At 42.2% G+C, this 576,716-nt stretch overlaps 1 protein-coding gene, 1 non-coding gene and 1 pseudogene across 2 annotated transcripts; 2 read left to right on the top strand and 1 right to left on the bottom strand.

Annotated features, from left to right (window-relative positions):
• The first annotated feature begins 159,336 nt into the window (after positions 1 to 159,336).
• Hs3st4 (heparan sulfate-glucosamine 3-sulfotransferase 4) lies at positions 159,337 to 564,940 on the top strand. The gene is given in 4 exon segments (XM_032892698.1): positions 159,337 to 159,366; positions 159,369 to 159,396; positions 159,399 to 160,050; positions 563,961 to 564,940. Coding segments are annotated over 4 exon segments (1,347 nt in total). The 3' UTR covers positions 564,598 to 564,940.
• Positions 312,395 to 312,528, top strand: LOC116895029. The gene has a single exon (XR_004387215.1). It is a non-coding gene; the product is annotated as a small nucleolar RNA SNORA17 (small nucleolar RNA).
• LOC116894733 lies at positions 550,273 to 556,759 on the bottom strand (annotated as a pseudogene).
• Positions 564,941 to 576,716: the final 11,776 nt, after the last annotated feature.

The following is a 576,716-nucleotide window of genomic DNA, read 5'->3' as shown; positions in this document are numbered from 1 at the left end:
TAGGTCCACAAAGAGTAGCATTATTAGGAGGTGTGGCCTGGTTGGAAGAGGGGTGGGCTTTGAGGTCTTAGATACTCAAGCCAGGCTCAGCATCTTACTCTTCCTGCTGCCTGCTGATCCAGCCGAACTCTCAGCTACCTCTTCAATACCATGTCTGCTTGCATGCTGCCACGGTTCCCACAATGACTATAAGGGGCTAAACCTCTGAACTGTGAGCTAGTCCCAATTAAATGGTTCATTTGAAGAGTGGCCATGGTCATGGTGTTTCTTCACAGCAAAGGGGACCCTAACTAAGATACTACACAATCCCATACAAAGCACAGAATGTAAGAAAGGTTGTCCTTTGTGTTTGGGGAAGGTCACATGAGCTTGGAGACTGTCAGTTTACTAGGGTTGAAGTAAGAAAAAGCTCAAAGGCAATAGACATTTATGTCTAACAGCTCTGGGGTGGAAGACCAGGATCCAAGTGTTGCCTACAGGCTGTGAACTCACTCGGCATCCATTAGCCCCCACCCCACCCCATATTGGATTATGAGAAAAGTCATGTTGGGTTATGTCCCCTCCCCTCCTTATGACCTAAATTAACCATGGTCACCACAAATGACAGCATTTCTTACATTCTGTGCTTTTTTTGGGATTGTGTAGTATCGTAGTTAGGGTTTCTTTAAAGACTGTCTCCAAATATAGTCACACTAGGCACTGAGAACTATGTCAAGTGTCTTTCTCAACTGCGTCTCCACCAGTTTAAGATTTTTTTTTGTTTCGGGGCCATTGTTCTTTCCTGAACCTGGGATTCCTGGAGTCGGCTAATGGGACTGGTGAGCAAACGCCAGGGATCTTGGGGCTTCTGTCTCAGTCTTGCCCTCCACAGAGTCGGGATTTATTGTGTACAGCATTGTGTCTGGGTCTTTACCTAAGTGCTAGGGCTTTGCACATAGGTCTCCATGCTTGTGTGGCAAGCACTTTACTGACTGAGCCCTCTCCTATGCCCCATGAGAGCCTTTTTAGCACAGATGCACTCCAGCCTATCCCCTCTCCATGTGGAACTTCAGGCTGGTGAAAGTTTTTGTTTTCTGCAGGGACACTACCTTGTTTCTCCATCACTACTCTGTTGGTGGCTTTTATGGCACACACAGTGACTTTTAATCAGAAAGCAGATCTCAGCAATAAAATGGTGCCAAGTGCAATGCTCATAGAAACTTCAAATTGAGTGACTCTGGAATTTTAAAGCAGAAATGAGGCCACTTACCACTCCATTCTGCTCAAAACCATGCACCACATGCTAACTGTAGCCCCGGTCTTCTGAAGGACCTACCCCGTGACTTTACCTCCACCTCTTCACCTTTCTGCTCACTGACAGGACTTCAGAATATTTCTTTGGACATACAAGCACTCTCCTCTGGAAACATCTGCACATGTTATCCATCTACTTGTGTGACTTCAACATTCTTGTGAAACCTTACCCCCTTGCCTTGCTATTAAGAGGTAAGACCAATAGAAGGCTATTATGTTTTGAGGGTTCTGTCTCCAGCTTTGGGGTCAGTGCCCTTATCAAAGAGACCAGAGGTCTTGCATTTCTTTCTACTTTGTGATAAAGAAGTGAGAAACGTACAATTTTATTTGTTTTGTGCTTTTGGGATAGAGTTTTGCTATGTAGTCCAGACTGGCCTGATATCCACAATCCTGCCTCAGTCTCCCGAGTGCTGAGATCGCTGGTGCGCAGTTGCACATTGTGCAGGTGAGGTAGAGAGCTAGCTTGCAGCAGACATCAATCTGCTGGCATTTTTATCATAGATTTTTCAATCTCCAGAACTCTGAGCAATGCATTTCCCCAGTGTGCAACCCACACGAAAGTGTTTTCTTACAGCAGTCAGAACAGACCAAAGTCAGAATTCTATTCCTTCATATTGTTTTACATTTGTTCCGCCATCCAGGTTAGACCAGAATGCCACATCTGTGTGTCCTCAGAAAGGCTTTCCCTTAGGATCACGGCCATGAGAGCAACTGCACTGCATTTCTTCTGCCACATCTAGGTGGCAGGGGAGATTCTGTAGGTCAGTCTGTCAGTCGTTCATTATTGAGACCCTCACTTGGTACTGGGTGTTGGGAATTATAAGATAAACAATGTAGGCCCCTCTTTCCCAAAGGCACTTCCATTTGGTGGTGTAAAGTCTATTCATAAACCTGAAAAGAGCCACAAAGTGTAGCTTATTTGTGTTACGGAAGTGCTTGTAAGGCATCAGAACCAGGCACCCTGTGAAGTTATCAGATTGTCTCACGTGGCCCAAATATGCTTTTAGAAGTCCTACCTGAGTGTATGGCTTGACTGGTTCTCAAATAGGGATACTGGGCCCAGCACTTTCTTCTTTATCTCAGATTACAGTTCAGTTTCATTAAAATTATCTTGAGGTATCAGGCTGCCTCTTGTCCAATGTTCTTGGTGATGGAGGAGGATGGTCTATTAAATTTTTCGTTCCTTAGCCATTCTGGATCCAAGAACAAGGAAATGCCTAAAATAACAACGGAAAGCAAGGCTTTAATTAGAGGAGAAAGACAACAAAGGAAGAAAGCATCTTGCAGAGAATTCATGCAGATCCCCAGCCGAGCAGGAACCAGTATATTCATGTTGCTACACCCTCAATGTTCTGAACCATCTGTTGAATGTTCTAGAAGGCTGAAAATGTTCACCTGACTCTGCTCAGTGAGTATGCACATGCTTCTTTAGGGTTTTCTTGTCACATACATTTATTACAATACACATCTTGAGAAGGATGAGGACAAAATTTGTATGAGACAAGGAGAAGAAAGCATAGGTTTGATTAGAGTTTAATAACCTGTATGTCACCATAAGAACAATTTCTCCTGCAGAAGGAGAACGTTTTCTTTCTTAAGACTTCTCTCCAAAATGCTACTAGCTTTCAATTGAGATATGAATTTGTTATGGATTAATATACGGGCTCCCCAGATTGGTTTTTCCGAACTCCGGTATTTGGAGGTGGGGACTTGAAGGGTTAGGTCCTCATGACATGGTTGGTGTCCTTGTAAGAAGAGGTACATAGGAATGCACTCAAAGGAGCCTAAGTCTGGATACCAGGGAGACACCTGCACATGAATATTTACTCTTGCCTTGTGTTATGTATAATAGCCAAGCCATAGAAACAGCATATGTCCATCAACACATAAATGGATAAAGCTAATGTAGCATAAAAACAGAAAGGGATTTCATTCACTCATAAAGAAGAGCAAAATGACAACATTTGCAGAGAAAATGGATGGAACTAGACATCATCATATTAACCAAAATAACCCAGGTTCAGAAAGAGAAGCATAGTACATTTTCTCTAATATCTGAAGCCTCTCTCTTGATCTCTCACACACACACACACACACACACACACACACACGCACACACACACACACACCCCCCCCACACACACACACTCCCCCCGCACACACACACACACACACACACCACACACCCACACACACACACTCACACACACACCACACACTCACACCACACACACACACACAACACACACACACACACACACACACACACACACACACACACACACAGGGTAAGGCCTCTCTGGGAGAAAGAAGAGAATGAGGAACAGGTGAGGGCTGAATCTTATCAAAACACATGCTTGTACTTGGCTGGAGATGTCTTCATGAAACTGGATCTCCAACATCCAGGTAAGAAGGCAGGCATGGTGATGTACATCTGCATTCTCAGCACAGGGGAGGGAGAGACAGGCAGATCCCTGGGCTTTACTGACCAGCCAGGCTAGCCAACGGTGTACAGAGAATTTGTACCATCAGTATGTACTAATGGTTTCCTAGGGAAAAGAGTAATGAAGGAAGTTTGTCTGACGTGAGCACACTTAAGAGGATAGCCTCCTGCATGGAGTCCTCAGCAGAACTGAGGTTGGCGACCTGCTTCCAGCTTTCCAGCCTACAGAGCTATGAGAAAATGAATGTCTACTATTTAAGTCGTATCAGTTTTTGGAATTTATTTACTGTGGTCGGGGCTGAAAAGACAGACCCCAGGTGGGCAAATGCTTACACAATATTCCCTACGCAGTATATAAGTCCTGAGGACATGGGCTGAAGGATTTGGTCAGTTCCTTTAGGGAGCTCATAGTTCAGTAGAAGGGCTTGGAATGAGAAGGAGTCTTCACACAGTTGATCCGTTTTTCTGTGGAACGATACAAATGAGTCTGTTGAGCCTTCCATAACACACGCGCAAACCTCACGTGGATGTGACTTGTTTGTCCCTGGAGTATGTGTACATGTAACTAAGGAAGGAGCTCGTGGTGAGGCCTTCTCGATTTAGGGTAGGTGCTAAATCCAGTGACTGTCACCTGTAGAAGAAAGAGAGGGAGATTTGAAGGACTTAGATATGTAGGGTTGAGAGTCACAGAAGGATTAAAGGGAAGGGAGGCACGGACTAGCCAAGGGACACCAGGGACATCTAGTACAAAAGAACATATCAAAAGGCATGGAAGAGATTCTTGTTCAAAGCTTCTCACAGGTACAATGCTGTGGTCCACCATGGAAGCTGAGCCTTCCCCTAGAGCCTCAAACTCTGAACCCTTGTTCCCCAGTGGGTGGTGCTGTTTTGAGAGGCTTGTGAGACCTTGGAAGGGGGTAGCTGGGAGAAGTAGGTCACTGGGTGTGTTTTCTTAACAAGAAGATGGGATAAGGAGGTTTATGGACGGGAAAGGGGATAACATTTGAGTCATAAATAAAAACATATCCAATAAAAAAAGAATATTTTATACTCGAGCTGCCTGCCCCTTCTTTCATTAGTAGCCTGCCCTGCTGTGAACAGCCTTTGTCACACCCTCCTGCTGCCACAAAATGAGTTACCAGCCCACCTTTCCCATCTCGGTTGACTGACCCCTCTGAAACTGTGGTTAGGAACATGATTTTTTAGTTCATAAGTTGCTTCTGACGGGCATTCTGTCACAATGACGCAAAACTGACGAGTGCCACTGTCTACACTTCACATGCCAAAAGAGAGGGACTCATTTTCTGTTGATTAGGGGCACTAGCTTCGTGGGACTGTGCTATGACAATCCCATCTCAGGGTGACACTCCCTACTCTGCCTGCTGAGATCAGCCAGCTGGCCAGCCTCCTCGGAGCTGCTTTCCACAGTCTCACTGGTTGGCTGTTTTGTTTAGTGAGATCCATTGCTTTTGCTCTCAACAGCCGTCCATAATGGTTTCATTTGTAATTAAGCAATTTCATTAACATTATACAAACCAACAAAGTATACATATAAAAAGCAAGAGCTGTATCTTGAAACCCAATTGAACACCAGGATAAAGGGGAGTGACTGAAGGGATTTCTGATTCTGTGGAGGCTGGAAAGACAAACACTAGAGACTGTCATTAAATTCTTGTCCTATAATAATTTGTTCTTGGATTATTTCTCAAATGTGTCTTTAGTGACCACTGAGCACTTCTGAGCACCCGTAGGCATTGCCTTCAGGGTGTGGTTTGTAGCAGGATGTTAGAAGTGTGATTTTTCCATCTTTCATTCTGGGCATTGAACCTCATGGATGCTAAATACGTTTCCTGCCACTGAGCAAAGTCCCTAGCCTGAAAATGTAAGGTGTTTTTAGTTTGTGCGATTTTGAGATAGGGTCCTAGATGGCTTCAGACTTGCTAGTTGAGGCTTAACCTTGAACTCTGGTCCTCCTGCTTCCATTTTCCAAGTGCAAGAATGGCAGGCATGACTCGTCATGACAACATGGCTTTTTATTCTATATCAAAATATTGGTGATTGAATATTTATTTACTGCTTATGCTAACATAAAGTGAGGCAGGAATATTTTTTAATTTTAGTTGGCTTGCTTGACGAATCTACTGTTGGTTCCTCTTGTGTCAGATAGGACTATAATCTTTATAATAGTAAAGATAAACAGCAAGAAAACCACGCTGGATGTGTGTTGTGTGCCCGACATGTTTCTGTGCCCGTTTTCTGTTTTCATTCATTCGGCCTTTACTGCGGCTCTGTGATGTGAATAGGAGGATGCCAACCGTTTTGTTACCCAATGAAAGGGCAGTAAAGCAAGCCGCAGGAGGGACCTTACCTGGAAGCACCCAAGCACCTCTCTGGGAGTTGAGGCGTTTTAGACACACTGGCCGGCTTCTTGGTTTTGATGAGTTGAGGTCTTTTGTGTGAATCTGTGGGGTGACTGGAGGGGGTGACCCAGGCAGAGTGGGCACCTCATGCTCCTGAACACTGGGGTAAAGTAACGTCTACTAAGGGCTCTCATTTTAATTCTTGTAAACTTGGGGCTGACAAAAGAGCCCCTGTCCCCAGCTCTTTCAGGGACTCCAATCCACAAACATGGTCCTGGCCAAGAATGGGCAAAAAATTCATCTGCAGGGAAGCTGGGAGGCTCTGGGTGCAGACTGCCCATCTGGGGTTAAATTTTGAACCCTCATGTGTCTGACTGCAACCTGGACTACCTTCCTGCCTCTTTGTACTTCACCTTACTCATTCACAAAATGGAGATAGAAACCCAGAAAGGTGGCTTATGCCTGGGATCCTAGCACTTGGGAGGCTGAGAGAGGAGGATCATGAGTTTGAGACTCTAGCCTAGGCTACATAATGAGTTCTAGGCTAGACCTGTCTATGAAACCCTATTGAAAAAATACAAGCTCAAACAAACCACAATATATTAAAGGAAGTGAAACCAAAAGAAAGTAAACCAAAGCAAACCAGCAGCAGCAGCAGCAGCAGCAACAATTCTAAACAAAGATAGGAATGGCAAGGTACTCACCTCCTACATAAGGTGCGGTTAAATGAGTTAATATATTATTATTTTAGAGCCCTGTCAGCAGAGGGTGAGTACTGCAAAGGCTAGCTGAACTTCACTCACTCTCATTCATTCATTCATTCATTCATTCATTCATCCATTCACCAATTCATTCATTCACGCATTCATTCATTTATCTATTCATCAATTCATTCATTCATTCATTCACTCACTAATTTATTCTACAATTAGTTGCTCAGAATCATGTTAGGGTGAACCCTTTGCAGATGCCTCAGATATGTAATTGTGCATTACCTTATATAGGAACCACACTCCAAATATTTCCAAAGAGACCTTTGTCTCAAACAAACTTTTGACTTTCATAACAGCCCAAGCTGTCAGAAGGAACAGAAAGCTTAAATATCCAAAAAAGGTTCCTGCAACATTGAAGGAAAATTCCTGAAAAGTAGCAAAGAAAATTAAAAAAAAAAAAAAATCAAGCACAAATTCAGCACTCGTGCACGGTGACTATTTACATTTTAATGACTTTCCTTGAGGCTTTTTATGCATAGATTTTTGCATAATTATATCCATTTTCTCTTTGCAGTTTTTGTCTCCTTTTCTCAGTTATTATCATATCATAAGCACTTTCTACGTGGTGCAGTCCTCGGGAACATCACATCTTAGGCCTCCTTAATGTTCCACGCAAGGGTTGTGGTATGGATTATTTAACCAAACATTTAAATTTAAACTTTTTCTTCCTATCAGTTATGCTGCTGCAGTATTGATCTTGTAGCACAATAGGCTCACCCTACTGCCCCTCCCAAAGCAACTCCCAGCGCTTCGGCTGATTTCATTAGGCTGTACATGCCCGTGTGTAATTACTGCATCGAAATGTATGCCCATCGTGAAGCATTCAGTCCACGCCTCCGGTTCTCTTTGAAAGCCTCTGCCAGTATACACTGGGATCTGCAGCTCAGGAAAATACCCATTTTTGCCCCAGTTTGTTTAACATGTCTGTTACGATTTTAAAACACTAGCTAATCTGAAAGCCACTTAATGGCATTGTTTCTTTCTGCAGGGCTTTGATGAGCAGAGATATGGAAACAGTTTTTGTGTTTGTTAACAACAACGTTTCCTCTTTGTGGAAAGGTCATCTATGTCCTCTCTCCCCTCCTCTGTGGGTTTCTTTGTTTTTCTTGCGAGTCGGATTAATTTGAATATCTAAATGCAGAGTCCCTTTTCTTGTCACAGGTTCGTCAATGTGTCTACCTCTACCTGTTTCCCTTTTAAGTTTGATCAAGATTTCTGTGTTTCTAAGATGTCATTTTTTTTCTTGTAATTACATCTGCCCATTGTACCCTTATTGATGTTTTAATTTTTCCTCGATCTAGGCATTCTTTCTTTTTCCAGAACCTTGATAAATATTCATTTCTAACTGTTTATAGTTTGTTTATGCTTTGATTTAACAAAAAAACAACTCTTTGATCTGTCTGGGAATTATTTCGCTACAAGATATTGAAGGGAGCCTCCCCCTGACCAACCAATTGTCCCAGTGTAACTTTTTTTCTTTTTAAATTTGCTTTCCTTGCATTGTCATATGTAAACTGTTCATTTGTATTTTGATGTCATCCATTCTGTGTGCTGTGTCGAACTGAGCCGTGTACCACAGTGTTGAAGTCCAGGCTTTTTCAGAGACTGTCCTTGGGTGGTTTGAGGATCAAAGGGCTCTCCCCTGTGTAATAAACTCCTTGCCTTTCCTCTTCCGGTGAGACTCTGGCAAAACTGAGAAAAGACAAAGATCAGCACCAATGAGATCGGCACCAAGGCTGAGAGCCACGCCCACTCCAGCAGGCGTCACGCCCTGTACTCTGAGATTTGCTCCTGGATGGTGGGTTTGTGTTCAGCTTGTCTCCTTGCAACTCTCACTCCTGCTATTTATTCCACACTGGGAGGGGGAGCCTAGTGGGGAAGGCCCGCCCTGGGGGTGACTTCGATTTCACGGTCACTGCATGCAGTCACCCTTGGTTCTCTTGTGCAGCTGGAGAGCCTGCCCCAATATCATCTGTTTATCTCTCCTCAGTCCCCGCCTTCCTTCTCCAGTATGAGGACCACCTACATACACAGGGGTGTGTGCGGTGCTCTGTTTTCTTTTCCTTCTTTGGAGACAGGCTCTCTTGTATCTTAGTCTGGCATCAAATCCATCAAGCTGTTACTGACAACCTGGAACTTCTGAAGCCCCTGCTTCTGCCTCGTGGGTATTGGGAGTAGAGGTGTGAAATGCTATTTCTGGTTCTATCTAGTGCTGGGGATCAAACCCAGACCTTCATGCCTGCTATGCAAACACGGCCAACCAACCTCAGGACTCCTGATCTGGCATATGAGAGGATTTCCTATCTTCCCAACCAGAAGCAGATGCGCCACCCTGGGTCAAACGCTTACATTTCAATCCTTTGAATGCATTCTTATCTACTTTCTTCCAGATCTGATGATTTTTTGATGTTTTTGTTATTTCTAATCTTGTCCATGAAATTTCAGGTCCTTTGTCATACACGGACGGTAAACAGAGCTATATTGGGATGTGGCAGCTCTCCTAGGGAGGGAGGCCAAGGATTTGTCTTGGAAGGAAGCGCCTCAGACCACTGGAGTGCAGCTTCAGGTGGACAAAACATTAAAGGAGAAAAGTGAAATATAGCCAAGCTTTGAAACACACCAACAGGGCAATTAGAACATGGGAAATGACCATTGGCCAGGTCTGCAGGAGAACTCACACACTCACCCTCTCAGCTAGCTAGAGAAGATTCTAAACGGGTTAAAATCCATCAGAGCAACACAGTCCGTGTGAAATCTGCGTGGATCAGAGCTCCGTGGGTTGGTGTCACCAAAGACTCCATGTGTAATAAATATTCTGATGAGGATTTCTCCATTCATCCATCCATCATCCATCCATCCATCCATCCATCCATCCATCCATCCATCCATCCATCCATCCATCCATCCACGTGACAAATACCAGTTCTGTTGGAGTTATTAATGCTGTTCTGGGAACTTACGACAGAATGTTGAAACCAACCTAGTCCAGTGGAGGAGAAAAGTGTGACCAAGTCAATGGGAAGAGGCAGGTGACACCACACACCATTTCTCCCTTTATCCTTTGCTTGTCTCAGGTATCTGCATTAATTCTTAGAGATACAAGGTGGGACTCAATTCTGGTTGTGGTTTATGGATAATCAGTGGTGCCGCATTCCACACAAGCAATGCTGTTTGGAGCTGTGGGGGGTGATAGTGTCCTGTGGTTCTCCTATAAATATGTTTTTGCTCCTTACTGCAGCTCGAGAAAGAATGACTTCACACCCACTGGGAATCTGTATTCGTGATCTTTTGTTAATAAAACAACCAAATGACAGATAACTGTGCAGTAGTTTTCCCCACATGAGATCAGAGAAACTGGAGGCTTCCAGGGCAGCGCGGGTTCTTTGCTTTAATATGTTAGCTTGTTTGAGAGGGAAGCATCTTATTTCCTTCCTCTATGGGGATTAAAGGACAAGGAAAAAGATGCACATTTCAGAAAGGAGGTTTAAAGATTACCAGTGCTTTATGGACTTTGAGATAGGCGGGAAATTCTTAATTACCAGCCACCATCTCTTGGCTTCTTCATTTGCTTTGGTAAGTCTTTGACTGTAGCCTATTACTGGCTTCCCCTTGTGCTTTAGAGATAGTAGACCCAAAATGAGAATTTCTTTTTAATGAGGCACTCTGACAGATTCTGAAGATAGAAGAAACTAGCACCATCAGCTTTATATGAATCATAATTCAGTGGAGAAGACAGCTTGTGAATAGCTAGACCTAATGAAAAAGATGCCTAGTGTTCGTCAAGCAAATACAGTACAGGTACTGTGCTAAACACCCCTGGCACCTTACTCCATTTAATCCTCACAGCAGCCTCGCGAAATGAAAATAAAGATGCTGAGAGAGGTTCACAAAGCTATGGTGATGGTTATGAAAAAAAATTATGATGGGGAGGCGGGGGAGAAGTAAGGGGAGGAGTGGGGGTATATATGGTCAATATTCTATGCTCGTACTAAATTCTCAAAGAATCAATACAAATGTTATATTGAAAAAAAAAAGCCACAGTGAAGCCAGGTTTTTGGTGACTCGAGTCCCTTCATGTACTCAAACAGGTCTATTTTTGTTTGGCCTCTTTGGCTGGACGTACAGGCTCGTGGTTGTGAACAGTGCGTGTAGAGGGCAGAAGAGAGTAGTGAGTTGGTCTTCCCGGCAGATGGGTTTGAAAACCATTCATAAGAAAATGCTGCTTCCCTTGAAGTCTTCCAAATGGTGTAAACTGAGCGATTCCATAAGATCTAAGTTAATATAAAGATACGGGACCCTGGGCACACTGCCAATCAATTTTCTGGACTCTTCTCCATCTTGGTAACTGCAGACCATCATCATTGTCTGGGTTGCAAGGGGCACTTGCCTCCTCCTTGCAATCCTTCCTCCTTGACTACTGACTGAGAGAAACCTCATGACATCAGATGTCCCTACCCCTACAGGGTTGGCCTAAGCTATGCTTTGACCTCTAATGCTACGCTGCTGTGATTCCAAGATGGGTGATCCTAATGTGGGCTGGTATGGCCTTGCTTTTTGAGACGCTTTTACTGGAAAACATACCCCTAGTCTCCACTGTCTCCCAGTCTATAACTGACTCTCCTACATTGACGCTAGCCTGGTCATCAGTTCAGTGGCTTCACCAAGTGTCATATGCCCTTTCTATCATGTAGCCCCCCCCCCCCAGGTGCTGATAACAGTAGCATTGCTGGCAAAGGTTATTGCAATACTTTAGGGGACTGGATTGCTGCTCTCTTCCACATACAAATGGGTGAAGAGCTGCAGTATTCAAAGGCTGTGCATGTTTAGAGACAGTGTCCCGTGAGACCTCCATATTTGACATGCTCATTAGAATCCTGCAATTCCTTGTTCCAGTAGCCTCAGACTCAATTACATTGCATGCTATTTCCTCTTCCTACTTTTTTTCCAATCCAGAAGATTGGCCATGTAGATGTGTGCCTTTCTAGGTCTGCTGACTTCTAAAAGCCAACTGCTTGGTGCAGGGTATAGATAGAGCTTGCATCTACAGGCCAAGGTACCCAAGTGTTGCACATTAGTCAGCTGCATAGGACTGAGCTGGAAATAGGCCGATTGCACAGAGCTGGCTTTCCTTGTATGAGCAAGTCTGAAAACTTTTCAAGAGGACTTGGTCTTCTAGATATTCACCAGATTATATATTGGGAGGGGAACACTTCCTCTGTCCAAGTTCTTGCAAACTAATTGCTGGGTGGCAGGTTAGCAAGAAAAAAGACTAGGTGGTTTGATATGAATTTAGGAGTCCTCTACAAGCATTCATTTGAGAGGAAAAAGGTTAACATAGCAATTTAACAAGAAAGGGGTGTGGGCTTCAGGTTTTAATAGGAAATCACTTGTGCTCTCAGTTTTCACTGACTTTTCTCTCTGTGTCCTCTGTGTGTATGTTTGTGTGTGTGTGTGTGTGTGTGTGTGTGTGTGTGAGTGTGTGTGTGTGTGTGTGTGTGCATGCACACAAATGTTCATATGTGTGTAGGTTGCACATATATGCATGTATGCAGGTACACAGGGAAGCCACAGGATAACTTCAAGCTACCCTCAGGACTGCCGTCTACTTCCTTTGAGCCAGGGTCTGTCAGTTAACTGAGTAGGCTGCATGGGCTAGCCAATAAGCTCCTGTCTCTGCACTCTGTCCCCAGCACTGAGCACAGGGGTTATGAGTGTGTACCACTATGCCTAGTATTTTATGTGGGTTCTAGGGACTAAACTCAGCCCCTCATTCTTGCAAGGCAAGCACTTTACCAACAGCCATTCTCCCAGCCCTTCTCCTGGGCTTTTGATGTAAGGGGGCAGTTGTTGAGCTTCCCCCTCCCAGTGTTAAGGGACAATCTTCTTCCAAACAAGAAAGCACTCCGGAGGAGGCTTTATTTGGGAAAGGCTGTTTATAAGGTAATATTTCCATAGCTGTTTATTGTTCCAACGCTTTCAGCTTAAATTAATTTTCATGTCACCTTTGTGGGCTGTTAAACCCTTCACATATTTATTAAAAAAGGGACTGGCACATATTTTTATTTAATGGGCAATAGCTTGATTTTTCAATTTACAGCAATTTAAACGCCAGGTACATGGGTGTCCATTTTTTTTTAACGTTTGCCTCAGGCCTTGCAAATGTTAAAGATGGGCCAGATTTTCCGTTAGCGTTCATGAATGAAATGAGTCCAGACACTTTTATTTTCTATAAGGAGAAAGTGTTAGATGATGCTGGTGTGGGCATAGCCAGAGGACACCTGGTGGCACGGAGGTACCAGTTGCTAGATTTGGGTGAATTATGCCACTTAAAGCATGAGAACCCATGGATGCTTTTCTGTGGGTATCCAAGAGCTACACACAGAACAAGGGGAAGATTTACTGTTTTGTGTACACAGAAGAAACCAAATAGCAAGTGAGAAAGCCAATCTACCTCTCAAAGATCACCCCTCCCCTTATGCCACAAATCTCTAACATAAAACAGGCATTACACTAAGCTAAGCTCCATCATATATAAATCACACGAATCATGTCTAACAGAATATTATTGCGTGATCTATCACTCATCTTTCCTAACGGAGTCTCTAGGAGACAGCCTGTCCATTTGTCAGATGGCACGTACCCATCACTTGGCTTTATCTTAAGAGATATATTACAGTGGTAGCCTGTGTCTGTAGTCGGAGCACTTGGGAGGCAGAAGCAGGAGAATCTTGAGTTTAAAGCTAGTCTGGGCCTCATAGTAAGACTGTTTTTTCTCAGAAGCAAGCAAAGAGAAAGAAAGAGAAAATATTAATGACAAGCTATTAAAAAAACCAAACTCTTGTGACTTTAAACCGTAGCACTTCTCATCAGAGAAATGTCTTTGTACAGTGGAGAATAGTTAATTTGGAGACTCACAACTGGTCAAGGGGCAGAGAGTAAGCCTCTCCAGCGTGCTCTGCCACAAGTGGGGCATCTATAGCATACTCCCTCCGCAAGACTTGGGGGCTGCTTTGGAAGAGAAGGCAAAAACGTTATGAGATCCAGAGGTCAGTAAGTACCATAGGAAACAGTGTCTTCTGAGCACAAAGCCACTGAACTCGTACCATCTGTGGCTGCCTGCACAGACATGCACGAGATCAAGTCAACCAGCGCATTAGCCTTCATCCCTAACGAGGGAGCTGTGGACTGCTGATGGCTTCTAGTGGTAAGGGGCAGTCAAAGTTCTCTAAAGATATGGCTCGTGGAATGTCAGTATCACTCCAGTGGATGGCCCCACACCCAGATGTACACAGACAGTACAAACTAAAGTCAATAGGTTATTAAAAATAAAAGAGAAAAAGAACATGGAGTTGGGAAGGTAGGGAGGGAACTGGGAGATGTTAGGAGAGGAGTCAGGGGTGAGATGATCGAGTTCTCAAATAATTAATAAATACATGTAATGAAGCACTTATAATGAGAAAGCATGGCATATGCTCCCAACAGAATACTATTGAGCCTTTAAAATAATGGCAGGTGCTGTCATCTGTGACAACATGGGCGGGCCTGTAAAACATAATGTTAAATGAAACAAGCCAGAGGCAGAGGCCAGTGTTGCATCTCACTTAGGTGTGGAATCTGGAAAAGCCAATGTTTTTTCTAAAGAGAATAGGCAGGGTAGGAGCTAGCAAGACACTGAAAAAGGATACATAAACACTGCACAGGAGCACACATACATGCATGCACACACATGCATACTACACAGGAGCACACATACATGCATGCACATATGTGAGGGGATGCATGTGCTAAGTAGCTTTGTTTAGACATTTTGCAATGCACACATATCAAGTTGTATATTGTAAATAAATATATGAATAAATGAGTCAAAATTCAAAAAATTCTGCATGTTATTTAACAGATGTAAAACCACAGGACCCACCCAAACAAAATGAGCGTTTTACGAGGGCAGCTATTCTAGTAGTTTCTATGTTGTAGACTTCTGGTTGGGCTGGCCTTCTCACCAGCCTATAATTAAGGGTCATAAGGGCTGCAGATACCACAGGCTTCCCTGGAAAGTTTTCTCTGCTGAGATCACCAATGCGTTTGGACTGACTTCTTCTTGGGATGTTTCAGTCAGGGCTCTCGTGCTGGGCTGCTGGCTGGAGAAGGTCTATAGTTTCTCAACATGTGTTTCCACAGCAGAGTGACTGCTTTAGCAGAACAGGTAAGTAAGAGGTGCCAAAGAGCTCCTCTCTGGAGTAAAGCGTGAGCATACGAAGGCAAGGACTTTCACATGTCAGTCTCAGAGGTGACTGTGGCTTCTGAGACTGTACAGTGTGGACTCCAGTGGGCACGTCTTGCATGATCTCAGACCCATGCACATGATGGAATATCGTTCCCATGTTACATTATATGGCCAACACATACATTATATGTTACATTGTATTCCCTTTATATTTCCAATGTAGGAATTTTTAGGTCTTGATGGACCTAAAAATAAGGAGATTTTACAGGAGTAAGTGATGTTATGGCATCAACTTTTTAGAGGTTTAAGTACTACATACATATTTATTGAATCTGTGTGCTGAGGCCAAAGAATACAGACATTAGAGATTCAATGCATGAGGAGTATGTGATGTACCATGATTGACAAGCCAAGGATGGCATCACAAGTCAAGGGATGGAGGTAGCTTCCAGCTGCTGAGGGTATCTTTTAGAAATCTCCAGTAAATAGAGAGAAATTCCAACCCTCCAGCAAAAGGAGCTAAATCTTGCTGACAATAACAACAAACTTGGATGCGTGTTTCCATCTCCTCTTCTCCTTAGGGTCTGTGGGTGAAACCCAGAATGGCCAACACTTGGATTTGAGATACTTGAAGCATTGAGCAGAGTCTCCAGTCTACTGAGGACCCTGGCCCATGAAACGTCAAGATAACACAGGGTGTTGTTTTAAGCTATGCAGTGGGCTGAGATGCATCTCAGTGTGTTGAAGACCTAACTATACTGCATGACAGTGTTAGGAGCTAGGACCTCAATGGACTTGATTAATAACAATCAATTTATAGGGGGTGGAGTGGGATTGGCTTACCAAGTTAGCACTTGTATTAGAAGAGGCACCAGAGAGCTTTCTCCCTCACTGCACGTGTGTCAGGGAAAATAAAAATAATAATAGGAAAAGACAGCCCTGACCAATCATGAAATGTACCAGAACCTTGGTCCTGGAATTTAGGCTTCTTAAAATGTGGGAAAATAAATTCCCGTCTTCTACCATACCTAGTCTGTGGTATTTTGTTACAATAGCCCAAGAAAACAAACACATGTAGCAATAGCAAACTATTAGAGGGACAGCCCGTTGCTTCCACTGTGTTCTATTCATTAAAAGTACGCTGTGCTGTGCTAAGGGAGGTGGTGCACTCATTCTGTAACCCCACCCCTTGTGAGTTTTAGGTTAGCCTGGGCTACTTAGGAAGTTTGAGACCAGCCTGAGACACTAGATTTTCAGACCAGTTTTGGCAAGAGAGCTCAAAACACTCCAAACAGTAAGTAGAATTATCATTTCCCAAAGCATAGAGATGCAAGGCCATGGCACTAGGATGGTTGGGCCGTCTTAGATGTCTGCCCACCACTAGAAAATATTTAACAACAGCAAAGTCATTTTCATTGATGTCAAACATCAAGTAGCTTACCTGTTTATGAGTACTAAGAATTCGGGGGTAACAAAGACTATACATGAACTGACCCCGGGCTCCAACCTCATAGGTAGCAATGAATTCCCTAGTAAGAGCACCAGTGGAAGGGGAAGCCCTTGGTCCTGCCAAGACTGAACCCCCAGTGAATGTGATTGTTGGGGGGAGGGCGGTAATGGGGGGAGGATGGGGAGAGGAACAGCCATCGAGAAAGTGAGGGGGAGGGGTTAGGGGGATGTTGGCTTGGAAACCGGGAAAGGGAATAACAATTGAAATGTAAATAAGAAATACCCAATTTAATAAAGATGGAGAAAAGAAAACAGAAAAAAAAAAGAATTTGGGGGTAATTAGAATCTGAGAAACCATCTATTTAATGTGACTCCATGGGATTGTTTCCAGGTAAGCTGGGAAGTCTTGGGGTGACTTGCTACTGTGTTCATCTGGAGAGCAACCAGCTACCTGGAAAAATCAGAGGGCTATGGGCCACTCCTAGCAGGTATATTGCTTTAAGTAAATGACTTCTATACTATGAACACCACATACAAAGCGGGCATAAGGAGAATATTTTACATAGTCTTGTTGAAGTGATTAAATGTATTCACGAGAGCAAACCCCGAAGGAACTGCTCAGCACACCAAGGCTTTGGCACAGTTGTCATTATCAGGAAGGTCTTCTGAATTACTTGGAATGCCCGGGATGTGTGTTGCTTGTTGCATTTCTTCTAGCCTCCGCCCCACAGTTACCTGGCAACAGCCAGGTGTGCCTGACATAGTATAAAAGGGGCTGCTTGCTCTTCTCTTGCACTTACTCTAGTCCCCTCTTCCCTCTCTGTCCCTTCTTTCCCTATTCCCCTCACCCCCCCCCCGTGTTCACAGCAGGCCCCTACTCCTCTACTCCCCCTCCCCCTCTCTGTCCCTTTTTCTGTCTATACCATCCTGTGGCTGGTACCTCAGGGGGAAGGGATGCCTCAGCACGGGCCTGCAGAGGCACCCCCTTCCCCCACACCATACCAGTGCCTCTACCAAGCATATCCCCGGCTTCTTTTTCTTTTTTATAAAATACAACATTGCTATCTAGTCTCCATTAAAATAAACAGCTTGCATCATCTATTTGTATTATCTTAATCTGTATCTCTTCCTAGACAGGCAGATTCATATTACCCCTCATTTATAAACAACAGAAGGAGACAAACTGAACCCACTGAGGCTTATGGAGTTCCATTTACCACGTTGGGTTTCAACAGCCAAATTAAGGTCCAGGCCTGCTTCCCTCTCCACTGAACTGCCTTCAGTGATGTGGTGGGTCTGAATTGTCCTGGAGGTTTTCATCTCAGGCCTGATATCTTATTGCGCTCCGGAGAAGATGTTTTTCTTCCCACTGGCAGCACGTTTGGCCTCGCTGGCAGTTGTCTTTTGTCTACGGTTCCCTGGACACCAGGAACCCCGAGCGCGATTTAATTTTCACCAGATTCCTTTTTCCCTTTTTAATCCTATACTTTTAGAGCAGAGAGGCCAGGCAGATTCCTGCATACCTGGGAAAGCATGGGGGAGGAGAGAAGGGAGGGTTTGAAGCTCCCCAGCTCTCTTACAGCAGAGGCCCAGCCTTGGGTCTGTAAGCCTGAATCTGCATCACTCTTGGGAGTGGTGAGGCTTGGGTGTAAATTTCTCCCTGCCTGCAGTGACCCGCCCCTCTCCCTCTCCAACTCTCAGAGCTGTAGTGTATTAAAGGAGCTTCCTCTTGCTAATGCCCTGCTGATACTGGGAAGGGCTATTCTGCTGGGGCCTCCTGAGTGGTAGCTCAAAGCGTTTCATTTCTATTCATTCTAGTCTCTGGGTTCCTCAGTTTAATGAGGTCTTTACTATTGTCTTTAAAGAGTGCTCTCCCTCCTGCGGAGTCAAGCTGTTAGGTGGAGTTTGAGCACTGAAGGGAACAGGGACAGCAGGGCAGACAGAGAAAACTAACCTACACCAGCACTCTGGAGCTGGCTTTCTCCGGCATCCCTGCCTTTCCCCATACCCACTTAACTAGTTGAACTTGCCCCAGTTCCAGAGCAGACTCCCTGAGGGATGCAGAGTTTATTAATAGTCTCTATCCCCTGGGACCAGCAGGGATGAGAATATATGCACATCCTCAGAGAACAGAGCTAGCACGATGGATAGATGAAGCCCTGGCTGCTTTCTCTATCCCTCTTCTCAAGCACCATTGCTGAAATCAGATGCAAACGACTGGACTCAGAGTTCCTGGAATCCTCTGGACGCCCATGCGGTCTCAACGGCAGCTGCTCCTGGAATACGGGCTTGTTGCGGCCTGTTTTCTGTTACTACACGAAAATACTGGAGACTTGGATATAAAGGATAGAGATTTTTTTGGTACCTAGTTCTGAAGCCTGGGATGTCTGAGGGTTTGGTGGTGGCCTATGCTTAGCATCTGGCTAGGGCCTTGTGGTACCTCAGAAAACACTAGCCAACTCAGGTTTCTCCTCTGGTTCTTATAAAGTCCCTAATACCGTCAAGGGGTCTCAATGTAACCCTAATTACTACCCCACCCCTCGAAGACAACCCCTTTACTGTTTACTTAAGAATCCTGGGATTAAACTTACAACTAGCGAGCTTTCTGAAGACACATTCAATCGACAGTAAGGCTGCATCCAATGTTCATTCAGACTTGCAGCTTGATTAGACATACCAGTGACTGATAAATGACCTAAACTCAGCCACATGTTCACCTTTAGGCTGCCAAGAACCCTAAACTGGGTCAAGAGCGGAGAGAGGGAAGCTAGGGTAGTCACTGCAGAACACTCGAACATTGCTGGGGCAACAGCCTGATCTCTGTCCATCCACAAGAGGGGGATGAACTGAAACTTAGATGTGAGCCAACATATCAGGAGCCAATTAGGAACTAACGTGCCAAGTCCTGCAGGTGTTGGCAACGAAGTAGCAGAGAAAATTTAACCATACTCACCGTATCCCTCTGGTTCCACTGAGGCCTTTGAAGGGTATATCTTGTCCCTGGATCCTTTCTCTCTGTCTCTGACTCTGTCTCGGTGAAATGTTTTCCTTCTCCAAGACCCACAGTGCCTGTAAGCTGGTTTTTCAGGATTTTCATTAAAGTGACGAAAGTCGCCTAACACACCCATTATTTCTCAGGGCTGAGTACTGGCATAAAAAGAACCAGCTGTCTGAAGAGGAGAGGATTTCGGACCATCAAAGTTGAAGACTGTGATACGGAGGGTACAGTGAAGAAGGAAAACTCTCATCCAATGGTGGAGAGCAGGGTGTTCTATGTAAAGGAGGCACTGTCCTCTAGAGCAGGGGATTGTAATCTGTTTCTGTGGTCCTTGCCTACTTAGCAAGGTAGGGGGTAGCATCCTTTCCAGAAGAGGGCACTAGTGAGTCTTCAGGAAGGGACAGGTCTAAAGGTCCCTGCGGCAGAACCTAGATAGCTCTGGGGAAGACAGTTCGGTTACCCCACTGTTCCTGGCAAAATTACATTTTTAATATTATTTTTGGACATTAAAAACTGTTTGGGATTCTCTTTAAATTGGCGTAATAACACAGACCTGGAGTTCAGGGAAGATGAAATGAACCACTTGAGGGCCTCTTTTTTTTTTTTTAAATCTATTTAGATGAAACAGACCAAGTACATTCTTTTCACGAAGTTAATCAGGAGAGAAAAAGTGTGTGAAAATAGACCCTGTGAATAATGGCGACGCGCAGGAAGGGGCTGCGCCTGGAATGTGGTGAAGGAGGTAAGCAGTGCTAATGGCCAAACAGTGATCAATTAGCTTGCAGAGCTGAGCAGCCATTGGGTTTGCAGCCGATCACATCTGAGTGAGGGCTCTTCAGGGACACACAATGGCTGTCAGTCCTTGGAATAAAGCTGTATGAAGCCGCTGGTGCCTTTGGCTGGTTTCAGTGAGCAGATGTCGCCTGACTGTGGTTCAGCTGTATATTCACACAAGCGGCCCATGCTATGCCCTGCCTGGGGCAGCTTCTGAGCTGTTTCTGAGTTCTGTTTCCCTGGAATCCACACAGCCTGGGTTCCAGATGAGAGTGAATGGGAGATGCTTTTCAAAATGCTTTTGGGGGTTGAAGTAAATCAGCTCCTAATCTTACAGTATCATCCTCATCGTTAACGTGTCTGAAACATTCCTGCTTTCTGCTAGGACAATATAAGGAATCACACACTCATACATATACAATGTTCACCAAAGGCCTCCTTTGGGTGAAAGGCTTTTGGGAGCACCAGAGATGTACCAGGGACACCAGCATCCAAGCCTTCTGTCTTCAGAGCACTTATAGTTTAGTAGGGAACAAGAACTAAGCAAGCATATTAATACTGTCAGTACAGGCAAATCTGAGCCAGGAACTCAGCAGAAGCAACAAAAAGGGAAAAGGCATTAATTGGATTTTATCAAAGGTGATTCTTTTTCATGTTGTTATAGAAATAATATAAAGAAAGAAGACAAGTCAAAAGTTCAAGAGCCTAAGATTTAAATACGTATTTCTCCAAAGAAATTATATAAATGATGTTTGAGTGCATGAAGAACATATAACTAGCCATAAATCCAGTGCAAATCGAAACCTCAAAACGGCACTCTGTACTCACTGGAAGACTAGGCCGAGAGAGGCTGATGTGGGGCAGGACGCGGAGACATCAGAACAGGCATACAACGCAGCGTAAGCTGTCAAATGATACGGCAACTGAACAAAGGGTAGCACCAGAACTTAAAGAGAGGGTGACCACGTAATTCAGCATGTCTGCCTCTAGTTGTAATCCCACCAGAAATGAAAAGTATGTCCTCATAAGGACATTGTATGTGAAGGCTTTATCAGAATTATCCATAGTGGTTAAGAAGTAGGTGCAACCCAGATGCCTGACAACTGATAAATAAAAGGTGGTACAGGCATACAGTAGGATATTATTGGACAACGAAAACCAATGGAGTGTTGACACAAAGTTGATGAATCCTGAAAGCGTTACAGCAAGTGAAAGAAGCCACCTTTAAAAGATCACATGCCGTATGATACTCTTTATTTGAAATGCCTAGAAGAGACAAATCTATAGAGAGGAAGTAAGTGAGCAGCTGCCCAAGGGAGAAGGCTGGTTGCTAATGGGTATGGATTTGGGGGTGTGGCATGCCAAACAATCTAAGGTTGGCCGCGGTGATCTTTGTGACTAAACACTGTGCTTTTGGGACAGGCTCATCCCATCTAGACCTGGATTTCACCCTCCCATATCTGCCTTCCACATAGGGATTACAGGTGTGCACCACACCTAGCTGAACTGTAACTCTTAAGAGATTAATTACCTATAAATTATAGCTCAGTAGAGATGGGATGAGGAGGAGAACGCGAGAAGGAAGAATGACCAGTCTTAGAAGAATTAGGATTGAAGGAAACAGAGGACAGGTGAGGCAGCATCTCTCTTTAATGCTGTATGGGAAAAATGAGAGGACCATGTGTATGGGACAGATGCATCTGAGACAGAATACCTACAAGAAACAGTTTTATTGGAAACTCTTTGGCTCTTTGGCCTTCCCCCACCTCTCCTCCTCTTCCTCCTCTTCCTCCTCCTCCTCCTCCTCCTCCTCCTCCTCCTCCTTCCCCCCTCATCTGTCTTTCTCCCCCTCCTCCCTTCTTCTCTCCCTCTCTTTTACACCCCACCCCCCTTGATAGCTTCCTATGTACCAGACCTTCTGCCAACAGCTTTCGCTGCATGGAGGTGTCATCAGTGCAAACATCTCAGGAAGAGACGGCATTGCCTTCCCTTACCAGGATGTTGGTACCCAAAGACCCTCAGGCACCATGCTGTGATGAAGGTGTGGTCTGGGAATAGCACAGTACTTCTTTTGGTTTTATGTTAACTCATTTTCCAAAATCTAATGTTTTTGCAGACTAAGAATTCGTGTTTTTTAATTTTTTATATGGTTATTTCACATTAATATCATATTTCCACATTAGATTGTGAGATTTTTTTTGTCAAATGTCAATAATTTATATATTCTTTCAAGTTTTATTTATTTATTTATTTATTTATTTATTTATTTATTTATTTATTTGGCATACAAAGCTATCCTTGGTACTTACAGTCAGTTGAATCACGATCTCTTTAAAGACACCCAAGTCCTAAAGCCGAGACCCAGTGAATTCTGTTTATTTGGAAAAGGGCCCTGCATATGTGTACTGTAAGACCTTGAACTATTTCATGCTAGGTTTCCTCACATGGGACTAAAATACAGAGCCAAGAGTCTTCATTCAAAAGAGAGGATGGCAAGCGCACCACTGAAGAGCAAGGCACGTGAAAATAGACCCACAGGTCAGAGCTACCGTCGAGGTTAGACTCCGTCATCAGTTTCCGTTTCAGAGCCAGCCGCCATGCTTGTGACTTGTGATGGTCGCCCGGGACACTATACTGAGATATTGTATCCATTAATTCATTGTGAACAAGTTTTCCTTGTCCACATTGTGCATAGTTGTAACTGATGTAGAGTCTGCCCGACAGTCTCAACATCTGGGTTGTCTCAGGGTTCGTCCCTCTTGACGGCATTCTCTTCTACAAAATGAACACATTTTCTTACTTGGATACTCTGAGATTATAGTCTTGGTCTTTTTTAATGGTAACTTGTGATTTTGGTTGTATCTCTCTATTGGATGCTTACATTGCTTCATTAACTTGGCTAGTCAGGTTGGTGGCAGCTTCAGTCTCTCTCTCGATGTGCTATGTTTGGCTGGGCAGCTTCTGATTCTCCTGATTTTCCAGTACACATAGTATGGTACCTGTTAGATACATTGGTAGGATTTATACACAGGATTTAAATTTTTTCTCTTTTGAATCTCTTTAATATTCCTAGCTGCTCCACAGTCTCTTCTTGCTCCGTATGCCAGAAACTATGTGGGTTTTCTGTAGTGTCCCTGCATCATGACTGAAGTCTGCTGTCAGGACAATGCCCCATATGAAGCATCTCATGAAGGTATCTCCTTCCGTGTCTTGACTCTTCTCCCAAATATCTTGCTTGGCTTCAAAACTCCAGAGATCTCCAGTGGTGGTTTTAGGGCATTTTATCCAAATTTTATAGCTGTTATCTGTGTTATCAACACATTGAAGCCTTTCTCCTGTGTCCTGGAAATGGAATCTGGCATTTAACTACAGGTGGAAAACACAAAGCAATTAGATAAGATCTAGCCCGATTTAGTTTGCAACAACAATCACTATCGATTATCCTTATCATGGCTTTGCGTGAGATACATTGCATTACCTCATTGTTCAGATAAACTGTGGTGCCGTGAGAAGGTAAGTCCTGTGCCCAGCACCTTACAGCTCCTAACTGGGACTTTCTCCAGCGGGCTGAGATTTGAGATTGCACATCTGGCCAGGCAGTTCCATTCCTCTGGGATTTTGAAAACCCAGGATGAGCTTCAGTCCACCTGCTCTACTGATTTCCACCCCAAAATGGGAAATCATGGCTGTGCTTCTGTGTGTCTGTGGCTTCCTTCATTAGGAAAAATGGACTTGAAGCTGTTACTGAAGGGGATGTGGCCCGGGTTCATCTTGGGGGTGAGGACAGCATGTAATTAGGGGTACTACAGTGTCCAGGAGAATTCCAGTCCTCAGACAGGATACAATGACATCAGCTCCTCCATTATTATGGCTTTAATCGTGATTTTTCCCTTTGCATCTCAGGTTTTCCAACTCCAAACTGGATATAATAATTCCTAATCCAAAATGGAGCAGAATTGAACAAGAAAGCTGACTCTTTATTAAAAGCATCCTTACCATTTTACTTCATGGGTGCACCTGAATGCATGCACGCTTGTAGGAGCCTTCAGAGGTAAGAAGAAAGATCAGAACCATCGGCGCCAGGCTTGTGAATGGCTATCTCTGGGAACTCTGGTCCCCTGTAAGAGCACTTAGTACTTTTAAACACTGAGCTATCTCTCCAGCCTGGATAATTTATTTAAAAAGTGTTCGTGTGCGCGCGTGTGTGGGCCTGCACGTCTGAGTGTAGAAGTAAGAGGAACGCCTTACCTTCCACCTTGTCCGAGGCAAGGTATCTTGTTGCTTGCTCACTGCTATTCATCCCAGGCTTGAGAGCCCATGAGCTTCCAGGGAGTCTCCTGTCTCTGCTTCCCATTTTCCACAAGGGTCCTGGGATTACAGACAAATCGCTACATCTTGCCTTACATGGGTTCTGAGAATCCAATTCCCAGTCTTCATACTGGCATGGTGTACTGGTTAGCTTTTGTCAACCATCCAAACTGGAGTCTTCTGGGAAGGGGGACCCCGACTGAGAAAGCGGCTCCATCAGACTGGTCTGCGGCATGTTTGAAGGGCATATTCTTGATTAATGTTGGTGTGGAAGAGCCTAGCCCACCGTGGGTGGGGCTACCCCTTGGACTTGGGTCTAGATTGTATAAGGAAGCTGCTGAGCAAGCCAAGGGGAGCAAGTCAGTGACGCATTCCTCCTAAATACTGTTTTAGTTCTTGCCTCCAGGGCTCTGCCTTGGCTTCCCTCAACGATTGGCTTTGACCCGTAAGCTAAATAAGCACTTTCCTCAGTTTCCAACCAAGCTGGTTTGGGTCAATGTTTTATCTCAGCAACAGAAAAGCAAACTGGCACACGGCAAGTGCTTTGTTCACAGAGCCATCTCCCAGCCTGAAATCTGACTTTTACACGACCCACTTTATACTTCACAGATGGCAGGAAGTGTTTTTATAAAATCCACATGAATGGTGGTCTCCAGATGCACGCAGGAGGAGCCAGGGGGACACGCTTTAGTGAACAGAGACCCACACTTTCCCTTTCTGCTTGGATTGAGGTTCTACCAGGCTAGGAGGCCAGTCCCCATGCCACAGACCATGTGCTGTGCAGTACCTCCTCCTCGCTATCACCCACCACCACTTTCTCTCTCTGTGGCTGGGCCCATGGCAAATAGTCAGGCAGCTAAGAAGGCCATGCACTCCTGCTGGAGCAGTGGCTCTGTCGTTATTTGCTCTTCTTTTTTAATTTTAAGTTTCTGATCCCTGTCCTCTTCCAGGGATGGAAAAGTCTCACCCCAACCCCACATACTATGGTACTAGATACTAAGCTATTATAATGGAACAAACCACTTAAGGTTATGGTTTCCTAGTCTCTGTGATGATGGACTTGAAGAGAAGAGAGCTATTGTTAGAATCCTTTAGATTTACATTTGGTTGTATATACTGTTTTAATGCATGTTTTTCCCCTTCAAATAATCCTGTAGGCGGCAGTGTTGGGAATTGAGGCCTAACAAAAGATGTCTGGGCTTGGAGGTTGGTGTCGAACCTCATGGTGGGTCAGTGTCAATCACACAAGAGCTTGCAGCTATGAGTTTGATTGCCCTCACCCCTGTTATGACACAGGCTGACACAATAAAACATCTTGATCTTCCAAGAAGTCACAACTCATAGGAATCAAATTCCTTGTCTTTGTAAACCCAGTCTTTGGTACTGTGATATTGCAGTCCAGAGTGGACTAAACAAGAGAGGAGTATTGACTCAGAGATTCTTGCCTTGGGGCAGTTTGCATGGGGACTTGGAAGGTTAAGGCCAAACATGTACACACATCTATTTTTAAGTGTGTTTTGGGGGCTACATGAGAATAGGCTTCTACGGTGAGCTCCACCGTCAAACTCTGGCACACATCAGTGCTTTCTGACATATCTGCACTGTCTCCTTCCTAGCACAACTTTCTCCCTGTATCCTGTTTGTCCAAGGACAATTTCAATAATCGAAGAAGACTCAGAGGCACATGGACTCAGTGCTTCATGACCTCTCTCCAGTTGACAAATCCCAGTTCCCCAAGACAAAGCCACCTTCTACCCTATAGTGCACAGCGGAAAATGCATTTGTCTGGGAAGGTTTCTGAGTCCATGTCTGCTTGGTGACAGCTGTCCAAATAGAAGAGGTGTTATGCATTTGGAAAATGAAGTTATTTGGCCGGGTTGATGGTGTGTGACTGCTGGTGGCAGATGTCTGTTTCTGTGCTGGTCACCACGCTCTCTCTTCTCCTGGTGTCCAAAGAAGACACATTGGAGAGATGGATTTGACGCCAAGAGTGGGTTTTTTTTTTGGTAGGGCAGGATAACATTACTGCAAGCGTGGTATGTCCTGCCACAGAAGTTCTCCCCACCTCATGTTGGTCCTTACTTTCTTTATTTTTGAAACTCTTTTCCTACCTCCTTTGCCCTTTCATCTGTGATCGTCTATGGGAGCTACAGGCACTGAGGGATCCTATTAAAAGGCATATCTTTGGGCTTTCATGCCAACTCTGCCCAAAGTTGCCACTTCCCTTTGAAGTTGCAGAACTTGCTACTACCCTTGTTTCATCTAGGCAAAGGGACCTTTTTATTGGATTACTGTCAGTGTTTGCATATAGAAAGAGCAATGTCCAATGGAAATTAATTATTAATTCCACTTCATTCTCAGTCCTGGGTTTGTGGGCTTGTGTCCCACCCAGCATAAACCTCTCCAACAAGCTAGGCTACTATATATGGCCAATCTGCCTAAGGGATCTCTCTCTCTCTCTCTCTCTCTCTCTCTCTCTGTGTGTGTGTGTGTGTGTGTGTGTGTGTCTGTGTGTCTCTGTCTCTGTATCTCTCTGTGTGTGTGTGCGTGTGTATGTGTCTGTGTGTCTGTGTCTCTCTGTCTCTCTTTCTGTGTGTACTTGTATCTCATCCTTTATTCCTCCCTCCTTTCCTCATCCTCCTTCTTGTAAAGTCCCAAACTCACATTTTGAAACATGCTTTCTGAACAATACATGTACGTGAGAAAACGCACACCTTTGGGTAGAACAGTGCATGCCACAGTACATCTAAGATGCTCAGAGGGTGCCATTTCAGTGTCATAGAAATAAAGGTAAGTGGGACATATTTACATGTATGTGCTTCATCCCACACTGACTTGGTTTATGTCAAAAGATGATCAGTCAGCATCCTTGTTGGTGATCTCACATGGGTAGTGTTTCTCTCTTCTAAGGAAGAATGAGGTTGGAGGTTTTGGAATGGGCACCTACTTTTACTTCATTACCTGAAAAGCTATTCTCAGGCCCTCACCTAGGGAATCAAAGGCATACAAAAAGAGGAGAGAAATCCACTCTAGGAGAATAACTAGGTGAAAGTGTCAGGGCCAGTGGGAGAGATAGAGTCCAAAAGGACTGAGACATTAAGCTGCTCAGGCTTTCTCCCACCAATCACATTAGAAGATAAGGAGAATGGACTTTGCCAGAGCTCCAATATCATCAGTGGGTTAGAGAGAGAGCAATGCTGGAGACTGTGAGACATCTGAGAAACACCATGTCCAGGGTTGCTTTCCAATGCTGCTGAAGTTTGCAGAGCTGGGTAACCCTGGTGGGTCTACAAATACAGCACTAGGAAGGGGATAAGCTATTATATGCCTGAAAAGAGGTCCGGTCAAGCAGGAGATGCCAGGTGCTATCTGATTCCTATGCTGGGAAATTTTAAAGGCTAGCAGCGTGATCAGTGAGTGATTGGTCTACGGAGTTGTTGGCGTCTCTTCTATTTTCAAATATATTTTCTGGGATAACAGGGTAATTTTAATTGTTTTTATTAATTAATTTATTTATACACTTTACATCCCAATGGTAGCCCCTCCCTCCATGTCAGAGTGGGTTGGTACCCAGGGGGCATCACTTCTTTTTTTATTGGATATTTTTTTTATTTACATTTCAAATGTTATTTCCTTTCCTGGTTTCCCATCCATAATCCCCCTATCCCCTCCCCCTTCCCCTTCTTCTATGAACTTGTTCCCCCTCCCCAACCACTCCCTTCCCTTGGGGGTCCAACCTTGGTAGGACCAAGGGCTTCTCCTCCCGTTGGTGCCCAACAAGGCCATCCTCTGCTACATATGCAGCTGGAGCCATGGGTTTGTCCATGTGTACTATTTAGATGGTGGTTTAGTCTCTGGGAGCTCTGGTTGCTTGGTATTGTTGTTCTTATGGGGCTGCAAACCCCTTCAGCTCCTTCCAACCTTTCTCTAACTCCTCCAATGGGGACCCCATTCTCAGATCAATGGTTGGCTATAAGCATCTGCCTCTGTGTTTGTCATGCTCTGGATGAGCCTCTCAGGAGACAACTATATCAGGCTCCTGTCAGCAAGCACTTCTTGACTTCATCAATATTGTCTAGGTTTGTTTGGCGGCTGTATATATATGGGCTAGATCCCCAGGTGAATGGCCATTCCTTCAGTTTCTGCTCCAAACTTTGTCTCTATATCTCCTCCTATGAATATTTTCCCCCCTTTAAAGACAGACTGCAGTATCCACACTTTGGTCATCCTTCTTCTTGAGCTTCATGTGGTCTATGGCTTGTATCTTGTGTAATTTGAGCTTTTGGGCTAATATCCACTCATCAGTAAGTGCATACCATGTGTGTGTGTGTGTGTGTGTGTGTGTGTGTGTGTGTGTGTGTGTGTTTGGGATTGGGTTGCTTCATTCAGGATGACATTTTCTCGTTCCATCCATTTGCCTATGAATTTCATGAAGTCATTTGTTTTGATAGCTGAGTTGTGCTCCGTTGTGCAGATGTACCACATTTTCTGTATCCATTCTTCTGTTGAGGGGCATCTGGGTTCTTTCCAGCTTCTGGCTATTACAAATAAAGCTGCTATGAACATAGGGGAGGATGTGTCCTTGCTGTATGTTAGAGCATCATTTGGGTATATGCCCAGGAGTGCTATAGCTGGGCCCTCAGGTAGAACTATGTCCAATTTTTTGAGGAATCTGCAGACTGATTTCCAGAGTGGCTGTACCAGCTTGCAATCCCACCAACAATGGAAGAGTGTTCCTCTTTCTTCACATCCTCACCAGCATCTGTTGTAACCCGAGTTTTTGATCTTAGCCATTCTGACTGGTGTGAGGTAGAATCTCAGGGTTGTTTTGATTTGCATTTCCCTGATGACTAAGGATGTCGAACATTTCTTTAGGTACTTCTCAGACACTTGATATTCCTCAACTGAGAATTCTTTGTTCACCTCTGTACCCCATTTTTAATAGAGTTTTTTTGGCTCACTGGAGTCAGACTTCTTGAGTTCTTTGTATATTTTGGGTATTATTCCTCTATCAGATGTAGAATTGGTAAAGATCTTTTCCCAATCTATTCATTGCCATTTTGTCTTAATGACAGTGTCCTTTACCTTACAGAAGCTTTGCAGTTTTATGAGGTCCCATTTATGATTCTTGATCTTAGCATAGGCCATTCCTGCTCTGTTCAGGATATTTTCCAGAGTGCCCATGTGTTTGAGATGCTTCCCCACTTTCTCTTCTATTAGTTTCATCATATCTGGTTTTATGTGGAGGTCCTTGATTCACTTGGACTTAAGCTTTGTACAGGGTGATAAGAACGGGTTGATTTGCATTCTTTTACATGCTGACCTCCAGTTGAACCAGCACCATTTGTTAAAAATGCTATCTTTTCCCCACTGAATGGTTTTAGCTCTTTTGTCAAAGATCAACTGACCATAGGTGTGTGGGTTCACTTCTGGGTCTTCAATTCTATTCCACTGGTCTATCTGTCTGTCTCTGTACCAATACTATACAGTTTTTATCACTATTGCTCTGTAATACTGCTTGAGTTCAGGGATAGTGATTCCCCCAGACATTCTTTTATTGTTGAGGATAGTTTTCACTATCCTGGGTTATTCCAGATGAATTTGCAAATTGCTCTTTCTAAGTCTATGAAGAATTGAGTTGGAATTTTGATGGGGATTGAGTTGAATCTGTAGATTGCTATTGGTAAAATGGCCATTTTTACGATATTAATCCTGCCAATCCATGAGCATGGGAGATCTTTCCACCTTCTGAGGTCTTCTTCAATTTCTTTCTTCAGTGTCTTGAAGTTCTTATTGTACAGATCTTTTACTTGCTTGGTTAGAGTCACACCGAGGTATTTTACGTTATTTGTGACTATTGTGAAAGATATCATTTCCCTAATTTCTTTCTCAGCCTGTTTATCTTTTGAGTAGAAGAAGGCTACTGATTTGTTTGAGTTAATTTTATATCCAGCCACTTTGCTGAAGTTTTTTTAATGAGGCTTAATAGTTTTCTGGTGGAACTTTTGGGGTCACTTAAGTATACTATCATATCATCTGCAAATAGTGATATTTTGACTTCTTCCTTTCCAATTTGTATCCTTTTGACCCTTTTTTGTCTGATTGCTCTGGCTAGGACTTCAAGTACTATATATATCTTCTATGAGTTAAACTTAAGTTAAATCAAATCCTACAGTCTACTACTCTGTACACTTTGGTCAGCTGCTCTGGGAACGGTGAATGGAACACTCCTGTAGAATGCTGTCAGAGAGACTGCGGGGTGGGGCTAGTTCCACCTATTGCTTGGACCTAGATATTGCATACAAGTCAATGCAAAGACGCGGAGCAGATTGCCATGATTTAAAGGAACTCAGAGTGAGGCAGAGAAGAACGAGGCATATCAAGGGCTTGATGTAATTAAATGCTACAATAGACCACACCTTCAAGTGTTTGGGACTGTAGATGAGGGCAGCTAATCTACTGGAAGGAAAGCTTCAGAGAGGAAATGATTTTTTTAACTGGGCCTTGGTATACACTCACGGTATTAACTCATCAAACGTTCTCAAAAAAAAAAAAAAAAACAGTCAAGTATCTAGTGTGATGGAAATGTACGGAGTAGAGGGAAGGTGAGTCATCAGACTGGAAAGGCTGGATAAAGTTATTCACTAAGAATCTCTGCTGTGTCCTGTAGGAATCAAGAAGCTGGAAAGTCTGCTCTGAATGACAGTCAGATGTTACGGACTGAAGGCTTTTGACTGAGGAGGTGGGGTGGATATTTGCAAACATCTCAACTCTCCGAGAGATGTATTACAAATATGCAAATATTAGAGTTATTAGACATACACAAAAGAACCCGTCCTCCCTACTCCCTCTGGGACATGATGCAAAGGGCAGGGGAAGCCTACCAGGTTAAGTAGGGGACATTTCACCAATCCAGGAAGAGGTAGGGACACAGCTTGTGTCGGGGATGAAGACTGAATGTCGACTGACACAATAGGGCATGGGGATTATGCTGCCAGAGGCCAGATTGGTGTCTGCCAGCCAGGGCAAAGTTCTCTAAGACATGGGATAACAATGGGCTTTGTGGGTGGGCGTCTTGGTGCTTCCAGTGAAGTGATCTTAGGCAAGTTAACAAGCCTCTAAGTGACTTCATTTTCCTATCTTTAAAGTGGGGATTCTGACAGTATTTTCTTTGAAATTCTGTTACAGTGATCAAATGAATTAAATATGTAAGACACTTAATATTACTGAATACAGTGAGATCGGGTAAGTTTGTGTGTCATCACTGGGGGAAAATCTAGGGGCTATTCTGATGCCTAGTGTAGTTCCCACCAGAGATATTAAAGAACAGCAGCAGCAGCAGTAACAACAACAGTAACAACAACAGCAACAGCAACAACAACAACAACAACAACAACAACAACAGCAGCAGCAGCAGCAACAACAACAACAACAACAGCAACAACCCATTCAAAACCAGTAAGAACAATACAATTGACCGTCCTCTATTCCTTGCAGATCTAGTGGAGATGGTTGGTGTTCCTGTGGGCTGTGGTGAGGGTTGTGGTGAGGTGCTTGCCAGCAACACTTCCAGTACTGGCTCTGTGGTGTTTGCTGAAACCTGCAGGCTCTGCCTCAAAGCAACCTTCTTCAATGCACAGAATAAAATGCAGAAAGCAAACTGTATCAAGTCCAGTTATCAAAATATACATCTGCAATACGGTAATATATGTTTTTTTAATTAACACACTAAATTTTAAAGCTCTATCAGTGAGTTTCACAGCTAGTGTAATTTTAAAACAAGGAGGGGTGTGAACAAGGTCTGTGAGTTGATCTGCAACCACAGTAAGAGAGAAACGATTTGCGATTTTTATTAGTGATAAATCATGGATGCAAGTAAGAGGGATTTCCAAAGTTTAGATTTATCTCTGAGCTTAAGAATTCAGTCTTATGGGGCAATGGGGTATTGGGAGCAGAAATGTGGGGCCTATGGGGAAGAAGAACAATAACAACAAGAGGAGTGGAAGAAGGATAGAGGGAGGTGGGCAGGGGACAAGTCTGAAAAAAGAATTATGTAATCTCCATAAAACCCTTTCCAGTGCTGATTGTATGGATCCTGTGCACACAGAAATGGTAGGGCAGGTGTCCAGTGACTGGGCATGTATGTGACATAGGGAGGCTCTCCATAATAATTTACCAGTAAATGAGTGACTAAAAACAGTATTGATTAACCCAACAATTGGCCCTTGCTCCTGCCCTCTGTCTCCACTTCCCCTTATTTTTTTGCACTGCAAGTGTATGGATGCTTTGCTGCGCTAATATTTATTGAACAGATGCCACATGAAAAACCCGAGGCTTTATGAGTGGAACCAAGGTGAGGGAGTCAGCTGTGAATCTGGCACCAAGGGAAGACTTAGCCTGAGAGGACTGGATGGGAACTCAGAAAAAGCAGTGTTCTGCACATGGCTGTCCTTACCAACCACCTATTTTTTTTCTGTATGAGTTCCTATAAAGGCCTGAAAACCAAGAAGAATTTCAAAGTTGGCAGTAATGAAATAGCAGCCAGGCCGCAGTACCTGAAAAAGAAACCTGCCTCACACAGGGCTCGTTCTCATCACATGGTTTGCAGAACCGAGCTTGGAGAAGTGGGTCAGTTTGCAGAGTGAGCTACCATAAGAGTCTGCACACAGCCGCCTTTGTGGGAACCTGTGTTTGCTAGAGGAGGAACCACAGATGGGACCCCTTTAAAATATCCTACAGGGTGGTGCTTGCTATTACATTTTTAAAAGATTGTTTTATAAGATGTTTCCCTATTGATTTATTGAGAAATAGGTCACTCTTTCACAAAGTGTAATGATTGGATGTGTAAACTGTTTGGCTGTACTCGTGGCTGCACAAGTCTAGCTAGCTGTAGTGTGACAGCTTATGGGAAAGACTGTTCTTCCTATAGTGGTCAGCTGACTTGTTAAGTGTACGTACATTTCACAGTGAAACAGGAAATCCTGCCTCCTTTCCACTATCCTGACAGAGAACTCCACTGTCTGCAAGGGTTGCCAACTTACAGCCTTCTTAGCTAACCCCACCCCCTGTTTAAATAAAGTTTTATTGAAATGCAGGCTGTGGTAGTTTGAATATGCATGGCCCAGGTAGTGGCACTATTTTGAGGCATGACCTTGTTTGAGGAAGTGTGTCACTGTGGGCATGGGCTTCCTAGCTGCCTGGAAGTCAGTTTTCTCCTAGCAACCTTCACATGAAGGTGTAGAACCCTCAGCTCTTCCTGCACCATGTCTGCCTGGATGCTGTGCTCTCACCTTGATGATAATGAACTGAACCTCTGAACCTGTAAGCCAGCCCTCAATTCAATGTTGTGGTTATGGTGTCTGTTCACAGCAGTAAAACCCTAAGTAAAACACAGGCACATAGATTTTTTTTTTTTTTTTTTACCTGGACTATTTTCATGCTTCAACAACATGTTCATGGTCCAGCACTCTGATCGCTGAAAAACTCAAAAAATTTGTTTCCTCTCTCTCTCTCTCTCTCTCTCTCTCTCTCTCTCTCTCTCTCTCTCTCTCTTCCTCTCTCTCCCTCTCTCTCTCTGACTTCTCTGCTCACTGTTTATTTATTCCAAAGGTCAGGAGACCAATCATGTCTGTTGGCTTGCGGGTAGCCTGAGCTTTTTAGGGCGTGATTAAGAATGGTGGAGAGATGGCTCAGTGGTTAAGAGCTCTGATTGCTCTTCCAGAGGTCCTGAGTTCAATTCCCAGCAACCACATGGTGACTCACAACCATTTGTAATGAGATCTGATGCCCTCTTCTGGTATGTCTGAGGATAGCTTCAGTGTAATCATATATAATAAATAAATAAAACAAAGAAAATGGTGGAAGTGAACAGCATGGTCTTGAGATTTCAAATATGTTTTCTCCTTAGGACTTAATTTTAAGACCTATAAAGATGCTGAACAGTATTAAGACTACTTAATAAAAGAAGAAGTAGGGGTTGGGGATTTAGCTCAGTGGTAGCGCTTGCCTGCAAGTGCAAGGCCCTGGGTTCAGTCCCCAGCTCGAAAAAAAAAAAAAAAAAAAAAAAAAAAAAAAAAAAAAAAAGAAGAAGAAGTAACTTTAAAATTCTAATTAAAAATATGACATCATTCCCCCCTCCTCCCTCCCACCCCTCTTTCCCCCTCTCACTCTTTCACGGTGTGAGATTTTTGCTTATCATTGTTACAGATACGTGTATGAATATATAAACACAAACTATTGAATCTGCTTGGTATTGCTTGCATGTATATGGTTTCAGGGCTGACCACTTAGAATTGAGTAAACAACTAGGGAGCTCATGCCTGGGGAAGACTGACCTACCCTCTCTTAGCCCTCTATTCAGTTATAAAAATCACCATCCAAACATCAAGAACAGTGGTCCTGCTCTTCTCCCCCTCGTCCCTCTGTGTCTAAAGTAGTTTTTTAAATGGCCCAATGCATATCCAAAGAGCTCTGCAGGGAGCAGTAGAGGAGGTGGTTAGCATCTGCTTCTCATTGTAAGGAACTTCCAGAGTTAGGGAAGATGGGGCTAGATCAAAGGAAGGTACCCAGGGCACGACAGGAAGCACAGAGATGATGTCCAGAAAGAAGACAGTATTATGGTACCTGTAGGAAATACTACATCAGAATTTCATTCAGCCCAAAAGCAGCCTCAACCACGTCCAGCAGAAAGTCATGGAAACCATCTTCATTTTTTCCTGAGTGTGTGGACAGCAAAAGTAGAAAAAGCATCAGTTACAATGTCTGTGTAACACAGAACAAGCCAATTTCCATAGACTATAAAATAAAGATAACTAGGGGCAAGCGCAATAACTCTACTAAAAATAAATTTAAATCATGACAAACACCTCAAAAGTACCTGCCTTTCTCTCCAACTGATTCACACTCTCTGTTAGGTTCCTTAATTTATAGTGAAAATAATCAAAACATGTTTGTTTATGATACATAGATAATAGTAAAGTTAAGAAGATCCATTATTCACAAGTACCAAGCAAAGACAGATATGCCTTCCATAAAGGCTGAAAAATAACCTCGATTTTGCAAGGAAAATATTTCAGCATAAAAACAAAAGAAATTGGGGTTGAGAAGCTTGCTCAGTGGTAAGAGTGCTTGTTCCAGAGGACCTGAGTTTGAATCCTAGTACTCATGTCAAAAGCCAAGCATGTAAAAGCCCATGCCTGTAACTTCAGTGTTGAGGGGCAGACTCCTGAGCACTACAGGCAAATGGTTCCTGAGATCTCACTACCTAGCTAGCCTAGCCAAATCAGCAAGCTTCCACTACTGACAGGTCAGATCTGAAGGCAAGAAGATGGAAAGTTAATAAAGAATGACATCCATTGTCCTGTGATAGACTCTGCATGAGTGACCATGGCCATGAGCACTTGCACCCTCATGCACATGCACACACACCCTGAACAATACACACACACACACACACACACACAAATAACATACATACCACACATATACACATATGCACACACTAGGCTCCACCCACACACATACATGCACTTATACACATACATATACCACATAGGCACAGCATATGATATTCAGACATGTTACATGCACATACACATCCACATTCCACAATATACATACATACTACACTGTGCACGCTTCACATACACACTATACACAACACAGCATAAAAACGTATACACACTATGCACTACACATCTCACAATACATACTACATAACACACATCATACAAACATATACACACACTATACACCACATACATATGCCACAGTACACTACATACCACACATATACACATACCACACACACCCCATATACACTATATAATACATATCACTTTACATAGAAAAATATACACTCTACATACTACATAGCTTAAAACACACACATTATACATACCACACAGTGTATAAATACAACCTCGTGTATCATACACACATGCACCACTCACATAGAACATACCACACATCACATGTATATACATACATAGACCCAAACAGCCCATGCACATACACACACTCCAGGCATACAAAACACACTCCACTTACACACCACACACACACACACACACACACACACACACACATGCACATACACACTATGCATACATATCATTCATATACACAGCACACACATAACATACCCACAAAAACACCACACATACACATCACACACATACTATACACACACCACATACACATTATGCATACATATCATGCACTTCACATACACACAACACATATACCCTACATGTACCACACAAAAGACTAGGAAGTAGAGGATTTGGCAGGCTGTAGGGAAAGATAGAAGTGTTTTTTGTACAGCACATGTGTTCTCCTCCCTGAGAAGTGAAAATGGAAAGCAGAAGAACAAAGATGGAGGGTTGTGTGCTCCAGTTTCTATCCCAGAGACAGAAGAGTGGGTGGCATGAGGTGACAGGTGAATGTTAGGCCAAACAATACAAGTGCCCAATGGCAAGCAGAGTGAGTAGCAAGGGACCAACTCTGCACTGTCTTCCTAAAAACTTTTTACCAATTTAAGCACAAAAGAAGAATTCTTTGAGCATGCGGTCTGTATGCACATTACCTACAAAAACTGCACTCGCCAGCAAAGTTTAAAATTTCATTCCTCTCCTTACCTCTTTGAAAAGAAGAAATCTTCCCAGGCTACCATGCTTCTCCCTTGAGTCTTTGCCCCCTCACTAGTTCTGCACCCCTTGCCTGCTTTCCACAGCCAGTTGTTCACGTAACAGCCTTAGGGGTTCCATTTTCATAATGTGCCAAGGAGAGGCTCTCTTTTTCACTTGATTTTGACAGTGAGTCCTTTCCTTCCCTTATTCCCTCTCCTTTCTTCCTCCCTCCCTTCTCTTTTTCCTTTCTTCCTATAAATATTTATTGAACACCTACTCCATGCAGAGTCTGCTCTCTGCATCATAAATACATCAATAAACAAAAGAAAGCATTTTTTTATTTCTAGGAACTTATCTTTTTAAAAAAATTTCCTTTTGAGACCCACAAATAAATAAAAATTATTGACAAATAACAAATAAATCAACATATAAAGACCCGATGTATTGTGTGATGAATGCCCTAGGAGAGAAGAAGAGGACAGAGAATGGGGGAGGTGGTGGGACTCCTTGCCTCACAGGCTGATAACTGCATAGAAGTTGAGCTAATTTGAGGATGACCCAGGTCAGTGTCTTGGGATAGGAGGAATTCGTAGTAGAAAATTTCTCATTGTTGTGATCAGACTTGATAGAAACAGCTTATGGGAAGAGGACTTGTTTTGTCACACGGTTTGTCGTGGCCAGGAAAGCATGATAACTGGAGTGCCATCTGCTTCACACGGGGATCAGAAAGTAGAGAGTGCAGGACAGAACCAGAAGTGGATATACTTCAAAGACCACTTCTAATGACCTACTGCCAGCCAGTAAAGGGACCTGTGTGGTGGAATAAGAGGGTACAGGCCGAAAGTACTGGGATAGGAACTCCGCCACCACAGTGGTAGAGACCGAGAACTATGACAGGGAATTTGTACTTTGTACCTGGTTGGGCACCGAGCTACATTTTAGGATGTAAAAGTGGTGATGGGGGAAGGAGCTGACTATGTAGTCCAGACTGACCTGGAACTCATTATATAAACTAGGCTAACCTTGAACTAGAGACCATCCTGTCTCAGCCTCCTGAACATTATACTTCCTGGTATTAACAGGTATGCACCACTATGGCTAGCTGATCTCACTTTCATTTTAAAGAAATTTCCAAGACCATTGTTAAGGATAGGGTATGAGATGCAGGCAAAGGGGAGAAGCAGGGATATGATATAGTAGTCATTGTCAAGATTATAAAGATGAGAGAGAGAGAGAGAGAGAGAGAGAGAGAGAGAGAGAGAGAGAGAGAGAGAAAATCAGTTGGAGTTTATAGTTCTTCTCAGTCTGTGCTCATGCATTGATTAATGATTTTGATATGAATTGTTGTGTGGTTTCATTATATGTGGATACCATAGAGTATACTTACACCACCTACAAGGGTGTAGACTACTACATACCTAGACTGTATGGTGTGTGTGTGTGTGTGTGTGTGCGTGTGTGTGTAAGAGTTTTTTCCTAAGGCCATTACGAAAGCACACATGATTAAATATATCACAAGAGAAAATGATGCAATCAAAGACACAATAAAAAATGAGATGCCTGAGGCTGCTGGTGCTTCTTCATAGCATAGCATAGCATAGCACAGCACAGCACAGCACAGCACAGCACAGCACAGCACAGCACAGCACAGCACAGCATAGCAAACACATAAACCAGGAGCATGGCTAATTATCATTATTACTGATATTATGTAATGGACATAACTGTATATGTTGCTCTTTATATGACTGGTAGTGAGAGGCTTTGCTTCCAAGAAAGCACAATGGGTACTGTGTTCTCTGGAATCACAATGGCTATACTGTCAGCATCCAATAAAAGTTTGTAATCTTCTTTTAATGTATGGTCACTCCATTGTATGCAGTTGTCAGTCAACTGGGAAGTTACATGCAGTGGCAATAGAGTTCTTGCCAATTTGTGTTTGTAGTCAGTTACTTACTCATGAATCCCTGTCTTCCAAAGACTTCATCTTCCTACCCCTATCACTGTGTTCCCCACACCTACTAAGAAGAATTCTACAAGAAAACAGAAGTTTCTATCAAGTGTTGCTGCCAGGCTCTGGCTGTCCACACCACTGTTGCCACTGTGAATTCAATTCACAGTGTTTGTTCCTCAGACTTGCTCTCTCCCTGAATGTAGAACTGTGTTGGGCAAGCCTTCAGGGATGGTTGACTAGTTGTCTTACTGCTGCAGGACCTATGTTTCTGAGTAATGGGAATTAGTGGACTTTACAAAGCGCTGCTTCACCCATTTCAGGCTTTCTTGCTTTCATGCACCAGCATAAAGGAAATCTAAGGCAATCTTATTTTATTTTATTTTTTTGTTAATACAGACCCATCCACCCTATAATCCTTTAGTCCTGTAATTGAACTCAATTCTGCCCAGTTTCAGGCATCATGAATTTTATCAATTTTATCTTTTACTGTCTTCATCTCCGTGTTTTTGTAGTTTTTAAAGAGAAGATTGGAGAGGCTAAACCTGAAGCTGTGAGCCTCACATTATTAATAAAAACAGATTATTACCACACTGCCCTTAACTATACAGAGTAAAATAGTAAAGGCTCTCTTGGCCAAGGCAGGATAAGGATGGCAAAAAATATCATTATCATAAGCATCTCCTCAGCTGAATAAGTTCTAAAAACTAGAGTTAGATATACAGGTACATTTCAGACCTCGTGTCTCACTGGAATTTCATGACGTTTTCAATATTTTATGAACTATGGAAACTACTACCCAACAGCGCTTTGTTTTGGAGATTGGCTCTATTTTATGTGCTGTATTATCATGTTTATCTTTTGTTGTTCTCCATTAATCAAAACTATGAATTCAAGGTTATGGATGATCTAAGAGCATACAATGTAGATAAATTTGGAGACTGTGAGAACAACGAAGTGTTTAGTTTTGTCTTTATCAATTTTGATTTGACAAATTTGTCAATTTTAGGTTGTGACAATAAAAATATAGACAAAGCATGATTCCTTCAAGTTTCACAGAACTTGAAAGTTCTAAAACTCTCTGGTACCATGATTACATTTTCAGTGAAATTTACATTTACAAGTCATTGCTTTAATTGATGAAACATTAAAAACACAATAAAGTTGCACACAGCAAGATCCACCACACACACCTTAGAACTTCTTGTCAAAATAATGGAAGCAAACAGTACACATTGGGACGCCTGTTAGATGGACAGAGATAATGTTATTATTTTAAATAAGAAAGTCTATAATGAAAAATTAATGAAAAGCAATGTAAACACTAATAGCATTAATGAGAAATTTCAATAATGTTGCTCCCGACAGGAGAGAGATGCAAGAAATGAATTTTTACACATGCTTAAGAGAAAGTGAAAAACTTTAATACATTTTAAATATGGTGTTTACAGAATGACTTAGTGATGGCTTCTTTTGGTAAACTTGACAGAAACCTAGACATGTCTGGAAAAAGCAAATGCCCATTCAAGAAATGTTTCATCACATGCTCCTTGGGCATGTTGACGGGGCATTTTCTTGATTGTTGATTGATGTGGGAGGGCCCAGCTTACTGTGGGCAGTGCCATTGCTGGGAAGGTTGTCCTAGGTGCTGTAGGAAAGAATGCTGAACAAGCCATGGAAAGCAACCCAGGGAGAGCACTCCTGCATGGTCCCTGCTTCAGTTCATGCTTTCAGGCTCTTGTTATAACTTCCCGCAGTGATAGTCTGTGATCAGGAAGTGGAAGCCAAACAAATCCTTTCCTGAGACTGGAGAGATGCCTTAGCAGTTAAGAGCATTGGTTGCTCTTCCAGAGACCCTGAGTTCAATTCCCCAGCAACCGCATGGTGCCTCGTGATTATATGTAATGGAATCTGATGCTCTCTTCTGGCATGCAGGTGTACAAGCAGACAGAGCACTAAATATATAAATCTTAAAAACATCTTTTCCTTCTCAAGTTGCTTTTAGTTGTTGGGTTAGTCACAGCAATAGAAAACAAACAGAACAGATCTAAAATCAGAGTGTCTATAAATGAGCTTAACAAGTGAGAGTAGAGTTTTATAAAGAAAAGTAAATATGTGACTAAGACATAGACTTAGACTAAACAGACTTCAATAGTAAAAGACAAACCAAGTTCTCAGAATGATGACATTTCACAGTTTCTAATCCCTCCACCCAAGTTACTCTGTAAGTTGAAGGCAAATCCCAGCACACAGACCAAGAATATAGTAAAGAAGATATTCTATACCAGATATTTAAACATATTATAAGGACACATATTGCTGAAACACTGGTATATACAGAAACCAGCAGATCTTTGGAACAGAGTAGACGCATAGGAACAGTTAGGTCCAAGGCTTTACAAGGTTGTGGAGTCATCATGGTGGCACTAAGGGAAGAAGGTTGGAGTTATCTGGCAGGGTAGTACTCGAAAAGAGACTCAGAGGTCGGGCATGTGTTTCCTATTTATTTATTAAATTTAATTATAGTTTTTATTATTCACTTTACATCCCAATCACTGGTCCTCTATTACTCCCTCCCACAATTCTTCCCCAATACAGCTGACCTGGGGATCATGTTGTCAACACATGACCATTCAGAAGAGACGTATGTAAGTCAGATCTAAACCATAGTAAGCTATGTGAAGCAATGGGAAAAGGGTATCATGTATAGTCGAATGCAGGGTGCCCTTTGTGAGAGTAGCATTACCTCTGTGCACTATACCTCCATCACCAAGGGAACGTCCCATATATCTGAGAGGGTTAATGACCTAGTTTGAGTAACTCCCAGAAAATTCCTTAGAAAAAGTTAGGGAATCCTCCCAGGAAGAAATTTGATCCTTGAACAAATAAATCAGGAATGATAAATTTGATGTACTATTTAACACAGTGTTTGTAGCTAAAGGGTGCTTACAGAACCACATGGGGCTATCACAAGCATTTGTCACTGTTTAGCTCTGGGAATTAGCCACAGATGTCTGGTTGAAAGAGCTGCCTGCAACAACTACAAGAGTCATTTAATCAAAACTTAGAAAATCTGGGCGTGTCTCCATCAGCCCTGTTATAATATCCATTTACAATTGCATGAAATCCAAGGGATGTGTAGGGAGAGATGGGGTTGGGTGTGAGCTCAACCAGGTAGTCCAGAGGAATCAGCCATAAGAGAGGATGCAACAGCTCAGTAAGCAGAGCCACGGATGTTTGTTTCTCACTCATATGTCCATCATTATTTGGCTTCAGTTCAGAAAACCATGTCCCCTAGAGCTGGATAAATTCAGTCTCATCTCTTGGGGTCACTATAGCTCTAGTGACAAGGAAAAAGAAACATGGAAGACACATTGCTTCTGACCACTTTCACTTGGGAAACATATTTCTGTTTCCTTCTCTGTGCTCAAAGTAACATGACATCACCTGTTATCCTCCCAATGACTTGATGTTGGTGGGATAGGCAAGAACATCTGATAGATCAGTAGTAAATCTTTAGTACTCCTCCTTTCCCCCAAACCATCTTGTTTTCCTGGAACCTCCTGTGGCCCTGGACACTCTGGGTCCTTTTGGAAAATTGCCCCAGGGTCACATACCCAGCAGGACACAGAGCTTTGCATGCACAATCTGCTAGCTCCTCCATTTCTGAGGTGATTGCTCAGCCAGTTCGGCAGATGTTGGCTGCCGATGGTGCCGGAGACCACTGTGATGGACAGCTCCTCTGCTTTGTTTACTCTTCCAGGCAGGGTGATAAATTCTCCTTCTAATCAGCGTCCGTGTTTCTCATTCTCAGATGCACCAACCCTGCTAATGAATGATTCACTGAAGTCAGCTGTGAAGACGCACCACCCTGCACCCTGTTCTGCCTTCGTTATGCCAAGTCATGCCCTCACTATCTCCCAAACACAAAATCGAGTTCCTGAGGATGGTGCGGATAGATGACAGAACGTGCAGCAGCCTCGAGTAATTTGTTCACAGCAATTCATCCCCGTCTATTCTGTCAAGTGTGCTCCTGAATACGTTTGGTGGTTGTGGAGGGACACTGGTACTTGGAGGGAGTCCTCAGAGGTTCATTACTGCAAAGTCCTGAGAGTTTCCAAGCAGTGACCTGAGACCTGGTAGGTCAGGTGTTGGTGTTCTTGACCCAGTACAGGAAAAAATCTCAGAAACTGCCAGGGAACCTCACTCCCTGTTGCTACTACAGTAGATTGAGAAAAATCAAACTGAACCCAGGAGTGTTTTTATTTTCTTTTTCAGTGAGGGCCATGCAGATGGCTATAATCCCAGTACTTGAGAAGTAGCAAAAGGAAGGAGGATCATGGGCTTAAGGCTGTCCTTGGTTATATATCAGGTGCAGGAATAGTCTATTTTTCAGCAAACACACAAAAACTGTACTAAAATCAAGGGAAAAGAAAAGAAGAGTTAAAAGAATAGTCATAAACAATAGCCCGTTGCATTAAATCTCTAGCTGAAACTGATTTAAAAGGCAGCAGGATCTTAAAAAATAGGGGGCAGGCATGGAGCAACTGGCATTTGACCACAGTCATGAAGACTGTGAATTAAGGACTGTGCTATGCTGTGGGCAGGTTTACCTAAAGTGCAAGAGGTATTATTGGGAAAGTGGTTACACCCAAGAAGACAAAAGAAACAAGTGTGAATGGTGTGGATATTCAAGCAAGAAGAGGAGGGGAAGGGAAGGAGGGAAGAAGGGAGGAGAGGGAGGAGAGAGAGAGGAGGAGGTTGAATATAAAAGTACTTGGGACACATGTGAAATATCACAATGAAGCAGTATTCTTAAAGTTAATATATGATAATTTAATTAAAATGTAAAAGGACAAGGTAGGATGAAGATCTGATGAGGATGAGAACTCACCTCATTTGGGACATGGGCTCACTGTGATTCAGCTGTTGCCTTGAGCAGTCAGGACCATGCTGAGAATTAACAGGGTCGATATGGGGTCTTTAAGGGCATCCATTGCATAGCCTAGACTGAATGCAAGACGTATCCTTGGGAGAAAATTGATCAGGTTTAGACTTGGCTTCAGGAACATAAAACACCATGAAGTTAACTAACCCACACTGGCAAGGAAATGGCAATTTTGGAACTTTGCTATAAACACCAAATGAACCAGACACAGAAGCAATAAAAGAATATTGATAAAAGCATGTTGGTCTGTGGCTAATTTACTTTCTACATGGGCTATCTTAGTCAAGGACAGTTTTTCAGAAACAGTAGCCCACTCAAACCACCTTAAGGAAAGGGACTTGTTATGAAGTGCAAACCTTAGCCTTTGAAAGGGTGAGAAACATCTGTTTAGATTTTCTAAGCAATTGAACTCTCTCCCTGAGTCTCCACGTAACCATGTCCAATTTTTCCTGCGGAGCATCCATGCTGGGGTATGGCGACCATGCTACCCTGCTTGAAGGTATCACTGGGATGGCTCTCCAGTTTCCCACTGTGGTCTTCATAGGGCACCAGGGATGCCCATCATGTCTGCCTACATGGCCCTTTGCTTTCTCTTTTTTTCAGTAATGCACCTCTGCTTTCACATATCTTTGAACACCATGGAGACATTTTTCCTCCTGAGTTCGTTCTCCTATTGATGTGGCTGGACGTAGGTCTTTCTCTTTGGGAGTCACATGTAATGCATTCATGGATTACTCCATCTCTCAAAACAAGGAAAATAATTTAAGTTCAACATCTTTTTTTGAGAGAGTACCTAAAGATACTATGAGAATTACTTTTTGAAAAAAACAAATAAATAGAAAATAACAACAATAACAACAACAACAACAACAACAACAACAACAACAACAAATCAGGCCAAGAAGTGCTAGGCTGGTGACTGGTTTTCCCTTCAGATGCCTTCCTTCATTGAGTACTAACTTCTATGAATATAAGGAAAGAGAAATATAATGTAATAACCTTTATTTCCTATATGCCTACATTTAGAAGACCTACGCCCCTTGGATATGCCTCTGAGGTTGTTTCCAGAGAGGATTAACCAAGAGAATAAGACCTATGCTGACTGCTTGCAGGTCCATTTCATAGGCTGGGGTGCGATTATATAAAACCAGGGAAAGAAAAGGTCAAAGGTCAGCAGAGTGCTGACAGTTCCCTCTCTTGCTTTCTATCTTTCATGATGTGATCTGACCTGACCTGCCATGCCTCCCCTGTCATGATAGACAAACCCTCCAAAACCATGAGTCAAAATCTTGGATTCCTTCTTTAAGATGTCTTACTCACATTATCTCTCATGTCAATGAAATAGTTGCTAATACTTAGCAATATGCATGGATCTTAATTATAAATGATAGACCAGGCACAGAAATGAGTGTGGGGAAGGGGAGGAACTCCCATGTGAATATATGCTATTGACATGAGCATATACCATGAGAGTGGCAAAGTCTCCTCCACTCAGGATAGAGTGAAGCCTTACTCTAGTCCAGGCACTGATATTGATAAAATGTGCAGAAAATTTCCACCATAGTATTCTGCCCCAGGATGCGTGCAGTCTGAAGCCTGCTTCCCTACAGAAACTGTTCTTATGGAGATTGGTTAAACCTACCTCCTTATTCAGGTGCATGTAACACTCCTGTTCCCTTGTCTGTGTGTAATTAGCCCCACCTCCTGGTCAGCTGTCTGCAACAGCCCCACCTCTCTGTTCAAATGTATATAATAAGCACACTGAGCTTCTGGGCGCTAAGATTTCTCTATCTGAGAGCCCAGCTCTCTCACCTCTGATGTCTGTGTATCTGTCCATGTTTTTCTTTTCTTTAATTCTTCGCTGGCCTGTTTAGGCCCATCCCTGGAGCTATGCTGGACACGACAAAACAGGATACCTCAGTGTCTCCCAAAGATCATGTGGAAGGCTGGATGACATTGAAGAACTAAGGCAAGGGGATTGAGGAAGTGGCTCAGAGGGTCAAGTGTTTGCAAGGTTTGAGAACCTGAGTTCAAATCCCCAGTACCCATGTAAAAGGTTGGGTATGGTGGTTTTCATCTGTAACCCAGGTATAAATTCTGAGATGAGTGAATTCTAGAGGGCTTACTGGCCAGCGGCTGTATCTGAGACAAGCTCCCCATTAGTGAAAAACTGCCTCAAAGGAAAAGAAAAGCAAGGTAGAGACTTAAAAAAGAAAAGATTCATGGCACCTAGCCCAACTGTCACCAGATAGGCCTCTGCTGGCAACTGATGGGAGGAGATATAGGGACTCACACCCAAACATTAGGTGGATAGAGAGCCCAAGTTGGAGATCTTCATTATGTTCCTCCCCTTGGAGATTGGGAATCCTATAGAAGAGGAAGAGGAAGAATTGTAGGAGTCAAAGGGGTCAACCATGAGAATACTGCCCACAGAATCCACTAATTAAGGCTCATGGAGGCTTACAGAGAATGAAGTAGCAATCAGTGACCCTGCGTGGGTCTGTGCTAGGTCCTCTGCATATGTTATGGTTGTTTAGCTTGGAGTGTATGTGGATGTCTAACAAGGGAGTGGGGGTTCCTTTGACTCTTTTGCCTGCTCTTAGGACATTTTCCTCCTACTGGGTTGCATTGCTCAGCCTTGATATGAGGGTGTGTCTCTAGGTTTATTGTAGCTTGTTATGCTATGTTTGGCTGATGTCCTTGGAAGGTCTGCTTTTTTCTGAAGGGAAATGGAGGAGTGGATGGGGTGGGGGAGTGGAGGAGGGAAAATGTGGTCTGGATGTAAAAAAAAAAATAAAGAAAGAAGAGATTCTATATCAACCTCTTCCTTCCACATGCATCATACACACACACACACACACACACACACACACACACACACACACACACACACACACAGAGAGAGGAGAGAGAGAAAGAGGAGAGAGGAGAGAGGAGAGAGGAGAGGAGATGGGAGAGAGAATGAATATGAACCAAGATAGCCACTCATTGTCTATCTCTAGTTGTCTCATGTTTGCTTTTCTACTCTTTCTGGTAATGGCAATTACCACTCATTATCATTGCTCATACACAGTCACCAATGGCTGTACCAGCATGGTAACTCAGCCCTGAGTGACTTGGTCATCTTGTGGTAAGGCTTATGGTAAGGCTACTTCCAGTATGGAGATCCAATTGTGAACTTCTTAAAAATAATCCTACTATTCCCAGTCAGCCATAGTTCAAGGTCAGTTAGGGACACCAGACAGAAACAGGGCTCTGATGACCTGGTCCTTTGGTGCAGACATGCATAGGCACAGGGATAAAATCAATCACAAGTTCTTACTGATTAACCTGCACAAGGATGCTTCCCCTTAGAACAGCAAAAATCAGGGCTCTCTCATTGGTAGTAAAAAGGGTGACTAGTTGTGAACTTATTTCATTGGGTCAATAATGTACAATCCTTTCTTATCTGCAGCCGGAGCTTCTTCATATGAAAATGGGAGTGGAATTGGGTACCACACAGGGCTATGATGAGAGACAAGTTTGTGAAATTCAAAGGCATGCAGAATTTAAAGTTCAAGGATACTGATGTCGGCCCCATCTGCCACTCAGTAGCAGCTGTGTGATTATGAAGAAATTACTAATATAGCCAAGGAAATAATAGCAAGGTCATTGTGTAATAAAGAAAGATAGAGTTTTGTGTGCAGTTGATTTGGGTTTAAGCTTTTTTCTGCCAGCCTGTGGCTCTCTGTCACAACTTTCCTGGGCAGTAGAAACTCCCCAGTTAGTCCACTATGTATTCAAGCTGACAAATCTATGCTTCAAACCTTGTTCTACAATGAATTAGTCTTGCCTGAGGCTTCTTTTCTCAAGATGTGCTATTAGATGACTGGACTAGCCAGAATATTTTAGGATGGTTTTCACAGGTTTCTAATGGAGCGTTCTGTTTCCAAACACTGTGAAAACCATTAGCTCCTAACTCTGACTTACAGCCTTCCTAGCAACATTCTCTTATGTAGAAGTCTCTAGCATTCCCTTCCTATGCTAAAGGTAAAGCAAAGTTTTGTTCATTGTTAACCACCTTCCAACCTGTTTTTACATTAGATTTCTCCACCTCTTCCTTCCCTGTTTCTATCCCTCTCTTTTTCTTCTTTCCTTCATTTCCTCCTTTCCTCTTCCTATCATCCGTCTTTTCTAGTTGCAGAATACTTAAATATATTCCTATCATCACCACTCACAGGCTTATGTGTAAATTTAGAACAAATATGTTAGCTGGGTATGGGGCTCATGCTTTTAGTCCCAGCATCCAGCAGGCAGAGGCAGCCAGACTCTCTTAGTTCAGAACCAACTTGGTCTACTGGGCCAGGAGCATCTACCTAATGAGCCCAGTTATAAGCAGATAAAATAAGAAAAAAAAAGCAGGCATAGCTCTTCTTTTATCTGACAAAATAGAATTCAACCCAAAACTTATCAGAAGAGATAGTAGATACTACATATTTATTAAAGGAAAAACTCACTAAGAAGATGTAATTCTAAACACTTATGAGCCAAGCATAAGTGTCCCCAACTTTGTTAATTAAAAATAAAAGCACTATTAGATCTAAAATCACAGATTGACCCCAGCACAGTGGTAATGGGTAACCTCAAATACTACAATCTCACCAATAAGCAGCAGATCTAGACAAAAACTAAATAGAGAAACTCTGGAGTTAAGTGTTATCATAAATCAAATGGAACAGATTTATGATATTTCTAGAACACTTCACCCAAACACTGAGGAATACATTTTCTTCTTAGCAATCCATGGACATTACTCCAAAAGCAACTATAAGGATACAAAGCAAGCATCAACAAATTTGGGAACATTTAAATAATACTCTGATTCCTACACATCACAGAACAAAGGCGAGTGTCTAAACAACAGCACCATAAGAAAGTACACAAACTCATGGATGCCAGATCACACGGCACTGAATGGAAACTCAGTCAGGAGAGAAATCATGAAGTAAGTTTTAAAATTTCCTTGAATTGGATAAAACATAGCATATCAAAATGTATTGTATCCAGTGAAGGTGCTCATAGACAGTTTATGGCACCAAGTTTCTACATGAGACAGCAGGAGAGATCTATCTCATGTTAGTAGTTTCATCTTGCACCTCCAAACCTTGGGAAAACAGGAACAAACAACCCCTCAATAGGTAGACTGGAAATGACAAGGAAAGTCAGGGTTGAAATTAGTGTAATACAAACAAACAAACAAACCAATAAACAATAAATAATCAATGAAAAAAGTTTCTTTGAAGAGATTAACAAGACTGACAAACATTTTGCCAAATTAATCAAAAGAAAAGGACACAAAATAATAAAATCCTGAGTTAAAAAGGAAAACATTACAAAATATATTGAGGAAATCAGAGAATTCCAAGGACATACTATAAATGTCTATATTCAACTAAACTGGAAAACTTAAGACATATATATTATATAACAAATATAATATATAAATAATGTATGTAATATATTCAAAAGATATACACACACACATATATATATATGATATTCAAACACAAATCAGTATGAAGAAAATAATTTAAACAAACCTGTAACAACTACTGAGGCAGAAGTAGTAATTAAAACTTCCCACTTACAAACAAAATCTCACAGGAACAGATGGCTATAATATGAAATTCTACCAGATCTTCAAAGAAGAACTAACACCAATACTCCTCAAATTACTTTGTAAAATATAAAAGGAAATAATACTTCTAACTTTTTCTATGAAACCAGTATTATTGTGATGTCAGAACCTGACAAAAACTCAACAAAAATGAAAATTATAGACCAGTTTCTATAATGAATAGAGATGAAAAAATTCTCAACAAAAACTTGCAGGCCAAATTCAAGAACACATCCTAGAGATGATGGATAGCTCAAAATATGTAAATCCACAAATGAAACACATTCAGACTCAAGGACAGAAACCACACAGTCTTCTCATTAGACTCAGAAAAGGTCTTTGACAACATTTTACATTCCTTTGTAATAAAAATCCTGGAGAGTCTAGGAATATGAAGGATATAACACAATAAAGGGAATATAGCATAACACACAACCAACTTCATGATAAATGGAGAATAACTCAAAAAATGTCCATTAAAATCAAGAATAAATCAAGAACTTGCACTGTTTTGATTCCTGTTCACCCACAGTACATGAGGTCTTAGCTAGAGAAATAAGACAAGTAATAGAGATAGAAATGGGAAAGTATAAGTCAAATTTTTACCTTTATTTGCAAATGGTGTGACTCTTTATATGAACAACCCTACAATAGGAACTCTACCAGAAAACTCCTAGAGTTGATAAATGATTCAGCAAAGTGGCAGAATATAAAATTAACACAAAAAATTAGAAGCCCTCTTATATACAAATGACAAACACATGGAGAAAAGAAGCTATGGAAATATTCCCCTTCAAAACAGACTAAAAATTATCATGAAATGAAATACATTTAGCTAAGGAAGTGAACAACTTTCATAATAAGTTTAAGAGGTTGAAGAAAGAAATTACAAATATCAGAAGATGAAAAGATCTCCCCTGCTCATGAATTAGAAGATTCATATTGTAAAAACAGCAATCCCACAAAAAAAACCCCATTGTACAGATTCAACACAATCCCAATCAAAATTGAAACGAAATTCTTTTTTTTCTCCATCTTTATTAAATTGAGTATTTCTTATTTACATTTCGATTGTTATTCCCTTTCCCGGTTTCAGGGCCAACATTCCCCTAACCACTCCCCCTCCACTTCTATATGAGTGTTCCCCTCCCCATCCTCCCCCCATTACCACCCTCTCCCCAACAATCCTGTTCACTGGGGGTTCAGTCTTGACAGGGTCAAGGACTTCCCCTTCCACTGGTGCTTTTACTAGGCTATTCATTGTTACCTATGTAGTTGGAGCCCAGGGTCAGTCCATGTATAGTCTTTGGGTAGTGGCTTAGTCCCTGGAAGCTCTGGTTGGTTGGCATTGTTGTTCATATGGGGTCTCAGGCCCCTTCAAGCTCTTTCAGTCCTTTCTCTGATTCCTTCAACGGGAGTCCTGTTCTCAGTTCAGGGGTTTGCTGCTGGCATTCGCCTATGTATTTGCTGTATTCTGGCTGTGTCTCTCAGGAGAGATCTACATCCAGTTCCTGTCAGCATGCACTTCTTTGCTTCATCCATCTTATCTAGTTTGGTGGCTGTATATGTATGGGCCACATGTGGGGCAGGCTCTGAATGTGTGTTCCTTCAGCCTCTGTTCTAAACTTTGCCTCCCTATTCCCTGCCAAGGGTATTCTTGTTCCCCTTTTAAAGAAGGAGTGAAGCATTCACATTTTGGTCATCCTTCTTGAGTTTCATGTGTTCTGTGCATCTAGGGTAATTCAAGCATTTGGGCTAATAGCCCCTTATCAATGAGTGCATACCATGTGTGTTTTTCTGTGATTGGGTCACCTCACTCAGGATGATATTTTCCAGTTCCATCCATTTGCCTATGAATTTCATAAAGTGATTGTTTTTGATAGATGAGTAATATTCTATTGTGGAGATGTACAACATTTTCTGTATCCATTCCTCTGTTGAAGGGCATCTGGGTTCTTTTCAGCTTCTGGCTATTATAAATAAGGCTGCGATGAACATAGTAGAGCATGTGTCTTTGTTATTTGTTGGAACATCTTTTGGGTATATGCCCAAGAGAGGTACAGCTGGGTCCTCAGGTAATTCAGTGTCCAATTTTCTGAGGAACCTCCAGACTGATTTCCAGAATGGTTGTACCAGTCTGCAATCCCACACACAATGGAGGAGTGTTCCTCTTTCTCCACATCCTTGTCAGCATTTGCTGTCACTTGAATTTTTGATCTTATAAATTCTGACTGGTGTGAGGTGAAATCTCAGGTTTGTTTTGATTTGCATTTCCCTTATGACTAAAGATGTTGGATATTTCTTTAGGTGCTTCTCAGCCATTCGGCGTTCCTCAGCTGTGAATTCTTCTTAGAAGTTGAAAAACATTTTATAACATGGAAACACAAAGACTCCGTGATAGTCAAAGTAATCCTGTACCTATCAACCCAGATTTCAAGTTGTACAACACAGCTATAGTAATAAAAACAGCGTGGTACTGCTATACAAATAAGCACATTAATAAAATCAGTGGACTAGAATTCGGGAGCCAGATCTATGTCCATATGCCTACAATCACCGAACTTTTCTCTTTTTTTTTCTTTTTTTCAGAGCTGGGGACCGAACCCAGGGCCTTGCACTTGCTAGGCAAGTGCTCTACCACTGAGCTAAATCCCCAATCCCCTGAACTTTTGACATAGAGGCTAAAAAGTACACACAGGAGAAAAACACAGCATCTTCAGTAAATGGTGCTGCTCAAATTGGATAGGCACAAACAACAGCTACAACAACCGCAACAACAACAACAACAACAACAACAACAACAACAACAACAAACTAGATGCTTACCTCTCACCCACTCAAAAAACAACTGCAAATAGAGCAAGAACTTAGAGCTAAGAACCTGAATCTGGTAGATTAAGAAGGGGATATGTTTGAGATTGTAAGCACATGGAAGGACTTTTCAAATAAGACCCAGGTATCATAGTAGGATCAGCAATTGACATATTGGACCTCATGAATTAAGAAGCTTCTGTAAAGCCAATGACACTGTCATTAAAGTGAAGATTCAGGCCTACTTAATGGAAAAAATCTTTACCAGTTATACATCTGACAAGAGAATTAATATCTAGAATAAACAAACAATTAAAACCAAACAAACCCCCTAACCATTAAGAAAACAAGCAATCCAATAAAAAATGGAGCATAGAACCAAAGTTAGATTAAATATGAATGTCTAGTAAATATTTTAAAAGTGTTCAATATCATGGAAAAGCTAATTGAAACTATGTTGAGATTTCATCTCACCCAGCTAGAATGGCCAAAATTAATAAAACAGATGAGAGCAGATGAATGAGTGTGAGGCATTAGGGATATTTACTTACTGTTAGTGGGGATACAATCTTAGACAGTAACTATAGAAATAGTGTGGAGGTTCCTTAAAAAGCTGGAGACAGATGGAACACATGACCCAGCTATACCATTCTTGGGCATATACCCAAAAAACCACGTCTCAAAACACACATACTTATTCCATGTTTATTGCTGATCATGATAACCAGGAAACAGAAACCACCTAGATGTCCATCAGCTGCTGAATGCATAATGAAAAATATGGCACATTTATACAATGTAATATTATTCAGTTGCTAAGAAAAATGAAATTATGAAATCCTCAGGTAAACCAATGGAATTGGAAATATCCTGAATTTGGGAACCCAGACCCAGAAATGCAAACATTGTATCATTTCTCATATGTGTATGTTAGCCTGATTCTTCAGACATGTGTATTCCATTTGGAATACCCATAGGGATGAGGAAACTAGGGAGGAACTGTGGGTGAGGAAAGGATCTTATCATTGTGAAGACATAGAATATAGTTATATAAAAAGGAGAAAGGGAATACTGGACTAGGAAGAATTAAGTGGGGTAAAAGATAGAAAAAAGAACATACGGAGGGATAATTAACACTAAAGGTTGATAAAAACATATGGAGACCTAATACTTTAGAAACTTCCATATGTATATGATGAGTTACTCTATAACTCCACATGCAAATAAAAACCCCAGTACCAAGAATGAGTTACCTCTTTATTGACCTGTTGTTCAATGGGACTTTTAAAAGAACCCCCAAACATTACAGGCTATTGCCAATACTCTTGGCTATCCACAGAACTTGTGAGTAAAGGCCTGTTGCTGATGACAACACATACCTGAGTCACAGAATATAGAAAATATTATGCTGGTACTTGTCTAGAAGCTTCAACCCTAGTACGGCTAGTTCTCACAGTCTCTAGAAGGTGCTATACATGGTAGTGGAAGAGAAAAGCCTCAACTCTCAGCCTTAAACAAAGTTTGTATATCATACCACTCACCAGGGCTCAGAGGTCTTTGTAAAAGGGGGAACAGAAAGACTCTAGGAACCAGACATGGTTGATAACTTCAGAGAAGCACTGTTTCGTGGTCGGAACAAGACAGTTGCACAAATGGACTCATAGTGATTGTAAGAACACAAACAAATTCAAACCAGACAAAATCCCAGAATTGAGGGGAGTACATGGGCATGAAATCCCACTACTAGTTGAGGAGCTCTTGGTGTTTGATAGCTAATGAGAGAGAGGGAGATCGTTTTCTTGAATGGTGTGGTTACTACAGTTGGTGATCCACACTCTAGAGCAGACGTGACTCAGAAGACTAGTTGGATAACAAAAATTGGACCTGGTGGGATAAAAATAAAGTAGAAGAAAACATAAATCTGAGTGTGTAGGGAGGTGAGGGTAGAAGAGTTGATCTCTGAGGAGTTAGGAGAGAGAGGATGGATATGATTAAAATATAGTGTACAAAATTATCAAAGAATTAATAAAATATTATGTTGCAAATCAAGTATGTGCAAAATACACAGCGAAGTTCCCTTCTGAATTTGTGTCTGCACTCATACATCCCCATCACAGATGTAACCTTGATGGGCTATATGTCATCGGTGTATCTATCTTTCCAGTTTTGGAAATCTGTAAGTTTGGTATATATCTTTCCAATTATTTGCTGTACATTAAGTGTCTGTGTCTATAGCTGCAGAGTGGTAGGCAGACCTATATTTATGCCTACACCTATGTATATGATTCTGTCTATATAGCAATATTCTGTTTATGTGTTTGTTTAAAATAAAATTTAGCATTATGTTTGCATGACGTCGTTTTGTTTTTAACAGAAATAGCATCATGCCATATGTTTTAGTTTCTTTTCTTGTTGGTGTGACAAAACGCTCTGAAAAAATTAACCTAAAAGAAAAAGGGTTAGGCTATAGTTCCAGAGAGATACAGTTTATCACGGCAGTGCTGACATGGCTGCAGGCAGGGACCACAGGGATCCTTGTTCCTAGCTATACTGTCTCAATCCAGGCTACCATACAAAGCACCACAGATGTTACCACAAAGTGATGAGCTTATGCAATAAACAATTATCTCAGGGGCTGGAGAGATGGCTTGGTGGTTAAGACCACTGACTGCTCTTCTAGAGGTCCTGAGTTCAATTTCCAAGCAACCACAATGTGGCTCACACTGATGCCTTCTTCTGGTGTGTCTGAAGACTGACAGTGTACTCAAATACATTAAATAAATACACATACATACATACATACATACATACATACATACATACATAGGGGCTGGGTGTGGACTTAGCTCAGTGGCAGACTGCTTGCCTAGCAAGCACAAGGCTCTGGGTTTGGGTCTTAGCTCCAGGAAAAAAAAAAGACAAAGTAAGAATTATTTCATGTAGTGCTTATGGAGGTTGTGATCTTGGGATGCCACCATGATTGGTTCAGCTGAGAGTCCTCTTTCTGAAGCAGGGTACGTTTTTCTTTGTTGCTTTATGTGGCTCAAATAGGTTGGACTAGGTGGAACTATTCTTAATGGCGCTACCATCCTGACTGAATTATCTCCCCAGATGCCATCTCATTAAGGAATAAATTTCAATTTGTGAATTTGAGGTGGGGCACACACATGGTGTCCATGGTATAGAGACTGTGAGGTGAGGCATACACATGCTGTCTGTGGTATATACACACCATAAGGTGGGGCACACACATGCTGTCTGTGGTATAGAGACCATAAGGTGGGGCACACACATGCTGTCCATGGTATATAGGCAACTTTCTGCATGTGTATTTTTCTAGGTATTTACCTAGACCTCTTGAAGGAAGTTTATGTAACTATCCATAAGGATAATTCAATATCTTATTGGATTGCCTTCTAGGAATCCCCCTCAGCCTCATCTTCTGGCACTGGTGCTCATCAGTACCCAGGTGATATTTTCTTTACTTTCAGCTTATGTTCACCTTCACTGTTATCCAACTGGAGAAAACCTCCAGGACATTTACAATCTCCGTATTGCTATATAGTCAAACATTTTTGATTTGTCCTGTGTGTGTGTGTGTGTGTGTGTGTGTGTGTGTGTGTGTGTGTGTGGTGTGTTATGTGTGTGCATGTGTGTTGCCATTAACACCATTTGCACAATTTCCTATCAACTTTTAGTGTTTCTGTCTCACCGTTTCATTCTTTCAGCCTCCCCTTTGAACCTCTTTAGGATATTTTAGAACATATAGGGTACCATTAAGCTTTGTGGCCAAATTTGTTAATATTCTTTAAATTTTCTGAGGGTTTTTTTCATCCTATTTATCAAGAGTCTGTAAGGCATTATTTAAAAAACTATGTTTCTAACACTTTACTCCCCCTCTCTTTCTCTGTCTCTCTGCCTCCTACTTCCAGATAAGAAGGTAAATGTTCAGCTACTGCTCCAGGGCCCTGCTGGCTGCCTGTCTGCACAATGTTCTCTGTCATGGTGGTCATGGTCTGTAACATTCTAAAATTGTGAACACCAAATCGAATGTTTTCTTTTAAAAGTTGCATGTATCCCTGCAGTTCTTTTAGACAGGAACAATTCTGGATCAGAGTTTTTGACTGTGGGATGGCAACCCCATCCCTCCACTTGATGGCAACCCATCCCTCCTTTCTACTGGAGGTGGATTCTACAAGTTCCCTCTCCCCACTGTTGGATATTTCCTCTAAGGTCTGTGGATCCCCTTTGTGTCTTGAGCTTCTTTCCTCCCAGGTCTGTGGTACAGTCTAGAGGGTTCTCCCACCTCCCACCTCCCGAGGTTGAATATTTCCATTCATTCTTCTGGCCCTCAGGGTTTCACTCGTGGTCCTTCCTCTCCCCCCACCAATACCTGATCAAGTTCCCCCCTTTCCCTACCCCTTCTTCTCCCCTCTTGCATCTAGTTCCCTCCTTTCCTCTGCCCTCTGCTTTCTTCTCCCTCCCTAGTGGGATTGAAGCATCCTCACTTGGGCCCTTTAGCTTGTTAACCTTATTGAGTTCCGTGGATTGTATTCTAGGCATTCTGTACTTTTTGGCCAATAACCACTAATCAGTCAGTACATACCATGCATATCCTTTTGGGGTCTGAGTTACTTCACTCAGGATGATATTTTCTAGTTCCATCTATTTGACTGAAAATCTCATAATGTCCTCGTTCTTAATAGCTAAATAGTATTCCATTGTGTAAATGAACCACATTTTCTGTATCCATTCTTCTGTTGTGGAATGTCTGGGTTGTTTCCAGCTTCTGGATATGACAGATAAGGCTTCTGTGAACATAGTGGAGCATGTGCTCCTGTGGTGTGGTGGGGCGTCTTTTGTGTATACGCCCAAGAGTGGTATAGCTGGGTCTTCAGGTAGACCTATTTCCAATTTTCTGAGGAATCTCCAGATTGATTACCAGAGTGGCTGTACCAGTTTGCAATCCCACCAGCAGTGGAGGAGTGTTCCTCTTTCTTCATGTCCTCACCAACATGTGCTGTCACCTGAGTTTTGGATGTTAGTCATTTTGATTGGTATAAGGTGGAATCGCAGGGTCATTTTGATTTGCATTTCTCTAAGTGCTTCTTGGCCATTCAAGATTCCTCTGTTGTGACTTCTATGTTTAGCTTTATATCCCATGTTTGATTGATTTTTTTTCTTGAGATTAGCTTCTTGAGTTCTTTATATATTTTGGAGAAGAGGCAGAGGGAAAGGCAGTCCAGTGACTGACCCAACTTGGGATCCATCTGAAGGGTAGGCTCCAAGGCCTGATACTATTACTGATGCTGTGGTGTGCTTATAGGTAGTAATTTAGCATGGCTATCCTTGGAGAGGCCCAACAAGCAATTGGCTGAAACAGAAGCAGATACTTATACCCAACCATTGGACTGAAGTTGGGGACTCCTGTGATTGAATTAGGGAAAGGCTGAAAGAATCTGAGAAGGAGGGCGACCCCATAGGAAGACCAGGAATCTGAACTAACTTGGACCCTAGTGATCTCTGAGATACTGAGCCACTAACTAGGCAGCATACAGTAGCTGGTCCACGGTCTCTGAAACATATACAGCAGAGGACTGCTTGGTCTGTTCTCAGTGGGAGAAAATGCACCTAACCCTCGAGAGACTTGAGGCCCCAGAGAGTGGGGAGGCCTAGAGGGGAAAGACAACCTCTTGGAGATGGGGCTGGAGGGAGGAGGAATGGACTGAGAAACTGTGAAAGGCAGACTAGGAGGGAACAATGACTGGACTGTAAAAAATAAAAGTAATAATAAAAAAAATCTAGGAACCATCAGAAAAAAATGTTTCGTTGATCTTGGTGCATATTTTCATGACAATATAAGCATAACTAAGACAGGCTCCAACCTATTGTTTTGAAATATGCTCTCCCACTGAACCTGGAGTTTTGCCAGGTTGCTGAACTAACTGGTCATAAAGTTAACTAGTTCCCTTGGATGTGTCCACCATAACTAGTATTGGAGTTGTAAATTTGTGTTGCTACACCCAGCTTTTACAGGGGGCGATAGGATCCTAACTTGGATCTTTATATTCTGCAATAAGCACTTTCCAAACAGAGCTATCTCCTCAACCTGTTTCTGTCTTCTTGATATATCTAGAATATACCTTTGCATATGGTAACTGGCAGTGTCTGCTCTATGTCTAAATCGTACTTAGTGAAGAAAGCATCCCATGGATGCCATCCTGAAGTCCTGCTTTTATCATACGGACCCACATCTGTGTGAGCCTTTTTCTGGGCTCTCTATCTGTCAGTTCCTCTATTTGGCTATTTTCACACCAGGTTCACATTTTGAGAAGCTGTCAGTGTTAATGATGCTGTCCTGGAGCTTTGGAAATGACAAGAGAATGCTTTCCACGAATACAACCAAAAGAATGTCTCACTTCAATGTCTCCTCAGAGTGGCCCCTGCCTCTTTCTTGATTATTGATGCTTCAGGAGGCTCCTGCTCAACACGAGAAGAGCCTCGGGCATTTCATTACTTGGTGCTTGGCCTACAAATATTTATCTATTATTAATCTCAGAGAGGAGAGAAAATTCTGCAGGTCAGTCTGGGTTTACCTCTCAAACCCTCAGGTCCTATCTTGGATTTATTTCTTCTCAGGATGACTGAGGTAGAAGGTAGGGCTGACTTTATGTTATGAGCACAAACAACTGGTAGCCTTCCCCTGTGTCCCCTCTAAGACGATCATGATTGTCTTACCTCAGTTATTTTTATAATACACAAGCTCTGGTGCTAAATTTTGCCATGTGTGGTACCAGAGCCTTGTTGATCTTAGACCAAGTAGATTTTATTAAACTAAATTACCTATTAAGAACTGGGGAGAAACAGGAGTCTTTATACCCTGAGTCATGCTGCTGTCCATTTATCCTGGCACTTTAGACTATAGCTGTCTGTTTCTGAGTTTGTTTCAAGCTATAGACTATGAGCCTCTGTGAGGCAGGAACTGCATCTTCTGTATCTTTGGAGCTCCTCCTCCTAGTATGCAGTGTTTAGCAGAATCTGACACAAAGTACACACATCAATATAATAAGATGTGCCTAAGAGAATTGAATACTTAGCACCGTCACCCCCCAAATCACTCTAATTACATAAGGCTTTTTTTTGGGTGCCCCTGTCACTCACCATCCCACCATTTCCACTTGCTCTTTTGCCTCCCTGTGTGGCTATTGTATAATTTCTTTATCTCAATATTGTCGGTGTGACCCTCACGGCTGTCTCCATTAGCGTCTTTTACATTAAATCAGATATCTGCAGCACACAAGAGGCTCTCTGCAGCTTGATCACTGAGCGATGGATCAGACAGCTGAACCGTTGATTTAATTGGCATGGAATAACTAAGCCATCTGTTCTGCAAAGTTGATTTTTTAAGTGTTACTCTCCTATCTGGTCTGAAATTTCTTGGCCACTTGGAAAAAAAAAAAACGACTGATGTCAGATGGTGGGTCACAAAGCATGACTGCTTTAAGGCAGTGAGCAGGGGCTTAAGAGAAGTTGAGAGGCTCTGTGGTCCACCCTGCTTTATCTTTCCTCATCACACTTATTAGTATTAGCCGTGTTACATTTGAAGTTGTTTATCTGTTTCTCAGAATGCACACTGATTACCGAGAGTCAGGGACTTTGTTCTTGTTGCTCCTTGCTGAATGCCAGGGCTAAGAATACCTGCAGCTTGCTTCCAAGCAGGTCTGTTCAGCTGCCCTTTGGATTTCGTTTCGTGCCTTGGTGGCATAGGCATACACTGAGAATGTCAGGTGGGTGGAAAGAAGGTACAGAAGTTGACCCACAGAACTGTCTAAAGACCAAGCTGACAAGCTAAATGCCTGTGTGAAGACTGGCTTTAATGTGAGAGACACTTGTTCCAATCTACAGGAATAGAGAGATGGTTCAACAGTTGAACATTGGTCAATGGGATGGAATGAACTTAGGAATGTTATTTAATATTTTTTTGACTTGGGTATTTTGATTTATAAAATAAGAATCATCCTTAACAGCTTCGTTTATGAAGATTAAATGAGATAATGCATCTGTTAACCAACAGCGGGTAATACATGCTGTGTAGATACTGACTCATGAGAATGATAGGTTGGGAACTATTATTATTTCCAGGTCAAGCAGATGGGGAAACTGAGGCATCAATTCTTTTAGCTATAACCAAAAAGCTCTGGGATTCAAACCAAGGCTTGCTGCAGACTCCAAAAAACACATGTACGAGGCAGGTGATGTCTGTTTTGAACTGTAAATGCTCTTTTCCCACCTTTCAAGCTGATTTGAAGATTGTTACAGTTTGGATGTATCTATCATACTCTTCATGCATTTGAGTACCTGGTCCTCAACTAGTGGCTTTAAGGTATGCTGTCTAGCTATTGCATGCAAGCCACTAAGGGTGTGCCTTTGTGAGGTATAGTCTCCCTCATTTCCTGTCCTGCTCTCTGTATCCTGATCTGCTAAGATGTGAACAAGCCATGCTGCAAGCTCCCACCATGGTGGACTCATATGTTCCAACCACTATTTCTTCTCTGCCATGATGGAGCCTGAAACTGTGAGTCAGAATGAATTCATCATCCCTTAATTTGCCTCCGTTGGGTATTTTGAAATAGCCAGGAGAAAAGTAACACAGAGGGTAAGACAGGAAATTGTGGAGTTGTTGCAAGAATGAAGACAGAGGCCTTGAGTTTAGATCAAAGCGGATACCCATTTCTAGGATGAGGAGTGGGGGTTAAAGAGAATTGATGAGGTAAGTAATCTCTCAAGGGTTGTGTTATAAGATCAATGCAGTGGTGATGAGAGAACAGGAGAGTGGTCCAGAAATCAAGGAGAGGAGCATGTCATGGGGAGAAAATAGGCCTCATCAGGGTGGCTACCAGTCACTAGTGCCATGTAGCATCCCAGGCTGGGGAAGACCCTGCCCTACCTCTCTCCTCTCAGCATGAGGTTACCCTCCCATCTTGCCCATGCCTTAGTGAGAGTCTTTCTTTGCTGTCTGGTTAGCATGATGGCCCCAAATCTCCTTTTGGGAACAGTGTCTATGAGTGGAAAGGTGTTCCTTGAGCAAGTAGGATCTGGACTGTAGAGAACATCCTGTTTCCTGCAAGAATAAAAAATGCTTCATTCTCTGTACTGGCTGGTTTTGTGTGTCAAGTTGACACAAGCTGGAGTTACCACAGAGAAAGGAGTCTCCCTTGAGGAAATGCCTCCACGAGACCCAGCTGTAAGGCATTTTCTCAACTAGTGATCAAGGAGGGAGGACCCAGCTCATGTGGGTGATGTTGTCTCTGGGCTGGTTGTCTTGGGTTCTACAAGAAAACAAGCTGAGCAAGCCAGGGGAAGCAAGACACTAAGTAACATCCCTCCATGGCCTCTGCATCAGCTCCTGTTTCCTGAACTGCTTGAGTTCCAGTCCTGACTTCCTTTGGAAATGAACAGCAATGTAGAAGTGTAAACTGAATAAATCCTTTCCTCTCCGACTTGCTTCTTGGTCATGATGTTTGTGCAGTAATAGAAACCCTGACTAAGACATTCCCATTTAACTAACATCTACTTACTGATTTTTACTAGACGCCAGACATCCAAGTTCATGATATGTTAACTCTATTAATTCCTTACCAGCTATGCACTCCCCTGCTTCCTTAGGAAATGAGAAACAAGAGGATGGGTCTGGTTAGTTCAGATGCACCACAAAGGGTGGCACCTATGTGGGAACAAGTTTGACATTTTTAGAATTTCCTTTTCTGATCTTGTAATGGAATGGTTGGAAAATGTTTCAGGTTCAATGTCCACATGATTCTGCTACATGATCTTCCTACTTCCGTTCCTCCTGCAGCAGTTTCAGGTATGCTGCCATTCCTAGCCATGCTCCTCAGGCATTGCTTTGTTTCCTGATCACTTCTAAAGTTCTAAGATAGCAGTTATTCAAATAGGAGTTATTGAACAGTTACCACATTGCTGGGCACTCTTCTAGACACCAATGACCCTGACATTCATCTTGTCACATGCGTGCAAAGACAAAGAGACAGCCCATGATCAAATGAGCCATTGTAGAGCCAGAGTCAATGAGCACCATGCTTTCTAATGTGAGAAGGAAATACCACAACCTGGGAAGGCCCCTAGAAGGAGGTCACATTTATGATTGAAAAGGAGGCTGATTCGGAATACTAAGGGTCTGTTAGCAAGGGCAAAGCACCTGGCAGGAGACGGTGCTATGTTCCAGACACAAATTGGGAAAGAGGCTGTGTTGGGGGGGATGGGAGTGTTGGAACATGATTTGGGGCAAGTCATAAACCACCTTGTAGAGGTTATTAAGGAGAGGCCAGTTGTTTGCTTCATCCTATTCCAACCCATGTGTTATTCATCTCTTCTAGAAAAAAAGACAAAGGCTGTTGTAGTCTCAATTTTCCACTGCAATTTCCAGCAGTGGAAGAGAGATCTTACTCTCTCCCTTTGTGTTTAATGTATCCAGTGTTCTATAAGGGATATTGAAGTGTTTAAGAACCCCTACTAAAGTTGGTTTTGAAAAATATATGCCTACACTTTACCAGTGAGCCTTCCCTCCATCTCCATCTCATGCAGTTGGACCAAGCTTCTCTCAACTCCAGTAGGCCTGCTATTTTTCAGTACAGTCCTTTTGGCTGATGCTTGGCTAATATTACATTTTGAAAGTACAGAGGAATGGACATCTCCAATGCTCCCTTCCTATTTTTTATTCTTGATTTTCTATGACAGTGGATTTTGGTCTTTATTTGCTCCTTCCATTGGAATCTGCCCATCATGCAGTATTATGGATCTGCTGACCAAACACCTAAGAAATAGATCCCCTACAAACTCAGTCAAGTGTGTTTTAAAGGAGATGTTGGATCTATTCTATGGTTAGTTCATTATGGAAATACATAGACTACATAGAAAGATAACATCGAGAAAATGAAAATTCATTGGTACTTTCAAAATTATTTGGAGAGTGTGCAGAGAGAAGATCCTAAATCCAGCTCAACTTCGGCAGAAGTCTATCTCTTCATTAACCAAGGACCAAGGATCTGATTCTAGGATCTGTACAGAGTATGCACTCTACATATTTACATACTAAGTGAAAGGCTTGCATGCAGTACCTTATCGGAATATCCTACTTTTCTTATTTTGTTATTTAAAAGATTTTCTCTTATTGTTTTGTAATTATGTGTGTTTGTGTATCTATATGTAGGCAAATGCACCTGAGTCTAGGTGCCTGCACAGGTATTAGACCCCCCTGCAGCTGGAGTTACACGCAGTTGTGAGCCACTTGAGTGCCAGACGTTGAGCTCATGTGTGCTGGAAGAGCAGTACATGCTCTTAACTGCTGAGCTGTCTCTTCAGTCCTGTATTTTGTTTTACTAAGGAAAGTTAGTGAGGACATCATGTGTTTAGACAGAAACGCATAGTGGTAAGGCAGTACACAATCCAAAGATAAAGGTGTAGGATACTCAATAAAGAGTCACTCTTAGGTGTATTTCTTAATTTCGAGATTGTGTTCAAGAACTTATTGTATGCTGAGCATATTATCCTTCATAATCCTCCATCTACTTTCATTGATGTTCCCCTCTCCTGTTAAACTTCTTTGTCTTTCTAGACAGTTTTAGACATATATCCACATTGTGTGTGTGTTTGTGTGTGTGTGTGTGTGTGTGTGTGTGTGTGTGTGTGAGAGAGAGAGAGAGAGAGAGAGAGAGAGAGAGAGAGAAAACTGGTAGCTATTGCAGTTATACTGATAGATACACACAGTGCAGACACGCTAACTGGGTGCTTATTTTAAGTCAACCGCTCTGCTACTCAGATACACATACAGAACACACTGCGGAGAAGTTACTGAAGCTGCCATGATGTACAGGTATGTAGAGAGCACACTGGCATGTTTGCTCCTCTTGTTAGAGATATTAACTTAGACAAACACAAAGATGATTTTGCCAAATCAAGCAAAACCCTCAGGGAAACTCAGTCTTGTCATGTGATCCTGGTTGGACCACTTACAAAAGGGGATCAGAAGGGACACAGGTCCTATAAATTCTTGGAGGGTCAGAACCTAAGCAACTGTAGGTGGACTCATCACATTGTGGGGAAATAGCTCGTTGTCACTGCCTGGCTATCTTAATGGCCCCTTCTCAGGTAAAAGTGTTCATTCAAATAAATTTCCCTTTTATTGGAGGTAGCAGGGGCATTGTTGCTAATGGTCTGAAGAATGTTCCTATCCTTACTCATCACTCACTTGCTTGCTTAAAGCTTTGATTTGTGTCTCATCTCATTTGGATAAAAACCAAGTCCCTTGTACCCCACACAGGCTTGGCAAGAGCCAGTTTTTTCTTGTTCACTAAGTTCCAGCCATATCAACCTCCTTTCTATTCTCGATCCCCAGGTCTTTGCACACTCTGTCTCCTTGTTGGGGGCAACCACAGCTTTGGTGTAATTGGCTCCTAGTCTCTCTTCAAGTTTCAACTGAACTGTTAGTTTGTCAGATAATCATCTCACATCTCTGAGAAATACATTTTCTTTAAGAAAAGTTTTCTTTTACCATGTCTTTCAGACCCAACAGGACTAACCCACATATGAACTCACAGAGGCGCACAGGTTCAAGTCAGAAGAGGGGGGATATGGACAGGAGTTTCCATCCTTAACCAATATGCTGTCTCCCATTGATTGGCACCCACTTGCAGAGGAAAAATTAGTTTTCTCCAATGGTCACACTAAATACTCTTAAGGGAAAGGAAAGTCCTTATGCCCAGCAGTAGACAGCTAACACAAAACACACTCAGTGGTATTTTTGTTGAGAGAGAGAGAGAGAGAGAGAGAGAGAGAGAGAGAGAGAGAGAGAGAGAGAGAGAGAGAGAGAGATTCCTTGTCTTCTGGACCTGTCATACCAACTGCAACCAAGAACAAACAGCAGCTACCTGCAGGTTATCCACACAAACCTGGGCCATTTAACATTCCATTCTGGATGGGGAGGAGCTCTTGAGGCCCCACCTCTCCCGGAGGAACTTGCGTTAGCTAATAGTTGCTATGAGAAGGAAGTCCTTTTCTTTAGTGCTGTATCCATTATAAGTTGCTCTTGTTCTAGTAAATAACCCCTAACCTTGTCCACAAAAGCTCTTCTAAACTCAGTTGGAGGAGAGGAAAGGAAGTAGCTAGTAGGAATGGGAGGGTGTAAGGGTTTACAACAGGGTTGAGTGTGATCAAATGCATTGCATGTATGTATAAAATTGTTAAAAAAAATAAATGCTTCCTCTTGAGTACCCTGTTCTGACACCACCTGGCATTGATTTTTGTTGCTTGTTTGCTAGTTTGGGGTCTGCCTTTCTTTAAGGCAGATATTTTCCATCAGGGAGTAGCTGCATAATGTTTTCATTTGTATGGTGTCCTTGGTATTAAACACACCATCTATGATGCCAGAGGTTCTATTCACAAATACCTCCAGAATACACGACTGGACCTTTAGACGTTCAGGTTCAAAGTATTCACTGATGAAATTGAGGAACCCCAGTCCCGCTCCACCCATTGCATAGCCCATATTAGAGGCTTAATAAATACTTGCTGACCAATTGACAGGCTCAGAAAGAGGTAATGAGAGCTGTTGTTCAAATAGGCTCGCAGCCTATCAACTCAGCCACAGGCGTCTCATGATCCACCCGTATCCCAGTGTCCTCCGGGATGCCTTCCAGAGTCTGCCTCCAAAACCTGTTTGCTGTGTTTTGTTTCCTCTCCACCGCGGATCATCTGCTTTCATTGCTATTCTTTCCCTTTGTCTGCTCAGTGGCCCTAGAAGTGCTCTTGCTCTGCTCCTTCTTGGCTAGTTCCATGCTGGAAGCAAGCCTATCTGTTTTGGGGCTTCTTATAATGGAAGCCCTGGGCCTGTTCCACCTTCTCCTGTGCTCCAGTGGTGTTTAGAGACTGCGGTCCAGACCAGAGCCTGTGGACACCAATCAGAAGTAGACGTCAGGTAGTCAGTCATCCCCACTGTGCTTATTGCTGCTATTTGGAACATCAAACTGGTCACCAATTAATTTATAAAACCAGAAAACAGAGTGCCCTGCATTTTAACTATGCAACCAGGCAAGGCACCAAAGCCAGGTCTCTATGCCTGACCAGATGGGCTGTCTGTGGATCAGTAACTTTGGCCGTTGGCCACTCCGGGCATCAGCTGCTTATCATCCTCCAAGTGGCCAAGCACGGTGCTGGCTTCATTTCCTGGCAAGCTTGGCTGTGGGAAGAATTACAAAGCATCCAAAACACAGTGATGTTGTCTTCTTGGGACCTAGATTGAGTCATGGTTCCCATTCTATGCCACCTCTTGGCATTTTCCTCCCGGACACACAGGCTGAACAAGCACATATTGACTTTGAGTGTATGCAGCCCAGCCCATAGGCTTTAGTTGAAGTCATCTTTACTGCTCAAACACCATTCTTGTTTCTCTGACTTGGGAAAAGTAGTATACATAGAGGAATCTAATGAAATCACCTCAAATCTTCAACTTTGCCCATATGTTGGGACCAGTGTTGGAAGTTTAAGAAATCCTGGTGTCTTGCTCTATCTTAGAGCTATTAAAATAGACATGAGCATATTTAAGGCTCCTGTGATAATTTCAGTGTTCTTCAAGGCAGAAAACAACTGGCCCAAGACAGAGTCCCTGAACGCCCGTGGGAATTGCCCACAGGTCAGTTAGGTATGGATTCATTAGGGTGCAGTGTTCGTCAGTGTGGCCTGAGACTATGCAACCCTAACAAACTACTCAGTGATGTTTCTGGGTGTTTACAATCACAAGCATTCATCTAGAGCCCTGCTACTTGATGTGCAGACCACAGAGACCTAGTATGGGCATCCTCCAGGAGCTTGCTGGAAATGAAAACTCTCAAGTATTACCCCAAGTTTTCAGAGGAGAATTTATCTTATAAAAAGGCTCTAAGTGGGTTGGGGATTTAGCTCAGTGGTAGATCACTTGCCTAGCAAGCGCAAGGCCCTGGGTTCGGTCCCCAGCTCCGAAAAAAAAAAGGCTCTAAGTGATTGGTCTGCCCACCGAAGTTTGAAGCAATGATACACGGGAGGTGCACACTTGCAGCGTCTGGGCCTGGTCTACCCTGCAGATGTATAGAATCTGGCTCACATAATACTGCTTGGGAATTGGGAATTGATTGACGATGTTTAAAGATTGAGACCTGTGGCTTTCTTTTGAAACTTCTTGCAGCCATTTGAACATAACAACTGTGATTTTATTCGCTAAATACAGCTCCGTTCCTGGCATTTTAGTTTGCAGCTTCTGGTTCATATGTGCACGCTCTGCCTGGTCCTCATCTGAGAACAAGCGCTGCCAGGCGCTATTACACCCCTAGCCAGTCCGTGTACCAGCTTTCTACACCACTCTATCCACCTCTGAAACAACCAACAGTATTTACTTAGGGGTTTGAGAAAGATTAAATGCAGATGCTGCTTAAATCGACATTGAGTATTTTCTGTCATCCGGCTTCCCATAATTTCATCACATCTGCTGCACTGTGCTTCCTTAGGTGATGACATCATCACTCATATGTAGCCTGAAGATGCCGCTCACTTCTAACTTTGTGTGTGAGGACGGTCTGGCTGTATCAAGAGGTCAGTTTCCGGATCCCTGCTTCTCTCCTGCTCTGTATTGTCTTAATTTCTAGAGCCCATAATGCCTATCTCCAGAGACTGCTTGAGTAATAAAACAAAGGAATTGGGGTCACATGACCCTGGGCAGAAGAAAGTGTGATATGACTGCATAATATTGTCAAGGCAAGAGAAGGTGCCGTTCAACACTAGAAATGACTCTATCTTGAGAGGGATTAGACCAGGTATTGAAACAACAGGGACAGGGACAAAACTGTCACCCTAAAGGTGGTGACAGATATGCATATGCAGGGACTAGACAGCACAGGGCTTCCCTGGGAATGCTTGCTTTGACAGGTTTTAAGAGTGACTCTCAAGAATGACTCATCCGACTGAGACTAATTAGGTTTAATACTGAGGGAAGTGGGCCAAGGTATGAGATTTTTCAGAATTGCTTCCAAGCGAAGAAATCAGTCGATAATAACGGTAATAATGATAATAGCATTGTCTTTTCAATAACAGACACTGTTCTAGATGTTTCCATACATTGTCTGTGGGGGTTGGTGCACTTCTAGCATTTTAGCTACTGGGGGACACTGTAAGTTACTTGCGATGAAGCAGTGCACCCTTGTAGCACAAGCACAAAAGGAGGCAGAGACAATGCCTAAGTGGCTGTACATGTTTCAATAAAATATTTACATAGACATGGGTGCATAGGCTTTGGCCTCCACACTTCAGATAGCTACCTCCCGCTCTCTCTCACTGAGCCTGGTAATATTGTGATGTGGTTGCTGCTGGTACACCTGCTTCACAGGGGAGGACACTGATTTTGGAGGCTTTAAGTTACTTCTGAGTGAGTCTTTGGAGGAGTCCCTCAATCCCTGTTCTTTGTGTCGAAGCTTCAGCTCTTCACAGTTATTTAAGAATTACCAGACATTCTTAAACACTGGCCATTAACCTCAGCTCATTTAAGTCTGGAATGGCTGGCTCCTGAGGTAGGTACTACTAGCCCCTTGAACAGCTGAATGCTCACAGAGGAGCGGAGAGGAAACTTAAGGTCCACATGAGCGAGAATCTGAGCTGGCATCAGACTCCAGACTCCAAGGTCAGTGATTTTCTAACTCAGTATCCTATATCGAAATTAAAAAAAAACTTTATTAACTTTGAGTTCTTAAAACAATATGTATTTATCACAGAAGAATTAAAATTATAAGATGAAGAGAACAACAGCAAGCCTATCCATCATCCAGTATTCAAAAACTATAGCTACCACTAACCTGATGCTTTTCTCCTATCTTGGTTCCTTTTTTGTGGAGGGGGGTGTCTTGTCTAAATGCTATATTTTATAGATATGTTACATATCACTTTAGAGTAGGAACCTATTCTTAATGTCTCAAACTTTTAATCCAGACATCATTTACATACATTTCTTATTGCAGACGATAACAATTCTAATTTTTAGATACAGTTCTCTTAGCATAGATACCTTGGTTCTGTTCTTTTTGATAATTGACAAATAATTATGATTTATATTAAAGGTATGTGGTGTGATCATTTGATGCATAATATAAATATAATGCAATACTTACCACAACAATGAATTAACATATCTATCACCATTCAAGGCTACTTTGGGTATAGTGACAACATGGATTAGAACAGTAGCTGTGGGAACAAGAGGCTAGGGAATGTTGAACCAAAGGGGTGGGGAGTGGTGGCATGGAGTTATAAGATAAAAGGTTCCAGGGAGCTTTTGGTCAATTTTTGAGAGAAGCAAAGTGCTCTGTGGCCTGACATTTACCTCATTCATTCCTCAAGTGTGATTTACTTGGAGAGAAGAATCATCCTTCCTGCCAGCTAAGTCTCTCATCTGGGCCCAATAAACAAGAAGCTTGCTTTTCATGTTTTAGAGCAGGGCAGGAGTTGGAGGCCTTTGACCTTGGCACTGTTACCATTATGTGACCATCATTTGGAGACTGGAATATGAGTTAATGAAGGAATGATCCAATCATTGAATCTAAATATTTGAAAATGTAGGATATGGAAAGTTACTCTATTCCACCTGGTGGTTCAGGGGACTGAATTAGTTACAGGGACAAAGATATTTGGAACAAGTCTTTGCTGTCATGGAAACAGCAAAGATGGGGTGGTCTAATTCAGAATTACTGAATATCTTTTTATGGACTATTCAGAGAACTGGATTGTTCTTGAGAAGCACACGGCAAGGACACTTATTCAGAACATGGGCAATAGAAAGTTTTAAGGTGTCCTCTACCCCTGTTCTCGGTGTACCTACATTGTAAAACACAATGCCTGGGGAGACATGAATAATATCTACTCACCTCAGAAAGGGAACCTGTGACAAAATTAAAGTAGTGGAACTACCAAGTCCAACGTAGTGAGCTCATGATCTTGTTGGAGTTGCAGGAGTCTGAATGAAGGGTTACTTACAGGAGCAAATATGACCCAATATAGGCACAGCAGCAAAACTTCAACAAAATATGTACGATGATTCATAAAACCTGCATCCAGGAGCTCTCAGTACATGTAAAGGAAATTCACTATTTCAGAGTCTCTTCTAAGCAGTTTTCCTTTATTTTTACCTTTACTGCTTTACTTTCATGAGGGAGATGTCTTATACATTTGGTAGGTTTCAAGGCTTTCTAAGACTTGTGAGTTGACTTTAATTCTAAGTCTTAAAGACCCTTCCTCTAGGATGTAATGTTTCAATTTTTAGGTAACCACCATGTCACGAATTTTTATTTAATATTTCATACACAAGCAGCATTTCTATGAAAGAACATGTTTCTTGTAAAACAGAAGGCTTAGTTTTCTAGTCAAAACATTATTACAAAAATTGTAAAATCTCAGTCTTTGCATGCTCCAGATACTTCAAAAGAAAGATACTTCAAAGAGTTTAAGGGCTTCTTACAAAGATGATCTCCATTTCTTCTAGTCTAGAGCTAAAAGACTCATCATAGCCTCTTTACCATGTGACCAAGTGTGTGTGTGTGTGTGTGTGTGTGTGTGTGTGTGTGTTGGTTGATAGTACATTCCTAAGCAATTTCCATTTCTATGCTAATTCAATGGATCTTTATTGAGACTTCTGGCCAACCTAAAGATTGTATTTTTCTAGAAACCTGAGTTTTCAGGGGGTGCTGTTCTTTTACCAATACAGGTTATTGGTCAATACAAGGCAGAAGTTGTCAAGAGCCATTTTTTTAAACCTATTTATTCATTGTGTTCATGGGTGGGCAGGAGCCAATAGGAATAATGGTGATTAGAAATTGTACATTAGCCAAACAGACTCCTTGGTAGGTGTTAGGCAGAAAGATTTTCCAGAAAGATGGCAGAACCTGACTTTAAAGTGGTTGTCATTTCACATAGTTGAAGTCATAATTAAGCAAAAGCTGCTAAAATACAGATGCTGAGTAGAGGACATTTACTAGAAACAGTGTTAACAAAGAGCAAGGAAAAAGCACCTCAGCAATGACCTGGGGCAGGGAACAATGCATTTCTGAGAGAGTGGCAAGAGAGCCTGTGTCTCCAGGACCACTGATTCCCAAGGGGTCTCATTCATGGATGCCAGTCTTTACTCTGGGACATGGCAGGCTGAGAACTGGGATTCTTGTCTGTCCTCACTTCCCAGGTGTCCCTATGTAAAGTTATAGTATTTCGCACCTCTTTGGTTTAGATACAAAAAAGGTGAATTTTTTAGGCATAGTGAAAAGGCTATACTTTAAGATTCCTTATACATAGCATTAAATTTCTCCTCAGAAATGTATGTGAATTTTCTTTCTCCTACATTTTAATTAAGATTTGCAGATGATATGATTATATACATAAGCAAGCCCAAAAATTCTGCCAGAGAAATTCTACAGCTGATAAACAACTTCAGAAAAGTGGACAGATATAAAATTAACTCAAACAAATGAGTAGCTTTCGTTTATATAAATGATTATAGGGCTGAAAAAGAAAATAGGGAAACAAGACCCTTTACAACAATCGCAAATAATATAAAATACCTTGGGGTAACTTTAACCAAACAAGTAAAAGATTTGTATGACAAGAACTTCAAATCTTTCAAGCCAGAAATCGAAGAAGAACTCAGAAAATGGAGAGATCTCCCATGCACATGAATAGGTAGGATTAACATAGTAAAAAATGGCCATCTTATCAAAAGCAATCTACAGATTCAATGCAATCCCGATCAAATTCCAACACAATTCTTCAAAGATGCAGTAAGAGCAATTCTCAATTTCATATGAAAAAAAAAAAAAAACCAAAATCCCAGGACAGCAAAAACAATTCTTAACAATAAAAGAACTTCTTGGGGAATCACCATCCCTGATCTCAAGTGATACTACAGAGCAATAGTGATAACGACCTCATGGTATTGGAATAGAGACAGACAGGTTGATCAATGGAATAGAATTGAAGACCAAGATATAAAACCACAAACTTATGGACTCTTGATCTTTGACAAAGAAGCCAATATATACAATGGATAAAAAGAAAGCATTTTCAATAAATGGAGCTGGTCTAACTGGCAGTCTGTACGTTGAAACATGAAAATAGATCCACCTATATTGTCACCTTGCACAAAGCTCAAGTCCAAGTGAATCAAAGACCTCAACATAAAACCATATACACTAAATCTAGAAAGAGAAAGTGGGAAAGAGCCTCGAACTCATGGGCACTGGGGGAAATTTCCTAAACAGAACTCCAATGACTCAGGTTCTAAGACCAAGAATCAACAAATTGGACCTCATAAAACTGCAAAGCACTTAAAGAAATGCAAATCAAAATGACCCTGAGATTCCACCTTACACCAAGCAGAATGACTAAGATCCAAAACTCAGATGATAGCACATGTTGGTGAGGACATGGAGAGAGAGAGTAACACTTCTCCATTGCTGGTGGGATTGCAAACTGATACAACTACTCTGGAAATCAATCTAGAGGTTCCTCAGAAAATTGGAAATAGGTCTACCTGAAGACCCAGCTATACAACCCTTGTGCATATACCCAAAAGATGCCCCACCGCACTACAGGAGCACATGCTCCACTATGTTCACAGCAGCTTTATCTTTTATATCCAGAAGTTGGAAACAACCCAAATGTCACACAACAGAAGAATGGCTACAGAAAATGTAGTTCATTTACCCAATGGAATATTATTTAGCTATTAAGAATGAGGACATCATGAGTTTTTCAAATAGATGGAACTAGAAAATGTTGTCCTGAGTGAAGTAACTCAGACACAAAAGGGCATGTATGATATGTACTCACTAATAAGTATATATTATCCAAAAAAGTACAGAATGCCCAGGATACAATCCATAAAACTCAAAAAGATTAACAAGCCAAAGGGCCCAAGTAAGGATGCTTCAGTGTCACTTGGGAGGGAGAAGAAAGCAGAGGAAGAGGGAAGGAGGGAACTAGGCATAAGAGGGGACGGGTAGAGGTAGGAGAAAAGGGGAACTTGACCAGGTATTGATGGGGGGGAGGAACCAGAAGAATGAGCCTGAGGGCCAGAAGAATGAATGGAAATATACAATTGGGAAGTGGGAGATGGGGGAACCCTCTAGAATGTACCACAGACCTGGGAGGAAAGAAGCTCAAGACACAAGGGGGGGCATTAGAGGAAATACTCAACAGTGGGGAGAGGGAACTTGTAGAATCCACCTCCAGTAGAAAGATAGGGCATCAAGTGGAGGGATGGGGTTGCCATCCCACAGTCAAAAACTCTGATCAAGAATTGTTCCTGTCTAAAAGAACTTCAGGGACAAAAATGGAGAAAAGTCTGCAGGAAAGGAGGTCCAATGACTGGCACAAATTGGGATCTGGCTCAAGGGAAGGCTCTAAGTCCTGACACTATTATTGATGCTGTGATGTACTTACAGACAGAAGCCTAGCATGGCTGCCCTCTGAGAGGTTCAACAAGCAGTTGACTGAGACAGAAGCAGATACTTACACCCGACCAATAATCTGAAGTTGGATACCCCTGTGGTTGAATTAGGAAAAGGCTGGAAGAATTTAAGGAGGAGGGAGACCCCATAGGATGACCAGCAGTCTCAATAAATCTGGAACTCTGTGATCTTTCAAACACTGAGCCACCAACAGGCAGTCTACACTAGCTTGTCTGAGACCCCTGACACATATAGAGCAGAGGACTGCTTGGTCTGGCCTCAGTGAGAGTAGATGTACCTATCCCTTGAGAGACTTGAGGCCCCAGAGAATGGGAAGACCTGATGGGGTGGGTGGTTTGGGGGTGTGGGTACTTCCTCTTGGATAAGGGAGAGGAAGAATGTGATAAGGAACTCTTGGAGGGCAGAATGGGAGGGGAAATAATGACTTGACTGTTAAAAATGACTAAAAATAATAATTAAAAGCAATGGAAAAGAATTGAATACCCAGAAATGAAACCACACAACTGTGGTCACTTGAACTTTGACAAAATCCAGTATGAGGGCAGGGACCAGCATTTTCAACAAATGGTACTGGCTCAACTGGCAGTCATCAGGTAGAAGAATGCAAATGAATGCATTCTTATCACCTTGTACAAAACTCAAGTTCAAGTGGATCAAGGACCTCCATATAAAACCAGATACACTGAAACTAATAGAAGAGAAAGTGGGGAAGAGCCTTGAACACATAAGCACAGGGGGAAATTTCCTGAACAGAACACCAAAGGCTTATGTTCTGAGATCATAAGACAAATGGGACCTCATAATATTGCAAAGCTTCTGTAAGGCAAAGGACACTGTCATTAGGACAAAACAGCAACCAACAGGTTGGGAAAAGATCTTTACCAATCCTATATCTGACAGAAGGCTAATATACAAAGAACTCAAGAAATTAGACTCCACAAAATTAAATAACCCTATTAAAAATTGGATACAGAGCTAAACAAAGAATTCTCAATTAAGGAATATTGAATGGCCAAGAAGCACCTAAAGAAATGTTCAACATCTTTAATCATCAGGATAATGCAAATCCAAACAACCCTGAGATTCCAAGTCATACCACTCAGAATGGCTAAGACCAAAAACTCAGATGCTGGCAAGGATATGGAGAAATAAGAATACTCCTCCATTGTTGGTGGGATTGCAAGCTGGTACAACCACTGTGGAAATCAGTCTGGAGGTTCTTCAGAAAATTGGACATAGTACTACCTGAGGATCCAGCTATAGCACTCCTGGGCATATACACAAAAGATGCTCCAACATATAACAAGACACATGTTCTATTATGTTCATAGCAGCTTTATTTATAATAGCCAGAAGTTGGAAAGAACCCAGATGTCCTTCAACAGAGGAATAGATACAGAAAATGTGGTACATTTACATAATGGAATATTACTCAGCTATTAAAAACAACGACTTCATGAAATTCTTAGGCAAATGGATGGAATTAGAAAATATCATCCTGAGTGAAGTAACACAACCACAAAAGAACACATATGGTATGCATTCACTGATAACATTCACTGATAAGTGGATATTATACCAAAAGCTCAAAATACCCAAGATACAATTTATAGACCACATGAAGCTCAAGAAGAATGAAGACCAAAGTGCAGATGCTTCAGTCCTTCTTAGAAGAGGGAACAAAAATATTCAGTGAGGAAATACAGAGACAATTTGTGGAGCAGAGACTGAAGGAAAGGCCATCCAGAGACTCCCCCACCTGGGAATTCATCCCACATATAGCCACCAAACCCAGACACTATTGTTAATGCCACAAAGTGCTTGCTGACAGAAGTGTGATATAGCTGTCTCCTGAGAAGATCTGCCAGAGCTTGACATAAACAGAGGGGGATGCTCACAGCCAACCACTGGACTGAGCACAGGGATCCCAATTGAGGAGTTAGAGAAAGGATTGAAGGAACTGAAGAGGTTTGCAATCCCATAGGAAGAACAACAATATCAACCAACCAGATCCCTCAGAGCTCCCAGAGACTAAACCACCATCCTAAGAGTACACAGGGATGGATCTATGGGTCCAGCTGCATAAGTAGCAGAGGATGGCCTTGTCAGGTATCAGTGGAAGGGGAGGCTCTTGGTCCTGTGAAGGCTAGATGCCCTAGTGCAGGGGGATGTTAGGACTGGGAGGTGGGAGGGAGTGGGTCGGTGAGTGGGGGAGCACCCTCATAGAAGCAGGGGGAGGGGGATGGGATAGTGAGTTTCTGGAGGGGAAACCGGAAAGGGGGATAACATTTGAAATGTAAATAAAAAATCCAATAAAAGAAAAAAATGAAAAAACCAACACCCAAAAGAGATAGCTATAAAATTTATTTGTAAATATACAAAGCTTGTTTTTTAAAAACATGAATAGCCTAGTAAGAGCACCAGTGGAAGGGGAAGCCCTTGGTCCTGCTAAGACTGAACCCCCAGTGAAAGGGATTGTTGGGGGGAGGGCGGTAATGGGGGAGGATGGGGAGGGGAACACCCATATAGAAGGGAGGGGAGGGGTTAGGGGGATGTTGGCCCGGAAACCGGGAAAGGGAATAACAATCGAAATGTAAATAAGAAATACTCAAGTTAATAAAGAAAAAAAAGACAAAAAAATGAATGTTTATTGGTTCTTAGAGAATTTATTACTTTTTTGGTAATTTTCACCCCTTCCTTCAATTTCTCCAATATTTCCTCCCATTCTATACAAAGTTGTATCCTCTGTCTGTCTGCCTCTCTCTCTCTCTCTCTCTCTCTCTCTCTCTCTCTCTCTCTCTCTCTCTCTCTCTCTCTCCCCTCCCTCCCTTCATCCTTTTTTTCTAGTCTAATTTGTGTTGTCTAAATATTCATGGATATGTAGCCTTCCACAGGAGTGTGCTCGACTTAACACTCTTAAGGAAAGTCAACCCTTCCATTCCCAGTTAGTTAACAATTGCCAATAGTTCGTTGGCTAGGGGTGGGGCTTCATGAAGGACTCCTTGGGATTTGGTCTGGTTTATGCTTGCACAGGTGTTGAGCATGCTGTCACAACTACTGTGACTTCCTATGTACAGCTGCCCAGGAGTGTTCAGAAGACACAGTTTCTTTGTAATCATCCACTGCCTTTGGTTCTTACACCTTTTCCACCCTGTCTTCTTCCATGATCCCTGAGCCTTGAGAGGAGGGTGAAGTACACATCTTCTATTTAGAGTTTAGCAGTCCAGTTTCTTACTCTCCACAGTTCAGCCCATTGTGCATCCTTCAATTAATCACCATCTACTGCAATTAGAAATTTTTTAATATGCACTAATCTATGGGTATAATGGTAAGTTATTGGAAGTCAATTTAATACTATGTCCATTTAGCAGATAATGGTACTAGGTTCTCCCACCTGACATGTCCAGCCACAGGATCTTAGCCCCAGTACTAGTGCCAGGTATGGATTTTATCTTTTGAAGTGGGACTTTAATCCAAGAGGAAAGTGGTTGGTTATTCCCATGTCACTTGTGCCACTATTGTACCAGTCTTCATCTGTTGCTGGGCCAGTCTTATACCACAGGGTTTATAGTTGGAGAAATATTAATGTTTACCATTCTCCTTTAGTAGTATACATGGCACCTTAAAGCACTGTGAAAGCTAGCCAGAGGGTGAAGCTTCCAGGAGAGTCATAGCTTGATTTATCCACATTCTGTGTCTCAAGTATATGGTGTCTTCAAAAGTAGTATTTTGAAATCAAGTTCTGGATGGTAACTAAGAGTGTTGTCAATAGCATGCAATGTTTGGGAGTCTGAAGGACCTAGTTGTCCAACAACTACAAAAGAAACAATCCATGACTGGTCCTGGTCTTCTTATTGCTAGTCCCTGGTGTCTAGTAGGGACATTACTACTTTGTTATAATTTAATTCTATTTTAACTCTTCTTGTGTAGTTGTATGCATATTTTAGAAAGCTTCTACAGTAGAAGGTTCCTACACAACTTGAAAAGATCTTTAGGGTTACTTATTCCTCACCATATTCCCTCCACTACCCTCCTCTCCCATCCTCCATTCCAAATTAACCACAACTCGACACCATTATTTACCCTTTATACCATGGCATTCTACTTCCCCTTAACTGAAAAAGGGTATACAGTTTTAAGAGAATCTGGAAAGTACTAGATTGCTGTCCACCAGAAAAATGACAATATAAAAGTACAGATGAATGCCTGATATGTAGAGCAAGGGGGCAGAGGAGGTTGCCTTCTCTGCAATTAGGTCATGACTCCTTGTGATGACAAGGGAAAAATCCAATTCAAGCTGGCTTAAGTGGGTAGGAATAATTCATAAGTGCATATGCCTTGGAAGTGAAGAAAGTGGTAGATTTCAAGTGCGGGTAATGGCAAACTCTTGACACCTCCCTCAGTGCTCTGATGGTCGAAGCTTTGAAGAGTCAGGTCAAGCATGTGTCATGTGTCCGCCCTTGAAACCAAATATAGAAAGAATCCCGTCTCTCAACCTGCTGTATCTTCCTGAGATGAGAAAGTTAAGTTTTAGCCTTTATGGAGTAGGCAAGTAAGTGCAAAGCATCGGAAGACTCACCTTAAAGACAGAGGGACCTTAGGACATCCTTCTCAGAGATACATGTCACTTATGAAAGGCTTCAGGAGTTTTGGCATTATATTTATAAATTTCTTTTTCTATTTCTTTTTTACAACATAATATTTTTATTGATTATTTGGGAATGTGACAACATGTACCCTCATTGCCTTCGCTTCCCAGTTCTCACAAGTCTGTTCCCTCTCCCTTGTGACCTCCCCCCAAAAGTAAAAGAAGGGAAAAAAATGAAAGAAAAAACTCAAGACCATCTTGTGTTCCCTATATACTCACTGGAGCATGGTCAAACTCCCAGTTGCCGGCCCCCTAAAGAAAGCTGAATCCTTCTCCACCTGCACTCCTACCCAAAGCCATTTACTCTGGAGAGCTACATTTCAGCAACCTTATCACTTATCTCTTTGATGGCTTCCATTTATTTATTTATTTATTTATTTATTTATTTATTTGCTTGTTTGTTTAACATCCCCCACCACACTTTCCCTTCCCTCCTCCCCTCCCAGTGCCTCCCCGCCTCCCCTCTTTCCCTTCTATTCACATCTCCATTTCTCTTCAGAAGAGATGTTAAGCAGCCTTGGCATATCAAGTTGCTGCAACTCAGTGCATCCTCTCCTATTAAGGCTAGACGAGGCAGCCCAGTAGGAGGAAATGGTTCCAAAGGCGGACAACAGAGTCAGAGACAGATGGCTTCCTTTTTAAGCTGTTCCTATTTTGGGGGATGGAGGTAGGGGTTATCACAGACGCTTTCTATGTTCCTCCTTTTCCAAAAGGTATCTGCAGTCACCAACACCACTGTAGGGGTATCTTTCTTGTCCTTTATGGTCAGCAGGAACATGGATCTAGGGCTTCTACATTATTTTTGGCAGCAGCACAGACCACAAATATCAACATAGTCTCCAGTATCAACACATGCCAAGGACCTCCGCTTGGTCTCCAGTGGCAATATGGCCATTGGACATCAACATAGTCTTTTGGCAAAGCACAGAACACAGACAAGAATGGCCTCTGGGAAAAATGAGGGCCATGGAGGTCTTCTGAAGAGGTCCAGTCCAGTAAACAGGTCACTCTTCTTTTTGAACATCCTGTCACTGTTAGGGGTGATAATGAAGCTCGCCAGCTTGTTGAGCTCCAGGGTGCTGTGCACCATCCTGCTGATCTTACCGGACACTGACCTATTCCTCAATTAACTACAGTTTCTTTCACACCCATCACAGCTGCCCACTCACTGCTCCTCTTCTTCATCTTTTCCACCTCTCCATCATTTTTTGTAGTGGCATGGGAAGCTGCAGTGTATCACACAGTATACCCCTTTGCTCAAATGGCTTTACATGCAAATGTTCACTGCAATGAGTCATTGACCTGGTTCAAGGCTTCTGGCTTCTACCACAACATTAATACTGGAGTGGTCTCAGATATACTCCTGCATCCCAGAGTCATGGAGATCCTGTGGCTATGGTTCTACAGGACCAGCCTCTTTGTATGTTTTAGCAGCTCATAGATGGAGTAGATGATGGGACGGACCAACTCAAAGGCCTAGATATGGGCCTGGGTGGTTCTGGACCCAGGAGGGGGAGGGCCAACCCTCTCTCACACCTCCACTGTAGTACCCTCATCTTTTCTATTTTATGACAGGGTCTTACTATGTAACCCTGGCTGGCCTTGAACTCTTCAGAGGTCCACCTACCTCAGTTTTGTGATTAAAGCCATGTGTCACTATACCCAGTGTAATTTATTTTTATGTATCTTCTATAATGTAGACTTTACTCTCCAATATTGCTCAGTTACAGGCTGGGCAAAAAAAAAAGAATGGATAGACCTAATGGTACAAAATATTAAGCCAACAGTCAACAAAGAAGATGACGTACACATGGAAAAAGCCTGAGAAATTCTATGGAAGCATTTTCTCAGTGAGTTACACCCTGACCTGGCCTTATCCATTTCTTTCCTTATTCTTTATTTGTATTTGCATGTGTGTGTGTGTGTGTGTGTGTGTGTGTGTGTGTGTGTGTGTATGCACACACGCCCCTGCGTGCATTCAGATATGTACATGTCATGTCATGCATGTGGAGGTCAGAGGTCAATTTTTAGGATCTAGTCCTTTCCACCATGCAAATTCTGGGACTCATACTCAGGTCATTAGGTGGTGGCAAGCACCTTTACCCACTGAACCATCTGACTGACTGACCCCCCAGGCCACCCTAAGCATTATTTTCATAATAACATTAATAATATCTGCTACCTCTGTGGGGAATGAAAGTTGTTGGTTCACTGGGACTGACATGCTGCCATTTGGAACATCCTTTATCACCACAATAAGAGCAAATGGGTTTTGTTCCCCCTCAGCATACACAGCACAGGAAAACAAAGGAAGCCATGTTTCAAGCTGTTCTTGCCAAGTAAAATAACTGCCCTTGGGAGCTCAGGAAATTTCAAGTCAACCCTCCTTTGACTTCTCCCACATAAAAGTGACTTCCAGACTCACATGCTTCTGGAAATGTACTTTAGTGTGTGAAAACTGCTAACAGTTCCCTTGAGAAACTGTCTGAACTTGGAATGAGTATCCAGGCCTCTGGTGTCAAAGCTTCAGTGGAGGGGATCCTGTCCCCAAGGTGCTTTTCACTCCAAGAACTTCCTCTAAGCCCCTGTGGGGGATCATTTAGTGTTAACTCCCTGTTTCTATGGTCAGGAAGCCATTTTCCATAAAGAATCAATCAGCTTTTCCCTCATGCTTCTACTTTGTGGTTAGAGAAAGAAAACAAATGTGGAGTTCCCTTAGGACACTTAGATTCTTAGATTAGGTCTCTCTTCCCACTCTACAGAGCAAATCTCTAACGGGACACAGACCTATCCCTCATGGGCCACACCATCTACTGGGAGAACACAGAGGTGCACATAAAGCTGAGATGCTTTAGTTTGGGAAGTGCCAGCTAAAAACAACTGAAACACTACAGAACCTGTGAAAAGAAAAGTTTGCCCAAGGAGTTTGAAAATTTAGCAAAATCCAGATTGAAAGAAGTGAAATTTGCAAATTGGATGTGACAGTGGGTAAGAAAAAATATTTGAATCTATTGAACACATAATGTCTGTTAATTGCTGTCCTAAGTGATATATAGATATTGCATATATTACTGATATGACATTTAATCTGCTTAAAACTTCCACTAGCCAAATAAAATAATGACATGGTCATTGTTTTACAGATATGGGGACTCAAAGACACTAAGTCAGTGACTCAAAGTCACACTGTAAGGTCCATTAGATTTTAGATTGTTATTTTTACATTCGACTTAAGATCACTTGTTCTTAACCTCTTTGCCTTATTACCCCTAATCTGTAGGATCAGTAGAATCAATGGTAAAGAGGTTGTTATGGTGGTTTGAGAATATGCCCCAAGAGCTCATCACTCAGACATATGGGCACTCCTGAGACTGCAGGGCAGGAGAAAACACTTCTGCCCACCTTTGCCCATATCCCTGGCCCAAGAGGAAACTATAGGGCCTCTGGGAACAGGAAGATAGGGGCACTCAAGCTGTAGGAGCCCTGCAGTCCAGACTGCACCTGGATCTGAAGGGACCTGGTCAAACAGCTCCCTGTACCCAAATCCCATGGTAGGGAGAGCTTGACCTTCAGAGGAGCAGACATGCTGGGGAAACCAGAGGAGACTACTCTCTGATCACATTTCTGACTCTAGAGGAAAACACCTGGTGCCATCAGGGCCCCCTGTGCACAGGGACCCAGAAGTAGGGGCAGACCCTTCTGGTTGCTGCCCTCACGGAGAGCTGAAACCCAGCCCTGAGGAGCGAATTCAGGCCCGAGACCAGAGGTAAGACCAAATTTTCTGCTCCAAGTGCCCTGCCTTGTGGACTCAGGCCACACACCCACAGGAACAGCTGAAAGCCAGTGGACAGGAAAGACTACACACCTGAAAGTAGAACACTTTGTTCCCATAACTGGTTGAAAGAAAACAGGAAAACAGGTCTACAGCACTCCTGACACACAGGCCTATAGGGTGGTCAAGCCACTGCCAGAAATAACAGAACAAGGTAACACCAGAGACAACCTGATGGTGAGAACCCAAGCAACAGAAATCAAGACTACATGGCATCACTGGAGCCCAATTCTCCCACCAAAGCAAACACTGAATATCCAAACACACCAGAAAAGCAAGATCTAGATTTAAAATCATATTTGATCATGATGATGGAGAACTTTAAGAAAGACATAAAGAAGTCCCTTAGAGAAATGCAGGAAAACACAAGTAAAAAGTAGAAGCCCTTAGAGAAGAAACACAAAAATACCTGAAAGAATTACAGGAAAACACAATCAAACAGGTGAAGGAACTGAAACTGGAAATAGAAACAATAAAGAAAGCACAAAGGGAGACAACCCTGGATATAGAAAACCAAAGGAAGAGACAAGGAGCTGTAGAAACAAGCATCACCAACAGAATCAAAGAGATAGAAGAGAGAATCTCAGGAGCAGAAGATTCCATAGAAATCATCAACACAGCTGTCAAAGATGATGGAAAATGGAAAAAGCTTCTGGTCCAAAACATACAGGAAATCCAACAATAAGAAGTTCAAACCTAAGAATAGTAGGTATAGAAGAGAGTGAAGACTCCTAACTCAAAGGACCAGTAAATATCTTCAACAAAATCATAGAAGAAAACTTCCCTAACCTAAAGAAAGAGATGCCCATAAACATACAAGAAGCCTACAGAACTCCAAATAGATTGGAGCAGAAAAGAAAGTCCTCCTGTCACATAATAGTGAAAACACCAAATGCACAAAACAAAGAAAGAATATTAAAAGCAGTAAGGGAAAAAGGTGAAGTAACATATAAAGGCAGACCTATTAGAATTACACCAGACTTCTCACCAGAGACTATGAAGGCCAGAAGATCCTGGACAGATGTCATACAGACCCTAAGAGAACACAAATGCTAGCCCAGGTTACTGTATCCAGAAAAACTCTCAATTAACATAGATCGAGAAAACAAGATATTCCATGACAAAACCAAATTTACACAACATCTTTCTACAAATCCAGCACTACAAAGGATAATAAATGGTAAAGCCCAACACAAGGAGTCAAGCTACACCCTAGAAAAAGCAAGAAACTGATCATTTTGCAACAAAACAAAGAGAAGAAAAGCACACAAACATAATCTCACATCCAAATACGAAAATAACAGGAAGCAAAAATCACTATTCCTTAATATCTCTCAATATCAATGGACTCAATTCCCCAATAAAAAGACACAGATTAACAAACATACATAATGAGGACCCAACATTTTGCTGCCTACAGGAAACACACCTCAGAGACACAGACAGACACTACCTCAGAGTAAAAGGCTGGAAAACAACTTTCCAAGCACATGGTCTGAAGAAGCAAGTTGGAGAATAAAATCGATTTTCAACCAAAACTCATCAAAAAAGATAAGGAAATACACTTCATATTCATCAAAGGAACAATCCACCAAGATGAACTCTTAATCCTAAATATCTCTGTTCCAAATACAAGGGCACCGACATACATAAAAGAAACCTTACTAAAGCTCAAAGCACACATTGCACCTCACACAATAACAGTAGGAGATTTCAACACTCCACTCTCATCAATGGACAGATCATGGAAACAGAAATAAAACAGAGACATAGACAGACTAAGAGAAGTCATGAACCAAATGGATTTAACAGATATTTATAGAACATTCTATCCTAAGACAAAAGGATATACCTTCTTCTCACCACCTCATTGTACTTTCCCCAAAATTGACCATAAAACCAGGCACAAAACAGGCCTCAACAGATACAGAAAGATAGAAATTATTCCATGAGTCCTATCAGACCACCACAGGCTAAAACTGATCTTCAATAACAATAAGAAAAGAATGCCCACATACACTGGAAGTTGAACAATGCTCTACTCAATGATAATCCGGTCAATGAAGAAATAAAGAAAGAAATTAAAGACGTCGTAGAATTTAATGAAAATGAAGGTACAACATACCCAAACTTATGGTACACAATGAAAGCAGTGCTAAGAGGAAAACTCATAGCTCTGAGTGCCTGCAGAAAGAAACAGGAGAGAGCATATATCAGCAGCTTGACAGCACACCTAAAAGCTCTAGAACAAAAAGAAGCAGATACACCCAGGAGGAGTAGAAGGCAGGAAATAATCAAACTCAGAGCTGAAATCAACAAAGTAGAAACAAAAAGGACCATAGAAAGAATCAACAGAACCAAAAGTTGGTTCTTTGAGAAAATCAACAAGATAGATAAACCCTTAGCCAGACTAACGAGAGGACACAGAGAGTGTATCCAAATTAACAAAATCAGAAATGAAAAGGGAGACATAACAACAGAATCAGAGGAAATTCAAAAAATCATCAGATCCTACTACAAATGCCTATATTCAACAAAACTTGAAAATCTGCAGGAAATGGACAATTTCCTAGACAGATACCAGGTACCGAAGTTAAATCAGGTACAGATAAACAATTTAAACAGCTCCATAACTCCTAAAGAAATAGAAGCAGTCATTAAAGGTCTCCCAACCAAAAAGAGCCCAGGTTCAGATGGGTTCAGTGCAGAATTCTATCAGACCTTCATAGAAGACCTCATACCAATACTATCCAAACTATTCCACAAAATTGAAACAGATGGAGCATTACCGAATTCCTTCTATGAAGCCACAATTACGATTATACATAAACGACACAAAGACCCAACAAAGAAAGAAAACTTCAGAACAATTTCCCTTATGAATATCAATGCAAAAATACTCAATAAAATTCTTGCTAACCGAATCCAAGAACACATCAAAATAATCATCCATCATGATCAAATAGGCTTCATCCCAGGTATGCAGGGATGGTTTAATATATGGAGAGCTATCAACGCAATCTACTATATAAACAAACTGAAAGATAAAAACCACATGATCATTTCATTAGATGCTGAGAAAGCATTTGACAAAATTCAACACCCCTTCATGATAAAAGTCCTGGAAAGAACAGAAATTCAAGGCTCATACGTAAACATAGTAAAAGCCATATACAGCAAACCAGTAGCTAACATTAAACTAAATGGAGAGAAATTTGAAGCAATCTCACTAAAATCAGGGACTAGACAAGGCTGCCCACTCTCTCCCTACTTATTCAATATAGTTCTCAAAGTCCTAGCCAGAACAATCAGACAACAAAAGGAGATCAAGGAGATAGAGATTGGAAAGGAAGAAGTGAAAATATCACTATTTGCAGATGATATGATAGTATTTTTAAGTGATCCCAAAAGTTTCACCAGAGAACTACTAAACATGATAAACACCTTCAGCAAAGTGGCTGGGTAGAAAATTAACTCAAACAAATCAGTAGCCTTTCTCTACACAAAAGAGAAACAAGGTGAGAAAGAAATTAGGAAGATGATACCCTTTATAATAGTCCCAAATAATGTAAAATAGCTCAGTGTGACTTTAACCAAGCAAGTGAAAGGTTTGTGTGATAAGAACTTCAGGCCTCTGAATAAAGAAATTGAAGAAGATCTCAGAAGATGGAAAGATCTCCCATGCTCATGGATTGGCAGGATTAATATAGTGAAAATGGCCATTTTACCAAAAGAGATCTACAGAATCAATGCAATCCCCATCAAAATACCAATCCAATTCTTCAAAGAGTTAGACAGAACAATTTCCAAATTCATCTGGAATAACAAAAAACCCAGGATAGCTAAAACTATTCTCAACAATAAAAGGACTTCAGGGGGAATCACTATCCCTGAACTCAAGCAATATTACAGAGCAATAGTGATAAAAACTGCATGGTATTGGTACAGAGACAGACAGATAGACCAATGGAACAGAATTGAAGACCCAGAAATGAACCCACACACCCATGGTCACTTGATTTTTGACAAAGGAGCCCAAACCATCCAATGGAAAAAAGATAGCATTTTCAGCAAATGGTGCTGGTTCAACTGGAGGTCAACATGTAGAAGAATGCAGATCGATCTATTCTTATCACCCTGTACAAAGCTTAAGTCCGAGTGGATCAAGGACCTCCACATCAAACCAGATACACTCAAACTAATAGAAGAAAAAGGGGGGAAGAACCTCGAACACATGGGCACTGGAGAAAATTACCTGAACAAAACACCAATGGCTTATGCTCTAAGATCAAGAATCGACAAATGGGATCTCATAAAACTGCAAAGCTTCTGTAAGGCAAAGGACACTGTGGTTAGGACAAAATGGCAACCAACAGATTGGGAAAAGATCTTTAGGAATCCTACAACTGATAGAAGGCTTATATCCAAAATATACAAAGAACTCAAGAAGTTAGACCGCAGGGAGACAGATAACCCTATTAAAAATGGGGTTCAGAGCTAAACAAAGAATTCACAGGTGAGGAATACCAAATGACTGAGAAGCACCTAAAGAAATGTTCAACAGCTTTAGTCATAAGGGAAATGCAAATCAAAACAACCCTGAGATTCCACTTCACACCAGTGAGAATGGCTAAGATCAAAAACTCAGGTGACAGCAGATGCTGGCAAGGATGTGGAGAAAGAGGAACACTCCTCCATTGTTGGTGGGATTGCAGACTGGTACAGCCATTCTGGAAATCAGACTGGAGGTTCCTCAGAAAATTGGACATTGCACTACCTGGGGACCCAGCTATACCTCTCTTGGGCATATACCCAAAAGATGCTCCAAGAAATAACAAAGACACGTGCTCCACTATGTTCATAGCAGCCTTATTTATAATAGCCAGAAGCTGGAAAGAACCCAGATGCCCTTCAACAGAGGAATGGATACAAAAATTTTGGTACATCTACACAATGGAATATTACTCAGCTATCAAAAACAATGCCTTAATGAAATTCATAGGCAAATGGATGGAACTGGAAAATAGCATCCTGAGTGAGGTAACCCAGTCAGAAAAACACGCATGATATACACTCATTGATAAGTGGATATTAGCCTAAATGCTTGAATTAGCCTAGATGCACAGAACCCATGAAACTCAAGAAGGATGACTAAAATGTGGATGCTTCACTCCTTCTTTAAAGGGGAACAAGAATACCCTTGGGCAGGGCTAAGGAGGCAAAGTTTAGAACTGAGGCTGAAGGAAGGCCCATTCAGAGCCTGCCCCACACGTGGCCCATACATATACAGCCACCAAACTAGATAAGGTAGATGAAGCAAAGAAGTGCAGGCTGACAGGAACCGGATGTAGCTCTCTCCTGAGAGACACAGCCAGAATACAGCAAATACATAGGCGAATGCCAGCAGCAAACCACTGAACTCAGAATAGGACCCCCGTTGAAGGAATCTTAGAAAGGACTGAAAGAGCTTGAAGGGGTTTGAGACCCCATATGTACAACAATGCCAAGCAACCAGAGCTTCCAGGGACTAAGCCACTACCTAAAGACTATACATGGACTGACCCTGGACTCTGACCTCATAGGTAGCAATGAATATCCTAGTAAGAGCACCAGTGGAAGGGGAAGCCCTTGGTCCTGCCAAGCCTGGACCCCCAGTGAACAGGATTCTTTGGAGGGGGCAGTAATGGGGGAAGAATTGGGAGTGGAACACCCATATAGAAGGTGAGGGGGAGGGGTTAGGGGGATGTTGGCATGGAAACCGGGAAAAGGAATAACATTTGAAATGTAAATAAGAAATACCCAATTTAATAAAGATGGGGGAAAAAAAGAAAATATGCCCCAAATCTTAGGTATCCTTTCTTGCTACCAGCACAGCCTAGGCTGGGCTTAGCAACTTGCTTTCAGTGACTAGAGTAAAGTTGAAGCAGCACTGTGGTTTGAAGACAAGTTACAGAAATCAACATGCATATTATACACCATGTACTTAAATACTGAACTTCTAGATGAATAGAACTGAAAGAATAGATCTATGTGTGTAGAAGGGGGGTTTACCAGTGTGAAGTACAGGTTGCAGCCCAGCTAGTCCATCATAGCTATATCCTGATGGCAAGTCCAAGAATCCAGTAGTACTTAAGTCTACAAGGCTGACTGTTATGGCTGCTCCTCAATATCCATCAGAGTTCTGGGGAAGTAGGCCCTAATGCATGTGAATGAAGGAGTGCCTCAGCAGCAGAATGTTTAGATTGCCCCTGAGAATGATGGCGAGCAGGTAAAAGGCAAAAGCTTTCTTTCATTTCCTTTATATAGGAAAAATACTCAGAATCAGTTGAACATGTAATGTATATTATGTGCCTATGTAAGAATGTGTGATCAAGATTGGGGATTTAGCTCAGTGGTAGAGCGCTTGCCTAGCAAGTGCAAGGCCCTGGGATCAGTCCCCAGCTCCAAAAAAAAAAAAAAAAAAAAAAAAAGAATGTGTGATCAAGATTTAGGGTGGGTCCTCCCAGTTGTGCTCAGATGCTTGGGTTGTTTAGTTCCAAATTGACAACCAAGTTGACAAAAAGAATATCTACCACACATCCACCCCTTTTCAACTTGACACATAACCATGCTTAATTTCCAAATGAAAACAATAATCAGGTTACAGTCTTGCCTAACATGATATAACTACCCCTTGTACAATTGCAAATGCATTGTATAGTTCAGAAGAACTGGCAATGTCCCTTAAGGGACATTCTTTTAGTTTTTCATAGCTTAAATATGAATAACAATGGATACTTTCTCAGTTGATGTTACACTACATGCTAAATAAATAGAGGAAAGGAAACACAAATATCTTCACAAACACATTTTAAGAGAATATGAGAGAAACGCTCATGTCAATTATAATCCTCGTTGTGCAGCTGTTCACATGGCTTTAGAGGGTATTTATAATTACCCTCCTCTACTACCCATTTTCTATTTCCTTCATCCTTAGCAAGCACCTCAGCAGGTCCTGGCTTTTTTCCCAGAAGAGTGACCCATACCTTCATTCTTTAAGGGTCTGTACCCTTTTCCCTCTTGCATGGATTATGTTGTTGTCGCTTCCCATTGACTTTAGTCACAGGCCATGGAAGCAGCAACTGATGTCCTAAAGCAGTGATTCTCACACTTCCTAACCTTTTGTACAGTTCCTCATGTTGTGGTGACTCCCAATCATAAAATTATTTTGTTGCTTTTGCTACTGTTATAAATCATAATGTAAATATCTGATAGGCAGGATATCTTTGAACTCCCTCACCCCCCAGAGGAGTCATGACCCACAGGTTGAGAACCACTGTCTCAAAGGCTTTCCTATACTTCAGACATAAGCTTCCTTACCTTCATTGTAGAGAAGCCATTCAATTTCCCTACAGTGATTTGGTTCAATCACCCAGCCCAACATAGTTGCTCCTTTCTTAGCCTATTGGCTTAAGGACATCAGAAGCCCAAAGTGGCCAGGGGAACATCTGAGCCTCCAGTTCATTGGAATGTTTACTGTATCTGTAGGCAGGAGTGCTTCCCCATCTAGAACTGAAATTTGTAGGCCAATGGAATTTAAGGTCATGGGAACAGGAAACAAATATTTCTTGAGGGTCACTAGGGGTGATAGTCAGTGGCACTTTTCATCTTCCTACTACAAGATTCTTGGACTCACGAGTCCAGGCTGTGGAAGAAATTGTACTACATATTAGATGCACATTCAAAGTATATTCCGCCTTCTGGAAAACTCTGTACCAGCTCTGTCTTACTGTCACCTGGTCAGTGTGGTAACTGTAGGTATTGACGAATTGCCAAGTCTGCTCCAACCATTCAACATATTCAGCCTTAAATTCTGTTCCCCTAAACCACTACTGGTACTAGTTCCTGTCTTCGTTATTGTCTATTGCTGTGAAGAGACACTATGATTAACGCAACTTATAGAATGAAACATGTAATTGAGCATGGGCTTGCTTACAGTTTCAGAGGGTTAGTCCGTGACCATCATGACATGGGGTTGGGGGTCAGGCCATGGCAGTAGGCGGTAACCGGAGAAGTAACTGAGAGTTTACATCTTGACCTGCAGGCAGGAGACAGAGAGAGAGAGACAGAGAGAGAGAGAGAGAGAGAGAGAGAGAGAGAGAGAGAGAGAGAGAGAGAGAGAGAGAGAGACTGCCCTTGGTGTGAGCTTTTGAAACTTTGAGGCCCACCCCCAATGACACAACTCCTCCAAGAAGGCCATGCCTCCTACTCCTTTCTAAACAGTTCTTACCAACTGGAACATTCAAATATATGAGCCTATGGGGGCCGTTCTCATTCAAACCACCACACCAGGTGTGTGGTGGTACACAATTGCAATTCCTAGAATTTAGGAAGCTAATGCAGGAAGTTCATTAGTTCAAGAACAGCCTGGGCTACATGACAGGACTCTGTCTCAAAGTTAAAATCCCAATTTGGTTTATTCATCCCCTCTCTTGTGGATCACTCACTGGGAAAAGTCAGCAGCTCCCATGTTGTGTGAACACTCAGGCCACCATACTGAGAGGCCTGTAAGAAGAGCGTTACTTGCTTCTGTCCAACAGCTTAAAAAGAGGTGCAGCCTCCTGCCAATATTCATGTGGTAAGTTTAGAACATCTTTCTTGGACCTGGTAAAGCCTTTGGATTATACAACCCTGAGCCAATATTTTTCCTGCAACCTTGTCAGAACTTCTCCACTAAGCTATTCTGAACTCTGACCACATACTGTGGCTGAGAAAAAGAGAGTATGCTAACTTTGGAGGTAATTTGTTTCACTGCAGTAGCAGGTAACTGACACAGACAGACCTAAGGACATCTGAAGTCTTTGATGAACATTGGCAGTCAGTGTTTTTGGAAGGAAGCTCAGAGCTTATAGGGATCTAGCAATGAGAAGTGAGGTTGTTAGTCTAAGTTATAAAGCATGATGGTTATTTTGCAACCTTGAAATCACAGGGCCAGCTTCACAAAAGCAGCACTTTGCAGCCCCTGTCCCCTCCCACATCCAGCCAGAAAACACCTCCATTTCTATAACTTCTTGCTTGGTCTGCTTATTGTATGCTTAGCACATTAATCTTCACCGTGCATCAATTTGCAGACATGCTTTTCTTCCCATTGAGGGCAAGTTCCTGGAGTGCCAGGCTTACCTTTTATCCATCTTCCTGCACACAATTCTCTGGTCACCACGGAAGCCCTGTAAATGTTTGGGAGATAAATACTGTCCACTCTGAAACCATGTGGTTGATGGATTGACTCTTATTCAATTCCAGCCAGCGTGCTGTTTTCTTGGTTTTAGTTTGGAGAATAACATCCACAAGAAGGATAGATTGGGACCCAAGAGGCAAATGAGTTTAAAGTACCCGTAGATATCCTGGACGCTTTAACATACTGCTGAGAAATGATGAATTCCTACATAGACTCCTCCATGGTTCATAAGAGAACTTTAATAGTGGGCCGATGGAGACAGAACAATAAGCCAGGGATGCGCTTGGGGGTGAGTAAGGCTGCCTGCCAAGGGTAATACACATCAATACAAGCTATATTTTCTATGTAACAGTTAAATTAATCCTCCCTTTCAGCCTTGCTGTCTGATAGTAGCCTGTGTCCTGCAGATAGAATATGTTTAATGCACATATATTAAGGGAAAGATTGTTGACGTAAATTACAATGAATATTCATGGCACAGGCTCTCAAGGCTTCAGAAAACAAGGAGTTAGGTCTTATTTAGGAAGATGCAGATTAAAAGTACTTTATGCAGCCACAGGACCAAGTAGACAAGGTGTATCAAATTTCAGGGGGTGCAGGGCATAAAACATAAAACCAAAGGAGAATGTCTTTCACGTCAGTGTGTATGAGACAGCTTTTGGACTGCTCAGTTGAATGGAGGTTAATTTTCTCCACTAGATTGTAGGAAGGACAGACACCCAGCCTTGGACAGCAGATGCTCTGTGGTGTTCTCCTGGCAAGGGAGATTGGTTATGAATTGGCTGAGTAGCTGAAGATGTTGTACAACTTTATGGATGAGAGCTCACTCTCTCCTGCTGCACATGCTGCTTTGAGCAGCTGGCTTCAGAAATGCTACCATCAATATTGCTACCAAGAGGTAGAACTCAGAATGGAGCTGACGCCTTGGAAAGTAGAACCTGATGGAGTATGGCACAGGTCTGGTGACATGATCCAAGATGCTCACTGAGGCCAAATCCTAATAGGACTTTGGACCTTTAAAAGTTTACATGTCCGATTTTCTTTGTGTGTCAACTGACCTGAGTTTACTTTTATTTTACTTGTAACTTCAAGAGTTCTACTTTTAAGGCCTGCTTTGGGTGTCCCACAAAATAACCAAGGGTCCACTCAGGGTGGAGAAAGTAATCTAGCTCAAGGCAACAAGACAGACTCAGTTTTCAGTGTTTGAAAATGAGGAGTCCAATTTTCTGCATCCAAAGAGCTTTGGAACCTTCAACTGATGTGTTGGAACAGGCAGGACAAATGCCTCCAGACACCAAGAGTGATGTCTGCTAGTGATGCTCATCACTGGTGGCCTATAAACCTGAGGTAAGAACAGCTCAGGTGTCCTGTATGTGCACCAGACACTTTATGAGGAGTTACATAGAGTTTCAGGTGCTGCCTTAGCCACAGAGGCCAGAGGTGGTATTATCATTCTGATTAAAAAAATGCTACTGGAAAGTCTGAGTCCCTCCCTCTAGTGATCTACAGAGAGGTGGCTGTGTCCTGGAAATGCTGTTTGACTGAAGGACATTCCATCTATGAGTTGAATTGAATGCACTTTGGGAGGTGGGCAACACTCTAGAAGCTGGAACCTAGGATAGGAAGAAGGTGAGTGATGGAAGGGTATGTCCTGTCCTCATCTCCTTCCTCTGCCCTGCTTCCCTCACCTAGATGATGCAACCAATGTTATTATCCACACGCTCCCTGCCTTCTCATAGCCCAAGAACAAAGAAGCCAATTGACTGTGAGCTGAAATCTCGAGAACTATGAATGAAATATGCTTTTCCTCTCTTTAAAGTGTTGCTTGTGTGTATTTTGTCATAGTGAAGAGGTCTATCACAGAGGGGAAGAATATTAATCTAGGCAGGACGAGCCAGTGGGGAGAGGCGAATGGGCTGGTGGTTGTGTTGCCAAAATGTTTAAGGCCAAGCCAAAAAAGACATCAGTCATCAGCGAGTTAGCCATGACTGTGAAAATGTGGTTGGTGATGGTCATGGTGGTGTGTGTGTGCGCGTGTGTAGTTGAAGTGATGTTGACTCTTCTTGCAGTTTTATGCAGAACTCTGGACAACCAACCCATTCCCACAGAGTGGAATGTAGGGACAGTGTCTGGCTACAGTGCTCCACCCACCAGGCACCATATGGTAATGGCAGGAGAAAATACAAGTTCTTACCAGGTCATGCCAGTGAGCAGAGACTCAGGGCACTCTAAGAACTCAAGAGTTCACTGAATCTTTTGATGTTGGGATTAAACAAGGCAATGTATTCAACATACTAGCTGTTAATTTTATTTCTTTGATCATTGACACGATTGAATATCTTTTCATTTTGACCATTTATGTATCTTTATAGGTAGCTATTTCTAGTCATATTGATACTTTTAGAAGGCATTCATCTTTTTATATTTATCTGTACATTTCCTTTACAAATTAAAGGCATTAATGTTTTATAAAATTTTGAATTGTTTTCACATTTAGATAACATATTCTTTGCAACTTATTTTTAAAGTATATTTCTTTTGCCTTGATGGATTCAGCTATTTAAGCCAAACACCATTTTTTCATCAATAGCTATGCAGTAGTCTCCAAATTATCTTTTATAGATGTAAAAGTCCATTTTTGTCATATTCTAAATTTTTGGGTGGTTTTCTTTGTTATTTTTAAACACTGTAATTGGTTCCATTGAACTGTGTATTTCTATGCCATGATTTTGCTCTCTTAAATAATTACAGCTTTTTTATCTGTAATTGTTACCTGTTGGGAAAGGGAAATTCAACCATTCTCCAGGGCAAGCCCAGTGCCTAGGACAGCTGGCTAACACATAATGGACTCCACGTCTCCTTTACAAATTAAATTAATGTTTGTGTTTAGAAAGAAAGCAAAGTGGGTGAGTAGGGGAGTGGGTAAGGGAGCACCTAGGAGGAATTGGGGAGAGATATGAATATATCAAATATATTGTATGAAAAATATTAAAATATTTGAATGTAACTCATATTCCTTTGTCTCAGCTCACAGCTCTCCCATCTCTTGCTTCTGGTCTGAGATTCTTCTACAAAATTAAAGCTTACTGCCAAGGTGCAATGGGATGTTAGGACTGAGATTAGAGACAATTAGAGGTAACATATAAAAAATTTATTGAAGAATTCTGGAGAATTTTTTTCATTTATCTAAATCTTTGATGTGTCTCAGCAAAATGCTGTGGCATTGTTCATATAGGTACAGTGAACTTTTTTGTTCAAGTGACTTTCGGTTTTACATATTATTTTCCTTAAGAACAGAAAATTTCAACCAATATGGTTTCTTACCAGTCATTTCTGGTACAATGGACCTTATCAAATAATAATTGCTCATGATGAGGAAGCTGGGCACATAAATTAGAGGGAGAAAGAGAGAGACAGTTCATTTGTGAACTTGATCATCTTACAAATAAATGAAACAAAGAAAAACAATTACTACTGTTTCCCCTTCAGCAACAATTTATCAGTTATGCTTGTCTAAATATAGAAATATAACTTGCAAGATTTATATTTATCTATTGACCCAATTTAACAACTTGGGCCACAGAATCAATATATCATTTTTATTTTCCACTTACGCATTTGGGCGTTACATGGAACAGTATGTCTTGTGATTTCTCTTATGAATACACATGGCTATGGATATGTATGTAGCTTATCCTTTGAGGATTTCATGCATGTGTATAATGTATTACGGTCATACCTGCTTCCTCTTTCCCCTCTCCAACCCCCATTTCTGGTGCCCATCACATATTCCCTTTCCAACATCATGTTATCTGTTTATTTACAGCCTGCTCCATCCAATTAGTGCTGCTTCTTTGTGATTACATGTGGGACTATCCATCAGAGTGTGAACAACCTATCAGTGGACACAACCAAAATAATCATACCTGCCCAAGCTGCCATTAACTGCCTTAGGTAAAAGGGAGGCCTTGGGAGCCCCTTGCCCATCCATGCTCGACTGTTGGTTAGCTGGAACTTATGCAGATAACCACAGCTGCTGTGAACTCATGTGTATAACAGCCATGCCCTGTTCCTTGACTCTTACGTTCTTTCTTCCTTCTCTGAGCCTTGGGAGAAGGGAGTCAAATTGATAGATGTGTGCTTTAGAGCTGAGCAGCCATAGCTACCTATTCTCACCACTTTGCTCAGTTATGGGTCTCTGCACTAATCACCACCATTGCAAAAGGAAGCTTCCCTGACCAATGCTGTAGGCAGACCAGATCTGTGAATAGAAACACATATTAAACATGTATACATTGAGAAGATAGTTGAACAATGTGATCATTTAGCAAAACAACAAAACCAAAATGGTAAGAGGCTCCTCCACTAGAGCCTAATCACTTCCAAACCATGAACTTTTGACGAGGTTGACCATACCAGACGTGGCCATGTAGAGCAGGCCTCCAATTCAATTAAAAGGTAGCTGATTACTCCTTACCAGGCAGACCACTATTCCGCCACTATGCACTTCTTGCCTAGCAGTTTATCCTTGTAGCTCACAGGGTTCAGTGCTGGGTAAGACTGTTGATGTATTTTTCTCCTCCTTCCAGCATGAGTAGAGTGAGCCAGTGTTCTGGTCAGTTCAAGATCGATTTTTGTGTGCCCTGCAGCCAAAGTGTTTGATGTCATCAGAAATAGGGTTTGAGCGTGTAGTTATAGTGACTTGTGATTTCTCTGGTGTTTATGTCTACCACCCCCTCAGTAACTTCGGTGGCTTAGTCACTTGAAAAGGAGATGTCCTGCTTCCAAACCTCACACAGCAGGTGAATTAGGAAGCATTACCAGCTCTGAACCAATTGCCCCACTGGGTTTTGTCTGTGGTTTTGAGACCTTACTTGTTGTGGCCTGCCTGGGTTTGGGGTGCAGGACTGAGCTCAGCGTTGTTTTCTGTCTCCAGTGCTAGTGCCCAGCCTCTTTATGCTGAAGTTCCCACCATCTTCAACAGGCAGTTCTCTAGACTCACGTTTCTCTGTATCAGTAGCTCTCAACCTTCCTAATGCTGTCATCCTTTAATACAGTTCTTCATGTTGTGGAGACCCCCCAACCATAACTATTACTATTTCATAACTATAATTTTGCTACTGTTATGAATCTTAATGCAAATATCTGTGTTTCCTGATAGCCTTAGATGACCCTTGTGGAAGAATCATTTGACAGCCCCCAAAGGGGTTGTGATGAACAAGTTGAGAACCACAAGTCTAACTCCTGCTCATGTCTCATATACATTTATTTTTCTAAAGGATTTACACACAGAGACACAGATACACACACACACACACACACACACACACACACAAACACACAGATGGGTGGTATTGCACTTCTGCATTATCATGCCTGGCTTACCTCAGAGACACTCAGTAGCTACCTACCCTCTTAGCAACCCCCATAGTCCACAGTTGGATTTCTGGACTTTCCCTTTGATTGTATCCACAGCTGCTGTTTTAAATCCACAAATTCCTAGAAGTGTGACAGAAGAGTCAGTGTTTCCTCTGCAGGGCTGCCTCATACACTTCACTAAGGAAGCTGTGAGGAGAACCCAGGAATGTTGGAGTTGCAGGTCTCTCAGATAAATCCTATGCTGTGAGTTGTATACCTTAAGTTCATTGTGATATTCTAGAGTCGGTAAATCTATCATAAAATCTGTCATCTATCAATCACGTACCTCCAATTTGTCTGTCTGTCTCATCTGTCTGTCTGTCTGTCATCTCTATCATCTATCTTACCTTTCTGAAGAATACTAATCGGAATGAGAAGCTTATGTGTTATAGGCATAAATTTCATGACCTCCACAAATGCTGTTCTATATCAGCCACAGATTCGTCTAAAGCATTTCACACCTTCATAGCACCTACTATCATTCTGTATTAGATCATCAGATATGCTTTGATCTTAACCCACTAGTTCCCAAGTACACTCCTTCCTTTGTACTCCTATAGAATAAAATAAATTTCCCTATAACTCATAAGGTAAGAATCTAGGTCACTGTGGTCCTGGTGGCCCCATTCTCTGGCTTCAGATCACTTCAGACACAGAGGTTGCTGAGATCTGCATCCCATCCATCCTCTCCATCCTGTGGCTGCCATCATTTAGGCTGGTCTCGTTGGCCAGGCAGACAATCTGTGCAGTGTATCTCAGCTTGTGATTCTCTTGTTGTAACAGTCTTGCCCTTGACACCATTGCAGTCATCTTTGTGGATTAAAGCAGGCTCCATCTTGTCCTTACTCTAAACTCTTTCCCTGCAGGTCTCTGATTAAAACGTGCTAAATTTCTTTAACTAGGATTGTGTAGCCTTCAGTGTGCTTGCTCGGATGCCTCCTCTTAAAGACCTCTAGTATGAGTCTCTCTCTGTGTCTCTGTCTCTCTCTGTCTTCTCTGTCTCCGTCTCCCCCCCCCCTCTCTCTCTAGGTCCATTCATCAGAAAGAAATCACACGGGTTGTTTGGGTAGAGAGAATTTAATATTACGTAGGGCTGACAGGTATTGAGACACTGAAAGGCACAAATAGCTTCAGATATCCCAAGCAGACTACTGGGAGAGAGAAAATCCTTGTAACTCGAAAGCAGGAAGGAGGAGTCTCGTGGCACGAGGCTCCAAATCTCTAAGAAGGACCCCTGCTTGGTGCACCACTGTCCATGGGAAGATGTCTCCAGTCTGGCTCAAGTTCTGGCAAATCTGGGCTGAGGAGCTGCCTTGAGGAGAAAGTGCTGCTGCCAATGTGAGAGGCCCAGCTGGGCCAGCAGCCCAGAATCAAGAGTACAGAAAGCCTGCACACTCCTTTTCTACCTCCAGCCTTGTGCTCGCGCTCCAGGCTCCCTTACTAGCAGTGTCTACTGGGAACAGCACAGCTGGGACTGGAGAAATGTCATATGAACAGTTCCAGCCCAGGCTCCATCTAGGACAAAAGCTGTGATAAAAGAGGGCAGTAATTGGAGCAGTACTGCCTCCAAGGACTTCCTTTCTAGCCACAATCCTCACATTCTGCTGTCCCTGCCCAGCCTCCCCTTGGTGATCTTTCCAGCTTGATGTCAACAATCCAGCATTTTGGTTGTTCTGATGGACCACATTGTTTTCCTCTCACAGGCAGATTGGCCCCATTAGTGAGCCACCCCACAGGATTTTTCTCTGCAGGGTCCATTTCAAAGTTCTCCATTCTCTTCCAACTTCCATCCCCCTTTACCCTCTTTCATTTTCTGCTTCAAAGATGGAAACTTCCTTCCGACTACGTGCTGCAAAAACCAACCTCTGTACCACCTTCTTACTCATGTTGCTGCTGCTGTGAGAGGCAAGGGGTGTTTCAGCCTGAGGTCAGCCTTGAACCTGTACTCCAGCAGTCAGCTCTGTTTCCTCTGGCAATCTTAGATTTCATCTGCTCATTTCCAGATTTTTGTTTTCTTTGTATCCAGCTCCCCATTTGACCAGGTACTTAAGCTTTTAATAATTTCAACTTTATTCACTACTTTTGGAAAGTACATTTAAAAATTGCATATAGCATATTAGGAAACAATTTGACAGTTTATTAAGATAAAATATAATTAGCAGAGGACCCAGAAAACTTCCTCCTAGATGTTTACTTGAGATAAAGAAAAGTGAGGTTTATATTGGAAGGAGATGTGCCTTAGTTAGGGTTTCCATTACTGGAGAGACCACCATGACCAAGGCAACTCTTGTAAAGGAAAACATTAAATTGGGGCTGGCTTAGAGCTTCAGAGATTCAGTCCATTATCATCACAATGGAAGGCATGGCAGTATCCATACCAACATGGTACTGGAGAAGGAGTTGCGAGTTCTACATCTTGATTTGAATGGAACCAGGAGAAGACTGATTCTTCTGCACTAGATGGAGCTTAAGCATAGGACCTCAAAGCTCACCTCCACAGTGACTCTCTTCCTCCAACAAAGCCATGTCTACTCCAACAAGTTCACACCTCCTAATAGTGTTGCTTCCCATGGGCCAAGCATATTCAAGCTGCCACATTCCACTCCCTAGCTCCCAGAGGCTTGTTCAAAGACATGAGTCTATGGGGGCCATTCCTAGCCATAGCATAATACGAAATACATTTAGTCAAACTTTTAAAGTTCCATAGTCTATTATAATCTCAACAATGCTAAAGTCCAAAGTTCAAAGTCTCTTATGAGATTCACCCAAATCATTTAACTGTGATCCCTTATAAAATTAAAGTCAAAAAGCAGATCACATACATCCCACATCAAAATATACATTGCCATTCCAAAATGTCATGGTAAAGAAATTCTGGATCACAGCAAGATCAAAAAACCAGCTGAGAAAATTCCAAACTCTGCAGCTCCATGTCTGATATAAGTGTTCTTCATATCTCTAACTCCTTTCATCTTTGTTGATCACAACAAACTTCTTTCTCCTAGGCTGTTTCTACTTCCTGTTAGAAGCTTTCTTCAGCAGATAACGCCTGGCTCTGGCATCTCTAACATCTTGGAGTATCCAAGACAACTTTACAGCTTCATATTCCAGTGTCTGGGATCCACACATGATCTTCTGGGCTCCTCCAAAGGGCTTGTGTCACTTCTCCAGCTCTGTCCTCTGTAGCACTCTAGTCTTAGGTTGATTCCACTCTGTCGTTGTTACTATTCTTGATGGTCATTCCATGGTACTGGCATCTCCAGTATGCTGGGCTCTTCCACTGCAACTAGAATTCACCCAATAGTCTCTGATAGGTTCCCTTCACGGTGCCGAGCCTAACTTCTTTGCATAACCCCTTCAGTCCCGAGCCTTCAACTGCAACTGAGACCGTACCTTCACCAGTTTTCTTTCCTGGCCTCTCACAGTGCCAAGCCTCAGCTGCTCTTCCCTTTATGCCATCAAAACAAGTACCATCAAGTATCATCTGGGTGGTTCTTATATATTACCAAGTCCAGCTGCAGCATGAGATACAACCTTGGCTATTGCAGAAACACAACTTCTTTGTTCTCTCAGAAAAACTTCCTGGAAGAGTTTACCTCAGTGATGTTGGTCTTTTAATCAATGCTGAGTTCTTAGCTCCTGCCAACCAGCATCAGTTGTCTGAAGTAACCACTTCTCTTGTTTCTAAAGCCAGAGCCACATGGCTGAAGCTGCCAAGTTTTGCTGCTTGCTGGGGCTTGAACATGACCTCCTCCCTTTTTCTATTAAATCATCACTGGCTTTCTTTTTCTCAATTCCTTCACTGACTAAGCTTGGCTGTCCTCGAACTTGCTCTGTAAACTGATCTTGAACTCAGAGATCTGCATGGCCCTGGGATTACAGGCTTGTACCACCTTGCCTGGGCCTAAGTTTTTCATGGCCACTATGCCTCAAGATCTAGTTCAAAACCCTGTAACTTCCAACCTCAAGATCTGGATCACAGGTGTGTCCTCTGGATTGTAGTTCATTCCAGAGATAGTCAAGTTGATAACTGAGAATATCCATCACAAGATGTCTGCCACTTGTGTTACAGTCACCAGTGAACCTGAAGCAATACAAATGCTTATCAGGAATGGGGAAATGATGGCCCCTTGATACAGTGGAGTACTGAACAACAATGAAAAGAAGTGACTTTCTGTTGTGGTTTGCCTTGGAGTTCTCTCTGAATTTGTAAAATAAAGGCAAGAGCTCGAGATTTGGGCAGAGGGAGGAGTCGGGAGCGAGAGGGGAGGAGTCAGGAGAGGGGCGGAGTCAGGAGGGGGAGGAGTCAGGGGAGGAGAAAGGAAAAAAGCGAGGAGAGAGTTGTCGTGGGAGAAGGAAAAGCTGGAGACCTGGCAAATAAAAGGTGCAAGGGATGAGGGATTTGGGAGCTAGGAATAGGACAGTGTAGGGTGGATCTGCCCAATCCAGACGCTAGATTGTTTTCATATTAATTGAGTTGTGTTTTCTTTGTACGGGCCGATTCGGGTTGGAGAGGAAACTGCAACAAACTGCAACAACTTTCTGATGCGTGTAGTAGAAGAATCTTAGTGTATTGTGCTAGCTGAACTGAGGTAAAATGTCCACGTGTCAGTGTGTGCTTCAATACAGACACAGATTTGGAGAAGGTAATGTTTTGTAGGCAGAAAAGAGTGGTTGGCATAAGACTATTGTTTAAATCTAAGTTGATAAGTTCTTTTATCTTTAAAAAAAGATGTCTTTGTTAGTATTTTACGTGTAAGGCTGTTTTTTTTTCTACATTTATGTCTATGTAAAATGTTCATGCAGCACCTGCAGAGGCCAGAAGGTGGTTTCAGAGCCACTAGAACTGGAGTTACAGTTATGAGCCTACAAGTGGGTGCTGGGAATAGAACTCAGGTCCTCTGGAAGAGCAGCCAGTGCTTATAACCACAGAGTCTCCTCTCCAGCCCAGCTTTTTCCTCTTAATAATCAAAAGCAGTTTCCACAGAGATGAATCCTGTGAGGTCCCATCTTCTCCTTCTAATTGTCCCCAGATTCACTTTTATGTTCAGAAAACATTTTATGAAAACAGTTGCCTTGCTCCTACTTTCTTTACTCCCTCTCCTTCCATTCTCTTCATAACCTCCTTCACCTCTGTTTGAGGGAGAATTGGGGTAGGCAGGAAAGAAGGAAAGAAGGAAGGAAGGAAGGAAGGAAGGAAGGAAGGAAGGAAGGAAGGAAGGAAGGGATTCCGGAAGGCAGGCAGGCAGGCAGGCAGGCAAAAGGGCTTCCTTTGCAAAAAGCCAACTGAGGGACAATGGAAGCCTTTTCAATATCGTTCTGACAGCCCTGCACTTGATCTGCCTGTTTCTTTGCCTAATCTTGGATATGCTATTTACATGCTTTGAGTTTCACCTTCCTCCTCAGTGAGGACTGGCTCTAACTCCACACTGTTGTAATAATTAAGCTTTTGCTTTTGGTTGGACCTAGCACATGTACCTACTCAGATGCACCATGCATATTCAAGGGAAGTCTTCAAGAAAGCTTCGGTCCTCCAGTGTGAGTTACTGGTTCTCCTTAATGTGTTTACGTGCATGCCTCTTCCTCGGCTATTGTCTGTGTGTCTGTGTCTGTCTGTCTGTGTCTACATTTCTCTCTCTAGATACACACAACGCACAAACCTCTATAAGCTCTTTCTCTATCATCTATCATCATCAGTGTATAGGTATAGATATATAGAAGAAATCGTTCTGAAGGCTTCAAATTCTCAGCAGCACAGAAATATTAGACTTTGTTTAAAAATTTACAGAAAATAAAACTCTTTTGTTTGTTTAGTTTTGTTGTTGTTGTTTTACCTCTGTGAGCCTAATACTGGTAGCCATCCAGGTCATCCAGAGACACTGCTTGTGAAGGGAGATATGGCCTGTGCTGTGCTGTGCAGTTCCTCAGTCTTCAGTACCTAGCACTCTGCTCCCATACTCTGACGTCAGCTCCTTATCCTCCTGTTGCCCTGGATCTTGCTCAGCAGTGCATCTAGAGAACTATCATTTCACTCCCCATGGCGCTTGGAGTCCCACCTTCCTGTCTAGCTAGTGCAAAGGTAAAACTGCCTTTGGGCTTGCTCCACCGTGAGCTCAAGAGTGGCAACATTCTTGCAATCCTGTGAAAAGGGGCTCCAGGGAGTAGTTCTGAGATATGGCTCTAGAATATCTTGCTGGGAAAGGTATGCTCCCCAGGAGGGAAAGTTGGGCTCTCCCAGGCTTACAGAGACATTCCGTGTCTCTCCTGCTTTGCGCCTTTGTGGTGCTTCAGCATGAAGATCTTCCTACTACGTAGCCCCAACTGCTGAAAAACAAGACAACAGAGGCTGGTAAGCTCAGACTCTAGCAAGTATCCTCTAAGTGCACCCCCAGAATAAGGGCGTCTGTTGTAGAACCTTAACTGTGATACTTTTTCCTCCCCGGACAGGGTTTGCATTGTGGATGTGTTGCAATCTCTGTGTATCTGCGCTGATTGATTGGTGTTGAATAGCTGAGTAACAGCATCACTAATTATCCAAAGGACAGAATGCAGTTGAAGAGTCATTAGGACTCTCTAAATTTGGAAAGCAGCCACAGTCAAACAAAGGGACTCTTTCCCCACCCAGCCTGGAGGAGAATGCACAGTCAGGTCTCTGGGGCCCTCTTTCACTCAGCTGGCGTTCATTTGTGTTATAGCAACTCCACTAAAGCAGGGCATACCCCTAATTGAGCTCAGTGATGAAGATGAAGCGGAATCCACTGAAATGCCACCACTTTATTTTTATCTTTTCTTTAATAAGAATTTGGTCAGCTTTTCTTTCACACGGAGCACAAGGACACTAAATCCTAAGTAGATGGGCTTCATTGCAAGGCAGAGTTAATGTGATTTAAGGGACCCAGATATTCTTTCCACCGGCCTCTCTGATGCCTAACTCTTTACTATAGATCACATGGTACCTCTATGGTGAAATTAGGCTTGTAACCTAATTTCAAAAACCTGAGAGGAATGAGAAATGCTTGGAACTGATGCACGAACTCAGATCATGTAGACAAAGCTGTCAAATTGGTGGCTGCAGCAAACACAGCATTCAATAAATGGGAACTCTTATTCTATTACTAATAATTGCTAGAGCATTCACTATACAAATCTTTGTTGAATATCTAGTTGGCGTCAGGATATTGTACTGGATGTTAGGGAGATACCCATGAATTGCCATAATCCCTGCTCTCATGAAGCTCAGGTGGGCAGGGCAGTTAAACACTTAGATAAGGGATTAGAATTCCACATATTAAGTGCTGTCTATAATTGAGCCCGAGAGTGGAGACGTACACAGCAAGCCTGGCTTGGGCAAGGCAGCATACTGTACAGAGAAACCTCCCAGGAACACAGGGCAATGCCAGGTGTAAGAGGCTGGGGTTTAAGGCATTCTTAAAAGATGGCAGGGCTAGGATAACAAAAATAACAGAATAACAGGAAAACAATACCCAACCTACTGTGTTTAGAGCATAAATGTCATGGAGGATTATGGGGGGGAAATGGTGGAATAATATTCTGAAGGACTAATGGCTTTGCCTAGATGAAAAGGCTTTAACTCTATAGGATACACAAGACCAGTGATGAAAGAAGAGTTGAATGGTAAAATATTTGGCGTGGAGGCATCATGTGTTGGATCCCCAGCACCCACCAAAATGCCAAGTTGTTTCCATGCAACAGGTGGTGGAAGCAGAGGGTCTCAGGAGCAAAATGCCTAACTAGACCAGCCAAATTGGTAAAGCCTGTGTTCAGTTGACTGGCACTGTCGCAATATGAAAGGTGGAGACAGACGAAGACATCCGATCTCAGTCTCCATATCTGCACACTCACACACACTCACACGCATGCAAACATACATGTGCACATCACGCACATCATACATACATGCACAGTGGAAAAAGAAAGAAAGAAACATATTCTTGCAAGGCCAGGAATGTGTTCTTAAACAAGAATACAATACAATTTGCTATCTTAAATGATACAATCACTGAGAGTAAAGGGAAGGGATTGGTCAACCTTGACCCACAGATCAAATCTGGTCCGTCTAGGCTTTCTGAAACATTTTGTGAGAGCTGACTGAAAGCTTGCTGCTCTTGGCTATAGGATACTTAGGAGTGCAGAGAGGAAACAAAGGAAAGGTGCACTAAAAGGTCTGAGGGGAAGGGAGAGATGCTGGGCCTTCTCAACTGGAGGTCATGTCGACTCCCTTACCAAACTCTGGAGCTCGAAAAACACATTATTTTATTCAAATGTTAAGGCAATCATTTACAGATTATCCTGTCCCAAATCCTGCATTCTTCTGGTTCTCACACAATTCTAAAATTAAAAAAAGTTGAAAACTAGACGTTAAGAAAATTACAATGCCCAGGCTAGTCAGGGTTACCTATGGCTGCCATTCCTAGCAACAGAAATGTCAAAGCAGGGGATTACGAGTGTGGAGCAACCCAGGAAGCCTTGTTTCAACGAAGTTGATAAGACCACTCCATTTCACATTAGCATAACCATTTTGGTGTGCTAGAATGTCTGTTTGGTACTCTAGAAACTAAGACAGGTTGCAAGTGTAAGGCACGCTTGGGCACTTAGTGGGACTGTGTCTCAAAGTAAAACAAAACGACAAAAAAGCAAAAACAAAAACAAAAAGAGGGCTGGAGCACATCTTCTATAGTGCTTGTTATCCTGGGCTCTACCCCTAGTAGAGAGGTTTAATTCCCCCAACTTCCTTTTAATACATATTTCAGTTTTTATTTATGTGCGTACTTGTATGTGTTTATGCATGCTGCATGCATTCGGGTACCCACAGAAGGCAGGCGTGTGAGATCTCCTGGAGTCAGAGCTGCAGGCAGTTGTGGCTGCCCACTGTAGGTATTGAGATCTGAATTCAGGGCTTCTCTGAGAGCAGCAAGTGTTCTTAACCTCAGAGCTATTTCTGGATCCACCTGCATCCTAACTTTCTTGAACATAGATGCTTTGCAAAGTCCATTCCCTCAGAATAGTGGCCAGCAATATTTCTATAAAGGGCCAGGCGAGATTTTCTTTTTTTTTTTTAGGTTTTGTGACCACAACTTGTCATCTCTATCATTGTAGCTAGAATGCTCCCACAAACATGTAGAGGAGCAAAGCTTCATCTCAGTAAAACTTTATTGGTAAAAACAAAATGCCAGAGTCAACCTGAAGGTGCTTGAAAATGATTTTTCTAGGTCATGAACTTCTAAACCAGGGCAGTGGACAATAGACAGATTTTTCAGTACCTTTGGACATTTACCTAATAAGCCAGGACCTTTGTAGGCAGAGGAGTCAATCCTTAAAGCTTATTGATACAATGTATTTACAAAAGAGTCAATGATCTGGAATCACTCCACAGACTATAGTTTACCAACCTTGGGTAAAATAAAATGAGCTAGCCTCTTCACATAACACTTGTACCCAAAGTATCCCATGCAAAAATGCTAATGACCCCCAAGGGGGTGAGCAGGAGAGGGTTGGGAGAGAGAATGGAAATCTCTGTGAGGGGGAGAGCATCTCTGGAACAAGCTGGAGACAAGGGACCAGGGTGGTGGGGGTGGAGGGGGAATGCTCCTAGGAGCATATAAGGGTGACTCTAGCTGAGACTCCTAGCAGCTGAGGGTATGAAGACTGAAGTAGCCACCTCCTGTAGCAAGGTGGGACTTCTAGTGGGGGGCAGTAAGACACCAATATCTATAAAACCTTTGACTCAAAATTTGTCCCACCTTCAAGATGCCCACCTAGTGATAAAGATGGAATAGACATTGAAGAAATAGCCAACCAATGGCTGGTCCAACTTGAGACTCACCCCATGGGCGAGAACCAACCCCTGACCCCACTAATGATAGTTTGCTATGCTTGTAGTCAGGAGCCTAGCATAACTGTCTCTGAGAGGTGTTATTCAGCAGTTGATGGAAACAGACGCAGAGACCAATAGCCAAACACTAGGCAGAGCTCAACAAGTCTTTTGGAGGAGTAAGGGATAATATTAAGGGAGTCTGTTGGTCAAAGACACCACAAGAAGACTACAGAGTCAACTAAGCTGGACCCATGGGGGCTCATAGAGTCTGAACCACCAATGGAAGAGCATGTAGGAACTGAACCTATGGTCCCTACACATTTGTAGCAGATGTGCAGCTTGGTCTTCATGTGGATCCTCTAACAACTGGAGCAGGGGCTGTCTCCGACTTCGACTCTGTTGCTTGCCTTTGGATCCCCTAACTGGACTGCATGTCAAGCCACATTGGGAGAAGATACACTTAGCTCTGCCCTTGACTTGTACCACGGTGGGTTGGTACCCATGGGGCTCTTGGGAGTAGAGAGTTGAAGTTAGGACTTGGAGGAGAGAAGGGCAGCTGCAATGGGGATGTAAAGTGAATAAATAAATTAATGAAAAAGAAGGGGAAAAAAGAATGTTATAATCAGCAGTCTCCCTTGCCCTGAAGTGTGGCTTCCTCTTCAGTCCTTCAACTTTAGGCGGCTTGAGGTGGCTTACAGCTTCTAAGCACAAAGGTCTTGATGGGATGTCAGCAAGCCTGGGTAGCTACAGATTTGGGGCATCAACTACCAGGTACAGATGCACACTAGCAAACTCAGCATTATGGGTGTTACGGTTCTTAAACCCCACAACATCGTGAGCAAGGAGATTTTGAGAATCCTCTTTTCAAACTGATGCCTGCCTTTTTGTCCTCATCACAAAGCATTGAAGAGCACAATTTGATTCTCTTCATGAAGACATTTTAGATGTAGTCTCCAAAGACACACACCCTACTCTTCTCTACAGCCACACACAACAGAGTTAATTTTATTACTGCTGTGTCTGCTAGGTACTTTTGTACCACTGTATAATTGAATATCTGGCATTGGATACCTAGCAGAAACAACTAATGGGGAGGGATGTTTCAGCTCTGTTTTAAGCGGGTGGACCCCAGAGTCACTTGGCCCCACGTGTTAGAAGAAATATATTGTTGTGACTGGAGAATGTGGCACAAGAGATTCTTTAACTACTGTAAGACAGGAAACAGTAACCAGACAGAAGAGGGCAGGCTAAATTTTAGCCCTTTAAGGACAGGCCTCTAGTGCCCTGCTTTCTGTAAGCACATCCTACTTCTCAAGTTTCTGCTCCCGCCTGACAAGTCCATGCTAAATTTTAACCCCCCCCCTCTGTGTGTGTGTATGTACGCATGTGTGCGTGCACATTCATTCTCTTGCACATGCTCCATAATATGCATGTGGAGTCGGAGGACAACTTGTGAAAGTTGGTTGTCTCTTATCGTGTGAGTTCTAGAAATTAACTCAGGTTGTCAGCCTTGACGGTGAGCGTCTTTACCTCCTGAGCCATCTCACTGACCCTGTCTGTGCATATTTTGAATCTGTCAGTGAATTAATCCATTCAGCAGGTCAAAGCCCTCAGCATCCAATCATCTCTGATAATTCCTTCAGACACATCAAGAAGTATGTTTCACACTGATCTGGCTGTTTTCCAATACCATCAGGTTGACAATAGTTGCCACTATAATGTTTTATCTGAAGTAAGAAAATATTTTGAGAGTGGGGGGGGTTCAGAAAATACTTTGCATAAATGGCAGACTTTGTTCAGTATAGTGTCAGGTATTGGTGTGCACATACAGGTGTGCATATGGGTACCTGTATATGTGCTTGTGGTGGGGGATGGGTTGTGGGGATAGGGGAAGGGCTTTAACTTCTCATCCTGGTGAATAGATGGGTGGTTACTTCCCAGCTAGACAGGGAAGTCTCCAGTCAGGCTTTGGCTATCGCTCCCTGAATGTTCTTGGACATACGTCCTTCTGTCACCTAGAGTCCTAGTTTATGTATAGTGTCGGTGAACTAGAATTAAAGACAAGCAGATGCCACTGATATGGACCTCACCCAAGAATAACTTGAATTCACTGCTTGCTGTATGCCAAACACAAGGTTGGGTGTTCTACATATTGCTTCCCTGGAGATAATAAGGAGAAGCCTAGTCAATTATTGTTATTTTCATCTACTTCACAGATAAGAACACTGAGATTCCCAGACCTTACTTGTCCAGTGACAAACAGCTATTACATGGCAATCTATAGATATCAACAATGACCATAAAATACAGGTAGCAGACTACAATTCCGTAATGTCTTAAATGTAGTGCTTTCATAAGAGCTCTAGGGTAGCTTCTGCAGTCATGAGGGGGTGAGTAGATTTTATGTGGAATATTAAGGAGCAAATGGGTTATTGCACACAGTTTATTTGTGGGCAACAAGCAAAGCACCCAGTTTTTTAATGTAGTGGTCTACCTTGCTAAAGATCCTGCTTTAGATTAATCTAGTCTATTTGGAGAGAAATGTAAAATGCAACCAGTCAGCCTTCCCACCTAGAGATCCCATGCTCACATTCTTGCCTCTCTCTAATCATCTCCACAGAGCTCTCTAGCCATCTTCCTTAAATTGCAGACCAAACCTTTCCCCAGAGCATGGGCTGTTTTGCTTGCCCTTCTTATTCTTTTATTGTGTAACTGCTTTCACCAGTGAATGCATGGTGCTGTACATTTATATAATTGTGTTTACTGTTCATTTAGGTATTAATTGCCATCTCCCTATAGGATATAAAATCAACTAGAGGGACCTGTGTCTGTTTTGTTAACTGATATTATCCAAATTTCTATGAAAAATACTTTGCTCACAGTATTGCTTAATGTGGACTTGTTGAATGGATGGAAGAATGGCTCTTGGAAAGCCAACTTTGGGTTGATTGATTTCAGCAGTCCATGTTGAAGCTTCCCACTCAGGTTAGGGGTGTGGGAGAGCAAGCTCTCATCTGTCTAGATGCCTGGCTGAGGTCTCCTTGAATTAAGGATACGTTGTTTAATAGGCTTTTATCTTCTCTTTCCAGGGCTCATCTTCATTCTAGTCCTCAGCTCTCATGACATGGGCAGTTAAAGAAGAGAATTTAGTGTGTACAGTGAATATTCCCCACATCTCAATAGCAGGCAGAACCAGCTCTGTGATATGAGTTGGAAATATTCCTTAAAAAATTCATGGGAGTGTCTTTGAGTTTGAATTAACATAATTATAAAATTTACAGGCAGCCAGTGTGCTTTTTATAAGGCGTCTATAACAGATGTGTCAGATGTCTGGTTCTGAAAGGACTTCATAATTCAGTTACATTTTCCTCTGAGTTAAATATTGTAGCCTGAGAGTTGGGGGCAAGAACAACACATTTCTTGACATGTCTTTTGAATTCAGGAGGGATGCCACCAGTTGCACAGGACCCTGTTTTTCTTTCTTTTTTTTTCTTTTTTTTCTCATTATATAGAGTGCTAATTCTCTACTCAGTAGATAAATATTCCTTTTTAAGGTTTGAATCTGACATCCAAATATTTTCTTGACTGTGAGTGATCACTACCCCCAGTTCCATTTGCATTCCAAGGATAAAGGGGACAGAGTGACGAGGTGTATTCCCATGTGACCAATAGTTCTCAGCTCTGGAGCTTTATTTGACAGTTGATGGCAAAAGGACAAATTCTGCGCCATTTAGATATTTATTTTTAATGCCTCCCCCACCCCACCCACCCCCAGTTTCCAAAGCCAGGAAAATCTGAGAACATTCTTGGTTAATCTTCAGGCCTTACTGCTTACTCTACCTGGCATTTAGTCATCAGTGTCTATCAATATGATATCTGTTTTTATGTTTTGACTTTTTAAAACTGACCTGATCTCCTGTAGCCCAAGTTAGCCTTGAACTTCTGATTCTCTTCTCTTGGTCTCCTAAGTGCTAGAATGTCAGGCAAATACCATAGCACCATGATGCTTAGCCTCCTCTAAATATTTCTTGAACCCATCCATTTGCCTCCATTCTTATCATCCTTGTCATGTGGAGGGTTCCATCGTGTTTTTCTCAGGTCTGTCAGTGGGATTATTTCTAAAATTTGGATATGACATGTTCCCACCAAAGACACTCATATATTGAAGACTCTGGCCCCAAATACAAGCAGGGCTCCCCAGTTGATCAATCCATAAGTGAGTTCAAAATCTAAATAGATTTGGGAGGTGGCAAAACTATGGACAATGGTGTCTGGGTAGAGGAATTAGGTCACCCTCTGAAGTTGTCCTGACCCCTTTCTGCTTGTCTCCTTCTTTGCTTCCCAGTCTCCACAAGGTGGGAAACACTGCAGATCTCCTGTTCCCCACAACCATGTTCTATCTCACCACTGGGCCAGAATCTGTGGAGCCAAGGGAACAAAGGCTCCCTTTATCAAGAGGCTAAAACCTCTGATGCCATGCTCCAGAATAATGCTCTTCTTCTTGAACTTGTTTTCTCAGACACTGGTCACTGTGATGAAAAGTCTCACCAACACTGTGACCGCACCAACAAAGTTTACCAAGAGTGTTTGAATTTTAAAATGCAAACCCAGAATTCCAGGACCCATCCTCCATGTCCTGCCCCAATAAGGACTATTGGTCACTGTGCCTGATCTCCTTCGACCTCTGCTTCCCTTGTTTGCTCCAGCCCTGCTGACCTATTAATGTGAGTCCGAGCATCCTCCTTCCTGACTCAAGGTCTTTCCACAGTTGATTTTTCTACCCAGCTGCTTTTCCAAACACCCTGCCTGGAAATGTTCTCTTCCAGGTTTTGAGCTGGGTGTCATATATTAAAAACCTTGACAATTCTGTCCCCAGCCACGCTTGTTTCTCGACCTTGCTATTACCCCTCGTTTGACTCTCCACTGTTACACCACTCTCAGTTTGAGTTGAATTTTACCGTCCAATAATATATGCAAAATAGAAATGCTTCATTAGATTTCTATTCCTTGTGGATGGAAGCCATGTTTTATACAGCTATTTATCTCCAACACATCTCCCAAACCTGGAAAGTATTGAGCATTCTGCAAAATGTATCCTCAATAAATTTCCTTTTTATGTATTTTTAGTTTTCCCTTGTAAGAGCTTAGTCTCTCTTACCTTCATTAGTTTTTACCATTCTATCTCTCTTCCATTTCATCTTTCTTTGTTGATATTTCTCTGGATAAAGAACACTTCAGATATTAGGCTAATAACAGATGCTATACTTGATATTAGTCAAAAGGCATGGGCACTGTTTTTTCTTTCGAAACTCTTGGAATTGGAATTATTTATTAATCCTCACACAGTTTTCTTTTCTTTGGTATTTTCATTTTGAGAAACAGACACTCTGTATAGCCCTGGTTGTCCTGAAACTTATATGTGGTATGTGTGTGTGTGCATATACATATGTGTAGGTGTATTTATGCATGTGGAGGTCAGAGGTCAACCTTGGGTATCTTATTCAATCAATCTCCACCATTTTCGGGCACAGGATCTCCCATTTATCTTAAAACTCACCAATTCAGCTAGGCTGGCTGTCTTGTGGACATCGGGAATCCTCTTGTCTCCATAGCCCCAGTACCAGAATTACAGATGCCAATGCATTGAAGCCCACTCGTTACGTTTTTCTGAGGATCTGAATTAGTTATTTTTCTATTGCTGTGATAAAATACCAGGACCCCAAACAACCTACTGAACCATCCCCCCAGTCCTATGTTTTATGGTTTCTAAGCCAACAATTCCTGCACTGTCAAATATTATTACTCATTGTGTGGCTTTATTCACGTCATTTTGTTTGATTTTATTTTGAGCTGCCAGCCTCATTTTCTACCTTCCTTATACTCTATTGAATCGCACTTTCCTCAAGAGTCTGAGCTGTTTTAACCCTGTTTTTCTGAATGCATAGTGTTCCCCGTTCCTGTGCCCTTCCTCCTTGCACATAGAAATACTTGACGACTACCATGCCCTCTTGTCTGCTGAAGTACAAATTCTTCATGGCTGGATTTGCTGTACCTCATGCACGTTTCCTGACTCCCTCCCCTGAGGAGTTAACCTAGCTTTTAGTCCCACAGCTGTCTCTTGAGTTAACCTCGATGATAGCACTTATGTCTCTCCTTCCTGTGAGGTCGCAACAGAGTCTGGCCCTTGTGTCTGTTTCTCAGTAGGTTTCTATTTTGGAAGAAAAGGCCATAGGTAATTAGCCTGGGTCTCTCTAAAGTCTCATCCCTGTGACAGAGAAAGAAAAGTCTCCTATTTAAAAAGTGTTGTAGGTAAATAAGAAAATGGACAAAGGATGAACTAAGAAAAACAACTGGGTCAGCCTTCTTATGTAATGCCAATGGAAATATTTTCTTTTGAAACTTAAAGAAAAAAAGGGGAGGAAACAAACGTTAGTATAAAGGTCACATAGATGAGAGGGAGCTGTTGAGGACATGTCCATCAGTTAGCCAGAGGTGCTAAGGCCTGGAAGCTTAAAAAAAAATCACACATAGCAGAACATACTTTCCAAATCATGGGTCTTTGGGTGTTAATTAGAGATAGACAAGGTCATGGGAATGGGGCACTCACAATTACAGAAACAGCTTTGAAAGAATCATGTTGTCTTGATATCCTGTATTGCCTCAGCACAAAGCTGTCACACATGCTGAACAGATGTGCTACCATGTTCTTGGACTTCCCAGCCTCCAGAATCATGTTCCAAATAAACTTCTGTTCTTTATAAAATAAATGTCTGTGGCGTTCAGGTAACAGATGGTGCAGTTGTGAATTGGGAAGGGAAAGAGTGTGTGACGGAGGAAGGATCAAGGATACTCATGAGGATCAGCAAAGGGTTTTCTGTAGTCCAGAGATGTGTGAGACAGGAGCCCCTGGGTAAGTAGCAACAGATTTTGTGGGGAAAGGGATGGTTATGGAGAAAAGAAGAAGTTACTGTCTCTAGAGGGATTTCAGCAGTTTACTATGCTGAGGTAAATATTAAAAAACTAGTAACCTTTTATCCCGTGCTAACGCTGGCACCTTGGGGCTGCATGGCACTGCTGGGTACTTTTATCTCAGTGGCTCCACACTGACCCCGAGTACTCTCTGACCCAGGTGGTCCGCTAGCATGGCACCTTGCCACTCTGGTACTTGGAGTTAGTTCTGGCACTTGTGGAGCCATATGGAACCAACCATAATTTATCTCTGGTTAGTATCTCTCCCGGCAGCTCTCTGCTAGCCATGAACTCTCTGGTTCCAGCTACCCAGTAAAATCAGGGCCCTAGAAGTCCAGTATGGGCTGGTCTACCACAGCTCCCTGCCATGGACTCTGCCCACACTCCCAACAACCCAGTGAAACTATGACTCAATAAACTGTAATTTATCAGTCAGATTTATATGTTAAATTCTCAATCCACAATACATCCTCACAATGAACTCACAAACAATTGATAAAGATATAAACCACCCACCTAGATAAGATAAAAATGACCTATAGAAATCCATCCCTTAAGAAATATTCATAAGAACCTGTACCTATGTAGAGATGCCTGGCGGATCATTTATGTCTGCCTTCATGTAGCTTCTCCTCTCTCCTGCTTCTCCCTCTCCTTCCAAAACCTCTGTTCCTGCCTCCCTCCTTCCTCCTCCAATGACAGGCCTCGTTTTATCTTGTGTCTTCCTTCACCTGCATAATGACATCCACCTACATTACCAGATCTGGGCAAGCCCAATTCCAGACCCATACCCTCTCACTAACTAGAACCATGATTTTACACCATTTGATGGAAATAAAATGAAAGAATCGGGCACTGGGGGCAAACTAGTCAAAATCAAGAGCCTTGCTCTCTATGAAACCCAATACCAAGAACCTCTCCAGTAAAATGTGCTCCGTTCCTGTCTTCCGGCTCCAGCTCAGCACCAGTCAGGGCACCCATCAGCAACTGCAGTGATGTCTTAGCCCGAGCTGCTCCCTGACGTGGCAGAGAACAATGTTTCCATTCTTTCTTCTCTTGGAATGCCATGGAAAACAAGCACAGCTAAGGAGACACCTAGAAAAAGAAATGGTGGCACAGGATATACATTATCAAGATTACTGGGCAATGCCAGTGGTGAGGCCATTCTTTTGGCAGAGAAATAAGAAGAAAAAGAGGGAGTGAAATATTCTCTAATTTGATGTACATAAGAGAAGATTTGGCAAAAGTCACACTTTAAGGGCTTGATGCCCCAAAATATAATTTCGAAGGAGTTCTATAAGAGTGTAAGAGACAAACAAGTTATATTTCTAAACACCTAGGGCTTCAGGAGACATCTGCAGACATATTTCCCTTTTCTTTTACAAGATTTAAATCCTTGGGTGGGGTTGGGGATGCAGATCAGGTATCTTTAAAGTAAGAGAAGGGAGTTGGAATACTTTCCCTCACATGCTTCGCATGACAGACAAAAATGGGCACACACTAGTGTAGAAGGAGATGCTGGGAGCAAAGCCAACAGAGAGGATTTTCCCAGAGGGTCCTTTGTGAGGGAGTATGATATACCGAGTGTGCTGTAAAGATCTAAGATATGGATGGGACCTTGAGCATGTAGAAGTTATGGCCACATCCAGTGATGGTGAGAAGTCACATCCAAGACACATGGTCCTGAGGATAACACCAGGAGAAAGGACAGAAAAATCAGAAGTATAGGGTCAAGCTTCAATAACAATGATGATGACTCCGCCACACAAACAGATCCTCAAGGTGAACTGTAGCTAGCTGGTCCAACTCAGCTGCTCTGGCTCAATCTCTCTCTCTCTCTCTCTCTCTCTCTCTCTCTCTCTCTCTCTCTCTCTCTCTCTCTCTCTCTCTTTTCTCTTTTTCGGAGCTGGGGACCGAATCCAGGGCCTTGCGCTTGCTAGGCAAGCGCTCAGTGGAGCTAAATCCCCAACCCCTCAAACTTCTCTTTAAGCTAACCGATTCAATATGGCTTTTCTCTCAGCCTCTGACTGAATTGCTAAGTTTGGCCTCATATTAACTCTAGCAACCTGTTCTAATCTTCTAGCTACTTTACATTCTCTGGCTCATCCTGTCTTCGACTGTGTCTAGCTTGGTCTCTCTCTGCAACCTCTCTTTGTAAAACTCTCTCAATGAAACTGCCACTGCCTCCTCCTCCTCCTCCTCCTCCTCCTCCTCCTCCTCCTCCTCCTCCTCCTCCTCCTCCTCTTCCTCCCTTTTTCCCTCTTCCTCTTCCCCTTCTTCCTCCCCCACCATGCACCGCCTCTCCCTTTTTTCCATTAATTAATTAATTTATGCACTTTACATCCCGATCACTGAATTCCTTTCTCAGCGCGCCCAGCCCACAGTCCCTCCCCCATCCACCCTTCCCTTCTCCGCTGAGAGGGTGGAGACCCATCTTGGTATCCCCTATCCCTGGTACATCAGGTCTCTGTAGGGCTAGGCGCATCATCCTCTCCCACTAAGAGCACACAAGACAGCACAGCTAGGGGAATAGATTCCACAGTCAGGCAACCGCTTTAGACACAGCCCTGCTCTAGTTATTGGATACCCACGTGAAGACCCAGCTCCACATCTGCTACACATGTGCGGGGGCCTAGGTCTGGTCCCTATATGCTCCTTGGTTAATGGTTCAGAGAACCCCCAATGGTCCAGGCTAGTTGACTCTTTTGGTCTTCCTGTGGAGTACCTAACTGCTCAAGGGCCCTCAATGCTTCCCCTAACTCTTCCATTAGAGTCCCCAAGCTCTGTCCAATGTTTGGATGTGGGTCTCTGCATTTGTTTCAGTTAGCTGTTGGGTGGAGCCTCTTAAAGGACAGCCATGCCAGTCTCCTGTATTCAAGCACAACAGAGTATCACTAATAGTGTCAGGTATTGGTGTTTGTCCATGAGATGGGTCTCAAGTTTGGCCAGTTATTGGTTGGCCATTTACTCAGCCTTTGCTTCACCCCCCCATCTGCATTTCTTGTAGACGAAACAAAATTTGGGTCAAAAGTCTTGTGGGTGGGTTGGTAACCTTATCCCTCCACTGAGGGTCCCATATGGCTACAGGTGGTGGACTCTTCAGGTTCTGCATCCCCACAACTATGAGCCTCAGCTATAAACTCCTGGAAGCCTCTGCTATCACGTCTGGCACATCACAGAGAAGCCCTTCATCCCTACCCATGCCAGCTGCAGATTTTCATTCATTCTTCTGGCCCTCTGGCCCTTTTACCTGTCTCTCCCCACACCTGATCCTGAACACCCCCATCCCCCTCCACATCCCCTCTCCCACCCAGTTCCCTCCTTCCATTTGCCTCCTGTGACTATTTTATTCTCCCTTTAAATGAGAACCAAGCGTTATTGCTTGGGCCTTCCTTATGGTTTGGCTTCTTTGTGTCTGTTGAGTATATCCTGGGTATCTTGTACTTTATGGCTAATATCAACTTATATAAGTAAGTACATTCCTTTTGGGTCTGGTTACCTCACTTAGGATGATATTTTCTGGTTCCATCCATTGGCCTGCAAAATTCATGATGTCCTTGTTTTAAATAGCTGAGTAGTATTCCACTGTGTGATTGAACTGCATTTTCTGTATCCATTCTTTGGTTGAGGGACATCTGGGTTGTTTTCCAGTTTCTGGCTATTACAAATAAAGCTGCTATAAGCATAGTGGACCATGTCTTCTTGTGGTATGGTGGAAATCTTTTGGGTATATGCTTAGGAGTGGTCACTATTTCTAATTTTCTGAGATACCACACATTGCTTTCCAGAGTGGTTGTACAAGTTTGCACACCCACCAGCAATGGAGGAGTGTTCCCCTTTCTTCACATCCTCGACAGCATGTGCTCTTTTCTAAGGTTTTGATCTTCGTCATTCTGATGAGCATAAGATGGAATCTCGGAGCTGTTTTGATTTACATTTCCCTGATGACTAAGGATGTTGAACATTTCTTTAAGTGCTTCTCAGCTATCTGAGAGTCCTCTGTTGAGAATCCTCTGTTTAGCTCTGTACCCCATTTTTAAATTGGGTTATTTGACTTGTTGGTGTATAATTTCCTTTTTTCTTTTCTTCTCTTTCTTTCCTTCTTTCTTTCTTTCTTTCCTTCTTTCTTTCTTTCTTCTTTCTTTCTTTCTTTCTTTCTTTCTTTCTTTCTTTCTTTCTTTCTTTCTTTTTTTGCTAGCTCTTTAAGGTTCCCATTAACCAACCAAAATATCATCACAGTGGTAACTGAGAACAAGGTCTTATGATAACCATCCAAATGTCATGACCGTATCAGTGGGTGCAAACTCAGCCACCAGCACTTTGGTGGCTTGTTAGCTGATGCTCATCAGTAAAGGAAAGGCCCACTTTCTGTGAAGAAGCAGTGAGCATTCATTTGTCTCTGTTTTCTTTTATTTTTGGATATTTTATGTATTTACATGTCAAATATTATCCCCTTTCCCAGTTTTCACTCCAGAACCCCCTATCTCATCTCCCCTCCCCCTGCTTCTATGAGGGTGCTCTCCCTTCCATCCACCAACTTCTGCCTCATCACCCTTTCATTCCACTACACTGGGGAATTGAACCTTCACAGGACCAAGAACCTCTCCTCCTATTGATTCCAGATAATGCCATTCTTTGCTACATATGCAGCTGTAGCCATGGGTCCTTCCATGTGTACTCTTTGGTTGGTGGTTTAGTCCCTGGGAGCTCTGGGGGGTCTGGCTGGTAGATGCTGTTGTTTTTCCTATGGGGTTGCAAACTCCTTCAGTCCTTTCTCTAACTTCTCCAGTGAGGTCCCTGATCTCAGTCCTACGGTTGACTGTGAGCATCCACCTGTGTATTTGTCAGGCTCTGGCAAAGCCTCTCAGGAGACAGCTATATCAGGCTCCTGTCACCACAAACTTCTTGGCATCTGCAATAGTGTCTGGGTTTCGTGACTGTATATGGGATAGATCACCAGGTGGGGCAGTCTCTGGATGGCCTTTCCTTCAGTCCCCATTCCACACTTTGTTTTCGTATTTCCTCCTAAGAGTATTTTGTTGCACCTTCTAAGAAGGACTGAAACAGCAACACTTTGGTCTTCCTTCTTGAACTTCATGTGGTCTGTGAATTGCATCTTGGGCTTTGGGCTAGTATCCACTTACCAGTGAGTGCAAATCATATGTGTCCTTGTGTGATAGGGTTACCTCACTCAGGATGATATTTTCTAGTTCCATCCATTTACCGTTGTGTAGATAGATGTACCACATTTTCTGTATCCATTCCTCTGTTGAAGGATATCTGGGTTCTTTCCAGCTTCTGGCTATTATAAATAAGGCTGCTATGAACATAGTGGAGCGTGTGTCCTTGATATATGTTGGAGCATCTTTTGTGTATATGCCCAGGAGTGGTATAGCTGGGTCCTCAGGTAGTTTTATGTCCAATTTTCTGAGGAATATCCAGATTGATTTCCACTGTGGTTGTTCCAGCTTGCAATCCCACCAACAATGGAGAAGTGTTCCTCTTTTTCCATATCCTCACCAGCATCTGATATCATCTGAGTTTTTTATCTTAGCCATTCTGACTGGTGTGAGGTGGAATCTCAGTGTTGTTTTGATTTGCAATTCCCTGATGACTAAGAATGTTGAACATTTCTTTAGGTGCTTCTAGGCCATTTCATATTCCTCAGTTGAGAATTCTTTGTTTAGCTCTGTACTCCATTTTTCATAGGGTTATTTGGTCATCTGGAGTCGAACTTCCTGAATTCTTTGTATATATTGGATATTAACCCTCTATGGGATGTAGGAATGGTAAAAATCTTTTCCCAATCTGTTGGTTGCCATTTTAACCTATTGATAGTGTCCTTTGCCTTACAGAAGGCAAATGTATAATTTTATGGGTCCCATTTACCTATTATTGATCTTAGATCATAAGCCATTTGTTCATCAAATTTTCACCTGTGTGTTCAAGGTTCTTTCCCACTTTCTCTTCTATTAATTTGAGTGTATCTGGTTTTATGTGGAGGTCCTTAATCCACTTGGACTTAAGCTTTGTACAAGGCAATAAGAATGGATCAATTTGCAATCCTCTACACGCTCATTGCCAGTTGTACCAGCACCATTTGTTGAAAATGCTGTCTTTTATCCACTAGATGGTTTTAGCTTCTTTGTCAAAGATCAAGTGATCATAAGTGTGTGGGTTCATTTCTTGGTCTTCAGTTCTATTCCACTGATCTACTTGCCTGTCTCTGTACCAATACCATACATTTTTTTCCATCTTTATTAAACTTGGGTATTTCTTATTTACATTTCGATTGCTATTCACTTTTCTGGTTTCTGGGCCAAGATCCCCCTAACCCTCCCCCTCCCCTTCTCTATGGGTGTTCCCCTCCCCATCCTCCCCCATTTTCGCCCTCCCCCAAACAATCCCATTCACTGGGGGTTCAGTCTTGGCAGGACCAAGGGCTTCACCTTCCACTGGTGCTCTTACTAGGCTATTCATTGCTACCTATGCGGTTGGAGCCCAGGGTCAGTCCATGTATAGTCTTTGGATGTTCTGTAATACAGCTTTAAGTCAGAGACGGTGATTCCCCCAGAATTTTTCTTATTGTTGAGGATAGTTTTCCGTATCCTGGGTTTTTTGTTATTCCAAATGAATTTTCAAATTGCTTTTTCTAACTCTATGAAGAATTGAGTAGGAATTTTGATGAGGATTGCATTGAATCTGTAGATTGCTTTCGGCAAGATGGCCATGTTTACTGCCAATTCATGAGCATGGGAGTTCTTTTGATCTTCTGAGATCTTATTTGATTTCTTTCTTCAAGACTTGAAGTTCTTGTCACACAGATCTTTCACTTGCCTTGTTAGAGTCACACCAAGATATTTTCTATTATTTGTGACAATTGTGAAGTGTATCGTTTCCCTAATTCCTTTCGCAGCCTGTTTATCCTTTGAGTAGAGGAAGGCTACTGATTTGTTTGAGTTAATTTTATACCCAGCCACTTTGCTGAAGTTGTTTATCAGCTGTAGGTGCTATTTGGTGCAATTTTGAGGGTCACTTAAGTATACTATATCATCTGCAAATAGTGATATTTTCAATTCTTCCTTTCCAATTTGTATCCCTTTGACCTCTTTTTGTTTTCTAATTGCTCTGGCTAGGACTTCCTGTACTATATTGAATAAGTAGGGAGAGAGTGGGCAGCCTTATCTAGTCCTGGATTTTAGTGGAATTGCTTCAAGTTTCTCTCCATTTAGCTTGATGTTGGCTACTGGTTTGCTGTATATTGCTTTTACTATGTTTAGGTATGGGCCTTAAATTCCTGACGTTTCCAAGACATTTATCATAAAGGGGTGTTGTATTTTGTCAAAGGCTTTTTCAGCATATATTGAGATGATCATGTGGTTTTTTTTCCTTGAGTTTGTTTATATAGTGGATTATGTTGATGGATTTCCATATATTGAACCATCCCTCCATCCCTAGTGATCACAAAGTGAATGATAACTTTGATGTGTTATTGGATTTGATTTACACGAATTTTATTGAGCATTTTTACATTAATATTCGTAAGGGAATTTGGTCTGAAGTTCTCTTTCTTTGTTGGTTCTTTTAGTGGTTTAGGTATAAGTGTAAGTGTGGCTTCATAGAACGAATTGGGTAGCATTCCTTCTGTTTCTATTTTGTGAAATAGTTTACAAAATATTGGTATTAAATCTTCTTTGAAAGTCTGATAGAATTCTGCACTAAAACCATCTGATCCTGGGCTTATTTATTTATTTATTTATTGGTTAGACTTTTAATGGCTGCTTCTATTTCTTTGGGGGTTATAGAACTGTTTAGATGGTTTATCTGATCTTGATTTAACTTTGGTACCTGTTATATGCCTAGAAAATTGTCCATTTCATCCAAATTTCTCAGTTTTGTTCAATATAGGCTTTTGTAGTAAGATCCAATGAGTTTTTGAATTTTCTAGGTTTCTGTTGTTATGTCTCCCTTTTCATTTCTGATTTTGTTAATTTGAATACTCTCTCTGTACTCTCTGGTTAGTCTGGTTAAGGGTTTGTCTATCTTGTTGATTTTCTCAAAGAACCAGCTCCTTTTTTTGTTGATTCTCTTTTTGTTTCTACTTGGTTGATTTCAGCCCTGAGTTTGATTATTTCCTGCTCTCTCCTCCTCTTGGGTGCATTTGCTTCATTTTATTCTAGTGCTTTCAGGTGGGCTGTCATACTGTTAGTGTATGCTCTCTCCAGTTTCTTTTTGGAGGCACTCAGCTGTGGGTTTTCCTTTTAACATTGCTTTCATTGTGTCCCGTAAGTTTGGGTATGTTGTGCCTTCATTTTCATTAAATTCTAAAAAGTCTTTAATTTCTTCTTTTATTTCTTCCTTGACTAAGATATCATTGAGCAGAGCATCGTTCAGCTTCCATGTGTATGTGGGCTTTCTGTCATTTTTGTTGTTATTGAAGACCAACCTTTGTCTGTGGTGATCTAATAGGATGCATGGGTTTATATCAGTCTTCTTGTCTCTGTTAAGGGCTGTTTTATGGCTGATTATATGTTCAATTTTGGCTAAGATACTGTAGGGTGCTGAGAAGAAGGTATATTCTTTTCTTTTAGGATAAAATGTTCTATAAATATCTGTTAAATCCATTTGATTAATAACTTCTGCTAGTTTCACTGTGTCTCTGTTTAGTTTGTTTCCATGATCTGTTCATTGATGAGGGTGGGGTGTTAAACTCTCCCACTATTATTATGTGAGGTCCAATATGTGCTTTGAGCTTTAGTAAGGTTTCTTTTATGAATGTGGATGCCCTTGCATTTGGAGCATAGATGTTCAGAATTGAGAGTTCATCTTGGTAGATTTTTCCTTTGACAAGTATAAAGTGTCCTTCCTTTTCTTTTTTGATAATTTTTTGTTGATAGTCGATTTTATTTGATATTAGAATGGCTACTACAGCTTGTTTCTCGGGACAATTTGCTCGGAAATTCTCTTCTAGCTCTGAGGAAGTGTCTGTCTTTGTCACTGAGGTGTGTTTCCTGTATGCAGCAAAATGCTGGGTCCTCTTTACATTTCCAGTCTGTTAGTCTATGTCTTTTTAGTGGGGAATTGAGTCCATTGATGTTAAGAGATATTAAGGAAAGTGACTGTTGCTTCCTGTTATTTTTGTTGTTAGAGGTGAAATTATGTTTGTGTGGCTATCTTCTTTTGGGTTTGTTGAAAGGAGATTACTTTCTTGCTTTTTCTGGGATGTAGTTTCATTCCTTGTGTTGGAGTTTTCCATTTATTATCCCGTATAGATGGATTTGTGGAAAGATATTGTGTAAATTTGCTTTTGTCATGGAATATCTTGGTTTCTCCATCTACGTTAATTGACAGTTTTGATGAGTCTAGTAGCCTGGACTGGCATTTATGTTCTCTTAGGGTTTGTATGACATCTGCACAGGATCTTCTGGCTTTCATAGTCTCTGTTGAGAAGTCTGGTGTAATTCTGATAGGTCTGCCTTTATGTATTACTTGATCTTTTCCCCTTACTCCTTTAAATATTCTTTATTTTGTGCATTTGGTGTTTTGAATATTATGTGACAGGAGGAATTTCTTTATATTTTGGATATTAATTCTTTGTCAGATATATGGTTAGTGAAGATCTTTTCCCAGTTTGGGAGCTGTCTTTTTTTTCTATTGACAGTGTCCTTTGCTCTACCATATATTTTTAGTTGCATGAGGTCCCATTTATTAATTGTTGATCTTAGATTCAGAGTCATTGGTGTTTTCTTCAGAAAATTGTCTCCTGTACCAATGCATTCAAGGTCATTTCCCACTTTCTTTTCTATTATATTTAGTGTACCAAGTTTTATGTTGAGGTCTTTGATCAACTTGTACTTGAGTTTGCAAAGTGTGATAAATAAGGATCTATTCTTCTACTATGCTTGCTGTTTGAACCAGCTCCTGGTTTTGCTTATTCTATTGTTCTCTTTGTTTCTAATTTATTGATTTCAGCCCTGCATCTGAATATTTTCTGTCATCTACTCCTCTTGGGCATTTTTGCTTCTTTTTGTTATAAAACTTTCAGGTGTGCTGTTAAGTTATTAGTATGAGATCTCTCCAATTTCTATATCAAGGTACTTAGTGCTATAAACTTTCCTCTTAGAACTGCTTTCATTGTGTCCCAGAAATTTGAGTATATTGTGCCTTCATTTTCATTGAATTATAGAATGACTTTGATTTTTTTTTATTTCTTTTTTAACCCAGTGATCATTGAGTATATAGAGGCCTTTATGGCTTTTTGAGTCTCTGTTGAGAAGTCAGGGATAAATGCTAGGTTTGACTTTATACATTATTTGGCCTTTTCCTCTTGAAGCATTAATATTCTTTCTTTGTTCTGTACATTTAGTGTACATTATGTGACAGGAGGATTTTCTTTACTGATCCAAATCTATTTAGTGTTCTGTAAATTTCTTTTACATTTATAACCATCTATTTCTTTAGTTTAGGAAAGTTTTCTTCTGTAGGTTGATGTCATTATGCATGTAAAGGCAGACCAAGTTAGGTCAAGGCCATGCTTGGACAGTAAAAAAATAGGTGGGGACAAAGCTTTTGTAAGGCAGGAGAGAAGGGGAAGAGAAGAATCAAGTTGGAGGTGGGGAAGGATGACTCATATCTGGGTGGTCTTGAATTACCAAGGTAGCTGGGATGGATTTCTGTGGCAAATTCATCTTATCTAGGTGGGCAGTCTATATACTTATCAATTGGTTGTGAGTTTATTGTGTGGATGTATTGTGGATTGAGAATTTAACATATAAATCTGATTGTTGGATTACAGTTCATTGAGTCTTGATTTTACCGGATAGTTGGGTGTTTATACTTTAACTACCAGGGGGTGATTGCTGGGAATATTGGCAGAGTCTGTGGCAGGGAGCCATGATAGGTCAGCCATTGCTGGACTTCTAGAGCCCTGATTTTACCAAGTAGCTAGAACCGCCAGGCTAGCAGAGAGCCGCCAGGAGAGATACTAATCTGAGATAAATTAGCGCTAGTTCCAATGGCCCATTGGAGTCGAACTAGCAACTGCTAGGGTACTCACAGGAACCAGTTCTGCCCTCTTTTATTTTTACCACAACATTCTTCTATAATTTTGTTGAAAATATTTTTAGGGCCTTTGAGCTGGGAATCTTCTCCCTCCTCTGTTTCTGTTATTCTTATGTTTGATCTTTTCATAATATTCCAAATTTCCTGAATGTTTTCTGTTAGAAACTTTTTAGATTTGGCATTTTCTTTGACAGATATTAATTTCTTCTATTGTATCTTCTATCCCTGGGATTCTCTATTCCATCTCTTGTATTCTGTTGGTGATGCTTGCCTCTGTAGTCCCTTTCTTTTCTAGATTTTCTCTCCGGAGTTGCCTCCCTTTGAGTTTTCTTTACTGTTTCTATTTTCACTTTCAAGTCTTGAGCAGTTTTATTCATTTCCCTCACCTGCTTGATTGTATTTTCTGTATTTCTTGATATTTATTTGTTTTCTCTTTATAGACCTCTACCTGCTTGATTATATTTTCCTGTATTTCTTTAAGGGATCTATTTATTTCCTATTTAAAAGCCAGTATTATAACTTTATTTTTTTCAAAACCTATTTTTGATGATGGTTCTTTAAGCCCACCACTTACCAGAGGTAGTGGAAAAAAAAGGATACAGGGGACGTGAACCTATTTAGAAAGGTTTTTTTGGAACAACTCCTGTCTGTGCTTTCTGGAAATTGGCAGTTCAGTTCACAGGTTAGAAGAGACCATTTGATCCACTAGAAAAGACTTGAAGCATGCACCAGCAGTCCAGTTTGGTATAATTGGGATCCGCAGCTCTGGCACTACCTAGCAGAGACAGCCAGGCCTCAGCCTCAGCACAAGTTAGCAGGAGGGACAGGAAGGGACGCCTGGAGAAGTTCTCAGCTGTGCTTCACTCAGCAAAGCTTGTTCATCCTATTTATATCCTGCAAACATCACATGGCCTCCACGGATCTTACCTCAGCATGTGCATCTGTCTCAGCTGACATCACTCTGCCAGTCAGCCCAAGTCAGCCCAACTACAGCACACCACCAGAAGTTTTGTGGCAAGTTTCTAAGGAGTCCTGACAAATGCAACTCAACTATGCAATATAAGGCAAACCAATACATACGTGTTGTTAGTAAAGAGTTTTTCATCTTGTGTCCTTTCAAGTGCTTGTTTTAGCAAAACATGCTTTCACCTGTGTCTGCTTCAGCACAATGTTCCTTCACAAGTCTGCCTTAGTCTTTGACTTATGTCTACTTTAATGAGATATTCCTTTGTGTGTTTGCCCCAGCAAAATATCATTCAATACAACTGACTTTCCAAAGAACCCTTAAAGTTTCCACTTCACTCTATCATTTTCATAAGATGAGATTTAAGGTCTTGCGCTTCAGATTTGTTTGGCTATCCAGGGTTTGCTGTAATAGGAGAGGTCAGTTTTGATGGTGCTATATTGTACTGGCTTTTGTTGATTATGTTCTTGTGCTTGCCTTTAAGATTCTGGTATTGGCCTGCCTGGGAGTCCCTGGTAATAGCAGGCCTCTGGAACTTGTTGTACTGGGTGGCAGCAGTGCTGTGGCCCTGGTAGTGAAGTTCAGATTACAGGTAAAGGTGTGGAGTGGAAGACAGAGCACAGGAAGGACAGGACAGACCTTACAACTGCTGTGCTTGCCCCAGCAGGAAGGGGATGGGTATCTTACCTGGTTGTCCTGGGTGGCAGCAGGCCTTCTGGGAGGCAGGCAGAGTTATGGTCTGGGGAATACAGTGCAGATTTGTAGTTCACACTAATCTCTTAAGTAGCTGCTGCTTCTTCTTCTTCTTCTTCTTCTTCTTCTTCTTCTTCTTCTTCTTCTTCTTCTTCTTCTTCTTCTTCTTCTTCTTCTTCTTCTTCTTCTCCTCCTCCTCCTCCTCCTCCTCCTCCTCCTCCTCCTCCTCCTTCTTCTTCTTCTTCTTCTTCTTCCTCCTCCTCCTCCCCTCCTTCCTCCTCCCCTCCCCTCCTCCTCCTCCTCCCTCCCTTCCCCATGAGAATTGGGAATGTCCTATTTTGTCAAATCTTTCTCTGATTTGTCACTTTGCCTGCCACTCAATTAGACATCACTTTCAAACGTGGATGCTTCCTTCTATGAACTAACTTTACCTTCAATGTTTGGAGTTAAAGGTATGTACTAATGGCATGTCGGTATTCCAGCCAGAGGGATTAAAGGTATGTGCTAGGAACTGAGCCACACCACAACTAAAAACAGCCTGTTCAATAAACAATACAATCTTGGAGTTCACAATGTGACCAAATATCTTGCAACAGGGCCTATTTCCTTTCTGCCTCTCATTAGAAAACAAACAGGCCTTTATGGGATAATATTAAGATTAATTAAATGACATAAGACTTTAAAGTATCCTATTGTATTGGAATTGTCAAAAACCAACAAACAACAGACAAACAAACAAATAAACAGAAGGAAAAGAGCCCAAGAAAAGACCTAAGAAACAGATATGGAAGCAGAGGGCCACTCATTTGCATACCCAGGAATCCCATAAAAACACTAAACTGGAAGCCATATTATATCCACAAAAGACCTATAGGACAAAAATAGAGAAAAATATCTATAAATAAGATGAAATTTTTAAAAATTACTTAAAAAAATTCCCTGACACAGAATCTCCGAAGATGTCATTGAATTTGTTTCCTTTGGCTATTCAGTGCTGGGCATAGAGCCTACCCTTAAGAGCAGACTGTTTCTCCAGTAAGACTCCCTTAGAGAAAATGTAACTTTCATTTACAAGTAGTTACAATTGAAGATAGCGTCTGGATTAGGGATGGGGGGCCCTGAGCTTGCTGCCTCAGTCTCCATGGGTTCATGTGTGTGTGTGGCCTATATTGACTTAGAGGGCCTGTTTTCTTAGTGTTCTCCATTCCATCTGCCTCTCACACAATTTCTACCCCTTCCACAGGGTTCCCTAAGACATGAGATGAAGATTTGATGATGGTATCTTGTATATGGTTGAGGTGTTCCAAAGTTTCTCCCTCTGTGTTAAAGTCTGGCTGTGGGTCTCTGTATTTCTTCCCATCTGCTTCAGGAAGAAGCTTCTCTGATGATGGCTGAGCAAGGCAGTGATCTGCTTTCCTGGTTTGAGTCAGAAAATCCATTTTTAAATCAGTCATGATAGTGACTGTCATGGATGGATGATAAGATCCTCGTGGTAGTTCAAGAGATTTAGTATTGAGGCATCAAACTGTTTTGTTTCTTTATAAAGAAAGGAAGTTTTTTTCTTTTAGCTAACACTTCGGGAGTTCAAGGTGACGGTGCTAGCATTGTTTGGGCTTTGGCAGAGACTTCATGGAAAAGGCAGCATGGGTCAAACACAAACAAGAAAGAGACATCACACCGCAAGACAAGAGGCCAGATACTGGAGAGGAGCTAGTCTTCTGTGAAAGTCATCTGTGTGGGTTTTATTGCTGTGGAGGGACACCATGGCCACAGCAACTCCTTTAAAGGAAAACATTTAATTAAGGATGTCTTACCGTTTCAGAGGTTCAGTCCATTGTTCATGGCAGGAAACACGACAGCGCGCAAACAGACATGGTGCTAGAAGAGCTGAGAATTCTACATCTTGATCCACGGGCATCAGAAGGAAACTGTGTGTCACTCTGTGAGTAGCTTCAGTGTATCTGACCTCGAAACGACCTCCACAGTTACATACTTCCTTCAGCAAGTCTATACCTCCTACAGTACCACTTCCTACAGCCAAGCATTCAAACACAAGAGTGTGTGGAAGCCATTTCTAGTCAAACCACCTCACCATCTCATAAGAACTTGCCAAAGTTCTATGAGCACTACATTAATTCCTTCCGAGAAGAGCATCCTCAGCAATCTCCCACTAGGCTCCATCTCCTACAAGCCCAACCACCTCTTAACACAGAACTGAAATGTTCGATTTGCAAATCCTCTGAGGACACATTCAGTCCTTGTCTTAACCACAGCAAATATCATCAATCTGTGCCTGGCACTGCTTTTTTTCAACCTCTGCACTCCCATTAACAACCCTAGCAGCCGGAAGAATGTTAAATGTCTCCACGTGAGTTACTGGACCCTTGGCAAGTGGGTGCTGAGTCTCTACTCCTTCCCTATCTAACACCTGTAACGATTCTACTGCACATGTATGAGGGGAGCTCACCCCTCCAGCTTCAAAATGGCTTCATCTCAGAATCACTTTGCAGTAGTCTGAGGGTAAGGGTTGAGGTGTGAGTAACAAAGCATTGCAGCATATTTTTGTGAGAATTCTTGCTGAACCACGCTACGAGTCACCAATCATTAGTTAAAATCTCTGTGGGCTACCCAACAAATCTCTTTATTCTATTTTATTTCTTTATTACTGTTGGATCCACTCCCCCCCTCTTGAGAGGTTACATTTAATAAGAGGTATCGAAAAAAATATATCATGGCTTTGAACTTTGCCCTTTGGAGGAGCTGCCCCTTATATACACAAAGTCCCAGCATTAGCCAAACTCCTTCTTCTAAAGGAAAAGAACAGATCTGCAATTGATTTGTTGGCTACTGAAGATTAACACAGAGTGGTGTTTGTATTGGATTTTAGATTAAATGATTTTATTAAAGCCTTTTTATCATGTCAGAGCACAGAGCTTTGCTACCAACGCTCCAGCATACCCTCCGGAGTGGAGGACTGCTCATCAATGATATTTTCTTTTTGTCTCAGTTCACCTTGGGCTCTGGCATGGACAGTTTCATGGGCACCACTTGCATCCCAGCCTGGCCATGTGGATCTTCATCCAAGTTGTAGGCTCTGGATCAGAAGGGAGATGTGTTTCCAGTTTTAAACATGTGTAGACAGTTTAGTCACAGTGCAGTCACTGGCATGAAGGTTCATGTGTCGAGGGAGGAGACAGCAGTTTTTGTCTAGAGTGCTCTGATGAAGGAAGGATCAATGGAGAGAGATGAGGAGGAAGAGAGACAGGAGAAGAAAAGCAACCAAGGTGTAGCTGGCCTTTTGCAGTAAAATTAATCCTTGGTCACTGATTTTCCACTGTGGTAGGGAGTCACTTTCTAGATCATAGCTCCACCATGACAACCATCTGACAGAACAAAGGAGACAGGTGCACAAACAGTGGAGAACCTGACAGGGCACAGCAGCATCCACCATACTAGGAAGGGAAGAGATGGTCAGAGACACAGGGCTGTCACTCTGAGTAAGCAATGCATAAGATACAGCCAATGATAAATAAGAGGGCGGATGAGAGAGACTCCTAGGAAGAGCGGGGAGTGCGGCAAAGCAGGCAAAGGGAATGGTGTAGGCAATAGCTCATGGGTAGAATAATGTATGCTACCCTCCTTTTCTTTATTCAGAATTGAGGGGAGAGGTGAGATGATGTTACCATGAAGCAACAATGAAGAGATTTGTACATTTGAGAAAGGTCCAATGGGTTTAGGAAAGAAAATATCATGAGTACATATTGGCCTGTGAGGAGTGCTGACATCTCCCCTCATGAGTTCTAGTCTCTGTACAGAAGTGCATTTTTCTAGTTTAGAGGGAATAGTGGAGATCGCATGGCTGGAAGCATTGCTAAACACAGTGTACCCTGCTGTGTTCTTCTGAGGCGCAGCCATCTCCTACCGTCAATGGTGCAGCATGGTTTGTCCTCAGAGGTCTGAGAGCTTGCGTGCTCTATCCTGATGGTGTATGCCTCTCTAAAGTCAATGACGTAAACAGAGCAGTCAGATTTTCCCTGAGGTGAGCTGTGCTGGGTGCGCTGGTTAGTCTTTTGTCATTTTGACACAAGCTAGGATCATGTGCAAAGAGCGAACCTCTACTGAGAAACTGCTGCTAAGAGATTGGACAGCAGGCTCATCTGTGGGGTATGGGAGGGGCCAGTCTACTGTGTGGGGTCTACCTCCGGGAACAAGGCCCGCTATTGTATCAGAAAGCTGGCTGACTGAGGCAGTAAGTAGCTTCCCTCCCCAGACTCTGCTTCAGTTCTTGTGTTCAAGTTTCTTCTTTAGATTTCCTTCCATAATGGCCTGTCACTGGGACCTGAAGACACTTTCCTCAAGTTATTTTGGTCATGGTGTTTAACTAGATGACAGAATGCTGACTGGAGGGAGGAGAGGGAATAAAGCAAGGTTTTTTTAATCCTAGCTCTCAGTTTTCAACATTCAGTCTCTCCAATGAGGAGATTACAGAGAGCAGCTTGCATGTGGTTGCCTGGAGGCAGAGAGAAAGTACCTCAGAGACAGCCTCTCCTCCTTTCCCTCTCTTACTTCCAGCCTCCAGGACTGTGGTGTTCGGGAAGCACTGGCCTCACTTTATCTTTTTTTTTTTTAAACTGCCCTCACAGTTACACCAGAGATATGCTTTGTTAGTCTCCTAGGAACTCTTTAATCCAATCCACTGGGACAATCAAGACTAGCCACCAAGCTGTATAAGTAATTCAACATTCAAGGACTCAGCAATGCATAATGTTGCCTGATCTCTGATAGTAAAAGAAACACATCCCAGCTATGGCAGTGAATGCCTATGGTACCTGCATCCTTGAGACTAAGACAGGAAGGTCATCACAAGTTCAAGACCAACCTAGTTTACACTACACATTCTAAGCTGTCCAGGAATACAGAGTTATAGAATAAGACAGACAGACAGACAGACACATACACACACACACACACACACACACACACACACACACAGAGTTATAGAGTAAGACTCAGATATACACAGTTAAAGAGTAAGACTTTGACACACGCACATGCACACACACTGAGTAGTAGAATAAGACACACACACACACACACACACACACACACACACACACACACACACCATAACAATGTATTAAGCACCTCCTGAAATTTAAGGTGCAGAGGTTAATTAACCCTTGTACATCCTTTGTGACACCTCATGAGGTGTTTTTTTCCATAGACATGCTCACCTCAACTGTAACAACAGTGGCAACCAAAAGAGCAAGAAGGTAGGGAAAGGGGCCTCCATTGCGGAAGGCGCTCAATAAATATTTATTGGGCAGTAAATAAATGTTCTATTGAGGCCTTACCTCTCGCTAGCCACTATAAATACAAGTTGTAAATGAGAAACCTCAAAGAGAAAAGTAAGGATAATGATGACAGGTGACACAGTAAGACGGACTTGGAGCTACAGAATTTGAAACAAGACCAGAGCATTTCAATTCAAGGCGGCGGACAGATGCACTCCACTCTGCTTCTGAGGGTGAAAGGCCAGCTTGCGCCGTTAAAACAGCATGGTGAGGACAGCAGGGCTCAGAAACCTGAAAGGCGGGTGTCTTCTTCACGGTCACTATTGCTGTCATGAAGCACCATAGCCAAAACATCTTGGGGAGGCAAGGGTTCATTTGGCTACACAAGGGTTTATTTGACTTACCCTCCCACATCACAGTCCATGATCAAAGGAAGTCAGGACAGGAACTCACACAGGGCAGGAACCTGGGGGCAGAAGCTGATGCAGAGGCTATGGAGGGATGCTGCCTACCGGCTTCCTCCCCATGATTTGCTCAGTCTGCTTTCTTATGGAATCATGGACCACAATAGGCTGGGCCCTCCCCATCAATCACTAATTTAAAATTTTTCTTATAGCTGGATTTTATGGAAACATTTTCTCAATTGAGACTCCTTCCTCCCCAATGAATCTAGCTTGTGTCAAGTTGACATAAATTAGCCAGCACAGTGGGTAACTTCGAAGGACAGTTTTGAAACCCCAGAATACAGAAACAGATGGGATCTGGTTGATTAAGAAAACTTACTATGGCAAATTTAGCCCCCAAATGCCAGCAGGAGAAGGGCTTTTCCAAGTAGATGCCTTCAAACCTACTGCTCCTACAGGAGCTGGACTTAGACCCAGACCCCCCTACACATCTGCAGCAGATATGCGGTTGGTGTTCACGTGGTTCCCCTAATAAGTGGAGCAGGAACTGTCTCAGTCTCTGTTCCCTGCCATTAGACCCCCATCCCTCCCCCTATCTGGACTGCCCGGATGGGTCTCAGTGGGAGAGGATGTGCCTGGACCTGCTGGAACTAGATGTCCCTGTGTGGGGTGGTATCCAACGGGGGGAGCTCCCCTTCTCTAAGGGGGAAGGATTTGTAAGGGTAGCACTGAGAAGAGAGGAGAGGAGGGAGGGGAGCTGTAATCAGGATATAAAGTGAATAATAATAATAATAATAATAATAATTAATAATCTCTTGTTCCACAAAGGACAGGGATGCTACCAATGTGGAGATAGCTAATATGTTGATTATAGTCTGAGTCCTTCTGCGTTCTGTGTTCTACTCATTCTCATGGTACATTCCCATTGGTCCTTTGTGTCCTTTCAGGTCATGTTCCTTCTTCAGTGACTTTACACTTACTCTTCATTCTGAAAGACTCTGTCTCTGAACCATTACTCAATCACCTCTCCATTGTCATTAAAGCCTCAGCTTCGATTTTACCCACTCACAGACATTTCCTCTGACTGCTGCTTCTAAATTGGATGCTGTCTTACCCATGACTTTCACATACAATCTCAATTCCCTTCCTTCAGAGTGTTAGCCTATACAACTGCCTTACCATGATTATCATATGCGAGTAAGGGCCTTCAATCTCATATGCCACTGCGTCCACAACTAGAACATCATTGCGTCCTAGGGCTTGCCTCCATTAGCTTCTGCAGAGAAAGCACTGCGACATGTAACAACCTCAAACTGAAGCCCTTCATTTGGTATATGATTCATACCAGCTAGGTAGCTCTTACTTGAATGAACCAGCAGGCTGGTTGCTAGATAGCCTCGCCAGTGTCATTCCCATGTCTAGTCTGGTGGCTTGAAGCAGCAGAGACAGCATGCACCACGGAACCTGTTTATACAGCAGGCAATCTTGGCCTCTTCCATGGGAATGGGTAAGCAATCTGACCTGTACTCATGAAGGAGCTGACAGCTCAGGAGTGTGAGGAAAAGAAACCAGGATCCTCAAGAATAACAAACCAGACAATTAAATTACGCTTTTATCAAATAAAGAAATATCCAGGAAACCAAACAATTAGGACAATCATGAATGACTTCAGTGAGATTTAGAAGGATGGGGCACACAGAAGATCAGGCGGTGGCTGTGAAAAGGGAGCAAGAAGAGGGTAGGAACGTGAACCTGGTAATTAAAAGTACTTTCTGCCACTGGAAATAAAACCCAGCAGACAGGACGCATAAGGGAAGGAGTGTAGCTAATGACCTCGCCAGCGATGTTGGGAGGAAGGAATCGTGCACACCCGAAGAGAGTGTGAGGGAAATACAAAGTGGCAAGGGTCTCTCTCATTATTTTACTGTGGTTCTAGATGCCGAGAATGAAGTCAACAAAAGACGGACATTTCAATAGCCTATTAGAAAAGAATTTCCTTGAGACAAAGGTATATGTGCCCAGTTTGAAATGAGCCTCAAAGAAAAATCAGAAGCATTTAAAAACCCCACACCCTGAGGAAACTCAAAACTCCAAGGAGAAAGAAACATTAAAAGCTTCCTGTGAGAAGAGAAAGTTCACTGGCAATGACAGGAGAGTCAGTCTGAATTCTCATCAGTAGTCCTGGATGCCAGGAGATGGTGACATCGTGTCTTCAAATCTTCGAGTGTATGTAATTTTGAACCTTGGATCCAGGACTCAGTCAAGACTCAGAAAGAATAATTTAAAGTCATATTCCAAAATGTGTGGTTTGCCGCTTACAGACTTCTCTAAAATACAGCACATGAGGATGTTAACACGGGGAGATTCCCCAGTTACACAGAACATGGAATGCACAAAACAGGAGGTTTGGGACCGTGCAGAAGAGGCATGTAAAATTAAACAGAGCTTGAAGGGGTACACTTAAACCATGGGATTGAGAAAACTCTCAGGCTTTCCGAATCTTTTCAGTGGATCTGTTCATATCACTCGATGAAAATGGTATGGTTACAACCATCTAAGTTACTAAAAATTCAGTAAGTGAATAAAAAAAGTAGTATCAATGCACAAGTAATATCGGGATAGTTAGATTTATAGAAAAGAATCTAGTAGTCATGAGATAGTTGGTGTGAAAGTGGAAGAGCCAGTGAAACTTGCTAAGGATGATCAGAAGGGGACAGCAGGTGTCTGAAGGTGGCGATTCAATTCTCCATCCAAGATGTCTGCATTTTAAGTGCATTCTCACTGTTCTGGGAGGTCGTCTCTCCATAGAGTAGATCTTGATGCTTGTCGTTGTGTGATATTGTCTGGATATTGGGTATTAACGCCTACCTTTATGATTTCCTTTACAGAAATTCTAAGCCGGCCAATCATTTTTGTCTGAGCCATATAATCACTTTTTTATTCAAACACTAGATGGCGCCCTAGAGACAGGCATGGTGTAAGTTGACTGTTGGTGTGCTGTCACTATTTCAGCACAAGAGGGCGATCCTAGCCCAGGCTTGCCCTAAATCCACAGTTGGTCTATTGACCTTTACCCTAGTGAGGGTAATCTGTGGTCAAAGCCTCTCCCTGGAGTAGGGTAGGACTAGACACTGTCTACACACCAGCTTGCAGCTGGACATAATCACTAACCGTGAGATCGGGACTGGCTTCCTATGCATGCTAATGGCCATCGTGCTGCATAGCTGGGTTTCACCCTGAGCCCACAGTCTACTGAGAACGACACAACAATGATGTATACAGAACCGAGACCCACAGCGCCTATCTAATTGCTGAGGAAAATGCGTGTCCCAGTGCAAATTGACGCAGCTGATGGGGACTGACAGAAGTCTGACCACGGCCCTGTGTTTATCCTCTCAACACTAAGGTTGCTCCTGAGGTTTCCTTTTCAGCAGGTTTGGGAAGGAAGCCCCGTGGGGTCTACCCAGTGCTGCTTTTACCAGCCAAGTATTGAGTTCCAAGACAAAATTCCACATTTACTGCCCTTTCCCATACTCAGCAGAGGGGTTCTTGCTCTGTTCCTGTTCTTTAACCATACCTGAGGTAAAAGTATTGGTGAAAGTAGGCTGCTGGCCATTAGGGTTGATACTAAGCTTTATTGAGTCCCCCACCACAGCTGACCAAACCATATATGTGTCCTATAAGAGTATGGGGTCCATTGCATCAGTGACCCCTAGCCCGGACAGTGGTAAAACCCAAGGCTGGGAATGGGTGGTGAAGACATTGCTTTGATTTACACTAGGCTGGATCATACCAGATTCTCATAGCCATAAGGACCTGCATAATCTTGGGACTGATGTGTCTGAGGCCCTCTCTAACACAGGTGGTGACCCAGGCAGAATCTAAAGTCTATCCTATTGGTATGTAGGTCAGTCTAGAGGCTCCGTCCATAAACTATTCCTCAGGTATATGAGTCTTTGTTCATTGCTTGGTTCTGGGTCTTACAACAGCAGGTACTGTACTGAAGATGAGAGCAAGGGGTCTGCCAGCATCTACTCTCTAATACCCTGTAGGTGGAGGACTGATTTCCTCTCTGTCATCAGTGACTGGAGGTGAAAGGCGGGTTAGTCAATCAGCTTTGGTTAGCATCAATTCCAGTATCATGTTTCCATTGGTGTTGGGTGTAGGAGTAGAGGTCTAGGTCTTGTATTTGGTTTTACCATGTGGGACCTCAGTTTCAAGTCTAAGGTGTGGCTTTAATTCCGTCTCCTTTCCCACCTGAGCTGCTTGGTTGGGAGGTGAGAAGTGGGCAGCTCCTTTCTATCTTCTTCAAGGTGGTCTTTTGCTTGTACTAAAAGCTGGTACTATGGTCCCTTACCCAGCTTCCTTAGCAGTGAGAACTTGCTGTGAGGTTCATACTGGTGAGTCTGGAGCAGACAAAAGTTAAAAGCATCTGATTCAGACCACCTTGCTTTTGGTTTGTTTGAAACAGTCTCCTTTTGTAGCCCAGGCTGACCTTAAACTTGGTTACTCTCCTACCAAGACCTCTGATACTCTTGGACAATAGTAGACTTGTATCACTACACTGTTTGCTTCTCTTGCCTTCTTTAAAGTTGATAAATTTTAAAAGAAAATATGCTCATGGAATTTAAAGTGGGATAAACATTTTTTGCTATATGCAAGTATTATTTTAATTAAAAGTTACTTAAAGAAATAGAAAATCAAAGTGATAAATTAAGCTCATACATCATAGACTTTATTAAAAGCTTAGTGAAAATGCAGTAGTTTTGGCACACTTAGAATAACAAAAGGTTAACGTTAGATGTGGTGGTCATGACTTGCAGACTGGTCTTCATTTATATAGTAAAACCATGTCCAAAACAGCAGTAGTAGCAGCAGCAACAACAACAACCACCCCCCAACCAAAAAATCTATATGAAAAATTTTTAGAGGAAAACATATAGTAGCTATAGTGATAAAAGAAAGAAATCTAAGAGTAAATATTCAAAGTAATTGTTTGAATAAACATCTCCAAGTAATTTTGTGTTCATTAATTTTAACATTAAAAGGCAAAACCCCTATGGAAAGTCTGTGATAATTGGTTGTGCAAATGTGAAGATTGGATTCATGATATGCATGGGGTGTGTCAACTTCATGCTATGGAGCTGTAGAGAGAAGCGCAGACCCACATGGGTAAGACACATCAGGATATGCTTATAATGATGCTGTGTGCACTGTTCGTGGGCCACAAAGCCATGGCACCAGTGTTGCTTGGGGCATCTTGGTTTCTCCAGAGAAGCGAAGCTTCCTCTGCTCTGCTCCCCAACCCACTGGGGCAGCTTTCCAAGCAGATGGGTCAGAAGTAGAAGAATTCAAAAGGTCACAATTACTCAGCAGCTTTGGAGAAAGATTAATAATCTGTAGTGACTTTGAGATAAGTGCCAAGAAATGAGTAGGGAGTTGACACAACAGCTTAGTCAGAGAAGACTTGCATGTTGTTCTGTTCTGAGGGGCCTGGGCCTTACATCATGGAGAACTGGGAACCCTTCCTGAACTCTGTGCAATAGCGGGGCCTTACTAGAACCTATTTCATTTGGAGTTATGCTGATAAAGAGCCAGAGACTTTCCTTGTACTTGAAGACCCCAGGGAACATGGAGACTGTTGCTTGCACTGGGGACTAGGAAGAGCTGTGAGTGAGTGAAGGCTTTGACGTCACAGTGACAGTGGTGCGGTGACCTCACTCATGCTATGTCAGTAATCTCAGTAAAAATACTCGATGGCTCGACAAGTTGGTCATTGATGCAATTGTTACTTTGGTCTCTTATGAACTTCCTTTCTGTTGGGGGGAATAGATGTGTCTGTGTCTCCCCTGAAAAAGTCTGCCACAAGACAGTTGGCACCCAAAGAGGGACCTGATAGACTCAAAGATGAAATGGGGAGGAATGATTGCATGGTCCTGGCTGTGTGTTTCAAGGAAGGGAGCCGAGGGTGGGCCACCAGGAGGGTAAAATCCGGAAATGGTGATGTGACATAAGGGACTGTGCCTTCTTCCTATGTCAATGGCTGCATGACCCCTATAGTGGGTCCTGAGGCACAGAAAGGATGTCAAGTCCTTATCCCATGGGAAGTGTGGGTAAGGGGTGTATGGGAAATCCTGGTGATGCTGCCTTCTTTACAGAGTGGTGTGCCAGTTTGATGAATACAGAGGTGCCCCGACAGGCTTAGATTTTAAATAAATCTTTCAGTCTTCGAGAGCAACATGCTAGGAATGAGAGTGTCCACAGGCTGCCCTAGAGGTTGTGGATCCACTTCTGTGTATAGTAAAGAAACAAAAAAAAATGTGTTTTAGGCTGAGTTGACTGCACAGTGGAAAAGTGCTTGTGTAAGAGAGGATGAGCGGGGGATGCTGTCTTGCTGTTTGTTAAAGCAGGATACAAGAAAAGATGTGCTTAAGAACCCTTTCTGGAGTTCAAAAATTTGGAAGCCATTAAAAATGTCAAAGAGAGGTTTTATTTGTTTGTTTCTTTGTTTGTTTTAAGTGATATAGAATGCCCAGTTCGCTGGGCCAGATGAGACTCTATTGGGTACTGGAGTTCATAAGCATACATGAAAAGCAACGTGGGTTAAGGGGTCAAGCTTCACTATAGAGTGAGGAGTTGTCTCATCTGAGTGAACTGTGGACATTTCTCTCCTGGGTCCAGAAGAGGTTGTTCAGCCAACCAAGGACGTGGGTGCAGACACAGCCAAAGAGATGGGTGCCTTGTGGACCTTAAGCTAGACGAAGCAGCTAGAACGAGCCCCAGCAAGTCTACCAGGGATGAGGAAAATGTGAGAAGGCCTGGGGTTGAGACAGCCAGATCAACATCAATGGAAAAAAAATCATTCTGTACTATACCCTCTTTATGGTAGTTTCTTCTTAGCTGTGAAATTCTGGGATCACCTGATAAAGGATTGCATTTCTGTTGGAATCAGAACCTTGTTGATGAAGAAAAGACACTCCTCACTTTGGTTGTGGACTTAAAAAGCCAGAAATAATATTGGACCTGAAGGGTTCCTTCTCTGTGAGCTAGCCTTAGTGCCAGAAGTGCCAACTTAGTGCCAGAAGTTGCTACCAAGGATGCTGGTGAGGTTGACACCCCAAAGTCTTACTGAGCTGTGGGTCCTGCCTGCTTCATGAGATGGAAGGACCAGGTGAGATGCACGGCTGCTACAGTAGTGGTACGAGTTGTTATGGATGAAACCAACTTTATGATTGGGCACTCCTGAATGTTCTCCCATCTGAGTGAAAAGAGTTAAACTGTCTTCACTGTGGGAACTGCTTCCTTGGGCAGGGGGAGCATTCCAACACAATCATTCAGTGTAGGTTACCTACAATCTCTATGCAGAAGGCGTGAACCCGGAGAGCTGGCTGGCATACAGTAGTTAGATTTGTAAAGATAAATGCAAATAAGACCTGGGGAATCTCACCAGGAAAATGACATTGACCACAAGTCTCCCTGAGTGACCTGACTTAGGCCCCCATCTTTACTACACTGGGACAAACTTCTAACTTGCAGTAATCATACCCAACCAGAGCAGGTCCCAATAGATCATCCAAAAAGTCTCCCTCTCACTAGAGGATCATGGGAGCCCTAGTTTGTTCACAGAGTGGGGTGAGAGCAGTTATCTGCTCACAAAACATCAGTTTAAACACACACACACACACACACACACACACACACACACACACACACACACACACACACACTCCATGACCTCAAAAGAGCAAAGGAAACAAAATAAACACTCACTACAGCTCTTTCTTGAGTGTTTCTGTGCCTGTTAATCTGCCCTCTACCAGTTCAGTTCACAGACACAGTGAATAGATAGGAAAAGTCTTAAATCTTTCTAACAAAAATATATTCAGCAAATAATTATAGTTATTGTGCAATCCAATTTTATTTATAATAAAAAGGGGGAGGGGATTAAATTGTTAATTAAGAACCTCTGGGGAAGAGGAGTTTACCAGTCAGAACATACTAGATTCTGAAAAGATGCTTGGAAGACCTTATGTTTTTAGGTTCCAAGTAGTTGGGATCGATTTAAACTCATGGTCACAACTGCATTTCTGCTCAACAGAATTAAATTGTGAATCCATTTCTCTGAGGTCTGAAAAAGCCGGCATATTCGTCTCCTTATGCATATATTTTCAAGCAGATTTACTTTCTCCAGGGGATGGATTCTGTCTTCTTTAGACCTGTTTGCTGGTAGTGGTGGTGCTGGTGGTGGTGGTGCTGGTGGTGGTGGTGCTGGTGGTGGTGGTGCTGGTGGTGTGCTGCTGCTGCTGCTGGTGGAGGTGGTGGTGGTGGTGGTGGTGGTGGTGGTGGTGGTGGTGGTGGTGGTGGTGGTGATCTACAGCTGAAAGACCTTTGCTAGTGTCAGACGTCATTCCACAACAGTTTGCAGCCACCCTGTGTTGGTTTGTCATCTGCATGGAGACTGGTGTTTCAGAAGTGTCTGGAACTCTGTAAACCCAAGTCCAGGCAGTTTACAGCCCCGACCATCTGTCTTTCATCCATCTGTCCTTGCACTGTCAGTTGAGCCTGACGACAGGGATCTCACTTTTGTATTAATCCTGTTGCTACTGGCTCTGTTTTTTCCTCCTTCTCACTTAGTCAAACCATGCCTCCCAACGTTGTGACGATTACAGCTTATTCCACAGCACTGTTACCATCTTCTCACATGTGACCCACTCTTCAAACCACTCCCCCTGCCAGGAGTTCCAGGGGAACAGTGCCTGGCTCTACATTCTCCCCTTTATGTCTGTGAATCTCCCTGTGGATGCCTTTCCCTCCTGTGTCAGGTGTCCTATTTAAGTGATGTTTCTAGTATTCCCACAGGTTTTGTTTACATCCTATATGATGTGTCTAAACCACTATTGACATGTCTAAACCATCCTCACAAGTGTGGTGGATCCACCACAGGCAGAAAGAAACAAGCACTTGGGTGTTGCCTTGTTAAGAGCATTGCCTCCTCATGCAGGCCCATGAGGGAGGTAAAAGTGGGGTGACATCTGTTTTCTGGGCTTTAATTTCATGTCTGGACTTTAGCTGAAGGCACAGAGAAGGTTCTTGTCCTTAGTCATGCTCTTTTTTTTTTTTTTTTAGTCATCCTTAGTTGTAGGAGGAGCAAACCTACCAGGACAGACTCCAGAATCAGATGGGACTGTAACCTCTGAGGGTAAAGATGCACCTCAGCACATATGAACTTAACAGACCAACAACCTAACAGACAGGCTTGTAGGACCAGAACTGAGACAATGGTGCTGGATGGTGGGGAGGACAGCATCCTGACCAGGACTGCCTAGTCATTCATACCTCATGCCCACTCTTTGAACCTAATATTCATGTCTGTACCTCAAAGACAGCCTTGGAGATCCTGGACCCTTCTACCATCTCTCTTCCTCATGCGGCCAAACTGAATAGATCCCCCCTCTGTTCCTCCCATTATTTGCCTCTTTAATCGAGGTATTGGAGCAGTGGCCGGATGGACCTGGCATCTTGGAGTTAAGGGCAGGGCTTTTGCCTTAAAATCCCAGGAACAGGAGCAAAGGCACACAGCCCCAGGCAAACATGGCCACTTTATGTGTCAGCAGCAGACCTGATGTAATTTTAATTTGAAGAGTAGCTTTCATTATATCTCTGAGAATTTGTAAACTCAATATTTGTTAATAGAGAAGCCTCCAATTACATCTGTAATCTTGGATTTATTTTTTGTTTAACTTAAGAATATGTATTCATATTTTATTTTGTAATTACGAAAACCAAAAAAAGTAATAATAAAGGAAGATATCTTCTAATTGTGGTATTTACTGGCAGACAGAATTACATTTCTGAGCATGTTTATTTCCTTATGAAAATGTTTCTAGTTTATTTGTTTGCCTGCTTTGATCAAATCATGGCTGGCAAATTCCTTAGGCCCAGAAAAACAATAGACTCTTGGTTTATGTAAAGACATACTATTTAATTGCAGTCCTGGAATATAGTTCATAAATTATGTCAAATTAAGATAGCTCAAGTGTAGAGGGCATAGAGGGCCTCAGTGAGCAACTGAAAGAGTTGGATTGGAGTGTGTGAGGAGTAAGTGACTGAGAGAGCTTCGAAGAGCAAGCCTGCAGCTGAAACAAAAGGATCCATTTTGAAGTTGAGGCCAGTCAGGGAAAGCCTGTCAAAAAAAAAAAAAGAAAAAAAAAAAAAAAAAAAAAAAAAAAAAAAAAACAAAAAAAAAAAGAAAAAAAAGAAAAAAAAAAGAAAGAAAAAAAAAGAAAAAAGGAGAAAAGACCAAGCAGTTGTACAAATCAATTTGGATTAAAAACTACAAATATTAAAAGATGGTTTTATTGGAGAAGAAAACACTTAATATTAAAATATTAATTAAGCAATAATAAATCTAGCATTTGAAAGAGTATACATAAGGACTGTATAAGGGGAAGACTGCACCAATGTGAGATTAAAGCTGAAGAGTTCACTCCCTGTGAGAGGTGTGATGGGTAATTTATGTATCTACTCGACTACTGGCTATGTGGTCTCCAGATACCTGGTGGAATGCTGGACAGTCTGTGAGAATGGCTGCAGGGTGAGAATGACAGGTGAGTCGGTAGATTAAGTAAGCACAAAGTGAACAGACCCCTCCAAACTATGACACCAGAGAGAGTGAAGAGGCTGGCCCTCACCCTGGGCAGTGAGATCTGGCCTTTGCTTTTAGACTGGAACTGCAGCATAAGCTCACTCTGTTCTTAAACCTTTGGATTTGGACCAGAACTACATCATAAGCACTTCTGTATCTTCACCTGAGCAGTGTAGACATCAGACCATAGCTCTCCATAGCTGCTGTGCACCTTCTTCACGGGTATCAGTTTCCCACCCTGCCTCCAACCTTGCTTCTTTTCAGGAAAGGCCTGACTGGTGGAATGATGTAGTATTATTTCTCTGTTTGAGGTTCATAGTCACAGCTCAGAGGAGAGGCTGTGTATGCAAACAGGTGTGTCTTCTGGTCCTTCGTGCATAGCTGTGCTAGGTCGTTCCAGCACCAGTGGGCAGATGGGACACCAGGCTGTTTCAGACAGTGGGGCATGACTGGAAGGGATGCAGAGACTTTTGGGTGGGAACCAGTGAATGTGCTGTCTTCTCTGGGATGCTCTTCCTCTCTGCGGTCTGGCTGCAGCAATGATAAAGTCTTAAGGTGGCAGACTCATGGGTAGAAGGTTCTGAGGAGTCGACCTCTGGAGGAGACCAAATAACGCAGAAGGTTATCAAAGATAATTTTCCTTTGCATATAGTCATGCTTTCCTGAGGATCTGCCCAGTACTTTTGTAACTAACATCCTTCTGCTTCAAATATACAAAATTCTTTGTGATCTTAGTACCCAGTGTAGGCTGCTTGCTACATTTTCTCATACTTTCTTTAGATGTTGCAAGTTTTGTAAAGGTCACCATAATAAAACACTAGACACTGGATGGGCTTAAACTACAAATTTTTATTTATTTATTTGCACCTTTGGAGGCTAAAAGTTTGAGATGAAAGTGTTAAAAAAGACTTTTAAACTACACAGTGAAATAAACTCTTCCCTTTTGAATTTCTTTCAGCCATAGTGTTTTAACCACAGTAACAGAAACCCCAACTAAGACAGAAATCAGCACCACATTGTGGAGTACTGCTGTGACAAGCTGTGTAGTTTGGGGAGTGATTATGGAACTTTGGTGAGAAAATCCATTGAGTGTTCAAAGCTCAGTGAGCTGTTGGGGAACTTGAAGGGTAATGTTGAGAGCAAAGCAAACAACAGAGGCCTGGCTTGTGAGTTTTCTGAGGGAAGTAAAAACTCTATCTAGGCCATTTATGTGATATTTAGAATTAAGAATCACTCAAGTGAAAGTTTTGCTTTGCTGGGAAAATTGATACTGGTCATCTGAGGCTAAATAATCATCTGTGATTAAGAACAGACCAGTTTATTGGGGCTAAATTTTCTGGAAAGTGTTTCCACAGAAGTTGTAGTCTAGAGGTGGCCAAGCCTGTACCTCATACTGACAGCCAAACTTGGCAATGTGTAAGAGTTCTCAGGTGGTGTTGGTTTTGAAGGCTTGAAGGGGTCTGGACAACAGATGAGGCTTTGCCAAGAACTAAGAGAGGTCAGAGGTGAAGGTGCAGCCTCAGCTGCAGTAGAAACTCCAGAATTGAAAGGGCTATGGAAAGACATTAAAACATGGCACTGTATCATGGCACTGTATCATGGCACTGTCCATGAAGAGAGCTCAGGAGAGGGTGTGGGTCAAGGTGAAACCTAGTTGCAGTGGAGACCCTAGCATTTTGAGATGTCAGGACCAGGGGATGACTGCAAAGGACAGCTGCAATCATGGAGCAGAGCCAGCCTGAGCCTAGGAGGCAGTGTGTGTGTGTGTGTGTGTGTGTGTGTGTGTGTGTGTGTGTGTGTGTTATGGATGTTAGAGTCATATTTTCTGTCCCTTTGAAGCCCAGAGGATTTTGAATGAGTCCCAGATGTGAGGATTTTAAATGAGTTGAGGATTGTGAATGAGTCCCAAATGTCAGGCAATGAACTTTTTGACCCAGTTGCTTTTTGGTTTTGCCCTTATTTGGTTGTGGTTGCCCCCTGGTTCTTCTCTTGAAACAAGAAAATCTTTAACTTATTTTTAATTTCATAGGAACCCATAGCTAAGAGACCTTGGGATTTTAGAGAGACTTTGGATATTTTCTATATGTGCATTAGTTTTTGGTTTTGGATACAGGGTTTCTCTGTGTAACCCTGGCTGTCCTGAAATTTGCTCTGTAGACCAAGCTGGCCTTGAACCCTCAGAGATCTGCCTGTCTCTTGAGTGCTGAGATTAAATTTGTGGGCCATCACAGGCTGGTGACTTTGTATATCTTAGAAAAACCTTTAACTTTTAAATACCTTAGATATTTTAAAGAGACAAAACTTTCAAAATGTTTGAATTCTTAAAAACTGTGGACTTTTATAAAGTTGAAATGCTTTAAACTATAATGTAGATATTAATATGAGATCTTAGGGATAAGGAAGACAGGAAAGGCTATAGATGAATAGTGCTGTGTTTGTATGTCATATGGATAGGGGGTCAATTGTATTGGCTAGTTTTTATGTCAACTTGACATAAGCTAGAGTAGTTTAAGAAGAGAGAACCTCAGTTGAGAAAATGCCCCCACCAGATTGGCCTATGGGAATCATGCCACTGTGGGCAGTCCTATCCCTGGGCAGGTGGTCCTGAGTTGTAAGATGAGCAAGCCATAGCAGCAATCCAGTGAGCAGCATCCACCGTGGCCTGTTTCAGATTCCAGCTTCCTGCTTTGACTTTCTTTTATAATGGACTACAGGTTATAAGCCAAAACGAACCCTTTCCTTCCCAAGTTATTTTTGGTCATGGTGTTTTAGCACAGAGATAGAAAGCCTCATTAAGACAGTAGTATTAGCTGATTTTCTGTTTTCTAATGTTCATATCCTTTATTATTTTTCCTCACTTGCTGTTCTATCTGGTAAAGCCACAGTAATGCTGAACAGAAGCAGTGGCAGGAAACACAAGGTTCCAGACTTAGAATGTCTTCTTTTTATGTTTCATCACGTTTCACCCCAGTATTTGTGTACATTTTGAGAAAATATCCTTTTTCTTTTTACAAAGCTACTTTCAATTTAAGTTGCTTAGTAAGCTTATGACAAAGTACATAACATCGAACTTACTAGGAATATCCCCTTTGACCCAGCTCAATTACATTTTTCTTTTATACAAGAACGAACTGCCTTATTGCCTTACCATCTGTGAGGCCTTCTCTCTTAGCATTCCCACTAGGTTAGGAGCATCCACAATGGGATTTCACTAAGTTAGGTTCCCCGCCCCATACATTCCTTCCTTTTTAGTCTGACTCACTTTATGAAATGTGCTTTCCTAATTGTGTCTGCCTTCAAAACAAAACAAACACGAAAAACAACATCAACAACAAAACCAAGGAGGAGGAGGAGGAGGAGGAGGAGGAGAAGGAGGAGAAGGAGGAGGAGGAGGAGGAGGAGAAGGAGAAGAAGAAGAAGAAGAAGAAGAAGAAGAAGAAGAAGAAGAAGAAGAAGAAGAAGAAGAAGAAGATCAAGAAGAACAAGAACAAGAAAAGAAAAAGTGAAAAAAGTCAAGAACAAACAACTTTTTGTCTGTTTCATTAATTTAGCCTCTAGCCTCATCTAGAGTCCAGAATGTACCAGCTTAAAAGTGACATTTGAAAGGATGAAGGAATGGCCAAAGTTCAAGAGCAGTAAGGATATTTGATAAAACTGCACGAAGCTGAACAGTCCTCACAGAAACATGGATTCAGAGAGAGGTTTGCACACATTACTTATATCCATATAATTGCATTATTGCACGTGTCCAATACAAGAAAAGATTTGCACGAGTTGGGATGCTTTCTATATTCTGGATGGGAAAATTACAATGTTGTAGCTTCCTTGTACGATGTTGGATTGTCAAGCCGTTGAGAAATAATTAGTGCTAGAAAAACAAAGGGGGAAAGTTAGACTATTGTGCAAAACTGAAAACCAATATTAATCTGTGTATATAGAGCTGTATGTAGAAACATAAAATGTAAAATGTACTAGCAACATTATAGATGAATATTGACATCTTGGGGGACTCATGACTGAGAGGCTGACCATACAGCAGTGAAGGAAGTTGGGGCATCAGAAACACTGAAAGCAGTGACGTGGAAAGCTGCTAACTCAATAACTGGAAGAAATGTGACAGAGGGACAGAACCCCGATGGCCCTAATAAATAATAGGCCTTTACAAATCAGTAAGAAACCGCACTGAGGGAATAGTAAACTTGTAAAAATGCAAACCAGCAGCTGAGCAGTGTGGTGCCCATATGCACACACCTGTGATTCCAGCCCTCGGGAGGCTGGCGTGAGGGGATTAGCCTAAAGGAGGATCGTGGGACTCTATCCTCAAAGAAGTAAATAAACAAATTAAATGCACGAAACATACAAGACATGAAAGATAAATGTCTCAGTTAGTCTGGCCTGCCTTGCAAAACTCACTATGTGAGGCTTGACAGACAGCTGGGCAGATTACACATCCGAAACCGGGGCACCAGTGGGTCTGAGTTTGGGGGAAGACTCTGCCTAGCCTGTAGACAGCCAATTTCTTGTAGTGCCTTCACATGAAAAATGTGTGTTGGGGGAGGGAGGGGGAAGGGAGGAGGAGGGAGGGAGAGAGAAACAGAAAGGGGGTTATCTTTTTGTTCTTATAAGAACCACCGTCCTATGGTGCTAGCAGCCTACCTATTTGTCCTCTGTAATGACTATCTTTTAAAGACTGCCCGTCTCTGAATAGATTCTCCTGAGGGGACAAGGGAAGGAGAGGACCACAGGGCACTTCGTAGTCACAAGTTAACAGCAAGCAAACACACAGGAGTGTTCTCATTTGCATGTAGGAAAAAGGGCAGGTGAATATTTATATCCGTTGAGATGCAAACAGGACTTACTGACTCTTCCTGTGCTGGGTAGTTCTTGTGTGGACTTGACTAGAGTCATTTTGGAAGGGGTATCTGCCATTGAGAAAATTTCCCCACCAGATTGGTTTGTGGACAGGCCTGTGGCTCGTTTTCTTGATTAATGATTGATGTTGGAGATCCCAGTCTATTGGTGGTGCCACCCTTGGGGTAGTGGTCCTGAGTGCTATAAGAAAACAGGCTGAGCAAGGCACGAGGACAAGCCAGTCAGTGGGGTTCGTCCATGACCTCTGCATCAGCTCCTGCCTTCAGGTTCCAGCCCTGAGTTCCTCCCTTGATGTCCCTGGTTGGATGGACTACAAACTATAATATGAAATAAACACTTTTCTCCCCAAGTTGCTCTTGTCACGGGTGTGTATATTGCAACAATGGAAACCCTGACCAGCACACTTTTGCCCTACCTTTCTCAGCCCAGTGTACAGACAACTTGATTTCTATGCTCATTGGGCCCTACCTTGGTGTTTCCCTTCCCCCTCGCTGAGCCTTTTAGCCTGCTATAGCAAGAAATTGTTTACACCCTTGGCAGCTGCTCTTAGCCCCTGATTTGGGGCTAGGATTTTCCATGGCACCCTTCCTCCCCACAGAGCCTTCCAGCTTGTTGTTTAAGAAGTTATTTATGCCCCTGATTGGGCCTGAAACTTTTCACCACATAGACTTTTCCTGTTTTCCTGGTTAGGGATTTTCACCTGCCTTGTTGTTTTCCAAGGCTTTTGCCTTTGGTATATAAGGAGATCTCAGTAAAGCCTTGGTGGCACTCGCTGAAAACGGGTGACCCGTGTACGTGTTTTCTTTTAATCCCGCAGATCTACGCCCGATATCACACACTGGCAGCGCAGGTGCCGACATTTCGCCACATGAGACTTTAAGCTCAAAGCAACTCCCGATTTCTCAGTTCTTTCCCAGAGCTGGGTCCCACTGTTCCTGGTCATCAGTGTAGCATTATTGATCTTCTGCTTCTTGCCTAACAGTGCCATAGCCCCTGTCCTCATTATTTTAGCTTTGCCCCAAAGTCTACCCAGTTTACCCTCAACTTTTTCCAGATGTGCATCTTCATTATCTGCTGTATTTGAGGAAAGTGTTCTTCCGTATTGTTTGGAAAATCATTGATGTAGTTTCTAATTCATTACTTAGCCAAATTGTAAAACAGAATTCTAACACTTGAGGAATGAAGTCCCTCAGGGTTTTGTCGATTTTTTTTATTTTATTCCTTTTATTTCACTATTTATTTGTTTTATTTATTTATTTTTACTTTTTTATTAATGTGTATTCATTGTGTAAATCAGTGAGCATCACTATTAAATTTCATATACATATATCTGTCCTTTGTTCATATTTAGTTTCTTTTATTCTCTTTTGTGCTCCAACTGCCCTTCCTGGTAGTTCCTTTGCTCTTCCTGAATAACACCCAAGCCCTGTCCAGCATGGCCTTGGTAGGGGTGGAATGGCATGGCTTCTGCCCCTGGAATAGGGCCAACAGGGCATGGGCCTCCACAAGTTTCCATGGCTGCTGTGGGGGTAAGCCTTGTTTGTACAATACTGTATAAATTTTTATGTTCCTCCTTCAAGAAATATCCTCCCTGTTAACGTTAATGACTCCATGATAATCAGAGACAGCAAGAGTCCAGGGGGTGTGGCTGACATCACAGCAAAATGGTAAATGTTGGGAACTTCAGGACAGCCCTTAAGGCTGTGGGAAAGAACTCTAATAACACGAGCTCCAAAATATATAATTTCTCAACTATGCAGAATATAAAGATGCAATATGAATTATAAGATGGGCTTCATGAATCTAAAAGAACAAAAGCAGCTGCATTATGAGTCAACTTGTCAGAAAGATACTAAGGAAGGAGATAAAGAAATTTAGATTTAGGGAGTGGTGATCGCAGAAGATCCCACCCAGCTAAGTTTCTTTTGCTTACAAGGGCAGACAGATTCCTGAGTTCAAAGTCAGCCTGGGACAGAGGGAATTTAGGTTTAGGCCCAGGAATGGTAGAAATGATAATTTCAGGCCTGGGTTCCACCCAGCTAGCTTATCGTCTGTGCTTAACAAAGGCAGAAAGATCTCTGGATTCTTTAGAAATGTTATACAAACAAACAAACAAACAAAAAACATGTGCTTGCTGTCTTTTAAGAATCAAGAGGGTGGGGTGAAGGAATGCTGATTAATAGAATAATCAAAAACAGAACCTGGAGTAAATGGCATGAAAATAAAAGACTTGGCATATGATCTGCAAGAGATGAGCTATCCAGAGAAGCTTTTAGAATAGCAAGAGAGCACTACTTGGAGAACTCTCTCGAGCAGAACATCTTGGGGTTGGGTGGAGAAAGCTGTCTGGAGATCTCTAGAGAAAGCAGAACAGGGAGAAAGCAGACTGAAGAGCTGTATGGGGCAGGACATAGGCCACCAACTGGCACCCACAGTTTGACTTACAGTCATTCTTTTTAGCAGCTCCCAGGCACCCCCTTTCTTAGAAGCCCTCTCCAAGCTGAGGCTGGTCCTTGGCACACCCCACCACTTTCAGGTCACGTACAGAGACACACATGCAGTTGCGCAAACACACGATAGATTCTGCAAAAGAAAGGTGTGATACCAACTTTCTGTCTTATTTTACTCACCATCATGACCGCAATTCAATATTCCTGAAAATGACATAATTTCATTCTTCAGATTTCTTTATCTCTTCATCTGGTGCTGGACATACCGGCTGGCTCTGTGTCTTGGCTATGTGGCCATAAGCACACCTGTGCAGGTATCTCTAGGTATGACAAGCTAGAGTCCTCCTGAGCTAGAGCCAGTGAAAGTCAAATCAAAATTAGCATGTGTATAGTAATCAGCCGGACAGTATAGGTTGTGCTGTGATGACGACCAAGCCCTATGTCTTTCATGTTACAACCCATGCAGGATTATTTCTCTGTCGTATGCATGTCACTGGGTCTGTGTTCTTCTTAAGGAGCTCCTCCTTCCACAGTTGCCTAGTAGGACAGTGTCTCTCTGAGCTTCTGCTCAGGTTGTGTTTCCGTAGCTGGAACATTCCATGGCTCCATGTTGTGGAAGGAATCCAGAAATCACATCCCTCCCATGTCCCCACAAGGAGGTTGGGCAGTGTCTGGAGAATATTGACTATTATTCACTCCTCTTGACTATTCTTCCTTATGTCTTTATTTTTTAAAAACAATCTCTCCAATTAAATAAATCCCCAACCCCCAAAACACTTCTGATATTTTTCTTTTTTAAAAATGTCCAGAAGAGACACCGCCGGAACCTGAAGGAAACAGACCGGATAAACAGTTCTCTGCACCCAAATCCCGTGGGAGGGAGAGCTAAACCTTTAGAGAGGCAGACACGCCTGCGAAACCAGAAGAGACTGCTCTCTGCACACATTACTGATTCCAGAGGAAAACACCGGAGGCCATCTGGAACCCTGGTGCACGGAGGCTCCCGGAAGAGGCGGCGTGAGATCTTCCTGGGCTGCCACCGCGGGGAGAGCCTGTGGCAGAACCCATGAAGCGTAACTCCTGAGCCTCGGGCCACAGGTAAGACTAACTTATCTGCTGCAAGTGACTTGCCTGGTGGAATCGGGACAAACAGAGGCAGAATTCCTCAGGATCAGGGCACGTCCTGTGTTTACGGAAGTCCCACACCGCGGATCCCGCCCGCAGCAGCTCTCTGCTCCCAGAACCCGTGGGAGAGATACCTTACCGCCTGGTTAGGTGGGCACTCCTGAGGCTGCAGAGCAGAAGAGACCACCAACACTGCCCACCCCTGCCCACATCCCTGACCCAAGAGGAAACTGTATAAGGCCTCTGGGTTCCTGTGGGGGAGGGCCCAGGAGCAGCAGGAGCCCTGCCTGAGACACCGCCGGAACCTGAAGGAAACAGACGGATAAACAGTTCTCTGCACCCAAATCCCGTGGGAGGGAGAGCTAAACCTTCAGAGAGGCAGACACGCCTGCGAAACCAGAAGAGACTGCTCTCTGCACACATTACTGATTCCAGAGGAAAACACCAGAGGCCATCTGAACCCTGGGCACGGAGGCTCCGGAAGAGGGGGCGCAGATCTTCCTGGTTGTTGCTGCCAATGGAGAGCCTGGCGGGCAGAACCCCGAGAGAACTCTGAGCCCGGGCCACAGGTAAGACCAACTTTGCTGCTGCAAGTGCCCTGCCTGGTAAACTCAAGGCACAGGTCCACAAGAACAGCTGAAGACCTGTAGAAAGGAAAAACTACACGCCCGAAAGCAGAACACTCTGTCCCCATAACTGACTGAAAGAGAGGAAAACAGGTCTACAGCACTCCTGACACACAGGCCTATAAGACAGTTTAGCCACTGTCAGAAATAGCAGAACAAAGTAACACTAGAGATAATTTGATGGCTAGAGGCAACAGGGAACCCAAGCAACAGAAACCAAGACTACATGGCACCATCGAGCCCAATTCTCCATCAAAACAAACATGGAATATCCAAACACACCAGAAAAGCAAGATCTAGATTCAAAAATCATATTTGACCATGATGCTGGAGAACTTCAAGAAAGACATGATGAACTCCCTTAGAGAACAAGTAGAAGCCTACAGAGAGGAATCAGAAAATGCATGAAAGAATTCAGGAAAACATAAATAAACAAGTAGAAGCCCATAGAGAGGAGACACAAAAATCCCTGAAAGAATTCCAGGAAAACACAATCAAACAGTTGAAGGAATTAAAAATGGAAATAGAAGCAATCAAGAAAGAACACATGGAAACAACCCTGGATATAGAAAACCAAAAGAAGAGACAAGGAGCTGTAGACACAAGCTTTAACTAACAGAATACAAGAGATGGAAGAGAGAATCTCAGGAGCAGAAGATTCCATAGAAATCATTGACTAACTGTCAAAGATAATGTAAAAGGAAAAAGCTACTGGTCCAAAACATACAGGAAATCCAGGACTCAATGAGAAGATCAAACCTAAGGATAATAGGTATAGAAGAGAGTGAAGACTCCCAGCTCAAAGGACCAGTACATATCTTCAACAAAATCATAGAAGAAAACTCCCTAACCTAAAAAAGAGATACCCATAGGCATACAAGAAGCCTACAGAACTCCAAATAGATTGGACCAGAAAAGAAACACCTCCCGTCACATAATAGTCAAAACACCAAACGCACAAAATAAAGAAAGAATATTAAAAAAGCAGTAAGGGAAAAAGGTCAAGTAACATATAAAGGCAGACCTATCAGAATCACACCAGACTTTTTTCGCCAGAAACTATGAAGGCCAGAAGATCCTGACTGATGTCATACAGACCCTAAGAGAACACAAATGCCAGCCCAGGCTACTGTATCCTGCAAAAAAATCTCAATTAACATAGATGGAGAAACCAAGATATTCCATGACAAACCAAATTTACACAATATCTTTCTACAAATCCAGCACTACAAAGGATAATAAATGGTAAAGCCCAACATAAGGAGGCAAGCTATACCCAAGAAGAGGCAAGAAACTAATCGCCTTGGCAACAAAACAAAGAGAAGAAAAGCACACAAACATAACACACCCAAGTATGAATATAACAGGAAGCAATAATCACTATTCCTTAATATCTCTCAACATCAATGGCCTCAACTCCCCAATAAAAAGACATAGATTAACAAACTGGATATGCAACGAGGACCCTGCATTCTGCTGCCTACAGGAAACACACCTCAGAGACAAAGACAGACACTACCTCAGAGTGAAAGGCTGGAAAACAACTTTCCAAGCAAATGGTCGGAAGAAGCAGGCTGGAGTAGCCATTCTAATATCAAATAAAGTCAATTTTCAACTAAAAGTCATCAAAAAAGATAAGGAAGGACACTTTATATTTATCAAAGGAAAAATCCACCAAGATGAACTCTCAATCCTAAATATCTATGCCCCAAATACAAGGGCACCTACATACGTAAAAGAAACTTTACTAAAGCTCAAAACACACATTGCACCTCACACAATAATAGTAGGAGACTTCAACACCCCACTCTCATCAATGGACAGATCATGGAAACAGAAATTAAACAGAGACGTAGACAGACTAAGAGAAGTCATGAGCCAAATGGACTTAACGGATATTTATAGAACATTCTACCCTAATGCAAAAGGATATACCTTCTTCTCAGCTCCTCATGGTACTTTCTCCAAAATTGACCATATAATTGGTCAAAAAATGGGCCTCAACAGGTACAGAAAGATAGAAATAATCCCATACGTGCTATCGGACCACCACGGCCTAAAGCTGGTCTTCAATAACAATAAGGGAAGAATGCCCACATATACGTGGAAATTGAACAATACTCTACTCAATGATAACCTGGTCAAGGAAGAAATAAAGAAAGAAATTAAAAACTTTTTAGAATTTGATGAAAATGAAGGTACAACATACCCAAACTTATGGGACACGATGAAAGCTGTGCTAAAGGAAAACTCATAGCGCTGAGTGCCTGCAGAAAGAAACAGGAAAGAGCATATGTCAGCAGCTTGACAGCACACCTAAAAGCTCTAGAACAAAAAGAAGCAAATACACCCAGGAGGAGTAGAAGGCAGGAAATAATCAAACTCAGAGCTGAAATCAACCAAGTAGAAACAAAAAGGACCATAGAAAGAATCAACAGAACCAAAAGTTGGTCTTTGAGAAAATCAACAAGATAGATAAACCTTAGCCAGACTAACGAGAGGACACAGAGAGTGTGTCCAAATTAACAAAATCAGAAATGAAAAGGAGACATAACTACAGATTCAGAGGAAATTCAAAAAAAATCATCAGATCTTACTATAAAAGCCTATACTCAACAAAACTTGAAAATCTGCAGGAAATGGACAATTTCCTAGACAGATACCAGGTACCGAAGTTAAATCAGGAACAGATAAACCAGTTAAACAACCCCATAACTCCTAAGGAAATAGAAGAAGTCATTAAAGGTCTCCCAACCAAAAAGAGCCCAGGTCCAGACGGGTTTAGTGCAGAATTCTATCAGACCTTCATAGAAGACCTCATACCAATATTATCCAAACTATTCCACAAAATTGAAACAGATGGAGCACTACCGAACTCCTTCTATGAAGCCACAATTACTCTTATACCTAAACCACACGAAGACCCAACAAAGAAAGAGAACTTCAGACCAATTTCCCTTATGAACATCGATAAAAAAATACTCAACAAAATTCTGGCAAACCAATCCAAGAGCACATCAAACAATCATCCACCATGATCAAGTAGGCTTCATCCCAGGCATGCAGGGATGGTTTAATATACGGAAAACCATCAACGGATCCATTATATAAACAAACTGAAAGAACAAAACCACATGATCATTTCATTAGATGCTGAGAAAGCATTTGACAAAATTCAACACCCCTTCATGATAAAAAGTCCTGGAAAGAATAGGAATCCAAGGCCCATACCTAAACATAGTAAAAAGTTTATATACAGCAAAAACCAGTGGCTAACATTAAACTAAATGGAGAGAAACTTGAAGCAATCCCACTAAAATCAGGGACTAGACAAGGCTGCCTCTCTCCCTACTTATTCAATATAGTTCTTAAAGTTCTAGCCAGAGCAATCAGACAACAAAAAAAAGGAGGTCAAGGATACAGATCGAAAAGAAGAAGTCAAAATATCACTATTTGCAGATGATATGATAGTATATTTAAGTGATTCAAAAAGTTCCATTAGGGAACTACTAAAGCTGAAAAACAACTTCAGCAAAGTGGCTGGGTATAAAATTAACTCAAATAAATCAGTAGCCTTCCTCTACACAAAAGAGAAACAAGCCGAGAAAGAAATTAGGGAAACGACACCCTTCATAATAGACCCAAATAATATAAAGTACCTCGGTGTGACTTGTACAAAGCAGAACACGATGGCATCACAGGGCCCGAGACCACATTCATCAGGCAGGGTGGTGGGGTGCATGAAAGGTGGGACTTCCAAAGGAGGGAGGTAGAAGTTTATTAGGTAGGGAAAGATCCAGAAAGGGCATTAGCAGAAGCAAGACGCATTCCTCAGAAGCATTGATCCACTTGCTCCTGCTGCCTAGGATGAATAGAAATGAGGTGTTTGGAGGCTGGAGATGCATTGGGAGAAAACTGTGAAAACCCAGATAGGCCTGAGTGAGCACGGGTGTTGGCAGTGGAAACAAAAAAACAATCCTACTTCCCCTCCTCAGACCCAGTGGGCATTGCAGCCTGCAGTTGGCATTCTCTCTACATAGAGAGCATCTTTTGATTGTAAGTTTTTTTTTAAGGACATGTTCTCAGGGAACTCTTTCATATATAAAAGCCTGCAACTACCTTAGTATGTAATGCGGAGTTTCTCTCTAAGAAGCAGAACAAAACCAAACACACACAGACACACACACACACACGCACACGCACACACACACACACACACACACACACAGAGAGAGAGAGAGAGAGAGAGACAGACAGACAGACAGACAGACAGACAGACAGACAGACAGACAGACTCACTCTTCCCCATCACTTCTTGGGCATAGTATTTGATCAATGAGATGTCATGCACGCGCACACACACACACACACACACACACACACACACACACACACACACACACACTCCCCCCCACCCCCTCTCTTCCCCATCACTTTGTGGGCATGGTGTTTGATCAATGAGATGTCATGCTTTTGACTGTGGCTATTTGGGTATCAGAAAGAGAAGGAATTCTGAAAAATCCGTCTCATATAAGAATCATAAATGTGCAGGCACAACCCAGACAGACAGTGAAAAAGCAGCCTGTAGGCTCTTCTAAAAGGCCTGAGTTCTAGATCTGAGTTTCGAGCCTTAGTTGTGATGGTTTGAATATGCTTGGCTCAGGGAGTAGCACTCTTAGGAGGTGTCTCCTTGTTGGAGTGGGTGTGGTCTTGTTGGAGGAAGTGTGTCACTGTGGGGGTGGGTCTTAAGACCCTCCTCTTAGCCAAGCCGGAGCCAGTCTTCTTCTGCCTGCCTTTGAATCAGGATGTAGAACTTTCTGCTCCTCTAGCCCCACATATGCCTGTCATGCTCCTGCCTTGATAAGGGACTGAACCTCTGAACCTGTAAGCCAGCCCCAATTAAATGTTGTCTTTTGTAGCATTGCCTTGGTCATGGTGTGTCTTCACAGCAGTGGAAACCCTAAGAGTTGTGTATTCAGACTCTCAGTGAGTAGACTGATCCTTCAGGAAAAGTCTGCAGTTTTCAACTGTTTGGAGCCGATTTAAACCTTTTCCCATCTTCCTGTTGCTGCATGTCAGATATCTGCTATCAGTTTGCCCTTTCTGGACTACATTTTAACACAATTTTATCAAAGAAATTTCCAAGTCTGAGAGCACACTTTTAGTAAAAACTGTTCACAGGGCAGGTTTGTTTTGACTGGTGAGAGCCTGGTGAGTCTGAGAAACGGGGGGTCAAGGGCAGGAAGGCTCTGGCTACAGCATCCTAGCTCCCTAGTTAGGAAAAGGAGTCCAACCCAATGCAGTGACGTTAGCAGACACCCAGACTTCCTGGCAGATGAGCTGAAAGCTGCACTTGGAGTGGAAGGAGGGCTGGGTGAAGTGACATTTCAGGCAGCTTCAGCTGGCCCTTCCCATTAACGTTATAGTAATACAGTTGTGTGTTGGTTGAAAAAAAGCATCCCTAGTTACAGGGAGTGATTTACAGGACACCAGGCTCCGTATTTCAGAGTCTCCTGTGTACCATAAAAAATATATTATAAAGGAATAATCTTTATCTGAACCAAAGCTGCGGTGTAGAAGACTCATGTCCAGCTGAGAGCAGCAGCGAGCTTTTGTTCACCCAGGGAAAAGTCCCTGGTCTTCGTCATATTTGATTAACATTTTTCCTCTCTTTGGCACTAGGTATCTTGTTAATATTTAGACATTATATACATTTTCTTTCAACTATTGTTCCCATTATGAGACCAAATAGAACAGGAGAAGCCAGCCTCAGCAGCAGAAGAGGGGGGAGCTGATGGTCTGGGTACCCAGCTAGCTGTGCCCAGCAGGATAGAGCACACTAGAGCCAGTCCCAGTAAGAACGAAGGGTTCCTGAGAGTGCCTCCTTAGATGGCCTCTTCCCCAATTCTAGCTTCCATTTCTCCCTTTTCCTGAGGTAAAGGCTTTAGAATCTCGCAAAGCCTTCTGACACCACCGAGTGAGAGGAGGGGTGGAAATCTCTCTGCTAAGCACAGGCACCTAAAATACTCAGTGAAGTGACACGCAGACATCCCTCTGCTTATTCAGTGTTTGAGGACACCAGTCTGTGTCGGCTCAGGGAACCCCAAAGCTCCCTTAGCCCCGCAGTGCCTCCCACAGGGCACAGGTGGGTGCACCTGTAGTTAAAGGGACCCGGTAGAGGACAGCGCCATCTCCCAGCAGAAAGTACAGTTACTAGGTGATGAGGCAGGGGCAAAAGCTTCTAGTCTGGGAAACCTTGGGGTCTGTGTCAAAGCTCCACCCACCAGGAGCCTTAAAGATACGGCTGGAGAGGTGGAAGTTGGGGTGGGGAAAGAACTGCATCAGAAAGCAAGGCCCGACGGAGGCTAGGGAAGAGACAGTCAGAAATGGGCTGAGTTTTCTCAGAGTCCCACCGGAGGAGACCTGGGGGAACTTGTCACTGCGAGGCTCGCAGCTTCCCCAGCGCACGACGGCCCTGGCCAGCTCTGGGCTACAATTCCCTCCAAGAGTCTTGAGCGAACGCTGGCGAACGCGGGCACCTCCGACTCCCGTGGGAGCGCAGCGCCAGGGCGGGGCGGGGTCCTCCGCGCGCGCTTGGCGGCGGCTGGTGGGGGCCAGGATCTCCGCTCTCCCGGGCGCCCCAGCCTTGGCGCACGCCTCCGCTCTCGCGCACCCCCTCCGCAGGCACGCGCGAGGCGCACCCCTCCTTCCCCGGGCGGCGGCGGGCGCGCGCTCGGCCCCCTCGCCTCCGCCCCTCAGCGCCCGTCCTCTCTCCCGGCAGAAAGTTAGCAGCAGGGAAGGAACTCGGGGCTGTGGGAGAGGTAGCAGCGGCAGCGCGGAGAGAGCGGGGCGCTGCGCACAGAGCAGGTGCCGCCGCGACTGGGCGCCCCCCTCGGGCTCCTGGCCTGAGGTTGAGGGGGGCGGCGGGGGTTCGCGAGGGGAGGGGCCATGCGGCCGGGCTTGTCCCCGGCGCAGCGGGACGGCAGCCAGGGCCGGGGGCGCAGCGGCATCGCTCCATGCAGCCTGGGGGCGGTTGGGCGGCGGCGGCGGCGGCGGCGGGGGCGGCGGCTGAATCATGTCCGGCAGCGCCGGGCCGCCGCCGCCGCGAGCCGGGAGCCGCGATGGCCCGGTGGCCCGCACCGCCTCCGCCTCTCCGCCGCCGCCGCCGCCGCTCGCCGCGCGCTGCCGCTGCCCGGCGCCTCCACTAAGGGGCCGCCGGCGCGCAAGCTGCTCTTCATGTGCACCCTGTCCCTGTCCGTCACCTACCTGTGCTATAGCCTGCTGGGCGGCTCGGGTTCGCTGCAGTTCCCGCTGGCGCTGCAGGAGCCCCCGGGATCCGCCGCGGAACCCCCGCCGAGCCTGCCACCTCCCTCGCTGCCGCCTCCTGGCGTGCGCCCCGGCGCCTCCTCGCCGCCGCCGGACAACGCTAGCCGCGGGCCACCGCCCGAGCCCCCGGAGCGCTTCACGACCCCCGCGGCCGACGGCTGGGGACTGGCGAGCGGTGGCGGTGCTCGGGACGCCTGGCCAAGGAGCCCGCCTGCCCCGGGAGACGCCGTCACGGAGCAGGACGCGCTGCTGGGGCGCGGGGCGCAGGAGCCGGGCGCCGCCGAGGAGCTGGAAGGCCGGAGGGCGGCCAACGGGAGTGCGGAACGGGGCCCCGCCAGCACCCCTGATTATGGGGAGAAGAAGCTGCCCCAGGCGCTGATCATCGGGGTCAAGAAAGGAGGGACGCGCGCGCTGCTGGAGGCTATCCGAGTCCACCCGGACGTAAGGGCAGTGGGCGTAGAGCCGCACTTCTTCGACAGGAACTACGAGAAGGGACTGGAGTGGTACAGGTAGGAAGGCTGCGGAGTGCGGGACGCGTGAGGGGGTCCTAAGAACCCATAGCTTGGGCATCCAGGGGAGGGCAGTGGGAGTCCTGGCCTGGTTGTGCTTAGTCTCTCGGTGCGGAGGAGAGAACAGGACTCCAGCTAAATGATCACTTTATTTCGGAGAAAGGGGAGGAGCAGGTGCCTTGGAGAACAACCAGGCTCCGAATCTGGGAATCCCCAGCTCTTCCTCCTGTCTGCGGGGTGTTTCCCAGCCCAGGCTGATGATAACAGGGCGCTGGGCTTCTAGGTTGAGAACCAGCGGAGGAATGAAACAGGAGAGCTAAATTGACGACGGGCTTTGAGATCCCCAGGAATCAATCAAAAGCTCCCTCAAAAGCGTTTGCGTGGCTGGAATCCAACTTCAGTGTTTTAAGGTCAGAGCAAAATGAACAGTTAAAAAAAAAACGGTGTAGGCGCTTTAGCTTTATAGTAAAGGAAGGTTATTTCCTACCTCTGTAACTTTCTGTCCCTCTTGGCTGAATGAACACTGGGTTGATTTAGTATCAGGAGCCTAGGTGCCTAGATGCCAGTTAGTGCTCTAAGAGTGTCTGTGCCCTGTGCAGCGATCTTTCTAATTTGAGCATCCTTGGAGACGTTCGGAGCTACTTCTGCGGGGAGCTACATACCTCTTTCTGACACCGTCAGGGGTTGGTGCAGCAAGGAAAGGAGCAGGAGAAAGTTAAGTGCAGGTCAAATAGCTATTATCTGTCTTTCTTGCCAGACCCGACATTAAAACAACATTGGTGCGTGCACATGCTCAGAATGCAAGCCCCTTTTCTCTCTTGTCCCCCTCTTTCCTCCTGCTTCATAGCTTTCTGGATAACAGATCTGGACGTGTGGCCCCATCTCGATCACATTTCAATAATTAATTGCAACCGTCAAACAGAAACAGAGCCCTTGTCAGCTGAAGCGATGCTATCAGTTCCACAGAGCCAATAGGTAAAATTGTCCTGTGACAGAGTTGTTTTCCTGTCGAAGAGACATGCTTTCCGGGTTTAGATTACAGCCTGGGAAAAGTTTTTGGCTATTACTTTGGGAATGCGTAATAAGCATGTGTGTTGTCACTGTTTTCTCCCACTTTTAAAAAAAAAATGCCTTGTGCTTCAAAAGCTGCGGAGAAGTACACTGAGCCATAAACATTCCAGCACATCACACTGAGACACGGAATGTGTCTGTTAATGTCTTGTCTGTTTCAACAGCAAGAACTAATTGGGATATTTTAGGAGGCTTCAAACAGTCCCTTCCTATCAAAACATAAAACAGCAAGTGCCTAATTTAACTGGAAAAAATCCTTATTTATAACATCACAAGCCATGGCTTCCAGTTTGTGATTATAATTAAAAAGGTGTTAGCATGATTAATGCAACAACAGCAAAATAAAGACAGGGGAAGATGTCTGGGAAGGGTTCGGCTGTTTACTGGTGAGCTACAGGAGTGTCCTGATTTCTTCTGTGGGGTAGCTTTAGCCATAGGAGGGTAACTGTGGGCATCCCCCCCTCCCAGTTCTAATTTTAAAGCTGGGCATCTTGTGGGAGGCGTCAGATGCCCTTTGAGAGGGGTATAAAGCTCGAACCTTGCAGCGTGTGTGTTTGGGTGGCTTTGCTGCAGTGGAGCTACAGAAAGAAGTGCTTTATTTGGATGACCAATGAAGTTGGTGGGAATGCTTAAACTAGGAAGTCCCTGTCCTGGCTTCTGGAGAGTTTTCTGGAGAGTTTTCTAAATGAAAAGAAAGAGATGACTGATTTCTTAGGTTCTTTTACATTGATGCCAGGATTAGGAGTTACCTCACATCAAAACATGGCGACTGAAGGTGTGTGGTGTAGTGATACTCTCAGCCTCCTGATCCCAGCCAGTACTTGTGGCTTGGTGTTTCTTAGCCCTTAGTGGGGCTGCTAAAAACAACTGGTACGTCTAGAACAAATTCCACTGGGGCCCAGGTAAGAGAACCATTTGATATCTCTCGGTCCTCAACCCCCCGCCCTCATCCTCTGGCCATATAGAAGCACACAAGGCTGAGTGATGCCAATTGGAGGTGAGGCGGAGACCCTCTTTAAGGGCAAGCCTCATGGACGTGTGTGACGATCTAACAGCCCAGGTTTCATTAGCCACTGAAACATGGCTCATGGAAAGACTCGCGGAAGCTCCTGGGGACCCCAAGAGCCCAGTAAGCTTCCCAGCCTCGTTGCTGGCAGCCACGCTTTGAAGACATTTGTGAGACGTCATTAGTCTTGTCTTTTCATGCTTGCCCTGAGACTCTCTCCCATGTAGGAAGGAGGGATGATAGATACATGTAGAATGTACATGATAGATACAATGTAGAAATGTGAATAGTGGCTTTGATTCAAACCAGGGGTAGAAACCCTTAGTCTTGGTTCCCAGAGCAACTCTTAGACTGTGGATGATGGCGTCTTAACTTGCCTGTGCCATGTCTGCTGTCTACAGCCTGGTGGTTTCACTGAAGAAGCACAGGTTAGCTAAAGGTTTTAAGTTTTCTTTCTTTATTTAACCCATTCACTCCTTTACTTATTTATAGTTTTAAATGTGCTCCCAGTTGTCCACTGGTTCTGCAAGTGGTCCTGGATTTTGTGCTTCAAGCAAGAAGAGCTGAGGCAAAACTGGAGCGGCTACAACTCGCTTGGGCTTCCCCACTAGTTGGCAGGCCAGCTTGAGCAGGTTCATTTCTGTGGCGTCACTCCAGCTGTCCCGAAATCCGGGTTTTCCTTTGCACCCATGCTGTCGATCTAATGGGATGTACAAGCACTTGGAAGACCAGAAGGTGTACATTCGATTTTCAGGGCAGCACTGGACTAGTGGATTAGGATGTGTGTGTTCAGGCTGTAGAGATGCTTAACCTCAGTGATGGACTGACCCAGTCCATGGTTACTAAGCCTAGTGGATCAAACCCTCTTCTTCTGCCTTTCTGGACCTATCTCCAAGAGCAAAACCATAAGCAGTTTCCTTAAGACTGATAAATGGTCCTGGCAGAGGCCTTGAACCCTTGTAAGGGATGGGACCTTGGGGTCAGACTCCTGGCTGCCACTACAGAACTCATCATAATGACAGAGGAATAGAAGCACTTGCCTCTCTGTTACTTGCCTGTATAGTGACCATGATATTTTGCTCCAGAAGCTGCTTAGCTCCAAGGGGATGGTCTATGGTCTTATGTTCTATTGGGAGGGCGGAGTAACCCTGGGAACTTACTGCGAGCTGCAGGATGCTCAGCTCTTATTCCCCAGTGGTTGGCAGCAGCACTCTCAGCTGGCGTCTGGAGAGAGGACTGAGGACATGAGATGCTGGTATTTGTGGAATGCCAGCCATAATGCCGGCTGGCACTCTCTAGATGTGTTATTCACTGCAGCGTTGAGATTATGCTGTGAACTAAGCAGCAGCATTTCTGTTTTCTGACCATGTTTTCTTTATTCCTGGAGGTCAGTGGCTGGCTCAAGGCCTTTGGTTTGGTTGCTGTCTGAGCTGAGATTCAAACCTGCGTCTGTCCAGTTGCAGATGGCTTTGTCTCTTTGCCTACACCACATTGCCACTCACTAAACGCCAAGGGCAGCTGTCTTTCCAGTCCTTACCTTCAGGAAATTCTTAGTGACTGCCGAGTGTGCACCCAGTGCTGTCTCAGGAATGGAGGGTACGGTGAAGCATGAGGTGGGTGGAGCCCCATCCTCCTGAAAACGTCAGTGTGGTGAGAAGGTGGACAGTCAGCAAATAGGCAAACCAAACAGTGTGAACGTTTTGCTTTGATGAAGGAAGTAAGGGAGACTCAACTAACCGCATGCAAATGACTGGTACAGCTGAAGGGACCGAATTGGAATACGCCAGAAGCGTAAAATATAGAGAATGAAAAGTTGCTCAACAGTGATTTTCTACTCATGGCATATAGAAACCCTAGCATTAATACTGAACTAAATAATGTACATTATTAAATTAATTTCGTGCTTTGTTGTTGTTGTTGTTGTTGTTGGCACTTCTAGGAGATTAAAACCACAGTCTCCTGTGTGTTTTCCCTACAGAGTTACAGCCTAACCCCCAATTTCACTTCTTTTTAACCCTTTAAAAGTGGTTATTAGAGAATGTAATGAGGTATCCTTGAGCGATTTGTAGGTCCTTAGGTGCCTCTTGTGCAGTGTCAAGCTTTTAAATGTTAAATACGCCCAGAGATCTTTGCTCGCTTGGATTGTGATGCTACAGGTCTTGTGTGCGTGTGTGCGTGTGTGTGTGTGTGTGTGTGTGTGGAGGGGTGAGGTGGGACAAGGTGCTGGGCTTCTGAGTTTCTAAGATGCCCTCAATGCCATTGTTGCTACTGAGTCTTAGAACTTATTTGAGACCACTGATGTGCGAATGTACACACGCACATTTGTGTACGTGTGTGTGTGTGTGTGTGTGTACGTGTGTGCACTCTCATAGGTGTTTTTACATACAGATGTGTTATTTTGAGGTGATCCCGTGATGGGAATTATGTAAACGGAGTGAAATGGCGAGACACAGAACCAGTTGGAGAAGTTCCCAGCAGAGGGAAGAGTGAGTGCGAAGGTCCTGAGGAGGAATCACATTTTGTGGCTCTGCAGCATTCGTTCATCACTCTAGAGGAAACTGACTTCACACAAGACATTGCAACCTCCTGGCCAACTGAGCTCCAGTGCATAGGTTATATGACGTCACTCAGGTTCAGTGTGTCTGACAGTCATTTCTTCCAACAGGCTTGTTGGGAGAAAAAGCCCAACAAGGAGGACTTTGCAACCTGCATCTCTTTCTCATTTTAAACAAACTCAGGTGACATTGGGGCCCATGTGGGTCAGATGAATGAAAGTATCGAGCTGGCAGAGGATGCTCTTGAGCTCCCTTCCCCATGGAAGGGTAGCGTCAGCCCTGCTCTGGCTACACTTCCATGCACACAGGACCCGAAGGGTTATCAGATCTTTATTCTGCAAGAAGAAATGGGAAGCCAGGTTTTGATATAAAAATCTTCTGGTTTTTAGTGCTGGCTTCAGATTTCAGTTCCTTAAAACATGCTGTGTAGGCCAACACTGTAGCACAAATGAAACCCATCTGTGGGCTGCCTGCACCCGACTTGCAACCAGTTTGTGACCTCTGGGCTAAACGCATTTAGGAAAGGAACTGGGGTGCAGTGGCCAGAATTGTGGCTTGCATGTGCTACTTGGGTTAGCATTTCTCCCTTTTCTAGCATTTTGCAAGAGCTATGGGGAAATACCTCCCTGGAATGTGACATTAAGCACCAACAGTGTCTGATGCAAACATTGAGGCAGAGAAGGAAAGTTCATAAGTAAAATATCGTTTTGTTTCCAATTAGCCTTCCCGCAGGTAGGCCCAGTTCCTCTGCCTCAGCCTCCTTTGTGCAGGGATCATAGCTGTGCACTGCCACACTCGATCTTTGCTTTCTTCTCTTTTGTTTTTCAAAGCTGAGGATGGAATTCAGGGCCTTATTCATGGCCGGCAAGTGTTCAACCATATATTCCCAGCAGGAAAATTCTTAATGATCTGAAGTGACCACACTTGAGCTGTACATAGATGACTTGGGTTTATAAGATCTATTCCTGTAGGGAGAGTGGAGACCTAAGAGGTAGGAAAAATGGGGTCTAGGTTTTGCTTTGTTATGTCAGGTACCAGCGTGCTTATATTAATAAAGCCCATTTTCTGACTGAAACATTTGATCCTTGAATGCAGAGCAGGGTCTTTTCAGGGATGGATATAGGAGTATGAAGGGATATGATGTGACACAGGCCCTTTCATCTCTGAGCCAGGATCCACCACATGCTCACTGTGTGACCTTGGGTAAGTTGATAGCTATCTTGAAGCTTCAGCTTCTCCATCTATAGAATGGGCTCACTGTCGCTTACTTCCAAAGCACGGTAAGATGATGAACCACAGTGACATTGCAAATGCCTTGTGTAGAGTTGGTGACATAAGGTACCCTACCTGGCTTCTTCAGTTTCCTTCAGTGCCTTCCTTTTTATTCTGCCCTGCAGCATGGAGGACCCTAAGGAGAAAGTCATCCTAATTTGTCATTCATTGGATACTGCCTTTTATTTCAAGATTATATCTGAAAGAGAGCTTGTGAGTCCCCAGCAGCTCTTAAGTAGTTATCCAGAGAACAATCAGAGGGTTCCAGAAGTCGGCCTCTTGGCACTGAGTGGGAGAGGAGTCTAATTTCCTGAGGTAATCTGGTCATGCTCTCCACCCAGAGGAACCCGAGGAAAAATGGCCCAGTTCTCTGGGCTGCCAATTTCTTGAGCCTCTGGCAGAAATGCAAACTGTTTGCCCTGGATCTCCCGGAAGCCTAAGCTGACGGGCAGCTGTGTCTTCATCTTCCCCACAGAACCCAGGACACCTTGTCACACTCCTGCCTGAACTCTGGCAAAACCACTCAGGTGCCCCAGCCCTCTGACCATGATTTATTTTTTATCTTTGTACGCCTTACCAGGCCCATTTTACTTTTAAATTGAGTCTGTGTAGAGGCCTCAAGATGCTGGGTGAGTTGAGGACTGCTGGCTTGGATGCTCCAGAGCTTGAAAAGGTTTGGTTTTTCGTAATGGATGCTCTCTCTGAAAGGGATGGAACCCTCACCCCCGCCCCCTCAGCCTAGTCAGCTCTGGATCCCATTGGTTTCTGTGGTTTAACAAGCTACTCAGCAACTGTCTTGGGAATTTTGGTCTGAAATTATAATTCACCACTAGAGACTTTACGCTGATCTTGTCATTAATTAAAAACAGAAGATTGATTTCTTTCCCCCCACCAAAGCACTCACTATTTAGCATTGCCTGACTCTTAAAATTATATTTATAATCTTTATTTTAAGAGTACACTAGCTACTTGTGTTGGCCTACACCTTTAGTCTCAGCATTCAGGAGGCAGAGGTTGGCAGATCCCTGTGACTGTGAGGCCAGCATGATGCACATCTGTGAGGCCAGCCTGGTCTTCATAGTGAGTGGGAGGCCAGCCTGGTCTATACAATAAGTTCTAGGCCAGCCAGGACTATGTAGTGAGACCCCTTTAAAGAAAAAATGGAAGAACCTGCAGTTTAGAAGGGAATGAAGTAATGTTTATTAGTGCATATACATGTGAACGTATTATATATATGTATATATATACGCATATACATATATACATACATACATACAGACAGACAGACAGACACACACACGCACACACACACACACATATATATATATTACTTTGCATATATGTTGGTGGTTTTAAGTTGAACTTAATTTAAAACTAGAAGATGACTATGATGTCTGATGTATATATGACTAGGATGCTTGTTGGGTCATGAGCTTTAAGAAAACTGTACCTAGAGCTCAAAGAGTGTCAGTAGGTTTCTACATTCTTTCCTCTGCTGTGTTTGTCTTGCTTCCTTCTCAGGTGGGCTGTCTCATCCCATTCTATTCCAGGCAGTAAGTAACACCCCTTCCCCCACTACCATGTTTCAAGGATGGCTTTTAAGAGTGTCTGTAGAAAGTGCCTAGAGACGCCATTGTCCAGACTGTGACACATGCCCCCCCAAAGCAGGGCTTGAGTGTGCTCTCATTAGGCCAGGGGATATGTAGATGCTTCTTTGACTTGAGAAGGTGGTAGGGGTATGGAAGCAGAGGTAGTTTTACCAAAATGACGGGAAATAATTTGCTTGAAGAGCAAGAAGGGTCTATGGAGTTGATGTTACACCCGATGCTCATCTGGGGTGGCACATTATCGGTCATCTAGCATTTTAATTGGCAAGAGGTTGAAAGGATTAGTTTGAGGTTGGGTTTAGTTGCACTTCTCATTCATTCATTCATTCATTCATTCATTCAACATGTAATATCTACTTCATGCCATTTACTGGGCTTAAACATGGCCACCAATTGGAGATATGAACATGGAAATGATTTTATGATAAAGGAACACAAGTCCTGACTGAACAGGATTCACTCTAAGAATGGAAGGGAGGTTCAATCCTGACAGTGTAATTTACTGTTAGGTTTAACAGATGTGCCAATTCTTGTGGTATATATTGTGGATAGTGGAGAGGGGGGGGGTTCTTTTCTGGGATCTGGTCACACTAGCTCCTCTGTAGGGACTTCTCAGTCTCATTCCCTTTTCCTGGAAGACTCTGTCCCCAGTCTCTAGGTTGCTGGTGTCTCCTTATCAAGTCTTCAGGTGTTGGCTCAAGCTTAGAGCCTTTTAATAGACCATTCCTATGTACATAAAGGTCTTCCTGTTCTGCCCTGCCCAGCTACTTTACTCTTCTCATAAGGTATATTATTCTTCAAAGTTACCCTGGTCACTTACCCGCTCATTGGATGGTCATCTACACAGAAACAAGGACCCTGTCCATTTCACTCCTTACCAGTGCTGCACAGTAGACAGTCACAAGGTGATGCTTTGTTAACTGACAATAAAGAATCAACAAACCCAGACAGAGGAGAGTCTGTTGTGTGTAACACTGCAGACCTCAGAGAACAAGGAGCATGTCTGTTCCTTGGGAACTTGGGTTATTGATTGTTGTAAATGCTTTCCCATGTTAATTCCACAAGACAACTTGGGGTGTAAGGGAGATAACTTAGGATGCCTGTTAGGCTCCCACCCATCTCTCCTCACAGGTATATGTATTCCTACTCTTTTACAGATAGAGGGTGAAACTGGGTGGGTAAACAGGGTTCCCAAGGACATAGAGCAGGCTGTCAGGAGCCAGCTGTCTGTCTGCTATGACAAACGACTCTTGTTTCCTGGCCTCTGTGGCTATAGTGATGCTCTAGGAGAAGAGCCTTGGTTCTTTCTCATAGACCATTTTATCCCAGGAGTTGTTGGGATTGAGCATCTCTAAATGCATCATCAAAGTATCATTATCGCTGGAACACACTCACCATCCTCGCACCCAGGCTGGGCCTAACGGTCCTAGGTTCAGGGATAAATATTTCCACATTACTTTCCGTTTAATAATCAGTTACAAAGGAGTCTTGTGTTTGATTTGTGATTTTTATTGTATAGGTGGATCTTCTTTCTTCTGATTCCATATTAAAGCTTCTGTTGAAGGTGAGAATCTGTTGCCGGAGCTGAGGAAATATTTGAGTTTAATCCTGGTACTATCTTATCCATGGGCACTTTGGATTTTAGCGTCACTTGGCATTTTGATAAAGAGTGTGAATTTGGGGCTAGGGAGATGTCTCAGTGCTTAAAGGTGCTTCCCACACAAGTTTGAAAACCTGAGTTTGAATCTCCAGATGCCAAGGGAAAGCCAGTCATACAGTGTGACTTGTCTATAAACCCAGGGCTCCCTTGAAGAAGTGGAGCTCCCTGGTGAATCCCTGGAAGCTCCCGGACCAGCTAGTGTGGTATCCACAGTGACAAAAGAAACATATTCTCAAACAAGGATGAATGACTAGGACCAAACATCACACATGTACCTTGACATATACTTGCACATGCTTACATATATGGATCTTCACACACATGTATATACACATCGTATACAAACACACACACACACACACACACACACACACACACACACACACACACGCACATTAAAAAGAGAAATAAAGAAAAAAGGAAAAAAGAGCTTTTAAAGAGGTGGACTTGAAATTAGAAGTTTCAGTTTTGAACCAGAGTTCTAAATACGTCTCCCTTACATGCAGATTAGTACTTAACTTTTGAATCTTGTATTTCACATCTTTAAAATGGGATTAGTATCCTCCTCTGAACCCATGGGAGTTTTGCAGGAGGGAACAAGGGTTCTAAGCAGGAAGCTACCTCGCCCGTCTACACATGTTAGTTGTTGTTAATCCACGCACGTTTTCTGAATTCCTCCAGGTAATTGGTTTTCTGGGATGTTGCACTCCAGGGAATGCCTGAAATACAGGACAATTCCTCTTATCATAAAGTTAGATTAAGAAGTTTAATTTACAGAAACTATTATATAGCATGGATATCAAATGTTCTGAGCGCAGACTGCAGAAGGTTCCAGAGAACTCTTGGGCAGCCTTAATCTGCATAACTCTTTCCCCTGACTTATGACCACTGGAATTTTTTTTATCCTGAAACAACATAAAGAGTAATGGGGCATGCTTGCTTTGTCAGACTACCCTGCAGTTAATCACCTCTAGACCTGACCAGAAGATTCTCTTATTTGGTTCTCAATTGGCCCATCATCTTCCCCCTCCCTGTGCACACCTTGGCTGTGATTCCCAAGCTGGTATATTTATATATAGTACCTTCTAGTTGCCCATCTATCCTGCTTTTTAATCCTTTGTGGTAGGCAGAGTAATAGTTCCTTGGAATATCTTTATCCTAATTCACAAGATACATCAGATTTCATGGCCAAGGACAATTAGATTTCTCATGGAAATAAGATTATGTGCTAACTAGCTAACGGAATGACAGATTGTCCCATATTTTTGGATGAACCCAATTAATTACAAGAAACCTCATAAATGGAAGGGGAGGTGGTGAGAGAATCAGAGACACAGAGTGTGTGAGGGATCCAGTCAAGTATGTCTGGCTTTGAAGACAGAGGGAAGGGCTATGAGCTAAGGAGTTTATTCAGAATCAGATAAAACACGAGGAAGTAGAGCTTTAGCATCTTCAGAAGGAAGGCAGCACAGGGACACTTCCGTTGAGATTCATCTTAGACGTTGGTCATGTGAACAGTAAGATAATGTATTTACATGGTGTTGAGCCCCTAACCTTTCGAATACTTGTTATAGTAGCCATAGGAGATGAGTACACTATGCTCAGGTGTGCTTTTCTCTCTTCGCTTTTTTCTTCCTTTCTGGGAAAAAGTCCTCTTCAGGGCCTTCTGGTTCTCTTCTCAAACAGATGGAATGGATCAGTGTATGAATGCACAGTATTTCCAGAATGTAAAAGTACAAGGGGCTGATAGAAGCTAGGGGTTTCTGTCTCTTTTAGGTAGTGAGCGTTGATCTTCAGAGTACGTAGCTGCACAAGCACCAGCCACTCAGAAGCCCAAGTCTGAAATGAAGCTCAAGGGGACAGGTGCACAAGTTTGAATAACAACTCATTCACACACCAGCCAGTGTAGACGGAGGCTCCAGGTGTATGTGCACCACCAGATCTTTTGGACCCACATTCCTTTCTTCTTGTTGCTCCACCATCCCCAAGGTAGTTGGAAATGCAGAATCTCTAGTCCAGCTCTACCTTCCTGATGCAGAAGTTTGCATCTCAGGAGATGTGCTGCTGCTGACAGAGTTTGAGAACTAGTGCTCTAGAACAGTGGTTCTCAATCCGTGACCCCTAAAGTCTGTCAGAAAATACAGAACATTCACAACAGTAGCAAAATTACCGTTAACTAGCAATGAAGATATTATTATGGTTGGGGGTCACCACAGCATGAGAAACTGTGTTAAAAGGACACAGCATTAGGGAGGTTGGGAACCACTGCTTTACAATGAAGTGTCTCAGCCTTGGCACTGGTGATGTTTTGGGATGGGCCCAAAGACTCTGTGGGGAAGATCAGTCTTGTGTACTTACTAGCATTTCTGGCCTCTCTCACTGTATGCCAGTAGCACCTCCCCTTCAGTCAGGGTAGAGAACAAAATGGCTTCAGATTTTGTCACATGTCACCATGCAGTCCCAAATTACATCTAGTTGAGAACGTTCTTTCCTGGGACTTCGATCCATCCACACTTCAACCTCAGAAAAAAGGGGGCCAATTTCTTTTTACGCAAAGATCACACCCATAGCTTCAAGTCTCCTCCTTGTGTCAAAAATTCAGTTCCAAGGCTTCACCTCACTACAGAAGAGCCTGGGAAGGCATTTAGAGAACTCAGTGCCTAAGGAGGGACAAATGAGTACAGGGACAGCCAGCTGTCTGCTACAGGAGCTTGCACAGACTTATGGTCACAGTCTAGCTCCCTCTCTCCCTGTCCTTCTCCCTATCTCTTGCTCCCTTGTTCTTGCTCCACTATCTCTCTTGCCATCTCTCTATGCCAGGGGTTAAATCAAAGACCTTGTGCATGACATCAGTGTGCTACACTGCAGCCTACCATGTCTCTTTTAATTCCCTTCTGCCAAAAAATGTCTCCAGTTGGAAGGTGAAATAAATTAAATGTGCACATGCATACATACATATATCTGTGTGTGTCTGTGTTTATCAGTATCCAGAGGAAATCACAGGACATTTTAGAGAACACATAACATTTATCTAATCAGTATCTTTTAATATCAAGGATCCCATGCCTTCTGAACTCCCATCATCAGCCCAGATCTTGCAGATATGTTGCCTAAGAGGTGTGTCTACCTACCGACTGAGCCTTGGCTTTCCCTCTCACATTTGTGCCTTCTCTGTGCCAACGAGGTTTCATTGGTAAATGAAAACTCAGTGGTCGTATAAACTTTCACACAATGACTTTCAGAAGAAGAAACCCAAGTTTCTTAAATATTTGTAAACATGATATGGTGAAATGCACATGTTTGGTAAGCACATTAGTATACATGTATATTTAAGTGTACATAGTCAAATATGTTGTATGTATTTAAATAAGAGACATATAAACATGTTTGTATATGTTCTCATATCTCTGTCAGCCATGTATCTATGTATCTGTGGACATACATATGTACATATGTATGTACATGTAAGTATATATGCATATACATTATGTGTATGTATGTATGCATGTATGTATGTATGTATGTATGTATGTATGTATGTCTGGCAACTTTTGCCTTGGTACAACCCTTATGCCTTGTCTACTTGCAGTTCTGTCATCTGATTCTTATGCAACAACCATGATAAGTGACTGTTTTAGAGAATAAAGCCTATAGTACCCCTTCCTTTTTCCCTTTAACTTCCAAACAAGTCCACGTAGAGGACTTCCAAGCCTGGCTGGGACCTGAAAAGCCCAACAAGACTGATGCTTCTTCTTCTCTCCTGCCACGTTCGTTCATCTCTTCTCTTTGCTCCTGTTTACTCTGCACTAGCCTGAGAGTCTGAGCACTGCCTACCCCAGGGCCTTTACCCTTGTTACCCCCTACCTGGAGTTCTTTTCATCAGTTAACTGTGTGTCTGACCTCTTTCCTTCACTTGTGTCTTTGCTAAACTATCTTATCCTCCATGTAGCCTGGTCACATAGGCTTGGGCTTAGCTAGCCTTGCTAATGCTAGGATCGTCGCCCACTGGACGGAGGGGTCACATTGCTGTTAACTGAATCACTGTACTCCGTAGCCTGATTCCTTCCCACTCCAAGTTTTTGTTGTGTTGATTTTCCCAGTTTTAATTCCCTTGCCCTGGGAATTTTTGATTCTAATATAGAATCACAAAATGACTTTATCATTGCTGGGGTATGCTTAAAACCCATTTATTTATGTCCCTCTCAAGGTATCTCTGCTAATTAAATACACTGCCGTCAGGGGGTGGCTGTAAGATGCACTGTATCCAACCTCCTGGCTGCTTTTACCCCTACATCTGTTGCCCCTAAGTTGTAAATCGAGAAGCATTGTAAAAGGTTCATGTTGAGGAAACAATTGACAGGTATTGAGACATACATAGAATCCTGTTTAGAATAAACTCACAGTTGAGTGTTTTTAACACACCCTCTGGTATCAGTATTCTCCTGATCCTCAGTGGACAGCATTAGCACCTTGTGCTAGCCTAAATATAAGTTAAGGTGATTGATATTAGAAAACATTATAGTATCTGTACCAGATATGGAATGGGTGCTATCCACTTAGACTCTCCGAAAAGTACGCAGCCATTTTAGCCAGCGAGCCCCACGATCTCACCCAGAGCCACTGAGTTCCTTATTGAGGACAACAGTGAGCTGGCTGCCATTCACTCCTGGAAGACTTCTTGCTTTCTTTGGGAGTGGACTTTCTCTCTCCATATCTCATTTATAAAATAGAGATTTCCTTAAGTCACGGTCTGTTTGAAATCCTCCAATCACTGTCTGGTAGTGTGCCTTTAAAGAAAAACCATTTCTAGTGAGTGTGAACTCACTTTAGACTCAGAACATGAGGGGCCAGGATTCATTTACTTTATAGCATTCATCATTCCAGGTAAAAATCTGAACTAAGCATAAACCCAAAGGAATTTAATAAATAGCTCACATATCTGAGATGTCCCGGGTGGGGGGGATGGGGATCTTTAAACAGTTAATATAATACTTTTATTCTTTGAGAATCTCATTTGTGCATATATTCGATATATTTTGAGCACATTCAGCCTCTTACCACCCCCAGGTCTTCCCAGAGATCTTTATTTTTCAAGGTGTGGCTTAATCTTGGCTTAATGATGCCACCAGATTTTAATTTTTAGATTCTGCTGCCGAGGCGGTTGGCTACATTCATAAAACTTTCTGCGATATGGCTATAAAGAGAGCGTTCACCTGATTCCTTTTCCTAAATTTCAGGCATTAGAGACCTCAGTCTGTCCCCCAAGCCCCCTGACTCTGAGGAGCAGAGGGTGGAGGTCAGTAGTCTTCCAGGCACACAGTACTGGGATGCAGGGATTTTTCCTAGAGCAAAACCAGGATGTAGTTCTCAGAGGGGAAAAATGTATGTGGATGCCAACACGACAGATGTCTGCTTCCAGACTTCTGTGGAAATGCAGTCTTCCACTGCAACACAACCGAGTAAATCAGAAGCACCGTGGGTTCTGCTGGCTTGTGTACAGGCAGAGGCCTGGGTCGGATTCTCCACTCTGCCTTTATCCTGAGGTGAATTCCAACAGAATCTCAAAAAACTCCCCTTCTACTGCTCTGCTAGGAAGGAAGGCAGGATGGGAAGAAGAGTGTGAGAAATAGAGAAAGGAGAGGCTGGTCCAGTCTTGGAATTTAAGGTGTTAAGTCCTGAGGGAAAGTTGAAAGAACCCACCTCTAGAAGTCACTGGATGTTTATTTAGAATATCTTCCCTTTCTGTCACTTCTGTAGCAACTTCTAGAACTGCCTGGGAAAAATTAAAGGGACTATATATCTTGCAAGAGAATTCTTCAAATAGCAAGTAAATCATTCACCACATTAAATCTTCCTGCCCAGGATCTCTTCCAGTAGAGAGGGAGAAACAAACGTCTTGGCGTTTGATCAGCCTTAATATAACAACCAGATAGCCCAGAATTTCAGAACAGCCTCGGATCTCTGCTGTTTTATCTTTTCCCGTAAGGTAAGGCCCACAATAAAGAATTAAGTGGGGTTTAGTTTTCTACGATTTTGTGAGACTTTCTAATGAAGATAAACCCCTGTTTTGAGACAAACAGAATCAACCAGGTCAGATCCAGTGTCTTGGTGTTTTGTTTAAACAGACATGTCTTGTGCGTGTCTGGCTGTCTTTATCTGGCAACAATGCTTCCTTCTTTGGTGCCGAGTGTGCTTACAGTGTCTCTAAGGACCTCTCTGAAGAGACATTAGGACACTTGAAGACCTTGGGTCTTTTAAGCCCTGGGTCATTTATCAGGCACAGTAGGTACAGGCCAATTTCCTGCATGATGCTGTGACAATTTAATCTGTCTGTCTGTCTGTCTGTCTGTCTCTCTCTCTCTCTCCTTTTCTCTTCCTCCTCCTGTTCCCCCTCATTAACTTCCTCTCTCCTTACTCGCATCCCTCTCTCTTTCCTCCCTTCCACTTCTCCCGCACCTCCTCTGCATCCTTCTTTCCAACCTTTTCCTGCTCTTCACCCTTCTCCCCACCTCTCCATCCCTCCTTTCATGGCACTGGGGATGAACTACTGGTTTCATGTGTCCTAGGCAAGCAGCCTCCTGCTGGAACATGCTCCAGCCTGTCTTTGGACTTTTGGCAGCTCCAGGCCTCATCTGCTTCTTGTCCTTGCTGTCTAATTCCTACCCTTTCCATAGGTTGAGCCCCATGACAAAGATGGGGACATGTGTGAGGCTCTTCCCCCATTTCCTTCAAGATGGACGAATTAGGGGGAGCAACAAACTATTTCTCTTGGCCCTTGCTTTCAGAAAACGTTCTGCTCCCAATTTCCTATGACTTGTTTTCAGATTCTGAAGAAGTAAAAGGTTCTTTTATTTCAAAGAAAGGTAAAATTTAAAGACAGATAAGAACTCCATTTGAGTGATTTTTTTTTCCTTTACAGCAGCTGCACATTCTTAGTAACAAGAGTTAGCTTCCATAATTTTACAGGAGACTGAAACAAAACCAAACCTACAGGGACATGTGTGTGTGTGTGTGTGTGTGTGTGTGTGTGTGTGTGTGTATTTGTGTGCATGTTTAAGATATGTGTGTATAAGATGTGTATATATATGTATGTGTTTAAAATGTGTGTATGCATATGTATCTGTGTGTTTAAGGTGTTTGTGTGTGTGTGTCTGTGTGTGAGTGTATGTGTGTGTGTCTGTGTGTGTGTATGTGTGTGTGTCTGTGTGTGTGTGTGTGTGCATGCGTGTACATGCCATTGTTTCGTTTTCAGGTCAGGACCACCTCAGATGTTGGTTATTGCCTTCGGTCTTGAGTCAAGGTTTCTTTTTTTGTTATCTCATACACTAGGCTAGGAGGCCAGGGACCTTCCAAAGATTCTTCTATCTCCGTGTCCCTTTGTCCTGAAGATGTACCGGGATTACAGATGTGAGCCACCATGTCTGGATTAATGTGGATTCTGGATATTCTAGCTCAGTTCTTCATGCTTACATGACAAACATTTCACTGAGTCCCTTAACATTGGCTAATCTTTCCAGCAACCTCTGATGATGACAGATTTTGCATCTTAAGGGGAAAGTGAGCATAGGAGGAAGGATTGGTTACCAAATATACCCTGGTTAATACTGGTGCAGCTTGGGTAGGAACAGGAGCCTGTCAGTGTTTGCAAACCTTTGTCACAGCAAGCAGCTACTCCCTGGGAAGAAGCAATGCTGAGGAAGTTCTGTTCACATTCTGGGCTTGACAGGGGCAGCATTTCCTCAGACTCACTTTCTACAGCCAAAGCCACCATATCTCTCTTTGTGAATAGACTCCAGTGCTCATGTCTGGGCTCCTGGAGAAGTCAGATTCTCCAGTCATAGATTCTCTACTGTGGAAGAATGGAGAATGTCTTCCTACTGTGATTGGTTTAAAGGTCTCAGCATTGTGCAAGACGAGAGAGAGAGAGAGAGAGAGAGAGAGAGAGAGAGAGAGAGAGAGAGAGAGAGAGAGAGAGCACAGACACACACAGAGACAGAGAGAGACAGAGATAGAGAGACAGAAAGGCACAGACACAGATACACGTATGCACGCACACATTCACACAGACCAAGAGAGAAAGCGATAGAGAGAAACAGAGAGACAGAGGGAGCACAGACACACACACACACAGAGAGACACAAGAGACAGAGAGAGAGAGAGAGAGAGAGAGAGAGAGAGAGAGAGCACAGACACACACAGAGACAGAGAGAGACAGAGATGGAGAGACAGAGAAAGGCACAGACACAGATACACGTATGCACGCACACATTCACACAGACCAAGAGAGAAAGCAATAGAGAGAAACAGAGAGACAGAGGGAGCACACACACACACACACACACACACACACACACACACACACACAGAGAGAGAGAGAGAGAGAGAGAGAGAGAGAGAGAGAGAGGGAGAGAGGGAGAGAGAGAGAGAGGGGGAGAGAGAGAGAGAGAGAGAGGACAGAGAGAGACAGGAGAGAGAGTAAGGAGAGAGAGAGAGAGAGAGGAGAGAGAGAGAGGGAGAGAGAGAGAGAGAGAGAGAGAGAGAGAGAGAGAGATTATTTTCTGAACCCGGCTGTGTACTGCTAATTTCAGAGATGTGGAGACTCAGCTGCCCCTTCTCTGTGTGGGGCAGCCGAGGGATGAGAATTCCCCAGGCTGTGTCTTCTTTAAAAGCATCATTGTTGCTCAAGCTCTTTCAAGGCAATGTGCACGGTGGAAGACAGCTCTTGGTGTCATCTCTGTGGTTATGCCTTGGCCCTGCTGCCTCTGCAGGTCTTGTGGTGGCTCTGGAGGGAGGGCCTGGTGACAGCATCATCTAGGAGTTTACTCTCGGATACAATGGCATTTCTGTTCTATTCTTAGTTCATGGAAATGTTTAGCCTTTGAGACTCTGACAGTTGTCTCTGGAAAAGTGATACGTGGGTAGGATAAGTGTGTATGTAATTGAGTGTGTGTGTGTGTGTGTGCGTGTGTGTGTGTGTGTGCGTGTGTGTGTACCTCTGAGGGGGGCATGTTGTGGGGGCTTGAGGTTACTGTTGGGTATCACCTCTGTTGTTCTCCTGAATGTTTGAGACATGCTCAGTGGATTCACCATTCTGACTAGTCAGGCTGGCCAGGGAGCCCCAGGGATGTGCCCGTCTCCACCCTACCAGCACTGGGGTTACAGCTGTGCTGCCATGTCCAGATGTTTCCCTGGATGTTGGGGATATGACCTAAGAGCCTCATGCTTGAGCAGCAGGCACTTCACCCATCAAGTCTTCTCTTCAGACCCCAAAAATGTGTTTGCATGGTATGTTGGCTGAGTTTAGTGATAAATCTCCCCATTGTTCTAAAGCTCTGTGGAAAACGAAATCAGATTTAAAAGTTAAACAACTTATTCAGTAGGATAGGGTGTAGCTGAGAGTTAGAACTCTAGGTATGGTAAAGCTTCTGTGAGTGGCATGGGTTCTCATCCCAGGACCAGGAAATACAGACACAAGTAACTCTATTGAACCCTGAATCTAGTCAGTCCAGGAATCTGCCCATGGGCTCTGTATCTCTGTATCTGAGATTGTGTTTTCGTTTCTGCCTGGTCCTGGGAGATGTGCAGTATGAAGTAAGTTCTAAATGCTTGCTGTTTAGGTCATATGTATTATGTGTTTAGTGAAGACAACTGATAGTACTGAATACAGCAGCCGTTGCCAGAACGGTAGTGGACATTCTTCCACAGATTTAGTCCTTGTGAAGTATGCGTGCACGGTCTCTTTCAAAATGGTGAATTAAAAAAAATAACTTCCCATTTTCACCTAAGAGTACAAGTGTCTTTCTCTGTCTCAAATGTGCTCCTATGATATAATTTTGACACTTTCTATGATTTATAAATGGCAGAGATATTAATCAATACCCAGTAAAGTGTGGGAAATATAGACAATGTAGATATTTATTTGGAAATCTCCATCAAAGTTGAGCCGGGGCGTATGTAGATTATAGACATAAGTTGTAGCAAAGAATGAAACAAATGAAGTGGCATAAGACAGCACCAAAGACAACAGGAGAAACTGTTAGGTAATCAGAAGGGTGTGGAACCTCTCTAGCGAGGATGGACTCAGAGAGTCTGGCAGCCACAGGGGAAAGGCAGGTAAATTAGGGGTAGATTTGCATCTAGGAAACGGAAAATACTTCAATACAAGAAAAGTCTTACCCAGAGAGCATGCTAGCTTTCTGGGAGCTGCCCTAAAGGAATACCACAGGAGCAGGGTGACTTGAACAGAGAAATTTATTTCTTACAATTCTGGAAGCTGAACATCCAGGATCAAGGTGTCCATGGGGTTACTTTCTACACCCCACAAGCTTCCTGTGCCTTTGTGTGGTTGCTTTTCTGTGCATACCTGTGTCCGGGTCTACTCTTCCTGTGTGTGTCCCTCTTGGCACATTAGAATGTTTATTGGTTAACTGACAGTAAAATGTCTCAGCGTCAGGTACCTTGGACAGTGCTAGCCTGTCTGTATCTCCTCCTCTTGGACAGGCTGCATGGGGAGCTGTGGCTGTTGGGGAGCTGAGAGTTCTTTCCCCTTTTCCTAGTTTCTCACTAATCCTCTCTCTAGCTAGCATATTCTTTTCCAGGTCATGTTCCTATATGGGATTAAGCCTCATTTTTGTGTGTGAGTAGGAATTCCTGTACCTAATCCTCTCTTCTTAGAAGCACACCAGTCATACCAGGTTAGAAGCCCCCTCCCCCCATTCGCTCTTATATTAATCCAATTGTGCCTTTAAAGACTGTTTCCATGTGCAGCCACATTCTGAGGTTTGGGGTGTTTGGATTTCAAGTGACACAGAAGCAGAAGCCAGATGAAGAGCCGGGGCTTCCAGCCTTGGTTACTCTGGAGTCTCTGCTATCCCCAGTCCTCCTGAGCTACCAGGATAAGTTGGCATAGCCCCTCCATGCTCATATGTGGCTAAAGTTCTTTAGATATAGATTTATATTACTATCTAAAATGTACGAAGAATGCAAAAGGTTAATCCCTCCCCTTAGAGGACAAATATTCTGATCAACAAATGGGCAAATGAACAGTGCTTTCCAAAGAATAGTATGAATGGCCAATAAATACATGGAAACTAGTCAACACCGTTAGCTGCGAGGCACATGAAAATAGAAGACGTCACTGAGATGTTCACCCCAGTCAGAAGGCCGTCGCTAAGAAGCAGAGAGACTGTCACCAGAAACACAAAACAAAGAGTGTACTGGGGCAGCCAGAAAAGGCCCTTTATACTCTTGGAAGGGATGACAATTAGTATAGCCACTGGGGAAACTGGTATAAAGGTCCTTCCAAAATCCAGAAGTAGAACTGTCACATGATCCATTTATACTACCACTCCCTTCCTTCTTCCCTCCCTCCCTGCTCTCTCTCTCTCTCTCTCTCTCTCTCTCTCTCTCTCTCTCTCTGTGTGTGTGTGTGTGTGTGTGTGTGCGTGCACATGGTCAAATCAAAGTCAGTAATAGATAGTTGCACGTCCATGTCGACTGCAGCACTATTAACAATATCTAACTTATAGAATCAGCCTAGCTGTCCATCAACAGGGGAGTGGATAAAAAAACATGGTATATATAAACAGTGAGTATTAGCCATAAGGAAGAATGATACTGTATCATTTTGCAGGGAAAGGTATGGAATAAGAGATCATTGACTTACACAATGATTGCACATTCTTCTTCAGATGTAAAATATATGAAAAAGAGGATATGAAAGTACATTTTAGGTGTTAGGGTGTTATTAGGGATGTGGGAAAACAGGTAGGGTAAGAAAGAGAAGTAGGGAAAGAATATAACCATGGTAGGTCTATACATGCATGGAATAATGTAAAGGAATCCATTGCTTTACATAATTCATGTAATTAGCTAATTAGCACAATGGTAAAGACATCTCTGTGGCTTACATTCTGCTTCTAGCACGGGGAGCCTCATTTCCTGGAATAGAGTCATGGCTTACTGTGACTGTGTTTTCTTACTGTTGAGTGGTTATTATAGGGAGATGTCAGTGACAGAACCAGATAACACTGGTGAGAAGCTACAGGTCTTGAACACTGCTGCTGCTGCCAGCCACTGGTACATGCCCAGGACATCTTTCTCATCGTGTCATTGACCCACTTCACAGGAGCTTGGAAACTGCAGTTTCACAGTGTTGAGGGATTCTCCCAGAGTTGCAGTGATGGGAAATACTTGAGTCGAAGCCATCACAGCAATGCCTACAGGTCTCCTTCTGGTCTGTTTAACTTTCAGTGTTCCTTGGCTTTGTTTGCCTACTTGGTGTGTACTGTTCTCCTGTCATTAGACCATGGACTGTTTCTATGCCTCTCCATGGGAGAGCTAGTTCACTGTTGGATAAACTCTAAACCAAAGGCTTCTATCATGGTTTCTTTGACCACACCTGTCTTGATGGTATCTCTATGGTCTCCATCTCTTGAAGATCCTTACAAAGAAAGCTACAGAGGTTTCTGTGTTCCCTGGAGCCCACTTGTTAGAGAAAAAAATGGAAGGAGTATGTATTTTATTTTTTTTTTGATGTGTTAAAAGTTGTCAGAGTACATGCTTACTTCTGAGTTCCTGAAAGAGATCTTCATGTTATCACCAAGAAATGATATAGATTTAGGAAAAATGGGCTTCTTTTGTGCCCCAGCACCTGCTGGCCCTTGATAAAAGCTTTTAATAATAAGAATGCTGACTCCTTGTACGATTACCATGAGATGAAAGAAAATATGTGGTTTGAGTGTGCGTCTTGCTCTTAGAAGCTCTTATTTAGAGGTTAGTTTCTATTATCAAAATAACACTAGGTGCTCCTTTCTCTTCTGCATGAAAGGAGGAAAAAGTAAATACTTCCCTTCTGCTTTGAACTGCTGCAGAATCTGTTTCTCTATGAACCTGGGAATTGGTGGGGAGGCCAAGGACTTGTTTTCTTATACGACGTCCCCCACGTGTGTTTAAGCAAAGAAACAGGATGGCTTTAGCTATAGAACAAGATTAGTTTTCTGGAGTGGTGGTTTGTGACAGATGGGAAAGCTCATGAGCCATGTCCCTGTCCACCATGTGGAGGGGCTCTGCAGCACAACACTGCCCTGCAGTTTTCTAAGAAGTCCAGCTTAGCACTTGTCAGAGAGCAGATCCCAAGTCAGGCGCGCACGCGTGTGTGTGTGTGTGTGTGTGTGTGTGTGTGTGTGTGTGTGTGCGTGTGTAGGTATGTATGTATGGTGTATGTGTGTGGTGTATGTGATATATATGTCTGTGTGTCTGTTTTGGATGTGGTGCATGTATATGATGTATGTATGCATGATGTATGTGTTTGGTGTGTTTGTGATGTATGTGTGTGTGTTCTGTATGTGGAATATGTGTATGATGTATGTATATATGTAAGTACAATGTATATGTGTTGCATGTGGTATATATGTATGTATGTATGCATACATATATGTATGTATGGTGTATGTGTGTGGTGTGTATGTGTGATATGTGTCTGTGTGTCTGTTTTGTATGTGATGTATGTATATGATATATGTATGCATGATGTATGTATGTGATATGTTTGTGATGTATGTGTGATGTGTGTATTTTGTTTGTGGAGTATGTGTATGATGTATGTATGTATGATGTATGTGTATGATGTATTTGTGGGTGTGTGTGTGTGTGTGAAAGAGAGAGAGAGACAGAGAGAGAGACAGAGAGAGAGAGAGAGAGAGAGAGAGAGAGAGAGAGAGAGAGAGAGAGAGAGAGAGAGAGAGAGAATGACAATAGACCGGACCTCTGAAGGCTATTTTTCCATCATAAGACCTGAGGACAAGGACGGCATGGGAAGACTGGAGCTGAGCAGCCGCTCAGGAGTTGCTGTGCTGTGAAACACAGGAAGCTGAGTTCTGTAGATGATGGTGGTTTGTTTGGTACAATGATTATGATAGCTTTCAAATCCAACAGACTCATTTATGTACCTGGAGGTTCAGTGAGATGAGTTACTGTGGGTGGTATCCATTGCCTGTATCTTCTGTTCTGGAGATACTCCCCGACAAGAATGCTTGTTTTCATGGAAGGATGCTCCTTTTGTGCCTTGCTGTGATAGAAGCTGCTATTTGTCTTTTCAATGTTGGCTGAACACATGAGACTATAGAATAACAACTGCATTTCCTAGTCTCCCATCTGCTTGATGTGGTTAATGAGGTTGGGTTTGGACAAATGGGATTTAACAATAGATGGTGTGTGTAATTTTTTGGCCTTAAAAGGATATGTTTCCCTTTGCTGTTGGTGGAAACGAGAATGTGATGGTTAGACCTTGAACTGTCTAGAAGCATCGTACAGAGAAAGCCACATATTGAAAACTGTGGGGCAGGAAGATAGAAAGAGCCCAGCGGGAGCCCTTTGGATAAGAGATGAAGACATTTCCGCTTTCTTTAAGCCATATTATTTTGGCTTTTCAGTTGCTCTTCGCTAAGTATAATTGGAGAAGATGCCTCTGCCTTTTATGTTCCAGCCACTGTGTGGGGGCTTTAGCAGCCTATGTTATGAAACCGTCTAGAAAACATTTGCTGTTATCTACGTTGTATGGATGAAGCAACAGGTATAGAACCAGGGGACTGTTTCCAGATTGCAAAAATAACAGTGGTAGGTTCCTCTGAGGGTCTGGGACCTCTTCCCTTCAACCATGTTTTTTTTTTTTTTTTTTTTTTTTTTTTTTACCAAGTTTAAAGTGTTAGACATGAACTTTTCCTGTGGAACTGGCCCAAATGTCAATCAGAATTTAGTTGGTTACCCCTGTAACAGGCATGCCACTATTTTACCAGCAGGCATAGCTTTCCTGGTAGGTTGGTTCATATCGTGTAAGACTGTTGATTTTGTACCCTAGGAACCTGTGTAGTACCTTTTAGGACCATGAAAGTTACCCTTGGGGAGGAAGTTTTAAGCTCCATTTCCACTAACTTTCTCAGTCAGGCAAACAAATCTTGTGATGTCCTCAACAACAGGACCTTGGTATCTGACTTTTAGTGGGCAAACAAGCCATGGCAAGAGCTTGCACGGTTTTGGGGCTTCTATTACTGTTGTTTTGCTGTGTAATATGTTATCACACTGCTTTCACAATACAAACATTCATATCATAGATCAGTGCTGCTTATAGCATGGCTCAGAGGAGCTTCTGTTTGCAGTGACTGAGAGTTAACACAGAAGCTCACAGCTCATCAAATGAATGAGAATCGGTGACTGTTCAGTCTTGTTGTCCAAGACATTACAGAAAAGGGGGTGGTGGAAAGAATGTATGGTTGGAGGGTGGGAAGGAGTGCTATGAAGAGTTCTTTTCTAGACATGGTATGGGTATCATACCATGAACCCATAGAAGCCTTGGGTACCTGTTGAATATGAGACTGAGCTCACCCCTCTCCAAGGAGTTTTAGCAACTGATTGTTGCTGGGAAAGTAGAGTTATGTTCCCCAGTCATGTAGCCGTTAGTAAGCTGTCCTTGCCCAAGTAAGTTGTCCGTGTTTATGCAGGTGTTCCTAATTAGATGCAGTGGGACACAGACAACAACAGACAACAAACAGCAAGGACAGGACCGGGGAGGTATTGAGGAGAAGGAGTTCTATGGGGAAGGGAAGGGGACAAGAGAGAATAAGAAAGAGAATGTGATCAAGGTACATAATGCATTTCTGGGAGGATACGTTTTAGACAAGAGAATTAATTACAATTAGTTTGCCCAAGATTATAAACAAAATACCCTGAAGACTATGCACCAAAAACCACCTTTTATTTAACCTGTTTGAAACCAGGTTTCGATCTTCATGTGTCCCAGGATGACTCTGACATCTGCGTGATTGTCTCCTCTTGTGCCAGGCACTGTGCTTGGTGCTGGAGAGAAAGCCTCAGTAAGCACAAGCAATGGGTGCTTGCCCTTGGAGCCTTCTAGTGAGGGGAGAAAGAATCGGTGATGTGAAATGAAGCTGAAGTGACAAGCACGCTGGGTCAGAAGGCATGGACCCAGGGCCTCGAGAGAGTGTGTCAAAGAATACAGTTGGTTCACAGGGACAGGACTTGAACATCGTTGTAGAAGCATCCCTCTGGGTGTGTCCCTGAGGGTGTTTCCAGAAAGGAAGACTCAGGAAGTCTGCTGAATAAGTAGCATTCCAAATGAGGTCTAAAGGATGAATGGGTGAGTGTGTGTGTGTGTGTGTGTGTGTGTGTGTGTGTGTGTGTGTGTGTGTGTGCGCGCGCGCGCGCGCGCGCGCGTGTACGTGCAAAGACATCAGGGTTGGGATGTACATTATATGTTGGAAAAACTAAAAGCACATTGTGCTGGATCTGTGCAGAAGAGGGAAGAATGTACTGTATGACGTGGGGAAGGAAGCCATTTGGGGATTTGTAAGACAGGTCACAGACTTGGGGAGTGTATTCTAGGAGCCATGAGTGTGTCGAGGTGTATACTCTGGAGTAACTGGTCTGCTGCTATATGTGTCATGGACTGGAGGGACAAGAGTCAGTGAACATTAGAGATTCACACAGTAGCTCACAAAAAGTTGGGGTGGCTTAAGACTAGGAAGATGGCAATTATTCTGAATGACACCAGGGGAGGGGTGTGGTGCGACCTTGGGGAAGGGGAAAGGGGGAAGTCAGCAGGAAGTTTTGGGTTTCTGGCTTGTGTACTTGTATGGAAGCATGGTAGCTTCATTCATTAATATAGGGAACATAAAGAGAGAGAAACACGGTGGGTGAGTAGAAGCCATTTGCTTAGTTAACCTGTCCAGCAATCCTCTGCCCAGCAAGAACCCAGTCATGTGACTGTGGTTTAAGATTCCTCTGCTGGGTGGGGAGGGGGAACACCCTTACAGAAGAAGGGAGAGGAGGATGAGATAGGGGGCCTATGGATGGGAAACCAGGAAAGGGAGTAACATTTGAAATGTAAATAAAAAGTAGGCAATAAAAAATAAATTAAAAAAAGACAAACTGCATAGTTACTACAGATTAATACATTTGAGTGTGCTAACCTAGCTTGCCCTAATTTAAGGGTGTAACCCATAAGAAAACCATAATACAGTTTGCTATAGACTGTGAGTAGAGGTAACATTCCTAAAAAACAAAAAAAAAAAACAAACAAACAAACAAAAAAAAAGAAAAGAAAAGAAAAGATTGGTATAGTGAGGAGTTCACAAATTCCTTTCCCCAGCTTTGTAAGCCTGAGATGAGTGAGGGGATATGCCTTTGGAGTTGAGAACTAAGAGGGTAAAGTGCTGTGGCTGTTTCTGGTCAGAAAGTCAGAAAGCTGGCTTGCTCTGGGAAAACCAGGACATATTTGAAGTAGAGATGAGAGATGGAGCGAAAACCTGTATTTGTTCTTGTGTTCCAGAATTCATGCCCGCTCAAGTCTCACTCTGTTCCTAGCTACTTGAGCTACTATATTTTGTTTGGAGCTTTAAACTAGTTTGGGGTACGTTTCCCACATCTTCCTTGGGTCCTGGATTGGTCGGGCAAAATGAAAGTTTAAGTCCAAATGCATTGAGTTTCAGATTTTTCTGGGTCATGCACGGGTAGTTGTGAAATAGGCTGCTGGAGTTATGTATCTGAGCTTGTAGAAGGCAAGATAGGAGCTGGAACATAGGGAGTTATCAGCCCAAGGACACAGTCAAAGCCACGCTGAGGCTCTTTTGCAGTAAGAGATATGGGTTTAGGATTGGGCTTTGAAAGTAATTGGAGAATGCAGAAAGTCTGACTTGTAAAGAAGCAAGACACGGGAAGCAAAGATACAGGAGGAGATAAAGGAAAAGGCAGTTTTATGGAACGAAGTTTTAAAAAGAAGGGAGTGATGAGCTGCACGAATGTTGCTAAAAGATGTTAAAAAACGAAGTCTAAAACCAGTCCCTTTGATTTAGGCTCAGCTTGAGGAAGGGTTGACTTTTTAAGATATGTCTTAGCATTCTATGAGCTGAGAGATGCCAGAGCCAACAGCAGCAACATCTCAAAGGCCAGGGAGAGCTGTGCAGATCCACACTTAGTTTAGGGCTCAGGAACTTGGGGAAATGGACCTCCCCTTTAGCTGACAGGTAAGGGGTCTTACTATGCTTTAGGTGCTGTCTTCCGTGCGGTGGGAGGGCATCGATCAGAGTACAGTGCTACCTTGTGAAACTTCCGTCTAGGTAAGATGACAGACAAGCAGATGACAAGCACAATTTGGGTTAATAAATGCAGAATGTGTCATTTTGGATACTTCTGGCTGTAAGGAAGAGAAGACGTAATGAACAGTGACTTAGGACATTTAGAATTCACTTAGCCAGAAATCTAGGTGGGTGGTCCTGGAGTAGATTTAGCGGCTTAGTGGTGTGTGACAGACAGGTTGCTTAAATCCTTCCATTCTGTCATGTCACCTGTTGGGTTTATTTCAGCACGGTATGAAGACGGCAGGTGGAGGTCTCAGCATCATGAATACAGGAGAGTGTGGAAAGGGAGAAGAGGCAGAGTAGCATCAGGGCTGCTTGTCTCCTAAGGTAGATTTTAGTATTTTGCAAAGAAAAATTCCTTCCAGAATACAACAGTTAACTTCTATGACACCTTTCTGGCCACAACTGGCTTGGTCGTATCTATTTTTTTTTTTTGTATTATCCACATATTAAACAACAACAACAACAACAACAACAACAAGAAAAAACTCTGTTGGTCAAAAGCCACTGTTCTAGGCAACATTGCAGACATAAAGTAAATGCAGTGAGTATAAGAGAACCCTTTCTAGATAATATGAAATCCAAGAGTAGTGGTACCCACCCTGTAGTTTGGCTTACTCACAAGGCTTAGGCAAGAAGGGAGCTTGAGCTTGGGAGTTCAAGGTTATCTTGGGCAACAAAGAGAGACACTGTCCAAAAACTAATGGGGACCAGAGAGATGGTTAATTTGCTGAAGTGCTTCATACACATGGGATCAATCTGAGTTTGGATTCCCAGCACTTATGTAAAAGAACTGGGGTGATGGCATATATCTGTACACACATGTGCACACATGCATACACATACATGAATTCATAAATGAAAATATCGCATACAAAATTGTTAGAATCTGACTCAGTAATGGTGCTAGGTCTCAGTGTTGCATACAGTACCATGGGAGTTATGTTTCATTAGAGCCTAAATACATTGAAGGAGTGAGATGGTCAAAGAACGATGCTGAGAGAGTTTGAGAAGCCAGTCAGATAGAAGTGGAAGGTAGTTAGAGAAGCCTTGTTGTATTGGAATGTTGCAGTGAATGAATGATTTGGGTGGAACATTTGTCCTTATTTATTTTTAAGATTGAAAAATTTTTCACCTTTTTTTTAAATGTGTGTGGGTGTATTGCCTACATGTAGGTCTGTGTACCACATATGTACCCAATGACCATGGACCAGAGTCGGGCTTCAGATCCCCTGGAATCAGAGTTACAGCTCATTGTAGTCTGCCACATGGGTGTTAGGAATAGAGCCAAGGAGTGCTGGAGGAGCAGCCAGGGCTCTTAACTGCTGAGCCACGGTTTCATTCTCTGGATAGAAATTTTAGCTCGTGGGAATAAGTTCCACTCTTGGCTGTAACTGGCAAGACTGAGCCTTTGCAAGGAGGCCCATGTGACTCACCCAAGTGACTACTTACTAGAGTAAAAGTAGGGAAGGTTAAGGTATGAGGTTATTGAGTTGCCTGGGGGCCAGATCATAGGAGACCGTTGAGTGAACGGGGAGCCACTGGTGAGTTTGATTAGGGGAGGGACATGATTTGTGGGAAAGCAGTTGAAAGCAGGGATACCAATCCGGAGGTTTCTATAGTACTCCAAGTGAGAGGTGCTGGACTGGCTTGTTGGGCACAGGCAGTCAAAATCATGTAAATCCAGGTTGTAAAGTGCAAGAGAAAATGAGAAGTCTCGGGTGAGCCCTGGGTTTGTGGTTGGACAACTAGGAGGAGGGAGAGAGCCTGCACACTGGGGAAAAGCAGGCTGGAGGTCAAGATTTCTGTGTAGGACGTGAGACACCCATCAGACTTCCAACAGGATAGTTGGATGTATGTGTTTGTCTTCTCTTGGAGCACTCAGAGGTTGCAAAGGAGAACAGACCATCAGAGCAGCCCGTGTCGCTGTTGCATGCTCAAACAAATGGCCAGCTTCATTATCTGGGGTCTGAGGGGAATACTTATTGGGTAGAAGGAACAGTGTGGCCATGGTGTCTTAAAGGAAGTAGCCTTCTGAGAAGTGAGGGACCTTAGGGACAGCCATTTCATTTAGATAAAGAATAGGTGGTGTGTTGGGAAGGGTGTCAGGCACAAAAGGAATAAGATGTACAAAAGTGTGCTACATGTGTATTCTCCATGTGAGATAAAATCATCCTTCTCTTTAAAGTACCCTCAGTGAACTTCACTTCTGAAGAGGATTTGGGGAAATACTAGATTTCCATTGCTGTAACAAATGCCTGGGATAAATCAACTTGGAAAATGGAAAGACTTGTTTTGGTCACGATTTAGGGTTTTCAAACCACCGTTGGTCTGGGTCTCAAACCACCATCATATGGGCCCATTGGTCTGGGTCTGGGGTGATGTGACAGAGAAGACACCTCACCTCAGGATAGCCCAGAGACAGAAGAGGAGAGGCTGGAGAGCCCTAGTGTCCCCTTCAGGAATATGCTTAAAAGTGACCTGACTTCCTTTCCTTAGGCTCTACTTCCCCATTAGTGCCACAGCCTGGACTCCTGGCCTTCAACCTTATGGTCTTTGGGAAACATTGACAATCCAAACCGTAAAAGGCATCGTAACCTAGGTCTTACCTTGGTGATGCTTGAGGTGTACTCTTTGTATATTCTTGTTTGAGACTAATGTTGAATCACTACTTTTAATAGGGCTAATAACCTTGGTCATTTTTTGCTTTATAAAAAGTAAATCTTTAACCCAACTTGGGATCCATCCCATGTGCTGGCATCAAACTCTGATGGGAGCCTAGCATGGCGTAGAGGCACTACCTCTGAGAGGCACTACCAGTTGCTGACTGAAACAGATGCAGATAACTTACAGCTAACCAAGTGGGTTGGCAAAATCAGGCTTTAGTGGAGAATCAACATAACTGTGTCTTAGTATCCACTGGCTACTTTGGTCACTTTAAAATGCAAATTGTTAACCTGGTGGTGGTGGCTCATTCTTTTAATCTCAGAACTCTGGAGGCATAGCTAGGACTCAGAACTATATTTTTTTTCCACAGCCAATCTGGTCTATAAAGTGAGTTCTAGGACAGCCAAGGCTGTACAGAGAAACCCTATCTCAAAAACAAAACAAAACAAAACCAAAAACCAAAAACCAAAAAAAAAACAAACAAAAAAAGAAACCCAAAACAAAACAAAGAACAAAACAAGAAACAAACAAACAACCCCCCCCAAAAACCCACTGCCTGCACCACCAAAAACAAAAAACAAAACAACCCTCCCCAAACCATAAACAAAACCAAAACAAAACAAAATGCAAATCATTCTCATTCCAAGCCCTCACACAAAGCCCAGGACTTATGGTTCTGCCATCCCCCACCCGGAGACTCCATGAAGAGGATTAACTGGCTTCCCAGAGGCACCAGGTGTCTTGATCTATGTCCTCCGAACCATTCCTTTATTAAAGCCATTTTATTTGTATATGTCCAATGCACAACCTGCCTGGAGACTCCCTTGTTCCTTCTGTTTTATTTTCCTTTGCCTTTCAGTCGGTGAGAAATGAAGCCGGCCCTGTGGGAAACTGCCTTTATCTCTTAGACAATTCAAGGCTGGGGCATATGGGAAGAGAGCGATGGGAGGAAGGTCACAGCATTTTACTATACCACCTCAGATGGCTCTGAGGAGAGAGATTGAGATTCCATCTGCTGAACAGGGATCCCTAAGAACGTGGGCCAGTCATGTGACATGGACCTTTAAGCCACCTGCTTGACTCTGAATATTTATTATGCAGCCTGCTGCCTACGTGGCCTTGGGTAGTTGTGTGTGACTCCGTTTAAGTATGTCTAATACGAAGGCATTACCAGTATATCCTTCATGAAGGGGTTACAAGGCCCCAAAGAGAGGTGCATGGAGAGCTCTGGAACATAAATTCTGACAAGGCAAAGCAGGAGATGTGGAGTTTTTTTTTTTTTAGAAAGGAGAAGCCAGCTCCCTGTAGGCATCGGGGTAGATAGGAGGCTGTTTCTGCCCAGTGTGCTCCTTAAGCGTGGAAATGTCTTTTCTTAAGGCCTCAGTGGCACTGCTAAGGAGCTATACCTTGTATAATAATGGGTGACTGCTTTAGTGATTGTCTGTGAGCAGGGCAGCAATGCATACATAAGTCATACTCAAGATAAGGCTGGGATACACAGCCTCGAATGGTCCTGGTTTAAAGACAGACTTGCTCAGCGGCACCCGGAGAGAGGGTTTGTCCATTAGAGCGAGATCTTTTCTTAACTCTCGTTGTCCCCCTGCCATACTTGTAAATACAAAGCCAGGGAGTTCTTCCTTAGCCAAGAAGCAACTTAGTTTGTCTGAGTCCTCAGATTCTTCTGCTGTCAACCAGTTTTGAACCTCTGATGGGCCTGCCTGGAGGCCGATGGTTTTCTCTCTTCCAGGCTTTCCTACCAGTGAGCATGCTCCTTGCCAGGGGCTGCTCTCTGAGTCACATACCACACGGACAGCAGGACCTGGCCTTGACTCTCTTTGCAAGGCACAAGCATTTTGATGCCTTGTTCATATTGACAGTGGAGAAAGATCTGGAAACCAAGAAACAGTGAATACAGCAAAGTTGCAGTCATGCTGTTCTTTGTTGAGCAACTTCAGCAGCCAAGCCTTCTGGGATACTGGAGGGTGTGGGGAGGGGGAGGGCCAGGCCAGGGCATTTTAAAGGAAGTGACTAGTGCTTGTTTTTCCTTATGAAAGGGGGCTGGCTCTACCAGGTTCTTTTCAAAAAGAAAACAACTCCTGGTTCTTCTGAATGTGAGGCTACCACCTGACCTTGAAGTACAGCCGGAGAGTAAAAATCCCAGTCAACTTTTAGAAGAGGTCAGACTTGGATCATCTCTTTGGCTCTTTAGGAATGAATGCAACTTAAAATTTGTGTTAAGTGTTGAAGGCTGTGGTGGCTGCAGTTCCCATCACTGCTTGGCGGCTTCAGCAGGAATTTGCTACTGTCTCTCAAAGGCAGGCTTCCCTCGGTTTACCCTGAACTTGGGGTCCAGCAGGATCTCCCCCTTCTCTGTTTCTTTCTTGCTCTGTCATCTCCCTCTGGTTTATTTTTCCCCAATAGAAGCAATCACCTGTATGTGTTATTATGTGAAGACACACACCACACTTTCAATGCCGAGCTATTTTAATTTTCTTATGCATCACCTTTTAGTCCTATGCTGTTGTAAGTGTCCTGGTCTGCAAGCATCCTCAGTCCTCAGGACACTTTGCCCAGCACGGCATCCGGGGAATGGGTAGCTCCCTAAGCATTACATTTACCTGTTCTGTCAGCAGCCATTCAGTTTTAGGGACTGTCTAAAACTGTGATTTACTTACCACAGTCATGCTTGAAAAATGGTCCCCGTTCGGCTGTTAACAATAATTACACAGGATAGGGGATTTAGAAAATAGCTAAAACACACAGACAGGAATTACGTTCTCCTACAACCTGCCTTGCATTCCCTACAACCCCAGGACCTTTCACTTCTGAGCACACACACATGTGTGTTAGCTTAAGTTTGGGATTATGTCTTAAACTTTTTAATTCCTTTGTTTTTGTTCTGGTGTTGGGGATTGAACCTAGGCCCTTGCATGTGTGAGACAGGTGCTCATATTGCCAATCCTGAGCTCCGTCCCTACCCATTTCTTCTGGTACTTTACTTTCCTCTCCTGGGCATTGAACCCAGGGCTTCATATGCGCTAAGGAAGTGGTGTTCCACTGACTATACCCTTGAGCCACCTCTGATTATTTCTAATTAAAGAAACCATTTGCATATTCTCATGAATCTGAATTTCCCATTACTACACTAGCTTTTATTTATTTATTTTACTATGCCCCAATGGTACAAAATATACTTTATATAATTACCTAGAATAAATACACATGCATTTACAAAACAGTTTCATGAAACCACTTACTCTTACTATGTACAGTGCATTCTTAAACATTTTAATGTCTGTGCTATTTAAAAAGCTGGCCATGACTCTCTGAATTGCCTTTATGACTCGCTAATGATTTGTGACCCACAGTTTGAACACTACTCCATCAGCACATGAATTTTATTGGCAGTGTCCTGTTTATTATACGATATGTGTCTGGTGTGCTGCATTTAACTGGCTTCATGCAGATGGACATTTGAATTGCTTTCTGTGTTAGGACAAATACTACAGTGAGCAAATGCATGCAGAACACACATAATTATGTATGTACACATGCACATACGTGCATTCCTTCCTTCTCTCCTCTCTCCCTTCTTTTTCTGCTGCTGTTGTTTTCACATTGCAGACTTCAGGCTGGTCTGGAACTCACATGCACATGCACACACAAACAGGTACTCTCTGGACACACATTACGTTACCGGATCAAAACTTTGACAATCAGAATGATCTAAAGGCATTTGATTTATGCTGCTGTATTTCTCTGCAGGAAGTCTATATGGATTTGTGTGCATTCTTGTTCTCTCTCTCTCTCTCTCTCTCTCTCTCTCTCTCTCTGTGTGTGTGTGTGTGTGTGTGTGTGTGTGTGTGTCCTGTTCCCTTGTGCTTACATGTAGAAACTTTTTCTAGTTTGTGTAGAATCTCAGTCACAGTGAGAATTTTGGTGTTACTCAGCAGTGATCTGGTTGATCTGTGATTAGACTAGCTATTGTGTCTAAAAACATCATGTTAATATCCCTGGCTGCAGGCCCTGCATGAGAGGATGATCTCCTAGGCTGCAGGCCCTGCAGGAGAGGATGATCTCCTAGGCTGCATGTGCTGCATGAGATACTGCTGTCTCAGGCTGCATGCTCTTCAGGAGAGGTTGGGCATTTACAGTTCCCACGGATGTCACCAAGAAGAAATGCATATTTTAAAACCTTCGTGGTGCTTTGTAGACCTTTATTTTCCATTCTCAGCGTCCAGGATTCCTGGATCCTGCTAGGTGCATGAGTTTCTGTAACTATGCGCAGAACAATTTTCAGAACGTGTTTCATTTCCCATGCATAGGCACTCGATCCCTTTGTATCTGTTTCTTACTAGATGTCCCTGCATCTGACCTGGGGAATGGTCTCGGTAAGAACAGGTGTGGACTTGGCACTGAGCATTCAGTTTGCAGCCTCCGCTGTCCAACAAAAGAGACTTGCCCAATTTACATTGTAGTTTAGCAATATTTTTATTACATCCTTATTTACCATTTTGTGTGAGTGAATGCACCCTTTGTGTGTGTGTGTGTGTGTGTGTGTGTGTGTGTGTACACTACACCATGTGTAGAGGACAGAAATCAGCCTCAGCTACTGCTTTTCAGGAGTACTCATCCACCTTGTTTCTTGAGACAGAGTATCTTATTGGGTCCTTAGGCTCTGCTAGTCTGGCTAGTCAGCAAGCCTCAGGGGTTGCCTGCCTCCCCATTGTTGTGGTTACAGACATGTACCATCATGCCTGGCTTCATGAAACACTGAGCTGAGGTCTTCATATTGGGCAGCAAACTCATATTAACTAAGCCATCTGCCTAGCTCCCCACCCACCCCACTGTTCAAAACTTGTACATTGAATCTTCCAAAATACTAGCTTTGCTGTAAATACCATGAAATAGTCTCCACACTTTGGCTTAGTAGATAGGGGAAATCTCTGGGGAAAAGCAGGTTCCACTATAGGTGTACCTGGTTCTTACCCTTTCCTGAGGTGTAAGAACTTGAATAATGTCTCCCAGGCAAGCAGGAAAGCAAGAAGGAGCACGCTCCTTTCTGGGATTTCAAACTCCACAGATTCCCAAGTACAAATTAGTGATGCCTTGTATTGTAAAGGACTTGAATCCTCTGATTTTCCACTTATTTCCTTCCTCTTCTTGTTGTCATGGGGACTTCTTTTCCCTGAGTTATTACATCTTGCTCTTCAGAAAAAAAATTTATTGCTTTGGGACCCTCAGGTCTCATGTGGGACATATTTCACTGCTCATGGTGTAATACACAGAGGTAATTTCTTTCAAATGATTTTTGCTTGAAGTGGTTTTCAATGAATTGAGAAGGGGAAGGATATGAATGAAGCATGGCACGGAGTCCCTGGCGTTGGGTCCAGGTACGGAGCATTCAATGTAGATTGTATGATTGTCTCCATGGCACATGAATAGACAGCAATCAAAAGGGAACAACAAAAGAGATAGAGATTCCATAACGCTCTCATCTGTTTAGTCTCTTCCCAAGCACTTCGGAAAAGTTTTATTGCTCATAACTTAACTTCTGAAACACGATGTTTTAATCAAGAGGGAATAGTCACTACTTTACAGTAGTGAAGATTAGTCGTAGCGCTGGGGGAGTGGTTAGACAAAGCAGTCTCCATGACAGCGTGGCACAGCTATATATTATGCCCTCACTCTTTTCCCAGCAGTCTCTGCATCTTGTCTGTCTTCAGTGTCCTTTGAGGTCCTTGTGCACATGTCATTTCATTTCCTGTTGATACTTTAACCCCCAAACTAAGGAATTCCATACTGGAACACTTTCAGGGGGCATTTTCTTCTCTGGTTATCTTCTCCTTCTTTCCATGCTTGGGCTGAAGGGTCTTCATGGCCACTTTGGGGAATCTATGATTTACCAGCCCTTACAGAAATCAGAAAAGTCTCTCATGCTCACAGGCACCATTTAGTACAGGAATGTCAGACACATTAAAATCAGCAAAGGGAAAAGACCCACAGGGAAGAATCCAGAAGGTTCTATCTTGGGACCACACATCTGACAGAGATGCCCTCTTTGAGGAGTCTAGGGATACTACCCAGCTCCAGTGATCACACATGTCCTCAGGAGAAGCTGACCCAGGGCTCAAGAGTCTCGGCAGTTTGTGAGGGCAGGGCGTGCTCTGCCAAATGACCGACCTCAGCTACTTTCCTTGACCTTTTCTCCTCAGAACAAGCCACATGGTGACCCCCCAAACTGAAGGCTAACAAAAACAGCTCTTCACTGTAGGCTACCTTGTTGGCATAGTATTACTTTCGCCTCAAGCAAGATATTCCAAGGGCTCCCAGGTAATGCTCCTACCTGTGTAGGAGGCCACAGAACAGCCTTTTCTTCAGAATGCGCAGTCTTGGGCATCCCAGGCCTGCTAAGAATCCTTTTAGCTGGGGTTGGGGATTTAGCTCAGTGGTAGGCGCTTGCCTAGCCGGAAGGCCCTGGGTTGGGTCCCAGCTCCGAAAAAAAAAAAAAAAAAAAGAATCCTTTTAGCTCAGTTCCATGCAACACACATGGGAACTCAGGCAGGGGCAGGCTGCTAGAAAACTAGACATGTTCCCTCGTGTTCTGAGCAGTCTGGAACCTTTCTTGAGACTGATGGAGGGCTTGTATTTTCTCACTGTCCTGCAGTGAGCAAACAACATTGTCAGAATATAAGATCAGCTTCTCCATAATATTTACACGGTTGCAGTTTCTTGAGATTGTGGTTTTCTGTGGACCTTGTTCATCTCAGATTAGGAGAGAAACATCTCAAACTCATAGGATGTGGCTAGCATGGTCAGATAGTTTGTTTAGGCCAGAGTAACTGGGGACGGACTCTAGCATTCCACTTTGGAAATGATTTCAGAGAGAGGGGAAGGGGGCGGGGGAGAGTAAGAGAATTGAAATTGAACACTTAATCTTCATTCTAGGCGATCTCTCTACCACCGAGCTACCAGCCCACCCCTAAAAGAAAATATTCTAGAATAAATGTGTTTTTCTTTTCCTTTCACCCCTTTGTTTCACCCCAAATCTTGATTTCCAGATGAACGTGAGGAAAAAAAAATCCACCGAGCGTGTGGAATTCTTAGGAGGCAGTCTACACTGAAGTCTGCTGCTGTGGCTTAGCACAGATAGATTGCTGTTTCCGTTTCCGTCCCTGGCTCATTTGGTGAGCCCTGTGCGTGCCCAGCTCTCAGGCTGACCCCTGTGGCTCTGCTGTGGAACAATAGGAAGTGCATGATTATTTTCATGCTAACAAGCACTGTAGAACATGGAGCTCTTCCTCTCCCCGTGATTCACAGTGACACCAGTGACCTCCAGCAGGCATTCTGGGTACTAGCATGGATGGCCAGAGTCAGCATGACCCTGCACATCACTTCACATCCTAAAGAATCCTCAAGAAGACAGTACTCTTAAAACACAGCACTGGCAGCCATGAAGATGAGAAACATCACAGGGTTTGAAAGGGGCAATTATCCTTCTGGAAGTAGGCAGATTTTGGGATTCCCGGATTTTGGGAAGCCTGTATTTTCATTGCTCCCCTTGTCTTACTACTTCCTTGCTGTGTTATGAGAGGTGTCATAATTTATTGGTCCTTTGCCTTTTGGTGGTATGTGTCATTACTTATGATTTACCTGAATAATCTTGTCTTAAAAAAAAACAAAACCCATTCTGGGTAAATCGGACTTGGTCATTACTTTCCTCTCTTTAGCATCTGGGTAGAGGGTGGTGAGGCCAGCATCAGCCCCTAAGAATCAACATCAGAGTGTAAGAATCTTTCTAACCCCTGCAGTTGGGAAAGTCCCTCCTTGTTTCATCAATGGCAGGAGACTCAGTGCACTCAGCACAATATCTGTGATTAGTTGGTAGCTGGATATGAGAGATACGGAACTTAAACTGGAACAATGAGACTCCACCTTAGAACCAGGACTGGGGCTAATGGGAAAACGCTATTCACTTTCTTCTACATAGGTCTGCCATTTTAAAATCAGTTCTAGATCATTATCCCTCAAGTAAGAGGTCTGAGTAAGATCTGGATTCCTCCTGGTTTTCAGTCCTGGTTTTGAAACCCCAACATGATGCTAGAGTTTCCAGTTAGTTCCTCAGTGAACAGGAAAGGTCTGATACTTCCTGTTCTTTACTGCCTGCACCCTTCTGAGTCTGGTCCCCAAGCAGTGGCCCAGGGGATATTACCGTGTGACTGATGTCTGTTTTCTATGTCTTTATAAGTCTTAATTGCCTTAACAAATGTTTCCTCCCATGGTCTGAGCAAGCGTCTTAGTTACTTTCTTTTCTATGAAAAGAGCAACTTCAGGGGAGAAAGGGTTTATTGTGGCTTATAGTTCCTGGTGACAATACATCACCACAGCAGGATCTTGAGACAGCTGGTCACATGGCATCTGTAGCCAGGCATCAGAGAGAGATAAATGTTCACTTTTCTTTAAAAGTACATACATACATACATACATACATACATACATACATACATACATACACACGGCCAGGGACTATGGCCCAGGGAATGAAAGGCATGTATTCTCACCTCAGCAAGCCTAATCAAGACAAGCCTACATCAGCATGACCCAGAGGCTCATTCCCCAGATAATTCTAGATCTTATCAAATTGACAATTGATTAATTACCATAGCAGGAAAGCCAAGCTCTTGTTTTGTTTTGGAGACAGCGTCCTATTATATATTCCATGATGGCCTCGAATTGGTAGTCCTCCTGCACCAGCGTCCCAAATACTGGTACAGGAATGTGTGACAATACCTGGGTTATTAGGATGATGATACAAGCAGTGTGGTCAGAACATGTTTGAGACCGTGACATCTGCCTGTCATGGTGTCCCTGAAGAATGACCTGCTCCTTAAAAGTATTTGGTCCATTTGAAAACCAGCCATGTTCCATGAAGGTACTTCTTAATATCTCCAAGGTGGAGAGCATAGTGTTGCTATGAAGATTATGTGCCATATAACACATAGAAAGTTCCTGGCAGCCGCTGGATGCTTCGTAAATGTTCTCAGATTTCCTCGAGTCTGTAAGACGCACTCTGATGCATGTGATTACTAAGAATAAAACACTGCTAATTAAACCATGACACCACTCTTGCATTTGGAATCTTTATTCATTGGAAGAGCATTCTTTTCCTTCCATTAGTCCTATATCTTCATCTATCAGAGAAAAGAAATTGGTGCAAGAATGTCTAAAATTTCTAGAGTCTGTTTCTTTTGGTGTACTACAGTTCCTCTTCTTGGGCTCCATAGTATTACTATTCTGAAGGGCATCAAATCTGTTCTTCTGGTATTACTTCTGGAATACTCCATTATTAAGCCCAGGATATTTTCCTAAGAAGCTCTTGGTTTAGAGGCCCCTGCTCTGGCCATACTGCCTGGCCAGTGGTGATCACATGACCCACTCTGATTTCAGATAGATTGAAATGTGGAAAAACAAGAGCCATGAAACGTGTCAGTTTTATTTTGTCTATTTGTCCTAATGGTATCCCATGCTGTAGACTGTGAGTCTGATGTGTGCATGGCCAGGTTTAATGTGCTGATGTGCATGAAGTCTAGCCTTGCTGGTAGTATGGAGCCTAAGAACTCTAAAACTGTGCATCGATGTCAACAAACGCAAATCTTACTGATGATAATGTAGGCCAGATACTCGCTCTTTGTTTCCTGAGTAGCCCCAAATCACCCCTAGCTCAAAGCCCCCATGCTTGCTCTCCTCTCTATTAGTGGCTCGGACACAATAGTCGGTGCTCTTCCTTCAGGGAGGTGAGTGTGGGCCTTTTGGCTGCTACGTGACCAGTCTGTGCCCCGAGATGCTTTTAGATGAGTCCGGTCAAGTGGTGGAAAATGATCATAAAGCTGAGGACAGAACTCACCTGTCAGTGGCTCCTCCCGCAGCTTGGCCTGCCTCATTCCACCGTGTTAATCTTTCCTCACGCTTGATGCCTGTACAGATATCAGAGCAAACCTTGTCCACAGGCCACATTGTCTCTGGACTATGTTACTCAGGACACACCACTTGGGTTTGTTTTTTTGTTTGTTTGTTTGTTTTTCCTGTTTGGAGGACTTGACACTGTATAATCTTGTCTCTGATGCTCATTTTGCATCCTTGTTTTTAGTTGAGTCCTCACACCGGCTCATATCCTCCTCTAGAACAAGGACATTGGCTGTCATATTTTCTGCTGTATCTTCAGCTTCTGGGGCAGAGCTGTGTGCTGACTACTTATTCATCCCATGCATGCATAAATAAATGATGATCCAACCATGTCAACTTCTACCCACCTATGCTTCAGCATACATACATACATAAATACATATATATATAATATATCTTATATAAACACATACACACATATACATACATATACATATATATTTGGCAGGGGGATGGTGCTATTTTAAAAGAAATAGAAGCAAAATTCCAAAGACTGGCTAGTAGTTAGTCAGCTGTTACCACGACTCTGTGATTGCAGCTTCTGTTTCTAAGGAGCAGTGACACTATTCATCTGAGTCAAAGTGAATTGGATGGTTGCTGTCTTAAGCTGATTGTTTCCTGAAAGTGCCTGGCAGAGCAAGACTTCCTGCACATTACCATCACCTGTCTGTCTGGGATGGTAACTCAAGGGGGACATTATGATGTTGGTTATTGAAAGATGTCCATTCCACTTACGGTTTCTTAGAGAGGTCAGGTTTGGGTTCACAGACCTTTTGATTACATAAAGAAAAAGTCTCTTCTGACACCAGCATTTCCTTGAGTTTAAAGTGATTAAAGACAGAGTGTTCTTGAATGCTTCCTTTGGACGGGTAGACTGGAGACCCAGGGAGATAGCTCAGTCAGTGCTCACAATCCCTTCAGAGCCAGTGGCTTATTTCTGTCTGTTTATAAATACACTTTTTTTTGGTCATCTCTGAACAGACTTTAGTAGAAGATACAGTCCAAAGTCTCAGGGTCCAAGTGGCCTCCTTTTTAAGATTAACTTGGTCAGGGCAGGGCAGGGCAGGTTGCATGAGAACACTAAGTAACAGCCCTGTCTTTAGGGAGAGAGGTCCTTCCGGTCTTGCAGTGGCTTATACAAACCTTTGAAAACTTAACAGTGCCAACTCCTTTCCTTTCCCCTCACCAACTTCAACATCTTACAAGGGAGTCAGTGTAAATCTTCCTAATGCCCATGAGGAGACTGGAATGTGCCCAAGGCAAGACTGGAGTTGACATTCTCCCTGTCCTCAAACTCACACTGCTAAATGCCAGGTGAGGCGTGTTCCTTGCCTTACCATTATTTCCCGCTGAATCTGCCTGCTAAGACTCATGGGAAAACAAGGATGTGGATAATACAATTAGTGGCTAGCAAGGGACTTCTTTCTGGACTTTCATTATTATTCCAGTATAAAATCTATCATGATTACATTCTAGAACTATACTGTAAAAATTGTGTGTGTGTGTGTGTTTCTGTGTGTGTGTGTGCGTGCATGCGTGCATGTGCACACGAGCTTTTGCAAGAAGTGTTGGAGTTGGAGGGACCTTCCTTCTTGACTTACTTGTAATCTCTTCTTCCTGGATAGGACTTCAGCAAACATTGCAAAATCCATTATATGCAGACAACTTTTCTGTCCCATTTTGCATTTGAAAAATCAGTGATGGATCATAAATTGTTTTTTTTATTGCTTTAAATTATGTATTCCTCAGTCTTTTTTGGTTTTGTTTTGTTTTTGTATAAAGGAGTGCATTTACATTGCCAAGATTTGATTTTGAGTACCAGCCCTGAATTTCCTTAAAGGGTGTATACAGAGTAAAATAAAAGCTGGGCAGGGGGATGGATCCAGATTGGTAGGACCGTGCATAGCTGAACAAAGAACTTCAAAAGCACTTTTTTTTGGTCATTGAACTTGCTTAAACTTTAGATACTGTAAGTTGTAAAAATAAAGAGGGGTCATTGTAGCATTTAAGGAACAAAATGGAGACTGCTGCAGTCTAGAACATGTTCAACGATGTCTACATGGCCACATTTAATAGATTCAAGTGAATTCAGTAAAACTGGTGTCTTTGCTGCTTCACTGCTTGGTGATGCCCTGTGCTGTGCACACCTCTCTGCTCTGTATGGTGTACAGAGAGGCACCACAAGCTCAGAAATGCATGCTGCGCTAGAGGGCTCAGAAGCCTATGATAACAGATTGGCCATCACAGAACCCAACTGTAGAAGATACGTTATTGGATCGTATTACTGAAGAGTCCCCAGGGGTAGCTGTGGATGGTCAGCCAGGTGCATCTGAGTGAGCAAATGCTTCCTCCCTACACCAACTTCATCCCTCAGCTCTCAGCTCTGCTTTTCTTCATTCTGGTTTCATCTCATTTTATCCACAGGGTTGTGATAATGGGTTCCCAGCAGCCTTCTACATTCATGTGGCTAGCGTGGGTGTTGAGGATAGGGTGTCCTTCCTAATAATTTCACTCAAAGTCTCATTGTTGACTCCTGTTGGATCCACATGGATCATACATCCTCCTGAATCCCCAGCAGTGATCAGGGAATCCTTGTAGTTCTTGGTCAGGTCTGAAACCTGAGCAACCTCAGGTTCAAGGCAATGCAATTGGTCCTGTGGTAAATGTTGTTTATTCTATGAAGAGAATAGGCAATGTTCTTAGTCCCCAGGGGAGAATAGGGTGCTATTTTGTGGTGAGTAAATTATGGGCAAGCTGGAGCAATGAGGGTTCCTCATATTTCTCTCAAGTTTTTTCTAGGAAAAAAACTTAGATCTGCTTTTTAACCGATTTGTGAAAATTTGGCCTGTGTTTCTTGGTCACTGAGCCTTTGAGAGTCTCTTACACTGTTTTTTTTTTTTTTTTTCTGGAGCTAAGCTCTCTCTGTGCCCTCCTGCCTCTTGCTTTGCATTCCATGGTTTGTGAGCTAATCCTTGACATCTGCTCTGTGGCTCCCTGCCTGTGGCTGCTTTGCTAACTTGAGTTGTGACACATCCAAGGCTTGACTTCAAGTTCCTCACCTCTGACTTTGGCTGCTCTGACCAAGGTGTGCATTAGTTTCTGACATGCACCTTGAACCTCCTTCCTGTTGTGTTATATTATCATCCAAAAGCCCATTTGTAGGCTGCTTCACAAACCAGAGTCCTTTTGAGTTTCTGAAAAGCACCTCATTTGAGGCACCAGGGAAACCCAGTTGCCAGGTCAGTACTGCAAGTGGTGAATCATAGTGATCTACCTCAGTTCAGGGCACTTTTGGAGGACTTGGGTGTCTCATTGAGGCTAAGGCAACCTTATATGTCCAGGTGACCAGTACCCAGACACGATGGGCAATGTCTGGTGTCTTTCACTCTTACCTTTGGTGCAACCTTAGGTAAGCTTTTGTTCTTAATTTGCCTATACATAAAAATATGGACATAGTCTCTGTGAGAGAGAGCTATGAGAAGTGAAAGAGATCTCCAAACAACATCTCAGAACAGTGTGTTACACAGTCACTTTGGAACAGGAGAATTTCATTTTGGGAGCAAGTCTCAGTGTAAATGATGTCAGCATATGGGGCAGTGGGCATGCTCAGTGGCATCCTTGTTTAGTGTATTGGCATATCTTACACCCACTCTCAGTCCTTCATGAGAGTGTGATGCGTAGCCTTAACTTGTGAGGTCTCAGTAGCCTAAATCCTTTGCTCCATACCTTTCCAAGCTCTTGATCATGCTCTCTGGCCCTTTTGCTAGCTTCATCCTCATTCTTTTCAGATGATAAGCCCAGCAGGTTGGTGTTCCTGCAGTTGGCTAAGATGGCAGCTAGCAATCTCTCCTCCTTTGTCCTTTATGCCTTACCTTAATTAATATGCCTTGTCATCAAGATAGTTTTTCAACTTAGCTATGTCTCAAGGCTAACTAAGGTTGAGTTCTGGGATCAAGGAAGACATTGAGAGATATAACGTTTTAGGTTGTCCTGATTTAGGACATCACACACACACACACACACATTTTTTTTCTTCTTCTTTTTCTTCTTCTTTTTCTTCTTCTTCTTCTTCTTATTATTATTATTATTATTATTATTATTATTATTATGTAATTTGTTAATACACCCTTCAGAAATCCTTCATTGTCACTCACATGTATTTAGGGATTTCCCTGAAGTTTGGTTCTGCCAACTAATTTGATAGCCACACTTGCTTGATGTGGTATGTAAAATGAAGTCATGAGTTAGGATAAGACCTAGCACTGCAAAGAAGAAGTAGCTCAGATTATGGTGGCTCCAGTAAGCACTAGTTTATTTTTCTCAGTCAGATCTGGTCTAAGATGGTTCCTAGCTTCTCCTCACCATTGGATATTCTGGCTCCCTTTAATGGTTACTTATCCATGTTTAATATTTTGCCTCAGAATTTAAGATGTCTGCTGGGACTCTAGCCATTGCACTTACATTCTGAGTGGAGGAGATAGAAAAGACAAAGGAGGATGCATTTCATCTTTTTATTAAATTCATAATAACTTTTCCTGGAAGTTCTGAGAGGCTTTTGTCATTGAGCAGGACTCAACAGAATGACTAGTTGCAAGGGATTTTGGGAAAGAGTATTGTCTGGAAAATTATGTACCCAGTAAAAAGGAAGGCTTCAAATATTTGCAGCAGCAGTGGTTGCCTGCACAAGGCTTGCACAAGATGAAGCCAGTTAAAACTCCAGCATGAATAGGGGAGGAAATCCTGATGCATTTGCCATAGCTAATAAGCTGTTGGAAATTTGTGGCTGATGGTGTGTGTTGGGGGACATTTTTCCTTAGATGACAGTAGATTTCCTACGCTCCATTGGATAGTCACACAACCACTAACTCATGTTCAGCACTAATTATACTAGGTGGAATAATACTAATAATTATAATAGCAACAAAAGAGAGGACATGAAGCATGGAGGGACATGGCTTGGAGAGTCTTGGTGGTAGTTTGGGGGTAGCTAGAATAGGGTGGATAAGATAAAAATACACTATGTACATTTGTGACCTTTGAAAAGAGTAAAAACTATTTTAGGGAAGAATTTGTGGTTGTATCTTAAAAGATGCAGAATTTTGAGCCATGTTCTATATTTTATGCACATTAAATAATTTCTTACTACCCTTTAATTCAGTTTTATTAGAGCACAATTTAGATTCTATAAGATCTACAAATTCTGAGTGTCAATTTCTTGGAGTTTGATTAATGACTATAAAGATGTAACCATTACAACTATCAATGTATCATTGTATGACCCACAGACTTACACTTTGGCTCCCTGGCAGTCTTTCCCCTATGCATTATGACATTTTACTTTTACCTTGTTTGTCCCCGTGTTGCTTAATAGAACACTGACCAAAACCAACTTTTGAAGGAAAGGGTTTATTTGGCTTCCTGGTTACAGTCCTTCATGAAGGGAAGCCAAGACAGAAACTCAAGGCAGGAACCCAGAGGCAGGAACTGAAGGAGAGACCATGGAGGAAAGCTTGTCATGGGTTTACTCCTCATGGTTTGTTCAGCCAGCATTCTTATGCTACCCAGAACCACCTCCCCAGGGGTGGCGCCATCTACAGAAGATTGGGCCCTCACACATCAATTGTTAATTAAGAGAATGTACAACTGATTTTGTTATAGGTTAACTTGATAGAGGCAATTCACCAATTGATGAATTCCTCTTCTCAGGTAACTCTGGCTTTTGTCCAATTGACAAAGGCTACCCAGCATGCACAGTATGAAATTTCTTATGTGTCATTAAAATTTGAGATTTACCAATGTTCGTGTTTTAGGTAAAAATAATCGCTTACCTATTCCAAGCATCAATTCACATGCCATTAATATTCTCCTCTAATCTCTGTTGCATCACAGAAAAACAAAATTCAGATGTATCTTTGGCAAATGTTCAAATACAATATCCTCTGTGCTTAGCAATTCTCCCTCCTTTTCTCTTGATAAAGTCACCTTATGGTTCTTAAGATAGATCCTTGGAAAGTCCTCCCTGCTGTCTATCAAGGCCTTGCTGTTCATGTCCTAGATCTCTGCAAACTTACCTCTAAGCCTGCTCCTCTGCACTACGCAATGCTTAATTAAGGTAGATCTTATGTTTGACTCTCTTGGCTGCCCAGTGACTATGGCAATACCATGTTTGGCGATTGTAGAGTGAATTCACTCTGTGGTGTCACAGTTTTTTGGTGTGGTATAAAAGGTTGTGGATCAGTCAAGAAACATCACAGAAGGGACTTGAAGGCAACTACAGACTAGGATTTAAGCATCATGAGAACAGAATTTGGTGTGTACAGGTGTGTGTGTGTGTGTGTGTGTGTGTGTGTGTGTGTGTGTGTACGCACACGTGTGTGTGTGCAGATGAGAGTTTTTGGAAGAAAGGGAGAGATGAAAGTGACCAGAGTTTAAGCTGCGTGGCAGCAAGGAGAGAGTCAAACTGAGAGTGAGAAGACAACTTTAACCATCACAAAGAATCAGAAAGAAGTGATCGAGATTTGATGTTTGACATGACAAAACACCCTGGTCATTTTTCTTGAGTACCAGTTATGACTCTTCTCTGCTTAGACTTATGGTTGTTAGAGACCACGAAGACGACAGTTACTTATGTCTGTGCACTTTTGCTGAAGGCAGTGAGACAAGTTGCGTTCAGCACTGCGAGCTGTGGACAGCACCCAGCATGGGGCTTAGTTTTGCTACTGTCTTCAGGTGAAGACTTGTGGCTTGTCTCTTGGTACAGCATGTAGCAGCTGAGGGCTCCCAGCCTGAGAACCTAGAGTATTAATATGTCAGACGAAGTAGGAACAGCAACGATCACTGGGTGTTGTATAGAGCCTGGTCATCTCTTCCTCAAAAATCCCCACAACTCTTATCATGCCGACGTTATTTAACTCTTATCATGCCGATGTTATTTAACTCCTATCATGCCGATGTTATTTTTGCTCTGCCTGTAGAGGAGGGAGCTGACATTCGCAGAAGGAAATGACTGACAGATCTGGATCAAGACGGGGTCTCCCTGATACCAGTGTTTGTATAGTTAGCCATTCCTCTCGACTCCCAGAAACTGTTAGAAAGCTCTTGTGGACACTCCTAACACCCCTGCAGTGCACTTGCATGGCTGTTCCTCAGTGCAAGAACTAGCCCTGTAGAAATTTCATAGCTGGAATCTTGTTTGAGCATCTCAGTCACTCTGGGAGTAGGAGTGAAGGTTTTTGCTAGCGTGCTATTCCAGAGTCTGAAAGGGTGCTGTCAGCTTAATATGTCAGCTGGTGAGCAGGTGTGTGCATTTGAATGTTCAGACAATTGCACCTGTGAACGAGAAGCAGCAGAATTCAGGGACCCTGTCTCTCCTTCAAAGCAATAGGTGTCTTGGGAGCTCCACTCCGTGGTGATGCTCTTGGGGATACTGGATATTTTACTAATATCACTTAAAATTATACTTCCCTAATGGTTGTCTGAAGCATGGACTGTGTGTGTGTGTGTGTGTGTGTGTGTGTGTGTGTGTGTGTGTGTGTGTTTTGAAGCATGTGAGAGCTGTGCTCTGCTCTCTCCCACTGCTGATTCCTGGCTGTACTTGGGTGGCATGATCACATATGGCAGGGACATTTCTTTCTTAATGGCTGCATGCTGCTCCCCTCCCCCTTTGAAATGAGCCCATACCGTGCCCCATTAGCTGAAATTGACATGGTGGTTATTTTCAGTGCCATTTCTTTACAGAACTCTGTCTCACTGTGCAGTGCGAGCTGTTCCCCCTTTGCTAAGTGGAATGAAGGACCCCTGGGAAGGTGTAGTGGCAGCCTTTCAAAGGCTGCAAAGACCAGCTCCTGCCTTCCCACTCCCCCAACCCCCAACAGCTCTGAGAGCATCACGTGTTGCACAAACATTAAGCATTCCTCCCTCAATGCAGAATCCTCTGGAAATCTCTGAATCAAAAAGCCCCGTGATAAAAATGCATGAAGCAATATCCTTATTGGTAAACGTACATATCCAGCTGAGATACTGTACATGATAATGCAATTTCCTATGCAAAAAGAGTTTATCTCCATCCAAATATTATTCCATGCCATTATTCATTCTGGAAAGGTGATTGCTGTCCTAGGTTAACTGATTGAACCTAAGGAACCAAAGCTTTAAGCTTATCTTACTGGCTATTGCCTGACTTCTCATAAATTGCCAGTAGATTGGTAGGAATGTATAAACGTACACTCCATTAGGAAATATTAAAGTTTTTGTACTGGTTTAGAATAAAAACAGGATTAAAGGGAGCATTTCTAAGATTCAGTATAGCGTGAAATTGAAATCCCTTTTGGCATGTGAAATACACAATATGAATATTCTCCCTGTTTTCAGAGAGCCGGAGGATTATGAAGGGTGGACATATGATTGCAGAATTCACCTGTGGGTGCTGAAGCAGGAGAGGCAGGAAAACTCAATTTCTTATTTCCCAAGTCTGTGGCTGTTAATTATCAAATTCTTACAGTAGCAACGACGATAGCAACAAACGTTTCTCGACTATGTGCCAGACTGTTGTATATGCGTGTCCACCCCTGGATAGATTTTTTAAGAGTGATTAAGAAGCTGGGGCGGAAGGATCCCGGTGGTGTTACGGTTTGAATCTGAAGTGCTCCACAGGCTCCTATGTTAAAGCCTAGGTCCCTAACTGGCAGCACTGATTTTTGAAGGTGGTGGAAACTTTAGGTGGTGAGGTCTAGCTAGAGGAAGTGTGTCATTGTGAGTGGGTCCCTGGGGGAGATTTATTACCCCTGGGCACTTCCTGTATTATTGTTTGCTTCCTCGACCACACACTCCAACCATCGCGATTTTCTGCTCAGCAAGCACGGAAGCCAAGCAACTGGAGACTTCGTCACCTGTAATCACGCTTGACAATAACACATCTTCACGTTGCTATGTCAGGTGACTGGCTGCAGTCATCAGAGATACAAGAGGGACCAACACAACTGGTTTGAAATTCACATCTCGCCTCTTCTGTGTAAATCCAGACAAGACAACAGTCTCTTGTACCTCAGTTTCCCATTTGTTAAAGTGGGTTAAATGACATAGTGTATATAATAGCTTTAGAAATGTAAGCAAATACTTGTCAGTTTGTTGTAACTTTTATTATTTATTTTGTTTTCTCTTAAAAAGAACACCACGAGGTAGTCATTCATTTCATCTCATTTTTTTTAATATGTGAAAACTAAGGCTAGTGAGGTAGAAATGGTTACTCTGTTGACAAACAGAATCACACATATGCTCTAGCAGGGTATCACTGTATAGGAAAAGCCAACCACCATTTTACTGTACAACTAGGTTCTGTGGGGGCATATCATAATGGATGGCAAGGTTGGTTTGTTTTCGCTATGTAGTGCTGGGGCTGTCCGAGTTTGGGTTTTACTGCTGTGGACACACACCATGACCATGGCAACTCTTATAAAGGAAATTAGTCCATTATTGTCATGGCAGGAAACACGGGGCATGCCGGCAAACATAGTTTTGGAATTGCTGAGAGTTTTACATCTTGATCCATAGGCAGCAGAAGGGGACTTTGAGCTCTACTGGGCATAGCTTGAACATAGGAACCCTCAACGCCCTCTCCCATAGTTATACACTTCCTCCAGTAAGCCCACACCTATTCCAAGGCTACACCTCCTAATAATGTTGCTTCCTATGGGCCAAGCATTCAACCATATGAGCTTATGGGAGCCATACCTATTCAAACCACCACAGGGGCCTTAGATGGGATTGTCTGAACAGGCTGTGAGGGAATCTTCTAGAATTTTTTGTTATTGTTGTTGTCATAACTATATTTTCTTAGTTTTTGTTTGTTTTATTTTGTTTTATGACTCCACAGGGTCTGATTATGTAACCCCATCCTGTATAACTCACTGTTGATCTCAAACTCATGATCTTCCTGGCTTAGTCTCTAGAGGGCTGAAATTGCAGATGTGAGTGGCATGTCCTGCTGGGCAAGTTTCTGTTTTCTATGCAATGGGCTTGGATTGCTGAGAACCCCTACCTATGATTTATTTTCCTGTATAATGCTCCCTCATATACCTTGGGGTTCTCTAGATCTTGGTAACTGTGATGGATATTCTTGGTAGTCAACTTGACTACATCTGGAATTATCTAATATCTCAAGTCCTGGCCACAACAGTGAGGGATTTTTGTTATTTGGATTATTTGATTTAGGAAGGCCCATCTTCCATCCAGATCACTTGAGGTGGGAAAATCTACCTTAAATCCAGATCTTTTGAGCTCAGAAGACTCTAAATCTGGAGCATACCTTCTTGTGGAAGCCTATATAAAAGACATGGAAAAAGGAAGCTTTTGCTCTTTGCCTCCTTGCTCTCAAACTTGCTTCACTGTCATCAGAGACTACTTCAGAATTCCCAGGAATACTGAAGACCAGGGGAGATATCCAGCCTCATGGACTGAAAGACTACTGGATTCTCAGACTTCATTGGGAGATGTCCATTGTTGGGCTAGCTGGACTACAGCCTGTAAGACACCCTAATAAATTCCATCTCTCTCTCTCTCTCTCTCTCTCTCTCTCTCTCTCTCTCTCTGTATGTATATATATTAAGTTCCATATATACATATATATACATATACACACAGACACACAGACACACAGACACACACACACACACACACACACACACACACATATATATATAAAGTCAGCAATGACAACTAAATGAATATTCCGAAGGATTCTATCATAAGGCAGTGAGACAGTCTCGTCTAAGCCCCCAGACACTACACAGCAGAGACAAACCAACCTTACCATCCATGACACTATTTAGAATCTTGGTTATAATATAATAATGGTTGTTTTTTGATAATACACACATTATATCATATCATATGAACATATATATTCATCCTATCAATTCTCTCCCTCTAGAGAACCCAGGCTAATGTAGTAACCTCAAGTTGAACATTTCACTGTGTAGCTGAGATGATGTCATCCTCTATGACCTTTCCTTGATATCACAAACTATCATTTTGTGTTCTAGGAGTCAAAGTAGTCACCAACTTATTGGAACTTGACCCATTTTCTTTTTATCACTTATTTATTTTGTGTATGAGTACACTGTCGCTATCATCAGGCACACCAGAAGAGGACATCAGATCATATTATAGATGGTTGTGAGCCACCATGTGGTTCCTGGGAATTGAACTCAGGACCTTTGGAAGAATAGTCAGTGCTCTTAACCATTGAGCCGTCTCTCCAACTCCACCCTCCACCGCCACCCCCCATTTCCCATTGAAGAAATTACTTGGAGTTTGCAGCTGTGTTTTGTTGCCATATCAGTATTGTGGGTGCATGGTATTATCTGTGTTTGCTCTCTGTTGATGCTATCTATTGACTGTTCTTACCCCATCCAGCCTGGTGAGGCTATTGAAGACCTGCATATGCTATGGACCACTTGACTTTCTCAGTGCTTTCAAACCTGGCTGCTGACAATGTTGGAAGTTGTTTACATTCATAGTCATGCACTTTGTTTCCTATGAATATCCAGACTTCCCTTCCTTTGTGTGTATGCAAGCATGTGTGTGTGTGTGTGTGTGTGTGTGTGTGTGTGTGTGTTGTGCAGCATCAGCCTCTTCTGTCTATCTTCCTTCCCTCTTTTTGCCTTCTACTTCTTTTTCCAGTATATTCAATTAAGTTCTCTTTGGTGCCTTAGCAATAAAACAGTTCCCTCCACAGCATTAGAATGAATCTCTCTCATTATTTCATTTAGATTGTTGTTATGTTTGAAAACTTGAGGGCCAGGCAGGCAAGAGGAAAAAATTGTTAATTTGCAGGGAGTCCCCGTGGTGTGGTGGGAGTATCGCCTTGGAGAAGCCAAGAAGCTGCCACTTGATGAACTCGTGGAGACATAAAGAATTGATGAAAGATGCTGAAAGGCTCCAGTTCTCGTGTCTGTCATGCTGAGACCCATGACACCGAGGAGAGAACAGTTGTGTAGGTCTTGGTCAAGCCAGATTTAATGGCTGATTGCTACTAGTCCATTCTCCTCTCTTCATTTTAAAGGGACATTTTTTTTTTTTCTGGAAGGGACATTTTTTCTCTGGATCTCTCTCTCTCTCTCTCTCTCTCTCTCTCTCTCTCTCTCTGTGTGTGTGTGTGTGAATATATGTTGCTATGACTCCATTTAATTTCCTCTCATCCCCTCCAGTTAAGGTAATGCTCTTTGGCCGGGGTTATCATTGGGAAAATACAGTAGATGGCAGAGACCAAGCTCAAGATCCTTGTAATTTGACTCACAGAATGTCAGAGAACATTACACACGGCAAGGAATTAAGCTCTGGGAGTGCTGGAGTGACATTGATTATGTAGGAATGACATATAAATAATTACCAGGCACTCAGGGTTTTTGTTAGTAATCTGTGTTTAGAGTCCCCTTTCAGGAGTTGGAAATGTCATCAGGTGGCTGAATAGCACTCACGGATCTGCATTTCGTTCCTGCCTCACACTGTGCTAAACGGGAATCATATTTGTTACTGCACCAAGGAGCATCTTGCTGGAGAAAAAAAGGCTGGTGGGGAGTAAGCAGGACTAGATTTAAATCTAATTGCTTTTCTGTTTTATGCCACTGTTTGGCTTGTGCACAATGGTGTTATTTGTGAGGAATGAGGATTAGGCTGTTTGCTGGAAGGCAGAGTGAGAGAAGCCAATGAGGCTGAGGTCTGTGGTGATCCCAGACCACCAGGCATGAAAGGAAGTCCCTCAGAGCTTTTGCATTAGTCTGGAATAAAAGGGCGGCTTTCCCCACTGTGTTTCTGTAATGGGTGGGTTTTTAAAGTTACCTGACTGCTTCCATTTTTTTTTTCTGTTTTCATCCTATGATTAAACTTGGGTCTGTGTGAAAGCTTCCAAGCCAGAGAATGATCCAGACCAGCTTTGGAAATACAGGTAGAAATTGGAATAGGATAGAATTTCCCTGCTGCATTTATTCTATGAATAAACATGTCATAGATGAAGGAGTTTCAGGGAATACTCTGGGGCCACAGTCAGTAATTATGCCAACTAATTATCAAATCAAGGTGTTGGGCTTTCCTCCAGCATTGTTCAGCTAGCTTTTCATGCATTTACCAATTGCAAGTGGTCAGGTGAATGTGCCAAGGGGAAACAATTAATAACATATAACAAAATGGCACAGCTTGATGTGTGCGTGCATAATGCATGTGTTTGTATAAAGTGTACAATGTGTGTATCTGGAATATGTGTGTATAATGTATATATGTGTGTGTTTCTGCATAATGTATATGTATATTATGTGTGTATGCGTGTGTGCACTCAGGCGTGTAGTTAGGTGCTCTTGGACAAGAAAGGCTATTTTATTTATAAAAATGAAGCCCAAGAGTTGTGTAAGAATGAGGGGAAGGTTTAATAATTAATTAGTTGGGATATAATGAGGAGAGATGAAGTGATGAAAGGTTCCACTGAATGGATTATAGGCAACTTTAGAAGGAGGAAACAGTAAGCAACAAAGGGCACTGGGAGCCCTTGAATTGCCCTCTTTAAAATCCCTCCATCATACTAGAAGTCAATTCTGCATTTCCTCAATAGGCACGTGAAGTGTGGCTCTCTCCTCATTGTCTTAGATTAACCACTAACTGCAAACCACAGATTAAATAAAGTATTGAATATTTGTCTTCCAAAAATATACTTGAACGTTGTTTATTTCCCCAAAAGGTCTGCTGTGATGCATTTAGGTGCCATATTGCTAAATACACACCGTGCTTTAATATCGGCACCAGCTCGTCTGCAACTGCCTCACTCAGGAAGCAGCTGTGCGGGGGCCCCACAATCACAGATAGAGTTTTTCTCATAAACTGTTTAATTGTTTGCTTCTGGAAACAATTAGACTGACGGTATTATAGAGTGAGTGTCGTATTGCAGCTGGCAATCCTCTTTATGAGTTTTCTTAGCAAAATACCGTGTTGACATATGTTGGGCCCACAGAGAAGATTCAGTTATATGGTAACTTGACCTCTAAGGAAATTGTGCAAAAAAAATACAGCAGTTCAGAAGAGATCTCCTTGCAAAGTGGCACAGTTAGACGGGCGCCTGTCTATAACAAGTATGTTCTAGCACAGGGATTCTTGATGCTTGTAGCTCAGGGTTTGGATGGCACCCTTCTCACTCTGTCATGGTGTTGGAAGATCCCCAGTGCCCCCTCTAAGACTGTTGAATAGTAGAGCTTGGGGATGTATGGCTTATGACAAGTGTCTACTCCCAGATGCTTTTCTCCAACAATTTCCAAAGCCCCAGTAAGTGAAGTGCTTTGAGAAGGAGTTGTTGGTCTTTGCTTTCTCATCCAAGTCCAATATGAAGGGTGGATAAATTCAGTGACCACACAGCTCCCCACTTACTGCGGCATTCAAAAAGGCATTTAGCTTATTATCCTGCCTACTAGTAATCATCCAATTTGCTCAGTTTTTTTATTAGGCATCTACAGTATGCCCTATACAATCTCAGCACTGTCTTACAGCAATGCCTTCACGAAAGTTTCTGCTGAAAGCAGCAGGGAGGCATAATCGTGGGTAAATGGGAGCATATAAAGATGGCCTGGCCCATGAGAATCATGGATAAGCATAATTGTGTAATGGTGGTTGACTTGGTTGTGGTGTTTACGATTGGGGCAGCGTGTAAAGGCTGTGTAAGACTTTTATTAAGAAAGTTTCATCTGAGTTCAAGCCAAAATTCATAAAAAGGAATGCGTCATAGAAAGACTTGGGTGAAGAACCAATCCAAAGCACAGCTGAATGAATGAATTTCGTTTGTTTTGCAAACTTGTAGACAGAATGCCTATGCTAATCTTTGTTGGCTCTATCTAAGGCTTTGGCCAGGGACTGTACAATCATACAATACTTCAATCTATCTACCCATTTACCTATCTATCTACAAATTCACCCACACACCCATTTATTTGCTCTTCATCCATCCACGTACCCAGTCACTTATTAATATATCCATCCATCTATCCGAACACTAGTTTGTCCATCTGCCACTAATCCACCCACCCACCCATCTGTTTGTCCGTCCGTCCTTCCATCTATTTGTCCATCTGTCCGTCCTTACATCCTTAATGGTGTGCTACCCTACAGGAGTCTAGACTGATAATATAAGATATTCATTCCTTACCAAGAATGATAAGTTAATGAAGACTTGTACTGTAATGTTCAGGGGGTTAAGGAGCCAGATAAGCTCAGTGATAAATTTCCAGGAAACCAGGAAGAATCACCCAGGAGGTCACATTTGAGACACGCATTGGAGGAATCCTTCCAGGTGGGAAAGAGTGAGACCTGTCTGAGCCTAGCCAAAGTAGGAGAGACTGGTTTTCATGGATAGGGAATGAGGCTAAACAGACTAGAACAGGACAGGTTGGTAATGAAGGTCGAGGTTAGAGAACTTCTGGGTCAGAGGTCATAAATGGCTGTCCCTGGCTTGTAGATAAACTTTCACTATTTCAGCCTTGGCTGAGGTTTGACAAAATGAGTCCATCTCCCCAAATTGAACTAAGAGATTTCTTAGAAAAAAACAATCCAATTTCTACCTTCTTTTTAGAGAACAACCACACCCACATTCCTATCAGGAGGCGACGGGCTGCTGTCCAATCAGACTGCCCTCTTCTGTCCAGTCTGTCAATCTCTTGCCTTCCCCAGCCACAGCCCCTGTACCAGAGCTGAGTCTGAGTTCCCTTTTATCCATACTTCACTGTTGTTTGTCTTAAGGAGAGCAGTAACATATTTCCTTTACTTACGTCTCCCAACAAAAACACAGAAAGCAAAAACAAAAACCAGCCTGGGAGGTTTGTCTGATTTAGGAAGTGCCAGAGTGGAAACATATTTCTTTGTGGAAGTGAAGATTGTTCCTTCATCTTTACTATGCAAACAAAGTATGTCCCTGTGGGAAGGACACGCCTCTATGGCTGGTAGCTCTATAGAACATGGGAGTCCTGCCCTTAAATAAGGCTGTGTTGTAGGGTTGACTAGTTCAGCGGTTTAGAAAAACAGGGGGGAGGGCTGTGACCATGACAGGGGTTTTGCAGTGGGGGTAGAGTACCACACAATCTAGGAGTCAGAACTAGCAATAGGGCCGCTACCGTGATGCAGCTGGGAACAACATGCTTCTGAATTAAGATGATACGGTGGCAGGAAGTGTCAGGAGCAAGGGCAGGGGAGGAAATTTAAACAGGACGTGAACATGATAGATTGTGAGACAACTCTGTCCGTCCCTTCTCTTGCTTTCGCTTCACCCTGAAGCAGATCTGGGTTTTCACATTCAGTGCCAATTGCAAGCCATCCTGAGGAGGGAGAGGCATCTGCAGCCGCTTGAAACCTATACTATATCCTTGTAGTGAAACTGCCTTGTTGATAAAAATGATCCCAGTGTGAACATATGCTATTGGTGCTGGTGAAGAAAGATGAGGAAAGATAAAGAATTACAATGCATTGAAAACATGGTTTAGAAAAGCCCTCAACAGTATAACACAGCAGAGAAGCAGAACTGCCCTGAAGTCATGCATCATTGCCGTACCTGACAGGGTGCCTCGGAAACCTGGTATTTCATTGAAAGAATCAGGGCAGTATTTGTGACTAGCTGCCTTCTGTATTCATGTTCTATGTACATCTTATTTCTGTAAAACATCACGAACAACCCAAGGCATATACCTATCCACATTTTCCTGATCATTTTAATAATCTCCAATCTGTGTTTATGGGTTAATAAAATCAGTTTCCTGTACACCTTAGGGTTTCCAAGTAAGTTTGAACAGATTGTTCACTGACACAACTCTAGGAATATTGTTTTCATGGACTCCAATTTTACAGTGGCCTCTAGATTTTCGCCTCATTCATCCTACATGAGAGACCTTGGCCGTAGTGTACTAAATACCACCACTTTATTTGAATTAGCGTAGCTTTGTGGTGTATTTTGAAAAGAGAAAGTATGAATTTTCCAAATATGCTTCATGCCCCTAATGTTTATGTGTGGCTGTGTGGCTTGTGCACAAGAGCATATGTGTGTTTGCACTTGTGTGGGTGCATATCTAGTGTGCATATGTGCAAACACACATGTGCTTGTATGTGTGCAAGTCTGAGCTTCCTCCATCTCTCTCTACCTCACTGATTGAGGCGGACTCTTTCAGATAAATCTGGAGCTCAGCCATACAGCTAATCTAGCTAACGAACCTGCCTCTCTCCGCCTTCCAACTGCTGGGATTGCAGAAGCACCTCTGTGTCCACCTAACGCTCATGTGGGCTATGGGGCTCCAAACTCTAGTCTTCCCACTTTGCATGGTAAATGCTTTCAACAACTGCATGATCGCCCAGCTTTCCCTATAACTTCCACCCCTCCCCCCTTTAGTGGTTGGAGAGATGGCTCAGTGCTTCAGGATACTTTTGTTGCTCTTGCAGAGGCTCACGACCATCCTTATTTCAATTTCAGGGGATCCATTGTTTTCTTCTGGCCCCCATGGGTACCAGGCATGTACATGGTAAACATACATGCATGCAGGCAAAACATTCACACGCATAAAAATAAAATCAATTGTGTATGTATCTCAAAACTCTGACAGATACAGACCATGCAACCTTGGGTTAGTTATTTAACGATTTTGAGCCCTCACTTTCTTTGCTTTCAAAGAGAGTGATACAGAAAGGAGGTAAGTGCAGGCTGTCTGTGGATGGCAGGGTCCTCAGTAGCATGATGCGGGTTCTGAAAGGAGAAGAAAGATGTGAGGAAGGCAGGGATGGGGATGTGGGGGTGAGCAGACTTTTCCATGGGCTAAGTTTAGCTCTGAGCAGTGTGCTGCCTCTGAGAGTAAAGGAAACTCACTCTTGGGGGCGATTTTTCTAAGTGGAAAAGTTGATGATTTTCCTAGCAGTTGAAATACTGACATCAAGATAAAGATAAAAAGCAAATTTTACATAACAATCAAAACCACAAAAGAGTGAAGGAAGAGATCCTGTGTGAAAAATTGGGACAATTCTTCAAATTGAGCTGAGTGCACCAATGGCAGCAACGGAAGATGGCGCCCTTTAATCCTCCCACGAGAGGCGAGCTATTGCAAAGACATTTATAAAGTCACAAAAATGTGGTGAACAGTCTCTTGCCAATCCCATCCCATTCTTGTAGCTTGATGTGTCTGAGGGTGCAGGCTTCCCTGTACCCCAGTCTTTTCTCGGGTCATCTTCTACAGACATTTAGCAGTTGAGAGTGTGCGTCTCATTTGCCGCCTTCCCTTTCTCCCCACTGAACCTGTTCTGTCCTTGTGGCGTCCGTCAGCTGGTGGTCTCCCTCAGGATGTGCAGGCACAACATGTCCGCACTAGTGAAATAATGTGCTTCAGCTTACATTTCGGGAGTGAGGAGTAGCCAGAGCTGAGCCAAGCCTCCTTCCCCTGGGGTCTTTTTCTCTCCTGGAAAAGCTCACTCCCAGTTCTTGAGATGCGTCACTACACTGGAGTTTTCCTTTCCTTTTCTGGTCCTGTGATTGAAATCAAGGCCCTGGGAGTGTTGGATAAGAGCTCCATCACTGAAAGAGAGCTTTAATCTTTTGGTTATTTTTCTCCTGTTTATTCATGCCCGTGTTGGGTGTGTGTGTGTGTGTGTGTGTGTGTGTGTGTGTAGCTATTAATGTTTATGCATGTATCCATGTAGAGTCCATACCATAGAAAGATAAGGGGCGTCTGCCTAAATTGCTCCCCATCCTATGATGCGAGACAGGCTCTTTACACTGGCCCTCATTCAGTTAGACTGGTTGGTGAGCAAACTCTGGGGACACTCCTAGCTCTGCCTACAGATACACACTATGATGCCTAGCTTTTTATGTGGGTGCTGTGTCTTGAACTTAGGTCCTCATGCATGCATGGCAGGCACTAAATCTGAGCCATCTTCCCAACCAAACATTTTGAGACAGGGTCTTACTGTGTAGCCCTGACTGGCCTCAGAGTTAGTATGTATCCCCAGTTGAGCTTGGCTTCCAATCATGCATCAGCCTTCTGAATTCTAGGATGATAGGTATGTCCCAGCACCTCTCTCTGCCACTAGCAAATTTTCTCAGGAGTACCACAAACCAAGTGGGATCTTACTTGGAGCTCACTTTTTTCTACAGCAAGTCTGCTGAGGGCACACGGATGGACTACAAAATTCATGGTTAGCCTGGATAAGTGGAAAGTTAGCATGAGGGGCCACTTCCCTTTGTCTCAATATTCTATGTCTCATAGCCTTAAGCCTGCTTTAGCTCCTATGCCTATCTACTCTGGCTGAAGAAAAGTCACCTAAACACATTCTACCTTCCCTTTATCATCTGTAAAATGGGTGTGCATAGTAGCAAGTACCCTTGGGAGTGAGTGTTAAATGAACTGTTGTAGAGAGTGCACTTAGAGCAGATTGGTGTGGATGGACAGGAGGTATTTAGAAAAGGCCACTTCTTATTTTAAAATAATGACTCCATTGTTGCTGTTTTGTGGGATTCAGAGAGAGTCCTCACCCTAAGCTTGCTGAAACTCTGTAGATGGGCCTGGAAGTGTGTCCAGGTCCTGGCACATGGTAGGTGTTCAGTTAGTTGAAGAAGGCTGCTGCATGTCAACATCATCTGGTGGGTTTTGCAAAGGCTGGAGTTGGGAATATGGCTCATACAAGAGCATGCAAGTTTAAGTTTCTGCCTGGAGTAAAAACACACTGATATTATAATATTTCCTCAAACATTTAATTACTTCATTACCTCTTTGCACATTCTATGTTTCTAATTTATAATTTATTTATGTATTTATTTTGTTTGTTTTTAAGGTAGTGTTTTGTTATTTACTCCAGGCTGGTCTTGAACTCATGATCGTCCTGCTGATTCAGCTTTCTAAGTGCAGGGGTCACAGGTACATGCCATCACACCCAGTTATAATTTGTATTCATACTCTGCATATACCTCTACAAAATGATAAATGTATCTGACTACTATCTTCTGGTTCTATGATCTCAAATCATTATGCCTCTTCCTTCTTTTTGCTGGCAGAGGTCATGGATGGAGACAGTGCTGGGCTCTGCAGGTTTCCTTCTGATGCTGTGGTGGGTGTTATGGAGGGCGGAATCTTCAAGTGGTTTTACTCTAGAGCTCAACCCTGGGTAGTCAACAACTGTCTCTGTCTGATTGCCAGCCACTGTGATGGTGCCTAGGATGGTAAAATAGTACAATAAAGGTCTGATTCTGTTAAATAAAGTTGGGCACCCATTGCCTTATAGAGATGTTTCTGGTGCGACACTCTCTTCCTCCCCTTCACTACCTTGGGTTCCCTCTGCCCATTTCCCCCATCTTCTCGTTTCTCAGAGTGAGAGAGAAATTAGACCTTCTGAACGAAGTGGGCACTTTCTTCGTATCCATTTGAACACTTGCTGTAATCATTACATCGTTCTAGGTCAATGCTGGTGTTGATTATATCATTGGTTACAAATGTGAATCATGTCTCTGCCTAAGAGATTTTATCTGTTTTCAATTTCTGTGTTGAGGTTGTTTCTGCCTTGTAGATGTAACCCATTGTAAGGATGCTACACCATCCCTACTTGTTGCCTCATGCCATTCGCTCACAGTCTTTCTTTCCACGTTGATGTCTCTGTTGGGGGCCCTGAAAGATTTGGGCCTGCCCTGTCTTGTATCAAAACTTCAGGATGGTTAACCTATTGCCTAATTTGCATCCCCTTTCAGGATAAGACATCTGGGCTCAGCACCACAGCACCTGCGCAGTTTACTTTATGCAATGCAGAAGAGAGGGTGCTATGCTTGCCAAAGTTGTGCTATGCCATGAAACTTCCAGAAGAGCTTTGATTTCAAGTGCCATTTTGCTTTCTGATGAATGTTTCTGTGGTATGGCTCAGGCCACGGCACATGTCTCATGGCTCTCTCCTACCTCTTCCCTGGGCTGATAGCTAGATAAGAATGAGGTTTGCTGGCTTACCTCCCTTAAAGACTCAAGGATCTATGAGGCAGAAAGATTCTAAGAGTCAGACGTAGCTGAAGACTCCAAGGGGAAACATCAGCTTGCAGATACCTTACCACAGGGCTGATGCACACATGAACTCACGAACACTGAGGCAGCCTGAAAAGAGATGTACACTTGTTTAAAACAAAGTCCCAGCACTGAGAGATGTGGACATACTCCATAACCCTTGCCAAGAAGGTATTTGCTTCCATATTTGACAGGACTGGGAAAGGGAAACAATGGAAACACTGGGAATATTGACCTGTACTTTAGTGAAGGTCCATGCCCAGGAATAGTTGGCCAATACAAAATGACTTCTTTGTATGTATATGAGTGTGCTTCTATCTATCTGTCTGTCTGTCTATCTATCTACTTTTGTCCCATTGGTTTTCTGTTTTTAAAGTTTGTCTATTTTGACCCCCCCTTTTTTTCTGCCTTTTTTAAAAGTGAGGTTTGCTGAATTACAGTGGAACTACTCAGAGAAGGCATGCCTTTGCCATATCTAGGTAAACCTTTGACTTCTAAATTATTTACAGACTTACTAAATTTAGACTGAGCACCAGATATTGTAGTAGGTACTGCATTAGAAACACGGACAGGACGGATAACTAGTTAAGTTAAAAATCTGAGGATGAGAAGGATCTAGAAGAGCACATGCACACATGCATGCATGAGTGCAAAACACACACACACACACACACACACACACACACACACACACACACACACCTGAAATATGACTACATAAGGAGGTGGAGGATTGCAGGCACAGGGTTTGGTGTAGAATTATTAATAAGGATGCATTCAGGAGACAAACAGAAATGAGTTATGCTTTAAAACAGAGGGTAGGGGGAGGCCTAGACTGGTAAGGGAGCCTGGAATGCAGTCACAGCGGGAAAGAGCGTGCGTGGTGCTGAGGGCAGACTTGGTAAGCAAGGAGTCTTATTTCTATTTGAATTTTTAGAAACATTTCTCCAAATGTGGAGTTGGAGGGGCAGTTTGAATAGGCAAGAAAGGATGTCAGAAGAGTTATTACACTACTGGAGATGGTAATGTGGGATGAGTTAGGGAGGAGAAGCAGGGACAGAGAGAAGGAGATAGAGGTAAGAAATGGGAGCAGATTTGAAGGGATGATGTGATGAATCCCAGGCACTGAAATTGACTTCTGGCTCAGACAACTGGTCCATGCCAGTGATATCAGGGATGCAGAGGGCTGAGCAGGTATGTGTGGAAAAGAGGCTGGGTTCTGTTTGCAGTGTGCTGGGGCTTCCCATGAAGGCGCTCACCTTCGGATTTGGAGCTCTGGCCCTTATCCCTTAGACTGGAATGATTTTTAGAGCAGCAGGAGGGAAGGGGGGCAAGAAAGGACACATTTACAGAGACTGTAGGGCAGATATTTTCCTTTACAGTGTTTTTTTATTTAATGTGGATAATCCATCTCCGCTGTTGAGATGAGGAGGGCTAACGATTGCACATGGCCAGGAAGTATCCAAGCTGAGTCAAATCACACACCATGTCTGTGTGTGCCTATGTTCTTGTGTATGCTCTTCCCCAGTAGGCAGTGCTAACATCATTCTTCACTGTGCCAGCCAGAGCTTGAAAATATAGTCATCTTTCCAACTTGGCACATCTTACTGGCTTAATCCTACAGGACACCTAATTCTAATTGCCCATAAACTAGAGATGATACATTAATAACAGGACTCAGATCCCAAATCAGTGCCAGCTTGCTTGATGGATAGGGAAACCAAGAGAGAATGCTGGAACCACTAGTGGTGCATTCTAGATTTTGAAGGATTTTTTTTTCTTGCACTCTGCCCTGTAGAAACCTACTGTGACTTGGACCATGGATGCAGATTTCGGTGAAACTGCTCTTCTGCTTAAGGGAGAAAATTTCACTCAGGACTATGTGTGTGTGAACTTACCTCGGTATTATTGGAATAGAAATAACATGTGAAGGCTTTCCTCTGATCCCTGTCATCCTGTCTCCTTCCCCCAGAACAAAAGCTCAGACACAAAAGGAGAGAAATGGCTTAAAGGGATGAGATGTAGGGGAGAGGAGGAAATGTACACTGGGACTGGCAGCCCAGCCATGTTCTGGAGGACTCTTGACCACAGGAGCATGCTGGAATGGAATGAAGGCTGTGCGAAACATTTTGTGAAATAGCAAAGAAAAAGCTCACAGCTGCTGGGATGGGCTTCTTGAAGCCCTAACCTTATTAAAAGTTATATTTTGCTCCTTGGAAGCAAACCCTTTGTGTGTGTGTGTGTGTGTGTGTGTGTGTGTGTGTGTGTGTGTGTGTGTGTGTGTAATGAATCCTGGTATGAAATTCTGTTTTGCTGCATTTATTCTGAAAGATGCTCCTGTTCACTGGGCCAGGGCGTGACAAACGTGCAGACACCACTGAGAAGCCAATTTTCAGGGATTCTGATTGTCAAGACTCAGTCTGGAGGAGCAGGCTACAGCTTGCCTGCATTGGAGCCCGGCCAGGAATGAAGACACCCATTCACCAAATGCTCTTGAGACAAGGGGGTGGGGGGCATCTCAGACTGATATTAGGCTTTGATGAGCGTACAGGGGTCCATATTCAAAATCATAGTTAAGGACAAGAAGGCTGTCATTGCTTGAGCCAAAGAGGTGGCCAGGATTGACTGGACCATATCCTCAGCCGTAGGTGGGACAGTCTTCATGATTTAGATTCTCTAAAGATGACTTGCTTCTGTGTAACTCTCAGTGAATTGTCTTTGGCTGGTCCAGGTCTAACTCAGTAATTATGGAATAAGTACTATCACCGCCTCCATTAGAGCTCCCATAGCAAGCGTCTGTGGATGTTTCTCCTTTGAAACAGCACTCTAGCCCATGTAGTGTTCACTTCAAACAAAGCAGTGACAAGTAGACAGTATTGTCAGAAGCTCGTATATAGTTAGATCATGGATGACTGACCCTGAACGCAATGCCAGTGTTCCTCATCCCGAGAGGGAACTTGGCCCATAATTGAGGTAGCATTCTGGTTACTGGTTGCCATTAGTTCACTGCTATTGCAGTGATATCTAGAAGAGCACAATGAACTGAGTGAACATCAAAAATCCCAGAATAGTGCCCCAACACCATCCAAGGCTCAACAGGTCGATCCTATCAGGGATATAGGAACCTCTATGAACTTGTGTTCAAGGTCAAGAGTTATAAACAAGCAGTCAACCTACTAGCTATATGGCCTCAGGTGGAGGGGATAGATGGACCAGAAAGAGACTCTTCCTTCTGTGCTGTGAATTGATTCAATTGTGATCTCACCTCCAGAGATAGCAGGGATGAGGTGGAAGGTGATATGAAGTTTTCCATTCAGATTCCTGCCATCCAGGAGCCTTGAGATGATTTTAGTCCGTGTACAGTGAAATATGAGTGATCGTTCCACACAAGATGAATTCAGGAGTATGTCTGCTCAGTGATGAATGGGATATGACTTAGGTCCAGATTTAGCTACTGCCATTGCAAGAGTTTGATACTTTGTCTCACCTTCCTAGATGACCATTGGAGGTGGTGTTAGTGGTGAGCACTCTATGCCTTGTTCCTGTAATAACCTGGTGCTTTCAGTCACCTGTGTACATGTCTTCTCCTTGTCCTGTCCTGTCCTGTCCTGTCCTGTCCTGTCCTGTCCTGTCCTGTCCTGTCCTGTCCTGTCCTGTCCTGTCCTGTCCTTCCTTCCCTCCCTCCCCTCCCCTCCCATCCCTCCCCTCCCCCCTCCCCCCCCCCCTCCCTCCCTCCCCTCCCCTCCCCTCCCCTCCCCTTCCTTCCTTCCTTCCCTTCCTTCCCTTCCCTTCCTTCCCTTCCTTCCCTTCCTTTCCTTTCCTTTCCTTTCCTTTCCTTTTCCTTTCCTTTCCTTTCCTTTCCTTTTTCCTTTCCTTTCCTTTCCTGGCAGACTTTTTTTTTTTTGTTTTTCTTTTTTTCGGAGCTGGGGACCGAACCCAGGGCCTTGCGCTTCCTAGGTAAGCGCTCTACCGCTGAGCTAAATCCCCAGCCCTCCTGGCAGACTTTTGCATTGTAGCCTAAGCTAGCCTAACTAGCCTTTGTATCCTAAATGCTGGGATTATAAGTATACTCTTCTCCTAGATTAACTGGCATTATAGGTGCACACTGCCTTTCCTCGCTTATCTGGGTTATGGTTGTACACAGCTACACTCGATTTGTTTGGGATTATTGGTGTGTAAAACCACTTTCGTTTTATCAAGATTTTAAATGTACACCGTTACTTCTAAGCTTATCTGGGATAGCCATGTCTCCACCTCCCAGTCACTGTTTAAAGAAACGTTGGTGGAAATCATATCATGTGCCAGACACTGTGATAAAAGAACTGGTGATGTAATGAGATTGCCAAAAGCTCCATCTTCACAGTGGTCCAGGTACGAAAGCTGACAACGTGACTTTGCTGTAGAAAGAAGTTTGGTGAACTTTGGCACAAACCGTCCACTTTATCCTCACTGCTGTTTTGAGAAGAGAGCCATATATTCCCTTTTGAGAGAAAATGACAAGTCTGACATCACCGTAAGAAAATACCCAATAAAACAGCTTAGAGGAGGGCGGGTTTGTTCTGGCTCACGGGTCCAGGGTTTCAGTCTATTATGGCTGGATGAAGGCAAGGCAAAGCCTCACAGATTATAGCAGCAGGAATGTGTGGCAAAGGCATGATCATCATTCTGGACCACAAGGAATGAGACAAAGTGGTCAAGGATAACATAGCAGCCAGGGACCCACTTCTAGTGACCTGCTCCCTTCAAGTGGCTCCTATCTCTTAAAGTCCCAAAAGCATTCTCCTTTTCTCCATCCATCCTTCCTTCCCTCCTTCCTTTTTTACTTTGAGGAAGAGTATTGTGACAAATTCTTGGGTCCCAGGACTGCAGGGCCTTCCTCCCACCGCCCGACACCAGGCCATTGGTGTTGCATGGATTTAGGCATAGCAGGTGTGTGTGGGGCCGTGCATGTGTTTCTTTCCTCATCAAAGTTGTCCACGACTATTCAGGCCCGCTATTTCCACCGGAGCAGAGGGACAGCTTTATATTACTAACCAGTCTAGCTTGGTTTGCTTGGACAAGGTTTAAAGCAATTTAAATCAGTAACTGATGTTTTAAAATTCAGAGATTTTCTAGTAAAAGATGGAATTCTGTCTACCTTAAAGCATGGGGTCCATCTCTCACGGTCACAGTCCAGTGGTGCAGGACGATGAGCATCTTTTGTCTCCTAGATAGGTGGGTTCTCCCATTTGCCACAGTCCCCATCCCTTGCTGCTGTGACTTCCGTCCTTCCCACCCATGATGTGCTTTCCCTGGGTCTGGTAGGCATTTGCCTTTGTGAGCTAAATCCATGTCCACATTGGAGCTGAAATGGGTTTGTTCTCAGAGACATTCTTGTGAACTCGGAGTAGATGAGAATAAGGCTCTCCAAAGGGATGGATTCCCTGAGCAAAGCAGACTGCCAGTATCATGTTCACCTTCCCATCATCCCTGCTTGTGTGCGTGATTGTCTCTCTGTGTGGAAGATATATCCACACATACGTAGGTGTGGTTTTATGTGGGGATCATGCATTTGGGTATGACTTACTGCTTATATATGTGTGAAGACGTGTGTGTGTGTGTGTGTGTGTGTGTGTGTGTGTGTATCTATACACATGTGTATATGGGTCAGCATGTATATGTGTAGTGACACACATGTATTTATGTATGTGGGTCAGCGTGTATGTATGCAGATAGTGTATGCATATGGATATATGTGTATATGTATGGAAGTGTGTTTATGTGTATAGGGATGTGTATGTGGACGGGTGTGTGTGCTTGCATCTTTCAGTGTGTGCATGTCCGTACAGTGTTGTGAGCTCTGACCCTTGACCCATCCCCTCTCTCAGGTGATACCTCTGTAGGCATCAGTGAAGTAGTCATCCTAGTGGGGACCAGCTCTTTGTCACAGAGGGGGTAAGCTCTTACTCCCTTCACCAACTGAGTGACTGGTAGTCTTGGTGTCCCTCTCCAAACACAGTCTGCTTGTGACGCTCTGGACCTGCAGTAGCTCCACCTCCCAGAAAAATCCATGGTCAGTGAAGGCAGAGCTTGTAGCTTGCCCCTCAGCTGGATCCTTCTAAGGATGTGAACAGACACCTTGACTTAAGATTGATTTTAAATAAACACGTTTATTGTCTGGGGCTTGAATTGCAGGCTGGATTATTCTCTTGCAGGAAACAATCAACATTTTTAATGGGTTCCACTCACAGAGAATGAAAGCCTGGAATTCTGTGCTTGCCACTCTTGTGCGGATGCTGGGGACTAACTGATGCTTACCACTGCCATCAGGAGGAGCACAGCTGGGACACTTTCTCCTTCCTACCCTCCTGCCAGGGTCCTGTCCTGTCTCTGCCTGCTGGTTGTTCTGTCAGCAGAGTGTGGATCTTCCGAAAGGTTTTTGTTGCTGTTGTTGTTGTTGTTTGTTTTGTTTTGCTTTCCCTTTACTCCTGAGTATAAATCACAGGGCAAAAAGTGTTGTTGAGTGATTAACCTGGTACAGTATCCAGCAAAGACGAGGGGACAGTGTCTAGATCTGAACAGAGCATTGCATTGCTGAAACTGATAGCTGCCACTCATCCGAGAGTGTCCTCCTGCCTTTCGTAAGGGTGTGCAGAATCTGAAGTGCTCTTGCCAAGAGATGAATGATGCTCCCTGTCCTCCCATTGGGGCCTCCTAGAAAAGGAGAAAGAAAACACATCCCTGGTCTACACAAGGAGCAATGGCCTGGAGGGTAATAGGCGTCACAGCTAATGCGGACTGACTCCTCCACGCAGAGACAGCATAGCTCCACAAATGCCTTAGCCTTAGGAGGCTGGCTTTGCAGCTGCCCTGTTTGTATGTGGAAAGGCTAAGCAGCAGAGAGGCTCGGTAACCTCTTCTAAGCCATGCAGTGAGAAGGGGTTGGTACTTACTTTGAGCTCTGTGGCGTAGCAGTCGCGTTCTGCAGTCCAACTAGCTCTACACATCCTACTCTTTTACTTAAAGCTTCAGTGGAGGGTGAGCATTTCTGTTTCTGCAACTAATTTTATTTATTAATGTTCTGATCAGACCACACATAATGATAATGGAATTTATTCTGTCCTTAGAATGTGTTGGAGATTATGCGAATGTTTAATGTGAGTTTTTAAAATAGATTCATAATGATTACAGGAAGTGGCTGCAGACATTTGACCCATGGAGCTTGTCCCTGGAACCTACCATCTGGATCTGCGTCGCTTCGTCCTACTGTCTCCCCATCTGACACCTGCTCTGCTTCAGCCATGGGATGCTCATGCTGATGGCTGGAAGTACTGGCTAATCTCCCTATGGCCACGTACATACCCTCTGCTCTGCTCAGTGCTGCCTGTGTCCTCAGTCACTCAACAGCTCCCCATCAGTGTGATATAACACAGACACACAAGATTTAAAAGCAGGGAGGATTTATGTTGGTTCATGGTTTCAAAGGCTTATTTCATGGTCTCTTGACTTAGCTACATTTAAGCTTGTGGTGAGACAGCATATAAAGTGGGGGGCAGAGATACCCAGCTTTCATAGCTGGGAAGCAGATAAAATAATGGAGTCTGAATAAGTTAAGTCCCCGTGGTTCCAGTGACCTGATTTCTTTCTACACTGGGACTGAGAGTTTATGACACAAAGACCTTTATGGAGCCTTCCAGGTTCAGCCTACAACATCCTCCACTCCTTAAGCAAGTCACACTTCAAGACCAAGACCAGACCTTGGAAAGATCTCCTCTTCCTCTATGGGGAGAGTTGCCTCTTTCCCAAGGATCATTTTATTCTATGTAGTAGTGCTGTTCTTGAAGTAGAAGCTATAGGATGCTTTTCCCATACAGATAGACAGCTTTCATTTGTCTGTCTCCTTGGAACCTAATATGGTGAATGGTGTGTTAGAGTGTTCAGAAATCACATGTCTAAAGTATGAGTCTGCATCTCTAGTGCCCAGGAGGGAGGGGGTATTGAGTGAGCTACATCTTCATGTTCATCCTCTTCCCAGCTCTCTCCCTCCTCACCTTGCTTTCTGGCTTTGAAGATCTACTAGTAGAGGGCAGAATGATGGCCTAGCCCAAGCACGAGCTAGCAAATCTCTCTATAGGTACAGAACAATGGGGGTGGTTCTTTTTCTTCTTCCTCTTCCTCTCCTCTTCCTTCTTGATCTTGTTCTTGTTTCTCTTGTACATTTTGTTCTTTTTCTTCTTGTTCTTCTTCCTCCTCTTTCTCTTCCATCTTTTCTTCTGTATTTTTTAGGCAATGTAGCCTCTATCACAACTAGTTTACTCTGCTCTTGTACCTTGTAGCTTGAGTCTTAGTCTAGAGTCCTTTGGCCACCTTAGGACAGAAAGGAGGCACTAAGGCCTCTTTGGCAGTCAAGGTGAACTTAGTTGCCTAAGCCATGATCTTTAACTGGTTCTTGAAGAAAAGTATTATCCTTTTGGTGCCAGACACAGTGTGACCTTGAAACCATCATTGTTCATCCATCTGGATATCATCCTTGTGCACTTGTTAGAGGAAGGGACTTATGTATAGAATCAACTGTATTCGATTCCGTCCTTGCATTTGAACTACATGATTGTGGTCCTCCTGATTTTCCTCTCTTATACTTAGGTCATCATACTTACTACAGCAATACTGGGACTGAACTCAGGTCTTTGTGCGTGCTAGATAAGTGCTCTACCACGAAGCTACAATCCCAAATATTGGTTTAATGGCACAAGGTCTTACTGCATAAAGCAAGCCGACTTTGACTTTGGTTTGTAACACAGGCCTGCTCTGAACCCATGTTCTCTGACTTGTCTGTGTCTTTTGAGTTCTGGGAAGGATTGGAATTCTGGGATGCTCAAATGATTTTCATGAATGTGTCATTAGGAAACTTTTAGTATAAATCAGGCACATAATAAAAGATTCAGAAAATATTAATTTGCCTTCTTGCAAGCTTTCCTTCAAATTCTCAACCTTTCAAAGGAAACATGGAAAAAAAATAAAACAACACTGTAAAAGTCAGTGGAGCTCAGGAAGGTTCCGTGTCTTGAGAATTCTAGGAGACTTTGAAAAGTGAAAGACATTTAGAGTGCTAGGAATGTATCGTCTCTAACTGTCTTACGTTCTTTTTGAGAGAGAGTGAGAAAACTTTGACATTTCATTTTCACACCTGTAATGTTACAAGTTGAGCTGGAGCTTGGGAATCAGGGGTGGCTATGATGTAATAGGAGCAGGAGAGGCAGTGACAGGTTGAGGTCTGGGCAGGCCAGGGATGGAGATGCCTCTCAGCTCTGCAGTACAGGTGGTTCAAAACTCTAAGGTGCTACAGACCTTTTCATCAATGCCCAGGAGCAGGACCAAGTACCCCATTTTTTCTTCTATGAAAAAGAAGTTGGCTTTCACCATGATCTGCAGTTCTGTGCTACATCATACCTCCATGTGTGCACTCCACAACTGCTATGTGTGATGTAGGCAACTAAATGTCACAGAGATACTGTCTGGTCCCTCATATGCCCACACTTCCTGTGTCTTATTCCTAGATGGCACTGAAGTAGAAAGTTCTGTGAAGTCTCCTCAGCCTGGGCTGACTTCACCAGGCCTCTGGTCCAATACATATTTATATTTTCTTTGGTTTGTTTTCTGTTGTTGGTTTCTTTTTCTTTTCTTTTCATTAAAAATCATTGAGCTTTGGGTATCATTTTTATCTAGTCACTGGGAAGTGGAGCCTTCCATGATGGAGCTCTTCCCCATGAGCTGCATTCGCCATCCTGTCAAGCTCAATGGCCTGGGCTTCCTAGAAAACTGTAGGAGCACTTAAACAGCATAGTTCACCAAAACCAGAATTATAAGGAGGTTGAATGTGAGTTCAAGGCCAACCTGGACCCACGTGATAAGAGTCTGTCTTAAAACAATGAATAAATAGCTATGTAAATTAATTTGGAAAAAAATGACATAGAGTTTACTATAATTGGGAATTTGTTTCTCTGAAAGGTTAGGAGAGCCTCCCAGACAAGGGCTGTGTGTTGTGGGTCATTTCCAGCCCTAACACCTAAGCTGACAGCCACCACTTAATGAGGGCTTGACAATTGTAGTTTCTGAACAATGGTTATTATTTAGCTATTTAGAGGGTACAGATTGAAATTATCTTGAATGTCAGGGGTTGTTGGGACAAAGACTTTTCAAAGTTGCCTCACTATCCCCTCCCAATCTGATCCTGTGTAGGGATCTCAGTGCCTTGGCCACCACAGCACAGTAGCCCAAGGCATGCTGGTACTGTCTTTCTTCCTATTGTTCCTGATGGACGTTTGTGGGCTTCTCCTGTGAGTGCTTCTAGGATAGAAACATCCCCCTTTAAAGCACACTCGGTTCTGAGAGTTTTATCCTGAGAACTAGTCGATGGTTTGCAGGTAAACTTGTGGAAGGTCTGATCTGTATGTGCAGTGAGTACAGGGCAGGGCACATGGATTCAATGAAGTCCTGCACAGAAATTGTTCGGTGGTCAGTAGGGGTGACATATAACCTCACAACAAGAGTCCCAGGACAGCAACTTGAGACATAGGTAAAGATTGTTTGGCTGTCCACACCTGGCTAAACAGTCTGAGGCAAGCATCACTGCCCCTACCCTACATTTTAGAAAGCCAGGATGGGGAAATGGCTCAGTGGCTAATGTGCTTAGTTCGCAAGTGTGAGGACTTGGGTTCTGATCTGAAAATGCATAAAAATTCAGTCCACCCATAATGCCAGCACTTGGGAGGCCGAGATAGCAGAGACCAATTGATTAGTTAGAGTATCTGAATCAGCCAGGGTTGGCTTCAGACATACCCTCAGTAAATATAGAGTAGAGACTAAGGGAGATACTTGATGTCAACTTCTGACCTTCACATTCACATGTGCATGCTCCCACACAGACAGCTGCCACATGTGCCACACATGTAGACATGCATATACACATATATATCGTATTGATTTGCATCCAAAACAAATGAAAAGAAAAAGAAAGAAAAGCAAGCTTCAAATAATTCAACAACTATCCCAAATTTGTGGGAGGTTGGAGCAACCAAGATGCAAACTCAGGTCCCTTGCTGCTAACGTCACCCAGGAGCTCTCAAACCAAACTGCCCGGACTTCACTTCTTACTCGGCTGCTGATGAACAGCGTGACCTGCGACCCATTGCCTTTTAAAGGTTTAGTGTGTGAAGTTTTAGTTTCCCGAGAGCACCTTCCTAACCTCTGTCACTGCACTCTGCTCATGGTTCACCCTGGCTCCCTCTTCTACCCCTCTGCAGCTTCTCTTTCTCCCACTGAGTTACTTTTCATGAAGGGATCTTCATGTGATATATACTTGCATCTGGATCCTGAATATGAGGGTAAGCATGCTTAACTTTCTCCCTGCTCCTACTTTTTCCTCTGATTTCCTAGTTTCCTTCCTGCTTCAGTCTCCCTCCTAATTTCTCTCTCTCTCTCTCTCTCTCTCTCTCTCTCTCTCTCTCTCTCTCTCTCTTTCTCACACACACACATGTATGTATGTATGTATGTATGTATGTATGTATGTATGTATGTATGTATGTATGTATGTATATATATTTTTTCCCTGCATTTAGAGAAAGCATGATATTTGTTTTGTGGATTCTGCTTGTTTCACTTAACTCAGTGTTCTTCGGGTCCAGTACTACTTGTTCTCCTGCAGGTGACATCGTTTTATTTTTCTTTATGGGTGAACAGAGAGAGACAAAATTTTTATTTTTAATATTCATGAAATATTTATTTTTATTTTTATATGTGTGCATGTGCGTGTGCCACAGAGGCCAGAAGAGGGCATAACGGTCTTCAGGATCTGGAGGTACAGAGGGCTATGGATCACCCAATTTAGTCCGTGCTAAGACAGGAATCCCTGCAACGAGGAAGAAAAGTAACAAAACAGCCAGACATTTAGCTACAAGCTGGGCCTTACGCAGCAAAGATCTCCTTGTCCCTGGAAATTCAGGGCTGCCTTACAGAGGGACAGTGGGTGAAGGTATTCAGGACTGTTGGTCCTCTGGGAAAGTAGCAGGTGCACTTAATTGCTGAGCCCGGTCTCTAGCCCACAGGGCACATTATCTACCTACCTGTTGATGGTCCTCCAGTCTGGTTCTGTAAATGAGCTTTCATGAACTTTGATGCGTTACCTAATCTTTCCATGTCCTCAGTGTCCTCGTCTGCAAGGGGCGGGGGGGATAGTAGGCTTCTACATCCCTGTGAGGATGTCGTGATGTAGGTTGAAGGAAGTGCCTAGGCTGGTGCCCGGCAGCTAGCCAGCAGTGCAAGCATTAGTGCTGTCCCATAGAACCACATGTACTGCACACCTGCTCCCCCGTGAGCTGTCAGCTACCTGGCTCTGTATTTATCTTTTTGATGGACCTGTTGACTGATAACAGAGTCTCTTTGCATATCACAAGGTCTCTTTCCCCTACCATTCCTCTGTAAAGCTGCACTGAGTTTTCAGGGACAAGATCTTCCCTGTGTAGGGCCCAGATTGTAGCTTAATGTCTGGCAGTTTTGTTCTTTCTCTTCCTCATTGCAGGAATTTCTCTTTCAGCATGGACTAAATGGAATGTTATTTATGCAGGGCCTTGGTGGCTGAGTGGCAGTCGCACCCACTGCATTTATGTATCGTTTGTGAACTGGCAGATTGATCCATCAAGAGCCTCAGGGGCACGCACACATCTCATTCTGTTATTCTATGAAGACCTTGGATCTGCTGTCTGTTTGATGGGCTGGGGATATGAACAGCCCAGCTCCCGGGGCATCAATAGGGAGGATTCTAGAGGATGAGTCTGGACAGCGATTGCTGCTGGCATGCATCTATGAGATGGGCAGCTGCTGCCCACCTTGCGCCCCTCGATCAGAAACGCTGCCCACGACTGAAGAGCGGTCTGGATGAAGGGACTCTTTCTGTTTAAAAAATAATACTATCTGGGCTTAATTTATGGTTTGGTAGAGAAAGCTGTACCCGTGTTTCCATCTCACTTCCTACCTGCCAGCCTCCCTAGGCCACCTGCCATGCCACCCTCTGACCCCTTAGCAAGATTTAGAAGGCACTTATTATCTTATGTTCCTTATCTCTTCAGCTACCTGAAGGGTCACTGCTCCCAGCACACGTGCCTTCGGTGCAGACTCACTCAACCCACTGGTTCCGGTTGGTTTTTTTCAGGTGACACTTGCTTACGGCTGACCCTCTTGTATAAACTCTTACTTTGTCTGGAAGATACTTCCTTCTCCACTGACTACCCAAGCGGCTCTACTTGTTGATGACTGAGCTGTGCCCTTTCTGACCAAGTCATGCCTGGTCTGGGTTCACTAGACTTAATACATTCTATTGAACTAGGAAAGAGTATATCCACAGATTTTAAATATGCACATTATAATTACAGGCCATTTCCCTCCTTCTTAATCAACTCGTTTCCCAACTAGTGCTATCCTGCACCCTTCCAGTAGTCACTTCCACTCCACAAAGCAATAGGTATGGGTGATGCCGTCATGAAATGTGGGTGGAGATCCTCTAGGGATCCACACATGCTACAGTCCACACATGGTGAATAAACTCACCTCACATTCAATGCAATACTGAGCCAATATTTTATGACCCCACTGTGTCTATCTGGTCTTGGTCTAACTAGTTCTACTTGGGATCTGCCAGTTTATACATTCATAAACTCAGATTGAGTTGACAGTCATTTCTTTGGCAAGTATTTTGGAGTCTCTGTGTGTTGGGGACAGGGGTAAGGACGGGGAATAGATATTGCAGAGAACATAACAACTCTTGTGCAGGTTTGTCCATGTATAATAGATGCTTACACATGGACTACTAATTAATTTAGATACTATGACAGAAGAGCCTTGTAAAAAACAGGGACAGTTTATGACGGTGAAGCAGCAGGTGCAAAGGTCCTGAGGCAGGTGAATGCCTAATTGTGAAAGAGACAAACAATTGCAAGGATCCTAGTTTACAAACCGAGAGAGGTGGGAAGGCAGTGGGTGTCTGTGATGGGGAAAATGACCACATTATGTTTGAGCAGCACTATTCTGGCCACTGTGCCCAGATCAGGTTGTATTAGCCAAATGTAGAAATAAGAGCCAGCTAGGAAGGCTATTCTGCCTTCTCTGGGAGTAGGGTGGGGTGGACTGGGACAGACGGCTGTACAGACTTCCATTAAGGGGAGGACTGTAATGGACTGGACTAGAAGGCGTACAGCGTTCCATGCAGGGATGGCGGTATGATAGCCTGGCTATATACCTTCTATATATATACAAGGTATAAAGCTTTCCTGGAGAGAAGCATGGTGGGCTAGACTAGATGGTGTTCAGCCTCCAATTGGAATAACACTATGGTGGACTGGGATAGCAGGTCCTCCATAGGGGATCCTAGTGGGCTACACTAGAAGGTGTGCAGCCTTCCGGGGAGGGACTGTGGTGGGCTGGATCAGGCCCTAGAGCCCTGATGAGATACCTCACTTCCACTGCCAGCAGCAGCTTGTTCTCTGTACCGTCCACAGCAGAGCTTTGTACCTCGTTCTCTGAACCTCTTCCTTTGTGCCTCTTTCTAGGGTGTTGTCATTTTCCTCTCCCTGTGTTCTCATCACTTCTGTGTGAAGTTTTATAACAGCAATTATCATGTTAGAGCAAATGGTGATTTTAAGCCTTTCTTTTTAATACTTTATTAGCATATGTTAATTGTACAAAGTAAGACATCATGACATTTTCCATATATGCGATCATTCACCTCCCTCTTATTTTTTTCTTAGCCCTTCTCTTCTCCCTTTCCCTTCCACATGCCATACAGCCACCCCCTTCCTTTCTGATGTTTTTTTTTCTTGAACTTGTTTCACTTAACTTACAAATCATTTGTAGTTCGTTCCTCTGTGGATTTTAATGGACTAGTTCACTGCCCCAAGTATAATATGGATGCACATTCGCAAATCTATTTCATGAAAATTTGCACCTCCCCCATATTAGGCATATGTGACAGGCAGCTCTCATCATGGCCTCTGATGTTTAAACCTCCCTATCAGCCATGCAAGGTAAATAAACAAGAGACCACTGAGAAGGATAAGAGATACAGAGGAGGGGCTTGAGTCTGAGCTGACATTATTAGGGTGGGGACTTTCATCATGTCTCTTCAGTTCATCCCCATATAACATAACTAGGCATATATTGTCTCCATTGTACTGGTTAGAGCGCTGAGTCCCAAGGACTCAAGTTAACCAGTTGGTAAGTGGCTCCAGTGGGACATTTCCTGATGAGTCTATTTTTAGTCTCATATAGAGAGGGCAACAACCAACCAAAGCAATGAAGCCATTCAAGCCCAACTTGAATAAGCAATGACCTTATTGGGGTTATTACAGGAGTTACTCACAGAAGCCTGGGGGACTTCTGTAGCTGTAGAAGCCCAGAGCTCACTGCAGGGTGTTGATGACTCCTGGAGACTGCATCATTGGCTTCTCCAGTGCAGCTTGCAGTCAGCTTCTCCAGGCAAGACTCCTGCAGCAATTCTCTACCTGATTAAATAGCCAGGGAGGGGACTTCTGAATCTGGTTAAGTATTTTGTTAGTTTAGTGGCCCCAGTGAACAGATGGGGCATGCTTCATCCTTAGCATCCTAGCTATACAACATGGCAGAAAAGGCCTCTAACCCACTGCCATGGACATTGGACACTGAGCATTTTCCCTAGGGTGGATGGTCCACCGACCCATTAGGAAACAGTCAGTCATCCTTTCTGTTCATCTGGCTGTAATGAAACCCAATAAAGAACGCTGCCACCGTTATTCTAGGTCACAGTCCTGTCTGCCCAGGGATGCACTTCTCAAGCAATTCCACTGGCTGAGAGGAGAATTAGCTCTTTTTTTCTTTCATTTCCAAATGACCATGATTCTGAGGATGGAGAATTCTTCTGACTCGAATAGGGATCTCACAGGGTCTACAACCAACAGAGACTGGAGGAAAGCAAAACAGAAGAGCAAACACAGTGGCTCCCCAATGCTGCTGTTGTCCTCTGCCAAAGAACGAGCAGTTCGGTGAAGCTAAGTAACGTAGCTGAAGTCTCAGTGAAGCTTGGTGTTAAGCTGTATCTCAGCCCTGGTGGTCCTGATGTCAAAGCTCACACTCTTGCCTCTTCACTACTCACCTCTTTCATTTGCATCATCAACCAGCTGGTCGGCCAACCAGCACTGGCTACCAGCCTGTGATTGGCAGACAAGGATTAGGCTTAGCTCACTATATAACCTTACAAGTGTTCTTTGTAAGAGAAACTATTTTCTGGACTACAGCCCTCCTCTTGGATGTTCTGAAAAACATCTCCTTCGAGAAGGCACATCCAGTCCTGATTGGATCTTGAGAGATTCCTTTCCCACCCAACCCCCTTGTTTTCGAATCTCCCCATGAAGTCAGGCAGGGAGGCAGGAGGATAGAAGCAAGGATAACAAGCACACCCACACTTGTTTACAAGAGAGAAGCGTTTCTGATGGGCCATTGGAAGATGGACAGCACCCGTGTGCCACTGTCGGCTTGGCATCTCACTGCACTTCAGATTTATGGCTCTAGCTTCGCCAGAGGAGGAGTCCTTTAGCACCGATTTCATTCCTAGGTCCCAGGGTTGGTTATAGCTCCAACTCTTAAAGTGAGTGATGAGAGTGTCCTAGGAGGCAAGCAGACGCATGAGGGTGAACTGTTGTTTCCTGGATTTATAGTTGATTCTTTACTTGATTCACTTCCCAGGGTGCTGCTGTGAGTGAGCCCCGAGCTGCTGCTGCTGCTGCTGCCGAGGCGGTGCTCCCTTCACACCCTGTGTCTCTCCATGTCTCCCTGTGAGCTTGGGGCAGCCAAGCTCTTTTCTGCCTTTCCTATAGGGAAAGCCTGCTATCACAACCCCGATGGCCCCTGATATCTCACCAGTGAGGACCAAGCTCTTTGAAGCCAGTTCAGCATTCTGGGCTGTAGCCTTTGGCTCTACTGAGTTTCGGGGATTAGTAAAACCTGTGTCGAGTCATTTGAACAAATCTATGCAAATGACCAGGTAATCCCTACATAAATGATAATTATTTTTATTATAGTATTAAGCCATTCCCCTAAAAGAGGAGAGCAAATCATTGCAACAGTGGTTTGAAATACCAGTTCAGTGGCTAATTCCTTTACTTGGGCAAGGTGCATTTCCTGTATCTATAAAATGGGTCCAGTAGTGGAGTCCATATTATAATGCTGCTGTGAACTTTACACAGGACCTGACAGTGAAACTGTTTTGAACAGGTCAGTAAATACACATAGTTGTTGGAACTGAGACCTTAGCAAATGTAGTTACTATGTTAAGGGACAGATGTGTACAAATGGATATTTTTAAAAGCTATATGTGGGGCTGGAGAGACGGCTCAGCTGATAAGAGCACTGACTGTTCTTCCAGAGGTCCTAATTCCCAGCAACCACATGGTGGCTCACAACCATCTGTTGTGGAATCCAATGCCCTCTTCCGGTGTTTCTGAAGACAGTGAGAGAGTGTACTCATATACATAAAATAAATAAAACAATTCTTTTTAAAAAGGCTTTATGTGTATGTTTGTATGTATGTATACATGCATAATTCATGTGCATACCACAGTATGCGTATGAAGGCCTGAGGATAGCTTGTGGGAACAGGGTCTGTCTTCTACCATGTGGGTCCCAGGGATGAACTCAGGTTCTCGGGCTTGGCAGCAAGCCTCTGGGCCATCTTGACAGCCTGTAGAATGGGATCTTGAAGTCGTTTCATCTTTCTTTTTCCTCTTCTATCTTTAGATTCTTCTCAGTTGGGCTGGTTCAGTTGTTCATGTTGAATAAAACTTTTGGAAGGCTCCAGCAGCTTCCTGCTACCTCGTCATAGAAGGTTTAAAAACCTCGCTTGTGCATTAGGAACGAAAACATGGACTCATGCAGTTTCCCCTCCCACAGCTCCTCCCCCATTTCCTCTCCCTTCTATATTGTCTCCTATACCCCATCTATAGGAATATAGGATTCCATGCTGCTGGCTAGCTGGACTCCTTAAGCTTTCCTTCCTATCCTCCTTCCTCATCCTTTCCCTATTCCTTATACCAAGGCCTCATGCAAACAATAAAACATTCTGCCCCATCCATGCTCATGAACAGCCCACATTTATCTTTCTTTTGACAGTCCATCTTCATTACATGTTGCCTTGGACAGCGCCTTCTCTCATGAGCACATAGCCCCTGTATGTCTTAGGCCGAATGGATTCGTCCACAAACTTAATCGCAACCTGTTTAGTGCAGCACATTCTTTGCATATTACAGACTCATGATAGGGACATTGACCCCACATAATCTAATATGGATCACATAGGGGCCAAGGATGAAATGATACCCTTGGTACAGTGCTGTGGGTCAGATCCCCTGTCCAATTTGGTCAAGATCATGTTTAGATTTTTCTCCACTGTCAGATTTAACTGTATAATTTGGAATACATTCTATAGGAAGAGTAGACGACACCTGATCAGATGACACACATACCCCACTCCATCTGCCACCACCACCTCAGGTGTGTTCTAGGATTATTTGGGAGTGAATCTGGCTACGATGGTGTGAGCTCTGCTACTAGCTTGCAGCTGCTTTTATAGCTTATTATTCTTTAATGAGAATATTGGATAACCCAACATAGGCCACTTGAATACGAGGCTGTTTTGGTAATTATCTGCCCTCATTTAAGATGAAGTTTATTTTATCAAGTTCAGAGATTAAACGAGATTAAGATAAGATCGACTCATGGTTTTGCAGACATGCATAGTTTATGAATTCAGACAAGCAGTCTTATGACTTAATAGTTTAAAAATGGTTGTCATAGATGAGGGTTCTCTTGGTTAAAAACTTGGTAATTTCTGTAGTTCTGGGTCTCCTGTTAGATGCTTTTGAAGCAGTCAGCATTTTCTTCTTCTATTTAACGCAAAGAAACCCAGTCCACCCCTCATGTTGTTGCTTCCTTTGAAATGAAGAAGAAAGGGGTTGGGAGCTGTTTCTCCCACCTGCCTTGCTTTGTCATCTCCTTCCAAAGGAATCCTCTTCTTTATATTTGGGGACTGAAAACATGTCTGAAAATGTCCCTGTCTGTGTGGGGCGTTCATTTCTGTCTTGTACTATGTATCTTTTCACCGATGTGGGTATTTCTTTAATTCATGGCTGCTTTTATTTATGGATTGTGGCTCCTCCTCCTTTCTAATATTCTCCAGGATGGCTCAGTGTTTTAAATCTGCTGCTGATTGTCCACATTTCTAGCTTTTGCAATTAGAGCCATGGGGGGCTCACACTCTGCTCTTTGCTTTAGCAGCAGCTCCAGTGAAGCCAGTCTCACTGAAATCACTTCCTTGCCTTGACTAGAGCTTCAGTAATCAAGCCAGTCCTGGTACCCATCCCCCTATTTGTGCTGTAATGACAGCTTCCTGCATTCTAGTCACTTGAGTCATTTTGAAGCTCCAGCTACTTCTGGGAGAAATCTATCCTATTGAAGCGATAGTAAAAAAAGTACAATTAATGAAGAATTGGTGGTAATTCAGACTTGGAGGTTAATTTGCTTTTACACTTGGGATGAAGATATTTATGAACTCTTTTATTAGAGTAAAATATATAAAACATAAAAGTGGCCATCTGTATCATGTTCAGGGCTCCACTCAGTGGCCGTTGTGACTTTAACTCATAGTGTGTACCTGTCAATCTTGTCCTTTTTTGGAACTTACTCTAGAGTACAGACTTTGAACTGCTTGGGTGATCAGACTTGTCAAACACGTTAAAATATATAGAGATTCCATTCATCTCTCCCATTTGTTCTTTAAGACACAGCTAGGTCTTTCATTCATTCAGTGTACAGATAGTGAGTGTTTATGTCAAATCAGGTATAATTCATTGCTTGGTAGAAACCAGGAGGGGCCATGCATTCAAGCTTCTGGCATGACTTACACATCTACCTTACCACTATAGATGTTAAATATCATCACTACCTTCTGTAGATATTAAATATCATTAGTATCTTAGATATTTTTATTCAAGTTTGTGTCCTGGAAATTGATCCACATTGTTACATGAAGGTCTCATCAGATTCTGGTGAATTCTTACAAGGGAGGAGGTGGGGGATCATGAGTGAGGCTTCTATTCTCCCTGCCTTATTTTCCCTTCATAGAAACCCTCTATATAAGGATACTGACACCATCAGTATTGTAATGTGAGAAGACAAGCTTGTCCGAAGCCTCCCAGCTCATTGTGAAATCAGTTAGTCTAAGTATAAGACCTGTTATCTATATATCCACAAACCTTGATTGTGATTTCAAAGGATAGGCAAATGGTTCTAGGAGAGATTATTGGTCTTTATAATATTTAAGGGTAAGAGAGTCCAACAACTGGTGAAAAATGGAAGAGAATTCACAGCATAGGGGCAAAGATTGTTATGGCAGCCTACACTGCTCAAGAACTTCACATTAAAAGTGTGGGCATCCCAGAGAGCTGAAGAAGGTAGAATGGGTAAGACCAGGCTAGGATAAACTGGGTGTGCACTGGAGCAGGCGTGAAGGCTTCTGTGACCTTAGAAGAAATAGCGATGACTTGGAATGTACGGCTGCTAGGGAGGGTAGAGAGGCATGACATGACCTTAGTTATCGAGGTCTTCGAGAGAAGCTGGATCTGAGCAGCTGAGTGGAAGGCAGTGGCATTATGATATTCATTATCTGGGGAAGACTGAAGAACGATGTCATTTAGGGAGAGAGAGAGCAAGAAATGAGAATCAGGGCGAACACTTATGCCGTTCATTCTCTGAACCTGCCCTGACTTATAGAAAACACTGAGCAGCTTGAGCGGTTAGAGACATAGTCCTTGAAGTTGTTTTCACATTGGAGTCCATGTTCCAGAACCTTGGGAAGGAAGCAAGTGTCTTTCTGGACTTTCAGGGTTTTTTGGTGAAAAGAACTGTATGAAAGCCTGGCTTTGGGATTAAGGAGGTTAAGTAAAATAAATAAATAATAAATAAATAATATATATATCTCCACCTTGCTCCTGAATTGTTATAAAATAAGTTCTTGTTTAAATCACGAAGATCAATAATATTAGCACCATTGTTTAATTCTAAAATTGGGTTCTAACAAAAATCTGAGTCCCTCTGTGTGAGAGAGGAGACAATACTTTGCTTTTTCACCATGTACCACTGAAACCATCTTTTTAACAACGAACCCCTTTGAACAATGCAATTTCACTCTCCACAAAGAACCTTTTATTACAAGTAAATCAGACAAACAGTAGCCCTTGAATGCATGTTTTACAAGAGCCCCAACACATGATTTGAAAGGTCACTGATGCCAGTTTTTAAATTAAATTTTCTCTTTCTTTAATAGTTGAGATCGGATTTTTTATTATATTGAGTTATTTCAGAGAACCCTGCACACCTTGTTATTACAGAGTATGGTGTCTGTCTGGAGAGTGACAGACACGTCACAATACCTCTGTGTGGGGGTTGCTTTCAGCAGCATGAATGGGGGAAAAAGACTTCTATGAACAGCAGCTTTCTGTGGGAGGACCCTTGCTCCTGACATGCTTCATGAAGGAGCTGCCAGCTTACTCTCTATGCCTTAGTTGCTAAATTAAAAGTAATTCAGATATCATTGGTTGAGGCTGGAATTCGAGGCCATTAAAAGTGTCACACAGGAAAGCGAGCCTCTGTTGGAAAAGGGTAATTTTCCTTCTAGAGATTGCACAGGTAAAGGCATCTGATTTTCAGAATGTATGTCTCACTAAATAAATATATGCTGAAGCATCCACGCCTTATCTCTATTTGAAAGAAATGACGTTTTAAAGAAGAAAAATATGGGGTATTTGGAGAATGGATGTTAGCGATAGTGTAAGTAGTGTGTGTATTTGATGGAAAAAAGAAGGTATGTTCAAAATCAGAGGTGGGAATGTGATCATGCAAGACTCCCTTCGCCTTGTGGATGTATTGTATTTGTACTTAGTTTTTGAAATCATGCACGCGCGCGCGCGCACACACACACACACACACACACACACACACACACACTCAGTTGTGGGGGCAGCTCAGTGGCAGCTGTCCCACAAGACTGGCTTGTCTGTATTATTATCTGTGATCTCGTCTCATAACTGGTCCATCTTATAACATCTATGACTGTATTCTGTTGGGGTATCCTTTTGCAATTTCTCCTATAAGTCTGTTCTGTTTTTAATTTTTTAAGGCAGTGTCTCACTAGACAACCTTGGTTTGCCTCAAATTTGTGATCTTACCTCAGCCTCCCAAGTGCTGTATGCAACCCATGTCTGGCAAGTTCCCTTCTTTAAAAACTGTGATCTTTTACCCCGTAGGAACAATGACAATGTACAGGTGCCTTGAGGGGCTTTAGAATAATAGCGTACATTTTCTGGGCAAACCAGTGTTTTGTGACATTTTGGAAGAAAAAAATTCTTATTAAGACAGAATATTATTGATCGTATTAGAAAGTTTACCTGACTTTACATTAAAGTTAAAGTTAAGGTGTATAATTAAAAAAACAAATAAAGCCACCCGACAGAGTGCAAGACTCTAGAATATACGTCTCATTTTTCTTAGGTCACAAGGATGGATAATGCTAGGACAAACCCTGGAGATTTAAATCATAGCTCTTGAATGCAAGTACTCGATACCAAATTCATTGTTTTACCAAAGAAATAGTTAAAAAGCTGAAGACTAAACATGATTTTATTCAGGCACTCATAAACTGCCATCACCATTTAGATGTCTGTATGACTAATCCATTTATCACCCCTCTGTACTGATCTGTGTATTGTCTTTACAATAAATACTGATATGTGTGTCATCGATGTCATCGGCAGAGGTGGCAGCACTAGTGCCACCACCATCATAAACCTTACCATCATTGCTGTCGTCATCACTACCTTTGGCCTTATCATCATCTTCATCATCATCATGACAATCACCATCATAAGCATCACTATCATGACTATCATCATCATGACCATCATCGTCATGACCATCACCATCATGACCATCACCATCATGACTATCATCATCATCATGACCATCACCATCATGACCATCACCATCATGACCATCACTATCATGACCATCATCATCATGATCATCATCACCAATACTGTCATCATCGTCACCAATATAGTCATCCTGATCATCATCAATATCACCACCATTACCATTGTCATCATCATCACCATCATCATTGCCACATTGGTCATGATCATCACCATCATCATCTCCAGCACCTCTACCATCCACCACTTTTATCTTTTTTTATGGGTTTTTTTTTTCAGGAAGACTCCTTCAGGTCAGTAACAGTGATGTTTACTAGTTAATTATTAGTCTAACTGATACAATGTTCTTGTGTTGTCAGAGCATTCAGGATAAAGCTATTCTTGTAGGTCAGTGATAGAGTACTCGTCTTACATGCAATATGACCTGCATATATCCCTATCATATAGAACAATTTTAGAAACTATTCCAAAACCCCTGGGTGATGAGCCCACTGTAGGACACATGCTTGTTTCTAGGTCAACCAATGGTGTGGGGAGATGGGACATTCTCAGATCAGGCATGAGTCCCTGGGGGATGGGAATCAAGAGTGGATGTGGTTCTCATTAGAAGCAGGTGAAAATGATAAATACAAAATGGTCTCACCTAGCCTCAAGTCCTCATTACACTGAAAAACAAAAACAAAAACAAATAAAAAAACAAAACCATATCCAGAGAGATTTTCTTTGTCTCATTGAGATAGTGATGAACAGAGCTGGCTTTTCCTGAGGTTATTTTTAAAGGGAAATACGACAACATAAGCAGCAATGTGCATATACCCTAGGTATGTAGATGTGCATACCCTAGGTATGTAGATGTCAGAAAGCAACGCAAACATGTGATGCCACTCTCTGCACCACAGCACATGGCCCAGAGATCCTGTGTGTTCCTCCCAGTCACTACCTCTTCATCATTAAAACCATCTTCATTACTACTCCACAGACTGTTGCTGTCAGTTGAAACTTTACTTGTAGAGAGTTACAAAGCTTTATATCTGGCTTCCTTAGAACCACATTGTGTGTGTGTGTGTGTGTGTGTGTGTGTGTGTGTAGCCTGTGTGTGATCCTATTGCAGACCATTTTCTTTAATATTGTGTAGTAAATGAAAATGTGCTGCTGGTATTTTGGATCATTCTGGGTTTTAGTTAACCTAAAGTGCTACTGTAAAAAATACCCATCCCCAGTGGCTTTTTCTCTTTTTCTTAATAGCACCAGATATTTTTTTCTGAAATATATACATATTCTGTTAATGGGTAATTTTTAAATGAAAACATTTTCAAGTAAAATTTAAAATTTTTATTTAAAAGTCTTATATCCAACTTAGAGGAATGTGTCTAAAAGTTTTCATTTTTCATTATTATATAGTCTTATTGGGTTAGTCATTGATATATATATATATGCATATATATATATGTGTGTATAAATATATATGTGTGTATATAAATATATATGTGTATATACATAGTCTGTACACATACATACACACACACACACACACATTACAATGGAATACATTTATATTCTGCTCCCAGGAGCTTTTTGTAGGACAGATATTAATTACAGTGGAAGTATTTGGATAAAATGACTAATGACATTCTGAGAGTCTAGAGGTCTGCGTTTAGGGATTTTTAACTTAGCTGTTTGCTTCCACGTAGGAGGCTTAATAGCTGTAGCATCGGTTTGACCAATTTTCGAGTTTTGTACTCAGTATCTACAAATGTGTTATAATCAAGCTGTCCTCAGTACTTTTACACAATTATCTTTAAATGCCTGTAGGGTTTGTAACATTTGGAGATGTTTTTGTTCTTGATATTTTTACGTTGTATTTCATTTTATTGAGGATCTCTCTGGTGTTTATCAATTCTGTATGTGTTTTCAGAGTCAACAGTTGCTTCTTTTATACTTTATCTGTTTCCCTGTTTATGATGTTCTTACTTTTATTATTCCCCTTTCTACTTTGGCTCCTTTCCTGATTTTTGTTTGATAATATTTTTAGGTGTTACTCCCTAGTTAGTTCAACTTAAACCTGTACATATCCCTGTCAGTTACAACTTCTCTATGTTCTAACAATCACATCTTCATTATTTTTTAGAGAATATGTTTTCTCATTTTCATGTCATTTTTAAAACTCTTTCAATTCATGGGCCTCAATAATTCCATGACTTTGTTTCTAGAATGTTGGATATCATAGGGTTTCCTCTTTTCTCCTGGGCAACTTGCTGCTAAACATCAATATACTGAACAGCTTTCGTCTTGGATGGTAGAGTATGGAAAGCTATTACAGTGCTCAGATCAACCTGAAAACGTTGTGTCTTATGTCATTGCCAATTGCAGCAGCAAGCATGTTTCCATTAGGTAAACACTGCTCGTCATGTTACTATTCAATGCTTCTTCCTGATACTGTCTGTTTGTCTTATTCTTTGTCATGCGTTTCTAGGCCAGTTCAGTTTCTCTGATAGGTTTATACATTGCTTATTTCTTTTTGGTTATGTCATTTGGGGGAGGGAGTGGTTATATACCTCATGTCACATTTCTAGCAACAGACTGATTAAAGTGCTTGTATTTTGAGAGGACTGGACATTTTATCAGTTTGAAATGTTCTTTCTCTTCAACTGTATTTCTTATCGTAAAGGCTTTTTTCCTTCTGTCGGCCTGCTTGTATCTTCTTTTCTTAGTGTTAGCCAGCTGTGTCTTTTCCAGTCCCTTCTATAAGCCTTTGTATCACATGTGATTCTTACAGGATCAGTATCTGTGGGGTTTGGATATGCTTGGCCAGGGAGTGGCACTATTAGGAGGTGTGACCGTGTTGAAAGAAGCGTGTCACTGTGAGCATGGGCTTTGAGAGACCTTCCTCCTAACTGTCTGGCAGCCAGTCTTCTCCTGTTTGCCTTAGGAATAAGATGTAGAACTCTCAGCTCCTTCAGCACCATGCCTGCCTACACGCTGTCATGCTTTCCACCAAGATAATGGACCAAACCTCAGAGCCAGTATGGCAGCCCCAATTGAATATTGCCCTTTATAAGAGTTGCCTTGGTCTTGGTGTCTCTTTACAGCAATGGAAACCCTAAATAAGACAGCATCTAAGATCTCATTTTAATGCAGCATCATACTCTCTTTTGTTTTGAAATTAAAATGTAATTTCATCATTTGCTCCTTCTCTTCCCCCCTACAAACCTTCTCATGTCCATACTCCTTTTTGTTCTCTCTCAAATTCAGAGCTTATTTTTCTTTGTCATTTTTACACAGACATGTACATGAATAATATGACTCATGTTCATACATACATCTTGTATACGATTTCAGGGCTGACTCCTTGATACTGAATAGCCAATTAGAGGTTTATCTCTGGGGAAAACTATTTCTCCAACTCTCAGCATTCCTTATTTGCCTGTAGTAAGAAATATCTTTAAAAATGTTCATCATCCTTAGCAATTAGGGAAGTGCAGATCAAAATAACTTGCAGGTTTCAGTTTCTGCTTTATGTCTTTGAAATTTTCAAGGCTGTGGAAGTGTTACTGTCCCATGTCATACTTTCTACGGCAGAGAGCAGGAGGTCAAGAAACATAGTCCAAGAAAGAGAGCCCGTCATGGCAAAGCTGACTTAAGGTGGATGGAATTCCTTATGTGCCTCAGTTTACCTTTTGTTCAACTCCTGTCCTAGTTGTCCCCAGTTGGTTCACACCCTGGACCACCTGTCAACCAACTGTATTCACCCTTGAGGGTTGGGGATGAGGTGGCGTGGAATCAATGGCTCAGACTCTGGGAGCAAGTAAGAATGTGGCAACAAGCTGTTTATTAATTCTCTGAGCGTGCCCTTTATACCCTCCACCTGCGACTCATTGCTCCCAAGCAAGCATGTCCTCCAAGTGGCCATTGCTGATTGGCTGTCATTGTTTCACCAATCTCTATGCTCTCAAGGCAGACTTCAGTTTGGCGCTCTTGAGAAGTCATCTTTGCGGCTGCCTGTTCCCACTCACTGTGTACAGAAGTTCATGTGAAAGCAGCTACTGCTTTGTCAATGAGGCCTGTCCCTTCCTCCTATAGTCCCCATCTCAGTCCCCTGCCTTAAAGCACATGACACTCCTTAGGCTCCTCTCCTCCACAGCTTTATGATTGTGACTTTTGTCTTCAACACTATGGCTTCCTTGGTTTTTCTTTTTTTTTTTTGTGGGGTGTGTGTGTGTGTGTGTGTGTGTGTGTGTGTGTGTGTGTGTGTGTGCGCGCGCGCGCGCGCGCGCGTGCGTGCATGCGTGTGTGCGCTGAGTGTTTACTTACAGGGGTCAGAGGATAGACTGCAGAATTTGATTTTTTCCTTTCACTGTGTAGATTCTGCAAAGTGAACTCGGGTTGTCAGACTTAGTGTCAGTCAACTACCCTTGCTGAGCCATCTCCCAAGTCCTATTCCTTGTTTGAAAAATTTCTTTCTGTTTAGTTGTTCTTAAGCCTTTTTCCCTGCTCTACTTCCTGGGCAGTTGTCTCCAGAGGCAAATGTATTGACTATTGCTTTTTCTTATCTGTCTCGTCCTACCCTGTACTATTTCCTCCTTCATTTCTTGCTAATTTGGCAAGCTTGAACCCAGTTTATTGTAACTCTAACTCCATTAAGTTGTCTATACCTTCCTGGTTTAATCTTTCCTAACAAATATTCACTTCCTGTCCTTTTTGCTATTGACAAACATCTAATGGAAAATATCAATATGTGCCAATTCAGACTCACCTCAATAATTTACATTAATATTCTTTCTGGAATTTTCTTTTGAAGTCTTGGCTAGTACAGAAATACTGGTTGCTTTGATTCAAATGACCTTTAGCACATGGGTGACATTTTAGTGTATGTGGTATTGGAGATTCGCATGATGGGCAAATACTATCACTAACCTCAACACCCAGCCTTCCGTCTGTTTCTGTAAGATTTGTTTTATTTTATCTTATTTTGTGTGTGTGTCTGTGTTTGGATATGTACATGTATGTGTAGATACGAGCAGAGGGCATGTGTCAGATCCCTGAAACTAGAGTTGGAGCTATCTAACATGGGCTCTGGGAAGTGAACTTGGATCTTCTGCAAAAGCAGTATGTATGTGCTCATAACTGTTGAGCTGGATCTCAGCCCCTGCTTCTGTGATCGTTTGTACATGCTTGGGCCAGGGAATGGCACTATCAGGAGGTGTGGATTTGTTGGGGTAGGTGTGTCACTGTGGGTGTAGATTTTAATACCCTAGTCCTAGCTGCCTGGAAGTCAGTATTCTGCTAGCAGCCTTCAGACAAAGATGTAGAGCTCTCAGTTCCTCCTGCACCAGACCTGCCTGGATGCTGCCATGTTCCCAACTTGATGATAATGGACTGAACCTCTGAACCTGTAAGCCAGCCCCAATTAAATGTTGCCCTTTTAAGAGTTGCCTTGGTCATGGTGTCACAGCAGTAAATCCCTGACTAAAACATCTTAACTAACTTGCCCAGGCTAACTTTGAATTTGATCTGCCCAGGCAGATATTGGAAGCAAGTCCTGCTTCAGCCTTTCAGGTAGCTGATATTCTAGATCTTTGCATCCAGACTGCGTTTATTATTGGCTTTTATTGCTTTTGGTGGGAGTCATGGTTCTCCACAGGCTATTTCATTCTAGAGGAATAGAGGTAGCCTGTCTTCTCATATAATTGTGCTCTTCAATATTTGTTTACTAATAATGCCTGTGAGTCAATTATGGCTTTGCCAAAAGTGAATGATTATAGACAACTGTTTCTCATCTATAAGATATGGAGAATAAACTCTCAGGTTACTTAGGAGTAGCCAGAGTCATTTTGTGTGAGATCTTAGAACACCATATACTTTGTATCAAGGCAGCATAAAACAACTTCATTGATAAATTTCATTGCATCCCGGATAGTTTTATGTCAACTCGACCAGCGATAGAATCATTTGGGAAGAAGGCCTCTCAGTTGAGAATATGCCATCATAATATTGGCCTGTATGCCAGTCTATTGTACATTTTCTTAATTAGTGACCGACATGGAAGGGCTCAGCACACTGTGTGTGGTACCATCCCTGGGCTGATGGTCTTGGGTGCTATGAGAAAGCAGGCTGAGCAAGTCATGGGAAACAAAATTGTAAGTCATATTCCTCTATGATCTTTGCTGTGGTTCCTACATCCAGGTTCCTGCTCTGAGTTCTTGAATTTGGCTACTCTTGATGATAACTGTGTAAACCAAATAAGCCCTTTCTGTCCAACTCACTCAAGCTCACAGTGTTTTATCACAGTAACATCAGCTCTAATTAAGAGGCAGTGTAATGGTTGGTGCAGTGACACAGACCTTGCCTATGCTGCTCTCTTCTATTGAGAAAACACAAACTTCCTTGGAAAGTCCAACTACTGTCTCATTGATATTTAATTGCAAGAGTGATATTGGTGGCAGCAGTGGTAGCGATCTTCTTCTTTTTGTTATTGTCACACTGGTATCTATTCACCATCCCCACTGCCACTCCTTGTATTTTTTCCGGTATCTTTCAAGGTTTCCTCTGTCATAAGTTTGCAGAGATTCCAAGGAACTTCTTGTGAACTCTTTAGAAGACATATACTTAAGTTGTATTACCAGAGGCAACTCTTTAGTTACCAATGGATAGAACTATGAATGACGGTTGGAATCTGGACGTTTAGGAAATAGCACTAATCTAAATTGGTTTTTTTTTTAATTCAAGGCTCAGGATAGTGACTAGAAAAGGAAATTTCAGCCTTGGCATCTTTTGACTTCTGTCAGAAGGCTTGTGTCACTTCCTGTGGCTGAAGCTGTGTTTCGCCTGACCCATTAACACAGGAGTGGCAGAGGTAGTATGAGATGCAGAAAGAAGGGATATTTTTTGATGTAAATGTATGTAAGCATTAGGTGAAGTAGCAGTTGAGAAAATTATCCTGCCATTGTGCTGTGGAGAAAGGCCGGTGACTTGAATAGTTAAATCCAAACAGGATTAAAATGCACCTTTTGTTTCTTTCCAAAGAGGAAGATTTATTCAGGCCACTAGATTTGAGATGCACAGAGCTTCAGGGATTGCAGATGTTAGGTGGATCTCCCTTACATAAGCTGGGAATCCAGTGATGTGTCAGTTAGTTTATGCTAAGGTGTGCTGCTGTAACAAATGATTCCAAACTCTCAGGTTTACAGTCATAAAGGGGTTTATTTTTCACTCACATTACATTTCAACTTTCGGTCAGCTATAGTTGTCCTGCACTTTACTGGACCTTCCTAGAAGTTTTAATTATTTTATGGCAGGGGGAAAAAAGCATACAGCAATACACAGTGACCCTCCGGACACAATTAAACATGCTTATATGACAATTTCATTTCTACTTCATTAGCTAAAGAGAGTCCCATAGTACTGCTGTTAGCGGAATGGGGAAAAACAAGCCCCCTATTTTTTTGTGTATGTTGCATATGTATGTTTGCATGTGTTGCATGCACATACGCAGTATGCATGTACTTCTGTGCTTGTGCAGCTGGAATTTAGAGTTCGATGTCAGGTATCATCTATTTCTCTTACTTTATAATCTGAGGCAGTGTCTCCCTTATGCCTAGAGCTTACCATTTGGTGAATCTAGCTTGCCCCAGGGATCCTCTGTCTCATTCTCCAGAAGACCAGGATTATAGGTGAACATGACTGCCCAGCTTTTTACCTGAGTTTCTCAGGATCTGAACTCTGATCTTCACACCTGCACAGGAAGTATTTTATGCCCTGGACCATCTGTGCCAATGCCTGAGACAACCCTTTCCCAGGGAGATGTGGTAACCAGTTAAGCATGAAATTCATCATAACTATGGATTCCTGCAGAGAGAAGAGGAAGTGTTGCTTCGGAGTGTAATCCCCGGGAGATTCTTCATCTTCATCTGTGGCAATTGGAAATGTTCATCTTTCAAGCACCAGGGCTGTTCTTCTGCCTACACACCCCCACTCTGCATCACCCAAAGATGTTTTTGCCATCTCATTTGAAATGCCACCTGCCTACCCCAGCCATGCTGTCATCTGCTAGAGCTCTTACCAAGCCATTGCACTGTGATTGCTGATAGCGTGATACAGACCTTTCATACGTGACCCTTCTAGTTAGCAAATACAGACGTCCTTGGGGAGTCCAGGTGCTGTACAGAAAGCAGGAAGAGCCCATTTATTTGACTCCCATTCTTTAGAACATACTGGAGCCTCCCTTTCCTTCCGATAAAGCGCGCTGGAACTGGGAGCTGAGATTTCTCTGAGGTTCATATATGTTTGTGTATGATTGGGGTGTCCGCAGTCTTGAAGTGAGATGAAGGGACACTGCCTACACCCAAGAGTCCTATGTCTAAACGACATTGAAGGACCATTCTTTTGGTAGGGCTTCTGTCCTTCCACTTGACTCTTACTTTAAAAAAAAATATGGCATAAAATAAGCCTCCAGCTGTGGCTGTGTCTTATCACTCACATGGCTTAAGTAATATGTAATCTTTCAAGACAAAAGAAATTCCAAAGATAAAAAAAATTAAATTACCTTTAATCCCATGATCCAGAGATAAGCACTATTAATGCCTTAGTGTCTAGATGTCCAGAGTCTGTGGCCGTTTTAATGATGTCACATTGTATGTGCTGTGTACTGGTGCCTGTGTGTTTTGGAGTCAGGTGGTCTGGGCTCACACATTAGTTCAAGGCTCACCAACTGGGCTTTGGAATCTTCCCAAAGATCTCCCAACACGTTTTCTCATCTGTGAAATGGGAACTTTTCTCACAGGGTCATTTCGATTATGTGATTATGCAGTTCTCAGAATCTGTGTACCATGTATTAAGTGCTTGATGTCACTACAGTGTGTTTTGTAGCTTATTAAGTTTATTGAATGTATCTGAAGTGGGTATGTAGGTGTCTGTGATTGCATGTGTTTGAGTGTGTGCGTGTGCATGCCAGGACACAGGCATGGAGGCCAAAGGACAACCTCTGGTGTCTGGAGGCCTTACCTCTACCATGTTTGCGGGCAGGGTCCCTTTTCTGTTGTTCTATGTTGGGTATACCTGGTTAGCTGCCCTTGAGTGTCTGGTTTCGCCTGTCTTTGCCTCTCTTCTCCCTGTGAGAGTACAGGGATTCTCTTTAACATTGCTGCTTGGAGCTTTTGCAGAGTCTCAGGATTCAGATGCTACTATTCACACTTCTGTGGCAAGTGTTGTACTACATCTCCCCAGATGCTGGAAGTTTGCTCACTATTATGTTAGACATACTTCTCCACCAGTATACATACATAATCTATATCACAGTTTTTAATGAGATAATTATATTGCAATACTAGTGCATAACAGTATTTTTTTACCAACAGTAGAATATTTAGGATGCTGCCAATATTTTAAAACTGATTTTATAAAAATGTTGCCCATACAAAATTTTCATCCTCTTTTTTTGCTGTAGTCCCTGAGTTATAGGTGCAGAGCTATGGTCTAGAGTTATCCACTGGACGTGGACTCCCAGTGATCTGTTCATCTTTGCGTTGTGTCATGGACTCCCAGGGATCTGTTCATCTTTGCATTGTGTCCAGGTTTTAAGAGTCAGAATACCTACTAAGAACAGAGCCTTCTTTATTCTTCTGTGAAACTGTCTGTCCTAGAAATGGCGTGTAGAGATAATCTCTTGTGCACTGTGTAAAAGCATTACTGACAATGAAAATCCGATGGCCAATAAGCTGAGGCAAGATTAGAAAGTGGGAAATTGCCAGAGAGGGAGGAAGTTGGGGAACTGATCAGGCAGGGGAAGATTTGCCAATGGGACTCAGAGGAAGTCAGACACGTAAAACTGAAGAGGAGTAACCAGCCACATGGCAGACATAGAATAATAGAAATAGGTTAACTGAGTTACAAGCAAGTTGAGAGAACAGGACTAGCTTAAGGCCTAAGCATTAATTCATAAACAAAAAGGCCTCTGTGTCTTTATTCAGGAACCCAGGGAACATAAAAAGCCCAAATTGTTATGATGGCTGTGAAAACAAGACTGGAATGATGGCAGTATCAAGAGGCATGTTGACATGGAAAATTTAGTAGGGTATCACCCCTAGATAGCTACAGACAACTAATCTGATAGGAAAAGGAGAATAAGCCTCTCCCAGCTATGAGCCTCCTTATTGGTTGTTCAGTGCCGAGGGGTCAGCCCTAAAGCCATATACACACAAACAGCAAAAATGGACTTAGTGGGTTGTGTGTTTGTAATACATACATACATACATACATACATACATACATACATAACGTACGTATGTTCGTACACACACATATATGCAAATACACATCCATCCATGCATACTTACATTTGTATATTGTCTTAGTGTTTCATTGCCTTAAAAAGACATCATGGCAACTCATTAAAGAAAACATTACAGTTTCAGAAGTTTAGGCAATTATCATCATGGCAGAGAGCATGGCGGAGCTGACAACTGTGCATCCTGATCACCACACAGCAGGGAGAGAGAGACACTGGGACTGGCTTGAACTTTTGAGAGCTCCAAAGCCCATCTGCATTGACACACTTCCTCCATAAGGCCACGCCTCCTAAAGAGTCCCTCTCAAGTAGTGCCACTCCCTGACGACCAAGCATTCGAATGCAGGAGCCTATTGGGGCCATTCTGATTCAAAGCATCACATATCTATATGTAACAATAATAATCTAAGAAAAGGAGGTTATGAACTTGACAGAAGTTACAGAAGAAGGGTTAGGGTTGCATAAGAAGGGTTAACTGGTAGGGGACTGATTGGAGGACAGAGGGGGAAGTCGAGGTAATTCTATTTCAATTTAAAAAATACTGTAAAAATTTTTTTTGCATGAGTGTTAATCTGGAAAGAGCCCTATAATTCCAATTTTGCTGGAAACTTTCAATGTTTAAAATCTCCAAGGGTCTTCTGTGTCATTACTTCTGTTCTGTTTTATTCTCTTTCTTGATTTTGCTTGTTCAACAGGTAGGGAAGCTTGTCACATTGTGATATAAACTCACTGTAGACATGAAATGTTAGTCTTCTTACCCCTTTGCAGTTTTTGTGTGTACAGGGAGAGGGCCTCTCCCACTTGAATCTCTTGTCTGTTTCCTAGTACCTAATTACATAGCATGATTTCTCTCACCCTTCCATTCCCCACTTTCTCTCTGGTGGAACTTTTTTCTTGTGAATTTCCTAATTTTCAATGAGATGATAGCACCACAGTCAGAATATACAGATACATAAAGGAGAAAACTCCTTTTCTCTCTACTACATCCTAAGTCCAGTGTTGTTAACACCCTGCTTTCTGTTATTGGAACTGTAGATATGGTTCTTAACCCTTAGTGTGCCACAGAATCTCAGTCAGTGGCAAGGTCTCTCTTCTATTTTATATTTTAGGACTTGAGCTCATCATGATCACATTAAGAGATGAGGCCTTCTGAAAGTGAGGAAATTGGGAGTTACAACTATACTCATGTCTCCTCCCACCATGCACAGACAGAGCATGTCTATCCCAAGGAGCGGCAGCCTTTAGCTGTCACTGAATCTGCCAGTGCCCCAGTCTTGCTTGGTCTTCCCACCTTCAGCCCTTCACAAATAAATTCTATTGCTTGTGAATCACCCAATAATGGCACCATCCCAGATGTGCAAAGAGAATAGCTTGTTGCCCTGTGGCTTGAGCATCTGCATCCCAACACATTCCCAGGAGAAATCCATTCTGCTTGTTTGATTGGCTCCTTTGAAAACTCCATGTTATGCACACAAGGAAACTGTCCATGCTACCAGTAAAGATCTACTTTTTGCTTAGGATTATCTCATGTAGTTCCGACCCACAAGTTACACAGCAGCATGCATATTATGCCCACAGTGGATGGATCCTAACTTATATGATATGAAAGCTATTTAACTTGCTTGCTGTTAAAAACTTACTATGGCAGTCAGTCAAACACTCTTGTTGCTGTCTGTGTGCGTACAAAGGTCTCCTTAGAAGACAGTTCTTAGGTGGGAATGCCTGTAAATGGTCAGGCAGACATAAGTTTGAATTATTTCATTGTTCTCTGGAAAAGAATAGTAAAATCATATGCACTCGCTGAGTGTCAGAGTTGCTGTCCTCTGTTACCCCGGCAAGTGACAAAGCTTGATTGAGGTTTCCCAGGCCCTGAAGAACTACACTCCATTTCTCTTATTTAATTTGAATTCTTTGTTATCCCATATTTTTCTTTTTCTGGGGATGTTGTCTGTCTATTGTCCATTTAAAATTTTTTTTTTTTAATTATTTTTATATACATTTTGAGTGTTATCTTTATGGGTGATCTCCCCTTTCGCCCTCCCCCAACAATCTATATGGGGTTTAAGGATTTTCTTTTAGCTAGGGTCAGAACTTTTTCTGGGGATCTGGTTGCTTTTGTCTGGGGTCTTTGTCCATTCTTTACTGTTTCTAAACGGGGGGTCTAAAGCTCGATTTTTTAATCATAAGTATATGTACAATATGGGTTGCAAATTTTTTCAATCTATCATACAATTTCATGGGACTTCTTGATGCAGAGGGAAATTTAATTCACCTTATGTTTTAGGAATGTGTGATTTCCTGTTATTTTCCTCCTTGGTTTTATGCTTTAGACAAACTTTATTGGATCTATTATCATTTTTTGTGGTATTGGGGATTGAACCTAGGGCTTCACACATGTTAAGCAAGTACTCTCCCCCCTCAACTCTGTCTCTGTCCCCTCCTTATTTTTCTTTTGAGATAGGGTCCCCCTAAATCCATTTGACCTGAAGGCCTGAGACTCAGACACTCCTTGACCTGCGACCCTGTCACCTCTGCTGCTGAGTAGCTCGGGCTGTGATCTTGCACTCCAGTCCAGGCTCATCTCCTCTGTCAGCTTTTCAACAGATGGCTTTTTTTTCCCTCCGTTAGTACACATTAGAAATGTTTGCAGACACTGTCGATAAATACTTAAAAGGCATGTCCTTGTGAAGCTTGTTTTCAGTGTTGAGAGACAGGTAGTAAACAAAATAGTTAAGGAACCCTGGGACCTCTGGATGCTAAGGAATGTCACAACAGAGCAGGAGGGGTGGGGATATTTGCATGGATTTTTCTCCCATTGACTTAAACCTTTCTGAAATTTTTATTCATTCACAGACTATCCTGAGAAAGATCCCCTGATAGGGTTTAAATCCTTTTATTGAAAATGTTGTTTCCTCATGTACCATAAACATTAGCTTTATACCATTACATACAAATCTAGGTCTTTTTCCCTTTTTCCCTCCCTCCTTCCCCTCCTTCCTTCCCCCTCCCTCCCTCCCTCCCTCCCTCCCTCCCTCCTTCCCTCCCTTCCTTTTCTTTCCTTTCTTTTAATATGCCATCACTTCACCTCTGCCTATAGGAGGGAACGCCACGGTATTTTGTTGTACATTCCATGTGCAATACTCCATGTGTAATTTTCCATTCCTCATCACTCTGAAACTCCCATTCCTGCTAGCCCTCTTCAGTATCTTTTTAGCTATTCTGGTCAGCTTATAGTTGCAGATGAATTTTAGAGTCATGTTGTCAAGTTCCATATAAAATCACTTTTGAATTTTATTTAATAATATTAAGTTTTTAGATTAATGCTTAAGGACTTAAAATCAATTCGGTATTGAGTTGTCTCATCCAGAGACATGGCTCGGAGAGCATTGATTCTGCTTCCTTTATTTTTCTCATCAGAGTGTTGTGAATATTTTTCATCGGGATTGTGTGTCTTTCTCTCTTCAAAGTTATTTTAGGGCATTTTAATTCAAGCCTCTGGGTATGCATTCCACCTGTGCCCCACAATCTCAAGAACACTAAGTTACTATGGAGGCCTCAGTTTCCCCATTTGCAGAATTTGTATGAAATTATGTGAGTCTCACTGAGAGTCGTGGCACATTCCTCCTCTTGGAGCTCAGAAGGCTGAAGCCAGGGGATCGCTGGTTCAAGATCAGCCTGGATTCCACAGTACAACCCAGTCAAAAACAGGAAAACAAAATAAAAAAAAAAAAAAAAGAGGGTAGGTCCCTTATAGAAAAGGGACGAGAGCTGGTTGCATTGCTGACTTAGTCATGGACACATTACCATGAAGAGAGTCTTATTCTGTGGATTTTGTGTTCTTTCAAGAATTTCTGGTTTGTAATTTGCATGACCATATGTCATCTATAGAAAGCAATATAAACACAGTTTGTAATTAGTCTTATGGCTTGCTGTTTTTTCTTGCAATCAGCAAGGGCTCCTTACGTTGGCTACGCTGAGGAAGGTGATAAGGAGCCGCTGTTGTCTGTTCCTCTGCTGAGCACCTCTAATGTTTTAATCCTGCAAATCATTCTCTGTCTCTTTGAACTCATTCTTCCTCCGCTCTATCGGTTTCCTCTCTTCTCCCTCGGCAAAGCAAATTGCCTTGTGATTTCCTCTTATTTTACAGTCTGTGTTTCTTACAACTTCCTTGAGAGAGAAAGAGCAGATGGTGTCTAAAATTTCCCCAGCAAATTTCCTTGAAAATATGATTCTTGTCTGTAGTTGTGTGTGATTCTTAAGACCCGCTTCAGACGCGCAGGCTGTTTCAGCCAGCCTCGTCTAACCATGACATCATACTTGTTTCCCTCTGACCTCAGATAGACTGGAGAGATGGCTCCTGCTGTTGTTCCACAGGTGCACAGCTCCTTTATCCAGTCTTACAACTGCCTGTAATTACAGCTCCAGGGAAGCCAGCACCCTGGCTTCTGTGGACACCCTCACACACACAGCATACGTACCCTCTCACACACAAACACCCATATATGCATAAACGAAGATACAAAGAAAATCTTCAAATTTAAGCTTGAATACGAAAAGCCATAGTTATTCTTGGTAGCCGTACGAGGACATGGGTGATGACTTTCATCCTTTGATTAGTGCTTGGCACTGTGACTTAGCTGTCTCTGCTGCTAATACTGTTATTACAGTATTTCTCATGCTGGGAAGGAGATGGCGTTGTTTGATGTCAGCTGATCGAATGTGTCTGTGACCTCAAGAGTGTGTGGAGGGACCAGGACACTTCCCTCAGCTCTTCCTCCAGATGTGCTAATGATTATTATGCTCAACCTCATTTTTATCAAAATGTCTAACTAATTTGTCTTCTATTAGCTTCTATAGAGAAGAAATTGCTTTGTTACACCTCAGGGCTCACAGCTGGGTGAGGCTGATAGTTGCTTTTGTCCTCTGGTTTACATAATGCCTTCTAGCATTCTGAAAGGTAACAGGTAGGGACGAGGCTTCTGAAGCTTCCGGGTGAGTACCAGCCAGCTTGATTTTTCTATGTTCTGTGGCTCAAGAATGTGATGTCTTGTCTTCAGCAATGAAGATTTCTATCAAGTTCTAGAGGACAACCAAAAGTATGGGTGATAACTTACAATGTTTGGAAAGCATATGGAACCCCATTGGCCAATAACTGAAAACGAAGTAACCCATTCTTGTCATTTGGCCTTTTATTTATTAGCGTGTAATGTCTAATGAGGGTATTATCCCCTAGTATAGGGTAATTTCATTTAACACAGAGAGTCTGTCTCTCTGTCTCTACATACATACATACATACATGCACGCACGCACACACACACACACACACACACACACACACACACACACACACACACACACACACACACGGATGCTTCTACAGTAAGTTTCCACATGGCCATTTTGAAAAGCCTTTAGAGTTAAGTTTTCTCCACGTACTCCTCCTCCTATTCTTGTTCTGATGTCCAGTAACTACTGTGTACTCTCAGGTCCTTTTAAATATAATGTGTTGATTGTACTTTTTATTTTATGCTTTGTCACAATTCTTATTCCAGAAAATGTGAACATTTTCCTTTTATAACCAGAAACAAATAGTATACTTCCTTTGCAACACTGGCCAACTCAAGTATTGGACTCTTTAGTAGTTTCTCTGATTCCTCTTTAAGAACCGAAGTCAGTCATAACTACTTTCTGCTAAACTTATATTATTTTAGTACTAACTTTATTGAGCTGGAATTCATCTAAATCTCACCTGTTTATAGAGCAGAATTCTACGATCTATAGAACATTCAGTCTCATTTTCACAATCATAGACGGTCTTCATTAGTTCAGGGAGCATCCCAGACTTTGGCTCTCTCTTCTTAACCACCCATTCCACGCACAGGCAGTCACTGAAGTAATCCTCATTCTCCATTTGTCTGTAGTCTAGACAGTCTCCGTAAAAGGGATCACATCACACCTCACTACTTTCCACAGACTTTCTTTTTCAGAACTGAGCCTTTTAGTTAGAATGCTAAGAAATGAGTTCTATTCTGATGATCTCATCCATATATGTCATTTCACTTTGTTCTTTTCACCATGTCCCACTGTCTTCCTCCATGTCCCGCCCACCCCTTCTGCTTCCTTCCTTCCCTACAGACTGCAGTCCAGTGTTTTCACATCCCATGTTCCATCCTCCCCCCCTCCTTGTTTTCCTCTCCTTCCCCCTTCTTCTTCCTCTTTCCCTCTTCCTCTTCCTTTTCCTTCTCCTCTTCCTCTTCTCCCTCCTTCTCCTCCCCCTCTTTCCTCTCTTTAGGCTCCTTCATTTCTTTCTTATAGTTCCCTTTTCTCCTTCATGTCCTACATCTACATGGGTATAAACATTTGAAGGCAGATTTCACTTATTAGAGAAAATATGCTGTATTTGTCTTTCTGCTTGTGACTTGTTTTTTTTTTTAACACAATGATCTCTAGTTTCATCCATTTTTCTTCAGTGTCATAAGTTAATTTTTTCTTTTATCCAAATAAAATCTCAGCTTTAAAATAACTAGTTCATTCTTTTCATGTATTCAATGGACATGTGAACTGGTTCTATTTCTTGCTCTCATAATCGTTAAGCTATAAACATGGACATACATAAATCTTTGTGGGCATTGCCTTAGAATCCTTCACATAACTATCTAGGAGTGGCATATCTGGTCTTATGGGAGTTCTGTTTTCAGTTTATTTGATGATCCTCTGTACTGATGTCTATATAGTGGCTAGACAGGTTGACATTCACGTCTACAGAGTATAGTGGTCCTTCTTTCCCTCCATCCACACCAACATTTGTTCCTGTTTGTTTTCTTGCTGGTAGCCATTTTGTCCAGAGTGAACTGAATATCAATGTAGTCTTCATGTGCATATCTGTGGTGGCTGAGGTTGTTGAACACATTTTCAAGTGTTCATTGGGTATATTTCTTTCTTTCTGAACTGTCTATGCCATGTACTGTCTCATTTATTGATATTTTATTATTAAGTTCTTTGTAGATTATCAATATTCAGCCTCTGTAGTTTTTCTCCCCTTCTGAAGTCTTTCTTCATTCTCTTCATTGTTTCACTTGCTGTCTTGAACTTTTCTAAGCCCACATAGTACCATACTTCAGTTTGTGGGGTTATTTCCCGTGTGGTTGGAGTCCTTTTCAGAAGTCCTTGCCTTTTCTCTTGAAGTGTTTCACTGATATTTTCCGATAGCAGATCCTATCATCTGTTGGCTGAATTAGTTTTGAAGTAGAGGGAGATATTTAGATATGGTTTCAATCTCTTAGGTGGATGATACAGTTTTTCAAGCATGACTTGTGGAAGGGGCTGTGCTTTGCTTAGTCCAGTGTGTGTTTTGACTCTGCTTTCTTGTTTAGCTGGAGCTTTTAGATTTTACTTTTGGGTTCTTCATTATATTTCATCGGTCTACATGCTTGTTTTGTGCCCCCGCCATGCTGCTTTTGTCACTGTGGTGCTACAGTATAATTTGAGTTAACTTGGCCTAATGTCCTCCATTTCTATCAACTTTGTTGTATATTAAATAATTACGTTTTCCTTGATGACATAGGCATTTTAACTTACTACACTCACTTGGTGATTTAGCCAAGTATTTTTATGTATCAATATACATTCCCTCTTACTGCTATGGTATATTGCATATTATGTATGTAGCCCAATTTGTTTAAGTGTCCATCTGTTAGAAGACTTCTTAGGTGTTTTCAGCCTTCTTAGACATAAATCTGTGATGGATATTCATGAACATGTTTTCTTTGCTATTTTATTTTATTTTTTGATGAACATAAGCTTCTATTGCTCTTGGATAAATGCCTAAAAGTGCAATTTCTAAACCAAATTCTTCCTTCCTCCCTCCCTCCCTCCCTTTCTTCCTTCCTTCCTTGCTTTCTTTCTTTCTTTTTAGGAAGCTGTCAAAATGTTTGCCTGGATTGTGGCATCACTCACCCTCTCAGCAGTGGTGAGAGTGGTGCAGGTTCTTCGCAGACTCTCCAGCACTGGCTTTGTTGCAGGCCTTAATTTTTAGGTGTGCGTGTATCTCAGGGTGGCTTTAGCTTGCATCTTGCTAATGGCCAACCATGTTGAGTTATCTTTCTGTACTTATTTGCTTTGCTTGTCTTCTTCAGTGTGTTCATACTTTGGCCATATTTTCCATTTAGATCACTGGTTTTATGTCAGATTTTGAGAGTTCCCTATTCTAGACATTTGTTTCTTATTGAATCTGTGAGTTGTAGTTCCCAAATGTTTTCTTCTTTAGCTATACCTTATCCTTTGGTAGAATATTTTGTAGAACAAGACATTTTGATTTAATTTTATTTTTTTTGTTGTGGCACTGGGGGTCAAACTTAGAGCCTTTTACAATCTAGGTAGCGTTCTACTGCTGAGCTATCTATCCCCACTCTAAAGACTTTAGATCTGAGTAAAGTTTATGAATTTTTTATGGTCCACCACATTTTGATGTCAAATCTAAAAATTATTTACCTACTGATCCCATATTCTGCTTTAGTACTAAAATCGTTATACTTTTTTCCATGTGCCTAAGTTCTCATCCTATTTCAACACTAGCTTTCTTAAACGTTGTATGTTTAGATCTATGTTTATTTAATTCCCTATGAAAATTGTCCCATTACCCTAACATCCTTTGTTCAAAACCCTACAGTTTCTCTTTTAAATGCTTTCACATTTTTGTTCCAAATCTCTTGGCCACATTTGTGTGGGCCTACTGCTAGGCAGTGCTCTGTCGTATTGACTTATGTGTTTATCTTCTGACAACACAAGGCTATTATTGCAGTTCTCTATGAAGCCTAATGAGAATGATTGCTTTCAAGTTTATTATAAGTCCTCTAGGGCCTGTGGTGATCATACATTTTAGCACCCCCTTGTGTACCCCTATGAAATCTTTCAGTAGATTTTGATAGGAATATTGCATCTGTATATCGGTTTGTGGGACTTGAAATCTTTACTGTGTTAAGACCAGTAAGTTCAATGTGTCTTCCACTTACTTGTCTATTATTTCATCTTTACTAACATTTTGTAATGTTCAACATACAGATTTTGTTTATATTTTATATTTAAATGCATTTTCCTTAAGGCAATTATAAAAGGTATTATATTATTAATGTTGACTTCTACATGTTCATTGCTTGTGCATAGACATCATATTGAATTTTTTTTAATGTCGTTCTAGCTTGCATTCAATAAGGTCCCTATTTCTTTCTGCTTCATTTCTATAATGTTTAGTGCTTTAATTTCTTTCCTTATTTCAGTGGCAAAAGCACTAGCATTGTGTTGAACTAGAGTGGTGAGGATGGGCAGCTTTGCCTTGTTTTGTATACCAGTGAAAAGACTCATGTTCTCCCACAAGGAAGTAAGAAAATGACTATAGTTTTTTAGTAGGTCATCATTATTAGTCTGATTTGAATATCTACTGTTCTTAACTTGCCAAAAGTTACTGTCACTAATGATGCCATGTTTGTTGCACTGTTCAGCTACATTAATCTTTGTTATTTTGTTGCTATGGTATATTGCATTAATTGTTCTTTTTAAGACTGTCATTATGCAACAGGTTGTTTTCCAGAAAACGATAAACAAGGCCTCATTGCTGAAGACAACATTTACACAACTCACTGAACATGGAGAGGTAGAGTTGGTGCCTACATCGAACCTTCCCTCCCATGTTCTAGTGTCTTGGACATGGGAAAGTACTCTGCAGGCTACCAAGAGAAATGCAAACAACACAACCATAAAAACCTTTGATCTACAATCTCTCCTGCTTGCAAAATATACAATGGCAGTGGTGACACAAAGCTTGTGGGAATAACCAACCAATGTCTTATTTGACTTAAGGTGCACTTCTTGAGGTGGAGCTCATTTGACAGTGCTAAGGTGATCAGGAATCAGAGACTATATAGTCCAGAGACCTAGAATATAGCCAAATATTACTTGTCTGAAACAAAACAAAACGAAAAGCTCACAAACAATAAAATGACTCCTAATGTTATTTTGCTATATTCATAAATTGGTGTTGTTTTTTAGCCAGCATCAGAGACTTCTTCCTGCAGTTGATGTGAACAAATACAGAGACACACAGCCAGACATTGTGTAGAGTTAGAGATCTTGGCACATACAGCTCTGAACAAGATATCTCCATTAAATCCCTCTCTTCAGAGCTCAGGGAGCCCCTCAGAAGAGGAGACAGAAGGAGTTGGGGAGACAAAGAGATGGAGGATACCAAGAGAACAAGGCCCTATAAAACAACTGAGCAAAGCTCATATGAACTCACAGAGACTGAAGCAGCAATCACGGGATCCACATAGGTCTGCATGTATGTACCCTGCTTATAAACTGTTGCTCGTAATTTAGTACATGTATGGGACTTCTGAGTGTGTGAATGAGTGGGTCTCTGCATCTTGTATCTGACCTTAGGGTTTCTTATTTTTCTGTGAGCTCGTCTTGTTAAATTTTGATTTGATGGTTTTTGTTTTATATTATTAGACTTTATTTTGTTATATTTTGTTGTTATCTCTTAGAAGTCTGCTCTTTTTTAATGTATGGCAAAAAGGGGAAGTTGATCTAGATGGTGTAGGAGGTATGGAGGAATAGGGAGGAGTAGAGGAAGGTCAACCTGTATTTAGATTATATTATATTAAAAAAGAATCTATGTTTGATAAAAGGGAAAAATTAAAAACTAATAAAAATATTCAGGAATTTGAGGGAAAAAACCAGTCATTGTATAACTGTGTACCTGAAATAAATCATTTGGTCATGATATAAAATTCTTTCTTTTGCACAATATTGCATTTACTGACCTGAGTTAAGAACTTTAACGTCTGTATTCTTGTGAGATATTTCACTGTTTTCTCTCTTGTACTGATAACACCTGGCTTTTGTATGACAATAATGATTTCATAAATGATTTAAAAAATTCTCTCTGTTTCTTCTCTTGATATACCCTCCAAAGTTGTAAAAAGACATGCTATCTTATCGATGCTTATTCTGATGGAAATGTGTGCTAGAAATCTCCAGTGACACCATCTGAGTCCAGAGGTTTTTCTTTGGGGGAATGTTGAAACTCGGAGCTCAAGCTCTTTGTTGGTTTAGAACAGTCAGATTTGTTCTGCTTCTCGTGCAGGGAGTGCCTCTTCCTTCTCCACTGATCCATTCATAAGAATAGATCCCATGGCCGCATTTTATTCCAGTCTCATGACTCCAGTATTTAGACTAACATTTCTAGGCTTTTTCCATTTCTGAAACAGAACAGCAACGAGCATGAATGAGCAGGGATCCCTGTGGTTGGAGATTGAGTCCTTTAGACATAGCCTAGGGACACTGTAGTGGATGGATCCTGTGGTGGATTTGTTTTCAGATGTTTTAGGGACGTACACACTGATTTCCACTGTGGCTACGCCTATATGCCCCTCATTAGCAGGGAATGTGTGTTCTTATTCTCACACATCCTTGCCACCATTTGTTGTCACGAATTTGTCCTTGCTATCCTGACTGGTGTAGGATGGAATATCAATAATTTTAATTGTAGTTTCCTGAGAGATAGGAGGTAAACATTTAAAAAGTATTTTGTTGTTGTTGTTGTTGTTGTTGTTGAGGACACTGTAGTTTCATGACTGAATTTTCAATCGAGTTGTTTAGTTTTTCCAGTTCTTTATGTATTCTAGGCACTAATCTTCTTAAAGATTGATAGCTGGTAGAGTCTTTTGCCCCTGTTCTGCAGACTACCTCTTCATGTGAATGGTGGTCTCCCTTGCTCTGAGGAAGGTTCTTAGCTTCCCAACACCACTTTTGTCAGTTGTTGGTTTTAATTCTGTGTTACTCAAGTGCTACCCAAAAGGCCTTTTCCTTTGCTTAGAAGCTAAAGCTTCTTCCTATAACTGTTAATATTTTCTTCAAGTTCTTTCTTTAAAACTTTCATTGAACAAATTCTTCATTTTTCTTGGCTAGATTTATTTATTCCAGGATATTTTCTATTGTGAATGAATTTGTTTAACTGGTTTCTCTCTTCATATGCTTGTTTTTGGCAGAGAGGAAGGCTCTTGTCTGTTATATGTAAAGTATGTATCTTGCAACTTTGATGTGTCTACATGAGTTTTCTTGTGGAGTCCTTGGGGCCTTTCGAATATGGAATAATTTCATATGCAAACATGGGTATCCTGACTTTTTCTTCCTTTCCTTTATCTCCTTCACTTGCCTTATTTTTCTAGCTATGACTTCACACATTATATTGAATAGGAATGGAGTGAGTGGACATATTTATTTTATTCTTGATTTTAGTAGAAATGCTTTTGAGATTTTTGAGCATAATGTTGGCTCTAGGCTTGCTGTATATTGTCTTTATTAGGTTGAAATGTGTCCCCTGTATCCTTATGTTCTGCAGGGCTTTTATAAAAAGATGCTGTACCTTGTCAAAACCCTTTTCTACATCTAATGAAATGATCATGTGGTTTCTGAGCCTGAGTCTGTTTATGTGTTATATTCCATTTTTTGATTTACATGTGCTGAACTACCCTGTAGCTCTGGGATAAAGTTGACTTAATAATGGTCAATGGTTTTTAATGTGTTCTTGAGTTCAGTTTTTAAGTATTTTATTCAGAATTTTTGTATGAATGTTCATCAGGCAGAGTGGCCTCTAAGGCCTATAATTTTCTTATGCCTTTGCCTTTATTTGGTTGTGGTATCAGTGTAGTTTTAGCTTCATAGAAAGAATTTGGAACCATTATTTCCGCTTCTAGTTTGTGGAATAGTCTGAGAAGCATTTAGTTCCCTTTAAATAATCTGGTATAAATCTTCAGTAAATCCTCCTGGGCCTACTTTTTTTTTTTTTTTTTTTTTTTTTTTTTTGGTTTGGGAGTTCTTTGTTTCTAATTGATTTATCCATCTTATTGCGTATGAAGAAGTTGTTTACGGCATTAATGCCTTCTTTTTACTTTCGTAGGTGTGCTGGCTAGCTTAAGTCAACTTGACACAAGAAAGAGTTATCTGAAAAGAGGGAACCTTAAATGAGAAAATACATATAGATCTATAAGATCTATATGTAGGGCATTTTCTTAGTGATTAGTGATTGATAGGGGAGGGCCCGGAAAATTGTGGGTGGTGCCATCCCTGGGCTGGTTGTCCCAGGTTCTATAAGAAAGCAAGCTGAGCAAGCCAGAGAGAGCAATCCAGTAAGCAGCACACCGCCATGCCCTCTGCATCTGCAGCTGTCTCCAGGTTCCTGCCCTATTTAAATTCCTGCCCTGAATTTATTCAGCAATGAGCTAAGATGTGGAATGTGTAAGCCTATCCTTCCCAAAAGCCTCAGTAGGCCGGTGGCTTATATACATTAAGAAACCAATCTATTTCTTACAAATTTTCCAGCTTGGTGTAATAAATGTTTTAGAAGGATTTCTTTCAACCTTTTGGATTTCATTGGTACCTTTTGCAATGTCTTCTGTCCATTTCTAGTCTTATTAATTTTGATCTTTTCACTTTTACTTTTGGTTCATTTGGCTAAAAGTTTATCAATCTTCTGAAAGAACCAACTCCTTTCGCTTGTTCTTTCTCTTTTATTATTTGTTTTCATTTCTGTTATGTTTCTGATTTTGATGTTGTCTTCTGGTCTACTGATTTTGTGTATCATTTGTTCTTGTTTTCTGAGATCTTCATAGACATCATTAAGCTATTCATTTGAAATCTCTCAATAACTTTTGATCTAGGCACTTACTCCAAAGGCTTCCTTCATAGGATTGCTTTCATTGTGTTCTGTAGATTTTATTTTCACTCAGTTCTAGGAATTTTTAAATTTCACATTAATTTATTTATTGGTCTAATTATCATCAAACGTGTTTTCAGTCTCTGAGATTATGAACTTTCTGTAGTTTCTATTCCTGGTGGTATTTGTCTCTTAATTCCTTTACATTCAGAGAGCATGCAGGATGTTATTTCAGTTTTCCTAAATTCATTGAGATTTACTTTGTGTTCTAATATATGATGAATTTTGGAGAAAGTTCCATAGGCTGCAGAGGAGAAATGTGCAATCTGTGTTTGGACAGAAAGTTCTGTTGTTGTTTGTTAGGTTCGCCTGATTTATGATGTCATCAAACTTCAGTGTTTCTCTGTGAGAATGGAGTACTGAAGTCTCCCACTATCAATGTTTTGGGGTTAGTCCCTGGTTTTAGATCTAATATTTCTTTTATGAAATTGGATATATGTGTCTTTGATGTGTAAGTGTTTAGATTTGTAATATCCTCTTGGTGAATTGTTCCTTTAACAAGTATGGTGTGATATTCCTTATCCTTTGTTTAAAATTTTGGAAAAGCTACACAAGCTTGTTTCTTACTTCTGTTTTCCTTGGTGTGTATTGTTGAAGATAAGGTATAATTTTTAGAGATAGCAAAATGGCGTGTCTTGTTTTTTAACTTAATCTGGTAGGCTATGTATCTTTATTGGGGAATTGAGACTATTACCAGTACGAGTTTCTATGGAAAGATGCATATTAGTTCCTGTCCTGTTTTGATTTTATGGTGTTTTGTGACACTTTGATTTTTCTGCTATTGTTTTTTTCCCCTGTGATCTCTTTGTTTAGTTCTTTCCCTTTACACCAAAGTATTCGTTCCAGAATAATGTGTAGGGTTGGCTTGGAAGTCATAAATTTCTTTAGGATACAGTTGTTGAGTGAGGGGGTAGGAAGGTTGAGGATAGGGTCTCAAAGTATAACGTTGAATGGGCTTGAATTCACAGAGATCTGCCTGCCTCTTCCTTTCATGTGCCAACATGCCTGGCTCCTTTACTCTATTTTTATTATGAAAAGTTTTTGTTTCTTTTTCTATTTTAATAGATTGTTTTTGTGAGTATAATAGTTTGTCCATCTGTGATTTTTCAAAACCTAGAATACATCTTTTCAGAATACAGCTTCTCTTTTTGCAAGTCTCTGTTGAATAATCTGTTATTTTTTTCTGATGAGACTTTCTTTATAAGTGACTTGACCTTCCCTACAGCTGCCAATACCCTTTCTTTTTTTCTGTGTTTTTAAGTATTTTAATTATAAGTTGTCATGAGGAGTTCTTTTCCTTGTCTTGTTTGATGTTACTGTAGGCCTCCCAGTTTCTGGGTAGACAGCTCTTTTGTTATGTTTGGGAAATTTTCTTCTATAACTTTATTAAACTATTTTCTTTTTTTTTCTTTTTTTCGGAGCTGGGGACCGAACCCAGGGCCTTGCGCTTGCTAGGCAAGTGCTCTACCGCTGAGCTAAATCCCCAACCCCTTAAACTATTTTCTATACCTTTGCTGTGGTGTTCTCCTCTATTTTCAGAATCCGGAGGGTAAGTCTTTTTACGCTGTCCCAGAGCTCTCACAGTTTACTTTGTTTGTTTATTTATGTATTTATTTATTGTTATTATCATTAACTTTTACTGAGTAATCTAATTCTTCTGCCCTGTCTTTCAGCCCGGATACTCTGTTGATTCCATGATCTATTATTCTATTGGTGAGGATTTTATTTGCTTATTGGGTTTCCACTCCTGCAGCATTTTAGTGCAGCCTTTCTTCACCAATTCTGTCACTTCATTGAGTTTTCTTTCTTTCTAAATTTTCACATAATGATTTTGATCATTTTCACTCCACAGTCTTCTCTCTAACTACTCCCAGATCCACTCTACCTCCCTAGGCCTTAAATATGTGCCCCTTTCATTTTGATAATCCAAGTCCAATTCATAGTTTACATATATTCATTGGTGCAGCTCTATTTACTGGAGAGTGGTCATTTACCAGGGACCACACCCTTAAAGAAAACTAACTCTCTCTCCTTAAGCAGTGATCGAATGCCCAGAGCTTTTCTTCAGTTAGTATCGGAGCTCATAAACCTTTCTTCTTCTATGCTGGAATGGGGATTGGCAGGATATTGTGTTTCATGGGTACCATGAGCTCCTGTGTAGTTGCCCTGTTATGTCCAGAGACACTGATTTACTCTAGTCTTTCCTGATCTCTGGCATGCATGCTATATCATTCTCTCTCTCTCTCTATCTCTTCTCTCTCTCTCTCTCTCTCTCTTTCTCTCTCTCTGTTTTATTTTGAGGGTGAGTATTCCCCCAGACACTTGTTATCTCTACAGTTTGACCAAATGGGAGTTTATGGATTGACCACAATCTAGTGCATGAAGAACATTTCTTTGATGAGGTCTGAGAATGGCACTAATCTTTTTACTGACTTCCTCATTTCATTCATCTTTGTTTTCCTGGAAATTATTTGTGTCTTCTTTTGAGTTTTTGAACAGCCTTATAATCATTCTTTTCAGATATATTTTGATATTCTAATATAATTACATTATTTTCCATTTCTCTCATTTCTCTTCAAACCCTCCTATGTCATATTCCTTACTTCCTTTAAAAATCATGGACTCTCTCTTCTTTAATTGTTTTTTATGTGGTGTGTGTGTGTGTGTGTGTGTGTGTGTGTGTGTGTGTGCATATGTATATTCCTAAACACATAAACATAGCCTACTCAATCTGTATAATGATACTTGTATGTATGTGTTTATGATTGACTATTTGGTATTAGGTAACAAATTGGTGTGCTCTTCCCTGGACAAGACTATTTCTTTTGCCCTCAGCATTCCTTAGTTGCCTATAGTTCTTTGTTTAGGACTGAGCTTCCTGGGATCCCCACATCCATGTTAGCATGTCTGTTGGTATTGTGCTTGCTCAGGTCATGTGTAGGCAGATATATTGGTGAGACTTTGTGGATGTACCATTGGATATTTCTGGGAGACACAATTTGCTATCAATCTCCTTGTTCCATGACTCTTACATTCATTCCTCCTCTTCTTCCACAATAATCCCTTAGCCTCAGGTGTGGGAGATGCATCAGTTATGTAGATGCATCAGTTATGACTAGGCTCCACAACTCGGATTTTGATTGGTTGTGATTTTCTATAATGGTCTCCAGCTATAGCAGTGGAAAGTCTTCTTGATGAGGGGGTGAGGGTTACAATTAATTGTGGGGGTAAAAATAAATACTTAGATGTAGTTAAGGATTGTGCTGATGTAGTAAAGCGTTGGTTGTAGCTTCACCAATAAGATCCCTGACTTCACCAGCCCTAGGTAGTTGGCTAGATTTTCAGTCATTCTTATGAGTTATTTTATCTGTAATTCTGTAGGTCGTTTTCTTTGTTTGCCATTGCTATGGGATTAATGCTTTGTGAAAGAGACATCTTGTCTTGGATTTTCATGTTGTTTTGTTTCTGGCTGAGTCTTTTGCCTCTGAAGTCTTTGGTGATTGGGTACTTGTTTTCTGTCTTCCCTCCTTTCTTCCTTCACATTTTCTTTTCCTTTCAATGGAGGAATTTACCTTGTTCAGAGGACTAGTCTTAGGACAAGTGAGATGCCTCTTTCCCTCTTGGGGGATGATATAGGAAGTTCTTGGGGAAGATAGGTAGTTGGACCTAAGCAGGGAAACTGGGCCTCCATTTGCTGCAGGAGAATAAAGTGGACTAGGCTTTTAGAACAGAAACTCTTAGGTCAGAAGGTATAGGGTATAACTTAGTCCTCTTCATTTTTAAAGTAAGCACACAGTGCTGGACAAATTCCCCTTCAGCTCTATATTAACTGCATTTTATGTAGTTTGAAATGCCTTAATTTCATTATTATTTAAGTGTATTTGGGAATGTTTTAATTTTCTTAAAATATTTTTTTTCTTGGACCCATGAATCATTTAGAAATTTGATGTTTGATTCCACTGTTTAAGTTCTGTCTGTTACCGAGATTTAGTTTAAACCAGTTGTGGTCCAAGGAAATAGTTCATATGATTTCTTTTTCATTCACTTTACATCTCACTATCAGTCCTCCTCCTCCTAGAACCCCCTCAAACAGCTCCTCCTCATTCCTGTTCCCCTTCTCCTCTGAGAAGGGGGAGTCCCTCCCATATCAACTCCCCACCCCGCACATCAAATTACTGCAGGACTAGGCCCATCCTTTCCTACTGAGGTCAGACAAGGTGGCCCACTTAGGGGCATAGGATCTACAGACAGGCAACAGGTTCTGGAATAGCTCCAGCACCGGTTGTTTGGGAACCTACATAAAGACCAAGCTCCATATCTACTGCAAATGTTTGTGTGGAGGGGTCTACCCATGCTCTCTCTTTGGTTGGTAATTCATTCTCTGGGATTCCCAGAAAGGACCAGTTTAGTTGACTCTGTTGGTCTTCCTATAGAGGCCCTATCCTCTTTGGTTCCCTCAATCCTTCCTATGAGTCTTCCACCAGACTCTCAGAGCTCCACCTAATGTTTGGCTCTGGGTCTCTGAATCTCTTTCCATTGGCTGCTGGGTGGAGCCTCTCAGAATACAATTATGCTAGGCTCTTGTCTGAAAGCACAGAAGAGTATGGTTAGTATTGTCAGGGATTGATTCTTGCCCATGGCATGGGTCTCAATTTGGGCCAGTCATTGGTTGGATATTCTCTCCATCTCTGCTCTTTGTCCCTGCATATCTTGTAGACAGAACACATTTGGGGTTGATGCTTTTGTGGGTGGGTTGCCTTTCTTATCTTTCCACTGGGAATCCTGCCTGCTATAGAAAGTGGCCACTTCAGGATCCATATCCCCCACTGCCAAGAGTCTCAGCTAGAATTGCCCCATAGACACCCCGAGGCCTCCTCCTGTCCCCTTTCTGGCACATGCTAGCAATGTCTTTAAATTTGCTGAAGTTTATGCTACACTCCTGGATACAATTGGCTCGACAGTTGTTTAATGATGTGTACATTCTATGTTGGGAACAGCGTTCCACATATACCAACTATGTCCTGTGTCATGTTATCCATACCTGTTATTTGCCTGCTGATTTTGTCGAGTAGCAAGTCGTTTGCAGAATAGAGAGACTTAGGCTGACCCATAGCGCTGGGCTTGTGCACTCTCTCTTCCAGCAGTGTCAGGTTTGCCACATTCTTTTCAGTTGTCTTATTTGGGTGCAAACTTACGGCTATTCTTTGCCCATTAATTTTGTATTTCTAACACAGTGTCTCATATATAATGCAGGCTTTCAGGAGATATTCCTGAGTGCCCAAGGAAGTTAAAATCAAGCACGAACATCAATGAAAGATAGAACAGATCTCTCTTCCTCACGCTGGGCTCTCCCCCTGGTTATATAAATTATGCATCATATAGTTTTTAATTAAGTTTTCTTCATTCTTCATTTATTTTCTTTAGCATCGACTTGAACATTTTATCAGAAGGAGGAAAGCTTACTAAAAAGTGTGTGGATTTTCTACGGGAGACAGACTTTATCTTCAATATAAGCTCCATGACCAAACAGATCATTTAGTCTCTTTAATTTTCAGCTGCTTAGCTCAAAAATGAAAAGGATGTCAGTCTATTAATTAAGGAATAGTTGGTGGAGAGTCTCTGGCTTAAACAATACTAATAAATATTGTGTTATTTAACATGAAAGTTTTGAAATAATTTCAAGTATGGCTTGAGTTATGGGAGAACTTATCATCATCACTCATGAGGAAATGAATGCATCTTCCTTCCTCCCCTCTCCCTTCCCCTTCCAACCTCCACTGAATTCTTCCCTCCTTCCCTTCCTCCTTGACTCTTTTTGAGGCAGAGTATCATTGTGTAACCCAGACTGGCCAGGAATTCATCATCTTACTTCTTTTTCCGTATTAAATTGATGTTTTTCTCAACAGTACTATTGATACTTTGGACCGAATGTCTCTTCTGTACAACTTTGCTGTGCTTAGAAGGATGCTTTGCAGTATCCTTGGTTTATACCAGTTGTGCCATGAGTCATGACAACCAACAGTGTATTTGGACATTGTCAAATACCACTAAGAAATAAAATTGAGCCTTGGCAGAGAATGGCTGTTCTAGATAGTCACAATGCTAACATTACACAAAAACCGAAGTTTTAACATCATTCCAAGTGTCTACCAACAATATGTCAAAAATCTTTAGCATTTAATTTCTGTGGCATAGGTTCTTAAGAGACCCCAGGCTGTGAAATATAAGTTCTTAGCCTATGCGTATTTAAATGCGTGGTTTATTGTGTTCTGTGGGTAATACTGCTTGCCTACTGTGAACTCTCACTTTAATTTTGACTACAATGAATTGGTAAATCACCTTTATTATGTTGAAGTGTGTACCTTGTATCTCTAATCTCTCCAGATGGATTAACATCTTTTTGTCTCCCTGAGATGGGGCCTACTTGATCATAGTAAGTAGATAATCTTTTCTGGTTTTTTTTTTTGGGGGGGGGTGGAGGGCCTGGGAGGTTGTTCTTGGATTCTGCTTGCAAGTATTTTATTGAGAATTTTTGCATCTATGTTCATAATGGAATTTGGGCTGCAATTCTCTCTTTTTTTGTATAGATATTAGGGTACGTGTGACCTTGTAGGAAGAATCAGGCAATGTCCCTTCTGTTTTTATTTTGTGGAATGATTTGAGGAGTATTGGTATTAATTCTTCTTTGAAACTCTGGTAGAATTCTACATTAAAACTGTGGGACGGTGAAAGGTATCCTGGTTCCTGGTTGAGCACAGGCTTGAAACCCCAGAAATGCTGAAGGAATGGTAGGCACTTTGCCTGTACCAGGTCCATGTTACTAACCACAACCCCCCATAGATTTGTAGCTATCAGTCACATAAGGGCAATGCCCCAAGCCCCTCCACGTGTAGAGGACGTGATCTGTGGTCATGTAGGCTCAAGACAGATCTCCATTTTAATGAGGTACCTAAAGGCCTGGAGGGCTTAGCCAATAAGCCTTGCTTCCCAGACACTCTTCCCTGCAAAAAGTATTTAACCTCAGGCCCACCCTGAGAAGGGGGGAATATAGCTTTACTCATCTACTTTCTGTCATGTCAATACATGCTTAGAACCATTGACTGCCTCTTTTCATTGGGATCTGCCATGGGAAGCCATGGAGAAGGACTTAAGCCTATAGAGTCATCATCTACTCTCTGATAGAAGGCCTCTTGTGCTCTCAGTCATGACCAAGCCAAGCCCAAGACTGCCACCAAGTGAAGCCAAGGACTATACCCCCCAACCCCGTTCCCTGGAACCAGGAGGAGCTCCCCTCATCCCTTTTGCTTCTCCCCTGGGCTAGATCTAGCCTGCAGGCTCTCTTTCTCAATTCTTAGCTCTTCTCAGGCATCCAGCAGCGCCTGGGTGTCCAAGAGCCTAAGAATCAAACAGCTCTGGCCTTGTGGCAGGCCTGGGGCCCCTTGAACCAGGTCCAGTTGTCCCTCGACTCAGACTAGGCTTCCTCACCCCCAGAGCAGTGCCCCAGGGCTTCCCTAAGGCACAATGTCTGCCTAGCAACAGTGTGGGGGTAAGAGTGGTCAAAACTCCTACATCCCACTTCTCCAGCGGCTATGCCCTGTGGTGAAGCAGACGCAGGACCTCAATAACCCTACATAAAACCATCTGACCCTGGACCATTTTTGGTTGGGTGATGTTTAATTAGTGTTTCTATTTCACTAGAGGTTACAAGTCTGTTGAAATTGTTTATCTGATCATGATTTAATTTTGGTAGGTGGTATATATATCAAGAAAATTATCCATTACTTTTAGATTTTAATATGGCATAGTTTTTTTTTTAAATATGTTCTTATGATTCTCTGGATTTTCTCAGCATCTTTTGATACTGTTCCCTTTTTCATATCTAATTATGTTAATTTGAAACTTCTCCTCTACATTTTAGTTAATTTGTTTAAGGTTTTGTCAATTGTATTGATTTTTTTCAAAGAAATGACTCTTCCTTTCATTGATTCTTTGTATTGTTTTGTGTTGGTTTGTTTGTATTTTATTGATTTCATCCTTGAGTTTGATTCTTTCTTGCTCTCTATTCTTTTTGTGAATTATTTTTTCTTTATGTTCTAGAGTTTTCAGATGTGGTGTTAAGTTACTAATAATGATTGTTTTCGTGGTTCATGTAACAGCACATTGAGGATGGGTATAGTTTTGTAAATGACTCAATCCATAGACTAGAAAAACAATATCCTCTGTACATGTATGTGACAAAGAGCTTCTGTTCATAATATTTAGCAGATGCTCACATTACTACAACATGAACACACAATCACAGTAAGGTGGGCAGAAGTCTTGAACAGGCATTTTGTTAGAGAGAGGGAGGAGGGAGAGAACTATGTAGAGCTAGGAAGTGGATGAAAACAAGTTAATATAATTACTCACCATGGAAATCTGAATTAAAGCCACCAAGGAATCCTGCTCTATATCCTTTACAGTGGCAAGAGCAAAAATTCTGAAAGCAAGTGTTAGAATGTGGGGGCCACAGTTGGAACACTGCCTCACTTGTGCGATGTGTCCAACGCCACACTGTGCTAAAGAACTGTTTGTTAATTTCTTATAATTCTTTTACTTCTGTTTACCCAATGAACTAGAAAGTCCACTACCAGATACTTTGCTCAAGAGAAATGTAATCTCGAATCTACAAGATGACTTCTTTAAAAATGTGCATGACAACTTTATAAAAATCCAAAAGTGATCCACATGCTAAGATAAATGATCAAAAAAATTGTGATACATGTTCATTCAAGGGACCATTGGCAGCTACATCAGAAAGGGCAGTACTACAACATGACATCATGCGTGAAAGGAAAAAAATCATTAGCTATTTTTAAATTCTCAAAAGAATAAATTTAAAAGAGCATTATCTAGACAAAAACAATTTTTTTGGTATGATCTTGATCTTGTTTTTGTATGATTGATAGAAGCCTCAGGCAGTCAGGAGGTTGGTCTGGAGGAGCATAAAGGAATTTCTGAGGCAATGGCTTTGCTATATAACTTGTTTTTATGGAAGTAACTCATAAGTACATGCTTGTCAAAACCTATCATGCTAAATGTGTAATGGCTTTGTCTTTTATTATATGGAAACTGTACAGCAGTAAAATTCATTATAGAATAGAGTGTAAAATTAAATAAGAAAGGTAAAGACAGCAGATTACTTATGATATTTAGCCATTTCATAAAGATAAGCCTGGGTCTGGGCCTGTTTACATACCTGGGAAGTATTAAAGCATGTGTCCAGGAGCTGCACCCTGACCTTGGTGTGATCCCATTTTTCTAGTATCTACTGTTGCCACATGGTAGTAGCATAAGTAAAGTCTGTTGTTAATGCAAGGATTTCTAGTAAACAATGATGTAGTTAGACCTTACCCAGGACATAGAGCCATTAATTCACTAAATCGTGCAAAATTTAGAGGAATGTCTTTTGTTATAGTGTGTTCAAGTCTGACCTTAGTGTAACTTACCTCTAGGAGTAGTTCATTTGTTCTGTGAGTGAAATGACCTGGGAACATTTGCGCCTTGAGGACCTCCGTCATTAAACCTGATAATGAGAATTCCATGATGTCTGTGTAGTTGACAGTCCCCATCCACAGGTGGTTAAAAACAGGTCTGAACTGTGTGGAAGAGGAAAGAAGAAATCTGACCTTCTGTTGATGAAGGGGAGGAGAAGCATCTCATGATCTTTCTGATCAGGACATTCTGTTTTCTGCTTTGAAACATGTCTACACGCTCCCGTCATGAAATGTTGAATTCTGTCTTAAGAAGAGTGGGGCCAAGACATTATAGACAATTTTGGGGATCTTGTATAATCAGAATGGAAGCACCATTTAAATACAAATGAGCACCACATCACATGAACAGTGAATATGCATCATGCATCTATGGGGCTCATTAAAACTTTATCATTTTCTTGGTCAAAAAGCCTGTATGTGTGTGTGTGTGTGTGTGTGTGTGTGTGTGTGTGTGTGTGTGTGTGTGTGTGTGTGTGTGTGTGTGTGTGTGTGTGTGTGTGTGTGTGTGTGAAGACTTGACATCGTTGTAGGTTTCTTTGTCTCACCCTGCCCCTGAAGCTCTTCTCCTTGACTTCTCTCAACCTCTAAACTCATGTTCTTCCCCTCACTCTGAATTTGCCAATCTGATCTTTTGAGCTGTTTAAGCCAGTGTTCATTTTCATAACAAAATGTCTAATATCTCTTGAAATGATAAACCCAGACATAACATGTCCAATACATATGCATAATTAAAAAGTCAAATTAATGCCCTAATTATAACATATGGAAAAATAAAATGAAAGGAATTTGTTATAAAATTTTATACATATGTGCATATAGACACACCAGTATGCAATACTTGACCATGACCAGAGCAAAAAGCTAACCGTAAGCCTGTGACATACTAACTTTTTAAGCATTACATCCACCTCTACAGGACATGCCACTTCAGTGTTATGAACCACTTCGAGTACATGTTTGCCTCTAGTTAACACGCAACATGCCTTCATTCTGAACTTGCCTATCTTCTAAAATTTCCAGGTACCAAAGGACAGACAATAACTATCCTTTTACCCATCCAGAAACTCCTACTTAATCTACTTTCTCCAGACAGCTTTGACATCTTTGACCATCTGAAGTCCCTGGATTCCCCCCGACACTTGGTTTGCCCTGGCTGTATCATATCCCTTCCAGCTGATGTCTGATCTAATTAATATCACTCATTATCTGTGTCCTTGGCAGAATTACAAGATTTCAAGCTGACTTGGGAGTTGTCTTATGACTCTAAAATGTTTGAAGAAGCAGAACTGAAGCACAAAGTGCATCGGAGTCAGTGCTGTTGGAGTCTTAGTTTCTTAGTTTTCTAGGAACTTTACCTTGGGCAAGTCTTTTAAATTTATGCCTCAGTTTCCTCAAGTGCAAATATGGGTAATCACATGACTTACAGAGCTCCTGAGGGAATAAAATGAAAACAACAACAACAACAACAAAACCAGAAAAATCAAAAACACACATTGGGGTAAAAGAGCAGTTTGGAAACTGCGTGTGCCAAGTGGAACACACTAAGTGCTTTGTTTATTAAACTGTGATTTCACAATGTGAATCTCAAAATCCCTGGGACCGACTCGTACAGAACATGTCTATACTTTAAATAAAAGGTCATATGGTAAACATTTTAGCCTTTGCAGCATTGAGAAAAAGCAGCCATTGAGCTCAGGTAAATTAATGGGCATATCTTTGCATCTATAAAATTTTATTTGCGGGTTGGGAAGGTAGCTCAGCGATGCAGCTCATGCCCGGCATGTGTGAGGGCCTTGGTTCAATTCACAGCACCACAACAAATCAAAGAGGTCAGATTTGGCCTCCTCCTGAGCTAGAGGTGAAGTAGCAAGAAAAAGGGCTGTCCTGGAAAAGAGGTGATGGAACCCAGCAGCCAGAAGCTTGAGCTCTGTGCCCTCGCACTGCTCTTTCTTTTGATGGAAACAGGAATTTTTGCAAGTTTTACAACTGCTCCACCCAACCTTTTCTTTCCATCTACTGTGACATCCATTAAATAAGTGTTTTAGGCAAGCAGCTGTATTTATATGGCTTCACTTTTACTCGATGTTAGAAATTTCCCAGGTGCGGTGAATCATGGCTTAGGTAGCTGTGTTTCTAGTGCGGAGATGCAGACAGAGCCATTCTCACTCCGTAATGTCATACTTGTGGTGCTATCTGCTTATGCTCTTTTCTCATCAGGATGCATGTCGTATGATGAGGGCAGGAATCAAGTTGGAATCGTGGACCTAGAACTTAGAAGTGATAAAATTCCCATGTTCACCTTTGTGCTCACTTTGGGGTTGTCAGTGCATCTGTTGTGACGTAGCTTCCTTTACAAATAAATGTGGACCTGGGGAGGGTGTTTTGTGGCCCACCTGGTGTAACACTTCTTAAAGACTTTGAAAGATGTAAAGTTAATGCTGTATGTGGTGTGGACTGTGTAGTGGGAGATTTTCAATCTTCCTAAATTCAGACTTTAAACCTAATCCCCAGTGTGTTGGTTTATAGGAGGGTTCTCAGGAGTTTAGTGTCCTTTTAGGGATAAACAAGACCAGCATTCACCTGTGATTTGAGGATACACCTAGAAGGCATCATCTGTAAGCCCAGAAATTGTTCCTCACTAGATGGGGAATCTTGGCACCTTGATCTTGTCTTGCCCAGCTCTAATCTGCAGCAAGTTTCTGTGACTTAGAATCTCCTCTGGGAATTTTTAGCATCCTGAGTAGACTACAATGCTCTGAGTGTCTAAATGTCACTAAAGTGAGCCACACCTCTTTCTGTTCATACATCCTTTGTGTTCTTACTGGCCAAGGAGAACCAATGTTGGTTTATCACGAGTCAGGGGTAAACAGAACAGCCATGAAGATCTTTAATGAAGAATTGAGAACATTAGAAAACGCACAGCTGCTTTTTCCTTTCCAGTGCAAGAGATCATCCCAAGAGCTGCTGGGTATCATTTCAGGAATGTTGGAGCTAGGCAAACAACAGTAGAACAGGTCTATAGGAAGTATCCTCAGAGAACACCCGGAAGCCTAGAACTACAGCAGACATACCATGCATACTGTGAAAAAGACTGACTTGTCCATACATGCATGTGGTATCGTTATGCAAGTACCAATCTGTTGCATTTTGAGCCAAGTTTTCTCAACAGTTGTCCCAGGCCATAGGTGCCCAGTCCCATTGTAGCCCTGTGCAGTTTATATTGACATATATCTGGTTTGCAGAGACACAGCTTTATAGTAAGAACAGTGCATTCAGAGGCCACTTTTTTTCCCCCCTGGAAAGTATGGTCCTTCTTCCTCTTAATTCAGGAGGAGTGTTGAACCCATTTCTGCTTGCAAAAATGAATGGCCCATCAGTTTTGTGCTGGTGGCTCTAGGGCCATCAATCCACGGAATTCAGCAATCACTCACTGACTGTGGCCCTAGATGAAATTTCAACTCCACTAGACACATGCTCTGGGGATGCTCTGGAGGAAGTGATTTGTCATTCATAAGACAAAGACTCTTTAATAATGGGAGAGATGTCTTTCAGGCACACCATGGGTGGCTGTTTGTAGGCGAAACAGATCCAGCTAATAGATTCAGCATTCACTAGTGTGTCTCATCATGGCCTAGAGGCCTAAGAAAATACCCAGGAGTAGAGGGTTAAGATGCCTACCCCGTGTTTAGAGTCTCAGAAATATACTGTTCCCCTGCTACACCAGCTTCAGAGGATTTTGTGTCACAGACTGAGTAAAAACTGGGTAGATCTCTGCTGATTCCTTGCAGACCATCTGTGTTCCCTCTAAGTCACTGACTGTAGCAAAACCTGTCTAGGGAATCTGAGACGGTGAGACTGGTCTGATGCCCAGTAGCTGAGGAACTGGGCACATTAGGGGGTCTTTATGACCTTGTTTGTCTGACACAGTTTTATTTATCTGATTAACTTTTGATTGACTTGTTTGCCAAATGGTTGGACATTAGAAATGGGAACAATTCAACTGACTACAACTAATAAATAGTTAACTTCTTTCAGTGTTGTGATATGTAAATATATATTGATTATATATATGTTGGTTGTGAATATATATTTTTTTCCCAGAAAAATTTCATCACAATCAGCAAATGTTGAAGAAAAAAATTAATTTTATTCTTTCAAAACTAGAGAAGTTAGAATTATTTTTGTAGCTTTTTAAAACACAATTGTTGAAATACAGTTTTTCAAAACTGTATTTTTATTTTGTAATTAATTCGTAGGGGGCACATATGCCATGACATGTGGGTGGTGGTTAGAGCTTCTATCATGTGGGCCCAGGGGATCCAATTCTCGTTGTGAGCCTTGTCAGCAAGCACCTTTAATTACTGAGCCATCTTGCTGGCCCAGAAAAACAAATTTATTATATTTTGTGCTTCTGGATTTTTAGTTTATTTAGTGATGCTGAATATGGTCCTGAAGTTTGCATCTTTAGGGGAATTGATAGCTCTCTTTGTGTCTTTGCTGAATTTCTTTTAGATACATTTTCATTGACTTGTGAGAACTCTTTACATAGTAATGTTTCCACCTTTGTGTTCATTTGTTTGCTCTATTCCTCGATGGCCACCTGTTAAATGCTATTAAATATATTTTTTATGTGATCTGATCACCTTGTCTGCATACTTTACAGTTGCTTTGAGTGAGGCTGTAACAGCTGAGTCCCTTTGTGTCATTAAGACTGATGTCCAGGGGGTTGGGGATTTAGCTTAGTCATGGAGCGCTTGCCTAGCAAGCGCAAGGCCCTGTGTTCAGTCCTCAGCTCCGGAAAAAAAAAAAGAAAAAAAAACCAACAAATAAGACTGTTGAGTCCCTAGCTTAGTGCTTCTGACATTTCAGAGAGACCATCTTTATAGATTCGTGTTTTTGGTTTTATGCGTTCTCTACATTTCTGATACATCTATGTCCAGATGCAACATTATGCTGGGACTCACACAGTTCCAGGTCTGAGGGTATTTCATATTTTGGACAGTTGACTTAGGTTGTATTGGTGTTACCCATGGGTTCAGAAATCAGCTTTGACCTCTGGGACATCTTCCCAGTAGGTAAGTGAATGACTGTAGGCTAGCCCTTGTTTTCTCTAGGGTGGATTATGCAACCTAGTCTGTGTCATCCCAAGGAATACATTTCTAAGTCTAGAAGATTCTTTTATTCAGGACCGCCACTACAACTGTATTTTCTGCTTCTCGATTTCCCTTATGACTTTGATTTTTCAAGATAAAATAGTTTCCGTTTCTTATAGACAAAGGAAGATTTTGTGTGTATGTCACTCCATTGCTAGGATATGGCTGCTTGTCTGTCTGGAAGGGGAAGGAATATGAATGGCAGGAAATACAACAGTTTATTAAACTATTCCACCTTATTTCAATTTCCCTCTAAGCAATTACGTATTTTATTTATTGGATTAATGGCTTTAAAGAAATTTCTCCAAAGGTTACTGCTCTCTTTTACTTATTTAAAAGAGTATAAAAATTGTTAAATTCATACCAGTATATAGAACGTCAGAAAACTTGGATAAGATGACATGTAGTTCACTTGGAAAGAGACAAGAATGGGGTGAAATAGGGAAGAGCCCGTATTCTGGCGATCACGGGTTCTTGGTATGTTGCCCATATTATTTATGTTTATGTGTTTGTGATTGATCAGATACCTGACAGAATCTACTTAAGGAGAGAAAGGTACATTTTTGGCTCACAGTTCTAGGGGGTTTCAGTCCATCATGGCAGGGAAGAAACTACAGAGAAACTCATTTCATAGAAATGAGAGCATGTAGCCGAGGTTGTACACATGCTGGTAGAACAGTAATGAGAGAGCATGACAGGAAGTGGCCAAGACATACACCCAGATCCAACTTCCTGCCAACTAACTTTCTGCAGCCAAGCCTGACCTCCTACCTTAACCGCAAATTGCCAAGATAGTACCGTCTGCAAGAGAAGAGGTGCTCAAAGCATGCGTCTGTGTGGGACTCTCAGAGTCAGTGTTGGCTCTTCTCCTGGGCACCCAGGACACACGGGACACAAGGAATTGGACTCAGCTGGCTCTGTCCAATGTGCTGATGGATCTGATCACCTTGTTCATGTGAGTAACTGGAGGAGGTGTACATTCTACTGCAGCTTGACCCATCTGCCTCTTGTGATGAAGGCTAGAGATTCAGAAGCTGTTTCTCTCATGGTGGCCTCTGGCCTAAGGAGCTGGCGATTCCTTTGTAAGGTTTGCAATTGCAGGTGTGCTTGCTTACAGTCAGGCTCCAGGGCAGCTTCCTCCCTGTGTGCTGTCCTGAGACAGCACTTGGGTTTGCCTTTTCTGCATGTTCTTGTCATGTGGTGTGAAAAGGACCTGCACCTTAGCAGACAAAGCTCTTTATTTATAGTGACCATTTCTGTTTGTACAACATCGGAAGCGCTGCAAGTATCCTCACCCATCTTGTGCCATAGAACTCACCCCAGCCTCTTCATGTGACAAGGAACTTATTTTATTCTCTTGGGGTCTCATCAACACAGCCTGTACCAGAAAGCCAGAGTGTAGGGATCAAAATAAAGATTTTAAACTCCTTTACTACCTACTGGGAAAAGAATGATACCTATTTCCGATTCTTTATCTGAGCAATCTGTGACATACTCTTATCTTTATATGCATGTCAAAAAGCCCTTGTGATTGAGATTCAAGTGAGATCATGCAAGTCTGTGGTATTCCAAGCATGTGTCTGGCACTTGTAAATGGCACTCATTATGGGCAGCTCAGATAGTACCTGTTTTATAGTGATATATTGAGATAACCCAGAGGGGACTTGAGCACTTTTTAAACACTACTGGGAATAACCCGATGGAGGTGGAATGGCTTCAAGTAGAGGAGAGGTTTTAATAAGGTAGAGTTGGGGGAGGTGGGAGTGAGCATAGAGTGACGGAAAGCAAGACACACTTTTGGGATTGTAGATATTGGGTTGGCAGCTGGAGCGATGCCCTGGTAGCCTTTGCATGGTTCTGAAGTAGAGTGCATATGTCATTGAGAGGAAATAGGAAGCGGAATGTAGGTGCATCTGGAGATATGAAGGGACCATAAACTGTTAGGAATAGTCACTGGGGAGAGTGGATACGTAGGTTGTCAGGACAGTAGCAGTACCTCTCCTGGGCAGCACCATTGGTCTAGGGAGGGCTGGCAGTCTAATTTCATAGTGACGTCACCTACCCCATGCACCCTACTGTGTAGCTGCAGGGAACGTGTGCTGCAGGAACATAACAAAGAACTGCACATTGAGTGCCTTCAGCTGTGGGATGCACAGCTCTACCATTCAGGAGGCCAGAAAGCCAAGAGCCATTGTTGATTGGTTCATTTCTTCCTTGGCTTATAGAAACCCTCTTCTCGGTGTATCTCCGTGTGTGTGTGTGTGTGTGTGTGTGTGTGTGTGTGTGTGTGTGTGTGTGTGTGTCCCTGTGTCATCTTTTTAATTAGGAGAGCAGTCAGACAATATCAGGATCTTTCATTGCCTCTTAGCCTTTCTGACTCCCAGTGCGAGTACATTCTAAAGTATTTGTAAACTTCAACTCTGAATTCCAGGGGGACAGAGCAGCCTAGGACACAAAGAGAAGGGGAGGGTGTGGTCAGTTGACGGTAGGATATTTCACCTGGTGGGAGTAGCAAGGGGTGGGGTGGCAAGGATATCAAAAGCTTTGCTAAAATAAGGAACAGGGACTGAATGCATCCACAAAGGGGCACAAGCCTGCAAGAGGAGGAAGTAAAAGAAAGGAAAAAAATGTCGTGGAGCTAGTGACAAGAGGCCTTGTCCAGTAAGTGAATGGGTACACAGGTGAGATGGAGAGCAAAGCGCTGGGACTGAAGAGTGGATGGTTGTACTCAGGGTTTCTCAGGTGGTCGGAATACCTTTTGTGCTGTATAATTCCCATGAGAGGAGTTATCTCTTTATAAAGCAAGGACAAGCTTGCCCTTTTCAAACCTCCCAGGACATGCCATCTTCCTGACAGTGATGATCCCCTGGGTTGCCTCTAATGCAGGAAAAAGCCCCATTTGTTGGCATGCCTTTAAGTGCAGGGAAGAGCTCACATAGGCTGAGCTAAGGAAAGCATGACAAAACAAAACAAAACAAGCAAGAAAGCAAGCAAACAAACAAAAACACCACACATATAAACTAGGAACTAAAAAGAGATAGAACCAGAATTGCTAAGAGGTTGGAACTAGAAAATGGAAACCCAGCAGGAATAAGACACCAGATCCCAGAATCAGAAAGCCAGTGGGATCCAAGGTAGCCACAAACTTAGGCTTCTTTTCCCCATCTCCCTGTGGGACCGCATGCAAGTTACCTGTGGGGCCATATCCACAGTTCTAAGATAGAGCTTACTTCTTGCTTCAGAAATTCAGGATCAGCCCATCTTCCATGCGAGGCATGAGTCTTGGACTCTTCAAGCCCTGGGTTCAAACAATGAGCAGAGTGAGTATTATTTGCTTCCCAGCTTCTGCATTTGGGCCAGGGATAGCCGCAGCCCATATTGACAAGTTGGAACAGAGCACAGCTCTCTAAATCCCTTGAGAGATTTTTCTTTTGCTGTTAAATTCCAGAATAATTGTCATTATAATGTGATCCTTACACACACACAGAGAGAGAGAGAGAGAGAGAGAGAGAGAGAGAGAGAGAGAGAGAGAGAGAGAGAGAGAGAGACTAGCTTTTTGTTTTTGTTGTTTGACTTAGGTGTATGTCACTTTTTACTGCAGGTTTTGGGTGGACTTTAAAATGTCCAGCCAAGTCCTTATCATCCACAATGCTGCTGCCTTTAGTGCCAGGAGTCTGGCCTGCTGCACGCCAAATTTTCTCATTTCCCCCTAACTTTGCACCTGTGTAAAAGTTACTGAAATAAGGAACGTTGTTGAAAGCGTGGCACTGGCACTTAGTACCGCCATCATGTCGGCTGAGCTTCAGATTTAGAGACTTGGATTCATGGCTTTTGTCGCTAGTTAGCTTTGTGAACTGGGACTAGTAGTTACTATTATGGGGGCATCAGTTTCTCATTTTGTAGGTGGTTTGTTTTGGTAAAAAGTATCAGAGTGATGTGAAAATTAAGAGAATTTGAAAGCAGCCCTTTGAATTCCCAACATTGAGCAGGTGGGACATAAATACCACTCTTTTGGGTTTTGCTGGAGTTTTGAACAATGATCAAGGAGTGACAGATTGATGGAGGCTCACATGCCCTCTGACCAAGGGGACGAAGGTTCACCGGGAGAAAGTAGGTTATCTGATCGAATCACCTGCCTAGGTGTAGAAGACACTTGGTGGGGGTAAGCTTGTCTTCATGGGAACTTGACTGAAGGATCAGAGAAGTTCTCTATGCTGTGGACAGCTTGCTTTAAAGAGGACAAATGACATTTTCTCTAAATTTGGCAGCCAGGAAAATCACTCCATTTTCCTCGGGACATGTAAAGAAGGAGTAGACAGAGGCAGGAGCATTCACGATACTCTTAAGTGAGCTTCCCTTAGGGAAGGGGGGACTTGGTTGAGGAAATAAAGTTATTCCCTTACTGCTTAGAACACTGAGAAAAACTGTTAGCTGAAAACATAACCAAAGCCGTTGCAAATCTTCACTCAGGGCACGGCTCACAACGGCATTGCTTTTCTTTCTCACTTCACCCTCTCCTGTCTTCTCGGCTTCTGCACAAGTTGTCACCTCAGTGAAGATTCCTAGCTTGAAGTATCTCCAGTGGAGGCATCATGTGTCGCTGCTCGCCGGTGTTGTGTGCATGCAGCGGCTCTGTTCTATGGCTGGAAGAATTGCCTTTCTGTTGCTTTCTGTTGTTACGACTGAATACCACAGACTGTGTATTCTTATAAAGAGTGAAATCGTATTCAGTTCTTCATTCTAGAGATCTGGATTGGAGGGGTCTGTCTGGTGAGAAGTTTCTTGCTGGCGTGGATGCTCTGAGGAGTCCCAAGGCAGTGCAGAGCATTGTATGTTGAGACAGAGTCTGAGAGCTTGCTCTTATATAAAAAGTTTACATAAAAGCCGATGAAATCAGAGTGTAGCCCCATCTAATCCTAGTCCCCCCTCATGCCTGCACTTCCAAATCTCATAGCTTCGTGAGGTCTTTGTATATCTCCAACAGGAATTCTATTTCAGCATACCTTGAGTGAGAAAATTCAAACCATAGTTTTTTCTCTCCCTCCAGCACAGTATAAAGTTTTATGAATTAAGGACTAAAATTTTTACATTTCAGAAACAGACATAAAGTGAATTTGGACATGGTTTCTGAAATGGTTTGCACATTGAAATTGTTCATTAATAAGCAATCACAAATGATTGATATGTTCACAGGAATTGAATGTTTTAGGAACACACGTTGTTGGGTGATTCTTTAGGGGAACTTTTCGAAGTAACAGTAATACCCCAGGTACAAATTCTAATGGATCAATGCACTGATCTACACAGTTTTTCTTCTTAATGTCCCAGATTCGCACATCCAGCCCTTCAACCACTTCACTGAGTTCATCCTTAAATAGTCAATGAGAGGCTTGGCCTTGCCGTGTAGAAATGTTAGTGTCAGAAATGGCTGCCCTGATCCCTGTACGTCTGCTTTCTTAGGAATTGGAACCTGACTCACTTGCTGGCATAAGGCAATGAAACAAAATTTGTAAGTCAGACCACCTCCCTTCTACTCAATCCACCCTGACTCCTTTTGAACTCTTTATGTAGCCCAGACTGTCGAGTTTCTCAACTGAGACTCTCCTGCCTGAACTTCCTGAGTTCTAGGACTACAGGCACATGCTAGGACTACAGGCACATGTCTCGCTGTTTTCTTCTTTCTTTCCCTTTCAGCCTTCAGCCTGTCAGCAAGGTCTACCTCCCAGCTTTCAATGCTGGAATGGGGCTTCCTGGTTTTAGGTTTACTGCCTCGTGGCCAGTGAAGCCTGCCCTATCTCTTACCCAGCGTAGTGATGACCTTCCAGATGGGGTCCCACTCTACTTTCTGAAGCATTGTTCAGACAATAACATCTCCCAGGATATGTGTCTCATAATAAAAGCTATCTTCTCTCTCTGTGGCTTCTAGGACAGCAGGGCTCACATCTGTCCTCCTTCCTTCCCCTGTGTTTCTGCCACCCAAGCACCACCTTGACCATTCTTTCTTTAGCCCTTGGCTTTGCTGTGTTTTGTCCACCTTGCCTCAAACCTGTGTATGCTGAGCTGTATCTCCCCTTTAAGTTTTACTTCAAGCAAAGCACTCTCTAACTAGCCATCAAAGACAACTGTCCTGCAGTTCTCCTGTGGTAGGCACATCACTTGTCACTCTCTGACTTTCAATTTACCCCTATCTGTTTGTGTACTTAGAGTCTACTCACCTTGAGAATAAGTCCCGCAAGACCATGGGCTTTGTCTATCATGTGCATTGCTTCATCTCCATGAAGAATCAGGTCTGACACACAGTGGGTGTTCAGTGGCACTCTTGAGATGGTAACACATGAGGAGAGTTATGGTTAGAGGATTTATGACTCCGTAGTCATATACAGTTTTCCATCTTAGGATTGGTTATCAATTACTTAAAAATGATTCAGTCATACCCCTTAGTCATCAGGGTCGATTGTCACACTTTAAAAAAACCTCATGGCTAGAGGTCCTCCCTATCAAAGGACAGGAAAAGGTGGCTTTGAAAGGAGTATCAGCAAAAGCAAGATCAGAAGGCCATTGGCACAGAGGGTCCCTGGGCAGACTGACCAGCTTGGGGCCCCACTGGCTAACAGCATCCCCAAGTGTCATCCAGAAGTGTGTCATCTCATTTTGATGTAATGGAAGAGCACACAATAGCTGGGACTTTATATCTCCCTGTAATTTTGCTGACTTTGCCATTTTAGCGAGAAATAATTTATTCTAATGTGATTTGCATTGCATAAAATTATAATAAATGTTTTTAAGAACAAGGTGCTGTATATTTATGAAATCTCTGTGTTTATATGAGGAAGAGGTTTAAAATGTATTGGCATGTATTTTCCACAAATGCTTGTATGCAAGGCTATAGACTGTGCAGCTTTGGCATTAACATATATTATTTGCATAAACCATAAACAGTGGGCAATTTTTTTGCCAAACAAAAAGTACTGATTACATTAGAAAGAATATTAATATCTTTTCTTTATCCATAGTTTTAAATTTTCCAGACTGTATTTTGATGATCATTCATCTTGTCTCAGGGTACAATTTGCAGCATCGACTCTCTCTCTCTCTCTCTCTCTCTCTCTCTCTCTCTCTCTCTCTCTCTCTCTCTCTCTCTCTGTCACCATAGGTCCCCAAACAAGGAATAAGATGCAGGGAGGCAATATCTCCTGCGTGTGAGTGGCCTGTGGTGCAGTGATCCTGACTGGCTGTGGAAGGCCGCTGTTTAGTTAAAGTTCACAGCCATTAGATGCAGGCGTGCACCAAATAGACATCTGATTGACAGAGGGGAGCCAGGAAATATGTTTCCAAATTAAATTTCATGTTTATTTTCAGCCCTCCTTAACAGCCTTCCTGTTGAAGATTTGAGCCACTGAACCAAACTAGTTTCCTCTAGGAAATAAAACGTGTTGTTCAAATAATTCTCTGTATGTTTCTGCCTTCATAATGTGGGATCCTCGGGAATAATTTCAGCAGAATCAATAGAAACAATGCTGAGGTTGAATTTCCCCTGAAGTAGGAATCCTGCTGCGTGTGAAGAAAGAAAACAACAGCTATTGACTGGCTGCAGAAAGAGAGGATGGTTGGTCCTGGATGTTGGTCTAATCTGGATTTTAATGCACATGGTGTAAGTTCTGTACTTTATCTGTTGAATGATGAGAGTCACAGCCACGGCTTGGAACACAGTGACAGGTAAAGGAGTGGCTCTGTCGAGAGATCTTAGGAGAGTGCTCAAGCCACTCAAAGCTATTGCCACCACGGTTGTGACAATTAGCTGGAGAAAGTGATGCCTATGGCACAGACACTGTGCAAATGGAGCAAGACTGAATGGGTGGCTCACAGTGAAGAACATTCTGGTGGGTTTGCGGTCCTGTCATGTGAATCCATGGGGAGAGCGAGGAGAGGATGACCTCCACTTTGGATATGCAGAGGATGACTGAGGAGCATAAGAGCTTATAATGTGAGGAATTGATAAGTAGACTCACCGAGCACATCCTGTTTATAGAAGGAATTTTAGGTCTTTCCTCACAGACCCAAGCCCTTTCCATCCCCCAGGGTCAGGATGCTGCAGAGGAGTTCAGACACCCAGCCAACCATCCACCCATTCATTACAGCCTTCCCAGGAGGCTGTGCACTGGGTCTGATAAACATGAAAAAGCTTATTTCCTAGTGGGGAAGACTGAGCAGCAACTTTAAAAATGATGCTTCTACAGAGTGGGTGAGAGTTTAGAGAATGAGGCAGCTAATATTTCCAGTTTAGCTCCCTGGCAAAATGATTCCATAGGTGGTGTTTCCTAAAGCTCTGGGTATTTATTCTTTGTGAAATATACTTCCCCTCTAACATGGAACCTGAAACAATGGTCATTGCAGAGCAGCTCCTGGACCAGCCACACCAGCATCAACTGCTTCCTTGTCTCTTTTCTGTTGCTATAAACAAAATGTTCAATACTGGATAATTTACAGAGGAAAAAAAGATCCGTCTATTTGTCTGTCTATCTATCTATTTTAGATTCTTGAGAAAGGGTTTCTCCATGTAGTTCTGTGAGTCCTAGATCTTGATCTACAGACCAGGCTGGCCTTGAGATCTACCTGCCTCTGCCTTCTGAGTGTTAGGATTTAGTCATGTGCCATCATATCTCCTGGCTTGAAAAGTGATTTATTTTTTGCTCATCCTTCTCGAGCCAAAAGCACAGTCCTAGAAAGTGCCTGATAACATGGTGGAAGGCAGAAAGGGAAGTGCATGTGAATATAAAAGACAGAACCAAGCCCAGCCTTACAACAACCCAGTTAGTGGTAACTCCCTGACTGTGGAGATGAGAACCCAGTCCCTGCAAAAAGCCCTAGGCCTTCAAACACCCAGTCCTCTTGTTAAACCCCATGGAATGTTTTGGCTATGAAGCAGCCCCCACAGCCTCCCAGATTAAAGTCTTGCTTCCTGGTTGGTGGAATTTTGTTTAGCAGATACAAGGAACTTCAGAAGGTGGGGCTAGTTGGAGGAAGTTGTCCTTCAAAGGTTATACCTGGTCTCTGGTGCCTTCTTCTTAATCTATTTCCTGTCTACCTTGGGGCGAGTAGCCTTTGTCCTGTGCTGTCACTATCTTGGTGTTACCCTTGATGCCATCTCAAACCCAGAATAGATGTATCTACTGTCCTCCACTGAGACTTGTGAGTATTCGGAACAAAATGTGTCTTTTCCCCTTTTGGCCTGTTTATGTGAAGCATTCTATCACAGACAGAAGGTCTGACTGGCCACCTCATCATCTCTCAACACAAGTCAGATTTCAGGGTGAGCATTTGAGTGGGCAAATCACTGCCAAGTGTAGCAACTGGGATTTTGCTAAAAGTGCAGATTTTTGGCTCTTTGTTTCAAACTTACTGAATTATAAAGCTGTGGTGTGCATTACCTTAGAAGGTCTTCTTTATTTCAGGAGACCCCGATATACTCACAAGAACTACTAACTTAGGGAAACTCTTGATGTTGAGGCATAAAAAGATAATGAAAGTTGTTCAATGAAGCAATCTTCTGTCCATTACTGGTGACTTGTGCTGATGTGTTCATCCAATGTCATACTGTTCAGCACCAAACAAGACCTTTTCCTGCCCTGGTTACATTTCAGAAACACCATAAAAGGAATCAAAACACATCAGGTACATGAACAAACGCTGAATAAAAGGAGAATAAAGTCAAGGTCCATGCAACATACTTCCGTCTACACTATCATTTTAAAGCATATCAGTGATAGTGACTTAATTCCTTTTATTGAAATGCTAAAATAATATCAACAAAGATCAACGAAGAAAGCAGTTTAAAGGAGAAATGGTTTATCTTAACTCAGAGATCAGGGTAAAGTTCATCATGGAGGGGAAGCCAAGGGTGATGGACGCAGCAGGGCACATTGTGCCTAGAGTCAGGAAGCAGAGAGGATGCATTCAAGTGCCTGGGTAAGATTTTTGTTCAGCCCAGGATATCCCTCACTCATCTTCATCCATAAGATGGATCTTCCCACATCAATTAATATAATCATGATAATTCCATACAAACATGCCCAGGGCCCCTCTTCCAGGTCGTTCTAGATTCTGCTAAGTTGGCAATTAAGGCTAACTACCACAAACACATACTCTGTGTGTATTGTAGTATAGCGTTTGGAGATGATTACATAGGTAGAGAAACTAGGAGAGGGGAGGGACTGTGTCAGGAGAAGTGCCACAAAAGGCTTTGTCACCATCAGCAGGGATTTATTATTATTTTAAAAATAGATCTTATTTAAAATTTTCATATGATATATTTTGATCATGTTTTCCCCTTTCTCCAACTCCTTTGAGATCCTCCCTTTCGACTCCATTTTGTATGCCTTCCCTTTCTCAGCAGCTGAATGGCAGGTATATTGGATCCACTGCATTATCCTTTTATATGTGAAATGCATAATCCTACATTAATTTTTTTAACAAAGCTTTTTTTTTCCTCCAGAGCAACTTTTCTTTCCCTATCTTTGTTTGAACATCAGAACTCCGCATGCTTGCAAAGCGTCACCTGCCACAGGGACAGCTGGGCAAACATTACCTTGCAGTATGAAACGGTCCAATTCTCTGCACAAGCTAGAGGACAGCTGGGCTGTTCTAACCCACTTCTGTATTTGTGGATTCTTTATATATTTGAAGTATCGTCTCCCACATTTTATCCTGAAAATAACTCTATGAGTGAGTGTGGCATTACTGCTCCTCGGTGACTGATGGATGAAATCAAATTGTCTACCGTACATTTGAGCACTACATCCTGAGTCTCTAACAGTGAGAAGAATCTTGCACCCACATCAGTGATCCTACAGTGGTCCCATGTGACAGCTGGGGGAACTGAGGAAGAGAGACATTGAAGACCTTGCTTCTATCCATGGGGCTAATGAGTACGACAGTCAGAAGTCAAAAGAAGAAAGAGAGCTGGTGTATTGTGGTCAAGGACGGAGACTCAGAATCCCCATGAAGTCTTCAAAGAGAAAGAGAATAGCATGCCCTGACAAACAACGAGAGGATATCCCTATGAAGGGACAGTGGGCCCCATGTCTCCCAAAGTATGACCAAATGAAGATCCCTTGAGAGTTTGTTGCTTTTGGCTCCCTGCCCATGTGTTCGGTGCACTTGTAGGCCGGAATCACATAAAGATGGATTATGTGGCCAGGCAGTGAGTGTCATCACCAGGCAGGCAGGAGGGTCATATCCCTAAGCATGCAGTCGCATTGCACAAGCAAAGGAGGAAATGAATACATCTCTGCTGCCTGGCATCCCCCAATGGGTAATTAAAACGACACCGCTGCTGTCTTCACTACATTCAAAAGTGTTTTAATTTGTATTTAGCCAGGGGCTTTCTAGCAACAGGAACATTTGTACAAATCTAACAAATAATTATAAATAAATAAAGTCTCTGCCTCTGCTATTTGGGGGAACGCTTCCTTCAGGTAACATATCTATAAATCCACCTGTTTGACAATATGGAACTAAAATAACAGTAGACTTTGAACTGGCTGTTTAAATGACAGTTGAAACGGTGCGTTTGTCAGCATAGGAATGAAAAAGAGCATCACTGGGGAGGTGATCCAGGCCCAGAGGTGCCATGGACCATAAATGCTAAATGACCCTAGACCCAGAATAAAGCCATGTATAACCAAGGTAGGTGAAACTCAAGTTGAAGAAGCCTCTGCCATGTATAGCTAAGGAGACATGGAGACTCTAGGTGTTTCTAATGTCGTAGACAGCTGTGCTGGCTAGTTTTAGGTCAACTTGACCCAAACTAGAGACAATTGATAAAAAGGAACTGTAGTTGAGAAAATGCCTCTACCACATTGGACTGTGGGCAGATCTATGGGGCATTTTCTTGATAGACGTGTGAGGGCTCAGCTCACAGGGCCCCTCCTGGGAGATGGTCCTGGATGCTATAAGAAAGCAGGTTGAGTAAAGCATGAAGGGCAAGCCGGTAAGCAGAACTCCTCCATGGCCTCTGCATTAATTTCTGCCTCCAGGTGCCTCCCTCATTGAGTTCCTGTCCTGACTCACAACAGGGGTGGAGTAGGACGTGGGTCTATAAGCTAAAATGACCCCTTTGCTCCTCAGGCTAGTTTTGGTCAGGGCATTTTATTATAGCAATGGTTGCCCTCACTAGGACAACAGGTATTCTCCATCATCATCAGGGAAGAAGTGGGAGAAGAAGAGATTCATTTAGGAAGCTAACGGCTAGTGCTCACTTTCTGACCGAGGGCCCTCCTCTCCAACTCTTCTCAAGTGCTCTCCTTTGAGGCCATCATGGGGACTTCTTCAATCCGTTGCTTGGGCTGTGTTAGCCACTTAATATCTGGTTTCATTCTTAGCTGACTTCATTTAGGGAACCAGGGAAAGCAAAAATGTCTCCTTTTCACAGTATTGGTGGGTCAAAAAAAGGTCATTGGGCCCCTTTCCTCTCCCATCGTGTTCAGATGACACACTGGTGCAAACCCCGCACTGAGCCTATTGGCTGACTCTTGTTGCTCCCTTATTTAGATCAAGACACCAGGAAGGCATTCCAACTAGCCTTGGATGAAAATTATCACTTTGCTATTTAAACAAATGTTGATTTTTTCATAGAATACATTTTGATTTTATTTCCCCTCCTACAGCTCCTCATAGGTCCTCCCCTTCTCCTTAACACCCAACTTCACATTCTCTCTCTCTCTCTCTCTCTCTCTCTCTCTCTCTCTCTCTTGCTCTCTCTTTCTCTCTCTCTCTCTCACTCCTCTCTTTCTCTCTCTCTCTCTCTCTCTCTCTCTCCTCCTCCTCCTCCTCCTCCTCCTCTCTCTGTCTCGGTCTCACTCTTTCTCTCTCAAAACAACAACCCCACTCCAAACAAACAAACAAACAAACAAACAAACAAACAAACAAGAAGATTAAACAGCCAACATGGCAAAAGCTAAACACAAACTCTAATGCTCCTGCCTCCAGGCTTGGGGCCTGCCCTGCCATGTGATTGGTCATAGATTTAAACAGTTGTTGCTGATGAAGGAATATGAGAAGAGAAATAATTGGCTCCATGTATCAGAGAGTTCCCAACAATTCTTAAGTTATGATAGACTCTTGTTCTTAAAAAGACCTGGAACTATTTATCATTTCCTCTTCACATTAAAAATATTAAAGCACTTTTTATTCAGCCAGGCATGCTGACACTCATTTATATCCCAGAATTTGTAAAGCTGAGGAAGGAGGGTCATCACTTTCTGGTCAGCATGGGCTCCATAGAGAATTCGAAGTTGACCTGGATGACAAAGTAATAACCTGGCTTAAAAAGTATAATTTGTAGTAACCCATAAGAATCATGAATATTTATGGAGTATGATGTGATAGTTAAATGTATATGCACAACATTGCAAGTGTTCTTCATTTATCAAATTATTTGTATCAGATTTTTTACTGTTTTCCACAAATATTTATTATTAAAATAATTAGTAAAAATAAACTTTTTATGTTAATAGACAATAAAAATAGAGAGGAATGAGCAGAGGAAGATCTTTGTCATGTAATGTACATTAAATTTATAGAAATCCAATGTCAGGAGGTTAGGGAAGGACTTCGTGTCTTCCTGCAGCTATCTGAGATGCTATGTGACTTTTAAGGACAGGCTCCCGTGTGTAACAGAACCATTGTAGGAAGGTCCTCATTTCTCTCACTGATACAACGGAATCTTCTTGAATTTAACCTCCTTTATTACAATCTATAGCAGGGTGGGAAGGAACAAGACTAGAGCCAGGTAATCTGAGTTACCATGAATCCCTCAGCTCCTCTCTGTGTTTTGGCTTCATGCTAAATGGCGGTGCTAATGGAGGGATAACTTTGAATGGTGGTTATCAACTATGTTGCCCCCACTGTTTACTTACATCCAGTTGGCTAAAAGCTGCCTTAGCTACAGTGGAATGCATTTCTTATCTGATGTAGTCTTCCCAGAAGTACTTATCTGGCCTGATCTATATGCTCTCTCCTCTCTTCTCTCCTCTTCTCCTCTTCTTCTTATTCTTCTTCTTCTTCTTCTTCTTCTTCTTCTTCTTCTTCTTCTTCTTCTTCTTCTTCTTCTTCTTCTTCTTCTTCTTCTCTCTCTCTCTCTCTCTCTCTCTCTCTCTCTCTCTCTCTCTCTCTCCTCTCTCTCCTCCTTTCCCCTCCTTTTTCCCCTCTTTTTCAGCACTAACTATGCACCTGGCATTTGTCAGACAAATGTAGCTGACTCTAACAAAGGAAAGGATAATAGTTTTTAGCTCTCAGGATCCACAGCCTAAAGACAGAGCAGGGGGAATGTTTGATTGCGATTCATCTTCGCAGCCTATTTTCCGTCTTCGTTATTGATACAATATCCTCAGCACGCCGTTTCATCCACAGTCTTTGACAAGCCTCATGTGTCCTCAGTCGATTACTTAGAAACTGTGGTAGCCCTACTGGCTCCTACTTCTTTAGAACCCCAATACCTCTTCCTCCTTCCATATTTTCTATGGACCTTCCCATTCTTAGGCATGATTCTGGCTTTTCTTTTTCCCAGGGTATCTGGAGAAGTCTAGCTCACTGAGGCTATTCTTCAGCATGTATCATTGGGTGCCTTATTGCTTGCCTAAGAAGAGAGTTAAACCCCTTAGGGGTCTCTTTTTGTTCTAATCCCAGGGAAGTGTGGGTGTTGCCACTAAAGAGTTCTGTTTCGTGATTTGCTGTCCCAACCACTAGGTGTCACTATTCTACATAAATAAAACAGGACAAACTTGGCCTAGGCCCTGTGAAATTAGGCCTTTGGTTGGGGGAACTAGCAGGTTGAGCGACCCACTCATTTTGAAGTGTCAGGTAACCGCAAGCACTGTGCTCTCAAGACTAGCTACAGTGCGGGAACCAGCCTGCACTAAAAGGCTTTGAAATCCAAGTATCAGACATGTAAATCCAGCTTCTGTCTATATCTGCATTGGTATTGATCCTTTTAAATAGTCTTTAAAGATTAACCTCTCAGAACAGACCTAATGTACTATGGAATGCAGGGAACAGATCGCTTCATTATTAATATAGCTGTTTGGGAAGAGATATCTGATAGGATCAGGGCATCACAGAAAACCTCACGAAAGAAAAGCTCTTCCCTTTCTATAGGTGACCCTCTGCCTGACTGACAGAGAAATCATATATTGTCACCCAGAGACAAATAATAAAATTGTTACTTTACTCTCTCCATGATTTTTCTTAAAAAAGAATGTTTGAATAATTGTATCCCTTTTAGGAGAATTAGCCCTGCTATCTCAGCCAGTCATGATGACAGATCAACAGGAAAAGGCAAGCTACTATGCATCCCTCTGGTGGCCAGCATTATCAGTAAGTCAGTGAGCTCTGCCCTTCTACATCTGTTACAAAGAAAGTTCTGAAGCATGACACTGCATTCCAGTGTTTATACAGATTCAGAGGCCTGTTGGCCAGTGTATACAGCCCTTCAATGTTTACTCTGTGGTAAATTGTCAAATGGGAGTCTCATCAACTATAAGAGGGTCTGCATAGACCTTTGACATGCTCCTCCTGGGGGAACATCTAATTTATTGGCAAGGATACCCTTGCCACACAAAGGCCAGAAAGCACATACTTTAGATGACGTTGCACTGGGCTGTGGTAAGGCAGATTCAGTCCTGTAGGAGGAACAGTTCCATCATGCAGCATCTCTCTGCCATGACCATGGGTGATTTCAGATTGATCCATTGAGTAACACTATGCACACTGATCAATGAAGACCCCTACACATTATTTTCAGTTGTTTTTTTTAACAACATGACAGGGCATCTTTGACCATCTGCTCATGCCTGACAGCCCACTGGAGCATGATGGGGACTGTAAAGGTCAGGTGCCCGCCCATCTTCCTTTAAATTCCTCTGACACAAATGTCCTGAAAAAGGGTTTTGAAGAAATAGTTGTTGCACAGATCTGGGAGAAAAGCTTTGGTTATTGCTACAGAAATTTCAGTGGGCTCAAGATTCTCTCGAACCATTTCAAAAAAGAGGAGAGTTGTAATCCACAGTGTGGACCTGTGGAATCAGACTAGAATCTTGGCAATTTGTAGGGCTTTTTCCTATACTTTTTTTTTTTTCAGAGCTGGGGACTGAACCCAGGGCCTTGCGCTTGCTAGGCAAGTGCTCTACCACTGAGCTAAATCCCCAACCCCTGTAGGGCTTTTTGAAAAGAGCAATAGCAAATAGAATGTTGGTCACTATGCAGCTTCCGGGCTGCCTAGAGTTTCCATGTTATCAGATTCTATCAGATTATAATGGTAAAGATAATGTAATGCCAGGTTTTCTTAGAATAGACAAAAGTTTTTTTTTTCCATAAAGGGCATTTTTAAATGGGTCATTAACTCATTTTATGAGTACATTAATGCTTTGAGAGCTGTGAAGAAGTAATGTATCACCCTACTAGGGCCAAAACTGATTCAGTAAAGAATAGCACCCAGTGAACATACTTCTTTAAACTGCCACTCATCTTCCCAGTTTGGCTTAAATAAATAACAAAAAAAACCTTTGCGGTTGTCAGTCAGCTGCACCCAAATATTTGTACATGGCCGAATTTGTGCCAGAGTCAGCCCCTGAGCTGTTTGTGGTCAAGTAGGATTTGATTCAGGGTGGGGTGGGGAACAGCAATCATAATTGGCCAAATAAACTTTGTATTTAATCCCTGTAATGTTTAATCCTTCCGCCAAATTCAAAACTAGGGTCAATGTCACGTAGCCTCTTGTGTTCCAAGCAGGGTCTAAATCATCGTCTCGTCAATGAGTTTCCTATGTAAGTGGAATAATGTAGATTAAGACATGCAGCAGTGGGTGGCATGGGAATATTTATTCAATATGCCAGTCCTGTTCTTATAAGCAAAACTGTGGTCCTCAATTCAGAGCCGTAACGAAGGGGACAGGATTACTGGTGGGTAAGCGTCCTAAAGACATTCTGATGGAGGCTGGTAATCAGTACAAATTGTAACAGCCGTAGAAGGCGTTGCTCTGCAGATGGCTTTATTCTTGAGCACTCAGAACCATCTGGCACTTTGGGGCTGAGCCCAGCTCCACCACGGCAAGAACCCGTATTTGCTCTGCATTGGCACAGACTCCAGAGTCAATGGCTCCTTGACATTTTGGACTCTCCGTCATATGGCAAGTCCAGCTGCAGAGCCTGCTCTTTCCACCGTGCAGGGAAGTGGCTCGGATGAGGTTGCCTTTTGTTGAAGAAAAGGTCACCTCAGGGAGTCTGGAAGCCTTGGCTTAGATTTGTAAATTACACATGGCACTATGGACCATTTCTGGTAGGTTTAGTGAAGTACTTGCAGTATTGTAGAAATATAAGCATTCTACAGGCAAAGATCTGAGCTTAGGGTAAGATATGGGGCAATTACTGATACGTTCAGACAACAGAGGCTTTCTTCAACCTGCCCTTTTTAAATAAGCCTTCATCAGCACCAGAGCTGGGCAGATAGCTATCCTCTAAGCTATTAGAATCTATAACCCTGAATTATAATTCACTATGTTACATCTGGGCTGCTCTTAACTTTAATCGGTCAACCGTCATGGCCATGCTTTCCTCCCTCTCCTCATGATTCTTCTCAGACTCCAAGCCAGGGAACCTCGAGCCCTGCCTATCTCCATTCCTCCCAGCTATAGGCTGTAGGCATCTTTATTCACTAATCAGGGATAACTTAGGGGCAAGGCCACATAACATCACTGAGGCTACTTGGGTCTATGTGCAGAGTCTCTCATCCTTGGGGGGGGCAACCAGGTCTTAGGGGTCAATATTTTATAATATATAGCAAAAGACCAAACCCCAACACAGACTCATACAAGTTAAAGCTCTTGCCCCCGTGCCAAGCTTTATTAGATCCATTGCAAGTCATCACAGTCCAGAATTATTTCCAGAGCCACCAACACCACTTTTTATATCTCTTATCTTCAAACGCCTCCTTGTATATATTTAGGTATCTGAGGCATCCACTACACTGTGATCATTTTCTTTCTTCCCATAGACTTTGCTATTTCTGGAGTCGGCAAACGTGTTCATCTTTCTTTCTAGAATCCAGGACCTGGGGTATATATCTTGGGTATTCAGTAGATTAGCTGATTAATCCTGAATGCTTTCATTGGGTTTATGCTATATAATTAACATCATAAGAAAGCCAGTGGACTATGGTTTCAGTACTAGAGTTTGAGAAATCAGATCTTTATTTATTTATATTTATTAGAACCCATGGAGATTAGCATCCTGTTATGACTATTTGACCATGATGATACAGTCTTCCTGTTACTCTTTCCCAGGTGAATCAGAAACTTAAAAGTGGCTTGGCTCCAGTGTTTCCTTAGTCATGTGATTTTGAACTAGATTTTGTGATTCTCTGAAACCTCAATTTCTTCACCTCTACAATAGGGTAATAATACCCAATCTTCTCTGAGGTAGTGCATTTCATGAAATTAGCATACAAACAGAGAACACTGTGACTAATAATCTAAGCCACTTACGAGGTCTTGAGAAGGCTGGTCCTTCCCTCTAGCTCTGCAGCATAACTTTCATTAATCTCTCCCTGGAACCACTTTCTTCCTGGAAAACAGAGCATCATTCCAGTTACCCACAGCTCTACATGATCTACCCCTAGAGGGTTGAAATGACCCTTTATGATTTCCCACAATTCTACATTTTGACTCAGCAGGACAAGCCTCATTTGTGGTTTCTTAGGCAGTGACTGTGGCAGCCTCTGGAGGCTGGAGACCAACTCATGCTGCTGGGAGCAGACATTCTGGAAGCTGTTCATTGGAGACCCCCATGAGCTCTCTCCATATGCTCGTAGTCAGGTGGTCTTTGCCACATGCCATTTGCATAGGGTAGCTTATTCCAAAGGAGAACGGCTCACAGCACGTTGCACTGTTTATGAGCCAACCTCAAACTTACATCACTTCCACATCATCCTGTTGGTTAGAGCGGCATCTAGGGCCAGTTCAGAGGAGAGAGGAAGGAGCTGACTGGGTGTGAATTCCATGAGGTGTGGTTCATGACAGGGAGCAGTGTTAGAAGCTATGTTCCAAGACCTGCTACTCTACCAGCTCATCTTCTTTGGAATAGCTTGTGGGGATCTGCCTCATGATTATCTATATTTAATGACCCTAATCAGGTTCATTCTTGCAGTCATAGCTGTTAATGGATTCGGTTACTCACATGGCAGCCTGCAGCAGCGGCATGCACAAGTAACTGATTATCATGCAAGTCTTGAACTGCATTGCCATCCCAAGAAAGTGACTATTCGATGCAAGGTGATCGCCTTGACACGGCTTGAACCTCACTTTAATGGGTTTTGAATAGGCCTTCTCAAGCTGGCCCAGGCTTCTGGAGTTTATATCAGGCATTTTTGAAGCAGTCGACAGTACTTTGCTTCAGTGTGAGCGTTCCATCACTGTAGATGAGTTAAATTAACAGCTCCCAACTGTCAAACATGCAAGGCAGATTTCCATGTATTTAGTTTTAAAATCCCCTGGTGAAAGCATGTTTATCAAAAAATTTCAATGACATAGAAATGTTAAATCTAAAGGCCAGTCACATACCCATCCTAGTTCATTACCGTTCTCCTGAGGTCTCTACATTTTAACGCCTGGGTCTCCATCTTCTGATACTGTTTTCTATGCTTTTGCAAATTATGTTTATGGGCTTGCTACTTGCTACTTTTCTTCCTTCAGCTAGAAATTCATTTCTATTTACACAGAAATTATTTACTGAGAGCCAGTATGTCTAAGACCTTTTATTAAAAAAAAACCCACATCTTTTTAAAATGTTTTTTTTTAATTTTTCAGATTGTAATTAAATAATTCCCCCTCTCCTTTCCTCCCTCCAAACCCTCTTATACACCTTTCCTCCCTCTCTTTCAAATTATTGGCACATTTAAAAAATTATTGTTACATGCACATATATGTATATGTTTATAGTCTTAAACGTAAACTGCTTAGTCTGTTTAATGTTACTTTTATGGAATGCATGTTCTCAGTGCTGAGCCTCAGTATTGGATAAAAATATTCCCTGGAGGATATTTTTCCGATTTTCAGCATTCCTTAGTTGCCTGTACTTCTTTGTGTAGGATCAAGGCCATATTGACTTTACCCCCATCCATATTAGCTAATATATTCTTGATGGCCTTGTTCAATTCATATTTAGACAGCCATGTTGATGAGACTTTATGGGGATAGCTTCTGTCATTACTAGGAGACACAATCTCACAGCCAACTTTCTGATCCTCTTATAAGATTTCTATTCCCATTTAATAATTTGATAATCATACAACTATCTCTCTCTCTCCCTCTCTCTGTCTCTCTGTCTCTGTCTCTCTCTTTCTCTCTCTCTCTCTCACACACACACACACACACGCATGTGCATGCGTGCACACACACACACATACACACTAGTGAGCAGTGTGTCTTTGGGTACACACACATTTAAAAAATAAAGACAGTTTTGGATATGAAATGCCGTGCAAAAAGTTTGTGGGTTGAGGGCTTGGTCCTAAGTTGGCAGTTCTGTTAATAAGTGTTTGGGAGTTCATCTGGATGGCCCAGTGGGTAAAGGTGCTTGCCACTAGACTTGAGAACCTGAGTTTGGTCCCTAGTACCAACATGGTTGAAGTGGGGAGCAGAGTCCTAAGCGTTGCCTCTAATTGCTAATGTGTGGTGGCATGTGTGTATCCAAAGCATGTACCCCCTAATACTCAAAATTGAAGTGTAGTAAAAACTCTTACAGAGAAGTGAAGTCTTTAACTTTAACACCCATTAGTGCTTTAATGAGTTCAAAGCTACCCGGGGAATCAGGCTTCCTGTTAGAAGAAGTAGTACTGGGGTATTGGTGAGTAGTACTGGGGTATTGGTGAGTAGTACTGGGGTATTGGTGAGTAGTACTGGGGTATTGGTGAGTAGTACTGGGGTATTGGTGAGTAGTACTGGGGTATTGGTGAGTAGTACTGGGGTATTGGTGAGTAGTACTGGGGTATTGGTGAGTAGTACTGGGGTATTGGGGAAGCTTTTATCTTGTCCCCAGTCCTTTTGTCCCATCCTCCCCTCCCTCCTCCCTTCTTCTGCCTTTTTTATTTGCCATTAGGTATCCCTGCTCTGCCACACGCTACTGTTATGACTGTGCAGCATCTGAGCCCCAGAGCAGTAGAGCCTGCCTCGAACTAAAACTCTGAAGTTCAGTGTTTCCTTCCACAGCTAAGTTCTCGAGGCATGTTTACGACAGTGAGGGAAAGTGGACTCATGGAGTCCAGTAGGTGGAAACACTGGGTCAAAGGGAAGGAAGGCCAACTTCTAGCTCTGATCTATGGCTACTGAAAATTAGAGTTTTCAAACTACAGGCACTAAGGGAGAGTGTGTGGCAATTGTGGTGACTCCATTTTTCTGATGTATTTGCTCTCTTTGCAGTCCTGCCAGTCTGAAGGCTTAGGAAACACCTCTTCACTCTTTGTGTTTGCTAGGCTCGTTTGCTCCTCCTTCCAAGGGTGTATGTAGTGTATGCACATGTGTTTCTGTATGTGTGTATGTAGTGTATGCACATGTGTGTCTGTATGTGTGTATGTAGTGTATGCACATGTGTGTCTGCATGTGTGTATGTAGTGTATGCACATGTGTGTCTGTATGTGTGTATGTAGTGTATGCACATGTGTGTCTGTATGTGTGTAGGTAGTGTATGCACACGTGTGTCTGTATGTGTGTATGTAGTGTATGCACATGTGTGTCTGCATGTGTGTATGTAGTGTATGCACATGTGAGTCTGTATGTGTGTATGTAGTGTATGCACATGTGTTTCTGTATGTGTGTATGTAGTGTATGCACATGTGTTTCTGTATGTGTGTATGTAGTGTATGCACATGTGTGTCTGCATGTGTGTATGTAATGTATGCACATGTGTGTCTGCATGTGTATATGTAGTGTATGCACATGTGTGTCTGCATGTGTGTATGTAGTGTATGCACATGTGTGTCTGTGGGCCCATGTGTTCATGCAGAACTCGAAGAATGATGTCAAGTGTCACGTTTTCTCTCTCTCTACCTTGTGCCTCACTTAGGCTGGAGCTAGGCTAGCAGCCGACAAGCCTCGGCCACCCTCCTTCCTCTGCCCATCACAGTACTGGGGTTACAGGCTTCAGCAGCCATGCCTGGCTTTTCACATGTGTGACTCATGTCCTCATGCTGCCACCACAGGTGCATTTATCCACTGAGCCTCCAGCCCCTGTTAATTTTGATGTTTGCTTATGTGTTTACTTGTTTGTTTGTTTCTCTATAGCCCAAGCTGGTCTTGAATGCCTAACCTTGTTTCAGCCTCACGTGCTGGGATTATATTATGCTTTTAAAATTATTATTGCTAGAGATTGGATATGGCCCCTCTAAGGCACAGCAACAAGTTTAACAGTGACTTAGCAAATAAGGGTTTATTTATTTTTTTTACACACCAACCAGTCTAGAGCCAGGAAGGTGCTGGCATTTATTTGTTCGTGGAGTGAGGCTAGTCAGTCCTCGGTTTTCTAAGTCTCTCCGCTACTCTCTCTTGAACAGTGACTAGCAGGGCTGGTGTCATGTGTCCCGGGTGTGTTGGTTTTATTGTTTCATTTTGTGTTGTTTAGTAGAAACCGAGAGCTTTTCATAAGCCTTCAGGGAACTTTTTAATGTGTGCAGTGGGAGCAGAAACCCAAATGAGGTTGATCAGGAGTTAGCGAGGCCTGGTCACTCCTGCTTTGTCATTAAACTTGGTACGATTTGCAACCTCACTTGTATCCTTTCTGTTTGCTGTTAGTACCTCAGGGTTGTACTGTCTTTCACTCACAGATGTTTATATTTTTAGAGATATAGAAGCACACACATACACCACACACAACACATGCATGCACACACTTTAAAATGATAAAAATAAATAGTTTCAGCCCCTCTGGAGGCTGAAGTGTTGGACACTTTGGCAAGTCACCTGACATGGGTGCTGATTCCTAGACTTGGATCCTCTGCAAGAGCAGTACGTGCTCTTAACTGCTAAGATATCTTCAGTCCCCTCCAAGGTGTGCTTAGTTTTGATTTTAAACATTTTTAAAGTCCATGTATATTAAATTCTACCCCTGATTTACTGTGGGAAATGATTTTTATCCCCTCCTCTTCCTGAGTTTTCCCAGCACCATTATCCAAGTGCCAGACTCAGAAGAACTAAGCTGTTTGCAGAGCCTTACTCTTTCAATGACTGCAGCTTCTGGCATATTCTGATGCTAAAAGAAGAAGGCAGACACCCTGCTTACTCTACTACTTCAACTCCAGATTGTGTTAGTGGCCAGGCACGCAGAGCGTTTTAGATGTTTGATCAGCACAGTATTTGAATTTCTTTAAAGCACTAAGTTGAGAGTGTTACTGGGGTAAACCCGAGGCTATAGATTAACACACTTGATCACAAGTCAAGGAATGTGGTTCATTTTTCAATTGGTTATGACCTGGTTTGTTATGTTTATGGCCAGACATTGCATTTTTTTTTATTAATTTTGTCGTTGGGATTTTCTCTCATAAATTCTCAGTAGTGTCCTGAAGACATGATTTTTTCTCATATAATCAATTTAGTCTCTTACTTATTTGTTAAAACTAATTTGATTTAACAATTTTTTTCCATGTAGAATATTATCACCTGTGCAAATAACGACAATTTGTGGTTTGCTTTGCAATTTTAGTCATTTTCAGTTTTTAAAACCATACAGTGTTGAGGATGGAGAGATGGCCCAGCAGTCACGAGCATGGGCTGCTCATGCAGAGGACTCAGGTTCAGTCCCCAGCACAGACGTAGTAGAGTTTCACCACCATCTGTAAGTGTAGTCCCAGGGGATCCAATGCCCTCCCCTAGTTTCCTCAGGTACTGCACATAGGTGGTGGACAGACATTCAGACCAGCAAGACACCAATGCACATTTCAGAATAACTCTACCATGCCAAGAATAGCTAACGTGACTTGAATATTAATGATCAAATTTTATTCCAGTTTTAGCAATAATAATTTTGCTGTATAATTGTTAATGCGATATTTAGATTTTTTTATCAGAGTGAAAAAAAATTCCCTTGATTTTAAAGCTTACCAGCATCTAATAAACCTGTGGAGTTTTGTTTAAAATTTCCCTTTTGTTTAGTGAAGGTAGTGATTTTCTCAGAAATAGAAATGGACTGTTCAGACACTCCCAAGATGTCCCTCTTCCTTGTTTTTGATTTGAGGATGCTAACGTTCAATCAAACACTGCTAAACTAAACTAAACTAAACTAAACTAAACTAAACTAAACTAAACTAAACTAAAACTAAAACTAAACTAAACAACTAAAACGCTGCTGAAATAAAATCTTTGGTTTACTGTTTGTCCATGTTGGCATTTGTATTTATGTACTAAATTCATGTATTCTTTGGGGAATGTTTATCTGTGGTGAGACACAGTTTAGTTCTGTGTCAGTTTTATGTTAGTCCTTGGCATGATTTGAAGAATTTTGAACTGCTTCCCAGTGTTCTGAAATAGTTACGGTGCATTGCTCACTTGAGGCAGGAAAGCCAACAGACCTCCCTCATTATGCATGGCACCGCCCCTGGGGTGTGTGTCCACTCAGGAGCGGTACATGCCGGCTCAACCCCTCCCACTTTTGAGTTAACATTAGAATATAAACTTTTTTGTGCTTACTTATGTTTTCAGATTTATCTCAGAAATTTTCTGTGGTGTGTAAAGCTTGAATCCTTTGTAGAGATGGATCTTTATCGTTTGTAGCATTGAGATCCGGCTCCTTATCCCTTCATCTTCCGGCTCAGAAGTCTGTTGATTTTTATTGCTCTTTGACAAAGCTAACTTTTCATTTGATTGCTAGCAAGTCCCGTTTTTCTTTTGTTTTCTAGTTTACTCATTTCTGCTTTTATTTTTATTTATTTATTTTTTCTTTTCACTTTTGTTAGGCTTTTAAACAAGCATCGTTTATCCAGGCTCCCTAAGTTGAATGTTTAGCTCAGGCCATTCATCCCAATCCTCTCTGTTTTCTAATACACATTTAAAGTTACAGCATTACTTCTGAGTAGTGCTACTCTGCATAATTTAGACGTGTACTGCTCACAGTCTCCATTTCTAAAATAAGTTGTAACTTCAGGCTTAAATTTCCACGGAACCCAAGAATGGTTTAGAAAACCATTTAAAAATCTCTAAATGGGTCGTTTTGTGGTTTTAGCAGTGTCTAAATTTACCACATTGTTTTCTTTATGTACCTCTAACAATTCTGTTCTCTTAGGAGTTTATTTAGATTTTCCTTCCGACCTAATAAGTATGTTAAGGTTTTGACGTACATTGTTGCTTGGATATGGCGTCGTGGATAAGGTTCATGCCTTGAACATTGACATCCATTGTGAGACACTGAGAAGCTAGAGGCTTTTTGTGACTGCAGAGTTGGATGGTGGGACCTTGAGGTGGACCTTGAGAATTAGGCAGGTAAGGAGCTGCTATGATGAAATGTTGGCAGTCTTGTAAGGAAAGGGAGAGAACTCCCTCTCTCCTCCAATCTCTCTCCTTCTCTTCCTCGATCCATCTCTCTCTGGACACGTGATTTCCTGTGTCACCTGGGGGCTCTGCAGGTAAGGCCATCTACATACAGGTGGACTCTTGACCTTCTTCCTCCAAGACCTGAGCTGGAATAAAGGGTTCTCCTTTAAAATTCACTTACCAGGTAGCATTCTGTCATTGACAACAAAATAGGACCAATATAATACACATGCAGGTGTGGACCCACACATGTATATTTGTGTAGGATGAAGTATTTACAACAAGCCATCTGGTCATGCTGAATTCTCAATAGAAAAATTGTTCTTTCTATCAGAGTTTTGATTCTTGAATCTCTGAGTAGGTCATCTGTCACCTACTCCATAGACTTCTGAGTGATTTGAGTGACATGCACACACATGCATGCGCATATGCATATTCTGTTATTTCATGAATCACTTTCCATGATGCTTGGAGCTTCAACAAGGACCATGTGTTTTGTTAGTTCAACATCCGTCTCTTCCGGCCACTCTAAGTCGATAGTCTTCTCACCTGTGTTACTAATCCCATTTATTATTTTGTTCTTTTACTTGAATGTCATTTTGCTGTTTTATTTTTTGTGTGTTTTTGGTTTTTTCTTTTCTTTTTTTTTTCTTTTTTCTTTTTTCTTTTTTTCGGAGCTGGGGACCGAACCCAGGGCCTTACACTTGCTAGGCAAGCGCTCTACCACTGAGCTAAATCCCCAACCCCTTTTCTTTTCTTTTTTTTCGGAGCTGGGGACCGAACCCAGGGCCTTGTGCTTGCTAGGCAAGTGCTCTACCACTGAGCTAAATCCCCAACCCTCTGCTGTTTTATTTTTAATCATATTCTATAACACTCTTATGTTTCATTATAATGACTATAGAGATGCTTTCTTGTAAAAAATCATTAATTTTGGAATCAAAATTTAAAATCCTATATGGAGAAAAAAGCATGGGTCTTGAGCTCCCTGAGACATTCTACTTTACCTTCTAGATGAAGTTCGAGTATTTCCTCCTTTGTGAAACCTTTCTAGAAATAAGTAGGCTCCAGGTCAACTGACTGTCATTTCTTCATACTCCTCACATGAACTCACAGAAATGACAAGACATGTTTCCTCATTTCATACTCTCCCAGTTTTCTTCTTCATACTATCTCAATGCCATCATTCTGAATTTTCAATATGCCTGTGGGTGTGTGCATTTGTGTGCATGTGTGCATGTGTGCGTGCGTGCATGCATGTGTGTGTGTTTGTTTGTACATGTTTGAGTGTTTCCATGTCATGGCATAAGCTCGGGTGTTGGTCCTCACTGGACTTCAGGTCAGGCTAATTGGCTTGTGGGCTTCTGGGAGAGTCTTTTGTCCCTGCCTCCTATTTTGCAGAAGGGATGTAAGGGCTACAAAGGTATGCTAAAGCATTAAGATTTATGTATGTTCCTGGAACCTAAACTCTGGTCCTCACACTTGCACACGCATTGATCTGCATTGCCCCACTATTGCCATTCTTGATTCTGCAGAAGCTTGGCTCTCAGAGGTCATCCGTTTAGTACAGACATTCTCAACCTGCTGGTCATGACCCCTTTGGGAATCGAGCAACCTTTTCACAGGGGTCGCCTAAGACCACTGGAAAACACAGTTATTTATAACATGACTCTTAAAAATAGCAAAATTATAGTTGTGAAGTACAATAAAAATAATTTTATGGTTGGAGATCACCAGAACATAAGGAAGAGTAGCAGCATTAGGAAAGTTGAGAACCTGTGCTTTAGTATCTGGGGTACTTGAAAGTGGAAAAAGGGAAGAACATTGTACAAAGACACAGGGATGGCGAGAAGGCAGTGCTCCTCCCCAGACCCTTATGTGTCTGGAAAGTATTCTGCATTAAGAAAGGCAAGGCAAGTAAGGTCAGGACAGATGAACATAAACAGATTTGCACAAGTGTCAATTGTGTGCAAAGGGAGTTTCTGTGTCTATTTTCTCATTCCAAAGTCTTGGGGAATCAACTCGGGTCTTTTTTTTTTTCCTATTTTACTTCAAAAGTTTAGTAGCTGGGTAACCAAATAAAGCTTATGGAAAATGCGCTCAAGGAAAATTTTTCTATGAGAAATGAGAGACAGCTGAGAACTGAGCCATTAAACACTGCATCATATTCCTGTATGGGCGTGGACTCCACTGGGAGTTTAGACTACATGCTTGCTTTTCTATGAGATGACTGGCAGGCTGGGCACTGTGCCGAGGTTGTTTGGCTTTGTGTTTGCTGTTTGCTTTCCATCCTTGATTGCATGGGGGCGGGCATGTTGCATGGAGTCACCTCTGCTTCCCATTATTCATCTCTGCGAGCATTCATTTTTATGAGGTACTACATATCAGGCTGAATAAAGACCTTCCAGCTTTCCCATGCTCCAGGGTGCTACCTTCCCCTGTCTCTGCTGCATTTGCACTCTGTCCCCTGTTGTCACCATCTAATGGCCTCTTCTTTTCTAAATGATTCCCATTGCTATTCTCTATTCTGATTGCTCTTGAACTGCCCTGTGATCTGCCAACCCCACCTCTCTTGCCCACCCTAGTAACCAGAGGTAACTTACACATATTTGTCTTTGGAAGAAAATATTGCCAGAGCTAATAACTAACTAAGGGCAAGTGGGGCAAGGAAGATCACTTTCAGGAACAAGGAGGCATCTGGAGTTCAGATGTCTGAAGCATGCTGTGTCTTGTAAATAGCCAGGAAATGATTATGTGCCGAACACTGCTGTGCTATTGATGGTTACTTGTAATTTCTTAGTGTAAGTACAATGCACATTTTGTAACAAGTTGTTAATAGGCTTGGCCATGTGTTGGTTACAGTAGTGGGTAGTAGTGTTGAATTGAATCCTCTTCTATACACTTATCAACGGTAATATGAGTGGGTTCTGTATTATTTAATGTTATAGAAGAGAAGGTTGAGCATTGAGAATCTTAAAGGGCTCATCATATAAAACTAGTGGTGAAGCTGGCAGAGCTGGGATTTGAATCAGGCTTATTTAGTTCAGCAAGATAAGGTTAGATGCTTAGAACTAGCCAAACAGCCAGTCACCATGCCACGCTGCCCCACCAAGCTCTGTCACCACTGACCTTCATTTACTTCTTTCTGCATCCTCTTTCCCATTCGTCTCCTCTTGGACGCTCATTCCTTTGAAACTCCTGAAGCTCTTGCCCTCATTCTCCCAACTCTCTCCGAGAATGGCTTCTCTCTGATCACCTTTATACACTGAAGGTTTCACGTGATCCACAGCCTGGCTGTTTCTCCTAACTGCAGTGACTCCCATGTATACTGGAGCTCCTGTGTGTTTGACCCCCGGAGCCTCCACATTCCAGTTACTAATTTAATAAATCAAGTTGTCTATGAGTCAACATTGTGCTACATGCTCCTCAGCCTTTTACCTCCCTGACACATACAACTCAGGAAGGACAGAAAATCCCGTCCAGTGTTCCTAGCACTCCCTTGTCCCACCTTGCACAGCAAAACTAGAAAGTGTTTCCTTTTTTCTATTAAGAAGAGATCATGTCAGATTGCATTCAAACCCCAAATGGCCTGCCACTTTCCAGACGATGGCAGAGGCACTTGTAGATCTTCATTTGTTGAGTGGATACACCAAGTCTCCAAGACCATACGAAGCTACTGTTTTTCCTTCGCCATTTTGCAGAAGAGATAGTGGAGACTCAGGTCAATCATATCTCCAGAGCTCCAGAGCCAGGAAACAGTGCAGCAGAGAATCAGGCCCAAAGATTGGGTCCAGAGGCCATTGTTATCCCTTGCAGCTTAACTTACCACCTCATCTCATTTGACCCCACTCAAGATGCTCAAGACTTTCTGAGGTATGCACATTTTGTGAGTCTCTTGGCTTTCTTGACCATCATAACTTGTGCATTAGATCATGGGAGAGTGACCCTAGCCACCCACTTAAGACTAATATATAAGAATATAATTAAACTTATATTAGGAGTAGGAAATACCTGCCCCTAGAGGCATTATAGGTGTGGTTGCTGTCTCACACATGTATCAGTAGATGGCAGAGAGAAGAAAGCCCAAGTCTACACTCAGTGTTCTGATCTGTGAACATCTGAATGATTAGAGCAGCCTAATATTCCCTGGAAAAAATTTAGCCTGAGACCACTATCAGTCCAGCTGCAGGGGACGTGGGTAGGGAGCTAACCTGTGACTATTAGTCTGGCACCAGGCAGGCCAGGCAGGGATCTCAGGACAGGAACCAACCTGGAAACTAGAAGAACCTTCTTGGGAACACAGGCCTTGGGTGGGAGTGAGCCTGAGACAGATGACCCTCTCCAGGGCCCACTAGGGCAAGCTGTGTGAGGAGAGAGAACAGGACAACCACCGGACTGGCACCAGAGTGCTTAGATAGGAAGCTAGCCTGAGATCACCATTAGTCTAGCACCACACTGGCCTGGGTGGAGGCAGACCGTGCTCCAGATGACCCCTACCAGATGACACAATGCACAAGCCGGGTATAGCACTCCTGAGACCACTCCTGAGACAACCCCAGACACAGATACTCCAGGTGCCACTAAGAGGAGCAAGTGGTAGAGAATTGGAAGAGAAAGAGAAACAGAAGGATGTGCACACAAAGAAGAGAGGCATTACTGGAGACTCCAGGGTAATGAGGAAAAGCCAGTTGTGAGTAGCTGGTGATGCTACCTAGGCCTATGGTGTAGTCCTGGTCTGTGCTGCCACCAGGGGTCCCATCTGGGTCCATGGCTCTGTAGCAGCAGGGTCTGATACCATCAAAGGCCAAGCAGATGTTGATGTCTGAGGGTTGTGCAGAACTGGCCCTACCAGATATCTGGGCATCATGGGATAGCTATGGGATAGGATATCATGGCCCTAGAGACATGGGAGCAGGAGAGCTGACCCTGCCCTTCTGCTTCCAAGCTCAAGTATTGAGGTAAATGATGCACACACATTGAGGGAAAGGTGGATAAGCTGGGCTGAGGATTTGAGCACGGGAGAGCTGAACCTATCACCCATCTCCCTGCAGTGGCACGGAAGTCAGAAAGATACCCTCCTCCCCTCACTCCTCATCACTTACAGCAAGTGAGAGACCTGGCCCTGGGGTCATAAGAGCAAGAGAGATGTCCTTGTCTTTCACCAGCTGCAGCACTTGGGAGTGCAGGCCCTGCACCTTGCCTGAGCAGCACAGTTGAGCTGACCCTGGGAGCCGAGGGCATGAGCATGGGAAAGCTGACCCTGCCACTTGTCTTCTACATGATGACACATGCAAGGGAACCGATCCCGCCTCCCTGCTCCTGCTCACCCTGCCTTTGCCCCTTGCCACCTATGGCAGACAGGAGAGCTGGCCCTACCATTGTGAGAACAGGAGAGACATACCCACTACCTGCTATAGCCCTTTGGAGAGCAGGCTTTGCATCTCTCCTGGGCAGCCAGTAGAATTGGCCCTGGACATGGGGGTTGCAGGTGAGTCAACCCCAAGGACATGAGTGTGGGACAGCTGACCCTGCTGGGCTGTGGTACAGAAGAGGGAAAGACAACCTCCTCCCCTTCCTTGTCCCTCACCACCTATGGTAGACTGGAGAACTAGCCCCAGGGTCATGAGAGTGATAGAACTGGACACATGCCTCACCAGCTGCAATGCTTGGGATAGCAGTCTGTATACCTAAACTGGGCGGCAAGGTAGAGCTGGCCTTGGTTGCAGGAGTTTTGAGTAAGCTGGTTCTGAGGGCACGAGAGTGGGAGAGCTGGTGGTCTGACACCTCTCAGACCGAGATCCAGGGCTTTGATTGGCCCATCACAACATCCACCCCATAAAACTGCTGGAGTGCATGAAGGGACTGGCCCTATAGATCCAATAGTATAGGACCTCCATGACACAGGGCAACAATAGGGTTACCAAAAGGAGTCTCAGTGATATTCCAGTATTGATAGAAGAACAGAAACCAGAGGTCTTGTATCAGACCAGAGAGTCATTGGAATGAACATTTGTGAGCAAAGAAGTGTGGATAAAAGGAATACTGTGGGACATGCTGTGACACACGATAGCTTCCACAATGATATTTCTTCCTATGTTGGGAAGGAAGTTGCAATGGTGGAGGGTGGGTATGAGGGGAGGAGGAGATGAGTGAGATTCACAATAAAAACAATAAAAAGTTAAGAAAGGTAAATATAACCTGGGTAGTGTAGGTGTTTATTATCATCTTCATTATTCTTACTGGTTAGATACCAATATGCTAGCATTTTCTTAGAGCTTGGGGGAATTTTGTTAAGTAAATGACTGAAATTGTTCGGATTCCACAGCCTGAGAATCAAAAAGAGAATTGCATCAAAATTATGCATTGTCTTGGACAGAAATTTCTTCCAGAGACTGAATCAACGAGGAATGCTCATCTCCTTCATGCACTGAATGTTTTTCTACTCAAAGAGCAGAATAATGTGATCATGGGGTGATTCTAGCTGCAATAATTCTTACAGGAAACAAAGGAACAGGCTATTACAGATGTGTCTACACCAATAGGACCCACATTGGAGCGGAGTTAATTACACCATAATTGCTCATTCCCACCATTCCTCGTGTGTGTGTGTGTGTGTGTGTGTGTGTGTGTGTGTGTGTGTGTGTGTGTGTGCTTTGTTTTGTTTTTCAAGAAACTCAGTGACTTTGTAGGGCTGTCAGTATATGCGTCAGTTGTATGGTTTGGCATGTGTAAACAAGGCTGGGTTTCAGTTCTCAACAGAAGAGAAGCCAGTAAATGAAGGCAGCTCTCACAGGGTGAGAACATGCTAGTTCTGCTTGGCACTGATTTTTTTAGGGCAGAAATAAGAATGAGGTAGGAGTTTAGTCAAAATATTTGGTTGGTTTGCAAACACCAAAACCATAAAGTTTGAATGCCTAAGAACAGTAGATGTATTTAATTCTATTTCTATTACTGATAGGTAAAGCTTAGTTTTTAAAAAGTATAGATTGAAAGGGTTGGGACTGGAAATGTTGCAGAACTTAGAAATTATTTTTTGTTTCTGGAATTTTTCAAATTCATAATGAAATATGTTGGTGATGGGATCCAAGATTAAATTTGACATTTATTTTTGTTTCCTGTATGATTGTACATGAGTCCTAAATGTGATTTCACACAATATTGTTTAGTACTTTTGTGAATGAAAAAATGGCTTGTGTATGTGCACTGAACCACCTTTAACTGCTGTGTGTGTACTGAGCCATCTTTAACTCATGTGTGTGCACTATGCCACCTTTAAGCAAGGGAAATAGTAGGTCTACATATCAGAATTTCCACTTGTGTGTTACATTGTCACTTAAAAGGTTTGGGGCTTAATTTTTCTCATTGCTATTAGTTCTTTGAGAGTTTCACACCATCTATTTTGATCATATCTGCTTTCTTCTTGGGTCAGCTCTCCCTTTTTTTTCCAGAGCTGAGGACTGAACCTAGGGCCTTGTGCTTGCTAGGCAAGTGCTCTACCACTGAGCTAAATCCCCAAACCCCAGCTCTCCCTTCTCAACTGACCGAACTTTGAGTCTTCTTAAGATAAATCAAAGAAAGCAAATAGACAAAAGTACAGGTCTTGGATATGTGGCCTTCTAGTGGAGCTTGATCAACCTTCGAAAGCCCCCAATCTTAAAGAAAATGGATGTCCCCCCATCCCCAGCAGCCATCCATTGACAGTAGCTCCTCAGCTAGGGGTGGGACTTCATGCTCTACTTCCCAACTCCTTTTGTTGAGTTAGGATTTCACTGTGTAGTCTGTCCTGTCCTGGAACTCTCTCTGTAGACTCTCAAACTCACAGAAATCTGCCTACCTCTGCCTCCTACATACTGGGATCAAAAGTGTGTAGCACCACAGCCTGCCCAGCTACCTACCTTCCCTTGTGGTCCTGGAAATTTCCTGGCTTGAGTTCTCATGGGTCTTGTGCCTGGTATACCAAGTGCTATGAATTTATATGTACAATGGCCCTGCTTTGTCTAGAAAACACTGTTTCCTTGTATTCATCCACTGTCTCTAAAAGATACTTTTAGAATCTTTCTGTTAGCATCTTCTACATGATCCCTGAGCCTTGAGATGAGGGAATATGATACAGATGTGCCTTTTGGAGCTGATCATTCCAAATTCTCATTTCCTGCACTTTTACTACATAGTTAATAGCCATTTAATGTGAAAAGAAGCTTTTCTGATGAGGGATGAGAGGTGAGCTAATCTGTGGGTATGAGGGAAAGCCATGTGAGTTGGTTTAGTATATTGTCTGTTTAGTAGAGTAATAGAAATACCTTCTTCCCTAGAGCTTATGTCCTGTCTAGTCATAGGTCCATGACCCTAGTAATGGTTCCATGTGCCTTTCAACATTTGGAGCAATATCTCAATCCAATCAGAAAGAGGCTGGTTATTCCCCTGACATTCATTCCACTATGGCACTAGTGGGCATGTCTTTCCAGGATGGTCATTATTGTAGCCCATAGCATTCACAGCTGGGTAAGACTGAAGACTAAGTTCCTCCACTGGAAACTTGCATAGCTCCTTCTAACACTTTGAAAGATAACCAGTAGGGATGAAGCTTCCAAATGAGTACCAGCTTGATTTCCCCATGTTATGACTTGAGTACGTGATGTCTTCAACCATAATGACAGCATCACGTTCGGTATGGCAACCAAGGTCATAGACAGCATCCTGTAATTTGGGGTGCCAATGAGACCTCACTGGCCAACAACTCTGTGAGGTTTCCCACTCCCGGTTCTAGGATTTTTATTTGTTAGCCCCCTACTAGATACCATAGGTCAATGGATTTAGTGGTTTTGTTGAACATTCTGGCAGAGTTTTTTTTTGTTTTTTTTTTTTTTATTCTTCTGCTGAGGCCTATAATAATGAGAACTTGTCTCCAAAACATGAACTCTTCTGAGTGTTAGGGGTTAGGGGGTTCAGAGTTCCGATCTTTTGGAGCAGATGGCAAACCTATGCACAGCTATGTGAATTTAAACACATACAAAGACTCATGTAAACACTGCTGTATGAACTGAGCAATTCTGCGAGGCTGACTTCTCCCAAAATGACCTATGTTCTGTGCTCTGTTCTTATGGCACACCCCCAATAGCCCAAGACAAGTGCTACTTTCAATTATTCTGTTTGTCCATTCTTCTGAGAATGTCTTGTGAGTCTTTACAGACTACAACCTTTTGAGGTTGGTTCTTGTACTCACCATTTTTCACCCAAGTCTCTTATATGAGATGTCTCCTGGGATGGATTTACTGAGGTTCTTTTTGCTAGTATCTAAGAATATGCCTTTATCTGAAAAAAGAAGGCCCCTGTAGCTGTAATCAGCCAGGCTCATATGAGAGAAGAGCAGGAAACCTTCATGTCTGACATCTTCATAAGGACAGTTACAGAGAACAGTGCTGTGTGAAGACAAAGAACACAGGGGGAGCAGAGGCTGCCTGAAGATGGAGACAGTGATTGAGATGATGTTGCCACAAGCCAAGAATTCTTGGGCTACTGGCGCCAGGAAGAAGCGGAGAGGGATTCCAGCCCATCTCACCACAGGGAACTTGGTCCTGCTGACATCTTGATTTATACTTTTAGCCTCCAGAGCTGTGAGATAAATAAATTGTTGTCATTTGAAGCCATTCAGTTTGTGGTACTTTTAAATAGCAGCCCTAGGAACTTAATACAAACACAAAAGTAGACATTTTATGATTTTTTAATATCTAAAAATTTCTCAAAATTCATACCAACAGTTAGTAACAAAAACCTGGCCCCATAAAACAAAGAACAAATATAGTAGAGAGACATTAATAACTAAAGAACGCTGCATCAAATCATCAGAAAGATGTGTACACGTTCTGGGAACTGGATAGAAGAAGACCTAGACAGGTTATGGAACAGGGGTAAGAGACCTGCCCTCCCCCATTAGTAGTAAACTCCAGCAAATCTGTGTGTATCTGTTATTTACATTTCCAGGATTTCTTATGCATGTTTTCAAGTTTCTCAAACGCATTATTTTTTCTCCTCTTTTAAGAGCCTTTGAAGTGTCGAATAACTTCACTTACAAGGACACCTATGTTTAAATTGATCTTGGGACTGTCTTTATAGTATTTTGTCAAACAGATGTTTTAAATTATACACTGTCAAATCAGCCAATGTCGCTCTTGAAATATTTCCTCTGATTGAGATTTCATATTGTTTCATGCTTCCTATTGCCCCAACATTATAAAACTATTATCATGTATTATTCTCTAATTGCTTGGAATTTTTAATACCAATTTATCTGAAGTCTAATTTTGTGTGCAACAGGAAAAATGATGATGTAGAGGTTTCCAAATCTGTGTCTGGCTGAGCCAGTCCTAGTCTTTGTTACATTGTTGAATCAGGCTTCTTTGGCTTTCATTCCTAGTTTCCTCACAGTTGTGGCTCTGTTTCTAGATGGTTCTGTTTCATCTCACCAGCCTATTAATTTCTTCTTACTCCAACAACTCACTTGTTTCTCCAGCTTCATTATCAGGGTGTAGATATGTAAACTTCTTGGTTAAATTAATTTCCAGTGAATTTTAGAGAGTGTGTTTGCAAAAGAAGTTGTCTTCTTAATTTCATGTCTCCTAAATATAGACACGAAACTGACTTTTGTGCCTATGCTATATACCACAACTGCACTGAAGTTGCTTATTGATCTTAACATAAATTTGGTGGAATCCTGAGTGTTTTCTATATATAAGATAATATTCTCCGCAAACAGAGAAAATTCAATTTCTTCTTTTTCATTTTGGATGCAGTTGGCTTTTTTCATTTTCTTGCTTAGCTTCTCTGGAGATGATATTGAGTATTATACTGAACAGAAATGTCAATAATGAGAATCCTGGTTTTATCCCTAATCTTGAAGGGAAGTGTTTTATGTATCTCTTATGTAAGTTTGTTTCGTTAACTATGAGTTTGCCATAGTGGCTTTAGTATGTTGAGGGTATTGTCGAGTGTTTATCAGGGTTTGGGAAGGAGCCCAGAGCCCCATGCATATTAGGTAAGGGTGGTAACATTTGTATTTTTTAACCCATCCCCAAGAATGTTGAATTTTGTTGAGTGTTGCTTTCTGAGTCTTTTGAAATGCTCACATGACATCTATTATCCATCCTGCTGATGTGATATATCACATTTATTGATTTGCATATGTTGAACCATCTTTGCAAGCTAGGATTAAATTATACTTAATCATGTTGTAGGGTTTTGTTCTGTTTTTTTTTCCATAAATTAGCTTGCAAATGTTTTGTTGAGCATTTTTAGCTTGTGTTCTATAATGATTTTGACCTCTAATTTTCTTGTCATGATGGTGTTGCTTGGTTTTTGATCTCACGGACATGTTGAATTCTGAAACATTAGCTTGGGAACATCTTCAAATTTTTGGGTGTGCTTGTAAAGTATTGTAACCACTTGATCTTTAGATGTTTGGTTGGGTACTAACACTCTCTTAGTTCAGGAGGGTTTTTATCTATTTGATCCAGTCTCCTCTTTTATTATTGATTTGTTCACATTTTCTGTGTCTTCAAGATTTAGGCTTAATGAATTATATGGAAGTTTTGATTAAAATTAATTTGAGCACTCTGCATCATTTATCTAAAGAATTTAAACCATTTACATTAAATAGATTATTGTTATTAAGGATTTAACATTCCTTTTTGTTTGCTGTCTTTGATTTTTCCTTATCCTTGATAATTTGATACATACACAAATTAATATGATTCTATCTACCCCAAATTTTGCCTCCAATTCCCACCATATCCTTCCCAATACATCCTATTTTCAAGTTTATGTTTCTTTCCTTTTTTGATTTTGGCAACTCACTAAATCCAGTTAGTATTTCCCATCCACTGGAGCACTGGAGCATGGAAAGCTTACCGGTAGTCACAACCTCAAAGAGGAACGACAATCTCTCTCCCAGGAACGATCAGCTACCAATCTTCAGTTTGTTTGGTTTGATCTCATGTAGGTCTTGTGCAGGGGGAGTACAGCTGCTGTGAGTTGCGATTGAAATAGTCACGTCCAGAGGACAGCATTTCACAGTTCTCCCCTACATCTAGCTTTTGCATGCTTTCTGCCTCCTCTTCCACAGTATTCCCTAAGCTTGGCTGGAGGGTGGTGGTGGATATAGGAGTCCAGTTTAGGATCGAGCACTTGTTGAGGGTTGATGTACATGTCCATTGAGCATCTAAGTTCTTATGCTTAGCTCACTCACAAGGCTTTATTTTATAGTTACTTTCTTCTGTCGTCTTCTCTTGCTGCCTTATTTTATAAGGTCACTTGTGGCTGAATTCATCATGTCTTCTCTATCTTCAGTGTACCTGCTACTACTGTATCTTCATACTGATCACCACGAGGCTCACATGCAACACCCTACGGTCCACTTTGGATCACTAACAGGCTAAGATTAATCATACATAGAAATTCTAAACTTAACCTTCTTTTCTTTTAATATTTTAGATTCATATGCTATTCTTTTATTTTTTGTACTATATATATGTGTGTATATATAATATACATATATATCTACATATATATATCTACATATATATATATATCGACTAACAGGTTCTATCTATAGTTATTTTAAATATTTTTGATTTTTAATATTTATACTAGACTTGAAAGTAGTTGCTAACTACTATTGCAGTAGTATTATTAATCTGGCCAAGGTCTTTCCTCCATGTTCCGGAATGTTGTATGTTCAGAACTTTGTATATTCTCAACCTTCTTTCTGTTCACCCAATGTCTGCCCTCTGTCTTTCTTTGAAGATAAACCTAATGATAGATGAAGTAATTCAGTTTCTGTTTGTCTAGGAAATTGTTTATCTTTCCTTCATTCTCGAATGACAAGTTTTTCAGTCACTAGATGGCAGTTTATTTCAGTAGCTCTGGCTATAGGATATTCTGAGCTTTGGGGCTGTGCTCTCATTGTCTCTATAATATGTCTATCTGCCCCCCACCCCGTGTGTGTGTGTGTGTGTGTGTGTGTGTGTGTGTGTGTGTATGTGTTTGATGATTGATGTACATGCCCATGCTTGCATAAAGAGATGCCAGGGGTTGATGTTGGGTCTCTTCCTCTGTTGTTCACCTTGTTTTGTTCAGAGATTCTGGAGCTCAAAATTTGCTTTGACTAGTCAGTCATCAAGCTCCTGATGTCTGCTTGTTTCTCACTATAGAGATTGGGGTGCCACTTAACCTGGCTTTAATGTGACTATTGAGGATCATAACTCAAGTCTTCATACTAGCATAGTAAATGCTTTAGCCACTGAGCCATCTCACAACTTCTTTTTCTTTTGTAAATTCCAGTAATAGTCTGGTACATTTTTCTTATCCACTCACTCAGAGATGCATACTGTTGGCTTTTCTGTTTTAGTCATTTTGAAGAATGATACTTTTAATGTAGACAATCAAAGATGTCTTCAAGAGCCCATTTTAAACTATTGTAAGTGTATATTCAGTAACAACATTTCTGGACTATATGGTAGAATATTTACTTTGTATTTATTTTGGGCTTCTAGTAACTTGTTTCTTCAGTGGTAGGGGATATTTGAAGTCTAACATTTGTAAAATGCTGTTCTATAGTCTATTTGAGTAAATGAATACTTGTTTCTTAATCTGTAATTTAGTAAATGTCACTACCTCTCTAAAGGTAGTAAGTCCTCACATTCATTGCCTTGTAGCATGTCTCTTTGAACATCACACCACAAGTTATTGCGTGATATAAACAGCCCTTCCTTGTGAGAGGTGCTTATGTTAGGCTGACTCTTGGTAGGGTTGTGTTTGCCTTTACTTTTGGTGCCAGAAGCTTTGTCTATGCCCAGAGTTTTTATTTCCCTGTGCATTTTAGACTTTTGTGAATACTCCCCTTCCATGGGAGGTATAGTCATCATTACCTGAGGGAGGTTGTGGCAGCCAAGGCTATGGAAGCTTGCAGCTGTTGTGGTGCTCAGAATGTCTTCTCTTCATTTAGGCAGGAAGGGGAGTGGGGAGTGGGGAGTTGGAGTTTAGGCTGCACTTCCCCAGGTGAGTCAAAGCGACCTCTTTCCTTTGGAGAATAGTCCTCCTATTGAGGGTCCACTGGTCTTTTCTGGGTTTATTCTGTGGTGGGCAGCTCTTCTTCTCAGCACTGAGATCCACAGAGGTTTTATTCTACTCTTTGCAGAGGCACTCTGATGGGATTTCTAGAGATGAAATTTATGAAAGGGCAGAGGACCCTGCAGTATAACAGAAAATATGTATTCAGGGATGGGGTTGGAGTTCAGTGGCATTCAGCATGCACACAGCCCCAGGTTTCCTGCACAGCACTGAAAATATTTTTAAAAGAAAGAAGGGAAATAAAAATATATCTAGTCTTTGTTCTTGTCTCCTGGCACAGAGCTTTAAATGCTCTTGGAATTTACAATCTTTTGTGTGCTCCTGAGATGACCCCTGAATAGGTCATTAGCAAGACTGACCTTAGTCCAGCCACTACCTCGGCAGAGGAGAAGGGCTGGACACTAGGTCAAGTCACCAATGCAGCCAATTAGTCAATTCTGCATATGTAGAGAAACATCTGCAGGAAAGCTCTGAAGGGCCGCAGAATTTTGGGCTGGTGATCATGAAGTACCAGATAGGTGCATGCGCAGAGAAGGCATGAAACTTTCCGTCCTTTGCTCACCCTATACCTTGCCCCCACAGCTGATTCTCCCTCTTAGCTGCTGCTCAACTTTGTAGGAAAAACACTCCATACCATTGTAAGAAAAACAGTTAACCTTTGTAAGAAAAACAGCTAACACAAACTGTTCTCATGGTACTGAGACCCGTTCTAGTGAATTACTCGAATTCTTGGACCTGTGTGGCCTGTGCTGAGTGGTTGGTGTCAGAATGGAATAGAACTCTGGATACCTAATTAAGACCAAACAATCACATCCCCTTTATGACTGCAACTCCTGGGCATTCCAAGCCTACACTGGTCAGCCCCAGAGGTTCATCAGGATTATCACCTAAGTGTTCCCACAATGCCGTGGTGAGGGTGCTTCTTCAGGCATCTCTTGACTCTAACCAACCGTGACACATGCGTCTCCAGATTTCAGAGTGATGGAGTTACCTTGTGACTTTAGTTCCATGGTGGATCCAAGAAAACTCAATGACCATCACTTTGCTCAATACTTTCTTGTTTTAGGGAAGGGAGTAGGGACCCTGAAGTTTTCTACTGGTATCATTTACACCAACCCTGAATGGCTGTGGTTCAGTGATAACCTCTGGACATGATTGGCATGTGGTTTGTTTCCTGTCCATTTGTGGAGCAGGGCTATAGCTTTTGCTCTAACCGATGATATTTGCTTTTTCTACCAAGATTGATAAAGTGGTTTGAAAAGTTTTGTACTATTTTAGTTTCAGGGCATTCTGTTGTATACAGAGGACAGCCAAGGCCGTCTTTGCAAAGTGTAAGTTGGGTCCTTTTTATTTATTCATGTTTTTGTAAATCTGTAGCTGTGATCATAAAACAAATACACACACGGCATGCATATTCAGATATACACATATATGGTTCTTTCTACATAGAGGGAATCATAACATGAAAGCATTTTATCATCATTAACTTACATGTAATCTTTTGTTTCCTTTTTATTGATTAAAAATGTTATGCATGCATATAATTTATTATGATTCCATTCACTTCCCATTCCCTCCCTCCTAATTCTATCCCTCATCAACAGTTCCATTCCGTTTTTACATATTCTCATACTAGTATATTTTTAACCCACTGTATCATATCTACTTTGTGCAGTCTGTATGTGCATGGGGATACTGTCATCTACTGAAACATAAGTAGCCTTTCGGGGGCCACATCACTGAAGAAGAATTAGTCTGTTTTCTCAGTAACCGTAATTGGCAATAGCTGCTCATCTAGAGATTGACCTTCCTTACCACCCCTCACTTCAGTTTAGCTGGTTTGATCATATTTAGGTCTTGTGTATGCTGTCATAGCTGATGTCAGTTCATATTTACAGCTGACCTGTTTGTGTCTGAGAAATACTGTCTTGTTCTAGTTATCCATCCTTCTGACTCATACAGTCTTTCTTCCGCTCTTCCTTGATGATCCCTGAGCCTTGGAAGGAGGGTTGTGCTATCTAGGTACCATTGAGGGCTGAGAACTTCACAAGCTCTTATTTTCTGCAAGCTTACCAGTTGTGTATCTCTATCTTAATCACCACATATATCACAAAAAAGGATTCTCTGATGATATTTGAGAGATGCACTTAATCCATGCATATGATACATCACAGGAGTGAGTTTAGTACCTCTCTCTCTCTCTCTCTCTCTCTCTCTCTCTCTCTCTCTCTCTCTCTCTCTCTCTCTTTTTGGAGCTGAGGACCGAACAGGGCCTTACGCTTGCCAGGCAAGCACTCTACCATTGAGCTAAATTCCCAACCCCTTAGAGTTTAGTACTTCTATTTACCAGAATAATAATAGTAGGTTTTCCCCAGCAGCTTATGACCTACGTAGCCTTCAGTTTTTGGCACTGTTAACAGTGGCAGGCATTATGGAGTAGAGCTTAAATTCAAACTGAAAGTGGTTAGTTACTCCTATAACATTTGTGCCACTCTTGCACCAATGGGCATATGTTTCCAGGATGGTAGTTTGTAAGGTTCACAGATAGGTAAAGTTGATGGCTACTTTTACCCATGGTAGCATGCATAGAGCCTTCTAGCACTATGAAAACTAGGCTGTAGGGATGAAGTTTCTAGGTCACAGCCAGTTTCTTTCATTCTTTTAGCTAACTGCCTTCCTCACTTTGCATCCCAACCCATACCTAGTCCTTTTTGTATAATCTGAGCTGTGTTGTATGTATGTAATGTGTTGTAAACAGTATTGTATGTAACTTTCTGCAGCCTCTCTATGTTTAGGATACCATATAGACACAATTACATAGAGAAGGATTTTCTCTTTTTGATTGTTGTTTGCTAAACATGCCCTTTGCTCATTGGCTCCTCTTGCCTGCTTTGCTATCCACTCATTCTGGAAGCCGCTGCAGATTTGCTGGTGACAACTATCATTTGTGAGACAATACAGCTGCTATGGTTGGACATTTTTTCACTTCACTTTTCCTTCCCCAAGTAATTCTGCATTAATAACCTGAACTCATATTCTTTGGCACCAGCACTTTCATTTTTATTTGATAGACTCCCAGGAGTGGGATTTCTGAGTTGAAAGGTATATGTGTTTTTAATTTTGGTAGCTATTTCCAAAATATTCTCCCTGGTACCTTGTCTTCGGTGTACATGTATATTGACAGCATTTCTAATTTCTTCCACTCAGATTTTCTACCTCTTCTTGAGTCAGCTTCAGTAAATTATATTTTCTTAAGAACTCATTTATTTTGCATGGATTTTCCAACTTCATGTTATAAATTTTACATAAGAGTTTCCATTTTTAAAATTCTCCCTTATATTTGTAAAGCTTTGAACATCATACATGTGTCTTCTCTGAGTATGTTGGGATTCTTTGAGTATAACTCCAAATTCTTTAACTGAAAAGTGTCCACGAAACCTGTGGCATTTTGTCTTGTCTATTTTTTAAAGTAATAATGGTGGTGGTGGTGGTGGTGGTGGGGGTGGTGGTGGTGGTGGTGGTGGTGTGGTGGTGGTGGTGGTGGTGGTGGTGGTGGTGGTGGTGGTGGTGGTGGTGGTGTGTGTGTGTGTGTGTGTGTGTGTGTGTGTGTGTGTGTGTGTGTGTGTGTGTACAGGCATTGGTATGTTATTTCTTATGCCTGTTGGGATTGGAGGATAACTTTTGGGAGTGATTCTCTTCTTCTACCTTGAGCTGAGGTATTTTTGCCCCACTGTATATTCCAAGCTAGCAGGCACATGAGTTTCCAATTGATTCCCTCATTTTAGCATAGAAGTGTTGAGATTACAGATATGCACCACTGACTTTATCTGTGTTTTCTAGACCTTGCACGTCTGTCAACAGGCTTGAGCGTGTACTGTCTACTCACTCCCTTGGCCCAGTCCTCAAAATTTAGTTCTAACTGTTCTTTTGTCATTTCGGAGAGAAAAAAATCATTTGTTGTTCTAAATATCACACATCGATTCAACCTTATATGTATGCATGACTAATGAACAAGCTATTTTAAGAATAATATGTTTTACTAGATTGAACATGAACATGAAATAAACTTGTAGGAAAATCTTGGAAGGGGACAATGACAGAATGAAGGGAGAGCACACTCTTTATATGATCTTCTTTGATTCTCACAGCTGTATTGCAAGGGATCTATATAATGTTGCCTATTTTACAAGGAAGAAAACTGAGGGGAAAAAGCCAAAAAGTCACGAACTATAGGATATTTTTTCTGAAAGTGAGGTAAGTATTATCGTCTAGTTATTTGAAGAAGCCTATAGAGGGGCTGGGATGGTGCCTGGGTTGTTGACTCTTCCTGACAAGAGTATGCATACATAACTATTCATCGTTAACAACCATATTTTTGTGCATTTAAAAATTTTAATTTTAATTTAATTTATTTATATGTGTATTTGCTTGTATTTATTTCTGTACACCATGCCAGGCAGTGCCCACGAAAGCTAGAAGAGAACATCAGAGACCTTGGGACTGGAGTTACAGATGGTCCTGTGTTATCACATGGGTGTTGAGAATCTAACTATGGTCCTCTGGAAGAGAAGCTATTTGAACCATCTCTTAAGCTCCCTTTGGTGATTTTTTTTAAGTTAAAGTTTAATTTCACACATACAGAAAAAGTTTATATGAACACTACAATGTAAGCCTCAGGAAATGACAAGACCAGAGCCTTACTCCAGGCATGAGCTCAGAGCAGCAGCACAGGAGAGTGAGGCTGGGTAAGGAGGATTCGAGGCCTCAGAATCTCTATCTGCAACTCACCTACCACCAACACAAAACTCAAAATCCAAAGCCTGGACATTTCCTAATGGCTGAAGTTTTATTATATACAAATGCAGAAAGAAATTATGAAAAATATCGTATTAACAATAGTTCCAACAAACGAAAAGTGCCTAGGAATAAATCTTACCAAAGAAGTGAAAGACCTCTATAATGAAAACTCTAACACATTGAAAAAGGAAGTTGATGGGGAAGAAGGTATATTACAGGACAGAAGACCTTCCATGCTCTCAGATTGGCAGAACTATTATCAAGAAATTAATGATGTTACCCAAACTAATCTATACGTTTAATGTGAAACCCATTGAAATTTCAGTAATATATTTTATATATCTAGAAACAGACTAAGAATTCATTTGGGACCATAAAAGTCGAGAGGTAGCTAAAGAATCCTCAGAAGGAAGAGCCCAGCCGGAGGGATCACAACCCTGGACCTCACCGTGCACTTCGGAGCTATAGCGATAAAGACAGCCTGTCACTGGCATAAACCAGTTAGGCCAATGAAGCAGAAAAGAGGAAATGAGCAGGCGAAGCTATGCCCACATAATTTTTGACAGATGTAGAAAAGTCACATAGTTGAAAAAAGATAGCTATTCAACAAATGGTGCTGGCAAAGTGGATATCCAGCTGCAGACTGAAACTAGATACATATCTTTTAATTCAAACAGCAGCAGCAACAGCAACAAATCAAATACCTTAATTAAAAACCTGAAACACATAAACTACTAGAAGAAAGCCCAGGGTATACTTTTCAAGGCCTTGGGGTAGGCAAGAACTCTCTTAATGGAGCGTCACTAGCATTAGAACCCAGCCTGGAAATCCATAGATGGGTTGACATGAAAGGAAAAGGTTTCTGCACAGCAAAAGGAACGTAATCAACAGAGCAGAGAGACAGCCCACAGAAACTGCAGAGAATCTTTGTCAGCTGCACTTCAGACTTGCTGGTACCCAGATCTTACAAAGAACTTTGGGATAGGAAATGAGACTATCAGTCAAGAAATGGACTAACGAAGTAAACTGTTCTCAAAGGAAGAAGCACCGACTGTCGATAGCTATTTAAAAACAAGCAAACAAACAAACACAACATATTTACTCTCCCCAGCCATCAGAGAAATGAAATTAAAGCTACTGTGAGATCCCACCTCATGCAGGTCAGAAAGGCTATTATTAAGACATAAGACAATGGTGTTGGGGAAGCTGTGGGGGAAAGGGACTCATATTCATTGCTGATGGGGGTGTAAGTTAATGCAGCTATTATGAGAATTAGCTTGGTGAGTCCTCTGAGAACTAGAAAACAGAATTAACATTCGACTTAGCCACTCTGATCTCGAGCACATACCCTAGGAACCTTATACCCTAACCGTAATGATATTTCCTTATTCCTGCTTACTGCTGCTCTGTTTATGCAAGGAAATGGACTAGCCTAGATGTCTATCCAAAAATGAATGGATAATAAAAATGTGTCATACACACAGAATGAAGCTTTATCCAGCTATAAAGAAAAAAAGACTTGAAAGTATAATATTAAGTAAAGTGACCTAAATAAAGACAAAACCTGTATGTCCTTCCTCTCATGAGAACTCTTAACTTATAATGTATATAAGGTATAACTCAATGTATATATGATTATATCATATACATATATAATATACAGGCACATAGACATAATGTATATATGCTGTTATCTGTATAGGCATACACACATACACACATGTATAATATAAAGCTATTAGTGTAGGTATTGTCTGTATTTAGGAAGCAAACCAAGGGAGGGTAATATTATCTGAAAAAGAAGGGCTGAATGCAGGGAAATGAATGCGTAAGCAACTAAAGAAGATATAAAGCTATTTTTCTACTTTCAACTCCATTATGATGGTTTTCTCTCTTGTGGTGGTAATTGAAAATGCATGTAATTGACGGTGAAAGTATAAAGCCCTAAGCGCAGCTCCATAGCTTCAGGGTGGACATTGTGTGGGTGGAGGTTTACAGAGGTTGATAGAGTTTGGGATGGGCAAGTGTGTCTTTGAGGGCTTTCTTAACCAGCTGTGTGATGTTTTTACTTTTGACTTAATTAGAATAAGGTGATTTAATTTTTAAAAATGGATCCTTTGGCGGGTGTGGCAGCACAGGGGCATTCCTTTTGACACATAACAAAACAATGGAATGAGTAGATTCTAAGCAGAGGCCACGGGTAGCCCACCAGGAACTCTTCTGCCTGTCTACAGTGCAGCTGTGGTCACCAGGTCGTGGCTCTTTCTATACTGGTCTACACTACCAAAAATGAACGCCATTAGCTCTGCTCAAGTCAACAGGTCACACAGGATCATCTGCACAACACACAAGTTACATCACACCCTCCCAGTGAGTCAGACTGGGAATATAGGTTTTTCCTTATATTGTTTGTTTCTTTTTCCTAATTTTTAAATGCAGTTTTTGGTTCACAGAAAAAATTTAGAGGGAGGTTCAGAGAGACCCCATATACTCTCTCTCTTAGTTAGGATTTGCATTGCTGTGAAGAGACACCATGGCCAAGGCAACTCTTATGAAGGCAAACATTTCATTGGACTTGGCTTGTGGTTTCAGCTGTTTAGTTCCTTATCATCATGATGGGAAGCATGGCAGTGTGCAGGCAGACCTAGTGATGGAGGAACTGAAGGCAACAAGGAAAAGACTGGAATTCCATACCGGGCAGAGCTTGAGCATAGACCTCAAAGTTCACTCCCACGGTGACACGCTTTCTCCAAGGTCACACCTAAGGAGGCCACACCTCCTAATTGTGCACTCCCTGTGGGCCAAGCATTCAAACAGGAGTCTATGTGCACCAAACCTATTTAAGGCACCACACTCCTAGATCTGCATGTTGATGACAACATCCCCCAACATCAGTGTCACCCTCCAGGATGGTACATTGTTCACTGATGAACCTACAATGGCATATTGCAGTCACCCAAATACCCATAGTTTGTATTGTGGTTCCCTCCTGTTATGAAACATTTTGAGTTTGAGCACATAGATAAGGGCGTAGCTCTGGTACCACAGTAACATCCAGAGCCCTAAAATGTTCAAATTTCCACCCTCCCTTTTTCTTCACTTTTGACAATGGTAGGATTTTTATTGTGTATACCTCCTGTTTTCCCAGACTGCCATGCACTTGGAGTGGTTTAGCATTGTTCCTTCTCAGTTGACTTCTTTTATGTATAATAGGCATTTCATTCCTCCATGTCTTCTATGGCCTGACAGCTCATTTCTTTTACCTGGACTGGGTGAACACCCAAGAAAACTGATTTGGGGTCCTGGTTCTGCACTTGTGGAATGACTTTTTAACTTTCATCTTGGCTTTCTCAACTGAGTAATATTCCATTATCTAGGTACGGTAATGTTCCATTTCCATACCGGTTTATCTGCTCACTTAACTGGTGGGCATCCTGTTTTTTTCCACATTTTGTCATTTCAGAGTAAAAGCATTATAGTGCTGACTTTGTATGGGTGTAAGTTGTGCATGTACTTAGGTAAATATTGATAAACATGGTAGTTAGTTTATATGGATAGACAATAGTTACTATGGATGAGAGAAAGGATTTGTAAGTTGTATATCTCAGAGTGGTTAATATCCAGAATATAGAAAAGCCAATTACACTCTAAAGGACCCTACCTTCAAATGTATTTACACTCTGATATATGGGATTAGGGTTTCAATGTATAAATTTGGGGGGAGGGGACACAAAATGAACCATAAAAATGACTGATAATCAAGATATATGTATCATTTATGGATGTAAGTTCATTTTGAATTTACATACAGATCTTCCTAAAAATGCTTTATTTTTTGAGCTCTTCTGTGTTGAAAATAGCACTTATTTCTAAGGGTGGTTGATTTTTCCACATCCTTGCAGAGAGATTTTCATAGATTATGCCACCCACTTTGCATTGGCCTCCCTGTGCCTTATGCCCATGACTTTTAGGATAAGTAGACCAGTTGGAAGGCTCACCTTCACAGCCACACAAAGGAGACATGAGCTGGATCTTATCAGGCCATAGAAAATGTCTCCAACCCAGGCTGTCTTTTTCTTTATACAGTTAAATCAACAAAGTAAATCTCTTCTTAAAAAATCATCCCACTAACTGAGGTATAGAAGAGCTGTTGATCTCTGAACCTTATGACTGGTCTGAATCCTGGACTTGCCATCCAGGGCAGTGGAGGTGTCCTGAAGGAATTCTCTAAAGACTCAAAGAGAAACAGCTGAAGACAGCTTTGAGAAGAGGATAGGACAAGGAAGCTAATGATGGAATTAATATCCTGCTGGGAGATGCAAATGAAGCCAGTTCTTCTGTGTTTCCTAACTGGAAGAGGAGAAATGAGGCCAGGTAGTACTCTTGAGACTCAAGGGGAGTATCTGCTGTCTCTGGAGCGGCTGACTGTGATTTCAGGATCAAGACCAGTTTTCTTTAATGTAGTCAAACTGGTACTTTGTAAATTTGCATGTCTTTGGTCTTGACCTTCCATAAACAATCACACATGCACACATGAATGCTTTCACTCACTCAAGGCTGCTCTGTGACTATAGGGTTCCCAAGACATTTCTACCTGAACACTATTCTCAGGTGTTCATCTTATCTTGGACCAGCCATAGTGCTGCCACTTAATAAACGCTTAATAAATGTAGGTTGACTGAATGTTGACAAATCTTATAATCAAGATTAAGAATTACCGACTCACTGAGATCTTGATTAAGAGCTTTGAGAATGAAGCTCTGAGTCGGTCTTCATTCACCCAGTTTCAAGGAAGTTGTTTAACCATAGATTGATTGATTTGCAATGGGAGTTGAGGAAGTATTTGCTGTACTTCAGGATACCTACCAAAATGCAAATGTAAGTGTCTATATAGAAAGGTGGATAGATAGATGGTAGATAGATGGATGGATGGATGGATGAATGGATAGATGGATGGATGATTGGTTGGGTGAATGGACAGACATATGGATAGACAGATGATAGATAACCTGGCAGGTAGAGGCATATACACATCTGTAGATGTTTATCATCTCCAGGTGTTTTTGAGACAAAATCTCTAGCCACCTTGCTTGTCTTGTTTCCCTATCCCACCTCCCAGCTTAAGGATAAGGATGCTGCCAGCATACTGACACCTAGGGCCAAGCCTCATTCTTTGGAATCCTCTGTAGGGAATAGAACAGCCTTAGAACTTTGCAGAATGAAGTGAATTCTGTGCAGAAAAGCTGATTTCCTTGGAAACATTGAAAAGTCACTGTAGATGCTAACTGAATCCGGCCTGAGCGGCAGGCTGCTTTTCTTTGCTTCTTTTTCTTCTTTTAGAGGGAATCCAGGATGCTAACAACAAATATCTTTCTCCTTGCCTCCTGCAGCAGATTCTTGCCTGGGAATACCTTGATTACTAGTCATAGCCTGTAGAATTTAGGTCTTGTTTAAAAGGAAGGAAGGGAGGGAGGAAGGAAAGAAGGAAGGAGAAGAAGAAGAGAATGAGAAGGGGAGGAAGATGAGGAAGAATGCATGCACAGTTTAAGTTGAAGAAGAAAATGTTTTGTAAACAGAGACCACTTAGAACTCAGCTTGGAAAGGTTCAGGCTTCAAACAAAAGAAAAATCAAACCTTTCCTCTTCCAAGGCTAAACTCCCAGGGAGTCATTTCTTTAAGGAGCAAATGTTGTGATTCAGATCAGCAACTTTAAAAACTGGTTCAGAAACAAGAGAAACAGAAAAGGTTCTTGTCAGTGTAGACTGTAGACTCCCTGCCATGTTCCTTGCAGGCAAAGCAGGAGCTAGCAAACTTGAAAAACCATGAGGTCAGCCTGTAAGGAACAGCCAGATTAAAGGAGTTGTGTGCAAGCGGGTTCATGGTGGTATGATACCCCAGAGTCTCTTTTCATGTCTTAGCCTCTAAAACCCCTTTGGCATCTAAGTGTTTGCCTGGATGTGTCTGTGTGCTTGTATCTATGTTTGTGTGCGCCTATGCATATGCTTGGGTTTTTTTTCCTGCACCTTTCGAGCCTTGCTTTTGTTCAGTCTTATTTAATGTAAGAATGATAGCAGTAATTACTGAAAGTTCCTGGGGTATCAAGAAGGAGCTTGGAGAAAGATGGCCTTGCAGGCAGCCATCTGCTCTTGGGGGCGCGGGAGGGGCTGGCTGCCAAGTCACAGCCCCAGGGACCAGGCTGCTGATTGGCTCTCCATGGAGAAACAGTGCTGGTTGTGTGGGTTCACAGCCTCCCCTTGAGCAAAAGGAAGTCTGTGCAGTGAATTAACATCACTGTCTTAGGAAGTACGAAAGGGCTGTTTGTGGCTTCTTTTCCTGGGTGGGGATATGGTTGTCGTGGCCTATAGGTGGGGAGCCATGGATGCTGAAGGCATCAGTTATTTCCTGATTCAGACCTGTCTTTTCATTTGTAAAGTTGGTACCTTTGAGCAGGTAGTTGCCATCTTCCTGACTTTCAGGGTATGTGTAAAGGGGTGGCCATTTCTGTTTGGTTAGTAGTTACTGAGAGGCTCAGAATGTGTCGACTGACCAGGTCAGTTGTGGGATCCTGGGCACACATCAAATGTCTGTGAAATCATTATTCAGTGGCAGTAGAAGAGGTAATGTATATCGAGTCTATATCCATTGCAAATCTATTATCAACGCATGATCTATCTACAGAAACTCTATTACCTATGTTATTAGATAAATGAGGAAAGTAAGACCCAGTATAATTTATCCCTTCCTATTTATTAAATACTAGTCTCTGTGTTAGGCCCTTTATATGTGCTATTGGCTTACTTGCTTTTTTTTATAAAGTTTTGGGATAGGATTTCATTCTGTAGCCTAGGCTAGCGTGGAAATCACTATGTAGCCAAGGCTGGTTTTGAACTTGTGATATTTCTTCCTGGGCTTCCCAGGTACTGAGATTATAGATGTTCATCACCTGTTTGTTTACATTCTTTAATGATCAGAATTCTCTGTTGATATTATAATATGAACACCCTGATATTAGTTTCACAGTGAAAAGAGCTCAGTATGACTAGAAGTGCGTATTGTGAGTGGAGTCAGACAGAGAATACTGAAAAATGATAGCATTCAAAGTGTTTGCACCGCAAGCCAGGCGTTCGTATGCATGTGCCTCTTCTAATTAAGTCCTTACAATAACATGGCAGAGTGGTAATATTTACTCATTTCAGTTAGAATTAGAAAGAAGCTAAAGTATAGAGACATTCTTAGTTAATTAACATAAACAATAAGTCCAGGATCCAAACTCAGTGAAGCCTAGAAACTGTCTTCCCAGCCACTATCTTTTGAACTCAGAGGTTCCTCCTTCCTGGGTGCTGTCATGTAGTATGTAGGTAGATATTTTATTAAAGATCCAGGAAAAAACCAAACACTCGTTATAATGCGACTTCCTGCTTCAGGTGTCCAGCGGAGGTATCTATGCAGCATAGTATGTTAGAATGTTACGTTTTATATGCCCCATACCTTTATAAAGGGGTGGGGGATTTAAAGTGGGAGATTCTGTCTTTAGTCTTCAAGCACTCAAAGCACAACAGTAATGGAAGGTGGTGACCTGGGGTAGACCAGTTGGATCTGGCTAAGTTACAGTTTTTGATATAGTCAATTAGGTAGAATCGGGATGTATTTCTACCTAATTGTTTATTCTGATGAGCAGAGAGTGGCCACATTGGTGTTCAACTACCGTATGTGGACTGACTGTTTCAAACATGATTGTATATTCAGTTACTCAGTGTTTATTACACAAATGCGGATTGCTTCTTAAATTCTGGAGAGTGATGTGCTTATGTGCCTTTACTGATGAGAAGAAATTTTGCAAATATGATCTTCCTATCTTAAGGGCAGGGCACAGAAGACAAGGACATCACCCACAATAGAATGTTCACTTTTTAAGTCACATTTTCAGACAGAGTCTCTTGATGAACCTGGAGTTCACCTGCTCAGCTAGATTGGCTTGCCAGCAAATGATTAGGTGTGTCTTTCTGAATCTAGCTGTTTACGTGGGTGTTGGGACTCTAAACTAAAGCTCTTGTGCTTGTATAGCAAGATTTCACTGACTTAGCTGTCTCCTCAACCCAAATCTGTGGGGGTATTTTTGTGTGTGAATTTTCAGAGCATAATATATCACTTTAAAACTTTCAGCTTTAAATCTTAAGGACTTTATTATCAGAATTCAGTAGTTGATCAGATGGTTCTTCCGGTTGAGGGTACACCCAGCTGATCTCTCAAGTCAGATGGCAGCGTGGCAGGGGCTGCCATTTATAGAATGGCCCCATTTGTGCCTGGCAGTTGGTTTAGTGTCAGTGGGGGCAGTTGGCATGACTCAGCCATGTGTCTTTCATTCTCTAGCAGGCTTAGCTAGCCTGGAAGTTCAAGTAAGAGTGGGCAAAGTTTCCAAATGGCAAGAAAACAGGCCCCATAGTGCAAACACTTTTTAGCATCTACTGATTTTGCTTCTTCTAACGTGTCATTATGGGCCTATAATGGGGGCAAATCAAGTCCACAGGACTGAATAGCTCATCACATGGGTTAATGGGAACAACTTCAGAGTCAAGTGGCAAAAGGATGCCACTTTAAGAGTGGGGAACATTCATGAGTGTTTTTCAATGTTCTATAGTTGTCCTTTTGGGTCTAGGTATACAAGGAATTTTACCATTAGCATCTCTTATGGCTAAATTCTGTTTAATATCTTTATGTTGTTACATTTGAGATTGCTGGATTTGTGCAGTTCTGGCAGGATGATTTTATTTCATCCAGTTATTAAATATACAGATGCCACTTCTCAGCAAATTGGGTATGCCCCTGGATTTGGCTTTTGTGAAGAAGTCCCAACTAATTCTTTCCACAAATAAGTGGAGGGTCCCAATAGTTTTGCTGATTGATTTCCTCCTCATTCTTCCTCATTCCTGTCCTTTAAAATCTACTTTCAAAAATAATTTTTTTCTGTTCAGTTTGTGTAGACCTCACTCTAACATCTCTGCTTGATAGTGGAGACAAGTACACACGGCAGCCACCCAAGTAAAGCAGTGTGAAGCCATCAAGGGGGAAAGCGGATTCTATTCTCATCACATACCCATGGTGTCCCAGAACTCCTGTCTCTCAACACTTCTTGTTTGCTTTCTCCTTTGTTTTTCTGGCTTAACTAATACATTTTCTAACACGAAGATTCTATTTGTCTAATTTACTGTTCTGTCCTTGCTCCCAGCACAGAGTCTGAAAAGGGGCACAATTCATAAATAGTTGTTGAATTGAGTTGAGTCAAAAGATACATAAAGGAGGTGACATTTGAACTGGGCTCTAAACAATAGCAAATAATATTCAGTTCACAACTGTGCGAGTGGCTGGGGTTATTCTCATTTTACAATTGAGGAAAAAAGGTCTTGGGGGGGTTAAGTGATCTGTTCCAGATAACACAGATGGCGAAAGGATGGAGCCAGGCTTCTAGGCAGAGTCTCTACCTTCCAGCTGTGTGCTTTAACTGAAGAGCCAGGATTCTAATCATGGTGTCTGTGTGCACTCTGCTGACAAATTAGCTTTGAAACGCAAGAACAGGCTCCAGGAAGAGAGACCCATAGCCCCATCTACTGACCCAGGGGAATCTTTCTACACATTCGAGACTTTCACTGGTGTTTGCTAATCCCCCAGTTCTTCTGTCCATAGGGTGATCTGTCTATCGCTCCATCCATCTGTCTGTTTCTCAGTTTATCCATTTTTACATCTGGCCACCCACTTACCCATACATCTCCATCTCTCTGTGCATTTATCCTCTCACGTTTTTTAATATACTTCTTCTGTTACTTATAGATAAATCACCAGAACCAGGAAAGAGTGCTGCTGTGTAGTAGATATTCCATAAATTATTGTCAAATGAATGGTGTGGGTTGCTGGAAGGTCAAATACAGGCAGTGATAACAAAGGTATGAATTATGGAACCACTTAGTGTTGGGTTCAAATCCTTGCTCCATATACTATTTATGTGGACATGTGTAAGTTATTTAGCCTGCACCTCAGCTTCTCAATGTACTCATCTATACTTGGGGTTACTGGTAGTGTTCACATCATGATGTTATGGAAAAGTTTAAACACACACACACATACACACACACACACACACACACACACACACACACACACACAGGTGAGCATACAGGAGTATTATGTGACTAATAGCCATATTGTAGGGCTATTGATTTATTGCCATTAAATAAAAGGATACATTGCTGATTCAAAGTGACAAGGTTGCTGCTCTCATTGGCTCTATGTTTTAGAGAATTAGGTGGATAATTAACACCCAGACAAACAGATAACCAAGATCATCAAACTTTTCTGCAGCTTTGGCCTTATCTGAAATTGTTCCCTTGTCTCTGCTACTCGGATATGTAGCTGTGAGCCCATTCATACAGATTGTTACTCTTTAACTTGGTCTGGTTCGAAATACAAAGGGCACTGCCTGTTTTATGTGGCACTGGTCAGTTGAAAATGCTAGCTAGTTGTGCTCAATTGCCTAGTCTGGTCTTCAGATCTCATCCCCTCCACAGCACAGACAGATGTATCTCAGTGTTGATGTAGAATGGGCAAATGAGTTTCTGGCAGTCCAAGTGCAAGCTTCCTTGTGTATCTGACAATTGCTAAGTTCAGTGTGAGACTCGGTGACCATGTGCACATTGAACTGTGACTTCAGGCTTCAGTTTCTTTTTCTATTCTTATGAATGTTCTGGGTCCCAGAAACAGAGTTTTCTGGAAGCCTTGTCCATACCTAAATGTCAAGTACCAGATGATGGAGAGACATGGCCACAGGTCATCCTGCATGAAGGTTATTGACGTACATACGGTATGAAGGTTATTGACAGGCATGTGATCTGTATGACCAAGGATCATGGCTCCCAAGGCCTAGGGTGATAATTCTTATTCCTGACTTCCTTCTGTCCAGCAAACTGATAGATCCAGATAAAGTACCCAACAGCCAGGCACATTAGGATCAGAGCCCATAAGTCAGGCAGAGCTGCTACACTTGTATCTATATCTTGTGAAGATTTCTGGATACAGATTGAGAAAACCAAGGGGTTTTGGAATTGCGAGGGATATAATCTTTACCATGAAGCTCAGATTTAATTTGACCTGAGTTTCTTCTAGTGAGACCTCCACCAGCGTCTTCATTTATCCTTCACCTATCACCCACCCTGCATTGTCAGACATTCTTAGAAGGCACTCTGATCTTGGGCTCTGTGACTTCTGACCTGTCACTTGTGGAACATGGTTGCTGTTTCAGTTAAGTGTCCTATGACTACAGTTTGCAGGAAATCCAATCCATACTGGCTTAAGAAAAATAAAACTCAAAATAAAATTTAATTATTAAGTCACACAATCACAGGCCATGGGTGGTTCGGCTCTGGGTGTTTGTTCAAGACATATATTATGTCATGGGAAGCAGCCCTTGGTGAACTTCTTATGAATGGCTTCGTTCCCAGAATCTACTGTTTTTCTTGGCAGCTTCCTGGCTCCCCACTTATGGTTTCTAGCAGCTGTGCAGCCTCACACTCTTACAACACTAAGCAAGAAGAACCTGAACTTCCCTACTGACAGCCTCAGCAACCATCCCTTGCTTCTCATTGGCTCTAACTCCCCATCAGTATGGGTGAAGTCACTCCAGTCAACAGTGCCAGTAGTGGAAGAGTGCTGGACTCTGGGCTGGAGACAACAGTTTTAGTAGTTCTCTGTCTTGAAAATGTCATTCCTCACTGATTCCGATTCTCATCTCTTGTTTGTGCTTGCTGGGTGAATTCATTAGCCTGCGGGCTTCCACAGTTCTTCAGAGTCAAATAGAGTCTCCTGCCATATTCACTTGTTTCTCTGTAGTTTTGTTCCCCTAGTTCAGCTCAGAAACCCTCCACAGCTCCACCCTGCTCCTGTTGGGGAATTTCAGGTTGATGGCTAGTGCTGTGTATTCAGTTAGCATTAGTATTGATTAAATGAAAGACCTATCTTTAGTTGGATTGTCACTATGCTAAACATTGAGTCCCCTGACCACTCATCTCAGTATTCCTTGGTAGACTATGCCCTCCAACTAAGATTGACTCATTTTCTCCACTCATTCCCCCAGACTAGTGAGTTTACCTCTATGAATTCATTCTTCCCTGGACTCATGAATGTGAGTTGTTTGCAAATAGGATCTCTGCAGTAACAACCAAGTTACGATGATGTGGATATCACGAATGAGGATGACTTCTAAGTCCAGTGACTCTGACGCTGTACTCATGAGAAGAGATTCTTAAAGACAAAGGCAATTAGATATGGGGAGTGGAGGCAGAGACTTCATGGCTATGGCTATGAACCAAGCATGTCAACAACTACCTACAGCTAGAAGAACAAGGGAAGAAGTCTCTTTGCTACCTACTTGAGGACTGTGACCCGATTGACACTTGGTTTCTTACTTCTGCTGTAAAGGAAAATAAAATACCGAGCTTATGGCACACTCTACTCTATAGGAACTCAGGGAGAAAACATGGCAATGAGTCTTACTATGGAGTCAGGTACTCTGCAGCAGCTCTTTTTCCTCATTCATTCATCCTTGGGAGTTTAAGAGGTGATTCTGTGTGCCAGTCACCAGACTGTGATGACAAATGGAGCAATGTCCATGTTCTCCTGGACCCTATTCTGGTAGAAGGCATGTAAGCAAACGGACATTCTGTCTACTTGCTTTGATCTAAACTGTGGTCTCATGGGGTGAGTTTGTCTTCTCTACTGGATATAAGTTATGGGCAGGGTGTTAAATGTTCCATGAAGATGCATCTCTACATATATGTCCCAGACCTTCTACTTACCCAACTGTCTCTCTATGCCATATTTTCTTTTACTCTTTCTTTGAGACAGGATTTCTCTGTGTAGTCCTGGCTGATCTGGAACTCACTCTATACACCAGGTTAGCCTTGAATTTAGAGACCCATCACCTCTGCCTCCTGAGTGCTGGGAGGAGAGGTATGTGTTACCATGGCCAGCCATATATCTTTCAATACATGTCAATTTCGATTTCTTTATCTTAGAGACAACAATGGGCCTGTAGTAAGGACTGAGTGGGTCTATGTGTGGTAAGGGTTTAACTCATTCTCTGGTCCAAGTAAGCTATGATTTTTATAGTTTATTAAAAATTGGGAATGGAAAATGATGTCAGGTTTTATAGGCTAATGTAATTAGCATATACAGACATGTATTATGAGAAAATGAAATTTAAATTAGAATTGAATGTTGGATTTGGGAATTAAGCTAATTCACACATGTCCTCTCTCTCTCTCTCTCTCTCTCTCTCTCTCTCTCTCTCTCTCCCTCTCCCTCTCCCTTTCCCTCTCCCTCTCTGAAAAAAACACATCTTACCCCCTTTCCTCAGCAAATCTTCACCAATGTTAATCATTTTTCATTTTTTTCAACCACTAAAGGTATGGTTTCTAAATACTAATTGTTTCTTCAGTTGACTTTACTCAAGAATGCTAATATCGATCTGAACCTGAACCACAACCAAGCTCATAACAAAATACGAAGAAGAGAAATGTCACCTCTCAGGCAGCCATGGAGGCACACACCTATAATACCAGCACCTTGGAAGTTGAGGCAGGAGGTTTGTGAATTTGTAGCCAGCTGCCTGTGATCTATAGTGAAACCATATCTCAAAAAATATAAAACTATATTCTTGTTCCCCTTTTAAAGAAGGAGTGAAGTATTTGCATTTTGGTCATCCTTCTTGAGTTTCATGTGTTCTGTGCATCTAGGGTAATTCAAGCATTTGGGCTAATATCCACTTATCAATGAGTGCATACCATGTGTGTTTTTCTGTGATTGGGTTACCTCACTCAGGATGTTATTTTCCAGTTCCACCCATTTGCCTATGAACTTCATAAAGTAGTTGTTTTTGATAGCTGAGTAGTACTCCATTGTGTAGATGTACCACATTTTCTGTATCCATTCCTCTGTTGAAGGGCATCTGGGTTCTTTCAACCTTCTGGCTATTATAAATAAGGCTGCTATGAACATAGTGGAGCATGTGTCTTGGGAGGGAATAGAAAGGCAAAGTTTAGAACAGAGGCTGAAGGAACACCCATTCAGAGCCTGCCCCACATGTGGCCCATACATATACAGCCACCAAACTGGATAAGATGGATGAAGCAAAGAAATGCAGGCTGACAGGAACCGGATGTAGATCTCTCCTGAGAAACACAACCAGAATACGGCAAATACATAGGTGAATGCCATCAGCAAACCACTGAACTGAGAATGGGATCCCCGTTGAAGGAATCAGAGAAAGGACTGAAAGAACTTAAAGGGGCTTGAGACCCCATATGAACAACAATGCCAAGCAACCAGAGCTCCCAGGGACTAAGCCACTACCCAAAGACTATACATGAACTGACCCTGGGCTCCAACCTCATAGGTAGCAATGAATAGCCTAGTAAGAGCACCAGTGGAAGGGGAAGCCCTTGGTCCTGCCAAGACTGAATCCTCAGTGAACGTGACTGTTGCGGGGGAAGGGCAGTAATGGGGGGGAGGTGGGGAGGGGGGTGGGGGGGATGTTGGTCCGGAAACTGGGAAAGGAATAACAATTGAAATGTAAATAAGAAATACCCAAGTTAATAAAGATGGGGGAAAAAAGAATAGGATGACCCTGACATAAAATGCAGATATTTAGATGCCAGCAAGATGGTTCATTAAGTAAGTTCATGGCCAAGGCTGTTGACCTGAGTTCAATCCCCAAAACCCACATGGTGGAAAGAGAGACCCAACTGAAAGGGGAGGAAATGACTTTTAAGTGAAGGAGGAGATGGATGGATGGATGTATAGATGGTTGGGTATGTAATGGAACCCACATGGCATGAAAGCTGAAGGGAACTATTTGAGACGAGGCAGGAGACCAGCAAGAGGAAGCCAAGGTGCTAGGAAGGCAATGGCATAGGTCATTAGGGGAGGGGTGTGAACAGGAGCAGATTAAAATTATTTGTATGTAAGAACATGTCATATGGAACCCATTGTCTTATATGCTAATTTAAGAAAGCAAAAAATAAACATAAAATATTATTAAAAAACTATAAAATGAAGGAGGGAGGGAGGAGCAGAAAGAGAAGGGGAAGGGGGAGGAAAAAAGATAGTTTACTTCCCTTTCTCTAAACTCTATTTCAAGCAATGCAGCTGGAATGGTCTGCCCGCCTTTTACTGCCATTGAGCTTCCAGGCAACGTGATTGACTTAGGCACATTCACACCTGATTCCCCATCAAGGACTTGTCCAGATGGCTGTTGGGCCCCAAAGGCCAGGACCTTGTGTTCATCTCTGTTAAATTTCATGTTGTGTAATTCAGCCTTCCACACCAGCTGGTAAAGTCTTCTGGGATCCTGGTTCTATTACATAGCATGTTGGCTACAAGGTAAAGGTGCAGATTTCTACAGTACGCAGATTTTTTTCCAGCCTTTATCCAAGCCCTTGATGAAAATTCTCATTAGGTATCAGTTCCTGGGATGAGACTGCCTTGACTCCCTGCTAAAGTTATGGACAGTGTCTTAAGGCTACTGATGGCAAGCCCTGCGAGAAAAGCCACATCAGCTCCAAGAAGAACAAACATGACACATCTCCCAGCTCGGTGTTCTAGCTGGGGTTTTTAGGAAAACCCTGGAGATCAGAAAGAAACAAGACTGTCACTGATTCTGGGGCTTCAGCTAAATTCCTCATGCTTAAAATTCCTCTTGGCAAAAGTTCTGTGGTTCATTCAATTCTGATAATTTCAACTTCTTTCAAGATTAACTGATGTGTCTTTGGTTAAGGGCTAAGTCACAATGTAGGGCTCAGGGGGATGATTATAATTGTTACACTTAATTTTATTACAATCTCATTCTGGAATAGATATCTCAGTCCCATCACAGAAGTATTAAACATTTGTTTTGGTGTGTGTGCCCATGTTTATGTGCATGTGTAATGTGCATGCCTGTATGCATTCGTGCATGTGTGTGAGCCTGTGAATGTGTGTGGTGTGAGTGTGTGTGTCTGTGTGTGTCTGTGTGTGTGTGTGTGTGTGTGTGTGTGTGTGTGTGTATGGTGAGTGCCCACGTGTGAAGGTCAGAGGATAACTTAAGGTGATTTTCATCTTTCACCTTTTAAGGCAGAGGCTCTCCTGTTACTGTTGACTATGCTCTAGGCTCATTGGCCCATCTTCTAGCCAATTTTCTTGCTTTCCCCTCCCATCTTGCTGTAGAAGTGCTGGGATTACAGAGACATGCAGCCTGATCTGACTTTATGCATCTTCTGAGGATCAAGCTCAGATCCTCAGGGTTGCTCAGAAAGTTCTCATTGGTGAGACCTGCGTGTCCCTAGCCCTTTCACAAAAGTTTGTTGGGAAGATGTATACTAGAAGACGCTGAAGCTCTGGAAGGTTTCAAAGAACAAGTGGTGGTAAAGTAGGGTATGTAGACTTACACCCTAGCCCATCTTGTTTGAGGCTCGGCATGGTATCAGTCTCCTCTCTGGGTAACAAGCAGCATTTCTACATGTTTGTAAGCAGTTTTGTGTGGATAATAATGTCATGAAGTATGTTGGGTTATGGTTACTTCATTTCTGAAATTCTAAGCCTTACTGGGCTGTGAACTATGGTACATCATGTCTGGTTTTCTCAGAGCCCAGGCCTGTGCCTGGGATATGGTTAAATGCTTAGTAAATATTTGTTGAATGAACTAAGAGTGCCAAATGCAAATGTGTTTCCAAGCAGGACCATAATGTGTTAAGCGAATTTGACTTAGGGTATTTTTATTTTGACACGCAACCATCTCACTGCATTTGTTCACAGAATCCCAAGTGGGAGTAAATACTTTCTTTCCAGTGTGCTGAGAATTAATTTGGGTTGTGACACCTTTTAAAATTCCCTAGAATATACAGCTGCCTTCATCTGGCTAAGTGGATGGAAGCATTATGGGGCCATTACTGGGTCTGGTGTAATGGGCATTTGTCAACCCCTCTCCTCACTGCCATGCGTTGGACCTGTGTGTCCCTGGTAATTGCTAAATAACTCACCGAGTGCTGGGGTGGCTAAATTAGGAAATGAAATAATAGAGTGAAAATAGAAATAGGCATGTGAACTGAATAAAGACATCGCACAGAATGTTGCCCTGCATCTGTATCTTCTAAATACGGAGGATGGCTGAAGTCGGGGTGGAAGGGATGGGCTTCATAGACATGGGGAGCATTCAATGGTTTTATGGGAGGATGTGGTGGCTGGTTTTGGTGGGTGGTCTCCTCTACTTTTACCTAAAATCCCATGAGATGAAGGATATAAGACCTCGTACAGCGGGTTGATTACACACATGCTGCCCCATCAGAGGTGAGTGACAAGAACAAGCTGTTTCCTTGAGCAAGAGTGAATGCTCTTTCAGCAGCCATGGAGAAGCAGGTTGGAAATTCAGGACAGTGCCTGGCCTCGTGGGAAAGAAATGAATGAGCTGACACCCATTTCTATCAGGGAACCTTGTTGTGGGTATTACAGGCTATGAAAAGATGGTCTCCTGGGTTGATGTTGAACTGTACAGAGTTAATAGGCCAGGAGTCAGAGTAGAAAGGACCCATGGGACTTGCTTATATTGAGAATATGGCTTACTATGCATGCACCTTATTTTTATTAAAGAAAAAAGCATGTGTATTATTGTCTGGGTTCTAAGAGTTCCTTTTAATGGAAAGTCTTCATGGAAAACTCTAAGCATAGGCAGCCATTTAACCTTCTGCTTCTTATCACTTTACTCTTTGGGTCTTTATGTGCTAAAGACCAGCATTTTCTCTGGAAAAATGGGTGTGTTACAAATTGTATTTGTATTAGTACTTTCATGCTTCTAGGATCAAAGGACCTAATAAAAGAAAGGAAATGGAGGGAAAGCTTATTTGGATCATGGTCTCAGAGGGCTCAGTGATCATGGTGGAAGTTAGGCGGAGTTCACAGGGATGGGAGCATGAGGAAGCAGATCACCAGGCAGAAACCTGCCATGGGTATAACCTTGCAAGCTCCATCTACAGAGACCTACATCGAGCAGCTGCACTCTACCTCCTAGAGGTCCCCCGGCCTTCTTTCCGAGCATGAGCCTGTGGGGACATCACAGATTTAAACCATCAGAGTTTTGTCTGTTGATCTAAACATGAATAGAGCCATTATAAACGCAGGAAAGTGAACCGTGCATGGCAGAGTTTCTGTCTTGCAGAGAGCTCAGGGTGCGGCCCAAGACTAAAGGAACAGCGTCCACCTTTAGAAGCCGTCCTAATGCCCTCCTTCTCAAGGCTGCACTCAGCTGTGAAAGGTTTCTGCAATGTAGCATCCGGAAAGTGGACAGCACAAGCTAGCGGCTCTCAGAGCATAGTGCCCTGGTCTAGCACCATACTGATGTATATGGTCCTGAAGTTCATTTCTGGTCTAAGAGAGGGTGAGTTAGAGGATGGGGACAGCAGGACATACTGTTGTTCTCATGTCAGTCAGTTTCAACTGCATTTTCTCTGGTGTATTACGTTGTTGATAGAGGGTTGTCGTAAGAGTAAACCTATTTGTACAGTGAGTTTATAATGAGCTCAGATTCTTTTCACTTCTTTGGTCCCCACTTGAGGGGTTAGAGGAGGTTCTTTATATCTTTATCTCTATAGTTTGATTCTTAACACTTACAGTATACTGAACTTGGCTTTGTCAGAGAGCCTGATACAATCCAAGCACCACATTTCTCTGCCTCTTCTTCCTGACCTGGGGGATCTCTTCTTCTTGCAGATCAGTGAGAGTATTCTTCTAGGCCTATTATTTAGCTCAGAATTTGGGTCTTTTAAAACCCAAGAGACACAGGCCCTCATAACTCAAAATGCCTTTTTACTCAAGTTTGAAGTTCTTGTGTTGAGTATCAAAGACCTGTTTTGAACCTCAAAGGCCAAATCCTGATTCTTTTTCTCTTTGGATCCCTATTGGAAAAATAAGAGAAGCCCCAAACCCCACATTGAGGAGCAGAGATATAGAATACTCAAGCTATCGAGTGGACAACAGAAAATGCCTGGAACCAAACCTGCCTTGCTTTCACAGTAATCAATAGCAGACTTATTCCAGTAAGAGGCCACTTGGAATTCTCATTCTTTGTGACTAGGGCCAGGGATTAGATGATTTTTACTGCACATGAATGTTTCTCCTAGAATTTGTCTGAAGACAAATCAATAACAGTCTATTAACTGTTGCTCTGTGTTTCCCCAGAAAGAAACTGAGTATCTTCAATATTTACTCTCTTTATTTTCCCAGCAGCCCAATGGAATACACAGTGGTCTTGTTATCATTTTACAGCTTGAAATACCAAGAGTCAACCAGATTAGCCACTTAGTTAGCCTGTGTTGGGACTAGAAATTAAACTCAGTTCAAAGCCACACCCTTCAGCCACTGTAGAAAGGGTAGGGCCTATGCAAATGACAGCTGTGAAAGGTAGACACACAGGGTAAAATGAAGGAGCTCAGTCCCTTGGCTGTCACAGGTACTGCTCCCTTGACCAGGAATGTTCTTCCTGGCACCATAAGAGGCTGCTTCTTTCAGTATCTGTCTCTTAGATCAAAATATTTTAGGACCATCCTAGCTAATAATAAACGTATTTTGCACAAAATCCCACAGATAAATTTTGGCAAACCTTACTTTCCTTTTCAACTTTTCCCAAAGTTCTCTTTTCATTTATTCACACCCTTATGTTTCCTTTTCTGGGATCCTTAATTGTGTCATTTACAGGATCTGGTCCCTTGCTTCTATCCTAGTTTGGAAACAACACTTGGTTCCCTTGACTAGATGTGAATGGCTATGGTTTCATGAGAAGGCACAGTCAGAAAGGTCAGAGGGCAAATGCCTGCCTTACCTACCTCCAAGCACATGTCAGAACATGGCATGCTTAACCTTACTGCTTTCTAACCTTGATGTAGAAAGCTTCCTAGGGAGGTTGGGCTCATTTCCATTGGGCCTGCTTCCTTAAATGAGGATCAGAAAGCACCTTTAAAGTGGAGCTTCATTTGTTTATCAAAGGCAGAAAAGCCTTTGTCCTACATCACAGTTGAGATTCCCCAGGATGGAAACTTCCCCCATCTTAAACTTCAGAAGAGCTAAGTGCAGCTAAAATGGAGGGTTTTCAGCTCCACAGTTGTTCAGGAATGAGGGTAGTCAGTTTAGGCATGCCCAGAGGAAGGGACAAAAAGGAAAGCTCAGTTGTGCCTTGGTTGAGGACTGCCTTCCCTTCATGTTTCTGATGCTCATGGGACATCAAGAAAGGACTCATTTGTTCCCTCCTTAAAACGTTGTTTCTCTTTGTTTGACATTTCATTTATGAAGTTGGCATTTGTTCATTGTATGTGGTGACATGTTTCATAAAGACATTTTTTTTTGCATAAGTACAGTTAGTTCCTCCAGCCAGTTATTCCAGATCCCCAACACAAATTTCAGCTGTGTCACCTTCACAGTTCTTGTCATTTCCAGCACTATCAGTGCTTAGGTTACATACTTTGTGTTCACCCTGTCTCTCTGACACACACAGATGTATATCTGTATAAATGTTTATTGATGTTTTTGACTCTTGTGCTCAAGTAAAAATTTCATGTCATCTAAATAAAGGTCAGAGAAACAAACAGTGTCATTTTCTATAAATAGGGGATTTTTTCAGAAGTAAAAAAAAAGTTTGCTTTCTTTTAACATGAGAAATTAGCAAAATGTGGGTGAGAGAGAGGAGTAGCAGAAATCAGAAAACTTTGAGCAAGCGAAAAGGGTAGCAGGAATCTGCTTTTCTCGTGTATTTGTAATGAAAAACAATGGCTGGCAGTACCACACTCATTTATAATGCACCATGATCATATCCAAGCCCACTCTCCTCTCTCATCCTCCCTCTTGCTCCCCTAGACTTCCTTTCTCTTCCCAGCCTGCCCTCTTACTCCACTTGCATTCTTTCCTTTCTCCTCTTCCTCTTCCCTCTTCCTCTTCCCATCCCCTCCATTTTCCCCCTGTCCCCTTCCCTTTCCCCTCTCACTGTGCAGGCAAATAACAAAGGTGTAAGGAAAAGCTTGGAGCCAGGAGTGCCTTCCTCATCTTGTATTTTTCCTGTGCTCTGAACCTCTAAAGTCACCTTGTGAAACACTTGAAGGGATGATTACGTTTTTCCTGACCCTTGGGAATGATGTCATTATCCAGGCTTGCAATTCCATCTGCAACAGCTGGCCAGGTTATCCCCAAGGCGGGCTTGATTATCTGTTTTGAGAGGAGGCTTTATCTCCTCAAGTAACCCCTCCCAAGTGCCCCCTCCCTCTCTTTCTTGAGCACTGGAACACCAGAACCTGGACGGAGTGAGAAGGAAACTTATTTTATAAGAACCTCAGAGTGGAACAGACATCTCATGCAGATGGAAACAGCATCTAAAAAGGCAGAAGGAGGAAGGCAGCAGAGCATATTTTAGGGGACTCCAAGTGGTTCATTCAGTAAGGCTAGCTTTGCATCACATGCCATAAGGCAGGCAGAGAGGGTGAGACAAGAGGTGAGAGAGGAAGTAGGTGGGAGCCTGCTCATGCCCATGTTCTGCTTCGCTATTTATAGGTAAAATTGTATTTGGGTGGTAATGCCATACCCTTCTGGGGAAAAATCTATTTTTGCTGCCTGACTGCATTGATAAGATTTTGGGGTGGGTAGAAGGGTTGTGAGAGTTTCTAGGATTTTGTTTCACTTCATGGGATATACAGGCTGAGAGGAGATGGCTTTCTAAGGATCATGAAGGGAGATTTGCAAAAGGCTGGGTTACCTAGTGAAGAAAGGCTACGAGGTGGTGAAACGACCACTGGGGCACAGCAGAGCTGTCCAGAGGTGGAGCTGATGACCCTTCTTGTTCCTCACACAGCACCAGAAGCAGGTCAAGAGTGAGCATGTGTAGTTTACGTAGAAAGTACAAGGACACCACCAGGGAGAATGGAGGTGACACTGGAAAGGGAGACAGTGAGGAAGTTTGCATTCTTGAGCTATCCACCACAAGGACTACCTGAAACTCAACCTGTTGAAAACTACATCTTAGAATAGTTCTTAATACATGGCTGGCCAGTGGGGTATCGATCATTTCTCTTAACTAATGGCAAAAAACTGTCCATAGGGATATTTTATTCATTTTATTACCATTTCATTTACTATAATTATGCAATTCCCTCCCCTCTCCCTATCTCATGTCTGCCTCCTCTTTTTGAGTCATTGTTACATATGCATATAAATGAATCAACATACACATATAATCCACCGAGTCCTCTCTAGTTGCCTGTCCTTATGTCTAGGACTAATCACCTGGCATTGGAAAACCAATCAGAGAGCTCATTCCTGGGGAAGCCTAATTCTCTCTCAGCAGTGTTAATTGCCTATAGTTCATCTAGGTATGCAGCTCAATGAGATTCCCTCCGTCTGTGCTAGGATGTCAACTGTTGTTGGAATTGTTCCGGTCTTTCTTAGGCAGCCATATTGTTGAGATTTCATGAGCAGTGTAACTTCCAATCATAGCTAGAAGGCACAGTCTCACAATACTCCCTGGACCTTTGGTGTTTATGTATCTTTTCTATCCCCCTTAGCTGATGTTTCCTAAGTCTTGGGTAAAGGAGTTTCATGGGGATATTTTAATTCCCCGAAAGTGCTGATCTGTCAAGGAGATGGGAAGTACGATTCTACAGCTTGGGAATCCTCCCTATAAACACAGGGGCTCGGATTGTTTTCAGTCAGAATGGTGAGCATGCAAATGAATTCTGGGTGGAACATTTAGATGAAGCACCCACTGCATTAGGTATGTGAGTATGTGAGGAGCAGCCATGCCCAGCACCTGCTGCCTCAGGCATGTGAGGAGCACCTGTCCAATTATCTTCTGCATAGGTGAATGAGAGACGTCCATCCTTAACACCTGCTGCAATAGGTATCAAGGAGGACCCAGCCCTTGCACCTGCTGCATCTGGCCTTGCATCTGTACATTTGGTTTTGAATGTGTCTGCTTCCCTTTTATCATGTGAAATATACAATAGTATGACTACTTGTGTTTGTGCACTTCAATAATCGGTTTGATTGGAGAGTTTACCAATTGCCTTGAGCAACTGCAGCCTTACTTGCCTGCTATGGGCAGCTGGCATTGTGTGCTGTCCAGCTGCATCAAAATTATGATAAGGAAACATCATACCAATAAAAGAGAAATTGCTAGACCCAAGCTGAAAGGGGACTCCAGGAGAGTCATCAGGTAAAACTTGAGTGAGTCTGGAGCTGAGAAGGTGTAACTCATATTTTAGATGATCTCACTTGATGTTTTAGAACAGGTTTTTGAGATTTATTTTGATGTGTCAGAAGGTTTTTCCTTGCATGTCTGTGAATCAAATTTGTGCAGTACCCACGGAGGCCAGAAGAGGGCATTAAATCCTCTGACACTGGAGTTACAGATGGAGGCCAGAAGAGGGCATTGAATCCTCTGGCACTGGAGTTACAGATAGTTGTGAGCCATCAGCCATCTTTGGGTGCTGGGAACTAACCTGGGTCCTCTGGAGAATCAGCCAGGGCTCTTGACTTCTGAAAACCACTCTTGATCTCTTATCTGTCTTCTCCTATGGATTCCACTTTCCTTCTACTTTTAGAAGAAGGTGACAGGAGCCTTGAGCTTGCAGCCTGTCTTTCTGTCTGTCCTATTAAAGACATGTCATGTCCTATTAAAGGTACAGTACTGGGAATCTAGCTTGAGATAGAACTTATGCCTAGAATGTGTGAGACCCTAGGTTTGATTCTGAGCATTGAAGGAAAGGAAAAGAGACAATGACAATAAAACAAATGAATTAAAAAAAAAAACCCACCAAACTATAGTGCATTCAAGATTGAATTCAGTTCTCTCTGATTTCCCTTCCTGGCACATTCTTGATTTTCTTCCTTGGTCTGGAGTCTTTCTTTGCTAATTGGACAGGCTAAAGTCACAAGTGCCTACATTTAAAGACGCAGGTGGGCTAAGTTTCAGCTAAATCTCAGTGGAGACTAAAAGGTAGAAGACAAGATAAAGTGAGGATGGGTAAACCAACTATGAAGAGACCAAGCAACAGTTGGTGTCTATGTTTGAGACAGACAAAAAGACAAATGAACCAATGGATACCCAACATCATGCTCTCAGGACTGGGAACTCAAACCTACATCAGGGCCTTCTTATGAAACCAGGGTGTGACCCAGAGTCCCAGTCTTGATGATGTCTACTCCCTGCTCCCTCCTTCCTCAGGCTGACACCAGTTGACAGTTGAAGGTCTGTAGGTGTCTGTTTAAAACATGGATGGCCATTGAGTGCTGGAACCTGGAGCCACAGGCTTCATTGGCAGTATTTAACACAGAGCTGCTTTCCATCCTTGTCTGACCCCACTTCATTCTGCACCACAGCAGGAGGAATCGGATGCTGGATTGATTCCCTCAGTGGGCAGTGAGTGCTCTGAGGCAGGCAGCTGCCCTTCTGGTGATGCTTTGACTGGCTTACAGTGGGATCTTTTCGCATTTGCTCCTGTGAATTCTCTCTCTCTCTCTCTCTCTCTCTCTCTCTCTCTCTCTCTCTCTCTCTCTCTCTCTCTCTCTCTCTCCACATACATAGAACTCTCAGTATTCTGTTCCGTTTTCCTCCCCCCTTCCTTCCCTGAGCTGGTTTCTCAGTGTAGACAAAGGGTGTTGCTGCTGTGCCATCCGGCTGCTCAGTTCTAGCAGGGTCCTTCAGCTGCTGCCACTGTCCAGAGAAGGATGTAATTAAGAGATTAACATCTTAGAATTGTTGAGAATCAGTATCTTGATGTTTCTTAGCAACTTTGGAGAAATAAGTGGCTGAAGTCAAGTAAACAAACAGTTCTTTGGGAGTTTGATGGCTGGCGCTTCTGCCTCTTAGTGGAATTTTAGAGAATATTTTTAAAAGTATAGTAACAGAATATTTATACTGCAGTTTGATAGGCGGTTCTAGAATTGGTAATAACGACAGTTAAACAGTAGTATGTTTTAGATGCTGTGCCGCCTCACAGAATACAGCCTGTTTATATTCTCACTATATTAATGCGGGTGTGAAGTTCCAGGGAGGTTCTCAGTTCACCCTAAGTTACACAGCAAATCTATTGAGCAGCAGTGCCTGTGTTTATGCCTATATCTACTTCAAACAACGCCTTCCGAGCCCCATAAGGCACTACCCAGAGGACATTATAGTATGACGTTATAGTATTAGATTATTCAAGGTGAAGGTCCATGCATATCTTTTTAGCTATAGCCACCATATGTATTTCTGAGAAAAGGCCATCTGTGTTCCTTGGGTGTGTTTGATTACAAGAGGAGTATTTTCAAGGGAGAAGAAAACTGGGCCAGGGCTGCAGTCTTATTGTAACATGTGGTAGGATTCCTGCTTTAAAAGAAACCAATTGCATTTTTTTTCAATTTTGAAAACCATGATCTGTTTAAGTCTTCAACTTTCCAAGGCCTGACATGTTAGGGGACACTGTCATAACTTAACAAAATTCCATGAGCAAAACTGGTTTATTCTTTTTGAGTGTCACACTCTGCCTCTATATAATAGGATAACATGTGAGGGTTGGATAGAGTACAACATATTTGAGATGCCAGTTGGTACTGTTTTGTTTATTTTGTTAGATTTCTACAAAACTGTGTTTCACAGAGAAAGTTTAATGGGTGAGAGTGGTCAGAACCAATTTCAGAAAGAAAAACAAGTCCAGTCCAGTTGGTGACATTTGACATCAAAATGATCCAAGTAAAGATAAAGGGTTGCTAAGGTTCACTGCTGGCACTGGAGAAGGCCAGTGAAAACTGACCGGATACAGTAGGCTAGCTGACTATGACGGGCTTGTCACTGGGTCTTAGGGTCTAAGCCAAACCCTGCATAGTTAGACTTATGCACATTGTGGACAGGAACTGATATTCTGCCCACTTCTTCTGCATACCAAGGCATTTCAGGACCCAATTGCTTAAGATTTTGTGGCTCGGAAATTAGAAAAGTTTGCTTATGCTCCCTTTTATCTGAGGTGTCAGCTAGGAAGACTTGACAACTCAGGGTGGCCCACTGACTGGGAGTAGAAGCCCTCTGGAGGCATCTGTACGCTTTTGTGGAGTGGTAATGTAATGCTTACCGACATCAACTCATCTGGCAAAACCCTCGAGGTCTCTTCGTGTGACTTTTCCACATGGTCTAGTGTGGGCTTCCCACAGTATGATGTCCTTTGAGACCTAACCAGAAAAAGGTGGCTTTGATTGTTCTACAGTACCACATATTTCAGGTTCAAGGTCCACTTTTGGTAGGAGGGATGCAAAACTGGTGCCAGAGGGAGAGCTTGCAGCTAAGGAGACATTTTATCCATTTCTGAGAAATCCCGTCTCAGGGACTTAGAGTGTGAGTGTGGAACCGTTAACAACACAGGTTCCAGAATCAGACCCTTCGCTTCACATCCTGACTCTACTACTTCCTTGTTACATGGGCAGGTTATTGCCTACCTCAATTTTCTGTTCTGCAAAATGGGACTCCAGTGGTACCCCTCTTTTGGATCACTGTGAAGTTCAACTCCACTGAGAGCATGTGAAATCGGGGCTTGACCCCTGTGAACAAACCAAGACAAGTGTCTCCTATTATTGTCATCACTAGGAAGGTTCTCAAGGCAATTCTGGTAAGTGAGATAAGCCAGGGGTGTAGTGACCGCACTCAGAACATTCTAGCTAATTGAGTAGACATTATGATCTAATGCTGAAATGTAGAATTAGTTGCTACTCCTTTAGCTCAGAACTGATCTCTGGGTTGGGCCTCCATCTTACTGGTCAGCAAAGAACAGGGTGATGTGGTTCTTGCAGAAATGAAGTGGCACAGGCAGGACAGAGGCCACATGCTGTCACAGCTAACAATCCTGACCCTCCAGTCCTCCTTTCACTTCTCTCCATGTAAGGTTCTCTATGTCTCATTGGGCTTCTTATTTGTCAGATAAAAGTCTGGGGACAAACTCATGTCAAGTCGACAGTGAGTGACGGAAGAAAGAGGCTCCGCCATTGTGAGGGAAGCTTCTTTGTACATAATTAGACAACAGGAATCGAGTCAGAGCCAGGCATCGCATAGCTGCAGTCCCACACATAGCACAAACCTCCTGCAGTAAATCAGAGCTCTTTGGTTGCAGGTGATGGAAAACCAAATTAGCAGAAGTGAGAAGGAAATTTATTTCCTCACTTTAAATGGTCCAAGAGCAGATAGCCTCAGCTTTCTCCTCTGCTGTCATAGAGAGCCAGTTGCCTCTTACTTGCCTTTGTTCTCAGGATAAACCCACTCATTCATTAATTCACCTATCAAGTACTTATTGGGAGCTTGGTTTAGGCATTAGGGAAAATAGTGGGCATGAGATTCCTCCTAGATGGGAAAGATTGAATGAATGAGAAACATGAAAGAAAACACATGAATTGTCTCTCTACTAGTGTAACAGAAATGGAACACAGTGAAAATAAAGTTACAGGAGAAATACTGGAGGTTTCTGGACTGGCAGCATGTACGATAGTGTGTGTGTGTGTGTGTGTGTGTGTGTGTGTGTGTGTGTGTGTGTGTGTTGCCATGTGCTGGGAAGAGACAGGGTGTTTTAGGCAGAGGCAGCAACATCTACAGAGACTCAGAGGTGAATTTGCTGTGTTTGAATAAAACAAAGAAGGTTGGTACAGCTGGGCCCTGGTGACCAGAGAGGAAAGCCATTTGAAAATAAAGAGGCACCCTGGAGTGTGGTTCTGGGATTGTGGCCATGATATAGGGCTTTTATTTAAATTTATGCATAAACGGAAATTATTAGATTTTAAAGCATGAAACCAATATGCTTTTCTTTTCCTGCTTCAGAGATCATCTGACTTTGTGGAGAATATTGTTGCAAAGGTAGAGAGGATGGTGTCAAAGCAGCCATTCTTTCTAGTGAATTGTTTCTCTGGATCTCTTCCCAGGGAAGGGATCTCATTGGTGAGCCTTGGGGCACTTGAAGGTTCCAAACCAGTCTCTGATGTAGTATTTTGAGTGACAGAAGGAGAATCTGGGAATGTGGTCAGCCCACTCCATCTACTGATGCAAAGGTACATGTAACAAGTAGGAAATGGGTGTGGGGCAGAGAGGGGGGGGAGGGAGGGAGGGGGAGAGAGAGAGAGACAGAGAGAGACAGAGACAGAGAGACAGAGAGACAGAGAAACAGGGAGACTCAGACAGAGAAACAGGTAGACTGAGAGACAGACAGACACAGAGAGACACAGAGAGAGAAAGAGAAGAGGAAATGAGAGGGAAGAGTGGACAGTGAGTGAGATCTTCCCTGAGTACCAGCAGCATGCCTGCAGTGTGATGCTGCAACTTAGGCTTTCTCACGGCTCTTCAGCCCAGCCACTAGGGGACCGCCCCAACACTGGGGGATTTCTTGAAGATTTGATCCAGGTGGATTTTAACTATGTGGTCCTGGTCTGTGAATCCTACCAGAGGAGCCATGGATGATCCAGACAGACCCTTCGAAGAGAACAGGAGCATCTCACCTCAAGTAGTTAGTTCACTTCCCTAGATAAACTGGGCAAATTTCAGTCTCTCCCCAGAGTCCTACTATGATTCTAGTCTCTTTCCTTGGAACAATAGGGAATTCATTAGAATTTCAAATGCTTTATTGGTAAATCCTAGCTGAACAGGCATTTTTTTTTTCAAAGCTTAAACCTTATTTGGCTGAAATAAAGCAGCATGGTATGCAAATGAAGTTGTGCCTGTGCCCAAATTCGACGAAGAAGAAATCACTAGATAGTAACTCATGGTTATTGGGGGTCCGGGTGAGAAGCCGCTTACAAAGCAAAAGAGGAGGCTATGGGACAAATAATTCTGGGGCCTTTGGTCTCCTGTAGGTATGGAACCTCCAGTTTATAAACTTTATTTAAAGGGGCAGAGTTGGTAAGAAAAATCTCTTCACATGTGGAGTTAACCATGCTGTGTAGTTTCTTCTACTGGGCCAGTATTTATTTAGTACCTACTGTGTACAAAGTCTTGGACATGGAGATGTAGATGTCAGCAGGTAAGTGTGATTAAGTCTAGTACAGGGGACAGTTTGAAAGGCCAGCAATGTCAAGGGAACTAATGAGCATTATAATGAAGTGGACCTAAAGTGGGGAAGGAGTGGTGGATGGATAAGGCCCTGTGTATGTGTGCGCGCAGGTTCTGTGTGCTGATTGTGGAAAATGGGAGCAGTGCGTAGAAAGGTACTAGAGCCCAAAGGGATTGATGTTATGAGTCCGTGCTTGCCAGGAGGCAGGGCATGTGGGAGATTAACCTTGGGTAGTAGACAAAGACCAGGAAATGTTTGTCTGGGAATGGCAAGTGCTGGCTGTGAAGAATGACAGGTTTCAGCCTTCAACAATGACAGGATCAGCCCTTTGATGAATCCGAGGAGGCTGTATGGAGAATGGAGCTATCAGAGAACAGGTGGCAGGTCAGAGAGCAGCAGCAGGGCAGGGATGAGTGAAAACCAGAGCGGAGATGGTGTGGGGCATGATCTATTGCTTTCTGCCTCTCTAAGAGAACACTGTGGATCGCTCAATTGAAGACACGGGTGTTTATCTCTCATTTTCCTCAGATTGGAAAGACCAAGATCAGGATGCTGGCAGCTTTGGGGTTTGATGAGGATCTACTTCTAGTTTTCAGATGACTGCCCTCTTTCTGTGTCATCACATGGTGGCAAGCTTAGAAAGAAGCCAGTTCTCCTAGATATCTCTTCTCCTGTGGAAGGAGACTTCAGCTACCATCACAGATTCACCTCCCAAAGGCAATACCCATTGTCTAATACCATTACATGGGGAATCAGGGGCAGCACACGAGTCTCAGTGGATCCATCCACTTTGTAGTAGTAGCCAAGGAGATGGAGCATGGGAAGGGAAGAGAAAGCTAATAATAGATGGATGAGGGTGATAGTTTGTTTGAGGGGGTAAAAGGAGTAGACCAAGCATTGTACTTTGTATTCCTCAAACTCCGTTTTATAAAAGTCCTGGAGATATTTTCTTTTTTAAAAAACAAATTTAAATGACATTTGTAAAAACAAATTTAAAATGCATTTGTTATTAATTTAACTCTCATTATTTTTTATTTCTTTAACTCTCGTTACTTTTTATTTCTTTTTAAAACAGTTCCTTTTGAGAACTTCAAGATATTCAGCATATCCTCCTCTTCTTCACTCCAGCTCCTTCTAAGTTTTCTCTTTCTTCTCAAGTTTATGTCCTCGTATTCTGAAATTCTGATAATGCACCCCATTTTTTGTTTAAAAATAACATTAAAAAATTGAAAATTGATTCTTTTTTCATACACTATATCCTGATAGTAGCTTTCTTTCTCTCTACTTCACCTAGTTTTCCCCCACATCTCCTTCCCTCCAGATCCACTCTCTGTCTGTCTCTCATTAGCAAAGAAAAGGCCTCCAAAAGATAACAACAAAACATGACAAAATAAAATATAACAAACTGAAGTGAAAACTATCATTTCGAAGTTGGACATGACAGCTTCAAAGGAGAAAAAGAACACATAAGAGTCAGAGGCCTATTCTTCCTTCTATTCAGAGGTCCCCCCAAAATACTAAGCTGATATCTATAATATCTACACAAAGGACCTTGTCTGGACCCATGTAGGCTGTGCTCTTGCTGCTTCCCGCTCTGTGAGCTTATATGTGCCTTGCTTAGTTGAATCAGAGGGCCTGTTCTCCTGGTGTCCTCCATCTCCTCTGACCTTTTTAACTCTGCAGGCTTCCTCTCCCACTGGATTTCCTGAACTCTGAGGAGAGGTATTTGATGGAGACCTCCTATTTATACTCTCTCTGCACATAATATCTGACTTGGGTCTCTGCATCTGCTCCCATCTGCTGCTGGAGAAAACTTCTCTGATGATGACTGGTTAAGGCTCTGATCTAAGAGTACAGCACAGTAGTTTCAACCTTCCTTATGCTGTGACCCTTTAATGCAGCTTCTTATGTTATAGAGACCCTCAACTACAAAATTATTTTGTTGCTACTTCATAAGTATAATTTTGCTCCTATTGTGAAGTGTAATGTAAATATCTGATATGCAGGATATCTGATATGTGACTCTCAAAGGGATCATGACCTACAGGTTGAGAATTGTGGATATAGCAAACTATCATTAGGAACAATTTTAAGACTTTTCTTTTTAGACAAGTCATGTTTGGTTTTGCCCTGGGTCTCTGGGACATCTAGTCTCTGGTTTTTGATTGACCAAGCAGTGTCAGGTATGGGCTCCTTTTCGCGAAGTAGGTCTTAATTCAAATCAGACGTTGGTTGGCTAATCATGTAAGTTCGGTGTTACCATTGCCCCAGAATGTTTTGTAACTAGGGTAGATGATAGGTCAAAGGTTTTCTCGTTAAGTTGGTGTGTACATTTCTCTTTTGGTAGCCTACAGAGTACCATCCTATACCAGGGAAATTAGAACACAAGTGTGAAGGCACCGGCTGACTTCTTCATGTTCAATGAGTTGTGTGTGGATGCTGTCCTCATAAATGAGTCCCTGTTGTCAGTTTGTGCACAGAAATCCTTTGTCTTAGCATCAGCCTGTTGTTTGGGCATTTCCATGGGACCCTGTGGCCAACCACTCAATTGAGTGCAACCTAATCCTGACACTGGAAGCCTGGCCTGACTACAAGACTCATGAGAATTACCTTCATAGATTCCAGAAAGTTTTCTACTAGGTTTTCACACCATTCCCTAAGTGCCCTCTCCTCCCAATTCCATTCATCTCTTCTTGAACTCTCTCCCTCCATCCTACCCACCCCCACTTACCTCATCCTTCCTGCTCCTGTCCCCACCCATGCCCAGTTCACTTGCAAAATCTATTCTGTTTTCCCTTCCTAGGAAGATCCATGCATTCTCCCTATACCCTTCCTTCTAACCTAACCTCTCTGGGTCTATGGATTGCAGCTTGATTATCATCTACTTAACAGCTAATATCCAATTATAAGTGAACTCATACCATACTTGTCTTTCTGGATTATTTCACTTAGGGTGATTTTTTTTTTCTAGTTTCATCCATTTACCTGCGAATTTCATGTTGCCCTTTTGTAATATAGCTGAATAAACCGCCATTGTTTAAATGTACCACATTTTTTATCTATTCTTTGGTTGAGGGACACCTAGTTTTTTTCCAGTTTCTGGATATTATGAATAAAGCTGAAGCAAACATTGTTGAACACGTATCCTTGTGGTAGGATAGAACATCCTTTGGGTATATGTTCAACAGTGGTGAGGTAGATTGATTCCCAACTTTCTGAGGAACCACTGTATTGATTTCCATAGTGGCTGCACAAGTTTTCACTACCAGCAGCAATGGAGGAGTATTTCCTTTGATGAGCTCCAATCTTAACTATCTGTTTCATAGAGATTCTCTTGGAATTAAAGCCAATGTTCCAATTGGATCTGACTCCAATTTCTTGTTGCCTGTTCTGGACATGCAGACAAGGATATGGAGGGCACTGACTATGTGAGAAAGCCAGCATTGAGCTATCCAAAGTGATTAAACATGGTTAATTCAAGAGTAGTAAATAGTACAGAGTTCTAAAATCCTTAAAATCCTCATGTGATGTAGTCTTTAGTGTTCCTTAAATGTTGACCCTAAGTGTATTCTGCCATTAAATGGGGTGGATAGTTGTGTCTCAAATCCCAGTGTGAATGCCTTCTTTCTGTGTGTCAACCAGTCCTCTGGTACATCTGACCTCTTTGAAGGATCTCCATGAAGGATGGAACAGGCTGGCCCCCAGGGAGTGGGGAGCTGAGGAACTCTGTGTTAGGGCCTTCTTTTTCTTTTATCTTGCTCTACTCTGGTCATGTACTGAAAAGGACTGCATGCTTGTGAGATGATGTTCAACACAGACACACAAACACACAGACGTTCAGACACACAGATGCATAGACACAAGACACACAAAACACACACACACACACACAGAGAGAGAGAGAGAGAGAGAGAGAGAGAGAGAGAGAGAGAGAGAGAGAATATATATTTTGTTCAGGTTCCTTTTCTTTGATTTTGATCCTTTCTACCTTTTTTTCATTTGAGTAAATGAAGAATCCTGTCTGTGCTGGGTCACAGCTGGTACTCATAAAATGACAAGATGCCCCATTTGGATTAAAGTATCCTTGGTAATTTTCATCAGTGTTTGTACTTGTCTGTGAGTGAGATGCCTTGTGCGGGACACCAGGAACTTGTACAGTCGAAGCTCCCACAGGGACGAGTGATGTTGCCCCGGGCTCTATATATCAAGAGACCCACAGGCTTTCCTTTCTGTTGTTTCCCCATCTCTCTCACTGTCTGCACTTCTGAGTTTTGTTTGGTTTGTGTCAAACCATTCACCTCTTGCCTCATCTCCTGAGGCCAGCCTGGCAGATTCATCTTGTTTTGCCTCCAAACTGATAATGACTCTTGTCAGTACAAGCACCACTCAGATATTCCATATTATTTTACCAACTTTACCCTCTGGGAATGTAGGAATTCACTTGTTCTTCAAAGCAACCGCAACTCTTCATAAGGCAGAGTTGATATTTCCCCTCTGTTTCTGCACAGATACATGTGATTCCCTAGATACAGAAGCAAGGTTTTTTCATGCTTCATTCATTTGCATGTGACCCTTAAGTAGTGTAATGTCAGCTAACGGATATGATGATCTTTATGCATTCTACTATCTTGTCTAACATCAAGACAATATGACTTAAATGTTCTCTGAAAACTAGCTTCCTTTTGGAAATTTTTGTGTACACTAAAATAAATTACAACTCTCATTCAAACACACAGTGTCATTTAGCATTCTGTAAGGTAACCATACGCATCAATACAAAGAAAGCAGGAGCTAATCAAATAGTGTCATTGAATTGCATCTGGGAAGTATTATCAAGGCTCTCTGCCTGAAGTTTGCACTCTTAGTACTGAGGCGGATAGGAGTTAAAGTCAAAAGATGTTAAAGACACAACAACATCAAATCAAGTGCTCTTGATATAACCTCAAGGCTTAAGTTAGAATTTATAAGGTAATTAATACTTTTTCATATACTATGATGCTCTTTTAAAAATGTAAACATGTGGGAATGTGTGTGTAGTACACATTTACAGGTCTTTGTGGATATGAACACCCGTGCACAGGTGGGTAGGCCAGAGGAGAAACTGAGTTGCCTTTATCAGATTCTGCTCTTGAGAAAGGGTACCTCACTGAACCTGCAGCCCTAAAGGCATGCAGTCATCAACTCACAGCAATAGGACCTCCTGTCTCTAGACAGTGCTAGAGTTATAGGACCAAATAGCAATGTCTGGCTTTTATGTTTATGCTGAATATTAAAACCCAGGTTTTGATGCTTGCACAGCAACCACTCTTACTCACTGAGCCATGTACCAAGATCTTTTTCAATGCTCCTTTCCTTTGTCTCCTGATATGTTGGATTTTATAAAACCTGTCTCTTGGAAGAGTACTACCTGACAAGACAAAGGACAGTTGACCCTGACCTGGTCAAATCTTTATCTCTTTCCACTTCTTCACACAGTGTCTGTCCTCTTAGTCTTCTACATCATCTTTAATGGCTTATTCCTTGAATTTGGAGCAGATCCCAGGTGGGGTTATATGTTTGCCTTTGTGAGACAGTTTCACAGAGGACCTAGATGGTGTCATGTCTATTTTCATCATTATTATTTTACATCAATGAATGACTTATATTTATGATCCTAGATCCTGCATCCTTAATCCTGTTGTCTGATCCTTGTTATTGATCACAGTGAAATGAGTTAATAAATGAATGAATAACTCACCAGCAGCAAGATTTGCTGAAATTGATTTTTATGCAAATTCTATTTAGTAACTTTATTCGGATTTATATTAGACAAAAAGACTATATTACTTGTTCTATATTTTGCTTCATTTTGACACCAGTTATTTATTTATTATTTATTTATGTTTTGTTTACCTTAGCTAACTCTCTTAAACTCATTAAAGTAACTTAAAGTTTACACTTAAATACCTTCAAGGAAATATAAGGGGAGATAGAGTGTATTTGAAGCTCAGGCCATGCACGTTATCTATGTAAGATGAGTAGCACAGGGGTGAAGCTACTACTGTTCACATCTTTTAGAGTGATGACGTAGAAATGATAAATATAGTTAGTTAGCCTTCCATGTCTGTGTATCCCACATCCACAGAGTCAGCCAAATACAGACAGAATGTTTGAAAACAACTCAGCTGCACATGTATTAAATATGTCTAGAACCTTCCTTGCCATTATTCCCTAATGAATACAATATAAAAAATCCTTGCACAGTTCTTAGACTGCAATGGGGACCAAAGGTCACCAGAGACACTTTATATAGTATGTAGGAGAATATACATGTGTTATGTATAAATAGGATCCTACTTTGTGTGAGGGACTGAGACTCTGAAGCCTCTGGTATTCTCAAGAGGTTCCTGGAGTCAATTCCCCTAGATGCTACTTACAACTGTTTTATAATGAATTCCTATGGTGACTCTGGCTGCCATGCTCCTCTTGCTGTGTCATTAGAGTAATACCTGCCTGAGAAGCTTCATTGGTACTTCCCTTGATATTTGATGCTGTTTGGAGAAACAAGGACATGGCCCTAATCAGTGCATACTTGCAGTCAATGAGTTGAGTACCTACCTGTCTATGAGGAGTTAAGGGAGAAACTGAGTATTCCCTAAACTCATAGACATTGAATCCTCTTCAGCTAGCAGTTTCTTCAACTTTGCTCCATTCCCCATCAAGGTAACTGGAAGAAAAATCACCTTTCTCTGTTTCTGTTTTATTATTTTCCTTGTAATTGTGATTCCCTAAGGTTCCCAGAGCCAGGTAGGGATGCTGAAGTACAGAAGTTAGCATCTGTGGAATCTCATACAATAGGATGGAAGCAGGGAGTGCAGTTGCTCACCTCTACTGAATAATACAAAGTGCTCAACAGCCATTCTTGAAACGCTCCCATGTCTTTCCTTTTGGATTCTCTGTTCCCCTATAGAAGCGCTACTTCACCACTTTTACCCATAACTTCTGCACATCTACCCATAGACTGAATAACAATATTATTTAGACCTTGCTTCCCTCACGGCCCTTTTATCCTTTCAATTTTTGCAATCACAAATTCTTTCCCATGCTATCTGATAAAGCTGGACCTTTACTCACGTGTTGGGAGGTAGAAAACAATGAGTTTAACCTGTAGAAACTATAGAAAAGTGGGAAACACATGTTGATTAACATTGTTTTAACTTATAACATGCCTATGGCCACTTCTACTAGATCTGTTACTACATGTCTATGTCATCTGTAAGGTTAGCTTTATTAATCTGTGTCTCCTTGATTTGTTCTCCTTTCTCATTCACTTATCTCTCAATCTTATCGTAATTAAAGGCTCAGGATACTGTTCATTGTGTTGAGGGAAGATATCAGGAACGGAGAACCCTAATGTCAAGTCCCCAGAATTTCTTTGACTTTTGTGATCAAACGTTGATGCCTTTGATGGGGCAAGGATCTTGAATATGAAGTAACATCATGAGAATTTGTAGCATGTCCTTATAACCCTAGGGGGAGAGAGAGAGAGAGAGAGAGAGAGAGAGAGAGAGAGAGAGAGAGAGAGTTTCTTCTCCAACTCTTCCATTTTGACAATGAATAAAGAGGATTGAGGGAGAGTTCTCTGTAGAGAACAGAAGCAGTCTGAATGCAAGTCCTGGGTGAATATGTGGAAACCAGGAGAGCATAAGGAATTGTCAATGTGGTAGCTCTAGGTAAACAGTCTTGTCATCAATAATATTCATGAAGTAAGAGAAATTTTTTATAGAAGCAACAGGGAGCTGTTGAGACAGTCTGCAAAACCACAAATATATTGGCTGTATAAATCAGTGTAGTTGAATGCAACTCAAACGTACAGGACTGTGCCACTGAACCTCAAGAAGAACTCAGTCCTCCAGTTAACCTGATACTCTTGTCTGCTCAGGGGCTACATTGGGTCAGAGTTTAATTTACTTTGTAGGAAGATGAAATACATACATATGTGAATATACACATAGATTATAATAGATTCAGAAACTTGTGGATTGTATATAAGAATAGATGGTACACATACACTCCCCATAATCAACCCATCATTTCATTATTACCTATAAGGATGTGGATATAGATATGGCCATGCTTATATCAAGTCTGCTCCATGTGGTGCAAGTGAGATCCACTAATGACTAGGAGTAGAGGGTGGATGGAGGATACTTTCCCACACGTTTGTCTCCCCTTACTCTTGTTTCTTTACTCTCTAGTATCTGTTCAGCCATCCTGAACTTGTGCCAGTGCCTCAAATATGCTAGACTCTCTCTCCTGCAGACTGCACACGTGCTGTTGTTACTCATGTCTGACACTACCTTCATCCCCTCCTCCCACATCCACTATGTGACAGACAATGCAGAGAAATGCAGATCCACACACTTTTCTGCTAGGGTAATTTTTTGCATAAACTCCAAGGAAGCCTTCAAAGGTGATTTATTATGTTTTAGGGAAATTCCTTTGACCATTCTCTTCCAAACTTGACATATTTCCAGTGCTTTAATAATTCCTAGAATGTACCAAGGCTTAATGAATATTTGGTGAATGAGAGAAAACTGGAATGAATCAATGAATAAAATATGAATACATGGGTGGATAGATGAGCAAGGAAAGGATGGATGGGCACATAACTAAGGGAATGGCATTCGTCGTTTCCTTCATTTTCATCCTCATAAGTCAGAAGCACTCTTTCCGTCAGCTGCTTCAAGTCCAGTGTGCTGGTCAAACATCTTCACGTCCTTCATCTCATGTCAAGGAGACACATTTGCTTTATAAAATCAAATCTTATTTTGAGCTGCCAGAGGTCAGAACCAGTAAGGCAGCAGCATAAATCACCCCTTTTGTTTTTATAGATTAGAACTTGGTCATCTGAATAGGGTACTTTCATTGACTTGTGGGAACAGGTTGTCCAGGTCCGCAAGGACAATAGAAGTCACTCATTCATTCCTCTATCTATTCATTTATTCACATTTCAATTAATATTTTTAATCAGCCTCTCCCACAGTTTGTCAATTAAGAGAAACAATTTTGGATTTTAATAGAATTGAGTTTTAATCAGGCATATTACTTTCCACACTGAATGTCTGCAACACATGTGTCTGTTCTAAACTCCATTTCACTCCCGTAGAAGGAAAGGCTCACCATTTTAACTCTTAGGGTTGTTCTGAGAACTGAGTGGGTTAATAAATGAAAAGCATTTTGTACAGCCTCTGGTATGGAGTCGATGATAAATAAATGTTAGCTCCTATTATAAATTCCTTAAAATATGAATTCCTCCTCTCATCAAATATGGATTGAACTCCTCTTGAGTAGCAGACCCTGAGCTGAGTAAAATATGCTTCCTATCTCTTAATATCTCACAGTCAGTTGAGTTTGACAGAGACATAGGTCAATAATTAGAAAACTTTCTGACAGATTTAGTGGTGGCTATAGAAAGTGGCAAGAGCAGGGAATGACTCAACCTGTCTGTGGGGAGATAGCAAAGTGGCTGGGAATGGCAAAAGAATGTGGTCTAATTGGGCCAGGTAAAGTCTGGATTATCAAAATGTTTCAGCTGCCACAGAAGGATGAAGTGCAGACAGGTGGGACTGGGGATAGCATGGAGGGTGATAGCCAGAGTGAGAGCATGAAAGATATTAAATGGGCCAGGTATGAAAGGAGCAGGCTCTTCATGAAGGAAGGGTGTAGGTACAGAAGAGTGGGGCTTTTGAGGGGTCTGTAGTTATTTTTTCTCATGATATGGCTTAGGAGGGGCATCCGAGGAAACTTAAAAATAGATAGTGCTAAACTCCCCCTCATACTTTGATGCTTCCTGGGCCTATGCATTAGCAAGACCCTGGATGATTGTAGGGACACTGAGTCATGGGAAAAGCTAAAATCAGGTGGTAGGAGTTAGGCAGCATTTGGATATGAAGGAAGAAGCCCCTTAAATCAAACACATACTGGAGTTAGATTCTTCCATAGTGAGGAGGGTTATAGTACTTGTAAATGTTCCCCCCACCACCTTGATATCAATGTAGAGTTAACATTGTAAAAGGGGGGCAGACTTTTGATTTCTCCTTGAGCCTTTTGGGGTGACAGCTCTAGAGTGCTCTTGGCTATATCTTCAGTCATCAGAGCGGGTTTCACGGCTTTATTGCCGAAGCCATAGCTGAGTGTTTATGGCTGAGTGATAAATCCCTAGAACATGGATTTCTTACTGGAAGTGCTGACTCAATCTTAACTTTCACACTGCAAATGGTGCCACAATAAAATGTATATATCAAAGTTGTGGTGACTATAAAGGTCTTTTAAAATCGAGTTGACATTGCAGTATGTTTGCTTGAGATAAGGTTGGGATTTATGTTCATAAATAGAATTGTCGAGCCTCAGGAGCATAATTGGTGATTTGGGGTGTTGAGAGTTGGACATCTTTTGTCCTTGATCCTCAGTAAAATTTGCTTTTCTTCTGTGGGAAGCAGTCTCACTTTTCAGCTCTTGGCTTGTCTGTGTACAAATACAGATGTCATCTTAAGAGCCCTTTATAAGTTCCCTTGGGAAATGTTCTTCAAGCCAGTTTAATCCAACAAACTATTTTTTGTTTGTTTCTTTGTTTGTTTGTTTGTTTTGACTCATTTTTAGCCTCTCTCCATGTTGGACACCTTACTATGTGGCCAGAATACAAACTCAACAATAGCACTATAGTTCATTTCCAGTCTAGTTTTGGAGAGAGACTTTTTTACTCTTTCACTGTTCACAGATTCCTTACTCCATGCCAGGGCGTTCAGAGGGAGCAAAGGTCATGGGAAGTTTCTTGCTCTCAAGGGAATTCCACTGATGAAAGACAAGAAAATAAGAAAGATATTATGGAATAAATGCTGGAATTGGGGTATTCTTATATGATGGCACCAAGAAGTATTTCTTTCTTTCTAAGAAAATTAATAACAGTGAGCAGAGGGAAATTAGTAGATTTGCGTACTGGTGCCTGTGACTGCAACCTCAACTATGTTTTCTCTCCCAATGTGGTCAGCAATGGTGTGAAAATCTTAAATGGAAAATTTCAGAAATAAACAAATCATCATTTCAAATTCCACATTCCTCTAAGGGCATGATTAAAGTCTTATGTCACCTTGGTTCATCCTGCTCAGATGTGAATCATTCAGTTGCCCATAGTGTCTGTTGGGCCTATATGACTCTTTTGTTAGTCACTCAAGTTTTGGAACTGTTCACAGTATGGGGCACCAGCTGTGGAAAAGTGGGGGATTACTAATATTTACTGATAAAATCTTTGGAGATATGAAAAAAAAGGCTGATTGAGGGCCACTGTGGCTGGAATCTAGGCAATGTGTTGGAAATAGCTTCACAATTAAATAAATTACTAATGAACTATCAGACACCAAATCATAGAGAGAATATGGGAGGAGGCTTGTCTTAATAGAGGGTTATACTTAAAATAAAAGAGGTGGATATAATCAAGTCCACAGGAGTTGGATGGAAAGTTTGATAGTTGGGGCCTGGCTTTAGGAGTACTCAGAAAGGAAGCTGGTAAGGGGTAATGCAGACATGGGTTACAGAGAGTGATTTGGGACGTGATAAGAGCATTATGCGTTTTCCCCAAATAAGAATTCATATTGTTTTGGGCATTACAGATTTCCTTTGGAACTTATTACTATCTTTCTGACCTGTATTTTTACAGGTTTCATGACGGGGAGACTGTAAGTATCCCAGGGGAATCTGTAGTGACCCAGAGCCTTGACCACCTGCTGTAGCCAAGCAGCACAAAATAAACAGATATCAGCAGAGCATCCTGAAGAAGGACCCAGAGATATCCTTATCCCAACAGTCAATATTTACACTCCTCAAAGTGCTTGATTAAGATTGCTCCGTCGGCACACAGCCCCTTGAAACACACACACCGGGTACATGTTCTGCATTGCAAAGTGTGCATTTTTAATATCGATCTCTCAAAATCCAACAGGCCTCATTGATTTCCACAGGACCTGGAAGAAAGACTGTGATAAACCAAAGACTCTTACAGCTTCATCAGCCAGAGAACATGACTTATTTTCCTCTTCCTTGAACTTCTCCTGGCTTTCTGGGAAGATAACTTATTTTTATTTCTCTCTTTATTTCTTTATTTTTGAATCAGCCTGTATTAAAGTCCTATAAATAACCCCTGAGACACACGAAACAGATTCATTTAATTTTCCTTTAGTTATCCTAAGTCGGAACAGATGTGTGTCTGTGATAGAAAAGGGGAGGGGAGGATGAATCATAGGTGCGGGGAGGGGGATGAGCCGCCTGCTGCCATCTGAGGCAGAATATCTGATCTTGGGAGGTTGGCAGCCAGCGCGAGCCCGTTCTGGCAGCATCAAAGCATAGACCTAATGACATCTGCCACAGCTGAGTCCCTAAGGAAGCTAAGATCCCAACTAGCCAGCCAAGTTCATAGAATGATGTGTTCTTAAGCTTCTTCTGTCCACGGTGCTGAACAGTTGCTTGGGTCATTTAGTGATGCTTGTTTTCTTATATTACTAAAAGATATGGTGATGGAGTAGGTAGACGAGAGGTTGGAAACTTATCTGTGGGAGTCCACTGAACATCTGTTCCTTGTCCAGAATTTACTCAGAATCTGGGGTTGTGAGAGACACGCAGCAGCGTTCATGAACACGACATCTCTTTCTAGCTTGAGAGCAGGTGCTCTTTGCATTGCCGATTAGGAGTTGCTGAGCATTACATTGCAGGGTGTGGTATGATGAGGCTGTCCGGGATATCAAGAATGAGCCAGCTTAGGGACAAGTCTTCAGGTTTAGCTCAGGAAAGAAGGGGGGCCAGGATCCTCATCTGGCCTGGCATGATACAGTATGATGCTCAATGGAAAGAGCTGTGGAGCAAGCAGAATGGAACAAAATTGGTTACAGCAGACCTTTCAAGATCCTAGCAGGGGTTGCCAGAGCCCACAGGACCCAAGAAGATGTCATAGTCCAGCCACCCACTTCTGGAGATGGGATCAAGTGTCTTCTCAGAAAGGGTTAAGGAGGGCAGCCTGACAGATATCCAGATAGCTGAGGTGACAGAGGTGTGCAGAGCTTGATGGTCTGCATGGACTTCTTCCTTTTCTTCTATCCTGCCCAAAGCTGAGGCATTGCTTTGTGTGGTCAGGATTCTGTCACAATGGGGATATGAGTGGATCCTCTCAAACCTCAGTGTGCACAAAATCACTGGTAATGATTGGTGTATTTATTTTATTTTTAAAAATATTCTTTGGGAACTTCATACATGAGCACTGTGTCCACCTCTTCTTCCATCTTCTTTAATGTCCTCTCCAGAATTCATATCTTTTCTTCTTCTTACCACTTTATACACACACACACACACACACACACACACACACACACACACACACACACACACACAAACACGGCATGTGCACACACAGATGGATGCATACACACATGCAAGCACATACATACGATCATGTCATCAGCCAACTACCTGGGATTGGATGGCTTATGTAGGGACTCATTCCTGGAGGAACGAGGTCATATTTGTAACATGCAGACTTCGACTTAGTAGGTCTGAATTGAGTCTGGAAATTCTGGATTTCTAACAAGCTCCCAAGAAGTCTGAAAACAAACTTTGAGACAAGAATTAGAGGAGTCCTGTGAAAGTAGATTCCCCTGGGTCAGAGACCACTATGGACACTTTGGCCTAAGTTGCTTTTCCACTAAATAATCACTGGGAAATTTCTAATTGAGACTCAGTGTATTTATGTTCCCCACCCACCCATATCTCATCTAATTCTCTCAACACTATTTACTATCCTGCCTCCCAGACTTCTTTGAATAAAGGTGCAGAATTAGACAATGTGCCTGGCCTCCTTTGGCAGGGCCAAGTATCTTGTGAAGAGAGGGCAGTTCAGATATCAAGATTACAGATAACCACTGCTCTGGAAGCACCAGTCGGTCACAGCTGATGCAGAACTGTCTTTTAACGCTGTTATCACACAGCACTGAGATGCTAGGCCACCACTGAAGAACTCTTGAATTTTCACAGTCCTATCCATGAAAAGGGATTTCATGTTGGTAAAGATATGCAAACCATGTAAAGTATTTTGGATGAAGCTTATATTCTAGAAGTATGGGCTGTCATGTAGGTGTCAGCATGCTCTGCTCCTGGTCAGATAATAAATTCTCCAGGGTTTGCAGGTCATGAGGTCTCTGTTGCAGTTCTCAAGTTGAGCTGTTTTTATATATTGACACTGATAAGATGAGGAGAGCATGGGCGGGAGTGGGTAGTTTTCCCAGGGAAGTTCTATTTCCAAGATTGGCCTGCAGGATGTAACCTACCATGCTATTGAACACTGTTGTTCTAAGAGTCTTACCAAGAAGACTCTGCCAGAGGTCTAAAAGCCCAGGGAAGAAGACAGACACATCCTATGCTATCAATGTATCTTTATTAAATTTCCTTGCAAATGGCCAACAATGCCCAGTCTGAATGGAGAATAAAGCAAAAATAATTGCAGGGAACTAAATACCAGACAATACTGGACTCTTTGGTAATGAAGTTCTTAGGGCCAGCAAACAATAGCATGACTGCAGCTTCATATTGAGAAGTGTGAAGGTGTTCCTTGAAAGGCTCAGAAATCATAGAATGAATCTCTCTGAGGCAGAGTCCCTAAGATAAATGTTACCAGTTAAAGACAGCTGTCCATTCTCTGGTGATACCCTGCCTGATGAGACCGTAAAGAATCAGAAAAGCAGCCCTGAGTGTCTGCCTTTTCCTGTACATCAGGAGCAGCATGGAGAGGGTGGGGTGCGGAGATTTCTCTGTGGTTGATATTAAAGGAGTAGAGAGATGGAGTAAAGATCTCAGGGTGGAATCGTCATGGCTGGCACAGGGTCATCTAACCTGCTGGAGAACACTAGGGTTTTTTTTGCCTCCTTATCCTCACCTCACACTTCCCAGGCTCTGGCAGAATGCAGTGAGAGGTGGGTTTCACTTATCTTTACTTTCTCCAACACCTCCAAATTCTGATCAAGTGGGACATGAATAAATGATGTGATCTCTGACACAGCATAGCCAGGGCATGAGCAATAAAGATGAGGCCTTGGAAAAGTCTTCCAGAGAAACTGGAGAGAGCAGAGGCTCTGTGATGGCTGCCAAATGTGTATACCTCAAGGTCGTTCAGTAAAGTACCAGGTGGATAAAGGACAAAGCTCATCGTATTCCTGCTAATTCAGGAGTGTGCTGGCATGGATAGAGAGAGTCATACTTAGGGAAATGTCCATGGGCCCTTGTGGAGCCCTACCTGGTCTAATCTGTGTCAATAGCCTCGTGTCTTAACCCACTGTTCCCTTGATCTCTCATGAGTCATCAGTGGGGTTCCCTCCCTCCCTCCCTCCCTTTTCCCTCCCCCTGACCGTCCCCTTCTCCTCTCAGCCCCTTTGGATTTTTAGTGGGTTTATCCCTCATCTCCTTTTCCATGTTTCTTTGAGATCATTTCTTATTTACTTTAGTGCCGGGCTTAAAAGGAGACTTAGCTGGTCCACTGTCCCCATTCCATAAATCACACCTTCTGCTAGAGCCTCTCAAGCTCCCCTGCCCATTTACCACCTCCCTCCTTAGAATGTCAGCTCCAGAAAGGAGAGAGGCCAGGACTGCTTTTCTTTAGTGCTGTGCCCACACATCTGGTTGGGCAGCATTGGCTGATGGTGAAGATGTAATCATACACGCCTTTGCCTCTGGAGTGGTGCTGAGCCTAACTATCTAGAGAAGGGCACCACTTGTATCTGCCAGGGACTGGAGAGTATGGATGGATGACACATTTCTTTAGCCATAATACATTGGCTTCTACTAAGATGGTTCTATTTCCAGAATACAAAGAGGGATCGAAATATTGTTCTCCCCAAGGTCAGCATCACAAGGTGGAGAGAGAGACACACTAAGAGACAGTTGCTTGACAGTGAATATTCTGAGATGAGAGGTCTATTTAAGACATTCTAGGTGAAGGTGGGAATACAGTTGCTGGTAAGGTTTCAGTGAAATAAAACACTACGAATCTTCTAGAAGGGAAATTCTGACTGGGCAGGTTTAGGAGTGGCCTAAAATCCCACTGTTCTAACAAATTCCAAAGAGATGTTGCTAAGTGGTATCAATGGACCATGGTAGGGGCTCAATATTTGTGTCTACCCAAAATTCATGTCAAAATTGAGCCTCTGAAGGGATAAGCATTAAGAATATGGAGATTTGGGGATGCTTATGTCTCAAGGTGTAGTCTCATGTTGGAATTTGTACCCTGATGGCAAGGTCCCCAGGAAGCTTGTTTGTCCCCTCCACCAGTGAGAACCCACTGCTGAGGCCAAGAGCTCTCACCCAACACTAAACCCCCCAGTCCCTTGAGTGTGACCAGTGAGAAGTAAAGGCTCTTTGTTAGAGCAGCCTGGGTAGATTCCCACATCCTATAAGCCATGCTTTGAGTAATAAATCTTTTATTTTTATCATTTTTTAAATTTTAATTGGTTCAGTAATTCATAGAGTAGACTGTGATGTTGGAGTAACATGCATACAATACATACAGTACATAAGGAGAAATGACCTATTGCCTGAACATTTTTATTTCTTCATATTAGATATGTTCAAAGTACTTCCACTGGATACAGTGAAATAATGTCTCTTTTCTCTACCATCCATGTCAACCATGCTGTCAAATTCTAAGAGTTCTTCTTCCCAACCAACTGACTTCCAATGTTCTCTAACCATTCTCTTCCCATCATTCTTCCCTCACACCTCTCTCAGAATCTGCTAGACACTAGTCTCCTCTCAGATTCTTTTGATTGATTTCTGTTATTTTTATACAATTGCCTGTGGGTTTATGTGTATATGGCAGCATGTGTGTAAATATTCCTGTGTGGATATGTGTCTCTCTAATGACCAAGCCTCCAAATATATGAGCCTACGGGGGTGATTCCTATTCAAACCACCACATAAGGTATAAAGGAAAGAATAGAGTTATCAGGATGAAAGACAATAGAACATGAAAGCATGGTTTGTACATGCTATGTATATGGTATATACATATGTATCTGAACTATGAATGACTATGTGTAGGTGGGAAAGGTATATAAATGGTTATGAGGTATTTGTATAGGTAGGGTTGTGTGCAAGTATGTATGGGTTGTGTTGTATGTGTATGGGATGTATGTATGTGTGGTATGTGGTGTGTCTGAAAGTGTAGTATATACATTTGTGAGGACAGTACATATGTGGTAAGTGACTGTATACATTTGGATGTGTATTGTGTCAGGTTATATATGTATGTGTATAGTGTGTATGTTTTTGGTGTGTGCATGCATGTTGTGAAAACAGTTTCAATACAAACACATATATGTACACAATATCTTCATATGTAGACATATGTGCATTATATGTTATATATAGCCTATGTGTGCCATGTCTTTGTGAGTCTAGGAGTGTGTCTGAGAGACACGTATTGTTTGACTGCGGTCTTCTCACTGGACCCAGAGGTCTGATGTGATGGAAAGCCAGGCTTGGACCATATAGGGAACTATGCAGGCTTGTTAAGTAAACAGTCTAAAGGATTTTCTTTGAGTAAGAACATGTTATTGACTGGCCGACAGCAATTTGCTTTTAAAGGGATAAGGGTTCAAAAATAAAACCAGATATCCTCCCTCAAAAGCAGGATTTCTCAGCCAAGGCCATTGACATGTCAGCCCAGCGAGTCTGTGGTACGTACCTGTGGCTGTTCTGTGCTCCGTGGCATCTTATTGGATACTGCTGGAATTCTCCAAGACCCAGCCACTGTAACCCAGAATGACTACCGACATGGTGAACATCCTCTAGGATAAGAAATAGCCTGTGGCTGAGAACCACTATTCCTCAGCTTGAAATTCTTCACTCTCTGTATTCACCTCATGGATGCCTAGGCCCTTCAAATATTCAGTAGTCCGCAAGACTCCTGGAGTAGGTTCAGCTAGGAGCCCCATCGATCTGTTTGCTGCTTCTCTGAAGCAGCAGAGGAACAGGGTCTGTCTGTAGTTGAAACACAGGCACAGCTGCTTAGGAATTCTGTTTTAAAATTAGAAAAAGTACTTGCCTTTTCCTTCATTTCTTGGCCCCTTTCCTCCTGATGCACTTACTGAGGAAAATACAAGCTTGTGATTAAAAAAAAAAAAAAAACCTCAAAATTTCCATATCTATGAATGTGTTTGAACTGTTCGTCATCCTATCAGATCAGAGAGGCTGTGTGTTTACATGGCCTAAGCTGGTGTATCAGAGATGTTCTAGCCTGAAACATGGCTGTTGCTTTTGCAGAAGCAGAGAATGCTAGGTAGGCAACACCCCCAGGAAGAGGCAAACAATGAAACTTAAACGCTTGAGGTTATTACTGGTTCAGATTACAGTCGGAAGCATGCTGTACTAGAGTAGTGTGTGCTGGAACCTAAAAGAGTCTTGGGTCACAGCAGAGACAAGAGGATCATCAGTTCAAGACTAGCCTAGGCTAGCGACATCATGAGACTTTGTTTCTAAAACAACAGCAAAGGAAGACGATACCTATTTGAGCCCCAATGCCATTATAAGTTAGAGGAGCCTATTTAGTTTCTGTAAGCCTCAGTTGCAGGAGCTGTTGAAAGAAAGTAGGTGTAGGGAGGATGAGGTGAAGCATGGTACTAGAAGGACTCAGCTAGTTGTCTGCCACGTAGCAATTCCTTGAAAAGGGAAGTTGATCAGCCTTATCAGTGCTTTGGTCACTTTATTGTATTTATTACTTCCTTAGTCAGAAAGGAGAGAAACAGAAAACTATCATCTGTGATATGCCAGACAACCCTATACCATACGACCCACTGACAAGCACCACAGAGATACTTAGCATAAGTCTGGCACTATAGAGGCTATGAGCACAGAAAATTCAAATCGGCACTCTGATGGTTTGAATATGCTTGGCTCATGGGAAATGTCACTATTAGGAGGAGTGGTCTTGTTGGAATAGGTGTAGTCTTGTTGGAAGATGTGAGCACTGTGTAGGTAGGCTCTGAAGATTCCTAGTGCTTAAACACCACCCAGTGCAGAAAAAACCCTCCTCCTGACTGCCAACAGAGTCAGGTCTCTTGGCTGCCTTTAGATCAAGATGTAGAAATCTTGACTTCTCTGGTGCCATGACCGCCTGAATGCTGTCATGCTTCCTGCCATGATGATAATGGACTAAACCTCTAAAGCTGTAAACCAGCCTCCGATTAAATGCTATCCTTTATAAGAGTTGACTTGATTATGGTGTCTCTTCATAGCAATGGAAACCCTAAGACCTAAGACAGGTACCTACCTGCCTCTGAAGCAAACATCCATTTACTGTTATAAGTTTACAGTAAGGCAGGCCTTGAAGCTTCTAAAACAAGCTATCAGAGCTTTGCCTCGTGCCTCATAGCTGTCTGCTTTCTTTGTTGTTGTTGTTGTTGTGCTGTGTTCTAGCCTTTGAATATGTTCATGAAATGGCTGTCCCCATTTCCCTTCCACCAGGTCTTAGTCCTATGACCTGTTAGCCTCATTCCCAACATCTCTGAGAAGTGACATTACACCCATTGCTTTAAAATGGCCCTGCCCCAGTTCTGATATGTACTTGGGTCTCAATGAGAATCATCACTCTTCCTTAACAGACCAGATATGGATTGCATAGGTGAGCAGAGGTGATGCTCTGAGGCTTCTTGGATAAACTTGAGCTTCCTTCCATTGACCGACAGACCTTCTGTGTATCTCCCCATCATTGCCCACCTTCACTTTGATCTTTGCTGTAACATGAAGTCGATATGTGAAATTATTAGGCTTTGGGGGGAAGCAGACAGAGCTCTGTAATCTGCAGCTGTTCCTTTTGCTGGTCAAACCTTCAAGCAATAAACTTCACCTTTATTGACAAACTTTAGATGCTTTTCAAAAAATAAAACAAACAGGTAAGAAGTAGAAACTTGTTCAGGGTGAAAAATCTTTTGCCCTTGGCCATATATTTATTGATCCATCCGAACTACATGTATTTTAAGATCTCAGAATCTTATTAGGATCCGGTTGGAGCCTGTTTTTGTGATAGGGTGGGTGAGAGCATTGCTGAGGGGCCTGGTTGTTGACATGGACTTTTGTGTTGTCTTTCTGCAAACGTATAACAGCAATTCAACCTGACACACATTTGTTGCATGGAAATGCTATACGGGTGATATAGATATTAAATGTCCAATAAAATGCTGCCTCATAACTTTATTTGATCCACCAATAATATGTCCACAATAAAAAAGAATGTGTCCTATTATCTGTATGTTCCTAATGAGGAAACTGATCTCTGAATACAATAAAATTGATGTCATTCACTTGGCCACTAATTTCAGTTTCACCAATGCTTGATGAATATTTGATTTATGTTGGGTACCAGGCATGCAGCAGTGAACCCCATAGAAAGTGGGCATGTGGAGTTAAGGGACTATATGAGGACAAATAGTCTTACACTGTTCAACACATGTGCACACAGAACTCATAGGGAGTGAGGAGCAGTATAGGGCATGAGCAGTGTCAGTAGGAGCTGACAGTACAGCTAATGAGAAGTATCATGGGTTGGAAATCTAAAGAGGAATGGCAGCTTGGTAAAGAATGACACGTTTGTCAGGCAGAAGACTGACACACACAGAATACCTTAGGACGAGAAAGGTACAAGGGGAAGCTGGAGTAGAAGTTGCTATTTCAGATTTGTGGGTGCCAGGTATTCATTATTTATGCATGAACTAAGCCAACTGGGCAGGTAATGGCATCACCCATGGGTCTCCCTATGCAAACTATCCCCTTGTAAGAACAGAGGCTGCACAGTGGTGGAAATCACCACAGGCTTAGGCTTGCAGTTATTGGTCCCCTCTTTTGTGCCCTATTTTGAAGACTATAAAGTGTTTGTGAGGCCAAGATTGGCTGGCAAAATAGATCAATAAAGTGGGTGGGCATTCAGAGATATGAACTGCCTTGCCTTTTGTCTGTGTTCTGTCTCCAGTCCTCACCCACACCAAGTGGAAAACCAGTTCTTTATCTTTTCTGAATCACAGTCAGAGTCACTCCCATGATCAGGACTGAAATCTGCTAGAAACCTATAGGTCAAAATAAGCTGCTTCCATGGGCTATTTTGTGACCTTGGTGTGAAAAGTCATTGAAAAACATGTATAGATCTTTCTGAGTTTTCCAGGAATTTCCCTTATGGTTAAAGGTCTGCAGTGAATCTTGAAAGTTAGCATAGGAACTAAATGGAGGGAAGAGGGTAGCTTGGGGTAGAGGAAGACATCAGCATTGTTTGGTTAAATCACAAATGCTTATTAGACTTTAGTGGAGTAAATGACAAAATATGTTAGCCAAGGAGTCTCTGGCAGGAGTTGAAATTTTAAGTCATGAGATTTGATACCATCCCTTTGGAAGATACTGTATAAGGAGAAAAAGCCCGGGTCTGAGTCTTAGAAGTTTACAGAATGGCATCAGGAAGGGGAAGACCTATGTTTGAAAGATAAGACAGACTAGTAGGGTGATCTGGAGGATAGATTATGACAAAAGAATGATTGTGCTCAGGGAGACGGGGTGGGGTACATGGGGGTCATAAATGTGCCTTCTGGGTTTCAGAGAACTGAGATTGAAGAGATCCATATTTGAGAAGATGCAATAAAAGATATGGAGGAAAATCCAAACAGATATGTAAGCAAGTGATCAAGGAACTTGGGAGAATGGGAAGGTGACACAGCAAGGTGCTTTCTTTATAAGCGTGAGAGTGCAATTTTGAATACCTGACACCCACATAAAAAGCCAAGCCTGGTGGCTTATGTGTGTAATATTTGTGTGTGGTAAGGGGCAGACAGATAGGTCCCTGGAGCTCAGTGCTTTCCCATTTGACTGAACTACAGTGCTCTGGGTTCAGTGAGAGACATAGTTTCAAAAATTTGGTGGTGGTAGGGCAGGGGCTAGATAGATGCCTCATGTTTAAGAGCCCTTGCCACTCTCCTAGAAGACCACCCACCTCAGGCTGCTTACAACTGCTCATGATTCAAGCTCGAGGGAGTTTGATGCTCTGTTCTAGTCTTTGTGAGCACTGCAAAGACTCATGCAGAAACACACTTGTGTGAAAACAAATAAGATAGGCAGTGATCAAAGAAAACCGTTTTTGATGTGGACCTATGGCATCTACACCTACATGCATATGTATGTGTGCATAGAAAATGCACACAGAGAATTGAGTCAACAAGATGTGAGAGAGAAAGCTAGCTCCGCATCTCTGAGTTTCCAGTGAAGACCCAGGATTCACAACCATAAAGCCAAGGAAGAGGTCTGAGGCACGTGGGACATGTGCTTTTCTCTATTTAGGTGTCTTTGAGTTCCCATAAAGACAGTTGTTTTTAATGCCAGTGTAAGAATGGTCATCTTTCTCTCTCTCCATTTCTATAAAATCTTGTTTTGACTCCTGTCATAATCTGAGATGTGCCTCCTGCCTCTCATTTGCCTACAATAATACCAGACTTCCACTGAATAGCTACATCGACCCTTTGAGAAGAGGGCATTAGATCCCCTAGAACTGGAGTTATAGGAGGTTCTAATCCACCCACTGTGAATGCTGGGAACTGAACCAAGGTCCTCTGAAAGGGCGGCATGCACTGCTGAGCCTTCTCTCCAGCACCCAGTACTCCATAGTCTTCTTAATCACCCCTGCAGATCCAAAGCCCCCCTCTGAGGTCTGGCCTGCTTTTGCGTTATCTCATACCGAACTTGCTTTATTCATTTTTTATATATTCTGGCTTTCCTCAATTCTCTTACTCTCAGGGGACCCCTTGTAACCTTCAATTCCCTCAGCTTTGTTTTCCTTTTTTATATAGCAGTTTTTTTCTAGGCTGCTATATCAGAAATTGTTTCCTTTAATCCTTTTAACAGATTCCATCCAGGAAAGCTCTATCCAAAAGCAAAGTAAAGTGAATGAACAATTCTTATGAGTATTTATGGCCAACCATTCCCAATTCTAACAATATTGTACCCTCTACCATAATCTTTATGATTATCGTGCCACTGCTTCAATGTCAGTTTTCTGGTAGTAAAGGTCTCTATCGCTCTTGTCTGTTCACTTTGTCCAAATATTCATACCTGAAAGAACTTCTGATGCTCAGAAACAACTGTATAATTGATGAGGGAAGAATAAAAATGCTAACTGCATTTTCAAATTTCCAACATTGTCAGTTCAGTCAAGAAACTCGGAATCTGCACATATCCACTGAGCCAGTCACTGCATCTTGCAATTTTACACCTATTATTCTTGGAAAGCAGCAGTCCTGGATATATTACAGATGAAGATGCTGTGATTGAGAGGATTTTCATACTCTTTCCTGGCTGATCAAGAAATAAGTCACAAAGCCAGATTTTTAATATTCAGAACCAAGTTGAGTTGATGTTAGACCTTCCTTGACTGTGAAGACCCAGCGCTTCATCACTGGAGAAGAAGACTGAGGAGACATAGGCCACACAGGAAGGCAGGAAGCAGTTGTGTTTCCCCTTTACTGAGACTGGAAAGGTTTTCAAAAATAGAAGCTTGTACAATCTGTTTTTCTTGTCACCTCACTGGCAAGAGAGTTTTGTGATGCCTACTCTAATGCCTTGGATATATGTCAGCTCTGAATTTCAGCCTTGGCTTCCATTTTTCTGCCTGGATCCTGCTGATTACTTCTTTCCTAGGTTTTGCCTCATAGGCTAGAACAAGTCTATGACTTCTTTTGTTCTTGCCTTCTTCACCTAACTCTTCTGACTTCAAAGTCTTTAACAATCGGCATTATAGTTCAAATGCTAGTATCCCTATAAAATTCATATGTTGAATTCTAATAATTACCATGGTGGTATTTGGAATCAGGACCAAATGCAGTTGCTTGTGATTAATGTCTTTATTAAAAATAGCTCTTGGAGAGCTATATTGTTCTTTCCACCCGGTGACATCCCAGCAAGACAGTTTCATCTTGAGTTAGTAAAGAAGCTGTTATGAGATGCAGAATCTGTTGAGACCTTGATCTTGGACATCTCAGCCTCTAGAAGAGTAAAATGCATTTCTTTGGTTTATGAGCTAAACATTAAAATGGCATTTTAATATAGACTCCCAAACAAGACCAAGGCATAGGCCATCAAAATAAGAAAAGTCCTTGAGAGAGAATTGTTCATTCAACAAATGAAAAATTACTGTAGTCCAGGGTGTTGGATATCTCTATCCTTGAAGAGACAGCAGCTGCTAATGAGTGTCATTGCTGAGGAACTTCCTGGGGAAAATATACCAGCATCAGTGGGTGCTGGTTGGAAATGCAGGTTCACAAAATGCATGCCTCCCTATTTTAGTGTCAGAACATGTTTCTCAGAAAGCCATGCTTTAACAAGCATTTCAGATGCTTCTGTCCATCATCTGCCCTGGTCCTGGGGCAGTGGTGCGGACTAGGCCTAAGGCTTTGAACGCTATGCAGTTACTGCCCAAACACTCTGCTCACTAACAGGTAGGAATCACTTTCTATATCACTTACAGATGAGGAAAGTGTGATTCAGGAGATTTTAATAATCTTTCCTGGCTGATCAGCAAATAAGTCACAAAGCCAGGATTCGAATTCAAGCCCTCACTGGCTCTGATGACCCATCACCTCACTGTGTATGAAGTGTCTATGCCTGACCCTGATGGAGTCACTGGACAGTTTTCCTTTGGAAGGCCTGTAAGAGGGCCAGGCATCTGAAACCTAATGCATATTTCTGTGATAAAATTATAATTGCTTGATATAAGAAAGCATCCCTTAAAACTGGGTTTTCTGGCTTCAGCACACAACATTCAGCAACCTTGTTTTCATCCCTCTCTCTTCCTTCATTTTTAACCACTGCTACCCAAACCCATATGCTGAGGGAATTTCAAAGATGTTCTGGGAAGCCTTTTCAAATCCAAGGTTTTTCTTCATTGGAGCTTTTCTCAGGGAAATAACAGGGTTCCTGGTGGACATTTTGCTTGGGAGGAAAAGATGATGTTAATTGGAGAATATGCACAATTCTATCTACATCTTAACCAAGGTCAGTAAATGCTTTCAGCCAAGCTTGCCTGACCCTTTTCTGTTTCTTTTTGTCTGCACTGGGAAGACCAGGGCTTGACCTGTCACATTGCTTCAAGGGATGACTAAACAGAGAATGCTCAAGAGGATTCTGTAGCCTGCAACTCAAGGATTTTCTCATAGGGGAAAGAATGCTGACAGATCTAGAGTGAGCATATTTCTAAAACTGTATTAGGGTTTTGTTTGTTTTCTGGAGATGCTTCAGTGTGTTGTTTACCAGAAATTTCTGGTTTTACATTTTTCTTTTAAAAAACACCATTAAAATAGTATCAGAGCCTCAAATTCAGAGGCAAAAGTTCATTGCAGGCCATGATTCTCTCTGCGGCTGCTACAGGAGGACCAGTTATGCAGTTCTATCTTCAAATCCCATTCATGAATTGATTGATTGATTTGTTTGTTCAATAAGTAGATATTTATTGATCTGGACTTGAGGCATGGAGGACATTCTAGGTAAACTGTCACATCCATCATGACTAAGTGGATTCCATTGGCTTTTTCTGGGAATGTGACCCGAACACTCCCTTTGAAGTAGCTGATGTCTACCAGTGGCTTCAACTCAACTCTGCACAAGATAGCTTGCAGATGGTTTCTTATTAATTGTCTCCTTTGAGCTTCAAACACTAATATCCAAGAGCCCATTTGACATCTCCACTTGGATATTTTAAATCTACCTTGGTTTCACTGTACTTAAAATCTAAAGTTTTACTCTTTCCCACACCCTCTCATTTTCTCCTGGTATTCATTGTTTGTTGAGAGGAAGTGACCCCAAAACCCCAGTACCAGCCTTCTTTTTGTTGGTCTGGGCTGTACAAGAGACTCTCAAAACCTATAGGCTATTGGTTACTACCCAAGAGACGGAAAGGTAAGTTCTTATTGCAGCATGCACTTCAGAAACAGGGCCCGGAGACCACTGACCTAGAACCAACCTGAATACCTGCTCCCTAAGGACTACCTTGAATGGTATCATAAGGGACCATGTAGGATTCCCAAGGAGAGAGACAGCCAACAATCCTACCAGCTACGATGGCAGTGACTCACATCAATAACCAGTGTATCACAAAAACCCTAAGGGTACAGCAGTGGCACACATGCCTTGGTAGTCACCAACAGTTCTCCAGGTGGACTTAAGACCCTCTTAACAGGAAGGTCATGACTGGTGCTAGAACCCTGACTTACTACTCAGAGCTAGTGTACTCATGGTTATTGGAGGGAAATCTACAACTACTAATTACTAAACCAGTATAATCTCTATTAGTCTAAACCTTTGTCCTTATACCATACCCACAGATGAGTGTAGTCTTCACCCCTCATCGAAGGAAGGTTCTCTTACAACAGAGGAAACCACTACAGACACCACAACCAATCAGAATGCTAGTTACAGAGCCTAGCCGCAATGGGTACATCTAGAAAACACTCCCACACCTAATGCTCAGGGAAAATTGTAATACATGTGGCAGAAAGGTTTTTAAGGTCCACAAGATCAGAGGATTTTCTATGAGAATGTGTCTCCTAGTGATGTCAAAAGTTATGCCCATCAGATCTCATTAACATATTTGGCCATATGTGAGCTGAACATGGATAGCACCAATGAATGTACCAGGCTGGATGCAGAAAACCTCAGGAGGCCTCAACCCCACACTGAAGTACAGGAAATTGAGGAAAGCTGCAAGCAGGAGTAGGTGGCCTTCCCCAAGAAGAAGCACACCAACTGGTTGTCCAGTGCCTAATGACCAGCCTCGAGAAATACATACAAGTAATGTTATATGGACTCAACAGCTTATGTTTTGGGATATATGCATGCAACAAGGACTAGTAAAAAGGGAAGCCATGAATTTGGAAGAGAGCAAAGAACATATAGGAGATATATAGGAGTGCTTGGAAGGAGAAAAAGAAGGGAGAAATGTTGTAATTAGATAATAATCTCAAAAATAAAGGAAAAAGAGAACATGACCAAGCATACAGTTGTTCATTATAAAATCTGAGAACTAACTTTGAGCTCTCTGTTCATTTACTCCTTACAGACAACCCGTGACCATATCTTGCTTAATCTCTTGAATGTCTTTCAGATTTATTAGCTCTTCTCCATACTTACTGATGCAAATGCAGTTCAAGATATTCTCTTCTCTAGCTTTTAAGGTAGCAACAGCCTTTTATCTGTCTCTGATATTCAACAAGGCTGTTCTCCACCCCACATCCAAGGGGACTAATAGTACACCACTGTTAACATTTTTCAAGTACTTTCACTTGTCCTTGGAATAATATTAGTATTATTTACTAACTGCACCCAATACTTACTTTGCACAATATACTATTCTATGCATTTTTCCTGTTTTATCTATTCTCATATAGTGATCATTAAAGCAAAACATATCTTTACAACGTCCTTACTTCATAGAAAGCCTTGTATATCTGATTCCTACTGGTATCTACTGATCTGTCTTTGTATTTCAGGTTTCTATGCTACACACTTCCCATCTCTTACAAAAACGAGGCTCCCTTGGGCTAGTGAGATGGCTGAGTGGTTAACAGTGTCTACTACTCTTGCAAAGAATTCAGGTTCAGTTTCAAGCATCCACATGGCTGCTTATAGCTGCCTATACTACCATTCCAGGGATCCGGTTTCCTCTTCCAGCCTCTGTGGGTGCTGCATACCCATGATGTACATAAATGATGCAGGGGCATATACATACATACACATAAATAAAACGTGAATCTTTAAAAGTAAAGCCTCTTAAGTTGAAATAGGCTTAATCTTATGTTCTCCTATGCGTGTTCTGTGTGATTGTCTGGAGTGATTGCACAGTTATCATCAACCATCTTGGATGATGAACAACCTGGTTCAGTGCAAAAGCAGGGGCTAATGTCAGTTTTCCATTGTAACTTGGGAAAGCCACTCTAGGACATGATTTGGAGAACATAGAGGAACTTCTTGGAAGCATGCGGGGCCTTGAATACATCCCCGAATTAGAATAAAGTGAACCTGGCTTGAAAAAATAAGACTTGTGTGCCAAGCAGCAGTTGAGAATAGAAACTGGCAGTCAGTTTTATCACTCTGTAGAACAGATACCAGTATTTTAGAAGACATAGCTATTACTTCTGTGAGGGTTAAGGGTCCATGATCAACCAACTAATAGTAGTCTTCACTTCCAAACTTTAGAAAGCCAGTCTGATTGGCCCAGGTGGGGCGAGGACAGATTCCAGGACAAGAGTATAACACAATGTAACCTTCCTTCTTAAGTAGATGGTAGGACAGTAGGAAGGGAATTGCAACCCTGCCGTGGACTCTGAGAGGCAGAGCTCTCAGCCTTGACTTTCTGAGCACCTTGACTTCTCCCAGCTCACTCTGTTTCAAAGCTGGAACTCAGTGTCACAGATTACCTTGTGATGCTCATGAAACACAAGCTGAATGCAGCCCAAACTTTAAAGATCTGGGGATTAAGCAGAAAAACCTCTTGTGTCTGTTCAGCAAAGAAGCTGCAAATCCCCTAAGTACCAGTGAAGGGGAAGCTTCGACAAGGGAAGCATCAGAGAAATCAAACACTTCGCTCCGCTCTCATGTCCTATAAGGGGATTTGTGGTTTCAAACAGTCAGCTCAGATGTGTCTTTTGCAAAGCCAAAGCTCGCCATGGAAGTGAGCAACAGAATGCCAAGCAACTGAGACTGGGCGCTGCAGGAGATGGGCAATGTGGAGACATAGCCATCCACAGGATACCCCTGCTTCACCCCAACTTCTCACCCACCACAGCTGCCATCTTCCCCTTTACCTGCCCTGACACCGACCTCTGATCTGGTGAGTTTAGCCTTTAATCTTCTGCCAGACCCTTCTTTGGGAAATAAAATCCGGTCTCCCTTTAATGGGTAATACCCATCCTGAAGACATCACATGATGCCCATCTGCTAATTTTTGTGAGGTAGGGTTTACATGAAATAATTGCACTTAGCGCGAGCATTTTTAGAAAACCAAAAGTCGTGCAGCTACTCTCCCCAGCTGATGTAGAGCATTTTCTTCTCCCTGGCAAGCTCTTTGGTGCTATTTTCTAATCAATCTGCATTCCCACTCTCAGCCCCAGGCAACCAGTAATCCAGCTCTTGATGGAGATTTGCCTCTCTGTGAACCTGACACTCCCTTTAGCAGAGTAGTTCTGTCCTCTAAGAGCCAATACATTTTGCACATGTTTGTTAAGTGATCTGGTCACTGTTGTTTGTGTATTTTCTAAGCAGAGTTTCCATTGACTTCTCTTTTACACTGGGGCATTAGGTGAACTCCCTTGTACAGTGGGAAGTCTAGACCAGTCTATACAGGACTGGCACGGGCATCCATTAAGTTCGCCATGTGACCTGGGGCTTATGTTCACATTGTTCCTCTTTAGAATAACTTAGTTAACACTAATATCTCCTGAGCACTGTGATGCTTAAGCTTGGTGTTCTATTTGAGGGGACTGAGGTACACCTAAGTTACATGTGAAGGGTGTCTCAGGGTGGGTCTTTGAGGATCTTTCCAGGAATGATTACAACATGCAGTTTCTGACCTACATAAAGGGTTTAAGCTGTTGAATGATTCAGAATCTAAACTGACTATTCAGCAGGGATGGAACTGTGAACAGTGGAACCTGGTTAGAAGAAAGGTCACTTGGGATGTGTCTTAGCGGGCTGTGTCTCTTCTGCTCACAGTCCCTTCTTTGCTGTGACTTTGCTCTGCTTTCTGGCTGCATGAGATAGGTTATTGTATCGCTACCTCCTTTCCATGCTGAACCAAACCTCTGAATCAGTGAGAAAAGCATTCTCCTTTCCTACAGGGTTTATGTACAGCCAGTTTCTGTTGCTACTGTTTTTATTGTTGTTTGACTGTTTTTTTACAGTGGGCAACAGTAACAAATTAATTCTTCTAGCTTCTCTACTGTTGTTAGTGTTTATACCAGAATCTCCCAGTTGTTATTTAATGCTCACATGCTTTGATGAGAAGCTGACTACCATTAGAGGCAAACACAGGTGTTGACCAGGCTCAGGCTAAGAGACTGACAATGCTTGAGGAGAAAATGGCATGCCCAGACCTCAAACCCAGTCTCTGCAGCTTAGAAATCCATTATTTTAACCACAAAACGTCAGCAGTGTCCATATACTTAAGTCTGTCTTTGAGAGCTAAGTCTGGTGGCTTCCCCTGGTCAGGACAGGTCTGCCCACTTCAGGTGCCATTGTTTTCTTTCTGATCAGTGAGCACTCTGTTTGCTTTAGGGACACTTAGAAGAGTTGCCAAACACTCTAAGGTCCATGACTAATTTTGTGTGAAGTTATTTGATTTCCTTGATCAGTGAAATCAACTGATTTCTTCCCTGTTGATTGCTTCCAGACAATGACCCACTGGGATGAAATGTTATAATAAGTAACTTGTCATTTATGAATCAGTTTGTTGAATATGATCTTTTGAGAACTTCAGAGAAAAACAAGTCTAGTTTATTTTTATTGTTTAAAGTCTCATACTCAATATTTTGAGGATATTCAAAGTAAAAAGGGAAGAAAAAAGGAAGAACAAGATAACCACATGTTCTTGTGACACTCGATTTCCCCAACTCCCAGACACTTGGCCATTAAAAGACACCAGATACCTCAAGAAGACACAGTTCGAGTGACATTTCTGACTCTTTTGGGAAGAGACTAACTTTATCCTATGTCAGTCCTAGAGAAGTCTCACAATCACATAGATCTGATCAAGAAGATGAAGTGCGTACGTGATGGCCATTGCTGCATGTACATGAACTGGGCCGTGTGTAAGGTGACAGGGAGGCATGACGACTATGGCACAGTAAAGAGCTCTCCTGTTCAGCCGTGATTTCTGACCCCAGATCACTGTCGTCCTATTCTCCTAAGATTTTTTTGATATTTGAAAATAACTTGGAGGTTCATTGTAAATCCTCTGTTGCCTTCACATTCCACCCACCAATTCAGTTAGTGGGTATTGATCATCCTCATGTAAGTGCTGATGTAGCCGTGAGCAGAAAAGACCAGGCCCTTGTTCAGCATCATCAGTTAGATACACATGGAACCAATGGAGCCTAAGAGTTTACAGCCCCTGAGTTTCACACATGAAGCCCCATCAAGTGGAATCGCTGGAGCTGCCTTCATAACACTCTGTCCTGGAGAGCCTGCGGATGTGTACTTTGTTGCTCTCTGCTCTCCATACAGGGTACGAGAGCATAATTACAGACTGGGCCAGGGGCATCTACTAGTGCTGGGCATTGTGTGGTTAAGTCTGTGCCCATTGGTATTCATTCAGCTGCTCAGAGCTTATTCTGAGTCTCCAGCAGTCTGTCTCCTGAGAAATAATGTGACAGCCTTATTTCACAGCCAGTACTGTGCCACCCAGTGGCCAAAATCCACTAATCTCGTGTAAGTAGTACCCTGTAAGCCTACCTGTTACTGTATTTCACTCTTGTCTTTGCATAGATGCTGGGTACCCATTTTTGTCAAGCAGCTCTGCTCCAATGATGCAAACAGCATAACAATAGTTGTTTTGTTGTTTCTTTTAAAGAAAATAAACATCAAAGAAACCAGAGTTGATATAGAGATTGGTTATAACAATCAAAGAAAGAACAGGGAAGGAAAGAAGCCCCCCAAAACAGTGTCTGTTAAGATGTAGCCACAGGTGAGAGATCTCCCAATAGAGCAGCTAGCTCTTTATCATTCATTGGCAGGAATTCGCAGGACTCTTCTATATGCTTCCACAGTATTGACCTACATCCTTAAAAAAAAAAAAAAAACCAACTTAATATTCCTTTGTAGTGATTTCTCTTTCTTACTTCTTGAGCATCTTTCTAACCTTGGGGTTAGTAGTTGTCCCTTTCTCTGCTTTCTGAGTGTGTCTTGATCCAGTGTCCCAGGACCTGACATTTTCCCCTTTCCTGCTTCTGAGTCCTCGTAGCTACACAGACAGCTGAGTTCTGAGCACTGATCCAATCCAAGCTATTTTATCTATAGCCCTGAAGGCATCTGAGAAGGTCAAGTCAAAGATGATGTAGTGGGGGAGGGATGGTGAATGATTCTATCTGAGCAGGGCACCTTACAGGGAACGAGGAAGAACATTAAGACAGCAGTAATCCTGAAAGAGCTTGGGCAGAGGGTGCAAATCAAGGGCAAGAAACCAGTGATAAAAACTAGGAGGAGGACAGTGAAGACCACCTTGACTCTAGATGAAACTGAGGCTCACAGAGGTTAAAGGTCATCTTCAAAACCATGTGGGAGCTGTGGTAGTGTTCTAAGTTTCCTGCCTTTGTCATCTCATTCGCTGAGACATCACTTAGACAGTGTCCCTTCTTGGATACCTAGCTCCGTAAATCCAAAGGCAAGGTACTTGGGGCACTTTAGGATGAATGTGACTGAAGTGACTGGATTTTCTGAGGGCTCATGTCTCTGGAGACGTGAGTTTGATTGGATAGAGGCATTTGTAAGCTCAATGTTAATTAGTAAAATCTTAAAGCCTTGACAAATACAGGGACCAGGGACTGAGAGGAAGTGGTTGTTTTCTTCAGCTTATCCTCACAGGAAAACACAACAGTATTTATTGATGATGGGCAAAGTCAGTATCTTTCCCTAGAGAGCAGCAGTCCCAGGTCAGGCCAGTATAGAAAGGAAAGGTCTTTTCTAACAAAACTTTCCAGGTCAGAAACATACTCTGCCTTTCCTATCTTGGTCTTTTCCTACGGAAATTCTGAAGACTCCTACGCCATTGACAAGTTCTATTTGAGAAATACTGAGTGAGGGGAAGTCATTCAAGCTGACTCTGATAACAGAGAACTCAATAAATGCAAGCAAACAATACTAAGGGGCAATGAAGGTTTCAAATATGACTGGATCCAGTGTAAGTCAGTGTAAATGATAGATGGGAGAAAAATATAAACTCTTTTTCTATCTCTTGGAGAATTCGGAGCTCTAGCAAATTCTGGCTTTGCCCAGAGAAAGAAAATTCCCAGCACTGGACCTGGAGAGCCTGGGCATGGTGGGGTTTCTATAATACAAGCTTCCTGTGGATCTCAGCAACATGAGACACAAAGGTCACTCCTGTCACTTCTGTTCACATCCGGGATGGACTAGTACTCTACTCCAGGTCTTGTCACTCCAGAGTGTAAGCCAATGGGGCAGCCACAGTCTCAAACATTGGTGTTTATGATGGATCAAATAGGAAATGCCTCACAGGCTTGTGTTAATTATTTGTTCTAACTTGGAACACTGTTGTAGAGGTGTGGAACTCCATGCAGTACAGCATAGATAGAGGAAGTGGAGTGGTCCATAAGTGAAGGATACAAAGTACCATTGTCCACTTCCTGCGGTTCTCTGCTTTCAATCTGCCTCAAGCTGAATGACTCTTCTCTGCCCGGTGCTACTGGTGCCATGCTGTTCTGCTTTAAGTGCACTGGGACGAGTCACCAACGAGGAGCACTGTGAGATCACGAGCTTCCGTTGTGTATATCACATAGTCTGTCAGTGACAATAAAACCAAGAGGCTTGTATCACCTGAAAGGCTGAGTCCTGAATATTATTGTGAGTTTGAAGATTAGATACAGTGACATCTTGTCTCAAAAATAAAACAAATAATCAAACCAAATAACCACTCCCCTCCCCCCCAAAATCAAAAACAACAGAGAGATTGATCCATAGCAAGGGAGTGGGATACTGCCAGTGAAAAGAGTGACCTAGAACAGAGAGAGATGGGGATGGGGAGAGGAGGCTTGTTGGCCTGTCTGAAGGGTTGATGGTCTGTCTATTTGAGCATCATACTTACTACACGTATGAAACTGAGTGACAGGCCACATCAGGAAGCTAATTAAGAGTGTGAGCTTCTCGAGAGAACTGGATGGCGCCCCTTCTAGCAAAGATTTCAAGCGAGATCACCCTGCAAGTCTACAGTTCTTTCACTGGAAATGTTCACAGGGCTGAGGACAGCCTCAGAAAAATGCCTGTCACATGCAGGGCTGGTGCCGGAGGCAGGGACCTTCCTCCTCTGTCCTCCCACACCCCACTCATCACTGTTGCCTTCTCCTCCACCAACCGTGGGGGCCTTGCTGTGTTTGCATCTCTGCCCTCCAGAAAACAGTTCACAGAAACCCTCCCCCAGGCCCTGTCTTCGCCACATGCAGGTGATACATTTTTATTTCCTTTCAGGAACAAGGCCTAAAAATAGATAAAGTGCAGAGCGCAAACGATAACCATTCGATGTATTGACCCAGCCACGAGTTTATCTTGGTGAAATTCAGATTTGCTCTTTATTCCCGAAAGCAGAAGCACCTTGGATGGGCAGTTACGGAGGCATTACCAGGGCCATTTGGCAATAAAATGTGACTGGCTTCATTATGGAGGATGGAGACAAGAAATAGCTGATCTTAAATCACAGAGTGGCTGGCCAGGATGCATTTGGCACACAGGCTTATGCAGATAGATTCTGTTTGGTGGGAAACGGTTCTGGGAAGGGGAGTGTGTTATTAAAATGCAGAATTATTTTAGGCCCTTTTGTTAAGCTTAAGTGCCCAAAGGTAATTTATATGTAGCACGAAGCAAGCCATATGGCTCCTTCTTGGGGGTGACAACACCCCAGCTGCTGAGATGTTTCCAAGGCTTCTCAGCTCTTCCAGGTAGCATGGCAGAGGTTGTTTTTGCTTTTAAAGTTTGCATTTTGAGGAAGTGTTTCCTTTTGGAGGGATGCAAGACCCCATGGTTTCATTTCTCCACTGCGGAGGTTTTCTAAAGGAAGGGACAAACTTCTGTATTGACAGTTCATCTCCCTTATCTCTGCTCTTACATTGCCCGGTACCTGCCAGTACTTTCCCGACTTGTCATTCATCGTTGACCCCCACCTTTTGTAGACTATAGTAGCTGCCCGTTTTGGCACTGGCTTCTTGACAAGTACAGTCGAGTCCTTCCCACTCTGTATCTCATGACAATCTGACAGCATCCTGATGTGACCCACTCTTACCTGAAGGGAATGATTGAGGATCTGGAGGGGTCACTAGTGCCCTGCAATAGTGCTTACTTAATAGAGCAGATACTAGCTGGGAGTCCAGCACTGTGCTTTGCCTTGAATGTAAGGTCTGCCTAGCACAAATAATTCTCTAGATATGTGAACTGTTGCTGTCCCATTTTATGCCCAGGCTTCAGAAGGTGAAGAGTCTTGTCTAAGGGGAAATGGTAAAACTGCTGTTAGGCTGAGTAGAGTCTGATGTCCAAGCCCAGGCTTCGAACAGCATTCTCGAAAAGGTTGATACGATTTAGGAATCTTCACCAACTGGGAGGAAGGAACAGATCCAAGATGATCGCTGTGACAGGTAACCATAGCTACCCATGTATGGGAGCAGGCATCTGCCTCTCGGTTCCACATCTCATGTTTTCTGGAGAGACTTGGCAGGACTTGCTTCGAACAGCTTCAGCTTCTGTTTTGTTTCGCTCTCAGCTTCCGGCTGCAAGCCGCTCTCACTCACTGCTGCTATCTGCCTCTGCTCTCAGACACCCAGCTCTCGGGCAATCTCATTAAACTTGGTTTAATTACTGATGTGGAGGTGAAGAGAGAGACTTCTGCCGGGCCTCTTCACCACAGCCATTATTGATTGGCTGCAGAGAACTTTCTATTAGACAGCGGATTAGAAAAGGTTAGTTTCCCTAATTCTCAAACATTCTTCCTGGTGATAATTGGTTCCCAGATGAAACATCACCCCAAACAGAGGTGCCTCGTGTTGACTTTCCATCTTCAGTTACATTTGAAGTGAGATTTATCACAGGCAGGAAAAAAATGATAATAACAACTGTATTTCCAGTTTTTCTTAGCAGAAAGCAAAATTCAGATGCCATGGTGAAGGTTGATCTTTCTGTATGGACTCTATGTCAGTTGTCACAATGCTCTTAGGAAACTTAGCTGCTCGTATCTCCTGTCCGTGCCCAGCAGTGTCAATCTGGTTTTCCAAGTTGTTTGTTTGTTTGTTTGTTTGTTTGTGTTCACAGCTTTTCTAGAGTGCTCAGGTGATTTCTGGAATGCCTCTTGACCTTGAGGCATTTTGGTGATTCTTGTGGCTCAGGTAGATGTGTTTCTAACTTACTTCTTGATGTCTGTTTTCTGGTTGGCTCATTAGGCCTCTGCCCTCTGGGCTTTGCAAGGCATTACTGGATTGAGACTATGCAGCCAGGTTCATATGTAGATGTACAAGCTGTTTCCTAATAGAAATAGCTAATGGAACTGAGGTTGTTTGTTTGGGCTTATATAGAAAGCAGGGCCTTCAAAACACTGAGGTAGAAGCTTCACATTGGACGGTGAAGCAAAAGAAGCTTGAAGGGTCAGCTTGGGCTACATAGCCATACCATGTTACAAAAACAAACTCATAGATGTTCCAGCATGAGAAAGAAGTGGGACTATAATGGTTTAGCCTGGCCTGATTCCAGAAAATGGAATCAGGTCTGAGGGACAAAGAAGGCAGGTTGAAGAATTGATATCAGCCACTGTAAAAGAATTCCGAGGATCAATTGTTACTGAAGAGGAAGTCCTTGGTGATATTTTGTTTGTCGTTTGGTAGTGTTCCTGGCTGGAATATTTGTCTTACTCTGGCTTGTTGTTGGGGCTACACGTGTTGCAGCCTGGACTCTGTGTCACCTCTAAACTCTTGCTGATGGTCCTGACCTATTGACCTATCAGAGAAATGTCAAGAGTGGAGTTTCTGAGTGGCTGTGCTTATGTGGCCTGCCTGTGGACTGCAGTAGAGCAATGTGCATCCTCCATACTGACTCTTGATCAATTGGTTTAATTTGGGAAGGGTAGATGCAGTACTTAGACTAGATCTTGGCCTATACCATCCAGTTTGTTCATGTTGGCGCTGACATACCAATCCCAGCTTTCTCCTGGCTGATAGATCTGAAGTCCCAGGCTTCAGTGGACAGGGAATTCAGACCATACATATCTTCCTTCCTCTATTTCTCCTGTCTCTCCTGTAATGGAGTGAATTTGCTATGTGAATCGGCTTTATTGATAGATCTGTAATAGGTGGGTTGTGATTATTGTGGATGATGAAAAGGCAGGGTAACAGAATGAGCAGGGTGGGGCCAGGTTTTGCCTCATCATTTACTATGGGAGGCAACAGACAGTGCTAGAATAGAACACTAGAAAGGTTCACAAATCAAACAGATTGTAGAGATGCAGTTTCAAAAAGAACTTAGTAAAACTTATGGTCTGAATATAAAATGTCCCTCTCAAAGGTTCAGACATCGACGAGTCTACATCTAGGTAGTGACACTAATAGGGATACCATTGGCAGATGGATGGATCACAGGGGACTCTGATTTCATCAGAAAATGAATCCATTCATGAATTATATCCACAACTGAAGGACTGTTGGGGGGTAAGGCTTGATGGTGGGGGAGGACACTAGGGGCCTGTTCCCCAAGAGCCAACTTTTTCTTGCTTCTTTTCTATTGTTTTCTATGCCCTCTGTATTCCATAAAGAGAACAATTTTATTCCATAGGCCTGAGAATCATGATGTTCTGTCTTTCCAAGGACCTGAGAACAAGGAGCCCAGTGCTGTTGGCTGGAATCTCTTCAACCAAAAGCCCAAATATTTTTTCTGCTTTTAAATAGTTTTACTCAGGTATTTGATTATACAGCCAGTGAAAAATAATTGACTGTATTTACAATTACAGTCATCTCCCACCCCCTACTTAGTTGTGGTTTCCCTTTGTAGAGTTTCAGTAATCTACAATCAACCACAGTTTGAAAATATTAAATAGAAAATTCCAGAAATAAACAATTCATAAACCTTGACAGAGCTTTCTTTTTAAACTGCACATTGTTATAATTATTCTATTTATTCTCAGCTGTTATTAATCTTTCACTGTGCCTAATTTATAAATTACACTTCACTGATGGTAAGTATTAATATATAGGAAAAGGAAGTATATATCATATAGTGTTTGATGGTTTTTGTTGTCCAGTCATTTGTGAAAGTTCTGGAATGTGCCCCCTGCACATAAGGGGGCTCCCCTGGACAGAAGAAGAAACAGAGTTAGTAATTAACTCAAGACGACCTAGGGAGGATTCCAAGCTGGGTGTCTAGAGTTAGTCCATCTGGCCACAAGAGACAGGACAGAAGTGTATAGGCATGGGGGGGAGGGGTCTCTGGCAGGGACTTCCTAAGGCAGCTTACAGCCACTGGCAGCAATAAGTACAACTTTTCTCCTCAGGGTGAGGAGTTCTGACCCACTTGCCAGTGTTAAGAGACAACAGGACTGACCTAAACCAGAGCTATGTACAGTATCAACCTTAGTCAAAATGGTGGGTCTAGTCAGCCAAGAAGTTTAGAGCAAATTGCAACTAAGAACATGCTGTTAGACACACAGAAGGCCAGAGAACTCCTGGAAAATGGTTGACAAACAGTCGGAGAGCCTCAGACCAGGTGAATTTGGATATGGAAGAAGAGTACCATTTTATGTTGTTCTTATCAGCTGAAAGATAGAGGGCATATGAGTTGTGTATATTTCATTGTCTCTTTAGGGTGTGAAGTGGTTTTTTGGCCAGGGTTCGTGGGTTTGTGTATAAAAACCCAGGCAGTGGCATAAACACAGATTACTTTCCCAGCAGTACTAAGTCTACTGGAAAGATTGCTGTAGTAGGAAGTTGGGACCAGTTCTTAAGTAGAAAACACTACCAAAATTCTCTAAGATGTTAACTACAATGGTTACAAAAAGAACAAAGCCTACTCTCCCTTCCCAGATGTGCTAACCTTCCTACCCCAAGGCCTGGGCAATTTCTTGGCCTAAACCTGTCCTCCATTTCCTATGAAGCATACACACTTACCTCCTGCTTGCAGCCCAGCTTAAATGCCAGAGAGACGGTTTCCCACGGTCTCCTGGGCAAGATATGTCTCCTGAGTTTGTTTACTTGGTGTTTTCTGCTTTCCTTTGCAGCAAGTCTCACTTCTGCAGTTGATGACAATGGCTAGTAACTGTGTGACTTTACTGTTCTTTCCTGTGTGGGTGGTGGCTGTGTCTCATGGATGACTGTGCTCCTTTTCAGGAGTGCGATGTTTTGCACTTAATACATGATCAAAGTTCAGACCAAGGACTACTGGATGCATAAAGCCGGCCCTTCTACCTTCAAATCAGATGCCTTTGCTATTGTTAATTGATTTGTTGGTGGATATCTGTAAGCACATCAAACCAGGCTGGGGGCGTGGTGCTGAGTGGGGATTAATACTCTTGATGAAAGAAAGTAGATGTCTTTAAATGAAATGGACCGGTATGGTCAGGTTCTGGATTTTATTAAGAAAATCTTGAGTGTTCAGTTTTATGGATAATCACTTTTTAAATTATGAGATGTCCACAATACAACTTTTCGTACTTATTTATGTACTGTGTTTGTGTATCCATGTCTGTGTCCTTTCTTTGTCTCTTTCTCTCTGCACGTGTGCTCATGTGCATGTGTGAATGTGTGTGCGCATGTGTGTGTGTGTGTGTGTGTGTGTGTGTGTGTATAATCATAGCATGTATTTAGGGGAAAAAACTCTTGAAGGAGCTATTTCTTCCTTGCACTTACAGGTGCCTTGGATTGAGCTAAGATTGCTGGATTTGGCAGTGGGTGCCTTACATGCTGAGAGATTTCACCCACTCCTTACTACAGCATTTTAAAAATGGTACTGGTCAAAGCAGTCACATTGGTAAACTAGGCAGCCACATTGTGTGTGGCCTGAGCTTCCTCAGTTTGCGTTCAGTGGAGAGAAACTAAGCATACTTGCCTCTTGGCATTTCTTAGACCGCACTGGAAGAAAAAAGGATCCTGACTTAAGAATTATTCGAAAATAAATGCTTATGCAATAGGGTGGCCACCAGAATAGATAGAAAGGGGTTACAATTACCCAGGAAGTGCAGAGTGAAGACAAAACAGAATGACAGGGAAATAAGAGGGAAAGAAAATGACCATGGACATTTTAATGCCATAGAGAACTATATTAATTTATATTCACTTAAAATACATATTGCATACACAGACATATTATACCATTTGATGCCCTTCCCAAAAGCCATAAACTATTTAACAAAAATTCTAATGCCATACAGGGCAACTCTCTCTTTGATAAGTAGGGCAAAAGGATCTCCCTAACCAAATAAGCTTTGTCATTGCCCTTGGTAGCCTCCTGGTACCTAAATGCAAATCTCTATTGCCAAAGGCACTAAATACTTTGGGCAAAGACTTGGGGGAATTGAGCTGTAACCGATCTGGAACTACCCCAAGGTATTATACAAACTGCCAAGGAAGGAAAACAACCAGTATTCCTACTCAGCTGCAAAGCCTCTGAGCCACAACAATGACTAGAATGGCAAGATATCCTCAATGGCACAATAGTGACATTTATATCTTGAAGGTAACCGGCAGCTGTCTAATTAGGTTTGAGACCTGTTCAATAGGAGGGAAATCATGCCTGGTAATAACAACCTAGCCATATATCGTGACTGGTACTATCATGAATTGTAGAGCACATTCTACTACTACTTCTTTATACCAGTCTAACTTCTAGCTACAATCTAAACACTTATTCTTCTACCCGTAAATAAGTGTATCTCTCATTCCTCATCAAAGAAGCTTCATTTGCAGTAGAAAGAGACCATTAGAGAAAGACACAACTAGTCTAAATGCAGAGACTTGGGGGTACCCAGGTCCAATAATACATTTATAATACAACCCATATATCTAAAGTTCAGGAATATTGGAGAAGAGAGGGTAGGAAAGACTGTAAGAGCCAAAGGAACAGGACATCTGCTTTGAGATAATGTTTTGCATATACTAGAGAGAAACTACACCAATGACACTTCTACAATGTGATTGTCTAAATGAGATTGGCACAATGTCAGTATAGATTGACATGCCAACATGAATGGAAAGTCTCACAGATTTTACCCATATATGAAGAGCTAATGGCAATCACTGGCCGTCTAGAGAAGAAGAATCAGACCCCTAATAATGAGCCCTTTGATAGGCTAGTCAATGCCAAATAATGAGCTTTAAACAATGTAACACAAGAGCAACAATGATTGGACTCTGCAGGCTGTATTTATGTATACATATAGGTATGTGTGTAACAATAATACTCAGATAATAAGAAATCATGGATTTAAGGAGTAGGAGGAACATAGGAGGGATTGGAAGGAAGAGAAGGAGGTATAGAAATGGCATAAATATAGAAGGCGTGCATTAAATTCTCAAACCACTAGCATGGCCAGAACGGTGAATGATCTAGAAATCATAGAACAAAGGGGGTTGCTTCTAGAATGCAAATACTCAAGACACATCATAGCTTGGTGCCTAAGTTACCAGATATGAATCCATACTCCAAACTGTCACTAAAGTTATGGCCACAAGTGCATGTGAATGAAGGTGGTTAATGAAGATGAGTATTGACAGATAGGCTTGTTTTGTTGCTCTACCATGAATATGGTCCTCCTCCCCCAAATACATAAGAGGTCATGACTTTATGTCATTATATGACATTTTTTTCAATTATTCTGGGAACTGCCATTTGAAAATTGCCATCATAATCTGAAACATAATTTTTAAATGTCCTCACTTGTGAATGATCTCTGAATTTGATTTTCTGAAACTGCCAAGAGTTCTTTGGAGCTGACTCCAGCGAATTAGTCTGATGATTGAACTTAGTAGTATTGCAAGGTATGATTGAGCCCTAATAAGAGAATGATCAAGACTTCTGAAATGATCCAAGATTAGTCACAAGGCTAAAGGAGGGGAAAGACCAAACTGTATACAATTCTGCTTAGTAGGAAGTGGACACAGGCTTAGTGTAAGCTTCCATGGTTCCAAAGTGCCCAAGAGGTTAAGACTAAATGAGAACACACAATGAAAGATGGCTCTTCAGTCCCAAGTTTAAGCAGGGGTCAGGTCTAGTTGTGCTGTGGTCTGGGAGAATTCTTTGTACTCTGTCAACTCTGCCTTTACTATAGATGTGGAGACCACTAAGCTCATGGAGAAGAGTATTTGCCAGAGCCACGAATAACTTCTTTTGTCAGGAATCTCCAGTTCTATTTGAGAGATTGTAGGCTGAAGCAGGTTGACCAGATAGATTAAAATGCTGAGAGTGCCTCATTCTGAAATACCTCTTGGATTGAACACTAACCTGGTGAACAGATCTTGAGTAATCTGTCTTACATAATTCTCGTGGAAAAAATAGACTAATGAATGAGTTGTGTCTGTTCGTGGGATACTGTGTGCCTCAGGATTACAATCTCAGACTAAGTCGTTTACTACCAAAGTGAAGTGCTTTCCTGATTCATCTCCATTTTACATCTCTTTTCCTTTTTATTCCTGATTTTCTGACTTCAACCAACGATTGTATTTTTGATGCCTTGAACATATCTAATTGATTTCTGCTCTGGACATTTGGTCTTGCAATTCTTCTGTCTAGGACACTTTTCTCAAACATCATCTTATTTATTGTGTGTCTCAAAGAGGTTAATTACTCAAATAGGTCTTCTTCCTTTATCCAGACCAATGAAGTTTCTTCCAGCTGCACACAGTTACTCTCTTTCCAAGACTCTGTTTTATGCCCATACTAGCAAACCCCTATTTGCATGTTGTTAGCTTTTTTATTACCTTCCAAAACTAAAACAGATTTCTATGAAGGCAACATCTTCCACTCTGTCTTAAGTCACGCATGCGTGACTTATGATGGATGCTCTATGAGTATTCGTGAATGAATCAACACATAAGAAATAACTTAATTTTGTAGGCTAGCAAGAGCCCACTGAAAGTAAGAGTTGAAAGAACTTGGATGCTGAATAGAGTCTGCCTGCGTGTCTTGGTTATGGTCTTGTCTGCTGCAAGATGTAAGTAGTGTGGGATGTGCCGACAGATGGGCTCTTTAGTAAATTCTGTGGCCCCAAACTTGCACACGGGGGAGAAGCATGAGATGATAGAGTATCCATGGCGAGATAGACAGTATGAGAATTGGATCGTGAATACTGTGGCTAATAGAGTTATTGGAGGAAGCTGACTGTGCTGTATTATGGACAACAAGTTTCCCAGGGTCTCCATCACAGGAGTGAGGATATTTGCCTTCACTTTAATGGTGTGAGGGAGAAGGGTCACTTAAAGTTCAGAGGAGCTCTCTGGCGTTTCCTTTCCTTTTTAAATGAGCACCGAAAAGGGGCTGGTTTTATCACCAAGGCTGACTCTACATTGTATATGTTCATATTATATTTTACTATCTTATAATTATATATAAAATATATAATTTACTATCTTATAATATTCCTGGGAGTCGAGACCAAGTCTTCATGCATACTAAGGACCACTGAAGGTACTTCCAGCACCGCATGGCTTACCCTTTGAAACAGGTTACCCTCCCATAGAATTCACTTTTTGAGACTTTTAATTTATTTTGAAATGTACTGTAATGTGTGATTTCTGCACAGTGTTACTTTTAAAAAATGAAGTCTGCAGTGCTTAGACATCTCATTTCCTTATCTTAAATAGCGAGTAGATAAATTGAGCAGTTCAGAATACAGTCCTCTTCATTAAAGCACAATGATAACTGTAACCATACCAATAACACTAATAATAAAATCCATAAAGGAAACCCCTGCTGACTGCCAGCTATTAACTGTTTTAAGCTCCCAGACATACTTAAACATCAGAGGCAATGGAAACTTCTCTACCAGTGTGTTGCCTGGAAAAGCCCATAAACCATGTTCAAGCTATTCTAGCAAAAATGGATTCGATACAGCTCAATACACTGAACCCAAGATATACTGCCAGGCTTGAATGCCATGGGGCAACAGGATGAGCATTTTGTGCTATTAATGCAGGCTATAAAAGTGTTCCACTACATGATGCGCAACCTTAAAAAGAAATCTGTAAATGTATGTGTGGAGGATATGGACATGCACACAGGCACACATACATGTGGAGGCCAGAGGGCAATGTTAGGTGTCTTCCTCTATCGCTATTTACCTTATGTTTTGAGCCAGAATCTCTCCCTGAGCCTGGAGCTTACCAATTGTCCAGACTGGCTAGCCATCTAACTCTGGATATTCTTTTATCTCTACCTCCCACTGCCCAGCTTATTAGAGCATCATGTAGCCTGGCTTTTATGTCAGTGCAGAAGATTTGAAGTTAGATCCTCATGTTTGCAGGGTAAGCATTTTTCCAACTGAGCCCTCTCTCCAGCTCCATGATATTAGCACATACACATATAACTAGATAGCAGTCAAGTGAGTGTAGCAAAGTAACAAAAGAGTTTTTGCTCTTTTATTTCTCAAGTTACTCATACAGCAGATACCGTATGACACAATGGGACAATTGAAAATGTGAGTGCTTTTAGTTCAGTTCTATTCCTTAACTTATATTTGAATATAATACTTTTATTCAGCAAATCATGACGCAATGAAACAAAGCATGGGCAGGAGGATAAGTCTTTATAGAAGTAACATCACTCTCATAAAATGTTTGTTTTGTCTCCCAGTACTTGGGAGGCATAGGCAAGCTGATCTCAATGAGTTTAAGGCCAGCCTGGTCTACATAGTGAATTCTAGGCCTGCTACAGTTGCATAGTGAGACTCCACCTTAAATAGGTAGGTAGATAGGTAGGTGGGTGGGTGAGTGGATGGATGGATGGATGGATGGATGGATGGATAGATAGATAGGTAGATAGATAGGTAGGTAGGTAGGTAAATAGGTAGATGGATGATAGACAGTCAGTCAGTCAGTCAGACAGACAGACAGACAGATAGATCTGTTACACTGAATGGATGAATACAAAGCCAAACTCCAATAAGGTCCATTTTATCTCACTTATCAATTTTATTGTAAAGCCAGCATCAGCTCCTTCATAGTCCTAATCACATTGAATTCCTTTTTACAGTTTTGCAAGGACTTCATGACCATTTTTATTTAATCTTCACAAAGACTTGGTGAGACTAAAGAATTATTGGTCTAGGTGAGACCTGTGGTCATTTCTGCGTGAAGTTTGTTTGTCCTCATCTGCTTGGCATTTTCCCACAGCAGAGCTTCAGTGCACTGTGTACATTTAAGTATTTAGCTAGAAGTCCTTACAGATGATTTATACACTCCAAATAAGCCCGTGTCAGCAGTGACTCCCAGGAAACCTTTGTTTAAGAATGTGGCCAGTTTCTCTACTCCTTATTGCTTTTCTTCCCACTGTACCCTCCGCACCTTGCTGATGCACAGTGAAGCAGTCTTCTTTTTCCACATAGGGAGGTAGCAAAAAGCTGTGAATGGCCTTAGGTACACCACCCTGATGCAGTCCCTCAGAGCCTCAGATAGGTGTTAGGGGACCTGTTCAAGGATGCATTGGCTCCCTTCCCCCTCTTCCTCACTCCCCCTGCCCCTCCCCCTTCCCTCTTCCTTCCTCCTTTCCTCCCTTCCCTCTCTCCCTCCCTTTCTTCCTTCTTTTCAAGATTTATTTGTTCTTATATATGAGAAACTTCACAAATTAGAAATACAGTATTTGTATAGATTTCCTTTTGCTTCGGTCTCTCCACAAATTCAAAGTGGTGAAAACAGCATATTTTCTCCTACCATCTTGAGTTTATTATCAGTGTGCCACACAATTACTTGTTTTGACCAGTTTTATGACTTTAAGCCTGTAAACAAAAGGGTATATTTTTATTAACATATATTAATTTCATAAATTAGTGCTTTCATTATGCCATTCATACATGTACATTTTGTGCTTTGGTCCTGTTCATTTCCCTGTTAACCCACCGCTGTTTCCACTGGTCCCTCTCCTCTTCCCAATAGCTCCTTTCATTTCCATGCCTTGCTGCTTTTAAATGTAGGTTTCACATGAGAACAACCTGCAAAATGTTTTCTTCTGTGTCTAGCTTATTTCACTTAGCACAATGTTTCCATTTCTATCCATTCTCTGCAAATGACAGGATTTCGTTCTTCTTCCTGGCTGAATAGAACTCCACATGTCCATTTGTTACACTTTATCTGTTTATATCTTGATTGCATAAATGACTGTTGAGAACATGGCAATGCAGGCAACCCTTGCTGCTTGTTGACCTACATAACTTCAGGTATATAGCCAAGAGAGGGATAGCTGGTTCACTTCAAGTCCAATTTCACATAGCTGAGTCTCTGGGTTCCTTTAGTACTCTAACAACTTGATTTTTAAAAGTTTCTTTAAAGTTCCTAAGTGAAATCAGTCCGATCTTCCCTGTAGGGGGAAAGAGACAGTGAGTATTATAGGCTGTGCTAATTGCCACTGGCCCCAATGCAGGGCATGGCTTCAGATCACAGCTGGGAGTGTACTCAGGGTTCTGTGCGGTTTGATTGCTTGCAAATGTATGGCCCTGAGGAAGTGCAGAGACCTCTGCCTTCAGAGTTTGCCAAATGGAATCCCCAAGCTGGATTTGACTTCCAGCTTTCTGCCCAGATGCACCAGGTACAGTGACCTTCTCATCACTAGCCTCCTTTTGCAACTGGGAGAGTCTCTTTTGCAATGATACCAAGACTGACTGATGCAGCTTGTGTATATGCATCTAAAATTTAGATGAAGCCAAAAATATTTCCCACAGCAATGGATCCCCTTTCTTCTCAGGCTATATCACCAAGTTGGCTTTATTTTTACTTATTTATTTTTTGTTTCTAAAATTTATTCTCTCTAGTTAGGTTGCAGCTGATTTGTGGATGAAAAGGGCATTACAATATTGTTATGAACACTTGCCCTCCAGCCTGTGTCCCATGCCTCTGTGCATCCCAGTGCTTAGCTACCCATCTGTCTAAAGCTCCTCAGTGTGACATCCAGTTTCTGTCTTCTCACCAATATGGCCCTGCAGTGATGATTACTTATAGACTTCTATTTACTCATTTCACAAATATGGTGCAAATGATGAAGCTTTCCCCCTAACACAAACACATTAGTGATGAAGTTGTCATTCTACTTTCCCAGAGTCCCAGAACCTCCTTATTGCCAGATCCCTATTCCCAGTGACTCCCTGAGGAAATCCTGACAGCCCTTGCTTTGCAGGATGAAGGGGATTAAGCACTGTGTTCTGTTGCCAGCCAGGATTTCTGCTGCTCAAGGAACTCTCATTTCTTGTGCATCGATTTTGAAGGTGATGGTATAGACAACCTGTCGAGAGAGTTTGCAACATCCAGATGTTTCATCCTCTCCCAATTACAGGACTCTTTCGGATTGTAAAATTACAGTGGAGATGTCGAGGGATAGAGGAAGAGCACCTGTCATCTAGATTGACCATATTGCACTGTGTTAAGGTCATATTTCCCGACTGGCAGTAACAGATTGATAATGCATTCCCACCACGCTGTTGTTTTGTAGGAGATCTGTCTTGGCAGAATCTCAGAGGAGTCAAGTGGGTGTTGAAAGTCCTGATGTAAGGAAGGAGAATCGGTTATGTTCCCCTGTGCTTTAGGCAAGCAAAGTAATCTATTGTCCCAATTTCCCTGCAATCACCCCACAGTCTCGTTTCATTCAACAAACTTCTCTGAGCATCAGCAATGGTCCATGGACTGTGCCGATGTTGGGCACATAGTGATGAGGGGAAGAGAGACAAAGAACTGTTCTTGGAAAGTTTGCCGCAGAGATGTATGCTAATGAAATCTTATTCATGAATCTGTAAAGAGGAGATGCACACGATTCTAACCACCCAGATAATCTCGGCAATGGACTTATCACAGAGGTGAGTAGGCAAAAGTGAAGGGGTGTTACTCTAAAGCAGAAAAAGAACACACAAAAGGTGATGTTCCCAGGAGCATTTAATACATGGATTACAAGGATGTTCAATGTGGGTGGACAACCCAGTTCCATTCAGACAGAAGACTTTGGGTAGTGCTAAGGATTTGGGGGTCATCCTAAGAGCAATGTAAAGTGTTACTTTAACAATAAGATATTTATCAGGGGTTGGGGAACTGATTTAGTGACTCAACTTGTCTTTTGGGAATATGACTTTGATTGCAATGCAGGGAATGCAGGCACTATGGTTTCATGGTGATGCTTAGGGTTTGCCATTGTTATTGGGACGAAATGAAGGAACATATACATTGTTTTCAGGATACTTATGCAGTCAATGTCAGCTTTGAGTCTTTATCTCAGAAAGCACTCCTTATCCTCCTCCTGCCCAGTAATTCGAATGACTGTTTCAGCTACCACTGTGATAAAGCTGAGAGACAGACAGCTAGAACGCACATTTATCATCCCTTCCTGAGTCAGAGTTGGCCAAAGCAACCCTGATCCAGTCTCATTTGCTGGCCTCTCACTTTGAGATCCAAAACACAGTCTCCATCACTTTCAATTTTATTACTATTAAATTGACTAAAGTTTAGGCCTTTAAATGAGGAAGGCATAGAAAGGGAAGTATGGAGTAAGTGTGGATAAATAATGCAGCCAACCTATTTATTGCATGATCTTTCTAGGGAACACACACACACACACACACACACACACACACACACACACACACACAAATTCACCCCAGAAAGGCACTGACAATGGTCTGAAGAAAGGCTCCCACCCAAGTTAAGTTGTGTGAACCAATGGATTTATTGGGGTTATTTGTAGCAACATGGGTGACTCAGAGGCAGCCACATCACTGAACAGACTACCTCAGCATGAGTTATGACTCATGGGAAGTGCACCATTGAAGCCTCTTGTCTGACTGAACAGTGCTACGGAAGAGTTTCTTCCCCAGCTACAGTGAATTGTTTGGTGCTTATATGACACTGGGCAGGAGCCTCATGGGCCTTATAAGTCTCAGGAACTTTGTGAGCCTTACAGCCTTGTCTCTTTTATCCAGGAGAGAACATCTCTGTTTGGAAGAAATAGCTGTACAAACTAGCCATACTTTTTGTTACTAAAATAATACTTTATAGGTGGCAAAGCAACGTTGATTGGGTTTAGGGTCAAAACTTCCCAGCTATGTGAATCTAGGCAAGTTGCTGACTTCTTCGTACACCTGCTTTTTCATTCATTCAAAATAAAGAATACAGTGGCTCTTCACATCTGGAATTTAATGCTAGGAGAAGGACCTGGAGGACAATCATTGCTAAGTAAGCCTTAAGTAATATCCTGATTCAAAATGAGACATGCTGTAAATTTAGCATCATCTCTAATTTATAAAGAGATGTAAAGTGAATAAGTAAAAAAATTAAAAATTAAAAAAATAAAAAGATAAAGTAACTTCTCTACAGATGGGGGCAGTAGCCTGTAACTAGATTCTCAAACATTTTGTCATGAAACATGATTGTCTTGGTTGGGGTTTGATTGTTGTGAAGAGACAGCATGACCACAACAACTCTTAGCAAAAACAAACAAACAAACAAACAAACAAACAAAAAACCCCAAACAAAAACTAGACAAACAAAACACCAAACAAGCAAACAACAACAACAGCAAAAAACATTTAATTGGGACTGACTTACAGTTTCAGAGGTTTAGTCCGTTATCATCATGGTGGGAAACATGGCGGAGTGCAGGCAGACATGGTGCTGGAGAAGGAAGGAGTTGAGTGTTCTACCTCTTGATCCACAGGCAGCAGAAGGACTTCGTGTCACAGTGGGCAGAGCTTGGGCATAGGAGCCCTCAAAGCCCACCCCTACAGTGACACACTTCCTCCAGTATGGCCACACCTACTCCTACAATGTCACACCTCTTAATAGAGCCACCCCTAATAGGCAAATCATTCAAACATGAGTCTGTGGTACTATTCCTATTCAAACCACCACATTGATCGTTCACACAAAATTGGGAAACAAATTCATCAAGGTATTAAATCAGATTAGTTCAGGTATTATTAGAAAAAGTTAAAGCAACTGTATATAGGGTGTGCCAGTTAGATTTTTTTTTGTCAACTTGACACAAGTCATCTGGGAAGAAGGACATAAATGGAGAAAATGCTTTCCCCAGATTGACCCTTAGCTAAATCTATGGGGCGTTTTTCTGATTGACTGATAATTGATGTGGAAGGCCTCTGGGCACTCTCGGGGCTCCCTCCACAGGGAAAGTGGTTGTATGTTGTATAAGGAGAGAGTTAGAGCAAGCCAGGGGAGCAAGGCAGTAAGCAGTATTCCTCCATGGCCTCTGCTTCTTTTTAGACCTCCAGATTCCTGTCTAGAGTTCCTGACCTGACTTCTCTTCATGATGGACTTGATGTCAGCTGTGAGCTGCAATAAACTCCTTCTTCCTCAAGTTACTTTAATTCATAGTGTTTATCAGAGAAATAAAAAGCTAAACAAGGCATGCTGCTTTTGCTTTACTTAATGTCTTGGATTTTAGGTTTGCGGATAAAAGATGATGGCTGGCAGCCACTAAGAGACCCTATGTGGTGGTGGCTCCTCCCTGACTTGCTGTTCTTGCCTCTTGAAAAGCCTCCTATTTTAGTCATGGCATGATCTCAAGTATCACCTCCCTCTTTGAACACATATTATTCCCCAAGCTGGAAATAATTTCTCCTGCTGCTGCACCCTCAGAACATTGATCTATGAGCGTGCCCTTGTTCTAATTACTTGTATTGATTCTTGAGTTAAGGAATTGTACAAAACCCCAGGCACTCCACAAATGTTCTGTAACTCAAATGCTGCATGCCACTGTCCTCTGGGATCCTCTTTCGTGTCTGATGCTGATGAGTCTAGAGCCAGCATTGCTGGCTTGGTGAGCACTTGCACTGTTTGAGCCCCATGCCAGGAACGCACACTCACTATTTGAGTGGATCTTCATGTGTCTGTGTCTTCATGCTGCTGTTGACCTGTTTCATAAATGAGAAAACTAAACAAAAACAAGGCACAATATTTTTTCCAGATAATATTTGGGGCAGTCTGATTGTAGTAGACCAAACGGACAACTAGCCCAAAGGTCACAGTATCCTGATTTATTATGACTCTGTGTTTCAGAATTGCTGGGGCACACTGCTTTCAGGTCAGGTGTCATTTACTGATAGGGTATTTGATCAATAAATGCATCCTTTACCCATGTGACTTCTTTTCTGGTGGGACCCATGTATCAGGAAAACCAGAGCCAGGTGAAGGTAAAATGACAGAGGCAGATTCGACTCCAGAACTGTTGCCATAAGGGAAGTATAGAACTGGCCTCTGTTATGAATACAAAATTGAACAGAATTATGGGCAAGGAAAAAGAGTAGAGGTTACAGGTAGAGCAATTACTAAGAGGATATAGGGGAAATTCTAACCAAGGTAACTCAGCAGAATTCATACTGACCCACCGAAGTTCATCCACACTCAGCAGAATTTCCACTCAGTGCAGGGCAGAGTGATAAGATCACAAAGGTAGAGGTTAAAGAATTTGATCAGATACTGGGGGTGGTGGGTGGTGGTGGTGGTGCAGTATTTGCACTCAATTTACCCAATAGTATACTTCCTAAAAGCAGACTAAATGAACTCAAGTTCAGGGTTAGTGAAATTCGAGTGAGCTCAGAGGGAATGTAGTCAATGTTTGATCAAAAGAAGGAATTGATTCTGCGTGTCTTTTTCAACATTCCCAAGAAGCCTTATACCTCCCACCCAGGGCATGCCCCTCTGAGAATGACTCTTTGCAACTTCATAAATGACTTGTGTGTTACAAAATTCTGAGCTATGTGTGTATGTGTTTATATGTCTGTATATATGTGTGTACACACATTGCACAGTATCCATATGTATACTGATATTGGAGATTGAACTTGGAACTTTTTCACTTTCTAGGCAGAACTTGTGATATGAATTCGTTCATCAGAATTTTGATTTCTTAGAGAATGGTTACTTTGGATTCAGTGCTACAATAAGTGCATGAAAGCCGGAGGGACATGTACTGGGGATAATGGAGGGACACACATTTATTACTGTCCACTTAGAGTGTCATACGAGGGCTGGGGTATTTCACACACCTAGTTCTATGAGTACATTCCAGGTTTGATGCTGAAGCTGCATTTCTGAGTCCAAGACATGGCAGTCCACACTCCTTTGCAGTGTATTGCAGCGAATTACTGAACTGTGCTTCTTCATCTTCAGAGTACATGCAATAGCCTGTCCCCTGGAGCTGCCATGAAGATTAACTAAGAGAATATATAAGATGCCCCTTGACCCCATCCCAGTGTAGACCATGCACTCTGGGATAAGAGCTTTGATCACTCTTCCCATTATGATTGGAAACACAATCTGTGTATCAACGACTCTGTTCCTACCCCACTGGGCACTCCTGAACCTGAGCGGCAGGTAGACTCCCAGCTGTCAGTGTAGAAAGCAGGGTTTATATCCAGGGTCACCTCCAGCGGTCTTCTAATTAATCCCTCCTTTTATAAACATTGGCCCGCAGCTGGTGCTAGGGCACGCGTCTGCCAGCATCATTTGGTTCTGGGTGATACCTGAAAGAGTAGTGAGTTTTCTGGATCAGATAGGAAGCAACATAATCTCTAGCAAACGAGCTCAGATCCACTGCTATGTTTCCAGGGGACTGTGGCTTAGAATCTCCATCCTTCCAATGCTGATACACAGGGAAGAGACTGGTTATACAGCCTTATCTGGGAATTTCTTCTGAAAGTGTATCAACTGTGCAATCACTCGGCCTCTGCGAGTTTTGTTTTTCTTACTAATAGAAGAGAGAAACGTTGGTGTATTCAAAATGATGCAATGAAAAACTCTTCGTTCATATGACAGTTTAAGGAAAGGTCAGCTCTCCTTAGCAAGACTTGTGTGGCCTTTAGTCTTCAAATCTTCCTTTCCATTTTAGTATTTTGGTTGTGGGCATCAATACTTCAGCCATATTACCTGAACAAAAATTCCAGTAGAATTTTCTAACTTTCTGCTATTCTCTCTTTATGAGAAAGAAAGTAATACATTGCCATATTCCTGGACACTTTTACCAGTGGGAAAGAAATCCAGGACTCTCTAAGTTTTAGGTCGACGTATTTTCTAGGTGCTCTAAGATAATAGGCTTTGCCATTAGCATCACTATAAAATAGAAGAAACAGAGACTGCATTATCTCACACAAGACTGATATCAATTATAATATTAATGATAACACCAATATGTGTTTTCTGTGCCAGGCACTTTGCTGGCTGACTTCCACAGTCCTGTAATTCAAACCTCACTATACCTCTGTATCAATCAAGCAAGTCATTTGAGGCTATGCTACAATGTGGCACTTCTTATTTTTCTAAAATTAAGGTGAAGTGTAAGTCAGCTTAAGTGACGTCAATGTAAAAATCGCACCTTAGTTGGGTTTACTTTAGCCAAACCCAGGATTTTTCTAAGGATTGGTGGGAGTAAGTTATGCTTACATGATGTCAGAGAACAAGTTGGGAGGCGAGCAACAGTGTGCAAGGCAGGGAGGAGACTGCTGGGGGTGGATCCTTGTAACATGCTATTTGTAGTATACAGGAACCCCAAATCTACTTACCCACTCACGATATCATTGCTTCTTATATCCCCTAGAGACGATCAGACTGCCATAGTATAGCTGTTATCCCCATCTGTTGAGAAGTAGATGTCTGAGCACATAGCGAGGATCATCACTCAGAACAGGAACTACACTTCCCAGCCCCCTTTGCCTCCTAAGGAGGCCAAATTCCTCCACAGAGACAGACTTTGACTCAGAGATTTAGAAGAAAGTTATTTTCGGAGTGATCCCAGGAAAAGACTTCAGAAGAGTAACCGAGTAAGACATGCAGAGAACTCAGTCAGCCTAGGGTGGCGAGTGAGAAAGTTGTGGTAGACCCATGTTGCAGGGCACTCTGGGAAGCTGCGGTCTGTACTGCAGAATTGCTCCACTGGAAAGGAGGAGCTGGGGTATTTATATATCAACTCCCATCTGCCATCTGTTGAGGTTTTCCTGAAGAGACTGCCTCCCTAGAGTTTCTAGTCTGTAGCGAGTAGACTGAACTCCTTGCTGGTGCCAGAGAGAGGGGAAGAAGATCAGGTACACTCAGTCAGTGTTGTTAGAAGATGACAGGTGCCAAGATGACCTGTGGACACAGGTGAGGACTGCTGCAGATAGAAAGTTTATGTAAGACAAAAACAAAAATAAAAATGGTGTTCTCGCTGCTGGTTAGGGCCACTCTCCCATCTTCACAGCTTATCCTTTGAGCCTTTGTGTTAAACGGGAAGATGTTGTTATTTCATCTCTTGTCACCTTTCCTATTGCCCATTTCTCAAACCTCATCTCTCATGGCACATAATAATAAAAATAACCTTGGTGATAAAGGTACCCATACCCATCTTGCCAACCCTTACTTTGAACCGCTGACTTGGTTACTATCCACTTCCTAACATACAAAAGGACACTTTATGACAGAAGGGCCTATTTCTGGCCTATTCACTGACGAGTACAGAGGTCCTCGGCAAGCGGGTTTCAACCCTCACAGGGGTCACATATCTGGCATTAGCATTAAGATTCATATCAAAGTAGCAACTTTGGAGTTATTAAGTAGTGGCAAAATAACTTGATCATTGGGGTTAGCACAACATGAGGAAGTGTATCAGAGGATCGCAGCATTAGGGAGGGTGAGAATCACTACTCTAGTACCTAGAAAGGCGTCTGGTGCATGGAAGGCTCTTAGCGGAATACTGATCGAGCCAGTGGCTACGTGAAAGACACAGGACACACAAGGAAAAGCATCAGAGATGCCAGTCTTGGTCTCATTGGAGTTTCTCTGCCTTCATTTTTCTATTACTTTTTTTTTTTAAAGTCAGGGGCCAGTCATGTGTCACAGTGCAGTTGTGTGGGTCAGAGGACAACTTTCAAGAGTCAGTTCTTGCTTCCCATCATTTTTCTGCTGTTGTGTGTGTATTGCAGCCTAGCTAACCTGTGAGCTTCCTGGAGATGTTCCAGTCTGTCTTGCATTTGCTCATAGGAATGCTAAGATCACAGATGCATGCCACAACCTCTGGCATTTTATGTGACTTCCGGGAATCACACTTAGGCCCTAAGGCTTGCAAAGCAAGCACTTTTACCCCTGATGAGCTCTCCCTTTTTTCTTTAAGACAGGATCTTTCCATGGGGCCCACTTCGACCTTAAACTTGCAGTTTGCCTGCTTCACAGGTGCCAGTATTAGACAAGTAACACCACGCCTGACTGCTTATAGCCCTTAACCCATCCATTACTGTGTAAAACTGAATTGCTCCTTGGTACGTGACTGAAAAAAGCCCACGTAATATTGGAGGACCAGAACCTTGGCAAAGAGAAACCTAGGTGATATACAGCAGCAAATCAAACTGAGGCACTGACACAGAGCCTTGTCACTGGGGACAGTGACAGCATTTCACCTACAGTTACTGTCAAAGCAACGACACTTCATGGAGTAGGCTTCCTTTGTAGACTGTCCCCCAGTGTGACTCTGGAAAGGAGGCTTTCCTCCAAACCCTGCTCCACTTCTTCCTGCCTTTCAGCACAATGGGAAGCTCTCCTTAAAGAACCCTTGTCCCTAACACAGTGGCATTCCCCTGGGGACTGCTTAACTAGAAGCTAATGTGAAAGAAGCCTGGATACTGCAGAGGGCCAGGTTACAGCACTGGGCTAAGCGCCTTCCCAACACAGGCACTGCACAGTGTCCTAGGGGTGTGATAAATGTCATCTGTAGCTTTACAGCTTCCAGAATGAGTTTGCAGCTCAGAATTGACAATTGTCTTTTTCGTCCCCTTAGTGTGAGTTTTTATCACTGATAGTTGGTCTCCGGGAAACCCATACGAATTCAGTTTTAAGCAATTGCCTTTACTATCAACACTTACAATGAATTTCCCACTAGGAAACTTCACAATGGCTCTGTAAATAAATGAGTATGCAAATTAAATGTGCCTCCTGGGTGGGCATCACTCTATCTCCTCGGTGCTGAGTGTGACCACAGGATGTCCAATGGCATCTGGGGTCCTGGGGTCCTGCTAATGAGAGAATATCATTCATGCATTTGTTCAATAGGCAGCTATTGGAGTGGTTAATATGTTTTAGGCACTGGATAGTGGAAGCTAATACCATATGAATAATAACACATGGTAAGGTATAGTTTGCTGTGGTTGGGGATGAAAGCACTGAATTTTAAGTGTCCTTTTAGAATGTACTTATTGAGGAAGGACTGAGCATTGCCACCCCAGCCACCAGTTCAACATTCTGCTTTTCCCATGATTCTGTTTGGCACCCCATGCCTTTGGTACATCACTTTACTACCCTTCTTGGCAAAACCCTGATCCTATTTCAAGGCTGTGGCAAGTTGGAAGCCACCTGATACTTATTCTCCTTTGCTCTGTGTCTGCAAAATCTTACTTAGAGAATAATGACAACATCTCATGGATATGAAGCCCTGATGGTAAACCTTAATTGACACAAATGTGGTATCTAATTCCCATTGGCTAGCTAGGTTGTTTTCTACATGGAAGTATAACACTCTAGGATTAGGAAAAGTGTTTCTGTGCAAAAACTTACTTCCTTGGAAAGCTTTAAACCAAGCCTTTTGCTTTCTTAACAAACAGAAGGTATGGATTTGCAAAGGAGTGGGATGGGGATATGAGAGAGGTTAGAGGGAGGGAGCAACAGGACATTTTAGTTAAAAATAATAGCAATATCTAGAAGTACCTGATTTTAGCACTGGTACAGTGGCTGAGCAATTGCCGTTAGTAGTGGGGCTTTTTCTGTTTCCACTTTGCCTTCCCCTGGCATCCTAGTGTGTTGCCTTATGGCCTTTGATCTAAATAACACGTTCTCCTGTAACTGCTTATGGCGCAAAGCAGTGGCAGATTTCCATAACGCTTCTCATTTCTTCTTAGAATCTCCACAGATACCCCTGGGAGGAGCCGGGGCAAGAGTGTCCATGAGAAGATGACCAAAATGAAAGCAAAAGACACAGACAAAGAAAAGCAAACATTTTGCTCACCTCTTAGGAGAGGAGTAAACTAAGGAGTAAGGGGATTTTGTGGGCAATATGGAAGCCAGGGTAAGATCCGAATTGATTGTGTTTGTATGTCTTCAAAAGGAAAGAAGATGGCAGGATTACACTGGAGCTGAATCCTCTAAATACAAAGGACACAGCAGTGTATGTGTTATGAGGAGAGCAGAGTTCAGAGGAAGGCAGTGAGACTCTAAAGGCAGAGGGAGCCTGAAGACTGAGGACTCCAAGGTACTCCAGACCTGGCCCAATTCTGTTGGACTTGCAGAGGCTCTCTGGTTCCTTTCAGAGACTACATCCCTCCGGCTTGAACTCTTTCCCCTCTATCTACTCTGCTAAAGGTCAGGAAGGGTAAATAACTGTGTGTAGCTGGGAGCAGTAGATACATTGCTGCAAGGCTCTGTTTAATTAAATTCTGTCTGAAGCAATGTAGCCTGTGAAGAATCAGCAATCCTTCTCTGCTCTCTTAAGTCACAAAGCAGCCCTATGAAGAAAAGAGGCTGGCCACTTGGCCAGCTTCAGTATTCCTCTGGCGTCTGCCAGGGCTTCTTAAGCTGGAGTTAGACACAGGGATGGATATCTGTGGTCTAGTTTGGAGACATCGTCTGTGGATATTGGCAGTGCCACCACGGCTGCCCATGCTGCAGACCAGGCATAGCAAGTTTGCTCAGTTAGAGCACAGGTCTTCTTTCCAAGGAATCTTTGCACATTTACTATGTGTCAGCACCTCCCTGGATGCTAGATACTCCACAGGGAGTGAGCCGTTGTCGACAGAGTTGATAAAGCAATAATCAGCATTCAGAATAATCTTTGATCTGATGAGAGTGATTCTCTTCTCTGCGAGTTGTCTCATGACTGGAGTGTCCATCAGCTTGTCACACCATGGTGGTCTCAGCATAGTCAGAAATCATACACAATAGCTGACATAGCCTGGTGCGCAAAGTGGAAATAACCCTTCCAGTGGTTTTAGATATCAGAACTTGTCCTTTCTACTACACTGTATTGGTCAAAGAAGTCCTTGAACCAGCTCAGAGTCTAAGATAGATGAATTCCCTGTTTAATGAAAGAAGAGGGATCAAATTGCATTGCATATAAGTCAATGGAACCAGGAATACTGTGGCAACCACAGTGCAAATAGAATAACCACAGAACACCTAGTAAGTGAATTTTTAGCTAGGAAGGGTATCCGCAGTAGCTACTGTGACGATGCACAAAACAGAACTCATCCCTGTTTGCAATGCGATTCTGCCAGTTATATCACTGCTGTCTCTGGACGACTATGTTGCTTCAAACAAAATAAGTCTACTTATCTGTGTCATCCCAAAGGACTGAGTTTTGAATTGTTTAGCGTTTGAAATCTGAAGTTCAAGTTGCACATCCACATTGGTAGTGACCGTGCTCTGTGATCTAGACGCAGGGTTTTTATATGTCAGAGCCTGAGCCTCCAGCTGGAAACACAGAGGCTATTTTTATACCATTTAAAAACTGGCTAGATGTTGGGAACTTAAAAATAAGATAATGAATGTTCATTGTCAGAGTGAGGTCTTATCAGTTTGCCTTGCTTGTCTTAAATGTGTCTTTATTCTCTCTTGAGGGAAATGGGAGCGGAACTTCCGTTTAAGGAAAGCTGGGTGACGGTTGCTAATTGGGATTGTCCCCAATCCCATTGCTGAGAATTCACAGGGTTAAATGAGAGCATCTGCCACATCCCCTCTCGCCCTCATTCCTACTTGTATCAAAATGCACACGTTTTCACATACAGCAGTAGAGAAGGGAATGATCCGTACCAGGCTTTAAGAGGGTTTAGTGAATCTTCAATCTGTGCATGGTTGAGGGACAGTAGAGGACACACTTAATTCTTGTGATCTGACTAGTGATATACTATAGCAACCACACCCATGAGCAAGTGTGCTCAGTTTGTTTGCTAGTATCTGACACATGTAAACTTAAGTTTGTCTGTTTGGAAGTCGGGGAAGGGTTGAATGGCATGGAATACTGAAAGTGACCATTAGGCCACCATTCTGTCTTTGGTCTTGGTAACAACCACAGCTATGGCTTCTAACTGGTGTTCCTCCTGTCTCTATGTGTGCTGACTCATACTCTTCTCATTGTTTCATTCATCCTTTGCCTGTACAGTCATCATTTTCTCTCACAAAGTGCTTAAGACAAAACCCTTAGAACAATGGATGTGATGTGTTTCCTGTTCACAAGAAATTATTATTATAAAAGTAACTACAGAGAGTGTGTTTCATCCTAAGGGAAGCATCAGTGCATTGTATATGCTGTTTTCTTCACTCTAGCTCATCTTAATTTAAGCCTAGAGGTCCAGCAATGCCTCATTGAAATGTCATAGTAGCTTGGTGATACATACATACATACACGCACAAAATGCATACATTCATTTTATTAAAAAGGCATAAATCAGCGCATACTTTGATTATGTGACTTGCGTTTGGTCACAGAGAAGGTAAAGTGAAAGGTGCATGCACACAAAAAGAGCTTCTCTGAACTTGAGAAGTCATGCCATTAACCTTTGGGTTTGCCGGTAACTGTCTTTCAGTTATTCCTGCTCACTTGCTTCGAATCTGAAGAGCACCTGTGCGAGTTATGGGGACACTGTTGATATTTAGAAAATAGCACTCACAGTTTGCATGATTATTGGTCAGGAATTCTCATTTTAGCCAGGTGTTATTGTAGTATGAGATTATAAAAAATATAAATGCAGACCAAAAGTTCTTAAAATACCTCTTACAACCTAAATAAAAACGACAGTATAAGCAGCTCTCCCATACATCCCAGAAGCAACAAAGTACTAAATTGTGGATATCGGTACCAAAAGTCCAGGGAAAAGAAGGTTTTCCAGCATCAGAATTCAAAGTAACCCCTCAAAGAAAATATGAAGGCAGACACAAAAGTAAGAGAAAGAAGAGAAGGACAAACAGACGGATATTGGAGATTGAAATACATGGGTTGGGTCAATATCAGTGTCTGAAATACCTGGTCGTGTAACTTTGAGGCACTGCTTCTTCTTGAAATAATTTTTCTCGGTGGTGGTGCAGGCAGGACAGTAATTCCTGTGTCCTATTGTTTTGCAGGGTGGGTAACTCATACATGGCAGCTTCCACAATAAGAAAACTGGGAGAATAAGTGTCTCCCACCAGTAAAAGCTTCTTGTTCTTATAAATTCACAAACATTTTACATGTTTCCCACAATGCCCTTATTTTAGCTCATTATTGGCTCTGCTGCTTTGACCCCTCAGGTTTTCTGTCTAGTTTTGAAAACATGGAGTATACAAGATGGAGCATCCCTCAGCCCGGAGTAACACACACTATTGTGCTCCAGTCTCTTATACACAGACAAGCAAACCGAGGAAAGGGGAAGAGGTTTTCGGTGGACACAGACTCTCTTCCATACTCTCAATGTTCTTTTGAGTTAATGAGTCAACACACGAACAACTTCCAAAGTACCCTGGACCCTTTGAGACAGCTATAGATCCTGTTACTACAATTCCAACCACTCCTTCTGTGGTTGCCACCACAAATGCATATCATATTGAAATGAATAAAATATCAGAGTTGAATTCTGAGCCAGCAAGAGCAGCAGAGGAGAAAGAAATCAAAACCAGTTTAGAAAATGGTGGTAGATTCTTAACAAACAAAATACTCGCTGGAATTTGCATTTTTTCCCCAACATTATAAGTAGTAGCTTGAGTCTTGAACTTTCATAGTTTGCTCATAAACCAATACCCACTTGTTCAAGGATGAGCTGTGACAGTCTTTCCCTCACCCCAGTCTAGATCTCCACACTCCTGATGGCTCTATGTCCAAGGCTATGCTGGCTTTCCCCAACCCCTCCAGCTTTTAACTTTTCTGATATCTTTCTACTGTGTCTGTGTCTGGGGTTGATTCTCCAAAACTCCAACTTGTACATAGCTTCGACAAGTGTGGGTCTCAAACATTTGGGCTAGTCCCACGAAATTATGACAAAAAAGAGAAACTTAACCTGTTACTGGTACAGCAGCTAGATCAAAAACTTTTCCTTCTGAGTTCCTGGCCACATGTTCCTTTTCCTCCCCACCCCTCCTTCCCTCCCTCCCTCCCTCCCTCCCTCCCTCCCTCTCTCTCTCCCTCCCTTCTCTCTCCTTCCTTCTTTCCTTCCTTCCTTCCTTCCTTCCTTTCTTTTCTTTCTTTTCTATTAAACACAGGGACTTAACTTATGTACCACTGGACAATATTCCCCAGCTCGAGAGATATTTTAATTCTCTTTCTGAACTATGATGTTTCTATTTCTTACCAGGCAAAATATCCTCGATAATTTTGACAAAATTATACATCCTTCCACAGGGGTTTCATGAGCATTCTCTCCTCAAAACCATCAAAGAATTTAGCACTGTAAAGCTGGAGGCAAGCATCTCTGCACTTCAGCTCTGTGTGCATGTCCTTTCCAGTCCTGTAGGTGTTTCAGTAGAACCGGGCAGCCTGTGGGACATCAACTAGTCCTTTCAGAAGGGCATGGGCAGGAGAGCTGCCTTGGTTCTTTGGGTTGGCAGGATTTAATGAGTACCTTTGAAAGTGGAGCTATGCACTATAACACTTAAGGCATAGTTTAAAAATTATGTTTAAAATAATTCTCTTTTTCATTTATTTTTGAAATTATAATATAATTACATCATTTCCCCTTTTCCTTTCCTCCCTGCAAATTCTCTTTCAAAGATACATTGGCCATTCTATCTACCTACCATAGGTCAAATATTTGCTTTCGCTTGTTCATGATATCCTCACAATGTTGGTCTTGAGGCTTTGGATTTTGTCTGTTTGCTTGTTTTTGTTTTATGTTCTGCAGAGGAAACAGGCCTACTGAACACCTTCTCAGAGTTCCACAGCTAGGAAATCATAGGGCTGAATTTTGATCTCATGTAAGATAGTTTCAGAGCCTGCTCTGCTGCTCCCTGAAAGTTCTGCCACCCAGCAAATGGCAAAGAATCAGTACTATATGTCCATTGTATTAATTTCCAATTATAACTCAGAGGTAGACATTTCTCCATTAGTTCAGTCACAGTGTACACAGAACTCTTGTTTTCTACAATTTTAATTTACTGTTTAGCTTATAAGCATGATTTTATGTTAATTATCTTGGTAATGATATGTCATGATTACATGATTTTCTCTATATATACTTAAGTAATGTGCATATATTTAAGGAAGTATATACTTAAGTAATAAATTACCTCAATAGTTTCTCAGCTGTGTGTTCATTTTATTTAATTGACTCAACAAACATTTAATAAGAACTTAATGTGTGTTGGGTGACAGAGCCACATACTGGATAGATATATAAAAAGACTAGGCATTATCTGTTTTAATGACATACATAAATTCATAGGGGACACAACAGGCAGATGAAGGTATGGCTCTCAGGTTAATTTAATGTTGTATTTCTACTTTGAAAGTGTTTGGGTGTCTTTTTTGTGCCTTATTATTCTAAATATGTTACATGCAGTATCCCAGTTAATTTTCAGAGTAATTTATTGATAAAACATTGTTATTACACATACACCAAAGATAAGGAAACCATGCTAAAAGCTCAAAGCATGCCCGAGATCAGTTAGCTATTATTATGGTTATTATAACCTACCTAGTTATAGTGTTATTATAGGCTGAGCATTTTGAGCTTGCACTGTACCTGTTCCTCACTGTACAGTAATTCTTCAGCTCTTTCCTACTGGAGACTGCTGGAAACCAAGATGGGCACAGGCAGGAGTAAATCCATTTTCTAGCTCATAGCAGAGCCAATTGGTGTGGTATCACCATACCCAACATCCGGCCTAGTCTCATCCTGTAGAAGACTTTCCCTCGTATTCCCTAATGTACACCATGACTTGAGGTTACCTGAGGTGCTTGCTGAGTAGCGCTTTGTGGAGATCTTAGGCTTTTTTATTTTTCCGGAGCTGGGGACTGAACCCAGGGCCTTGCGCTTGCTAGGCAAGCGCTCTACCACTGAGCTAAATCCCCAACCCCGATCTTAGGCTTTTACAAGTTATCAGCTCATACAGGTTGGCTCCCGGCTAGAGACTGAGTAAGAGGGTGTGCATCTGCACACTGCCCCGCGATGGCAGAGCGGGTGGATATGAGCCTCCCGCTGCTGTTCCAGGAAGGTGGGTTGCCTGGTGGCAGAGAAATGGAGTTTTACAATATATGCTCCCTCCAACTGAGTGCAAAATAGCGGTGTTAGCAGTGAGGATGGGAGAGTGGAGGTGCTAAGGATATTCTTGTAGAAAGAAATCGCCAGGGCTCCAGTTCAGAGACAAAGGCTTGGCAGACCCTGGTGGCAGAAAATGCCTCTCATCATATTAATGGGCTCATTTTGATTGCTCCAGAACAATGGCTCTCGGGGACTTTGTACCTACACTTGTGCCATCAACATCAGAAGAGAGTGAATTAGAAACAGAACTTCATGGGTTGCATCCCAGTCTACAGTCTCAGAAGCTCTTGGGTTGGGTGAAGCCGTGGAGGTAAGGGAATGACTATAGCGTGGGTTCATGTGTGAAAAATCCCCACCTTAGAGCAAGAAATGAATTTAATATTTCTCATTTCAAACTCAGAAGTTTGAAATATTTTGGCTTTCATTTTTAAATCACAGGATATTCTTTAGCAAAATGGGAAATTATAAAACATAATGAAATTGCCCACAAAAAATTTTGACCTTTTGGATTCCCTATACATTTTCCTATAGACCATTACCTATGCAAATCAGGACAAAGCTGTGGATAATTTGCCTCAGTTTTGATGGATGAACTTGAGAATCCTCTCCTGGGCTCAAGTGACAAGAGAAGAAGATGAGGTAGAGATACCTTGCCCAGAGGTAGATCTGGAATCCCTATGGAGGAGGGTGGAGTCAGGGTCTCAGAGTCTCTGGGTCTGCCCTGGGATTGGGAGAGGAGGCAGTGTTGCCTAATTGCAGAGGTCTTAGCAGTTATAATCTGCCTATGAGCATGTTATACTTTTTATCACTCTCATTAGATGGGAGAAGATTTATGTCAGCTCAGAAATCATCCCAGTGATCAAAATATGTGAAGGGCTGTCATGGGGAAGAGGGATTAATCTCTCAGTGATTACAGGAGGAGTGGGAGGCTCTTCAGGAGGAGGCAGGCAGAGAGATAGATGCCGGGTAGGAGATATTTTAACCCTGTTTCAGAAAGGCCCTTGCAATCAGAACTATCAGATGATAGGAAGGCTGCCTACTAAGTGGAAAGCACACAGCCTGGGAGCTGCTGTGGAAAGCACACAGCCTGGGAGCTGCTGTTCTCCATGGTAAGTTGCAGACATGTTAGCAATTGTGGCCTTCAAATGTGATTTCTGTGACTACTGAAGTGTCCACACTTTAAAGGGGCAGGAATAGGGACTGTCTACTTAGATATACAATGTTCCCTTTCCAATTTACTCTTGCAACTCTGCCATTGTTATTGAAATGACAGGTATCAGTGATCATTTTGTTTATTTAAGTTCCTCTACTCAATCTCTTTCCTGCCAATACTAGTACACAGCATAATAGAATATGGTATGTTGTCACAGTGGGGATTCTAGATCCAGATTGCCTGGGCACTCAGGTCCTGCCTCTGTCTTTTATTGGCTATGTGACAGTGGGTTAATTGCTTGGTACCTATGCATTACATTTTCTTTCTTTTTATTTTTTTACATTCATTTATTTGTGTGTATATTCACATACATGTACACATGACAAGCTGTCAGCCTTGGCTTCAGGGACCCTTATTTGCAGAGCCTTATCAGTGTTCCTATTACATCTTTGGAATTTTTACAATCCATAAAGCAGACTTTCTATGAGGGACTTAATAGGTTAATACAGGAAGGAAGTCTACAGCAATGCCTGATAGTTCCCATCAATAGAGGTTCTCGTACTTGCTGCTGCTGCTGCTGATAATTATTTCGACTGCTGTTCATTATTTGCACTGTACACCTGTCACAGCAATATTTGAGTTGTGACATCTGCTTCAGTGTCCCTCAGTGCCTCTTCCTGCCCCCATACTGCAGCCCTGAAGTCGTTAGAGCATAGCCTAGAGCAGTTTCTGTCTGCAATAGACATTTTATTCCTTAAGATGGGGAATTTTCTGTGACACTCAATATAGGGAATTCATGCTTAATTAATCCAAGAACAATGCTATCCTGCTTGGCAGGTAGAGACTCTGGCCAATCTACCCATCTACCTGTACAGAACTCATAAGAGTGAATGAGGTCAGGGTATGCAATGAGTGTGTGTGTGTGTGTGTGTGTGTGTGTGTGTGTGTGTGTATGTGTGTGTGTGTGTTACAGTGTTTGGCAAAATAGCCAATGTCTACCTACTCCAGCACTGTGGTCCCTATACCCAGCTTTGAAGTTAATTTATTTCACTTTCTGCTCCTACGCTTTCTAGGTATGGCCAGGGGCAGGTCTTACAGCCACTTTCTGGGTTACCATTTTCCTTGGCGATGCCTTCACTGACTCATGCCAGTGTTGAATGAGGCACATGTGTGGCTGGTATGCTGCAGATGCTGCCTTTGTGTCCCTGTCTGTCTTTGCTAAGAGGAAATGAAGGGCTTGGCATAGCATGAACTTGAACCTGAGCTTATGCACTGATAAGGAGCAGATGGTCTTCATTTCCCATCACACAGGAGCCTGGGAAAATGAGCCCATTATTCAGTGTGAGATCTGTTGTGGTCCAATGCTCTGACTTCAGGCACCTGTGTCAGGCAACACAGCTTGTTCCCAACCCCAAATAAACATACTAATTTGATGCCTAGTGCAGCGTCAGGCTCAGTCAGTAATTGTGAGCTAAATTTACAGATGGGGAAATAACTGAGCAGTGCTCTTCCCTCTATCCACAGGCCGGGATGTACTGCTCTTGTCTTCAACATTTGTATGTGGTACTTCCCACCAGCCATTCATCAAGTAGCTGTTAGCAATAGGCTAGGCAGGCATGTGAATCTAAACATTTGAATTGTCAGGCCTCTTTACCTGCCTGGTCCGCAGTTTCTACCTGGTGAAATGGAAATAGCAAAAGCAAACTCTTGTGGGGATTAAGCGCAAACTTCATAGATGCCCATTAAGTAGATTATTCCCTTTCCTCTTATAATCCTGAAGTTGTGGAGGATCTGCCCTCTTGATAATTACCATAAGCTCAGGAACGCAGCCCTTCACTCATGTTTCTGTTCATTCACTAATTCATTCCTTCTAAAGGGGCACCCTTCTTAGGTTACTCTTTTTATAAGCAACATTTCTACAGTGGTCCTCCTTGAGGACCTAGGGATTCAAAATAAATAATGCCAAACTGTTTACTTGAACACTTTGCACTCTTTGCAGAGAGAAAGAAAATAGTTACCTATAACGTAACTTGACAAGATGATGTATCTAATGGAAGTCGCATGCAGCTTACAGCTAGTGCATAATGGCATCATTTCTCAATTTATGCAATCTGTTTTCTTCTCTCTGTTTAGCTCCCTCCTGCCCAAACAACGCCTTCAGCAAGGCATAGACATTTCTTCACAGGCTGATTTTTAGTGAAATGTTGTCTGGGACTGAAGGTAAAATTTGGTGAGGCTAAACTCACCATGTTTCTTGATTCCGCAAGAACTGAACAACAGAACTCTCCAGTGAGTAAAGAGAGAACATTCAGTTGTTTATGAACTTATACATCACCCATCTACCCACTTACCCATCCATATATATGTGTGCAATACATCCATACATTGACCTATTCATGAACACATCCATTTATCCATCCATCCTTTCATCCATCCATCATCCAAACATCCATGCATCCACCCATTCATGCCTCCATGCATCCATCCATCCATCCATCCTTCTATCCATCCTTCCATCCATCCATGCATTCATCCAGCTATCTACCACACCCCTGTCTTCGTCATAGCACTAGTAAGCAAGAGTGAAGATTCATGTATCTGAACTCAGGTTCTCATGCCCTCATAGGAATCATGTTACCTACAGAGCCATTCCTCAACTCCTCTATTACATTCTAAATACCTTAACAGCCTTTTCAACTTTATTATCCCTATTTTCCTGGTGAGAAGACTTAGGGTCAGAAATATGACTTACTAGTACTTTTGAAGTGTCACAGCCCATATGACTAGCACATTGTCAGAATGCTCAGTGGCTGAATGTGTAACACATGGTAATTTCCTTTATGGAAGTAGGCAATCAGAGAACAAGAACACCTGAGTTTGCCAGCCTGAGAACTATACATACAAGATGTCAAGGTTCTAAGTACAAGGGCCAGGTATGCATTGCCCAGATCCTTGCTCAGTTTACATGTGGACATAAGCCTTCAATACATTTCTGCTGGGTACGTGCACTTTCAAAATTACACAGCTTTTATTTCTCTATCCTACCATTCTCTCTTTTTGAGAACTTGCTTTGATATCAATTCTCTCACTGATAGTTATGTGAATAGATTTTGATCAGTCACCATACCACTAAGAGCTGATAGTTTATCCGCTGTAGATTTTTTGCAAGACTTTAAGTCCTGGCCACAGTTCCTGGGATCACTACTTAGAAAGCTGGGTTGCTTCTTCTGTGCTGCTGCTGTGGCTAGTAGCATTGGACATATGGGTGCTGAATTGTTTGCTTTTTTCCACACTGCAATCTAGGAGGTTCTCTGCTCTAACACTCAAATCATGCTGAAAATGAGGCTTGGGAACTCAATGATGCAATCCTGAATCCTTTATTCCAAATTTGAGCTTGGAAAATGTGTTTTAGTTAAAAAGCCAGCAGAGGAAAATGCAAAATTCTGGTGGTTCACAGTGATGAAGGAGTTGTGCCCTTTGGGAATGCTTGAGTGTGGTCAAGCCTCATGTTCCATAAAGACAGCATGTGTCATCCAAACGTCCAAATTTCAGCTGTTATCTGGGACAAGTGGCATTTTTGTAAGAAATTTTGTCTGCATATTTCCTTGTTTTCCAAATTTATTTTCTGTGAATGTGATATTTTGTGACTTTCAAAGTATCTAAACTGGAATATATGTTGTCCTAAGACATATTTAACTTCTGCCCATTAATAGCTTGGATAGGAAATTGGTGACATCATCCATTTGCAGAATCACGTGACTGTGTCAGAAGGTATGTGTTTGGTGTATCTAAGCTAGAGTCTTGCTTTGTCTCTTCCTAAATTCCCACCAATATTTATTTCCCCATTTAGTAATTAGCTTATCTGATATTCTAATTGTCTCTCCAGTCCTTGATTTCTCTCTCACTCTTTACAAACAACACATTTACCAAATCCAGTCATTTTTACTTTTAAAAAGTAGCCAGATATCCTGTTCTTACACTATATCCCAGTCATCAGCACTTCATCTTATCTGTAAATCCTGGAAATACTTCTTTGGTAATCTGGTTTCTCTTGCATTTTTTTCTTCACCTGAAGAAAGAGAGATCCTTTGGAAATGTCAAGTCTGAACATGTCCCTTCTGTCAAGCCTCCTCAAAGGCTTCTTGTCTCACAGAGAATAAAATAGACACATTAAATGTTCTTCAAAAACATGAATTCTGCAAGAGGTTATAGTCTAAATTGTGTGATATGCCACAGTCAATTTGACATTTCACCAGTGACTGGGCTGTTCCTCCTCCCTTCTGTTTATTTTTGTCACCAGTACCTAACGGCTGGTTCTTTCTCATTCTCAGATGGCTTATCGCAGGTGGGGTCTTAGATGCAGTGACAACATGACCAGGGAGGAAAGAAATGGACTAATGTGTCCTGTTATAGCTTGATTCAGTTCATAGTCTGCAAAATGTGTCCAAGTTAGTATGTCAAACTAAACCTTCAGCAATGCTGAATTGTGTCACTATGTCTTGTATTAATCAGATCAGAAACATTATATCTACTTTTTAAAGATGGCATTGATTTTATTACAGATGGCACAGTTGCCTGGTGATCAAACCCCTACCAGTCTCATGTCTACTTTTGATGATGTGTACCCTACATCTATCATCCAAGAGTAACAGTTTAGTCTTTTCCTGCCCTCAGGCTGAATCACCAGAAGATTTTTGGTGCTCCCTACAGACACATGGTGGGATCATAAGAGGTTTGGGAACCTATTGCTGAAATGGGAACTTCACATAGGTTCTAAACATCACAAACTACCTTTGTTTTATACTACTTAATAATGTAAAGGCACCCTGAATTTACCACCCTGATGGATACATAGGTGGCCATTTCCACAATGTCTCTTGAATCTTGGGCTGACTGGATGGAAACATACAGTTGATTTGCTGTACCTGTGAGTTCTACACTCTCAGGTTCAACCAAATCCCTACCTTTCTAGCCTTGCATGTACAGACTCTTAAAACTTGCCACCATGCCCAAGAAACTACAGTGCAATGACTATTGGTTAAACATCTGGGCATGGGTAATCTAGAGACGACATAAGGTGTGTGAGGGAAATGCATGTCATATGTTGATACTATGTTGCTTACTTGAGAGAACATGCAGATGCACATGTGGGATCCAGAAATGAATCCCTTCAGGGAAGGGCAATTGTATTTATCCATAACAAACTAACTGCTAAGTGCATGGCAACACTGTTGTTGTACCCTAGTAATGTAAGGTTACCACAGCTGTAGCTTCCAAAATGATCCTTCTCACCTTAGATGCTTCCTGAAGCATAACTCATATCAGATGATCTATGTGAGACATTCTTGATGCCCTTGCTGGGGTTTGCTCTGTCTTCTCCTCCTCAGTACAGTCTTGGCTACGATGTCTCATTTCTTATTCTTGCCAGCTTCCCACCAGCTTCCTGTACTCCACATGCACTGAAACCATTTTGAGTTCTTGTATTCACCATGACCTCTTCAAATGCCCAGTGCAGCCTATATTTGCACCTAAATAATGCATAGTACTCACTAGGCTGTAAAACCTAAGAAGTCCTTACGTGGACATCACAAAGCTATCGAACCCCAAGTCTCCTTCTGTTTAAATGGCTTCTCCCACAGTGTCACATTCCACTGCTCTGAAGCTGCCCTTGAATGGTCTTCAAAGCCCCACCCTATGCTGGACGCTATCAACACCACGGAAAGCTGCTGCTTCTTTGGAATTCAAATTCCCAGTCCCATGACAGTTGTTCTATAAAAAGAAGGTGAAAGAACATTGTTTATTCTTTAATTAAAGGCATAGCAACTACAGCTGTTGACAGCCAGATTTAAGATCTTTTGTGGAAGAGAAGTGGGACCCCAAGTGCCTCTTGTGGGTGTCCTGCTGTGACCAGTGGGGTCAAAGATGGATTGCTCTCCTCAGCCTGGTGCCTCCTCAGCAGTGGTTTCTTCTTAGAGGTCAATAAGTTGTCATGGGACGGAAAGGCTTTGGAGAGAGGCTGTTTGGCTTCACATCTATTGCATAAATTTTGAGCCTCAATTTCATCTGCAAAATGGTGACTCAAATGTTTACTGCGCCAGAGGATGAGGGTGCTGTATGCAAATGAGCATGGCTCCCACACAGTAGGATCTGAAGCCTGGTAGTTATTAACCCAGGAATATTTCTGACAAGGCTGGCTTTGAATTCCAGACAGGGCAGCAGGTTGCCATATTTTATGCAATGACAGAGGCCAGTGACATGTGACTCTACCAATCTCAGAGATCTCAATTATTAGAAGAAAAAACAGAGGCATTTTCTAAAGCAAAAGTCAGTGACCTTTTGCTTTTTTTCTGTAAAACACTCGAAAGAAAACATTTTTACCATGCCAGGCCATATAGTCACCGTTGTAACTATTTGGTACTGTTGTGTAGAGGGAAAAAACTCACAGGCATACCAAGTGCACAAGGCTGTATGAGAATGAAATTGTTACTAAATCAGAGGGCACATAGAATTGGCCTGGTATTATAACCTACAACCCCAATCTAGACTGTGTAGAGGATGACATAGTGATAGAATTTCAGAAACAAGTGTGCCAAAGAAGGTGTTCAGGTCATATGTCTTATGCTCATCAAAGGGTTTGCTTTGAGCAACTCAGATCAGAGGCCAGCATGTGAAAATGGGCCTGTGACTTTCTCTTCATATCATATTGTAAAAAACCGTTCAACATCTGCATTTTTATGTCTTCTTAGTATCAGAGACAGAAAATGCAGAAAAAGAGGTAGAGATCCCACAATCAGGCACTGGCAGGAAGTGGAGGACGTCTCAGCAAGGGAATGTGGGGCATGGAGACAAGTCTTAGCATGGGGCTGTGGTGGATGTGTTTGTCCTAATGCCTATATGAGATGCCTAGGCCCTCTTTCTAGCTTTCCTCCTGGGTATTTCTTCTTGAACATTCTGTAAAGAGATCCAAACTGACCTTGGTACTTTCTCCCTTCCTTTCCTAGAACTGGCTGGGATAGTTCCTTGCCTGGATTATTGGGTCCTCCCTAGAAGGGGTGACAAGAAAAGGTGAAAGGGACAGACATAGAGACACAGATGCTAGGATAGGCTGGGGCATGTACTCTGTGGAGACATGCTATCAGCCTGGAAAGTGAGAAAGTGGGTTTATTGTATCCAGCTGATTTGAGTTAGATGATTTTAGTAGGAAGTCTGTGTAGAGGAGAAGTCTCTGGTTGTATTCATCTAGGAGGAGAAGCTATGCTTGACAGTTTCTGCATATACTGGTCTTAGCAAAAGGTCAATTGGGTGTCTCATCTGCACTTAGACCTGAGGAAGGGTTTGCCATTCTTCTGAGCCTGACTTGAGGAAATCTTTGCCATTTCCATGCACCTGAGGCATTGGGATGCTTCACATGGCTGTGCTCATGTCAATAATACACATTCACTTATGACTTCATCTGCTCCCCACAGCAAAAGGTAATGCTAACTATTTATGCATCTGAGCACAAACTCAGATTTCTGCTCTTCCTGTTGCTAGCCATGATCTCTGTTCTCCATGTAGCTAGGTTGATATTTTAAAGCCCTATGTTCTCTTAAGCTTCTATATTGTTCTACCCATGGCCTTGACCAATAGTTCCCCAAATGTACTGTGTGTTCATTCATCCTCCTGGGTGTATTAATTAATCAGTGTTCTTTCAAGGAACATCACTGCCAGAATTGTGTGTGTGTGTGTGTGTGTGTGTGTGTGTGTGTGTGTGTGTGTGTGTGTGTGTGTGTGTATGGGTGGATTGGAGCTGAGCCTTTAATCCCAGCACTCTGGGGGCACATTCTCACAGAACAGCCCATTATGCTTCCTATACTCAGAAGCATTTTTCTGCTCGACATTCCAAACCTTTTAATAATTCCCCCCAAAATGACATGCAAAAGTCCATCCCAGCGACATCCCAGCCATGGTTCCAGTTTCTGTTCTAATTTGATTTCTGCTGCTGTCACAAACAATCTGACCAAAAGCAGGTTGGGGAAACAAAGAGATGATTTCAGCTGACACTTCCAAGTAAGAGAGCATCATCCAGGAAATCAGGCTGAAGCTCGTGCAGGAACCATCAAGAAATCTGCTTCCTGGTTTGCTCCCTGACTCTCTCTTCTAGTTCTCCTACACAGCCCAGAACTACCTGCCCACAGAAGGTACTGTCCATAGTGGGGTGTGCCTTTCCCCATCATACTTCCTCATGGACATAACTGCAGGCTGGTCCTACTGAGACAGCTCTTCAATTGAGGTTTCTTCAGACGACTCTGAACAATGTCAAGTTGGTAGCTGAAAGACAAGTTGGTTTGCACATTACAGCCATATTCTATAGAAAGTTGTTTGTTATACGTAGGATTTTGCTAAACCAAGGAGGAAAGTCTCTTTCAGTCCCAACAAGGCGAAGAGTGTCAAAGCACTGAAATCAAAGACGCACTTCTTTTAGTCTTTATCATACATCTGAGTTCCATTTCTGACTCAGACTTGATTATCATCACACATACCATGCCACACCTTTTCACCACACAGTTAATATCACAAAGGAGTTAAGGTAGATGTTTGGGTCCAACATTAGACTCTAATAGAACAAAGCACGAGGCACATTTACTCCATTGTCTGCCCAACCTAGTGAATTGTAAGTACTTAATGAACACATTAAATGAACTAACACATCTTGGAGCTTCAATCTGTTATTGACAAAATGGGGTAAAAAGTAATAGCTTTTCACACAGATTGTATATAGAACATGCTCAGCATGACTAAAGCCCACTAAAGTGCCCAGCAATGGCTTCTGGTATCAGGACACCTTGGTAACAGCTGCAGTCTATTCCATGAGGGACATAAGCTTGTGTACAAGTATGGTGGTATAAATATACACACATATGTCCCATAATTCTTGTTTGCATCTGCAAGTCCACTTTTGAAAACTCTGCAGCAGAATAAAGAGTACCCAGCTTTCTGTGAATATACAGGAAGATGCTAGGGATAGTAGGATCCAACACAGGCTCTTGGAGTAAGGCTGAGGCTTTGGGGGATTTTAAGACACACTTGGGACTGATGGAGGGTGCTGTGGCTGCTGGGATACAGATGAGGGTGTTGGGAATTATGGGATACATTTTAGGCTATTATAGTTCATGGAATATACTCGAAGATTGTGAGATATTCTAGGATGTACCCAAGGTAGCTGGAGATAAATTGATGTATCATCATTCTTGCTGTTCACTCCTTATCTCTAGATCTAAATTTCTTGATACTCAAATATTCACTCTGACAAATAGTCATCCTTGTGTCTTCCAAAAGCCGCAGGAAGGAAGCCAGACCATGTTTGTTCAAGGGCCTTGAGTTTAAACACCATCTGGCAAGCCATGTCAGGTCATCTTGACTCTCCTGCCTCAGACTATTTTGTGTTCCAAGCAGGTGCCCAGCATTACTTCCTGGAGACAGGAGCTTCCCATGCTATGACTCCCTTACTAAGATGAACCTGACTGGTGCTTTACTACTTGAGGCCTTCTAGCCCATTTTAAACTTGTCAGTATTCTGGTATAAAACAGAAAATTATTCAGCAAATACTTATGATGTACAAACATGATGGATAGCTTTGCTCTGGTTCCTTGGAAACACAAGAGTAAAGAAAACAGACCCATCCCCTTCCTTCAAACTTGAACTGAATGTGGAGAGTATAATGTCACAGGGAGAAGGAAATACAGAATTCCATGAGAAAAAGTCCAGAGAAGGTGGAACTGTAGGTCAAGAATGAGACAGCTGCATAATCCTTCCCAATCTGAGCCGGAAGTTCTTGCCCAGGCTCTTCTCATCCTTCTCTCAGAGTCCTTGTACTTCATTTATACGGAGCATTCTCTCGTTTAAGCATATCCAATTTCAGAATGAGACAACACTGTGTTTCTCTTTTGCATAAACTGAGGCTTACCCTCAGCTACAAAGTGATGATATGAGGACCTGCATCCTAAGACGCCTGTGAATGAAAAAAGGATGGACTACGCAAAACCCTCAGGACGGGCTTGCCTCATGGGAACTTGTACTTATTGAACATGCTTTCATATGACATATGATTCCTGAAATCCTATTCAATTTGTGTGTGTGTGTGTGTGTGTGTGTGTGTGTGTGTGTGTGTGTGTATCAACAGCATTCCCATCTCCCTTAGGTCATAATGGTTTCCTTTTTTATAAGAGCCCTCTAAACAACCTTTTACTATTTTCCTGGCCAGTCACCTCTGTGTGTTATTCCTGATAGATGTCAGAGTCCTTGGAAGCCAGAGACTCTATCTTACTCAGCTCTGATTTCCCAATAGAGCCCAGTACACATGTATCTGTGTGTCTGTCAAAATCTACAGGATGAATGAATGAAAGTGAAATATACGTGCTGTGAAACACACATGATTCAACTGCCTGAGTCGGTTTCTGAAAACCCAGAGGAGCAGACTCACAAAGATGAGGTCTGGAGGTTTATTAAAGGGTGACATGAGGCTGTAGGGGATGGATGGCTTCTTTGAATTTTAGTCTTCTAGTGACTGTGGATCCCAGGAGGAACACACAGCATGTTTCACAGACAACAGGAACAACAGCTCAGCATCTTTGCAAGGTATCAAGCTGGACTGAGTGAACTCCACTAACCCCGACTCTCACTGGGTCATTTGACAGAAAATTTATGAAGCCCAAGGTCAAGGAGAGCTACAGGAGAACATCATGGTTTAGCAACGGAATATGAAAACTGAATGTAAGATCTTAAGGGAAGCTACTGTGTTTATGGTTTCCAACTACCAATCCTACTTCTACAAAACTGGCCAAGTTTCTTGCATCCATTTCCTTGTTTATAAAATCCTATGCTTATTTTGACGAGTTTCTGTGGAAACTACATGTCACCAAATATTTAAAATGTCATAGTGTGGAATTTAGACTGGCTCCATATGGATAAATTGAGACACTATGAAAGAAGAGTTTCAAAAATGCTTGGGGGTGCAGTAGTTCTGGAAGATGCATCAAATAGGATCTGCCACAACTCTGCTGGTTTGGGAATCTACATGGTCACATGTAGTTCAAGACTTGCAGAGGAATTTCAAGACTTGCAAAGATTCAAGGAATTTCCGAGATACCCTGTGAAAAACTGTTCTGAAATGGTAGTGTGTGCCCCAAATGTTCAACATGGTAACAATGGAGACTAGAGCTTGTGTTGAAATCAGGTTCTCTCTGAAATGATTTTCCTTCTTAAACTACTATAGAGCAAAGCAGTTCTTGTCAACTCCCATCACATTCTCTGGCTGTTCTTTGTGTCTACGTGGTTCCCTAAAGTCAACTTTTTTTTTTTGAGCTGGGGATCGAACCCAGGGCCTTGTGCTTGCTAGGCAAGCGCTCTACCACTGAGCTAAATCCCCAACCCTAAAGTCAACTTTTAATGAGGCCACTTCCTTGCTTTCATCTTCCTCCCATCCCCACTTTTAAACATCAGTTTTACAAATCCCCTTGAATTTATTCTATACTTGAAAGTAAGCTACCAAACCGAATCTCAACCTTAACGTTTTTCTGGAATCTCTAGCTTGACTCTCCTTTCGTTGAGAGCTCTTTTGATGGGAAGGTGGAAAGGTTCTGAAGTCTAGACATCAGTCCTGAACTATGTGGTGAGTGGTGGGCAAACATCACCAAGCCCCAGCAGTGTCTGCAGGAAATGCTAGGCTCTCTTGCATAGCTTCTGGCATCATAGTTGGGTAGAACCAAAGGATCTGTACTTACAAGATATTTCCTTCATTAAGATAGATGTTTCTAGTACAGTATCACATCTTATATATTTATTTAAACCCTTAAAACGTATCTATACATATTTTGTGTTTACAGTAATAATTCAATTCATGTGACATATATAATAACCAATCAGGGTGCTTCAAATTCTGTCTTCCTATGTAGGCATCCATCCAATGTGTTGCACTCTGCTGCTGGTTTTGAACTACATAAAAATTGTAGCAGACTCTATTTACTCTACAGTCCTCCTTTACCTTTGAATCTAACGTGCTTTGATGTCTCATCCCGAGATAATAACCCCTTATTTTAAGAGGTAAACAAGATGAGAACAAGGCTTTAGTTTTATTGCAACAGGAGAGAAACTACAAATTCAGCTGCACAAGCTTCCTACTACTATTACAAACGTTTTGCATTCTAGAGGATGAACTTTGAGGATATCACATTAGTTATTCCAGAGGGATAACATCTACCTATCCCAAACAGAGCACCAGTACCAGACCAAAGTAGGAATTCCACCCAAGAACAAGAAGTGAGTTTATTGAGCTCATTTGTAGAGCAAGGACAAGAGGATATTTGGAGAAAGTGACTTCAAACCAGTTGTGTCCATGTGATGTCCCTTCACTGTTTGGAGTGTCATAGAAAAGAGAGGTTGGGAGTGAAGAGACTGCAGGGGGTATCCCCTGACAACCTTGCTTTTCTTCTTGAGGACAATGCAACTTTTTTGACTTGCTTTCCCTGCACTGGGTGTGTGGTGTTAATACTCCCCCTTCATTCTTATAACCTCATATGGGAAGTGACAAACCCTGCTGTTGTGCAAAATGAGTATTCATCACATGGCGCAGCACTTGGAATGCAATAGACTGTCAGCACATATTAATAGGGATGAGGGCAGTGGATTATCCACAGCTCAATGCTACAGAGTATATCATCTGTGAGAGAGAACTGAAAAATATTAACTAATGCTAGTCCAAATGGTGGACCATCCTGGGAAAGATCTTCCCCCACCCCATCTAGAGAGATCCTTTGTGGCCTGCTGAGTATGTGTGCATGCAGTAAAAACAACAACAAAAATAGTATCCAACCCCAGAATCCATAATCAAGGGCACCAATGAAGATTACATGGCCTTTAACTCCAGGTCTGTCATCTGTAAAATGGGTGCAGTGATTTGTACTGGATAGGCTGACATCATATTGTGAAAGAGATCTAGTTCACATTGATAGAGGAGAGAAAGAAATGGGAAAAGAGAGAGAGTTCCCAGTCCTAGGTGAACTTTCATGGTGGGATGTTAATTAGTTAGCGGGGACCCCTGAAGACCAAGGTAGAATCCAAAGCAGTCCCCCACTAAGGATGAGAGGCTGTGGTGCTGATGTACTACTGCTGCCCTTCACTGGCTCATCCTTGTCTATCCCAGGGATATGGCCAGATGCTGATGATGCCTGTGATGCGGGCCTCTCTTAGCACCTCAGAAAAGCCTCTGTTTACACAGCTTTCTTTTCTCCATCATTAGTCTTAGCTTCTAGGGTAGATTTCTTTAATCTCATCTCCTCAGTAGGAATCACATAGCTAGCCCTTAGCATGTGTCCTTTGAATGACTCATGATGATCAGAGATAAGCATTAAAGTTTCAGTGCAGTGTACAACACTTAGAAGGTACTTCATGACTTAAAAGGAAATTATCACACTGTATGGGGCTGGTGAAAGAAACATACATTCAAAAGTTGAACTTGAGAAGGATTCTGAACAGAAGGGTGGTTGACTTTCAGAATGCTTATAGTATAAGTGGATCTCAACCTTCCTAATGTTGTGACCCCTTAATACTCTTGCCCATGTTGTTCTGAACTCCCCAAAATTATTTTTGTTCCTGCTTTATAACTGCAATTTTGTTACTGTTATGAATAATAATGTAAATATCTGAAATGCAGGATATCTGATATGCCTGTGAAAGAGTCTTTCCGCCCCAAAAGGGATTGTGAAAACCACTGGCCTATACTCTTTACCAGTTTTTTCCCAAATACATTCATATAGCCATTTGCAGTCTGCATATGGTTTTCCCTAGAGCATCATACCATTGAATACTTACAAGAGCACTTGAAGTTTGGGGTGATGAAATTGTTTCCTCTGGTATGTGGGTGTCAACCAGTCCAGCAGGCATCTAGCCACATATGTTTCCAAGGACAGCTGACATATCAGTTTGAGTGAACTAATTTCTCCTCATATTCACCCATTGATGTGGGTTCATTTACCAGCACGGACACAGACAGAGCTTGGGATCAAGATCAAGGAAAGAGAGTTTGGGATGCTCTAGAAATGAGTCCTATAGCCTCATTCTAAATCATAGACTTGATAATTTTGCTAGCTTATATGGGGAATCTGAGACTATCGTTGAAAGATTTTTTTTTTTATAATGAAACTGGTTTGTTACTGTAGGGCTGGTTTTAGAACAGACGCTTTGAACTTCAATGCCCAAACTGCCCAATAGTTTATCCTACCTAATTTCATCAGGCACCAAGTGTCTTTGACGCTGCTATAGGTTTTGAGTAGTTTACAAAAGGAACTTGCAATTTTCTACACAGATACCAGGTACCAAAGTTAAATCAAGAACAAATAAACCATCTAATCAACCCCATAACTCCTAAAGAAATAGAAGCAATTATTAAAAGTCTCCCAACCAAAAAGAGCCCAGGTCCAGATGGGTTCAGTGCAGAATTCTATCAGATCTTCATAGAAGACCTCATACCAATACTGTCCAAACTATTCCACAAAATTGAAACAGAAGGAGCGCTACAGAATTCCTTCTATAAAGCCACAATTACTCTTATACTGAAACCACACAAATACCAAAGAAAGGGAACTTCAAACCAATTTCCCTTATGAATATTGACGCAAAAATACTCAATAAAATTCTTGCAAACCGAATCCAAGAACACATCAAAATGATCATCCATCATAATCAAGTAGGCTTCATCCCAGGGATGCAGGGATGGTTTAATATATGAAAATCCATCAATGTAATCCACTATATAAACAAACTCAAAGGTAAGAAACACATGATCATTTCATTAGATGCTGAGAAAGCATTTGACAAAATTTAACACCCCTTCTTGATAAAAGTTCTAGAAAGGTCAGGAATTCAAGGCCCATATCTAAACATAGTAAAAGCACTATACAGCAAACCAGTAGCTAACATCAAACTAAATGGAGAGAAACTTGAAGCAATCCCACTAAAATCAGGGACTAGACAAAGCTGCCCACTCTCTCCCTACTTATTCAATATAGTACTTGAATCCTAGCCAGAACAACCAGACAATGAAAGGAGGTCAAAGGGAGACAAATTGGAAGGGAAGAAATAAAAATATCACTATTTGCAGATGATATGATAGTGTACTTAAGTGACCCCAAAAGTTCCACCAGAGAACTACTTAACCTGATAAACAACTTCAGCAAAGTGTCAGGAATTAACTCAAACAAATCAGTAGCCTTCCTCTACTCAAAGGATAAACAAGCTTAGAAAGAAAGTAGGGAAATGACACCCTTCACAATAGTCCTAAACAATATAAAATATCTTGGTATGACTTTAACCAAGCAAGTGAAAGATCTGTATGAAAGAACTTCAAGTCTCTGAAGAAAGAAATTGTGGAAGATCTCAGAAGATGGAAAGATCTTCCATGCTCATGGATTGGCAGGATTAATATAATAAAGATGGCCATTTTGCCAAGATGGCACTGGCGAATTTTTCCTGAATAAAACACCAATGGCTTATGCTCTAAGATTAAGAATAGACAAATGGGACTTTATAAAACTGCAAAGCTTCTGTAAGGCAAAAGACACTGTCATTAGGACAAAATGGCAACCAACAGATTGGGAAAACATCTTTACCAATCCTATATCTGATAGAGGGTTAATATCTAAAACATACAAAGAACTCAAGAAGTTAGACTCCAGAGAGCCAAATAACCCTATTAAAAATGGGGTACAGAGCTAAACAAAACATTCTCAGCTGAGGATTATCAAATTATTAAAGAAATGTTCAACATCCTTCGTCATCAGGGTAATGAAAATCAAAACAACCCTGAGATTCCACCTCACGCCAGTCAGAATGGCTAAGATCAAAAACTCAGGTAACAGCGGATGCTGGTGAGGATGTGGAGAAAGAGGAACACTCCTCCATTGTTGGTGGGATTGCAAACTGGTACAACTCTGGAAATCATTCTGGAGGTTCCTCAGAAAATTGGACATTGCACTGCCTGAGGATCCAGCTGTACCTCTCTTGGGCATATACCCAAAAGATGCCCCAACATATAGAAAAGACACGTGCTCCACTATGTTCATAGCAGCCTTATTTATAATAACCAGAAGCTGGAAAGAACCCAGATGCCCTTCAACAGAGGAATGGATTCAACAAATGTGGTACATCTACACAATGGAGTGCTATTCAGCTATCAAAAACAATGACTTCATGAAATTCATAGGCAAATGGAATGAACTAGAAAATATCATCCTGAGTGAGGAGGTATCTCAATCACAGAAAAACACACTTGGTATGCACTCATTGATAAGTGGATATTAGCCAAAAACTCGAATTACCCAAAATGCAATCCACAGACCACAGGAAGCTCAAGAAGAAGGATGACCAAAATCGGATGCCCCCACTCCTTCTTAAAAGGAGGAAAATATCCATAGGAGGGGATATGGAATCAAAGTTTAGAGCAGCGACTCAAGGAATGACCATTCAGAACCTGACCCACATGTGGCCCACATATATACAGCCACCAAACTAGATGAGATTGGTGAAGCTAAAAAATGCATGCTGAAAGGGATCGGATATAGACCTCTTCTGAGAGACACATTCAGAGCATGTCCAACACTGTGGTCAATGCTAGTAGCAAACCACTGAACTGAGAATAGGACCCTCTTGGAGGGAATTAGAGGAAGGATTGAAAGAGTTGAAGGAGCTTGCAACCCCATTGCAACAACAATGCCAACCAACCAGAGCTTCCAGGGACTAAACCACTACCGAAAGACTATACATGAACTGACCCAGGGCTCCAACTGCATATGTAGCAGAGATTAGCCTTCTTGGTGCACCAGTAGAAGGGGAAGCCCTTGGTCCTGCCAAGCTTGGATCCCCAGTACAGGGGAATAAGGGGGGGGGAGAGGAAGGGGAATGTATAGGGGGAATACCTGTAGAGGGGAGGGGAAGGGGGGAGGGAGCTTATGGACAAGAAACTGGGAAGGGAAATAACATTTGAAATGTAAGTAAAGAAATATATCTAATAAAAATTAAAAAAAAACGAAAAGGAACTTGATGCTGTCCTTCTAGAATGTAGAGATTTCTGGGTTAGTAAATATGTATAAAAGAAAATGACTAATATATCAGTCTATAGCACCAAAGTGGGAAGAATGGGTATGCACTAAAAGCCTTTCATCTACAAATTATGAAAACCCACCATGGCTTCTGGGAAAGCAGATATAATAGACCATTTAAAACCCAATTTTATTAATGACATTTGTTCTTTGATAGTTTCATGCTTGTGAACAATGTATGCTGACCACGCTCTCCCACACACTAGCATCCTTTCCATCACTCTCCTCCCCTCCCCACTCCCCTCAGCCATGTTCATAACTACTGCCTTTGTTTTGTGACCCAATGAGTTCAGCCAGGCTCATCAGAGTGACCATGGGTTTGGAGCTTGGTGGGCTCATCACCAACTGTACTAATACTTTGTCCTCCCAGATACTAACAGCAGCCAAGAGTTCAGTAGTTAGGCTGGATCAGTGTTCAAACAGTGCTACTGGGCATCTGCTCCTATTTTACTCTTGAGTTTTATCCAGATCCTCTTCATAAATAGAAAAGATGGGCAGAGTCATCTTTAGAGTCATTACTTTATCAACTTGGAAGCATCTGCTTCCCAGCAAATTGATAGCAAATATCCTATACTACACTATTAGGAACAGTGGGTAAGACCTCATTCAGGAAGCCCAGACTGGCACTCTGGTTCAGAAAAGTCACATGGACTAGTGTCTGGTTGTGAAAGAAAACTGGTGTTTGCTTGCAGAAATCCTTTCATATAGGGAAAGTGTGTTAGAGCAAATAACTGGCCTCACAGGAAGATATGGATAGTATCTCCTCATTAAGCACCTACTGTGTGCCCTAACTTGATCTGAGATTTATGGTAGAGGCTGATTGTGATAGCTCTGGGTTCAGACCACTTTCATTCACTGAGCTCTGTGACACTGGGCAAAAAGATCTTGACTCTCTGCAACCTAGTTTCCTGTTCTGTAAAAAGTAGACCATACTAACTTGAAAGGACTGAAGCCACCAATGATGGGAAAACACAGTCCCGTAATCCTGTGCCCTGGGCATACTAACAGTGAACTTTAGCATCATGCTTAATCGATTACCTGTGTGTGATGAGGTCAGTTTGTGTCCTTGGTAGTCGAAGACCTAAGCAGTCTGTAATAATGCTCTCTGAGTCCACACTCTACGGCTTGCCTGGTACCAGTAAGTTTTCTGTTAGGGGATGTGTAATCAGGGCTAAGGCAGGGTCAAATGAGTGGATGTGCCTATGTTCTCATTCATGTGCTTGCTCCTAGTGGAGCTATATTTTTATATAACTTATATTCTTTTTTATTGGATTTTTAAAATTTACATTTCAAATGGTATCCCCTTTCCCAGTTTCCCATCCATAAATCCCTGCTTGCCTTCCCCTCTCCCTTCTTCTATGAGGGTGTTCCCCCTCCACAACCACCTACCCCTTCCCTGACATTTCCCTACACTGGGGGGGTCCGGCCTTGACAGGACTTCTCCTCTCATTGGTGCCCAACAAGGCCATCCTCTGCTACATATGCAGGTGGGGCCATGGGTCAGTCCATGTGTACTCTTTGGGTAGTAGTTTAGTTCCTGGGAGCTCTGGTTGGTTGATATTGTTCTTATCAGTGAGTGATAAGTTATCACTTGAGTGTTGCAAGTCCCTCAGCTCCTTCAATCCTTTGGTTTACTGCTAGCATTTGCCTCTGTATTTTTCATGCTCTGGGCAGAACCTCTCAGGAAGAATTTTCAAGATGGCAAATCCATGCCAGTGTGGGATTTTCAAATTAGAAAGATATCAATTGTGGTCTCATCTCATAAACCACTTTTATCACCCACTTTTTAAGGCAGGTGACATTTCTAGATATCACACAGTTAGTAGTAAGGTACAGATCTGAACTTTGGAGCTCTGCCTCCAAAACGGGAAAAGCACACTGCAGGAGCATTAATTCCTTAGGAATCTCTAGTGACTCACTGGATAAAGACATTTTCCTTTCCTCAAATGCTCTCAGACTTTTCATGCTGTTACAAATGGAGGGCCTTCCTGACGTTCCACTTACCTCACTCCCTTTGAATTATTGGGCACACATCAGAGACTCTTCCTTGACTGTGCTCTCAGAAGACAGGGCCCATCTTTAAACACAGGAGCCCTAACACTCAGGCCCTCCTGAGTTCTAATGCAGCCTTTCCTCTCATTGTATCCATCTGTGGCTCCCCCTGGATTTTAGGACCCACTGACAAGAGCCAAGACAGATTATTTCCATACATTCATGAATTAAGCCGGAGAGGTATGGCTGTTTGCAATGTTGAAGGGTCTCACATTTCTCTCTGGGCGGCAGACCTTTTTCTGGATTTGCCTGTGTTCTTGAGTCCCCATCACTTGCTTAGAATGGCCTTTCCTGGCCACCTCATTTAAAGTCACCTACCTCCTCTCTGTCTCAGCGTCCGTCTTCTCTGGGTATATTTTTCTTAATTATGATTGTCTTCACGGAACTTTCCCATAGTATCCTTTCCAGTTCCAACTGCCTGTCTCCCCTGCTACAATGGAACTTTCCCAAATAGGCTGTTGCTATTTTAATTACTGCTTTAGTCCCAGAACTTAGAGGGGAGCTGGCATTGTGGATAGATGCACGGATGAGCTCAATATTCGTAACACCTGTGCAAAGGTGGTTTTATTGTTATCCTAGCATAAGCCTGAGATTGGGTTGAGGGGTAGATTTTAGTCATTTTCTCTCTGAGGCTCCAGTGTCATAAACTGCAGCTTTCAGAGACAGGACTAGTGCCCACACTGTCATCTGAGGTCCCTGGCTGTCTAAGCTACATGTCCATCAAGGGACTTCAGGTCAACTCAGCCACAGACCCAGTGGCCTGGGCTTCAGTGTTTCTACTTTGCAGGGTCCATAAAGCTGTTATTTTAGCCTGGACATGGATACTTTGGATAAAGTAATCCTCAATCAGAAGCATGTTAAGCTGAGGCCACTTGGAGTTCTCCAGTGATGTTAATTTTTACGGAGGAGAATATGCCTACCAGAGCACCTCTTCTACCCTCAAGCTCTGCAGGCATCTTGAAGCCAGGCCTGGCTATTCTCGATCTGATTGACAGCATTCCATGTTGGTTCTGCAGCGGTCCTTCCTGATCCAGGATGTAATTTTCAGATGGAGTTTGTTTTGCCACGGCTCTGCCTCTTAGGCTTAGCAATTACATTTCATTAACAGGGAAGCATAAGCCATAAATCATTGATCAGAAACAGGTTGTTAATGGGTCTGTTTAAAGCGTCTGCTGGCTGGCAGGGCAGGGACTGCAAATTGATGGATGCCTGGGCGCAAACCTTACCCAGGTAACCCATTAAAGCATTACTGCTAATAATTTCCACTAATATTTATTGAGCTAGTTTTCTCTTGGTCTGTAAGTACCTATCCTCACAGCTACCCTTAAAAAGACTATTCCCATATTACTGATGAAGAAATTCAATTTCAAAATATCTTAGCAGATGGCTGAAGTCCATAGAACCGATAAGTGCCCAGAGTGGACTTCCAACCCCTGCATAGTTCCTTGCATTCCTCTGTCCTGATCTTCACCATCATGGTGACAGGTAGCAAAGGTTAGAGCCAGGATTCAAATGTGTGTGGCAGTGTCCCTGTCCTTAGCCCCCCTCAAAACACCACACACACACACACACACACACACACACACACACACACACACACACACCAGTGTCTCTGTACATATGAGTTCTGTTGGTTTGAGGGATTGTAAAAGAAACTAAGAAACTCCAACCTTGCAAGATTGAATTCTATTCTGTTTCCACACAGCCGAAGTTGACCAGCATGGCCGGGCTTCTGGCTAATTCATCTGACTTCCCCTGCATGGCTGTTTTCTGTGGGCAGAGTGGTGGCAGCTGGGCCCACTCACATCCTATTAACCTTGTCTGTTGGAATGACACCTGGCTGTGCTGAAGCCCAGGATCCTGTAATTAGGAATGTAAACAACTCCAGCTTCTGCCTATCTCAGCTGGCATTGTGCCTACCTCCAGTTCTCCCATCCCCCTGCCAAGCCTCCAGAAAGAGGTTCTGTTTTCTTCCACCTGCAACCAGAGGCAGCTGAGAGGACCTTTAAGTTTGTTGACCTGCTAACCTGCATCTGATGTTCTCTAAACTTGCCCTCTCATGGGTTATCGCTACTCTACGGATAATGACATAGGTCTTTGTGGGTTAGGACTACATGGCCTTATGTGATAACCTTATTTAATTTCTAGAACGTTTTATTTTATTTTTATTCTATGTTGCTTGTGGGGTTCAAATGTAAACTGAGGCAAAATATCTTTTGTATGGTCTAGACATATAAGTACACAAATATCACTCTAAAATAACTTATTTCAGCTAACAGCAATTTATGAAGTGAATTTGGCAAAGTCCGAGCTTCACTGAGGCAGAAGCAGTGAACTTACATGATGAACACTCATGCAGAGCATAGGGAGATACCTGAATTACAGTGCGGTGATTGATTGCTTTAGTCCATTTCCCTTTAAGTTCCTAATGTAAATGTAAGTGTATCAGCAGCTGCAGAGTGGTTAGCCTGAACTTCCTTTATTCTCTCTCCAGTACAAACATTTACAAGACATAGCCTAAGTTTTTCAAGTCAAGTTAAGATGACTTACAGTATCTGACTGGCAGTATCTGCCCAGAAATGGCCAGACCTGGTCTTTCAGTGACCTTAGCTGTTTTCATCATGGGAAGCCATAGTTTACATTAGGGTTCAATGTGTGTGCTTTTGCCAAGTGTGTAATGACATGGAAGCCACCTTTTCATCATGTTACATGTGGGGCATGGTAGCACATGGCTGTGTCCCAGCTATTTAGGCAGTTGAGGTAAGAAGATTGCTTGAGCCCAGGACTTCAGAATCAACCCAGATAAAATAGTGAAAGCCATGAGAAAAGAAAGATCCCTGACCCTCTATACTTCTCCCCCGTCTCTTCCCATAAGTGAACCAGCCCCCATTTTTCTTCCCCTCCTTTCTCCCTCCCAGTTCACTCTCTCCCTCTACTTCCCAAGATTTTCCTCCTCCTCCTGAGTAGGACTGTAGCATCCACACTTTGGTGTGGGCTTCTTCCTTCTTGACTGTCATATGGTCTTCGAGTTGTATTGTGGGTATTCCGAGTGTTTTTGTGGCTAATACCCACATATCAGTGAGTACATACCATGTGTATCCTTTGTGACTGGCTACCTCACTCAGGATAATATTTTCAAGTTCCTTGCCTGTGAATTTCATGAAGTTTTTGTTTTTAATAGCTGAGTAGTACTCCATTGTGTAGATGTACCACATTTTCTGTATCCATTCCTCTGTTGAGAGACAATTGGGTTGTTTCCAGGTTTTGGCTATTATAAATAAGGCTGCTCTGAACATAATAGAGCATGTATCCTTGTTCTATGTTGGAGCATGTTTTGGGTATGTGTCCAGGAGTGGTATAACTGGGTCCTCAGGTAGTACTATGTCCAATTTTCTGAGGAAACTCCAGACTGATTTCCAGAGTGGTTGTAACAGCTTGCAATCCCACCAACAATGCAGGAGTGTTCCTCACTTTCCACTTCTTTGTCAGCATTTGTTGTCACTTGAGTTTTTGATCTTGGTCATTCTGACTGATATGAGGTGGAATCTCAGGGTCGTTTTGATTTACATTTCCCTGATGACTAAGGATGTTGAACATTTCTTTAAGTGCTTCTCAGCCATTAAAAATTCCCCAGTTTAGAATTCTCTGTTTATCTCTGTACCCCATTTTTAATAGGGTTATTTGGTTTTCTGGAGCCTAACTTCTTGAGTTCTTTGTATGTTGGGTATTAGCCCTCTATCAGATGTGGGGTTGGTAAAGGTCTTTTCCCAATCTGTGAGTTGCTGTTTTGTCCTATTGACAGTGTCCATTGCCCTACAGAAGATTTTCAATTTTATGAGGTTCCATTTGTCAATTGTTGATCTTAGAGCATGAGTCATTGGTGTTCTGTTCAGGAAATTTTCCCCAGTTCTCAAGTGTTCGAGCTTCTTTCCCACTATCTCCTCTATTAGATTCAGCATATCTGATTTTATGTGGATGTCCTTGATCTACTCGGACTTGAGCTTTGTACAAGGAGATAAGAATGGATCAATTTGCACTCTTCTACATGCCGACCACAGGTTGAACCAGCACCATAGGGGTAGCCACTAGAAAGTCCCAGATGCCAGGGACCCAAGAGGCTTCTAGGACCCAACAGGGAGGACATTAGCCAAAATACCTAACAAACAGGGGATAGAACCTATAGAGAACATATCTAGTGGAAAGACATGGCACCCAGTTGAGGGATGAGGCCACCCAGCCATCTCAAAAATACTACTCCACAATTCCTCCTGTCAATAGTAAATGCAGGGACAAAGAGTAGAACAGAGACTGAAGGAAAGGCCATCCAGAGACTGCTCCACCTAGGGATTCATCCCATCTGCAGACACCAAACCCAGATATTATTGCTGATGCCAAGAAATGCTTGCTCACAGGAACCTGGTATAGCTGTCCCCTGAGGCTCTGCCAGAATACAGAAGTGGATGCACTCAATCAAACATCAGAATGAGCAGGGGTTGGGGAGACCCCAGTGAAGAAGGAGGGGAAGGACTGAAGGAGCTGAAGGGGTTTGCAACACCATAGGAAGAACAACAGTATCAACTAACCAGATACCCCAAAGCTCCCAGGGACTAAACCACCAACCAAAGAGTATACATAGGGGCACCCATGGCTCAGGCTGGGTATGTTTCAGAGGTTTGCCCTCCCCTTGGTCCTGTAGAGGATTAGTCCTGGAGAATGCTAGGACTCTGAGGTGTGAGTGTGTGGGCAGGGGAAGGGGCAAGGGATGAGTTGTTTGTGAAGGGGAAACTGGGAAGAAGGATAATATTTGAAATGTAAATAAATAAAATAACCAATTTTAAAAAAAGAAAGGAAAAAAGGAAGGAAAGAAGACGAACACAAAGAGAGAAAAGCAGGAAAGGACAAGGAGACAAAGAGAGGGAAAACTTTCATTCCTTAAAGATCTGGCACAATCCACTTATCCTTCTCCCCCTAATGCCTGGTGGTCACTATGCCAGACACACAAGAACATCAGTTCTCATTCACTACCATGATGTCCACCCTTAGCATCTCCATATTGTGTTTGACTCTTCATTGCCACCATGGGTTTGCCTTCCTTCTTTTATTTCCCCTTGTATTCCTTGGATATAATAGAGAACGAGACAACTTTCCATCATGGCAACAAAATGCCCGAGATAATTCAATTGTAATGTAAAAAGATTTGAAAGGTTCCATCTTCAATTGGATGGATTTTGATTTAGGTCTGTAGCATGATGATACATCATAGCAAGAGTGTGGTCCATTGTGAGTCAGGGAACAAAGACAGATGTCTTGCCATCTGCTCAAGGGCACCACCTCCACCCCAATCAGCTCACTTCCCAGAGGTCAGCATCTTCCAACCCATCCCAGAAACGGACCCTTTAACACACAAGTGGCAGAAGAACCATTGATGTCCAAACTGAGATAAAGCCCACAAATGGGTAATTTACAAGAAGCTAGTGGTTTAACAGGCAGGACCTCCGTGGACACATGCTACATCAGCTCAGATGTGCACAGAACGAAGAGATGTGAAAAGCATACATACTTTATGAGAACCCATTCTGCCCTAGAGAAGTCATATTCAAGTGAGAAAGACATCAGTCCTTGTATGATAGCTGGGATCCTGTCATCCAGATACCTCCCATAGGCTCCGCCATGCACATCAAGGAATTCAGTGTCAACAAGGGTTTTTGTGGGAACAATGTTCTAATAATAGCAAGTTTGCTGTTGTCCCTGAGGTTTTGTTACAAAATATCCAGTTATGTGACCATTATGCCCAGCAGAGCTCCATCTCTGATTACCAGATACTCTGCAGACCTGGAGCATGCCTGCTTCATTACTGACTCAATATGCAAACCCAGTCCTCTTATCATCAATAACATTGATACCAACTAATTTAAACCCACTGAACCAGCAAGCTCCGGCTGCAGATGTGTTTATGAACAGGATACTAAGTAGATATTTTAACTAAGTGGAACATTTCTTGCTTCAATTAATGCAAAAGGTAGCAACTCAAAGGAAATATTAGGGGCATTAAGTTTTGTATTGGTTCCATTTATTATATGTGATATTTAACACTTTTAATCATTTTGTTTCCATGTTGACAGACACTGAGAGGAAAGGATCTTCCTGTAGTAACCATGACCTAGGAATTACTGTCAAGCCTAGATAGATTATCCCTAGCTCCTGAGCTATCATGGTCTCCTGAGGAGATAGTGAGAAAATTATTAGCTTTATTAATGGCAATGATAGCGATCAAGCTAGTGATTAGCAAAGAACAGTTCTATAAGAAGCATGCTTTGTAGAAAGAGAGAAGGATGCAGAAGAGAATTTACATGTTTGAAGCACCCTTTGGGTGCAAGCCATGTGCTGGCTTCTGTCCACACTGATCAAATCCCCAAGTGATCCCACAAGGTTGGCTACAATGTTGTCTCTCATATAAAAAATCCAAAGACAAGGGCTGAGGTGATGGCTCAGCATCAAAGGGCTTGCTATGGAAACATAAAACATCACCCACAAATAACCTGGTTATAGTGTCATACACCAAAGGAAGACTTTCAGCATTGATGTCTGGCCTTCACATGCCTGCATGATCACCTACATAATGCATGCATGTGTGTGCATGCACACACACACACACACACACACACACACACACACACACACACACACACAGCCACATGCTCTGTGCTGAGTCCTGGGATGTCCTGATGAACTCTGTAACACAGCCTTGGCCTATGGAGTTCTGTTCTGTTAGAAGAACTAGACATTAATAATGATCTTTTGATTGTGATTTATATAATCATACACGTTGGAACAGCAGCGAGATGGAAGTGATTTGTTCATTTGGAAAGGGTAAATTCAATTGAGACCTTAGCAGGGGAGGTCAGCTCTCTGCCTGCAGGCAGCTATGTCTGAACTCAGGTCATCGTGGTGGTTAATGAAGATCCAATAAAATGGGAAGGTGCTGGAGTGCTCAATGCAGAGGAAATAGTAGACTGCAGGCACAGGATTAGAATGGAATGTCTCTGGGACTCCAACGATGGTGCTCACAGTATAAGATGTTGCTGGTGCAATATTTGGATCCAACTCTATCTGAAATTCTCTTGGGACTTGACTCAGAAGGAATCTGTGGTCTTTAACATAGGACGAATCAATTCAATCTTCAAAGGAAACATCAGGGTGAGGTTAGGAGGTCTTAACTAGGACCGTTGTGTAGCTGGAATCAAGGCAGTTGGTTCCCACAAATGAGTCAGTTCATGGTGGAGTGTCCTAGTGACAGAATGCTCGACAGAAAAAGCTCAGTGGGTGCGGAGAGGCGTATTCTCTGATATTAACATTAGAGCACTGTTTCTCAACCTGGTAGTTGCAACCTCTTTGGGGTGTTGAATGACCCTTTCCTGTGAACATCAGATATCTTGCATAACAGGTATTTATATTACAATTCATAATAGCAGCAAAATCACAGTTATGAAGTAACAACAATATAATTTTGTGGTTGGGGAGTCACCACAACACGAGGAACTGTATTAAAGGGCCACAGCATTAGGACAGTTGAGAGCCCCTCCCTTAGAACATATAATTGTTATAGCAGAGAGGGCATGGCATTCGGGATTAGAGAGTGTAAAGAATGGCTTGTTACATCCAAGCAGACATGAAACAGAGAGAGCTCAGTAGAACTGGAGTATAATGCTGAAGGCCAGACTCCATTGAGATATTTCCTCCAGCTAGACCCCATGGCATCCCCAAAATGGCCTCACCTGCTGAAGACCAAGTGTTAAAACACCCGAACTTGTGGGACACTCCATACTCAAGCAGAAATATAATGCTTCTAGGCCAAGTTTAAGGCTCAAACTTGACTTCCTCAACAAGCATGTGAGACTTCAAGTAGTAAATTTGTGCATTTGAAGTTGGAAGGAGTGGGCATTGCAGCCACACGAGTCTGTGTACCTGTAGGTACCCAAACAATTTTACTTCTGTTTAGCTGTGCAGAGGGTAAAGGGAGGCCATCTGGGTATGGTGGTTTATTCCTCTTTTAAGCAGTTGTGTCTTGGAATGAACAAGGACCATTATCAGACTGCCTTTCTACTGTGTGAAGAGGGGCGACCATAATGGGGAACTGTCTATGTTCAGCTCAGTTGCAGTGGGAAGACTGTAATACTGGATAGGGTGGGGCAGGGTGAGCCCTGGGATCAAATTCAAATTCTTACAAGCCATGATGCTGACTCTTTACTCTAATGGGGCTGCTTAGCCCACAGTAGTCAGTGTTCTTCAGAGAAGTAGAACCAGTGGGATGAGATGAGAAGAAGAGGGAGAGGGAAAGGGAGAGGGGGAGGGGAAGGGAGAGGGGGGAGGGGAAGGGAGAGAGAGGTGGGCTTTAAAATAGTAAAGTAACAGCAACTAAGTCACACCAGAGAAGATGAGAACCAGAGCCAACACCTCAATAGTAACAAGTGTCAGCTACTCAGTCCACAGGTCTGGTGCCTCAGAAGGTTCCTGAGAGCTACTGGTCCTCATTCCACAATGACTGCTTGGAATGCTCTTTCTGCTTTTCTTAGTGCAGGAATCAGCAGCAGCACAAATTAACCCAGTGGCATAGTGGTAGGTCAATGGAACAAAAGGTGAGATGGTCCTCCATCTTCCTTCTGCCACACCCTTTTATCTGGGCTGCAAGTGGGAGATGCAGCTCACAGTTGGGGGGGTGTGTCTTCCAACATCAATCAAGACAATCAGAACTGTTAGTTCTTCAAGTGAGGCTCCCTACTCAGGTGAGTCTTATTTGTGGCAAGTTGACATTAAAACCAGCTGTAATAACCACCCTGGAACCAATTGCTGTCTCCAAGAGAATGTGATAAGGTGACTGACTGAGTTCTGTGGTTTCTGCTCCAATTCAGCTCTAAGCTGAGAACTCTTACCACCTTTGAGGCTGAAGCCTTGCAGGGTAGAAATGTGGCTACGCTTGAACTAATACTAGACCTCAGCTTCATCTGAAGCTCTCACCAAAGGTACCAATCACTAAACTATGTAAATATTGATGCCAGTCAGAACAGTGGCCAGCCTTTAGAGGTGAGGGTAGGGATGGGCAGGTGAGGGACAGCCTACACCTGCTCGTTTCAGAGGCAGTGTGGGAGAGAGAAGATTCGTTTTGGCTTTAACCTGTGGTTCATCACTGACCTCCTTGTTTGTGAAATGGAAATGCTTCTTTGGAGCTCTTTGTCTTTCAGATCCAGTGGGATACTGTCTCCCAGCATCTTTCATGGCTAAGCTCCCTGTCAATGTCAGGTACAATTTGTGGATTGGCACCTTGAATTCCTGTCCTCCTACTTAGCTCAAGAAATTGCTGTCAACTGCATGTTTTAAGCAACTTTTATTTCTTGCTGTCAGAAGCTTGGGTGTTTAAGACGAAGGTGCTGGCAGATGTGGTTGTGACATCACCTTCGTATAGACTGCCTTTATCTTTATTTGTGCTGACATGACATCTCTGTGGGGAGAGGGAAAGGCACAGGTTCGTCTTCTGTCTCTTATTCCAGGGTCACTAATTGTATCATAAATGTCCAACTTGCAAGCCTCTGCTGAACCTAGGGACTCCCCAAAGTCTTCAGAAAGTATCACAATGACTGCTGTTTCTACTTAATCATCTTCCTTTATCCCTGCTTATGCTTCCTGCTTTCTGTTACCCATGGTTGGCAAGATTCCAAAGCATTGGACTGAACGTATTTAAACAAGTTTAGAGTTCCATGTCCTTCTAAACAGGGATCTCACTCCGTGCTGTTCTCTCCTGCTGAGCCTTACCACATCCAGCTCTGAATGTTCATCCATCACCCCTGTCAGCTTATCCACACTGGATGCAGTCCCCTGCTTCTCACATCAGCTGGTACCGGGCTTCCATTGTTGTGACTCTGTCCAGGTAACCCTTAGTTTAGCAATGTTGGAAAGCACAAAAGTGACCATTTTAGGAGTATGACTTCATGATTGTTTCATTTCATTATCAGTCCCTACCTGTTATTCAAGGGGCCTTGGGTAGGTGTTGCTGGAATATTCCGCCACAGAGGTGTGGACTACTACACGTGTGTTTGGAGCACATTAATATTCAGTCCCCATTGCTTGCATTTCTCTTAGGACAGAATCTTCGGCTAAAGCCCCCTCCCTCTTCACAGTTTCATTTCTTTTTATATCATATGGTCTTCTTTTGCACTTTCACTCATTTAGATGTATATTTTAATCCTGTTACAGCAGGCTCTCCTTATTTACCCCTTCACCATCCTCGTATTCCCTATCTATTCCTACATAGATTATTATGAAAAATACATAACAACGTTTATTTATGACTTGCCATTCTAACCATGTTAGTATAGCCTCCTAACTAATTTTTGCTGTTGGTAAGTGCCGTTGATTTAATTTTATGTATTTCTTTTTAACACATATTCACTTGTTTCAATACAACATTGTTTCCAATGTTGAGTCAAAAGACTGTCCATTATAAGTTGTTTGTAATAACAATGGAAATCTAGCTTGCATCTAAGCACCTTGGGGATATGTGATATGAGCAAACCGAAGCTAGCTGAACATTTAAAAATGAATGTACTCTAGGGATGCCTAGATGCTTCTGTAGGGAAAGTGTCTACCATGTAAGCATGAGTTCAGATACTCCGCACCCATGTGAATACTGTGCGGTTATGGTGGCCCACCAGTGATCTCAGTGCTTGCACATCAAGCACAAGGCATCCCTGGAACAAGCTGGTGAGTTAGACTAGCCACACCGACAAGCTCTATATGCATGCACATACACACCCACACACATGAACTGAGGAGAGGGAGCAGAAATTAAGGCTCAAAGAGCCGAATCTTCTCTCCACAGCTGAATGGAGGAACTAAATTTGTCTTTCTGCCCTTTTGGCTCAGAGCCCATGGTTACTTCCACTTCAGTTTCTTCATGGAGTACCATACATCACTAGAGAAAGCTAAGTCCTTATGAAGCATGCCATGTCTTCTAATATATACCTACTTAAACTTACATGCATGTGAATATAGTTGTTTATTTCCATCATTTTTTCTAGAATATTTATTTAAGCTTTTTCACCAAAGGCAGTGTATAGTTCATACCCCCCTGAGAAAGCTAAGTGCAATTTTTAGCTGGTAAACAAACCTTTTTTTTTTTTAAGAAACTTTGGCTTCATGGGAAGATCATCAGCATAGGAGTCACTAAAACAAAAAGTTCTTCCACCTTGTCTATATAGAGTCTTAGCTCTGTGTTTTTTTTTTTTTTTTTTTTTCTTTTCTTTTTTTTTTCGGAGCTGGGGACCAACAGGGCCTTAAACGCTTGCTAGGCAAGCGCTCTACCACTGAGCTAAATCCCAACCCTTAGCTCTGTGTGTTTTACTCAATCAAGATATATCTATGCATGAGAAAGAGGCCAAATTGAAGGGATTTCAATGCATATGGTAAATTTTTGTCTGTGTACCTGCAAAATCCAAGGGTCAATATGGCTGACTCCAGAGACTCGGCTCACATAGTCATGGCTGCCTTTTGCCCCAGCTCTCGATTATTTTTCAGCTACTGAGCTCCCCTCTACGTTGACTCTTTCCATACTGACTACTCACTTTCCAAATGAAATGAAGTCTTTACCCTCCACCCACATAGTTCCAGCAAAGTATGGAGTCGTCTGTAATAAGCATGACCAAGATCCCGTGCCTGTCTCTATACCAGTCATCATGAGCAGAGTGTAAAACAGAGCAACTGGTATACTTCTTCCAAGTGCAGCCCCTGGATGCACAAGGACTGAATGTGGGTGGGGTTGTTTCCCCAACATGAATTAGAATGATCAAGGTTAAAGAACATTAGAAACTTTCACTGGGATGCTCCTACCACAGACCTTGAGCAAACTGTTGACCCTTGGTGAGCCTTAGACTTCCACTTCTGAAGGAGGAATAAAAATATACTTGTACTCCATTGGATGCATATGTGCACATGTGCAAATGCATGAGGATTCCAGAAGCTAATCCCAGATGTCTTTCTTGCTAATCCACTACTTTATAATTGAGGTAGGGTTTCACACTTGAAACTAGAACTGGCTCGAAGATCCCCTGACTCAACCTCCTAAGGATTGGGATTACCAGTGGGCCAGCATGCCCACCTGGCATTGGCCAGGATAACTGAGTTTGAAATGCTAGTCCTTGTGTTTGTACGATGCCTTCTCCACCAAGATCTCTCCATGAAAGGTGCATGTCTCTAAGCACCCTTGCACCCAGTACGTGTATTCATGGAAGTTCTGGTTCACTTTTCTCTGATGTTCTGTCCTCCATTTTCCTCAGACTTTCCCAGAACTGGATATGGGAAGGGTGAGTCTATGTCACTTTTCTGTTGATTTGTTAAAAAACAAAAAGCAAGAAAAAGACCAAACAACAACCACAGCAACAAACAAACAAACAAGCAAACTGGTAGTGTTGTAGATAAGATGGACCAGGAGAAGATCAATATAAATAATGAAGCAGGACGTTCGTTCCTTGGCGAAGAAATAGCAAAGAGATATGAAGACAGGCAGGACCAAACCAGCACCTGACTCAGTGTTCTGGTCTCCAGTTCTCACAGGAGTTGGAGGTGACAATACTGACCCAGCATCCATGTAGAGTCTGTTCTTCCATTTGTGTGGCTGTTTTGCATCTCCTCTGTGGTGGTTGAGGCAAGAGAACACATACTGGAATGTTCAGGAAGGATTCTCTATAACCTGGGTATTTTGTGTGCTCTTTGTAGCTTAAGAAATACATATCATTTAAATTGTAACTTGATATTTAACTATCATGTTTTCTTCAACATTTAGGTTTTTAAATATTTTTAGAAATTTCTATTTATTTCATGTGTATGCACATTTTGCTTGTGCTTATTTTATTTTATATTTAGGTTTTAATTTACAATTTATAATTTTTTATTTTATGTGTTTAGATCTTTTTCCCTGTATGTTTGTCTGTGTACCCTGTGTGTGCTTGGTGCCCATGGATATTATAAGAAAATGTTGGATTCCCTGGAACTGAAGGTATGGACAGTTATGAGGCACCATTACATTGCTGGGAATCGAACCCAAGTTCTCTGCATGAAGAGCAAGTGCTCTTAGCCATTTTGGCATCTCTAAAGTCCATTGTTTAAGTTTTAATCAAGCTAACATTGATATTATGAGATACTGGATTTTATTTTTATCTTTGTAACAGACATTAGGCAGATGAAAAAGCACCAATATTAATACTGATTTAGCCATTGCTGTTTTTATTCCATGGCCAAGTTTTGAGTTATACAATTTGTGTTGATTTTAAATTTACTTTGATTTCTTCCCTCTATCTTGTCAGGCATTATTACCAATACCACACTGTTTTGCTTATGGTAAGCTCACAGTATGATTTAATAACTACTGAAAGCCACTCTCCTTATCCTTCATTGGTCATATCTTTGTGCATGTGATGGAAGGGAGATTTATTCATCCACATTAGAACTAAAATCTAATTGGAATTAATGAACAAGTGACATTGTAAATTGAAATGTCCTTGAGTTATTATGGCTTTGAGATAATCAAATTTTAATTTTAATGTATCTGCCCTCTCATTTCTATACAGAGAGAGACCTTTCTGCCTACTGATAAACGGAGATTTACAGTTTTATTTTAAAATAGGCCAACATAATTTGGAATTTAACATTTGTAAATTTGTAAAGTGTTTTTAGCTTTTGAATGCTTATGCATATACCAGTTCATTTTCAAATCTCCCCTGCAAGCTCCGTGAGTTAGAGACTTGATTTTTGCCTTACATCCAACTGTTTGGTAAAAATACCGTGATTTGGGACTGGAGCCTCTTCAGTTTTCTAGTTCGCAATCATGTCACCAAAGAGCTTATTTCTACTTCTTTATTCGTTTAAATTTTTTCAACTTTTTATTATTTTTGGGATCATAAAATAATTACATCATTCCTCTCTTCCTTTTACCCCTTTCAAAACTTTTTCAAATTCATGGTCTTTATGTTAATTTTTGTTATAGATATGTTTGCATACATAAACAATATATATAATATATATAACAAATACAATTTGTCCAGTCTGTATAATTTTGCTTGTATGTGTGTTTTCAGGGCTGACCATTTGGTTAAAAGCACTGTTTGCTCTTCTAAAGAACTAAGATTTAATTTCTAGCTCACAATCATTTATAACTCTAGTCTATCATTTATAACTCTGATTCCATCTTCTGGCCCCAGAATGCCCAACACACACATAGTGCACAGACATGCAGGCAAAATACCTATATACATAAAATAGAAATGCAGGGCAAATAATTTTAAAAAGAAAATTGCTTTCCTTTTTATTCATTAGCTTGGGTGGGTATTTTCATATACTTAGATTTGTGTGTGTACATGTGTGTACCAGTACAGATGTGCATATGGAGGTCACAGGTTGATGTTGGATGTCTTCCTCAATTGCTAAAAATATTGCCCACCTTAATTTTGAGACATTGTCTCTCACTGAGCCTGGAATTGGCTGGCTGGTTAGACTGCATAACCAGATAGCCCCAAAGATCCTCGATTCTCTCCATTCCCATTGCTGAAGTTATGGGCACAGGCTCATAGGCTCTTAGATTTCCATAAGCACTGGGAATTTGAGCTCAGGTCTTCATATGCCAGCAAGCACTTTACCCAATGAGCCATCTCCCCAGCCCTTGCCTCATAATTCAAAGCTTCTAGAAAATGCACAATGATAGGAGTGACACAGGCCATCTTGTTTTTCCTTTGTGTTCAGTAAAACCATGTGACACGGTGAGTATTCATTATATCCATGTGTGTCATTTTAATTTAAAATTAACATTTCTTTAAAATATTTTCTCACACAGCATGTTTTCAAGGCTGACTAGCTAGAAATTGTGAGGTGAAAAATCACAGAAACTGAACTCAAATGAACATTGTGTAGATTCCCACAATAGAAAGACTCGGTCTGAATTCAGGAGCCTCTAGAGAATCAGTTCTCAACCTGTGGGTCGAGACCCATTTGGAGGCCAAGCAACCTTTTCATAGGGGTTGCAAATATCCTGCATATCAGGTATTTACATTACAATCAAAAACAGGAGCAAAATTACAGTTATGAAAAAGCAAGAAAAAATTATGGTTGAGGTCAACTGCATGAGGAACGGTATTAAAAGTTTCCAGCACTAGGACAGTTGAGGACCGCTGCTTTAGACTCAGTTTATCATTTAATAACATGGGGACTTGTCTGTCCTCATCCCTATGGCTTGTTTCTCACTGGCTTTGTGGCCTTAGTGTTCTCTACTAGCCTGACTCAACACCGCTGACCTTGGCAACTGCATGCTTTGCTAAGTAGGCCCACCTCAACTTCTGACTTAAGCATGGGAAAGATACTTAGTCACAGGGGGACAAAGGACAATGACAGACTCCCTGGGTCTTGACCACTGCTTATGGCTCTGACTGAGTCTGAGTCACTGGGCTAAGAGGGGCACAGATGCTCCCTCGAAAGAAATGAATAGTTGCTCCCCAAGAATGAGAACGGATAAAACAGCAGACTCCCTTAGTGGCTCATTAACCTCGCCTTCCTCTGGATATCTTTTCTTTCCTTTTGAGACTAAATATTTCTATTAAGCCAAGATGGCGCATATATATATATATATATATATATATACATATATGTATATATATGTATATATATATATATATATATAATATGCCACCATACTGTAGAGGGAGTTTATGTGCTTCATTATAAATAGTCTGCTAGAATAGCCAAGGCCAGCCCCACATGTTTACTAAACGTAAATTTCTCAGTAAGCCTGCATTGCTGAACAGCTGTTAGCAGAGGCATGGCTCCCTCCCTACCTAGAGAGGAGGTGTGTGTCATATTCCTGTATTTTAGAATCGCTTCACCTCCAAAATATGAACAACGTCTCACTCTTGTGCCTCACCATCCTTTCATCCTCCATGATTTCGGCCAAATGATGATTATTCTGATGAGTATTTTCCTCTGTGCATTTAGAGAAATTCCATGACTGAGACTTGGTTTTCCTATCTATTCGCTGAATCCACATTCAGAATTTTGAGAAAAATTCTCAAATCCTATAGAATTGCATTGCACTTTTAAAGTGCTCTGTGGTGATAAGCTACACCTCCACCAGTGAACCGAGCCAATTCAAGTCAGATTGTATGAGATTAAACTTGGGTTTACTGGGAAGCTGCTCTCCAGCAGGTGAGTTACCTGTTCTCAAAGAAGGAGGCCAGAGAAGTCACCATTGGAAGGGAGAGAGAAGAGAGGGAGAAGAGAGAGAAAGAGAGAGCTTGAGCTACAGATGAAGAGAAGGAGAAGCAAATGTCTGGATTATATAGGGAAGAGCCTCTGGGGGAAGGGCAACCCAACCCTGGGCCTGGAAAGTTCAGGGATGGAGCAGGGCATGCCAAGTAGAGATTGGAAGATGCTGGGAGAACCTGGAGGCCAGGTCTACTTCGATATACACCTCAGTCCCTTGTCCAGGGATCCAAAACCATATGTGTAATGCCAAGCATAGTGGCAGAGGCAGGGGCAGGCACATCTCTGTGGGTTTGAGGTTAGCCTGGAGTATAAAGAGAGTTCCAGGACAGCCAAGGTTGCATATAGAGTCCCTGTCTCAAGAAATGAATGGACAAACAAACAACCCCAAAACGTAGCAAAGGTCTGTGCATTATCAGTGCGTATTACGAGTGTTTGTATTGTCAGTATGTTTTATGAGTGGGTGTATTCCTGTTCTCATTTTGTAGAAGCAACTTCTGAAACTTGATGGGAGTATATTTTATTTGCAAGGTTTTGAATTTTTCCCCATTTTTCTATAATAAATAATATGTTTAGACTTTAAGTCTGGTGTTGTCAGTTTCACTTGCATTTCTCCTGAATGATCCATTTCACCCACATCTTCCAATTATTTACATGGAAGTGAACAGCGTATGTGGGGATAACCTGTACGGGTTCCTCTTGTACAGTTCTGGAGAGACCAAATCAGATAGCATTTCAGAATAAAGCATGTAACGATTAGCAATCAGAGTCTGCAATTGAGAACAAGGCATTTCTTGACTGCATAAAAGTGCTGTTTGAGTTCTTCAGATAACTCTGACACTGCAGAGAGCTATTTCATTCTCTTTCATTCTTTCTTAATTAAGTGCGTTTTTACACAATTTTACACATGCACCCAAAATACACACTGACCACTCTCATCCCAGCTTCCTCACAGCCCTGTCCACTCTACTCCTCTCCACAAACCTCTCTCACATTCATACTCTCATTTTAATATTATGGATTTAAGTACTATTCTTTCTTTGTTAGGTGAAAACTTAATTGGTGTGTGTGTGTGGGGGGGATAACCCTTGCTTGATAATATATTGTTTCAACTTTGCTTTCCTATGCTATAACCTAGTAAATCCCTGCTTAGCATCATTGTAAGCCACACATGCCTTGTGCTTTTTGATAGATCTTGTAGTTGAATTAATATATTTATTGTCACTTGTTTCATTTAAAATCCATAGCATTTAGAGCTGTTTTTTCTAATCTCTCTGTGTGTCTGTGTCTGTATCTGTGTCTGTATCTGTGTCTGTGTCTGTGTCTGTCTCTCTCTCTCTCTCTCTCTCTCTCTCTCTCTTTCTCTCTCTCTCTCTCTCTTTCCTGCTTGCTCTTGCCCTCTCTGCTTATTGTCTAGTTATGAGTCTCTCTATTTGTTCCCATCTGTGTAGGAGAAAGCTTCTCTGATGACGGATGAATAAGAAACTGACACATGAGTATAGCAGACTATCATTAGGAGTCATTTCATTGTTACTTCTTTTTAGCCCAGCAGTATCTGGTTTAACCCCTAGTTTTCTGGGTTAAACTCTGATTCTTGGCCACTCAAGCAGTGTCAGGAACGGGTTCCATGCATTGGTTGGTTATTCCCACAATGTTTGTGCCACCATTGCCTTGGCATACATTGCAGGCAGGACCGATTATGGATCAAAGGTTTTATGGTTGGGTTGGTGTTTACTTTTCTCTTTTGATAGCCTGGTAGCCTTCAGAGTACATTTCCATGTCATAGATTGTAAAGAAGTTATCGCCATGAATTCCCTACCCTCAGAGGTCAGGGGAAACAAAAGGGATCAAGGACACCAGGAGAACAAAGCTCTCTAAAACAACTGTGCAAAGCTCATATGAATTCCCAGAGCCTGAACTGTATGCACTGGGCCAACCCAGGTCTGCACCACGCCCCCTACACATAGACCATAGCTTTCACTTTAGTCTGCTTGTGGGACTCCTGAGTGTGTGAATGAGTAGCTTCTGATTCTTGTGCCTGTTCTTAGGGTGTTTGTTTCATTTTGTTTTCTTGTTGGCTTGGCTTTGTTCAACTTCAATACGATAGTCTTTGCGTTAGCCTATATTTTATTTTGTTATATTTTGTTGTTGCCTTTTAGAAGACTGTTATTTTGTAATAAAAGACAGAAAAGGGATAGTTCCGGATGGGAGAGGAGGTGCGGGGAAAACTGGAAGAGTGGAGGGAGGAGAAACCGTGTTCAGGTTATATTGTATAAGAAAAGAATCTATGTTTAATAAAAGAGGGGATTAAAAAATAAAAAAACAATCCCCCCATGAATGACTACATAAAAGAATAAATAAACTCTATAACATGTGGAACTCAAATATTTCCTCTGGGAAGCTACATTAACTATATCTTAGGGAGTCTCAAAAATTCATATTATAGTTTCCATTTAAATTTTAAGTTCAATGGCCTGCAAGACCATTCAGAACAAGTGCAAGCACACTATGACCCAGTGCATGAAGAGCATGCAGGCCGAAGGCATGATGGTGGTTGCATGCGAGGACTTTAACAACACAGTTCAGTGTATACACAGAATTATCTCTGTGGCAATATACATATAGCCCTTCTTAGTTTAAGCACCCCAGGATTTGACAAGTTCCTCAAAGCACCAGATGCTTTTTCCTACATATAGTTTACCTTGCAGCTATTACTGTCTACATTTTCATGAAGGTTCCCTCAGCACTATAGAAAGGTATGATTCTCTCATGGCTATAAATATATGCGTGTCAAAGTTCACAGAGCCCAGACAAAGCTCAGGATAGCTTCTTTTAGTGTATGTGTTTCTCCTTGATTGCAAGCCTGTAACGAAGCAAAGAACTTTAATTAATCATCCCAAATGATATCCATGAAACAAGATGTACCCCAAAAGTCTTGAGGATTCAGAAACCCTGGTGAGAAATAGAGGGAAGGATGTCACCCCCTATAAGAACAGAAGCAGGCAAACTTCAATGGGATGAGTTCACTGACTATAGGGAGAGTCAAAATGGAGATGTCGTGGGTGGCTTGCTGAAAATAGTGTCCACAGGCAGGGTACCCTGGCAAAGGTAGGTGATCCTTATGTACCTGCTGTTGTTCCATGGGGTGGGTGTGGGGGTGGGATCAGGATCCGGGGTGGAGGTAGGATAGTTAGAATGAATCTAATCTAAGGAAATATCAGACAAACCACTAGAAAACCTTTAACTAAAAGGAAAAATATACTGCACTGTACTTTCAAAAAATGTCAATGTCATAAAAAAAAACAATAGGTTATAGGGAAAGTCTGGAAATGTTCCAGATTACAGGAAACTTGGGCAGAATGGATAAATGCAATCACAGATCCTCAATTACACCTTGCACAAGAGGGAAAATATGAGCAATAAAAAATATTATTAGGTCAATTGACAGTATTAGAATTCAGATGGTAGATTAGATAAAAAGTATTGAATCAGTGTTAAATTTAGCAAAGACAATAAGTGCAGTGTGCCTGCATAAAAATCAATTATTATTAGAAACATTCATGCAAGTGTTTTAGGGGTGAAGGGTCTGGCCTTTCCAGGGATGGTATCCAAAGAGGGAGGGAGAGTATTTTGAGCTCTTTTCCATTAGTGGAAATGGCTCTGAAATATTTATGTATGTGTATGTCTGTGTCTGCTTGCTTCTGTGTATGTATGTGTTTGTTTTTGTGTGTGTGTGTGTGTGTGTGTGTGTGTGTGTGTGTAGTACCAGTACATATGTGTAGGCATGCATGCATAAATGTATGCAAGTTGGCATACATACATAGGAGTAAGTAAAACATTTTGGTTTAATAAACCGTTATCAATAGATGAATAGAATTGCAGTATTTTTATTATTGCAATTTTTGTCAGCTTAAAATTCAATCCAAACAAAGAGTTAAAAACATATTCTGACTTCTCCTTCTCTTTTTTAGGCAATAACAAAGTAATTGAGGTTTTCCAACATGCCTATATGTGATATATTTTAGGTTTCTTTCAAACAGCACTGCAATTAACGTAAACGCAACCTGATGCTAAGTGGAATCAATTTTCTACTGTAGAAGAGGCATCACATGATTCTCCTCTTGGCTGTCTGGGGGCATTTTAAAGGGAATTTGAGAAAGAGTTTCCTTCGTGCTTACAACCACTGTACATTTCTCCGGTGTTGTGAAGTTCCCATGTCTTTTGAAGAAAGATCCTGCTGGTTACCATGGGGAAAGCAGATTGAGGAGGAAATGACCTGGAGGTGGGAAAGATGTTCAAGGGCCCATTGCCACAGTTCATCCAAGAAATAATGAGGAGAAGAGAAGCAAGTGTGTGTTTGAGAGAGATTTTAAGAGATCGTTGTCAGGACTTGGTTAATAATTGAACACAGGGCTTGGTGCTAACAAGGGGAACAAGCCAAGCTAGCTGCTTTAGCATCTTGAGTGAGTGATAGTGCTATTGGTGGAGATGAGGTTTGTAGCAGAGGCAGGGACATAGTAGCTGAGGAGCATCTCAGAAGAGGATGAGTAGTCAAGGCAGTGCTGCTTCTGGGTAATTTCTAATCACAAGTGTTTTCAAGGAAATTGGATTGTAGGTGCACTCTTCAGAAGAGCCAGCATTCTCGGAACATTTAGGTTTCCTTTGTACAGAAACAATCAGAATTATTCGTCGAGTATCTGGGGATATTCAGGAAATGTGGAACTATGAAAAGAAGGGAAACAGGTGTGGTGTGCTTCAGCCATGACCCCAGCTACTTTGGAGTTGAGGACGGAGGATTCTTAGTTACAGACCAGCATGGGCTACAACAGAGGTTCAGGTACAGCCTGGGAAACTTATGAGGACTATATCCCAATATAAAAATGAATAACGTATGGTGTTAGAATTCTTAACTAGTGTGTGCAAAGCTCTGGTCCTGTCCTAGGTATTGGGTGTCAGGGAGGAGGAAAGAAAAAGAGAGAGCAAAAAGAGTGATAGACACAGAGACGGAGAGGGACACAGAGATAGAGAGACATAAACTGAGAGACACCAGAGAGGCAGAGAGACACATAGAAAATGAGAGAGGGACAGAGACAGAGACATAGATAGATGAGAGAGACAGAAACACACACAAAGTGACAGAGAGACAGAGATACAGAGAGATAAGAGAGACAGAGAGACACAGACAGAGAAAGAGACTGACTTAACTTCCTGGGAACACTTCATAGATAACTTTATAATACTTGGGTAGCACAGTTGAACCATATTTATGAGGCAACCTCGTGGGAATCAGCTGGACAGACTTCTTTAATATGGAATAAATAAGCCTGAGACACCGGAAGAGGATAGGACTCAAATTCCCTGATCCCTGAGTAGAAGTTTAACTGAGGTGACAAATGAAACCCAGGAGGGTGTACCTAGCTAAAAGTTAGGGGTGGTCCACAAGTGAGACACAGACACTTTAGGAAGAGCTTAGGATTTAGGTTATCCAGTGTAGGCTGTTCTCATCCTCTCCTGGAATTTTAAGAGAAAGGACTTTAGTTTCCTAGATGTGTACTTAGAATTCCTAACGAAAAGTGATTTATAGAAGGGTTTGCTGAAACCATGCTTTCTTCCTTTTACACAGATCATGTTTATGCACTTGGCAAGTTCCTCTCAGTAAAGATTGCTGGGTATGCAAGGCAGGAGATTGCTAACTCCCCAAAGCATAGGATGCATAGCAACTTGACTTCAACTGAATTAGATAGACAGACATGCTAGCTCAGAGGACCAGTAGCCAAGGGCTGCCCATTTTAACAAGGCTCATTTGATAAAACATTTGTCATATAAACATGAAGACTTGAGATCAGATTCCCAGCACCCACAAAAGACTGGGTGAAACAATATGTCTCTATCATTCTGACTCTAGCAATATAGAGGCAGATAGTCAGAGCTCACTGGACAACTAATCTATCAAGCCAGTAAGCTCCAGGTTCCAAAAGAGGCCCTATCTCGAAGTATGAGGTTCAGAGAGATTAAGGAAGAAACCTGGCAGTATTCACACACACACACACACACACACACACACACACACACACACACACACACGGAGAGAGAGAGAGAGAGAGAGAGAGAGAGAGAGAGAGACAGAGAGAGAGAGAGACAGAGAGACAGAGAGACAGAGACAGAGACAGACAGAGACAGAGAGACAGAGACAGACAGAGACAGAGACAGAGAGAAAACAAGAGATACACATACATACACACAGAGAGACACATACACACACAGTATACACACACATACACACATGTGCACACACACACATTCGCACATACAAGTAATGAATGCATACATTTTCAAGCTCTTTAGCTAGACCATTTTACAAGTTTGAATCCTGGTTTTAAGAGCATTTATTTTCTCCAAAACAATTTTTTGTCAGTACACATATAATTATCGTCTAGTTATTTAGACTGCAATGAGAGTTAATGGTCCAACACAAATAAATATGTAGGGTTGTAAACTAATTCTGTTGGGTTTTCATGCCCAGATGAATGCAGGTACTGAATCAATACCATATTCTGGATTGTCTTGTTGCTCCCTTAATTCTCAGGCAATCTCTGTTCTCCAAAGGAAAGATGTGTGCCTGAAGTACCAACCATAGATGCAACCAGCTCAGCTGTCCTTAAAGAATGGCTGTGTTTTTCTCCAATATTTCTAGCAGAATTCCAAAAGTGGCTATATTCCTATTGCTATAATAAAACACTTGAGGAAGTATTCTTTATATAGAAAAGAACATGTTGTTTTATATTTTTTGTTTTCTTGCTTTTCTTTGCTGTAAGATCACAGTAGTTCTAGAGTTTTGAGGGTCAGGCATCTGTTCTTTTTCAGTTCTGGTGAGGACTACATCCCCAAATGGTATGTAATCTTGGAGGATAGGGCGTATGGGGGAAGAGAGGGGGCACTCATATGGCAATCAAGAAAGCCAGGGGACTTAGGGATCAGACAGGTTCTTTTGAGAACTGACCAGAGCCTCATGGGAAAAACATTAATCTTTTCTAAAGGAGGTCGACCAGTAGCCTAACTACTTTCTACCAGGTTCTACTTTCTACCATTCTCTCATCGCAACTGCACCATACTAGATACCAAGCCTCCAGTACATGTCCCTTAGGTAAAAACATTCAGCTACACAGAGCCTTTCAGAGAAAGTACTCAGCAATAGGCTATCCCTGGACCAACACTTGAGGGCAGGGAGAGATGGAGTAACTATGATTTATTTCTAGAGCCATGGCATGTATTAGGTTTTTGTCTTTGGTTTTTATGGAAGTGTTTTCAGTATGGCTGTTGAGGAGTGGGTTACAGGTAGGGAGAAGAGCTTGCCAGCAATGCATGGTAAGAGAAGCAGTCAATCACTGTTTTAGAAGCTAGCCTCATGCATGTAACCTGACTGTCAATTTATGTCTTCTTGACAAGGGTAACTGTTTCTTGTTGCATCTGGCATTATAGGAACTGAGTTCTGACGTTAAGTAACTTGCAGATCATTTATCTACTCCTGTCTTTCTCCATTTCTTATTATACTGCATGCCTTGATATGGTTGACAAGAATTTGCTTTCATTTTTGTGAGGAGAGGAGCTAGATACAAGTGCTCACACTGCCTTATAATTCTGAGACCTACAGAAAATTTCCGTGCACACCCTCACTCCACCTAGTAATCTTGGGTCCCACAGAAGCTCTCCTTTCAGCCTCAGCTGTAGTTCTTGCCATTCTGATGAAACCATCCTGGGTATAACAGAGATCTATCAATAACTATGTCTAGAAACTAAGAGGTACAATGGGGTCTGCATACCTCTCTTAGCAGTAAACACACTTTTGTTCTACCACTGATCTGTAACATAGCAGAACCACGCTTTAAGAGCAGCTGACAGGTAAGTTGGTTAGTATACAATCGGCAGAGAGACTATGGTAAGGGCAGCATTGGGTAGACAGATTTGCAAGTGCTCAGATCATGTGTCCTTCATAGTGCAGTTCTCTCAATCACAAATATGGGCTTTAAAAAGCCTTCCTAGAAGGTCTACAGAAAATGCAACACATGAACAGGAGCTTCAATTCTATTCTACAAGCACCCATTCGGTGCCGTGGCTCACTGCCCCAGATTCTGGGGGGAAGCTGTGTAATGACAGCAAGAATGCAATGGCATCAGGTATGCAATGACCACGTGTTCAGCTGACTCCTGGGGATGTGCAAACCAATGATATAAGGTCCTGGCAGATGAGCATGCTAGCTAAGGAGACAGCAACCATGTTGGAAAAGTAGATTTGAGTGTCATGATGGTAGAGAAATGCTGTAAGCATTGTGATACACAGCACCTTAATACCAATTACATGAAGGCATGCATTTAAAGCACTTTCCTGATTGAATTTTCTGACTTCTCTGTTCCTTATTTTGACTTGAACTAAGAAAGGTATTGTTCTCTCCTGCCTCCAGAAACACTGAGTGGGTGCCTGTGGTTAATGTTCAAATTTAACCCCCTTTATCCTATTTCCTGTGGTTTTGTATCTGTTGCTATTTTTTAATGTCCCAGTTCATCTTCCCATTTAATAACCTTTTCCCCAGGCATAAAGTTTCCTCCTCTATTCTAAAGTAGAGTTTTGAAGGGGGAAACTTCCTATCCAGTGTGTCTGTTGAGTGGCTAAGAGAGCCGATGTTAAGATGAAGCAAACATTCACTTTCTTATTCCACCCTAGAGCTGGTTCATGCCCACAGTAGGTGGAAGTCCCCTGTCCAGTTTGGGACTTCACTAGAACAATGTAAAGAAAATTTCTTAATAGTACAGCCCATCCTAAAACTAAGGTGACTTTGTTTTTACTCAATAATATAACGAGTTTTATTTTGAGTGATGCTGGATTTAATGGCTAAATCAATATGTGTATTTAGCGTTGGGCTTTATTTCCACACTAAGTGACAGGAGATAAGCAGCCTTAGAGTGTGTTAATTGGTTTGTGTTTAGCATTTAGGCTAATCAGCAGTAGCAGAGGTGCCCTGGGCCACTTCAGGCTTGGTAATGGGGTTTATCTAGACCCAGGTCTGTTTGCATTATTGACTGAAGGTGAATTGCTCCTGTTCCTCATACACTTGAACATTAAGCTGGATTTGCAAGTGTAACTCAAGACCTTCAGTGTTAGTAAGAATTAGCTCAGGTTGGGAACAAGCCAAATTAAACGGAAGAAAATAAATATCATGTTATTCTTGCTGTGGGGAAGCTGGGAGGCAAGAAAAAGCCCTGGTGAAGACTTAGCTGGGTGAAGAAGCCTTTAAGCCAGGGATCAAAGCTGATGGATGATGTCTTAGACTGAGATACCTGTGGCTTGGCAATGTTACAGTGGGGGCCGACTAACTGCAGCATGGTCTGGCAAGCACTTACAAGAGGTCTGGAATTTAGCAGCAGCAGAAGAACTCTATTTTCAGATATCAATTAAGATCTCTTGATGGGAGATATCACAACAGAATGAGATTCACCATATTAAAATTGCTTAAATACTTCTTATATGTCGTGGGTAAAGGTCTTGGGTTGTTTTGCTTTATCTTTTTAGATTATAACATTTTAACAGTTTGGAGATTTCATATGATTATCCAGATTGGGGAATTGCTTTGACGTATAGGGGTGGGGTGAATTGAATCCTATGGATATGCATCATTTACCAACAGGAGGTGATTACTGGATTACTAGCTTCCCCTTTACAACAAAACAAACAAACAAACAAACAAAACCCTACAGACCCCCAGGTCTCTCCTGTGCTCCTTCTAGTCTATTTCTCAGATACACCCCTACCAAGCTCCTGACGGCATTGGCTTCTGTAAATGCAGCTTTAGATTTTGAACAAGAGGCAGCTTGACTCTCAGCACCAGGAAGAGAAGAGTATTCAGAGTCTCATGGAACTAACTCAGCTCTTAACTTTGCCATCAGCTTCGTAGCGTATGGTGCCTCTGTGTCCTTACTCGGTGTGTGGGCTAGCCTCAGCAATTACTGTAAAATTGGGATGTTACCAGTCACATGTCAGAGAAGTCAGAGGATAAAGAAAAGCCTGTGATTTCGTGGGACTCACCAAGCATCACTGCCCTGCTTTTCTTTTAAAATCTGCCATCATTCTGACCTTCTGTCTGTGTACCTGCTCCCAAGGTGTACATATTCTAAACTAGGCTATCTCCTGGGTCATACTGGTGAGCTTATACTTAGTTTTCATGAGTGAAAAGTAGAAGCTTGAGCTTATGAGGCAATATCAAAGCAAGCTGCTTGCTTCTCCGTGTTGATGTCCTCTTGTCCCCTCTCAAGAACATCAACTTCTAGAACACAGCATCTTAATGCATGTCATCGTTGATAAAGAACTATGGCAGGAATTTAGTCTAAGCATTCATAATTTCAGGCTCAATTCACATTCCTTAAGCACCTCCTAGAATCTAGTCACCTTCAGAACCCTATGCAGTCCATATGGACCATCCCACGCAGAGATGCCCATGTGAAAGAGGTGGGTGCTTTCCATCCTGCTGGAAATAGAGGGAGTGGAAAGGTTACAGCAAGTCTTAGTGGAGTTGACCAGATATTCGTTCAGTTGCTGGAACCTATATGTCTTGTAATTAAGACTTTGCACGTACTATTCCCTGTGTCTGACCTGTTCTTCCTCCAACCCTAGCCAGCAATCTAATCTTTCTCTTCTTCCAGTTCTTTGTTTAGTCGAAAATTCCTCATATAATTTTGTTCAGACTTGTGATTATTTAATTCCATTATTGTGCCATCCCTAGGCTATTTGTCCTTGTTATAGATGTAAATGGATATCTTTAATAAAAAGATAGATAGATAGATAGATAGATAGATAGATAGATAGATAGATAGATAGATAGATAGATGATTGATTCTGGGACAGGCCTGGGTTAGGCCCTGTGGTTCTGAAGATGTGTAAAGCATTTCTTCTATCTTCCCTCTACAGATAGGACAAGTAGAGTTTTCAGTATCTCTGAGGACTGGCTGTGCAGTGTGACAAATTTAATCTGTTAAATATAAGTTATTGGCAAAGATGTGACTATCAAGTATAGTGAGGAAACCTTAGAACCTATGCATGTGTTCTTGGTTGTCTGTAACTTTCCAGTTAGGGAAAAGCTTATCTTCTGATACATTTACATGTAAACATCCATGCAATAATCTGTTTCCACAAGAAATACATAGTGGTTAGAGAGTCATTCTGCCTGCTCAGTCTCAAAGAAAATCTTGCACAGTAAAGTACATCAGAAGTGAGTAGGAAGGAATAAAGAAGAATTTATGAGTTAGTGTGTTGGAGAAAAGGGGTCATTTTTTGACTGATGGTCCAAGTACTCTAATATTAAACATTACAACAATCTCAGGGACAGTTTTTTGATATGTAAAATGCAGATGACAATAGACCCTTTCTCTTTTGGCTTGGCTGTAGATCAAACCCAGAACATGCTAGGCAAATGTTCTGCCATTGAGCTATTTCCCCAGCAAGAGCGCATCTCTATGAGCATCTTTGAAGATATAAGAGAGAGTTTTGCACAGCATCCTGTGCTGAGCAATGTTCTCAGCTATGATAGCTGAGCTGGAAAGGAAAGCAAGCCACGGATAGCACCCTGTGCATTGCGTAAAGCTAGGACTCAGGCATCCTCAGGAAGTTGGAAGTAGTTAGCTGAGACAGGGATGGCAGACACACATTCCTCCAGATGCTAATTAGACAAATGGACCAATAAAACCAGACAGTAGAAACTGAAGGGGAATCTGACCAATTGTAAAAACTACAAATTACTTAAAATCATTTGATCTTAGCTGCTTCTAGTACACATGCCGGGACAGCCAGACATGATTTTAGACTTGGGTTTGGTTCGTGAACTTCCAGTCACAGGGTAACAGTGAGTGTATATGCACTTGTATATGTGCATATAGAGAAAAGGAAGTTGGGATGGAGACACTTGGGGCGGGGGAGATAAATCTATTCTAATCAATCTATAAGGAATAACACATGACTGTACAAGGTTGACATCTCTGATACAGAAATAAAGATATCAGATGTACAGGTTTTAGACTTCCTTTTCCTGTGTATTTCTCAAGCTAAGATTAATGAAAGACAGGCCCGGGCCAAACAGCCCTTGCAGTTGGCTGAAAAGATTGAGGAGGCTGTAAAATTGGGGAACAGAGTGGATTCTACACGAATAACCAATGAATGCCTCTTTAGTGATTGTGAAGGCAATGTGTACAAATACCAAGTCAATTTCAAGAATTAATCAACTGGGGCAACAGAGCTCTGCATCCCAGCAGGGAAGCCAGCAGGGTGTGCTTGGCAGATATGCCTATTTTGCCTTAGATCAAGGAGACAGAGTTTGTGTTTTACCTCCCCTCAGGGGCAGCTGGAAAAAGGAACCAGCCAGTCCCTGTCAGCCTGCAGAAACTCCCAGACCAGAGGAGGAGAAAATCATTTGTTCCAACACTAGAAAGCGGAAGTGCACTCCTCCAATCGGCTAGATAGTTTGATGAGAAGAAAGCTCTTGGGACACAAATCAAGCTTCAGCTGATGAGAAGACCCAGTTAGTGGACTGTTTTGTAGGTATGACGGAAGATTTATTGAAATTTATAATTCTGCTGCCATGGGTTTTTGTTTCACAGAAGCCACTAATATTTCTTCCATTGTTTATGAAAATGTCTAGGTACACTAGCAATAATTTTTATACACCACAACTCTGCTGACATCTTCCTGTCGGGAAGACAAGCTGAAGACACAGGAGACAGTTCAGTGGGATTCCAAGGCCTGATGTGGTGCATTCTAATTTTGCTCCTGTCGCTACCTCTGTACTCTGGTGTGTGCACAGAGGCCATCCTACATTCTTTATATTCTCTGTGGCTGCCCAAGGGCTGGGAGCATGACAGGTGCTTGATAAATGCTCGTGGAATAAATGAATTTATTAAACCTGAAACTCACAGTATAAGTTAGTTAAAGTATGTCTTAGAAATCCTGAGAAAGAAAACTATATCATGACAGTTTGGATAAGAAATATCCCTCAAAAAGCCCAGTGTGTTGAAAGTTTGGTCTCCAGTTACTGACTCTATTGAGAAGTGATGGGATTAAGGGTCCGAGCCTCACCAATAGCTCAGTCCAGTGATGAGTTCACAGGTGGGTGGGCCCTTAGGAAGTAGGACCTTGTTGGAGGAAGTTGATCATTACAATGTGTTTTGTGAAGGGTCTGTATTGTCACTGGTCCCAACTCCTGTTTCCATGCTCCCCACTTACAATGATAGCCCTTTCTCTCTACCAGAGGTGTCTGGTGTCATGATATGTCTGCCTGACCATGGGCACCATGGGCCCAAAGCAGAGTCAGCAGCCACACATTAAAATGGCTGAAACCATGAGACAAAATAAACCTTTCGTCCCATAAGTTATTTATTTCAGCCATTTGATTACACCAGTAAGAAACAGACTCAATGAGCAGAAGCCATTGTTCTTCACATGTTCAGTGTAAGTAAAGGATTAAGGAAAAAGGTCCTTGGAAGATGAGTGCCCCATTTACTCATTTTGGTATTGCTACTCAAAAGCAGTTTGAATTGTGGCAATTTGCATGATATGCTTGCCTTAATTTTCATCTGTAAATATGGTGAGGACATTATCTACCTCAAGAGGTTGTTGTGAGGATCAAATAGAGTAGTTATTGCAAAATATATAGCAAAATGCATAGAATTCCACCACTATTATTCCAGGAATGCTTTTCCAGTAACAGTCAATGTGCATTATAATGAGCCACATAATAGATATTTAAATTCCTTTTAAGTGGCAAATACTAGGGTCACCAGTTCCTTTTAATTTGAGTCTTGATGACCATGTTTTCTGTGCCTGTAGCACACAAAACACGTGTGCACCTCAGGACCCTTTCTAAGAGATGTTCTTGGCATCATTAGGAGAAAGCATCCACCCTCACTGTCAGATTCTCTCTCTTTGTGCTGCTTTATTTTCTTGTGTGATACTTACTCTCCAGAAATGATATGAATGTTCATATATATCCTAGTTTCTTTTACACTACTTCATTGAGTTCATGTAAGCACTATATGAATACCGAATGGGTGAATGAATGAGTGAGTAAGTGAATGAATGAATGAATGAAAATGTTCTATAATCACCACTTCACATGCTGTAACAGTAGATCACCAAAATTCACAACCACATAAACAAAGGGGTATATGGAGGAACTGGTCTCACTATGAAGTTACCCACAGCTCTTCTCTCTGTGTACTGTGAGTGCAAACACCTCTTGACTATCATCGTGTGTAACTCTTTCCTACAACGGGTTATGATGCAGTGATAGAAGAGAATATTTTAAAGATATAATTCATGCCAACTATAAAATTCAAGGTTCAAGACACTGATGTCTTAGATTCCAGAGTCAGCTTAGGTTGTCTGTTACTATGATAAAATGTCATGATCAAAAGCAACTTGATGAGGAAAACATCTATATCAGCTCATAATTCTTAGGTCACTCTCCACCACTGACAGAAGTCAGGGCAGGAACTCAAGGCAGGAAACTGGAAGCAGCAGCTGAAGCAGAGGACATGGATGGAGGAGTGCTGCTCTGTGGCTTACTCCTCATGGCTTACTCATCTGGCTTTCTTACGTAACTCAGGAACTTCTGCCCAATGTTGTCACAACCCGCAATGAGCTAGGCCCTACCATGTAAAGCACCAATGAAGAAAATGTTTGGTAGAATTGCCTAGAGACCAATCTTTTACTTATTTATTTTTTATTTAAGGAAAAAATATATTCATTTATGTTCAAGTAAACAGTAGACATCTTCTTCTGGATATTCAAGATTATTTTCTTTTTTAAATTTAATTTTATGGTTTTATTCATTCATTTACCTCCCACTCACTGCCCTTCTCCTGTTTACTCCCTCCCATAATCCTTCCATTTTCCCCCTCCCCTTTTCCACTGAGCAGGTGGGGCCCCCTTGGTTATCCCTCCACCCTGGCACTTCAAGTCTCTCCTAAGCTAGGTGCTTCCTCTCTTACTGAGGCCAGACATGGCAGCCAAGCTAGAAGAACATAACCTATAGACAGGGAACAGCTTTTGGGACAGCCCCTATTCCGGTTGTTCAGGATCCACATGAAGACCAAGCTGTACATCTGCTGTATATGTGCTGGGAGGCCTAGGTCCAGCCTGTGTATGTTCTTTGGTTCAAGGATCAGAATCTGAGAGCCCCAAGGGTCTAGGTTAGTTGTTTCTGTTGGTCTTCCTGTGGAGTTCCTATCCCCCTCCAGGGCCCACAATCCTTCCTCCTATTCTTCCATAAGAGTCCCCAAGCTCCATCCACTGTTTGGCTTTGGGTGTCTATATCTATCTGAGTCAACTGCTGGCTGGAGCCCCAGAGACCAATATTATGAAGGCATTTTCTCAAGATAGAGACCTTCTTTGCAAATGAGTCTAGCTTGTCAAGTTGACAAAAAACCAACCATGACAATTGACCATTTGTCTACCTGACACACCAACACATTACTATTAAACTGTAACATTTTCTTTCTTGTTTATCTCCAAGATCTTATATTAATATCAATATCACAATGTAAAACACATTGCAACTTTTAAAAGTTTCACAGTCTTAAAAATCTCTGATACTTTAAAAGTACAATCTCTTTGAAACACAGAAGATCTTATTCAAAGTTCAAAGCCACTCTAAAATTTCCAAAGCCTCTCTAAAATACCTCAAATCCCTTCAAAATTCCAAAGTGTCTCTAAAATCCAAAAGTCTCTTAACTGAGAGCTCTTGTGTGAAATTAAAAAATAATTTGCATATTTCATATGTCAAAAAGAAAAGCCAGGGCACAGTTAAAATCAGATCAAAATAAAACCGAAATCCAACAGTATAAAAAGCTCACTGTTGGACATCTTATGAACTGGGCTCCAAAGGGCCTAGGCCACTCTATTTCACTTGCACACATCTTCAGAAGAATCATTATCATGTTACACTCTGCTCAGTAACTTTTTCTGGGGAGATGGGAACAAATACTTATTCAGCACAAGTTCAGCTCACTGCACCAGTGAGATTATTAGAGAGACTTATAGGAGTATAGATGAGGGAATAGGAACATAGATGGCTCAAAAGTAGGTAGCCATATCACTAAAAAACCCACCCCAGCATATGTGGCCACTCATGAAAGCCATACCCCTCTTCCTCACTGAATGACTTGCAGACAGTTCAACAGGTCAGAGAGTCTCCTCTCTTGCTAGCAGTTGGTACTCATTGTGTAACCTCAGGATGTTGTTAATCTTATATATTTCAAGGACTTTTTAAGACTTTTGAGTTGTTTATTTTCTGAGTGTTTTGTTTGACTCACTCTGTAGACCAGGATGAACTTGAACTCAGAAATTGACTGCCTCTGCCTCTCATGGGCTAGAATTAAAGGCATTGCAACACCACACCCAGCAACTTCCTTACTCTTAAGAATCCTCCCTAGAGATGTATTATTTCAATACAGAGGAAATTCCTATGTGACACATCCCATTTCTTTATACTCACAGATACTCAATCTCTCTAGTATGGATGCTACTTGAGATAGTACTCATGACTTTATAGTCTCATTAGTGTCCAGACTTAGACTTGGCGAGGCTACAAAGAACAATGATAGTGTGGAAATTGATAAAAATTATATATTAAGCAAGGACAGGACTGAGGCCCAGTGTTTACATCTTGGTCAGCAGGAAGAAGACTGAAATGGAGAAATGGAGTTCAGAATGCTAAGAAACAAACTGGTTGTTTGTGAGGACTCAGATCACTCCCATTCAGTGTTCCATACATGCACTCAAGCAATCTGTCCATTGCTCCATTCATGTAGTCATTCAACAAGAAGTTTTGCTGTGCTCTTACACAGCTGTGATTGGCCTTAACTGGGGCAGAGAGATAATGAAGAAAGGAAAGATACACAGGCACATTTACAAACAAATTTGGGATTGGGTGGTCTGGGCTTTTGGACGGAGAAGCTAAAGCACTCCAAAAGCTCAATGTGTTTATTAGATACAGTTGAACACAGCAACAAGACTATTGCATATACATAAACAAGGAAGCAGGGTTGTTTTATACACTGGAACAAAGAGCCAGGCTTAGCTAATTTCAATAGAAACAATCTTTATAAGGGGACAGTCTTTAAGCCATAAACACCAGTATGACGATGCGTGGGAAAAGCTATGACAGTCATTTTCTGTTCACACTGTCAACATTCCCAGTCTGACCCAAATTTGCCATCCTTTTGAGCCTTGCTAAAGTAAGGAAGGCTTTGCCACTCACATGAGCTGAGGCATTGGGGTTCTTTCCCTGTTGTCTTAGTTACTGTTCCATTGCTATGAGATGTCACCATGACCAAGGTTACTTATAAAATAAGGCATTTAATTGGGGGGCTTACATTTTCAGATGGTTAGTCCATAACCATCATGGCAGCAAGCAGGCAGATATAGTTCTAGAACTGAAAAGTCAACATCTCATCCACAAGATGGAGGGAGGGAGAGAGGAAGGAGAGAGGAAGGAAGAGAGAGAGAGGTAGAAAGGCAGTGACAGATAAAGACAGAGATAGACGGAGATAGATAGAAACAGAGAGACAGAGAGACTGGCCCTGGCATTGACTTTTGTAACCTCAAAGACTACCCCTAGTAACATACCTCCTCCAACAAAGTCACACCTTCCTACACAGGCTACCAACTGGGAACCAAACATTCATACACATGAGCCTATGGGGGCCATTCTCACTCAAAGAGCTGCACGTAGCCATTCTCATGTGAAAATCACACATTCAGTCAGGCCTAAACCCACTCTCCATATATTTTCTCAACCGCTTCCATGTTACTGAGTTCTAGGGATAAGATAAGGAATCCAAGACATCATGGCTGCCCTTAAGTACCCACAGGCCAGAAGTCTTCTGCTGACACTGTGAAACTGAGTTCTAGGGGCTATGCCATTTTCTAGTATAGTACAGCCAGAGAGCGATGAAATCAAATAAAGATGATGGTCTGAGCTTATCTTGAATTATTTGACCCAGTGAAAAGAAACACAATAATGGCTGGAAGGCATATCAGATCCTCCTACTGTGGTTGAGTCTCACTGAGCTTCAAAAATTATGAGAATGCACACAGACATCAACTTTCCTAACAGACCAACAAAACCAACAGGAACAATATCCATCTGTCTAGAGCTGAGCATCCGGTGGTAGTTTTAGAGTAGTCACCCTGTTCTTGGCTACCTGTCCCCTGTCCAACTTCACGAGGTTTGGGTCCCTGACATCTGTCATTATACCACAGTGCAGTCCTCATTCTATTGTACCTCCATTACCTTCCTGTTCCTGCTTTTAAGCTCATGACTCTTCAAGTTTCCTAAAGAAGGGTGGGAATCAACATATTCCCATTCTACAAGCAGATTCTGCCTACAATTCATTCTCGCTCTCACTTGCCATCCATCTTTACAGCCAGAGTGACGTGGATACCCAGGAATCTATGCTGCACCGGCATCTCTCCCTCCCCAGGCCCCAGGCACAGTAGCATTAGCTTATGAGAAATGGTCCCACCATTTAGTATTTTTATGTCCCAATCACTCTGGCCTCTAAGTTCATTCATTATGTATGCAAAATGGTAATATACTTGTATTTTAATGCTCTTAAGCATACAATATTCTTATTAATCCGAGCACCTTTTTTTCATTTGTAATTGAATAGTTTACTTTATTATTGCTTTATGGTAACGACTCTGCATTTCCATTTTTCTATAGGGTGCCTAATTTTAACAGGAGGGCAATCAGAATCAGGAGGGCTGGCTGTTCTAATTGCCTTCATTATAAGAGCAGCTAGCATTCTGGCAACAGAATGATCGACATTTACTAGAACTGGAATAAAAACATGGAGATGAAGTGGGTCTCTCTGCTTCCTGGAGATTTAGGATAGATACTATTTTTTTATTTTTTAAAAAAAGTACAGATTTATAGAAGGTAGCCTTTGTCCCTCCATCAAAACAGTTTTTAGACATTAACACAGATCAAGAGCTATTTATATCAGTTTATACTGTAATCAAGATTTCTTTTCCAATTTTCATTGCGATACAAAGTCCATCCCTGTCCAAAGCACTTGGTTCAAATCAACTGAGATGGAGAGTAATCAAGATTTATGATTCTCATTCTGACTCCCATCCCACACTTGCTGCCATTGCTACTTGCCAGCTGCTGACCCATTTCCCCACTGATGACACCCACCTTACATTTTCCCCATGATTGATTTAATGTCCGTTTTGAAACTGTCAGAATACTTCTGATGCTCCAGATAACAGCTAAGGGCTTTCTGAGCTCCTTCCCCCACTACCTCCAAATACTCCTGGCTTGTATGATCTTGTCTTTCAAAAACTGTGAAGATCTAAAACACAGAGCTGGTGAACTCCTGGCAAGGAGTGTCCAAGCTAGAGAGCAGCTTGACAGTCACCCATGATGGTTGCCAGTAGAGTCAAAGAGATGGCTTGAGCTAAATTGAGGCATGGGCTTTTCTGCTTGACTGTGAGCTGAGTGCCTTATTTTTTTTAAAACCATGCAGCAAAAGGAGAAGCTGAAGCCCCTGTGTTTGTTTAAAGAAAAGCTGCTTCCTGTGGGGTAAACTGTGATAGATATACTAAGGGTAATTGGCATGTCTTTCTGTATTCCCTGTACCCAGTGAATGAACTAAGAGCAGCTGACTGCCATTCCACTGAGCCAGTCAATGTTCAAGAAGGATGGACGGTGAGAGCCTTGGGCAGGGAGAGCCAGATTTCTGTAGTTAAGAACTTGAGAGGATCATCAAGAGGGCTCATAGCATGGTTGTTGAAATTGCATTTCTATGAAGTTCAAGGTGTTACATGCTGATGCTGCTGTTCTGGGTAATCATGTTTGGGAACCCTAGATGCAACATTTAAGAGTGTTCCTGCTCAAACTGTGGCTCAGAGGTCACATCAGTGACAGTGACAGGTGTGAGCTGCTAGTAATGGGTCTCAGCTGGGCTTGAATTTACAGGCCTGCAAGTGTCTTGTAACCATAGCTACTCCTCAGGGTGAGGTAGGAGAATCATACATTCACTCCTGCCTAGGAATCTTAGCAAAATAAAATAAAATACTCCTTGTCATTCTACACACAGTTCACTTTACTGACATGCTTCCCCTGTCTAGCCACTACATTCTATTTACACAGAAGAGTTCTGTACCATAATTATGCCAAATGCACTGGAAATATTAAAAGTATATGTTCATGGAAATCTTTGTATATTACAGAGACCCATAGAACCACGGAGTTTGGGGGTACTCAGAAATCCACACATGGGATACCAGACATGGGGTACCTTCCCTGTAAAGATGACTTTGAAACTCTTCTGACCCTAGTCCTACTGGAATTTTGTATATTCATTTTATAGGTGAATTAAGAAATGTGTATCTGACTTCGTCAGTTTCTGCTGGTTTACTCCTCATCCTGTAACTAGAGGAGAAGCCTCAAAACTGGGATCGTTATCTCTATAGTCCTGTCATCTAACAGCCAGTAACAATGAAGGGCCAGGTAGTAAAGGATGTAGGGTGTGCAAGTCAGGGGACACTCGCTTTCCTGCTATAGCATGAAGACAGTCCTTGGCCATGGGAATAGAGGATGGTGGCTTTTCTGCAGGCTGTAGTAACCCAGATCTCTTCTATGACATGCATTTGTTTGTTGGCTTCAAGTCAGTAAGAAGACCCATTTTTTGATTACTACTTTCTATTCCAATAAAATACATTTTAAGGAATCAATCACATCAATGTGAGGTCCATTTGATGTTTTGACTCTTTCCTGTACCTGATGGCTCTTCCCATGTATTTGCCTATGTGTTTAAAATATGACTTAGTTGTTAAGGCTGCTCTTCCAGAGAACTAGGGTCCAGTAACCAACACCCACATGGCAACTTACAGCCAACTGTATCTGAGTATACCATGCCCCTTTTTGATCCCTGGGGCACTAGGCATACTTGTGGTACGGAGATATACTTGGAGGTAAAACACTGATACCCTAAGGCTTTTCTCATAAATTGATAGAAATTATGTAATATTGATATATCTTTTGCCACTTCTTCATAAAATTATATCCATTGGCCAGATTTAGGTGACACCACTCCATACACAGACACACACTCACACATAAATGCACATGCTCACACACACACACACACACACACACACACACACACACACACACTCAAACATTGGATATAATGTCTGATAAGGAGAAGGATGTTAAAATGGATAGAAAGACAATTGAGATTTTGTTTCCTGCCTTGCAAACCAATGTGTATAAAGGAACCATGCCACCTCGTTCTCTGACTTTCTGGTAGATGTGTCATCATGGAATGAAATGAACTTAAGTTTACAGCCGGGCGTTGATACATTTGCACCCTGGCTTTGCTACTTAGCAGACTGTGTGACCTAAAGACACTGAGTCTTGCTATTCTCATCTGAAAATGTCCCTTTCTTGTCCTTTTTTACCATGGGTGCTGTTTATAACACCTGCAGCCCAGGACATGCAGAGATGCAGTGGGGTCTCTGTAAGCCCCTATGATTATAACTAGCCATTAGTTGATGCTATATCATGCCCTAGTTTCATAGCCCATCTTCCTTTTAGAACCATGAAGCGAAAGTCACAGGTAGGAAGGGTAACTTAGAATGGTTTTATTTTAGTTTCGTCTCTATATGTAAAACAATCTTGAATTATATACACTTGTGCTAGACAAAGCAATTTGAACCGATCATTAGCAGAGCTTGGTGTAGTCTCATCCTCAACCAAGGTGACAAAGCGCAGTTCAGTATAAGCTGGGTCTTAGGTGCAGAGGCTTCATATTTGGTAAATGAATCAAAGGCCACTCAATCAAAGTGAGCTGCTCAGAGTTGCAATCCAGCTGGGAGCTTGACTGAGCAGCATGGCCTATCTTTCTTCTCTGATCCTCTGTGTCTATACCGGTGGTTGTACAGAAGCTAATCACAGGTGAGCTTTCACCTTTCCTTTCTACCTTAATCCTTCCTATCTCCCGATGATTATGCAGGCACAAGCTACCTTTTCACAGACCGGCAGAGAAAAAAAATATATTCCCAAGATCCCTTTTCATGCAAAAGTAGTTGTGCTCCTTTTAAGGAGAAAGGTCAAGTTTTTCCAAAAGGCAGGACTTTGACACCATCTAATGACACAGTCCATTCTGCTGGTAAGCTGGGTTGACAGGCAGTTTTCTCCAGCCTAATGCTCTTAACATTTCATTCTCATAGAGAATCCCACGCTGGTCATCAAAACTGCTTTCCACAACGTGATGCTGTTCTCTGAAAAGACACTTTACAGCATGATTCACATCTATAAGCCACAATCCCAGTGAGCCCCCCAAACTCCAGCTACATTATCTGCTTGCATATGAGCTATGTTCCCAGATTAGTTGGAAGACTTCAACTGAGGGAACCCTGTGATTGGCTTGTGATATGCCATCAGTCCCTTACAAGCTAGCAGTGGGGCATGATGGAAAGGCTAGGATTATCTCTTCTCTTACAATCGATTATTGATTGTGGTCACAGTTCAGGTGCTAACCTGGATTTTTGTTTCCTAGGAACAGGAGACTGAGGATCACCCTTAGTTTCTCCTTACAGTAAGTAACTTGGACGAAGTCTTTGATTCTAAAAGCCAGCATATTAGGGCTCAGTCACACCATGTTAGGGGCCATAAATCAAAGAAAGAACTAATTCTCTCAGCTTACACCTTGAAGCACTCTGCTACTGTGCTCTAGACAAATGTGTAGAAGCCATGGGATCTCCAAGAGTGGTACATTCATGGGCTCAGAGGTGTTGCCAAAGTCTGAGTTAGCCTGTCTCTCCCTTTTGCTATGTTGATATGTCAGTTTTCCACCTAGGCTCCTTTTACGTGATGATTATGAACTAGATGCATTGATATTAGCCAGAGCCATCCAGACCCAATGCTGTCTAATCCGGCTCATTAAAATAAAAGAAACAAAACATGAGATCCATTTCTGGTGCTTTTTGTTCAGCAATGCCAGAAAATCATTCTAGGGAGCCACCATACCAGTCTCTGCTCCTGTCTGTTGTTCCCTGGAATTGAGTTTCATACCCTTCCCTCTGTAAACCCATGGCACAAGAAATGGATCCATTCTCATTGTTTCCTGATAGGCTTTTTTTTCTCACAGGTGACTAGGCTGTGTCAAATTGGCAGCTGAAGGACATAAAGAGACATTTAAATAATAAATATGGAACATCTCCCATGTGCCTGGTCATGTTTACATATGAAGAAAGCCATGTGATATACAGCAGACCTGTGAGTCTGTGATCCTTGTAATAAGTTGGTGCTTTCCCTCTTTGTTCATAATATCCCTGCATATGTATGTCCATGGTCTCTCTCTCTCTCTCTCTCTCTCTCTCTCTCTCTCTCTCTCTCTCTCTCTGTGTGTGTGTGTGTGTGTGTGTGTGTGTGTGTGTGTGTGTGTGTGTGTGTTGCTCGGACCTCATCTTCATTTGTTTTCTACTGCTGTGATAAAGGCCATAACCTAAAGCAACTTGGGGAAGAAAGGGTTTATTTCATTCTATACTTTAAAGTCCACCACTGAGTGAAGTCAGGGCAACAACAGAATCAGAGGCCAGACAGGGGTGTGGCTTATTGGATTATTCTCTGTAATTCACTTAGCTTGCTTTCTTATACACCCCATGAGCTCCATAGTGGTTTGGAACCTCCTACATCAGGCATTAATCAAGAAAATGCTTTATAGTTCTATGCACAGGACAGATCTGAGGAAGGCATTCTCTCAGTTGAAGTTCCCGCTTCTTAGATGACCCTAGCTTGTGTCAAATTGATAAGAAACAACAGCAACAACAACAGCAACAAAACAACACAACAAAAACAACTTGACAGCACAGTCTCACTAAAAGGCACTTGGAATTAAAACTTAGAAGTACAATGTGTTTCATTCTTTACAAAACAAAAACAAGAACAAAACACAAACAAAACAAAACAAAACAAAACAAAACAAAAAAAACCCCAGAACTAAGCATTACTCATTCACAAAATCTCATTCATAATAAGTCCCTATTTGGCCAGAAATAATAAAAGATCCAAATTTTACTCTTTGTCCTGATTTGAGAGATAAACTATTAGAGGCCCAAAGAACTTTAATAGTTGCTGAAGTCCACACTTGGTAGCTAGTCTAAATTCAGTAGTGGAGAATCCACTTGAATACTTTTCATAACTAAGAATGTGGTTGTATTGTCTCCAATCCCCCAGGATAGAAACACTCTGGACAATGGAGGGGTTTCTTGCTCTTTGGTAAAGACTAAATAGTGAAGAGCCCGAGTTGAGATAGGGTTGCCTTTTTAAAATGGTAATCACATAGATGATCCTCTTCCCTTAAAAGAATGAGTCTGTCCTCAGACTTTTCAATCTGTTATTTGTGTGCAGCAAAATGCCTAGCACCTACATCAATCTGGGGATGTGGGTGACTTGGTTTAGAAGTCCAAGATGCCCACTATCTCTTTTTGTTTTTGTTTTGTTTTGTTTTGTTTTGTTTTTTGAGATAATCATACACTTGGGTTTTACTTCTGGGTAAAAACCTAATTAGTCGGAGCCACATTTGAAAATCTGGTCACAAACCTTGCTAAGATCTGTAGGGCACTGAGCGGGAGTCAGGAGGCTTCCTGGCAGCACTGCAAGAACCTGGGGTTTAGCCTCAGAATGGGTGGGTTTGAGTTCTATGACTCCACTTAACTGCTAATGGCCATTTTATGATTATTCTCATCCGGATAGTTACTCACTGATTCTGAGAATGGGTGTGAGACATCCTTCACCCCATCCCTAAGGTTTTTGCAACTTGAAATTGGCCGTGATGATTCATTTCCCAGAATGGTCAGGAAGAGAAAATAAGGTCTGGGATGTGACATTCTTATAATGCAAGAGGGTGGGATTCGTCTCTTGAGTACATGATCTGTACAGTTGTCCAGGACACCAAGATCTGAAAAGCCTTCTTCCTCCTCTAATCTGATAATCTTGAAATTCTTCATTTTTATGTATGTCCTCCTATGAGTTCATAAATCTATGTCTGTGCAAGTACACCCCTGCAGATGTGTGGTGGCCAGAGGTCAATATGAATGACTTCTTCATTTCCTGAAACAGGGTCTCTCACGGAACCTGTGAGCCTCAGGAAGTCCCCTGCCTCCACCCACTCAGCCTTGGTATTGCAAGAGTGAGTGTATCACCTGGCTTTTATGTATGTGCTGGAGACCAAACTATGAGGTTTCCAGCTGTCACAGCAGATACTTTACTGATTGGCTTATCTCCCTAGTTCCTCTTCATGCTATTAAACAGAATCCCAACATTTTCATTTTGTGTTACAGTCTACAGAGTATAGACACATCCTGTCACAGAGCTGTTGAGCTGTCCCTGGAGACAACAGGGTGCTGCTTAAAGGACTTGTCAAGAGAGAGATTGCTTCCTGGTCAGGAGAATAACATTTCCCTATCTAGTGTCAAACTAAGTAAGAGGCTACCTAGTTTGTTTCATGGGAAGCCTGTGTGCTGGCAAATCGTATTTCGACTTGACACACAAAATAGAGGGAACCTTAATTGAGAAATGTCTCTAAAAGATCCAGCTGTAAGGGAGGATGGCCCAGCCTATCGTGGGTAGCATTATCCCTGAGATGGTGGTCCTAGGTTCTATAGAAAGCAAACTGAGTCAGCCATGGGACACAAGTCAGTAAGCAGAACCCCTCCATGGCCTCTACATCAGCTTCTAGATCCAGGTTCCTGTCATGTTTGACTTTTTCCTCTGTCTTTGTTTGGTGACGAATGGCATGTAAGCTGAATAAACCCTTTCCTCCCAGCATGCTTTCTGGTCACGTTTTGTTGCAGCATAGAAACCCTGACTAAGACAGGGTGTGTTCTTTCTTTCTTACACACACATCTGCACATACTGACCTGTGCTCTATCCAGCCATTAAAACCAAATTCTATGACCTTCGCATCTTTTTGAACTGAGACATGTGAGCAGGTGGCAGGACAGCATGGCCCCAGTGACACTAGATGTCCAGGCTTCCGACTGTAATGTGGGGGTGGGTTTTGTCTCATCTTTATGCAATTAGTGTGTCTAAGCAGCCAGACATGTCCCCGCTCTGCCCTTCTGAGCTCTGACACTTTGAGAAAGTTCAATAATCCCCGAGTCTCCTCACCGATAAAACTGAAACAGTTTCAACAGTGCCTGTGTCCTCAGATCGATGATAATAAACAAACACAAACAGGACAGATGAAGCCATTCCTGGCACATAGTGGGCACCCTAACATGTAAACTACAGTCATGTTCTTTTCTTGCTTTCTTTAACCTACTTAAGTGGATCGAATTAAAGTTCTTTAGAGCTGGTTAGAACAGGTATGCAGCCACTCCTTGGAACTCACTGGCTGTGCAGAGCCAGCTACCAGTTTCAGATTCACTAGAGTTTCACTTCCTAAATCATTAGAATTCTGGTAGTGAGATGTGCTATCAGCTGGGAGAGGTAAGCTTCCGTAGAACTTTGGTCCTAAATCCTGGGCTTGAATTTTTACCTTTTTTACCTCATAGTTGTGTGAGATTCCGAGATATGAGCATTCTGTAAACCTTATTCCCCGTCATAATAATAGGCCCAGTGGAATGCATTTAACAGAATGCATCCTCTATTAAAGAACAGAAGTTCTGTAAGAGCAGAGGTGTTTTCTTTCTTTTTCATTCCTGCATCCTCCAGAATGCTAGTCCACAGGGGAGGCAGAAACATCTGTGAGGGGCAGGATGGGTTTGGGCATTCAGCACCAACAAGTCAAGAGTGTAGTGGGGACACAGGTGCCCACATAGCGAAGGCTAGTTCGAGGGATGGCTATGGATATTACTGTGCTAGTTGTGGAGTCAGCCAAGGGCTCTGCTCTAACCAGGATACCTTCTCAGGCATAGCAGTGGAATTAAGAAGAGGGCTCTTATGCAACAAAGATGAACAGGAGCTGAAGTGGGAAGACCAGCCATGGATCATCCCAGAGGAAGGAGGAGTCTACACATCACTCAACAGTTCTGACTGCACAGTGCTAGGGACACTGAAAAGAAAAGTCTTTCTTTTAATTGAAAACATACTTTTTCACACAATATATTCTGCTCATAGTTTCCCTCTCTCTCATCTCCTTTCCACATCCATATTCACCCAACCCCATGCCTTCTTTCTCTTCATCTTTAGAAAATAAAGAGGAAATAAAACACAAAAAGTAGCAGCATAATTTTAAAGAAATAAAAGAAAAATTGCACAAGAAACACATACAAACACGCAGAGGCTGACACAAACACAAGGTCAAAAACCATAACCCTGGCGCCAAAGAATAGGCAGAGAGTTATAGAGGACACCTGACACCTGGATTCTGTGTGCATGTGCATCTGCACACCTGCACACTCTGATATATTTATTCCAATGAAGCAATGTTAGAGCTTAATCAAGCAGAGAGAATCAAACTGATCTAAATTAGAAGAACAAAAGAGAAGAATGATTGGTTAGAAAATGCATCAGTGGAACTTCTGGCCTAACTCAGGGAAACACACAAGCACACACAGAGATGTATAAACATACACAAACACACACACAAATGTATAAATATACACACATACATAATAATAAATATTTTTTAAGAAGTAAATGGCTGGTGAGAGCACACTGCATAGCAAATATTCTCTTACTCTCCATTCCTCAGAGTCTAGAGTTCTGGCTTCTATTTCAGGTTTAGGGCATCATAAGAAAAACAACTCGTGAAGTAATAAAGGAGAGACTCAGTTCCCCCTGCTATCTTTTCCTGTTTTGAAAAACCCCTTTAAATGAGCACATGTTAAGGCTGAAGAAATGACTCAGTGGTTAATAGCTTCTGTTGTCCTGGCAAAGGACCAAGTTTGATTCCCATCACTCATATTAGGTGGCTCACAATTATCTATAACTGCTGCTTTAGGGCCTCTGAGCTCACTGACATACATATGGACACACACCTGGCATAAACATACACATACACACACTAAAATAAAATAATAAAGCTTTAAAGTAGCATATATGATTTGTACAAACTAATGGATTATGTTGTAGCATTTTCATGCATGTATATAGACTGCACACGTAAGTCGTAGTCACCTCATTGCTTTCTCTCATCTCCCCTCTTGCCTGTTTCTTTTTTCATCTTGGAAAATGTCTAAAGTGCCTTTATATGACAGAAAGTATGGTTGCTCTGGGTCTGGCTTATTTGGCCTAACATGATCTCCATTTTTGTATATGGTTTTATTCTTAACGAAGTTGTAAAGTATTGCACTGTGTATGTATAGCATATTTTCTTAATCCTTCCTTCTAACGATAGGCTCTAGGATGATGCCATGATTTGGCTGTTGTAAGATTGGCTGCTAAGACGCTGGCTGCTAAGACATCGGTGTGTGGCCATCTTTACTGCATGCTGACTTTGACTCTTCCTATCATATACCTATGTATACCCAAGAATGACAGAGCAAATGTTTCTCAAGTCCCCATTGTCTGGCTCTGGCTTCTATACATTCCTGGGGTGAAGAGAAAGCTAGAGAAGGGTGGGCTAGCAGCACACCATGTATTTCTTGGCATCAGGGTTAAGATTATATGCAAAATACAGTAACAAAATGGCATTTAGGGGAAATGTGCACACAGGTGCCCAAATAGCATCATCTACATCGACAAAGCAAAGCTGACCACTGTTCCACACACTCACCATCCATTAGAGAACCTGGCAACACAGCTACCTTCGTCAGCCGTGTACCCATCCTATGCTGGCCTAAGAACACAAAGGGTAGAAGATACTACTTATATCTGATGGCACAACACATATGCTGGCTTTCTCTTCTCCTTGCCCAACATCTGGACCAATCTCATCTTGGACTCATCCTACATTGCTTCTAGGTTGTTCTCTGCCTTACACCCATATGTACAAAATAATCATATTCATACATTTCTGTCCCCGTCAGAAATCCTCCTTAGCATTGCTCTTCCAGGAGGTGATATTGAATGAAGAATGTCACCAGCATAGACTATAAGGTTTTGGATTCCAGATGTCTGTTATTTCCATATTGAAAGGTATTAGAAAGCAAATGAAATTAGTCACAACATTTACTTACATTTCTTTGACAACCTGTACAATATTGATATATATTTTCAATGAAAGATATTTGACAAATTGAAAATACACTCTCCCAAATCTGGCAGTGGTGAAATTGGGATTAACTAGGAACAAGACACGGGTAGGAGCATCTTGAGAGGGAGGAAACTCAACCTCACAAGTGTAAATAGGAGACAGTCGTCAGAGAAGAAAAGAGGTAGCAACTATTGACTTTTTCTCTGGCTTTATATTCTTCTCCCACTCGGATACTATACACATGCTTGGGTTTCCATGCTACCTATAAGGAAACCAGCCAAGCAACATCTCCAGTCTAGACACATTCTGATGCTCCACAGTTATGCAGACAACCCTCTCCCCATATTTCCTTCCAGACTGAAACTATTTTTTAAAGTTCCTATCTGTAAAGTTAGTTGTCTTCTAAAATTGCTTCTACTGGTAAAGTCACCATTATCCACTCAGTTGCCCAAAACCTCAGCATTGGCATCTATACTTCCTTTTCCCTCGGTCTCCTTGGTCAAGTTCAATAGCACAGGTAATTTTCACTTTTCGTCATTTGAATCTACCTGCTTCTCTTCTCTCCCTCCTGGCAATATCCTTAGTGGGACCTTCAATTTCTTTTATCGCATGGTCCCCTGATGGTCTCTTTGCACGTCATCTCTTCCTTATACTGCACCAAAGGGACCTCCTCCCCAATATGCAGCTGAACCCAATCTTATGCTATGATTCTGTCTTTAGAGGTACAATTTAAAGACCATCCATTGCTATAATCTTGTTTCTATGTAAAAGACAAAAACCTTGGATCTGAAAACTGTTAGCTCCCAGAGACAGCATGTAGACTGCAGTGGAGGAAAACCTAGCACGGAACATGGGGGAAATTGATGTGCTCCATCATTCTATCATATCCTCTTATGAGATCCTGGGAGGCTGGGTAGGTATTAGGGTAAGCTACATCTAAGTAGAGTCGGAGTACTTTAATAAGTTTATTATAGCTCCACTAAGTTCATGCTAATCGGAGAGGCAAATCCCTAATATGACCCCTCCTGCTGTAGTATATCAGCTTGTTTTGCTAACTAAGTATGGAGAAGGCTTCATCTAAAAAGATTTGGCAAGGTTTTGCCATCCCAAATCTCCACTGGCTTCTCTCTGCTCAGAAACCATCTGGTTTGTAATTCCTTCTCCAGTTGAAATGCAATTTGACCTGGGAGTCAGCCTTGGTTTTGAATCTTGCTCCAACATAAGCTCATTGGCCCACATTCAGTCTCCTGGGAGCTATTTCATCTACTTGCTTTATTGTTTGTTTGTTTGTTTGTTTGCCCGCTTGCTTGCTTTTTTGAAGTTCCATTTGTACTGATACAAGGTTTCATGTATGGGCTGTCCTTCCCCTGATGGTCCCTGCGGTTCTCAACATTTTTTCAGCTTTCCACCAGTGAAGCCTTCTCTGATGACCCTAATGACTCCACTTTGGTTGGGGAAACAGATCTCCATTGATTTTGTATTTCCTTTTCCTCTACTATTCCCCCCAGCAACCTCATCATCACAATGACTCCTTTCCTTCACTCATAGATTGTTCATTGAAATCAACTGGGATGGAGTCACCATGAAGGCAGAGCACTGATGTCAGTATCTGTTGGGCTGTTCTCTTTGTATCTCTGTCACATTGGTATATAACAACAGTGTGTAGATGAATGGCTTTAGCACATGAGTCTATAGCTCCAGCATGTGCACCCCATTCTGATCTGCCAATATTAATAACAGTCCTGTGTCCAGGGTAAGCCTTCCATACATATTTTTGGAAATTGAAGTATGCATACATTTTATGACTGTGAGCCTCTGCTTTTAAGGCATTATGTGTGATGGTGTAATCATATTCTCCAGTAACTCTTTGTTCAAGGTCTAACTCAATGCTTCATTGGATCATTGGCATACCTTTCTTTTTCTCTACCCCTCTCCATAATTCTGTACTCTCTTTGTTTCTGCCATTGCAATTTGCAGAAACTCCTGTAAGGGTGGTCACCATATTATATTATTTATATTATAGACCTGGATATGTTTTTCTTTGTAATTATTCATGAGAAGTCTATACATACATACATACATACACACACACACACACACACACACACACACACAGAGAGAGAGAGAGAGAGAGAGAGAGAGAGGAAATAAAAATGTTAAGCTTTGCTATGAGCATCCATGTGTGCTTTATTACGTATGTGTTGTTATATTTTCTGATATGTTTTAAACTTCTCTGCAAGTTTCTATGGGAAACTGTTTATTTTGTACCCACATAAAGTCCTCATTTAAAAACAAAAACAAGAAAACCTTGAGAATTGACTTGCATTGAATTGCAGGGTGACTCAGGTCCCCCTTTACCATGTCATGAGCATTTGGATGGTTCTCAGTGCTGCTAGCGTGCCACACAGCTTGTTCTTTTAGCATTCTTATCATCTAACTCAATACCTAAACAGGAAGCAGAGGATTTGAAAAGGGTATAGACTTTAGAGTAACAGTTCACCCTCTAAAAGGCTGAGGAAGTGGATTATTCTGAACTGTTTTGATGCTTACCTACTTACAGGGAGAAAATGTATCATTGGAATTTTATTTTCTATTTCTCGGATTATTACTGACATTGAACGGGCCTGCGTATGTTTATCAGAGTTATATTCTCCTCCTCTTAAACATGTCTGACCATATTTTAGGCAAGCATTTTTCTCTCCTATTGCTGTCAATATATTTTTATGAGCTATTTGTCTCGCTGGGCTGTGAGTTCCGTTGAAGAGCTAATCACATCTTATTTATCTCATGTCCCCTTCCAGAGCACACAGTTGGTGCTTAATGGATGTCTACCTGATTGTGTTGCTGGAGCCGAGCACACGCTTGCCCATTGTACTTGCATCAGTTGTCAATGCTTTCTGTATACTAAGACCTATTGTGGGAAGTGTGCATGCATTATTCCAATCTCCATGCTACCCCCAAGCTATGTATTGATCTGTCTGTCATACAGATAAGCAACTGCTGTATAAATGATAAGGGTTTCCCAAGAAGCTCACTGTCAGGAGGTAAGATCTTTGAGGAAAGGTTTTTCACCTTTGTACTAGGCAAGGACAGCAGTGTTGCCTATCCTGGATGCACATTGCAGTCACTTGGGTGGCCTTTCCAAAGATGGCTGTGTCTCAGCACTCCCACAGGCCAACTGATTCAGTCCCTCTGGGAATGGGGCTGGGGAAATTGCACTGACAAAGCAAATCAAGAACCCTAGAGGATCTGGATATACAGACCTGACTGAAAACCATTGCCACACCTCAGAGGTGAGCACACATTTTCCGTCAGAGGTGAGATAGTAACATTTTAGATTTTTGCAGCCCATGCAAACTTCTCTTGCTGAAATCTGTTTGTCCCTTTCAAAAATCAAAACATTAAAATAATAATAGGATGGACATTTTATCTGACTGTGATGTTTAAAGGAGGGGACACTGGAAGGGTTATCATGCTTCTTATCTCATGTCCTGTGATGTCCAGAGCCGTCCCAGAACTCTGGCTGCAAGGAGTCTATCAGCAAAGGAAGTCCTTAATCCTAGACTAAAACTGTGGGCACTTCTTCTCCAGTGTGGTGTCTGCTGTTCTCGCCAATAGAAAATAGACTCAAAGATGGTCTCTGTGACATCTACTCTGACTTTTGGAGTCCTGCCTTACCTCTAGACAGTGAGACTCAGTGGTCTGGCCCTAGAAGTCTGCATTCTCAGCAGATGGTTCTGATGTTGGGGACTTTATGAACTACATCGCTCAGCACAGGAGCATGGTGCTCTTGGCAAGTAAAGAAGACTTGGCTAGTGAACCAGAACTGATGTCTACTCAAAGACCTTAAGATCACAGGTACAGTGAGTGGCAGTGGTCATGTTTCAATAAACACCTATTTACAGAAACAAGTAACATCTGAATTTCAGCCATGGGCTTGAGTTTGCTGACCCTGAGCAAAAACCTATAGTGACATTTTTCAGAATGTGCATTTGATAGGTATGGAGACATTTAATCATTGTTCTTGGAAGCTCTGAGGCAGAAGAATTATAAGCTCAACGTCATCTGGGGCTACATATTGATTGATAGTCTGCCTCAGACAAGCGTGCATTTGGCATTTTTGCTGTCAAGCCATAGTATCTGATGGAGGAGCTGGTCAAATGCAGTTGGTGAAGAGTCCTGACTTACCTCTAGACAGTGGGCCCCAGTGGTCTGGCCCTGGAAGTCTGTATTCTTAGCAGATGGTTCTGATGTTGGGGACTTCATAGACTACACTTGAGAATCACTCAGGCACAGAAGCATGGTGTTCTTGGCAAGTTCGGAAGACTTGGCTAGTAAAACTGAACTGGCATCTACTCAAAAACCCGAAGATCACAGAAAGACATGTTGTGTGTCCTGGCTTGCCTTCTGTTCCAATATCCTCCTTTTATGGTTCTGAAACCTTTGAGGCACAGGCAGCAAACCCAATGCCTCTGAACATGATCAGAGAATGAAGCCATTTCTCCTTTTCAACTTTGAAAGTAGGAAAAGGCCAGAGTCTCCACAGGTTTCAAAACGTTGATGAGAAAGCAACTGTTTGACCACCACATAATAAAACCAGAGCTGGCATTTATCAAGTGTGTGTGTGTGTGTATGTGTGTGTGTGCACTTCAGTAGCTACAAAGTGGAACCTCTGTACTCCTGTCGCCAGTCTGAAAGCTCCATGGTGGGTGAATGCAATCAGTGGTGTTCCTAGACCTCTTTACCACCCATTATTTCTCTGTTGTCTGAATCTAATAGTCTCAATTGTGCTGCTGTGGCGGTTACCCGGCTACTGCCTCAGGATCACACCCAAATGCATCTTAACAGTTGTATTTACTTATTGCTTCCATCCTAAAAGCATTTTAGCATTCTCCAGCTGGGATGGCTTCATCGGGAGAACCATTATTTATAGATTTCTTTCTGTTGTGTGTGGGGAGGGGACAGAGGAAATAATTTCCCCAAAGACGAAAGTGAACCTTGACTCCTGTACATCAGCCATAGGACCTTTCTCCCTCCTTTGCAGATTCTACTTTCATGGTTTTCCTTGGGAAATATCTCGCCCCTGCAGTAGTAAGAAGACCCCGAATTATACAATTGAGTCAAATCAATATTTAAAGTGATTTGGACCTTCTGCCCTCTCCTGTGTTTTAACCCTGTCATTTCACACCATGCTCCGCTTTCGCAGGTCGCCTATCATATTAATACTGAGCATTATTTACAACTTTCTAATGCCCTTTCCCGATTCAGTTTAGCTATCAGCAAGGCAAGTCATCCCAAAGTGTTAAAATGTTGCCATTCTTTTTGAAGCACAGCACTTTTATGTTAAAGGAGTGTTCTGCATGTTCCCAGTATCTGTCTACATATCTGTCAGTGCCTGAGGGAACTTCCAACATTGTAATTAGACACAGAAACCACACTGTGCAAACAAAATATGCACACATTGATTAGCAGAGCTCCTGTGAGAAATGGTGTGGTCGACCGAAACAGCCCACACTAGCTAGGGCTAGATCACAGGAAGCAGTGTACAAGATGGACTGATGTGGGAGAATTAGGGCTGTTTTTGATTTGCAGGCAGTTTGCATAGATGATGAAATCAAGGATGCCTCATTGGAAGCATGTATTTGAGAGGCAGCATGGAATACTGCAAGACTGTAGTGGGAATTGTTTTCTTTTCTATTCTCTCAGACAATGCATGCCGACCACAGTTTCCCCTCCCTCCACTCCCCTTGGCCACCCTTGCTCTCTCTCAGATCCACTCCTTCTCAGTTCCCCTTGAGAAAAAGCAGGATTCCCAGGGATATCAGCCAAGCACAGCATAACCACAGTAAGTTACAATAAGACTAGGCATAGATCCTCATATCAGTGCTGGGCTAGGAAACCCACTAGGAGGAAGAATCCCAAGAGCAAGCAGAAGAGTCCAGAACACCTCCACTCTCACCGCTAGGAGTCACATAAACCACCAGACTAACAACGTGACATATTCGCAGATGACCTAGCACAGACCCATGCAGGTTCTGTAATTGCTGCCTCAATCTCTCAGCCTCTATTAGCCCTGCTTAGCTGGTACCGTGGCTCGTGTTCTCAGAGTGTCCCCAACTCCTCTGGCTCCTACAATTGATCTAAAAGTTTGATGCCCCTGTCTTAGTTCTAGTGCTGTGTGATTTCAAGCAAGTCGTTTGGCTCCTCTGAGACTTATTTCATTGCATTATAAGAATGTTATACAATGTGAACCACATGGTGAGGTCCCAGGTTTTAAGCCCTGGATAGAATTGAGGGCTATCACCACAGCACAGTGGTGAGAACAAAGAGACACATACTCAATGCAATAGAACACTTTGTTTAAAAAAATAAACTCTGTCTGCGTGTGTGCACAAGTCATGAGCTCATTCAGATGGTGTTACGTGTAAATTTGGGTACATGCATAACTGGTACATGTGTGGAAGTCAGAGTTGCAGCCAGGTTTGGTCTTCACCTCGAATCTCATTTGAGACAGGTGTACTTGTTTGTGGCTGCGGCCTGCCAACCTCCAGGGAATCTCCTGTTTCCACCTCTTATCTTGCTACAGGAACACTGATTACAGACACATACTCTGAGGTCTTTATTTACACAGGTCTAAGCATCCAAATCCATATCCTCATTGCACAGTAGGCGAGCCATTCACCCAGTAGAATTTTTAAAACTTTCTTCTTTGACAGTTTCATCCATGTGTATATTAATTCTGGTCACACTCATGCCTCCATGTATCTTACTTTACAGCATAGTGGAACTCTTGAAAGCCACCCACTCTGCCCCACAGGCGGTCCCTCTGAACCCACACTTTACCTGTTTTCCTTTCATCCTGCTCCTCTATATCTTGTAACCTCTGTGGTTAATTGGTCACAGGATCACACAGTCTGACATCCTAAAGAGTTTTGAAGTTCTACCTCCTCGTGTTCATTTTGCCCACCACAGCCTCAGTCCAGGCGACTGTCTGGACTAATATGAAAAACCTGCTGGACAGTTTTTGGTACTGCAGTTTGGATCCTCCACAGTCCACAACTTGCCCTACTTTACATATTAGGAAAGTGAGACGCAAGGTGCTTTAATGTACAGTCCCGTAATCACAGCTGGTAACTAATGGCACCGAGATTCCAGCTCAGACTGTCTGGCCCCAGAGTATCTTATTTCTCTCTTAGAATGCTGGGGGTGTGCTTCTCATGGCACTTCACATCAGGGCACTTCAAGGAGCAGCCAAGCAACCATTATGCAGGTAGGGAGAGAAATTGAGATGAGGTCCAGCATTCACAAATGGTCTACAGTGGAGATGGCCCATGTACTGTGTGTAGACTGCCTGTCACAGACATGGGCCAGGAAGCAAAAGGAGATATTCAACTGGGAATGGGAAACCTGGGGATTCACATGTAACCTGGCTTTGTGAGAGTCTAGCCTCGGAGGCGGGGCTGGGTGTTATGGTTTCCAGGTTGGGATGATGCTTACATCTGGTAAGTAGCAGAAAATGGGGTACATGTGTTATTGCAATATAGTAAGGACAAATGAACCCTTCAGATGACAACTACATCATCAGGAAAGCAGGACTCAGGGCTTCCGTTATCCTGCCCCCAATGACACAGAGTGGCAGGAAAGGTAAACTGAGGTACTTAATGCCAGGCCAGGTTAGTTGCCAAGCAAGTTAGTGAGTCTCGGTTCACTTTCATGAGGTTAAAGATAGTCCACTCAACCTCAATTCTTGTGAGATATACCGAGAGCCCACATGAGTGTATAATTCGTATATGAACCTGCCTTAAAGGCTGATGGTGATATGTCTAGAACCCATCTAGGGAGCCTGACTTATCACCATGCTGACATTTGCCTGGGCCTACCTCGGCATTTCTCCAGCATGTCTGTGAGATGTCAGTTGCTGTCATGGGAGAAATGGGGTTATCATCATGTTGGAAGTATCCAGAAACACTGCCCTCTGCCTACCCTGCTCTTGAAAATGCAGCACATAGCTTCTTCAGAATGTGGGTGCATTTCAGCAATGAAGTTCTGAAGCATTTCTGTTTTAGTTAAAATGTTAAAATAATCCTACTCAAACTTGTTTGGTCAGAAAATTGTTTTTATGGTATTAGTTCTTTTGTTGTTGTTATTTTTGCTTGGTTTTCCTTTGTTGTTGTTTTGTTTTTCTCCAGAAGAACAAATACCATATCATATACTTTGTCCCCAGGGATGGGGGAATTGCAAGCTTTGAGAAAGTTGACTCAGTTAAACATGGTTCTAGAATATAGAAGAAGGGAAGAAGGAAATTGAGTAGGCTTGCCAGTGTACACTATCTGCCCAGGTGTGTAACTTGTGTTGTGGCTTAGATCCTATACAGAGCCCTGTAGAAGGCTTGCTGCCCCAGTGACCCTGCTATAGGGAAGTGGAGGAAACCTGACTAAGCTGAGACCCACCCAGTGGGAGAATTTGCCAATGAAATATGCCCTGGAGGGGTAATACTCTCCTTGTTGCTCAGTATCTTTGCCTCACAGCCGTCATGAGGCTTCCTGTCTTGATGATCTCTCCTTTGCAGGTTCAGAACAGTGGGGCCATTTAGACATGGACTGAAACCTGTGGAGACATGAGTCAAAATAGACACGTGACCTTACTGGCTGCCTGCCTTAGGTGTCCTAGGCTGGTGATGAGAGCTACTTAACATAGGGTGATCTCCAGCATTCGCCATGACAGAGTATGAGACCTGAGGATGGTGTTACCACATCTACACCATTTGTAACAGATCTCGCTGGTAATCCTGTGTTCTGGCACCTGTTTAGGACAGCAACCATTCTAGAGTTCTATTTCTTTTATTATTTTCTCTCAATAAACATTTTGAGTGTTGAATGTTATCTTCCCCTTAACCATTTTTATGTATAATTAAATTGCCTTGTTTTTTGTTTACTCCACAGTCATATAATTGTGCTTATTTCAAACATTTCTGTTCTCTGCTTAGCTACCTATTTGATCAATTCAGCTTTGCTTTTTATTTCACGACTTCACAGATTTCGAAGTTTGAGCAAGGCTATGAAATAAACTCCTTCAGGGCTGTGCTTGTTTCCTTTTGGATGTCCTCTGTACAGTTGCCCCATGTGGGCTTCATGTAGGGTCTCCCTTTTGTTCAAGACTGAGCTGTCCTCACAGGAAGATAAAAATCATCCTTGCCGTGCTTGTTCATCTGCATTACACTGTTGGGTTCATCATGACTGCCTGTGTGGTATTTCTGGAAGGTATTGCACCCATTTCTTATATTAGAGAGTCCCACTAATCCATATTGTCTGTATATTAGAAGATTTTAACTAATATGGAGTTTTTAAGACTCCAAGAGATCATGTCTGTAGTTTGTATATTTGTTTATGCATGTGTGTATACATCAGAGTCAAACTATTAGTCACGATGTGCTTATTAGGGCACAAGCCATAATTCTAAGGCTCATTACATGCATAGTCACCATAATCCCTCTATGAGGGTCTGAGTGTCCCTATTAGATTAGATTAGATTAGATTAGATTAGATTAGATTAGATTAGAAAATTGAGTTCCCATCATTTGCCCTACATGGCATAGATACTGGGTTTTTAAGCCAAATTTCACTGACTGAGCTCACTCTGAAGTCTTCTCTGGACTGATACCTATTCATTCTTTCTTTCTAGAATAGTGTGGAAAATTACAACCTCCCTGATTTTCCTTCTGTTCTTTCTGACCTAGAGAATCCTCGTGACAGCTGTATTCCACAACTGGATACTGCAGGTTTACATGAGAATAGAAATTACTCAGTGCGTAGAGAAATGGAGGAGATGAGCGGCCGTAGGTATTTCTCTCAGAATTCTCACAGGTTTGGAGGAACCTTTCTACTACTGATTGGTACAGGTCCATGGCTTCAGTGAGCCAGGAGATCCAAGAGAACCCATGTTTTTGACAACTGGTCTATGACCTAGAAGTCCCTGTTTTTTACTTTGATCCTTAAGATGATCTTGCAAAGTGCTCTCATTAACCCTGTCTTATAGGTGAGAGGACAGAATCTCAGATGGCCTTTGGAGCCACTCTGACTCAGACAGCTAGCAAACAGCATGGTATAAGCATGGATCTCATCTCCTAAGTCTCCTGCTCTCAGTACACTGCCTCAGACATCTAGTCAGTTCAGTTTGGATCATCTAGTCTTAGGGATAATGTCTTTATTGAGCTATAACATGAACGAGTCTTGAACTTTTCTGTGTGTTGGTTCTTCTTCATCCCACCAACATCTCTGGCTTCCTGTTCCCTGTACTCTTATCATAATGCAATGAGGTCCTTACCAGAGATAACCTCATTCAAAAACGTTGCCCTTGAATCTCCACAACTGTGGGCTGAGCAACCTGTTTTCTTTATTAGTCCACTTGCCTCAAACATCTCATTCAAGCACAAAATGCTTACTAATGCAGGCTTGGTGCTCAAAAGCACATGGGGAGATCTAAAAGGTTAAAAATAGTGGTTCCAAAAATATCCATAGGAGGGGATAGGGAGGCAAAGTTTAGAGCAGAGACTGAGAGAATGGCCATTCAGAGCCTGCCTCACATGTGGCCCATATATCTACAGCCACCAAAACTAGATAAGAATCTAAGAAGTGCATGCTGACAGGAACCAGATATAGATCTCTCCTGAGACGCACAGCCAGAACATGTCAAATACAGAGGTGAATGCTAGCAGAAAACCACTGAAATGAGAAAGGGACCCCCACTGGAGGAATTAGAGAAAGGATTGAAAGAGCTGATGGGGGTTGGGGATTTGGCTCAGTGGTAGAGCGCTTGCCAAGGAAGCGAAAGGCCCTGGGTTCGGTCCCCAGCCCCGAAAAAAAAAAAAAAAAAAAAAAAGAAAGAGCTGATGGGGCTTGCAGCCTCATAAGAACAACAATGCCAACCAACCAGAGCTTCCAGGGACTAAACCACTACCGAAAGACTATCCATGGACTGACCCAGGGCTCCAACTGCATATGTAGCAGAGGATGGCCTTGTTGTGGCACCAGAGGAAGGGGAGGCCCTTGTTACTGCCAAGGTTGGACCCCCAGTGTAGGGGACTGTTAGGAGGGTAAGCAGGGGAGTGGATTGGGAGGGGAACACCCTTATAGAAGGGGAGGGGGAGGGGCTGGGGAACTGATGGACAGGAAACCGGGAAAGGGAATAACATCTGAAATCTAAATAAGAAATACAATGGAAAAAAATTACAATGTTTAAGAGAAAAAAAAAAGCATAGCAGTTCCATGGGATAATGAGAAGCAGCAGGGAAAGAGATGACATTTATTGGCAGGATTCCATTGATGTGGATGGTTGCATCATAGCTCATAGGTAAGGTATGATACTTAAAGAAGGGTTTTGCTTCTGAATGAACTGCATATGAGGCAATCTCCTGGGCAGCATGAGGGTTGTGGACTTGTGAGGAATTTGAAAAGCACCATAAAACAATTTAATGAAGATGCACATTAAGCCACAGTGTGGGTGACTCAATACACGTTTATTTTCTTTCAGTCTCGGTATTGGAAATTCCTGGTCTAGGCACAGGCAAGATGATTTGCCACTCCTTGAATACATTTTTTTTTCTTGACCATCACCTGACCTTCCCTATGTGTCCATCTGTGTCCTAATATCGGATTCAAACAAGATGGCTCGAGGCTTCACTCCAATGACATCATTTTAATTTAAGTCCCCCTTTAAGTGCATCATCCCCTGGTACAGTCAGATTCTGAGATTCTTGGGCAGGAAGGGAATCAGGATTTTCACATAGGAATTCTGAGTGGGCATGCTTTAGCTTACAACAGGTAGGAATTAATTTCATGTCCTCAGAGAAACATGAGAAAGGCTAACAACTTAAACCAGAGCTCCTGGCTTGTTGCTCTCGAGATATCCCTTGCTGGACGTGGGACTCAGTCCTTCCCCTGGACCACTATCTCCTTGTGTGGAGCGCTTGTCACTCAGTATGTGAGCAGCGCTGTGTTGCATAGTGAGAAATTCACTCTGTTGAATTTTATTTCAGTTCTTTGGCAAGAATATGTTAGTTGGTCAAATATGCCTTGCCCCTTTCTTTCTCTCTCTGTCATTCTTTACTTTTTTCCTATAAAGGAAAGAGGATGGAAGGAGCCTTGGGAAATAATGGCATCTAGATTTCAACAAGTTTGAGTTTTTATTATTTCTTAAGTATACTATTTTAATGATTTTTGAGAATTTTACACATGTTTATTTTATATTTTGATCATATTCATCTCATATTTCTCTGTGCGTACACACACACACACACACACACACACACACACACACACACGTACCTATATGTCCTCATACCCTGTAATTATCCATTAGTGAAATGGATTAGTGAGTTTACATCTGCCTTTATTCTCACTATGAGCAGAATTGAACACATCTATATCTACATATGAAATAGATAATGATATGAATTCCATTTTACAGACACATACATATTATTATATATGACGTATACAGTGACATAAGTTCTGCTAGATTTTGAGAAACAGTTGTCAATGAGGAGAGATTATGTTCCATGTATCAGGTACTGTATGTACAGTATGCTATAGGGTCATGCTAAATGGATCAAGACAGAGTTGCAATTAATAGGTCAAAGACTTGCATGGGACACCCAATAGCAACACTTACTAACTCAGTCCTCTCAACCCAGTCCTCATGTACTGGGTACACAGGAAGTTTACTCATACTGCGCTAGTGACAAATGAAGTGTGTGGATGTTCCCTGCAGACTGCGCTAGGTGTATGTCCATTGCTGTGACTCTGAGCCTTCCCTTCAAGGTGCCACTCAGAGAAACTGGCCTTTATGGCCCTCAGCGATATGTAAAAGATAGTTTCTACTCAGAAAACCTAATTGCACAGCTTGAGTGGTTTAGCTGTTAAATGTTTAAAAAAATGTTAAAAAGTCTCAAAAAAATCTCCCTTCATTGGAGAGTTTGGATGAAGAGGATGATCAGAAGGTCTAAGATTTCCACTGGGGTGCAGTCAGTTTTAAAGACAATGCCATCCAGTGCACTGAGGTAGGAAGGTACATCGTAGATTAATACGATTCAGTCCTGAATTTTAATAATAAGCCCAAGCCCAACAAATGTGCAGAGCTCCAGGCAGAATAATTGAAAGAAAACCATCGAAGTTAGATGTGGTTCATCTGACACATTTGTAGTCTCTCCTCTAGTGGTGAAGGTAGGGGAAAACCTTCAGGTTAACGAGGAGTTAATGACACCTGCCTGCTGTGCCTTTAATTACCCTGCAGATCTCTAGCAGTGACAAGTGCTGGAGCCACATGTATAACCTCCTTGGCTTTCTGCACAGGGGTGGCACAGCTGGCTCCCCCAGCTCTCCTGATTAGGAGGAGCACAGCTTTCCTGGGCCAGTGAAGCCAATTCTGTTCTCAAAGGGTGAATCTTTTATGCTGCAGATCATGCCCCATGATGTCAAGGTGGAAAAAGCTTCATGATATTAAATGATGTGTCCAAGACCACCGCAGATTAGAATAGGGCAATTGGGAGGGGGACCCAGGTGGTTTGGAGCAGAAAGCAATGTCCATTTCAGGACACGGTGCAGCTCAGTCTCTTGCTAAGTCTTCTGACCTCTTTACCTCTCATGTCTTCCTGTTTATATTCTTCTACCACCCAGCTCTGTTTTCTCTCCCTCCATTTTCCCTCTCTTTGTCTCTCCATTTCTTCCTCCTCTTCTCTTACCTTTCCTCTCTCCCTTCTTCATTTTATTTCTCTCCTCTATACAGAGCTATTGAGAAGCTTTATCAGTATATACTTATGAGGACTGTAAAGGCAAGGATTTTGAGTGACCTTTGGTCCTGCTCACTATTTCCTACCACCACAACGCAGGGATTTCTGGGATGTGTCTAGCCTCAACTGACAAATCTTTGCTGAGTTGCCATGAAACAGGGGGAGATGTGAGGGGGAAAGTAAAAGTCTTAACAACTGGTAAACACGTTAAACTCAGGGATAGGCAGAAACGATGAGTAGATAAAGGGCCAGTGTGTTTTAAAGTGGAGGACCTTTGAAGATCTAACTCTGCCGCAAGACATGATCTGAGCTAGTTTGTCAGCACAGAGCCTCTCTGTGAAGCCTACACTCAGAGGGATGCTGGGGAATGCAGCAGGTTTGAATGTCCTGCCATGGAAGACATTTGGAGGGTCCATGTAGCTGGACCAGAAACAGGAAGCAGGGGGGGTTGGAAAGTAGCAACTCAATGGTCCAAAAGAGTGTTGTGTGTGTTGGTAAGAGGCTTTCAGTACACAGGGCAGAATGGTCAGCACAGGGCTAAGCTTTCCTCTTCCCTCAGCCTCCCCATCCCATGTTACACATATTTTCTTTGCATTTGCCCCATCGTGCTCTTTCTCTTCCTTTCTTCCTTCTTCCGTCCCTCCCTCCCTCCCTTCCTCCTTTCTTCCTACTTTTCTTTGCTCCATCCCCTCCCCCCTGCACTCTCTTCTCCTTTATCGACATTTAAAATTTGGGAAAAGGTGTAGTTTTTGTTTTCAACATAGGATTTGGATTCCTCACTTACTCTGAAACCTCAGCAGCTATGCCAGGGAGATGCTGTCTCCGTCATGGTGACAATCTCCCAGAGCCCCTGTCTGCAGACCCTCTCAGACAAGACAGGTGCTTTGTCACAATCCTCCCCAAGCCCTGGGTCTGGCAGCACTCGGGTCTGTCTGTAGTCTTTGCTCTCTGTTTTGCTTCCATCCAGGGTGCATTCTCTTTAGATCACTTCTGATCTTCAGTGAAGAATTTTGTTTTCCTGAAAGTCTCTTTGGCTAGCCACTTTGTCACTGCTCGTCTTATCTAGTACATGATGTTATGTGCTTTAGAGTTCCATGATATTTGATGACAAAACAGAAATACTCACCAGTCAGGTCACCTGGCTCAAGCCCTAGGTCTCAGGCTCTTGTGTTTCCTATACGCTAGAACCAGAGTTGGTGAACTCAGCCACCTCCCAGTTACCTTCCTTGAATGAGATGGGTTGATCATTTGCTCATTAATGTGTATCATTCAGACTGGGATTAAGGCTCCAAGCAGCAAAACTACCTTCATCCTTCAAAGGGGAAGGTATACAGTAGTAAGTTTGCTGTCCCAGCCTGAAGTTCTGGCTCTGAGGTTGGGAAATGTAATCTCTCCTTGGGCCCCTTTCTCTGCTAGAAATATGAAGAAGGTGCCCTGGGTCCTGCTAAGACTGAACCCCCAGTGAACTAGACTGTTGGGGGGAGGGTGGCAAGGGGGGAGGATGGGGAGGGGAACACCCATAAAGAAGGGGAGGTGGGAGGGGGATGTTTGCCCGGAAACCGGGAAAGGGAATAACACTCGAAATGTATATAAGAAATACTCAAGTTAATAAAAAAAAATCATTCTACCTTTCCAACCTCCTGTCACATGCTCAGGAATAGCAATGACTCCAGAAATAAGCATGGGGAACTCAGGCACTCTGGGGCATCAAAGCTGAGAGACTCAAGAGGGTAAAGCAGGTGAGGGGTGGGGTCTTTTCTCCAGCACCAACTGTATTTCTGACCCATCATTAACAAATACTGTTTAGTATTGTCAAGATTTTCCATTATTTCCTGGATAACGCTTTCCCTAGGCTTATCCTGTCCATCCCCCTAAGAAGGGGACAAGAAGTGTACCACTGTGCTTTTCCCAGTAAAGAGCCAGGATGGAGATAATTTTCACCACTCACTATTTTCTTTATTTGGTTTGTAACAGTGCTCTTTAGAGTGTAAAATGATGAGTTTCATTACAAGAGTTTTACATTTGTACTGTACCCTGTTTGTACCCATGCCCTTCTGCCCTTTCTTTCTTGCCCCCTCTCCCCATTTCTGCTATACCCCATGATCTTCCCTCATGGTCTCCTTTCTAATTTTGAATACTTTTAAAAGCTTCAGTTCTACATAGGAAGGGAAACATATTAAAACATACTTTATTTTTCCTTTGGATTTTGGCACTTTTTTTACCTAACATATAATCCATATAATTTCTGGTTCCATTCACTTTCCAGCACATTACCTGATTTCCTTCTTCTTTAAGATTGAATAAAACTCCATTGTGTCTATAAACACATTTTCTTTATAGACACACAATAGCCAGGATATGGAGAATAGAGCTGAAACGAATGTATCTGCTTCACTATGTAATGCTGTCTTAGAATCCTTATTTTTGCTTCTTCACGATTTCTATAGTGACAAAATAACACTGTCTTAGTTACCTTTTCTCTTGCTGGGATAAAATACTCTGATAAAAGCAACTTCTGGGGAAAAGGGTCTATTTTTCTGGTACAGACCATCATAGGAGGAAGCCATAGGAACTTGAGATGGTTGGTCACATTGCATCCACCATGAAGAAACATGGGGCAATGAATGCCAGTGCTCAGCTCACTTTCTTCTGTTTATACGGACCAGTAGACCAGCTTAGGGAATGGTGTTGCTCATAGTGGGCATGTCCTAACATTTTAATTAGCTGATCAAGATAATTCCCATCCTGATCCTCAGTGGTTTATTTCCCAGATAATTCTAGATATCATTGAATTGGCAGTTGAAATTAGCTAACACATATTTACTATTTTCTGTTACACAGATATACCAGAGAGGACAAGGTCAATATCAGTGCCATTATTAGTATTATAAAATATATTTGTAATTATCACTGGACAGAAAGTGTTGAGTCACATATTCACAATCACATATAACCTGTGTCAATGGTATGATTGCCTTATTGGGGAAATTAAGGCTCTAAGAAGTTAAATAACTCACCTTGTATCTCAGAAGCTAAGGGGCCTGCACTTGTTTCTCTCTATGTAAAGAGGAGAAATATACAGATCAAAATCTCTACCTCACCAAAGGGAATATTGAGAATTCTAGAAGCCAGGGAGAAGGGTACAGATTATCCCACATGATAGAAGAAATAATTATGATATAGTCTTAAGATCATTTAGGACATCCTTTCAAAGAAGGAGACATTAACCAGGCCCTGATGGAATCATCATAATTTAACCACACAGTGAGAGGTGACACAGGTTGCTCCTAAGAAAGTGGCTCCATTATGAGCTCTTCATTATAGATGCCCTCTGCCCTCTGTAATTGTGGATGTGTGATTTTTCAGACATCCTTTCTAGAGTCCAATTTCCTCATCTGCTAGGGACAGGGGCCGAGTTAGAGGCAGTACAAGGGCCTGTGATTTCAGTGTTATCTGAGCACTGGATCAGAACAACCCCTGGGGAGTTTCCATTTGTCAAAAGGAGAAAAAGAAATCAGGACCCAAGTGATGGTAATATTTTTAGATTGCACTGCTTCCTGCAGGCTTTTCGGTTAGCTTTAAATGTGGGCTTTGGGGCAGGGCAGTGACATGAAGGAACTACAGAAGCCAGCGTGAGAGAGCTCCTTGGCCTGAGAAAGCAGGGGTGACACAGCTCACAGGCACAGCAGGGGGTGGGCAGCTATGTGGTGGTGGTGGCTAAAAGGTCTTAATGGATGGTGCTCACTTCTGCTTTGTAATTATGGGATGCCTTCCTGTCTATCATGTCTGGGCCTCTTGCAGCACTGAAGAATCATCATTCTCTTGCTTTATCCATTCCTATCCCAGAGTAGAGGGTTACTCTGTCAAGGAATTCTGAAAACTATCTCCCTGGTGTCATTGTCTCTGTTTTAGTCAACACAAAATCAAGTAAGTCTGGAACACTGGGTTTGGGAGCAATTTTAGAGAATACTAGTCAATTCCTTCTTGGTACAGATGGGAAAACCGAGGCCTAGAGAAATAAGAGGGATGGATGAGGTTATTAGGTAGGTACTTGGGGGACCTGAGTGTCCCGGCAGTCATGCCAAGAAGTAGATGTTATGGAGCCTTGCTCGCTGGGCCCCCATGCATTACCCTAGTTTAAGCTTTACATATTGGGGTAGGATATTCTACCCCTGAGTACCGAGGTAGATGGGAAGTGCTGTGGGTTGGTTCTTCCTCATGGAAAGCAAGATTGTGGAGTGAGGAATGAGTCTGGGTCTGAGTCAAACACTCAAAGAAATGTTGAAGCTCAAATTGCAGGCAGAAGGTGAAGTCAGACAACTGAAGTGCACACTAAAGCAGCTGCAGTATGTAAGGGCACCCTGAGGTCTGTCGGAAATGACAGGTTCAGGCAGCCAAGATTGCCAGCATTGGGTTGTTTAGACTGTTCCTTTTCTTCCCTTTCTCTGTGTCTTCTAGACCCTCTCTTCCTTTCTTCCTTCCCTCATTTTCTGGACCACTGACTACAGAGTGTGAGATCTGCTTTGCTTTGAAGCCTATCTCTGTTCACAAACCATCTTGTCACTCTTTTTGAAACCCATATTTTATATGTGAGGTGGTATCTCAGTATGTAGCCTTGGCCAGCCTGGACTTTACTGTATTGTGTAGGCTACCTTCCAACTCACAGAGATCTGTTTGCCTGTTACCTAAGTATTGGAACTAGTGGTATGCACCACCCTGCCCAGGTTCCAGTCACACTTAGCAACATATTAAAGTGTGTGGGCTGGGCAAGGGATCTTTAGAGACCAGTGTTGGAAAAATAGGCAAAGGGCAGGAAATGGGGTCAGAAACACTATTCTTTGGCCTTTTTTTTCTTTATTTCATTGACAATAGGTCTAGATGTTTTGGAACTTTAGAGATGCCTGGGACTAGTAACCTATGAAGAATACCATTGGTATGTAAACAGGAACCTTTCCCACCACAATGGTGCCCACTTCAGTTCTGTACCAGACCTTGCTTCTCAAGCTTTATGGATTCCTGATAGCTTCTTTGTCTCTGCTCTCACATAACTCAGGTCTTGCAGTCCACAGATCACTGGCATATCTGGACTGCCCTCTGCTTCATTTTTCATAGTCTCCTTTATGGATTGATTTTAGCATTGATACTGACTAGGATCATCCCGAATGCAATGGTTGAGGAATGTCCACAAGGGTTCTGAGTTAGGATAAGTTGGAATCTCAACGAAAGAAGTTTGTGATGCCAGGAAAACCAGGACAGATACTTGTCAGAAGTTACAGGCTGTCTTCACAGTGCACAGGAAAGAGAAAAAGTGTGTGACTTAGGCATATCCCAGCCAGGGGATCAGGGAAGAGAATGCAAATGGGAGAGTTAAACGATTTCAGCCATGTCAAGTATAGTGTCTGTCAGTCTTTTAGAAACAACAAACTAAATACTTCATTGGTGTTTGGGAATGTCAAAGGTCCCAGCTTGGCTCAGTCCTGTTGGTTGGTCTCAGAGGAATATGGCACTCTACTGAGTTCAGGACTGGGGAAAAAGCAGAAGTATCTGAAAGACCCTCTAGATATTTGGTCATACCAGTGGTTAACATTGTGCCTCAACATGGCTCTCCTGCTCAGAACTCACATAGTGACCGAGCATTGCTAGTACGTTCTATTTTCTATCAAATACCATATTGAGGAAGAAAGCAACAGCTTTTAATTCTCTTTGGTCTTAAAATGCTCAAGAGAACAGGGTAGCTCAAACTCTACTTTGCAATTGATCAGCTTGGCTTTAGTTAATTATCTGATCAGTTAGTTACCAATTGTCTGGAGAGTCCCATCAGAGGCTATCTGCTTTCTAACTCATTAACTGGAGGAATTCACTGCTGTTCATATTTCTGGGCTTTTCACTCTACAGTGAGTGCTCTGTCTTTTATGAAGATGTTCTATAGGACAAACACTGTCTCTTCAATCCTTGAGGAGCATAGCTCATTATGTGTCCCTACCCTCTGAAGAGCCTGTTTATTTCTCCTCTGTTCCTGGCTTCCAAAGCAGATTCTCTGGTCATGGAAAAATGCACACACACCCATCTCCAGTCCCGTGGAGATGCAGTGTCTCTGAGAAGTTTCTGAAATGAAAACTTGTCAAAGATTTTCTTTCTTTCTTTCAAGTCTGATTAAATTATTTCCACAGATGACGACAGCCAGATGACTGTGTGCTGCCTCAAAGAGCACTAATGAATTAGCTGTGCATGACTGAAACCACGTGGTCTTTCTATACCAGCCGATCCCTCATTACCCAGCACATGCTTGCTGCTGGTGTGACACTGCCTGGTGTGCAACACAGGGTCACTGCAAATTATACCAAGTCTCATCTACTTCCCTATCTTTCTTCTCTTAGCTCTCTTTGACCTCCACCCACCAACTTGGTGACCTACCAGGATCAGGGCATAATCAGGACCAGATATAGAGAGGCTGTAAGAGTCCTGACCAGATACAGAAGTTTTCCTAGAGCTTACTCTCTTACTTGTCCAAAATTCAAGTAGTACTTATAAATGACAGAAAACCTGGCTTAGTGTGTATACTTGGGTAAGAGTTTATAGGCTTAGGAATATGGAAAGAACCAATTATCCTAGCTTCAAGGAGCTTGGCTTGGGGGCTCAAATTTTGTCATCAGGATCTATTTCTCAGTTTTCATTTCAACACAGGGCTTAAATCTCCATGGTATCCTCATCCTCTGGTCTGTTCTGATTGGGAAAGGCTAAAGGCAGCCAACAGTTTTAGCCTCCGAGTTTCTTACCTGTTAGTCTAATTGGGTACAGGAATCCTTCCTCCATCTCTTCCTTTCTTTCTCCTAGTTATTCTCAAAAAAAAATTCTCAAGATTTCCTGATTGAACTGGCTTAGGTCATGTGTTGAGCAGTAACAGATTATTTTCATCCCAGCAGGGTGAAGATTTTGGTGAAGATAGGACATGTGCTTTACCTTCTGGGCTTGATGATTGAATGGTTGGGCTAAAAATGGAGCACATGTTCCTATTGGTTAACTGTGAAGTGTATGTTTCAGAGCCAACTTTTCACAAATCCAGATCCAGTTGGATTTGTTAGGCCCAATTTGAAAGGTTTAGGAAAGGGACCATGATGCAAAATGGATCTGAGTCAATTCCACAACCCAGAACTAGCTAGCTGTTTAACATCCTTGGGAACTTTTTCTTCTTATCTCTGAAATGGGTATTAGACTTTTTGTAGTTCTTGTCATAAAGATTAAATCTTATTAATCATTGATATCTTCTTATTTACATATATGTTTGATAGTACCCTGGTAACTGTCAGTCAAATGAAGAGCTGCTTTATTCTACCCATTTGTTTTGTCCTTGGGGACAGGATGGTTGTACTGAGCTTTAAATAGGCGCCCTGCAGCAGATTCCATTGAGGACAAATTGCCTTGGCATTAAAAATCTTCTTTCTTACTATGCACCATATGCTGTTGGGATATTCCTGTTTCTATCATGAGTCCCTCCTGTAGCTATCTTAACCTTTCCCAGGGTTTCTGTGTAGTTGGTCTGCCTCTTGTAGCTAGATCTAAGGACATTTGTCATCCTCTCATCTTGGCCACCTACACCACTCATTTTCAAATGAGACCAGAATCAGCCTTATAGTGAGATAAAACAGCAGAGATTCAATATTCACAGCACCATGTTAGCTGGGGTTGGAAATGGTGCTGGAAGTCACCTGTCATAGCTTCTCTTCTGCAGGAACAATCCAGGTACGTGACCTCGGGATAGACTGCATTGTTTAGAAGTCAGTGATGAATCTTGAGAATTCCCCAGACCCATGGGAAATTGGCAACTACTGTAAATCAGAACCTCTTTGTTGACAATTAGCCAATTAGTGTCCTTTACACAGGCAGAGAATCTAAATTAAAGCACTGTCATGGTGTACTTTCGAGATATAATGGCTTAAAAATTAACCGTATGACATTCATAACTTTCTTCCTTAAATCATAGGAAGCTAAGTGACCAATGTAAACAGCTGAGTGGAAAGCGCCCACGCATGTTATTTTGTGCTGGGTAGGTAGCTCAAACCCCCTCTATAGTAACCAGCCACTGCTCATCCTCCAACCCTGCCCTGTGTATCCCTTCTATCTAAAGCATCCACTCTTTGAGAAGAGGATGTACATTTCAGTTTCTAAACTAAACTCGGTTTCCAAATATAGACTATTTTTAATCAACAGCAAGAAAATACCTTCCATTGTTCTAATATTCAGTAAAGTATTTTGGTATGGAGGGAGGAATAGAGGCAGATTTGGTATTGGGATAAACATTAGCAAAGACCCAAGGCAAGACTGTGCCTTAAGTGAAAGAGCCAGGTGAGAACTGTGGATGTCCTCATGGAGTCAAGGGTGAGAGAAAAGAGCATGGTGTCCCTAGGACCAGATTAAGGAGAGGTTTGACAGGGCCACAGATGATCAAACAGAAGTCAGATACTAAGGAACTCTTTGCAGAGGGCGTTATCAGAACAGTGAAAAGGGGTAGAGTGCAGGCATGCATTCTTATCTATCTGGCTAAATGTCAGCTGGCAACATAACATTGAGACCTAATTAAAACTCATGCAAAATTATGTTGGACAGTCAGCACAGAATACGTAACAAGGCAAAAGATAAGGAAATGAGGGGGCAGAATTATGCCCACTTACTGAGAACTTTGATTTTTAAAGCTTTACATACAAATATAATCACAGGAGACCAAAATCAATAGGAAGTGACTCTCACTCCTTGCAGCCTTGATGTAATCCACATAGAAGAAAATTAGAGATCGGGTGCCAGGACCTTGCATGAGCTCCTTAGTTCTGTGAGAAAAGAACCAAACATGACTATAGACTGTTGTTGACAGTTCCTGTGCTTGACAAAACAAATGTCTGCCCCTTTAGATAGAATGACATAGATGTTTGGATGGTACCTGTTTGGAGGGTCTCTGCAACGAGACCTGGATGGCTTCCCTAGGGCACTTCTCCCTCTGGTAATAGAAAAGGGAAAGTCAATACCAGTGGAACTTAGGGATTTGACACAAGAAATGCTAATTACAAGGAAACAGCATGTTCCTGCATAAGTGCATATTAAAGGTGCTCCTTTATAAGGATCTCCTTATAAACACTGCAAAATTCAAGTGATTGTTCACTTCTCTTAGATTGTTCTCAAGTCTATGACCAAAGTGGGGACATCACTTTGCAGCCTGAGACATTAGAGACAACTGTTCTTCAGACACCAGGTCTATGTCTAGAACAAATTCTCATGGGGTTTCTGTGTAGGAAACATGGGCATCAGGATCTGTGCCATGGAGCAATGATGTAGACTGGTAGAGACATGTGGACCTTAGAAGTTTGACCAGATAGTGAATTCAATACCAACACATGGAGTTATAAGTAGAGGGGTGAGGCAGCTTGTCATAAACCACAGGGATGGCCAAGAAGAGTGACCCATCTTTCATCATCCCTCTTAAAAACACTTCTAAACTTCCCAAACAAACATGCAATCCAGAGAAAATCTTCATACTTTCTGAGCAATTGGGACTTCTAACACACCCAAAACTACTTCTGACCAATTCGTTCCTAAGCTTTTTCTGGAAAGAAGTGCAGGATTAGAGTTAGTAGAAGCCCCTTCCTTTAACACACAACTCCAATCACTAATATAGCAGAATCATTCTTCCCTCCCTCTCTTTTTGAAGTCAAAAATGTTTCATGCAACTTCATTCTGTCACTGATTGGTTGTGTGATCCTGTCCATTTCTGTTGTTTCACCGGTACTCAGTTGCATCTCCAAGAAAACGGGCAGAAGTCGTTGTCCTCTATGACTGAGGTGATCATGAACTACCATCAAAAAATAGATGATGTCACTAACCAGTAACAAAGTAGGGTTAGTTCTCCTTACTTAAAACATTTTCCAAGAGAATTCAGAATGTCTTTCATGTCCTCATGCTCAAAGCGTATTGCCAGAATGCACACAGCGGGTATTTGTCCTCTGCACCTCTGCATGCAAGCCAACAGTTAATTTCCTCCTTCATATAGTTCATACTGAGTGAGCACTTTGCTGGGGACAGATACCATTCTAATTTTTTCTACAAAGGTTAGCTTAGCTTCCTGTGGGAATGAAGCACTCTATTTACTGCACAGGAAGTGCCTTCAACTGTAAGGTACACAGTTGTCAAGTCTAACTATAGCATTGGTATGTAGTGCATTATGGCATCAGAGAGATTGTTAAGAGTGACCGTAAGATCTATACATTACATGAATATTCTGCCTTTACTTTGGATATTCAGTTCCTAGAGGTAGAGGTGAGGGCTTCTATGTAATTCACATACTTACCCGGAACTTGAGAGGAGATCGGAATCCCGGCCACATGATTTCAAAGCCCATGCTCCTAATCACTTCATTAAGCCTCTCTCCATCAACCGATGAACAACATTTCAGGCAGAATCATCTATAACCTCAATTTTATGCCCATCCAGGCTCAAGTGGTCACTTGACACTATTCATTTTTGAGGTAATGGAAGAAAATTATAGAATAAGTGCAAAACCCTGAAAAATATACCATCAAAATCCTATCTAATGCATGAGCTGTAATTTGGCATTTTAGGATATTGTTTGGTTCTCAACACCAAATGCCTTTTAATATTTAGATGGATTTGTTTGACTTTTGCACATTCAGTTTTGTGTGTGATATTAAGAAGATATTGCAGGTAAAAGTTAGCTTCTTCATAAAGAATGTACAGGAATGACTTCAGTTCTCCACTCTTGCTTAGATCCAGGCTCTTTGAATTTCAGTATAGCAGCTTCTTCCGTGAAGAAATGCCATCCATTTCCATGTCTTACAAAGCAGGACTCAGCTGTGCTGTGCTTTTACCAAAAGAATGTTGTACAAAGATGGCTGCTTCTGAGTCCAGGATACAGGAAGTCTTCTGAGATTTGACCTTCTGGATATATGTTCCCCCTTGAGAATAAATCCAAGGGAGTCTGCTGGGAATCCAAGGCCACAATAGCCAAAGGCTAATAATCTTATCTGAAGTTGTCCTCAACAGCAGAATCTGCAGAAAACCTGCTGGCTGACTATGGAGGCCTCAGTAAGTCCAACTCAAACCAGATGAACACAACCAAGATAATAAAACCTGAACCCAGTCAACCCATGCACTCAGGACAAAAGCAAATGGCAATTATTTAAGTTCCAAGTTTTCGGAATGTTTGTTATGCAGCATTAGCTAACTGATATAGCTTCTGTCTTGGAGCACTGACAAATGAATAGAATGATGGGATACCTGTTGGCAAATGTATAAAATTCCAGGGTGAACATTTAGCTTGGAAGAATGCTTTACATTTACTTTTTCACAGAAAATGTCCCTATTGAAATAACTCCATTTTTTTTCTTTATCCAGTTTCTATAGCAACCTGTTACTTTTGTTCTCTACTGTGGTCTTCCTGATCATATCACGTTGCAGTTAGTCAACATGATGTTGGAACCTTGGTTGTTATGGCAACCTGGGACTTTTTTTTTTCTTTAAGTCTATTCCATTGACATTGTTTTTTAGGAGCCCTGAGATTAGTCTTGTACTCATCTGGAGAAACTTGTGGTGCCGAGCGCAAAGCGTCTCAGTTACCACTCTCTGGGGAGAAATTCTTCATTAAAGCCTCCTTCCAGAGACCGCAGACATTCTGTGCTTTTATGGATTTTTCTTATTTAAATGCCTCCCAGAATTTTGGTGAATTGCAAAGTATGTTTTAAAAGTCCTAAAAGAGTCTGAATTGCTAATAGAAAACATGTGTAGCCGAATTGTCATTAATTATGCATGAATCCCCATAGGCAACTCTCTACAGAGCTCCTCAAAGCCTGGAGATAGGATTCTTCATGGTGTGTAGGGGAGCTGCATGCAACAGTCCACTATAGACTTATCCATGGGAGGAGATGAAGAGAGGGAGAAAGGAAACAAGCCCGGAGGGCCACAGGGTTAGAGAATTTCACAGGAGACTCAAAACAAGAGAACAGACAGGGAGTCGGGCATTTAAGTCCAAAGCACATTCCAGAGGGGAAAGAAAGTCTTGTGTTCTTAGAGATATAATAGTTTGCAACAGGCCCAGGGCAGTCACACACTTGAAGCTTTTCTTATATTTAAAGAATCATGAAATAATGGTTATGAAATTGAGGCATATATTTGGTACTGTCCTCATTGCTGCCACCAAATACCTGACATGAAGCAACTTAAGGGAGAGATTTATTTTGCCTCCTGGTTTGTAGGGATACAATCCATCATGGTATGGAAAGCACGGCAGAAGGCAGCTTCTTGGGGGCAGGAATGTGCAGTGACTGCCTGTTACTCCTTGTTGTATTGGGATAGTATGAGTTCTGAACCAGGATTGGACTGCCGCTCATAAGGCATCTCTCCTAGTAGCCTATCTGCTTAATGTTCCATAGCCCCTCAGAACAGTGCCACCAGCAAGGGACCAAGTGTTCAAACACACAAACCTACAGGGGACATTTCTCATTGAAACCGTAACAAGACATCTACAAACTATTTACATCTGATGCTTTTCCTAATGAAAGTGGGATGTGATACAGACACATCTGCTACAGGATAATTAGAAGATTATTTAAAAATGCATTCATTAGTCATAGCCCAAAGCCAATATCATGGCTCAGGTGTAAAGCTGTAGAGCATGCCAGGGTGAGGACCAGAGGGTGGGGAAGAAAGCCTATTCTCCTCAGGTCCAAATGTTATTGGGTCTTATACTATGGGCTTTTGTTTGTCCCACCCTTGTCCCTGTTCTAAACCACACTTGTCCATCTTTGAATCATGGGAGTATATTTTCAAATATCTTAACTTATTTGGAACGTTCATTAGAAAGCAAGCTGGGGCAGGTGGAAACTTATGACTATTAAATAATATTCTATCTTCTGAACCAAAAAGCCTTATCTTGGTATCATCTATAGGATTTGAGGGAGCCAAGGGAAGAACATCAAATAAAACTTGAGCTAGACGGTATGGGCAGAGTGTAAGCCTCCATGCCAGAAGAGCTGCTGTCCCTAGTGTGGGACCTTGAGTAGAGCCTTTCCTATCTGAGATTGTGTCTTAACTCCCAAAACCATGCAGATTATCTCATGTAGGACCATTCCCAGGTAGATGATGCAGGAATCTATACAAAGAGTTGTTGGATTTCAGAAGAGAAAGGCAATTTAGGAGCCCAATACATCACCTACCTGCTTTCTAGAGAGCTTATGTGTTTGTCCTAACTAGTGCTAGACAAGGGTCACCAGCATTGATGCCAGGTATCAAACTAGTGATCTCTTGAGCTCTGAGGCTGAAAAATGTACACTTATGACAGGCAGAGGATGTAGCACACTGGTAAAACAATTATCTAGCAGGTACCAACCCTTGAGTCTCCCCAAAATTACACAAACTCAGAAATTTAAGGTGGTGCCCATAAGATTGTAACTTTTTGTTCTTGTACCTGAGAGGCAGTATGCTAACTGGTTAATGACATGTTTGTAAAATGTAGGAAAACCCTACAACTTATCTCAGAAGTTTAAATGATGAGTTTACCTGCAAAGGTGTAGAACACAGTCTAACAAATAGTAAACCATACCCTGATTCTTATTATTGTTTTATTCATTTATTTACCCAGCAGACATGAATCAAGAACTTCCTCTGGTTCAGATTGCTCTGTGCAATGTACATTAGTGAGAGTTCTTGTCAGCATCTTAGTTACCAAGACTCAAAATACAGCCCCAGCTCATGGGGACATTGTTCCAATGCTAATGTCAAGGCCAAGCCTGGATTTTGTGTAGAGTTAAAATAACACTTAAGCCTCATACATACAATTTCAATTTGCAGGCTTTCAGTGCTTTGACCCTCTATGTTGTAGTGTTAACATCTCAAACAATCATGAAAGCATTGTACACACTGTGGGATTCAGGACCTTCTACTGATATTCTGTCACAGAGCAGCTTGGTTTGGGGTTGTGATGCTGTCTTCTCCTTCTATTGTTGTGATAAAATGCCAACAAAGGCAAATTAAGAAAAGAAGTATTCATTTTTCTCACGATTCAAGTTTCTAACCCATCATAGCATGAAGAGCGTGAGGCAACTAGTCATACTACATCTGTAGTCAAGAAACAAAATAGCAGGTGTCTTCTTAACACTTATATTGAATATTTTTACTATGTAAATGTTTGGGAGGGTAGGTAGGTATGTGCACATGAGTGCAAGCTCCACAGAGCCTAGAGACATTGGATCTACTGCAGTTGGAGTAAGAGTCAGTTGTGAGCTACCTGATTGGTAGAAACCAAAATTAGGTCCTCTGCAAGAGCAGTAGAGCTCTCCATAGATGCACTAGTTTTCCATCCCTAAGATATCAAATCCTATGCTCAGTGTGGACAGGGCTTCCTGCCTCATTAGGCTGATCAATAGAGCTCCCCACGCAGTGCATAGTCCTGACCTGCAGGTGATTGTAGATCTCATTTAGTTGACCATGGAGATACCAGCAAAGCTGTTAAACATGTGAATTTGCATGTTTCCTGCCAGTCCTTGCCCCTGTTACCTTCAGGCAGCTATTTTACTGCATTAGTTCTTGATCCCTTTGTTTTACCTGAGGTTACAGGACTTAGCAAGTCAAAGTCTGTATTTAAATGTTCTGCTTGGCTACTGTGATGACATCACAGAAACGTACATGTTTAATGTCCTGCATTATTTATCATTCATTGCTTCCAATTCTGGTTGTTTAATTTGAATATTTTAACCATCCCTTCTCTGACATCAAGTTTCCAAACTAAGTGTCCTTCAGGTTATGACTGGAAGTCTTAGTGTCCCCACATCTTCTAGCAGAGTTTATTACCTAGGTCACACCCATGAGAATTCTGCTTAAAATTTTGTGTTCAGAAAAGTTGTTTGATTGAACCCCTCACCCAGCTATGCTATTTCCTAGTTCTGTGGCTAGAAAAACGTAATGCATTTCTAGCCTTCTTTGCATGTCATGTTCAGGACACGTTGAGGTGGCAGATATTTTTTGGGATCTGAGGATGCTTTTGCTTTCTTCATAAAGAGGATATTCCCCTCTATTTCCTATTTTGAATGTCAGTGTGATGCCTGGAGTTACAAACATCTGACAATGATAAGGAACAAAGATAAGCACCGCTGCATGCTAACACTGGTGGGAGGAGAAAGAGACGATGGTTCTCATGTACCTCCCTCATCATCCACTGGGGTTAGATACAGTTTGTGTTCCGCAAAGTCTCTGTGCTGGACACTTGCTTTTCAGCATGTTGTTGGTAATCTGAGCCAAGTAAGTAGAGAATAACACACCATGGAGTCAGCAGCCATTTCCAGGGATGGTGCTACTGTCAAGATAGACTGTGATTTTGATTGTTATCAAGAGGTTCGGCCCATCCTCTGGATCACTGATGCTCTTGTTTCTGACTGCAATCTCTTTTCTTAGCTCCCCATTTCTTCCTCTCCTCTTCTATCCTTTAATTCTGCTCCTTATCAGCCTCCCTCTCTCCTTTCCCTTCCCTGCCCCCAGCCCCCATGATGTCATTTGTGATTGCCATGTACCTAGAAGTTTTGACGGGGTTGCCAGACACCAGAGCACAGTGTTTTCAGAGTTCTGAAACTGAATTCAACAAACCTCTTTTTATGTAAGTCTCCTGGTTTCAGGTGTTCTGTTACAAAAATTCAGATTGGACAGAGAAATCAGATGAATATTCATTTTAGCATTCTTGGTCTTTGGACGCAGAATACAGCTTTGTTTTCTAGCAAACGGCATACAGAGCAATGAAGTGGCTATTCATAGTTTCTCATTTATCCTTTCTCTGTTGTCCTTCAGATAACATGCTTTCCATTTGGATAAATGTTGGTTGCTTGACTTAGTCGGACTGGTTCACTTGAGACAGGGGAGTACCCAACTCTGTTTTTCTTGTCTAACTGTGAAAGACCTAAAGAAAATATTGGTGAGTTCCAGAAAGTCTTTGTTACTCTTTCTTCTCTCCCCCCTACCCAAGACTAGTAGCCCCTCTTTTGGTTGCATAGCACCTGTTGCTAAAAACATCAGCCTTAATCATCATCTGTGATGACCCTTAACATATCCCCCTCCATCATTATATGGTGGTTACCCAAGAGTAGAGCAGAGTTTTGTTTCTAGTACTGAGTCTGCACTTGACCCAAAATGATGCTCAACAAAGGTTTGCCCAAAGGGTGTATAAATATCAATATATTAGGCGCTGGAATATGTCAAGGCCTCTTAGCAATTTTACTAGAGACTGGCATGCTTCATTTCAAGACAAGAGCTCTGCAAATATTCTATAAATATCTAGGATATCATCACAAATTGAATTGAAATTCTTGGAAAATGATATGTCATGATCTTTACCTGTCTGGATATGAATATGAGAATTTGATTTAATTATCTTATATGATATAACCCCAAAAGGTCTCCTGATGCTGTGAACATACCCTATTACTCATTCACACTGCAAGGGATTTTTGCTACTACTAAAAAGAATTCATTATTACTTTAAAGTTTTATTACTGTTAACTGAAAACATTATTACTGTTAACTAAAAATTTATAACAATATATATTAATATTATTAACAGTGATATCTTGTATGTATTATATAAATTGTATATATAGGGAATACCATGATGCAAACTAACCATCTTTGGAACTGTACCTGAAATACCACATTCAGACATGCTCAGAATTGGGCATGAACTAGAGAGTTATACTGATGAGGATCGCCAGTCATCAGGACTGTGAAGACACCCATCTGCAGAGAACAGAGCTGGGAGAAATTACCCCAGCATTTGAACATGGAGAGAAATAAAGAGAAGGGAACAAAGGAAGCAGCTAGCTTCCACTGCATTACTTTTCCAAAAGAATACTTACCTTTTGCACGCTTCCCTGGAGTGGCTCTCCCACCCTTCTCCTCTAGGATCATCCCTGTGGCCACACTCAGCTATCTGGTCAACCACTGTGCTTGGTTCCACAGGAGTGCCTTGGCCTTCTACATACTACGTTTTCTTTGCAGCATGATCAATGAGAATGAATAAAAGCAGGAACTGCAAGGTAACTTAGGCCTAAGTGTAAACTTTTGCCCCTTAATTTTCACAGCTCTTTGGTTTGACATTGCTGTGACCAATAACAAGCATGCACTTAAGGCACAAAGGAAATAGACTCCATCTTTGGGAAGGAACAGGCACAGAATGTTGTAAAATAACATGGTCACTGAAAGTGCAACAGCCAACGGACCAACCACTATGACAACAGCCAGAAATAACTGGAGATCGGCTTGCTTTCTGCCCACTTTTATTTCCCCACAGACCACCTCACATTCCTACCATCTCATACTTACCTCATCACCTTAGACTCATGTTCTTCACTGTTTCATTCTGAACATTCATTGCTTCCTAATATGTGGTACAAATCTGTGTTTGTGTGTTTACCCCAAAGGTTACATGTCAACTCCAGGACAACATAGACTTCATTGGTTTTGTTCACTGCTGTGCAGCCAGGTCCCACACTAGTGCCTGGCACATCCCTAGAATTCAACAAATACTGATTGCATGAATCAACTATGTCACTCAGAAGAATACACACACACACACACACACACACACACACACACACACACACACACACACACATATATATATGGTTGAGTGAATGGTTATCCAAAGCCCTCTGATAACTCTCAGAATGAACATGTATGTATGTTATTGGAAGGTGGAGTGAAGCTTCCAGGACTAACAAGTAACAAAATAAAGTCTCTTGCAAAAAAAAAAGTGCTTTAATAAGGCAAAAGCCCCAACACAAACCAAAACAAGCAAAAACCCAGACCTGGACATGTGGCCCAGATCCTAGCCCTGTGTATTTGCTCATTGGCAGCAGGCAGTTTACTGTATCTTATTAAAAAGTCTTGGCTGCTATAGTTTAGTACTGTGCTTTAAGAGAGATTAAAATTATTTTCAGCATTAAACAGGATATATCTGAGATGATGCACAGACATATCTTGAATATAGATTCCCTAGACCAGAAAGATTATAAGACATTAAATCTATGTAAATTCAACTATTCATTGATGTTTAAGCAAATTCAACAAGAGATTTGACTTCCGAGATTTACAGACAAGTAGATACGGTTAGGGGAAAATGCATATTGCAGTCTTGAACCATGGTGCTGTATTCCCCTGAAAAATTCCACAGCTGACTGACTGTCTAACAGGTCACAGTGGAGAGCCCAAGCAATTATGCCAGAGTGTGTTAATAATAAAACAGGAAAACGACTATGTCTGTCTTGTTTGAAGATGAAAGCAGCTGTTGGTACCAATTCAGAAAAATGATAGGAATAGGGGTAGCCAGTCCTCCTTGTTGGCAGGATGAAAAGGAAGGACCCCCCTCCCAGGAATGTCTCAGCCCCCTTTGCTGGTAACCAGGGCTGCAGGTGCCACCATCAACATGTCAGTCGGTGGCAGAGGCAGGCAGATATAGTTTGACAAAGGCTGCCCTGAGCTGGAGCCTGGGTAGTCTGAGACATAATAAACGAGCTGCCTCTGCACGATAAACGACAGCTGTGACTGAAGGAATAAACAGAATAATCTGGACTTACACGAGCCACGGGGGGCTCTCGGCAGCATGCAAATTCACAAACTTATCAAATGTAGCCTCTGAAAATGAAGAGCTCTTTTGAAACCGGCAGTCAAGGGGAAGTAGTGAAGCTGACATGCGTGGATTAGCTCAGGAGCCAAGGCTGGCAGAAAGGAAAGCCCTGGTGTTTCCACAGGCCTTGTGATAAGCACAGTAATGACAGCAATGATGGCACTGAACTCTTATTGGACTCTTCCTCACTGCCAGTCATTTGATAGGCACTGTGTTATTATTACTCCTCACAGAAACGTAATGGGGAGAGCTATACAGATGAGTGAACTAAGGCTAAGCTGGGATTTGTCCATGTCTCTGTCTGATTCCAGAATGTCTACTATCATATGCAGAGCAATTCATATGGAGGGGGAGTGCCAAAGAGCTTCCTTGTGAGGATGTGTCTTAGCTCTGCTGCCTGTCTGTTCTAGACTCTAGTTCAGATGGTCCGTGAAGGTCTAGTGCTGAGCTGGTTTATTAGAAGAAGCCAACGATTGTAGCCACAGTGTGGGATCTGCTGTCTGAGTGATAGGCATGTTTTGTGTGACATTCTGTGTTAGCCATGTTTTGAGGTAACACATAAATGTGTTTTCACTTAACTGTCATAACAAATACCGTAAAACCTGGTGCTGTTGCTAGCCTGGTTTTAAAGATGAAGATAATCAAATACCATGCAGGGAAACCGGTAGGGAGGAAATTTAAAGCTTCATCACCTTTCTCCTCTGAATGCTTCTCCCTGGCTCCGCCCCTGCTCCGAGGCTGGAATCAAGAAGCCAGGGCAAGCTGAGCATGATTATAATTCCAGCAGTCAGAGGCAGGCCAGAGGCAGAGAGGATTGTAAATTCAAGACCAGCCTGAGTTACATATCAAGGTCCAGCTTCAAAAAAAGCTCAAAACAAACAAAGAAATTAAGGCAACAACAACAAAAAAAAAAAAAAAAAAAAAAAAAAAAAAAAAGGAAGAAGAAGAAATCGTGAAAGAAAAGCGCTCTCTGCAAGACCAGAGGAGTGTCTCCTAGGGATGCTCTAGCCTCTATCCAGCATCCCTCAGTCACTGCTTGGTGGCTCGCCCTAGGATGTTAGCTCTTCTGCTCTGGCCTCTGTTTGGGCTAAATGGGCTGCAGAGGCTAGAGAAAGACCTCAAACTAGGAGTCACAGATCCTGATGGTTTCCATCTGCTGGCTCCTCTGGGAACAGTGACAGGAAGATGTAGGTAGATTATCAGCATCTCTTCCAGTCTTGCCAATAAAAAGGTGTGTATAGACCCACTACACACATCGGGGATGAACAAGCTCAGACTCCGTCCTTTCCCTACTGAATCAAATTCTGATGTGAAAAATATTTCTAGATGATGCACGTCATTCGAGTAACTAGACTCCAGGCCTTCTCCCAGCATTCCATTCAGTAGACGTCTGTTGGAAATCTCAGAGGTGCCTGACATTGTGAGATGGCATGGGTAATAATACCAACGTCCCTATACGGGCAGAGATTTCTCAAATACTATACAATGTGGTCCCTGAAGAATACAGTGTTCAGCAAAGTCCACTGAGGACATGCCTCTGCTAAGGCTCAAAGCAGGGGTGGTGTTTCAACTGAGTCCCTGGGGACAAGGAAGTCTTGCTAGGGTAAAGAAATCAGAAGCATGGCTAAGTGGAGGAAGCCGCGCATATCAAAGTATGGAAGTCCCATGGAGAGCACCAAGTAATTTAGGGACGGCTAGCTAAGTCAGACCCTGTAAAATTGGAAATGGAAAAGAAGCTGGAAACAACAGATATGGCATTGCAGGGATCTGTAAAGCATAGCCTATGTAAAGGGATGATCTGAGCATCTTATATTGTCTATCGTTGGCATTGCCTCAAGATCTGTCGACCATGACATGAGTAGCTACTCTTCCTGGAGTCACACATTCTAGGCTATGAGTAGCCATTCTTGATGGGGGTCATACCTTTTAGACTGTGGTTGGGACTATGTGATTTTCATCTATTTTTGACCACTTCATGGTCTTTCCCTTGTTTCTTCCAATTTATTTAGATACTCCCTACCTTTCCCCTTCTCTTCCCAGGAAGCCATCATTTACCTTGTGGAATCCAAAAATGTTTTCTTTAAAACAGTCCTTTTAAGACTATATAAAAAGCAGGTGATAAAATCAAGCACACAGGATTTCTAACCAATATTCCATTCTGGCTAATGGTATGAATTTGGGCCCATTATCTAACTTTTCTCTAGCAAGTTTCCTCATGCATTAATAATTCTATCATGAACCAATCTACTGTGAACTATGGATTTTGTGCCTTACTCTAGTATATTTCAAGTCCTGGCAAGTTAAGTATGGTCACCTGACTCATTTTTGTAAACTGGTGTGTGACACAGTGGGTGAGAGCTGGTTCTCTGACTGCTTTTACCATTGAGTAACAAAATTTCAGCATTGTATTTAAGAGGTAACTTTGACAGATGGTCAGGTATCCAACATCCCATAACCTGCGGCCCGATCTTCATGGAGCAACTTAACTCTATCCCTTTGCTACATGCCAAATGCATTACACATGATAAGTAAGAAAGAAAAATATCCTTGTTGTTTTAAGACACTTGGGTTTGAAGATTGATGACTGCCACAGCATAAACATACTGTAATGCAGGCATCTACCATAGGGACTTATTGCAAAGACCGGATATGATAAACATTTATGCAGCTACCCGCACAAAGAAAATGTGCAGTATGTGGAAGACACTGCTAATGATATTCAAGGCTAAGATGAAGCCCTGTAGCCTCCGTGGTGTTCTGCCTCTCTGCTCTGACCTCAGGCTCCACAGAAACCACAGTGGCTTATTTGTTAGTCTTTCTCCCACAGCTCTGAGCAGCTTGAAAATAGAAAGGAAGCCTACCATTTCTTTCATTTTTCCCCACTTCTAGACACAGTGGATGTTTGAGGTTTTCAATGTAACAAATTGAATAGGTTGCATTAATTTGAATATATCTGTAGCTCTTACAATTGTCCTGAGTATTGTCTGCGTTTACACTGAGCATGGCTAATCCAAAAATCTGAAATCTTTTAAAACTCAAAACTGTATAAACTTTAACATAATGCTCAAAAATTTTTGGATTTTATAGTCTTTCTGCCCCTTCTTCCAAAGCCCTACCCACAGCTGAGGAGCTGTGTCCTTGATGGCTATGTGGTAGGAAAGTCACTATTTCTCAGGATTGTAGCTTTAATGGGCTGCCCATGTGCTGGTTCATGGCTGATGCCCATGCACATTCTCTAAGCACTGGTTGTACTCAGTGGGTCAGAAGACCGTATTTGGTTGGGAAGGAGAAGTGGGTCAGAAGGGGAAGGGGAGGATTTTGAATAAAAGACACTGTATATTTATTCGTGTGATGAAATTCTCAAATGATAAATAAAAACTATCTTTAGAAGGTTAGAATTTGAGATCACCTCCAATTTTGAACTTTTAGGTATGTCTAATTAGCCACATCTATGCAGATAGGTTAAAATGCATCAGTATTTCTGGTCATAGACACTTCAGAGAAGGGATGTTCAACTTAGAATGTTCTCTGCTGCTTTTCTCTCCCAGCCTTCACTGTATTCATTCACCAATCCCATACTTTAAGCAAAGAAAATTTAGTGCTAATCTAAACCAAGGGTCCTTAAATATATTCTTAAAACAAACAAACAAACAAAACAAAACAAACAGGAAATAAAGAGTTTAGACTTTGGTATCCTAAGGTCTCAACTACAAGTGCTCTGCCTGTAAAAAGCAAAACTGGTCATAGGTAATATAAGAATAGATATGTATTGTTGGCACTTGGCTGATCTATGATGTAGATGAACTAGTGTTCTTAAACTCTAGTACAAGTAATTTAAATTTCAATCAACAATGAGCTAAATAAAGGTAATAATTTCACATGTAACAAGTGCTTTGGGTAAGAAAAAAATCAGCATTATAGTGAAGTCATTATGGCCTCTTTTCAGGATGTATATATGAACTAAGTCCAAGAAACCTTGAAGGGTATGAGGTAAAGATTATAGGTAAGTGGTGAGTGCTAATGTGCTGAGACATGACGAAGCATGGTGTGTGGATGGACAGAAAGACGTAGTAGTCTCAGACACATAGCTTCCTGGCAAGTTGGGACTTTGCCTTAATTCCCCTTGGCTTAGCTTTACTCTTACACCTGGGCAGGTTCACATGGACTAGCTTTCACAGTAACTGACCCTGCTGAACATTTCCTAATTCAACTGCCTGGAAGTGGTTATTATACCTATCTTGGGTTCTGATTATCCAAGCCAAACAGACTTAATTTGTCAAATGCCTCTCTGAGATCTCAGGGCCTCCAGCCACAAGTTTTCTATAAAGATGTCTCATTATCAATGCAGCCCTGGCCTTTGAAAGTGGCCTCTTAGCTGGGACTGGGGCCACTTCAGTTCTCTTTCCTCTTGCTTTCTTTCTGGAGTCAACCCTCAAAGCCAACACCTCAGCTAATCTCTTCTTTGTTTTGCAAGATTATAGGAATTGAAGTACTGAATGCTTTCCATTTGGAACAGGAAGCACTCTTCTATTCTCCTCTCTGTCTCGGAGGTCTTTATTGTGCCAACCAGTGGAGTGGAGTTGGTGATAGGTTTCTTTGTTCTTTATGAATCCCTTGAGTCCCTGGTTGGTAATGACTTTCTAATGTTCCCTGCAGGCCTTGCCTATGAATATTACCCATCTCCATCCAGTGGCTTGCAGTTGTGAACAATGCATGTATTTCAAGATAAGCACATTTGATAAAGTTGTGTGTTGATAGGCTTTCCCCTCTTCTGACATTGCTATGGTTTGAATCTGAGGTGTTCCCTAAAGGCTTATGTTTTGAATGTTTCCAGCTGGGAGTGCTGTTGTAAGAGTCATAGTCTATTTAGAAAGAGGGGCCTAGGTATGAAAAGCAGGTCATTGTGGGCAGGGCTTTGTGTGTTTATCATCCCCCCCCCATGCCCTCTACCCCTGACCCTGAACACTTCCTGGCTGTCCATCACACCATGCACCATGAGGTCCCGTTCAAAATGTGCAAGGTCAAGAACCTCAGGATGGCACCCTTGAAAAACTGAGAGCACAGATGAGTAATTATTTTCTTAAGTCATCTTTGCCAGGTATTTCATCACAGTTATTAGAAAAATAACTTACATGAATATTTTAGGGCCTCTGGAACAGACCTAAATGTATAAATGAGGCTTAAAAAGAGGATCTAGAGAAATCCTACGTCTCCCCAATTTACTCTCTGGTTTTGGAAGAGTTAATTTATTCCTTACTATAACCTTAGGAATATCATCTTAACCTGGGATTCTGACCATAGTACTCACAGTGGGCTATATGGGGACTAATTAATATAGTATATATAAAAGTGAAGCTGGCTCCCTAAGTCATTCAAAAATATGTATTAAGTGATGACTACTGCCCTGGGTCCTGTGTAAGTATCGAGCATTGGCACAGAGAACAAGAAAACATAGGTACAGCACTAAGTTTACTGCACTGTACCACACTGGGCACAAAGATACACAATGAGATCCTTCTATTGCTTGAGTGCTATTTGAACAGCCCATTGTGCTAATTTACAAATCATCTCAATCACTCCTATGAAAAGTTATTAACTCTAAGTCATACACTAGAATATTGAGGGTGAAGGAAGTCATGGGATTTGCCCAAGGTCAGCAGACAACAAGAGCACAGTTAGGAGCTGGGTTCATGTTGAATTGTCTCTAAACCAATGTCTTCAACCTGGAAGGCAGGCTATTTAATTAGAGTGGAAGTGTTGTAGGACACCCAGGTACTTGACTGCCCTGTGCAGGCTGGGAAGTTAGTTAGTTCATTCCAATTAAGCCCATGGAGACTTGCCATGAGAAATATTCTTATTTGGGTCTACTCAGTATTCCTAGAGGAGAGCAGAATCTTCCAGATTGACTCTGATAATGGCTGTGTAGAGTGCTTAGCGTATGCCCCACTCCTTGTTTGTTCTTCAAAAATGTGTGTGTACTGTGTACTGAGGAGTCCTTAAGGCTCCTAAGATTGTATAACATGTATTAACCATAAAGACACATCCTATTAAAATTCTGCGGTGTATCAAAGAGGTCCCTGAAGACATATGAAACCCCAGGTCTCGTGCTCTGAAAAGCATAATTTATGGGTTTGTTTAAAGACAAATCAGTGATTTTAGTAGTGATTTGGGAAACGAATGGGGAGAGATTATTCATGGATGCGGGATCCAGAAAAATCTCAGAAAGGGGTTGATATTTGGCTTGAGTACCAGAAAGTACCTGGGGAACAGTGGGGTTTTAAGTCATTTTACTATTTCACAGGTATTGGGAGCTTATTTTTATAGCTATGATTTTCTTCTCACACTTACTCTATTAAGTATGTTTTACATAAGAGAGAATGGATTTCATAAGGTACAGGGGGTGGGGGCAAGTGCTGTAGGATGATGTCATTATGCAGGTGAAGGCAGGTACAAGATAGAACAAGGCCTGTTCATTGGACAAGAAGTAAGGATGGGCTGGAGAAAAGTTTTAGAGAGGAGGAGGAGACTGGAACCAGTGAGGGAGGAAGAGGCAGCTGAGAGAACATGGAGGCAGATATTAAGATTTCTCTTTGCACATTTACAGGTTGTTATGAATATCCTTAAGGGATGGCTGTGTACAGGGCTTTGTATGTCTAGGTGGGCAATTATATCTTATCAATTGGATCAGAGGTTATTGTGTTGTGTGTTCTTTCATGTGGTGATTTAATTGAATTCAAGAGAGTATGTGGTGGCTAGAGATCCAGGGCCGCCATGGAATTGGGATATATATGTCTGGCATGGTGGCAACCTGCCTTGGGTAGTAGATGGGTAGAGAGATTGTTGCCAGGCTCAGAGAGTAGCCATCAGCAATGTGACATGAAATAGAGAAAAGCAGGTGAGACGCTTTGCTGACTGAGATATCTACCAGATATCTTGGGGCACTACGGTGCTGGATCTAGTGTGGGATAAAAGACAGAATTATTTTTAATTTCACAACAACAATGTGCAATGTATAGAAGCCAGGAAACCCCTTGAGTCTTCTTCCTCAGGAGCTGTCCACCCTTTTCTTTTCCCTCCCTCCCCTGTTGGTCTGGAGCTTCTCTGGTAGGCTAGGCTAGAAACCTCCAAGAATCTGCCTGTCTCACCTCAACGTTCCTCCCCCAGTGCTGAAATTTGAAACATGTACCACCCTGCCTGAATTTTTCATGTAGGTTTCCGTGATCAAACTCAGGCCCTACCACTTACAAGGCAAACTGAGCTAATGGCCCAGTTTGAAGACTCAGTTGGTTATGGAAGCTCTGTCTGTCTATGACTTGTCATATGGCATGAACTGAACTCTTGATTAACTGACATAAACTTAATGAATCTTAGCAGCAAGGTGGCAGTTGGAGACTACTAAAAGCATAGCTGTAGTATATTAAGCAAAGTGACTCAGAAAGATAAAACACACCATACTCTTCCTCATATGTGGATTCCTAGGCATCAATGTCTACATATGTCTGTCTACATTATTGTAAATGTGGATAAAATATGAACATCTAGAAAAGAGATCAAGAAAGGATATGCATATGATGTATATATATGTATATATATATATATATACTCATACATTTTGTTTGAAAATGTAATTACATCCAATATTTACACATTTTAAAATAAGACAAGTTTAAAGTAAAGCATATCTGATTTAAAGTCAATCTAGACTGTTTAAACCTAAGCTCTCCCAATTCTAAGCTGCAGAAGTATAGCATAACAGCACATGTCTCTGACCCTTAAAATTGACATCTTTGAAATGAGCTAACGGAAGACAGTGTGTGAGCATCAGATGGAACTTTGCCATGGCAGGCCTGGAATATGTTCTCCCAGCTCTTCACTCTATCCTTTCCTCAGCCATCATGTTGCCATCTCCATCTCGGTGGTGGGCACACCCCTGTCTTGTTCGTGGGGCTTGTTCATGTTTTGTTTCTATAGCCCCTCAGATCACATGAGCATGTAGCATATGCATATGTTTGCCTTCCAGATTGGTGGCACCCCTGGGTAGAAGGTAGAGACTGTGTATGCTTTCCAAGAATCTAGAATAAGATTTGGCCCTCAGCGGGTGTGCAAGAAATCCTCGGTGGATGGATGAAGTGCAGAGAGCCCTTTCACCTTATACACATTGATTACTTCTTTCATTTTTGTCTCTTCACAATTAATCTCCGACAACATCTTTCATAACTGTACTCTTAAATTTCTTTCAATTTTCTGATATCTAATTTTGTTGGATGACCAGCATCTGCATTTATGAGCCCAGATGTAACATTGGCACTGACAGGCTCTGGCCTTTGCCCTACTTGCTGCTCACTAGCTGTCACTGTTAAGTGATAAATTTCTTGCAAGCAACCTTGGTTATCTAGAGAATTATTTTTTTCCAAGCCTCTAATGTGGAATGTGCTGATAAATTATTCTTTAAAGACTTTTGGGGTTCTAGTTTCCACCTGTTTGCTGTGTGACACCTGAAAATGTAGCGTGATTAAGAATCTGGTGGCATTACTTGCAAAGCCCCTGGAGGGACTCTCATTTATATAATTTGTCCATTAAAGAGAGCAGCAGGCATGTTGCTGGCCATGCAGAGTGGGCACCTCTGAGTGGCTTAGATGCATTTACTTACAATGAATAGGAATTCAATCTTCTTGACTTGGTTAGAGCAAGCCCCAAGCTATGCTGGTAAGTAAATAATGAGGCACCTGCTCACCAGGAGCCTTTATCTTCTCATTAAGAGACAAGCTGGCACTGCGATTGTGGGTGCAGAAGAACCAAGGCTTACTAATGGAGAAAGGGGACACCTGGCATGTCATTGAGCACACCTGACCTCAGGACTTACCCTCCAGAGCTCTGTGTTTCCCATCACCTTAGCCGAGAGCCGGTCTTCTGACTTAAACAGTTTAATACTTCCGGAATGGTGTGTTTCTCGTCGTCTCTGCCATTTCACGCTGAGTTAACATCTCCTGTCTGGATGGTGTGTGTGCAGCTTTGTTTTGTGACACTCCCACTTCAGACTTTTCCTTCCTGGCCATGCCACTAGTCAACCCATTTTTCCAAAAGTAGTTCAAATTATGGCTTGAAAACAATGGCTTTGATTACACTGATCACATAGCTTACAGCTCTGCAATGTTCTAATTCTCTTCAGATTGTCATTCGACTCCTTATCAATGCTTATCTTAAGAGGTTGGAGTTAGGTAATGTGGCTTAATCTGTGGAAGGAACTTGGCACAGTTCCTGGGATGTAGTGAGGTTAGATGAAAATATCTATTGGACGTATTAGTTACTGGTTGACAGTGTACTGTTTGGATTTGGTAACTGTTTGTGGTAATGGTTGTTGGTATTAGTAGTTGCTTATAATGTTTTTGGTAGTAATATCTTCAGCTGCTTTTTGTGGTAGTGGCTAATTGGTTCTATGGGCTAGTCAGGGAAGGGTCAGATGGCTCTGGTTACAGATACCTTATGTGGCAATGTCTGCTTGCTTGTGGTGCTGGCTGCAATGGTGTATGGTTTGGTAAGAGGGTGGCTCAGTTACTATGCTTGTGATTGATTGGTGGTAGTGATACATGGCTTGTAATGGTTGTTAGGAATTACCAGTTATTCTGGTGACTATTTTGTTAGTTGTTTATGATAGCTAGCTGTGTTGATTGGTGGTGATATTAGTTGGCTGGTTGTGACACATGGCAGCTTATGAGCTCACACAGTTTAAATTTAAGATCCAAGTCTCCAAATGTGCTCACTCGTTTAGCTAGCCTTTGTGACTGACAAAGGAGATGCTTGCAGTGTGATATTGTACACATGGAAATTTACTCAGTGAGAACCCATGCCTATGACCTGGAGATTCAGCCCATATGTCAAATTCTGTCTTGTTTTATTTGCCCTTGGCATCTTAACAAGTTTGCTAGTCTCCTCCAATCTGCAACCAACAGATCTCCTTATTTTCTTTTGATTCCAGATGCACTGGATAAAGTTCCTCTTTCCCATCTTAGTCTCCAGCAAGACCACTGACTCCAACTCAATGGGCCGTCCAGACTGTATTTTAACCCAGAGAAATCAAAGTCCATGCAGCAAATTTTGCAGAACATAGGTAGCCATTTTGTCCTGATACAGAGGAGACGAAGGTTGGAAGCAAAACTGTGTTGGTGTGAAAGTTTTCTCAGAGCTCTTGGTGCTTGTGCTATGGTTTCTGCAACGGCTGTGGTGCAAGTGGTCTAGGCTGGGCACATGCAAACTCCTGATAAACAGTGGAAATTCGGGACTCCCATCTCCACGATGCTTCCCAGTAGCTCTGTAGCTGAACACCCCACCCCTGAGTGCCTCCCAGAGAAAGTATATATGAAGGAGTTATATACTTACTTAAGAGTCCTAAGAATGAAAACAGGGCCATCTGCATCTGCAGACTGTGAACGGCAGCTTCAATCTGGGTGTCAAAGAACAGCATTTCCCTCTCTGCCAGCTGAGAGCAGATGGCTTAACGATCCTGACACCCTGACAGTACTGATGGCGAGTATACGTAGCATAATTTTTTGCGGGCCTGGTAGAGGTGGAAGGTTTGGTGCAGCAGTAGGAATGTTTAGGTTACCTGTTGGAAAAGTGACCAGAGGCAAAGTGTCAATGCAGAGAGTCTGAAGAGCACATGAAAAGACAAGAATGCTTGGAGGAAAGACAATAGAAGGCCAGTGTGTGCTGAATGCAGCTCGTATTCCCACGCTTAGACTTGCTTTACCTCAGACGCTAATTTACTATTTGAAAACTGTGTTATTTGAGACCAGTGATTTTATCTTTTGTCTTTAAATTTTACATCTTCTGAGATGAGAGAAGACAGCTTTTCTTTAAATCTGTGACTTGGGAATGCCCATTCTTTATGATACCTAATCTTGACTAAGAAATCCAGACTAGTGAAGTACACTTGAGGGTGTGTCTATGAGAGAATCTCCAGAGATGGCTGGAACACGGACTAGCAGTTGAGTAGGGAGCATCTGCCATTAATGTGAGTGGCACCGTAGGCGGAGGGCCAATATGGAACAAAGGCAGGAGGAAGAAGCCCTGTAGGCTTGTCCTCTGCTGTCCCTCCAATTCCTGACCTCCATGTTGTGAGTGGCTGTGCTACCTCAGGCTTGATAGTCCAGCTTACCACAGGCCTAGAAGCCCAGAACCAGCTGAACATGAAACCATGAACTGAAATTAATCTTCCTCCTTGAAATATTTTGTCTTAGGTATCCATCACATGAGGAGAGGACTGACTGATACACCCTTCAGCCCTAAATCATGCAACCATTCTCTCTGTTTTGTGGTCCATAGACAAGGAAGGCTTCTCTCTGGAAGGGCTCTGGGAGTATTGTGGAGTTTTCCTCCATCAGACTCACTATAGACAAATTATTTTTACCTTCATCAATTTTTAACAATTCTCACTTTATAATATTGTTATTAGACCTGCTATGAAGTAATTTGAGGTATCAAATCCATTTAAAACCTTAAGAAATAACAATTTCTTCCCTCTCTGTGACTTTTATAATTACATTGTTAATTACTTTGATTAAAAGAATCAGAAATTGACTTAGTTTAGTTGAGAAATTTTCCTGAGGTCACACAACTAGAATTGCAGGATTAGAGTTGGACCCATATATCCAGTCCATAGGGCAACACTCACCTGGAGATTAAGAATTGAGTAAGTAGGTTGGCGGAGGGGTAACTTGGAAGTAGAGTATCATTTGAGATATAAACGAATGGGATGATTAATAAAAAAATAAAAGAATCAAGTAAGTTGCCTGCAGTCTCTCAGGATGCATTTGTCTGTGACTTCAGTCATTAATCATCCACTGAACTGAGCCAATGTTGGGCCAGTACTCCCCAAGATGTAGGGCCTAAAAGACATCAAAATGCTTGTAAATAAAGCATCCAGGGCTTCCTGCAGGATCATTTCCTTCTACTCTGCAAAGAAATGTGGAAAGAGTACACCAGATTTCTCACAGGAATAAGATCCTTCTCAATAACAGATAAGACCCGAAGAGCTGAGCACATAAAAGTAACCAGATTCATAAAGGTGACCTGCAAATCCTGCGCTGTCGCACAGCAGGTCTCCCTGTGGAGACCCCTGGGGGCCATGGAGAAGATTTGTGCCACCATCCAAAGGGCATGTGATCATAAATAATCGTAAGAGATTTTAATTTGGGGATGCTGAGCCTCCAAGCAACAACAAAGCCTCGCTAAAACTGAGTTATGGGGAAAGATGGCACGATGCCAGAAAAGGCTGGGAAACGCTTGCCTCTCCGTCCCTAAAAGAGTATTGAGAGACTGGTGAAGAGCCCACAGACGGGAGATAAGAGCACGGTGGACCCTTTGCTCACAGAAGTGATACCCAGTTTCACAGGGTAGGGAAAGTTAAGAAGTCACCCCTCAATGCTAACTCAGCACACAATTAACATTACTCTCAAGAATTCTTTCAATTTCCCACAAATTACAGTCTATGGGGTTTTTATTAATACGGCCCAATTTCTCTTAGGAATGCTCAAGCTTGAGAATTGCTAATGTAGACTAAAGAAAGTGACAGCAGCACTTGCATGCAGGTGACTGGGCATATAGTCAAACTGCCTTCAAAACAACCAAGGCTTAAGAAGGAGAGGGATGCTCATGAATCAGAAGATACATCTCCTTATGATATTTACCTTGTTATTAATATTAAGGACCTGTAACATTAATGCACATTATCAGACGTGCTGGTACATGAATTAATCAATAGCTTCATTAAAAACAGCTAGCAATAATCTGGCACATAATTAATGGGCAACTGAGTATAAATCTCACCTGATCAGATACACACATCCTTTTTAAAACAGCAGATAACTTGGCTACTTGTTCCCTTCCATTTCAGGGAAGCACTGGTTGTTATCTTTCATCTTTCATATCCTTGTGAATTGGCTTTACAATATGTTAGCTTCACAATGATGTTTAGTCCTTCCTCGACTTGTTCCAGGGACTCGTGGGAACAGCATTAATAGAGTTCTATGGAGCTTCAGATAGAGATAGAGGGTGAGACAGCATATGATGAACAATCCCTAGCATGAACCCAGCGTTAGAGCTTTTCTGTTTTCCTTTCAAAGGGCCAGGAATCCCCCAATAGAGGGATATTTAGAATGGATACTGTTAACATTTACTAAGTTCCTACTATACCAAGAACTTCACTTGTGGGTCTCAACAAGGGTACAAAGTATAAGTAGAATCATGGAAGCACACTTTTCTAAGATAGATCTTGTTAAGAAATATTCACTATGTACCTACCATGTGGAATCCCCCATGTGGAATACTATGAGGACAGTGTAGCTGAAGTCCTTTCTTTGACATCAAAATTCAACTGGATGGCCATACTATGTTCTTAAAAGTGATACAGCAGCCCATGTTAGAGGTGTTGTCTAAAAGCTGGCAAGGCTGATCTGAGGTCCCTGCTAACTGTCCACATACTCCTCACACTTATGTGTAGGGCAAGCCAAGTCTTTTCGATGACACCACAGCAGGCTTAGCTCATGACCTGAACATATGAAACCTTTAGAGCTCATCTCCAAAAGGATTATTCTTGGGTATCTCTTTGGCCTGTCCTCTATTCTGCTTATAACCCCAATTCCTAGGCAAAGTATTAGCTATAATGACCTGTAACGAAGGGGGCACTGATTATGCTATGAATTAGTGTGATGTGAATTTAGCCAGATGAGAATTTCGAGAATGTCACTAAGAGAGCTGCCTCTAAATAAGCAGTGACATTTGTTGTGTCCTATACACAGTCACTGTTATGGTCAGTTATGACCATCCACCAGCCTGTCAGGTTAGAGATGCCAGACCTTGACTGCAGATCCTGCAGCGGGGAATATTGTCTCAGAAATCTGTCTCTCTCAAACATGACATGATCCACAGGAGGCTCAGTAATGCTTAGTCTAGGAAGGAGCAAATGAGTTAATGGTTAGGACAGACACATAGAAGTTTTGATGTATAGACAGACAGATGTACAAATAGAAAGATTATGGGACTGATTGAGGGCAGAGGAAAGAAGAGGTGTAAGAGTCAATAGACCTTATTACTGAGAACAAACCCAAAACTTAATTTTGTCTAAGGCAGCCTACAGGTGTGGTTTAGACTAATGAGCAGTGTAGAGATCCAAGACCAAAGGGCACAGGACACTAAATGAGAGTTGCAATTTGGGGATTGTTCCAATCAGCATCTAGAAACCTCACCAGTGGCTGTAGGATCCTTAAACTCAGATACCCATTTAGATAGGTCCTATCACCCCCCTTATTTTACAATTGAGGAAACAGAGGCTCAGGGTGGCTGAATAACTTCTCAGGGCAAACCGTAGTTATATGGCTGAACTGACATTTGAAGACAGGACATGAGACCAAATGTTAGGTCAACACTGAAGTTAACACTGCTCCTGTACTTAACACAGAAAAATTCAAAAGAAAGTAATCCACATTGGTACATCCATATATTCATCCACACATCCATCCATCTATGCAACAAATATTTGCTAGTGGACAATGATCTTCTGGCTATTGGGAATGGAGTAATGATCAGAACCAACATATACCTACCTCTTCCTCAAAGAGTGATTGTGTTAGGGATATAGCAAATACGTACATATATACAAACAAGTCAATGGAAATAATGTGTTTAGAGGCTCTAGATGAAGGAGTTGGCCTATTCCAGTAGGAAGAAGAGACATCCTGAGAAAGTAGATGACTGTCATCAGGAAGGTACCCATAGACCCTATATTATCGAGCTCTGACAACAATGATACAAGCAAGTCGTTGTTATTTCTACTCTTGCATAGAAAGATGACTGACTGTTACATACTGCATGCTGACTTTGAGGTCACATGAGCAGGGGTGTATACGAAAAACATTCTTGTACACACACAATATAGGGCCCTTCCTCTAGGATCCCCATTCCCCCTCAAATCTGACTCTAGACTAGATGCTGTCTCAACTGCCTCGACCTTCTGAAGATGACTTTCTTATGTGACTTACATTTTTAGGTCAGGACTCTTGGTAACCGTTTCTGTGAGTCACCCCTGTGCACTGTCTCTTCCTCCTGCTATAAACCCATATAGCAAAGGTATAATAATGAGAAATCTTTGGCTCAGAAAAGTAACCCCAATGCATTATTTTCGTGCCTTATAAATCTCCCTCAACTGAAATGGAATCATTAGTACAGCCCTAGGAGAAATTTATTTGAACTACCACCTGGCATTATATAGAGCTTTGTTCTTCCCACGATTCCTTCATTAGTATTCTCCTTGTTATAAATTACCTCACGAGACCCTCATGATTGTGTTAATACTCTGACAGAGTAGTCCAGGAAGTTATTATCACCCCCATTTTGCAGATGGGCTCATCTCAGAGACAGTGTCTCTCTAATTCCACTAGGCTCAAAGGCTGCTGATGAAGAGCTGAGCCTCCCAGCTGTGGGCAGCTCTGTACGTGAAGGCAGCCCCTGCCCAGTGATTGAGGCTCACAGCCTGCACATCCTCCTTGTCCAGGCCCCTCAATGCACACAGAAAGGCTGTGGGCAGATTCTGTTGATTCCAGTTTGTGTTCAGCCACTTCTCTACAGCTCCTCTACAAAGGCCCCTGCTACAATCTTCTCCCACGTTAATGGCTGCCAGATCCCAACCTCATTCTTCTCCCATCTCTAATGCATCCCGTCATAGAAACTGAAGGCAAAGCTAAAGACACTGGTCACTTTACATCTTCCCTTGAAGGCGTGTTCCCATAAGATTTAAACTCTTGGGGCCCTTTGCCAAATAGTTAAATGTACCTCCTAGTTGCTTATAATATCCCCACTTGACTATTTTTAAGTTTCCTTGAATTAAAGGCCAAACATTCATTACTTGATTTCCCAAAATGCTTTTGCCTGGGCTTGTTTTCTTGTGTAGATCTCAGTTTAAATGTCAGTCACTGAAACGGCGATGCTGCTGACCACGATAGCCTCCTTTGCTTTTTCCTTTATGCTTTGGCTCAAGGCTGCAACTTCCTAGTCCTCTTTTGGTAGCATATTTGCAGATATTCAATGGCTTGTCCAGCCACACCCAAGGAGCTTGCTGGGGTTTAGCTTGGGGGCAGGGGTAAGTTGCCTGTTTCCATGTTGTGTTGGGCCTGAGAGGTGTTGGTTGAACACATGGGGAGTAAGTACACTTCAATAAATGAGCAAGGGGGAGTACAGAATTTGTTATTTGTGACAACAGATTGTTCCACTCTTTTCTGGATGGCCTGGGTAAATGTTGCCATTCACCTACCTGCATAGTGTCTCCTTGTTCCTCAACAAGTGGTTATTACATCAAGGAGTACACAAAGTGAGCCTGTGTGTGTGTGTGTGTGTGTGTGTGTGTGTGTTACTTTTATATTTTACAGCTTTCTTTTACGTTTTCATAACTAAGTACCTGAAATATAATCCTCTCTATTCAACCTTTGGAGTCTTTTTTTAATGTCCTCTTTATTTCTGTTGGAAGTCTGTTCTATGGCTTATAGACAAAAAGTCACTTTGAAACCAGGTAATACTCCTCAATACAGTAACATGGGTTGATTTCCAACCTTTTGGATCCCATCTTTAAGGATGTAAGAGAAGATGGCCTATGTTACAGAGCCAAATCTCTCCTGCAAGCACTCAGGGAAGGAGTTTAGTTCAGGGTAGGAGAGACACTTCATCAAACACCCTAAAACTTGCACAGGGCACGTAAAAGTCAGAAATCATGCAAGAGTCCAGCCTTTATAAATTCCAATGGTTCTAGCACAACAGAGGATCCTTTACTGATGAAGCCACTGTCACCTACAATGCTGATTTCTGATGCTTATACTCTGGCAGGGACACTAGATCTTAGTCCCAGGATGCTTGGAATTCTCATCAGGAAAGTAAACACTGAGGTTTCTGTTGGAAACATCAGGACTTCTGACTTCTCTCCACTTGCTCTCTTCTTCCTCCTGTCAACCCAGGTGATGGTTGCCTTTTTCTTGTCAGTTCCCTCATTCAGTAGCAAAACAAGTAAACAAAACTACTACGTGAGAGATCGCTTTCCTGTAGGTTATTTAGGACCTGGAAAGTTGGAAATTGTTCTTCCCCTACCTGTCAATCACCATGAATCAGGGCTACCTGTACACTGTTTGATGACTTATCTTCTCCAGATTTAGCTCATTTGTCCATTTTTTTATTGAATAGAGAGTGAAAAAAGAAAAAATATTTACTTAGTACTGACTGGGTATCAGGCTTTGCATTTGTTTTGCTTTGCTTTAGCCTGGGGCAATGATAGTTCAGGGATAGAGCACCTGCTTGGCATGCACAATGCCCTTGATTTAATCTCCAATATTTACCCAAAAAAGGAAGTTTTGCTTTTACTCATCTAAGTAGCCAGACAATTTTCAGTTGCTGGGCAAGGGGAAAAAAGTTCTGTATCACAAGGAGATAGAGAGCTGGAAATGTTCAAGGCTCTGACATTTTAAGTTTCCAAGATTGCTCTGGGCCCAAACACCCACCACAGGGAAGTGGAAAGGACATAAATAATCATGACTGGGCACATTTTATCGGGCAAGCTTGGGGTACAATCCTTTACTTGAGTTCGTTTTTGAGTGGCTAGCACTCAATCACAGCCCTGCATCCAACCACAAGATGGTGGGGAATGTAGTTCAGTTAAAGTCCAGCAGAACAGCTACTCTTCTCCTCCCAATCTTATCTTGATTTATTTGTTTGTAGGATGGAGAATCTGGCTCAAATACAAGCTCACAGGATGTCAATTCTAGTTTGTCTTCTAGGAATTATAATTCTTCCCTAATGAATGAGGTTTCCTTCTGGAGTTCATAACATAGCCAATGTAGCTTGCTTGATTCATAGGAAATGTGTGTTGGATATACTTAAAATAAGCTTTATAAGACAGAAGTCACACTGGCTGTGTTGTAAGACACACTTACCTTTATTTGGTCCCAAGGAAGGTGACTTGTTGAACAGTCATAGTCTCTGCTCCCCTCCCCACATTTTAGTGAATCCAGCACCACCTTGCCCAGCAATGATTTTAGACGATTACCATTTGACAGTTCACCTTTCTCTGGTGTCTTGAATTCCTTCATCTATCCTGTGTCTTTCATTTCTGTAAAACAGCATAGGTGTCAAAGAAAGCAGACATTTATGTACCATTTTTTGAGTACAGGTTCAATTTACATTGCTTGGAATGGAGTAAAACCATAGGAGTTTATTAAGCTGCTGTGAGAGGAATATGTGCTGACCACATAGGATGCCCTGGGTTTGGTCCGCATTACTGAAAACAGAGGGAGGATGGATTTTTTTTTCTTCACATAAAGTCAAAATAGTTAGTGGCACTAGGTATTTACCATTGTCTCTAAAACCTCCTTAATGTTTCAAAGAAGATAAAGTAAACTAGCCACATCACTGTGGAGAAACTACAATTTTCATAAAACATGCAAATTTGACAATACTCAAATGCTAGAAAGAAAAAGATTTGGGAGGCTTTTAAAGACATTTAGATTCTGAAGTGCTGTAAAGTACTTTTCTTTAAGAGAGATCCACATTGGATTTATATTTATTTTTACAAAGAAAGAATGAGTGTCAATGGTCTAATCAGATTACTAAGTGACTTCCCACTTTGGTCAATTAAGTTTATGTTTTTGGTAGAACTCAGCATTCTCTCCTTTGTGGCTTCTCCTGAGGAGACACAAACATCTATTTTCTAGGGCATCTATGATGACCAAAGAAATGACTCCACCTTAGTCTAACGTGGTGAACCAGTGAGGTTATAACAGCTTAGTGGGTGACTCAAAAGTGCCTCACTGGGAAGCCTGCCCTGGCGTGTGACAACTCACCAAGCCTTGTCCCTGGCACTCCTGCTCAGCATGCAGGCAGTGCTCCAAGTCTGAGAAGCCCACTCTCCAGCAGTTGTTTACTGTTTTTATCACCGTTGGGAGGCACCTTGTGAATCTTGGAACATTCTGAGCTCCCTAAGTTTCATTAGTTTCCCGTAAGTTGTATTTTTAACTTCCTGAATCTATGAGCCTTCCTCCTAGAATGTTTCAATTCTCAGGAAATAACTCCACAACTATCTAAGTCTATCAGGAGCCAGGTTCTTACTTAAAGTGTGGCAACCAGCTCCTTCTGCCACTAACCTATCCTAAATTCCATCATGCCCACTGGAAGCCTATGATGGCCTTGTCTTCTGGACCTGATTAACACAGATGACTAAGGGATAAGAGGATCTCTCTCTCTCTCTCTCTCTCTCTCTCTCTCTCTCTCTCTCTCTCTCTCTCTTTGGTAAGTGACCAAAATGACTACTCTATGCTGGATCCACTTACTAAATGACCCATGGGTGCAGTTTTGGAAGCTCTTTTTTAAAAAAGTGGGTAGAGACTCCCTTCTGCCTCTTATCTCCAAACTGATGGTCTCCAAGAATGAAATAGCGAAACAGCAAAGAGAATAAACAGGAGATGCTTGCTGTAAAGAGGTAAAAACAATTTAAAGTGGGATCTCCAAGCAAAATTTAGGCACACTGAGAGAATTATCTGTAGCAAGGAGATGCTAGCCAAGAGCCCCAGAAGCTGAAAACTATTACATCTCACAGCTCTGGAGGGTATTGAGATGTCAGTAAAGCACCTTTCCTTATGGGGTGGCCTCCTCTAAAATTAATAGCAAGACTATAAGGAAGAGAAAAATCAAACCAAATACTCTTCATGTGCTGGTCCCTTAGCACAGATGAGGAGGAAGAAAGATCTGTTGGGAGCTATTCCTAAATCTATTTACCCTTGACCTTTCTTGGGTTAACTTCCTCCCTACTCTCTCCTCTGCCGAGAGTCACATCTGTATGCAAGAATTTGAGCAAATCCAGAAGAAACACAGCCATGCTGCACATCATACCTTGTTGACCACCTGCAGTCCTGATGTTTCTCCATCTCAGTTCTTTCTGATTTTAAATGTTCTTTCCTGTCTGTACAGTCCAAACTAGCTGCCCCATCACCACCACACACAGTTCTCACGCTCTCTGAGGACTTTCTCATTATCTCGTTTGGCCTCGGAGTGCCTTGAACAGACTCTTGTCTGCATCAGCTCTCATCACCTTGCCATGTGAGAATAGCTTGGTATTTGTACTCCGATACTTCTGGCTTAAATCCCAGCCTGGTGACATATAATTTGGTAATTTGGTGACATATAATTTGAGCTGCTTTCTGAGCTCAACTTTTCTTGAAAAATGGGAATCAGGAGCTCACTTCACAGAATTAAGAATTAAAGTAGCTGTTACGCATAGGGATGGGCTAGTAACAAGTCTGTCCTGTAAAGCATAGGAAATAGGTGCTTAGTTAAAATGAACCTACCTTCCCCTGGTTGCTCCCCTGTACAAGGGCATTTGAGGAACCAGCAGTAGTCATACTTGCAATCTTTGCAAGACCTTGAATAAGTCACTCAACTGTCTGGTGCTCACTTTTCCTACTGGAGTACGGGGATAAAATAATTTTCTCCTGGAAAATTATTGTACAGATTAAATGCACTTATTCTTATAAATCTCTTGGAGTAGTCCCTGTCCTGTAACAGGGTCGCAATAAATTTTAGTATTAAACATTTTTGTTCTGAGTAAATTTCCAGGGGCTTCCCAAATAAGCTGTGGACTCTTTACCAGGAAATTAGTTATGTTCTAGGATTTTTGCAGAGATCTAACATTCAGTGATCAATTAGAAATTCCTTAGTGCATGTATATGAATAAACGTGTCACCGAGCTGTTCAATACCACATTGTCCTCTTTTCTTTGCAGAGCCATCTAATAACTTAGGATAGAGAGACATAACTCCCTCTCCTCTTTCTCTCCCTCCCCTTCCTCCTCTCTCTGTGTAGGAGTAAAACTGAGAAGATGATATTACAAGTAACCCCTTAGAAGGAGAAGAAACACAGGCTCATTCAGTTCAGACTCTGGCAAAATGCGTTGTGATTTACTTCACCAAATTACCTACTGTAAAATATTTACAGCTAATTCCCTCTACCTTCCAGGGAGGCAGCAGCAAAGGGAGGCAGGTTGTTTAGGCAGTAAATGCAGGATGCAATTTCCATTTCAGTGGCCCCGCTTCCTGCAGCAACCTCAGGCGACAGCTTCATTTATATCTTCCACACACATTCTTTTCCACGTGTGCGTGAGCCTCGATTACAGGCAGTCGAGGTTTGTGTGGCAGGCATTATACGTTTATGGGCCAGAGCAAACATTTACTATGACTAGTAATTCATCTGGGGTGGAGGGAGAGCAGAGTGGGAGCTGACAGGCATATACTGGCTCGTCATAGGGTACCAGGGACCTGAGATGAAATGAGGAATTAACACACAGATGGGCATGAAAAGCCATGTTCACTTGACAGTACTTACTTCCCCTGACATAATTATAAAATTGGAGAGATCAACATAGAAGTGCCCCAGCACTCAGTCCTTGAACTTTTATTCATCCCCCACATACCCCGGTGTATGCCACCTGCGTATGTTGCCAATGACCAAATATTTCTATAGCTCACACGTTTCAGCTTACATATTCTCTGCTGACCTAGCTTATGGACGTCTACAAGGCATCTCAGTCCATCTAGAATCTGCCTATGGTGCTTTCCCCAGCATTGCTTTTCTTGCTGTATTCATTCCCTATAGGTATCCCTGCAAAGTCTTTTCCAATGTGCTCCTTTGGTTTGCAATTCAGATCCTAACTTTTCTTCTTTCTTTTCTTTTCTTTTCCTTTCTTTTCTTTCTTTCTTTCTCTTCCTTTGTTCCTTCCTTCCCTTCCCTTCCTTCCTTCCCTTCCCTTCCCTTCCTTCCTCTCTCTCTCTCTCTCTCTCTCTCTCTCTCTCTCTCTCTCTCTCTCTCTTTCTTTTTTTGATTAAAAACTGCTGAGGATTTTCCATTGTCCTCAGCAGAACATTTCAGCACTGGACCATGCCTATCTACCAGTACCACCCCTTATTCATTCCAGATAGATTTGCCTCCAACCCCTTCAGAATCTTTTTCCTCTTCTTAAAACAAGTTTCTCCTTGAGGCAATTAGTTCCTTTAGATTGTTCAAGTGATTGTGTTTATGTGTGTCTCTTCTAAGTTTGCAAAACTTATAGCTGAAAGAAAAGGGTCAATAAATTAAACTAGTGCAACATTAAAACGTTTGACCTCCAAAGATATGTAGCTAAAGTGACACATGAAACTGAAAACTGAGATAAGATACTTGTAATATAAATGATAGAGAAAGGAGTAGCACCCAGAATATAGAAAGAATTCCCACTAAAGCAAAGCATAAGCCAGGAGAAAAGACCAAACAGTATAGTATAATGATTTACTTGGGAGGTGATATGATGTGTGTGTGTGTGTGTGTGTGTGTGTCTGTGTGTCTGTGTGTGCCTGTGTGTGTGTCTGTGTCTGTATGAAGAGTATAGGACACAAATGATCAACAAAACAATGGATTTAAAGACACTAATTTTTTAATTTGGGGGAATTGACATTAAGAGATGGAGAGGAATATCAACATGACCTCTGTACACCAATAAAGGGAACATGGCTTGCAACAAATATTGTCAAAAGCTAATTGTCATTTTCTTGTTGTTCAGAATTGGAATAGTTCCCTACATAAGTCACAGACCTCTGGTTTCTGAGTGCATGAACAGGATCCTGCAAAGCCACATTGTTCACTAAGAAACAATATAGAAACTATTCGAGAGTCTCTTACCAGAAAGAATGTATAAATAAATCCACACAAAGGATTACTTTGCAGCAGGGGAAGTGCATTAACTAAAGCCAAATGCAACAGAAAAAATAGGACTTACAGATTGTTTACTTTTGAAAGTTTACATAAAGACTAAATAGAGTATGATGTATTGTGTCATTTTTCCAAACAGCAAAATTAAACAGTATGTTGTTTAAAATGCAACATACTGTTGATGAACGCTATTCAGAAGAGCGGTGTTTTCCCCCTCAGGCAGTTGTCCAGCTGTGTCAGCACTCAGGCTTCTCTGTCTCTGGTGGATGGGTGGGTGGGTGGGTGGGAGATATGATTGGATTTGACCATTTAGGAATGGCCAGTGTGATGCTTTTCAGAGTGCCTACTGTGTGATGCTCTTCAGAATGCCTACTATGTGATGCTCTTAAGAATGTGTACTGTTCTTTCTTCTCCTGGACATTCTCTGCCTCATCCACTTCCCCTACAACATTACACCTGGCAAGATAGCAATGGTTCAAATGACATTCTCAAAATTTCACTTTGAGGTGTGTGTGTGTGTGTGTGTGTGTGTGTGTGTGTGTGTGTGTGTCTCTGTGTGTGTGTCTGTGTGTGTGTTAGTAGTAGCAGCAGCGGCAGCAGCAGCAGCAGTGGTAGTAGTAGGTCCTCCCATATGCAGGTTCTGTTGGGAAAATGCATCTATAATGAATATATAAAGGCTGTTATTTCTTGTCACTGTTTATGAAACTATGCAGTATAACAATTTACATGGCAGTTGCATGTATTACAAGTAATCTAGAGACGATTTCAAGTTCATAGGCGAATATGGGCAGTTATTTGTAAGTACTTTACCACTTTAGATAAGGCCCGTAAGCCTATTAAGAGTCCCTTGTGAATACAGGGGGATGGCTATGTATGCAAATATAAGCATATTTACTTTTTCATATGAAGTGTGTGTGTCTGTGTGTGTGCGCTCACATGCGTGTGTGTATGTGTGCATGCATGCACACGTGTGCTTTCAGGGTAGATGTATTGAGGAGGCTTTGAATCAGGCAAGCTATGATAAAGAGTTGGCACAATCAGTGGTAGGAATGGAAGGGAACTGCAATTCATTGGAGTGTTTCAAACATGGTACAAGCTTTGATAAAGTCCAGCGTGCCTAGAAAATTACCAAGAAGTTCTAGTGGTCCTGAATGCAGAGAGTGGGGGACAAGCATTGGAACCCATGGCTCCTGATGGGGAGCTGGACCCCAGGACTCAAATTTATTCTTTCCAGTAAACCCTTACTTTGAGACTTTTTACCTTTCTTTGTCCTGCACAGTTGTATCAAATCACATTATTTTCCATAGGCAATTATTTTCACATCAATATTTTTCAATGCCCATAGCTCACATGAAGCTCCACCTGTTTCAGTCACTGCTGGGACCCTAGGCATTTCTGGCAAAGACATGTTACAACATCTGGAAAAAGCAGGGGGTTAAACTGGCCCAGCAATGCCAACTTTTCCTGTGAGTCTGTTTTGACTCATTTTCTACAGAACTTAGAGTCTCAGGGAGAAGACAAGGAAATGCAAATTCACCTTGAGATGAGAGTGATCAAGGGTTAGGATAGCCTATGTCCCCAGACCATAGGAGTCAGTACGCAAAAGCATGCTGCTAATGGAGAAACAGGACAGGAGTGAGTCCTGAATGATGGCTGTCAGCCAACATTAGCAGAAACAAGCAGGTTCAAAGTTGTTACATCATTATGGGTCAGCGAAGAGACATAAATGTGACAGGGAACACAATTTATCATAGCACCTGTTAAACTCATAGAATTAATTGTCCAGCCTCTGGTCCACAGGCTGCATGTGCCACAGGATACCTGTGAATGTCGCCCAATAAAAAGCCATAAACACCTAAATTTTGACCATGGTGTCAAAACGTTACAAGATTGGCTCATATGTGTGTATATATGTGTAGATATGTATATCATGTACACACACACACACACACACACACACATATATATATATATATTGCACAGTTCTTTTCAGGTATGAACTTTGAACTTGACAAAGCCATGCTCCAATGTCAAAAGGTTGGAAACTCCATAAAAGCTTTGATACAGAAATCCCCATAGCCTGGTAACTCAACTTTCCTACAGTTACTTTGGAGAAATGCTGAAAAGCAAACAGAGAGGCATGTGCAGGGTCATTACCTTTGCTCAGTTTGCATTAATGGAAAATTGGTTAAAACTACAGGATCCTTCTCAAGAGAATGGCTAGACATACTGTGGTTTGATAATGTCCCAACACAACTTTCATTTAAAAATAACTGTGTACTGATTTGGAAAGACCTCAGGAAGTCTTATTGAATATTAACCCAAATTTAAAACTGGTATATAAAATATGCTATTTGTATCAAGTAATATGATGCATTTTACATATTTTCTGTGTGAACACACATACACATACACAGAGGGGCAGGTATTAGGGATAGACTGAATTCCTCTTTGGAGCAGCATACAGCGATAGAGGGACTGATTTCCAAGGTAAGTTTACCTCAGGCAGAGGACACTTTAGAGGAATGTCCAGCCATTATTCTGGTACAAAAATACAGAGCCTTTCTCAATTTATATTTTAATTATTTTTTACTATTTCATAGATGAGTATAGTATTTATATCATTTTCCCATTCCTGTCTACCGTCCAACTCCTCTGGCTCCCCCACATCTCAAATCCATGCCCTTTACTCTTCAGTTATTGTTGTTATACACACACATACAACATGACAAGTTCAAAGTTTACTTAGTGTTGCTCATTAGTATGTGTGTCTAAGGCTAACTGCTCAGGATAACCTACCAATGATCTTGTTCCTGGAGAAGGTTGATTCTCCCTCCCTCAGTAGTAAATAGTTGCCTTGTGAGATTTACCCCATGCATACTGGCATGAAATTTGATTCTATCTATCTATTCCTTAGGTCCTGTTTAGGCCATCATATTGCTGAGAGTCCATGAGTACAGCTTCACTGTCCTATACAGAAAATGCCCTGGTCTTCTGGTTCTTAAATTTGTTCCAACCCCTCTTCTGTAATGTTCACTGACCCTTTGGTGTAACATTGCATTATAGATATATCTCATATTACTGGATATACCCCAGAAGGAACAATAATGGCATTAATATCCTGAGGGTAACTAACAACTGTTGTAACAAACTGAAAGCCTGCTCAATAGGAGGGATTTTGTGCCTGGATCTTTAAGCCTATCCCACTACCCATAGCTAGCAAAGCCAAGTACCTTAGAGGAGAGCCTACTACCATTATTCCCCTAACTCAATACAATTCCCAACTGCATTCTAAATACTTGCCATTGTACCCACAGATAGACGTATCTTTTACCCCTTGTCAGATATCTTTCTGAATCAGGTGGTACAGAATAAGAATTATTGCTTCCACCTTGGTAACAGACACTTTTTAGTGTCTCAGTACACTAGTTGTATATGACATCCAACTATGATGAGACATGGTCAGAGACTGTGACATGATCACTGTTGTCAGGATGTGTTAAACACCCAGTCATTTACTTGTTCTTTTGTATCCACCCATTTATCAAGTGATTCATGGAGTGGTGTGATAGTCTCTTATCTCTCAGTTAATCCGCAGAGCTGTGTCTCTAGAGTGTGGCTACATGTTAGAATTCCCTAAAGAAACTTTTAGTAAATATCAGTGGTAAGGTGCCAGTTTAATCAGAGTGAGGTGAGGGCCAGGGACTTTAAATGGGTTGTCAGAGTTGAGATCACTTGAATGACAATTCTAGGGAAAGCTTCCAGATTTCAGATGCAGGAGTGCTGGAGATGCAGACTGCAGAACTCCAGTCCCACCGAACCAGCACATTCAGCTTTGTTCTTTTTCATTAAAGCATTTTCTCCAATGAGGTGGTAGAACTCTGGAAAGGAGAATAAGTCCTGCACTGACCTACTATGTGTCTTCTCAGTCCTTAACTTTGCTTTTGACCTTCTGCATGGAATCTAGAGCTGACCTTCAGGTCTAACTGCAACATCAGTTCCTCCTTCAGTTGCCTTCCCAAAGGCTAGGCGGTTACTTCTGCATCAGATCCAAATGCCCCTATGTAGATCTCTCCAAAACCTAACTCTGCTTCATCTGCTGCACTGGTGGGAGCCTACTTCCATATTCTCTACCTTCTAATCACGTGGCAGCAGAGAGAAGGGAGATACATTCCATCAGCTTAGGATTGTCATGGCATCTCTTACTTTGTTTCTGGCTCTGGCTCCTTTGGGATAATGAAGTGTATGTGTGTGTGTGTGTGTGTGTGTGTGTGTGTGTGTGTGTGTGTGTGTGAAGCTGTTTATGGAGGAGTTAATCGTTTACTATCTTTGTGTGTTATGAATGTATTAAGCATGTGTAGTGCTCCATGATTAATTCTGGTAGCAGAGATCAACAATGAGCGAGACAACATTCTGCTAGTGTAGAGATAATTCCAGACTGGGAAGAAGGCATCAGCAGTAATATGTGAATGAGCATCTAGTTAGATAATTCCAAATTCTGACCAATAAGGCAGAATGGGATAAAGAAATGAAACAGAACAATGAGAAAAAGTATGACTTTGTAGCAGGCGCTGTTTGAGTGATTAGAGTGCTTCTTAGAGATGACTTTTAAGTGGTATTTAGATGACAAAGAAGCACAAGAGTCCAGACAGGTGCCATGAAATAGAACTTTCTGTAATGAAGAAAATGTTCTACACTCATACATCTCAAAAACAGCAAGTAGCTAGTTGTTCTATTGGGCAAATGAAATGTGGCTCCTACAACTGAGAAATCAGTTCCTTGACTGCAGCTAATTTAAGTTTAAATAGTAACATATGTCTCCTTGCTTCCATATTGGAAGGCAGAAGTCCAGACTTTTAATAGAAAAAAAAAGAGGATTAAAAAGAAGATGACAGTCATATGTCATATACAGACCTGAGGACAACTAGTCCAGGGTAAACAAAGAGCCAATGTTCTCTGGAGGCTGAGACAGGAAGGTTACCATGAGTTTGGGGGTACCTTGGGCTATATAGTATTAGGTGATACAGGACTGTACTGCCACAAAACAAAGAAAAGAGGAAAGAAGAAAGAAAGGAATAAAGAAAAAAGAAAAGGTAGGAAGGAAGAAGGGAGGGAAAGAAGGAAAGAAAGGGAAGGGAAGGAAAGGGATGGGAAGGGAAGGGAAGGGAAGGGAAGGGAAGGGAAGGGAAGGGAAGGGAAGGGAAGGGAAGGGAAGGGAAAGGAAACATGTAAGACAGTGCTAGCTGCCAGTTCCTCTACTCAGTCTCCTCTGAATACAGAGGAGAGGCAGTGCTGCTGGAACTCTGAAAATAGGGTTTGAGGCTGGAGAGATGCTCATAAATTAAGAGCATTTGCTGTTCTTCAGAAGACCATAGTCAGGTTCCCAGTACCCATATCAGGTGTCCACAACTACCTGTAACTCCAGTTCCAGGGGATCTGATACCTCTGGCCTCTGTGAGCACTGCAGTCATATTCACCTTCCACCCCACCACACACAAAAATAAAACAACCCTTTTTTTTAAGGAAAAAATTTCTTGAAGTTAGAGAGCATATCATAAAGGATCTTGAGGAATGTAAGAAAGGGATTGAAATTTTACTTTAATATAGTGAGGAAGATTTGAGAGATTTTAAGTACGAGAGTGCTATACTGATGACTGACACACAGGGAGGTTTTTCATGTGAAGTTATACATAGTAGCTGATTTGATCCCCTGGAAAAGTTGTTATTATTTTCAGTATAAAATTTATGATAGAAAAATTAAACCTCTAAGGAATAAATAATGAACACATAACAGCCTATAGGTAAAATAGTTAAAGGGAGAGAAACATGAAGTATTGGTACCAGCATCCGTGGCAGTGCTGAGACTGGAACCCAGGGCCTTGCAATGCTAAGCAAGTACTCTATCACTGGACCACGTCTCCAGCCCCAGAGGCCATCTCCCTACCTTCTGGGTGACACTAACTTCTTCCCAGCCAGTGCCAGCTTTGAAAACTTATTCCTTCTCAGTGTGGATAATGGCATTAATAGAGAAATGGAACCGGGGAAACAGGCTACCAGAGCAGGAAGGCTAAGGCTGTAATGGGGCAGAGAAGTGATACCCAGAGGATGATGGGAGGAAGTCAATCAAGAGACTCCCTGGTTGTTACTTATTGAACACACTACAGGATGAGTGAGGAAAGGTAGTGTCAATGGAGCCATGTTTAGGGTAAAACAATTGAAGAGATGGTGACACTCTTTCCTAGGCTAAGGTGGGGGTGGATGGGACGTGGATGGAGATGGGAAGGAGGGTGCTGTAGTGGGAGATGTTGCTGTTGGAGAGTATACTGAGTGTGAGCACATGCTTCTTATCTTTCCTTTTCTCCTCCATCTTTCTAACTGTCCTTTTGTCTTTCTCCTGTTACTCAACAAATATTTATGGAGACTTGACTGGTTCCAGGCACTACTCACAGTTCTGGGAGTTCAGAACACAGAAGAACCAAATCACTTCACTTCTTGGAGTTTCAGGACAGAACAACGATGCCCAAGAAAATAAACATGCATGAGAGATCATTTCAGAGAAAAATTTCTATGGCGTGAGCAATAGGGACTGGTTTGAAGAAGGGAGAAAGTGTCATGAGTTGTTTGGGGTAGGAGGCCATGTCCAAAAAGAGTAGGTAATATCATGTGAATAGAAGATAGCATAAATTATTGGAAGAGTAAGAGAGAATTAATACATTCATTTGTATGTGTGAATACTAGATAATATAAAGCTCTCCATAGCATAGTGCACATGTTCACGCATATCTTTCTAGGTTGTACTGATCTCTCTCCTAGCTGTCATCTCTCCATCTGTTACATGATCAGATTGATTGGCTGAAAAATCTGTTTAGTATTTCATGCACCTCAAGCTGTGAAAGGCAGGTCTAAATACAGACACAGTATGATGCACTAATTAATTTATGATTGTATTTTACATCATTGATGCTAGAGCTCTTGATTTGGGGGATGTAACTTCTGAAGGAAACAGTTCAAGGACAGCACAGAAGACTCTTGCATAAGCATTTTGTAGGAGACTTGTCCCTACTGCCCTGGTTGCTGGGAGCCAGAGGGGGCTTGTAGGTTGCATTCATCCTATGCATCAGTTGTAACCAACCCCCTGAACTAGTGCACAGTCACTAGCAAAGCATGCCTGTGCGTCACAGAAGCATTTACACCTGTCACTCATATAGACAGATGCCTCCATCTTGCCTGACTTATTTTACAAGCTTCCATGGCCAGGCATGACTGACCCCAGCAACACTTTCATAGATAAAACATCAAGTGCTTTCAACGAACATTAACTGTCTCACTGACCAGATACCCTGGAACACATGGAAGAAACACAGACTACTTATTTACAGAAAGCCAAGATTCACTTTAAATATTCAAAGAGGCATAACCTCACCATTAGCATGAGTCTTAACATGTCATTCTCTGAGAGCTCTCAATGAATGGAATACCTGTGGAGGAGCACCAACAATCTGCATTTGTGGTAAGCAGTAAATTCCTTGGAGGTATATTAAGAAGTGCATCACAATTGTATAAAACATTTCTGATTGCTTTTGCTGTCCATCCTCATTTTATTTGATGAGAAAACTGGGGTTTGAGGTGGATAAGTGCATTTCCCATAGTCCTTCGCACAGCAATGGGGGGGACAGAGTCCTAGGTAGTGGAAACAGCATGGGGGTGGGGGGAAGATATCATCCCACCATTAGAGATGACCCTGGGGAGGGACTACTACAAAGGGCCTACCAGTAAAAGAACCAATCTCCTGATTGGATTGGATACATTGCCGGCATCTGTCAGATTATCATGCTTCATTCAACCCACAAATAAAAAAAAAAAATGACACGATATAGATCAACCTAAAGAGCATCTGGGGCCACAAAGGCAGGTTGAAGTAGTCAGACCCTTGTCATTGGCAAATGCCTGACACTTACAAAGCAGAAAGATTTGTTAAGAACACTGGCTCATGTCTGTAATCTCAGCACTTCCGAAGCTGAGCGGGAGATTCTGAATTTTGAGACCAACCAGAGGAATAGGTGAGAGCCTGCTTCAATAAACAAAATGAAGAAAAAGAATGAAGAAGAATAGAGAGAGAGAGAGAGAGAGAGAGAGAGAGAGAAATCTATAAATCTATTTCAACTTATGGTTTCGGAGATCTTGGTATGGAGACGCAGGAAGGGCAGGAAGAGCACAGTTCTCCGGTCATGGTGGTTATGAAGCAGGGCTTAAAAACACCTGGGTGAGCAGGCTTTCTCATTCTTTTTTTTATTTTCAGGATTGTAATTTAAATACAGCATTTCTCCTTTTCCATGCTCCCTTCCATTTTCTCCCTCCAAACCCTCTCATGTCCCCCTCCTTGCCCTCCTTCAAATTCGTGACCTATTTTTCATCAGTTATTATTATATGCATATTTGTATTTGCATAGACTATGTATTCCTGTTGAGTCTATATAATGTTGCTTGTATGTATATTTCAGGCACTGGACAACCAACCAGTTGGCATGTTCTTCCAGGGAAGGCCACCTCTCCCATTCCCAGTTGTACTCAGTTGCTTGTGGTTCTTCATGATGGGTTGAGGCTTTGTGATCTTTCTTCTTATCTACCTCACATGTCTGTTTTTTCCTTATTCTGCTTATGTTTAGGCAGTCATGTTTATTGGTGTGGCTTTTAATATGACTGGAAAATAGAATCTCAGAGCTGTCTTCCTGATCCTCTAGCTCTTATGTCTTTCTGCCCCCTTTCTGAAATATCCCCTGAGCTGTAGGTTATGGGAATGTTTTGTAGATGTATCTGTTCAGAGGGACTACATGCCACAAGTCCACACTTTGACTGGTTATAATTTTCTGTAGCAGTTTCCATATGTTACAAAGAGAAGATTCCTTGACCAGGGGTGAAGACTATACTTACCTGTAGGTATAAAAACAAATGTTTTTAGGTTGTAGTTAGGGATTATACTAGTTTAATAAAATAGTGATTATAGATTCTTCCCCAGAAATCATGACGTCACCAGCAATGAGTAGTTAGCTGGGTTCCTATAACTGGCCATGGTATCCCTCTTATTGAGTGGGTCTTAAATCTAATTAGTCAATATGCAGGTGAGGGCTTGCACCAGTTAGGTCAAGGCCATGAGTGGACAGTAAAAAAAATAAGGCAGGGACAAAGTTTTTGTAAGGTGGGAGAGAGGAGAAGGAAGGAGAATCAAGATAGAGATAGAGAAGATGACCCAAATCTGGATGGTCTTGAATTGCCAAGGTAGTTGGGATGGATTTCTGTAAGCAAATTTAACTTATATAGGTGGGAGGTTTATATCTTTATCAATTGGTTGTAAGTTTATTGTGTGGATGTATTGTAGACTGGGAATTTAACATATAAACCTGATTGTTGGGTTATAGTTTGTTGAGTCTTGATTTTAATGGGTTGTTGGGAGCTTGCATCATAACTATTAGGGGGTGGATGCTGGGAATGTAAGCAGAGTCCACAGTAAGAGAACTGCGAGATAGGTGGTCTCTGTATGAAACTGGCGTGGCAGGGACCCGCCTGGGTTAGAGAGTACTTGGGGGCAGCCTGGAGCTACTGAGATAAATTAGTGCTAATTCCAATGGTCTGCTGGTACCTGAATGAGCAAGAGCGAGACCATGAGGGTGCGAGCAGGAACCAGTTCACCGATTTTTATTTTTACCGAAATAGGTCTTAAGTCAAATTAGAGAAGTTGTTACCACCATGATATTAGCACCACTACTGCACCTATAGGGTTAATATTGATGTGGTTCATGGGTGTGATAACCGGGTGGGGTTATTGATGTTCTCCCACCTTTGGAAACTTGCATAGCTCCTTTGGCTACCATGAAAGCTAGTCCTCATAGAGAGCTGTTCAGATCAGTCGAGTTCAGGGGCCTTTGGTCCATGTTTCTGAAGAATAAGGTATCTTCACCAATAGATACTTACCTTTCATGTCTGGAGGGTAACCAAGGGCAACAGTAATAGCTGTATGTTTCAGGGGCCAGTTAGAAAGCCCTGGCCAACAATGAAAAAGAACTCCTCATGTTTAGTACATTCTGCCATTTTTAATACCTTCTGCCTATGGGACGGTGCTAATTGCATTGAGAGCATGTCATCCATCTAAGTTAATCATTTCTAGAAACATTCTTCTGGAAACATCCAGAAGTCTGCCTCACTACTTCCCTAGGCATCTTTTTATCTAATTAAGTTGACAAACAGGAGAAACCATTAGGCAGGAGTAATAAAGCAAACTGTAGACCAAGAAAAGGCAATGAAAACCTGGCATATTGACACTTGACATCACAAACAGCCACATCTTCCTTCCCTCTGAGGTTGAGGTTTGTTGGGAACCCATACAGCTTGAGGGTTTAGGGCTTAGACATTCATCAGGATGGTGGGTACGCTCAGGAAGAGCCTATGGGGCTTGGGTGTGAGTGAGAAGCAAGGAGGGCTGGTAACATCCCCTAGGCAGTGGCAGCCTGATATACAGCTGAGAGGGAAGAAAGAGGTGAGATGGAGAGACCTGGAGGCCATCCTGCCACTCACTGCCTGTTAACTGTGAGCACAAAGGGCCCGGGAAGACAAGCTGGCACCTCTGTAATCAGTGCTTAATTGTTGCACTTGCCCTTTGAGATGCTGAGCCTGAGGAAAGGAAATAAGATAGGAGATTGAAGTCGGTGTGTAGGGTTCTGCAGAGAGGCTCTCTTTGAATGTACATACACAAAATATTAGACAAGTTCATTCCAGATGGGATCCTCAGTCAGGAGCAGGTGACACATATTTCACCCTCTAATTTATTCAAAATAATGGAACTCTTAGGATATCTGGATAGGAAGGTCTATGCACAAAAGACAAAGGGCTAGACCACAGTGGTTCTTCCACTATGGGTCATGACCCTTTGGGGGGTCAGATGAGCCTTTCACAGGAGTTGCATATCCAATATCCTACATGTCAGATATTTACATTAATATTCATAACAGTAGAAAATTACAGTTATGAAATGGCAACAAAATAATTTTATCATTGGAAGGTTATGAAATGGCAACAAAATAATTTTTTCATTGGAAGGTTGTCACATGATAAACTGTATTAAAGAGAGCATTGAGAAGATTGAGAATCACTGAGCTAGAGGAAAGGTTACTGTTAGGAGGACACTTAGGCTGTAGGCATTTAGATTTTAAAGCCGTGTTTTTCTACCTGTAAATTTAGGAAATATTGCAAGGAATACCCACGACCCCACAAACACCAAACAGTGAGAACAAAGTTAATCAATAAACTATCTCGTATGAACATACACACACAAGCACACATAGACAACTTTTTAAAGATATATGGGTTGGGGATTTAGCTCAGTGGTAGAGTGCTTGCCTAGGAAGGCATAAGGCCCTGGGTTCGGTCCCCAACTCGAAAAAAAAAGAACCAAAAAAAAAAAAAAGAAAGATATAAATTCAGCAATGACTCATTTACAAATGCATTTTAAAGGACTGTGGAATCTGTAGATCTTTCTGTCCATATGTGCTATCTAAAGAGAATGGAACTAAGACGTCCTTGCCTGTCACATGGTTGCCCGTTGATATTAAAGTCAAGCAACACACTGAGAAAGATTAGTGGGCAGGAAAACACAAGCAATATTTATCATTTGTGCAGCATGAAGCATGGGCCCTGGGTGGTGCCTAAGCCCTGCCCAGTAGTGAAGATTTCCAAATGTTTAGGATTCAATCATAGAGAAGGATTTCTGGTACTGCCCTGGTATATATGTCACACTGAAGTGCTTGCTGATGAGGAGGAATCTCTATCTTTAAAAAGTTGTCTGTGTATGTGTGTGTGTTTATATGAGAGTTTATTGTTTTCTCAATTGGGGTTCCTACTCCTTAAATGACTCTGGCCTGTGTGAAGTTGACATGAAAACACTATCCAACACTATGTTTCATCGAGAAGGGCATCCAGCTCTGTATGTCCAATGCCAATATAAAGAAGCCTAACACCTCCGGATGCCCACAGTCTTCTCTCTTCACCAGCAAAGATGTGATTATAGTCCAAGTTCAAGCACCCACAGGTATCTTCAGTTTCTCTGACTCTTCATAGTTCTGACCCATATGCGTAGCACAACCCATATATGCATATGTGGTTGGCGAACACCGTATATATTATTGTGTACTAAATGCTTGGTTGTCTGCTGATAGTGAACAGTACTACTTTATGTAAAATGGATAAATTACTCCGTGGCTCTTAGGTTTCAAGAAAGGTAATTATAATCTAATTCAAACTATATTTGCATTGAAACCTACAGCTCTAGTTTAAACAGAATCCCCATAATTGGTCATTGTGCAAAGCCACAGGAAAGGGATCTAGCTTCCATGCTGTCAGATCGGATCTGGCTCTATTGATGGGTCCACCTCTCCTAAGCCACACTTATTAAAGACTCTGAATTGGCACTGCACAGCTAGTAGTCCTCTATTTAGGGCATGGCATTTAGTAGGCCATATATTTCCCATCCCACGATGGAGCTTGTAGAATGTGGCACATTGTCTTAGTAGGGTGACAGCACTCATAACAGTAATGTATCTTTATACAGACATTATGCAGCTTTGCCAATAGAGCAGCCACTCTGGTTGGAACGACATTTGAGTCTGTGCCTCCAGGGTTCATAGTTTGAAATTTAATTGAGATATTAAGAGGATCAGAAGTGAATCTGTCTATGATGTTCAGAAGTTGGCCTTTGGGCATTGGTTGGGATTAGAAAGGTTACCAAGATAAAGTCCCTGTGTTTGAATTCTGGTAGCTTTATAAAGGAGAGAGCTACTAGAGGCCATCTGTACATGTGTGTTCCCTCTAGTGATATGTATGTGTACTACTTTCAAAATATCTTTTAAAAAATGGCTCGCAGTTTATGAAACTTGCAGCTCACCATGGCAGAAAAGAGGTGTTTGAGGATTCGTGGTGGTGGCAGTATCTACTGGAAGCTCCTCTCTTTACTTGAATTGGGAAGCTAAAAGTGGAACTAGAAACTAGGCTGAGCTCTAAGGTTTCAAGGCCCATCCCTAAGGATCCACTGCCACCAACTCCCAAAAGCTACTCAGGCAATCAAAATTGTGACAGCAGCTAGGAACAAACCTTCAAAACATGAACTGTAGGGAACATTTCAGAGTCAAGGCATAGCAGATAGATGCTTTGTGCTGTCATTGAATTCCAGCAGCCCAAAAGCCACCACCAGACGCAAGCCCTCAGAGCTCTACCTACAGAAGCATAAGACAATATTTCTGTTCCTTATAAGCTTCCCAGCCTCGTGTAGATGAACACAGTTGAATCCACAGGAACTTACTCCATTTTAAGACATCTGCATGAGGTTCATATTACTACCATTCCAGTTCATAGCTGAGAAAATCTGGACAGAGGGAAGCAAATCAGCTCGTCCAAGATATTACCTCTGATGAGAGGCACGGACCAGATCGAAATATAGCAATTTTGGTTAGACCAGTGGATCAAAAGAGTGAGTGTGACGTCTAAGAAAAATTTGTCAATACCTATGAGCATATATGGTCAGCATGTCATAGGGATATGAGCTGAAAGACAGTGGCCAGGGTTGCTACCTAACATTGAACACAGTATTGATTTTGAAATCCAGGGCAGACCCAATTTCTGATACACAGGCTGCTCAATGGCAGTGCCCAGGGCACTTCCTCTTTATAGATCATGAAGCACTTCAAGGCTTGCCTTCCCTGGAGAGAAACGTTATCCCATTCTTGGGAATACAGATAGCCTGCCCTTCCTGATGATAAGGATGTGTGCAAGTGGTGGTAATGAGACAGGACTACAGATGAATTCCTATCACTTTTTTTAATTTCACACACACACACACACACACACACACACACACACACACACACAAATAGCATTTAATTTGGGGCTGGCTTACACTTTCAGTGGGTTAGTGTATGATCATCGTGTTGGAATGCACTATGGCAGGCAGACGTAGAGCTGGAGCAGTAGTTGAGAGTACATTGTATTGGCAAGATAGAGGCAAAGAGAGAATGGGACTGGGTCTGGTGTGGCCTCAAAGCCAAGGCATACACCTCCTCCTCCAACAAGGCCACAATGAAGTAGAAACTTAAGGGTTCTTTGGAAAATCAGTTGGATGACGTTTTGATGGGAAAACACATGAAAGAACATTAGCTGAAGTGGACACAGGTGAAAGACTAAGGCAGACTTGTAAAGAAATGTTTGGTTGAAGAAGACATAGGTGAAAGGATCTTTTGTTAAAGGAAGTACATAGAAGGACATGTGCGAAGGATTTTTTTCACTAATGACATATAGGTATTGGTCTGTCTTCTTTTTAGTTCCAGTTTTTGTGGTTTTATTTAAACACAAAACATGCACATTTTCTTTTATGTGTGGCCAGGCGTTGGGATTGGTGACTCTGATGGCCAGCTGTGCTGTTCTTTCTATGATGGCTTTTCGATTCTTAGAGGACACATTGTGTGCAATCTCAGCACAGTATCGCACATCAGCAGCACTTCTATCTTCTTGATATTGTGGACCAGAAACCTCTGGAAGTGCTTAGGCAGCAAGTGCGTGGTTTTCTTGTTGCTCCTGTAATCAGTGTTGGGCATCAGGATCCGGCCCTTGAATCTTTTCTGCACCCCAATTGTCAGTTGACGTCTCTGGGTTTCTGCCAGTTTTGCTTAATTTTGGCATTTCGGTCTGACTGGTGCCTGATGAACTTCTTAGTTCTCTTCTTGATGGTCGTGGGCTTCACCAGAGGCCAGAGAGCAGCCACAATGCTGCAAACAGATGGCAGCCACCTCAAGGGCAGCACCAAGGAAGAAGCTTGGTCTGTCTTCTCAAATTGTGTAGTTGAGCTCTATTTATCAGAACTTTACAGAAAGAAATTTACCAAAAAACTTGGGGTGATATGCTATGACTTGTTGTCTGTTTTGCTTTGTTTGTTTTTTTATTTTTTATTTTTTGTTGCTTTTGTGGAGTTAGCTGATTGGCAGAGTAATATCAACTGAGACCGACTCACATGCTGAGGTAAGACCTGTAGAAGACCGTTCCAGTCTCCTCTCCAGTAACTTACTGTCTTGAATGTCAGGGACCACACCTGCTTTTTACACCAACATGCACTTAACCCCTTGTACATAATAATCACCAACAGACACTCCACTGAATTAATGAGCAGTGACATTGAAACATAACCCTTTTTATGCACAAGAAGTGGAGGTCCAAGGAGGAAACATTTGTATCCTAAATTCATTCAGTACGTTGACTGTTAACTCAGACCTGTAGCCTAGAATCTTCTTCTGCTTCTAGCTTAGAGCAGTGTGGTCCCCAAGCATGCAGATTTCCTCCCTCATCGTCTATATATGAATGCAGTTTTCAAATGGGTCACACTTCCTTTTTCATAAACTTGGGTGTGAAGACCCAACATATTTGGGAAAAGCAATGTCTAGCCCATGAATCATTGGGCAAGATTTATTTTTTCTCTCTGAAACTTGTCTTTCTCCATCTTTAGGAAGGGCTCTGTGAGTTACAGAGGCCTGAAAGGTTAAACCAAGGTAATGTGACACAGTTGCTGCACTGGCTGTTAACTGTGTTTCTTCCCTGGCTGAAGAGGAGCTGGACCCACCACCTGCCCTTGCTTTAACTACCATTTTTGTGGGTGATAGTTCATCAGGAAGGCTCAGAAAATATTGCTAATTCATGCACCATTTATTCCACTTGATAATGCATTTGGGAAAGTGTAAGGTGCCCACACACCTGCAATTTAGGGAAGCTAAAGGCAAACTCTGCGCTGACCCTGCCAGGGAGAATGGGCACTTTAGATCTCATATGCTTGACTGCTTTCTCCCTCAGTGTTCATGATGGTGTCCATTCGCTTCAGCTGAAGAGGCCCTGGAGAGAGATATTACAAATTGAATGATGTAGCTTGATCTGACAAGAATTTCTAGGGATTCTGGCCTGGGTTCTGTGCTTCACCGTAGTAAGCCACTTTCACTGTTCATGTAATGATTTTAAAATGTCGGATTTTTAAAGTTCTACTTTGACACTTACTAACACAGTGACTCTGGGACAGCCATGCCACTTTGATAAGCCCCTGAAATGTGGCACTTGTCAAGAAGTAACCAAAAGAATAGGCTATGGTATTAGCCAAAAGGTAAAGTTGAATTTGCCTTCTGCCTCTTTTGACAGTGAATCGGTCTCTCTAGGCTTCAGTTTTCTGATCTCTAAAGAGATTATAAGGGTATAAACTTGAAAAGAGATTTTTTTTAAAAATCAATATCAAATGTATAGAGAATTCATGTGAATCACTCACTAGATATTAACTCATTTAATAAATCCCTGTAAAAAGCCAATTATTCATGTAATGATTGCTCTCCAGATAATGGAAATGAGACATTGCAGGTGCTTCTGGACTTACAGTGAGGAAACACTCAATGAATTCGGCCTATGTTTAATGTATTGGAAGTTGACAGTGCATTGTTTTTTATATAGGCTCACATGCCCTCAGAGCTCGCCTCAAACTTGCTGGGTAGCTATAATTAACCTTGGACTTTTGAACCTTAAATAAATGCTAGGATAATACAACCACACCACTTGTGCCTTTACTGGGCACCAAACTTCAGGTAAGGCAAAAGCCCTACCAACTGAGTCCTACTCCCAGTCCCTGAAAATGGGTTTGAGACCATTGAACACCACTGATGCTCCGATATGTTGTGGAAGGTTGGCTGTTCCTTCTCATGATTATGTGGTTGAACAGAAACTGCAGTTCAGCATCAAGAGAAAGTAATACAGGTAGGACAGTATGCACACCTGCAGTAGCTACGTGGAGGCTGAAGCAACACAGTGTGACCCTGCCTCAACCAAACTAGCGTTGGGGTGGAGTCATAGCACAAATGTTAGCCCAGTCATAACTCCAAAGTCAAGGCATGGTATCTACTGAGTGTGAATCACTTTTGCAGGATCATAGTTGAAAACTTGAAAATTGGCTTATCTGTACTAGCCTTAAGGAAAGTGTGCAAGATCACACAACTAATAACACAGTATGAACTGGGCAAGTAGACCTCTAGATTTTATGCTCTTGCCTAGTGGGGATAATCCTGTGTCTGACTGTGTTTAGTGAAGTCAGTTTTCTGTCACACATGAAACATACCTTGGAGTGGGCAAGCCCTCTGTAATAACAGACTTAAGGTGCCTTGGCAACTATTGTCACTGAACTCTGCTGACTGGAATTCAGTAGGCCTGTGCTTAGCAAAGTGAAGGGAGTAAGGGAGAGAGTTGGAGGGTATCTCAAAAATGTTTGTGCTGTGAGAGCAGCTGACAGTTTGGGTGGAGTGATTCTCACTTCAGGACTGTATGTTCATGCTGATGTCAAGGCTGCTCTGAGGATCCTGGGTATTGTTAACAAGCTCTTTGAAGTACGGATGCCATGTTTTCTCACAATACAGTTTCTCTACAGTGAGATTCATGGTCTTTCAGATGGTATGATGCAGGCATACTGACCCCCATACATGGAAAATCTAATCTAAGAAGCATGTGATCCAGTTTCATCCAGTTTCCCCAACCCCCCCGGGAGCATGTATTCTTTTGTGCATTACTTCCATAATAACTCAATGACTACAAATAACCAGAGAGTTTTATTAAGAACACAGGCAAGGAAAGCACTGCCCGGTATCACAGAGAACTGAGACTAGTTATGAAGGACATGGGAACCAATTCTGTTGTGATTCTTTGGTTGTATATTTGTTTATTTTTGCAACACAAGAGAACAAATTAAGGGTTTTGTGCATAGTGCATGCTAAACTAGCCCTTTTCTGTTTAGCTTCACCTCACCCCACTCTACTTTAGGTCTTTATTATAATCTCAGTAATGAAAGGACTCTTGGGGGCTAAAAGGAGATAGTAAGTGGCTGAGATGATGTAGAGTAGTAATCTAGCATGAGAGAGGTCCTGAATTCCCTGACTTCAATCTCGAGCTCTGTACCCAAAGTATACACTAAAATAGAGTAGGAGTTAGTAAAAATCTTTAAGAACATTTAAATATTTCCCTGCTTGAGATTTGAATGCATAGACAAAGAGCAGGTCTGAGTATCTGCTGGTGACTAGCAGAAGATACACATTGAGCTCTTACTTCCCATCAGAGGGAATATGCAGGTAGAACATGAACGCTTATCTCCAACCCAGGTCTTTCTCTGAGTTGCAGACTACCACGCTTTCAGACTGTGAATTTCAGACCCCCAAGTTGCTGGGTCCACCTGAGTATGTAACAAATACCCCACGTTCCAAATTCAGAGTCAGAGTTGCTGTTTTCCACGTCCCGGCTTCTTGTTTGATGGTGTTCTTCTCATAACTAGATCATCAGTCCATCATGCTGCTGCCAGCATTCTCGGACACCTCTTTTACCTCAGTCTACCATCATAAGGATGATGGGTGTTTATTCATATGGACGACTGCCACGTCCATCCATAGCCTTGACATAGCTTCTGAGCGTGCTCCTCAGGAGCACACACAGTCTTCTCTGGTCTCACCAGTCAGCCAGACAAGACAATTAAGTATGAATCACACTTTAGTCTCCTGGTTTGGCTCTCCTCAGTAGCTTCTTGTCATATACAAAAGAATCCTTATGCCTTCCTCAGATCTGTTAGGCCCTCTAGGATTTGGTCCCCACCCATCTCTCCTGACCTTATTTTCTAATTCTCTTACATTTTCTAACTCCCTCCAGCATTCCTGGCCTTTCTCCTGTTCCTCACACACACCACGATGTGAGAACATGGGCGTATTGAAATGTCAGACCCAGCTGAGAAGAACTTAATTAAAAACTAGAAAAGAGAAGAGAAATTGAGGGGTGAAAAGCTTCAAGAAGATGGGAAGGATAAGACTCTAAGCCCAGGTGGAAATTTGTCATATCCAATAGAAGAAAGGCCTTCGTTAGCCTCAGTCTTAGTCTCTCTCCCCATCCCCCCAACTCTCTCTGTGCATGTGAATGCTGTGTGTGTGTATGTATGTATGTATTTGTGTGTGTGTGTGTGTGTATGTGAGTGTATGTGTGTATGAATGCAAGTGTGTTATGTATATGCAAATGTGCACCTGTGTTTGTCGGGGCAGAGGTCAACTTCAATTGTTCTCCCTCAGGTGCCACTTACCTTGTTTTTTGGAGACAGAGTCTCTCATTTGCCTGGAACTTTCCAAGTAGGCCAAGCTGGCTGACTAGCAATCCTCATGGTTCCACTTGTCTTTGCCTCCTGAGTCTAAAACTGTAAGCATGTACCACCACGTCCAGGTTTTTAAAAAGTTGGTCCAAGGAGGGGGAATCAAACTTAGGTCCCATTGTTTGTGATGAATACTTTAGTGACTGAGCAAAGCCCCCAGCCCTGCTTCCTACAGTGTTACAAGGAGAAGAGACCAGGGTAGTGTAGAAATAGTTGCTGGATCAGAGGTCCAGATCTGGGAAGGAGAAAGAGCAACAAAACTTATTACAATAAAACCTATCCAGGACTGGCCTTAGGTTTAGAGAAGGGATGAATAGCCTGGCAGTCACCTAATTAACTTCTGGATAACTTACCCATTAAACAAAGCATTCAGCAGTTTCCTTGAGAGTGAGACCTCAGCTTCTGTGCCTGTTCCCTTCTGTATGGAACTGGAAAAGTAACAATACCTGCTCTGATGATAAAAACAGATAATTCCATGGCAGTGTAATGCTCTTTTTGTCAGCAATCAAAGTCAGGCTGCATACTCCAAGCTTGTTTTATCAACCATTACTAGTAAATGCTCATTCATGACATAAACAAATGAATGAGTGAGGGAGTGAGTGAATGAAAGGATGTGTTTTAGAAGGAGAACCATTATTGCATGGATTTGGGAGAAACTACTGGAGATTTTCTCACTGGCAAAGAAAGAGTTAGATCTTAAATCAGTGACCAGCCTTGCTTACCATGGGTGCCCAGTTGTGGAAATGTGCTTGGGTTTCATGCTTTTCCCATTCACCTGCAGCAAGATGATCAGAGCCACTGAGACTCCTTTTGTGCCCTCTGCTTTCCTCAATGTTCCTTGCCTTTTACTCCTTCTGCATCAAACACTGAGCTGGGCATGTCCTCAGCTTACTGTATTCATTGGTATATTGAGTGGGAACCACTTCACCTCAGATGCTTTGGATAAAACATTCAAGATCCACACAGGTCTTGACAGACTGTCAATTAGCCAGAGGAGATGAATTGAATGGGACTTAATGTAAAGTTAGCACTGAGGTCTAGAGAATGAATGCAAAGAATGGAGAGGAGGAGTTGCACATCGGTGTTGAGTAAAAATACAAGACAGATATGGAAAAGTGCAACCCATGGGCCAAAATCTGGGGGAAGCCATGCAAAACTAACACTTTTCAGAACATTATCTTTCATCAACATTTATTTAATGTTTTGTGATATGATATGTTCCTGGTTGGCTGTCAGTCTCTAGATCAAGAATTGGCTTTATTCTAGATCAGATCCTCATTCAGTGAAATGTAAGTCTTTTCCTCTGCCCTTCCATAAGAATGGCTCTGAAAATGATCCCAGACAGCCAGCTTAAGTGAAAATAAGATTCTGGCATTCATGAGGGGCTCTCTTGAGCGATCCACCTGCATTATCACATTTAGTCTTCATCTCAGTCCTTTGAGCATGGAATTTTATTAGCTCCCTCTTTTATGTGAGAAATTGAGGCTGAGAATGGGAAAGGGGCTGCACTGAGACAACAGAGATCATCAGGGTTTTCAGGTTATTGGATTAGGCAGGTCCACTTTCACAGGCTATTCCTTACCATCACCCTTCCAAATGAGATCACTAGCACATATATAAACACACACACACACACACACACACACACACACACACACACACACACACACTGTGGAAACTATCATCTCCAAACACACATGCTTACTTATGGCCATGCCTCTGGCTTTCACCTAAAAACTACATCCTCCCCAACCAGTGTACTCTAACAAGGTCTAGTTCTAGCAAATTTTTCTACCAGGCAAATTCCTCTTGATTAATAAAGGAGCTTGCTTTGGAAGCTCAAAACCCAGCAGCAATTAATTATTGACAGAGCATGTGAATTAGAGATAAAAGAAGTCATTCTTTCTCCATGCAAGTGATAGTAAATAAATTTAATTATGGTAGGAGAGGCTAAGGGATCTTCGTCTGAATTAAGTTTTATTAGCTGAGACATTTAAAAGCATGTCATCATAACAAAGAGGTCTTGTGTAATCCTGAATGTACCACTTTGGTTAGGGCTCAGAAGTGAATGGATTTAATGGAGCACCTGATGGCAGATGGCCCACTGTACCATCCGGTATTGAAATTGAACGTGTTTATCCTCAATTAGCACTGGTCTCCATATGCCTATAGCAAACTGGCTGCATAATAATATCCTGAGCCTTATTTTTAGTCACCAGTTGGCCCTCAGCATTGAGCTGGAGGTAGTGGCATTGAAGTCCCTCCCTAAATGACAGCATGGATATAGAGGGGATTGATGGAAAAGTGATTCTGTCAGAGACTGGTAGACAAGACCCATGGTGTGAGGTCTGTGCTAGTCTGCAACTTTTCATTACGATAAGAGACAACTCCTACTACAGTCAACCTAGTAAGAAGAAAGGTTCATTGTGGCTTCTGCTTTCAGAGATTCTAATCCATGGGCTGCTTTGGCTCATTGTATGGGAGTAGTATATGGTAGGGGAAGCCTGGTCACTGCATGGCCAGAACATAAAAGTGACAAAAAAATATGGGGGAGATGCTAAGGTCTGAACATGCCCTTTAATTAATTTTTTTAGATTGTTTTTCACTTATGAATATGTGCTTTTGCCATCATGTATGTGTGTGTACTTCTGGTGCCTACAGAGTTTAAAAGAGGCTGTTGAATGTTCTGGACTTGGAGTTTCAGACAGTCGTGAGCCACCATGCAAACACATGCTGGGAATCAAACCCATTCTGCAAGAGCAGAAGGTTTTAACCACTGAGCCAGCTTGACGGCCCCGTAATATGCCCTTCCAAGGCATCATTCCAAAGACCTAACTACCTCTCCCTGGGCTCCACACTTAAGGACTCTACCATCCTACCCAGACTGGAGACAAAACCTGTAACATATGGCTGAGGTGGTGAGGAGGGGCAAGTATTCACGATCCCAGGTAGAGCAGGCTCCTAAGAGGTCTGCTGGGTAAACTTGGAAGCAGAGAAAGAAGAAAACGGTGTGTGTTGAACCAGGCCTATGCTTGCATTCTATTCGTCATTTCTTTCACAAATGAATTTAAGGTGACTAAAGATGTCAAGGCATATGGATATGCTTAAGTATGCTGAGGACACAAAGCTGACTGGATGTCTCTATGCATTCTTTATCCTTGAGCTTTTTTTTGTTCTTGTGGGTTTTTTGTTTTGTTTTTTGTTTTTGTTTTTGTTTTTGTTTTTTTCATTTATACGACACTGTTTTGGGACTAACTCGGGGGTCAGAAAACCTCTTTAAAAAGCAAAATAATGCATATTTTAGGTTCTGTGGGCCACATACCTGTTGCACCCACTAGTTTCACTGTTTATTGTATAAAGGCAGCACATAAACAATATGTAAATGAGCAAGTGTGGCTGTACCCCAATGAAGGTTTATTTACAAGCGTTGAAATACAAATTCTGCATAATTTTCCTGCATCAGACAATGCTGCTATTACTATCATTTGGTTTTTCTGCCACAACCATTTAAAGGTTATAAATCCTTCTTAGCTGTGACTCACATACAGACAGGGAGAATTTGCCAACCCAGGACTAGATAATCTTCGAGGTCTTGTTGAGCTCAAACATTTCCTGAAATCTACTACAACAATAATAAAACCCTAAATTTCCTGAGCTCGTGCACACATGAGATTCCATGCTAAATGCTTTTCAAACATTATCTCCCTTAATCCTCACACTACGGTGTGAAGTCGCTGCCATCATTACATCCATTTCCAAGATTATAAACCTAATATGTAAGGAAATTAAGGGCATATCTAGGTTAAATACAACTGCTAAGAGGTAGAAAGGCAGTTTAAACCCAGGGATACAAGATTCCCAAGGAATAATGCATAAGTCTTATGCTGACTTTTCTGATAATTACATAGTCAAGCCTACAGTTGGGACAGAGAGACAAAGAACTGCTCAGTGTTCATGCATTCTGTTCGGTGGCTTATACCTAGCCTATATGTTACACATAATTGTGCCAAGATACTAAAATATCTTGGCGTATAGTAATAACCATTATATTTCTTCTTTCTTCGTTCTTCTAGAAATGTGATGCCTAAGACATTGGATGGACAGATAACCATGGAGAAGACCCCCAGTTATTTTGTGACGAATGAGGCTCCCAAGCGCATCCACTCTATGGCCAAGGACATCAAACTCATTGTGGTGGTACGAAACCCAGTGACCAGGGCCATTTCTGACTACACCCAGACACTGTCAAAAAAGCCAGAGATCCCTACCTTTGAGGTGCTGGCCTTCAAAAACCGGACCCTGGGGCTGATTGATGCCTCGTGGAGCGCCATTCGCATTGGGATCTACGCTCTGCATCTGGAGAACTGGCTGCAGTATTTTCCCCTCTCTCAGATCCTGTTTGTCAGTGGTGAGCGACTCATAGTGGACCCTGCAGGGGAGATGGCCAAGGTCCAGGATTTCCTAGGCCTCAAGCGTGTTGTGACTGAGAAGCACTTTTACTTCAACAAAACCAAGGGATTCCCCTGCCTGAAGAAGCCAGAAGACAGCAGTGCCCCAAGATGTTTGGGCAAGAGCAAAGGTCGGACTCATCCCCGAATTGACCCAGATGTCATCCATAGACTTCGGAAATTCTACAAACCCTTCAACATGATGTTTTACCAAATGACTGGTCAAGATTTCCAGTGGGAACAGGAAGAGGGTGATAAGTGAGGCTAACGGTGTGGAGGGAAGGCTAATGAATAGCAAGGATACTCTTTAGGAGAGTTCCAAATTCCCCAGGTTCAGAAGCTTCAGCCATGCTGGAGTACCAAGTTAACCTGATCCATTCAGGTTACATCCAATGTCGTGGGCTTAGGCAGAAGTATAGACCTCATGGCATCCCTATGGAAGAACCAACAGTATCTGGTTGACCAGATGGCCACTCAAATCCACCATGAATAGTCTCTTCTGCTAGCTAATAGAGTGGGAAAACGGGATAAACATCTTCTAATGTCACAGACAGATGCTATGTTGAGTGTCAGAAAGAAAGAATGAATGAAAGAATGAAAGAGAGAGGATGGAAGGAAGGAAGGAAGGAAGGAAGGAAGGAAGGAAGGAAGGAAGGAAGGAGTGTACTTTGCAAGAGCTCTTATTATGATCTTGGGAGTCTGGATTCTAGCCTTGTATTTAATCCCTAGTACATAAACGTCTACTCTGACATCTCTCCAGAATGCTGTTTGTGAGAGCTCCAAGACTCCCAGGGAGCAATATCCTCCCCCCAATGCCTGTCTAGCCTTCCCATCAAAGGCCTCATCCCACACCCTTTGATTTCCTCCCTCCCCACAATATGAAGGCAAAGGCATGCACGTATGTTCTTCACCAAAAAATAAAATAAAGTAAAATAAATAGCCTACACCCCTAGAGCCTTCTATCTGAGAGACATCCAAAGTGGATCTCTCTCTTCATGAGTGTTCTAAATTATAGCGAAGTTCAGCACACATCCTCACCTTGGGATCTGGCCTCCACAAATGCTCCCAGAGCAGGGAGATAGCATGTGTGCTGAGCCCTGAGGTTGGCAACGATGAATGCTTGTAACTGTGGGTATCAGGCAAAACCCAGCCACTTGGTGGGAGGCCTCTTACCTTAAGATCCTTGTCCGTAAGGATCATGATCCTGGGGCATGCTCTAAGGGACAGGCTCTGCCCTAGAGGCAAAAACAGAGCTTGCTTGTTAGTTGTTCAGAGTCACCCTTCCAGATGCAGAGAGGAAGGAACCCCTCAATGTTTTTCTGTTTGTCTCGCTGCTGCCCCCTCAGGGTCACCTCATGGTTCATTTTTCTCTACTCAGAGATGCCATTCATTGGGCCATTGGCAAGAGTGCTGCTGCTTTGCAGTGTGAAGTGGGTGGGGGGGGCAAGGACTGTCTGCAGACATCCTTTTCAAGGGCTGCCAAATAAAGTGTCCCTTCCCATTAGTATGGTTCAATTAAAACACCGCGTTTGACATAAAGCACTTGTTCTCAGATCTCCAAAGCCAGGAATTGTAGTAAAATTGGAAATGTGTATGAGTGGGGAGAGTTGAATCTGTTCAGCTGTTATTAAACTGTCATTTCTCCCACTAAATGGAAACTGTGTTGTTATAAAGCTTAATGCAACCTGATTGATGGTTTCTGATGGTGTATTTGTATTGGTCACTTCTTGCCCACCCATACCCCTACCCAGGATGGCCAGGAAGAGATAGATTAGTTTCCTGAGTCTTTGCAGGACTCTGTGTGCAAGGCAGGATGTTTCTTTCAGAAACACAAACACTATGGTGAGGGGGAGGGGGAGGAAGGTACTAGATTTTCATCACCCTGTGAGCCATGGACTGATAAACCATATTCAGAAACAGCTGCACAAATATGTTTTTCCAGATAAGAAAAGTTGAGCTGACGGCAACAAATGTACCAAAGTAAACAAAGATACAGATCAAAATACAAGGGCGCACATTTAAAAGGTGCAGGGTACACACCTAGGTAGAAGGGTGAACTACATGAAGCTGATGTGGGGGCTTGCTCTGTGAGCAGAACAAAGACTGAGTGGCTGTCAGCCTTAGCCAAATCTCCTGTGGATTTTGTACAAGACATATGTACAAGCCTAGCGTAGTGGAAGACACCTGTAACCACAGTAGTCAGGGAGGCTGAGGCACCCTCCTGGCTTTGAGGCCAGGCTATGTCACCCAATGAGACACTGGCTAAAATAAGTCGATTCATAAATCGGAGGGGGAAGAGAGGAGGGGAAGGGACAGAAAGAAGGAAGGAAAAAATAAGGAAAGAAGAAGGGGATAGAGAACTGAGGAGGAAGGAAGGGTGAGAAGGAGGGAGGAAAAAAGGGGAGGAAGGGAGGGAGGGAGGGAAGAAGGAAGGAGGACTAACAGACAGACATGGCTGTCTGAGCTCTAGACTACATCTGTGGTGGTACTGACCACTTCAGAAATGTTCTTACGAAAACTGGGATTTAGAGACAGTTAGAGGAAAGTCTTAATGTTTTTTTCTGCTCTCTTCCTTGAGCTCAACTCACTCATGGTTTGATGAGATTTACTTTCAAGAAAAGCGGTACTAGGGTTTTTGGACCCTGCAAAGAAGAATTATATCATTCTTGCAGAAGTATGTTCTGTTTGGAGTTCAGTGGCAGCTAGGTTATGAAGATATTACAATTCTCTCAAACTATAATGTATCTGGTTCTAGAAAACCTCTAAAGATGTTCTTCAACAAGCTAAGGATGGCCATTCCCAGCCTGCACTCCTGGCCCATTCTGGATGGGCGTGTGCTGATAAAGCTCTTCAATCTCCTTCTCTGTCTGCCTGTCCCCGTAAGCCCATAAAACTCACACTGTAAATGCTGCTTCCACATAATAGCTGCTCAGTGTGTGTGCTTGCATTAATATTCCATGTAAAGATGGCATACACTTAGAAATGGTTAACAGCAGGTAAATAAAGCATTTTCCCTTGTGAAATAAAAGTCTGCAAACCCCCTCCTTCTCGTCATGTATATGCCACTCTATATAAAGAAAAAGAAGAGGATTAAGCCTCCAGAGCAGACGATTTAAAACCAAACCAAACCAACCAAACAACCAAACAAAAAAACCAACCAGCACCATCACCACCAATATTTGAAGAATCCTGATTCTCATAATAAAATGCAAATTTGACATGTTTATAGTCTGATTTCTTCAGTGGCTACTATTTCTTCAACTCTCCCACTCAGAGTGAGTGACTAAGCCTGGTCTCTTAGTGGGGAGGCTTTATCATTGTCTATCCAGAAAAGCCAAACCAACTTGACAACATAGAATCAGGATATAATACTTCTGCCTGATTTAAATATGAGCATGGCAACTCCCAGGGAGATTAAACTTGGTATTTGATTTCAATTAGCAAAGCATAAATTATATTTAATGCTCTGCTCCCCTCCCTTTTCTGGAATGAGTGATTCATGGTTACTACACATGGTTCTAAATGAGAAAAGAACTCATCCTTTCAAATACTGTACTGTAATTGCTACCATGTTCATCTCAGTTTGAAAGTATCTTTGCATACCTGAAAAAATACAAAAGCCATGATACTACAGCTTAAGTTTACCAGCTTAAAGCACAGCACACGCACACACACACACACACACACACACACACACACACACACACACACACACACAATCATAAGGAAATTATTTAGCTTTAGCTTGTGAATGGACATCATTATGTTGGTGGAGGCATGACTGTTTATGAGATTCAGTGCAACTTTAGGGTTATCCTCAGCTAACCTCTGCAGATGACTTCCTTGACCTCTCTCATTATACCATCCTATTATTTCTCAAGAAAACCTATCCACTGCCTCAGTGCTGTCAAAACAGGTAGCTGGCTTTTATCCCTGTGTATATCTGTGAATCCTACAAAAAGAACTACCAATCTGACTTACCTTTAATTTTTATAACCTATGATAAAAGTATATTTAATCCTCACCTGAGTACTACTCAAGGTTTCCATGGAGATAAAAAATGATGTAATAGATAGGGAGGCATCTGGAAATAATAAAATTCGCCATTGACAGGAAGGATGCTGATGACAATGATGATAGTGATGCTGGAGATGCTGAAGCTGCAGAGCAAAGGTGAATATGGTGATAGGGATGGGGATGGGGATGGGGATGGGGATGATACTCACTAAGATGAAGGATGAAGAGGAAGAGGGGGATAGATTCTTAATACTCATTCTGGAACAATATACCTTTATGGCATTCTGAAATGGTGTTGTTAGGTATTTAATTCTACTGTTTTAGTCACATTGAATAATCATGAAAATGCCGAGAGAAAGTGAAGCATGGTTGATTTGCATAAAGCTCAGGACAGGAAATGTTTTAAAAAGCTCCCTATAAACAGAACTAAGTTGGCTGAAATTCACACATTCAAATGTAAAGCCTCCTTTCACTCTGCACTTAGGAAAGTCACCTTTCTCTTTCTAGCTTTTTCCTTGCTCCATATTAAAGGCTTTTTAGGTTTCACAGGGATCTAGGACTCATCAACATCAATGCACGATAAGCTTCTAAGCTATGAGCTCTGTGTCTGATGTTCTAGTTCCTAAATTATACATGATCTACAGAGTTGGTGGGGAACCTGAGTATAAAATTAAGAGCAACTGATGTGTTTCAGGGTGGGAACAGATGAGATCACATGTCGCCTTCTCCTAAGAATGAGGAACTGTCATTTCCAGGTAAGAGGTACATGAGATTACATCTTAAAAATCATTAAGTGTGGTGAGGTAATAAAGTACATCCTATGGCTTCCAAAGAGGAAATACAGGAGAACCCTAAATCTATAACTGGAGATGAGCATGAATCCCTGAATACAAGAAAACAAGAGGGCTTCAGATTCATCGTGTTTCGTTCACTCCATTACATGATCTATAGAGTGATCATATGACAACAAAAGGAAATACAGTCTCAGGAGGCAATGGTTTGACAGATGACTCCAACAGCTTTTCCAGAGGACCTGGGGTTGGTTCTCAGCACCCACATGGTGACTCACAACCACCTATAACTCCAGTTCCAGGGGATCTTGTGCCCTCTTCTGGCCTCTGTAGGCACTACATGAAAATGGTACACAGGCATACACACAAGTGAAAAGACTTATAAAAACAGAATTAAATAATAATAAAGACATTTTTTAAAGAAATATGGGGAACAGTAAAGCTGGGTTGCCTTGACAAGACTCCAAGCTCAGGAGGGAGGTCTATGTGGGATGCAGAGAGGAAAATGTTTACATTGCCAGAATGGGCTGATGGTGGCAGGATACAAAATAAGCCAGTGGAGACATAAAATGGGAGAGCGCCAACAAGAGGAAAGGGAAGATTTCCAATTACTCATAGTGTTGAGAACCATCTTTTAGCATTTACCTTGTCCCCTAATCATAAGATTGTTATACTCCAGAGTTAAACTAAAGTACAAAGGAGTAGATGATAATCACATAAAATGTAAATATCTCCATAACTTAATAATTAAGAAAAGCTATTAGGCACAGATAAAAAAGGAAAGGTGCACAGGAACTTTATCATCAAGGGAAAACATTCTCCAAAAGAAAACAAAAGTGCTGTATCTTCTTTCAGTGACTATCAGGACATTAATAAATAACATAAATCCTTCTGGAGACCGTTTTATCTTCCAGTTGCCTTGACATTGTCCATGGCCAAGGTTACAAGATGACTCTCTTTCCTTACAGCAGTTTTTCTTCACTGACCTAAATACAAGGAGAAAACATCACAGCAATAGGAATTCGCTGTCTGAAATGTGTGAAATCAATAAGTGGTTAAACTTAAAGCACGCACATTCACTGCGTTATGGTTAGGATGTGAAATGTTCCCCTAGAGGGATCTGTTAATGTCTTAACCCAAGTGCAGTGTTCAGAGATGGGACATGAAAGGTAAATGATAGTGAGGGCTTCGAATTCATTGATAAATTTAACTCATTGATGAATTCCCAACATAACACCATCATTGGCAACTGTTGGAAATCAGAAAGTAGGAGCTGAATGAGCACACCTCTTCCTCTCTTTGTTCGTTACCTACCATGACCTAAGGAGCTTTCCCTGACCACTACCATGCCACTTCTACTTTGTCAGAGGCCTACCAGGAATGGAGGTATGATTATGGACTGAAGCTTGGAGCCACAGTGCGTCTATCCACTCTTAGTTGATTCTCTCAGGTGTTTTGTCACAGCAAGAGAATAGTGACTAATACATGCACAACATTAGTAAAGGTTCATTTGGAGAAGAAACCAACAGAATGGACATACATTACAAAGGATAGTTAGTAGACTGGCTTTTACAGTTCAATCGGTGAGTCCAAAATTGGTTTTCTTCATCTTAGAATGACTGAAAACATGGCTCAGACCATGAGGCTGGATGTCTCAGAAGTCAAAGGTAGCAAATGCCCAGAGGATTTCTGGAGAGATGCTGGTCTTCAGTTCATGTTGGAAGGCTGGAGAAGCTGGGCTCTGATGTCAGTGAAGAATAACAGCTTCAGTGTCAGCAACCAAGTAGAAGCACTCACACGCAGGGAGATGAGGCAGGCAGACCAAAAGCAATGTTTTCTCTTCAGGCTTTCTTGTCTGGATGGCTGCCAAGAAGTGTGTCTTAGTTGATTTCATATCCAATCAAGTTGGCAAGAAAGGTTAACCATCATGCTTACACAACTTCAGTTGTATGAGTATATGATTTGTATTAATCCTATAGCTTAGCGGTTGCATGGCAGGTTTCACAACAAATGCTTCCTTTTTTCTTTGTTTCTGCTTACAATTACTCTTTAAAGGTGAGGGTTGCGTAGACTTGGAAATTTAAGGAATATCCCCAAGTTTTCTTAGTGATGTGAAGCCTAAATATTGTATGACACTGACAACAAACAGAAGTACAGTGATCACCAAAACTCTAACTTGCTGAACAAATGGGCTGACTGGGGGTACTTACAGAAGAAAGAGTGAGGGGTTAGTTATAGGTATGGAAGTTATTTGAAGACAGCTGAGTCAGCAAAAGCCTACCGCAGCATAGGTCCCAGATTACAAAATCTCCTGGAGCTCACTGAGAGACTTCCAGAAAGCTTTTCAGTTCAGAATCTCTATTCCAGGCAGCTTTGCTGTCTTGAAGCTATTCTAATTCTTGGCAGTACAACTTCTCTGAGAGTGACTTATTAGTCCTTATTTATAAATTTTGAAAGGGAAGGGCCTGGTATAACTTCAGTTTCATGGACTTCCTGATGTTTTTGAGTTCTTCCTGAGTTTTAATGAGCATTCTTGTAGGCTGGGATGTTTCCTCTCCCTTTAGAACAAAGGTTCTCAACTTTTCTAGTGTTCTGACATTTTAATATAGTTCTTCATGTTGTAGTGACCCCAACTATTAAATTATTTTTGTTGCTACTTCATAACTGTAACTTTATATTATCATGAATCATAATGTAAATATTTTTGGAGATAAAGGTTTGTCAAAGGGGTCGTGACCCACAGATTGGGAACCGCTGCATCAGACCATCCCGCATCTTAAAGAGATTTCTTGCAATGTGAATGGTTTTACTCTGGAGGAAATTCCTACACAATGCTGAAACAGAACCAGAACACAGGTTGTGGCTCCAGGCATAGCAGGAAATGAAAGTTACAGGAAGAGTTGGTGGCAGACTAATAGAAAGGATCATGGAAACTTGCTGGGAAAACTCCTCATTCTACAGAATCAAAAATAGGAGGGATGCCACGTTACCTATCCTGAAGCCACTTCTTCAATAATGCTTTCCTTTCCCCTTCTCTCCTATCAAAGGTACAGGAGATGAAACAGTGCAGTACAGTAATCTCTGCAGTGGATGGTTCTATAAATGCTAGGCTTTCTCAATGGCAGTGCTGAGTTATCTGCCAGGCTTGCTTCACTAATCCAAAGTCAGCAGGTGCTGTGTGGGGGCTAACCATGCTGGGAGCCTCCCTGTGGGTCTGGCTGGCCAGTACATCCACCCACTGCCCCTTGCCATCTCTATACCCACTTGGAGTCAGAATACCATGATCAAATTGGCTTTAATCCCTGAAATGCAGGGATAGTTCAACATATGCAAGTCAATAAATATAACAAACTACATAAAGACAAAAAAGTCCCATGATCATCTCAAAGATGCAGGAATGGCCACTGTGAACAGGATGGTACCCTTGTCATATTTAATTGATTGGTTCCTGGGTAGAGATGATGACACCTTGGGACACCACCCTATTCACAATAACAATACCAGACCAAAGCACAGGGCTGTGAAACCTCTCATTATTCCAGTTCTCTATGTATTTACCGAACATGTATGTATTACCACTGTAATAGGCTTTAAGGAAACCCATTAGCTGTTCACAAGAGCTTTAGTAGGAGAAAGTCCCCCTAGTATGGAACTGTATAAGAATATCCCAGCAAGCACCAGGACAATGAGTTCTCAAAAGGCAGGGTCTCAAATTTGACCTGAAAGAGTCATGGGGTACAGAAGACCCCTTCCTTTTTGGCCTCCTTCCTTTAGTCTCAAACTGAGAGATGAATATATTGCATGTGGGATTTTCCTGATAGCATATTCTCTTCACACCTCCCAAGCTGAAAGAAACACAAACTGTCCAACAGAAAGTGAACAAGGCACAGAAGCATTTCAGGATTAGGCTGGAGTCAGGCTGGGAAAATGATGGGATGGCTCTTGGGACCCTGTCACTTCATGTGATGCTTCCTGTGCAGTGGACATAAGGAGTCAACAAAAGACCAACCCATAGCCACCATTCTACCTTTGTGCTTGGGGGAAGGACTGAGTCCTCTTCCCCAGCCCTGCTGCAGGGGTACTGCAGTCACATCTTTACTGAACACTTCCTCACAACTGTGCCTTAGAACCAAAGGATGCTTCCCCTGAAATATCTGCAGGGCCTGGTTCTGACTCCAGTTTGTTTTTAAGATCGTGGGAATAGCCTTACAAGAATCCAAGATCTTCAATAAATGTTACAAAAACAAGTGCTGGGCTTTTTTGTTTTGCTTTGTTTGGTTTGTTTTTTTTTTTCTGATAACTTGAGGAAAAGATGATATTTAAGCAACCACTTTGATTCATTCTGTCCTGGGAGAAAAGAGCAGGGAACCTTCCAGATGATGGCTGCAGATTCTGCTGTGATTTTTGCCCATCAAAGGCACCATTTTCTGATTGAGCAGGAGATAGCCTCTTTTCTGTCATTTAAGGGAGAAAATATTTTTGTAGTTTTTATCCCCATCAAAGAGTCTATAGAGGATGTCAGGGGGAAGAACCTACTTCTCGGAACATGTGGAGAAAAGGTTTAGGAAATAAGGACTTTCATTCCCTTCGGCATCCCGTTGAGAGGGAAGAAAAAAGGAAGAAATAAAGTGGGAACTGTTTATGCCACAGGAATCTGCCCGAGGACTGAGTTTAAATCATAGACCCACCGACTGGTTTCCAGTCCTAGATGGATCCTAGCATGCATTTATGCTGCTCTGGTGCCCCTGGGAAGGAATACAGAGTGAAGTCTCTATAAATTTCTACTTTCTAACCTCAGGCAGGCCCTCTGTTCTGCTATTCATTGCTTTCATTGGTCCCCAAGCAGCTCTTTTCCCAGGTCCCTTCTATTTGTTTCAGAAACTTTCTCTTTTTTGCAAGCATTCTTTTCTAATCTGCATCCTCCTCCCTTTGTCCCTTTAGACAAGGGAGCTGACTTCACAGAGAAAGTTCAGAACATCCCTCTCCAGCTCTCATTGGACTTGTGCTCTGTCATTCACTGAATGGAGACAACACTGACATCTTGGTGTGTTGCTTCCTCTGTGATGGGGCCACAGGTGCAAAGATGGCTTACCACACAGAAAGCTTTGTACACTTGAAGTGCTTACTAATGTCACCCTCAAAAATATGGAGGCCACTTATATATGTGTATATGACATGTTTACACATGTGTGCATATATGTGTAAATGTGTACATGTTCATGTCTGAGTTTACACATGTGGGAGTATGTGGAAGCCAGAGATCTAAGTTTAATATCTTCCTCATTTGCATTCCATCTTATTTGAAAGGGTCTCCCCCTGAATTTGGGGTTCACTGATTTGACTAGACTGACCAGCCAGTAAGCTCTGGAGTTCTTCCTGTCTTTGACTCCTCAATTCTGGGACAATTGGTCCATTCTGCCATGCCCAGCTTTGAGTGTAGATGCTGAAGATTGCTTTCACAACAAGAACTTTTCTGACAGCCATCTCTACATTTCTTGGAAGTCATCTTTTTTGAGCCTCATCTACATGGATTCTCTCAGCAGAGGATCACTTTTGAGCACTCTTTTCCTCCACAAAGTGCTCTTCCTTCAACACAGGCCTCCTACCTTTGTTCCCTTCCTGTCTCTCTCACACAGACTCCTCCCCCTCTTCACCTCATTCCCTGTCCCATTCTTACTTAATGTTGGAGATGACTATTCAGTTTACTCATTGTGAGGATGTCCTGGGTGATTTTATTTGCCCCCATGATTCAAAGAAAAGTCACAGGTCTCCTTCCAAACTACCACTAACAGCCATAATTCCTGTGATAGATACCTGTCCAACAATCTCTGCTCCCTTAGATTGTAGAACTGTTTGCTAAGGAGTGGTAGTAGGTGTGTACAAAATGGACCTCTTCCTTAACGCCAAAAACTGCCAAGACTTAGCTAAGTAGTTGTTCTCTCTTAATCCTCCCACTGCCAAGAGGCATGGGATCCACCAGTGGCCAATGAACTATCAGCAGTGGCCAGTTCTTCTAAGAATATATTTTAAAGTCAAATTAAGACAGTATCTGTGACCAAAGAGAAATTTTGATTTGTTATCAAAACCCTCTACTTCTCAGTGATGTTGTGAGATGTCAAATAGAGAATTACGGCTGTGACTATGAAGACAAAAAGGCCTCAGGCTGATGATAAGTACCCAAATCTTTGTGGCATCCTTAATCTACTATTTCTACAACCCTTCAACTATCAATACCCAGCCAATCCTTTTGGAGACAGGGTCTCAGTCAGTAGCTCAGCTGGCATATAGATCATGCTGGGGTTGAACTTGTTGGGGTCTCAGTTGGTAGCCCAAGCTTGCCTGTAGATGACTATAGTTTGATATTGAATTCATGGTACGTGCACTGCCATGATTCATTCCCAATCCATTGTTAAATGTGGAAGAAAAATTCATTGTTTGAGACATCTAATGTGTTTTTTGGTTTGTTTGTTTGTTTTCTGCATAAGCAATCTTCACAAATAACAGGGACCTCAGGGACTAGAAGCCAATAAAACGTAGGGACACTAGACCTAAGTATCTTGAGAAGTCATCATGATCTCATGATATTAGTCACTATTGTGGGTTCAGGAGGGATTGCATCAAGCATGCAATGAAGGTACAGAATTGTCCTCAGACACATGTAGAAACCATTCTGTGTTCTACATTTCAGTCCATGTTTTTGTACCCTCCCAGTTCTGCCCAGCTACCACAGAAAAAGCCATATCTCAAAATGTGCCTTAGGATCCAGTGTACTTGCAGTATAACCTCAGACACAGAAGTTCTCGCATCCCTAGCAACTTCTCCAATATTGAGGATCCAATGTTTTTCAAATTTGGAGGAGATTTTCTCATAGAATTTTGGACCAATATGTTGAACATTCTTAGTTACATGAATCCTATTAAATACCAGATTACAAACAGCTCTTGTTACAAACCCACAAGGGCTTATCTTGAATTAAAGATACATATCAAGAATAGAAACAGTGTATACTTCCTGACTATGTTTGGGACACAGCCATTAATAAGTTTTATGCCCTTCACTCATCCATGTGGTTCCTCTCTGTAGTTCTCTGTACTGCTGGTGACTCATATCCACTCTCTTCTGAGGTTACATTCATTTTCAGAGCTGAGTCCTATGTATACTTAGTCCAGGTGGCCTCACACATTGTCTTGGTTTTAAATATCATCCCTAAATTGGTGACTGCCTGTGTAACATGTTTAGCCCAGACTCTCCCTTGTAGTCTGGGATTTTCTATCACAGTCTTTGACTTTCCATTTGGAGAAGTATCAGTCACCTCAATCTTAGTATTTCTATATCATGGTCCAGATTTTCTAATAGATTCCAGCCTGTTCCAAGTGCTCTCTATCTCAGTGAGCAGAAACTTCTCCTTCCAAGTCCAAGGCATGTATTAATCCTCTTAAAATATTTTATTAAAATATTATTTTCAGACAATATAACTTTGATCATTTTCCCTTCCCCATTTCCTCCCAGATCCTCCCTGCTTCTCTACTCACACAACTTAGTCCTTCTCTTAAGTTTCAACTTGCATGAACTA

The sequence above is a fragment of the Rattus rattus genome, chromosome 2 (genome assembly GCF_011064425.1).
Source record: "Rattus rattus isolate New Zealand chromosome 2, Rrattus_CSIRO_v1, whole genome shotgun sequence".
Lineage (NCBI taxonomy): Eukaryota > Metazoa > Chordata > Mammalia > Rodentia > Muridae > Rattus > Rattus rattus.
Note: the sequence above shows the minus strand (reverse complement) of the source record. Positions and strands in the feature narration are given on the sequence as shown.